The 576716-nt window shown below is 41.6% G+C and overlaps 3 protein-coding genes across 7 annotated transcripts; 2 read left to right on the top strand and 1 right to left on the bottom strand.

The window, feature by feature from the left end:
• The first annotated feature begins 121207 nt into the window (after window positions 1-121207).
• Window positions 121208-294586, top strand: LOC126092047 (transferrin). The gene is made up of 15 exons (XM_049907456.1): window positions 121208-121331; window positions 245708-245816; window positions 245900-246033; window positions 253485-253618; window positions 263598-263742; window positions 263832-263989; window positions 267304-267440; window positions 272542-272699; window positions 274665-274911; window positions 275002-275153; window positions 282089-282238; window positions 282414-282521; window positions 292308-292435; window positions 293172-293327; window positions 293710-294586. Exons 1-15 carry the CDS (start codon window positions 121265-121267, stop codon window positions 293878-293880), a joined length of 2154 nt encoding a protein of 717 aa, XP_049763413.1. The 5' UTR covers window positions 121208-121264; the 3' UTR covers window positions 293881-294586.
• Window positions 294587-306130: 11544 nt separating this feature from the next.
• LOC126092037 (acylpyruvase FAHD1, mitochondrial) lies at window positions 306131-331892 on the bottom strand. The gene is made up of 4 exons (XM_049907444.1): window positions 331705-331892; window positions 330059-330155; window positions 309662-309805; window positions 306131-306558 (listed from the first exon to the last, which is right to left on the bottom strand). The coding sequence occupies exons 1-4, from the start codon at window positions 331779-331781 to the stop codon at window positions 306214-306216; spliced, it is 663 nt and encodes a 220-aa protein (XP_049763401.1). The 5' UTR covers window positions 331782-331892; the 3' UTR covers window positions 306131-306213.
• Window positions 331893-332540: 648 nt separating this feature from the next.
• Window positions 332541-449037, top strand: LOC126092013 (beta-TrCP). 5 transcript variants are annotated; one of them, XM_049907406.1, is made up of 12 exons: window positions 332541-332876; window positions 394294-394516; window positions 394731-394917; window positions 395010-395103; window positions 395192-395362; window positions 399911-400102; window positions 415992-416254; window positions 422349-422459; window positions 423684-423762; window positions 427210-427397; window positions 439247-439295; window positions 446976-449037. In XM_049907406.1, the coding sequence occupies exons 1-11, from the start codon at window positions 332823-332825 to the stop codon at window positions 439251-439253; spliced, it is 1569 nt and encodes a 522-aa protein (XP_049763363.1). In that variant the 5' UTR covers window positions 332541-332822; the 3' UTR covers window positions 439254-439295; window positions 446976-449037. The 5 variants fall into 5 exon arrangements, with proteins under 5 accessions (XP_049763363.1, XP_049763354.1, XP_049763388.1 ...); XM_049907431.1 differs by having other exon boundaries at window positions 332542-332876; window positions 427210-427347; XM_049907415.1 differs by having other exon boundaries at window positions 332542-332876; window positions 427210-427375.
• Window positions 449038-576716: the final 127679 nt, after the last annotated feature.

The following is a 576716-nucleotide window of genomic DNA, read 5'->3' as shown; positions in this document are numbered from 1 at the left end:
TGCACCCTGTATATTTTGCAAATTCTTGTCATTTTTCGTTTAAGTAAGAAATTTCACCTTGACATTTCACTTTTAACCCATTGGTTAGCGATGACAACATCATTCTGTCAAAACTGGGCGGAGCCTCCTGTATATAAGCAAGACGTGCACTGCTCTATCTAGAAGTGATTTACCACTAGAAGGAGGCTCCTGCTCATACAGCATTTTGGTAATTCATCGTTTTATAACTTTGTAGTTTTATATAATTTTCTTTAATGTATGTAGCCCTCTGATTAGACGTATTTGTAGGTCTGAAGATGACCGCAGGCGTGGTCGAAACCGGTTACCAGAATAAATGAATTTGTGATCGAGACTGGTTTTAATAGTAACTATTAGTCAAAAAAATGGTTCAAATGGCTCTGAGCACTATGGGACTTAACATCTGTGGTCATCAGTCCCCTAGAACTTAGAGCTACTTAAACCTAACTAACCTAAGGACATCACACACATCCATGCCCGAGACAGGATTCGAACCTGCGACCATAGCGGTCACGCGGTTCGAGACTAAAGCACCTAGAACCGCACGGCCACACAGGCCGGCAACTGTTAGTCTATAAAGCAGTTTTCATTTCTCTTGAACATACCGCTGAGGCTTCAGCGTTCATTGGTGACAAAGCAGGCGGGAAACAAGTTGCATACCTAGGTTTCTGTCCGCTTTTAAAGTTTACTTCTTCATTCAGTCTTCATACGATGGTGGGTTGAATGCATGCTGTATGCGAACACTGGAGGAGTTGGCTGCAGTCGCGAACAGTTAAATGCGGTTTTGGCTACGGTCATCCGCCTTAGTGGCGGAGGTTCTGGCGCCCCAGGTGTCGCTTGTTTCTCCCACGGGCTTTGTTGCCGAGGCACCACCTAGTGTAACCGACGCATTGGATCCGCTCTCACAGCAGAATTTGTGGCGGCTCGTAACGTGTTCGCGTCACTCGAGGCGGAGCATCAATGTGGAAGCTGGTCAACTGTCTTCGCCTCTTCGCCCTGTGAGTGAACAGGTGACCATTCTTTCAACAGGATCACAGCAGGCACGCGTGGGCAGGGGTTTACTCCAACATTAGGTGCATTATGGATCTCCTTAGCATGAAAGCATTCAGGGTTGGAAAGAAAGCCAGGCAGATATGCCGAGTGCAACCTGGCTTTCTTTCCAACCCTGAATGCTATCATGCTAAGGAGTTCCATAGTGCACCTAATGTTGGAGCAAACCCCTGCCCATGCGTGCCTGCTCGGATCCTGTTGAAAGAACCTCATCATAAGAGGTCATTCTCATTTCTTACGGGCGGCTACCAGGTGTGGAGGCTGCTGGCCTCGCACGCAGGGTGCAAACAGAATGCGCAATTTACAGCACTGTTACTCAGCGAGGTGGCGCAGAGGGTAGCATACTGGCCCCATACTGAGGAGGATGACGGTTCAAACCCGCGTCCCACAGTCCAGATTTAGGTTTTCCGTGATTTCCCTGTGCTGGGATGGTTCCGTTGAAAGGCACGGACGATTTCCTTCCCCGTCCTAGACACCACCCGAGCTTGCGCTCTAATGGCCTCAATGTCGACAGGACATTAAACCCAGTCTTCTTTCCTTCATTATTCTCAGAGCTGATCAGGGTCTTAGGTTTGGAGCCGAGTTCAGCGACTCATCCAAGGGCTTCGTCGACTCTGTGCAAGTTTTAGCTCGTGGGTGCACCGCGCGAAGGAAGCAGCTACGCAAGTGGCAGAGTACTTGTGGAGCACATGGGGTTTTATTGGGCTAGTCGGTAGTTTGAGGTACTCTGATGAACACTCGCTAGTTGATACGCCCAAATGGAAGTCAGACTGCGTACAAAGACACTTCGACTGTCAAAATTTCATCAATAAACTGTCGAAGTATTTGTAAGAAAGTTAACGAATGTACTGCCCTCCAAATTACACTCCTGGAAATTGAAATAAGAACACCGTGAATTCATTGTCCCAGGAAGGGGAAACTTTATTGACACATTCCTGGGGTCAGATACATCACATGATCACACTGACAGAACCACAGGCACATAGACACAGGCAACAGAGCATGCACAATGTCGGCACTAGTACAGTGTATATCCACCTTTCGCAGCAATGCGGGCTGCTATTCTCCCATGGAGACGATCGTAGAGATGCTGGATGTAGTCCTGTGGAACGGCTTGCCATGCCATTTCCACCTGGCGCCTCAGTTGGACCAGCGTTCGTGCTGGACGTGCAGACCGCGTGAGACGACGCTTCATCCAGTCCCAAACATGCTCAATGGGGGACAGATCCGGAGATCTTGCTGGCCAGGGTAGTTGACTTACACCTTCTAGAGCACGTTGGGTGGCACGGGATACATGCGGACGTGCATTGTCCTGTTGGAACAGCAAGTTCCCTTGCCGGTCTAGGAATGGTAGAAAGATGGGTTCGATGACGGTTTGGATGTACCGTGGACTATTCAGTGTCCCATCGACGATCACCAGTGGTGTACGGCCAGTGTAGGAGATCGCTCCCCACACCATGATGCCGGGTGTTGGCCCTGTGTGCCTCGGTCGTATGCAGTCCTGATTGTGGCGCTCACCTGCACGGCGTCAAACACGCATACGACCATCATTGGCACCAAGGCAGAAGCGACTCTCATCGCTGAAGACGACACGTCTCCATTCGTCCCTCCATTAACGCCTGTCGCGACACCACTGGAGGCGGGCTGCACGATGTTGGGGCGTGAGCGGAAGACGGCCTAACGGTGTGCGGGACCGTAGCCCAGCTTCATGGAGACGGTTGCGAATGGTCGCCGCCGATACCCCAGGAGCAACAGTGTCCCTAATTTGCTGGGAAGTGGCGGTGCGGTCCCCTACGGCACTGCGTAGGATCCTACGGTCTTGGCGTGCATCCGTGCGTCGCTGCGGTCCGGTCCCAGGTCGACGGGCACGTGCACCTTCCGCCGACCACTGGCGACAACATCGATGTACTGTGGAGACCTCACGCCCCACGTGTTGAGCAATTCGGCGGTACGTCCACCCGGCCTCCCGCATGCCCACTATACGCCCTCGCTCAAAGTCCGTCAACTGCACATACGGTTCACGTCCACGCTGTCGCGGCATGCTGCCAGTGTTAAAGACTGCGATGGAGCTCCGTATGCCACGGCAAACTGGCTGACACTGACGGCGGCGGTGCACAAATGCTGCGCAGCTAGCGCCATTCGACGGCCAACACCGCGGTTCCTGGTGTGTCCGCTGTGCCGTGCGTGTGATCATTGCTTGTACAGCCCTCTCGCAGTGTCCGGAGCAAGTATGGTGGGTCTGACACACCGGTGTCAATGTGTTCTTTTTTCCATTTCCAGGAGTGTATTATTGGGACCGAGAGCCGGCAGGAAGCCGAAGTAGAAAGCTCTGAGGTATTTAGCGAGTCATGGAACGCATATCGGAAAGACAGGTTGCACGCCATAGGAGGGGGACTGTTACCTGGAGTTGATAAAAATATTATCCTTATTGAGGTCGAAGTTGTTTGTAACAGTGAAGTTATCTAGTTTTTGTATGTCCATCCTTGTGACTGGAGGTCTGGGGGACTACGGCCGTTCACGAGTGTAAGAAAATGAAACACCTACAGCCGTCCTTACGATGTCATTTATTGTACGGCTACCAGTTTCGGCGCTTCAGTGCACCATCTTCAAGCCTTAGCTGATGCTGAACGGGTGAACACAATCCGTATACACGATGTATCAGTGGCCAACATAACTGGTTCACGTAGACTACCTGTAGCTGCATTGTTGTCTCTCCAACCATCAATGGTTGGAGAGACAACATCACAATTACAAAAATGGTTCAAATGGCTCTCAGCACTACGGGACTTAACATCTGAGGTCACAGTCCCCTAGACTTAGAACTACTTAAACCTAACTAACCTAAGGACCTCACACACATCCATTCCCGAGGCAGGATTCGAACCTGCGACCGTAGCAGCAGCGCGGTTCCGGACTGGAGCGCCTAGAACCGCTCGGCCGCAGCGGCCGGCATCACAGTTACAGGTAGCCTACGTAAACCAATTATTTTGGCCACTGATGCATCATGTATGCGGATGGTGTTAACCTGTTCAGCATCACGGCGCACTGAAGCACCCAATCTGGTAGCTGTCCAATAAATGACATCGTAAGGACGGATGTAGATGTATCATTTTCTTACAATAGTGAAGTTATCTGGTTGTGTATAACAGGTATAGGTGAAACCAAGTTAATTGCTGGAAGCCTTTAGCGGCCACCTGATTCCGTTGTGACAGCTCTAGAGTCATTTATAGGAAGACTGCGGTCAGTAGTGCATAAATATCCACATCATGCAGTAGTAGTTGGAGGCTACTTTAACCTACTGCTTATAGCCTGGGACGTTTGTAGATTCATTGCAGGGCGAACAGATAACCAGTCTGGCAAAGTATTCTTGAGTTTCCAGAAAACTATCTTGAGCAATTACTTTGGCAGCCCGCACGCAATGGAAATATCTTAGACCTTGTAGCTACAAACATGCCAGTCTTTATCGACAGCTTCACTGCAGATACAGGGATTAGTGATCATGTCGTCATTACAGCATCTGTGGTTCAAAATGGTTCAAATGGCTCTGAGCACTATGGGACTCAACTGCTGTGGTCATAAGTCCCCTAGAACTTAGAACTACTTAAACCTAACTAACCTAAGGACAGCACACAACACCCAGCCATCACGAGGCAGAGAAAATCCCTGACCCCGCCGGGAATCGAACCCGGGAACCCAGCCGTGGGAAGCGAGAACGCTACCGCACGACCACGAGATGCGGGCAGCAGAACAGCATCTGTGATTACGAAAGTTAATAAATCAAACAAGAAGGCTAGAAGAGTGTTGAAGAGTAGATAAGCAGTTGTTAGCATCTTAATTAGAAAGTGTATTGAAGTTACTTAGTTCAAGTAAGATGGACGTAGAGGAATTATGGACAAAGTTTAAGCAGACTGTAAGTTGTGGTCTGGAGAACTACGTGCTTAGTAAGTGGAAAAGATCCACCATGGTTTAACTACGAAATTCGGAAAAAAGCTGAGGAGGCAAAGGCTGTTGCACTCTTGGTTCGAAAGAGAACGTGCAAGTGTCAACGGGCAAAGGTTAGTAGAGACTCGTACGTGTGTGTGAAAAGATATATGAGCACTACCACCGTCATACCTTAGCAGAAGGTCTGGCCGAGAACCCGAGAAATTTCTGGTCCTATGTAAAATCACTGTGCGGGTCTAAAGCTTCTATCCAGACACTTGGTGACCAGTTTGGTATGGCAATTGAAGTTAACAGAAAGAAAGTCGAAGTTTTAAATTTTGCGTTTAATAAATCGTTTACCCACTAGAATCGTCGTTTGACCATGCAATCGAACTGTCTCCCGCATGGACGGGAAAGCATCCTTAACGTAGAGAAACCACTGAAATAGTTGAACACTAATACGTCGCCATGTCCGCATGGAATCTCAGTTCAGTTTTACAAATAGCACTCTACGGCATTGGCCACATACTTAACTTGCATTTATCGGAAATCTCTCGTCCAGCGCCAAGTCACAAGAGACTGGATAAAAGCACAAATGGGTCCTGTAAATGAGAAGGACAAAAGAACGGGCACACTATATTGCAGACCTATATCCCTAAGATCGGTTTGTTGCAGAATTCTTAAACGTATTCTGAGTTCGATTATAATTTGTTTCCCTGGGACTCAGATGTTTATGTCCACTGATCAGCTTAGGTTTAGGAAGCATCGCTCGTGCGAAATTCACCGTGCCCTTTTGTCACATGCGAACTGTGAATGAAGGGTAACAGGCAGATTCCATATTTCTAGATTTCTGAAAGGCATTTGACAGGGTACCTCATTGCAGACGAAGTACGAGTATATGGAATACGTTCCCAGATATGTGAGTGGCTTCAATGCTTCTTAAGTAATAGAACCCAGTACGTTGTTCACGACGACGAGTGCTCATCAGAGACTAGAGTGTTGTCAGGACTGCCCCTGGGAATTGTGGTAGGACCGTTGTCGTTTTCTATGGTACATGAATGACCTGGCGGAGAGGATGGGCAGCAATCTACGGTTGTTTACTAATGATGTTGTGGTGTACAGGAAGTAGTCGAAGTTGAATTACTGTAGGAGGGTACAAGATAGACAAAGTTTCTAATTGGTGTGGTGAATAGCAACTAGCTCTAAATGCAGAAAAATATACAGTAAGTTAACGTGGATGAATGTCCGCATATATCGTTAGTAGTGTCTTGCCTCACACATTTCGTCGTACCGTTATAAAGCGATATAGAATGGAACGAGCACGTGTGGATTGAGGAAGGGAAGGCGAAGACTTCGGTTTATTGGGAGAATTTTGGGAAAGTGGCGTTCATCCGTAAAGGAGACCGCGTGTAGCACGCTGGTTCGATCTGTTCTTGAGTATTGCTCGAGTGTTTGGGATCCGCACCGGGTCGGATTAAAGGAAGACACGAAGCAATTCATAGGCGGACTGCTACATTTGTTACCAGTGGGTTCGAGCAACATGCAACCAATGCGCAGATGCTTCGGGATCTCAAATGGGAATCCCTGGAGCGAATGCACCGTTCTTTACGTTGCGTACTACTACCAAAGTTTACAGAACCGAAATTTGAGGCTAATTGCAGAATAATTCTACTGCCACCAACACATATATCGCTTGAGGACCATGAAGATAAGATGCTAGAAATTAGCGTTCATTCGGAGGCATACAGATAGTAGTTTTTCCCTCGCTCTGTTTGTGGGTGCAACGGGAAAGTATATGATTAGTAGTGGTAAAAGGTACCCTCCGCCACGCACCATACGGTGGCTTGCAGAGTATGTATGGAGATGCAGATGTATATACCAATGTCATCAGCGAGTCTTATCACTGATATCCTTTCACCCTGAATTTCAGTACCGCTCCTGAACCTTTTATTTCCGCCGTTGCTACTTCATTGTACAGATTAAACAGTAGGGGATAAAGGCTGCATCCTTGCCTTACACTCTCTGTAATACCAGTACTTCGTTTTTGTCCGTTCGGCCTTATTGTTCCCTCTTGTTTCTCATAGTGTATATTACCTGTTATCCCTGTTATCCCTACAGTCTACTCCTTTTCCTCAGAATTTCGAACATCTTGCACCATTTTACAAAGTCGAGCGCTTTTTCTAGGTCGACAAATCCAATGAACGCGTCTTGATTTGTCGTAAGTGATACTTTCATTACCCGCAACGTCAGAACTGTCTCTCTGGAGCCCTTACCTTTTAGAAAGCTCAACTCTTTGTTATCTAACAGATCTTCAATTTTCTTTTCCATTATTCTGTATATTATTCTTGTCAGCAACACTGAAGTTAATCGGTCTGCTAATCAGGAAAAATCGCCGATAGCACTGAGGCAAACATTTCACCCCTGTACCAGGTTGAAGATAACCGTTTGGTAAAACGCCGTGTCTTGCTGCGTAAAGGAGTCCGTAACTGACTGCTGCACATCGTCATCCGACAGGAATCATTGACCTTTTTTTAAGGGACCGAAGGAGCCATAATCGCATGGGAGAAATCAGTTCTACAGGCGAGTGCTGTACAGTATCCCACTTGAGTTGGCGTGACTTCTGCGTCACGAAATTTGAGATCTACATCTACATGATTATTCTGCAATTCACACTTAAGTGCCTGGCAGAGGGTTCATCGACTACGTTCAAGCTATTTATCTGCGATTCACTCTCCAACGGTGCAACGGTGCACGGGAAAAACGAACACTTAAATGTTTCCGTGCGAGCTCTGATTTCTCCTATTTTATTATGATGTTCATCTCCCCCTCTGTAGGTGGGCACCAAAAAATTGTATTCACGCTCGGAGGAGGAAGTTGATCGAAATTTCACGAGAAGATCCTGCCGCAGCGAAAATCGCCTTTATTTTGATGGTTTCGACCCCAATTCACGTGTCAACTTTGTAATCATACAAAACGAGCCGCCCTTCTTCGAACTTTTAACGATGTCCTGCGTCAGTCCCACCTGATGCGAATGTCACACCGCACAGGAATATTCTAGAAGAGGGTGGACAAGAGTGGCGTAAGCAGTCTCTTTAGCATACCTGTTACACTTTCTAAGTGTTTTGCCAATAAATTGTAGTCTTTTGTTTGCTTTTCCCACAACATTATCTACGTCATCGTTCAAATTTCAGTTATTCCTGACTGCAATCCCTAAGTATTTAGTTGAATTTACAGCCTTTAGATTTGTGTTATTTATCTCGTAACGGAAATTTAGCGGATTTCTTTTAGCACTTATGTGGACGACTTCACATCTTTCATTATTTCGAGTCAACTGCCAGTCTTCGCACAATACAGGTATCTTTTCTAAACCACTTTGCAATTTGTTTTGTTCATCTGGAGACTTTACATGACGGTAAATGACAGCATCATCTCCAAACAGTCTAAGAGGGCTGCTCAAATTGTCTCCTATGTCGTTTAACAGCAAGAACGACAGGAGACTTGTAACACTTCCTTGAAGAACGCCATATATTACTTCTGTTTTACTCGATGACTTTCCGATACTTTCTGATAGAAATTCACGAATCCAGTCACACAACTGAGACGATACTCAATTTGATTAGAAGTCGCTTGTGAGGAACGATGTTAAAAGCCTTCTGGATATCGAAAAATATGGAATCAATTTGATACCCCTGCTGATATCACTCATTACTTCGTGAGAATAAAGGACAGTTATGTTTCACAAGCGCGATATTTTCTGAATGCATGCTGACTATTTGTCAATAAATCGTTTTCTTCGAGATAATTCATAATGTCTGAGGAGAGTATATGCCCCCCCCCCCCCCCCCCCCCCCCCCCGCTGAACCATGGACCTTGCCGTTGGTGGGGAGGCTTGCATGCCTCAACGATTGGTGGGGAGGCTTGCATGCCTCAACGATACAGATAGCCGTACAGTACGTGCAACCACAACGGAGGGGTATCTTTTGAGAGGCCAGACAAACATGTGGTTCCTGACGAGGGGAGCATCCTTTTCAGTAGTTGCAGGGCAACAGTCTGGATGATTGACTGATCTGGCCTTGTAACATTAACCAAAACGGCCTTGCTGTGCTGATACTGCGAACAGCTGAAAGCAAGGGGAAACTACAGTCGTAATTTATGCCAAGGGCATACAGCTTTACTGTATGGTTAAATTATGATGCCGTTCTCTTGGGTAAAATATGCCGGAGGTAAAATAGTCCTCCATTCGGATCTCCGGGCGGGGACTACGCAGAAGGACATCGTTATCAGGAGAAACAAAACTGGCGTTCTGTGGATCGGAGCGTGGAATGTCAGATCCCTTAATCGGGCAGGTAGGCTAGAAAATTTAAAAAGGGAAATGAGTAGATTAAAGTTAGATATAGTGGGAATTAGTGAAGTTCGGTGGCAGGAGGAACAAGACTTCTGGTTAGGTGAATTCAGGGTTATAAATACAAAATCAAGTAGGCGTTATCCTTGAGTAGCTTTAATAATGAATAAAAAAATATAGGAACACGGGTAAGTTACTACGAACAGCACAGTGGACGCATTATTGTAGCCAAAATAGACACGAAGCCCACGCCTACAGCAGTAGTAAAAGTTTAAATGCTAACTAGCTCCGCAGATGATGAAGAGATTGAAGAAATGTATGATATGGTAAAAGAAATTATTCCAATAGTGAAGGGAGACGAAAATTTAATAGTTATGTGGGACTAGAATTCGATAGTAGGAATAGGGAGAGAAGGAAACATAGTAGGTGAATATGGAATGGGGGTAAGGAATGAAAGATGAAACCGCCTGGTAGAATTTTGCACAGAGCATAACCTAATCATAGCTGACACTTACTTTAAGAATCATGAAAGAAGGCTGTATACGTGGAAGAAGTCTGGAGACACTGGGAAGTTTAATATAAATTATGTAATGGTAAGACAGAGATTTAGGAACCCGATTTTTAATTGCAAGACATTTCCAGGGGCAGATGTGCACTCTGACCACAATCTACTTGTTATGAACTTTAGATTAAAACTGAAGAATCTACAAAAAGGAGGGAATTTAAGCAGATGGGACCTGGATAAACTGAAAGAACCAGAGGTTGTACAGAGTTTCAGAGAGAGCATTAGGGGACGATTGACAAGAACGGGGGAAAGAAATACAGTAGAAGAAAAATGGTAGCTTTGAGAGGTAAAATAGTGAAGGCAGCAGAGGATCAAGTAGGTAAAAGACGAGGGCTAGTAGAAATCCTTGGGTAACAGAAGAGATACTGAATTTAATTGATGAAAGGAGAAAATATAAAAATGCAGTCAATGAAGCAGACGAAAAGGAAAACAAACGTCTCAAAATTGAGATCGACAGGAATGCAAAATAGCTAAGCAGGAATGGGGAGAGGACAAATGTAAAGATGTAGAGGCATATATCACGGGGAGAAAGATAGATACTTTCTGCAAGGCAATTAAAGAGAACTATGGAGAAAAGAGAACCATCTGTATGAATACCAAGAGCCCAGATGGAAAACCAGTTCTAAGGAAAGAAGGGAAAGCAGAATAGTGAAGGAGTACATAGAGGATCTATACAAGGGCCCGCATCTGGTGGTCGTGCGGTAGCGTTCTCGCTTCCCACGCCCGGGTTCCCGGGTTCGATTCCCGGCGGGGTCAGGGATTTTCTCTGCCTCGTGATGGCTGGGTGTTGTGTGCTGTCCTTAGGTTAGTTAGGTTTAAGTAGTTCTAAGTTCTAGGGGACTGATGACCATAGATGTTAAGTCCCATAGTGCTCAGAGCCATCTATACAAGGGCGAAGTACTTAAGTGCAGTATTATGGAAATGGAAGAGGACGTAGATGAAGATGAAATGGGAGGTATGATACTGCGTGAAGAATTTGGTAGAGCACAGAAAGACCAAAGGCGAAACAAGGCCCCAGTAGTAGACAACATTCCATTAGAACTACTGATAGCTTTGGGTGAGTCAGCCATGACAAAACTCTACCATCTGCTGAGAAAGATGTATGAGACAGGCGAAATACCCTCAGATTTCAAGATGAATGTAATAATTCCAATCCCAAAGAAAGCAGGTGTTGACAGGTGTGAAAATTACCTGTCAGCGAAATAAGTCACGGATGTAAATTACTGACACGAATTCCTTACAGACGAATGGAAAAACTGGTAGAAACAGACCGTGGGGATTCCGTAGAAATGTTGGAACACGTGAGGCAAAACTGACCCTACGAGTTATCTTAGAAGATAGATTAAGGAAAGGCAAACCTACGTTTCTAACCTTTGTAGACCTAGAGAAAGATTTTGACAATGTTAACTGGAATAGTCTCTTTCAAATTCTGAAGGTGGCAGGGATCAAATACAGGGAGGGAAAGGCTATTTATTATTTGTATAGATACCACACGGCACTTGTAAGAGTCAAGGGGGAGAAAAGGCAAGCAGTGGTTGAGAAGGGAGCGAGACAGGGTTGTACACGATCCCCGACGTTATTCAGTCTGTACAGGGTTATTACAAATGATTGAAGCGATTTCACAGCTCTACAATTACTTTATTATTTGAGATATTTTCACAATGCTTTGCACACTCATACAAAAACTCAAAAAGTTTTTTTAGGCATTCATAAATGTTCGATATGTGCTCCTTTAGTGATTCGGCAGACATCAAGCCAATAATCAAGTTCCTCCCACACTCGGCGCAGCATGTCCCCATCAATGAGTTCGAAAGCATCGTTGATGCTTTAAACTGCGCATATCATCGCCGAATGGAGTTAGCAGTTGGTGGATCTTTGTTGAACTTCGTCCTGAAGTGTCGTTGCACTGTTATGACTGACTGATGTGAGTGCATTTCAAGCACGACATACGCTTTCTCGGCTCCTGTCGCCATTTTGTCTCACTACGCTCTCGAGCGCTCTGGCGGCAGAAACCTGAAGTGCGGCTTCAGCCGGACAAAACTTTATGTGTTTTTCTACGTATCTGTAGTGTGTCGTGACCATATGTCAATGAATGGAGCTACAGTGAATTTATGAAATCGCTTCAATCATTTGTAATAGCCCTGTATATTGAGCAAGCAGTAAAGAAAACAAACGAAAAGTTTTGAGTAGGAATTAAACTCCAGGGAGATGAAATAAAATCTGAGGTTTGCCAATGACATTGTAATTCTGTCAGAGACAGCAAAGGACCTGGAAGAGCAGCTGAACGGAATGGACAATGTCTTGAAAGGAGGATAGAATATGAACATCAACAGAAGCAAAACGAGGATAATGGAATGTAGTCGAATTAAATCAGGTGATACTGAGGGAATCAGATTAGAAAATGAGACGCCTAAAGTAGTGGACGAGCTATTTGGGTAGCAAAATAACTAAGTGGAATTAGAGACGATATAAAATGTATACTGGCGATTGCAAGGAAAGCATTTCTGAAGAAGAGAAATTTGTTAACGTCGAGTATAGATTTCAGTGTCATGACGTCCTTTCTGAAAGTATTTGCATCGAGTGTAGCCATGTACGGAAGTGAAACATGGACGATAAACAGTTTAAACAAGAAGAGAATAGAAGCATTTGAGATGTGGTGCTACAGAAGAATGCTGAAGATCAGATGGGTAGGTCACGTAACTAATGAAGAGGTACTGAACAGAACTGGGGAGAAGTGAAACTTGTGGTACAACATGACTAGAAGAAGGGATCGGTTAGTAGGACACATTCTGAGGCATCAAGGGATCACCAGTTTCGTGCTGGAGGGAAGCGTGGAGTGTAAAAATCGTAGAGGGAGATCAAGAGATGAATACAGTAACCAGATTCAGAAGGATGTAGGTTGCAGTAGTTTCTCGGAGATGAAGAAGCTTGCACATGGTAGAGTAGCATGGAGAACTGCATCAAACCAGACTGTGGACTGAAGATCATATCAGAAACAGTATACGTTCCAAACTCCAACTTCAAATCGATGTTAGTGACATGGGTCTATAATTCAGCGGTTTACATCTATTTCCTGTCTTGGCTATTAGCGTGATTTGTGCAACATTCCAGTGTTTAGGTACGGACATTTCGACGAGCGAGCGGTTGTATATGATTGCGAAGCACGGAGCTATTGCGATATAGAGACGTGCGTCAGTATGAAGGAGCAGTATCCCTTGTCTCGCACCATTCCACTACGGTTATTTCGACAGACGTTCTGCCTCAAACACATTCTTCATTCTCCGATGGATGTCTACCGGTGTTTATCCTGCGACAGTGCTCCTGTTAAGACGCATTTGGAAATAACGTCGCCGTAGTTCACGTTTCCTCATTTACCGCACGCACGTCCGAAAGACACGAATGTCACACTAATCCCTTGTCTACATGTCTGTGCTTATATACTTCATCGGAATCGCGGTATGTTGCATATACACTGCAGCAACGCCCTCAAACACGAACTTTGTGACCGACCCTTATACACCACGCTGATGAGGCAAACCATTATGACCACCTACTCAATGGTGTACATGAAATGTATTCGCAGTTGCGAATATGTACAACCATTAGCTACATTATGCAATAACAACAATGATAATTTATGCTTGACCGAGAGTCGAACCCGGGTTTGCAGCTTATCGCGAAGGTAGCCTTACCATTTGGCTATCCGAGCAGGTTTCACTCAAACTTCCATATGTCATCACCATGTGTCAACGGCCTGCTATGGATGTAGGCAGTTCTATGTCGGCCAGACTGTTTGCACTATTGAACAGCGCCGCATAGAACATGAAAGGTGTTACCATCTGTGCTGTCCCGAAAAGTCAGCTGTAGCAGAACATGCTCTGGAAAACGGACGCCGAATTGCATTCGACGAGACGTTTATTATTAAACGGGCTAATGGCTTCTGGGATAGCGTGATAAACTAGGCCATAGAGAGTAGAATTTCTGACAACACCTTCTATAGAGACGGTGGATTGCAGCTGAGTATAGCGTGGGATCCGGTGTTGAGGGAGTTGAAGCGCGCCCGACAGTCACTCGGCCAAATCATTACCATATATGGAGCGGGACCGACCACCAGTGACGTCACGAGCGACGGCGCGGCTATACAGGGTGTTACAAAAAGGTACGGCCAAACTTTCAGGAAACATTCCTCACACACAAATAAAAAAAAGATGTTATGTGGACATTGTAACAACAGCGACGCTGTACTATTGTACATATAAGTAATTTTTTTCTTCTGAATTTTCGGTAAACTTGTGTAATTGATGTTCTGATTTCATTTCTTTTTTGTTTCATGTCACTGTGTTAAGAAAACTATAAACAAGTTTCAATGTGAATATTAATGTGTATGTCAAATGTCAAGTAATATTGTAATAGAATTGAAATGTAACAAATGTTGAAACTGTTGTAAGATGTTTAAAATTGTAACTGTGCGTCTGGTCCATACGTAGGCAATGTGTTAGGACATGTAGAATGCAAAACCTCGGGTGAATACCCTGTCTGTGAGGGAGCGGTAAAAGGTGGATGGCAGGCGAGCGCGGGAAAATGCACGCGTGCACTGCACGGCACAACGGGCTCAGCAGTGGTAGTTGGAGTTTGGCACTGGTTTGAGCAACACCTTCTGGAGCGAGGAGGCTCTCCTGGAAGACGTAGCTTCACTGAGTCTCGGGTATGCCGTTCCAACGCCCACACAGCATGGCAAAATTCCATAGGCACTAAATGGAAAAGTATTGCGACGCTAAGAAGAATTAAAGTGCCGATACGTCAAGAGCCATAGCTGTGGTTGTATGTGTGCTCTGTGCCTCGACATCTTGCCGCCCGCCAACCGCCGCATCGATACAAGCAGGTTGAAACTTTTAGTACTGTATTCGTATGGACCATAGAGTGAACTGTTCAATAATAACCTAAAACCGAGCGAGGTGGCGCAGTGGTTAGCACACTGGACTCGTATTCGGGAGGACGACGGTTCAATCCCGCGTCCGGCCATCCTGATTTAGGTTTTCCGTGATTTCCCTAAATCGCTCCAGAAAAATTCCGGGATGGTTCCTTTGGAAGGGCACGGCCGACTTCCTTCCCGTCCTTCCCTAATCCGATGAGACCGATGACCTCGCTGTTTGGTCTCTTCCCCCAAACAATCCACAATAACCTAAATTTTACCAGAACTTTCCCATCGTTTAATTATACTCACAACTAACCTAGACAGGTTCCTTTCCAAATGTTGTGCAATCCGAGTGTCCCGAAATGAAAAATTAAATTTTGTGTTAATAATAATTACTTGCAGACCTAGCTATGTTAGAATGGTGTTTAAAGAACTCTTTTGTTAATGAACCAGTAAATGAATAACGAAGGTCTAACGAAGTTGAAAGATAACTTTAATATTGATATAGTAATGAAGTTTAATTATTTCGAGACATATAAAGATATTTAAATGAGCAGTAAATAAGATAAAAAGAGTTGTAACTCATATACTGGAAATCTTGAACGCATAATAATTTCAGTAATCAATTTTATTTATACAGTTTCAGGGTCCCCCCCCCCCGCCCCATTTTTATTCATTTGAATTCTGAAGTGTTCTAAATTGATTTGATCAGCAAAAGTTAAAGTCAATATAAAAGCCAAAATTTATCAGTGTTTTATCTTTATCAAAATTGACATTTTGTGTGTGGCTCGAAAATGCTATTTCTAGGGTAACCTATGCCCGATTTTAATCAGATCAATAGACAGCACGAAGTTTTGTAGTATACATTGTAGTGTAGTGTTATGTATTCATGGTTTTTCCATATCAGTACAGAACGTGAAACAATCAGTTCAATAGAATTTCTGGTTCTAAAATTCTACTATATTATGCGATGTTACTACTTGTTGTTTTGCATGAATATCTACCAACTTGTACAGGGAAGAAACTCAGTTAATGCCTAATTAGGCTGGCGACCGTATTATTATTAAATTGGTAGCATCTTCAGTGTTGCTTTTGGTCCATCCTGACGTGTAATTGCATTTCGAACTTACTTGACGGATCATTGTTATTACAGAGTGGGTGTAAGTCTTATTTGCCACCATTCAGGTACACGACGTAGATAGCTATACGAAAATCCTTTCTCATAAGGTGAGCCCCGCTCACTTACCATAGTACAGGCTTTAATGAGTATTGTGAGCCCCACGCGCACGTTACAACATGTGTCCGGAAACGCTTACTTTCCATGTTACGTCGGTATGTACTGTACTTCCTCGATTCACCGCCAATTGGCCCAATTGAAGGAAGGTAATGTTGACTTCGGTGCTTGTGTTAACATGCGACTCATTGCCCTACAGTACTAGCATCAAGCACATCAGTACGTAGCATCAACAGGTTAGTGTTAATCACGAACGTGGTTTTGCAGTCAGTGCAATGTTTACAAATGCGGAGTTGGCAGATGCCCATTTGATGTATGGATTAGCACGGGGCAATAGCCGTGGCGCGGTACGTTTGTATCGAGACATATTTCCAGAACGAAAGTGTCCCGACAGGAAGACGTTCGAAGCAATTGATCGGCGTCTTAGGCAGCACGGAACATTGCAGCCTATGACTCGCGACTGGGGAAGACCTAGAACGAAGAGGACATCTGCAAAGGACGAGGCAATTCTTCGAGCAGTTGATCAGCGTCAGAGAAGTTGCTGCTGTACAAGGTAACGTTGACCACGTTACTGTATGGAGAGTGATACGGCAGCACCAGTTGTTTCCGCACCGTGTACAGCGTGTGCAGGCACTATCAGCAGCTGATTCGCCACCACTGGTACACTTCTGCGAATGGTTCATCCAACAATGTGTCAATCCTCATTTCAGTGCAAATGTTCTCTTTACGGATGAGGCTTCATTCCAACGTGATCGAACTGTAAACTTTCACAATCAACATGTGTGGGCTGACGAGAATCCGCACGCAATTGTACAATCACGTCATCAACACAGATTTTCTGTGAACGTTTGGGCACGCATTGTTGGTGATGTCTTGATTGGGCCCCATGTTCTTCCACCTACGCTCAATGGAGCACGTTATCATGATTTCATACTGGATACTCTACCTGTGCTGCTAGAACATATGTCTTTACAAGTATGACACAACATGTGGTTTATGCACGATGGAGCTCCTGCACATTTCAGTCGAAGTGTTCGTACGCTTCTCAACAACAGATTCGGTGACCGATGGATTGGTAGAGGCGGACCAATTCCATGGCCTCCACGCTCTTCTGACCTCAACCCTCTTGACTTTCATTTATGGGGGCATTTGAAAGCTCTTGTCTACGCCACGCCGGTACCAAATGTAGAGACTCTTTGTGCTCGTATTGTGGACGGCTGTGATACAATACGCCTACTCTCCAGGGCTGCATCAGCGCATCAGGTATTCCATGCGACGGAGGGTGGATGCATGTATCCTCGGCAACGGAGGACATTTTGAACATTTCCTGTAACAAAGTGTTTGAAGTCACGCTGGTACGTTCTGTTGCTGTGTGTTTCCATTCCATGAATAATGTGATTTGAAGAGAAGTAATAAAATGAGCTCTAACATGGAAAGTAAGCGTTTCCGGACACATGTTCACATAACATATTTTCTTTGTTTGTGTGTGAGGGATGTTTCCTGAAAGTTTGGCAGTACCTTTTTGTAACACCCTGTATAAGCACGCCAATGACAACCACACGACAGTCATCCACTTGACAATGGCAGAGGAGATCTCTCCCGAAAGCTCGTGGGCAGTAAACCACCTGACGCGACTTGAAACCCGAGAGTGTTTTATTAACATCATGTAAATGTATTCGCAGCTGCGAATATGGACAAGTATCAGCTGTATAATGAAATGACGACACTGAAAATTTATGCCGGCCTGGACTCGAACCCGGATTTCCTAGCGAGCGTTCGACGTTTGACGGCCAGATCAAAATTTTGATATGTCGTCAATCGAGCGTCTGCAACGTGCACTCGTACATCCATTCTGTATGTTCCCGCAGATGTGAAACATTTTAATTGAAAGTCGCTCGCCCGGTGTTGGCGGATAAATACGAAATTGCAGTGCCTGTGTTGATCAAAAGTACGATGCAAAGAAACACTGCATCGTAATTCTGAACAACGCAGGCAGTGCAATATTGTACTTAATAGCGTTCGTGTTGGTCCATCTTTGGAACGCAATACAGCAGCAATCCTGCTTGCATGGGTTCTACAAGTCTTTGGCAGGTTACAGAGGTTTATGGCACCAGGTGTCTACGAGCCGGTAGTTCCCATAAATTGCTGCCCGGTGGTTTGGGTGCAGCAGGCGTTCAGTAGTGTTCTAGATGTGTTAGGATCAGGCGGTTTTGGTGGCCAGGGCATCAGCTTTTCACCATCATGCTTCTCCAACCACTGTAGCGCCATTCTGGCCTTGTGACACAGGCAGTTATCCCGCTGTAAAATGCCATATCCGTCGGAGAAGAGATCAAGCATGAACAGGGTGGCCTGCCGGAGTGGCCGAGCGGTTAAAGGCGCTACAGTCTGGAACCACACGACCGCTACGGTCGCAGGTTCGAATCCTGCCTCGGGCATGGATGTGTGTGATGTCCTTAGGTTAGTTAGGTTTAAGTAGTTCTAAGTTCTAGCCAACTTATGACCACAGCAGTTGAGTCCCATAGTGCTCAGAGCCATTTGAACCATGAACGGGGTGAAAGTGGTCCGCGATAACGTTTACGTAGTTCGCAACTGCCACGGTGCTTAGATTACTGCTACAGGACCGTTGGAAGCCCAGGTGAATATAGCATAACACTGTCCCTACCGATTTACGTCCAGGGCGTCGCCTGGATAATGGCGTATCCGGAAATGACTATCGACTTCGTGTAAACGTGATTCACCCGATCAGGCTACACATTTCCACTGACTAGATGTCCAATCTAGCTGATGATGTTTGGTTTGTGGATAGCTCAACTGCGCTGTCAGCAGCGCCCGTACAAAGTTCCAATTTTTACACAATCCAATTTTTACACAGCCCTATCTAGTCACTGTAACGAATGATGATGATGATGAAATGATGAGAACAACACAAACATCCAGTCCCCGGGCAGAGAAAACCCCAACCCAGCCGGGAATCGAACCCGGGACCCCGTGATCCAGAGGCAGCAACGCTATTCACTAGACCACGAGCTGCGGACGGATGATTCCTTGCCCTTTGAAATAATAACGGGTGATGTAGCTGGGCTAATATTAGAACATGTAGAGGTTGTCTTCTGTGGAGCGCCATGTTCAAGTGTGTATAATGGAAGATGTGCTGTAAAATACTAGTGCCGACACCAGCATTGCAGTTTGTCGTGGATCTGTCACAGATCACCGTGATGAGGCGTAGGTGTCCAACAAATTCTCGTCTACTCACCGTCCAGCAACCATTCGCCACTTTCGAGAACATCGTCTCCAATCGCGGGGCCATAACAATCTACCTTTTGTCAGTGTCGCTTACGTCAGAGGTTTTCGCCATTTGCGACCCATAATCACTAGAATGATTCCCTTGTCATCTCCGCTCCGCTTTTTTATGAGGGTGGTGCATAAGTTCGTAGGCTTTTCTTTTGCATGCTGATGTGCTTGTTGATATGGGGTTATTTATAGATTGTCATTTTTTTTATTTGTAGTTCGCTGTTGCTATCTAAGTTTTCATATTGTCATTTGGAGATAGTGGGTAGAGCTGTGGACTCTTGAAAATGTAGTGCCAAGTTGGGAAATAGAAACGTTTCCGACATATTCTTCTTTTGAGTTCACTAGAGGGGTGACTGCCGTGGAGGCAACCAGAAACGTTTGCACCGTGTATGGGTATAATGGTTCAAATTTCTCTGAGCACTATGGGACTTAACAGGCCGCCATGCGCTGTCGCCATTTTTCAGAGTGCTCTCAGCCTCGTGATGCCAATTGAGGAGCTACTCGACCGAATAGTAGCGGCTTCGGTCAAGAATACCATCATAACGACCGGGAGAGCGGTGTGCTGACCCCACGCCCCTCCTATCCGCATCCTCCACTGAGGATGACACGGCGGTCGGATGGTCCCGGTAGGCCACTCGTGGCCTGATGACGGAGTGTACTATGGGACTTAACATGTGAGGTCATCAGTCCCCTAGAACTTAGAATTACTTAAACCTAACTAACCTGAGGACATCACACACATCCACGTCCGAGGCAGGATTCGAACCTGCGACCGTAGCAGTCGCGCGGTTCCGGAGTGAAGCGCCTAGTACCGCTCGGCCACCTCGGCCGGCTGGGTATAATGCCATTGGACAGATCACGGCAAGAAAATGGTTTTCTAGTGTACTCGAGAACTGGCAAAGGCGACGAAATGTGATCATTACACCGCTGTGCGATAATTTCATGTAGTGGGGAAAGTTCAAAACCCGTGGGTTTCGCATGCTCCAGGCCAATAGCACCGGGTGGCCATAGGTGCATCTCTGCTTGCTCTCATCAATTGGCTCGTGAACAACAACGGTCATTCCTATCCTGTATCGTTACTGGTAACAAAAATGGTGAATTCTAACATAAGAACAAGAAAGAAATGGTTTAGCCCAAACAAATCAGCTACTCTCTGTACAAAAACCTGCGGGCATCCACATAGGATAATGCTATGCATCTGGTGGGACAACGACGGTGTGGTGTACAGTGGATTGCTTCCCTGAGGTGTCACCGTCACTGCTAATATTATTGAGCCGTGCTCCGGTTCGCCTTCGTGCCATTGACAGGTTGGCGTCGTGTATTCGGATGGTCACCTCTCATTTTCTTAGTCTGTTCACTGGCGCCACTACATTTGCTCACTTTCTCTGCCCGCGAGTGGCAGCAGCGGCGTTTATCGACAGCGAGTATTGTGGTACTATCTTTGGAGCGACCTCTAGCTTTCTGAGTCGTGGTGTGTCAGGGCAGTTCGGTTGGAAGGCAGCAGCAGAGAGGTCCAGCAGCTCGAGGACATGCCGGGACCGCTGGCGGGCACGCAGGCATTGCCGGATCGAGGGGCTGTAGTTGTGAGGACCACAACCTCGTTGTCCATTGGATCCAGGACGTTTAATTGAGTGAACATTAATCCAGAAGTGAAACCCTCATTATTTTGTGACTACGCGTGTTGCTGCACGCAGGGTCGCCGTGAGACAAACAGCAACAAGTCGAGCGTGTCGAGTTGGCGGAATCTATTAGCCGTCTTCTACTGCCTGTTATTATTTTTGAATTTTGTGTTATTATTGGTGGAGTGCAACCAGCGGTATTTTACTGCCTAGTGGCCGCTAACGCCCCAGTTACCTTCCCTGGAGATTAGCGTATTTTTGCGGCCGTGTACTTTTCCTCTTCTTGTCGATGCTGTCCAGCATGACGTGTAGTTCGAAAGCCTCCTTGATTGCAGTGTGGATTGTGGTTTCTTTTGTCTACCTTGGCTGTAGTGGTTCCTTCTGCCTTTCGATGTTTTAAGCACCGGATACTGAAGAAAACGTTAGGTGGATTTGGTAAGAGGATTGATCGGCGTTTAAATGTCCATAGTTTGAGTTGAAAGGAGAAAATATAAAAATGCAGTAAATGAAGCAGGCGAAAAGGAATACAAACGTCTCAAAAATGAGATCGACAGGAAGTGCAAAATGGCTAAGCAGGGATGGCTGGGGGACAAATGTAAGGATGTAGAGGCTTATCTCACTAGGGGTAAGATAGATACTGCCTACAGGAAAATTAAAGAGACGTTTGGAGATAAGAGAACCACTTGTATGAACATCAAGAGCTCAGATGGAAACCCAGTTCTAAGCAAAGAAGGGAAAGCAGAAAGGTGGAAGGAGTATATAGAGGGTCTATACAAGGGTGATGTACTTGAGGACAATATTATGGAAATGGAAGAGGATGTAGATGAAGATGAAATGGGAGATACGATACTGCGTGAAGAGTTTGACAGAGCACTGAAAGACCTGAGTCGAAACAAGGCCCCGGGAGTAGACAACATTCCATTGGAACTACTGACGGCCTTGGGAGAGCCAGTCCTGACAAAACTCTACCATCTGGTGAGCAAGATGTATGAAACAGGCGAAATACCCTCAGACTTCAAGAAGAATATAATAATTCCAATCCCAAAGAAAGCAGGTGTTGACAGATGTGAAAATTACCGAACAATCAATTTAATAAGCCACAATTGCAAAATACTAACACGAATTCTTTACAGACGAATGGAAAAACTAGTAGAAGCCAACCTCGGGGAAGATCAGTTTGGATTCCGTAGAAATACTGGAACGCGTGAGGCAATACTGACCTTACGACTTATCATAGAAGCTAGATTAAGGAAAGGCAAACCTACGTTTCTAGCATTTGTAGACTTAGAGAAAGCTTTTGACAATGTTGACTGGAATACTCTCTTTCAAATTCTAAAGGTGGCAGGGGTAAAATACAGGGAGCGAAAAGCTATTTACAATTTGTACAGAAACCAGATGGCAGTTATAAGAGTCGAGGGACATGAAAGGGAAGCAGTGGTTGGGAAGGGAGTAAGAGAGGGTTGTAGCCTCTCCCCGATGTTATTCAATCTGTATATTGAGCAAGCAGTAAAGGAAACAAAAGAAAAATTCGGAGTAGGTATTAAAATCCAGGGAGAAGAAATAAAAATTTTGAGGTTCGCCGATGACATTGTAATTCTGTCAGAGACAGCAAAGGACTTGGAAGAACAGTTGAATGGAATGGACAGTGTCTTGAAAGGAGGATATAAGATGAACATCAACAAAAGCAAAACGAGGATAATGGAATGCAGTCGAATTAAGTCGGGTGATGCTGAAGGAATTAGATTAGGAAATGAGACACTTAAAGTAGTAAAGGAGTTTTGCTATTTGGGGAGCAAAATAACTGATGATGGTCGAAGTAGAGAGGATATAAAATGTAGACTGGCAATGGCAAGGAAAGCGTTTCTCAAGAAGAGAAATTTGTTAACATCGAGTATAGATTTAAGTGTCAGGAAGTCATTTCTGAAAGTATTTGTATGGAGTGTAGCCATGTATGGAAGTGAAACATGGACGATAAATAGTTTGGACAAGAAGAGAATAGAAGCTTTCGAAATGTGGTGCTACAGAACAATGCTGAAGATTAGATGGGTAGATCACATAACTAATGAGGAAGTATTGAATAGGATTGGGGAGAAGAGAAGTTTGTGGCACAACTTGACCAGAAGAATGTATCGGTTGGTAGGACATGTTCTGAGGCATCAAGGGACCACCAATTTAGTATTGGAGGGCAGCGTGGAGGGTAAAAATCGTAGGGGGAGACCAAGAGATGAATACACTAAGCAGATTCAGAAGGATGTAGGTTGCAGTAGGTACTGGGAGATGAAGAAGCTTGCACAGGATAGAGTAGCATGGAGAGCTGCATCAAACCAGTCTCAGGACTGAAGACACAACAACAACAACAACAGTTTGAGTTGGCATCCTGTTAAGTGAGCGTAGCTCCTGGCTGCCTGTCTCACCGCTTACGCAGCTGTAGGGACTTTTCTCAGGTCGATCCTTGGAGCACTATCTGTGGATCACTCCCTTCTTTATTGGATCTGATTGCGTCAATTGTTTAAAAAAATATTTTGTTTAAATTATTCCTATTGCTTGTGGCCTTCAGCATACAAATAATTTGAATTCTTTCTTAATAAGGCCTTAAGCCGTCAGTGTAGTTTGTGTTACGGACAAATTTTTTAATGATTGTTTTAAAAATTAATTTGGGATTTTCAACGTGTAGTTGTCTTCCTCACTTGTAATTCAGGCCTTCAGCCGCTAATTGCTCTGAAGTATTGCTTGTGGCCTTCAGCTGACAAATAATTTTAAACTCCTTCTTAATAAGGCCTTCAGCCGTCAGTGTAGCCTGCGTTACAGTCAATTTTTTTTAAATTGATTGTTTTTTAAAAATTATTTCCTTAAATAGAGTGTATGTGTTTACTGTGCAACCATCGGTAACTGATTAGGCCCCGTTCACATCTTTTCCTGCTTTCCCTAAGTATCAATTATTGTCAACAACTCAGACATCTTGCACAAGCAATACGATAACGTCTACCAGGAAGACTGCTTGAAGTGATGCTATTCCACGATAATGCCGACATTCTACAAGACTGACAAAAAGCTCTATACAGGAGTTGGGTTTGGAAGTCATTCTATACCCACCTTATTCACCTGATGTTGCGCACACAGGTTTCCACCTTTTTCCGCTTTCTATCGAAGAACCCCCAAAAAACCTCCTGTCCGGATGCAAATGCTCTCCAACACGGCTCGTCAAGTTCTTAGCTTCAAAACCACGTGATTTCTACAGTCGCAGAAAAGAAAAATTACCCCAGCGTTGGCAGGATGTTGTAAACAGTGAAGGAGAATGTATTATGTATTTATGACTAAGGCCTCTGTAATGTTAATCTGTTGTATTTATTATTAAACTTACGGAAAAACGCTTATAACGTGTGCAACGACCCAATACTGTCGTTACCACATCACTTGCCTGTGTCCCTGTCCGGTGCCGTTCATTCTAGCTGTGGGCAGGGGTCATAGTGATTTATCTGATTGTAAGGGAGGGAAAAAACCTTTCCTCTTTGAGGTCTGAACATATCCCTCGGATTTTCTCAGCCACTAATGCCTAATGACTCTTTACTTCTGTTGCTCGAAGAACACTTTTTATAGCACAGGGGAAAGTAGGCAGCCCTACACCCGGAATGATTAAATTAAAAGTCCAATCTACTAAAACACGCGTTGACTGTTTTCCTTCCTGCCTGCTTTCGATGTTTATACATTTGGGTAATGCCTCACTTAGCTGCGACACGAACCATTGCGTGGAAGTGTCGACTATATTGCGCACATCGTCCGCACGCGATAGGTGCGTGCGGCAGCTGTCATTTGTCTTTTACTTAGATGCGTGCTGTAGCTGTCATTTGTCTTTGTCTTTGCCGTTTTTAGCGAGCATGTAACGTGTGAGCGACCCAGGCGCCTCACTCTTCCCTTGAAACATCAACAACTCATGAAAAGTGCTGCCTTACAGCACTAACAATACTTTCACTAACCCGGTAAATTTTGTTTGGGTGGTAACATTTAATTGGAATAACGATACAATAATAGCGTGACAAACATTTCATTATTAAATAGGTGCAGAGTTCGAACAGAACTATTTCTGAAGAAAGAAACTACGCTATACGAAATCAGAACAAGAGTAACTAAACCTATGCGAAATAATTTAAATGAATTAGAAAAGAAAAATGTACCTGCCCTGATATTAAGAAAACCAAAGAAGTTTTGATCCTGCGTAAAATCGATCAATGGAACAAAGTCTTTTGTTCACATGCCCTTTGTTCAAAATGAGTCCCAGTCACAAGATGGTAAAATGAAATGGGCCACTACGCAATTCCACCTGTAGACTGTCGAAGGCAGAAATGGTCACAATGATAAACGGGAAATACGGGTCTAGTCCCGGCCCGGCACAAATTTACATTTGCCATTAATAAAATACGCGGCTGAGGTCAGTACGTATTCGCCATTTCCGAATCCATTTCCTAATAATCACAACAGCTGTAATCGTGAAAACAGTGACTGTAATGTAATATACAGACACTGTTTAAACACAGACATTGTGCAAATCACTGGGACTAGAGAAATAATTGAGAGCGGAATTGAGAATCAACTAAGTGTGTAAAAGAACTGATCGCACTTTTAACAACAGTTAATTGTAGGTCACGGATACGACTAATTGCGCCCTGTGACTGGCGAAAGGAACAAGCTGTTCCAGAATGCAAGAAGATTCGGAGGAGGAGAGGCGTGCTGAATTATAGACGAGTCGGTAACAATTTTGGAACATATTTATGGTTGCGTGCATTGACTTTACTGGAGATCGGAAAACTCATTTGTAAGAATCGATCACCCAAAACCAAACTTTCTCGGTTGATTCAATAGATCCAAAAGGCAGCAGATAGGTTACGTTGATGCATTGGTGCTAGATTCCCTTCTAGATTCCCATCAGGTTTTCCACGCAGCTTCGTCCCGGTGCCACGCGAACAAAATACGCGCGCACGAAATACCGAAACGCAAGTGAGACATAACTGAAAACTGTCTAGCGAACGAATCTAAATACGTCTTTCTTAACAGGAACGCATCGTCAATAACGAAAGCAATACCCTATGTGTATCAAGATACTAGGCTACTTCTGCTAATCGTGTTTTGGCACAAAATGGCTCTGAGCACTATGGGACTCAACATCTGAGGTCATCAGTCCCTTAGAACTTAGAACTACTTAAACGCAACTAACGTAAGTGTTGTGGTTGGCAAGAGAGCCAACACCGTTTTACTAAAGGAGGCCGAAATGCACGCGTTTTAGCTCACGCAGGCTGGCGTGAGGTCTGGAACATGACAAGGAAATTAGAATTTAGAAAAACGGACGTAGCTGTTGGAATACTTAACTTTAATCCATTAATGATGAACGCCGGTTTTGACGGTACATGATTCACAATATCAATAGTAACTGATAATGGCGCCTTGCTAGGTCGTAGCAAATGACGTAGCTGAAGGCTATGCTAAATTATCGTCTCGGCAAATGAGAACGTAAGTAGGCAGTGAACCATCGCTAGCAAAGTCGGCTGTACAACTGGGGCGAGTGCTAGGAAGTCTCTCTAGACCTGCCGTGTAGCGGCGCTCGGTCTGCAATCACTGATAGTGGCGACACGCGGGTCCGACGTATACTACCGGACCGCGGCCGATTTAAAGGCTACCACCTATCAAGTGTGGTGTCCAGCGGTGACACCACATTCCTCCCCTGCATATCGGCGTACGGTTGTGGCATAAGGCTTCCGCCCGCCGTGGGGAGGACCCCATGTTGACGTATGCGACGAGGTGGGGAGCCTAACAACAGGCGAGGCTGTGCCACCCGCACCCTGCTATTCGGACCGCGGGGAGCTAGGAAACGCCTGAAAACCTGCTCCACGGTGCACGCCAACATGCGGTGTATGCGCCCGCAGAGAGACAGGAGGGGCCGAAGGGTCGACCTCTATCGGGCTGGGGCACCCGACGGGAGAAGACGACACATGGTCCGGAGCGGGCAAGAGTTCCATGTCGGAGGACAACTGGTCCCGGGAAGCAATCGGTGGCGCGTGACCCAGGGAGGAGCCCGGCCGCTGCAGCGAAGCGTCCACTGCGGGCGTCGCCGGCGGGAGAACAGGCGGCGGCGGCGGCGCGTCGAGATGGAGCAAAATGGAAGGCAACGTCGGTAACACCTGGGGCTGAGGCGAGCCAGTAGATGGGTCCCCAGGGTGCTGACCGGACGGCACCGTCGCTGAAAGCAGACGGGGAGCGGCAGATCCCGTGCGACGACAGAGGCGCAGCTGGTTGAGATGCCGACACACCTCACCAGAGGCCCCCAAGCAAAGACATCAAGGTTCGATGAGGGCGACCGTGGAGCAACTCAGCCAGCGAGCGACCATTTCGGGGCTGAGAGCGATACGAGGACAAAAAGAACAATAACGCGTCCTCCCGAGAATGCGACTCTTTTAACTTCAACATCTGTGACTTGAAAGTCCTGACCAATCGTTCAGCGGCACCATTTGACTGTGCGGACGTCAGATGTTGAATACCATTGGCCTTGCAGAATGACTGAAATTCTGCGGACATGAATTGTGGGCCATTGTCGGAAACAATAGTCTGTGGAAGACCTTCAATGTAAAAGATAGCAGATAACGCTTGGATGGTGGCAGATGACGTCGTGGAAGACATCCGGACAACAAAAGGAAAATTACTGAATGAATCTACCACAACCAACCATCGAGCATTCCAGAATGGACCAGCAAAATCTATGTGTAAGCGTTGCCAAGGGGAAGTGGCTTTCGGCCATGCAAAGAATTTCCGCGGTGGCGCGGATTGTTGTTCGGCACACGCCATGCAAGAGGAGCACATATGCGTAATCGCAGCATCGATTCCGAACCAAGTACAGTGCTGACGAGCAAGTTGTTTCGTTCTCACTATACCCCAATGTCCTTGGTGGAGAAGCTGTAAGACAGAGGACTGTAAGGAACATGGGACCACGACCCTGGACTGATAATTATCAGCAAAACACCACGTCGAACAAAAAGTCTCTCCTTGTGAGCAAAAAATCGGCGAACCAACGGGTCCCCGATCCGTGACATTGACAAGGGCCATTGCGTAGCAACAAAACGCAGAACGGTAGCAAGGACAGGGTCGGCAGCTGTGGCTGTAGCTACACGACGAAAATCAATCGGAAACGATTCGACCACGTCATCGGTTTCCGCATCAATGAATATGCAAGCAAGTTTGGAGGAATCGAATGTCCTATCCTCAGCAACAGGCAAGCGGGACAACGCATCGGCGTTTCCGTGCTTAGCAGTGGACCGATACAAGATATCGTAGCGGTACTGCGAGAGGAAAATAGACCAGCGAATGAATTTCTGCGCTGTACGTGGAGGTACAGGCTTGTTCGGATGAAAAAGCGATGTCAAAGGTTTTTGGTCTGTGATTATGGTAAAGTGACGACCATACAAGAAATCATGAAACTTTGTAACACCAAATACGAGAGCCAATGCTTATTTCTCGATCTGTGAATAATTTCTTTGCGCGGACGAGAGCAATTTGGACGCAAAGGCAATAGGGTGATCGTGCGATCCATCTTTGTGCGCAAGCACAGCACCGATTCCGAAATCCGATGCATCCACCATCAACAAAAGGGGCTTCTGGGGATCGAATGGCGTAAGGCAAGTATTGGAAAGCAACGCCGATTTCAACTGGCGAAAGGCGCGTTCGCATTCCGTCGTCCAGACGAACGAAACGCCTTTACGGCGTAAGCGATGAAGCGGAGCTGAAATGGAGGAGGCATGTGGCACATATCTGTTATAGTAATTTATTTTTCCCAGCACACTCTGTAGCTGCTTCAAATTCTGCGGCGAAGGCAAGTCTTGTATGGCACGAAGGTGCGTGGGACTGGGATGTATGCCTTGGGCATTGAGTACATGTCCCAGGTATGGCAAATCACGAGCAAAAAAACACACATTTGTCCTTCCGCAAGCGAAGACCATTTTGTCGCAAGACCTGAAATAATGTTCTGAGATTGGCCAAATGTTCTTCTTCCGTCTTTCCGGAGATCACAATATCGTCCAGATAATTTGCTACGGTAGGGACCGACGCACAAACAGTTTTTAGATATTGCTGAAACAATGCAGGGGCGGATGCACACCCGAATGGCAGTCGTTTGAATTGATACACCCCAAGAAGCATGTTAACCACCAAAACACGCTGGGATTCTTCGTATTTGCGAGTACGCATCTGTTAGGTCCAACTTCGAAAAATATTTACCCGGGCACAGTTGGTCAAAAAGATCTTCCAGCCGGGGTAAAGAAAAAGTTGCAATCACTAGTTGTGGATTCACTGTTGCCTTGAAGTCCACACAAACTGTCAATTTTCCCGAAGGTTTTGGCAAAATTACTAAGGATGATGCCCAGAGAGAAGCCTGCACACGTTCAATTACACCTTGTGATTCCAAATCGTGTAACGTTTTTGCGACCTCATAACGCAATACGTGAGGAACATTGCGCGCTCTGAAAAATTTCGGTTGTGCGTTTACTTTCAGTTCCAAATGTGCTTTATAGTTCTTAGCACAACCGAGGCCCGGTGCAAAAATGTCTCCAAATTCTTCACATAGACGAGAAACACTGTCGGAAGGCACAGTCTGGTTCACTGATAGGACCTGATTTACTATAGACAATTTAAACAACTGATATAAATCGAAACCAAACAAGTTCACTGCAGAAGAAGAACGAAGGACATAAAATGACACAAGTTTTGTTTGTCCTTTGTATGTTGCAAGAAGGCTGCACTGTCCTAACGCAGGGATATCTTGACCTGAATAACTAGTTAACTTAACATTTGCGGCACGCAATGGAGGTGTGCCCAGCTGTTTGTACGTGTCTTGATTGATCAGTGAAACTGCAGCTCCGGTATCGAGCTGGAATGGTATCACTTTGCCGTTAATGTCCAAGTCCACAAAAAGTTTATTGTCCTGCTGATGACAAGAGCGACTGTCTCGTGCAACATGAACTGACACTGGCACATAATCACTTGCGACTTGACGGGATTTCCGGCGATGTCGACGCACACTATTTGTAGGACGAACACAGTCACTGTTAGAGAGAGTGGCATTGTGCGGAGTGGAATGAACTACATGAATTTCCAAGGGCGAAATTTCGCGAGCCTGAGTATCCTTGGTTCGATTCCAATTCTGGCGCGAAGCAAAGGGCCTGGAATGGTTTTCCGATCTGAGCTTTTTTGTGGCAAACACTCTGAACATGTCCTTTTTTATTACAGAAAAAGCAAACAGCTTGGCGTTACGGGCAATTCTCACGCGAATGTCTAGTAGCGCACCGCGGGTATGATTTTAGCACTGCATTTGCTTGCCGGCGGGCCGGTTAACCTGACACACGGTTGGTGAAGTTTCAAATGATTCCTGAGCAAAGTCAAGTATGTCCTGCCGATCCAATATGTCCATCACTTGTTGAAGGGAGGGACTGACTAGTTTCAAAATCTGTTCCCTTATACGAACATCAGAAACGTTCTGTGCAATTGCATCACGTACCATAGTATCTGAATAAGGGAGTCCACATTGACACTCAAAAGCACAATCCCTAGTAAGGCCTTGCAAGGTTGCAACCCACTCCCGATTAGTCTGACCTGCCGTACGTTTTGCACGAAGGAGGTATACCGTTTCGCAACTACATTGACTGATTCTTTGAAAGATGTATCTAATGCAGACAAAATTTCTTCGTAGGACAGAGTTGCTACATTGCGTCGGGGAAATAATTTGACTATCACACGGTACGTGTTCATCCCGACTGATGATAACAAAAAAGGCTGCCGCTTGTTACCTTGAATTCTGTAGGCGGCGAGATGGAATCCAAATTGGCGTGACCACTCCGTCCAGGTTTCCAGTGCAGCATCAAAAGCTCGAAAAGTTGGTGCACCAGCGTGGTGTGGCTGCGTTAGCGGTGGAGCAGTGGCTGCCGCATCGTTTTGCATTGCATGTTGACCCTGGACGAGCTGTCCAAGGGCATCCAGTAATGCCTGCGTCTGCTGATTCTGTAAGCGATAAAATTCGGACAGTACATCTGGAGATTGTGGCGATGCCATTACACAAGTAAATCAGGGCAGTTTAGAGAAGAACGCGGTTTTGCCTCGTCGCCAATGTTGTGGTTGGCAAGAGAGCCAACACCGTTTTACTAAAAGAGGCAGAAATGCACGCGTTTTAGCTCACGCAGGCTGGCGTCAGATCTGGAACATGACAAGGAAATTAGAATTTAGAAAAACGGACGTAGCTGTTGGAATACTTAACTTTAATCCATTAATGATGAACGTCGGTTTTGACGGTCCGTGATTCACAATATCAATAGTAACTGATAATGGCGCCTTGCTAGGTCGTAGCAAATGACGTAGCTGAAGGCTATGCTAAACTATCGTCTCGGCAAATGAGAACGTAAGTAGGCAGTGAACCATCGCTAGCAAAGTCGGCTGTACAACTGGGGCGAGTGCTAGGAAGTCTCTATAGACCTGCCGTGTGGCGGTGCTCGGTCTGCAATCACTGATAGTGGCGACACGCGGGTCTGGCGTATACTACCGGACCGCGGCCGATTTAAAGGCTACCACCTAGCAAGTGTGGTGTCTGGCGGTGACACCACACTAAGGACATCACACACATCCATGTCCGAGGCAGGATTCGTACCTGCGACTGTAGCGGTGGCGCGGTTTCAGACTGAAGCGCCTTGAACCGCTCGGCCACACCGGCCGGCGTGTTTTGGTTGTAGTAGCTATTTTTACTTCATGTGCTTGCTTAGAAAAACTAGAAAGGGTTTAGATTTTTCCTACACAGCATTTGTTTGGTTTCGTTTCACCCAAAAACGAAAAACTTTATATTTCATTCACCAGATATTGCTGATAAATCATTCTGTATTTACAACGGTTCGATCTTCATATGACTGTTAGGTGTCTTAAGAGCGGACGTTCATGAAAAACATACGCTATTAAAGATGCACCAAATCCACAATGTTGCAGATACGGAAGTGAAATATTGTACCATGATTTACATGAAACTAATCCATTTACTGTTAATTTCTTTGAATTATATATATTTAGCTTCTTTATGGAATTTAAAAATTTTATTTTCAGAAAACTAATATGTTTCTTTTTCTCAGAAACTATTCACGAGATTTCTACTAAATTTTTTCTATGTAATCTCTTTGCACAGAGTAAGCTTCTCTCATGACGTTTTCTGAATGTATCGCATAAGATAATTTAAGATTTTTTAATTGTTTTTCTGTAATTATAATGTAAAATTCATGCAAAATTGCAAGCACTTTGCCTAAATCTCACCTTACGCTCAGAATTTCCGACTTAATGCTTGAGACAAGATTTATTGCGTTAACAGAAATAAGTGCACAAAATTTCATAATGCTACCTTTCATAATTCCGAGAAACCTAATTTTTCTTATGTCACTTCTTCAGAAAGCCCCAGACTTGTACTCAGTACTCTCTTTCCCTTCAAGACTTCTCGCTTGGTTCTTTCTTTTCTGTCTTATTTCCTTTACCAGGTCTTCAGTTGACTTTTAAGCTGCAGAGAGGCTCCGTAAAACTATTTGTCTGTAGATATCTTGAATAAAATTTCCTATCTTAAAGCCCATTTTCTCTAGTACCTTTATCCTTTCTCCGTTCCTATGATTAAATACAAGAACTGCATCATAAATTGCAATTCTGTTAACTGTGGCTGATGGAAATGTATTTTCAGGGCATCGTTTCCATATGAGTGAATTTAGTTTTCTGAGTTACGGAACAGAGTCACATATGAGCTATAAAACTAAAGTGTAAATATCACTGCTTTCTAGATGTATCCGGTGCAAGTTTACTTGAAAGTAATGGTTGTTCGCCGAGCTAGTATTGAAGTGTTGCTTAGAAATGTGGGCGTGGCAGGAAGGTAGTGTCACCCATTTAATTGCTTTTCAGGCAATTCGGATGCAATTTCATCACTGAAACTTTAGAGACTTACTGTCCGTGAATTCTACTCATAAATAAAAAAGAAATTGAAAATTGGCATTTTTGGTGAATTTCATTATCATAAAGCTGCTTGCAACAGTGTACAGCGATATTAACACTGTGACGTCAAGTAACATCAATACGGTTCTGCATCAACTGTTACTTTTAGTTTACTGCTACAACAGTGTTCCACCATTTCATGTGGAGGAGCTCGAAATACAACTCCAATCGCCAGTATGAAGAATGCCTCCGCACGAAAGGGCGCGGCCCCTCCCGCCGGAGGTTCGAGTCCTCCCTCGGGCATGGATGTGTGTGCTGTTTTTAGCATAAGTTAGCATAAGTTAGTTTAAGCTATTTTAAGTAGTGTGTAAGTATAGGGACCTATCCCCTTAGCAGTTTGGTCCCTTAGGAATTCATACATACTGCACGAAAGGGTGGAATCCTTCTACAGCAGTAGGGGTCTAAAGACTTCTTCATATATGACGATTTTCAGCTTTTCGCCTCCAAGTATTTCCTGGTTCTTTCCTTATGTCATCAAAACCTTCGTCGTGTAACTCTTTTCTTTTCACGATGAATGAGACACAGAATTTCCTTAGTCAACTCCCATCACTTCCTCTCGCTGTGTAGCCTACTCCATATCCACTCCAGTCTCTTAACACTCACTATCATGTCCTCAGTCCCTGTCTTTTCTCTTATCCATTTACTTGTTTTTGTGCCCCTTCTCGTATGTGCAATATGTTTCTATCCATTGCTGGTTATGCAGACCACAGCTAAATTGGATGTTATTTGAAGGTTCCGACTGTATTGTAAGATTTTTATGAAATAATACGTACTGCAACGATCACTTGTTACTGGCGACAGAATTCCTATTTAAGATCTACAGGTATTTTACTTCTGAACTACAAACAACCCTGCTTCATAAGGACAGCACTAAGCATCTGCGGCCTTACGACTTGTCTGACGCAGCGATAATAAATTATATACACAGTCTGCCTGTTAATGAAAACCATATCAAAATTGCTGCAGTAGTTCCTGAGACTAGCTGTCACGCGCAGACAGAAAAGAGCGGTGGGACACACTGAAGCGCCAGAGAAACTGGTATAGGCACGTATATTCAAATACCGATATATGTAAAAATGCAGAAAACGCCTATATAAGATAACAAGTGTTTGGCGCAGTTGTTAGATCGGTTACTGCTGCTACAATGGCAGGTTATAAAGATTTAAGCGAGTTTGAACGTGGTGTTATAGTTAGCACACGAACGATGGGACACAGAATCTCCGAGGTAGCGATGAAGTGGGGATTTTCACGTGCGACCATTTCACGAGTGCACTGTTAATATCAGGAATTTGGTAAAACATCAAATCTCCGACATCGCTAAGGCCGGAAAAAGATCCTGCAAGAATGAGACCAGCGACGACTGATGAGAATCGTTGAACGTGACAAAAGTGCAACCCTTCCGAAAATTGCTGCAGGCTTCAATGCTGGGCCATGAACAAGTGTCAGAGTGCGAACCATTCAACGAAACATCCTCGATTTGCGCTTTCGGAGCCGAAGGCCCACTCGAGTACCCTTGATGTCTGCACGAAACAAAGCTTTGCGCCTCGCCTGGGCCCGTCAATACCGACACTGGACTGTTGATGACTGGAAACATGTTGCCTGATCCCACGAGCCTCGTTTCAAATTGTATCAAGCAGATGGACGTGTTCAGGTATGCAGACAATCTCATGAAGCCATTGACCCTGCATGTCAGCAAGGAACTGTTTATGCTGGTGGAGGCTCTGAATGGTGTGGGGCGTGTGCGGTTGGAGTAATATGGGACCCCTGATACGTCTAGATACGACTCTGACAGGTGACACTTACGTAATCATCCTGCCTGATCACCTGCGTCTATTCATGTCCATTGTGCATTCCGAAAGACTTGGGCAATTCCTGCAGGACAATGCGACACCCCAAACGTCCAGAATTGCTACAGAGTGGCTCGAGGAACTCTCTTCTGAGTTTAGACACTTCCACTGAGCACCAAACTCCCATGATATGAACATTATTGAGCATATTTGGGATGCCTTGCAACGTGCTGTTCAGAAGAGATCTCCACTCCCTCGTACTCTTACGGATTTATGGACAGCTCTGTAGGATTAATAGTGTCAATTCTCTCCAGCACTACTTCAGACATTAGTCGAATCCATGCCACGTTGTGTTGCGGCACTTCTGCGTGCTCGCGGGGGCCCTATACGTTATTAGGCAGGTGTACCAGTTTCTTTGGCTCTTCACTGTATATAGAAGAAGATATGTACAGATGCATAAATTCAGATAATAATAGTTTAGTGTAGATCAGTGGCCTGGTACAAGTCTTTCAAATGGCGCCATTTCGGCGAATTGCGCGTCTCTAAAATATCCACCTGGGGAAAAGGGACCGACAGCTTAACTTGTAATCTGAACCAAGTGCCGTTTCTGGCGGATCTCCAGATCATTGGGATGTTAGTTGTAGGTCCAAAGACAAACTGAAAAATCCTTGGTCCGACTGGAATTCGACGCCGCGACATATGAGAGTTGAGACATGGCCTTTACCTCTAGGTGACCAGGCCCAATAGAGATTCCAGTCAAGCTTCGCTATTCTCAGGATTTGAGGCAGCCGATACTGCTTTTCCTGCCAGACACCGCCTCCTCTGTTGCTGATCAGTTCTTAGCTCCTATCATTGTCACCTTTTTTTTTTCTTTTGCACTTTTCGTTCCCATTGTCACGAGATGTCACTCTAAACGCCAATTAAATATGGAACTCATAACAATACATGCATTACACACTCATCATTCTTAGCGGTAATAAATTATCTGTAGAAATCTTCCTTGCGAATCACTTTGTCTGCTAGTGAAAACCGCATCAAAATCTCTACAGTCGTTCCAGAGATGAACCTGAACATACAGTCAGTAACTGCGATCACAGTCTTTAATATATATAACATTCAGTTCCCAACTCCAAGCCATTTTTACCTTCATCTTTATCTCTTTAAGGGACCATCCGCTTATTATTTTCATTTGCCCTGAAGATACAATGTCGTCAACTGCTTCCATAGTTTCATCATTAATCTTTATTATTTTCAACAAGGACACTGATTGCATAGCTGAAAATTGTCGTACGTTCCAAAAGAAGACCAATGGTCATCGATCATCGGTTTACTGTAAAAGGCACCCACTGGTCATTAACTGAAACTAAACTCTGTCCGAACAGGCCTCGATAGGCCCAGCGGTACTGACCGACCAGAGCGTCATCCAGTTATAGGCGTCACTGGATGTGGATATGGAGGGCTATGTGGTCAGCACGCCGCTCTCCCGGCCGTTGACACCTTACGGGACCGGAACCGCTACTTCTCAGTCAAGGAGCTCCTCAATTTGTCTCACAAGGGCTAATGATGATGATGATGATGACGTTTGGTTTGTGGGGCGCTCAACTGCGCGGTCATCAGTGCCCGTACAATTCTCGTTCTGTACACAGTCCAACCTAGCTACTTTCACAAATGATGGGATGATGAGGACGACACAAGTACCCAGTCCCCAGCCAGAGACAATCACAAACCCGGTCGGGAATCGAACCCGGGACCTCGTGATCCGGAGGTAGCAACGCTAGCCACCTGACCGCGAGCTGCGGACACAACGGCTGAGTGCACTTGCCAAAAGAGCTCGGTAGATTGGACGGTCACCCATCCAAGCGGTAGCCAAGCCCGACATCGCTTAACTTCCGTGATCTGACGGGAACAGTGTTACCACTGCGACAATGCCGTTGGCACTCTACATTAACTACCGTATCGAAAATGTCTAAATATCGCAGACTGGTTGTTCTTTTGCTATATAGCGTAGACTTTCGTTGTCGTGAACGTCCTGTCAAACAAAACAGTGCTTATCTTATTCTAACTTCCTCTCAATGCCATGTCATTTGAAGCCACATAGACATTAACTGAATTTAGCTATGTAATCTATCATCAAGAAATCGATATTTAACTAACGGACATCTTATCTACCGACCAGAGATTGAATTTTAATAAATGCTTCCTAGGATACATAAATACATAAGAGGAACAACCACAGGAGGGGGAACTGCGTGTTGGTATGCAGTTCGGTGAAACATCTAATGAACTAAGTTGATTCAAAATTGAGTTTTATTCACAAACAGAAGCGCACTCCACGACTTTAAAGACACTTAACGTGTATAAATTCATGTCGCTATGGCTCCGTAAAGGGAAACTGTTGGTCATCTCCAGTATTCAGAGAGGATTGGATAGACTAAGGAAAGCAGCATGGACGCTGAGTTGCTCACACACAAATACTCAAACACTCGCGGCATAACCGAAAGCAAAATTCACCATTTTTATATTTGTTTATATATTTATATTTGGCTTTGGGCGGCGAAATCTACAAAGTCAACAGTAGGTAAAAAAGTACAATATTAAGATAAATGCAATTTCTACAGCAGAGTAGTAGAAAGAGATCGATATATAAACATAAGTACTTAATGTAAAGTTGTTGTTGTTGTTGTTATTGTGGTCTTCAGTCCTGAGACTGGTTTGAGCAGCTTTCCATGCTACTCTATCCTGTGCAAGCTTCTTCATCTCCCAGTACTTACTGCAACCTACATCTTTCTGAATCTGCTTAGTGTATTCATCTCTTGGTCTCCCTCTACGATTTTTACCCTCCACGCTGCCCTCCAATGCTACATTTGTGATCCCTGATGCCTCAGAACATGTCCTACCAACCGGTCCCTTCTTCTTGTCAAGTTGTGCCACAAACTCCTCTTCTCCCCAATTCTATTCAGTACCTCCTCATTAGTTATGTGATCTACCCATCTAATCTTCATCATTCTTCTGTAGCACCACATTTCGAAAACTTCTATTCCCTTCTTGTCCAAACTATTTATCGTCCATGTTTCACTTCCATACATGGCTACACTCCATACAAATACTTTCAGAAACGACTTCCTGACACTTAAATCTATACTCGATGTTAACAAATTTCTCTTCTTCAGAAACGCTTTCCTTGCCATTGCCAGTCTACATTTTATATCCTCTCTAATTCGACCATCATCAGCTATTTTGCTCCCCAAATAGCAAAACTCCTTTACTACTTTATGTGTCTCATTTCCTAATCTAATTCCCTCAGCATCACCCGACTTAATTGGACTACATTCCATTATCCTAGTTTTGCTTTTATCGATGTTCATCTTATATCCTGCTTTCAAGACACTGTCCATTCCGTTCAACTGCTCTTCCAAGTCCTTTGCTGTCTCTGACAGAATTACAATGTCATCGCCGAACCTCAAAGTTTTTATTTCTTCTCCATGGATTTTAATACCTACTCCGAATTTTTCTTTTGTTTCCTTTACTGCTTGATCAGTATACAGATTGAATAACATCGGGGAGAGGCTACAACCCTGTCTCACTCCCTTCCCAACCACTGCTTCCATTTCGTCCCCTCGTCTCTTATAACTGCCATCTGGTTTCAGTACAAATTGTAAATAGCCTTTATCTCCCTGGAATATATTCCTGAAACCTTAAGAATTTGAAAGAGAGTATTTCAGTCAACATTGTCAAAAGCTTTCTCTAAGGTTACAAATGCTAGAAACGTAGGTTTGCCTTTCCTTAATCTATTTTCTAAGATAAGTCGTAGGGTCAGTATTGCTTCACGTGTTCCAACATTTCTACGGAATCCAAACTGATCTTCCCCGAGGTCGGTTTCTACCAGGAATCATAACTCGAAAAACTGAACTATCTCCCATCCAAAATCACAGTCCAACTGCGCACAGGAGCTGCACGTCTTATTCACCTGACTGCAGGATAGCGACTTACTGCTACTGACTAGCTCAGTGCCAAATCCGGGCTACCTCGTTTCCGAGCACAGAGTCCGTAAAACTTGGAGGAGCCGAACTAACCAATCGAAAAGATGATTTTTTTCTGTGGTTTCAGGCATCTCCTTCAGTCAGAAGACACGAGAGACGACACCTGTTTTCCTCGCTCAAAATCTTCCTTCGATTCAGCGTCTAAAACTCGAACGAACGCGTGACTTGCGCTTGGGTGTGAGGAAACCAATCGCAAAGCCGCAAGTTAAGAAAGGCCAAGCAGATGAGGTTCCTCCCCCCATTCAACTAGACTGATCTCCTTGCATCTTGAAGACGGTACTAGCAAGTGGAAGAATGCCCTCCAATCCATTCGTAAACGGTTTTTGGGTCTTTGGAGGCACACAGTTAAAACTGTAGTGATGCTAATGCCAGAGCAGTTTAGCGTTTGCTCATATCTGCTGTACTCAGTGTCCGTGTACTGGCTGAGTGAGCTGCGTTTTGCATTGTGGTAAAAAAAAAGATATATTATCAACAGAGAGCTGATTGACTAATTTTCTTCTTTTACTCTTTTAGGCCAACAATCACAAAAATGTATAAAATGGAGTTTCTGGTCTCGATCAGCCAGTGATCATGATAAGACTGTCTGCGTGCACAAGCTACATTCGGTGACGTAAGGTTTCGGTAGCGTTTTCGACACCACTTGCAGTACATCTGATGGAGACCACTGGTTGGTTGAAACCGTGTTCTCCACCTTTCATTATTATTTGTGTTCAATGTCGTCTGTTTGAAACGGAAACGAGGAGCCAAGCAGTGTTGTATCCACGGTCAGTGAATGGATCCACACTGCCAGCCAAGATACAGTTTAAGGGTGGACTGTGATATATCTCTAATGACCTTATCGTCGACGTCCTCAACGGGACGTTAAATCCTACCGTCTTTCTTTGGTAGCTGTCGGACTGATGCCTTCCACGTCTGTTACGTTTAGTGGCATCAGGACGCCCTCATCTCGATACTATCGGTAGGCTCACCTGCTGCTGGGGATTGTTGCGACATGGTAGTGGCGTCTTTGTAAGGCTGTGCAGGCGTGGGAGTAGGCCAGGCAGACGAAAGTCGAAGTGTTGTTGACTGGCGGCGTCTGGCGGTGGACTGAGATGGTATCTGTGGCGAGGCTGAGTGGTCATCCGCTACTGGTGTTAGAGTTGGTATTAAGTGTGACCACCAAGGCCAGAGCTGGTCTTGGTGATGACGGGTGGCCCTTGCCAGAGAATGCCTTGGCAAGTTGTCACTCGTGTGGCGGCTGTACAGTTACTGGTATCGAGACTGATGTATCCGGACGGAATCGAGGTGTGCAACGTTGGTGCGGCGTAGTGCCTGCATCATAGTAATGTCGGTAGCATCTTTAGCTGACACCCGTGTCGCAACTCCAGGACACATGTTTCGTTCTTTGGCGCTCGTAACGATGGTTAAATATTTTTTACTCCCTGATAAAATATTAATTTAAAATCTAAAAGAGAAGATAATGAGTCTTAAAGTGTCGCTGAGTGATGGGAGAAGGGCGACAGATGAGAAAAAATCATTTTATTATCAGTATTGTCACAGATCTGTTGCGTGTTTACCGCAAAGAACGTTCGAGCCGCCACTTAGCTTCGCATTCCTGGGAATGAGGTACTTTGGATAGTGATGTAAATGGGGTGCAGGCGCATAGCAATGATCGAAGAACAAGAGGCACTTCTTCTCTTGCAGATGTTTTTGAAACGCAATGACTTTCTTTTCTAAAATTTCATTTAACGTGTTTAAAAAAAGACAGACTCATTTCGTAACTAATTATATACTGTAAAACTCCTACAATGCTGGGAAAAAAGTTAGTACACGCTTTCAGAGGTTTCCAATTCACTCAACATTTATTATTGCAACAGTGTATATGGGGTATATGACATGATTACCTTCACAGTTTTGAGATACCAGGTATCGAACCATGCTGAGACACCCATATTAGTACTTTGTGTTGCCTCTACTGGCGGCAATGGGCGCGACGACTCTGGGATCCAGTCTATAGTATACAGTTGGCGAATACTGCCCTGGGATACGCCTGCTCGACCTGTTCACGTAGTTCTATGAGAATTGTTGGATGACGAGTCACACGGTGACTTCTCGTCCCATCATACCCCACAAGTGCTCTATTGAAGACAAATCCGGAGATTGTGCTGGCCAGGGCATGTTGAGTTTCACAGGCACTGTGTGGGTGAGCATTATCCTGTTGGAACAACACATCACCTTCCTGTTGTAAGCAAGGCAAAATAACGGGTCTAACAATTTTCTACACATAAGGCCCGGGATGAGGCCTGTGTCTTGGACGAATGTCCACTACGAGACAGCGCAGACCCTCGTTTACAAATGTGAGATTGTTCACGAGACCACTGATATCAGGACTGTTGCACAACTGAAGCAGCACATCCAGATTGTGTGGCAATTCTCCGAAAGAACCATCCCGCCACTCGGAAGGCCACAGTTTGACCCCTTTTCGCTCATTTGGCTGTAGGAAGCACGAGTGCGTCAACATGACTTAGTTACCTGCTTGCTTCACACGTTTGCACCACACTGAGCCTTCTGGCTGTGAGCATTCCCCATTAAAGGATAGACATAGATGGCTCTCTGGTAGCTAAGCCGCTACGCTATGTGTTGGCGTACGATGCTGAAATCATTAACAGTATATGCACTATTCCCCAAGTGGCATATGCCTTCATGGGACCAAAATGAACGTCATCTTCCCATGTACTTCATTTATGCTGGTAGTGTATACGATAGGCTCCACCTACGTGACATTCACGGTTTTTGACGTATAGAGAGCTCTCTAGCGGCTGTGATGGTCAAGCTAAAGTTTCGGAAGAAATGCGGGAGGTTGCAGCATTTGTCTGGAAGAGGCGTAACAGATCCCACATGGTGTCTGCCTTAACTACAAGTTTCTACACGTTTATAAAACTCAGTATGAGTTGTTCGTGTATCAACATCAGTGATACAGTCTTTTCTGACTTTACTATGTTCAGTGTCCTGAGAAATCTGGTAAATTTGTATGTTCATCTCAATAATATCACCTACAAAATACATTTAGCGATTTGAATTGCTTGTTCATTCATGTTTTGTGATCCTTTATATAAAAAATTGTTCATACGAACCACGTAATCATTGCAACTGAACCAGATACTACAAATAATGACGAGCCTGAACGACAGAACGGTACAAAAAATGAAATGTCCACTGCCATCACCACCTCGCCGATGAACTGGCTCCCGTTTCTAGCGCCCTTAATCACCACCCACGACCTGATGCTGCGCAAGAGAATTACTCCTATGCAGCTATGAAATACTGTGGGAAATTATACCCTGGGCTCAGACTTTCCGCTCCTAAGAGAAGCAGCAAACTCATCCATGACCAAAGTAGAAAAATTCGGAACGTGGCCCAATCTTCCTGATGTTGTGTGTTATAAGGCATACCAACTTGTTTGCCGGATGGATCCACCACGAGAGATCACACAAGGTGTCTTTATCGCCGACCTGAAGCAGTGAATTTTCTTGTTCAGTTCCTCTTCTCTTACGTGTGTGTGTGTTTTTCTATTTTTACATGAATGCTTTGTTTTGTTTTTAAGATCTCTATTCAAATTTTAGTTTTTGAAGTGTTGTGAGTTAAGACTGACAATATGTAGCAAGTACAATGTGTAGATTTCAACAGAGGTACTACAGCAATGTGACACATCTACTGTGCAAGAGTTTTCTATGCTAAATAAGGACTGACATACAGTTGGGCAACTTGTGCTCTCAACAATGTGCACACAAAAGAAAATCTCATTTTTCTATAAGAGATAGATTTTTTTGAAAAGACGAATTTTGGAAGGAGAGATATGTAGCTATGTTCAGTAAAATCCTCAGCCTTCCACCTGAAATATTAAGAGGGTTACCTTTAAAAAACCTCAAAAAGTGTCAGAGTTGGTGAGTTCTACGGTACTTTTCAACAAGTTCCGGTTTCAGTCTTCAAGACGGGAATCTGTAGGGCGTTGTCCGTTGAGCAATTTCGTAGTTAACGCAATTTAGAATTCACATTACAGTTCTTTTCAGGAAGAATGCATATTTACCATAATAATCTATAATTTGTTGTAGTTTGTGGTGTTTCGTAGTCATGTACAATCAGAAACCTTCTTCAGTCCTGTCCCTTTTTAAGAATATACGACATATCGTATACCCTTTCAACCAGAAGACGGCGTTTTTCTTCATTCTCGTACGGTTCTTCTTCTGGATGTAGAGGGGTCGTCGGTGTTATCCCGCTGGGCGATGTCCTTTGGATACTTGCTAAAACTGAACTGTAATATAGTGAGTCTTTGAATTGTATCCATTCTGGACTGAACTGCTTATAACTGCGCCAGACTAATTTATCATTGACTGTTATTCATGTTATTCCCTGGCATGGTTAAGGTGGAGCCAAGGGATCTATGAAAATTTAAACGTTAAACATTTTTTTAGACAAAATACTTCAATAGTCTAGTTTTAGATGAGCCATTTTCAGATCTGAAATGGTACAGAAAATTGCAGATAAAGGGGAAAGTAATGTGAAGTGTAACAAGAGGTAAATGAAAGAAATATTAGTGCACAGTATGTATTCTTTAGGAATAAATAAGGAGATTCAGCGAAAGGCAGAAGTGCTGGGTCGTTGACAGATAAACAAACAAAAGTACATAGCTTTGCCAGCTTTCGGAATGAACTGCATTTTTCAAGCTTGTAGGAAAGGCATGCACACAAACACACATACATTCACTCCCATGCACACGGCTGTTCCCTACATTGTGCTTAGTTGACTGCACAGACAAATGCATGTGTGTGTGTGTGTTTTTTCCTATGAGCTTGACAAAGGAATTTCATTCCGAAAGCTAGCAAAGCTCTGTACTTTTTGTTTCCGCACCTATCGATGACGCAGCGTTTCTGCCTTTCGGTGAGTCGTCTCCTTTATTCCTAAACAATGTGTAATTCTCAACCAGAACTTTCGGTACATTATTGTACATTATGTATGACGTTCCGACAGGCTTGAATAAGAAAGTTTTGTTTTCACATACTTATAATGGTGTGAAGTTACATTATGTGACATTTGTTGTTATTACTTGGTTTATTTACATTTCTTTAGATATTTCTTGCATAATGTTTCATCGATTTACGACATGAAAACTTTTTCTGTGGTCGCTTTCGTGTACAAGCATGTGTTATATTGATGACAACGTATCTTCATCCAATATTGTGATTAGACACTGCACTCATTTTATTAATCGATATGTGTTTGCCTTAAATTACCTCCTGTTAAACCTACCGGTGTACTTTACATTACTTTCCCATTTATCTGCAATTTTCTGTAGCATTTCAGATTTGAATATGGCTAACTGTTCATCTGAAACTAGTAATCGATGATTGTTGAAATACTGCGATCTGGCGTATTAAGCGATTTCATATAAAAATCTTTAACAAATTACTCAAACTACGAGCATAGTTACGGCTAAGAGACGCAGCGCCTTTACGTTACTGAAAGAATATGTGGTATATTATATATGTGGTGTTTGTTCTTTCGGACGTGTTCGAAAGAACAGAAAAAATTTTGATCCTGCAACCACTACGAAAGAAGACACTAAGGAAATGAAGACGTTAGCTCACGGTGAGCATTGATTTAAATCAAAGGGGAAAGTTGAAAATTTGTTCTGGGCTAGGACTGGAACCCATGTATCCCGCTTACTAGGCACATGTGCTGACCACTGCATCGCCCTGAGACAGTGATCATTGCAACTGCACAGACTAACCGAACACGCCTCCCGTCAGACCCAAATTCTCAACTCATCCGTACACTACTGATGTGGTGTCCATTGCCCATTATCCTCATTACTCACGGCATTTCTCCAATTTCCTTAAGAGTTCGAGGTTGGTGTGCATCAGCACTGAAGGGATCACTGGCTGCCCTCAACTGACTTATATGTATATTATCAACTTATCCACACACTACTGATGTAGCGCCCCTTGTCCATTATCAACATTACTCGCGGCACATTAGATGTGCTAGTGTATCCCGTGCAGTCGCGATGACCACTGTGACGGGATGGCGCAGTGGTCAGAGCATCTGCCTAATCAGCAGGAGACCCATGTTCCAATTCCGCTCTGGCTTGTGTCTTGAGAATATATTGTGTTTCAAATCAGTGATCGACGGTTTACTTTACAAATTGAATTTGTATGAAAGTGTGCCCACTCATTCTCAGTAGCTCTGCGTAGTGTACAGTTGTTAAGTCGCTGCGTGAAGCTAACTCGAATATTTGCTAGTCAGAAATCTTACTTTTAATTCACTTACCTGTGGCGCACGTAGCGGCGGAGCACTTTATTGCACAGATCCACAATGCCAAACCTAGGGCCGCAGTTATGACTTGTTCAACTAAATTAATTTTTCCAGGGGAGTTTTATTTTGACCATATACTGCGGTGGTTCACCCGAGCATGGCCGTATGAAATAACTTAAATTTTTATTGAACCTTTGGACTCGTGTTTAGAAGCAAGCTTAAATAATATTAAATTAAATCAGTTCCTTATTTTGAGAAAGAGAGCCACCCAGACAGGATCGCTGATCTAGCACAAGTGTTATTTCGTTAGACGAGGTTCAGGACTTGGAGATGGGACTACGAGTACGAACTACATAAGAGACGATGGATCGCTTCTCCCACCTCACTGCACCTGCTGTAACGCTTGGCGGATTTGAAGACCTACACGAGGCCAGCTGTCCAGACCTAGGCATCACAATTACGAACAGCTTAAATTGGGACGATCATGTAGATAATGTAGTGGGGAAGGCGAATCAAAGGCTTGCGTTTTATTGGCAGAATACCCAGAAGATGCAACAGGTCTACTGAAGAGACAGCCTACATTACGTTCGTCCTCTGCTAGCATACTGTTGTGCGGTATGGGATCCTTACGAGATAGAATTCACGGAGAGCATCGAAAAACTGCAAAGAAGGGCAGCTCGTTCTGTATTAGCGCGAAATAGGGGAAAGAGTGTCATGGATATGTTGCGGAAGTTAGTGTTACATTAAAACAAACACTTTCTTCTTTGCTGCGAAATCTTTTCACCAACTTTTTCCTCTCAATGCAAAAATATTTCATTGCTGCTAACCTACATAAGGACAATTGATCATGGTAATAAACTAAAACAGAGCTTGTACGAAAAGATTTAATTGTTCACTTTCCTCCCGAACTATTACGGTGTGAACTGGTAGAGAAATTGTCTGAAGGTGGTTGGAAGAATCACTAAAGTGTGATCTGCAGAGTAGGCTTGTAGATATAGATATTGACGGACGTCTGGTGATCGACTATACTTACTTCGAGAGGGCATGGGTGGCACAACCATTACCTTTACGTATTCGGTGTTGGCTGAGAGCGTATTGGCTTGCTCACACTGACGAGGCGACACTACAGTTCGCTGTTGCCAAGAGGGCTTGGCCCAATCTGTTGGTCCTGCAACCGACCAGGAAGAGGCTTTATATTGCCTCTTTCCTGTAGTATTCTCTTGAACAAGTTACTCACAACCACAATTTGCCCCAGTAACTGTGTGGTCTGACTGCCATCCAGTGGGCCCAGGTTCGATTCCCGGCCAAGTCGCAGATTTACTTCTCTCGGGGACAGCGTCATTTGATCATCATCGACACGCAAGCTGCCCACTGTGGCGTCAACGGAAAACACTTGCGCCTCGGCCAAGCTTCCCCAGATGGGGGGGGGGGGGGGAGAGGGGGGACTCCCGGCCATTAATGCCATACGATTATTTCATTTCACTACCACATTGTTTATCAGGTGTGAAACGAAACCACCGCCGCGAAAATTAGTTACGTCAAGTGAACGTGGATTCAACTTTTCTGAGGGAAACATTTGTTCTACCGGTCTGCCGCCGTTCATAACTTAGGACTGCAACATGTGTGTTCAGTAATCCTCTTTACTCGCCCCATGTTGTCCACGGCTACGCCTTCCGTCAGCCGGTTAGGCAGCCCGCGTATCAGTTGAGCTCAGCGAGGTCGCAGACACAGGGAAAACCGGCCTCTGGGATTCCCCTCAGCTCTACCTAAGGCTACTTTACACGTCGCTGGCTCCAGGAACGATGATTCGGATGTTACGGTTATAATGTAGCAGTATCACGCGCACGGCGCTGCCCAGCGGTCCCTCTGGCTACAGCGCCTGCTATTTACTACTTCTAACATGTTAACCAGCCCTTCGGTGGTCAAAATAATCCACACACACACACACACACGTATATGTGTATGTGTGTGTGTGTGTGTGTGTGTGTGTGTGTGTGTGTGGTGAGACGTTTGAAAAGTCCGCGCAAAAATAAAAACTATTTGCGTGTTTGGGGTAAACCTTTTTTATTTTTCGACATTGTCTCCTTTTAGACTTAAACACTTTCGTCCAACGCTGTTCTAATTTGTTGATCCCTTCCGAATAATGGGAATTGTCCAAGTCTGCACAATAGCTATTAGTTGCTGAAATCACCTCGTTTGAATAAAATCTTTGTCCCACCAGCCATTTCTTCAAATTGGGGAACAAATAGTAGTCCGAGGGAACCAAGTCTGGAGAATAGGGGGGATGTGAAACGAGTTGGAATCATATTTCCATTAATTTTGTGAGCACAACCGCTGAGGTGTGTGCTGGTGCATTGTCGTGATGGAAAAGGAATTTTTTGGGTCCAATCGCCGGTGTTTTTCTTGCAGCTCGGTTTTCAAACGGTCCGGTAATGATGAATAATATGCACCTGTGATAGTTTTACCCTTTTCCAGATAGTCTATGAGGGTTATCCCTTGCGAATTCTGGTATGATTTTTTTTTTTTAGTAATTTAATTGAAAGCTTTGTTGCTTTGGTAAAAATAAAATTGGTTCTTTTTGTCGTGACAGAATAAATTACTATTAATCACACCAGATTTGTCGGAGAACAGCAGCAACATGTGTAATTGATCCAGCTTTAAGAAATTCTATTACCTTTTAGCGGAAAATTCGTGCGGTACTCTCCGACGTTAGAAAAGTCGTGGTGTTCCGTTCGGAGCAGGAGGCGGCTGTCTTTTCTCATTCGCGATATCGAAAATTACTAAAAAATGAACAGAATTTTTTTTTCGGAGGAAGATCGTGCGGAGAAAACAGACAGAAGTTACATGAAAGAAACCTAAGGGACCAACTAATTGGATTTGTACGAACATATAAACGGAACTGAAAGAACTTGGAATAAATACTATAACGATGTCGTCACGACAGCCTCCTGTTCCGACAGAACACACGCTGGATCATAAGCTGCATAAATCTTTTAAACAGAAAAGATTATCACAAGTATAATTAATGAAAATAAGGTTGAGAGATTTTCTTTGAAATTAAATAAACTTCAAGGCTTCAAGTATTATATTATGAAACGGAAACTTACATTAACATGGCCACCCATTGTGGCGGTGGAGCGAATTTCCATGATACACATTCTCGCTTGTTTGTGGCTACATATATTTTTAATCACTTAAACTCTTAAATTTACCATAAAATGATTATATCAGTATGGAGCACAATACTTTTGCGTCCGACTCGCAACACATTCACAGAAGAACAACTAGAGAGGGGCGTGGCTCCCTGCAGAAGTAAAAATTGGCAATTGTTATTTTGAAACAAAGGTGCATCATTTTTTTACTGATCGATAGCAGCGTATAACAGTTTATAGCTATCGTGATATTCTGCGCTTTTCAGGAGCGCGGCAAAGATATCTGGTTACAACATTCATTGGTATATGTTAAAAGTTCGCACATACTGACGCGAATACAAAAAAAAAACTTTTACATGTTAAAAATCGCAGTGATAAAGGCTGTAATGTCACAGAATCCCAAAGACAGTCGCCATAACCTTTCCGGCCGAAGGACAGGTCTTCGCCTTTTTTGGTGCAGATTCTCCCATGGTAACCCATTGTTTAGATTGTTGTTTGGTCTCATGAGTATAGTAATGTAACCATGTTTCATCCACAGTGACGAAACGACGCTTAAAGTCCTGCAGATTCTTCCTGAACAGCTGCAAACCATCCTTGCAACACTTCACACGATTCCGCTTTTGGTCAAGAGTGAGCAATCGCGGAACCCATCTTGCGGATAGCTTTCTCATATCGAAATGTTTATGCAAAATATTATGTACCCGTTCATTCGAGATGCCCACAGCACTAGCAATCTCACGCACCTTAACTCTTCTGTCATCCATCACCATATCATGGATTTTATCAGTGATTTCTGGAGTCGTAACCTCCACAGGGCGTCCAGAACGTTCAGCATCACTTGTGCCCATATGGCCAGTCAGAAAATTTTGAAACCACTTATAAACTGTTCTAATCGAAGGTGCAGAGTCACTGTAATGTTTATCAAGCTTCTCTTTAGTCTCCTGAGGCGTTTTGCCTTTCATAAAGTAATGTTTAATCACCACATGAAATTCTCATTCGTCAATTATTTGACAATCACTTGACTTCCTTGGTTCACACGAATGCCAAACACAAAGAAATAGACCAATATGGCTGAAACTTGGTGTGTATTCTTTATAAAGATGCTACTAACTAAACACGTCCTTGATACGTGTCAGTGGTGCCATCTCTCGGACATTGCACGGACTTTTCATGCGCCCCTCGTATATGTATGTGTGTGTGTGTATGTGTGTGTTAACAACTGTGTCCTAGCTACATGGTTGAAGACGTTTAAAATAACATTGCCCCGACAGTCTCGTAATTTTCCGAGTCTCCTTGGTCAATGACTAATGAATGGCCTATTTCGACAACAATTCGTGGAGCGGCTTCAAGGGAAAAAAACGCGGCTGTAGTTAATAAAGCAAAAAGGAGTGTGACGACAATGCGCAGATGGACTATGCTAAACAAACCTATAACGTTCTTGCATTTCATGTAAACATTTGGTTCTAATGCTTCAGTTGAGTTGTCAGTTGTATTGAAGCGATTGTAATGTACTGTGTCCACGACGTGATAGCAAAAGTGAGTAACACAGAAAATGGCATGCATGCTAAATTTGATAAATTTGTGTTCTCAAGTCTACAATTCAAACGAACAGATAACAATAATTGTTTTGCTCATGATGAGTACAATGAATGCATGAAACTAGTAAAACAATCTAAGGAAACGCTGAAAACCTTTGAGTCGACAGAACAATATAAATTATAGAAGTGTTCTGAAATATAGTGTCATAACAATCAATGGAAGATAGAAACTTACAAAACAAATAGAAGTAAATGCAGGTAAGGTACCTCATTATGTAATAAATGACGAATTATTTGACATTCTTCACGCAACACATTCGTCAATAGATCATCGCGGGAGAAATAGAATGGCATCCGAACTAAAGAAAGAATATTGTAACATCGCCAAGGAAATCTCATGATATTTGTGTGCAGTGCTAAAAAAAATCAAGTAATTTGGGAAAAAAGGGGACAGTATGCAAACCTACTCTGCATCCATCTTTTAATTCCAGTGCGCAGATCAATCTGACTAATATGCAATTGCAAAGCTACAATGACTTCCCATTTATAATGGTTTATCAAGATTATCTGACAAAATTCATTAGTTCGAAACCATTTAAAAGTAGGTGCGCAGAAGAAGTAGCCATTAACTCGCTTGATATTTATACAACTTTCAGAACTCCTGCATTCCGATAAAGGACGAAAGTCTCTAAACTCTATTTTCACGGAAATACTCATTATGTGGTATGAGATTAAAATCGTCCGTGGTAAACCAAGACATAGCCAGAGCCAGGGTTCGATGGAGAGACCGAACTGGGGCACTGAAGAAATGTTAGATGCATGGATGGAACAAAATCAGACTCCAAAATGGCCTATGAAATTGCAGTTCATTCAGTTTCAGAAAAAATCGTTGTCTCCGTTCAAGTAAGGATTTTTCATAACATAGGCCTATATTTCATAAATATCCCAAACAAATGTTGTTTGTAATCTTTATAGTGTTTTTGTGCAAGGTAAAACCTTCACTGTTGATTTGTGGGAATTGGTTGATCGCCATATGAAGCTATATTTGGATGTTCTGCTAGAGTAGTGTTGTTATGGGATGGAGTTCCTCACGACGAAATTAGCGGTGTACTTAGAGAACAGAATATTGAATCTTTATTTGATAATCATGGAGAGGAGAACTAGCAAGCAGAAAACGAGGATTAAGCAGACGTAAATGATACACCGACTTTGAGTACAAATGCTGTAGACGATCAATTTTTTATTCGTCTTTTATTTTATTTACGTTACAATATATGCTGAAAAATGTTGCACTGACATTTAAACTTCGCGGTGCTAATTTTTTAATGTTGACTGTTTCAGAATCTTCGAATGCTGCAAGTTGCTCTGTTGAGTTTGACAGATCTCTCATTTAAGAGAGCACAGAGAAAGTTACTGTGAAACGCAAAAATTCCAGAGAATGTTTGCAGAAACAAGCAGCTAAAATTTTGAGGCTGTCATCAAGCAAATTTCCACCGATTAGCAAACGAACAGCTGGACGTGGTCCTTCACTAGATGTGGACCATGCTCGACGGTCTCCTCGAAATCTACCGACTGGTGTCACGGAAGTTGAGAAAAACTTGTGTAAGCCCTGTAAGTGTAAGTTTCATTATAATTTAAAACGCATAATGTATTTAAGGAATATAACATAATAGCACTGCCTTAATGTACTATGAAGTAAGTTTGAAAATAGCATACCACTTTCGATTTACAATCAGTATATTCTACGATATGCTTGTACGAATATAGATAAGCTGTACTCCGTGTAATTATTCAGATGTGATGTTTTTGTTTGTGGGGCGCTCAACTGCGTGGTTATCAGCGCCCGTACAATTATCCAATCTTTGCTCAGTCCAATTTCGCCACTTTCCTGGATGATGATGAAATGATGAGGACAACACAAACACCCAGTCATCTCGAGGCAGGTGAAAATCCCTGACCCCGCCGGGAATCGAACCCGGGACCCCGTGCTCGGGAAGCGAGAACGCTACCGCGAGACCACGAGCGGCGGACATGTGTAATTATTCAGGACTTCTATAAAACTCTACCGTAATTAATGTTATTTTATTCTTATAGGTACTCCTTCAGGTATATTAAGATATAAACATACCACATCAGAAATTAACCCCTGCATTTGAAAAAAGTTTTTGGAGCTGGACGAAACTCAAATAGTATATCAGGATTACAGAATTATGGGAGATGTCACTGTAAAAATAAGTGTACGAACAGGAAGTGTAAATATCGTGCACTGAAAATTTTATGTGATTCAGAGTCATGGATGTTTGTGTTGTGAAAACAAATGAGAGGAAGTGTCATGGAAGTTTGCATTAAAAAAATTCTATATACTCAAAAAAAAGGGTCGTGGTTGAAACTTGTTGAAATAAGTTCTGTATTTTGACCTAACATTCTGCTTGCTCTTTATCAACACAGTCCAATAGCAATTGGCAATTAACGTCATTGTCCAGCCAAAGTGTAACGAAATTTGAGTTTTACGTGAAGTATACAAAAATTCTCTAATTGACGTTACTGCACAGACGAATAGGGGAGTATGACGTTACTGCGTGGGACATAGTGTTGTCCGTAACATATGTAAATGTCCTTGTGGATAATGCCTGAAGATCCATGAGGCAGGCCTGGGATGATGATATCGTAGCGCCGTATAAAAGAAGCAGAACGAAGGAAGACATGCACGCAATCGACAACTGGTGCAGAGACTGGGAATTAGCTCTTAACTTCTACGTCTAAATATATAATGCCCAGGCCACGTTACGATGTACAGCGTAGATTGCTTCTGGAAGCAACTTCCCCTCTGATTTTCTCGTCTTTTCGCAAGTCATATTGTAATTTTTTTATAGCTACTTGCCTGTTAGAGAGTCACACCGCTTAAGTGAGGAGAAGGGAGTTCCAAGATGCTACTCCAGGCGGGTGTAAAGTGTATGTGCGCAACGGAAAATAATAAACGCTAAAATGAATATTTGGCCCTGTCTGACTACTCCCTGAACCAGATCTTAGGATCTCTTAATTCTATAAGTTACAGTCTAAACATAAATGAATGATGAAGGCAACTAATCATACTAAATGATAAACGTTGTTCCTGCATATATTTTTTGTAGGTTAAAAAAACCCTTTATCTTACAAAGTTTATATTTCCTAAGTAAAATTACTGATGATCAGTTGCCCAACTCTGCCTCTTATTATGAGTGCTCGGTCTAATATCAGTAACGCGAAATGACTGACATCTACGTACCGAACACTAGAACAGACTACTTCGAAAGATGATCTACGGTGGTGTGGAGCCTCAGTGGAAATAAACTAGCGTGATCACAGCTGTTTAGGTTTTATAGCCCTAATAAGCCGAAGCAATTTGCGATATCACCGTATGTTCTGCGTCCGGTGCGTCGAAGTGATGGTTCTCGTACTCGTCTGCGACGATGGAAGGACTCCAGCCACAAATAAACTCTTTCATACACTAGGACGGCAAAAGGCGGTCCTCTGACTAATATACTCTAATACGGTCTTCTCCTCTCTCTGTTCTACAGACGAGAAACGCGAACTCCCAGCCACAAGGACGGAGTTCAGATAACGTCTCAACGTAAGTATAGGCAAAGTAAGTGCTCTCAGTTACTGAACGCTGCGTACTCAACGACGACTTCCAACCCGGAGGTGAAGTCCAGAATCGCATAGATTCGCAACAGTACAGTTCCTAAGTGTTCTAACTATAAACTCTAGTGAGAGTAAAGACAGCAAGTCCGTCTGTTCAAACAAAAGCTGATAGCGAGCGACCGTCACACACAGGCGCTCACAACGGAAGACCTCTTCTCTCCACTGCTGGCCTCCCAGCAAGGCTCGGCTCCCCACGATCGTAATTACGAAAACGATTCACATTCCCGAAACCACGGAATATTCTCCCTCTCTACAGATTCTTCCGAACGCCGTCCAACCATATTTTAGTCTTTTGTCGTCCAGCGTGAAAAGTTTGCGAGGAAAAACCTATACTCGTACAATGATACGCTTCTGAGTAAAAATCCTTGTAAATTACCCAGCCTGCGTAGTTTCCGAGGTGCCGCTTATCCGTTCCTCCCACCTGCGTCCAAGATTTTCGTAGTTTCCGAAGTATAATCCTTCTGGTTCGGCTACAATAGCGGCCGGCCGCGACTCTATTGTGCTCCAGCGCTTAGGTGCTACGACGTCCGACTTGCTGCTTCCTGTGTTCAGGACCAACACACCTGTGTGGGCCTTGCACCCAGGGCTTGAGTTCCGCCAGCCGTTTCAGTTCCACTGGCGTTCCAACCTCTACTAGTATAATCAATAATTCATCACGCCGTCTTTATAATACAGACACTGAAACGTCCCCTTAGAATAATTGTACATGACTGTGCTTAAACTGACACACAATATTTTTAGCGCAACGCAATCTGACTTTCAGAAATCCCTACAAAAGAATGGCCCTGACTAACATTAACCTATGCGTTTCACAAATCGCTTACCTCACAAAAATCTTGGTTACTCGAACTACTGCAATACAGCGAGCGCCACTACTGCCAGCTAAATAAAAGATTCAAACTACGGAAGGCACTAACTACTGATAGGCATAGTTAGCAAATGAAAGATTTTGATAGAGAACAAACAATGTATTTACCTTAATAGTGTTGAAAAATCATAATATACATAGCAGTTCATAATATCCAGTATTACAAATTTCAAAACTCCGCCATCTCTCTCCCCACATCCACCACTGCTGGCGGCTCACCTCCAACTGCGCAACGCTACGCGCTGTTTACATCCAGCTGCCCAACACTACAATGGCAGACAACAATGCAAACTAGCCACAGACTGCACACAGCACAGCCAGTGATTTTCATACAGAGCACTACGTGGCGTTACCAATAAGAAAACCTAAACAGCCTACTTACATAGCCCCCATGCGCCCCACAAAAAATTTTACAAATTGTTTTGGGCAGTGGCCAATAATGATTTGATAAAATTTTTCATAATTACAATAACAAAGATATCAAATGCACACACTTATTGATAGAATGTTGGTCAAAAGCTAAAATTTTCTCACAGTCCATAAAGACAGTCATGATCATTCAACACAGTAAAACTGCCGTTTCTTTTCTCAAAGTCTGAGCAGTAAACGACAATGCACACGGAAGTAGTGGATTTCCATGCAGTCTTGAAGAAGTAGTGTTGTCCTTCCAATGGAAAGACAGTGCTGACTCTTGACATGCAGACAGGTAATGGGCCACAACAGAGCAAACCCACAGCAGAGTCAGTCGAAGTTTTGAAGAATATGGGTAGGTAGGTCATCACAGAGTAGACCCACTGTAGTCCTGGTATATATTACGGTATTGGTGGGCCACCAAAGATGCAGACCCACTGTAGTCCTTGTAGAGATGGCCAGCAGCCATCTGTTGTGACTGTGCAGGTGCACAATCACCATTGAAGTGTCTTGCGGATAATATAGCAAGTCCATAACCACTACTTGTGCACTCACAAACTTTTTGGAATTGTCCTTAGAACCAGCAATGCTGTTATCCAGTCCCTTGCTGAATTATTAACACACGTGCAAACACTATCAGTCCCTACTTCTCACATATTGTCCATATAGTATGACCAACAGAAACGTGTGCAGTGAAATGGAACTTACAAGTTACTTAATTTGATTAACTGCTGTCAATTACAATTTTATAACATAAGAATACAATAACAAAGGTACAAAATACATCATTAAAACATAATAATACAGATAACATTTGTGGTAATATGGGCATTACAAAAGAATTGAACTTAGATATACATCAGTGTTACAGGAATTATGACATAAGTAAATACATAAAAGATCAGAATAACTTTTGAAACATCAACTTTACACATGAGCATTAAAACAAAACAGAATAAATAATGTCTAAGCATATTTACAAAGTAAATAACATAGTATTAGAAAAATTCTACAACATAACAACATCAGCTAAACACATAAAGACAGGAAAAACACAAATACACAATGATACACAAACACATAGAGGGATAAGACAAAAGGAAAGGACAGGGTTTGTTTTACTGCAGTATTTTGCATGGAGATCTCCCTTCGTTCATCATTATTCACAAATAGTCCTATCTAAGCCTGCTTTCTGTATTCTGTTCACATCCTCTTTCAAAAATAGTTTTTCTCCACTGTACACTGCTTTTTTGGCCAAACCATTTTCTCATATATTCTCAATGCATTTCTTCCAATTCATCATAGTTAGTTTCTTATATAGTCTACCCCCTCTTAAGCTAACTTAAATCTACTGAGCTCAGATATATATACTAAGGGATGAGGCAATGCAGCAGCACAAAACAATTAACGCAAACAGCAATGAAAAAAATGCAGATTTGCGAAGCAAGCAGCATTATAGAAATTAGCAAAGCAATTGCAATATTACAACTAATATAAGGCAATGTACAGCAAACAACAAAAATAAATCAGCAGTAAACTGGCTTAGAAGAGTAACACAAATTAAAATTCAGTAGCACTATGCCTGGCAAACAGCAGCAGCAAATGCAATAACTTATATCTAAACATGACAAAGCTCAAGCAGAAAAAATATTACAGTAAAAATGGCCATGTTTAATACCTATGTCACATCTTAACACTAGAGTGATGCATCACAATTTATTCTACAAAAGAAATTACCAAGTACTTGAAAAGAAAATTCTGTATGCAATTCCTGTGAAGGGAAATGTGTTTTTGTGCTCCTTCGTTTTTTTTTTTGAAGTACATCAAAGTTATGCTTTACTGGGTCTGTAGGCATAAAATATTTATATTAGTACATCTATAAAATTTTATTTTAACCAATGCTGCAGGGCAGCTAGAAACTAGATATTAAACAAAATGAGTAAATAAATACATAAAGCAAGCCATATGGCATTTCTCTCAACTAGAAAGACAGTAGTCATAATCAGGTGTATAGACATAAAAATATTTCTTGTCATTTCATTAGGCATTGCAGTAAATATCATAAATTAAGAGCTCCACAGTGTTACCATGTTTTCAAGTTTGAGGGTGTCGTATTTACAATGCTTTCTACAAAGGAATGTCAATAGCGAGGATAATGGTCTCCCTTTTTTTTTCTACCTCTGCCTCTGAAAGGCACACACTAATGGCTTTTTTCCAGGCGACGCACAGCTGGCCGCTCAAGACGCATTACGTCAAGGTCACTTGGCTTTCTTACCGAAATATTTACGACACCAGTTAGCAATACAGTGACAGTCTCATATAAAAATATTTCACAGGTCAAGAATTTGCGTTACAAAGCTATAGAAACAAAATCCTATGAATATAACATTGTCCAAAAAAATTTCGTCGGTATTGTAATACTTTCACACATTTACATAAATTTCATATCTCTTAAAGTACGATTCTTGGTTTCCAACATCTTTTTCATAAATCAGAGTCCCTAACCACTACTCCTTATTCCTTACCTTACTACACATATACATATTCGTCAACACTTCTTCAATATTTCATCATAATAAATATGTAGCAGAATCAAATTCCTCATATAACATCGGCTTATTGATAATAAACATACCTCAACAGCATAATACACATTGTCGTCGTAAAAATAACATCATAACACCTCAGTCAAATCTCAAAAACGTCGTAGCTTTCTGCAATAATTTCAAAACCTAAAGAAAATTCTCTGCTCATTTCAGTAGTGTCATCTACCTCAAACGTACTTTAAAAATCATGATCTCATACCATATACATCATTCAAAGCTCTCATAGTATCACAATGGTTCCGAAAAAATATGAACAGTTCACAAAGTACAGACGAAATACAGTTTCATAAGTGTGAAGTTATACAATGGTGTAAATACGTAAACATGTCACTGATGTAGTAAAAAGAAATGTTTGTCTCTCTCAGTTAAATGATCAGATAGCTGTGTAATTATGTGTTAGAGAAATATGGTACCGATGTGTAAAGTTGTATAAGCAAATACCATATTAGCTAGGGCTCCTTGTGCTTGCCAAACACATGGTACACAAAGTAGGCGTGTACCCCCCTGAAGATTAATGTAATTATACCCTCAGGTGTTACAGATTACAACATGGAATGAAATGTATTATGGAAAACCTTTGTATCATTGTACTTCAAATATCTTTAAAAATAAATGATTTAAGTACAAAATTAATCACTCAAATACGTGTCCTGTAGCGCTAAATGTGCGTCTTGTTGTAAGATAATCTCTGTGGAAGTGTCGTAGTTATCGTCCTCCGAAAGCTAAGTTCTGCAGAAGCCAATGTACTTACCTCATAATACACAAAAGTGAAATGCTTTGCGTATAGATATCTTAGTTATTACGCTTATTGCCGTGATGAGGAAAGTACTGTGCTGTAACGTATTGTTGTGCTACAAAAGAGGCTGTCTCATTGTAGCTATACCACAAAAGTTACTACTAAAACATGTTTTGCTTTCCAGAATAATTCAGAAAAACTGTGCAGATATAAAACAGATATACCGCAAAAGCAACATTGTAAATTGTCACTCATTAGCAGCGTCGTGATAAAATCGTGTAGCTGTCACATAAACCAACCACTGTGTCATCTGGCATTTCACAGAAAGCACCTCAAATCCAGAATCCACTCTCAAACAAACCAAAATGTTGCATGAAAATCTCATTAGCAGTGCTGGTATATGTTCCAAGTATGTGAGCCTCATAGTCGTTACGCGATCGTGCAACTAACAAGCAAGAATGTACAAACAACAACACTGCATTGTCCGTTCACTATAACAATGCATTCGTAATTTCTGTTTAAATAAGTTCTCTTGGTTCTTGACTGGATATTTAACTTCAAACACTGTTGCATGTTAACAGATACTAAGTCTGACAAAGCATACTGGTAATGTAAAGTGAAAAGTTATATGGCAAAGACAAAGTTAAAAAGCAAATTATCTTTCAGTAACGGTTTTACATGTGAAATGTGGTGTAAACTTTTACTCTTCATAGTACTCAGAGTTTCAACTTCGACGCAATTATACGTCAGTAAAGAATAGTGGAATTTTTCTCAAGGTTAGCGTCTATGTTATTTTTCCCTGAGCCAGCAGGCGCACGTGGCTGCCTGCGGTGCGAGTCTTTGTCTGTTTCTTTGCTGGCGCGCGTCGTTACTGGGATTAGGAGACCTAACTTCTACAAATTCACCTTGCCGAGAGGGCCCTGCCCTGTTTAAATCCCGCCAGTTCTGATGAAATTCAGGTCTGTCGTTATGATTATATTGTCTGTCGTCATGTCGGTAGTTCCTGTAGTTTCTTTCTTGTCGGTTAAGTGGTGGAGAATTTCTCCCTGAATCATAAATGCGCACTGGACCGTTGCGTCTAAAGTTATTCTGTCTCCCGTAATAATAATTGTTTTGGTTCCCATATTGTCTGTTTCTCTGATTGTCTCTGTGATAGTCATTACCACGGAGAGGTGACCCTTCCCTGTAATTATTACTACTCTGCCAACGGTTGTCATACAGGTGGTGTCTGTTTTGGTCACGATTTGTGTTGTGAGAATAAATTTGTCACGTCCAGTTATTATTTCTGTCATCACGGAATTGTGATGGATGTGACCTGTAATTGTTGTGCTCCTGTTTTCGCGTTCCGCGATTGTCAGTGTCAATTTCCAGTTCTTGTAAGAACTCCTGAAAATCTTCAATGTCGTCTTTGCAACGTCCTGCCAAAATAATATGCCATAAATGTTCAGGTAATTTGATTAAGCAAATGCGGATGAGTTCTGAGGGGCTGTATGGGTTTGACAGGTACTGATTCTTGTGCAACATGTCTTCAAAATATTTCACCTGGTTCATTCTCTAAGTAGCCACACATAAATTCTAATGTGTGTTCTAATGACCTGTTGGGAGGAAAACGATGAGAGAATTGATGGAGCCACGCTTGTGGATGAATGTCGTTGGCAGAATTCTTAAACGTTTTGAATTTACGTGTAGTAATGAACAGCTTATAGTCAAAATCATCATGTCGGCGAGTCGCATGTCGGTCATTGTTACGTCGTTTCGGCGGTTCCATCTCAAAATTCGGTGTACCTTGCCAATTTCTTTCATAATTTCCGAAGTGCCCTGTGTTATTATTTTGTGGTTATTCCGTATTTCTAAGTCCCTCTTCCCGTGTTGGAGCGCGAGTGTCCTCTGAAATATGTAATTTTTGTATTACTTGTGCCAACTGATCTTGTTTTTCCCGGATTTCTCTTTTGTGTTGCGTATTAATTTGATTCTGATTTTGTTTGAATTTCTTAATTTGTTCATACTCTTCTGTGTCAGTGATGGCTACAGGTCTTGTGTCATTCAGATCATCATCTACCTTTGTAGATAAGTTAGTGAATTGATCTGAAAGTTCGGCTACTTTCTCCGTTAGTGAAATTATTTCGTCTGTATGTTTTTCTGAACCAAGTTTCAGAGTGTCCATTTGTGTTGAAATCGTATCTACTATGTCCTTTAAGTTTTCCTGAGTTTTTGCAAGTTGCATAACCGAATCGGTAGATGCAACTGAGTCAATTTTAGCTTGCAAAGTGTCGTGATTTTCATGAACATATTTTGCAGATCTTTTAAGGCTGCTTCATGATTGTGTAATGCATTTTCATGACGCGAAAAAATAGGTTGGAAATGCACACAAATTTGTGTTTTTACGTCATTACAGATTTTTTGACATTTCGATTCAATGTTATGTAACTCAGTAGTTAAATCTTCACGTGTTTGTTCGAGAGTTTGTTCCAATGAGTCTAACTTTTGAAGCTTTTGCTGTGTTTGTCTCTGATTTTGTTCCATTGTGTCTAACTTTTGAAGCTTTTGTCCCATTTGTTGCATTAATTGTAATAACAATGCACTGGTGTCTGAAACATGTTCCTCAGTGTTATTCGGCAATGCATTTGAACCGGCAATATTCGCAGTTTGAAAAGCAGAAAATGTGTCTTGGCTTATTTGAGAAAAGGGTGAGGACGCAAAACCTGAATCTACAGTTTTTGCAAGATTGTGTCCTGTCATTTCGGATTCCTGAGGCAAGCTGTTGGCGACCGATCGATCGATAATGCTTCCCTGTTCACTAATTGTTTCACTGTCTACACCATTGTTTGCAGCCCGCTCCATTTCCCTATGTACAATTACCAAATTACTACTTTGAACATTAGTTAATTCCTTACTCGGTGGCGCTAACACACTGCTTTCGTCTTCACTGTCATTTCTCAGATTACTTTAGAGCCTAGTATTACGTTTTTCACACGCCATTATTGTCACAATATTTCACACGATAACACAGAAAAACACAATTTGAAGAGCAACAATAAGAGAACACATTAACTTAGCACTGAAAATAATATCTCGTTAATTGCAAGCGCAGCTGCAAAAGACTTGGTGCAAATCTACATGCATGCCACAACTGTTTTACTGTACAACAATGAAAGACTGCAACTACAAAGGAGATTCTCTCTACAATTACGCGCTAGCAATAAACAAAATCTACACTAATTGCACAAACTACAATCAAAAAATCTGAAGATTCCAGTGAGGTATCCTCGGCTATATGAAACGTCCCCTTAGAACAATTGAACATGACTGTGATTAAACTGACACACAATATTTTTAGCGCAACGCAATCTGACTTTCAGAAATCCCTACAAAAGAATGGCCCTGACTAACATTAACCTATGCGTTTCATAAATCGCTTACCTCACAAAAATCTTGGTCACTCGAACTACTGCAATACAGCGAGCGCCACTACTGCCAGCTAAATAAAAGATTCAAACTACGGAAGGCACTAACTACTGATAGGCATAGTTAGCAAATGAAAGATTTTGATAGAGAACAAACAATGTATTTACCTTAATAGTGTTGAAAAATCATAATATACAATGCAGTTCATAATATCCAGTATTACAAATTTCAAAACTCCGCCATCTCTCTCCTCACATACACCACTGCTGGCGGCTCACCTCCAACTGCGCAACGCTATGCGCTGTTCACATCCAGCTGCCCAACACTACAATGGCAGACAACAATGCAAACTAGCCACAGACTGCACACAGCACAGCCAGTGATTTTCATACAGAGCACTACGTGGCGTTACCAATAAGAAAACCTAAACAGCCTACTTACAACACTCCGTCACCTTTCATGCAATAAGCGTTAACAATTATTTACAAGTTGGACGTGACAGCCGGCCGGGGTGGCCGAGCGGTTCTAGGCGCTACAGTCTGCAACCGCGCGACCGCTACAGTCACAGGTTCGAATCCTGCCTTGGGCATGGATGTGTGTGATTTCCTTAGGTTAGTTAGGTTTAAGTAGTTCTAAGTTCTAGGGGACTGATGACCTCAGAAGTTAAGTCCCATAGTGCTCAGAGCCGTTTGAATTTGTGTATGTGACAATGTCAGTTTCCTTTAAACATTTATATATACGATGTACAACCTATCAAATGATATCTAATTGTGGTTGTAGTTCACGGCAAAGTATGTAGATGAGTGCTTGTTAAGATGTGAAATTATAGTCACCTTACAGAGTGTCTTCATCATGTGCATTGCCTGTACTAAAATTAATTATAATTTCCGGTCTCGCTCTTGACAGCCTAAGGTAATCGAATTAGTCCCTACTTGCAAGGGGTCCTGAATTGGGCACTTAGAGGCTGAGGACGTGGACAGAGGTAACAACATACAAAGAAAACGTTTTTCATTAAAATGTTAATAGAATGCTTGACGATAAAAACTGAAGCACCCGGAAGACATGTTCGGATGTCGATGTAACTTCGTACACGTATCGTGGACGAGTATGTAAAGGATCCGAGTTGTAGTTCTCTGTAACGGACAGAATGATCGCAGAGTGCATTAGTGTTCGTGTCTAGTGTTGTTACCAGGCTTCGTACGGTATATCAGGGCCGTAAACAACGTCAGTTGAGTCATCATCGTGAAGGACACGGAGGTGCTGTGTAATCGTAAGAGACAGCGTTGCAAGCGCCTGAAAGAGTTTCTAAGTGGCCTCATGAGTGTCTCCGTTTAGCCGGCTGGCTGAAACGTGCAAAATCTATATTTGTGGGGCATTCGGATGCAACAGTGACCCGATATCGAAATGCATGGGAACATAAGGCCAGGAATGCTCGTCCTCAGTGTCTGGTCGACCGTGTCTCACCAACACAAGGGCGGATCATAGCACTGTGCACCAAACACATAATAACCTCCAGAATGAGATTTTCACTCTGCAGCAGAGTATGCACTGATATGAAACTTTCTGGCAGATTAAAACTGTGTGCCGGGCCGAGACTCGAACTCGGACCCTTTGCCTTTCGCGGGCAAGTGCTCTACCAACTGAGCTACCATAGCAGGACTCACGCCCCGTCCCCACAGCTTTACTGCTGCCAGTACCTCGTCTCCTACCTTCCAAACTTTACAGAAGCTCTCCTGCTTACTTCTGCCAGTACCTCGTATCCTACCATCCAAACTTTACAGAAGCTCTCCCGCGCAGGAGAGCTTCTGTAAAGTTTGGAAGGTAGGAGACGAGGTACTGGCAGAAGTAAAGCTGTGGGGACGGGGCGTGAGTCGTGCTAGGGTAGCTCAGTTGCTAGGGCACTTGCCCGCGAAAGGCAAAGGTCTCGAGTTCGAGTCTCGGTCTGGCACACAGTTTTAATCTGCCAGGAAGTTTCACATAATAACCTCTTCACATCTGCGCCTGCCATCCGACAACAAGTTATGAGCTGTCTGCAACATTCTGTATCATCCCGCACAATTGGTCGGAGACTAGCTGCAGCCGGACCATAGAATTACCGTCACAAGCGTATGCTGCAGTTAACACGCCTGCTTTAGGAATGGTGCCGTCACTGGGAAGCTTGGACTGCTGACAGATTGCTATGCATTGCGTTCAGTGATGAATCGCTGTTCTGCACTGCTTCAGATGACCACTGGAGGCGAGTGTGGCTGCGACCTCCAACGTCGGAGCGGCACAACGGTGCTACTCCTGATGCCGTGATGTGGGGGTCAGTTAGGTATGACTTCAGGCCAGGCTGGTAGTGACTGAGGGAACTCTGACGGCTCAACGTCGCGTCACGGACATCCTGCGTCCTGGTGTGTTACCTCTCAAGCAGCAGTACCGTAATGCCATTTTTCAACAGGACAATGCTCGTCCATGCCCGACTGTCTCTATGAAACTATCTGTGTGAAGCTGAGGTACTCCCGAGAGCAGCAAACCCTCAGGCCTGTCTGTCGTAGAATAACCAGGATATCAAGGTCCTGTTACAACAGTTGTGGGCCAGGTTACCAGAGGATTCAAATGCTTTATGACATCTTTCCCAACTAAATCATTGCATTTTGAAGAGAAACAAGCATTGCTAATAAAAAAACTGAAGACGCAGTGTCTACAGAGAGGCAGACAACGTGCCGTTACCTAGAAGCAAAGTTTACTCTCTACTTAGAAGAGTCTATCGGTGAAATTGTAAGTAGGCTGTTTATGTTTTCTTTATGTAAGTAGGCTGTTTATGTTTTCTTTATGTAAGTAGGCTGTTTATGTTTTCTTATTGGCAACGTTACGTAGCGCTCTGTATGAAAATCACTGGCTGTGCTGTGTGCAGCCTGTGGCTAGTTTGCATTGTTGTCTGCCATTGTAGTGTTGGGCAGCGGCAGCTGGATGTGAACAGCGCGTAGCGTTGCGCAGTTGGAGGTGAGCCGCCAGCAGTGGTGGATGTGGGGAGAGAGATGGCGGAGTTTTGTAATTTGTCATGAACTGCTATATATATTATGACTATTAAGGTAAATACATTGTTTGTTCTCTATTAATATCTTTCATTTGCTAACTATCCCTATCAGTAGTTAGTGCCTTCCGTAGTTTGAATCTTTTATTTAGCTGGCAGTAGTGGCGCTCGCTGTATTGCAGTAGTTCGAGTAATGAAGATTTTTGTGAGGTAAGTGATTTCTGAAAGGTATAGTTTAATGTTACTCAGGGCCATTCTTTTGCAGGGATCTTTGATAGTCAGATTGCGTTGCGCTAAAAATATTGTGTGTCACTTTAGTGAATGTTTGAGTACGTTCAGTTTTGCTCAGCTGTTTGAAAAGCAAATAGTGTAAGAGGTTTATCAGCACAGTCGTGTATAATTGTTCTAAGGGGACGTTTCAAAATGTTTCTAGATAAACCAGAGGGATCCCAGCGATCATTGCACTCGTGAGAGTTCGGACAAGATAACAAACGGATGAGGAGGGATGGTGGGGGGGGGGGGGGGGGGATCGATGCAGCAAGCTGTTACAACATGCTGTTCGAAACAGTTCATCACGCTGCTTTAAAAATGTGGCTCTTTATCGTGGACGCCACTAAGCAATTCTTTCCACGGTAATGAGCGGAAAAACTGCAACGATACTAGGCGGCAAGTGGTTTAGTCATTGACGCTATCACAACCTTATTATCTATGTTAACTGGTTCGAAAAGTTCAAGTGTGTTACTAGGTGGTCATAAACGTTGCCTTCTCGCGCAGGTTCTCTGTCTGCACGAAGTAATTTTCAGACAAACGATTCAGAAAAATCTAACGTGAATCCCTGTCTTCCGCAAACAAATGAAACGTATTGCTCATAAATAAGCGTAACCATTTATTATTGTTCAATCACGCAGTTGGCGATCATCCACTGGAATCCACAACCTTTAAATTTCTAGAAGTATGCACCAGAGCCACAGCAAATGGAGCGACCACATAAAACTACACCGACGGGAGAAAAATCCCAACACTAAGGAGTTGTGCGACATAAAGGAAAGTGGGAAGGCATGTTTGTATATTTGGAAGATGACTGTAACCCTCCGTTCTTATTTCTCTATTCATTTGTCTGTCTTTATTCTTTGATTATCATGGCAGGCCGAGAGGGTGGTTACTTCTACTCTGTTTAAATTATATTTACTTCGGCCTGCTTTCGTAAAGAATCGTAGGCACGCGTCTCTGTTAGTGACGGAACCTTCTTCGACTATTTATTATGCCCATAAGCGGAAAGAAATTTGGTCCACCTGTATATTACTTCAGTCTACACTCGACTGAAGGTGTTCCTTAGTCCCTTTACGTACCCGCGGGTACTATTAAAACACGCAACGGATAACGCAAAAATACGAAACTGAAGGCGCTCAGAGAAAGTTACGTGTTTTTCTTTAGCTAGAATTTTGCCATGGTTTTGAATTAGGAATTCGTGAATCTACGATCTCACCTCTTTCATATTCACTATATTATTCAAATGTTTACAGAAAAGGGAATCTCTTTCAGGCAATGGCCTTTAAATGATGTCGGCAAGAGGGACTTGCTATTGTTTTAACAAGGAAGTTTATTCCATCAGTAAACACAGTTAAACAATTGACAAAGAAGTTGAATCTCATAGTCTTTGGAGACTCATAATATTTCTACACATTTTTCACACAAAACGAACTGAATAATATGCTGACCTGTTGGATTTACATAGCACGGACCTGAGCGGAAAAGGGGGGTATCTTATGGAAAGCATTTGGTCACCATTCGGATTCCGCAGCAAAGTATCACACGCAATGTCGAGAGATGAGCAGAAAGGCAAACTCTGCGAAAACTACGTAATACAATACCTTTCGCGGTTCAGGCAGTGAGCAGGGTTCTGTGCCGGCAACTTACATGCGTGAAGCGTCTCTAAAAAAGTTAGTGGGTTGAGCGGCCTGTAAACGAAAATGGTTTCAGACGACCACTAAAAAACAGTACCTATCATTTTCAACAAATCGAAAACCAGCGGACCCCAGAAAAAGTTCTCACGCACATCGCTTTTAAGCTGGCTAAATTTCATAACGTCTGCCGTGTGGGGAGAGAAATTTATGGGTTGGACCTACTTTAAAAGGGTACTCAGGCCCAATTTCGAAGTATCTACAGTTATGTGAGCCACAAATACACGCGCTACAACGCTCTCAAACGACGTCATTCTGTTGAAAGAAATGCATTCAAAAAATCGCTAAAATGTACTTTAATATCATCACACCATAAATACAATAAGAATCCAATACCATAAGAACTGAAGAAGCTATTGAATCTAAGAAGGGCGCTAGTTACACTACTGACCATTAAAATTGCTACACCAAGAAGAAATGCAGATGATAAACGGGTATTCATTGGATAAATATATTATACTAGAACTGACATGTGATTACATTTTCACGCTATTTGAGTAAATAGATCCTGAGAAATCAGTACCCAGAACAACCACCTCTGGGCATTGAGTCAAACGGAGCTTGGATGGCGTGTACAGGTACAGCTGTCGAACATTTTCTGTACGCAGAACGGCCCTTAGAGGACTTGCAACATACGGTCGTGCATTATCCTGCTGAAATGTAGGGTTTCGCAGGGATCGAATGAAGGTTAGAGCCACGGGTCGTAACACATCGGAAATGTAACATCCGCTGTTCAAAGTGCCGTCAGTGCGAGCAAGAGGTGACCAAGACGTGTAACCAACGGCACCCCATACCATCACTCCGGGTGATACGCCGGTATGGGGAAGACGAATACCCGCTTCCAATGTGCGTTCAACGCGATGTCGCCAAACACGGATGCGACCATCATGATGCTGTAAACAGAACCTGGATTCATCCGAAAAAATGACGTTTTGCAGTTAGTGCACCCAGGTTCGTCGTTGACTACACCATCGCAGGCGCTCCTGTCTGTGATGCAGCGTCAAGGGTAACCGCAGCCATGGTCTCCGAGCTGATAGTCAATGCTTCTGCAAACGTCGTCGAACTGATCGTGCAGATGGTTGTTGTCCTGCAAACGTCCCCATCTGTTGACTCAGTGATCGAGACGTGGCTGCACGATCCGTTAAAGCCATGCGGATAAGATGCCTGTCATTTCGACTGCTAGTGATACGAGGCCGTTGGGATCCAGCAGGGCGTTCCGTATTACCCTCCCGAACCCACCGATTCCATATTCTGCTAACAGTCATTGGATCTCGACCAACGCGAGCAGCAGTGTCGGGATACGACAAACCGCAATCGCGATAGGTTACAATCCGACCTTTATCAAAGTCGGAAACGTGATGGTACGCATTTCTCCTCCTTACACGAGGCATCACAGCAACGTTTCACCAGGCAACGCCGGTCAACTGCTGTTTGGAAACTTTCCTCATGTCAGCACGTTGTAGGAGTCGCCACCGGCGCCAACCTTGTGTGAATGCTCTGAAAAGCTTATCATTTGCATATGACAGCATCTTCTACATCTACATCTACATATACATGATTACTCTGCAATTCACATTTAACTGCTTGGCAGAGGGTTCATCGAACCACAATCATACTATCTCCCTACCATTCCACTTTCGAACAGCGCGCGGGAAAAAAGAACACCTAAACCTTTCTGTTCGAGCTCTGATATCTCTTATTTTATTTTGATGATTATTCCTACCTATGTAGTTTGGGCTCAACAAAATATTTTCACATTCCGAAGAGAAAGTTGGTGACTGAAATTTCGTAAATAGATCTCGCCGCGACGATAAATGTCTGAAACGTCCCCTTTGAACAATTATACATGACTGTGCTTAAACTGTCACACAATATTTTTAGCGCAACGCAATCTGACTTTCAAAAATCCCTACAAAAGAATGGCCCTGACTAACATTAACCTATACGTTTCACAAATCACTTACCTCACAAAAATCTTGGTTACTCGAACTACTGCAATACAGCGAGTGCCACTACTGCCAGCTAAATAAAAGATTCAAACTACGGAAGGCACTAACTACTGATAGGCATAGTTAGCAAATGAAAGATTTTAATAGAGAACAAACAATGTATTTACCTTAATAGCCATCAAAAGTCATAATATATATAGCAGTTCATGACATCCAGTCTTACAAATTTCAAAACTCCGCCATCTCTCTCCCCACATCCACCACTGCTGGCGGCTCACCTCCAACTGCGACAACAATGCAAACGAGCCACAGACTGCTCGCAGCACAGCCAGTGATTTTCATACAGAGCGCTACGTGGCGTTACCAATATAAAAACCTAAACAGCCTACTTACATAGCCCCCATGCTCCCCACAAAAAATTTTACAAATTGTTTTGGGCACTGGCCAATACATATTTGTTAAAAATTTTTTCACAATTACAATAACAAAGAAATCAAATGCACACACTTATTGATACAATTTTGATCAAAAGCTAAAATTTTCTCACAGTCCATAAAGACAGTCCTGCACACGGAAGTAGTGGATTTCCATGCAGTCTTGAAGAAGTAGTGTTGTCCTTCCAACGGAAAGACAATGCTGAGCCTTGACATGCAGACAGGTAATGGTCTACAACAGAGCAAACCCACCGCAGAGTCAGTCGAAGTTTTGAAGAATATTGGTAGGTAAGTCATCACAGAGTAGACCTACTGTAGTCCTGGTATATATTACGGTATTGGTGGGCCACCAGAGGTGCAGACCCACTGTAGTCCTGGTAGAGATTGTGGTATTGGTGGGCCACCAGAGGTGCAGACCCACTGCAGTTCTTGTAGAAATAATGGTACTGGTGAGTCAGCAAAGGTGTAGACGCACTGTAGTCCTTGTAGAAATAATGGTATTGGTGGGTCATCAAAGATGCAGACCCACTGTAGTCCTTGTAGAGATGGCCAGCAGCCATATGTTGTGACTGTGCAGGTGCACAATCACCATTGAAGAGTCTTGTGGATAATATAGCAAGCCCATAACCACCACGTGTGCACTCACAAAGTTTTTGGAATTGTCCTTAGAACCAGCAATGCTGTTATCCAGTCCCTTGCTGAAATTTTAACACATGTGAAAACACTAACAGTCCCTACTTTTCACATATTGTCCATATACTATGACCAACAAAAACATGTGCAGTGAAATGGAACTTACAAGTTAATAATATGATGAACTGGTGTCAATTACAATTTTATAACATATGAATACAATTACAAAGGTACAAAATACATCATTTAAAGAACATAACAATACAGATAACATTTGTAGTACAAGCTTTACAAAAGAATCGAAATAACATATACATCAGTATTACAGGAATTATAACATGAGTACATACATAAAAGATAAGAATAACTTTCGAAACATCAACTTCACACATGAGCATTAAAACAGAACAGAATAAATAATGTCTAAACATCTTTACAAAGAAAGTAACATATTATCAGAAAAATTCTACAACATAACTCTTATTAGCTAAACACATTAAGACAGGAAAAACACAAATTCACATAGTGTAATAACACAAAAATACAGGACAGGGTTTGTTTTCAGTGTGACATTTGGTACTGCAGTCCACCCCAAAACTTCATTCCATATATCTTTCCTCTTATTTCAACATTTGTATCCACCAAAAAAATTCTATCCAAGCATGCTTTCTGTATTTATATGTTCACACATTTCTTACCTCATTATTTATTTACCAATATCTTACCTCATCATTTATTTCCAAGAAAATCCTACCTAAACCTGTTGTCCCTAAACCCTACTTTTTTGGTTCATATCCTCTTTCAAAATTCTTTTATGGCCAAACCATTTTCTTATAGCTTCTCAATGCATTTCTTCCAAGTCATCACAACTCATTCTCTTATATGGCCTACCCCATCTTAAGCTAACTTAAATCTACAGAGTTCAGATGCTAAACTAAGGGACAAGGCAATGCAGCAGCGCAAAACAATTAATACAAACAGCAATAAAAAAATGCAAATTGGCAAAGCTAGCAGCAGTAAATGTAATAACTTATATATAAACGTGACGTAGCTCAAGAAGAAAAAATATTACAGTAAAAATGGCCATGTTTAATACCTATGTCACATCTTAACACTAGAGTGATGCATCACAAAAACTTACTCTGCAAGAAAGTTACCAAGTCATTAAAAAAATTATTTATGCAATTCCTGTGAAGGGAAATGTCTGTTTGTGCTCTCTTTTCTAAGAAAGTACATCATAAACGTATTCTTTACTGGGTCTGTAGACAGAAAATAGTGATATTAGTGCATCTATTAAATTTTATAATAACCAATGCTGCAGTGCAGCTAGAAACTAGATATTAAAGAAAATGAGCAAATATGTACAAAGGAAGGCATGAAACATCATTCATTAGCCATATGGCATTTCATATGGTAGTAAAAAAATCTCTCAACTAGAAAGGCAGTAGTCATAATCAGGTGTATAGACATAAAAATATTTCTTGTCATTTCATTAGGTATTTCAGTAAATATCATAAATTAAGAGCTCCACAGTGTTATCATATGTTTTCAAGGTTGAGCGTGTCATATTTGCGATGCTTTCTACAAAGGAATGTCAATAGCGAGGATAATGGCCCCTTTTTTCTCCACCTGTGCTTCTGAAAGGCACACACTAATTGCTTTTTTCCAGGCGACTGTCGCGCAGCTGGGTGCTCACGACTCATTACGTGAAGGTGGTCACTTAACTTTCTTACTGAAATATTTACGACACCAGTTTGCATTACAGTGACAGTCCCACATAAAAAATTTAACTGGTCGAGAATTTGCGTTGCAAATGTGTAGAAACAAAATCCTATGAATATAACTGTGCTCAAAAAGTTTTCGTCGACATTGTGATACATTTGCGCATTTACACACATTTCACAACTCTTAAAGTACGATTCTTGGTTTCCAACATCCTTTTCTACAAATCAGGGTACACAAAGTAAGCGTGTACCTCCCTGAGGATTAATGAATAATGCCCTCACGTGTTACAGATTACAGCAATGGAATGAAATGTATCACGGAAAACCTTTGTATCATTCTACTTCAAATATCTTTAAAAATAAACGTTTTAAGTACAAAATGAATCACTCAAATACGTGTACTGTAGCGCTAAACTGTGCATCTTGTTGTAAGATAATCTCTGTGGACGTGTCGTAGTTATCGTCCTCTGAAAACTAAGTTCCGCAAAAGTCAATGTACTTACCTCATCATAAACAAAATTGAAATGCTTTGCGTATAGATATCTTAGTATTATGGTTATTGCCGTGATGAAGAAAGTACTGTGCTGTAACGTATTGTTGTGCTACGGAAAAGGCTGTCTCATTGTAGCTATACCACAAAAGTTACTACTAAAACATGTTTTACTTTCCAGAATAATTCAGAAAAACTGTGCAGATATGAAACAGAAACACCGCAAAAGCAACATTGTAAATTGTCACTCATTAGTAGCGTTGTGATAAAATCGTGTAGCTGTCACATAAACTAACCACTGTGTCATCCGGTATCTCACAGAAAGCACTTTAAATCCAGAATGTATTTTCAAGTAAACCAAAATGTTGCATTAAAATCTCATTAGCAGTACTGGTAAATGTTCTAAGTATGTGAGCCTTATAGTCGTTACGTAATCGTGCAACTAACAAGCAAGAATGTACAAATAACAACACTGTGTTGTCTGTTCACTATAACAATGCACTCGTAAATACTGTCTAAATATGTTCCCTAGGTTCTAGAGTGGATAGTGAACTTCAAAACATTGTTGCACGTTAACAGTTTCTAAGTCTGACAAAGCATACTAGTAACGTGAAGTGAAAAGTTACATGGCAAAGACAAAGTTAAAAAGCAGATTATCCTTCAATAAACGGTTTTACATGTCAAATGTGGTGCAATCCTTTACTCTTCCTAGTACGTAGAGGTTCAACTTGAACGGAATTATCATGCGGTATACGTCGGTGAGGAATGCTAAAATTTTTCTCAAGGTTAGCGTCTATGTTATTTTTCTCATTGTCTGTTTCTCTGCTGGTGCGCCTCGTTATTGGGATTTGGAGGTCTAACTTCTACAAATTCACCATGTCGAGAGGGCCCTGCTCTGTTTAAATCCCGCCACTTCTGATGAAATTCAGGTCTGCCGTTATGATTATATCGTCTGTCGTCATGTCGGTAGTTCCTGTAGTTTCCTTCTTGTCGGTTAAGTGGTGGAGAATTTCTCCCTGAATTATCACTGCACGGTGGACCGTTCCATCTGACGTTATTCTGTCTCCTGTGATAATAATAGTTCTGGTTGCCATATTGTCTGTTTCTATGGTTATCTCTGTCATATTCATTACTATGGAAATGCGATCTTTCTCTGTAACTATTATTACTCTGCCAAAGGTTGTCATACGGGTGGTGTCTGTTTTGGCCACGATTTGTGTTGTGAGAATAGCCTTGTCGTGTCCAGTTATTATTTCTTTCATCGCGGAATTGTGACTGATGTGACCTGTAATTGTTGTGCTCGTGTTTTCGCATCCCACGATTGTCAGTGTCAATTTCTAATTCTTGTAAGAGTCCCTGAAAAGCTTCAATGTCGTCTTTGCAACGTCCTGCCAAAATAATATTTCTTAAATGTTCAGGTAGTTTGATGAAGCAAATGGGGATGAGTTCTGAGGGGCTGTATGGGTTTGACAGGTACTGATTCTTGTGCAACATGTCTACAAAATATTTCACAAGACTGGAAAATTCAGATTGTTCGAAATGTTTCATCATTATGATGCTATGTTTTACTTGGACTTATGTAGCTTGAGACCAATATGCTGAGAGGAAGGCATGATAAAATTCTCCTTCACTGTGACAATCGTGAATGACCGATCGCATTCTTTCAGCTGGTTCATTCACTAAGTAGCCACACATAAATTCTAATCTGTGGTCTAATGACCAGTTGGGAGGAAAACAATGAGAGAATTGATGGAGCCACGCTTGTGGATGAATGTCGTTGCCAGAATTCTTAAATGTTTTGAATTTACGTGTAGTAATGAACAGCTTATAGTCAAAATCATCGTGTCGGCATATCGGTCATTGTTACGTCGTGTCGGCGGTTCCATCTCAAAATTCGGTGCACCTTGCCAATTTCTTTCATAATTTCCGAAATGCCCTGTGTTATTATTTTGTGGCTTTTCCGTATTTCTAAGTTCCTCTTCCCGTGTTGGAGCGCGAGTGTCCTCTGAAATATGTAATTGTTGTATTACTTGTGCCAACTGATCTTGTACTTCCCGGATTTCTCTTTTGTATTGCGTATTAACTTGATTCAGATTTTGTTTGAATTTCTTAATTTGTTCATACTCTTCTGTGTCAGTGATGGCTACAGGTCTTGTGTCATTCAGATCATCATCTACCTTTGCAGGTAAGTTAGTGAACTGATCCGAAAGTTCGGCTACTTTCTCTGATAGTGTACTTATTTCCTCAGTGTGTTTTTCTGAACCAAGTTTCAGAGTGTCATTTTGTGTTGAAATCGTTATCTACTGTGTTCTTTAAGTTTTCCTGAGTTTTTGCAAGTAGCGTAACCAAATCGGCAGATGCAACTGAGTCATTTTTAGCCCACAAGGTCTCATTATTTTCATGAACAATGGTTTGCAGTTCTTTTATGGCTGCTTCGTGATTCTGTAATGTATTTTCATGCCGCGAAAAAATAGGTTGAAAATGCTCACAAATTTGTGTTTTTACATCATTACAGACTTTTTGACATTTCGATTCAATGTTATGTAGCTCAGTAGTTAAATCTTCACGTGTTTGTTCAAGAGTGGTGTCTAACTTTTGAAGCTTTTGCTGTGTTTGTCTCCGATTTTGTTCCATTGTGTCTAACTGTTGCTGTGTTCTCTGGTGTTGTTCCATTGTGTCTAACTTTTGAAGATATTGTTCCATTGTGTCTAAATTTTGAAGATTTTGTTCCATTTGTTGCATTACTTGTAATAACACTGCACTGGTGTCTGAAACATGTTCCTCAGTACTATTCGGCAATGCATTTGAACCGCCAATATTCGCATTTTGAAAAGCAGAAGATGTGTCTTGACTTATTTGAGAAAACGGCGAGGACGCAAAACCTAATCTACAGTATTTGCAAGATTGTTTCCTGTCATTTCGGATTCCTGAGGCAAGACCGAACGATCGATAATGCTTCCCTGTTCACTAATTGTTTCACTCCCTACACCATTATTTGCAGCCCGCTCCATTTCCCTATGTACAATTACCAAATTACTACTTTGAACATTAGTTAATTCATTACACGGTGGCGCTAACACAATGCTTTCGTCTTCACTGTCATTTCTCAGTTTACTTTGGAGCCTAGTATTACGTTTTTCACACGCCAATATTGTCACAATATTTCACACGACAACACAGAAAAGCACAATTTGAAGAGCAAAATAAGAAAACACATTAACATAGCACTCAAAATAATATCTCGTTAATTGCAAGCGCAGCTGCGAAATACTTGGTGCAAATCTACATGCATGCCACAATTGTTTTACTGTACAACAATGAAAAACTACAACTACAAAGGAAATTCTCTCTATGATTACACGCTAGCAATATACAATAGCTACACTAATTACACAAACTACAACAACAAAATCAGAAGATTCCAGTGAGGTATCCTCGGCTAAGGGTCGACATATGAAACGTGCCCTTTGAACAATTATACATGACTGTGCTTTAACTGACACACAATATTTTTAGCGCAACGCAATCTGACTTTCAAAAATCCCTACGAAAGAATGGCCCTGACTAACATTAACCTATACGTTTCACAAATCACTTACCTCACAAAAATCTTGGTTACTCGAACTACTGCAATACAGCGAACGCCACTACTGCCAGCTAAATAAAAGATTCAAACTACGGAAGGCACTAACTACTGATAGGCATAGTTAGCAAATGAAAGATTTTAACAGAGAACAAACAATGTATTTACCTTAATAGTCATCAAAAGTCATAATATATATAGCAGTTCAAGACATCCAGTCTTACAAGTTTCAAAACTCCGCCATCTCTCTCCCCACATCCACCACTGCTGGCGGCTCACCTCCAACTGCGCAACGCTATGCGCTGTTCACATCCAGCTGCCCAACACTACAATGGCCAACAACAATGCAAACCAGCCACAGACTGCTCGCAGCACAGCCAGTGATTTTCATACAGAGCGCTACGTGGCGTTACCAATATAAAAACCTAAACAGCCTACTTACACGTCTTTGCTTTAATGACTTCCATCTCAACTCGCGTATCATATCTGCCACACTCTCTCCCCTATTACGTGATAATACAAAACGAGCTGCCCTTTTTTGCACCCTTTCGATGTCCTCCGTCAAGCCCACCTGGTAAGGATCCCACACCGCGCAGCAATATTCTAACAGAGGACGAACGAGTGTAGTGTAAGCTGTCTCTTTCTGGACTTGTTGCATCTTCTAAGTGTCCTGCCAATGAAACGCAACCTTTGGCTCGCCTTCCCCACAATATTATCTATGTGGTATTTCCAACTGAAGTTGTTCGTAATTTTTACACCCAGGTACTTAGTTGAATTGACAGCCTTGAGAATTGTACTATTTATCGAGTAATCGAATTCCAACGGATTTCTTTTGGAACTCATGTGGATCACCTCACACTTTTCGTTATTTAGCGTCAACTGCCACCTGCCACACCATACAGCAATCTTTTCTAAATCGCTTTGCAACTGATACTGGTCTTCGGATGACCTTACTAGACGGCAAATTACAGCATCATCTGCGAACAACCTAAGAGAACTGCTCAGATTGTCACCCAGGTTATTTACACTCCTGGAAATTGAAATAAGAACACCGTGAATTCATTGTCCCAGGAAGGGGAAACCTTATTGACACATTCCTGGGGTCAGATACATCACATGATCACACTGACAGGACCACAGGCACATAGACACAGGCAACAGAGCATGCACAATGTCGGCACTAGTACAGTGTATATCCACCTTTCGCAGCAATGCAGGCTGCTATTCTCCCATGGAGACGATCGTAGAGATGCTGGATGTAGTCCTGTGGAACGGCTTGCCATGCCATTTCCACCTGGCGCCTCAGTTGGACCAGCGTTCGTGCTGGACGTGCAGACCGCGTGAGACGACGCTTCATCCAGTCCCAAACATGCTCAATGGGGGACAGATCCGGAGATCTTGCTGGCCAGGGTAGTTGACTTACACCTTCTAGAGCACGTCGGGTGGCACGGGATACATGCGGACGTGCATTGTCCTGTTGGAACAGCAAGTTCCCTTGCCGGTCTAGGAATGGTAGAACGATGGGTTCGATGACGGTTTGGATGTACCGTGCACTATTCAGTGTCCCCTCGACGATCACCAGTGGTGTACGGCCAGTGTAGAAGATCGCTCCCCACACCATGATGCCGGGTGTTGGCCCTGTGTGCCTCGGTCGTATGCAGTCCTGATTGTGGCGCTCACCTGCACGGCGCCAAACACGCATACGACCATCATTGGCACCAAGGCAGAAGCGACTCTCATCGCTGAAGACGACACGTCTCCATTCGTCCCTCCATTCACGCCTGTCGCGACACCACTGGAGGCGGGCTGCACGATGTTGGGGCGTGAGCGGAAGACGGCCTAACGGTGTGCGGGACCGTAGCCCAGCTTCATGGAGACGGTTGCGAATGGTCCTCGCCGATACCCCAGGAGCAACAGTGTCCCTAATTTGCTGGGAAGTGGCGGTGCGGTCCGCTACGGCACTGCGTAGGATCCTACGGTCTTGGCGTGCATCCGTGCGTCGCTGCGGTCCGGTCCCAGGTCGACGGGCACGTGCACCTTCCGCCGACCACTGGCGACAACATCGATGTACTGTGGAGACCTCACGCCCCACGTGTTGAGCAATTCGGCGGTACGTCCACCCGGCCTCCCGCATGCCCACTATACGCCCTCGCTCAAAGTCCGTCAACTGCACATACGGCTCACGTTCACGCTGTCGCGGCATGCTACCAGTGTTAAAGACTGCGATGGAGCTCCGTATGCCACGGCAAACTGGCTGACACTGCCGGCGGCGGTGCACAAATGCTGCGCAGCTAGCGCCATTCGACGGCCAACACCGCGGTTCCTGGTGTGTCCGCTATGCCGTGCGTGTGATCATTGCTTGTACAGCCCTCTCGCAGTGTCCGGAGCAAGTATGGTGGGTCTGACACACCGGTGTCAATGTGTTCTTTTTTCCATTTCCAGGAGTGTATATACATCAGGAACAGCAGAGGTCCCAGGACGCTTTCCTGGGGAACACCTGATATCACTTCAGTTTTACCCGATGATTTGCCGTCTATTACTACGAACTGCGACCTTCCTGACAGGAAATCACGAATCCAGTCGCACAACTGAGACGATACCCCATATGCCCGCAGCTTGATTAGAAGTCGCTTGTGAGGAACGGTGTCAAAAGCTTTCCGGAAATCTAGAAATACGGGATCAACTTGAGATCCCCTGTCGATAGTGGCCGTTACTTCGTGCGAATAAGAACGATTTTTTCTGAAACCATGCTGATTACGTATCAATAGATCGTTGCCTTCGAGGTGATTCATAATGACTGAATACAATATATGCTCCAAAACCCTACTGCAAATCGACGTCAATGATATAGGTCTGTAGTTCGATGGATTACTCCTACTACCCATCTTTAACACTGGTGCGACCTGCGCAATTTTCCAATCTGCAAGTACAGATCTATCGGTGAGCGAGCGGTTGTATATGATTGCTAAATAGGGAGCTATTGTATCAGCGTAATCTGAAAGGAACCTAATCGGTATACAATCTGGACCTGAAGACTTGCCTGTATCAAGCGATTTGAGTTGCTTCGCAACCCCTAAGGTATCTACTTCTAAGAAACTCATGCTAGCAGCTGTTTGTGTTTCAAATTTTGGAATATTCCATTCGTCTTCCCTGGTGAAGGAATTTCGGAAAACTGCGTTCAATAACTCCGCTTTAGCGGCACAGTCGTCGGTAACAGTACCATTTTCACTGCGCAGCGAAGGTATTGATTGCGTCTAGCCGCTTGTGTACTTTACATACGACCAGAATTTCTTCGGATTTTCTACCAAATTTCGAGACAATGTTTCGTTGTGGAACCTATTAAAGGCATCTCTCATTGAAGTCCATGCCAAATATCGCGCGTCTGTAAATTTTAGCCATTCTTCGGGATTTCGCGTTCTTCTGAACTTCGCATGCTTTTTCCGTTGCCCCTGCAACAGCGTTCGGACCTGTTTTGTGTACCATGGGGGATCAGTTCCATCTCTTACCAGTTTATGAGGTATGAATCTCTCAATTGCTGTTGCTACTATGTCTTTGAATTTGAGCCACATCTCGTCTACATTTGCATAGTCAGTTCGGAAGAAATCGAGATTGTCTCTTAGGAAGGCTTCTAGTGACACTTTATCCGCTTTTTTAAATAAAATTATTTTGCATTTGTTTCTGGTGGATTTTGAAGAAACGGTATTGATCCTAGCTATAACGACCTTGTGATCACTAATCCCTGTATCAGTCATGATGCTCTCTATTAGCTCTGGATTGTTTGTGGCTAAGAGGTCAAGTGTGTTTTCGCAGCCATTTACAATTCGTGTGGATTCGTGGACTAACTGCTCGAAATAATTATCGGAGAAAGCATTTAGGACAATCTCGGAAGATGTTTTCTGCCTACCACCGGTTTTGAACAAGTATTTTTGCCAACATATCGAGGGAAGGTTGAAGTCCCCACCAACTATAACCGTATGAGTGGGGTATTTATTTATTACGAGACTCAAATTTTCTCTGAACTGTTTAGCAACTATATCATCGGAGTCTGGGGGTCGGTAGAAGGAACCAATTATTAACTTAGTTCGGCTGTTAAGTATAACCTCCACCCATACCAATTCGCACGGAGTATCTACTTCGACTTCACTACAAGATAAACCACTACTGACAGACACAAACACTCCACTACCAATTCTGCCTAATCTATCTTTCCTGAACACCGTCTGAGACTTTGTAAAAATTTCCGCAGAACTTATTTCAGGCTTTAGCCAGCTTTCTGTACCTATAACGATTTCAGCTTCTGTGCTTTCTATTAGCGCTTGAAGCTCAGGGACTTTTCCAGCACAACTACAACAATTTACAACTACAATTCCGACTGTTCCTTGATCCAAGCATGTCCTATATTTGCCATGCACCCTTTGAGATTGCAGCCCATCCCGTACTTTCCAGAGGCCTTCTAACCTAAAAAACCGCCCAGTCCACGCCACACAGCCTCCACTACCCGTGTAGCCGCCAGCTGAGTGTAGTGAACTCCTGACCTATTCAGCGGAACCCGAAACCCCACCATCCTATGGCGCAAGTCAAGGAATCTGCAGCCAACACGGTCGCAAAACCGTCTGAGCCTCTGATTCAGACCCTCCACCCGGCTCTGCACCAAAGGTCCGCAGTCGGTTCTGTCAGCGATGCTGCAGATGGTGAACTCTGCCTTCATCTCGTAAGCAAGACCGGCAGCCTTCACCAAATCAGATAGCCTCTGGAATCCAGAGAGAATTTCCTCAGATCCAGAGCGACACACGTCATTAGTGCCGACATGTGCCACCACCTGCTGCTGGCTGCACCGTGTGCTCTTCATGGCATCCGGAAGGACCCTTTCCACATCAGGAATGACTCCACCCGGAATGCACACGGAGTGCACACTGGATTTCTTCCCCTCCTTAACCGCCATATCCCTAAGGGGCCCCATTACGCGCCTAACATTGGAGCTCCCAACTACCAATAAGCCCACCCTCTGCGATTGTCCGGACCTTGAAGGCTGAGAATCATCCTCTGAAACAGGGCAGGCTGCTGCATCTGGCTCAGCCAGAGACAGCACCTGAAACCTGTTTGTCAGACGCACCGGGGAGGCTTTCTGATCAGCCTCAGGAGACGTCTTTCGCTGCCTGCCACATCTTGCAACGACCTCCCAATCAACCACAGGCGAGGGCTCAGCCCCACTGCGGGCAGCAACCGGGGCAACCACAGCGGCAGACCGATCTGGGGACAGACGGGACGTGGTTGACATCCCCGTGATACCCAAGTCCGGCTTCCCAGAGTGGTGCCCATGGGCAACAGCCTCAAGCTGCATGGCCGAAGTCAGCGCCGCCTGCAGCTGTGAGCGAAGAGAATCTTCTTCCTGACGGTTAAATTTCGCGTCTGTAGCACGTCATCTTCATGGTGTAGCAATTTTAATGGCCAGCATCATACAACTTGGAAGCCATGTGGCCTTGCCTAGCTGCCACATATCTAATTCCCTATTCTAATCAGAAAAATCATGACCTCTGTTCTGATAACTCTAACAATAATGTGTAACAAACAAATAAGTAAATTTAGTTACCAAATAAAACATTAAAGTGCCTCTGTCCAACATCTGACACACCCGTTATGGTTGCTTACCCTTCGTCTTGCAAACTCAACGACTTACGGTCGCGCGGGGCCCTCTCCGAGCAGCTAAAATGGTGGGAGAAGCCCATGAGCAACCTCTGGTCGCATAACTGCTAGCTTTTGAACATCTTTGACCTAGCTTCCCTCTTCCTGCTTTTTGCCTACCCTCGACAGAATTTAAATTGGTGGAACATTCAGTAACCCACTACATCTCTTTTGTTCATCTGCTACTTCTTCATAACGTTCATAATTGACCAAATACGTTAAGAAAGGGTAGAAATGGGAAAAGTACACAGGACACGCACAATATAAAAATAAAAATATACACATTTGACCCATAATTGTTCCCCATGCATGTGGCAGTGGCATAGAAACCATAGCACGGTTCATTGAGCACACAAAACAATGAATTTATAATAGTATTCAGGTACCAGTAAAACATACATAGCGTGAACAAGTATGGAAGCGCTGTTCTTTTAATTATGGAATGGCATTGATTGTGACGTTCCATGGCGTCTATTCAAATTTCACTCCAGTCGCATAGGATTTTTCATCGTTGATCGCAATCATATTACTATTTACTTGGTAGTCTTGCTAAACAGAGAGAACTTGTGGTCTGGTGTTAGATAGTCACACATCTCTGTTTTGTTAAAAATCTTACCAAAATCTTACGTTAACTCATGCAGCTGATCCATTAACATAGTCATTTTAATGCTGGCTTATTCCACTTTATATAGTACAGCCATGGGATTTTTGTATTCCTTTGAAATGGTTTCCCATGCCTCCTTGACAGTTTTTTCCAATATGGTTCTTGCTGTCACATTGTCATTCCCATTTAGGAGAAATGTTGTTTTTGCTTTGGTGCTATATCTCACAGAGATGAAATTGGAGAATTTACCACGTAAATAATTGTTAAGATTGTCACAAATTTCCTTCTTTAACATTACAGGCCTGCCTTTCTCTAACTGTTCTTGACAGCCCGCTTGATCATATATTTTTGTCCCAAAACGATTTTGGAATGGGTATAGGAACATTTGTATTTTCTTCTCAAAGAAACATGCCATTATCGGTGGAATTTATGTTACCTACTGTCCACGTTCTTTATTGCTAACCATAAATCTAGGTGTTCGTCATTTGCTCTAATTTTCTTCTCTAATGGCTGAGGGGTGTTCAGCAGATTGGAGACGAGACTTTTTGACACTTTATACTACTTCAGAATACTTATCAGGTGAGGTTGTCAAGGACTGTTATATACTCTACATGTTCTAAGACGTTGGCAATTCTGATCAAATGATCATGATGTCATATCTGGTCATATCTCTTAAATTCAGTTGTACACTGCTAAAATAATCGTTAGATAGTGTATGTACAGCAAAATGTATGGAAAAGGAATCATTTACTGAAACATTTCATTATTTCTTAATGTGTACTTTAACAAATTTACAGCCCTATTTTTCCTCCTAAAGTAAATGTTTTAGGGTAGATAGTAACAGTAAACATACAAAACACAATCAAGTTGCTTATCATGATATGCAAGTACGATCACAAATTTCTGGTCACAAACGAAAAATTCAGTCTTTCGCCCAGGATAAAATAGTCTGTATGATTTATCAGAGTGCATAATATTCCGAGTAGAAAACACACTTGGCATTACTGTCGTAGATTAACTGCTTTACAACATTAAAAAATATACATGACCAACACACAGGCACTATTGACAATCAAAATACATAAAGATTTTTTCTGTAACATCACAAAACACACTTGGCGCTAAAAGTGAGCTAACTTACAGTTTAAAGTGCTCTTTTCAACGAGAATAGTTTGAATTTGTCGTCTTCTGCTGATATTTCTAAGTCTAAATTGCCTGTTTTACTTGTCAAAAACTTTTCTTAGTTCAGCTAAAACTGATACCAAAGATCTCCACACACTATAGCGATCCTCTATGCTACGGACTAAAATTTATCTTTCAGTGCAAAACGTATGTCTTCTTCTGCTGAGGTACATCTAAATTGTCCATATTATTTGTCAGAAAAACACGTTTTAGTTCGGCTAAAAAACGATATCAAAGACATTCATTTATTATTCTAGTTGTATGTAACCGCTCCATGTCGCATCAAAAAATTGTAACAAATTGCTCCATACATCACTATATTACAGAATAATTGTAACAAAATATTCAGAAATTCACATCCAATTGCTTGGTATAGGATTCACAAATTATTTCACGACCATTCGATTTTCCAGTAGGAGCTGGGAATAAATTAACACTTAAAACTTCCCGTGTTAACTCTTGTCTTATACCGTTATGAGGGCCATTTCTCCCTTTGCAGGAGGGACCAGAACATTTTCACAATGCACTTAAAGTCTAATTGTAAGCTGTAAACACCTATGTATGCTGACGCCAAAGAGCACATAATAATAACAGTATTTTGCCGTTCTTTATTCCATTAACCCAATGAAAACTAGGCAAATCACAGCAACAAAGCGCATAGTGCTGATGAGGAATTTTATGGCTGATATTGATCCCACCAGTATCTAAGAGGGCGGGGGAGCGGATAGAAGTTCAGGGCACTCTCTTGTCCTAGGGGTGGGAAATTGCCCCTAAAGGCGGAAGAATCAGCAATGATCAACGACATGAGGATGCAGAAGGCAATGGAAACCACTGCATTAAAGACACGTAACGTGTATCCACGGGACATGTGGCCTGTAATTGAAGAAGTGTCATGATGATCTCTCCATTGGCAAAAGATTCCGGAATAGTCCCCCATTCGGATCTCCGGGAGGGGACTGCCAAGGGGGAGGTTACCATGAGAAAAAGATTGAATAATCAACGAAAGGATAACGTTCTACGAGTCGGGGCGTGGAATGTCAGATGCTTGAACGTGGTAGGGAAACTAGAAAATCTGAAAAGGGAAATGCAAAGGCTCAATCTAGATATAGTAGGGGACAGTGAAGTGAAGTGGAAGGAAGACAAGGATTTCTGGTCACATGAGTATCGGGTAATATCAACAGCAGCAGAAAATGGTATAACAGGTGTAGGATTCGTTATGAATAGGAAGGTAGGGCAGAGGGTGTGTTACTGTGAACAGTTCAGTGACCGGGTTGTTCTATCAGAATCGACAGCAGACCAACACCGACAACGGTAGTTCAGATATACATGCCGACGTCGCAAGCTGAAGATGAACAGATAGAGAAAGTGTATGAGGATACTGAAAGGGTAATGCAGTATGTAAAGGGGGACGAAAATCTAATAGTCATGGGCGACTGGAATGCAGTTGTAGGGGAAGGAGTAGAAGAAAAGTTTACAGGGGAATATGGGCTTGGGACAAGGAATGAAAGAGGAGAAAGACTAATTGAGTTCTGTAACAAGTTTCAGCTAGTAATAGCGAATACCCTGTTCAAGAATCACAAGAGGAGGAGGTATACTTGGAAAAGGCTGGGAGATACGGGAAGATTTCAATTAGATTACATCATGGTCAGACAGAGATTCCGAAATCAGATACTGGATTGTAAGGCGTACCCAGGAGCAGATATAGACTCAGATCACAATATAGTAGTGATGAAGAGTAGGCTGAAGTTCAAGACATTAGTCAGGAAGAATCAATACGCAAAGAAGTGGGATACGGAAATACTAAGAAATGACGAGATACGTTTGAAGTTCTCTAACGCTATAGATACAGCAATAAGGAATAGCGCAGTAGGCAGTACAGTTGAAGAGGAATGGACATCTCTAAAAAGGGCCATCACAGAAGTTGGGAAGGAAAACATAGGTACAAAGAAGGTAGCTGCGAAGAAACCATGGGTAACAGAAGAGATACTTCAGTTGATTGATGAAAGGAGGAAGTACAAACATGTTCCGGGAAAACCAGGAATACAGAAATACAAGTCGCTGAGGAATGAAATAAATAGGAAGCTAAGACGAAATGGCTGCAGGAAAAATGTGAAGACATCGAAAAAGATACGATTGTCGGAAGGACAGACTCAGCATACAGGAAAGTCAAAACAACCTTTGGTGACATTAAAAGCAACGGTGGTAACATTAAGAGTGCAACGGGAATTCCACTGTTAAATGCAGAGGAGAGAGCAGATAGGTGGAAAGAATACATTGAAAGCCTCTATGAGGGTGAAGATTTGTCTGATGTGATAGAAGAAGAAACAGGAGTCGATTTAGAAGAGATAGGGGCTCCAGTATTAGAATCGGAATTTATAAGAGCTTTGGAGGACTTACGGTCAAATAAGGCAGAAGGGATAGATAACATTCCATCAGAATTTCTAAAATCATTGGGGGAAGTGGCAACAAAACGACTATTCACGTTGGTGTGTAGAATATATGAGTCTGGCGATATACCATCTGACTTTCGGAAAAGCATCATCCACACAATTCCGAAGACGGAAAGAGCTGACAAGTGCGAGAATTATCGCACAATCAGCTTAACAGCTCATGCATCGAAGCTGCTTACAAGAATAATATACAGAAGAATGGAAAAGAAAATTGAGAATGCGCTAGGTGACGATCAGTTTGGCTTTAGGAAAAGTAAAGGGACGAGAGAGGCAATTCTGACGTTACGGCTAATAATGGAAGCAAGGCTAAAGAAAAATCAAGACACTTTCATAGGATTTGTCGACCTGGAAAAAGCGTTCGACAATATAAAATGGTGCATGCTGTTCGAGATTCTGAAAAAGGTAGGGGTAAGCTATAGGGAGAGGCGGGTCATATACAATATGTACAACAACCAAGAGGGAATAATAAGAGTGGACAATCAAGAACGAAGTGCTCGTATTAAGAAGGGTGTAAGACAAGGCTGTAGCCTTTCGCCCCTACTCTTCAATCTGTACATCGAGGAAGCAATGATGGAAATAAAAGAAAGGTTTAGGAGTGGAATTAAAATACAAGGTGAAAGGATATCAATGATACGATTCGCTGATGACATTGCTATCCTGAGTGAAAGTGAAGAAGAATTAAATGATCTGCTGAACGGAATGAACAGTCTAATGAGTACACAGTATGGTTTGAGAGTAAATCGGAGAAAGACGAAGGTAATGAGAAGTAGTAGAAATGAGAGCAGCGAGAAACTTAACATCAGGATTGATGGTCACGAAGTCAATGAAGTTAAGGAATTCTGATACCTAGGCAGTAAAATAACCAATGACGGACGGAGCAAGGAGGACATCAAAAGCAGACTCGCTATGGCAAAAAAGGCATTTCTGGCCAAGAGAAGTCTACTAATATCAAATACCGGCCTTAATTTGAGGAAGAAATTTCTGAGGATGTACGTCTGGAGTACAGCATTGTATGGTAGTGAAACATGGACTGTGGGAAAACCGGAACAGAAGAGAATCGAAGCATTTGAGATGTGGTGCTATAGACGAATGTTGAAAATTAGGTGGACTGATAAGGTAAGGAATGAGGAGGTTCTACGCAGAATCAGAGAGGAAAGGAATATGTGGAAAACACTGATAAGGAGAAGGGACAGGATGATAGGACATCTGCTAAGACATGAGGGAATGACTTCCATGGTACTAGAGGGAGCTGTAGAGGGCAAAAACTGTAGAGGAAGACAGAGATTGGAATACGTCAAGCAAATAATTGAGGACGTAGGTTGCAAGTGCTACTCTGAGATGAAGAGGTTAGCACAGGAAAGGAATTCGTGGCGGGCCGCATCAAACCAGTCAGTAGACTGATGACCAAAAAAAAAAATCTAACAGTGATGGATCTCTTCGTCTATTTTTATTGCAATTGTTACATTTATTTCCGGTTAGGGTCAGGCACACATCCCTGTCTGTCTGCCAGAATTTCCCTAGGTTTCTAATGTAGACAGTAACAACCCTATAGCCTCCTTTGACCCGAACATCTGTCGCTTTGTGCCCTTATGTTTTATAACGATTTGTAGGAAACACAAGCGTGGATTATATCTGTGTACTTACTCTAATAAGTATGAGAAAACGCGTCTCAGTTCAGCTAAGACCAATATCAGAGCATCTATATGTACACACATAAAAAAAAATTCATACCCCAGTTCCCAGAACTCCTGAAGATAGACTGTGGATGTTGTATCACACACACAGTCCCTTTGACTGTCACTAAACCCACCCAAAGATATAAACAACCATGCATGAGCAGCGCCTACTAGACAGAAGGGTCCGACAGCCGAGCAGTTCCAGTCATTCCACTAGGAAGGAGGCATACGGCTCTTGTTGTCTGTAGTTCAACAATGCCTAGACGGTCAATACCGCGATTCGATCGCTTTTGCATTGTTACTTTGTGCCAGGAAGGGCTCTCAACAAGGGAAGTGTCCAGGCGTCTCGGAGTGAACCAAAGCGATGATGTTCGGACATGGAGGAGATACAGAGAGACAGGAACTGTCGATGACATGCCTCGCTCAGGCCACTCAAGAGCTACTACTGCAGTGGATGACAGCTACCTACGGATTATGGCTCGGATGAAACCTGACAGCAACGCCCTATGTTGAATAATGCTTTTCGTGTAGCCACAGGACGTCGTGTTACCACTCAAACTGTGCGCAATTGGCTGCATGATGCACAATTTCATTCCTGACGTCCATGGCGAGGTCCATCTTTGCAACCACGACACCATCCAGCCCGGTATAGATGGGCCCAACAGCATGCCGAATGGACCACTCAGGATTGGCATCATGTTCTCTTCACTGATGAGTGTCGCATATGCCTTCAACCAGAGAATCATGGGAGACGTGTTTGGAGGCAACCCGATCAGGCTGAACGCCTTAGACACACTGTCCAGCGAGTGCAGCAAAATGGAGGTTCCCTGCTATTTTGGGATGGCATAATGTGGGGTCGAATTACGCCGCTGGTGGTCATGGAAGGAGCCGTAACGGCTGTCTGAAACGTGAATGCCATCCTCCGACCGATGATGCAACCATATCGGCAGTTATTGGCAAGGCATTCGTCTTCATGGACGAAAATTCGCGCCCCCATCGTGCACATCTTGTAAATGACTTCCTTCAGGGTAACGACTAGAGTGGCCAGCATGTTCTCCAGACATGAACCCTATCGACCATGCCTGGGATAGCTTGTAAAGGGCTGTTTGTGGATGACGTGACCCACTAACCATTCTGAGAGACCTACGCCGACAGTCTGGGACAATATGGACCAAGAGTGCTTTGATGAACTTGTGGATAGTATGCCACGCCGAATACAGGCATGCATCAATGCAAGAGGAAATGTTACTGGGTATTAGAGGTACCAGTGCGTACAGCAATGTGGACCACTACCTCTGAAGGTCTTGCTGTATGCTGGGACAACGTGCAATGTGTGGTTTTCATGACCAATAAAAAGGGCGGAAATAATGTTTATGTTAATGTCTATTCCAATTTTCTGTACAGGTTCCGGAACTCTCGGAACCGAGGTGATGCAAAACTTTTTTTGATGTGTGTATTATAGTCACTCCATGATAGAATATAAAATGTATCTTTCTGTAATGAACGTCTGTCGTCTTGTGTTAATGCTACGTCAGTATTATTTGTGAAAATCTCCTCTTATTGTCATTTAGACAAAAACCCGAGCGTTTTATGTGATACATAGGTACTGCACATTAAGTATGTCGAAATTCGCAAAATTCTAAGAAAATTATACATGACAGTGGTCGAAGCCGTTTCATCAAGTAATCCTATTATATTTCTGTTTTCATTAGCTTAGATACGTGCATGTACAGAATAACAAGACAATCGTGATTAATAGTAGAGGCCCTATTTACAGCTGTGGACAATAGAAGGCGACCAACAGAAAGTGGACTACATGATGAATTTTGGTATGTAGTAAATCAAAGTAAAAATACTTGTATTAAATACCTAAATTATTTTATGTGAGCTCTGTTTCTCTTAAAGTATCTTTGCGATATGCTGTCACCTCGCCGGAAAATGTTGTAGTAAATACTTCCTGTCTGCGGATGTGATACTAAGCAATGCACAGTTATTATTAATTAAACGACGGAAATTACTATACAGCCAACAACTGACAAGAGGATGTACTCTTAATGTGATGGATGAAATCTGTGATACGCTTCTAACCACATTTGGTATTTATCTTCTAGGTAAACTATGGGTTATCATAATTTCACATTTTAGTCAACTGCCGTTCAATGTGCTGCACTAAGTGTGGAATTGTTTTAAGTGGCAACTCTGCAGCTCATGACTGGTTACAGAGATGGTGCTCCGTAAATCGAATCGTTTAATATGTATTGAATGTTCGGTGTATTGAGAAAAGATGAATTTTAAGAGAAATAACATGACAGCGACTGAAGCCGAAACCTCCCTGGTTGAGTGCTGTGCCTGGCAGCAGTGCCATCGGCAAGGCTTATCTGCAGGACTCACGAGCATGGTTAGCACATATGCAGGCCCCCAGATCAGCAGAGTGGTGAGTGGCGGAGGCCTGCTCACCGGCATGACATCCTGACGCTGCAGCTGGAGTTAAAGCGGGCACTGGCAGACCGTATATGGCCGTACCATCTAGCATAGCAGCAGGCAGAGGCAGTCCTGGTGTTCAATGTGACAGGCAGCAAGCTTATTGCAGCGCCATAATTATTTGCAAACAACAACCCAATACTCTCTACATGTAACAGCTTCATTTATACTTGCTTACAAGTTCAATCGCAACCATCAAAATTGTGATAAATAATGATGATAAGGAAACTATGACAAAGTGCTCCTGTCCACAAGCCTAGAGTGGAATGGGTTCACTGCCTGCCTAAATATTATTATTATTATTATTATTATTATTATTATTATTATTATTATTATTATTAGTAGTATAGGTTCTGTAGCTGCATTCCCACAGGGCACTCAGATCTGTTGATCGATAGGGCCAGTCCACCCTCCCCCCCCTTTTTCCTTTATCACTTGCAACAAGCCAGGGTGGGCGCATATCTAATGTGGGCAGGATGTTGGCCAGTGGGGTGCAGTCAGCATTTCCTCATTCCCAGATACGTGTGCTCTATGTGTAGCCAGCATGCACATATAGTCTGCAAGGTGCCAATGTTTTATAATAAAAACGTTTTAATAACGCTCTTCTTACTACTACTGGCAGTACAGAACTCTACTGGGTCACTTCTGGAAGTCAAATTATGCGTGTTATTTCGTTGTGAGACACAGCATTTCTAATGTCGTCTAATTTTTGTAAATAAATGGATGTGATCATTCTTGTCCATTGTGAAGAAATGTAAGCATTAACCTTTATGTATACAGAGCTCACCATTTCGACTGACAACGCACAAATGCCACCATCTTGGCAGCACGTGCTGTCATTACACCCCAGAGGATGGCAGGTCGACTAGTTCTATCATATTGGACCCTGTCTTAATTAGGGGCATCTACCTCTGGGCACAATTATCTCCTTTGCATGCACACTCTCCTAAGGTACAGTTATGATTAATTGGGAGTGAGGGAGTACCCCAGGACTCAGTTATTAGCCTTACTGTATCGCTTCTGGTTCGCAGTGGGAGAGGGCTCACAAATTTTTCTTTTGTGTTCGTATTCGCTAACCAATAGGACACCTGCCCAAGTGGCCTAGAAGTGTGGGGGGAGTGAGGGTTACAAATCATTCTTTTGTCCTCTTATTACTCAACCAATAGGACAGGTTCCCAAGTGGCCTAAAAGAGGGGGCAGAGAAGGGGCTAATAATTCTTTTGTATTTGTATTCCCAACCAACAGTATAATTGGCGTAGAGTTATGTGGGGAGGCGTCCATGAATCATTCAATTCTTCTGGGTGGCAGGTGGGAGAAGGAGGGGGGAGATCTGGCAACAATGCAGACTGTCCTCGGACTCTCATATCTTCCATACTGATGCATATTGTATAACAAACGAGTAAGCAAGCAATCTTGCAGCAACAGAGAGGTCTGAAACTGCAGCCACGTGACGGTGGAATATATGCACTAGAACTGTTGTTGCTAAGACTATACACTGAAGAGCCTAACAAGCTGATACACCTGCCTAATATTGTGTAGGACCCTCGCGAGCACTCAGAAGTGCCGCAACACAACGTGGCATGGACTCGATTAATCTCTGAAGTAGTGCTGGAGGGAACCGACGCCATGAATCCTGCAGGGCTGTCCATGAATGAGTAAGAGTAGGAGGGGGTGTTGATCTCTTCTGAACAGCACGTTGCAGCACATCCCAGATATACTCAATAATATTCATGTCTGGGGAGTTTGGTGGGCAATGGAAGCTTATAAGAGTGTTCCTGGATCCACTCTGTAGCAATTCTAGTTGTGTGTGGTGTCGCATTGTCCTGATGGAATTGCCCAGGTCCGTCGGAATGCACAATGCACATGAATGGATCCAGGCGACCTGACAGGATGCTCACGTCTGTGTCACCTTTCAGTCGTATATAGACGTGTCAGGACCCCATATCACTCCAACTGCACACACCCTTGACCATTCCAGAGCCTCCACCAGCTTGAGCAGTCCCCTGCTGACATGCACAGTCCATAGATCCATGAGCGTGTCTTCATACCCGTATACATCCATCCGCTCGGTACAATTTGAAACTAGACTCTTCGGAACAGGCAACATGTTTCCAGTCATCACCAATCCAATGTTGGTGTTGACGGGCCCAGGCGAGGCGTAAAGCTTTGTGTCGTGCTGTCTGCTCCGGAAGCCGATATCGATGATGTTTTGTTAAATAGTTCGCACGCTGACACTTGTTGATTGCCCAGCATTGAAATCTGCAGCAATTTGCGGAAGGGTTGCACTTCTGTCACGGTCAACGATTCTCTTCAGTCGTCGTTGGTCCCGCTCTTACATGATCTTTTTCTGGTCGCAGCTATGTCGGGGATTTGATGTTTTACTAGATTCCTGGTATTCACGGTACGCTCGTGAAACGGACATTAGGGAAAATCCCCACTTGATCGCTACCTCGGAGATGCTGTGTCCCATTGCTCGTGTGGCGACTGTGACACCACGTTCAGGCTAACTTAAATCTTGATAACCTGTCATTGTAAAAGCAATAACCTATCTAATAACTGCACCAGACACTTGTTGTCTTTGATATGTGGTACTTACTGGAATTAAGAAAAACGTGGAAGGGAGGAACCACCAATATAACTTTCTTTTTACTCAACCTGTTTATGTAACAGTATATGAAATGTGTTTTACAGATAATCGAAGCATTTCACCATAAAATTTTCTTTAACAAATGAACAAATTTGAATATTCTTTTGACCTTAAACCTCAAGTTCTTTGCAAAATAAATCTGAAGTGCTGTATTGCAAAACAGCAAACAATATGACAATGATTACAAGACGGCCGGACCCGCAGCCCACCCGTTATCGGGTGAAACAGCGGTGTTTACTACCGCGCTGGACACAGTCTGTCTTATTAAATGCCCCTCTGCAACACATGAAAACTATACAGGGTGGGCCATTGATAGTGACCGGGCCAAATATCTCACGAAATAAGCCTCAAACGATAAAAATACAAAGAGCGAAACTCGTCGATCTTGAAGGGAGAAACCAGATGGCGCTATGGTTGGCCAGCTAGATGGTGCTGCCATAGGTCAAACGGAGGTCAACTGTGTTTTTTTGAGTAGGAACCCCCGTTTTTTATTACATATTCGTGTAGTACGTAAAGAAATATGAATGTTTTAGTTGAACCACTTTTTCGCTTTGTGACAGATGGCGCTGTAATAGTCACAAGCGTATAAGTACGTGGTATCACGTAACATTCCGCCAGTACGGACGGTATTTGCTTCGTGATACATTACCCGTGTTAAAATGGACCGTTTACCAATTGCGGAAAAAGGTCGATAGGGTGTTGATGTATCGCTATTGTGATCAATGTGCTATGTATGCTGCTCGGTATCCCGCACGACATCATCCAAGTGTCCGGACGGTTCGCCAGATAGATACGTTATTTAAGGAAACAGGAAGTGTTCAGCCACATATGAAACGTAAAAAACGACCTGCAACAAATGATGATGCCCTAGTAGGTGTCTTAGCTGCTGTTGCGGCTAATCCGCACATCAGTAGCAGACAAACTGCGCGAAAATCGGGAATCTCAAAAACGTCGGTGTTGAGAATGCTACATCAACATCGATTGCACCCGTACCATATTTCTATGCAGCAGGAATTGCATGGTGACGAATTTGAACGTCGTGTGCAGTTCTGCCACTGGGCACAAGAGAAATTATGGGACGATGACTGATTTTTTGCACGGATTCTATTTAGCGACGAAGCGTCATTCAGCAACAGCGGTAACGTAAACCGGCATAATACGCACTATTGGGCAACGGCAAATCCACGATGGCTGCGACAAGTGGAACATCAGCGACCTTGGCGGGTATGTGTGTGGTGCGGCATTATGGGAGGAAGGATAATTGGTCCCCATTTTATCGATGGCAATCTAAATGGTGCAATGTATGCTGACTTCCTATGTAATGTTCTACCGATGTTACTACAAGATGTTTCACTGCATGACAGAATGGCGGTGTACTTCCAATATGATGGATGTCCGGCACATAGCTCGCGTGCGGTTGAAGCGGTATTGAATAGCATGTTTAATGACAGGTGGATTGGTCGTCGAAGCACCATACATACTATGGCCCACACTTCGCCGGATCTGACGTCCCCGGATTTCTATCTGTGGGGAAAGTTGAAGGATATTTGCTATCGTGATCCACCAACAACGCCTGTCATCATGGGTCAGCGCATTGTCAATGCATGTGCGAACATTACGGAAAGCAAACTACTCGGTTTTGAGAGGAATGTCGTTACACGTATTGCCGAATGCATTGATGTTGACGGACATCATTTTGAGCATTTATTGCATTAATGTGGTATTTACAGGTAATCACGCTGTAACAGCATGCGTTCTCAGAAATGATAAGTTCACAAAGGTACTTGTATCACATTGGAACAACCGAAATAAAATGTTCAAACGCACCTACGTCCTGTATTTTAATTTAAAAAACCTGCCTGTTACCAACTGTTCGTCTAAAATTGTGAGCCATATGTTTGTGACTATTACAGCGCCATCTATCACAAAGCGAAAAAAGGGGTCCAACTAAAACATTCATATTTCTTTACGTACCACACGAATATGTAATAAAAATGTGGTTTCCTATTTAAGAAAACGCAGCTGACATCCGTTTGACCTATGGCAGCGCCATCTAGCTGGCCAACCATAGCGCCATCTGGTTTCCCCCTTCAAGCTAGACAAGTTTCGTTATTTGTAGTGTTTTCGTTTGACGCTTATTTAGTGAGATATTTGATCCTGTATATAGAGATTACAGACGTTGATTTACATATTTATGAATACATATAGAGAGATTAGAGCATTTAATGATTTATTTGGGGAGCAAAATAACTGATGATGGTCGAAGTAGAGAGGATGTAAGATGTAGACTGGCAATGGCAAGGAAAGCGTTTCTGCAGAAAGAAAAACTTGTTAACACCGGGTATAGATTTAAGTGTCAGGAAGTCGTTTCTGAAAGTATTTGTATGGGGTGCAGCCATGTATGGAAGTGAAACATGGACGATAAATAGTTTGGACAAGAAGAGAATAGATGCTTTCGAAATGTGGTGTTACAGAAGAATGCTGAAGATTAGATGGGTAGATCACATAACTACTGAGGAGGTATTGAATAGAATTGGAGAGAAGAGAAGTTTGTGGCACAACTTGACTAGAAGAAGGGATCGGTTGGTAGGGCATATTCTGAGGCATCAAGGGATCACCAGTTTAGTATTGGAGGGCAGCGTGGAGGGTAAAAATCGTAGAGGGAGACCAAGAGATGAATACACTAAACAGATTCGGAAGGATGTAGGTTGCAGTAGGTACTGGGAGATGAAGAATCTTGCACGGGTTAGAGTAGCATGGAGAGCTTCATCAAACCAGTTTCTGGATTGAAGACCACAACAACAATGATTTATCTAAGCATGCATAGTTACTTGCTTTTTGTGCCGGAAACAGAACAAGTTATGAATATTTGTGGTGGTGGTGGCCATTTTTAATTCTAGCTTTACATTTATGAATGCTACTATTTCGAATTTCTATCTGGCTGTCAATAAGGAACTTCACAACGGAGTGATCATAGTGTTAGTTTATCCGTTTGCTCCAGCAGTTCTCTGCAGAATCTACGGTGAAACATGTCGCGTATAATCACACTACCTGTCTTTGGCAAATGAATTTTATTCCATTAGAGTATATTCCCTCAGCAAGGAACGAAAGAATGCAAAGTAAACTAAACCGGGTAACTCGTAGGTGGTGAATACCAAGTGGATTATATTCTGCAACAAGCGGCAACGGAAGAGCGACGCAAGAGGAGGACGTGAGACTGTTGACCTTCCAGATACATGTGGCAGCTGATGAGTTTACCATTCTGTAGGCCGAGCCTGATTGCCTGGTAATGGTGTTTTTCCCGCTCCCATAACTAATGCAACGGAGCGGTAGTCCCTTAGCAACAGTTGCCAACCACTAGAAAGGTATTATTTTTGTAAACGTCAGTGTCTGCTGCATCTCTATCAACTGTGTTTGTAAATGTAGGGACATATATAAATTTAGATTGTCGAGAAGAGAAATTTATCCACCACACAAGTATAAAGACGGTAAATCCGCTTCCTAAGCATTGAAACCATGTGGTCCTCCGATGATGATCACAAGAAAACAAATATAATTTGATTAGCATTATCTGTTTACTAGGTGCTGTTTCACAGCAGTTTGTTCAACAAAGGAATGGCACGTGTAGTAACAAGGTATTGTGTTTGCAAGGAATCATCACTTTCAGTTTGCTTGTGCACCAGCCTGATTGTAGTAGTTCATCTGTCTACATCTATACCCGACAAGTCACCTTGAGCTGGGTGGCGGAGGGTACTTTTGCTAACTTTATTTCCGTCCATCCTTTCCCTGCGTATTTCGCGAATGATATGCGAGAAGAGTCCGTCCTCGTGGTCTCGCGGTAGCGTTCTCGCTTCCCGAGCACAGGGTCCCGGGTTCGATTCCCGGCGGGGTCAGGGATTTTTCCTGCCTCGAGATGACTGGGTGTTGTTGTGTCGTCTTCATCATCATCATTCATCCCCATTACGGTCGGAGGAAGGCAACGGCAAACCACCTCCATTAGGGCCTTGCCTAGTAAGGCGGTGCGGGTCTCCCGCATCGTTCCCCTACGCTCTGTAAAGAAGCAGGGGACTTCATTCCATTTTTTCATGCGAGAAGAACAGCCCTGGGTAAGCCATCGTATTAGCTTTAATTTCCCTTCATCGTGTAGGTTATTTAGTAAGGTGTACGTAGGAGGAAGCAATGTGTTGCACAACTCTTCCGCGTACGAGTATGCTCAAAATTTTAGCAGGGCACCTCTCCGTGACGCAGAACGCTTCTCTGGACGCATCTCCCTAAGGAGCTTTATGGATAAGTATTGCGGCGACGTTAAGTCGAATGACACACTGGACGCGCACTCCGGAGCACGCTGCTTCACAATACCGTCCGACCAAACAGATTTAGGTTTTCTACAGATTACGAAGGCAACTGCATTTGAAAAGGACGCGGCCGATATACTCCTACATCACTCTTCCCCCTCCGTTATTTTTTTTTTAAGTCACCAGTTGTAATATCCACGACACTATGTTCTAGCCACAAGATGTTAAAATGAACTAGCTGTTCAAGTTTCAACAAATATTATCGATACTACGTATAAAAAAGGCTGTATCGTGTAAAAATGACGATAATTATATCATTATTTCTGTAATAATTTAATTTCTGTGTGAATTAAAACTATTATCAGAGAACTACACTCATAGACAACGACAATTATAATTTTTTTTGTTATCTGTGATAATTGTGGTTCAGTTGTTCTTCCTGTGCTAAGCGATGAACTGTTCGGACGTGAGACGTGTGAGGTCTGTAAAGAGAAAGCCTGTAACTATATTGTTAATTATTATTTGAAAAATAGAGTCGCTATTGTCTGGACGTGGATTTGTATTTATTTCAATTGCAATCTAATCTAATTAACGTTTTTCAGTGTTAATTTTCAGCTCCGCAATTAGAAGCGCAGCCATTAGCGCTAGTAACTTACAGCGGAGTTTACTAGTAGCTGGTATAAAAAATATGAAACATTTTTCATTGAGAATAATTTTAAATGCTAAAGAATAGAGAACAAAAGGCTTAAAGACTTTTATCTGAATATATTAACTTGATATAAAAGGAATCGAGAATAACAATAGACAAATTGACTATCGTCTGTCTGCCGCCATCTTAGTAAAAATATCTCCACGGCAGTTTTGAATCGAGAATTTTAACAAACATAAATGTTGTTTTGGGAGGGGGGGAGGGGGCGGCGGCGGGGGTGTCTGGTATCGCTGTCTTTGTTTGACCCCACTAAAACAAAATCCCTACCTGTTTATTCAGTAGTTATTTGGCCTGCATATTAACCTATGGCCGGTACTCAAGGAAATTTTGAAATTGTATTTTCAGAAAAAGAATATTACTTTAATAAAAAAGGAACATAAAAGAAAAGAGAGAAAGGTTGAAGACAGAATATATTTCACTTGCACTGATACGATAGCTTCAAATAAGGTTTCAATTAAAATGGCATTAAAACGCAGGCAGATTTTTAAAATAAACGTTATTTGATTTGAATAGAAGAATACGTTGACAAAAGGAAAATAGTGAGTCACGTAAAATTAAATCATATTTTCATGGCTTCCCTGGGCAGAGAGTTGGCAGATCTTTGTTATCTTAATTCGTGCGGTAACATACGAAAAGATAAATCTCGTGAAGTTCAAATTTTGAAAGGGAAATTAAGGTTTATTGTCACATTAAGAGACGGTATAGTATATGATATGGAAATGAAGCCTATAAAGGGCATATGTAAGCAAATTGAAGACAGGTCAATTTTAATTCACATCGCTATAGACACATTCCAGCATAGCAATACGAAACTGTGACCGAGTGTGACGGACTAGTTGTCACTACGTATAGAGAGCTAATGTCCCATATACGTGGGAAAATCTTACTAAATTTATAACGAATCAAATTTTATTGTGGAAGTAGGTAGCGTGCTAAAAATATGTGTATCTATGGTCTAAATATGTTAGAGTCGAAGGAATCATTACTCCCTCAGAGTGCTTGTTACTATCCACTTCTTCTTCCGTCACTATAAACGTAAGATCGCAATTTTTGTATCTCTGAGTTAATTATGGATAATAATGTTAATATCGGGTTACAATAAGTAAATCTTATTAAACACGTGTCTTCACCGTCACTAATTATCCATAGAGATTTATTTTATGTTTCAGCAGCTTCATTCCGCTGAAAAGCGAAAGTTTGGTGATGCGACTATTACACGCCATCAGTGTGCCGTCATGTGCATATTTGCATCCTTTCTATTAGAACCGGCAGACTAAATTATTTTATATATGAAGTCCGGTTATTCTCCCTGTAAAGTGCGACATATGCATATTAACACGGCCCGCCTTCGCCCAACTTATCGCCATCTCACAGCGACTCCTGCGCCTTGTTTCATCATAAAAGAAATTGAACACGTAAGAAAGGGCAGATTCAGATTCAGTGTGGAGTTTTGTTCGAATCCCATCCTAATTGCAAACTGAACACGATCATATTCCTCCCGCTGTAGCCTTTGCGATGCTTCCCACCTCCGAACAATTAGCATTCTGAGGTAAAATGCAGTTTAGCAATCCATCTTTATTCTGATCTTTTTGCGGAATAAATCACAAATCTTACGAGGACTTACCAGGGACCAGTAGACGTGTAAGGTCGAGTATTGATTGTCTGATAATGTTTGTATTTTGAGTTAGTTTTCGTTTCCTTCGCGAGATAATCACACTTCACAGTTCACTTTTACCCTTCGTCTATACATTGGTGCCAACGATGGCACCAACACTGGCCAGTATTTATGGGCAGTGCCCACACACTGGAGCCAACATTCAGCCAAGTTCGTATAGAGCCAACGTGAACATGTCCGACGTACAAATCGCTGTCGTTGCATTCGCGGTTTTGAGCGTGATTAACATTGCTCCACTGTTGCTGAGACATTTCGAAAAACACAACTTGGAAAAAAACGACGACAACGAACGAAAAAACTACCTTGTTTTCGAAACTGCAAAAACAGAAGACGAACAACGTTGGCGACAATGTGGGGTCGGCGTATCGATATTGGCTCAATATCCTTTGATGTCTGGTCGAAAGCCGACAAGTAGCTATTTCATCGACCCACGCATTGGGCGAACACTGATAGCACGAGCGTTAGCCCTAATGTGTGTACCTGGTCTTATACTTTTCGAAATAAAAATAAATAAATGACAAAATTTCTCGAGTGCTCAAAAGAAACGAATCGTTCTGGAATCAAGGGGTATATGGACAGAATTTAAAAAAAATGCTTGTCATGGAGAGCTGTTGAACGTGTACCAGGCCTGCTATTCCGATGGAAATTTGGAAGACGTAAAGAAGAAATCAGTACTTTGCGAACCGCTTTAAGACAAACTATAAGAAAATCGAGGATAAGCACTCTGGAGCCGTACTCTTGGACATATTTGTGCCTAACTGCTGGAAATTACGGGCACTAAGCTTCCTAACTACAAGAAGTTACATGGCTCCATCAGTTGCGTCGAAACAGGTAAGCATCATTAAAACAATATTGTACTGTGAAAAAATATTTTTTTTATTTTATTGCAAATAATTGTATTACAATATTTCCTGTAAGTATGAGTACTAGTTATTTATTACAAAATTACATTATCTTTCAAGGGAACTTCCCTCACTAGCAAAATACCTCTTTCTCTTATATCCTTTGTTGCACTGCTCAAGTACAGAAATAGTCTTATTTGCAAATGCAAAGGTTCTGCACTCACTCGATCCGCATGTCTTGTGAGACTGCCTGCTACATTATCTTCAGTGTCTATCACTCCGTTCAGATAACTCCTTGGGTTTTCCTGCGTAATGTAGTTTAGAGATGACAGCACGTTATGGTAGTAAGATTCAATTTTTCTGGCTCCTGCGTAATGTCTTTTTGAAATATCCTAAATCTAGGTAGGATATCAACAGCATTTTCTATAATTCTGTGTGCTCTTGTAAGTCTGTAATAGGAAGCATGTTTCGTGTTGTGCAGTACCTTCATGCTATCGGGCTTCTGAAAGCTCTTTCTTAACGCGAATGCATCGTCTGTCACAAATACAAATGGAAACTTTTCTTCATTTATTGGGAGGAATATGCTAGTTTACATAGTCAAACGCTTACCAAAATTTTAAGCGACGAATGACACCACCATCAAAAGTTCTACAATTGACTTTAATTAAATAGCCCTTGTAACTGCGATAAATAGATGCCGAATTCCTAGGTTTTAAAAATTCCACCTGATGCCAAAATCACGAGCTACATTTTCATTTCCTCTTCTGATTTGATACATGAAATTAAATTATTGCTTGCTATTGCAATATTTATTAAGAAATTCGTTTATTGTTTCTTTGTATATGTATCTGAATTTAATGAAGATAACAGTTTGATGGAAATTGTCACCGCTACCGATCATCCGTCACCAACCACCCATGAGGAGCAGCATTACCATGACCGTTAGCATCACGAACAGCTGCATCGTTATTACCACAAGAGTAACACCATCACTACCACAGCATCAAGAGTAGCATCAACCTCACCCTTAAGAACAAATCACGAGCATCCAAGTCAATATTGGCAGTTCAATAAAGAGGCAGTAAAACAGATGATTAGGTACTCCACAAGGCCTACGAGTTCATGGCAAAACAAGAAACGGAAAGGGACCAATAAGTAAAGTGTGAAATTTAAAACTATAAGCCACGAGTCCCGATCAGAGCCTGTATACGCACGCAAAAGCATTTAACGTACGTATTACTGGCAAGGAAAAATGACACTTTGTTGAGGATTTGTGTTTCCCCAGCCCCGGGCCACCGCAAGACATCACATATATTGCAGCCTTGTACTGCACCGAGAGGGGTGGCGCAGTGGTTACCACACTGGACTCGGGAGGACGACGGTTCAAACCCGTCTCCAGCCATCTTGATTTAGGTTTTCCGTGATTTTCCTAAATCGTTTCAGGCCAATGCTGGGATGGTTCCTTTGAAAGGGCACGGCCGTTTCCTTCCCAATCCTTCCCTAATCCGAGCTTGTGCTCCGTCTCTAATGACCTCGTTGTCGACGGGACGTTAAACACTAGTTTCTTCCTCCTCCTTGTACTGCAAAAACTTTGCAGCTTGACAATGCGGCACACTGAAAAAGATTTGTGTGCCCTCAAAGTTGTGTCCATAGCACAACTAGCCGACAGCACTACCAATACTGCAGTTTGTGTTTCATGATAGAAATAAGTTCGATACAAGTCACAGTAACCTGTGTTTCCTTTATCTTAGTATGACCTAGAAGTGTCTTTTTCTTATTTACCAACTTATTTTCTGTATTTCATGTCCTTAACTGTTTGGCTGTGTGCAGTTTGTTGGACGTTACATAATCTGATTTACTTGTTAACAATGGGAAATGTCCTAAAACTGCACTACTTGCACTACTGAATTATCCCGAAATTTACGTACTAGCTGTGGAATTTTTTTGTATGACAATTTGTAAATTTTCAAACAGTACTCGATGCTTCATAGTTCATAAATAGCCAGAAATTCTATCTTAGAATACATGCCTGCCACAGTTGTATATGCATTCTGGCACGTACCTGCAGGAATACATTTCTTTATTTAAGAGAAAACAAAAACTGCCTAAGTTAGGAATATTTTTACAGACATAAGCTAAATAATCACAAAGTGTTTTGCACACAATACATTCAGATTATGAAGTGGGCTTTCACATCCAAGTTTCATATATTTACTTGCGTCCTTCACTGTTGAAGAATAAGATAAATTTTTCAAAAAATAAATTTCGCTTTGTGCCACACTAGTATGTGGGTGTGCTTTCATTCCAGAAAAAAACTTCTGCACGGTATATACAGTCTCCCATCTAGCAAAAACTGTTCGGTGTGTGTACGGTTCTCTACGTTGCGTGCATATTTATGTATCAAAAAGTGCTTTATACATATTTTACTATTTCGTGAACACAGTCAATAGCGCAACATGACGATGTGGGAATTTCGTCGTAAGTGATACAAAACTACACCATCTCTACCTTAGAGAATTTATTACATTTTTTTAATTTGTTAATAGGTTTATTTACATTCAAATAAGTTGTTTCTCTCTTAGTCTGTGGCTGCATGCACCACAAAACTTTCGTCGCAAGGAGGAGAACAGCAGACAAATAATGTAAACAACAACAAACATAATCTAAACGTGGACAGCTGTCTGCAGACGAAATTGGTTCGAAACAGATAACGGCACTGCTTGTATAAATAAACGTTATTGTTAACAGTGGCTGAAGGCTGTTTTCTTCAGTGCGAGAATCACCTTGTGTTTAGAACGCTTTGCTTTTAGACCAACTTCAGATTTATTTAGCAGTGTGGGATGTGCTAACTCTGGTACCCAATCAGTAGGTTTGATTGTGAAGTGGATACTGTGTATTACTGATAGGATGAATCTGGAAAATGTAAAATGTAATTGTCACTAGTATTACGCAGTTCAGCAAATGTACTTCATACCTCAGATTCAATTTTTCAAGTAGTCTTTTATTACAAAACAATTTTGAGACGTATAAGCAGTATTAATCATTATATTTAACACTGCAGGGTGTCAATGGATGATTCAGTATGGCATTGCTTTATTCATTAAATTAAAAACGTAGTATTGGCTTGTTGAATAACACAGAAGTGTGGAAAAATGATTCTACTTCGAAATGAACGTCATACATACGCAATGACTTGTAAGAAGTCTGTGGATACATGTCAGTCTCACCAAGTGTTTTACATTTATTATGTGATTGTATCTTTGCAGTGCAAATATATTGCTTCACAATTTTGTTAAACGTGTTTGCCAATACTACAGCACTAAACTTAAAGCATTGGAATTACCTGTCTGTCGCTAGAAATCTGAATGTTATTCCTAATGTCTCGTCGAATGCATTTACGTGTCTCATTAACGTATTTTGGTTCTCTATTTTAAGTGTGGCATCATTTATAATTTGTTGTACAATGCAGGTATCACCCTAAAACAGTTTCTGAAATCTTTCGGGCTCTGAGCACTATGGGACTTAACATCTTAGGTCATCAGTCCCCTAGAACCTAGAACTACTTAAACCTAACTAACCTAAGGACAGCACACAACATCCAACCATCACGAGGCAGAGAAAATCCCTGACCCCGCCGGGAATCGAACCCGGGAACCCGGGCGTGGGAAGCGAGAACGCTACCGCACGACCACGGGATGCGGGCAAATCTTTCGGGTGTGTATTTCTGGTTTCAGTCAGTAAATTAACATGAGACGAGTCGTTCCTCTTTCCTAGTCATTCTCGGACCAATTTCCCTTTTTCTTTTTTTTGTCTTTGCTTTCGGTTTCTTCTTGCCAACTGGAGCTACAGTAATGTAATTGCGGCACACGCTTTCTTTTCGGCATTCGACATCATAACGCAGTGAAACTGGCTTGCCATCTTACAATTTTGATAACATTATTGATGATGTATCTGTTTACGCAGCGGAGTTCGCTAGCGCACTCTTGTGCGGAGGCTCTGGTCTCGGAGGTAAGCCAGTTCGCAATCAGGTAGACCAGTCCGCAGGTTAGCGCTATTATTAGCTAACGCTTCTGACGTCACGAGGAATACTGTTCTGCCATGTAAGTTCCCAACAGCATTGTGAATTATGTGTTGCTAAGTGCGCGCGCACATTATTAGGCATACTTAAATGTAAATGAAGTGGATAAGAAACAAGCACTTGCATGTTATGATAGTAACCACCTTCACTCAGGCAGAAATAAACCACTCTGTAATGTATTTCGAGAAACTTTGAGGTTATTGTAGAAATGAACTATTGCATGATACCGTCACAGCTACATCTCACCCACGAAAACTGACAATATCAGTTGAAACTCTTTTATTTTATTGAACCAGTCAGATAAAGGAGATGTGAGTCCACCTTTGGGGATTACGGATATACAGTCATTTCGGTAGTACCATCTGAATCCTGAAGAAGTTTCTCTGAGACAGAATCCAAGTTGCTGTTAATATGCTCGCATTTAAATGCTATGTAATCCGCAAGATATTTCAGTGCACATTCGGATTCGCTGTTCCCTCTCTAGGAAACCGTATCAGATCTTTTCTTTGTCGTTGAAATTAGTGCAGTCCAAATCAGCTGTCATATTTCCAGTTGCATTAATACAGAACTCGCTTGTGTTGGACATATGAAGTGTTGCTCACTATCTTCTGCTGGAGAACCACGTGGCGGCACCTCGCGAATAATCTCCATGATGGATGTTTTTGACGACAAGAGGATGTCTTCTATGTTTCGAGTCAGGATCAGAAGCCGCATTCTATTTTTCACTTCGTAAGGTGTTCTGTTGTTTAAAAGGCGCCCAGACCACAATTCTCGCAAAAATGTTCTTCAAACTGCCTTGGTTTATATGATGTTGCAGTGCTTGTGTTGTTAAAAAATACGACCCAATGTTCCTTCGGACTTGCACAAGCACTGTGGCGACTACAGCCGGCGTGAAATACATAAATGTATTCGCAATTGCGAATACGGACAAATGTTGTTGTTGTTGTTGTTGTGGTCTTCAGTCCTGAGACTGGTTTGATGCACTCTCCATGCTACTCTATCCTGTGCAAGCTTCTTCATCTCCCAGTACTTACTGCAACCTACATCCTTCTGAATCTGCTTTGTGTATTCATCTCTTTGTCTCCCTCTACGAGTTTCACCGTCCACGCTGCCCTCCAATACTAAATTGGTGATCCCTTGATGCCTCAGAACATGTCCTACCAACCGATCCCTTCTTCTAGTCAAGTTGTGCCACAAACTCCTCTTCTCTCCAATCCTATTCAATACCTCCTCATTACTTATGTGATCTACCCATCTAATCTTCAGCATTCTTCTGTAGCACCACATTTCGAAAGCTTCTATTCTCTTCTTGTTCAAACTATTTATCGTCCACGTTACACTTCCATACATGGCTGCACCCCATACAAATACTTTCAGAAACGACTTCCTGACATTTAAATCTATAGACGATATTAACAAATTTCTCTTATTCAGAAACGCTTTCCATGCCATTGCCAGTCTACATTTTATATCCTCTCTACTTCGACCATCATCAGTTATTTTGCTCCCCAAATAGAAAAACTTCTTTACTACTTTAAGTGTCTCATTTCCTAATCTAATTACCCAAGCATCACCCGACTTAATTTGCCTACATTCCATTATCCTCGTTTTGCTTTTGTTGATGTTCATCTTATATCCTTCTTTCAAGACACTGTCCATTCCGTTCAACTACTCTTCCAAGTCCTTTGCTGTCTCTGACAGAATTACAATGTCATCGGCGAACCTCAGAGTTTTTATTTCTTCTCCATGGATTTTAATTCCTACTCCGAATTTTTCTTTTGTTTCCTTCACTGCTTGCTCAATATAAAGATTGAATAACATCGGGGAGAGGCTACAACCCTGTCTCAATCCGTTCCAAACCACTGCTTCCCTTTCGTGCCCCTCGACTCTTATAACTGCCATCTGGTTTCTGTACAAATTGTAAATAGCCTTTCGCTCCCTGTATTTTATCCCTGCCACCTTTAGAATTTGAAAGAGAGTATTCCACTCAACATTGTCAAAAGCTTTCTCTAAGTCTACAAATGCTAGAAACGTAGGTTTGCCTTTCCTTAATCTATCTTCTAAGATAAGTCGTAGGTTCAGTATCGCCTGACGTGTTCCAGTATTTCTGCGGAATCCAAACTGATCTTCCCCGAGGTCGGCTTCTACCAATTTTTCCATTCGTCTGTAAAGAATTCGTGTTAGTATTTTGCAGCCGTGACTTAGTAAACTGATAGTTCGGTAATTTTCACATCTGTCAACACCTGCTTTCTTTGGGATTGGAATTATTATATTCTTCTTGAAGTCTGAAGGTATTTCGCCTGCCTCATACATCTTGCTCACCAGATGAGAGAGTTTTGTCAGGACTGACTCTCCAAGGCTGTATAATGGAATGAAGACAATGAAATTTTATAACAACACAGGCACTGCAATCTCGTATTCGCCGGTATCTGTCAGTGACTTCCAATGAAAATGTCCTCCCACTGTACGGGAATTACACAATGTGTACGAGTGGGAGACGTGACGCATAAACAACGATATATATGAAGTTAGGGTCAGGCCGTGAGTCGTGCGCGGATAGCCGAACGGTTAACGCGACCGCTTGCACAAACCGGGAAAGTCGAGATCGAGATCCGGGGCAGCACAAATTTTCATTATCGTCATTCCGTAATATAGCTGATGGTTGTCCGTATTTATAACTGCGAATATATTTCATACATAGCCTTGGTTTAGCCTGGAAGTCAAGATGTACGAAACTGCCTTATTCTTTATGTCACTTAAAGTTCAAACAAAGAGTTAACTGAAATTATGAATCCCTTCTGGAATGACAGCAGGCACTGCTTTTTTCTACTATACATATCAGAACAAGCCTCGAGGAGGCGTTTTAGTATGTTCCCCCGTCTCTGAAAATTATGGCGACATCCACTTCTCGTGCCTTCCCGTGCTTAGGAAAACCCTCGCCCTTAAAACAGCAAAGGTGTCATTGATCAGTTCAGTTAAACTATCCTTCTAGTCCTTTATCAGGTATTTAACAACTCAGGCACAACGATGCGAAAACAACTGTGCTGCCATTCACACATTCTTACTTCTGTGTTAGTCTCCGTAATGTGATGTAGAGCATGATGCTTAAATATCTGCGCTATGTTCCTAATAATTTCCCAGAAAGCTTCTTGTTCAAGGCTGTTATGCTGGGCAGGGCTACTCCATCATCTACAACATGTTTTCGAAGCAGGTGGGGCATCACAGAGAGTCCACACATTCCATAGGGTTTGGAAAATATATTTTTGTTGTTTAAACTCCAAGCCCCTTCCAGATCTTAGAGTTTTGCGTCCCATATCACAAATTAATACTAGTTTGGGATCAAGCTCCTTCCAACTGCGTTCTTGTGTTTTGAAGTAACTGACTAGTCACAGTACTATTGCAGTCAGAATATAGGCTGTTTCCATGATGACAAAAATCACGAACCATAAACACCTTAACGTTTTTGTCTGATCCGAAAATTACATCATCTGATTATCCGTAGCACTCGCGAGCATCTACATTCGCCTCGTCAAAACATACGACTTCTATTTTCTCTAGAGGTTTCTGTAGAGTTTTCATAAGAACCAGAACGTCTTTTAGCATTCCAGATCTGCGCTTGAATTGCTTGGGCCAATTGTTGCCTGGCAAGAAATAAAGCAGTTCTTTCTCAGCAATTAAATGTAAGCTCTTGGGTGGGAGAGCTCTTGAGACTTCACTCTCTTTTTAAATGGTTCAAATGGCTCTGACAAGGGAACCTCTCCATCGCACCCCCCTCAGATTTAGTTATAAGTTGGCACAGTGGATAGGCCTTGAAAAACTGAACACAGATAAATCGAGAAAACAAGAAGTTGTGCGGAACTATGGAAAAAATAAGCAAAATATACAAACTGAGCAGTCTATGCGCAGCATAAGCAACATCTAGGGTAGTATGAGCCAAGGAACGCCGTGGTCCCGTGGTTAGCGTGAGGAGCTGCGGAACGAGAGGTCGTGGGTTCAAGTTTTCCCTCGAGTGAAAAGTTAACTTTCTTTTTTTTCCGCAAAGTTATGATCTGTCCTTTCGGTCATTGACGTCTCTGTTCACTGTAATAAGTTTAGTGTCTGTGTTTTGCGGCCGCACCGCAAAACCGTGCGATTAGTAGACGAAAGGACGTACTTCTCCAGTGAGAACCGAAAACATTTGATCGCAAGGTCATAGGTCAACTGATTCCTCCACAGGAAAACACGTCTGTTATTATTCTATACAACACTGGTGACGGTATGTGCGTCACATGACAGGAATATGTTATCGATCCACCTAACTTGTACACTTGGCGAATGGGTAAAAAGATTCTTCTACCTTGCCCGATTTAGGTTTTCTTGTGGATGTGATAATCACTCCCAAAAAAGTGATGAAAACATAAGAGTTTGTCACATAAACTGAAAAAAAAATTAAACTCTTCACTCAAGGGAAGATTTGAACCAAGCACCTCTCATTGCGCAGCTGCTCACTCTAACCACGAGACCACGGCGCACCTTAGCTTACGTTCCCCTAGATCAAGGGCTTAACAACTGGCCGGTTTTGAGCGTGAGTACTCGCGTCTGTTCAGGCACGTGCTCGCGAGCAGGTGCAAGGTCGAGGATTTGGGAGGGTGGGGAGGGAGGGGAAATGCGCGCGCACGTTTGAATAGGGGCGCAGCGTGCCTATTGAATTCGCGCCGACTGTGTAACGTTTAAAGTACTACGATCAGCTCTAACAGTCACTTCGTTGGTTAAGAATCATGTCAAGTCGCCGTTGTGTAACCCCAACCATGCTTTCGCAGTTCAACCCACACTGGGAGGAATTGTATCTGTTTACAGAAAATGATGGTGTTGCAAAATGTTTAGTATGTCACAAAACGCTGAATTCTTTTAGGAAATTTAATTTGCAGCGACATTATATGTCGTACCACGCGAAAGACTACGGAAGTGGAAAATGTGATGGACCAGATCGTGCACAGGAAGTTATTTAACTTAAAAGGAAGCTATCCGAAGAAGATCTGGACGACGAAGAAAAATCAACTGAGGCAGCTCTCCGAGTGAGTTACAAAATTGCTTTGCCTTTAGCAAAATCCCTGCGCCCCTTCACTGATGGCGATTTAATAAAAGAATGTTTGGTAGTTGCAGCGGAACATTTGTTCAAAATGGTTCAAATGGATCTGAGCAATATGGGACTTAACTTCTGAGGTCATCAGTCCCCTAGAACTTAGAACTACTTAAACCTAACTAACTTAAGGACATCACACACATCCATGCCCGAGGCAGGATTCGAACCTGCGACCGTAGCGGTCACGATGTTCCGGACTGTAGCGCCTAGAACCACACGGGAACATTTGTGTCCATCTATAGTTGAACAGTTTCGGATTGTGCCATTATCTAACATGACCATTATGCGTCGCATACAGGACATGGCAGACGACGTCCAGAGCCAGCTTGCAAATATCTGTAAAGATTTTATGGCGTATTCTCTAGCTCTGGACGAAAGTGTTGATGTCACTGGAATAGCGCAGCTTGCCATATTTATTAGAGGTGTTAATAGAGATCTTAAGGTGAGGGAGGAGCTGCTCGGTGTAGTAGTCATGAAGAACACTACAACCGGAGGTGATATTTTAAGTAGTGTTGAAGAAAGTGTTGAAAATATAGGATTGTCGTGGAATTCTTTAGTTTCAGTGTCTACAGACAGTGCACCAGTGATGACAGCGAAAAAATCCGGTTTCGTTGCGGTGTTGAAGGAGAAAATGCAAAAACTGGCCGTGCCGAATGAAATAAAGGCGTTCACTATGTGATCCACCAGGAAAACTTATGTGCAAAGAGTATCACTCTAAAAAATGTGATGAGTGTTGTTGTTCGCACAACCAATTCTATACGGAAGCATGGGCTACAACACAGGCAATTTAAAAGATTTCTTGAGGATGTAGGAAGCCAGTATGGTAGCCTGCCTTATTACAGCGAGGTCCGCTGGCTTAGTCGAGGCGAATTATTAAATCGATTTTTTTGCCTATTAGATGAGATAAATATGTTCATGGAAATAAATAACATGTGTGTTCCTGAATTGAAAGAGCCTTCATGGAAATGTGATCTCGCGTTCTTAGCAGATTTAACTAGCCATCTGAATGCTATGAACATTTCACTACACGATAAAGATCAGCTAATTACTCATTTCATAGATCGAATACGAGCTATTAAAATGAAATTAACACTTTGGGTGAGTCAGCTGGAAACAGGAAATCTAGCTCATTTTCCTAAATTATCATCCATGCAAGATGTTCACAAAGACTGTGAACGTTATTCACATAGTTTAGTTGCCCTTAAGGAAGAATTTGATCAACGCTTTCAAGATCTGACAGCACTAGACAGTGATTTTGATTTGTTCTCCTCTCCATATTTAGCGAATATTGAAGAGATTCGTCCTGAGCTGCAACTAGAAATAATTAACCTGCAGTGTGACAGAGAATACAGAGACAAATTTCAGAACAAGAAAAACATTTTGGAATTCTACAGACTCTTCCCTCAGGATGGATTCCCTCGTTTGCACAAACTGGCGGCTACAATGATATCAACGTTCGGTTCCACGTATGTTTGTGAACAACTGTTCTCTGCAATGAAATGTAACAAGACGCGCCTGAGAAACGCATTGTCTGGTCGAAATTTAAACTGCACGCTGCGCCTACATTGCACAAGAACAATTCCTCCGAACATAGACGCAATTGTAAAGGGCAAAACGTACAAGATAACCGAGAATCCCACACTTCAGTGATACCTTTTATTGTGTAACAGTTCACAAATTAATACGAATGTAGAGACATACACTAAGCTAATAAAATTATGTGGCACGTGTACATTCCACTTTATTTGTTTCATTTGTCGCAGTAATAATTCGTGAGTGATATCCCTGCAGGTGGCCGCGGATTTACATTGACTGGCGGCAGCTGTTGTGTGTGCAATTTTTCCTCCTCTCTATATAATTATGTAGTTCTCAGTTCGTTCGAGCAATCAATCATTCATAATATGAAACACAGTCATGGCTCAGTCACTCAAAATGATTCAGAAATTTTACTTGTTAGAATGAAATCAGGCGATGATTCTTCTTCTCTGGAGGCTCGTGCTTTGCGGCAGTCTGCTAATCTGTACAAATAAAATGCCACGTAATTTTGGGAGTGTTGTGTAATCAGTCGGGAAACCTCAGATCAAGCGGATATTTGGCTTTGATGAAGTTTAACCTTCCGAAGAAGTGATGGAGCTCTTGGATTATTAAATGCAGGTTCGTATCCAGTCCTTCGGAAGTTCCCTTCTGATTAACAACTACGCAATATATCGATGTATATCATTAATTCTCAAATGTCAAATACACACCTTTTGTATGAAGGAGCAATATATATGCATATTTCCCTTTTAATCGTACAATTTCGTCTCAGTTATCTTTTGTCATAAATCTCAATATTCAGATTACAATTCTTCAAACCAAGCTCAGGCTAATCGGCACGAAGACAATCCCGGAAGCTTTTTTCTTCTAACAACCACCAGAGAGAGTACTACAAAGAATAATTATGCGCTCATGGCATAGCTATTGTATGAAACTATTTTGCGCATGGATTCTGCGAGTATGAAGATAGAAAATTTGTAAACGTCATTCAAGGGTAGAACTGTATCAGAATAATTCATCGAATATAAAGAGATATTACATGTGCCCCACGTGACTCTCCCCACTCCCCGCTCTGGTCCAGTAGTGGGGGTAGCGTGCTCGCGCTGGTCCGTGCTCGCGCCTTGCTGCTCACAGCTTCCTCCGCGAGTGCGTATGTTGTGAAGCCCTGCCCTAGATGTTGCATATCTTACGCATGGACTACTCAGTTTGTATATTTTGTTTATTTTTTTTCATAGTTCCACACAACTTCTTCCTGTTTCTTCGATTGATCTGTGCTCAGTTTTTCAAGGCCTATCCACTGTGCCAACTTATAACTAAATCTGAGGGGGATGTGATGGGGAGGTTCCCTTGTGAGCACTATGGGACTTTAACGTCTATGGTCATCAGTCCCCTAGAACTTAGAACTACTTAAACCTAACTAACCTAAGGTCATCACACAACACCCAGTCATCAAGAGGCAGAGAAAATCCCTGACCCCGCCGGGAATCGAACCCGGGAACCCGGGCGTGGGAAGCGAGAACGCTACCGCACGACTACGAGCTGCGGATACTCCCTTTTTATTATTAAGTAACGATCGAGTCTGCCCTGGCGTCAGACACTAAGACAAAATGCTATTTACATTATCTCTAATTTGTTGTTTTATTGCAGAAGCAGCACATCTGTTTACCTCCACAACATGCTGCAAACACTGAGAAATGACAAGTTACTCTCTCACTTATTTTTCGCTTAACGAAAATTATTATCGATTTCATTACAACCTGACGCACCTTGAGTGAGACTCTAGGAAGTAAACAGCCCGAGCAGATGTTGATGGAGCCTGGTAGGGCGCTAAAAGCATGAGGTATTTTTATGGTTCTTAGCTCATAGAAACGGCTTGTTGTGAGTTGAAAGCAATTGGAGGCGAGCTCAACACTTAGTAAATCTTGTGGGACAGGCCCACAGCCATACAGGGCAGACCCTCATCGAGACAGGACTTAAAGCAGAACAATGCTGCGCTACCTGCTACAGTGCCAGCTGAAGCCTTGGGCTGGGGCCACATATGAAGGAACGCATCTACACAGTGGAATTATAAACCGGGCATTGTGTGCAGATCCATGCACAATAAACATTCACATGTTTTCGTATTCGCCGATAATTCAAATAGGCCAGTGAGCCACTTCCCCCAGCCACTTCAGTTGTATAAGAAAAACCCGATGTGTGAGAAACGTTTGGAGACAGAATCTTTATTACACCTCATAGCTAGGACTAACAAGTTCCAAGGCACAGGCGATTCAGATAAAGATCTTTGAGATTGTATCTGTTCGCTTGTTGCCGTGGGAAGAGACATGACTTTGGAAAGAAATGATCTTCCCCCTCTGCGAAAACTTAAAAAAAGCCAGTAATAGGCGGTCTCTTTTTTTCCAGAGACACAGGTTTTTTAACTCTTGCCCTGGTTCGACATGAGTTTGTGCTGTCATGTGGGAGTGGAGATTTAGCGCCTCTAGAGCCCTGTGATTGGCTCAAGGTGGGGTGAAGGCGGTGTCGTTTGTGCACTTTGCGGGAAAACGAATACCAGTCTTGACGTTTGGTATCCTTGTGCGCTCTGTCGTATAAGTGAGCCAAATTGGTCCTTGGTACAACCAGCGAACGGGTGTGTCACACACTGAAATCTACCATGATTTCAGGACTCTGGTAGAAAGTGAATTGCGATCCATCTGCCTGATCGTTAGACCGTGAGATTTTTCCATTTCTTTCGTGGCCGCGATCCATCCGCAGGTACCGCCTCCACGTGTCGCCCCCGCCGCACAGATCTCGCCAGCTGCAAGTTACATCGCCGCACGAAGCAAGCAGGGCAACGTACTGCCGCTCCGGGATTGTCAGGGCGTACAGATCTCAATCGCCACTTGCTCTCAGCTGCACCTATGTGGAGAAACTGCAGTAGATTTGATCAATCAAAGTCTGCTCAGCGTCAGATCAGTTCAGATTGCGTTATACACATTTTTAGGGCCAGAGTTAAAACTTCTTTGCCAACCCAGGATCCCTGTCCAGTGTAGTCTTAAATCACCTGTTAGTTGTTTACGGTATTCAATCAACGACTTGTTTAGCATAATTTATGACTGTTTTGGGAAAATAATTGTTGTTATTACACTAACTTTTGCGTTCATTCTCAATCATTTAAATAGTCCCACCAGGGTTCCTTTCAACACTTGACTTTCAAGACATTGTTGCTTCTCTCCATACCGTAGTTTTCTTTCATTAGCAGTTGCGTTTCAGTTTCTAATCTGTCTACATCTGTGCTGGTCGAGTGACTAATTTTCTACAGACATAAGACTTATAAAGCAGACAACGCTATATTTCGTACCCTTCTCTTTTCACATCGATGATCGCTTGCTGATGTTACCAATTAATAAAACAAATCTATTTTGCAATAGCACTATTATTATTATTATTATTGTTATTGTTGTTGTTTTAGAAATGAATCGTTTCTAACAGTTATAAAAAAACAATGCGCAAATAATTTCAAAACCGATAATATGTAGGCTCGTGTTTCTAAAGAGAATGAATATTTGGCAGTTACCCGTACGTTGTCCTTGCTAGTGCATCTCTATGCCAATTTGGAATTTTTTTTGACAGCACGTCAGCCTTTAATTTTCGTTTCAAAGGCAGCCCCATAAGCTAACTTTTTAAGTCCCGTTCGTAATCTCCAGGGAAGAAATGATCCGAACAAATCCTTTCTAATGACGTCACGCTGGTTTGCCAGTTGTCTCCGTGGGAAGCCAATACGGCATGCTCTGGCCGGCTTGTACCCTATGACGAAAAATTTTTGCTGCCAGTATTTGGCCGGCTAAGGGAGGAAAGGTGGTGGTTCAAAGTTTCTGTTCACCAGGCTTTGCGTCAGTGTGATGTATTAAATTCCAAACTTCTCCGGAGTCTCATGGAGTGAAGGTACGTTATGTTGTTGATGGTGATCCGTCGGTCAATGGGGACGTTAAGCTCGCCTGCCCCCTTGGTGCTTGTCGAGAAAGGTTACGCTATGTGGCGGCATCAGGTTTCAACGTCTCTCATCTCTTCATCCATAAAACACAAACCCAACACCACGCTGTACAAGTACTCATCACAATAATCCACAGGCCACAGATGCACACCTAACGCTTCATATCAGATGATGGAAGGCAATGGAAAACCACTAGCAGTGGGACGTTGCCAAGAGCGGCGAAGCACGATTCCTGCATCCACTCCCCTGCGCCCGTTTCTTGAGTGGGGGTCAACTTTGACTTTTTTTATTAATGGTGTGAGCATCACTTCAATAAATTGGAAGTTCGATAAACTGATATTGTCAAAAAAAAAAAAAATACGCACGTACCAGTTTATCGCCCGACGAACCAAACAATCAATTTCGTAGAAGCTACACGCGTCCCGAGCAACTGCATTCAGCGATTGCAGCGCCGCCCTGATGCCAATTGTTTTTAGTAAGTCCATTGAGGCTATATTCGACGATATGAATCTTTTGTCGAGACCCAAAAACTGAGATTTGCCTTGGCTGTTTTATAGGTAACAAGACCAACAACAGCCGAGAGAAAGAGATGGCTTCTGCATAGAAAGAAATTCACTTACGCTCTATTACTTAAGAATCTGGGAGCCGATTATTTTCGTAATTGTCTAGGAAAGATGAACCATGGTTTTCGGAGCTATTGAACGCTAAGAAACCATTCTTAACGAATTGGAATACAGTCGGGAGAGAGACAGTAAGCAAACAAACAGCTTTACCTACAAATACAGACGATGGTCGGATAGCGCTACTAAAGAGTATAAATATATATGGAGTGAGCATTCGGATGCACAGAACGTGAATTCCGTCCACAACACATCTTGCAGTTGAAGTCATGTGATTTTAGGACAGCGCATTTCAGCCCTATAGCACTTTACCATAATTTCAGTGTTATTATTTCGCATGTATATATAGATCGCCATTAGAAGCATCGTGAAACTTTGCGTATGCGTTTTATACACATCTTAACAATTTAACACTTGGAACTGAAGTTAGCTTACAGATGTGAGGAGCAAGATCATTGTGTTTTTTTGCCACAGTGTCATAGCTCAGATTCAACTTCATTTATTGGCTCGGCTCTGAGCACTATGGGACTTAACAGCTGTGGTCATCAGTCCCCTAGAACTTAGAACTACTTAAACCTAACTAACCTAAGGACATCACACACATCCATGCCCGAGGCAGGATTCGAACCTGCGACCGTAGCAGTCGCAACTTCATTTATTCCAACACTATTTTTTACGTTTTTCGTCGCACTTATACTAAAGAATTTCTGTTCTAATTAATTACGTTACAGTGAGATTGTACAGTGCGCCGAAGTATCGCGAAAAAACAACGCATTTGGAACTATGAAATCATTGCAGTAAACAAACGAATTACATCACTATTTACACCATTGTTATCAGTTTTTCTGTATTCACTCGTCTACTTTTTATGTAGAAGTAAAATATCCAAAAAAATTCGCCATCTTACCAGAAAAGTAAAAATCATACATTATGTACGAAAAAATAAAATATCAATGATCGAATTTTGGAGCAGTAAAAGAAGTGACAGCGAACAATTTTTTTACGTAATGAAACTTCCTGGCAGATTAAAACTGTGTGCCGGGCCGAGACTCGAACTCGTGACCTTTGCCTTTCGCGGGCAAGTGCTCTACCAAATTTTTTTTCACAAAAACAGTAACAAAAATGGCTACAATGAAATGACATAAATAAGGTGATAGATAATTGCAGTCATAAATTACAGCATTCAAAGAATGAGTCTTTAGCAGTAGCACAATTTAGCACCTTCACTGTCACCTAAACCGAGCGAGGTGGCGCAGTGGTTAGCACACTGGACTCGCATTCGGGAGGACGACGGTTCAATCCCGCGTCCGGCCATCCTGATTTAGGTTTTCCGTAATTTCCCTAAAATCGCTTCAGGCAAATGCCGGGATGGTTCCTTTGAAAGGGCACGGCCGACTTCCTTCCCCATCCTTCCCTAATCCGATGAGACCGATGACCTCGCTGTCTGGTCTCCTTCCCCAAAACAACCCAACCCCAACCCCACTGTCACCTTCAACTGGTGGCAGTTCAGCATGTACATTTTCTTCTTCTGCAGCCGGTTCCTCATCATCATTTCCCAGACCCAAATTAATCATTCAGTAAATCCTTGATGTGTGTTCCTTCCAGAGTAAATTACGTGGACAGAAGAGCAGTCCCGAACAGCGACATAGCAAAATACTTCACTGCCTTGTTATTTTTGTCAGTTCCAGTTCCTAACCTACACCCATTCTGTTGAAGACAATTCGGAGCATGTTACCATATTTCTTATTGTGATTCTGATATTTAAGTATTTTTTCGAATTCATTTTCCATATACATCTTGTATTCAATATGTTCATCGCTCCCAATATTGTTAAAAACATAACTTGTATATTTGCCTATTAACCAAATCACTGCGTTATTTTTTGCCTGAGGGCAGTAACTTTCCTCTGGTCTGAAGAAAATGTTAGTCGGTACATTGTTTGCTGAAGTTCTTGTTATTTGAGCAGTTTTCTCCCTGGTCCACCTCCAGTTAATAATCCGATCTCCACATGTGTAACGATAAGGCACACTATCAACGAGGTTGCGTTTGCTGCAGAGGTTAGTGTCACTTAAACCGATGGCAAAGAGACGTTCCTTAGTGCTGATGATGTTATTGACTACTTTGTACCACGCTGTTCTCACGTCAGACGAAAGAACATCACTATTGATATTTTTCCAGACCACATCCCATGCTATTCCAGCATATTTAGTTTCTATGTTATTTTCCCTTTCATGTTTCCGTCTTTCAGCTAAAATCGCCTTTGCTGTAACGTTTTTGGAGTTTAAAAGCTTTTTGCTGAGATAACTTAGTTCAAGATAATACTCCCTAATGTGTTTCAGCTTAAAACTTATTTTTTGTATATTTATCGGCGGCTCTACACTTTCTGGCCTGACAATATCGTATAGTTTTGCTGTAATGCACCCTGAATCATTACACATTATGCTCCATGTTCATTTGACAGACAATGCCAGATTTAGACTTGATGTCGGTTAGACCCATTCCTCCATTGCTTGGATCCAAAACTGCTGTCTTCACCGGCACTCGAAACAATTCCCCTTTCCACAAGAACTTTGCTAAGGTGGACATGATCGTCTTCGCCACCATTGATGGAATGGGGAGAACCTGCGCTATGTAGTAGGCCTTGAGCTACGCAAGCACGACTCACGCCCCGTCCTCACAGCTTCACTTTACGTAATGTTTACACATACTGGTAGCTGATAAATTTCTTTACACTGGGGATTTTCTTTATGTCACGTTCAGTAATAGGTGCTGAGCAAAAAATCGTTGCCACAGCATCAGACTTCAACCACACGTTTCCAAACCTTGCCCTATCAAAAAATTCTTGTGCGAGTTGTTTAGATGACACTTTTGAATATTTTGTAGAGATGAATTTCTTCCCTTTTATTTTGTGGATGTATATTTTGACTCTCTGTTCATCTTTCGGGAAACTAGAATACAAAAATAACATAGTGTAGATAACTGTCTCATACAGAAGTACATAAATGCACACTAAGGTTTGAGAAGCTGCATAAATTGGAGGAGATTAATCGGACTGTCACATATAAATTTTATATGCACATGAACAGAGCACGCATATGTATACATTGAGTGGCAGATTACTCAAGCACACTTGCAAATTTATTTAGCACTTGTCTCGTAAGCGCACAAAGAAAACATCGCTGAAGTTAGCTCTGTAGTACAAGACTTTATAATGCAATGCCTCGATATTTTTCCAACGTGTAAAGTGCTTCACATCAATATGATATTTATAATTATACATATGTTGTACATACTTATGAAAAGTAACTGGTACTTTCAAATACTTCTCTTCACATCCGTGGCGACAGCAATACTGTACCATAACTGTTACTCATACTCAAACGTGCAGAAACGTATATAAAACAAAATTAAACTTCTGCTATTATCGCAAAATGTGGACAAGCAGTGTGTCACGTCCTAGCCCGGTTTGATGAGAATATGCGCAGTAGGTTATGCTCACTCCATAGATATATATTACACTTTATGAGCGCTACGCGGCACAATTTATTGGGTAAGATGGCGAGGAAGAGGGGGTAGGGGTGGCTGTAGGATGGTCGGACCCAACCGACCACCCGACAATACAATTTGCCCCTCTTCACATATAATTTATCGGACGGTCGATAAATCAGTCCTAATACATTGGTACGGGTAGGGCCTTTAGTAACTACAGACAGTAACAGTTTTGGTTCTGGTCGCTAGTACCGCCAACGCGAGCCGATCCACAACGAGAAATGGGGGGTCTTGTTCCCGGTTATGATGTATTTTTCGGACCAAACAACAACGTTATGGCGTTCATGGTTCGGGATTTTTGTCATCATGGAAGCAGCCTATATTCTGACTGCAATAGCACCGTGACTAGTCAATTACTTCAAAACATAAGAACGCAGTTGGAAACAGCTTGAACCCAAACTAGTATTAATTTGTGATATGGGACGCAAAAACTCTAAGGTCTGAAAGGGGCTTGGAGTTTAAATAACAAAAACCTATTTTCCAAACCCTATGGATGCAGCTAGGAGAATGTGGATCTTCTGCGATGCCCCATCTGCTTCGAAAACATGTTGTAGATGATGGAGTAGCCCTGCCCAGCATAACAACCTTGAACAAGAAGCTTCCTGGAAAATTAAAGCTTTCTGGAAAAATATTAGGAACATAGCGCAGATTTTTAAGCATCATGCTGTACACCGCATTACGGAGACTAACGCAGAAGTAAGAATGTGTGAATGGCAGCACAGTTGTTTTCGTATCGTTGTGCCTGAGTTGTTAAATACCTGATAAAGGACTAGAAGGATAATTTAATTGAACTGATCAGTGACACCTTTGCTGTTTTAAACACGAGGATTTTCCTAAGCACGAGAAGGCACGAGAAGTGGATGTCGCCATAATTGTCAGAGACAGGGGAACATACTAAAACGCCTCCTCGAGGCTTGTTCTGATATGTATAGTAGAAAAAAGCAGTGCCTGCTGCCATTCCAGAAGGGATTCATAATTTCAGTTAACTCTTTGTTTGAACTCTAAGTGACATAAAGAATATGGCAGCTTCGTGCATCTTGACTTCCAGGCTAAATCACGGCTATACATGAAATATATTCGCAGTTATAAATACGGACAACCATCAGCTATATTACGGAATGACGATAATGAAAGTTAGTGCTGCCCAGGATCTCGATCCCGGCTTTCCCGGTTTGTGCGAGCGGTCGCGTTAACCGTTCGGCTATCCGCGCACGACTCACGGCCTGACCCTAACTTCATATATCGTTGTTTATGCGTCACGTCTCCCACTCGTACACATTGTGTAATTCCCGTACAGTGGGAGGACATTTCCACTGGAAGTCACTGTCAGATACCGGCGAATACGAGATTGCAGTGCCTGTGTTGCTATAAAATTTCATTGTCTTCATTCCATTATACAGCCTTGGAGAGCCAGTCCTGACAAAACTCTACCATCTGGTGAGCAAGATGTATGAGGCAGGCGAAATACCTTCAGACTTCAAGAAGAATATAATAATTCCAATCCCAAAGAAAGCAGGTGTTGACAGATGTGAAAATTACCGAACTATCAGTTTACTAAGTCACGGCTGCAAAATACTAACACGAATTCTTTACAGACGAATGGAAAAATTGGTAGAAGCCGACCTCGGGGAAGATCAGTTTGGATTCCGCAGAAATACTGGAACACGTCAGGCGATACTGACCCTACGACTTATCTTAGAAGATAGATTAAGGAAAGGCAAACCTACGTTTCTAGCATTTGTAGATTTAGAGAAAGCTTTTGACAATGTTGAATGGAATACTCTCTTTCAAATTCTAAAGGTGGCAGGGATAAAATACAGGGAGCGAAAGGCTATTTACAATTTGTACAGAAACCAGATGGCAGTTATAAGAGTCGAGGGGCACGAAAGGGAAGCAGTGGTTTGGAACGGAGTGAGACAGGGTTGTAGCCTCTCCCCGATGTTATTCAATCTGTATATTGAGCAACCAGTGAAGGAAACAAAAGAAAAATTCGGAGTAGGAATTAAAATCCATGGAGAAGAAATAAAAACTTTGGGGTTCGCCGATGAAATTGTAATTCTGTCAGAGACAGCAAAGGACTTGGAAGAGTAGTTGAACGGAATGGACAGTGTCTTGAAAGAAGGATATAAGATGAACATCAACAAAAGCAACACGAGGATAATGGAATGTAGGCAAATTAAGTCGGGTGATGCTTGGGGAATTAGATTAGGAAATGAGACACTTGAAGTAGTAAAGAGGTTTTGCTATTTGGGGAGGAAAATAACTGATGATGGTCGAAGTAGAGAGGATATAAAATGTAGACTGGCAATGGCAAGGAAAGCGTTTCTGAAGAAGAGAAATTTGTTAACATCGAGTATAGATTTAAGTGTCAGGAAGTCGTTTCTGAAAGTATTTGTATGGAGTGTAGCCATGTATGGAAGTGAAACATGGACGATAACCAGTTTGGACAAGAAGAGAATAGAGGCTTTCGAGATGTGGCGCTACAGAAGAATGCTGAAGATTAGATGGGTAGGTCACATAAGTAATGAGGAGGTATTGAATAGGATTGGGGAGAAGAGGAGTTTGTGGCACAACTTGACTAGAAGAAGGGATCGGTACTCGTGGACATGACAACTGATCTGTAGAACAATTTGGAATCCAGAACTTATGGGATTTCTCGGAAGCTGCACCCAGAGTGCAAGTGGGTAAACTGCTCTGGCGGTGCCAGGCGGTGGCTGACCTCGGTTGCTGGCCACGCAGATTTGGGACCACTCTGCGTGGAGTTTTTGCGCAGCCACGAGAGCGCGCTGCCGTCTGCGAGGCAGCGCTAGCGGACAGCGTTCAGTCGCGCTGCGGCCGTCGGTGGAGATGGAGGTCCTGCTGAAGTTGTTGCTGCCGCCGCTGCTGGTCGCCGCGCTGGTCCACGCCGATGTCTGTAAGTTTTGTCGTCTGCGCCGACACAAGGTCTCCTTTCGTGCTCTGTTACTGCAGCGACTAGTGCAAAAGTGATACGTTTCTTGACGAGAGGCGGTGCTGCTGTGCCGAAAACTGCAAGCAAGTCAGCGGAAGACATTGTAGATCAAGTCGGTTTACCTTCCAGTCTCGTCGATCCACATTGCAGTTGGCTAACTCCGTATCAGTATCTTCGTCCACCACAACATCCCCATGAATACTGATGAAGAACAAGGCTTACATACTGTAGAGGAAAAACTCTGACGTTTTAACTTTGATGTTTCCCATGCGCAAGAAATCAGTTATCGATCGAAGTGTCTGTAGCCACTCCTCCCGTCCAAGGGAAAATATCAAACAAAATCTTTACAGTACATGCACAATGAAGTGATGAGATTTTACGATTTTGGCCGCTGAACGGAATGCCGGTTCTACCAGAGATCTGGAGATTAATTCTCGACGACTTGTCTTCTCTCCTTTTTTCTTCAGACGCTTAATGCAGCTTTTCTCTCTGTTTAGGTGCATTCGTCAGCACGCTAGTGTGTGCTCTGTTGAAACTAGGAGGAAGCAATTAAATGGTACATCATATTGTTAAATACAACTTTTTATTTGGCTTGGGTTTATTCAATCATCTGCCAGCAGCTTCGCACAAATACATCATGTATGCGGAAAATTCACAATATAAATAGTTTGAACAACGATTTTACATTATTTTGCAATTTCTATGTTTATTCAACACTCATAGCTAAGGAATCTTAACATCAATTGAGGAGCGCCGGAACAAAACCCGATATATCCACTTTGGCTGTATTCGCGTGTTTGAGCTGTAGGGGGGAGATACGGGAGTAATACATGCTGCCAAAAAATAATTTTCAGCACAACGCGACATCAAGTTTTTTATGGTGTTTTTCTTCTTTTTATAGCTTGTGGAGCCATTTAGAGATCACTATTTGTTACTGTATTAACAGCAAATGCGGATTTATCGGTTTTTGTTCCGGCGCTCCTCAAGTCTATACAACATGGAATATAAAAAAGAAACTTAACAGAGAGTGGGAAGCATACACCTGAAAATTAGAGTATTTATGCGACCACCCATGATTGCCACCTATCCCGGTTTCATAGGAACGCCCCTACTTTCCTTTAATTGCCCCGTGCCCATGCGTGAGTATGACGGGAAACTTCGAGGGCTCTACTTTTTTCGTTTGCTTCTGCAGTTTTACTTTTTTATATCATATTATGTAATATTTAATTACATATTATTAATTTTATCATCTTATTCCCATCACCCAAAGCCAATATATGTAAAATACATGAGAGAGAAGCAAAGCTATGGGTATAAAGTAAATTGTTTCGCCGCCTCGTTTTCATAATCATCTTGAAGTATGAGTTGTATTTATGGAGTGGCTAAGTGAAGGAGTACTGACATGTTTCTTACTTAAAACGCTGGGTAGATTAAGTGGAAACAAAAACATCAGTAGCAGTGAATTTTGGTGACAGTTATGACAGAACGAAAACCGAAAAAAGTGAAGAGAAAGTGCTCATTTCGCAATGAAAGGTTAAAGGATAAACATTTCAAAAGTTGATAAGCTAAAGTTGATCATGAAGGGATGGAAGGTGTACAGCGTGTCCTATCTTTTCGATAAAAACTTAGGATTGGGGTCGTGAGATAGCATTTGCCAAGAGAGGAACTTAAATTTTCGCGTGCATCAACTTCCAAAAGTAAATCGAGTGCAAATTTTTTTAGTGTAAGACATTCTTTTATGGATAGTGAAGTTTCAGCAGCCGAACATTTAAATATTTTAAGTTTCAAGTATGGTATTCGAAGTTTAGTTTTGGGGTGAGGATAAAAACGCGAACGTTAGTAAGAACTGCGCATTTAACATGATAAGTGATACCTTTTGTTTAAAGTGTCCCGACATTTTATTTTCCAAAGGTGACAACCCTAAGAACACTAAATTCCATACACACGCGTTTCAGTGTCGCATAAAACAAAAAAGGATTCGTATATTTTAGGAAATTCATGACATAATAAAACAGAAAATTTCAGAAGATTTTGCAGTAATCCGTTTCGCTGTGGTTCGAAGAAACTAAAGGGAAACAGCAAGTGATGGCATCGCCTACTTTCTTCCGAAAGTCGCAGAAAGGATTCTCCTTGATGCCTACGCAATATAAGTGGAAAAGATTTCAACTGTGGTTGGTACTCATTCGTATCAAGATTGTTGTCAGCTCCCTGCTCGCCTGAAATTTTCGAAACCGGGAGGGGTGCTTCTAATTACTGGTCGGATCGCAGCTTAGTACTGACATTTAGAACAGACTGAAAGCCCCCAAGCCTCTGCCCATTCTTCCACCGCCAGTTTCCGCCTCCAGAAGTTAAAGAAGCTTCATATTTGAAAACGGAAGAAATCGTGCAATGTTGTCAGCCAAAAATATGCTATTTCCTCTACGAGCATACTCAGATTCCGCTGCAATATCATATATAATTTATGATATAGCCCGCACATATATTACTGACGATATATAGGCTAAATAAAGAGCTTAAACTGTAAACAAACCTAGTTAGGCCATCTGACAGTCAGCAACACCAAGGGCGACAGTGATGAACTTGAAGACTGTGTGTCATTCACAAGGTCGCTGTTAAAACAACATTTGTAGTTCGATGCAACAGCAGCTACCCTTTATAAGGGATTTGAATTTGCGAAGGTATATGGAATTCATTCGCAATGGGGTTTATTATCTTTATTTGAAACGTATCAATGTTTCTTACAATTCCAGTGAAAGATGTGAGCCTGTAAGTACAGCAATATTTTGGTCACCTTGTGGTCACTGACTTCAATTCTAGCCCATTCTGGAATATCTTGCTGAACACATTAATGTTATAAAAAGCTAAATTGTTAAACATCTCACTTTTTGAGGAAAGGTGCTTTGATACAGTTGACTGTCGGATCCTCTACTCTCTGGATACAGATCCTGTACAGAGCCTTTCAATGACTGAAACATCGCATTTAACCGATTAATTAGTGGCAGCACGTAGTTCAAAAAATGGAGCTAAGCCTTTCCCGTAGGGATTTTGAAGTTCAGAAAAGAACGTTCAATTGCTGCAGTAAACGAGTAACACTGTTCGAAAGTGGCAACCGTCTTGTTTTACTGGTACTTAATATTTTTAAGAGTGTATGAATTTCTGAAATCCCACTAACACACTCTTGGCGTCTGGAAGAGAGAGAGAAATAGCTACAAACATTCTGTATCACAGCTTCCACATAGCTAGAGATATCTTGTTAAATAGCTACGGCAACTAAATGCGCTGAATGGCAAAAACAACTGGTCAAATGGAACAGGTCTCGAATGATTCACTTTTATCTAATATAACATTGGCATTATCAGCGCAAAACCCAACAATATTGTCATCAGGTAACTCAAACGTCACTGTTCAATTTTTGGAAATTTTGTACCGACCCCTAGCGTTACCTTCGAGTGCACATATGGGAATTAGACCAAGTAGTTGTGTTTCGACTTCATAATTGTCTATATATCTTGTCAATAAAACATTTACCTCATACTGATGATATCTGAAATGTCACCTATAAGGATGGAAAATGCGTTGTTTCTCAGATCTTAACTCATCCTTATTATTTTCGTAGGGTACAGTCTTAACGAAGCTTGTGCACTTTGTGCGACTGTTATTGTTTTTGCAATTGTTGAATCCTTAAAATTGAGTTTGGCTATCGCTACAACACGTCGCAATGAATTGCAACTGACATTATGAGCCGCAGCCAACGATCTTATTCTTGTATTAGCACTGTAGTGTCTTTTTGTACTTTCTCTAACTTAAATGTCTGAAAGCAAAAGAGACAGAATACAGCGAGCCCCTACTATATCGACGTAAATGATATTAATGTGTTCTGTATTCTTTTGTAAATTCTCATACTGCAGTTTGTCACTCTAGCTGTAAAGCTCAGATTCATAAAATACAACTATAGTAGCAGTAATATTCACTGCCATTCTGTAACTGGTACGAATTTAAAAGAAAAAAAGTTCTCCTTCGTGAGAAATACTTCTTATACGGAGGAGAAGATAAAGTGTCTAACGGCCCGTCCACTAGGAAGTCATTAGAGACGGAGGATAGAGAAGGAAAACGATCGTGCCGTTTAGAAGGAACCATCCCGACGTTTGGCTTAACCGATTTAGAGAAATCACGGAAAACCTAAATCAGGATGGCCAGACGTGGGTTTCACGTTCGTCTTTTGTCTCTGGTTTCCGATGTGGTTTTTTGTCACTTCGCGTAGCTCCTAGCACTCGTAATACACACTTTACATTTCCTTTTCATGTTCCATCACTAACTGGCCCTTACCACTTTTAGAAATGCCTTCAATTAACCACTTTGCAGAGAATAATTGTTTTTTTCGATTTTTGCTCTTCTCGTAAAAGTTCACGCCAATATTCCCTTTCCTTCTTTAGTGTTGAACAGCCAACTTTAGCACTCATTGTTAGTAGTCTCATAGTTACTGTATCGAAATTACACACATCCGATTCACACGACTTGTAATGAACTGAATAATAATATATCGTTATCGCTTCGTGGGTGAATTGGCGCTTTAACTTACAGTTCCGATTATTATTGTAGGCGGCATCCTACGGTGTATGTGTTATCTTAAATATTATCGTCTCAGATGTCATGAAATCATTCATATCCGAAACAATATGAAAGTGTGCAGATTAAACTGTATGTTTACAGTACACATTAAATTTGTATTAGTCTGTAGTTTACAAATTTTTTAAAATTAACGTAATAATGAATTAAATATTTTTTGAAGTTTGGAATGGAAATTTGCGGTGGGTTTTACATTCACCGAAAGGAAGTTAAATTACGCTGTATTTTTATCATTTTAGAATTCTGCTGCTGCCCCAGGGAGGTCAAAAAATACCGCTACACGTCGTGGGAATAGCGCTACGGTTGGCAGTATTAAGCAAGAAACAATAGCCATAGATATCAAGCGCGGCATTGGAATGTTTGACCCTGAGCTCCATATCGATTCGCAATGGACTCAACCTGAACGGGTGGGAGCGTCACCCTCAAATAGAGAGGGTATATACACCACACGCTACTCGAACACAACACCACTATGTCCGGCCTACTACTGATAGAGGATCATGGTTATTGGTGATATATGACCCCTTATGCCCCTTCCGGTCTGTATCTAAAATTGTATTTTGCTATATCCCACCTTTGTTCCGAGTTAATCCATACTAAACTTGGCCTTCATTGAACCTTGCCATATCCCTGAGTAATGCATCATTTTATATGTAAAGTTTGCTGCTCTTTTCAAATCTTAAATCAAGTATTAGGATTCCTGTTTTTAAAAAATCTCTTTCGTCTCCAAATCACCTTGAAAACCACGTTCAAAGTCACGGCCTTTACCAGCAATGAGCCACTCTCCTTGCCACTTACAACTTGTAGATAAAACATTTTGCTGCTATCTCGTCTCTATCTCGAGTAATTCCCCATCACGGATCAAAATGGTCCACCCTACATATTCGTTCTGGATATAGTTTGGGTGACCTTTCTTAGCTGCCTCACGCGGCACAAGGATCTTAATGACCCATCGGTAGATACCTCTCCGTGGCTAAATCGGAATCCAGAGTCGACTCTCAATGTCTGAAATTGTTTTGGTGCACTTTCCGAAAGAATTTGAGGTCTACCGCGCTATATGAATCACACCTGAGCAGTAGCAAGCCAGCCGGATAGCCGAGTTGCTCGTCCCAGCCATATGAGTTCCCCGTGTGTCGCAAATGCCAAAAGGTGACTGTTTGTGTCCTTGGCGTGATAAACACCCGTCCGGCAGACGGAAAGGCGCTGACTTTACTGCTTTGAGGGTCAGAGTGCTAGCGTGTTGATGCCAGCGGGAACCCCACGACCAGATGCTGCAGAGCACTCGCTTTCACCACTGCTCCGTGTGGTGTTTGCGCTCTTTCTCGGACACTTTCTATCTCCGCAACAGTTACATACACCACACGATCGCAGACGTCAAAACTGTTATCCGGCTGAACATTCCACTCTGAAAATATTTTCGCTCGTCCGCTGGTTGAATATGTAGGTGCGAGGTGATGACTCCTTTCTTTTGACATAGCGCTGTAGAAAGCTGAAACAGCGACATAAGTTTCGATAATCTGTGCAGTAAACCAGTCTCAGGACTGAAGACCACAACAACAACAACAACAACAACAACAACAACATAACAGACTGACAAGTAGCAAATGAGGCTTTAAATCCAATCTAAAAGCATTTATCCTAGTCAATTCTTGCCATTCCACAGGTTAATTTTTTTTTTAGGCATTGGTAGCCTGAGAAAAAGAAATAAAAATACTAGTTTTATTAACTGCAGTTACATGCGCAGGACTGAAAAAATATGTTCATTAATGTTAACATTAATCACATACATATAACCCGTAAACTGATTCGTTCCGTATCATTTCGATAAAAGAATGGTTCAAGTGATCTATGGGACATGTAACTGACAGGTGAGATCATACTAGGAGTATCTCTTGTGTCCTGTTTGTTTAAATTAAATTTGAGATAAGTGTCTGGCTCTTAATATCCCACTGTCGGCAGTTATTTTAACCCAATACAGGATTTCATTCAGTTTCTCCTTGCTAGATATGCTATGCTTCCTTAGATGCAAACTTGGGAAGCGTACACGAGTTCCTACAATAAGTACGAGGTAGCTACAGACCTTGTGCTTCGCTACTTTTTACTGCCGGAAGTAGGAAGTTTCTGCACTTTCCAAAGAGTTCAACATTTCTTGAAAGTAGTTTTGAAGTCCCTTTTTGTAGCAAAATAATACACGCTGTCATCTGTGAAATCTAGTTTTCACTAAAATAAAGGTTCCCATGCACCTCCATTAATGGCTCTGAGCACTATGGGACTTAACATCTGAGGTCATCAGTCCCCTAGAACTTAGAACTACTTAAACCTAACTTAACCTAAGGACATCACACACATCCATGCCCGAGGCATGATTCTAACCTGCGACCGTAGCAGCAGCGCGGTTCCGGACTAAAGCGCCTAGAATCACTCGGCCACAGCGGCCGACCATTACTTAACGTGCCGATCCTCTATGGGCTGTTGGTTGTTCACTTGATAATTTTGCATATGTGCATCACCTGTACAAGGAGGCCATCGGATGAGAGTTCCCTAAACTTATGAGCCAAAAGATTCCACAGATTGTACTGGAACGACAGCAGTATGTATTTAACTGCAACCAAAGTGTGCGCCATCCGATTGAAACACACACAATATAAAAAAAAAGTGAAAGGAGTAGACAATGCTCGAAATACGTCATTGTTTAAGGAAGTATTTCAACCATTCCATTATCAATACGATCGCACAGTTCCTTGGTCTACAAAGGACATGAGATTCTTTTCATTCTACATAGAACTATGCCGGCTCATTTACCTTCAACTACTTAACAGCCTGTAGGAGCCTATATCTCTCACTAAACACACATTGCTGAGACGTTCCTGTTTCCTTTTTGTGCTATTGACAATTTAACCCTTTTCCAATCTTCCTCAGTATTTCACAGGGAATTTTAAATGTTTATCTGTATGCTCACTTCTCAGAGGCGTTCACACTTCGTGGCCTCGAGGCACGAAAATTGGGTCAAGTTTAGAACTTTCTATTTCATACAAGGATTCTTTTTAATAAAATGAGGATTTTACCAATTTATTACACTTACGTTCGTGTATGAAAAGAGTTTATCGTACAACAAACTAGAAACGGTGACTTCAACCCTTGTCAGAGGACGTTCCTCATGGCGCGTCCTGGTTTGTGCGAAGCGTTGTACAGAGTCCTGGCTATTTCTGAAACCGTTAAAAATAGAAAAGTCTTAAATTAGAATGAATGTGGGGTGCCGTCATGATAAAAATACCTCGAACAAAAATAATGGCCGCTATTTGAAAAACATGTCAAATTCTTAGCATGTTTTCCTAAGTTCAAATGTGTAAAAGAATATGTAAAATTAGGACAACAAAAAGTCCTCCATCGAGGCCCCCTAAATTTAATTATCTTTCATTTTGAAAAACATCAAAGGAAATGGTTAATCCATCAAAGCTCTAGAGCACTTCGCGCGCTGAAAAATGTTTCGACGGAAACGTGTTTGAAGTTTGGAATAACAAAATAAACATTACGTCAAAATATACGATTAATCTGTAATCCCAGGACCATAGAAAAAGACTTCCTCAGTCATGGTCTGCTTCTGAATTTGGTTCTATATTTTTCAGTCCGAGTACTTTCACTAAACTGAGATATTCCTTACTGCATGGCGGAGACGCGCTTCCTGTCAGATAACTCCGTGAAGTTAATACTGCTCGTCTCTACGACGATTCCTAACACGTACGTGGTCTCCAGAATAGATTAATAGCCTTCGATGAATATACCTGTAGCTATATCTGCTGCTATTTGAATAGTCTTTGCCCCAAATGGAGATGTCTCTGTACTATTTACCAAGCGCACGCTTTAAAGCTCTTATTATAATTTTTCGTATTGGCAACGGAGCATCTTGTAAACAAATCTTCATTAGACAGAAATTTGTATACTGGTTGAATATTTTCTCGAACTAATTTATCGAGCGCGTACAACAATCTATATTTCGGTCGGCGCACGGTTCCATTCAACACGGTGTAACATCTAAAATACCTTCACAATTAAAAAATTCTTTTACGGGTATAATCATCGATGTAAATTATGTAATAAAAAATCCACTTTTCAATGGTCTCCACAGGAACCTTCCCTTAATTTTAGTTAAATTGTACTAGTACAAGTTAAGGCTGGCCTTTGGGTACGTAACTTGGTCAACATTCTCAACAACATCGTTCAGAGATAGTTTGGCCTTAAATTTTTGCCTTCCGTTTACAACGGCAAATTTGGTTGTATCTGTATTGATCTGTAAAACATAAGATTTACTAATTATTACAGTTAATAAGTTAGTTAGTTACATGTTCCACGAATCATTTTCCACGATAGATCGTAATGATTGGGAACGAGTCGTTTTAATTCACATTGCAAATTTATTTGTACAAACGGTTACATTCTGAACATTCCTAAGGTTTTTCACAAAAAGAAAAAGATACATACACACGTGAGTTAGTATTCCTAGCCTCCAGCTGTTACACATTACAATAATAGAAATTATTCTACGGAATGGAAGGAGTTGTCAAGGAGAAGCTTTCTCAGCTTGTTATCAAATTTTACTTTGCTCTTTCTAAGACTTTTATATCACTGGGTAAGTGAACAAAAATTTTTGTTGCAGCCCTGTGCACCCTTTTTTGTGCTAAAAACAATTTTAATGAGGAGTAATGAATGTTATTTATCCTCCTGGTATTGTAATTATGTACCTCATTGTACCTTTCGAACTGTTGTGGATTATTTACAACAAACTTCATGGGAATAAAAATACTGTGAAGTAGTAGTCAGAATACCCAACTTCTTAAACAGATGCCCACAAGACGATCTTGGGTGAGCACCACCTATTATGCTTACATCACATTTTTGCGCAATGAAGACTTTCCTTCTAAAAGACAAGTTATCCAAGAACATTAATCCATATGGCACTATTGAATGAAAATATGCAAAATACGTCAACTTACTGATTTGTTCGTGGAGGTATGTACCGTCTATGCAACTAAATGAAGTTAGTATGTTTATTGCCATACGCGTTTCGCTTCTTTTATTTGGGAAGCATCATCAGTGGCCTGAAATAATTTTTTTTTATACATACAATAAACGTATTATGTTATAGATATAATATGCTACTGTATTACATTTTGTCGTGTTTTTCTCATGCTCTTTAGGTTAGAAGCAACTTTTGTGGCACAAGTTCCGTATTGTGAACGTATCGTTCGGCGTTAAGCTTTCCAGTGCTGTTAACCAGCACATGTGTGTGATCCTGGCCAGAACTCGGCCAGCTGGAGTATGAAGATTAACATGTGTTAACAGCGCTGTAAATCGTAACCAACACCGAACGATACTTTCACAATACGTAACTTGTGCTACAACAGTTGCTTCTAACCTAAAAAGCAAGAGAAAAACACGACAAAATGGAATATAGCAACATATTATATCTATCACACAATACGTTTATTGTATGTATAAGGAAGAAACATGAATTTCATGCCACTGATGATGCTTCCCAAATGGAAGAAGCGAAACGCGTGTGGCAATAAACATACTGCCTTCATTTAGTTGCATAGACGGTACATACCTTCAGGAATTTAGAGCAACTAAGGGAAAGGCGGAAAACAGATGATAAAAAAATTACTGATGTCTCTCCCCGAGATTTGCAACGCTTCTAAGTGCAAACATATCTGTGTTTTAGGAGTTTCAAAATGTGTTGTTTTTCATATTTAAATTCTCATCAATATGAACCCCTAAGAATTTTGAATTTTCCACTCTATTTATTATTTCATCACTATATGTTACACTTATCATTGATGTAGTACCTCTACATGTGCAGGACTGAATATGCTGTCTTTTTAAAATTGAGGGTGAGACCATTCGCAGAAAACCAGTTAGTTATACTCTTAAGAACTTTGTTTGCCATTTCTTCTGTTTCTGTACGCATGCTTTGACTGATTACAATACTAGTGTCACCTGCAAAAAGAACTAATTCTGCTTGTTGTATATCAGACGGAAGATGGTTTACATATATGAGGTACAGAGGTCAATTTAGCTAGGAGAATACTGTGATTCACACAGTAAAATTCCGTAGAGGGGTCGCAGAAAATACCAACCGGCGCTATTTTATTATTTAATGCTTGTAAAATCTGGTGAGTAAACGTTAAAGATATTCTCAGTAGAGCAACCCGTTTGAAACCCAAACTAAGATTTTCTAAGGTGAGATATTATTCTAGACTACATTGTCTTCTCAAAAAATTTGGAGAATGATGTCAGCAGTGAAACAGCTTGGTATTTAATGGCGTCTCTCTTACCACCTTTCTCAAAGACGGCTTTAACAATAGCATATGCTTTGAGTTAGTGAGGCATTACGTATTTCAGATACGGCTGGGCTTATAACATGGGAACAAAATTTTAGTACTCTGTTAGAAACACCATCAAAACCAGACAGAATGTATAAGTTTCTTAAATTTCAGAAGACGAAGTTGAATTTTATGAAAGTTACATTTTCAACATACTTCTGTGATTTTGCTCATGAACTGTTTGTCCCTGTGCTTTACACTACTTTCATGGCACCATGAATCCTGCAGGGCTGTCTATAAATCCGTAAGAGTACGAGGTGGTGGAGATTTCTTCTAAACACCACGTTTCAAGGCATCCCACATATGCTCAATAATATTCATGTCTGGGAGTATGGTGGCCAGTGGAAGTGTTTAAACACAGAACAGCGTTCCTGGAGCCACTCTGTAGCAATTCTGGACGTGTGGGGTGTCGCATTGTCCTGCTGGAATTGTCCAAGTCCGTCTGAATGCGCGATGGACATAAGTGGATGCAGGTGAACAGACACGATGCTTACGTACGTGTGTTACCTGTCGCAGTCGTATCTAGACGTATCAGGGGTTCCATATTACTCCAACTGCACACGCCCCACACCATTACAGAGCTTCCACCAGCTTGAAGAGTCCTCTGCTGACGTGCAAGGATCCATGGATTCCTGAGGTTGTCTCCACACCCGCACACGTCCATCCACTCGATACAATTTGAAACGAGACTCGTCCGACCAGGCAACACGTTTCCAGTCACCAACAGTCCAACGTCGGTATCGACGGGCCCAGAGGAGGCGTAAAGATTAGTGTCGTGCACACGAGTGGGCCTTCGGCTCCGAAAGCTCATATCGATTATGTTTCTTTGAATGGTTCGCACGCTGACACTTGTTGATGGCTCAGCATTGAAATCTGCAGCAATTTGCGGAAGGGTTGCGCTTCTGTCACGTTGAACGATTCTCATCAGTCGTCGTTGGTTCCGTTGTCGCAGGATATTTTTTCCGGCCGTAGCGATGTGGGAGATTTGATGTTTTACCGGACTCCTGATATTCACAGTACACTCGTGAAACAGTCGTACGGGGAAATCCCCACTTCATCGCTACCTCGGAGATGCTGCGTCCCATCGCTCGTTCGCCGACTATAAAACCACGTTCAATCTCTCCTAAATCTTGATAACTGCCATTGTAGCAGCAGTTACCGATCTACCAACTGCGCCAGACACTTGTTGTCTTAAATAGGCGTTGCCGACTGCACCGCCGTATTGCGCCTGTTTTCATCTCTCTATATTTGAATACGCATGCCTATACCAGTTTCTTTGGCGTTTCAGTGTATATTCACATAAGGCAACTTGTTGAGGATAATTTACACATTTACCTGTTTGCACCTGGCGTAACACTAACAACGAAAACAAAAATAGCTGTGCGCAGATATGTGGCAGCAACCCAGACACATTTTGTTTATTTATACATGACGCCGTATAAAATACAGCGTATTTCAAAATGAATATTGGGGTTTTAAGGCTTTGTAGCGTTTATTGTGTTCTACTTAATATACATTAAATGAAAGAGCAACTAAAACAGTTTTGTTTGTATACCTATGCGCCTGCACGTACACTATTTCCTGTTTCTTCCATTAAAAATAGGGTTACCATCTGTCCCGATATATCGGCAGCGTTGGCGTTATGGACCTTCTTGTCCCGATATACCGAAAAGACCCAATTTCGTCCCGATTTTGCAAAACACCGTTACGAGCTTGGCTCAAGTACTGAAATAACGCCATCTGTTAGCGCAACATACAAATGCATTCTCGGTTAGTTTTATATATGGCAAATAAGTTTATGTTGACAAGGTCGTCTCATAGATGACGTTGCATGTTGCGTATCCTGTTCGACAATGTAAGAACCTTCTAGATCTAACGCTATCATTCGAGAAAATACCAGACTTTTTCATATTCTTCACAATACTATATCAAGAGCTGCTGGAGCCTTAATTGCCGACGTTGAAATAATCATCAAGAAAATATTTAATTATTTTTCAATATACACAGTAAGAACAGAGAAGCTGAAAGAGTTCTTTTTATGCGTTGATGTCATCATCAGACTCTTCTGTCTCTCTCAAAAACAAGATGGCATTGTCGTTAATGCTCGCAGTTGAGAGAATTCTTAAGCTCTGTATTCCATTAAAACATATTTTTGACGCCGAAGACAGGTCACCTAAAATATTTTCAAATTTTTTCAGTATTCCAATCAGTGAAATTTACTTCATGTTTCTGCAGTCAAACGTGTCTCTGTTTGAAAAAATACAAGGGTAAGTCAATTATTATCCTCAAAGTAGTTATAAAATTTTATTGTAATCAGTAATCAAGAACATAATTTTTCGATATAGTCTCCATGTGTTTCAACGCACTTGGTCCATCGTTGTACAAGCTTCCTGATGCCCACATAAAATAAGGTTCTCGGTTGAGCTGCGAGCCAGGAATGCACCGATTCTTTCACTACTTCGTCCGAGGCAAATCGACGGCCCTTTAAAGACTGTTTGAGTGGACCAAACAAGTGATAGTCAGAAGGGGAAAGATCGGGTCTATATGGAGGATGACCCAGTACTTCAAATTTGAGTTTCTGGAGCCTTTCAGCGGTGTGGGCAGCAGTATGCGGACGGGCATTGTCGTGCAACAACGCAACACCTTTTGACAGCAATCCTCGGCGTTTGCTTCGAATTGCAGGCTTCAGCCTGGCAGTAAGCATCTCACTGTACTGTACACTGTTTATTGTTGTGCCCCTTTCCCCATAACTTTCCAGTACTGAACCTTGTGCGTCCCAAGAACCCGTAAACATCAGTTTTCCTGCGGACGGTTGGGTCTTGAACCTTGAACTTTTTCTTGCCCGGCGAATTTGGATGTTTCCTTTCCATAGTCTGCCGTTTACTCTCCGGCTCGTAATGATGGATCCATGTTTCGTCACCAGTAATGATCCTGTTGTCCCCTTCGTTACCATAGCGCTCCTAACGTATTTTGCTGATGTCCAAGCGCTTTTGATTATGCAACTGTGTGAGTCGTTTTGGGATCCATCTTGGATAAACTTCATGAAACCCAAGTCTGTTGTGAATGATTTCGTAGGCAGAACCGTGACTAATTGGCAGACGATGTGCCACTTCGTCAATACTTAATCGTCTGTCGAAGAGAATCATTTCACGTGAACGCTCAATGGTTTCTTCATTTGTGGCGGTACACGGTCGTCCGGCTCCTTCATCGTGTGTAACACTTGTGCGACCATTTCGGAATTTTACAATCCATTCGTAGATACACTGTTGTGGCAAAATACTGTTCCCGTACTCTACCGAAAGTCTTCAATGAATTTTGGCCCCTGATACGCCTTCCAATCACAGAAAACGGATCACTGAAGGCTGCCCCTCTTTGGTGCAAACAGACAGCGGAGCAGCCATGATTTACAGCACGGCAGCGATAACGAAACTGACCTAGCAGCTTGAAAATTGCAAAGATATAACAACAAATAAACAAAGCATGCGTCATCAACGTAAAACGATTGTACTACCAAAATAAACAAAAATATAGCTAAATTGCGGATAATAAGTGACTTACCCTCGTATATAAAAAGCGTGGAGAAGAATAACGTACGGATAACTGAAATAAGCAGTAAATAAGAAATATATTAATCGACATTCAAAGGTGTCTGGATGAAAGGACCAAGATGAATTTGAACAAATTAAAGACTGAGAACCCTAAACAAGAAATAATTAATTTGATTTCGAAATTTGAGGAAGAGACAAAGGCTTTCTATACCATAGCAGTTTATTACTTACAGAAATGGGCTATTTCTTTTAATAAATGTCAAATAGGCTATTTGATTGGATGACGATGTCTGAAACCCAAGATTTGGTAATGATTGAAAACGCTGTTATATACCTGACGAAAAATGGAATGAAGATTTCAGACAACTGTTTTCGGGAATATAAGTATCTGAAGAACTTTTTAGAAACTAAGTGTGACTCGGAAGAACAGAAGTTTAAACACTCCTTGGAAGAAAGGTGGAGTTACTTTCTTAAGGAAACCGACAATCCTGAAGGGACATGCCAATTGCTAAAATTATCGGAGTATTTGTTTTCTATTCCCGCACACGAAGCTACTGCGGAAAGAGTATTTTCGCTGATGTTGGCTCAGTGGACTGATGAAACAAATCGACTGCTGCCAGATACTGTGGAATCAATCTTAAAGTGCCAGGTTAACTACAAGCTGATTTGCAGATTTGCAAGGAGTTTTATAAATATGTGAAAGGGACAGAGACTTGCTGAAAAGGGGTTAAATCTTCCGAAAAATATGCTGTACCAACTACTTTTGCAGCAACAAGTTCCATGTAAATGTGTTGTAAATAAAAAGTAATTAAATACATTTTTTACTTCGTTTCTACACCCCCATCTCAGAGCGTACCGACAAGGTCCCAACTGATATGGCAACCGTAATTAGCAAGCAGCAGTAGCAAAGATGGCGACTAGTCAAAGAAAACTTTAAGTGTTTTACAGTTTGCAAGGACTGAATCTGTTGTTTCAGTGCAACGTGCATTCCGTATTAAGTTCCACAGTAATCCCCAGGTGATGATAACATCTGTAGATGGTATCACCAGATTGAAAACACCAGCTGTCTTTGCAAAGGGAAGAACACTGTACGACCAAGAGTGACTGATGAACGTGTTGAAGTATGATAGTCTTTCACGCGTAGCCCCAATAACTCAGTTCAGAAGGCTACTCGTGAATTAGCAGTTCCAGTGACGTCTGCGTAGAAACATTTAAGGAGATGCTTACAAGTACGCCCTTATCGTTTGCAACTGTCAAGAGCTCTAAATCCTACAGACTACAGTTTACGTGCCAACTTTGCAAATGAAATTTTGCTGCATGACGATGAATTTTTTTTTGTGGATAGTGTTGTCTTCAGTGACGAATAGCCATTTCATGTAAGTGGAAATGTGAACTCACATAATGTGCACATCTGGGGACCAGCAAATCCCTACAAGATGGTAATGTTGCAACGAGACTTCCCTAAATTACATGTTTTTTGTGGCATATCCCACCAGAAAATTTATGGGTCTTTCTTTATCGGCGAAGCAACTTTAACTGATTTTCTTACCTTGATGCTATGTAACCACGGATCTTTCCTCAATCGGAAGAAGCTGAACCAGGTAACATTACTTGGCGCAAGATGCAGCGCCGCCTCACTGGCATTAACTCTGTACGCGACTGGTTAAGGGGCTCCGGAACGCCCTATACTTGCAATGTTCAAATAACGCTTATAAATTACATCTTTCCTCACAAAGTATTTGAGGTAGGAAGTTGAACTTTTTACAGATTATTTATTGGAATATGGGCTACAACTTAACACAGGGATTTTACAAAATTTTAGTTCAGTTATTAAAAATGATTTTTTCAATTGTAATGAAAATTCACAACATTTTTTTGCAATTTTTTATTTATATATTCAAAAATATACAGTTTTTTGGAAAAAGGCTGTGTTAAATTATGCAGAAGGTACTGTGTAACATTTACTGAAAGTTTGAAACAAATATGTTTGGAAGATCCTTAGAAAACATGTAATTAGTACGAGAAAATAAAAGTTTTGGGAATCGAGCGACAAAGATTGGATTAACTTTTTAGTGCATTCCAGGTCCATAGGATGGATTATCTTCATCCTCTGCAAACTCCTCCTCCAGTTTCCTCTTGTTCCTCCTCCTGTTTACTCTTGCTTGTATTTCTAGACTCTTTACAGCCCTGTCTGCAGCCCGAAGGCGTTCCTTGTCTAAAGCAAGCATCGCTCGTACCATGTTAGAACCTATCTTCATTCCCATATTTCTCAATACCTTGCACCTTACAATGTTGCCATCATTGAAAGTCTCAACAGCAACTTTACTTTTACTCATTATTATACTTCAACAAAACAGAGACTCAAGAAACAGAATTATTTACGAATATTTTCGAGATAACGACAGAGTAAGTAAACATGAAACAATCGACAATCACACCAGCGATATATATTGAACCATCACAGGTTAGCCACAACACATACTTTACCTCACATCACTAAAATGTACCTGATGAACACGGACGTTAATAATAACACCATTTGACAGCAGTTTAACAGCGCCACAGTGGGTCACGCCCATGTAGAACACATTTCAAAAAAAAAAAAATTAAAAATAGTTGTAGTCTTCGGAATTGAATAAATTATATATCTATTAAAAGGTAATAGTCTGCAGATTCAGAAAACGCAAAAAAGTAAAAATTGAACTTTTCATGATTTTGAGCCTTTCCGGAGCCCCTTAAACGACGTTGCACCCGACCGCTGGGGACCGGATGATAGCTTCTTTTGCACGGTCCGCACATTCACCCTATCTGACGACTTGCGATTTTGAGCTTTGGGCGTTCATAAAGGATCATATGTATGTGCCTTCGCTACCAGTTGATCTGCAGGGTGACAATTATTGAACTAGATAAAATAAAATCGTCATAACTTCTGAATGGTTTGCATTAGGACGTTCAAACTGCACGACTGGCCGCGGGACATGATGGGAATTAATTTGCGCATGCGTGGTTTAGTTTAGCGACAAAGCTCACTTTCATTTGGATGGGTTCGTCAGTAAGCAAAACTGGCGCATTTGGGAGACTGAATCCGCATTTCGCGATCAACAAGTCTCTTCACCTTCGTCGCGTGACTGTGTGGTGTGCAATGTCCAGTCACGGAATAATCGGTGTGATATTCCTTGATTGCACGGTGACTACCGAACGGTACGTAAAGGTTTTGGAAGATGATTTCATCCCCATTATCCAATGTGGCCCTGATTTCAACAAGCTGTGGTTCATGCAAGACGGAGCTCGACCCCATCGAAGCAGGAGAGCGTTTGATGTCATGGAGCAGCACTCTGCGGAGCGATTTCTGGCTCTGGGGTATCCAGACGCCACTGGCAAAAGCCTCGATTGGCCTCTATATTATCAGGATCTGAACACATGCGACTCCTTGTGGGACTATATTAAAGACAAGGTGTACAGCAATAACCGCAAAACCATTGCTGAGCTCAAAACAGCCATTCAGAAGATTATCGACAGCATCGAGCGCGGAATTAACCGAGCGGTCTAGGGCGCTGCAGTCATGGACTGTGCGGGTGGTCCACATCTACATCTACATCCATATTCCGCAAGCCACCTGACGGTGTGTGGCAGAGGGTACCTTGAGTACCTCTATCGGTTCTCCCTTCTATTCCAGTCTCGTATTGTTCGTGGAAAGAAGGCGGACGTTCGAGTCCTCCCTCGGGCATGGGTTTATGTGTTTGTCCTTAGGATAATTTAGGTTAAGTAGTGTGTAAGCTTAGGGACAGATGACCTTAGCAGTTAAGTCTCATAAGAGTTAACGCACATTTGAACGTTTTGACAGCATTGATTTTCCGACACTTCAGAGTGTCATGCAGAATTTCGCTATTCGTCCACGCCACATCATCGCTAATGATGGCAGCCATATCGAACACCTCGTAACCTAAACCCGAATATCTATAGTAACGTTTACATGTTGAATAAAGTGTGTGCACGCCGCAGTTTGTAACTAATTTGCGTTTTTTTTTCATGTAGTTCAATATGTCACCCTGTAACCGACTTAAGAAACAGGATCGAAGCAGTTGCTGCAACGATTACTCAAGACACACTGATCAAGTTTTGGGAAGAACTCGCCTATCGACTCGATGTGTGCCGTGTGACAAATGGTGCTCACACTGAACACTTGTGAGCAAAACTGTGTGATGTGTTGTTTATAATTGTAGGTTGAATGTAATACATGCTACAAAGCCTTAAAACCCCGGTATTCATTTTGAAACACATTAGGAAACTCAATTATGGATGGTTGATTTAAGTTTGTATTTTAGACTAGACCCCATTATCATTTGTTATGCGTAACTGCACTACAGACAAACACACTATGCAGCCTGTTGGTATGATCATGCGATCTTTCTCAAAGTCCGAAAAGAGTCGGTAAGCTGCGCATGCACGTTGTCTTGTGATCTTCACTTGAAAAGTTTCAGTTGCGTTAGAATAGTATAGTACTCAATAGTAATCAGGTAATCGCAGCATTCGTCATCTGTACGAATGACTTCTTTCTTTGCCGAAAATAGACTTTCATAAGAAAGAAATTTTAAGGCATGGAAATAGGTACTGTAGTATGTGATAGCGTTCGGTAAATATTTTCGTAGTTATCAGTTTATATTTCACTCCGTGCGTTATCGTATGGGACGACAGTTGTCGTCGGTTGGGATGGCAAAATGTAGTGGGCTGAAAGTACCGTGTCTGTAGTCATTTCCATCAGACCTTCGTTGCCTCCAGCCTCGGCTGTTTCCTACACGGCCCTTCCATCTGCGCCGTAAATTCAGTGTGCAACCTTGTTAGCTAGTGCGGAGAATAGCAAGCGTTTCCGCTCTGTTGCGTGCACGCTAGCAAGCAGGGAGCAGCAGCTGCCGCTTCGCGCGCGCCCTTCCTACGCGACGCTTGGATTCGCGCTACGCAGCCCAGCCGGCAGATGTGTGTGTGTGATACGATGCGGGCCGGCGCGGCGCGACCGGTCGGCCTTGGCGCAGGCCAAGAGTGGGTCCGTTCCCAGGAAACGGAGCCACCGACCTGCTGAGACAGCGTGACGTCACCAGCCCAAACGCTCGCCTTTGCCGTTTCTGTGCTGCGTAATCGCCACCGCCAAGTAAAGCGTGCTTTCTCAACCCTTAACTGCTCTAGTGGGGTCACGGAGAATCCCAGACGATAGAATACAATACATAGTACGTGAACGGAACAACAGATGGCACCTGTGTTCTCGGTAATCCTCAGTGAAGTGCTGTCTTTAACGCGGAGTGTTGAATGCGGTGTTTCCAGTATTATTGTGTGAGATAAAGGAAAAGAGGTCTCAGAATACCCCACCAGAGCATTAACGTAAGTTGTTTTTGACTATCTCAATTACTGTTTTACGCGACTGAAATCTTAGAGTACTTCGAAAACAGCACACTTTCCATGATCAACGTTCATTGTTAAGGTTATGTGAGTATGAATGCATTATTTTTCAGAATGGCATCATCGAAGTCATTAACAGATGACGAGTTGGAAAGAATAGTGAATGATCCTGCGTTTTTGCAATCTGCTGAGGAAACCACAGCAGACTAGAGTATTAGTGTATGAGCATTTCACTAGAGTAGTTAAGGGTTAAAGCTCCCATCCTTCGTGCCATACAGTGGACGTCGCAGTAGGACATGATACAGATGGTCTGCTTGACCATATCAGTGTCTGGTACGCCCAGTTGAGATGGTTGCGAGCCAGACAAGTTACGCCACTACCACACTCTTTTGTCCAGTTCATCGGCTTCTCAGAAAGACTGCCCCACACATTACAGATGAATTCTATAGTCTCATCATACATGTATACAGGGATTGGGTCCAAAAGAAACCAGTAAGGTTTTTAAATTTAAGGAAGTATTAGACACACAGTTTAAAAACAAAGCATACTACTCAGTTGAAGAATATCTTGGAAGTATTTTGGAAGGAATGTAAAAACAATGAAATAATGTAACTATCATTGGCTATGGTTCAAATGGCTCTGAGCACTATGGGACTCAACTGCTGTGGTCATAAGTCCCCTAGAACTTAGAACTACTTAAACCTAACTAACCCAAGGACATCACACACACATCCATGTCCGAGGCAGGATTTGAACCTGCGACCGTAGCGGTCGTGCGGTTCCAGACTGTAGCGCCTTTAACCGCTCGGCCACTCCGGCCGGCTGTAACTATCATTAACTAAATGTGTAAAACTGTATAATTAATTCCTCAGTGTGAAAAATATAATGATTATTGCTGAAATCTTCTAATTAGTAAGAAGTTTATGTATTTGCGTGTATATGTAAAATGATGATCTGCGTAAAATGTAAAAATTACTAACTATTAAAAAGATGTATGTGCAGGATGATTATAATTGAAGTTAAACTTTCAAACCGCTGTAGAAATAACTCAACTGGTCAGAATGATATCAAATTGCAACGAAATATTATCGGAGAAGGGGGGAAAACGTATGGCAGAAAAAAAATAAATAGTTACATAATGGAGCAATAGATGGCGCTGTAGGTATAATTTAATAGTGGTCGAATACAAATGACTAATGAATCATACAACAATCCTAAGGTGTACGTTTCATATTAAATAAACTGTACTACCCAGTGTGCATGGGTGTAGAGGGGTGATATTGTTAGTTCCGTAAGCACGTCCACTACGGCAAGGCCATATCACATCGGATGGGAAAACCTGTTTTTAATTGTCCTGAGGCCAAAAACCGCAAAAAAAGCATCATTCAAAATCAAATCAGATTATTAATTTCCATGTGATTGGTGCAAGACATGCTCAACACGCTGTCCACCGTTTTCTGCAACAAGTTGAAATGTGTGTGTGAAATCTTATGGGACTTAACAGCTAAGGTCGTCATCAGTCCCTAAGCTTACGCACTACTTAACCTAAATTAGCCTAAGGACAAAACACACACCCATGCCCAAGGGAGGACTCGAACCTCCACCGGGACCAGCCGCACAGACCAAGACTGCAGCGCCTCAGACCGCTCGGCTAATCGCGCGCGGCGCAACAAGTTGAAATCGAGAATCAGCATGTTCCACAAATGATCGAAGTGTTTCCGGGGTCACGTTCAGACCGTGTTGCGCAATGCGTGTCTTCAATGCAGCTACGGTTGCAATCGGAACAGTGAACGCAACATCTTTCAGATAGCCCCACAGCCAGAAGTAACACAGATTACGATCAGGTGATCGGGAAGGCCAGGCTGTAGGGAAATTTTTACATAATTCTATCATTTCCGAAATGGCGCTTCAGCAGCTGCTCAATTGAATTTGCAAAGTGTGGAGGTGCGCCATCTTGCATAAAAATTAATCCCATGCACACGTCCACGCTGTTGGGGAGCTGGAATCAAGTGGTTGCGCAAAAGACTTACCAGTGACGGTACAGGTAACAGGACCGGAACCACCTGTCTCTTCGAAAACATATGGGCCCCATGATAAATGATACCGTAAACCCGCACAACACAGTGACCTTTTCGGGATGGAGTGATACTGGTTGATTTGCGTGTGGATTTTCCGGTGCCTATATTCGACAATTCTGTGTATTGACATATCCTGTCAGATGGAAGTGGGCATCGTCTGTCCACAAAATCTTCCACGGCCAATCATCGTCCACTTCCATGCGAGCAAGAAGTTCTAAGGTGTCTCTCTTGCTGGCAGGTCAACAGGAAGCAACTCGTGCACATGGTTAATTTTGAACGGATAACAAAGAAGGATGTTTCGTAGAATTTCACGTACCGTGCTCATCGGTATGTCGAATGTTCGGGCAATTTTCCGTGCACAACGCGTTTGCACACCACCACTCGTCTCCTCCTGCATTGCTGTGGCCACTGCTTCCACTGACGTCGAATCTATTTGTTTCCTCCCTCTACTAGGTTGCACACCAAAAGAACCCGTCTAATCGATTTTCCGAATCATTTTGCCGGCCGGGGTGGCCGAGCGGTTCTAGGCGCTACAGTCTGGAACCGCGCGACCGCTACGGTCACAGGTTCGAATCGTGCCTCGGGCATGGATGTGTGTGATGTCGGTAGGTTAGTTACGTTTAAGTAGTTCTAAGTTCTAGCGGACTGACGACCTCAGAAGTTAAGTCTCATAGTGCGCAGAGCCATTTGAACCGAATCATTTTCTCCAGACCCTCGGTAGTCATCAGACCAACGTCTTTTCTCAAACCCTTCAGTACACGTTACTTCTGCAGAGCGACGTGTGCACAGTCGTCATTCTTGTAATATAGCTTTACAAGCAGAGCGCGATTCTGCGTTGAGACAGTCATGGCGGACGTCGCATACGCGAAACGAGGAAAAGCCTGCATGGGGGCTTAATTAAAAAGAATAACGGAATAAATGCAATAACTTTAGTAGCTGTGTGTCCGGTTACGAAGTCTCGTAACCGGTTGGCCCTGAGTAATATTAGCACGCAATCTGACTGCATAAAATAAAAATAAAGAATGACAAGAAATTTCCATTAACACAATTGATTAATTAAGTCCCCTGCAACTATAAAAGCTACGAAACAACAAAGCACAAGTGTAACTGTTCTGTGTGTGGTAGTGTGACTCAACGTACATGTATCTGGCACAGTTCTTCCTCAATACGACAAGATACTTTAAACACCATTTACAAAGAACTAACTGAAAAACGAGAAAGACTATAATTGCTCATAGAAGCCAGAATTGAAAATCTAATACATGAACATGAGCCAGATGCTTTGTTGACTGAACCTGTGAGCAAGAGGCATTGTCATTAAAGAAATGTGAATTTTTTTTTACCTGAATATATATTGACGAAAAATACACTGTGATCATTGCAACATCTTCCATCTATACATTACACCAAGTGAACAGCATCTACTCTCTCGCTCAACAGAAAAACAACTGCACTCGACATCCTCTGAACTAGTACTGCCCTCGACATCCTCTCAACAAGTACTGCTCTCGACATCCTCTCAACAACTACTGCCCACGGCAACCTCTGAACTACTACTGTACCAGTGGAGGCGGCGGAGTAATAATCTTTGGCGCAATCCCTGGCGCTGTGACTCAGTGTAGCCACCTTTCAAGCCGTGTACCCGGCTTGTTTACTTCAATGGATCGTGCGCATGTCGGCACGGTAGCTCAGCGTGTTTGGTCAGAGGGCTCGCTCTCTGAAAAAAAAAAAAAAAAAAAAAAAAAAAAAAAAAAAAAAAAACTGACCGAAGGAATCAACGATCAACTTGAACAGATGGCTTGTGACGTCCGCCCAGACCAAACGCAACGAACTGACTGTATCGACAAAAAAAAAAGAAGAAGAATGGATAGAGCGTCTGCCATGTAAGCAGGGGATCCCGGGTTTGAGTCCCGGTCGAGGCACACATTTTCACCTGTCCCCGTTGATATATATCAACGCCCGTCAGCAGCTGAAGGTATTAATATAAGTCAAATTTTGCAGATCAATTTGCCACACAATAATTCTATGCACAATGGTCAGCCGATGTATCGGTACTTACAAAGAAATACAAGAACGAACCTCACAGCAATTGGCACGTAAGGTATTGCAAACAGTCCATACATGTATGAAGCCTACTGCCAAACCGAACGTACATAGAGAATAGCAGTGGTGGGAAAACTACTGTCCTCACTAAGTGGCGTTTGCAACTAATACAGCGCATAACAAATCCCGAAAAATGTACCAACAGATCATACAATGAACATGTAGTATACAATTTGAAAACCACGAAGGAACTATCCAGACGTAGTAAAAATGGCTCTGAGCACTATGCGACTTAACTTCTGAGGTCATCAGTCACCTAGAACTTAGAACTAATTAAACCTAACTAACCTAAGGACATCACACACATCCATGCCCGAGGCAGGATTCGAACCTGCGACCGCAGACATAGTATTTTAAAAATGTTATGCGCTGCACGAAATAACAATAAATAATATAACAATATGCAGTGTTTTCATGTGGAATTACTAAACGTGGAGCAAGTTATCAATAAGGTAATATGTATGAAGCTGTGTCACATTACACACTCACACTGTATCATTTATGAACACACATTATTTTCATATTTTGTATCTTGCGTGTTGCTATAATTTACCTCTGCTGTATGACAAGAATCTCCTCCCTAGACACCTGGACCACCTACATTTTATGGGCTCCCTAACGTTTATAAAAAGCAAATACCCCTGCGGCCCATTGTGAACACCACTAGATCGCCGACTTACCGGCTATGAAAACATGTGGTCAGTCTCCTTAATCACTGCTTGCACCATATCAAGAATAAGACAGACTTCATCCGCCCTATCAAGCCTCAGAACTTTGGAGAAGCAGTTATGTGGTCAGCTTTGATGTGGTGTCATTATTCACGCCTATTCCCATCAAAAGACTCTGTAGCAATCTTCTCCCAGTTCCCTGACGACACCGTTGTGAATTTATTTTAACATACTCTCATGTCATCGTATTCTTTGTACACTGGAGAGTATTGCAACCTGACGAGACTTTTATCGTTACGTCGACGACACACTCATTATCTGGCGTCATGGACGTTAAAAGCTGGGAGAGTTGCTGAACCACATCAATAACAGGTATGACCACGTCAATTGGAGGTACAGACAGCCAGTACCTTGTCTTACCTTGACGTTATTGTCCGCTGATAAGCTAATGAATGCTTACCCACGGCTTTTACCGCCGATAGGACCGGTACCTTGCACATAATCAGCTGCTCAGCTGCCAACACCCTGCACAAAAACGATTTATTGTTATAATGGCCACAACAAGCGAAAACGTTTCCAAGCCCATTTCGCCGAAGAGTCTTAAGCAGAATGCCCCCGAGGAGAACACGAAGAACCTTGCGATTTTGCCATTCTGTGGCTCAGTAACACTAAACATCGGCCGGCCCGGAGTGGCCGAGCGGTTCTAGGTGCTTCAGTCTGGAACCGCGCGACCGCTACGATCACAGATTCGAATCCTGCGACCGAGCGAGGTGGCGCTGTGGTTAGCACACTGGACTCGCATTCGGGAGGACGACGGTTCAATCCCGTCTCCAGCCATCCTGATTTAGGTTTTCCGTAATTTCCCTAAATCGTTTCAGGCAAATGCCGGGATGGTTCCTTTGAAAGGGCACGGCCGATTTCCTTCCCCATCCTTCCCTAACCCGAGCTTGTGCTCCGTCTCTAATGACCTCGTTGTCGACGGGACGTTAAACAACACTAACCTAACCTCGAATCCTGCCTCGGGCATGGATGTGTGTGATGTCCTTAGGTTAGGTTTAAGCAATTCTAAGTTCTAGAGGACTGATGACCTCAGATGTTAAGTCCCATAGTGCTCAGAGCCATTTGAACCATTTTTGAACAGTAAACATCAGTCGGCTCCTAAAGAGGCGTAAAACCGATTCAGTCTTCAGGCCTTCAGCAAAAATTCGACAACGCATTATACCTATGGAAGATTATGTGTGATTCAGAACGCCAGGGATACACAAAATACTGTGTGGCTGTGGATAGTTTTATGTCAGATAGATTGTGTGTACAGCTGAAGAGCGCCGTATAGAAAAAGACGGTGTTTCCGTCTATGGTATCATTAGAGCGGCAGCAGAAAATTCTCTGGAAAACGGATACCGAATTGCATTCGACGAGATATCTACGAGGGAGGATTGGAAAGTAATGCACAATAATTTTTTCTACCCTGGTATTGCAGCTGGAATGTTGAAATTTCATCACGATATAGTTTGGAGTTTGCGCTACAGAGGGTATTTTGTTTTCATGTGCAGCTCTGACGAGAGACGCCTGAACTATGAAACAAACATGGGGTGCATGTTACTGTCGTAAACTTGCGAAGAATAGCGAAGTTGGGCCAAAGGGCATAACCAAGTGAAATTCACAGGGACATGCTAGTGTTTATGGGGACGACTGTATCGACCGGAGCAACGTCTCCAGGTGGTGTGCAGTCTTCAAGATGGCTGTGTGAACCTTAGTGATTGGTCACGCTCCGGGCGACCGGTTAACAGCTGCAACCCCGCCTAATATCGGAGTCATTGAGGCAGCAATTTTGAACGACAGGCGTATGAAATTGCGAAACTTATCGCAGCAGTTCAAGATATCCTATGGTGCGGTGTACAATATTGCTCGCGACACGTTGCAATTTTGTGAAGTTAGTGCACGCTGGGTACCTAAGAACCTGACAGACAGCTACAAGAGTCACTGAATGGTGACAAGCTTGTATCACTTAATGCGTTACACCGCAGATAGGCATAACTTTTTGAAAGGAATCGTCACTGGTGATGAGTCGTGGGCCGGAAACCAAGCAGGCCTCTATGGAGAAGAAACATGCTGGTTCTCCAATACGAAAAAAATTCAAAATGACTCAATCTGCTAGGAAAGTGCTTGTGACAGTGTTCTGGGATATGCGTGGTGTGTTATTGGTGTACTTCGCTGTGAATGCTGCAGCCTACATTAAAATTTGAAGCTGCGTCGTGTCCTTCCTGACAAACGCCGCAACATTAATGCTGACGGTGTCAAACTTCTTCATGACAATGGTCGCCCCCATGTTGGCCTGCTCCTATTCGCGAGAAAATCTCCAAATTTGTGTGGGAAGTGCTCCAGCACCCACCATACAGTCCGGACTTTGCACTGTCAGACTTTCATCTGTTTGATCCCACGAAGAACTCCGTGGCCGGCCAACGCTTTGCGACGAAAGCAGGAGTGAAATGAGCAGTCCGCAGACGGCTGTACTCCAACCAAACGGACTTCTGCAAACAGGGCATAGTGAAACTGGTACAACGGTGAGAGAAACGTGTTGAGAATATTGCTGACTATGTAAAAAAGTAGGTAAAAGGTGTATGTTCATTTGTCATTTATTTGCTTTGTTACCTATTAAAATTTTTGGTATGAAGATTATTGTGCGTTATTTTCCAATCTTCCCTCCTATCATTAAACGGACAAATTGTTTCTGGAATGGCTTTTTAAATGAAGCGATCGCGATAAAAATTTCAATATAGACAGTGTTCTGATGCTAAGCACGGCTTGGGAACCGAGCATCGGGAAGGTGATACGTGCGCGATAGTCTTACAACGAGAACGTTAACTCATAATTATGGCTCTGGACTGGCCAACAATCACGTCACAGACGATAGCATGGCTATTGACAACAGCAACAAGCACACGACAGTCACCACCTGCCAATGGCCAAGAAGCACTCGGTCGAAGCCTCGTGGGTTTTGAAACATTTGATGCGTCTGTAACTCCGAACAAATTTCATTAGTTTACAGGTTTATTCCATCATGTAGTCACAAATTTTCAAGGATGATCGAGAAGGACAAATGTATCAATTTGGCGAAAGGGGCCCTGGTCCGGATGCGACCGAGTCGTAAGTTACAAGCGAAAATCATTCTGATACCTCTGTCAGTGAAATACATTTAGCGGTACTCTTTATGCTAATATTGTGGGATAGACGACTTTCGGAGGTGATAGTATGGACCATACAAGAAAATAAGTATAGCAAACATGGGCTGTAAAATGCATACCTAAAGAGGTATGACCACTTGCTCAGTAGAAGAGATGTGTTTCATAGTAGCGAAGATGAACAAGTGCTCATAGCTCTTAAGGTATGCATGTTAGAGCCTATGTTTACTATGCATTTTTTTCTTGTTTTGTTCCATACTGCCACCTCTGAAAGTTTACCTACCCTACAATCTTGGTAACAACAGTACCAATACATGTATCCCTGACACAGACATCAGAATGACTTTCGCTTTAACTTTCGACTCGATCGTTTCCGGATCAGGGTGCCATATTTCAAATTGATATATTTATCCTTCTCCATTATGGCTGAAAGTTGGAAACGTTATCACAGAATCATTGATCATATCGCAGTGATACCAGACATTCATACATAATGGATTATATCAGCACACATTCACAGAAGATTGGTCATGAAATGGTCTTCGATAGGTATATCGAGGATGTGGGTCCCGGGTTCGATTCCCGGCCGGCTTGGGGATTTTCTCTGTCCAGGGACTGGGTGTTTGTGTTGTCCCCATCATTCCATCAACATTCATGAAAGTGTCTAGACTGGACTGTGAACAGATTGGGAATTTGTACTGGCGCTTATAACGGCGCAGTTGAGCGCCCCACAAACCAAACACCATCATCATCATCATCATCGAGGAGGTGGTAATAATAATAATAATAATAATAATAATAATAATAATAATAATAATAATAATAATAATAATAACAAAAGAATAGGCCTCCGGTATGTTCTGCCAGTCGTAAAAGGCGACGGAAAGAACAAACCACTAATAGGGCTAACCAACCCTTTTAGTGTGATTACTTGGTTCAGGACAGAACTAAAGAAGCCTCGGACAAGCGCCGTCATGATCGGGGACGACGCTTGAACCCTATGCCCGCCCACAATGGTAACGACACTGCTAGCCAACTGGAAAATGATTTAAATCCAAATAGAGGTGTTTTGCAGGATATGCTTCCTGCAACCACCCTAGAAGGAAAACAAAGACAGAGGATGAGATGGTCAGATGAAGTTAATCGACACCTCATGTTCTATTGTTACCAAGCAACAAACCTAGGAACCAACACAACTGGATACAGATCACAAGTATACACAACATTTATTACCAGATACCCGGAATTAAAATTTTTAACAGAACAACCACTAGCTGATCAGATCCGTGTAATAATAAAAAATAACAGGATACCCCAGTCAGAATTAGAAAACATCAAACAACAAGTACAACAAATACTGGAACAAAATAATGTGCAATCAGAAGAAGAAGAAAATACAGTAATGGACTCAAACATCCCACAGCAAACAAAGACCAACACGCATCAATTAAACAATCAGAGGAAAACGAAATCTTAAGACAGCCACCAGAACAAGCACAAATAGAACACAAAGAGACACACATGTTAGATATAGAAGAGAAATTTCAGCTGACATATATAGAATACAAAGACACAAATACAGACATTAGACCATTCTTGCATAGACCGCCAAATAACCCACAAGTCAAAACAACAATAAAAACTATCAACACAAAAACAAAATAAATGAAAACACAACTATGGAAGAGTTACAACTACTGGTTTATATAGGAGCACTCACTACACTAAATATACACACAAGGCAGAGATCAGAACAAACCAACACACAGAAGAAACCCACAAAACCAGCATGGCAACACAGGCTACAGATCAGAATAGAAAAACTGAGAAAAGACATCGGACAGCTAACACAATTTATAACAAATGAAATATCAGACAAAAAACGAAAAAGGTTAGGTAAAATCTCACAACAAGAAGCAATAGAGCAATTAGATGCAAAAAAGCAGAAATTACAAGCATTGGCCAAACGACTTAGAAGATACAAAAAAAGTGAAAATAGAAGGAAACAAAACCAAACATTCAACACAAACCAAAAGAGATTTTACCAAACAATGGATAACACACACATTAAAATAGACAATCCACCAAACATAACAGACATGGAACACTTCTGGAGCAACATATGGTCAAACCCAGTACAACACAACAGGCATGCACGGTGGATACAAGCAGAAACACACACATACAAGATGATACCACAAATGCCTGAAGTGATAATTTTGCAACATGAAGTCACCCGAGCAATTAATTCTACACACAATTGGAAAGCCCCTGGAAATGATAAAATAGCAAATTACTGGCTAAAGAAGTTCACCTCAACACATTCACATCTAACTAAATTATTTAACAGTCACATTGCAGACCCATACACATTCCCTGATACACTTGCACATGGAATAACCTATCTGAAACCTAAGGATCAAGCAGACACAGCAAACCCAGCTAAATATCGCCCCATAACATGCCTACCAACAATATACAAAATATTAACTTCAGTCATCACACAGAAATTAATGACACATACAACACAGAACAAAATTATAAATGAAGAACAAAAAGGCTGCTGCAAAGGAGCACGAGGATGTAAAGAGCAACTGATAATAGATACAGAGGTGACATATCAAGCTAAAACTAAACAAAGGTCCCTACACTATGCATACATTGATTACCAAAAAGCCTTTGATAGTGTACCCCACTCATGGTTACTACGGATATTGGAAATATACAAAGTAGATCCTAAATTGATACAGTTTTTAAACATAGTAATGAAAAACTGGAAAACCACACTTAATATCCAAACAAATTCAGATAACATCACATCACAGCCAATACAGATAAGTGTGGAATATACCAAGGAGACTCATTAAGTCCTTTCTGGTTCTGTCTTGCTCTGAACCCACTATCCAATATGGTAAATAATACAAATTATGGATACAATATTACTGGAACATACCCACACAAAATCACACATTTGCTATACATGGATGATCTAAAACTACTGGCAGCAACAAATCAACAACTCAACCAATTACTAAAGATAACAGAAGTATTCAGCAATGATATAAATATGGCTTTTGGAACAGACAAATATAAGAAAAATAGCATAGTCAAGGGAAAACACGCTAAACAAGAAGATTACATATTGGATAACTACAGCGACTGCATAGAAGCGATGGAAAAAACAGATGCCTATAAATATCTAGGATACAGACAAAAAATAGGAATAGATAATACAAATATTAAAGAAGAACTAAAAGAAAAATATAGACAAAGACTAACAAAAATACTGAAAACAGAATTGACAGCAAGAAACAAGACAAAAGCTATAAATACATATGCTATACCAGTATTGACCTACTCATCTGGAGTAGTGAAATGGAGTGACACAGACCTAGAAGCACTCAATACACTTACACGATCACAATGCCACAAATATAGAATACATCACATACATTCAGCAACAGAAAGAGTCACATTAAGCAGAAAGGAAGGTGGAAGGGGATTTATAGATATAAAAAACCTACATTATGGACAGGTAGACAATTTAAGAAAATTCTTTCTAGAACGAGCAGAAACTGGCAAAATACACAAAGCAATCACTCATATAAATACATCAGCTACACCATTGCAATTTCATAACCACTTCTACAACCCTTTAGATCACATAACATCAACAGATACAAAGAAAGTAAATTGGAAAAAGAAAACACTACCTGGCAAGCACCCGTATCATCTAACACACGCACACATCGATCAAGACGCATCCAACACATGGCTAAGAAAAGGCAATATATACAGTGAGACGGAAGGATTCATGATTGCAATACAGGATCAAACAATAAACACCAGATATTACAGCAAGCATATTATTAAAGATCCCAATACCACAACAGATAAATGCAGACTTTGCAAACAACAAATAGAAACAGTAGATCACATCACAAGCGGATGTACAATACTAGCAAATACAGAATACCCCAGAAGACTTGACAATGTAGCAAAAATAATACATCATCAACTTGCCATAAAACATAAACTAATAAAACAACACGTTCCCACATACAAGTATGCACCACAAAATGTACTGGAGAATGATGAATACAAATTATACTGGAACAGAACCATTATAACAGATAAAACAACAACACATAACAAACCTGACATCATACTCACCAATAAAAAGAAGAAATTAACACAACTAATCGAAATATCCATACCCAATACAACAAATATACAGAAGATAACAGGAGAAAAAATTGAAAAATACATCCAACTGGCTGAGGAAGTCAAGGACATGTGGCATCAGGATAAAGTTGACATTATACCAATTATACTATCATCTACAGGAGTCATACCACACTATATCCACCAGTACATCAATGCGATACAGCTACATCCAAACTTATATATACAACTACAGAAATCCGTAATTATTGATATATGTTCAATTACCCGAAAGTTCCTATAACATATACCGTACAGTTAAAAGGAAGTCACACTTGACCAAGGTCCGCGTCACTTTCCATTTTTGACCAGACATAACGTCTGAGAAAAGAAAGAAATAATAATAATAATAATAATAATAATAATAATAATAATAATACGAGGAGGTAATAATAGTAGTAGTAGTAGTAGTAGTAGTAGTAGTAGTAGTAGTCGTTGTCATCGTCATTAACGTTTGAAGTCTGGTCATTGTCATGTTATAGCAAATTTCGGACTGCGTCCGAGTAAGCATGGGCAACAGTTATAGCAAACTTCTGAAAAATCGAAAAGGAGAGAAGACGAACTAAAAAATAATTACTCGGGGAAACGAAAAAAATAGTTTCTCCTGAGATCCTGGACTCCAGTTCTCTCCCTCCTCACGTAGAACGCGGGGAAACTACTTGAAGGCCATGACAATGAATGCCTACTGTGTAAGCGACGTTTAAGTGACCTTGAAATTCGCCCTACACGTCCTTTCTGAAACAAATTACGTCTCACATGTTGCGATTGCTCTACAGATAGCATTTAATTGTCTCGCGTAGAAAACAAGTAGCGTTTTTTATAATAATTGTGTTCTGCTTCGCTTCAGATCCTCGACAGGAAAGACAATTACACATCTCACATGGTAGTCACGTTTATAGATGTAATCTTGGACGTCTCGCCAGAAAATATGACATCGGAAATTTTTCCAAGACTTTCATGGAAAAATACATGAATCCAGTCTCCTATTGTCTCGTTCCAGACTGACGCTGGCTGGTAAACAACTAAAGTACCTTGCCGTCCATTTTAACAAGTAAAGTAATTTTAAAAATTATGTGCTTGCAGTGTAAAAGGAGGAACACATGATTGAATTTGTAGGTTATTTGGGATTTTACAGGGTGCGAAATTAATTACACAGTTGACACCTCAGGCCCCAATCCTGCTATTCATCAGGTCGAATAGCGCTTGGCCGGCGTCCTAGGGTGAGCGAACGGTTGCGAACGCGGCGACCGCTCGAAGGTGGCAAACAGACGCCAGCGGTCGAGTTGCCCTACGTGAGCGCTCGCGCACGGGAGGCATCGCGCGACGCAAGGTGCGGCGAAGCGGTCGCGATCGGTTGGTTTGATAATTCTTTTACGCTAAGTGGACGCGATTTTCGGTTTACGGTTGAACTTACATTGTTTGAAATTGTGATCGGAGCTGTTCAAGAATGTTGCATATTGTGGAATAACAGAAATAAAATTGACAAACTGCCTATTGGCTTCGTTCGGCTCACGTTCGTCTGATGATTTTACTGCCGTTTCGCTAGCACGACTGTCTGGCATTGTCAAAGCTTCACCCTCCATTGCTGGTGGTGAATCGGAGCCGGGCTCGCCGGCCGCTGCGACCGAGCGGTTCTAGAGGCTTCAGTCCTGAACCGCACTGCTGCTACGGTCGCAGGTTCGAATCCTGCCCGAGTCTGTGGTACTGATGACCTCAGATGTCATTGGTGGATACCGTCTGACGTTCACGTTGCGAATAGAATTAGTAGTGAAATGTAATAAACTTAATGAACGTCACACATGACGCGGCACTTTTTCACGTCTCATAGTTTTTATGAGGTCATATCTTCTGAACTATGTATGGTACCATGATATAATTTTGTAGATGCATTTAGCGGCATATGTGGATGCTGTCTGCCAAATACATTGCGAATAGAGTTTGTAGCACAGAAGTAATAAATTTAAACTTCATGCACGATGCGGCAGTTGAGTCGCATCTCCTTGTTTATAATTTCATATTTTCTGAACTAAGGTAGGCAGATGGTTCTTGCCCCCTCAGCGAAGAATGGCTCTGAGCACTGTGGGACTAAACATCTGAGGTCATTTGTCCCCTATACCTTAGAACTACTTAAAGCTAACTAGCCTAAGGACATCACACACATCCATGCCTGAGGCAGGATTCGAACCTGCGACCGTAGCGGTCGCGAGGTTCCAGACTGAAGCGCCTTTAACCGCTCGGCCACACCGGCGCCCTCAGCGATTGTTGTCTGACAGTAAGGGATGTGTGTACCACGTTTGGCTGATGTTGGTAGAGTGGTTTAGTAGAAGATGTAGAACGAACGAACGAACGAACGGACAAACACGCACACACACACACACACACACACACACACACACACACACACACACACACACCTCTCTAAAAAATGGTTCAAATGGCTCTGAGCACTATGGGACTTAACATCTATGGTCATCAGTCCCCTACAACTTAGAACTACTTAAACCTAACTAACCTAAGGACAGCACACAACACCCAGCCATGACGAGGCAGAGAAAATCCCTAACCCCGCCGGGAATCGAACCCGGGAACCCGGGCGTGGGAAGCGAGAACGCTACCGCACGACCACGAGATACGGGCACACCTCTCTCTCACACATATATACACTCCTGGAAATGGAAAAAAGAACACATTGACACCGGTGTGTCAGACCCACCATACTTGCTCCGGACACTGCGAGAGGGCTGTACAAGCAATGATCACACGCACGGCACAGCGGACACACCAGGAACCGCGGTGTTGGCCGTCGAATGGCGCTAGCTGTGCAGCATTTGTGCACCGCCGCCGTCAGTGTCAGCCAGTTTGCCGTGGCATAAGGAGCTCCATCGCAGTCTTTAACACTGGTAGCATGCCGCGACAGCGTGGACGTGAACCGTATGTGCAGTTGACGGACTTTGAGCAAGGGCGTATAGTGGGCATGCGGAAGGCCGGGTGGACGTACCGCCGAATTGCTCAACACGTGAGGCGTGAGGTCTCCACAGTACATCGATGTTGTCGCCAGTGGTCGGCGGAAGGTGCACGTGTCCGTCGACCTGGGACCGGACCGCAGCGACGCACGGATGCACGTCAAGACCGTAGGATCCTACGCAGTGCCGTAGGGGACCGCACCGCCACTTCCCAGCAAATTAGGGACACTGTTGCTCCTGGGGTATCGGCGAGGACCATTCGCAACCGTCTCCATGAACCTGGGCTACGGTCCCGCACACCGTTGGGCCGTCTTCCGCTCACGCCCCAACATCGTGCAGCCCGCCTCCAGTGGTGTCGCGACAGGCGTGAATGGAGGGAAGAATGGAGACGTGTCGTCTTCAGCGATGAGAGTCGCTTCTGCCTTGGTGCCAATGATGGTCGTATGCGTGTTTGGCGCCGTGCAGGTGAGCGCCACAATCAGTACTGCATACGACCGAGGCACACAGGGCCAACACCCGGCATCATGGTGTGGGGAGCGATCTACTACACTGGCCGTACAGCACTGGTGATCGTCGAGGGGACACTGAATAGTGCACGGTACATCCAAACCGTCATCGAACCCATCGTTCTACCATTCCTAGACCGGCAAGGGAACTTGCTGTTCCAACAGGACAATGCACGTCCGCATGTATCCCGTGCCACCCAACGTGCTCTAGAAGGTGTAAGTCAACTACCCTGGCCAGCAAGATCTCCGGATCTGTCCCCCATTGAGTATGTTTGGGACTGGATGAAGCGTCGTCTCACGCGGTCTGCACGTCCAGCACGAACGCTGGTCCAACTGAGGCGCCAGGTGGAAATGGCATGGCAAGCCGTTCCACAGGACTACATCCAGCATCTCTACGAGCGTGTCCATGGGAGAATAGCAGCCTGCATTGCTGCGAAAGGTGGATATACACTGTACTAGTGCCGACATTGTGCATGCTCTGTTGCCTGTGTCTATGTGCCTGTGGTTCTGTCAGTGTGATCATGTGATGTATCTGACCCCAGGAATGTGTCAATAAAGTTTCCCCTTCCTGGGACAATGAATTCACGGTGTTCTTATTTAAATTTCCAGGAGTGTATATCACTGGCCGAGACCTACACTGGTGGTCGTTAACATTGTAACAGCATGGCCTCATCACCGTATTGCAACTTTAATAGCCAGCAGTATAGTGGCATGATATTTAGTACATGCGTGGACATGCAAATGAATAGCATTTCAGTACAACTACACGAGGAAGGAATACTGCCACGAATATTCCTCATATTACGCAGAGTATTTCCCGTTGAGATATCGCATTCAAATGTTGTTCGTGCGATCATCTTATGCGTAGTACAGGGGAAACTTCTACGAGCACGCATCAGGTGATGATGATGTTTGGTTTGTGGAGTGCTCAACTGCGCTGTCATCAGCGCCCGTACACCTTCCTAGTCTGTGCACAGTCCAGTCTTGACACTTTCATGAATGATGATGGAAAGATGAGGACAACGCAAACACACGATCCACGGGCAGAGATCCCCAACCCGGCCGGGAATCGAACCCGGGACCCCGTGATCCTGGAGCACGCGTCAGTATTTGACAGTGGCATGATCGCGGTGTATGAGACACTGATCGTCTGGGGAGGCTCTGATCGTCTGGGGAAGCCGAGCTAATTTATTAAGTTCTCTAGCCTCCCAACGGCTCTGCCGTGATAAACGGTTCCACGAGTTGCCACCATGTGTCACTTCTGGTGTCAGAAGAATATTTAGTCGTTTCAGCTTCGCCATGCATTGGGAGAGAATGCATTACAACAGAAAGCAGAGCCATTTTTTTGAGCCGGGCTCGCGGCCGCAGACTACACGTAACTGATGCGCCAACGTCCGAGGGCTTCTCCGCGGTCATCTCCTGTACGGTTCTCCTCTTGCTACCTGCGACGGTCGTTCACTGCAGCACAGGAAGCCAGGATACGTTTACCTTAAGGTTATCTTCTTTCTTGTGTTTTTGTATTTCTATAGCTTCTCTGAACAAGCGGGTGTGATAGTGCTTCGCCGGCCGATGTAGCCGAGCGGTTCTAGGCGCTTCAGTCTGGAACCGTGCGACCGCTACGGTCGGAGGTTCGAATCCTGCCTCGGGCATGGGTATGTGTGATGTCCTTAGGTTAGTTAGGTTTAAGTAGTTCTAAGTTCCAGGGGACTGATGACCTCAGATCTTAAGTCCCATAGTGCTCAGAGCCATTTGAACTATTTTTTGTTACAGTGCTTCTCTACAACCAGAACTTTCGTGTCGGCGAGGTTAGGTTAGGTTAGGTTAAGTTAGGTTAGTTTTACTACGTGGTCGATCTCACACAGTGCGTGTTCTGCGACGGCCGACTTCTCCATCTGCTCCTGCAATGTCGCTTATGTTCTTTGATCCTAGTGTTGATTGATCGTCCAGTCATTCCAGCATGAACGTTTCCGCATGTGCATGGTATGCGGTATATTCCCGACTTTGAAAGTGGATCCCTTTTTTCTTTGCCGATCTAACGATTTAAAACACTCTTTGATCTTCTTCGTCGGTTTGAAAATCGTCTTTACGCCGTGTCTGCACGATATGCGGCCGATTCTGTCCGTCACTCTGGGAATGTATGGCAGAAAGGCCGTACCCGACATTTCTTTTTCTGATTTGTCACTTCCCCGAGTGTTTGACTCTGTTACACTTCTAATATAACTTGTGGAGTACCCATTGCGCCTCAGAACACTTTCCAGGTGTTGCATTTCGCGTCTGAGGTGCTGCGGCTCGCATATTTGTCCTTCTCGCGTTACGAGCATATTAATCATGCCTCTCTTCTGGCTCGGTGGTGGTTTGATAGTTTGGGCAAGTATCGGTATGTGGGAGTCGGTTTTCGATACACGTTGTGTCCCAGGTTTTCACCATCCCTTGTGGCCAGCACATCTAGAAATGGTAGTTTTTTGTCCTTTTCTACTTCCATGGTGAATTTTATGTTGGCATGGAGGCTGTTCAAGTGTCTTAGGAAATCACCGAGCTGTTCTTCGTGGCTCCACACAACGAAAGTATCATTGATGTTTCTGTACCACACCTTAAGTTTACAAGTCGCCAAGTCCAGTGCCTGTGCTTCGAAATGTTCCATGAAGAAATTGGCCACCACTGGACTAAGAAGACTACCCATGGCGACGCCTTCCAAATATTCGTAGAAATTGCACGTGGAATAACTCGTGGTGAGACATGCATGAAAGAGCTTTGTGATGTTTTGGGGGAAAATGGAACCGATGTGCTCCAGAGAGTCACTGAGTGGCACTTTCGTAAACAAAGAAACAGGATAAAATCGGTACTTATGAATTGTGGAAAATATTATTAACAATTTAATATATTGATGCGATTCAGTACATCATCATCACAACATAGCTGTGTTAAAAAGAAAAATAAGAATGGCATCAAACTTCCTGGCAGATTAAAACTGTGTGCAGGACCGAGACTCGAACTCGGGACCTTTGCCTTTCGCGGGCAAGTGCAAAGGTCCCGAGTTCGAGTCTCGGTCCGGCACACAGTTTTAATCTGCCAGGAAGTTTCACATAAGCGCACACTCCGCTGTAGAGTGAAAATTTCATTCAAGAATGACATCGCTTGATCAGCTCCGACGTCTTCGGCATTATTCTGGATACCGGATTCCGTGACAATTTTCGGTAAGCCGCCTCCTGCAGCATTAGCTGGATCTTCGTGTCATGGACGACTTGTACTGTTATGACAACTGCATTGTTCTTGTCATCTGACAGGACTATGATGAGACAATCGTTGCGGAGCGCGCGAAGGCCATTACGTTCAGCTCTTTTCATATTCGTCGCTGGTGGGTTGGATGTTGATAGAATGAGACTCGTTTCTCGACGAATTTTTTTCTGCTGTTTCACTAAGAATACTCTTACTGCTTCTTCCACACCTCTTAAGTCAGCGAAAGGGATACTCCGTGGCGGTGGCGCAAGGTCAGATCCTTTCTTAAGCGCTGACATGGCACCAGCATCGATGTTTCTCGCCGCCACGCTGATAACGGTACATTCCGTTGTTTCGCGTTCTGCCTCATTCTGAAAGCCGGCTTTGTCTTCCTGTCTGCCCTTCTGTTGTTTTCCGCTTTGATGACATCCGTTCCTGCTGTACCTCCGCCAATCCAGTCCCAATGCAAAGCTTAAAGCGACTCTATCAACCGCCGGTGGACGACCATAAACTCGCAACTGTTTGTATCCCTTTGCTTTCTGGTGTAACGCATTCTCTCCCAATGCAGGGCGAAGCTGAAACGACTAAATATTCTTCTGGCCCCAGAAGTGACACACGATGTCAACTCGTGGAATCGTTTTATCACGGCAGAGTCGTTGGTAGGCTAGAGAACTTAATAAATTAGCGCAGCATCCCCAGTGTCTCATACACCGCGATCATGCCACTGTCAAATTCTCACGCGCGCTCCTGGATCACGGAGTCAAAAAAATGACTCTGAGCACTATGGGACATAACTTCTGTGGTCATCAGTCCCCTAGAACTTAGAACTAATTAAACCTAACTAAACTAAGGACATCACACACACCCATGCCCGAGGCAGGATTCGAACCTGCGACCGTAGCTGTCGTGCGGTTCCAGACTGTAGCGCCTATAACCGCTCGGCCACTAAGGCCGGCACGGAGTCGCGGGTTCGATTCCCGGCCGGGTTGGAGATCTCTGCCCGTGGGCTGGGTGTTTGTGCTGGCCTCATCATTCCATCATCATTCATGAAAGTGTCAAGACTGGACTGTGTACAGACTGGGAAGGTGTACGGACGCTGATGACCGTGCAGTTGGGCGCCCCACAAACCAAACATTATCATCATCTGATGCGTGCTCGTAGAAGTTTCCCCCTGTACTATACGTAAAGTGATCGCACGAACAACATTTGAATGCGATTTCTGAACGGGAAATACTTTGCTTAGTATGAGGAATATTGGTGGCGGTGCTCCTTCCTCGTGTAGTTGTACTGAAATGCTATTCATTTGCATGTCCTCTCCCTATGGAGAGAGAGGGAGAGTTTGTTTTGGCGAATCAAAATTTACGAAGTAAGTCAGTATTTTTTATTGATCCGTAACCATTTTCCACGCAAAAATGAGAACATGTATTTTCTTGAATTACAGCTCTAACTATCAAGAATGAAAACAAATGTTTAAGACAAAATGTACGTAGTTTTTTTTTTACGTAGAATCTTATTCTGCAATAAAAAATGGGGGTTCCCACTTAAAATTTTAAAGTTGTCTCCCGACCCACCCTCACAGGTTAATTTTAGCACCAGCAGATGTCCCCCTCGAAAATAATCAACTTTGGATTTTACACATTTTTTCGTGTGAAGCTTATTTATCAAGCTATTCTGGTTTCAAAAAATGGGTCTGAGCACTATGGGACTTAACATCTGAGGTCATCAGTCCCCTAGAACTTAGAACTACTTAAACCTAACTAATCTAAGGACATCACATAAATCCATGCCCGAGGCAGGATTCGAACCTGTGACCGTAGCAGTCGCGCGGTTCCCGACTGAAGCGCCTAGAACCGCTCGGCCATATTCTGGTTTGTCCACTTAAAATTTACACCCTGTATAGTATTACAGCATCCTTTCTTAAACTGTGTTCTGTGGAACCGTAGAAATCAATAAATGGCTCCGCGGTACTTACGCACGTTACAAGGCGGCCGTCACTGTATTTTTTGTCTTAAAATACACTCTTCAAAAGAATTATGGTAACACGTGCATCAGCGTCCGGTACGTTACATTTATTTTGATACAGGCGTTTGGTCTTATTGTATAGCTTGAGAGTTCACTTTCAGTACAGGCAACAATTAAAATCATTTGCCATCTATTGGGTGTGTTACGCATTACAATGTCAGGTGACCCCTCAGTAGTGAGTACCGGTGTCCCAGTGTTTGCAAGTGAGGCTGTTGTCATTTGTGAACGTTGTATTCAACCACACGCGTGTAAAGCGAGGTCTTAATGCAGTGCAATTTGCAAGGGCGGTCTGTTTGATCAGAAAATGATGGACTTTTAGTCGTGTTGCTGCAGATGCCGATTTCTCTGCATGAGTCATCCATAGCTTGTGTTCACGCTACAGCGAGACAGATCAGTACAGAAGGCTAGTTGGACAGGTCGCCGACGCATTAAAACACCGCGTGAAGACCGATATCTGGCCATATCTGCGTCGTGGCGTCGCACGCATACCACCAGAGCACTGCAAGACGATCTCAGAAAGATCACTAGAGCCGCTGTGTCCGATCCGATTGTAATGGACAGGTTACGAGGTAGGATCTTTCGACCCATACGTGCTGCTCGAGTACCCCCCTTGACACATCATTTTGCAGCTCGCCTCCAGTTCTGACCTCCCCATGTTGACTGGCAGTTTCGTCACTGGCTTGTTACTCACAGACGATTCCAGATATTCTCTGACGCAATGTGATGGCCGTGTTCTTAGGCGGAGACCCTTGGTGGGCGGTAGCTCCCAGATGTTGTCCAGGCACTAAGCACTATGAGACTTAACATCTGTGGTCATCGGTCCCCTAGACTTAGAACTACTTAAATCTAACACACACATCCATGCCCGAGGCACGATACGAACCTGCGATGTTGTCCAGGAAATCGACAACTTTTCAAGGTACTAAGATATTGTGGGGAGGCTTCAGTATTGTTGTCGTTGCCCTTGTTCGCCTTACCGTCAGGCTGTACATCGAACAAATCCTGTTGAACCACGTGGTGGCTGCTGCATACAGTGAATTCCTTTTAATGCCAAGGCCTATGTCGCGGGCGTCAGCGAATCCTGGACGTTGAAATAAACGAATGGCCGGCGTGAGTCACGACCTAAAGCCCATAGTGCATATGTGGGACATGCTTGACAGACGTGTTTGTGGTCGTCCTGTTGCACCACAGTCTCGCTAAGAACTCTCATGGGCTTTCATAGAAGAACGGGGTCAAATACCAGAGGAACTTACACGGAGCATGCCATGTAGGAGTCACGCAGCCATGAACGCTCATGGAGGGCACACACCTTACTGAAGTTCTCAAATCCCAATGAAAAGTACCCGGGATAATTGGATGAATGGTTGCTTCCACTTTGTTTTGAACACCTGTCGGACATTTCAGTTCTTTCTACGTAAACGATCGGGGATGTAATGATGTTTTGTTGTTTACTTAATTTGTGAAAGGTAAAGGTATAATTCAGTAACATACCCAGATCTCAACGGAATATGGTAGCCACCTAAAGTCATGTTCCCCTAATTCTTTTCGGCAATATAGTTTCGGAGATTTTGCTACGGGAAGAAGATGTAACTTCAAAAAAGGCACTTTAAATTGTTTTCCTGCAGAGCCTGATTCTTCCGCTTTGGACGCAAGAACTAACTCATTTGCTAAAAATAATTATGATAGTAACGAGAGTTACGCCAATGAAACCGTCGCCAAAGGATGCTTCAGCAAGTAATTGACCCAGAGCAGTTACAAAAACCACAGGAAGTATGATGAAAGTTACGTCTTTAGAATTTATGGTTAAAACCACAAAAAGTTGAACGAAAAAGCAGCTGAGGCTTTTTACTTAGTCACCTACCAGACGGCACATCGTGGTGAAACCTACTCAACTGTGGAAAATCTTATTAAAGTTTCCGCTAGGGGAATGATAAAATGTTAGGTGAAAAATCAGAAAAAATAGTGATGCTCTCACTTTAGAAACTGAGGAGTAACTCAGCGCATCAGAGACTTAGGAACCAATATAAAGAAAGAACTTACTTTTCGTTTCAAATCATGATAATTTAATTACAAATGGATATATCTAAAGATGTAACTGGACTCACAGTATCAATTATAAAGGTTTGATATCAGCACGAAGATCTTTTATGCAAATGTCTAACGACACGTAATACTGGAAAGAAGTTTTTAGTCTCCTAAATTGTTTTCTTGGACAACTACATTGACACCCGTGTAAACGGAGCAAATAGGGCAGTACAGCTTATTAAAACTATCGCAAAAAACTAATCTACTAGCCACAGCGTGAATCGTAGACATTCACTTGCTGAAAAAATGTATCCTCCACTTATATGGTCGTCAAAATCATTTAATACATAAAATCTGTCATTAAATAATCGTTTATTCTATGGGAGGATACAGAAGTGTACATACATCTCTTCTTCTGCTTACAGAACTCATATCGTTACCTCGAAGAACGATCCTGACCCGAATTTTTGAGTTTAGGGACGAGGTGTGTGTTTTCTTGTCAGAATACAGAAAGCTGGATTACGTGATATAAATTAGCTGCTTCAAATTGTCTACTGAAGCGACATTTTAAAAAGATCGTAGAAATTAATACAACCCTTCAAGATACATATATTTGTTGCTCACGAAAATACCCTTGCTTTTAAGAAAAAATAGAATTTTGTTACAATTTGTATGCGAGTTTGATTGCTTTGCTACAATAAAATGCTTTTTAGAAAAGGAAGGGGTTGAAATAAGAGAGACATTTATTGAAGGAGTTATTCAGTATTTGAAATATTTGAATGAAGTTGTATTTTCCATAAGGCGCCTGATTAAATATCAAAATGAATTGTGGATTAAAGCCTACTCATTGTCAGTGCACACGACCTTCGAACATGTCTCCAGAAGAAATTGAAACTTTTATTGAAACAAAAGCTGACTCAACTGTCGAAGAAATATTTTAAAATTTAAATTCGCGTCGTTAGCGAAATTCTTGTGCACATTAAAACACGGCCGCGCGGGTAGCCGTGCGGTCTTAGGCGCCTTGCCACGGTTCGCGCGGCTCCACCCGTCGGAGGTTCGGGTCGTGTCTTGGGCATGTGTGTGTGTGTGTTGTCCTTGGCATAAGTTAGTTTAAGTTAGATTAAGTAGTGTGTAAGCCTAGGGACCGATGACCTCAGGAGTTTAGTCCTATAGAACTTACCACAAATTTCCAAATTTTCCATTAAAACACGAATATTTGCGGCTTTCGTGGCAGTATCAAGCGACCATAGGCCACGAAATCTACCTATTCACTTCGCCAACAACATACGAGAAAGCACCACAATATCAAGACCATGGGAAGTTGTAGCTTGTGTAGCAGAATAGCTACCAAAATTAATGTCCAATAGTATCATTTAAGTTAAAAAATAAAAAAGAACCCAGTGAAGATAACACAAAATGTACTGAAACATGTCAGGGTGAAACAAAACAGAAAAAAGGTGTCTTGCAGAAGGCGGAATTCCTCTTTCCATTAATATATTCCTTTGCTCGACGATCCTGCGGGTAACCACCTCTTTGCGTACATAATCAGTCCACCTAATTTTCAACATCCTTCTGTTGCGCAACACTTCAAATGGTTCGACTCTCTTCCTCTTTTTTCACAGCCCACGTTTCACTATTATACAACGCTGCGCTCAAAACGCACATTCTCAGAAATTTTTTCCTCAAATTATGGCATATGTTTGATGCTAGCAGCCTTCTCTTGGCCAGGAATGCCCATTTTGCCTGCGCTAGTCTGCTTTTTACACCCTCCTTGCTCCGTCCATCACAGGTTATTTTGCTTCCTATGTAGCAGAATTCCTTAACTTCATCTACTTCGTGGTCACCGGTTTTGATGTATGATGTATCTTATTTCTGCTACTTGCAATTAGTTTCGCCTTACTTCGATTTACTGTCAATCCATGTTCTATACTCAGACTGTTCATTCCATTCAACAGATTCCGCAATTTTTCTTCATTTTCACTGTGGATAACAATGTCATCAGCAAATAATATCATCGATATCCTTCATCTTGAATTTTAATTCCACTCTTGAACCTTCCTTTCATTTCCATAATTGCTTCTTCGATATATAGATCGAACACTAGGGACGAAAGACTACATCTGTGTCTTACACATTTTTAATCCGAGCACTTAGTACTTGGTCTTCCACTCTTATTGTTTCCTCTTGGTTTTCGAACATAATGTATATCACCCGCCTTTTCCTACAGATTCACTCTACTTTTCTCAGTATTTCGAACATCTTGCACCATTTTAAATTGTCCAACGCTTTTTCAAATTCGGCAAATCCTATGAATGTTGTCTTCTTTGATTTTTGGCCTCTTTTTTCCGCTGTTGCACATATACAAGTTGTACAGGTTAATTTCCGTCTTTAGCAACTGTAATAAAAGTCTTACTAAGACCAGGCGTGTTTCGCTTTATTTTTCAGTATCTTCAGTGGTCAGTGTAACAATATGGTTTTTTCTCTTACAGTTTTGTTTGTTTCGATCATGAACAGTTCGCATGCTTTCCTTTTACTATGAAGAGTTTTTATTCTTTTCGTTACTCACAGTCTTTTTTGTTTTTATTCCATTCTTCTTCGTCTTCTACGTGTATGTGTTGAGTATTTACATTTTCACACAGCACTTTCACTACTTTACACATATACACTTGTGCACAGTCCTCCCGTCATTCTGCTTATTTTGTTTTGCTATTGCGCGATGCGTTCGTGTTTTGTTTGTTTTGATAGTGGTGGAGGCGTTTACTATTTCTCTGTTAGTGTTTATATTTTCTGACTAGGAAGAGAGAGAGAGAGACGGGGGAGAGGAGAGAGGGGGTAGGCAAGAGAGGGAGAGATATATATGTTTTTCCTGCGAAGTACTTTTTCCCCTTCTGTAGAAGTACGTTTTATTATTTTTTTAAATTTCATTTTTTATTTCTTATGAATGTGTCATGATTTTTCTTTAGTCTTGCTCCCATTATTAAACGCAACGTCAAAACTACCCCTCTGGTGCTTTTCTCTTTTCTACACGCAAACTGATCGACTGATCGTCATCTAACAGATTCGCAATTTTCTTTTGCATTCTTCTGTATATCGTCATCTAACAGATTCGCAATTTTCTTTTGCATTCTTTTGTATATTATTCTTGTCAGCATTTTGGATGAATGAGCCGCTAAGGTGATTGTGCGATATTTCTCGCACTTGTCGACTGTTGCAATCTTCGAAACTGTGTCGTTGTTTTTCCGTTAGCCTAATGATACATCGCCAGTCTCTCAGATTCTGCAACCCAACATGAATAGTCGTTTCGTTGGCACTTGGCCCAATGATTTTGAAATACCATTGGAATGTTATTTCCAACACACACTCTTGATATATCTTGGTGAAGCATTTTACCGTTCACGATAATGGAAGTTTACTTGTTGTCCGTTATTTACACGGCAGCAATAAACGAATATCTAAATTTTAAAATCATTAATTGGTAACATTCTTACTTCGAATCTCTTTGCAAAACTTATCGCATTGGGAAGCCTTCTACTGATATAGATAGTATGGGCTCGACAGTATGCATCCGCAAACAATTTTGCATTTATTTCTGCTACACTATTTTTGTAACGAGCACTTCAAAATGGATCAAACGTGTCGAGCGGGGAGTGGGAAGAGAATGGATGCTGACGAGATCTGTAAACAACTACTGCTCGTACTTAAGTTACGTTAATTACATGCTAAACTATGACCTTGCACTGGAAGGAACGATGAATATAAAGTGAAGGTAGTCTGCTGCGTATATTTACACGGCGAGCAAGATTCGATGAAGAAAAGGGGAGGGGGGGGGGAGGAGATGACCTAGGTTGCACGAATAGCAGTGAGAAACGACGTGTGTGCGCGCACCGTGTGTTTTCTGTTGCAAGACGGACAGGGAAATCCCAGACTGACGCAGTTCCAATGGAAGCTCTTGAATCATAATAGCTCTTCACGGCAGTAAATGTAAACAACGTTTGCTGAACTAGTTACTCTATCGCTTCATGTGGTTTCCTACGGATTATAAATTAGCATCCAGACTCCATTACTTAGCCTGTCTGTTCAAGAGGGTCCCTACTGATTGTGAACTTGAGATGTTTTTTTTAAGAGAATGTATTATATCTCCTTATTTTTGCTGTCGACAGCGACATGTTGCTTTCCTGTTTCAGTTTTTCTACCGCTGAGGTTGAATGAAGTATTTACTTCAATTTTTTGTCACTTTGTTAAACAGCGAGAAAAAACATTAGAAAAAATTACTGTGTACCAGGCGATCTGCGTCATATTACACTTTTTAAGGGACAAATGGAATTCTGTGGTCATTTTCCCATAAACGCGTTATACGTTATTACAGAGTCATTAGGACTGATGAATAATAAGAGTTTCGTTAATGTATTTACAGTACTTACTGCAGTAAATCACCATGTTATCACTTATCAGATTTAAGTGGTAATATCTTACGAACTACCCATAGTAAGTGAATTCGGGCAATGTATCCAAAAACCAGATCTACGAGGGGCGTTTGAAAAGTCCGTGCAAAAATAAAAACTACTTGGGGTAAACCTTTTTCGGCATAGTCTCCTTTTAGACTTACACACTTCGTCCAACGCTGTTCTAATTTGTTGATCCCTTTCGAATAATAGGGATTGTCCAAGTCTGCAAAATAACTATTAGTTGCTGCAATCACCTCCTCGTTAGAATAAAATCTTTGTCCTGCCAGCCATTTCTTCAAATTGGGGAAAAAATAGTAGTCCGAGGGAGCCAAGTCTGGAGAATAGGGGGGATGTGAAACGAGTTGGAATCCTGTTTCCATTAATTTTGCGGCCACAACTGCTGAGGTGTGTGCTGGTGCATTGTCGTGATGGAAAAAGACTTTTTTGCGGTTCAATCGCCGGCGTTTTTCTTGCAGCTCGGTTTTCAATCGGTCCAATAACGATGAATAATATGCACGTGTAATAGTTTTACCCTTTTCCAGATAGTCGATGAGGATTATCCCTTGCGGATCCCAAAAGACAGTCGCCATAACCTTTCCGGCCGAAGGAATAGTCTTCGCCTTTTTTGGTGCAGATTCTCCCTTGGTAACCCATTCTTTAGTTTGTTGTTTGAGTACAGTAATGTATCCATGTTTCATCCACAGTGACTAAAAGACGCTTAAAGTCCTGCGGACTCTTCCTGAACAGCTGCAAACCATCCTTGCAACACTTCACACCATTCTGTTTTTGGTCAAGCGTGAGCAATCGCGGAACCCATCGTGCGGATAGCTTTCTCATGTCCAAATGTTTATGCAAAATATTATGTACCCGGTCATTCGAGATGCCCACAGCTCACTGCCCATATTGCCACTCCGAAAATTTTGAAACCACTTATAAACTGTTCTGATCGAATGTGCAGAGTCACCGTAATGTTTATCAAGCTTCTCTGTAGTCTCCTGAGGCGTTTTGCCTTTCATAAAGTAATGTTTAATCACCACACACGAAATTCTTTTTCGTCCATTTTTTGACAATCACTCGACTTCCTTGATTCACACGAATGCCAAACACAAAGAAATAGACCAATATGGCTGAGACTTGGTGTGCGTTATTTCCAAAGATGCTACAAACTAAACATTACCTCGATACGCGACGGTGGTGCCACCGCTCGGACTTTGCACGGACTTTTCAAACGCTCCTCGTATGTGTCACCGAAATCTTGGTGAAGCAACCAGCGTTTACAGTAGCGTACACTCCCTGGTTGTACCTCATTTACCCGGCTATAAGAACTGAAAAGCTAAATTTTAAATTCATTCTTTGGTAACACTTCTATTTCGAATTCGTTATCTCTCGGCAAAAGCCTTGGGAGACTGCTGATGGAGACAGTATGGGCTGTACATGGTCTACCCGCGAACGATTTTGCATTTACTTCTGCTATTCTGCTGTGCTATTTTTGTAACGTTTTCCATTTGTTATCATCACGTTAAAAATTTCTTCGTTTATAACATTCATTCTATATCGAAATTAATAACGGTTCAATGACACAATCTACTGTGGCAGATTCCGTTATTTCTTCACGTAATTTTTCTGAATAATCAAGAACACGAAAAACTGTTTGATTACTTCAATAAGCCGTGAACTTGGGATGCCAAGAAACCAGCGGCATCTAGTCACACGACCTCCTAGAGCTCTTCATTACTTCCTAACCTCCCGACAGTAATTACTGTTATTATTCAGTGACTTCGCAACCTCGCGACATCCGCATTTAGCAATGAATTACAGTGTGCTACCTAAATTTAATGAAACCGCTGTTCTTCTTTGATACCTGAACGTCTTTCGCAAAATGAAAACGAAAATCGATCTAACAGATTCACGACTCGCACGCGCGGCATTTAATATTTAACATGCAGTCCTAGCAAGTTCACACATCGCTAGTAAGATTCACATTTCCGTCTAAGAATTACTGATGTTGGGTGTGATGACAATATCTCTTGACAACATTACGAGGGCTGATCAACAAAGACTGAGACTGATTTTTTCCACAATGTTCACTACCCCATTTCAATGTTTACAAGATGTTTTTCAAGGTACTCCCCTCCTACGCAGTTTTTATAGCATCTCCACCAAACATTATATCTGTCTTTACGTCCATCCAGTTTCCCACAAGTCCACAATGCGACCTTTTCAATTGGATGAAGTTGTTCAACAGGAGCACCTATTCGTCTGGTTGTATCCTAGAATGCATGTTGCAAACGCTGTTCCCCTCTAAACGTAGCACCGTTACTGCGTGCAGAGTCAGAATGGAGGGTACACAGACCTGCCTCCAGAGCGCCATCTGATCATACATTACCGTGACAAATGAAACACTAACACGACCGCCCCTCAATATGCACATATTATAACTTGGTGCTACTGAACACAGTTCTTGGGAGTGTTGCCTTTTTTATCCGGCATTATACTTTCACTATCGCATAAAGCACTCTCATATAATGTCACTGTGGGCAATGGTGATAATGTTGTGACTCATCAGTGTAACGTTGTTCTTCATCTGTAGTGCAGCTATAGATGGATTTCCAAGGGTGTCTGCTGAGAAATTTAGCCGAGCGGTTTGAGGCGCCATGCACAGATTACGCGGCCCCTCCAGCCGGAGGTTCGAGTCCTCCCTCGGGCCTGGGTGTGTGTGTTGTTCTGAGCATAAGTTAGTTTAAGTAGTGTGTAAGTCTAGGGACCGATGACCGCAGCAGTTTGGTCACTTAGGAATTCACACACACTTCAACATTTTTTTGCTGAGAAATAAAACCAAAATATTAAATCGAAAAATCATTGATAATTGAAGAACTGACGTAGTGTGCTGCTGGGAACGGTGTTGCGCTACTCTATGGGATTGCTTTCGCGAGGCAACAACAACGTTCACATCTGTCGCTGAGACAAATTATGCTCTTAATATGAAGGCGGTCTATGGTTCCACTTCCTCATACAGTGTTATCAGAAACGGGATGGAGACGTGGGTTTAGTACTGAGCACCTACTGAGCTACTAATTTATGTGCAGGGCAAATGTATATTCTGTTTCGAGTTGTCAAATTTGTAACTCCGAGGAAGCAGTAGGCATATCATGGATGTGCTTCATCACTCTTCTCGCTGTAAATGACGGAAATAGAACACAATTAGCCAAATGAAGTCTTCATTTGGATATTTAGTTCTCTACGCAAGAGGACAGTACGTCCTGTTGTAGAATTGAATGCTTTCAGCCAATTCATAACGAGACTGCAGTGGGGCAAATGGTTCGCAACTTGAAATATATGGGAGAGCATTTTCAGTTCTAACATTTTCCAGATAAGTAAGAAAAATCACCCAAAAACGTTGGTCGGGGCTCGTAATACTGAACTATTTTTATTTTCTTTCTGGCACATTATGTAACAATGGCGCTGTTGTTGCAATATTTGTTTGTGGATCGGGCTCGCATCAGTTATGTCTGATGGAACTAGGAAGCCAAGGCAAAAGAAATTACTGCGAGGGTAATAGGTACTTTATCAGACACTGTGTGTGTGTGTGGTCGGAACCTTAGACGTAATTGGCGCTCTCTTAACAAGACTGTCCTGTCTGCATGCATGATTAAACAGCTAGTCCCTAGCTCCTGTAATGCTTTCTTTGTCATTAGTTCTGATGCTGGCGTTCAATTCTTTACGATATATGTTAAGCACATTCTGATGCACTTGCTACACCACAGGTCCTCACTCGTAATGTTGCATGTTCTTCTTCTCTTCACACTCAAGCTTCATTCCTCTGATACTATTGCCAATTTCGGATTAACAAGTCCTCCATGTTTTGTCTCATGTCATGCCAAGCTGTCTCCCATTCTCGTGATCAACACTGATTTTTCTGTATCCATTCAATTAATTTTACAGTATACACCATGTTTTCTTCTGGGAGATCAGCAATACAAGATGATGTAATAGTTAGGACACTTGACTTCATATTCAGAACCACGAGCGTTAAAATCCTTGCTCATCCATTCAGATTTGGGATTAACATGGATATACTAAACAACTTGTGGTAAAATTTTATTTCTGTTGTGCATTTGTAGGACATTATGAACTGAACACCCCAGAGAAAAATTATGGCATCCCCAGGAATCACGCTAATACCGTTTAATATCCCCTCAAGTGTTGACGATGATCTCAGTTCTGCGTAGAAGAGGATCCACTAGTTTCTACGTATATTTCATTATCCAGCTGAAGTCTGTCATTGATGGCTAGATCCCGCACAGCTACCGCACTGTCGAATGTTCATGCGGCGTTTCAAAGGGCGTATACCGATTGCAGTCTAAAGGGTTTACTGTTTGTCCAACTGCACGCAAGCAGTTTCAACATTACTTCAGCAATCAGATCAACAACGAGCGAAGCGTTGTGTCGTAAACAGTCGACTGCGCAAGAGTGTTTTATTTAATATTTGGAAATATTCGCTCTAAACTGCTGGTAGCACTGTTATCATTAGTCGCTTTCTCCGAGTGCTGTGCTGTGTTGTGTTCTGCGTGCCATTTCTACTTCTCGCAGGTCTGGTAGAAGAAAATTCAGGCGTTAGGGCTATCTTCCGACTGTAAACAAAATAACATTGTGAAACTTCCCTTAGAAAAATAAGTGAATTACTGTACTGACAAACTTCTTAGGTTATTTCATTTTCAAACAGCTTAGCACAACTGAACGTACTCAGTTCCAATAATCCCTACAAAAGAATGGCCCTGACTAACACTCACCTATACCTTTCATGAATCACTTACCTCACAAAAATCTTCGTTACTCGAATAACTGCAATATAGCGAGCGCCAATACTACCAGCTAAATAAAAGATTGTAACTACTGAAGGCACTAACTACTGATAGGCATAGTTAGCAAATGAAAAATTTTGATAGAGAACAAACAATGTATTTACCTTAATAATATTAAAAGTAATCATATATATATCAGTTCATGATATACAGTATTACAAATTTACCCTTTCGGATGGACACACGTCCAGATCGTCCGCTCTCAAAATTCTGCCATCTGTCCCCCCACATCCACCACTGCTGGCGGCTCACCTCCAACTGCACAACGCTACGCGCTGTTCACATCCAACTGCTCAACACTACAACAGCGAGTACTCCAACAATGCAAACCAGCCACAGACTGCACACAGCACAGTCAGTGATTTTCATACAGAGCACTACGTGGCGTTACCTACATAAAAACCTAAACAGCCTACTTACAATTGATACAGGTAAATTGTTACACTGGATCTTTGGTTCGGCTTTTCCCCCTTGTTGTGTTATTGTTGAATATTTAATGAGCATTAAACCCGATAGTGAAAAGTCTCTATACGTCCATCTTTTCACAGATGGCTGCCGGATCTCAGGTGCTCACTATAGAAATTCCAAACAGTGAGTGCTAACCCCGATTTTGACTGGACCAGAGATGGGAATCTTCCTGCACGTCGGTCAGGCGGCCTGAAGATGGCGTAATATGTCGCCGAAACTGGTATCCCAATAAAATAACGATTTGGAATTCTAGACGGCTGAAGGGTGTTTGATTTGACATTCCGATAGTGAAAATGTTACATGTTATGCAGATTATTTGACAACGAACTTCATAGAATGTGGGTTTCCTCCCGAAATTTGGGCTTCCAATTCTGTAAGTTCTGAAGGAACAACCAATGCTTGTGAGGCATTTAAAAGAGTATTCGGCCTTCATTTTCAGAGAGCACAGCCACAGTGATATCATTAAGGAATGAAAACAGTTTCCGTGCCTCTTTAAATTTCTTCACGAGTGCCCAATTATGGGCGTCAGTACTTTACTAAGCATTTTTAACTATACCTATTACTGGTTCTCCTTGGCTTTGATAGAGTGTCCTAAGTCTCTGAAAATGGGAAGGGAAATGCTGTAGTGATAACTTAATTTCTGTTTTCCTCTGCGCGCTGTTGGCTTGACTAAAAAATTGACCTATTTCGTAAAACGACCGCGCGCGCAGCTGACCACTCCAAGAGCCTTTGGGTCTGCATGCAGTCGGGATCGCGCGGTTTCCGATAGCTCCAGACATCAGCTATGGGACCGGATGATTTAACGGACCAGTCGAATTGCGACGGAGTGCCTGAATGTTTGGCAAAGCCGGCATGCATATGTGGAACACTTCAACATGTCTGTCCCTGTCCTGACAGACGAGTCTGTCCACATCGTACTCACCAGATAGAAGGAGAAACACCCCCAAAACATCACGGAACCCCCAGCGGCGTGAACCACACCATTCACACCTCGCTGGTTAAATACCTCACTTGACATTCGTTGCATTCGACACCACTCATCATTTCGAAAAAGGCAAAATCGCGGTTCGTCGCAACACAGCATATGCCCCAGTCACCTACTACTCCATTTCGGTCCCGCAATTTCTGTACCCGACTTCGACTCGCGGTAACAATTCTACGATCAACTCACAGCGCACCAAAGCGACCAGTGTGTTTTCTGGGCAGAGACAAATACACTACTGGCTATTACAATTGCTACACCACGAAGATGACGTGCTACAGACGCGAAATTTAACTGACAGGAAGAAGATGCAGTGATACGCAAATGATTAGCTTTTCATAACATTCACACAAGGTTGACACCGGTGGCGACACCTACAACGTGCTGACATGAGGAAAGTTTCCAACCGATTTCTCATACACAAACAGCAGTTGACCGGCGTTGCCTGGTGAAACAGTGTTGTGATGCCTCGTGTAAGGAGGAGAAATGCGTAACATCACGTTTCCGAGTTTTATAAAGGTCGGATTGTAGCCTATCGCGATTGCGGTTTATCGTATCGCGACATTGCTGCTCGCGTTGGTCGAGATCCAATGACTGTAAGCAGAATGTGGAATCGGTGGTTTCAGGCAGGTAATACGGAACGCCGTGATGGATCCCAACGGCTTCGTATCACTAGCAGTCGAGATGACAGGCATCTTATCCGCATGGCTCTAACGGATCGTGCAGCCACGTGTCGATCCCTGAGTCAACAGATCGACGACGTTTGCAGCAGTATGGACTATCAGCTCGGAGACGACGGCTGCGGTTACCCTTGACGCTGCATCAGAGATAGGAGCGCCTGCGTTGATGTACTCAACGACGAACCTGGGTGCACGAATGGCAAAACGTCATTTTTTTCGGATGAATACAGGTTCTGTTTACAGCATCATGATGGTCGCATCCGTGTTTCGCGACATCACGGTGAACGAACATTGGAAGCGTGTATTCGTCATCGCCATACTGACGTATCACCCTGCGTGATGGTATGGGGTGCCATTGGTTACACGTCTCGGTCACCTCTTGTTCGCATTGACGGCACTTTGAACAGTGGACGTTACATTTCAGATGTGTTACGACCCGTGGCTCTACCCTTCATTCGATCCCTGCGAAACCCTACATCTCAGCAGGATAATGCACGACCGCATGTTGCACGTCCTGTACGGGCGTTTCTGGATACAGAAAATGTACGACTGCTGCCCTGGCCAGCACATTCTCCAGATCTTTCACCAATTGAAAACGTCTGGCTCGTCACAATACGCCAGTCACTACTCTTGATGAACTGTGGTATCGTGTTGAAGCATGGGCAGCTGTACCTGTACACTCCATCCGAGCTGTGTTTGACTAAATGCCCTGCCGTATCAAGGCCGTTATTACGGCCAGAGGTGGTTGTTCTGGATACTGATTTCTCAGGATCTATGCGCCCAAATTGCGTGAAAATGTAATCACATGTCAGTTCTAGTATAATATATTTGTCCAATGAATACCCGTTTATCATCTGCATTTCTTCTTGGTGTAGCAATTTTAATGGCCAGTAGTGTATTTTGTCTGGCAAGCTTATTATGATATAATCTTTCATATCTCTACTTCAATCCCTGCTGGCCTCAGAATTGGAAATGTTTTATTCACATTTATTTTCCTATTTCCTTAAATGCGGTGAATGCATCACAGGGTTTATTAAGCCCTCTTTCTGAGCTGAAATTAGACGTAGCAAGCTACTCATGCGGTCTTCGGCGGACTGTGAAAGATCTGACACTGCTGACTGAAAACCAGTACATCATGATGATTACAGTCTCCTTCAGACATGGATGCATGCAGAAATACATTCTGTTATGAGGATGCAGACACTGTATAAACATAGACATTTTAACCATCAATGATGTATCCGTGCCTTGACGGGCTAACAGTGATGATATAATACACTGCAACACAACAAAAACGACGTTCCACGAAGAAGTTATCCGCCTCGGGCATGGATGTGTGTGATGTCCTTAGGTTAGTTAGGTTTAATTAGTTCTAAGTTCTAGGGGACTGATGACCTCAGATGTTAAGTCCCATAGTGCTCAGAACCAGCCAAGGAGTTATCCGAATGGGACGAAAATCGATGTAATGTATACGTACAGACAAAGAAATGATTACAATTTCAGAAAAATAGGATTATTCAAGAGAACGAGCTTCGCAAACTGAGTAAGTCAGTAACGCGTTGTCCCACCTATGGCGATTAAGCAAACATTATTACTTGGCATTGAGTGACAGAGTTGTTGGATGTTAGCATATGGCGGACGACAGTCAAGTTGGTATTCCATCACTGCCTGGGGCATCTCCAGACACGTCTTCGGCCTCGAATCTCATTGACTAGTGCAGAATTGTTTTCAGTCATGAGTCCGACTTGAACCCGATAAGACCAGCGAAGATGTGTATAGAGACGGCCCAGACAGTGGTGGGAAACCACCCTGACTGTCGGCCGCCATATGGCCAGACAACGAGCATTGCTGGTCCGGGGTGCCATTTCTTTTCATAGCAGGACCCCTTTGGATGTCATCAGCGGCGCTCTTACATAACAGCAGTACGTCGACAATATTCTACGCCCCGTTTTGCTGCCACCGTGACCTTACGTTTCAGCAAGATGATGCCAGCCCGTACACTGCGAGAGTTTCTAATGCATGTCTTCGTTCTTGCCAAAACCTACCGTTGCCAGCAAGGTCGCCAGATCTCTTCTCAGTTGGAACGTTTGGTGCATTATGGGCAGTGCTCTTCAAGCGACAATTGGACAGAATTTGGTTCGATATCACTCAAGACGACATCGAGCAACTCCGTCAATCAGTGCGAAGCCAAATAACTGTTTACGTAAGGGACAGAGGTGTACCAACGCTCAATTTGTGAAGCTCTTTTTCTTAAATAAATCACCGAATTTGTTCTGAAATTAATAATCATTTGTTTGTCTGTGTACGTAAATCGCACCTCCCGATTTCCGTCGCATTCGGATCGGATAATTCTTTCATGGTGCGCCAGTTTTGTTTTCTTTTAAGTGTATTTGTCACCTTGTGGAGGAATCATTTGTTGTGACTGCGTGACTTATGGAAGTTTGGACCGGTCATGAAGGCGTGCTCGATTGGCCGAAGTGGTTAAGGCGACCACTCGCTATAAGCGGGAAATCCGAGTTCGAGTCCCGCTAAGGCACAAATAGCTGACGTCACTGAATAGTCGCAGAATGCAAAACTATTTCGTCATGAACAGTAGTACTCGAATCCGTAGTCCAGCGATTCTCAATCGCCGTGTCGCGAAACACTGGTGTGTCGCAAAAACATGTCAGGTGTATCGTGAGATTTTTAATATCTTCCAATCCTCCGCAGATAAAATACCTTGAACATAACAAATTTATAGCCAAATCGTTTATTTGAGTAGCCGAATTTGCAAGAAATCGCCCATCATTATACGTGATTATGCACTTTTAAACATATATCATAATAATTATACATTTTTTGCATTCAACTCTGAAACGATCGATCACTCTTTCTATGAATCAGAGTCACCGAAGACGCCCCATTTTTTTTTAGGCGTGCGGCATCCTTTCATCCTTTGTCGCTGTGCATTGTCGGTTGAGTTAGTAGAAAATGTTGATGGATACTCAAAGTCTTACACAATAAATTTGGTTCAAATGGCTCTGAGCACATTGGGACTTAACATCTGAGGTCATAAGCCCCATAGACTTAGAACTACTTAAACCTGACTAACCTAAGGGCATCACACACATCCATGCCCGATGTAGCGGTTGCGCGGTTCCAGACTGTAGCGCCTAGAACCGCTCGGCCCCTCCGGTCGGCTCCGCGTACTTGCACTGATAACTTGTAATATCATGTTTTGCGGCAACTCTGTACTTTCAAAGAGAAATAGCCCTAGCCCAGAAAAGGGCAGTCAGATCCATCTGCCGTGTCAATCCGCCAACTTTGTGCAGGCCGTTGTTGAAGTGCCTAACATTCTAATCCTCACATCCCTACACACATACACATGGGATACATGGTTAATAATGCGGGATTAACTTCCGTGGCTGTGCGTGGCTAGTAGAGGGAAAAAACTATTAAGACAGATAGTGCAACATCTCCAGCAAATAAGAGAGGACGTTGGGTCTAAGTGCTGCTCTGGGATGAGATGTTGGCGAACGAGAGGAAGTCATGGCGGGCCGCATCAGACCAAACAGAAAGCAATGGACTCAATCAGAAGAAACTTCGTTTAGTCTGTGAATACTAGACGGAAAAAAACGTTTTACACTTGGACTACACTTCTTTTTAACCAATGATCAGAAATATATGTACAATTCTACTGGCTTATTTTCAAAAGAACTGAAAAATTTGAGTGATAAACCTCAGATTTTCAAGTCTGATTTGAAACGCTTCCTTGTGACAAATTATTCTTAGTTTTTACAGGAGTTCTTCCCAACAGTTTAGAATCTTTCATTGTAACATACTTACAGCATTGTGTTGTTGTGGTCTTCAGTCCGAAGATTGGTTTCATGCAGTTCTCTTTACTGGTCTATCCAGTGCCAGTCTCTTCATCTCTGAATAACTACTGTATCCTACATGATGGGCGAGAAGTCCCCGTACCGCAGGAACCCCTGTCTAGTGTCAAATGTTGTTAGGCACGTTGGTAGCTATGTCACTTTTTGTCAACTGTTGGACTCAATTGTTGGAATTCATGTACATATGTTTCCGCAGTCGCAGTCGAGTTTTAATTTGTAGCCATGATAGATGTGAGTGGTCATAGTTACATTGCCAAGGAGCGCTTAGTGACAACTGTGTGGGTGCACTAACGACAACACACAGGGCAGACAATGAGACACATTAAGGGGGCATTCCAGGAAAGATTTCATGAGGCTCTACTGCGAAAGGCAACACTTCAGGATTGGGTAAGACATTCTTTTGCTTTTGGCACTGTTAAAGAAAGGCCGTGGAGTGGATGGAAGATGTCACGAGAAGAAACATGTCCCGGGGTCTCTGATTTGATTGGTCAATCTTTTATGAAGTTGACACGCACATGTGCATCGGAACTCGGTATACGTAGGACAACAATGCGAGATCACATGGAAAAAAAAAAGACTTTCAGGTCAAACCTGTTCTGCCGACGCAAGTTATCGGATACAGACAGAAGTGAGCGTGTTTTAACATCGCGTGCTTTTTTGTGTCCAAATGTAGTAAACCGTGCCAAGGTTATGTTTTCAGATGACTGTGACATTTAACGCAGTTCAATGTATCGTACTTTTTTAAATAGACCATTAATGGCACAGCTCTATTTACATATGTTACAAATATGGTTAATATCTCAGCTAGAGGAAGAACGCTTATGTTTGGAGCAAGAAGCAGAGCGTCGTTACTACGCTCTTGCAGTGCGCGAGTTCCTAAACGAACACTTTCGAGGTCGGTGGATAGGTTGTGCTTTATCAGCAACACCAGATTCCTTGAAACGGCCGCCAAGAAATCCTGACCTCACCACACGTGGCAACTCAGTATGGGGAGTCATTAAGGCGCATGTACCTACGCGTCATTAGCACTACAAACGAAGAACTGCGCAGTGCTTCTGAGGAAGCACTTTGCACTAGAACACTGGACTTGCTCAAAAATATGTCAAGAACAACACGGAATTTGCAGCGTGATGGGTAACATATTATTGGACACTTAATACGTAAGTACTTGTTCTATAACAAATCAAATCAATTAGAATTCCATACTAGGAGGTACGGGGACTTCTCGCACACTGACTACATCCATTTCAGCCAGCTTACAGTGTCCATGTGTAGGCATACTTCTACAATTTTCCCTCACTCTTCCCTCCATTACCAGTCTGATTATTCCTTGATACCTCAAGATCTGTTATATCCGCCGATCTCTTCGCTTAGTCAAGTTGTGCCATAAATTTCTTTTTCCTCCAGTTCGATTTAGTACATCCTCATTCGTTATTCATTGTAACCATCCAATCTCCAAAATACTTCTTCTTCTTCATACCACATTTCAGAAGCTTCTATTCACTAGTTCTCTGAACTGCTTGTCGTCCACGTTTCACTTGCGGACAAGGCTACATTCGAACCAATACTTTCGAACAAGACTTAAATTTGTATTAAATGTTAATAAATTCCTCTTACAGAAATGCTTGTTGCTATTGCATTTTATATCATCTCTACTGCGGCACTCAGCAGTTACTAGTCAACCTGAAAATGCTTCGCAATTGTTAAATATGTATGGGAATTTGATGTATGTCCAGATCTCCTCCTCCCTCCTCTCTGTCCCTCACCTCCTCCCTTCTCTCCCTCCATCACCTCCTCCCCCTCTGTCCATCTATCTCCTCCTCCCCCTTTCTCTCTCTCCACCTTCCATTCCCACCCCTTTCTTACTATTTCCTCCTCCCCCTCTCTGCCCATCACCTCCACCCCCTCTCTCCATCACCTCGTCCCCTCTCTACGTCTACCACCCCTCTTCTCTCTCTCTGCCTTATTTTCCCACCCCTCTCTGTCGATCTCCTCCTCCCCCTCTCTATGTATACCACGTCCCCTCACTCCCCCTCCGCCCATCTCCCCCCCTCCATCTCTGACCTTGACCTTTGTTATTGACAACGAAACCTTGACTGACAATTGAAGTCGCTTAAAATGAGTGGGTAGGTAGGTTCGGATCGTTGGTATGCGTGGTACGAGATCTCTCTACTGCTGCTGGATCTGTTAGGTTAGTAGCTTCAACGAAAATGTTTCGCTTAGTCTTAATCTGCGAATGGGTAGGATCAGAAGCCATAAATACGGGGGCAGTTCAATAAAGAATTATCATAATTTTTTTTTGACAACATACCTTTACTTATCTTCATAATTTTGATGGCTCTTCTCAAAGTAGTCTCCCATGAATGCGATGCACTTGTCCCATCGTTTCTACCAGTCTTCAGATACATGCTGGAAACCATTTTTTGAGAGTTCCTTCAAAATCGCCTTCGCAGCCTTCATCACTGCTTCTGATGATTGATAATGCCTCCCACGAAGGCATTTCTTCACGTTAGGCAATAGAAAAAAGTCACATGGGGATAAATCTGGACTATAGGGAGGGTGGGGGACGCATTTCACCTTGATTTTTGCAAGATATTCAGCAACAACATTGGCAATATGCGGCCGCACATTATCGTGGTGCAGCATCCAGCCTGCTTCTAGGAAATGTGGTCTTTTGTGCCTAATATGGACTTGACATTTTTTGGCGACATCCCTGTAGTATTGTCCAGTTACTGATGTGTGTGCAGGTACAACATGTTGATAAACCATACCATGAATATCAAAGAATGAGATGACCATAACTTTCCCAGCAGAAGCAACCACTTTTGCTTTTCTAGGGGTTGTTGATGAAGGAGATTTCCACACTGAGCTTTGCTTTTTGCTCTCAGGATCAAAATGATGTAGCCAAGTTTCATGAGCAGGGATTACATTTGAAAGAAACTCCGGATCATCCTCTAACATCAACTTTAGCTGCATGCAAACCTGCACGCGAATGTCCTTTTGTTGGGAATCAACAGTCTTGGAACCCATCGCGCACAATTACGTGTCATGTGTAATTTTTCTGTCACCAACGTGTGGGTCGCACCCAATGAAATGTTCAGTATTTCAGAAAGTGATCCTAAGGTAGTTATGACAGCAGCAGTGTTGATGGTTTTTTTTCGTAAGAGCACTAACTGGAGCGCCGGGTCCACCTTCCTTTGAAATTGACTGTCTCCCCTCTTTAAACATTTTAAACCACCTTCGAGCTGTGCTGTAGGGAAGAACAGACTCTCCATAGACCTCCTGTAAGATTGTATAGGCCTCAGATGAAGATTTGTTGAGACGAAAGCAGAATTTCAAAGCCGCATATTGTTCCTCACGTGTTACGTCCGTTGCAGCGGTAGGCAATACTGAACATGTCTGATCTAGCCTGCCACTCACAGGCGGGAACCAGGAGTCCCAACAATGAAACCACTACGGCGTGTTTGTTGCACATTAAGCTAACAGAATATCATAAGATTAAATTTTAGCGCGAAAAATTATGACAAAAAAATAGAATCCTTTTTTATTGAACAGCCCTCCTACAATGTTTCTTTTTTCTGTTAAAACTGACTCCGCGGAATAAAACTAAACCGCACGTAGTTGTGAATACAGCTTCTGTTTAAAATTATATGTAGTCTAAGGAGAAAGAGTAGTAGAGTCTCGATTATCCGACCTAAACCGGCCCCGGCAAGGTCGGATAAGCGGGAAGGTCGGATAACACGGAAAATTATACAAAAAAACACAAAAATTAAACTAAAGTAGGCCAAATGAGTTAAACATTTAATACAATACTAATCAAATTAGACTGAATAGATATTTACTGTGTTAAGAAGTTAGTAATTGTCTTTTGTTTGCCTGCTGTCTGCCGTTTTTTTTTGCCGCTAAGTCACGTAGTCTCTTAAGAAGTAAAACCTCGATAGATGATGTTTCATCCAGTTGCTCTACATATTTTAAAGCAGTTTCTGAGGCCTTGTGTTCTTCGTTGTGAGAAATCTTGGGCGCACTTTCCTCCACTTCTTCCGCTTCTTCTTTTTCGTTTACCATGTTGACTATTTCTTCATCTGTCACTTCAAATTCCTCATCTTGGACAATCCATTCATTTGTGTAATCTTCTGTGGCGCCAATACATCCCGGAACTTTTCGTAACAATGAAAGCAGAGTAGTATTTTCTGTTTCGGTCTGCTGCTGTAGACTTTCATCATCTGGAGAATTTTCTTGATTTTCCTGTAGCAAAATTTTCCAGGATTTTGCAATTCTATTTGCTCCAATACTCTCCCAAGATTAGGCCACATCATAAGCTACGTCTTTCAAATTAATACGGCGCAACTGCTCTAGCATGTCTTCTCCCTTGTCCATAGCATTAATTAGAGAGGAAAGCAAGGTTCTGCGGTAGTTTCTCTTCAGTGTTTCTGAGGTCCTTTGGTACATAGGCTGACATAAGGATGTGACATTTGGAGGCAAAAACATGGCCTTTACATCTTGATCTTGGAGTTCATCTTCATTAGGATGACAAGTGGCATTGTCTAGAAGCAACAGTGCTTTGCGGGGTAAGTTGTTGGCTTTCAAAAACTTTTCAGTTTGTGCCACGAACTCGTTAAAAAACCATTCTTTAAAAATGTCTGAGCTCATCAAAAAAGCATTTCTTTCGTTGTAATATTTCACCGGTAAAGCATTTTAGATACATTTTTAAATGCTCTAGGTTTTCTTGGCTTACCTATCATAGAGAGTTTCATTTTCAAATTTGCTGTGGCGTTACTGCATGCAAGAATTGTCACTCTTTCTTTGCTACGTTTGTAGCATGGCGGTGCCTTTTCGGCCTTTAACGCTAATATTTTTTCCGGTAACATTTTGTGATTGAGACCAGTCTCGCCGCAGTTAAAAATTTGATCGCTTGTTAAGTTTTCCTTGTCCAATACCTTGTGAAGTTTATTCCTAAACAATTGAACAGCTTCAAAATTTGCTGAAAGCGTTTCACCACATATATTAAGTTGTCGAATTCTGTATCTTTTCTTCCATCTGTCGAGCCAGCCTACACTAGCTGTGAAATCAGGTTCACCTTCGTTTAGTTCGTTATGAAACTTTAAGGCTTTTTCCTGCAAAGTACACCTTTATCTCTATGTTAAGTAAACCATAGGAGCCGGCCGGTGTTGCCGAGCGGTTCTAGGCGCTACAGCCTGGAGCCGCGCGACCACTAAGGTCGCAGGTTCGAATCCTGCCTCGGGCATGGGTGTGTGTGATGTCCTTAGGTTAGTTAGGTTTAAGTAGTTCTAAGTTCTAGGGGACTGATGACCGCAGAAGTTAAGTCCTATAGTGCTCAGAGCCATTTGAACCATTTGAAACCATAGGAACAAAGCGCCACTTACTTTTTCATAATCACATTTTTTCATGGTTTTCCGATCTTCCAAAACAGCCGAGATTGCTCGCTGAGAACACCCCTTTCAATTTCATTGCGGTTCGTTTCCAGTCTCCAACTGTTGTTTTCGCGACGTTATAATCTTGCGCCACATTTAATAAACTTTCACCATTGTCTATTCTTTTCAAAGCTGTAAGTTTTTCTTCCATTGAAACGACCACCTTTTTCCGTTTTGAAGCCATCACCAAATATTTTTACAATAAACAAAGTGCAACACGTCCACTCCACTACAGATCTAAGTTAGCACTGAGGAGTGAGGAGTAGCAGACGACGACAATGACTGACTATCAACAAACAACACGTTAGTCACTGACCTGTCGTCGGCTGGCGCACGGCCGGCGCGGTGAAAGGGTCGCATAACACAGAAGATCGGATAACCGAAGATCGGATAATCGAGACTCTACTGTATATGGCAGAAATAGTTGGTCTAATGGTTTAAAGGCCCTGAGATCGTAGCTAAAACTGAGTTTCGTTTTGAAACCGCACATTTTCACAACACAGCGTAGCAAAGCATTTTCTTTCTTGCAGTCGGTTTTAACAGATAACCTATACACTGTTGTTTAAAAAATATATAGCTTTGTCTGTCTCAATGTTTGTTGGAGTAGGCCTATCGTGTAAAAATTTGAAGTAAGTTACGAATTTTTACGGATTTTTACTAACAACTTTGCCATTTATGTAATACATGTATATTTATAAACCATGTATATTAAAAAAAATATGCATCCCATGTCCGTCTGAACGTTTATTAGAGTATCGTGTAAAATTTGAAGTAAATCGGTCAAGAATTTTTCTAGTGCTTTGTAGCAGCTTTAAACGACTTTTTTTGTATAGTAGTACAGATTTTGCTGCTCAAGTAGCGAAATTCATCTACTACTTTTAGTGCCTTACTTAGCAACCTAATTGCTTCAGTATCACCTGCTTCAATTCGATTTCGTTCCGTTACCCTTCTTTTGCTTTTTGTTGTTATTCATCTTATAATCTTGTTTCGTGGCACTATCCGCTCCCGTCAACGGCTTCCAAATCCAGTGGTGTCTCTGACAGAATTGCAATGAATTTGGTATCCAACTTGGACAAAATTCTTATTCGCTGTCACCAACTTAACATTCCTGTCGTTCCTGGAATGGGACGCTATATAATGCAAGCCCTTTTTTAATATTATTTTTATCTGTAGGCCTTTTTTTAAATTTTTCTTATCAATTTTCTGTGCATGAGTCGTAATTTGTTCCATGACCAAGTAACTTTGGTTTGGATGGTCACAAGGGAGCTGATAAAGTAAAATAAAGTAAGATCAAGCAAAATAAAGTTAATGGAACACAGGTCGCGTGTTATTCGATTGACTTTGACCAGTTCCGCACGTCAGGCACGAGCAACCTCGGTTTTCAGTGCTCTGGTAGCAACACGTTAGAAGTTTAAAACACCACTCGGTACCATTCTCAAAACGAAGTGGTCAGAATATACCAAACAGTACGCGACCTGTAGCTTTTTACCTGTACATTAATTACAAATGTCACTCTGTACCCGCCAGGCGATGTTTGCGTTTGCTAAAAAGAAATTTTAAAAATGTTGTCCTTGACGTCAAAATATTTAATATTCAACTTGGACAACATACTTATTCGCTCTCACCAACTTCAAATTCCTGTCCCAACTTCAAATTCCTATCGGTCCTAGAACGGGACGCTATATAATGCAAGGTTGAAAATATGACGCACCCAGAAGACCTCATCGGATATTAATGGAGCTTCATAAACGTACTCACCATCAGCGGATATGTAAAAGATTAGAGCTGCAATTCACTGTGAGGGGTAGGGATATGTTGCCTTCTAGTATATATAAAGAAGGTGAACAGCGTCAGAGATTGAGTGATGCCTGTAAAGGGCACGGAGGTGCCCTATACTCGCATGGGTCTGCGTTATTAGAAGTTAGCAGAGTTAGAAGGGGCCTTATTGTGCATCCTCATTTGTGGGGCATTCGGATGTGACAGAGACCTGATGTAAGAGTGCATTGGAACGCAAGAGCAGGCATACTACACTCAGGCTCATAAATTAAGGATAATGCTGATACATGGTGAAACAACCCTCTGGTGGGCGGTTTGCGGGCTCAAATCACCTCGGGCTATGACCATGCGGTGCATCTGACCTGCGGTCGCACGGTGGCGCTGGCAGCAGTCCACATACCCAGAGGTGCGTTGGTGCATATCAGAGTATGGTGCAGCGAGTAAACGTGAAAACGTTTTCAGACGTGTTAATCGTGACTGTGTGTTGAAAATAGCTCAAAGAACATATATTGATGAAGACTAGGGCGATTGGAGGCTGGTCAAACACAGCAGGTCGTATAACGGGCCCACCGTGTGCCACAAAGTGTGATCTCAAGATTATGGCAACGATTCCAGCAGACAGGAAATGTGTCCAGGCGCTACAGTACGGGACGTCTATAGTGTACAACACCACAAGAAGACCGATATCTCACCATCAATGCCCGCAGACGGCCACGGAGTACTGCAGGTAGCCTCGGGACCTTACTGCAGCCACTGGGACAGTTGTCTCCAGACACAAAGGCTACAGACGACTGAAAAGACATGGTTTATTCGCCCGGAGACCTGAAAGGTGCATTTCACTGACCCCTTGTCACAGGAGAACCCGTAAAGCCTGGTGTCAAGAACACAGTAAATGGTCATTGGAACAGTGGTCTCAGCTAATGTTCACGGACGAGTCCAGGTATAGTCTGAACAGTGATTCTCGCCGGGTTTCTATCTGGCGTGAACCAGGAACCAGATACCACCACCTTAATGTATTTGAAAGGGACCTGTTTGGAGGTCGTGGTTTGATGGTGTGGTGCACGTACACCCCTGCATGTCTTTGATAGAGGAACTGTAACAGGTGAGGTGTATCGGGACGTCATTTTGCACCAGTATGTCCGCCTTTTCAGGGGTGCAGTGGGTCGCACCTTCCTCCTGATGGACGATAACGCACGGCCCCACCGAGCTGCCATCTTGGAATAGTACCTCGAAACGGAAGATATCAGACGAATGGAGTGGCCTGCCTGTTCTCCAGACCTAAACCCCAGCGAGCACGTCGGGGATGCTCTCGGTCGTCGTATCGCTGCCCGCTTCAAATCCTTAGCACACTTCAGAAGCTCCGACAGGCACTGGTGCAAGAATGGGAGGCTATACCCCAGCAGCTACTCTACCACCTGATCAGCGTATGCCAACTCGTTGTGCGGCCTGTGTATGTATGCATGGTGACCATATCCTATATTGATGTCGGGGTACATGTGCAGGAGAGAGTGGCGTTTTCTAGCACATGTGTTTCGGGACGGTTTTCTCAACTTATCACCAACACTGTGGACTTACGGATCTACGTCGTGTGTGTTTGCTATGTACCTAAGCTATTAGCGCCAGTTTTTTGTAGAGCCACGTTGTGTGACACCACATTCTGCAGTTATCCTTAATTTATGAGCACGAGTGTAGTTGTCAAAGTTCCGGAAGACCACGTCTGACCACCTGAAGAGAGGATCGCCGTGTTATTTAGCAAGCACACCTGCGCCTACCATGAGAGAACAAGTAATGGACTCCATGGAACATTCTACCTCATCCCACGCCATTAGTAGAAGACTAGCAGCAGGGACCGTGGTGCGTTACCAGGAAGCTTGCTGATGAATGGTGCCGTATTGTCTTCAACAATGAATGACGGTTTTGCACTACCCGGGATGGGATGACCATCGTCGGTGGATATGGCGGCGATATGGTAGAGGTCCAGTCCTTGTAATGTTTTTGAGAGAGGCACAGCGTGAGCGTATGGGGAGCTGTCGGGTATGAGTTCAGGTCACGGCTGATAGTGAGCAAAGGAACTCTAACAGCACAATGGTACGTCACTGATATCTTGCACCCTCGTGTGTCATATCTCATGCGACAGCAACCATGTGCGACTTTTCAACAGGACAACGTTCGTCCACACACGGTATGTGTCTCTCTGAACAGTCTGCGTGATGTTGAGGTACACATGTGGCCTTAAGATCTCCAGATCTGTCCCCGATAGAACCTATGTGGGGACCAGCTCTAAGCTCGTACGTCAACTCCGTGCCAGTGTCCAGGATATCAAGGACAAGTTATAACAGTCTGGCACCAGCGTGCCTCAGGAGAGGATACTTCGGCTTTATGACACCCTTCACAACTGAAGCAGTGCACGCATGCAAGCCAGAAGATGGGCACCGCCGGAGTGGTAAATGGGCTCATATGCCAAACTTTTTGTAAATTTGACTAGATTTTGTAATCACTGAAATATCACGTACCCCTTCAACCCGAAGAGTCTCATTTCGTTTCCTCCTCCTCTTTCGGGTGCTTCATTTTTTTCAGTCAGTGTGTGTCACAGTAAAAGCAGAAACAATTTTTGAGCTTCTTTACGTTCGTTTATGAATTTGCCCTCACTAATAATAAGGGAGAGTGGGCGATTCAAATCAGGTGATGCTGAGGGAATTAGATCAGGAAACGAGATGAGTTCTGCTAGTTGGGCAGCAAAATGACTGATGATGGTGAAAGTGGAGAGGATATAAAATGTATACTGGCAATGGCAAGAAAAGCGTTTCTGAATAAGAGAAATTTGTGAACACTGAACATAGATTTATGTGTTAGGGAGTCTCTTCGAAAAGTACTTGTGAGGAGTACAGCCAGGTATGGAAGTGAAACATGGATGGCAGGCCGTTGTAGCAGAGCGGTTCCCAGGCGCTTCAGTCTGGAACCGCGCGACCGCTACGGCCGCAGGTTCGTATCCTGGCTTGGGCATGGATGTGTGTGTTGTCCTTAGGTTAGTTAGGTTTAAGTAGTTCTAAGTGACTGATGATTCAGATGTTGAGTTCCATAGTGCTCAGAGCCATTTGAACCATTTGAAACATGGATGATAAACAGTAAAAAAAAGAAGAGAATTGAAGTTTTTGAAATGTGGTGCTACAGAAGAGTGTTGAAGACTGGATGGGTAGATCACATAACTAATGAGGATATGCTGAACAGAATTGGGAGAAAAGAAAACTGTAGCACAACTTGACTAGAAGAAGGGATCGGTTGATAGGACAAATTCTGAGACATCGAGGAATCACCAATTTAGTAACGGAGGAACATGTTGGGGGGGGGGGGGGGTAAAATCGTAGGCGGAGACCAAGGGATGAATGCAGTACGCAGATTCAGAAGGATGTAGGTTGCAATAGTTATGCAGAGATGGAGAGGCTTGCACACGATACAGTAGCATGGAAAGCTGCATCAAACAAGTCTTCGGATTGAGGACCACAACAACAACAACAGCAGTAAGTAGCGGAAGTTGCCGCCAGAGAGAGGTTATGAGCAGCATATCGCAAGATCGGTGGGAGAAGCTCGGGAGTGCCCTGGTGGACTTGCGCAGGCGGCCGTGTGGAGAGTGTCCTTGGACCTGTTTTGTCCAGCGACCTCCGCAATCCGAAGCCTAACCGCCGCACGCCGCTGTCCGCCAGCCACAAAGCCCGCACCAGCTACTCCGCAACTTCTTGCCGTGGCTTTCCTGGTACACTGAGACCTTGTTATCCACTCTGTAAATTGCGTAGTTCTTTCTGGCGCTCTCCATTGTTATACCTAAAACATATTGCTGAAGGCCAACCTGTTTTTCAAGTCGAAATAATTTTGCATCGCGCCAGACAACCAATAAATGGCCGTCCGATATCATAAAATACCCTCCTCCCCCCCCCCCCCCCCCCCCACACCTGTTGCATGTGGTCTGCTTCAGGGTGATGATGTCTGCTGACAACGCCGGTACTGTTCGATATATTTATTTCTGTCTCTTTTATCCCTGTTACCATTCAACTCAGCCAATGCGCAGAAATCTTCAGTAATGGTCACCCAATTCCCCTGATTTACGTCCACCAGACGTCTAAAGGTGCAGACACGTGAAGCCAATTGTGAAGGCGGTGAAGATTACAAACCTCCCACACTTCAGGGAGCGCACTGTCGATGCTTGTGCGTCCATTTCGGTACAAGTACTAACTGAAGTCCATGAGGGATGAGTGAAGCGGATAACAACTACATTGGAACGTGCTGGACAACACACCGAACACATCTTGCAACCTTTGTTTTGTCATCAGTTCTTGCCTCGCTCTGTGGGAAATGTGACAACTCGAGAATTTATAACGCTATTATCAAATGAAAAATGTATCGCGCTATTATCAAATGAAAGACACCGTTCTCTTTCTCTTGTGATTGTATGTCTGGTAGATATTTTGCAAGACCCTTTTTCGGTTTGTAAATTATGGGTTGCTTCCAAGATGACGGCTTCCAAAATGGCCTCTATGTTGGTCACGTAGCCTCAAAAGTCTTCCTCCTGTCCCATCTCACATTTCTTGGCATTAAATTTCTGTTTATCCACCGTTTTTTTTTTTTTTTTAAGAGTGAATCCACTTTTAGGGAGCACCCTGTACAGTGGGTCTACACACACAATATGACCACGTTCGAATGCACGATCTGTCTACACGACAAGAGAAAAATCGCACACACAAGAACCCATGTCTACTGTACAGTAGTAGTTATGACTGGACACAACCAGGAATTTGCACGTTCATACTTCAGAGTATTCATTGATACTCAGCAGTAGAGTACGCTGATTGCAACACTGTTGACGGCCCTGGACCGTCACTATAGAATCTTGTAACAGGTAACTGGTGTTGCAGAATGGTTGCAGAATGGACTTTCAGTTCAAAATCGTGCTCCGTCTCTAATGACCTTGTCCTCGACGGGATGTTAAATTTTAATCTACCTTTCTTTTTCCCCATTTGTACCACCACTTCATAACGAACCTTGTAATGTTTAGATGCTTCTATAAAAAGCTCTACAATCAAAGTTCTTCGTGGTGCATGTGAACTGGTGGAAAAAGTCGGTAGTGGGCAGGGAATGCTCAAAAGAGGTGCTGGTTTCAATAAAAGGTCCCGTGTGTCGGGGAAATTGACAGTGTGCGTGGTGCGACAACAAATCGTCTCGGAACACAGTACAACCTGCATCGCATTCATGTCACAACAGATGTTCAAAGTGGCTTCCATGGGAGTGTGAGTGATAGGTATAGTAGAGTTTGTCATGCAGGATACAGAGAATCGTACCTTGCCTAACACCATATTGGCGAGCGTCTTGTACTTGGATTCTTCTCAACATGTAGAAGCCTCCCTGAAACGACCCATGATCTACATCTACATCTACATCCATACTCCGCAAGCCACCTGACGGTGTGTGGCGGGGGGTACCCTAAGTACAAACATTCAAAAAGGGTTCGAAATATTGTGTGACATTGTTGGTGTCTGTTAGGGTATTTGTTTTGTTATAGCCGTGATGTCTCTCGACCATTTCCATCTGCTTGGCCGCACACAAACACCATCTCCGCTTGTTCCCGACATGGATACCCGAGCATTATGCTGCTTACAGACCGCGGCGTCGATCACACAGCCTGCAACACACAAGCTACACAGGGAACGTGGGCAGAGGAATTTCCACTCGTCAGTCCCATCTACAGTGGCAACGATGCATTTCTGGACACATGTTTACAGGACCTTTTTTCCTCCATTTCCAGTCAGGAATCCGTCCTTGCAGTTTGTCGATGTTATTAATGTTCACCCTGTATAAGAAGCGTATGTAAGGTAACGGGGAGCTCTTCCAAGTACTTAGTAATTTAAATTTAAAGCACAGCAGCAGAAATAATATGTTGGGCTGGTGTACTTCAATCAAAATGTTTCGTAGTAGAATTAAGTTATGAAGATGTTTAGAGCAACTGCAAAGTAAGTCACTATTTTACTATGAAGACAGCATTCAGTTTCGATCATTGTAGTGCCAGACAAGTATTTGCAAGTCTCATATTTCGTGCAAAGACGTCATTAAATGAAGGGAGAGGGTGAAACAGTGCCAAAACATGGCGTCTTTCCTAATTATGTAAATCTGATAGCATGTCATAAATTAGTTCTGATTTTAATTTTCCGTGCTTAAGAATAAAACTATGTATTAAATGCAGATTGAAACTAGTGTAATGCAAAATGGACATGAAAATACTTGTTTTGTGTTTTGATGAGCGTCGTAGTTCCTTTGCATAGTGTTTTGTTTTTTTAATTGCAATGAATTATAAAATTGTGTGGTGATAAATGTGTGTAAAATTATATAATGTATTTAGGTTTAAGTATTTAAATCTTATAAAAAATTGTAAACGAAGTATGGCCATGTTTAGGAATTATTTTGATTAACGTAGTGTCACGTGACCCGACTCAGGACTGGGGATATGAGCGGGAAAATGAGGTCTTTGGTCGTTGTCCGTTTGATGTCGTAAGTTCGGCTCAGCAAAGTATCCCGGCGGGGTCAGGTATTTTCTCTGCCTCGTGATGACTGGGTGTTGTGTGTTCATCATCATTTCATCTTCATTGACTCGCAAGTCGCCGAAGTGGCGTCAACTAAAAAGGACTTGCAATACGGTGGCCGAACTTCCCCGCATTGGGCCTCCCGGCCAACAATGCCATACGATCATTTCATTTCATTTTTACTACCAACCCCCTTTGCAGATGAGCCACGTGAAAAATAGGTAGTGAACGAGCCCGTGTACAGTTGCAGGTAAAAGGACGGACGCGCAAAATTACAGACCAATATCCTTAACATCGGTTTGCTGCAGAATTATTGAACACATTCTGAGTTCTAATATAGTAAATTTACTTGAGACGGAAACACTTATGTCCTCGAATCAGCGCGGTTTTCGACAGCATCGCTCGTACGAAACTCAGCTTTCCCTTTTATCACACGATATTCTGCTAAACGTAGATGACTGCCAACAGGCAGTGTCCGTATTTCTAGACTTCCAGAAAGCATTTGACACTGTGCCCCACTGCAGACTGTTAACGAAGGTTCGACCACACGCATTAATTTTAAGATATGTGAGTGGCTAATAGAAACCGGTACGTTGTCCTCGAAAACGAGTATTCATCAGAGACAAGAGTATCGTTAGGAGTGCCCCAGGAAAGTGCGATAGGGCCACTTTTATTCTCTTATATGCCATTAATTATCTGATGGACAGTGTGAGTAGCAATTTACAGCTGTTTGCTGGTGACGCTGTGGTATACGGGAAGGCGCCGTCGTTGAGTGGACTGTACGACGATACAAGATGACATAGACAAAATTTCTAGTTGATGGGATGAATGGCATCGTGCTATAAACTTCGAAAAATTTAAGTTAATGCGGACGAGTAGAAAAAAATAATCAGGAAATATTTGAACACAGCATTGGTAGTGTGCTAGTGCAGCATCATATTTAAAGTACCAGGGAAGCAGGTTGCTAGCCTTACTTGCCCCGAGTCCCATTGGGTTTTACCCCTAACGGCTGAGGGACTAACCGGTGGATTTGATAGTCTTTGCCGTATGAGCACAAAGGTGACCACGACTCAGAATATGTCCGAGATGCCCAGCCTTATTCCAAAGTAACTGGTATCCCGACTGTCGGGACCACTTACTTGGCCACTCATACGTTGCCCGTGGTTCATGAACTAGGACATGACTACAGGAACCCACACCATGAACCACCCTGACACCGTCATGTCGATTAAATATCTAGACCCAACGTTGTAAAGCGATTTGAAAGGGCGGTAATAGGGGAGGCGATGGTGGTCTCGGTTTATTGGGACTTTTTTTATTTTTAATTGTTTTAAAGAAAGTATAGCTCATCTACAAAGAAGGCTGTGTATAGAATTCTAGTATGACCCACTCTCGAGCACTGCTCGAGTGTCTGCGATTCCCAGCAGGTCATATTGAAGGAAGACTTCGAAGAAATTCGGAGGTGAACCGCTAGATTTGTTATCGATAGATACGATTAACAAACGACTATTCCAGAGATGCTTTGTGAACTGAAATGGAAATCCCCAGAGCGGAGGCGACGTTTCTTTTACAAATTACAGGATGTTTATAAATGAATGTCGGTGTTTTAACGCTTTATAATATTTATTACATTAAACTTACAGTTATAAATGATACGTCAAGTGAAAGAGCAACTCAAAACAGTTGTGTTTGGCACCAGTGCGCAAGCGCAGCGCGCAATTTTCCCGCCGCAATCCGCTAGACAGCTGTAGTAGCTAGAGATGGGTCGAACTCGTTCATTCCCGTGAACTACTTCATTCATTTCACTCTTTTCCGTGAAGCGTTCAAATGAAGTAGTTCATTCATGAAGTGCGGAAGCCTGGCGAAGTTGCTCAGTTCGCCGCTCAGCCGCGGCTACGCGGATTTTAAGAAAACGCGCACAACTGCGTCCTTACCGTTTACAGTTATTACCGGCTCTAAAGCCGGCAGACCATGGATTACGTGCCAACTTCGCAAACGAAATGTTGTTTCATGACGATGAAGATTTTTTGGATCATGTTGTGATGAATCGACCTTTCACCTTAGTGGACATGTTAACACTCACGATGTGCGCCTCTGGGGCTCAGAAAATCCTCACGAGGTGGTACAAATGCAACGACATTCCCCTAAAGTGACTATTTTTTATACTGTATCCCAGTGGAAGGTTTATGGGTCTTTCTTTTTTTGGTGAACCTACTGTAACTGGCACTTCTTTCCTCGATACATTAGAGCAATGGCTCTTCCCTCAGTTGGAAGATGAGCCAGAGAACTTCATTTTCCAGCAAGATGGTGCGCTACATCACTGGCATAGCGCAGTACGTGATTGGTTGAACTTCACTGTAACCAAGCGCTGGATAGGCCGCAAGGGGCCCAATGACAGGTTTTGCTTTGCATGGCCTCCACGTTCACCCGAGCTAACGCCATGTGATTTTTTTCCTTTGGGGCTTCATTAAGGATCGTGTGTACGTGCTTCCGCTAACAGCAGGCCTCCCTGAATTAAGAAACCCGATTGAAGCAGCTGTTGCTAGAATCACTGAAGATACACTTACCAACGTTTGGGAAGATCTCGGCTATAGACTTGATGTATGCTGTGCAACAAATGGTGCTCACATTCAATATTTATAAGGTTTTTGGTAAAACGGTTGAGTTGCTCTTTCATTTGACATATCATTTATAACTATTAAGTTTAATATAATAAATATTATAAAGCATTAAAACTCCGAAATTCATTTATAAACACCCTGTACAACTGAGAACATTTAGAAAATCGGCATTTGAAGCAGACTGTAGAACGATTCTGCTACCGCCAAAGTACATTTCGCGCAAGGATCGCGAAGAGAAGATAAGAGCAATTACGGCTCATACGAAGGGATGTATGCAGTTCTTTTTACCTCACTCCATTTTCGAATGGAAAAGGAAAGGAAATGACTACTATTGGTAAACGGTACCCTCCGCCAGCACCGTACAGTGGCTTATTGACTAGAGGTAAACGAAGAAGAAAGCAACTTGCCAAGAAGAAGATGGCGAGATGAAGTGAGAAGTTCTGGAGGACCGTCGTGGCTAAAGACGGCGTGAAACAGTTTTCAGTGGAAGCAGCAGTTGGGAGAGACCTTTACTCGGCAGTGAGGTGCTAATGGCTAACGACGCTAAGAGAGCGACAAACAGTAGCTCTGTATATGGAGACTCTACAGAAGTTACGTGTGGAAAAAGTAATCGCACCTGGAATGCGTTCCCTTGGAACTTCTCTCTACTATCAGGAGTGCTTATACTAGTTCGAAAAAAAAAACTTTTCTCTCAATTTCTGTCTGAATAATTTCGATGCAAATACTTAGCCTGATATGTTTCGGTGGATTAGCGCTGAACTACACAGGCATCTCGCTGAGACTTGAAAAACAACGGCTAGTAGCGTGTAAATATGTTAAACTGAAGCTACTTTCAGATGTTTTCGAACACGTCACGGAAATCTGTGCAGTTCGTTGCAGAACTAACAGTGAAAAGCGAGCACGTTCCGTTACAGTGTTTGCTCCCACGTGTTTGCGATAGCGAAAGGTCTCGAATGCCTCTCCTTCAGTTCTCAACCATGATCGTCTGGTTGTGCCATACATTGATCTCCGCTGTATATCTAATTAAATAGTAAAATATATTAGAATTTATTTTGAAGTTGTAGTTCATTTCAGTGGTGGACAAAAGCTGATGATGAAGCTTTCTCGGATAACCAGCCGAGTCAAAGCGCCGTTCTGCGGCAACGTTTCGACAGGTTTACTACTCATCATCTTCGGATGAAGTCTCCATCTGACTTCACCTGAAAATAAAGAGTAGGAAACTTATCGAAACGTTGCCGCAGTATGACGCCTTGCCTCGTCTGATAACCCGAGAAAACCTCACCATCGAGACTCGCCAAGAAATCCTGCATTCCCATACATATTTGCAGCTTTATTTTAAAGCCAGAATTAGGGCGTCATCTGCTTCTGTATTGAAAGTACCGCTGATTGTCTTTTTGCTGCCGGTAGTTGCGAGATGCTGGAAAACTACGGGCTTCCTTGAAGGGTCAGTCATTCTCAAAAAGTTAGTGACTATGCAGAACGTTTCAATGAACTCAGTTAATGGATAGTTCTACAACGTTTCGTACTGGAATCCAGGTGTTACACAACGCAGTTAATGCTGGAATGTGACGACGTTCCATGAAAATAAATATCTTTTTAACCGATATGGCTTTTGTTACAATGTATCGCACCTACTCTAAAAGGAGGATGCTGCGGGCAAAATACTTCCTCCAGTGCATCTCTTACATACAGAATAGCAAATACGCTGCCTCTGCTTCGGAGCTCACAATTGTTTCGCTGTTTTGCTTCTGTTATATATTTCCGCAGCATCATTTCATTGCGGACAACTAGTCAACGTATACAATAAGGACACACAAACTGAAATGCACTTGATAGCTGTTTGGCACGTCATTGAGCGCACGTCACTCGTTGTGCCGTCCACACAGTGTTTTTCTCAGTAAGCATGACAACTGCCTCCTAAATACCTATTGCACAAACTTGTATTTCCCAATCGCCTGTAACCGATGTTGGACAGACAGGGAAACGATGTGATTGCCCTAATCGCCTGCCTAATGGCTCTCCACATCTGTAACCCCGCAAGCGCTGGACGAAACATTCCGTGTCGTGGCAGCGTTAGGTTTCGCGGTCCACGAGGCAAACAAGCTGATAATACGAACAGAACGCCGCACGCTACGCTCGAATCGTTAGCGCTGACCCAGATGCGCGACGTTAACCTAAGTCACGAATAATGCCGATTTGTCCTCAATGCTCGTTTCTGTTTATGTGAAAACATAATGCTTGCAATAAACATATATTTCTTTCAGAAAGTGAATTAATTTTTTATTCGGTCCTTGTCTAATTATACAAGGTGTCACAGGAGAGAGGTATTCAGAGATATGACGGGGACGATCGTTCGAAGCAAAAACGTCTAGTAAACATGGGCTCTAGAATGCATACCTTACAGCTGTGAGCACTTGTGGATCTTCGCTGCTGTGAAACAAACATCATCTAATGATCAAGTGGTCACAGCTCTTAAGATATACATTTTAAAGCCCATATTTACTAGACTTTCTGCTCCGAATGCTCGTTCCTGTCGTATCCTGAATATTGATCATTTCTCATGGAATACCCTGAATAACTCATGGAATATGAATACCATTTGATGTTTATCGTTACAATAAGTAAATAAATAGACGAATCTGAAGCGTTTGTTAGCATACTGCCATAATCCACAACCTTTTTCTTGGCTTACACGTAATAGCATTTGTTTGTTACTAGTGTGTCGCTTGGATACTTGATTTATTTCGATAACATATCACAGGCGCATGTAAAAAAAAAAAAATGCTGATGGGACATGCGGTTCATTTCCTTACTCTTCCTTTCCAGGTAACGGTTTCATTAAGTCATGAATGAACTGTACAACTGAAACTTCCTGGCAGATTAAAACTGTGTCCCGGACCGAGACTCGAACTCGGGACCTTTGCCTTTCGCGGGAAAGTGCAAGTGGTAGAGCACTTGCGCGCGAAAGGCAAAGGTCCCGAGTTCGAGTCTCGGTCCGGCACACAGTTTTAATCTGCCAGGAAGTTTCATATCAGCGCACACTCCGCTGCAGAGTGAAAATCTCATTCTGGGAACTGTACAACTACTTTCACAGATTTTACTCAGACGTTGCTTATTCTAACTTAGGTTGAGGACATAACGTACCGTGTAGTTTTGGATCATGTAGTTCTACATCTACATCTACATCCATACTCCGCAAGCCACCTGACGGTGTGTGGCGGAGGGTACCCTGAGTACCTCTATCGGTTCTCCCTTCTATTCCAGTCTCGTATTGTTCGTGGAAAGAAGGATTGTCGGTATGCTTCTGTGTGGGCTCTAATCTCTCTGATTTTATCCTCATGGTCTCTTCGCGAGATATACGTAGGAGGGAGCAATATACTGCTTGACTCTTCGGTGAAGGTATGTTCTCGAAACTTTAACAAAAGCCCGTACCGAGCTACTGAGCGTCTCTCCTGCAGAGTCTTCCACTGGAGTTTATCTATCATCTCCGTAACGCTTTCGCGATTACTAAATGATCCTGTAACGAAGCGCGCTGCTCTCCGTTGGATCTTCTCTATCTCTTCTATCAACCCTATCTGGTACGGATCCCACACCGGTGAGCAATATTCAAGCAGTGGGCGAACAAGTGTACTGTAACCAACTTCCTTTGTTTTCGGATTGCTCTTCCTTAGGATTCCTCCAATGAATCTCAGTCTGGCATTTGCTTTACCGACGATCAACTTTATATGATCATTCCATTTTAAATCACTCCTAATGCGTACTCCCAGATAATTTATGGAATTAACTGCTTCCAGTTACTGACCTGCTATTTTGTAGCTAAATAATAAGGGAACTATCTTTCTATATATTCGCAGCACATTACACTTGTCTACATTGAGATTCAATTGCCATTCCCTGCACCATGCGTCAATTCGCTGCAGATCCTCCTGCATTTCAGTACAATTTTCCATTGTTACAACCTCTCGATACGCCACAGCATCATCTGCAAAAAGTCTCAGTGAACTTCCGATGTCATCCACAAGGTCATTTATGTATATTGTGAATAGCAACGGTCCTATGACACTCCCCTGCGGCACACCTGAAATCACTCTTACTTCGGAAGACTTCTCTCCATTGAGAATGACATACTGCGTTCTGTTATCTAGGAACTCTTCAATCCAATCACACAATTGGTCTGATAGTCCGTGTGCTCTTACTTTGTTCATTAAACGACTGTGGGGAACTGTATCGAACGCCTTGCGGAAGTCAAGAAACACGGCATCTACCTGTGAACTCGTGTCTATGGCCCTCTGAGTCTCGTGGACAAATAGCGCGACCGTCTTTTTCGAAACCCATGCTGATTCCTAAAGAGTAGATTTCTAGTCTCCAGAAAAGTCATTATACTCGAACATAATACGTGTTCCAAAATTCTACAACTGATCGACGTTGGAGATATAGGTCTATAGTTCTGCACATGTGTTCGACGTCCCTTCTTGAAAACGGGGATGACCTGTGCCCTTTTCCAATCCTTTGGAACGCTACTCTCTTCTAGAGACCTACGGTACACCGCTGCAAGAAGGGGGGCAAGTTCCTTCGCATACTCTGTGTAAAATCTGTGCAAGTTCTCTAGTACATTTGACATAATACTGTGGAAGTATGCAGAATATGAAATTCAAAAATGTTGAAATGTGTGTGAAATCTTATGGGACTTAACTGCTAAGGTCATCAGTCCCTAAGCTTACACACTACTTAACCTAAATTATCCTAAGGACAAACACACACACCCATGCCCGAGGGAGGAGTCGATCCTCCGCCGGGACCAGCCGCACACAGAATATGAAATTTAGCACATAGAGCTGCCTCTTTCGGCAACAACAACGGCTCTAACACATGGCTGGGCATTGAGTCGAATTTGGGTTGGATGACAGATACAGGTACGTCATTTCACGCCGCTTCAACTCTTTGCCACAGTTCATCAATCGTGGCGCGGTTGCCAATCGCTTGGCAACCCATAACCAGATGTTTTCAGTGGGTGAGACATCAAGAGAACGCGATGGCTTAGCAACAAGCGGTCTTGCATTATCTTCTTTAAAGTTAACCGCATGGAGACATCGAAGATAGGGCACATCCACTGATCTTAAAATCTCAGAAATGCTCTGCCTGCCGTTTAAATTACTGGCTTTATGAACCAGAGGTGGTCGTGTTGTGCACCCACTGAGTCCCCACACCATCATGGAAGATTCTCGAATGGAGTGCTTACGACGAAGGCAGTCCACCAAGGTTCATTTACCTTGGAGCCTGCAGACACAAACATTCATCGTGATACTGTACGCCGATCCCAGACTCGTCTGAACAGTTGCCGTGCTCCAGACTAGAGATGGGCAAAACTGTTCTTTTCAGAGATTGGATCAGACCTGTTCACTCCCTGAAATGAATTAGCTCTTTTTCATGACTCACCACTCATTTACAATAGAAAATAAATGGAAGGCACATTGCCCTTTAAACTTGGTTTATTCCAGTACTATACCTGTATTTTGATGTTATTTGATCCTATTTTGAAGTAACACAGATAATGAGTAAGAATTTTGTATTGTTTATTGAAATTTCCACGATATGACAAAGTTTTTGATTATTGATTTATTTTGCACTATCGTGGTTTTTTGGGTGATCGGAAAATGTTGTAACTTGAGATTTACATTAACAATATATTTGGCTATAATGTATTAAAATTTCATTAACCTCATACAAATACATCGCAAGCCATATATTTTTAAAGTGAACGTTTCCTTCCGAAGACGCCTAAAATCGCAAAATCCGTACCAGAATAAGAAAAAAATATATAAATTTGACTGTAAAACGAAAGTGCTGCATATAGCCTTACGCAGAATAAAACAAGGAAAATATTGGTGTATCACATTTTGCGATACGTTTATCGGTTCGCTCGTAATTAAAGCGTAAATTCGAGTGTCCATAATAAAAATCCTACAGTAAGAGGAGTCATCAGGAACCTAATCTAATCAGTTTAAACAAATAAAAATAAAATAAAAACAATTGATGTATACATAACATAATAATGTAATATACATAGCAGTATTACTACGAAGAACAATATCCAGTAGGGACGAACTCCGATGCACAGGCGCTGAGTCGAGCAGGTCGAGCCGCGAGCTGTATTACTGCATGAGCTGAGACCGCAGAGACCAGAGTGACACCTGAGTCACTTTGCTAACGCTCTGGCTAGAGTCGAGACGGTGGGGTGAGCGTTGAGCGGGCGAGTTCCGAGGGTGGGGGGAGCGGTGAACTCACCCGCTCCGAGACAAATCGTCCGTTCCCTTGCGAGCAGGTTGTTGCAAGTAGTTCCTATGTTATCCGCTTGGTGGCTCTCTGTCCTGTTGCTCGCATCAACTGCCCAGAGGGCAGGACGTGCGACTGAAACGATCGCCGCCAGACACTGCACGTGGCAGACGACGCACAGAGACGGCACGGCATATGTGAAACACAAAATCCAATGGGGCACTGCACAATGCAGGCAGCCAAGGTAGAAGCAGGGCAGAGGCCGGCGCTGGCTGTGTTGTGTGGCGTGCACTGTGCTCTGACCAGCAGAGGCGCTGCTGATATGCTCCGTCTCTCTCTCTCTCTCTCTCTCTCTCTCTCTCTCTCTCTCTGCCGTGGGAAATGTTTGGAGCTACTGTTCTTTTTTTCTGAATCACTGATTGTTCACTCCTTTGAAAGATTCAACTCTATGAATTAGTTCAAGAGCGGATCCCCCATCTCTACTCCAGACGTCTTCGCACGGTTTGCTGCTGCAGACAAGTGCATTTCTTGACTACAGCTCGTGGAGCCCTACGCATCCGAGCGAACTATATCCTTCCTCTCGGACGCTAGCCGCTTAGGGCCGCTGAGATCCTTTACGCCATTGAGTATAGCCCTCCTGAGCTCGCCGATTCCACATTTGCTTGGCAGTCGTAGGATCTCAGCCAACGGTACAATGAACCACTGTTTCTATACGCCACGATACTACTGCTGTCCAATACCAACACGTTCCGGTGGATGTTCCTTCTTCTTCCAGGAGACATAACGCACGATCTTCTCACAAAAAACCAACGTTCAGATGCGGTTTCTGAATGCCAAACCCACTGTATTATCTTTCCTCAATGTACATGCAGTTTGTAGATGTCATTCCTGTCTACTAAATGTCATTCCGCTGGAATGCTCGTCACATTAATCTGACCACTTGTCAAAGGCCTGAGCAACCACCTTTAACAACGCGAACCTTTAGGAGACGTGCAGCAAGAGAGTCATTGAGGTTCTGGAAGGTGCCGACAGAGACGTGGAGCCATGCCGACTCCATTGCTGTGGCCAGCTGTCTTATGTTTCTCGGTTGAGGATCCTGGGCGCGAACAGCACTATTGAAGTGGTCCCACAGATTCTCGTTTGTGTTTAAATCCGAAGAGTTTGGCGGCCGAGGGAGAACGGTAAACTGATCCTGGTGCTCTTCGAACCATGCACGAACACTGCAAGCTCTATATGACATGTTGCATTGTCCTGCTGGTAGATGCCATCGTGCTGAGGAGAAATAAACTGCATGCACGTGTGGACATGGCTCCCAAGGATAGATGCATACTAGGGTTGATCCATTGTGCCTTACAAAATGACGTGGATCACCCAGGGAATGCCACGAAAACATTCCCTAGACCATGATGGTCCCTCCTCCGGCTTGGACCCTTCCAACGATTGTCGCAAAGTGTTTGCTTTCAGTTCTCTTCCACCATACACGACAACAGCCATCTGTCCTATGGGAAGGCCAACTTTTGACACTCTGTGGATGGCCAATGCGGTACTGGCATGCAAATTCCATTCTTTGTCGCCGATGAACTGCGGTCAGCACGTCAGGACGTTGTCGGTAACCCTTTGGTTCATCTGGACGGTCAGTTGTTCGGCAGTTGCACGTCTATTCGTCCTATACATCTACGCAGCCGCTGCTCACCCCTATCATTTGTGGCTTGTTGTGTACCACAGTTGCCTCGATTCCAGTTTTGGTTCAAATGGTTCAAATGGCTCTAAGCACTATGGGACTTAACATCTGAGGTCATCAGTCCCCTAGACTTATAACTACTGAAACCTAACTAACCTGAGGACATCACACACATCCATGCCCGAGGCTGGATTCGAACCTGCGACCTTAGCAGCAGCGCGGTTCCGGACTGAAGCGCCAATTTTGAAAAGCGACATTTTGCCACGCACGGTATACTTTAACCACGGCAGCAGGCGAAAAGTTTACAGACTTAGTCTTCTCGGGAATGCTTCCACTTTTGTCCCAAAATCCAATGTCCTTTTGGGCGTCAGAGAAATAGCTCAGTTTCCGCAGTACGACAACAACTAGCATTGTTTTCCGTGTCCCCCCTCCGCGTCACGCTTTATATACCCTCCACTGCTAGTAGTGCCATTTGACGTCTGTGACTAGTTATTGCACGTTCACGTCGAACATAGGCCGTGGTCACATTAATGTGACTGTACCGAGTGATTAGCACATCCAAGCCTGTAGTAAATGGCACTACAAATTAAGGATTCACCTCCACATCTATATCTACATGGTTACTCTGCAATTCACACTTAAGTGCCTGACAGAGGGTTCATCGAACCATTTTCGTACCACTTCTCCACCATTACACTCTCGAATGGCGCGTGGGAAAAAGGCGCACCTAAATCTTTCCGTTCGAGCTCTGATTTCTCGTATAATGGTCATCATTTCTCCCTACGTAGGTGGGTGTCAACAAAATATTTTCGCATTCGGAAGACAAAGTTGGTGATTGAAATTTCGTAAAAAGATCTCGCCGCAAAGAAAACCGCCTTTGCTTCAGCGACTGCCACCACAACTTGCGTATCAAAAAAATGGGTCAATTGGCTCTGAGCACTATGGGACTTAACATCTTAGGTCATCAGTCCCCTAGAACTTAGAACTACTTAAACCTAACTAACCTATGGACATCACACACATCCATGCCCGATGCAGGATTCGAACCTGCGACCGTAGCAGTCCCGCGGTTCCGGACTGCAGCGCCTAGAACCGAACGGCCACCGCAACTCGCGTATCATATCAGTAACACTCTCACCCCTATTGCGCGATAGCACGAAACGAGCTGGCCTTCTTTGCACTTTTTCGATGTCCTCCGTCAACCCTACCTGGTAAGGATCCCACACCTCGCAGCTATATTCCAGCACAGGACGGACAAGTGTAAAGTAGGCTGTCTCTTTAGAGGGTTTGTCGCATCTTCTAACTGTTCTGCCAACAAAGCGCAGTCTTTGTTTCGCCTTCCCCACAATATTATCTATGTGGTCTTTCCAATTTAAGTTGCTCTAATTGTAATTTCTAGGTATTTAGTCGAACTGACAGCCCTTAGATTTGTGCGATTTATCGTATACCCAAAATTTATCGGATTTCTTTTAGTACCCATGTGGATGACGTCGCACTTTTCATTGTTTAGCGCCATTTGCCACTTTTCGCACCATACAGAAATTCTCTCTAGATGATTTTGTTATTGGAATTGATCGTCTGATGATTTTACTAGACGGTAAATTACAGCGTCATCTGCAAACAATCTGAGGGGGCTGCTCAGATTATCACCTAGATCATTTATGTAAATCAGGAACAGTAGAGGGCCTATGACACTACCTTGCGGAACGCAAGATATAACTTCTGTTCTACTCGATGATTTACCGTCTATCACTACGAACTGTGACCTCTCTAAGAGGAAATCACGTATCCAGTCACACAACTGAGACGATACTCCATATGCACGCAATTTGATTAATAGTCGCTTGTGAGGTACGGTATCAAAAGGCTTCTGGAAATCTAGGAATATGGAATCGACCTGAGATGCCTTGTCGACAGCACTCATTACTTCATGGGAATAAAGAGCTAGATGTGTTGCACAAGAACGATATTTTCTGAATCCGTGTTGGTTAAGTATTGTAAGTAGGCTGTTTAGGTTTTCCTTATTGGTAACGCCACGTAGCGCTCTGTATGAAAAATGACTGGCTGTGCTGTGTGCAGTCTGTGGCTAGTTTGCATTGTTGTCTGCCATTGTAGTGTTAGGCAGCTGGATGTTAACAGCGCGTAGAGTTGCGCAGTTGGAGGTGAGCCGCCAGCAGTGGTGGATGTGGGGAGAGAGATGGCGGAGTTTTGAAATTTGTAAGACTGGATGTCATATATTATGACTATTAAGGTAAATACATTGTTTGTTCTCTATTAAAATCTTTCATTTGCTAACTATGCCTATCAGTAGTTAGTGCCTTCCGTAGTTTGAATCTTTTATTTAGCTGGCAGTAGTGGCGTTCGCTGTATTGCAGTAGTTCGAGTAACGAAGATTTTTGTGAGGTAAGAGATTTGTGAAAGGTATAGGTTAATGTTAGTCAGGGCCATTCTTTTGTAGGGATTATTGAAAGTCAGATTGCGTTGCGCTAAAAAAATATTGTGTGGCAGTTTAAGCACAGTCATGTATAATTGTTCTAAGGGGACGTTTCAGTATCAATAAGTCATTTTCTTCAAAGTGATTCATACTGTTCGAATACAGTGTATGCTTCTAAATCCTGCTGCTAATTGAAGTCAGTGATATGGGTTTGCAATTCAGTGGGTCATTCCTATTTCCTTTCTTGAATATTGATGTGACATGTGCTACTTTCCTGTCTTTAGGAACAGACCTTTCGCCAAGTGAGCGGTTGTATATGATTGCTAAGAAAGGCGCTATTGTGTCTGCATACTCTTGAAAGGAACCTGATTGGTATACCATCTGGACTAGAAGAAGACTTGCCTTTCCTAAGTGGTTTGAGTTGTTTCGCAACACCTAAGATATCTGCTTTTATGTCACTCATGCTAACATGTTGTGGTTTCGAATTCTGGAATATTTACTTCGTCTTCTTTCGTGAAGGAATTACGGAAAACTGTATTTAGTAACTCCGCTTTAGTGGCACCATCATCGGTAACATTTCCATCGCTATCCAGCAGTGACGGTATTGACTGTTTTCTGCCACTGGTGTACTTTACGTACGACCAGAATCTCTTCGGGTTTTCTACCATATTTTGAGACAATGTTTCATTGTGGAAACTATTAAAAGCATCTCGCATTGACATCCGCACTAAATTTCGAGTTTCCGTGAAATTTAGCCAGTCTTGGGGATTTTGCGTTTTTCTGAATTTGGCATGCTTTTTTCGTTGCTTCTGCAACAGTGTTCTGACGTGTTTTGTGTGCCATGGGGGATCAGTCCAGTCTCTCATTAACTTATGCGGTATGAATCTATCTACTGCTGTCTTCATAGACCCGCAATTTTAATGATCAGCAGAGAACTAAGGAATCTTCTTAAAATTAAATGACAAAGTGTGAAAAAAAATTCATCAGAAAAATACACAAATTCACATAAGCACTTACTGAGCTCAATGATAATCATGCCCCGTTGCACGCCGTAATATCTGAAGGAGGACTTTGCGGGCAGCTTATTGAATCTGAGGCGTGGAACTTCCAGGTGACTGACTATTGGCGCAAACTGAAACCGGTACAAATGTTTACGCATTGGTCTTAAACAGACACTGTGAAATGCCCAGTTCTGATGAACGTTCGTTCAAACATCTCTGACAATCTTTGGCCCTATGCCGGAAGGGGTGGCCGAGCGGTTCTAGGCGCTACAGTCTGGAACCGCGCGACCGCTACGGTAGCATGTTCGAATCCTGCCTGGGGCATGGATGTGTGTGATGTCCTTAGGTTAGTTAGGTTTAAGTAGTTCTAGGGGTCTGATGACCTCAGAAGTTACGTCCCATAGCGCTCAGAGCCATTTGAACCATTTTGAACTTAGGTACTTTGTTTTTCAAAGATAGAACGCAGCCTAGGAAGCGGAAAATCTCCGGCCGTGACAGAAATCATTTCCGTCGATAAACTGAACACCAGCTTCTCCACTTTATCACGTGTAATGAACGTACTTAAAAAGAGTGATATGATTTCTCCCATAAACGCAAATGAAAACACTGCTGAGAGTTACTACATTCTTAGTTGTGTCACTGCGTATACAGTTACAATGGAGTTAATTTGGATCAAATCTGTTCCGCTAGGGCCAGATGACTTTGCCATCCGCTAGGTTACAGCTGCGAGGATGTGCTGCAAAGCAATGCCTCCGATCTTTTTATAAACAGTATCTTAAGGATTTTTAAATAAAACATTCACATTCTACATCTCTATTATTCATGTTTACTCATTTATTCTTCAACATAATCGCCTTTACGAGTGCTGCTCGGTTTTCAGTTTACAGACTATACTCTCGTGCGTTTGTTGTTTGTCCCGCGGCTTCAATATTATGAAGAGTGAAGGATTCCCACAGTGCAAAAGACGCTTCTGCACAAAGAAACGATTCACTTCAGGACTTAAGTTTCAAAACTTAATCTTCCATAATCATTAAAAAAAGAAAACAGCAGGCAAACATGTCAACCAGCATTACCTCCTACGGAAAGGCTGGCCCCCTGGGACAAGAATGCGGTCGAGATGCACAATGCACACTTCATGACTTTGTTGGTGGAGCCCCAAACTCATCTCTGCTTTCACCGCTTTGCCATAGAGTAGTTCTCGAAGGTGTTCTGTAGGTTTGGAAACATAAAGATCGGATGGGGCCAAGTCGGGAATGTATGGAGGATGATCGATGAATGTTGCTTATGCAGCAGGTTCTAGCCTTGCCATGCTGAAGGAGGCGTGCTCCATGTGCGGACGAATTCGACACTCGGTTACAGTACGCTGTTTCCCACGCACTGACTACCGTATTTTACGCACTATAAGACGCACTTTTTTTCGAAAAATTGCGTCCAAAATTCAGGTGCGTCTTATACTCGAAATTACTATAAAAATGTCCAGTCTCAAAATGGCCATATTTTCGATGCCGCGGGAAACCTATCTCTACCTGGTAACACTGGATTCAACTGGCAGCAGAAGTGCACGGAAGCGACGAACCTGAGTTGCGGGTATTCACAAGCTTGCTAACACTGTCTCCTTCCCGCCCCGCCATCACAAACCCAGAACACTACCTAGCCTAAAGCCGTCGGCACACGGACCGTGCTGTCGAACGTTAACGTTGAACGTGCCAAGTTCACCGCGCTGTTGAACGCTCAGGAACGGCGACTTATGCATACGGTACGTGGGCCCCAACGTGGTATACGCGATCGCAGCGCACTCCAGCGGCAGTTGAGGGATGTTTCTAGTTCATAAATCACACTGTTTACTCAATGGGCGCGCGTAAAATTCCAACGTTAGCTCCACCGTCCACGAAAAGGAAAGTACCATGTCCAATCAATAACGACACAGGCTTATAAAAGTTCCATTACAAACAGTGCAGTACAAATTTGGAATACTTCTCCGCATAAGATAAACATTATTTCATCATTCCCACATTTTAGTAAAACCCCAAGGTCAGTCTTACTTGATCACTGTTCCTACACAGTAGTAGAATCTTTGCAACATGTGATACACGAAACGTAAAAGAAAAAGGAGCAAAATATCTTTATACAAGTAGCGCAAGCTGACCTGTAGATTAAGCCAATCGAACAAAGTCACCCCTCAAAAAAAGGTGAACTTATATTCACATTACATCAAATATTATAGCGTATACTTATATTAAACTAATAATTAAAGTGTTAAGACACGAACCACCACCTCAACAAAAAGTTTTTTTTTTTTCGTTGATCTCATTTTGTTCTAGATTGTTCGTGGCGGACGTCCGATGACACCTGTTCAGGTTGATCGTTGACCCGTTCACTCAATTTTTTTGTTACGGAGGGTAGCTAAACCCTCTGACCGAACACGCTGAGCTAGCGTGCGGGCTGAGATAGAGACGTTACTTATTACGCTAAACCAACAACGTGCTCCTTGAACTTAATCATATTGTGTTACCCCGTTGCTAAAAACGTTAATCGTAGATAATTATGTTACTAATTGAAATTTAATTATAACAAATTGTATCAAGAACAATGCGTTTTGGGTGGATCTTCAGTGTGTCGCTGCCTTCAAATAGCCTTCTCTCGTAATACGCAAGTTACAATAATTCTTTTGCCACGAATATGATGTTTCTCATTACTTCATTGGAACGAATCACACAACTAACAACGGGTTTTCCAGTGATTCTCAATTTGCTGGTGCTCAGAAACGGCATATATACATATAGGCTTGAAATGAATGCCAGTACGGCGCCTCATAACTCTGTACTGAAGAGAGACGGCGTGCGTGTGACGTGGGTGGCGTTGCGCCATCTCATTGGTCAACGCTCAGACGCACGCTCAGAATATCTGACGTGCCAAATACTGATCTGCACGTTCTGAAAGACTCCCGAACGTGCTGTTCCACGCTATGACGTCAGAAACTCGGCTCGCTCAACGCTCAACGTTCGGATGCACGGTCCGTGTGCCGTCGGCTTAAGGTGCGTCATTGCGGTCTACGATGCCAGTGAACTTGAATTGAAAGCGATCTACTTTACACAAACCCAGAACCCTGTCTAACCTATGGAGCGTCATTGCACTATACGGTGCCAGTGAACATGAACTGAAATTGATTTGTTTTACCGGTAACAGTACAATATTTTTGTTAGTAGCTTGTTTCGTAATGGGACAAAATAAAAGGTACTCATATGGTGCTGGCTGTAAATTGAAAGTAACAGCATATGCAGAACAACATGGAAACAGAGCAGCTGAGCGGCATTTCGGCCCTCCACTAACAGAAAGAAAACCATTCGCGATTAGCGTGATAGTAAAGAAGAACCGGAAAAAAAGAGGAAGAATTAATGTGCAGATAGAGGACTGAATGCAAAATGGCCAAAATTAGAAGATGACGTATTAAAATGGATTCAAGAACACCGTCAAATGGCATGGGAATTAATGAAAAAATGGTTCAAATACACGCTCGTAAGCTAGCGTTACAGTGGGACTTAGGAGACTTCAAGGGTGGAGTTGGGTGGTGCTACAGGTTCATGAAGCGTCAGGCATGCGCACCAAAACCAGAATATCTCAGAAATTGCTACAACAGTATGAACAGAAAATACAGGGTGTTTATAAATGAATATTGGGGTTTTAACGCTTTATAATATTTATTATATTAAACTTACAGTTATAAATGATATGTCAAATGAAAGAGCAACTCAAACAATGTTACCAAGAACTTTATAAATGTTCAATGTGAGCACCATTTGCCACACGGCACACATCAAGTCTATAACAGAGTTCTTCCCAAACGTTGATAAGTGTGTCTTCAGTGATTGTAGCAGCAGCTGCTTCAATCCGGTTTCGTAATTCAGGGAGGTCTGCTGGTAGCAGAGGCACGTACGCACGATCCTTGATGAAGTCCCAAAGGAAAAAATCGCATTGGGTCCCTTGCGATCTATTCGGCGCTTGGGTACAATGAAGTTCAACCAATCGCGTACTTCGCTATGTCAGTGAGGTGGCGCACTGGTGCCAAACACAACTGTTTGAGTTGCTCTTTCATTTGACATATCATTCATGGCTGTAAGTTTAATGCAATAAATGTTATAAAGCGATAAAACCCCAATATTCATTTATAAATACCCTGTATTGTCTTTCCATCTCTTCATAATTTTTTTTCAGTCTGACTTCGCAATCTAATCATAAAATATGGGAAAAATGTTATATTTTTTAAAAAATACGTAAAAATAAGGTTCATCTTACAATGCGTAGCGTCTTATTGTTCGTAAAATACAGTTACGCTACATACCGCCATGTTGCACACACACACACACTTCGGAGGTCACTAGCGGTAGAGGGCTGCCACTATGGAGACATCTACATGATTACTCTGCAATTCACATTTAAGTGCTTGGCAGAGGGTTCATCGAACCACAATCATACTATCCCCCTACCATTTCACTCCCGAACAACGCGCGGGAAAAACGAACACCTAAACCTTTCTGTTCGAGCCCTGATTTCTCTTATTTTATTTTGATGATCATTCCTACCTATGTAGGCTGGGCTCAACAAAATATTTTCGCATTCGGAAGAGAAAGTTGGTGACTGAAATTTCGTAAATAGATCTCGCCGCGACGAAAAACGTCTTTGCTTTAATGACTTCCATCCCAACTCGCGTATCATATCTGCCACACTCTCTCCCCTATTACGTGATAATACAAAACGAGCTGCCCTTTTTTGCACCCTTTCGATGTCCTCCGTCAATCCCACCTGGTAAGGATCCCATACCGCGCAGCAATATTCTAACAGAGAACGAACGAGTGTAGTGTAAGCTGTCTCTTTAGTGGACTTGTTGCATCTTCTAAGTGTCCTGCCAATGAAACGCAACCTTTGACTCGCCTTCCCCACAATATTATCTATGTGGTCTTTCCAACTGAAGTTGTTCGTAATTTTTACATCCAGGTACTTAGTTGAATTGACAACCTTGAGAATTGTACTATTTATCGAGTAATCGAATTCCAACGGATTTCTTTTGGAACTCATTTGGATCACCTCACACTTTTCGTTTTTTAGCGTAAACTGCCACCTGCCACACCATACAGCAATCTTTTCTAAATCGCTTTGCAACTGATACTGGTCTTCGGATGACCTTACTAGACGGTAAATTACAGCATCATCTGCGAACAACCTAAGAGAACTGCTCAGACATGAAGAATAAATGTGCAGACTGTTAATGAAGTTTGTTTTCTTTAAAAAGGTTTGAGTTTTCACATAACAAATTCAGAGGCATTACCTTTTAACTCGCTCTCTTATCATCGCAGAAGTACTGCCACTATATATAAAGGATCTTTTCAGTCATTCCTTTGCGACAGGTGCATTCCCATCTCCTTTAAATCCAATAAGACCCAACCACAGAAATATAGACCAACAGTCTCTCTGATTAGATTAGTACCTATTCTTCCAACGTTGTCGAAGGCACTAGAATCCATAATGCATGGTTAGTTAACGGAATACTTGGGCTCGAATGAATTATTTTACATTCATCCGTCAGGCTTTCAGAAATATCACAGCACACGACGACAAGATACTGCCTTTTTATAGACAACAAGCAGCTATATTAATCATTCTTGACTTCAACACTGTCAATTCCAAGAACTAACTGCAAAAATGAAAGAGGTCATATCTTACAAAGCACCATTGAAGGGAACGCAATCGACACAATAGAGAGAAATAACGTTAGCGGTCCCCTATGTATCAGCGTTACGCTTAATGTTATTTTCCCTATTATAGTAAAGGCAAGCCTTCCATATTCTCGTATTGTAACGCCTGTATTCGAGTGCTTTTCATTTTGCATCTGAATACGAGAATTACAGCTATAAACTCCAACAACAAAATCGCCAAGCCGTTTGATAAGGGTAGCAAAATAGGACCCAAGTTGAACACTACTAAAACGCAAGCGATCCTCCTGACGTGCCAATCTCTCGTCAGTTCACATATGCGCGAATCCTTCCGCAGGTCGTTTTAAAAAAAATACAGAAATCCCTTCAGTACCTCAGAAAAAGGTTTTGTTGTACTTCTGGAAGAGACCTTCAGCTGGAGTGCACCGAAAGATATACGTGTCACTTCATGTTTTATAAAAACAGAAAATATTGTTCCACAGACAGAATCATGAAAATGGTTCAGAGTTTAGGTTTGTCAATCTTTGATTTTTATGACATCCTACGATGTAATTACTGATAGCTTCCGGTTCTCAATTTCTGTGTGGGATACACCATTATATTATCACATTACCTTTTCCTATAGAGAACTATACTGGTTAAGTACAATCAGATGGAGCAATTACACTTAATTACATAAGCACAGTCCCAAATATCTATCCTCAAATATAACATTCCTACACCAACAACATTCACAAGAATCTAGCGACTGGAATTGTAAATTACTCTATCCCCCCCAAACACCATTAGGTTTGCGTTGCGAACGCTCGACCATAGCCTGCCCCGTAACGTCAGAGAAGCTACAAATTTCCCTTGAAATGATGGAATTACTTCTCATTTAGTTAACTAAACAATAATCTACAGTCTCAAAACTATTACCCGACATCTTAAACACTTTTTGCACTCCTTGGCATCATTTTCTCTCTCTCCACACATTTTGTATCTCCTCCTTCTTTCGACTCTTTGTAGGATTTAGTTCCATTATAGTTATTATGATGTATGTTAGTTATAATATAATTAATTTACAAGTTCTCTTTATTGTCTCTAATTGAAACTTAAAAGTGAACATGCAATCAACACTAAAGCAGTCAACTTTCTAGATTGATGTAAGAGAGGGTCTATGGGTCCTAACATTGGCTATGTCATCAAGCTAAGAAATAAATAAAATATCCCAAAGACGAAATGTTAAGAATTTGAGTACGCACTGATTTGAATTTATAAAATCTTCTTTGACTGGAATACTCTCTTTCAAATTCTATAGGTGGTAGGAGTCAAATACAGGGAGCGAAAAGCTATTTACAATTTGTACAGAAACCAGACGGCAGTAATAAGAACCGAGGGGCATGAAAGGAAAGCGGTGGTTGAGAAGGGAAGAGACAGGGTCGTAGCCTATCCCTGATGTTATTCAATCTGTATACTGAGCAAGCAGTAAAGGAAATAAAAGAAAAATTTGGAGTAGGAATTAAAATCCATGGAGAAGAAATAAAAACTTTGAGGTTTGCCGACGACATTGTAGTTCTGTCAGACAGCAAAGGACCTGGAAGAGCAGTTGAGCGGAATGGACAGTGTCTTGAAAGGAGGATATAAGATGAATATCAGCAAAACAAAACGAGGAAAATGGAATGTAGTAGAAGTAAATCAGGTGATGCTGAGGAAATTAGATTACGAAATGAGACACTTAAACTAGTAGATGAGTTTAGCTATTTGGGGAGCAAAGTAACTGATGATGGTCGAAGTAGAGAGGATGTAAAAAGTAGACTGGCAATGGCAAGGAAAGCGTTTCGGAAGAAGAGAAATTTGTTATCATCGAGTATAGATAGAAGTGTCAGGAAGTCGTTTCTGAAAGTATTTGTATGGAGTGTAGCCATGTATGGAAATGAAACATGGACGATAAATAGTTTAGACAAGAAGAGAATAGAAGCTTTCGGAATGTGGTGCTACAGAATAATGCTGAAGATTATTTGGGTAGATCACGTAACTAATGAGGAGGTACCGAATAAAATTGGGGAGAAGAGGAATTTGTGGCACAACTCGACTAGAACGGATCGGTTGGTAGGACACGTTCTGAGGCATCAAGGGATAATCAATTTAATACTGGAGCCAAGTTCGGAGGGTAAAAATCATAGAGGGAGACCAAGAGATGAATACGCTAAACAGATTCAGAAGGATGTAGGTTGTAGTAGCTACTTGGATATGAAGCAGCTTGCACCGGATAGAGTAGCATGCTGCATCAAACCAGTATCTGGACTGAAGACCACTACAACAACAACAATAACTGAAAATTCTGCCCTGGTTAGTCTGGGGATAATCTGGACCCCTGGTATAACATTACATTACGGGGAATTTGTACACGGGTCCAAATACACATTCGTGAATACGAATCTCACAGTACTCAACTATTACGACTTAACTATCATAAACAGTGTCTTTCATACTATCTGATGCTGATTTCAGTTAGCTTATTTTTTGTTTTAATACCAGTTCGAACACATTCTAACTTGGATTTTGGAAGAATACAACTGTTTATTTCCCAATCCTGTTAAATCCGAGATCGCCTTGTTATGGTACTTAGCAGCTCATGTGGGCGTACCTTAAGGGTTGGTATTGAGTTTATTTTTATTTATTCTTTGTATTAATATCTGGCCACATGAAGTTATAGGTCCATCTGTATGCAGTTCTTTATTTGATAATGATCTATTTATCTATAAACACCGGAGGCAATATAGATGTTAAAATATGAAGCACGAGTAGATTGGACCACTGATAGTATTGAAGCTAAGTGTAATGCAAACTCCCTATGTAGCAATCATGGAAACATAATACCCAACTATAACAGGAATTAAAGTTTGTCAGTTCTTGTGATAACATCTGATTACAAACTCCCTTGAGATACTCACATAAAAAGCAATAAGTAACATTAGTGAAGGTGTGTCAGCCCTTTGTATCAGCATTACAGTACTGAAGCTTGACTATTATACCTCAATACAAAGTCATATGGCATATGGTAGCATTCTGTGGGGCCAACAGAACAGTGAAAACGATATATTTTTGAATTACAAAAGAAGCCTTTGGAGGAAGGCATTCAGGTCTCATTGTAGACTTAGCTACAGAAAAGTAAGGATTATGACTCTGCCATCACCATATGTCTTGCAGTGTTTAATACATATCAGTGAGAATTATTATGGATACTAGTAATATCGCATGTGTCATAATTACAGTACCAGGAATAAACATGACCTAGTATCATTCTACCATAACTATGAAATAAAACTGAAAGTTCTTTGTTAACAAATCAACTACAACTCTTCAATGTCATACTCGCTGTCTCAGAGAGTTACCAGGTCAACATTAAAAAGACAAAATCAAATATTTTCTGTTAGGACTTAGTTGTTATAATATTGACGAATTTTTAATTGAGCCCAGATAATGGTGTGACTGTAACATGTTTATTATCATACTTGTAGTATTAGGATTTAACACATCAGTGAATAGTAACATAGTCCATAATTTAACATTGTAGCCGGCCGCTGTGACCGAGCGGTTCTAGGTGCTTCAGTTCGGAACCGCGCTGCTGCTACGGTCGCAGGTTCGAATCCTGCCTCGGGCATGGATGCGTATGATGTCCGTAGGTTTAACTAGTTCTAAGTCTAGGGGACTGATGACCTCAGATGTTAAGTCCCATAGAGCTCAGAGCCATTTAAACCATTTTTTTAACATTGTAAATATTGATTGCAGTAATGTATTAACATATGTGATGACACAACAATTAATAATTTGTTATATCTGAAACAGTACTGACGCTTGTAATGCCTGAGAAAACCTTTGAGACCTCTTTATCTGTATGTTTTTAATTTTTGTACTCGTACTTTTCATTCTCCACCCCAAGAAGTAGAGCGGGCTGGTTTAGATTCGATTCATTGTAAAATTTCTGCTCCTTTCAGCCAACAATAGACGAGCTGATAGTGGGACATAGGAAGTTCTCAATTGGGAATAAAAGCGGGAGAGGTATACCAGTTCCGCTATTTACCTGGAAACCAAGAGAAACATCCCGAAAACCTGGACTGGAACTGGGGAGGACTGAGACTGTTTTATTTCTCGGACATTATCTTTTATTGCCCCAGGCAGTAATCAGTGGTTGTCAAAATGTTTTTTATGTGTATGTTGTGTAGGCGCCTATGTCTACGGAGTGATGTGTCGATGCGTGATGCTACAATAACGAAATGCAGTTCAATTCAGACACAGTATAAACGAAGCGCGAGCACCGACCTCGAGAGAAGAGCATTCACGAAAGATCAGCAGAATAAGTATAGCGTATGCGAACGTTCTGCGTGGCCGCTTTGGTCGAACAGGAATGCTGCATCGCTGAAGTGTTTGTCATCCGAGAAGCCTTTGTGTAGTGACAGCTTTTCCTCGTGGCTGTCATATATCGTGCAGCTGATACCACAGTATTGTTAGTGACTGGCGCAACAACTCGCGTGATATCGAGGTCACGAATGTGCAGATGCAGTAAATACACATCCGGCGATCAGCGAAATGCGCTCTTTGCTTAGCACCGTCGTGCTCTTCTTTCAAAATACAGGGTGGCGCAGGGAAACGGGAAATTTCGAAATAACGTCATTTCCATGAATAAATTCATAAAACTAGTAATTTATTAACGAAAGTGAATGTATTCAGTATGAAGATGAAATGGGAGATACGATACTGCGTGAAGAGTTTGACAGAGCACTGAAAGACGTGAGTCGAAACAAGGCCCCCGGAGTAGACAACATTCCATTGGAACTACTGACGGCCTTGGGAGAGCCAGTCCTGACAAAACTCTACCATCTGGTGAGCAAGATGTATGAAACAGGCGAAATACCCTCAGACTTCAAGAAGAATATAATAATTCCAATCCCAAAGAAAGCAGGTGTTGACAGATGTGAAAATTACCGAAAAATCAGTTTAATAAGCCACAGCTGCAAAATACTAACACGAATTCTTTACAGACGAATGGAAAAACTAGTAGAAGCCGACCTCGGGGAAGATCAGTTTGGATTCCGTAGAAATACTGGAACACGTGAGGCAATACTGACCTTACGGCTTATCTTAGAAGAAAGATTAAGGAAAGGCAAACCTACGTTTCTAGCATTTGTAGACTTAGAGAAAGCTTTTGACAATGTTGACTGGAATACTCTCTTTCAAATTCTAAAGGTGGCAGGGGTAAAATACAGGGAGCGAAAGGCTATTTACAATTTGTACAGAAACCAGATGGCAGTTACAAGAGTCGAGGGACATGAAAGGGAAGCAGTGGTTGGGAAGGGAGTAAGACAGGGTTGTAGCCTATCCCCGATGTTATTCAATCTGTATATTGAGCAAGAAGTAAAGGAAACAAAAGAAAAATTCGGAGTAGGTATTAAAATCCATGGAGAAGAAATAAAAACGTTGAGGTTCGCCGATGACATTGTAATTCTGTCAGAGACAGCAAAGGATTTGGAAGAGCAGTTGAACGGAATGGATGGTGTCTTGAAGGGAGGATATAAGATGAACATCAACAAAAGCAAAACGAGGATAATGGAATGTAGTCGAATTAAGTCGGGTGATGCTGAGGGAATTAGATTACGAAATGAGACACTTAAAGTAGTAAAGGAGTTTTGCTATTTGGGGAGCAAAATAACTGATGATGGTCGAAGTAGAGAGGATATAAAATGTAGACTGGCAATGGCAAGGAAAGCGTTTCTGAAGAAGAGAAATTTGTTAACATCGAGTATAGATTTAAGTGTCAGGAAGTCGTTTCTGAAAGTATTTGTATGGAGTGTAGCCATGTATGGAAGTGAAACATGGACGGTAAATAGTTTGGACAAGAAGAGAATAGAAGCTTTCGAAATGTGGTGCTACAGAAGAATGCTGAAGATTAGATGGGTAGATCACATAACTAATGAGGAAGTATTGAATAGGATTGGGGAGAAGAGAAGTTTGTGGCACAACTTGACCAGAAGAAGGGATCGGTTGGTAGGACACGTTCTGAGGCATCAAGGGATCATCAATTTAGTATTGGAGGGCAGCGTGGAGGGTAAAAATCGTAGGGGGAGACCAAGAGATGAATACACTAAGCAGATTCAGAAGGACGTAGACTGCAGTAGGTAATGGGAGATGATGAAGCTTGCACAGGATAGAGTAGCATGGAGAGCTGCATCAAACCAGTCTCAGGACTGAAGACCACAACAACAACAACATGCCATTATTCAGTGTGAAATAACGCGTCTTCCAAACAATTGACGAACTGCTGCCACCGATTGTCGAGCAGTGTGCGACGTGGCTCCGTCCTGCTGAAACCACATGTTTTCGACGTTAAGATTAAGCTCGTACAGTCTCGGTGTAAGGAATGTTTGAAGCATTTCAACATATCGAGCGGATGTTACTGTCACTGCACTACCATCCTCACGTTCAAAAAAATAAGGGCCGGTAACACCATGACATGGTACAGCACACCATATTGTGACCTTAGCGCTATGTAGTGGACGCTGGTGAAACTCACAAGGATTGTCCTGTGCCCAATAACGAAAATTCTGTTTGTTCACGAATCCGTTCAGGTGGAAATGGGCTTCGTCTGATATCCATAAGTTACCAAGGAAATTCGCCTCCTCGTTGATTTTAGCCAATATCTGGCTACTAAACTCCATACGTAACGCTGGGTCTCGTTCATGTAAGTGTTGCACAATCTGGAAGTGGAAGTCTAATTCGTGCAGTATGCTTTGTAAGCTTAGTCGCTTAATCCCTAGCGAAGATGCATGCTGTCGAACGGAGCGGCGAGGACTTCTCTCGATTGCAGCTCTAGCAGCTGCAATGTTCTCTGGGGTACGTACCGTTGGAATGCCACCTGGAGGTTTCTTTTTCAAGGCAGACCCTGTTTCTTCAAAATTACGCACCCACGTTGTAATCGCATGCGCAGATGGGACACGTCCATGACGTCCAAGCTGGTAATGCTGTCGAAATGTTCTCTGCGCGGCAGTCGCACTATCACCATTTTTGTAAAACGCTCTCACAGCTACTGCATGTTCCGCACCAGTCCAATTCTCCATGATTACTAAATGGCAATGCGTTCACATCAATTGTGCAAAGTTTCGAACATCTGCCGCCGCTACAGTGCTGCCAACTGTAACGTTCAAAATTTCCCGTTCCCCTGCGACACCCTGTACTACGGATTCTTTTTTGTAGTCAAAATATTTGAGAGATGACCACACAGCGTTTCAGCGTAACTAAATTCTAGACTACTTTTAGTGATTCTACATCTAAACTTAATTTCCTGCCGCCGTTATCCTGTCGTACAGTGACGGAAATGAAAAGTGTTACTCCATGAAGTACCAGTCTGACATTTATCAAACTTACAAGGCGACTGCACCTACTCACATCCCTGATTTCGTCCAAATTTAAGAAATATGCAGGGTTCGGTAAGAAACGGCAATAACAGAAGTAAAAATGGAAATGCCGTATGGCTAGGTCCTCCCGTCGGATAGACCGTTCGCCTGGTGCAAGTCTTTCGAATTGACGCCACTTCGGCGACTTGCGTGTCGATGGGGGTGAAATGATGATAAGGACATCACAACACCCAGTCCCTGAGCGGAGAAAATCTCCGACCCAGCCGGGAATCGAACTCGGGCCCTTAGGCATGACGTTCCGTCGCGCTGACCACTCACCTTCAAGGGGCGGACAGTGATAGAAGTAGGAGCTCCGGATGGAGAAGTGTTTAGGGGGAAAAAATACTTTTTTGGCATGAGACATGCAAGGCATGAGCTATCTATGGTTGCTTAGTTTTCAGGAAATGGTTGGCGCAGAGGCCAAAGCGATAATCCGAAGGTCATATTATTGATTCCCTATTCGGGAGCTTATTTTTTATTTGAAATGTTTGCTTTACTTACACTGCAAATAATGCGAAATATGAACAAATTGACCCACTCATATACAACGCAATAAGCTATAACCCTGTCTGGAAAATTTTTCCTACACTCTACGTATGCCTACAGTGTGTGCTGGATCTTTTGGACCGAAGATTCAAAAGACGGTGCATGAGTACGCGGTAAAGTATATTAACGTCGTCATTACTTCATCATAATTTAGGGAACTTAAAAGAGCCTTATACAAAATTTTTTTGAATGACGTGATGAAGCCCTACGTACAGGAGAACAAATTTATTCTGTTAATTGAGTCTTTGGGAAGACAAACAAATCCACGATTAAACGACAAGATTTTACAAGGTGAAGAGGGAGTGTCATCGTGCAGTATTAAAGTGATTCCCCAAAATGCACTCAGTGCAACTCTGCGATGTCTCTTTTTATTGTGAGATAAACAATTTGATCAAGAAATTACAAAACGGCTCTTATCTCATTGAGAGAAAAAAAAGAAATCACGCCCCGAGAAGACTGCATCAAAATACATTCGGTTGCATGTCACCAGATATCCTCGATCATATTTGGCAAAATGATACATTACACTGCACTGTGCGATGAGAGCGAATATTTTATGAATGGTAATCAAATTTGTTTTGCATAGAATCTTTAAAACAACCACGTAATTGTAAAAATGCGGCGTTTAAAACAGGCCGAGAAATTTTTATTGTTTTGTTTACGATGAATACCATCCCAGTACGTATAAACCATCAACTGTAAAATAACAGAAGTATCTGATTTTATATACGAAGTTCTCGTGTACGCTTTATAATCCCTACCTGGAAGTTTATATCCAGTCTCAAATTTTCCTTTAACCTCTAGAACCTTTTGTGCAAATATTAATAAATACAGTATACTGAACATTATTTCGGCTTGTTTGCAGTGTAATTAACGTAAAAACTGAAGATTAAAAATAAGTTCCCGCATATGGACTTCACTCCACGACCCTCGGATTAACGTTCTGGACTCTTTCCAATGCACCACCCGCTGTGTGGAAACGACGCTAACATAAATGGCTGAAGCCTCACCCAACCCGCACCAAAAGTGCTATTTTCTCTAAATGTCATTTCGAGGAATTTCTTGCCATGTCTGTAACACATGCTATATCGGTTCGTGTATAATGCTGACCAGATACTGGATTGTCGTATCCGAGACATGCTCTATGACTGAAAGATAAGGTTACCGGGCGGTCAGTCAAGAATCTGTACATTCCTCAAGGTGTTTTGATGTTAAATGCAGCTAGTCAAAAATGGTTCAAATGGCTCTAAGCATTATGGGACTTAACATCTGTGGTCATCAGTCCCCTAGAACTTAGAACTTCTTAAACCTAACTAACCTAAGGACATCACACACATCCATGCCCGAGGCAGGATTCGAACCTGCGACCGTAGCAGTCCCGCGGTTCCGGACTGAGCGCCTAGAAACAGCTAGTCCACGGACACGTTAGCATCGTCGATCTGACCACCACAAACAGAAGCGATACTCATCACAGAACGCAACATTCAACGTCTCAGTTGACTCTGACTCTACAGCTTGCAACTGTCTGTTGTCTGTGGTATTTTGCTAGCGGAAAACGTAGCATGGCATCGGAATCCAGCTTCCAATAACATTTCCCCGTCAGTTCCTGGTGATACTCTGCCTATAAACTCTGCCTCGATTTCAGTTGTCATTCGTCTATTCGGCAGAGCCACGATATCCTAGGAATGGTAAAAACCAACCGGTTAAAACCGATATCGGTATTTTAGTTCTGAATAACTGCTATTTTTGGTACTTCTTTGGTCTCGGTTATAACAGGTGTTTTTCTTTTATTTTTTACTAATAGCCGGCCGCGGTGGTCTCGCGGTTCTAGGCGCGCTGTCCGGAGCCGCGCGACTGCTACGGTCGCAGGTTCGAATCCTGCCTCGGGCATGGATGTGTGTGATGTCCTTAGGTTAGTTAGGTTTAAGTAGTTCTAAGTTCTAGGGGACTTATGACCACAGCAGTTGAGTCCCATAGTGCTCAGAGCCATTTGAACCATTTTTTACTAATAACCGAGTAAAAAATCGAAATATTAGCTATCAATCGCAGCAGTGCTAAAATTTTTCGTTTTTAAATAAACCTTATCGTTAAAAAGGAGTAATTTTTATTAGCAAAATATATATTGGTTCTAAATATAGTAGAAAATGGGAAAAGCGGTCAGTGGTATTTAGAGCCGACAGAAACGAGCAACGAATACATGGCATAATAATTGAATGCTGAGACATATTGTCCCTGTTGCTGTGTGTCGTGGCTTAACGTATGACGTGCAGTGTACATCATTTGCCCACATCTGCTGTATACGGTAGTTTCTCGCTGTAATCGCCGGCCCTACAGAGCTCGAGAGTGGTACAACCCCAGCTCGAAATATTTTTACTAAGTGACGTAGCAGTGAAGTAAATTGTTCATTTGCTTTAAAAGGTTCAAGATTTTTTCTGCTATTTCTACGAAATAATAAAAGAGGAAGGGAATTATGTTAACAGTAATACAATAAAAACTTAAGAGCAGTTCATTCATAGTTTACAATAAAAATAGAAAATAACTGACCTGCTGCCTGTGTCTACATAATACGCCTTTATCTGCGCGTAGCCCTTGAAAACGCACAATTTAACACGAAAAATAAGAATTCTTCAAACTCAGTTTCCGCCCTTTAGCACTAACTATTCGTTATGCCCAAACAGTGGTACGATCCCCGATTACAACATGACTTTTGACCAGAACTTCAAAAAATTAGCATCAGTAAGAGAATTCTGGTGATTTTTTGTAGAATTCAACCACCTCTCCCTTTTGGAGAAAAGCAGCGAATGGTGAACGGACTAAGTTTTCTTTTATTTGCCTATTTAATATTTGATTCTGTGTGTCTTGAAACTGAGAGAGTCAAAATTTTTAAACCGTTGTCCAATTTCTACGTTTATTGCAGGAGACAATAGGAATAAAAAACCGAAAATCGCTTATTTCAGAAATCGGTTAGTTTGAACGGTTTTAACTGTCAGGTTAAACAGGCGTGAAAAAAGCGCTATAACCAAAGACCGGTTGTTATAGCGATAACCGGCATCCCGGATGTCTTCGTGGTGTAGTGCTTCTGGAAAGACCTGTGCTTACTCTTGTTGCCACACTGTTGGACTGAGTCCATCTCGTTACCACTTGCTTTACAGTAATGGCACTACAGCTAGCTGTCTTCAGGGCCGCACCGAGGCCATGGGGAGATGGGCATTCGCTAGTGGCGTAGGCACAGGGGGCGCAAACAGGACTCGCGCACCGAGAGTTCCGTGCCAACTTAATTATGGTGAATCACCTAAACCTTGCATAGCAAATAATGAGCTACTGGAAAGTGCTTTTGATGTATGGCTTTCACGGAATGGATTGGTAGTGAGGGGCTCGTATTGTTAGCCCATCATCGGATTGTAACAATACTGAAAAAGTGTATTTTTTTGCAAACATACACTTTTTAAATGGGACTATGCTTATTGGCATTAACAAAATAAAAGTAGCTTAAATTAGAAACTCAGTGGTGTTTGTTGCAGGATCTTAGTGCGAGTCGTTTACGAGATGCCGTATTCTGAAAAGTTCCCACACAGACAGGTGTACAACGTCTGTGGTAGCACACACTAACGAACAACACAAGTGCAAAGACTAGCTACGCGAAGTTCTCACCAGTAACGAGGCAATTCGCCACCACAGCTTGTGTTCAAAATGACCACCGGCGCCCTAATACACGCTTCCAGCCTGGTATGGATCGTCTGCTGCATGTTAGCATTTCACCGGAGATGTCCGAGCAACTTGCAGTGGTACGTCGTTGATTATCATCGGCCGTAGTTGATTTGTCTTTGTAAGCATTTTCTTTCAGCTTTCCCTACAGAAAAAAAGTCTACAGGCGTCAAATCCGGAGAACGCGCCGAATAAGGCACAGGTCCTCTGCGTCCAACCCAACCATTTGAAAACAATTCGCGAAGACATGTTGTAGTACTTCGTGCACTATGGGCTGAACGGCCATCGTGTTGGTGCCACAGGTTCCTCCTAGTCTGCAGAGGAACTTCCGAGCATCCGTGGAGGCTGCTGCGATACTCGTGCGCTTTCAGTGTTCCGTCTATCAGAAACGGACCTATAAGCTGATGGTTGACTATTCTGCACCACACGTTTAAACTCCATGGACGCTGACGTTCCACCTGACTAAGGCAACAGGGATTGTTAACTGACCAATAGTGCATGTTTCAGCATTTTACCTGGTCACGATTGGTAAATGTGACTTCATCATTAAACAAGATACGTGATACATCTAGAGTATCCTATGTAATATCCATGTACAGAAGTTAACACGATTCTCATAATCATTTCCATGCAACACGTGATGGAGAGAGGTTACTTAGGGACGGATCCTTTGTCAATGGAGAATGAGTAAGACACTTGCCTGACTCATGTAATTTCCTCGGGCGAATCAACTGCAACAGCAGCAAGAACATTAATTTTCCTCTCTTCTGTCATCACTTGTTTCCTTCTGTTACGTTATCTACGTGTTGCACTACCACTTTCACGTAACTTGTTGAAGAAGCAGATAACTAATTGCCGAAATGGTTGATGTCTTTTGGGGTAACTTGCCGCATACACCGTACAACAACGAACTGCATTCTTGCTACTCTCTCCATGCACCATAAGCATATCGGATTTTTTTGCACTGGTAGATCCCATCGTCCACTCAAAACTTACTGCTTGACTGTCACACACTAACTGACTAGCAAGTCGCAAAGCACTCAAGGAACACCCAAGCACACTGTAAGCAAATATAACAACACCGTACCTCGCAATACCATATCTGTTGCCCTCACGAGAGCGAAGGGATTCCATTCCACAACTTCCACAGTGGAACCGGGAATCGAATCTCATAACACGAGACGCAAATTAACTTGCGGATCTAGAACAAGAACTGAATTTCGGACGAATATAATGTTGTTGACACGTAAACTGAAACAATTTGCTATTGTTGAATTCTTGGTTGATTTATAATAACATTAAATGTAGAATCAGACATACTTGACAAACTAGTCTGCGAGATTTCAGCTCGAACTCCTTTATCCTACATCAGGTTTTTGTTTTCCTGCTTCCTCCAACGATTATATACGACAACAGAGGGGAGTCAGCGTAAGCTATTGCCTCTGCCTTGTCGCTCGCTGCTACTGCAAAAATAATTACGTTGACCACGTGACCAGATTTTATTTTATTACAATGCAAAAGAACTCTTCAGCCCTTGACGGGAGCCGTGCGATATTGCAAACAGGTTCCTTTGTATAGCAGTCACTTGTGGTGACCTCTCTATCAAATAAGTATCCCAGAACACAATGAAAAATCGCTTCCGAGCTCATCGCGAATTACAAACCATTGTCGCACGTGCTGGTTGTAGTGGAAAGGTTCAAGGGGCTCTTGACTTGTTACTTCACCTGTTTCGAAAGGTTGGAAGTTTATTTTCGTTTCACTGACAAAATAGCTTCCTATGAATATGGAAAAACGTAGTAATATTGAATCAGAATTAAATTTCTTTGTTCTTTAATTGGCTTTCTGAAATCACTATCACGTAACGGGCAGACCAATATATTAAAAGAACTTATTCACCGTTTTATCGTAGTTTTCTCCACAAGCGGCAAATAATAAAAGTTCTCCAAACTAAAGTATGCAGGATGACTGAATAAAAGGCTTTGAAGTTTTGTAACAGTCAACAGGTAACTCATTTGACTCAGATTTCTTGTTACTAGCGCTGTAGATTCTTGATCTGAATAGCCAGCAATTGTGGGTCACGAATTTGTCAGAAATTATATATAGATGTTTGTTATTGGGGAAAGAAGGAAATCGATACATGCTCCGACATTTAGCTTGTACTTAGTAGTATCTAAGAAAATCGATCTAGAAGTTTCCCAAGTAGCCAGAGTGCAAGCGACTGTAGCTACGCGGCGAGCCGGCCTCATGAACGATTGGTAAATGCATCATACTCGTAGTTTAGATTTGCGGACTGCTGTTCAGATCCTACTCTCGTTTTAGAGAAGACGTTTTCCTTGTGTAAAATATTTTTCACAAATTATTAGCACTTGCGGATAGCCTTTTCCCGTTGATTTGTTATTTTACAAGTGGCGAAAAAAAAAGTTTCCGTTTCATGGCGTTTCTGCAGCGTATATGCAACTTAGCGCAGGTACATAAGCAGCGACATGTAGGCAAGGGATTAATGTGGAATTCGTGCCTTTCCGACGTACGTGCGGTAAATTCGGAAACGTTAACTTTGTCAATGTTATTACCAAATGCGTCCTTACAGGAATAATGCTCTATTACTCTTTTCTTGGCTACCGAAGGCCATACACCGGTAGACATCAGTCGGAGAATGATGAATGTGTATGGGGCAGCATGTCTGTCGAAAATCGTGCTCGGGAAAACTGCGCCAAATGGTGCTTTCTGCTTCATGATAACGCACCTCCCCATATCGCAGGTTTATATCACTAACGTCGATTTTCAGTAGGGTATTGGAACATATACTGTATTCGAGCATTATGAAGTACCTCGAAGAAAACGATTTATTGACACATAGTCAGCACGGTTTCAGAAAATATCGTTCTTGTGAAACACAACTAGCTCTTTAAACTCACGAAGTAATAAATGCTATCGACAGGGGATGTCAAATTGATTCCATATTTTTAGATTTCCAGAAGGCTTTCGACACTTTTCCTCACAAGCGTCTTCTACCCATACTGCGTGCCTACGGAGTATCGCCCCAGTTGTGCGGCTGGATTCGTGATTTCCTGTCAGAAAGGTCACAGTTCGTAGTAATAGACGGAAGGTCATCGAGTAAAACGAAGTAATATCCGGCGTTCCCCAAGGAAGTGTTATAGGCCCTCTATTGTTCCTGATCTATGTTAACAACATAGGAGACAATCTGAGTAGCCGTCTTAGATTGTTTGCAGTGATGCTGTCATTTACCGTCTTGTAAAGTCATCAGATGATCAAGACGACTTGTAAAATGATTTAGATAAGATATCTGTATGGTGCGAAAAGTGGCAATTGACCCTAAATAAAGAAAAGTGCGAAGTTATTCACATGAGTACTAAAAGAAATCAGCTAAATTTCGATTACACGATAAGTCACACAAATCTGAGGGCTGTAAATTCAACTAAATACTTACGGATTACAATTAAAAATAACCTAGATTGGAACAATCACATAGATAATATTGTAGGTAGAGCAAACCAAAGACTGCGATTCATTGGCAGAACACATACAAGGTGCAACAGGTCTACTAAAGAGACTATTTACACCACGCATGTCCACCCTATTCTGGAGTGTTGCTGTGCGGTGTGGGATCCGCATCAGAGGGGACTGACGGATGACATCGAAAAAGTACAAAGAAGGGCAGCTCGTTTTGTATTATCGCGAAATAGGGGAGATAGTGTTACAGACATGATACGTGAATTGAAGTGGCAGTCATTAAAACAAAGGCGTTTTTCGTTGCGCGGGATCTTCTCTTGAAATTTCAATCACCAGTTTTCTCCTCCGATTGCGAAAACATTCTGTTGGCACCCACCTACATAGGCAGAAATGATCATCACGATAAAATAAGAGAAATCAGGGCTCGTTTTTCCCGCGTGCCGTTCGAGAGTGGAACGGTAGAGAGACAGCATGAAGGTGGTTCATTGTACCCTCTGCCAGGCACTTTATTGTGAATAGCAGAGTAATCACGTAGATGTAGATCACTGGTGTAACGTAGAAGTTACGTCAAGTCAAATAGTAGACACACGAGCACTCGACCTATAGTGCTGATCTCTCCCCACGCGATTATCACGCTTTCGGTCTCTTATAAAGGTCATCCATGGCCAATTATAGCTGTCGGACGAGGATGTGCAGCAGACAGTTATGGACTTTCACGCAGCAGGACACGGTGTTCTACCAAACTGGTATCTTCAATCTGGTGCGTTGGTGGGATGATTGCGTCAATTCTCCCGACAATTTTTCCTGATTGCCATATCGATTCCGGGCTGTACGGCCTTCGAACGGAAACTTTTTGATCACCCGTTGTAGAAGAATCTTCTTTGACTTGGACTGGCGCCAGGTGGTTGCTGGTTCACGTGGCATCCTGTGCGCCTGCTGCGTAGCTCGGTCAACGTTTTTTCGACGACACTGGTATGCTTTTCGCAATGCGGTACGGAATACCTTAGGCGGGTCCGCTTGCGTAACGTGGCACAGTTTCTTGCCCCGTGTTCGTCCGTTACACCAGACACTTCTTTTACGTCCGTATCTATATTCCGCAGGATTGCCCCAGCGAAGTGTGACAGGACCACTATTGTTTTGTAAAAATATGGCATTTCAGTCTTCGATCGCTATTTTTTATTTTCAATGACCGGTTTCAGGTTAGCTGTCCATCTTCAGATCTATTAGATAAAGTTAAAAATATGATTAACAAAAGAGATATAGTTACTGACAGAACTATCTTAGTTTACAAAAAGAAATTTATGGATGTATTAAATGTCAACATACCATATACTGCAGTTACAGAGTAACCTGTCGGTACAGAACTATTGGTTCGCTGTCATAACCAAAGTAATTTTTAATCTGTTAAAACCTTATATCACAGTTTGGAGAAACCTGAATGGTGAAAGTAAAAAGTGCCCTCTATCTGTAAGAATTGTGCGTATGTACTAAGATGTTATTTTACACCGTACATATTATACTTTTTGATAATTAGACCATTTTTTAAGAAATAACATATGAATAATCTTTTTTGAGTGGAACATGAACTGAAATAATTTACAAAAATTTAAAAATTTATAAAGAAACAAAAATATAATTAAAACATATACATATTCTTTCGAAAATGTGCGTTTCCCCTTCCTTGTATTGACTAGTGGTGGAGAGGATTTCCCTACGTCAGAACGCCGCGCCAAATTCACCTCGCCGCCAGTACGCTGAGGGCCGTTCCGGTGCAGCTGGTTCTTTCTGGAGCGTGCTGTTGCATTCAAGAGTAAGCCTAAAAGATGTCTTTAAAAATCTCGTAATAACTCCTGTGCATAAAATCACTTTGCTCATTAAGTAGTAGGGCCGGGTTTTTCATTAGATGTGCGTATATTTCAAGTTCTTCGAGCACGTTGAGATAGAGACTTTCTGGAACTTTATGTAGAACCTCCATTTGTTCATTTATATTGCTCACTTCATGTTTACTATCCCTTACATGCGCTCCAAATGCTGTCCGATTGATATGACAGCAATATTCCCTGTATCGCGGCGGAAGAGTACTTAGCGTGGCGCTGTATACGTTCTGACGTAAGGAAATCCTCTCCACCACCAATCAATACAAAGAAGAGGAATCGCACATTTTCGAAAAAATATTTATATGTTTTAATTATATTTTTAAGTTTTTTATAAATTTTTAAATTTGTGTAAATTATTTCAGTTCATGATCAACTCAAAAAAAAAAATTCATATGTTATTTCTTTAAAAATTGTCTTATTATTAAAAAGTATATTCGCAAATTAACATCTAAGTATATATGCACAATTGTTACAGATAAAGGGCACTTTTTACTTTTACCAATCAGGTTTCTCCAAACTTTGATGTACGGTTTTAACAGATTAAAAATTTCTTTAGTTATGACAGCGAACCAATAGTTTTGTACTGACAGTTTACTCTGTAACTGCAATATATGGTAAGTTGGCATTTAATACATTCCAAAAATTCTTTTTGTAAACTAAGATAGTTCTGTCAGTAACTATATCTCTCTTGTTAATTATATTTTTAACTTTATGTAACAGATCTGAAGATGGGCAGCTAGCCTGAAACCGGTCATTAAAAATAAAAAATAGCAGTCAAAGACTGAAATGCCATATTTTTATTAAAAGAACGATCGTGGCAATCCCAATAACACAATCATGTCTAGTTTTGATAAGCTATTGTTTTGTACGTACATAAATGATCTGGCGGACAGAGTGGGCAGCATTCTGTGGTTGTTTGATGATGCTGTGGCGTACTGGAAGGTGTCGAAGGTCAGTGATTGATGACAGAAGATGACTTAGACAAAATTTCTCGTTAGTGTGATGAGTGGCAGCTAGTTCGACATGTAGAAAAATGCAAGGCAATAGAGATGAGTAGAAAGAACAAACCTGTGATTTTAGGATACGGTGCTACTAGTGCCTTGCGTTACAGTCAAGTTGTTTAAACATCTGGGCGGAACTTTCCAAAGCGATATGAAATGGAAGGAGCATCTGAGAACTGTGGCAGGGAAGGTGAATGGTCGACTTCTCTTCATTCGTAGAATTTTAGAAAACAGTGGTTCACCGCATGTAGGACGCTGGTGCGACCTATTCTCGAATACTGCTCGAGTATTTGGGATCTGCACCAGATCGGATTGCAGGAAGGCATCGGAGCAATTCAGAAGCGGACAGCTGGATTTGTGATCAGTAGGTTCGAGCAACACAAGTTATGGAGATGACTCGGGAACTCAAATGGGAATCCCTGGAGGGAAGGCGACGTTCTTTTCGAGAAACACTGCTGAGAAAATTGTAGAGAACAGGCATTTGCAGCCGACTGCAGAACAATCCTATTGCTACCAACATACATTTCGCGTAAAGACCACGAAGATAAGCTACGAGAAATTAGAGCTCATACAGAGGCATATAGACAGTCGTTTTGTAAGTAGGCTGTTTAGGTTTTCTTATTGGTAACGCCACGTAGCGCTCTGTATGAAAATCACTGGCTGTGCTGTGTGCAGTCTGTGGCTGGGTGGCATTGTTGTAATATTCGCTATTGTAGTGTTGGGCTGTTGGCTGTTAACAGCACGTAGCGTTGCGCAGTTGGAGGTGAGCCGCCACCAGTGGTGGATGTGGGGAAGTGAGATGGCGGATTTTTGAGAGCGGATGATCTGGACGTGTGTCCATCAGAAACAGTAAATTTGTAAGAATGGATGTCATGAACTGCTATATATATTATGACTTTTGAACACTATTAAGGTAAGTACATTGTTTGTTCTCTATCAAAATCTTTCATTTGCTAACTATGCCCATCAGTAGTTAGTACCTTCAGTAGTTTGAATCTTTTATTTAGCTGGCAGTAGTGGCGCTCGCTGTATTGCAGTAGTTAGAGTAACGAAGATTTTTGTGAGGTAAGTGATTTGTAAAAGGTATAGGTTAATGTTAGTCAGGACCATTCTTTTCTAGGGATTATTGAAAGTCATATGGCGTTGCGCTAAAAAATAGTGTGTGTCAGTTTAGTGTTGATCAGAATAGGTAAAGAGCGAAATGTCTGAGTACGTTCAGTTTTGCTCAGCTGTTTGAAAATCAAATAGTGTAAGAGATTTATCAGCACAGTAATTCAATAATTTTTCTAAGGGGACGTTTCAGATTTACCCTCACTCTATGTGCGAGTGGAACAGGAAGGAAAACAACTAATAGCGGTACGAGGTACCCTGCACCACTCACCGTACGGTGGCTTGCAGAGTACATATTTAGACGTAGATGTAGAAACCACTGTGAACAGCATGACAGAGAGTAACTTCCATTGTACTACTTAGTAGGACTTTTTCCAATTTCGTTTACATGTGGAGCATGGGATGATTGCTTAAACGCATTGATGTGCACTTCAGTTAAGTTCGTGACTATCTTCAAGCATCTGCCAGGTTTTAGCGCTTCCATGATGCTTTCTGATGGGCCAAACAAACGTGTCACATTTCGTGCCGCCCTTCTTTGTATAAGTTCAGTATCGCCTCTGTCAGGCCACACGAACTTCAGCAATATTCTAGCATAGATCACAGGACAGTTTTGTAAGCAACGTCCTTTGTAGACTGAATGCATTGAGCTAATATTCTACCAAAGAACTATAGGGGTCCAGCCCCATATTCCTACAGTCATCAGGACACAGTGTTGAGGTCCTAATTATGCTCGAGAGCACCAAGAAAACATTATTGTCAATAACACATTCATTAGGCAGAAATAAAGTTTGTATTCCAAAGCGCTGTGCTACAAACAGGCTAGTAAATTAGCGCCTCGTCAGCAGTAGAAACACCTCGTCGGCAGTAGAAAGCAGGCGTGAGTTCATCTCGATGTATCGCCAGCACAGTGAAGCTTCAGGTGCCGGCTGCAACGTCACGGCGGGGCCGTTGCCCCGCCGATTCCAGTGGCCTCCAGTTCTCTGCATCAATCTGCAAAGTGCTGTCGTGGACGTTTAAGATTTGCACTCGGTAGTCTCACCCCAGGTCCATCTGAAGTACTCGCTGACTCGCAGGGCTCAACTCTCGGCCCCCAATTGAGGAAACAGGAGCCAGCATCATCTGTGTCTGCTGTAGCAACAGCATGAGTAGTAACAGCGCCCGCCCACTCGAACACGGATGATGGACGGCGTCCAGATCTTGCAGTTCAGCCTCCAGCAGACCTGCTGGGTGATGGTGGCCTCTACAACCCATAAGTGTAGCCTCGGAAGTTGGCGGTGCAGCTCCAGCATCTTTCCAGCCAGACTCGTGGTTCTGTAGACGAACGGAGACAGCTAGCTGTGCCAAGAGTCGACCTCTATAGCCTCCCCCCTCACTGGGTAGCTGCAATTGGCACAGGGGCTGGGACTATGCGTTGGGCAGTCAGCAATCGGCACTCATCACTCACCAATCACCCATTTGTTAACAAGAGTGGGGTATTTACATTGGCGCTTCCAGTGCTGTTTGCGGCGGTGGGGATGGCTGTGATATCGTGTGTCCTGGTTTTTCAAATCAAATGGTTGAAATGGCTCTGAGCACTATGGGACTTAACATCTGAGGTCATCAGTCCCCTAAACTTAGAACTACTTAAACCTAACTAACCTAAGGACATCACATACACCCATGCCTGAGGCAGGATTCGAACCTGCGACCGTAGCAGCAGCGCGGTTCCAGATTGAAGTGCCAAGAACCGCTCGGCCACAGCAGCCGGCCCTGGTTTTTCCTTCGCTATCAGCTCTCCTAGTGACTTCGTACTTTTACAACTTCACCTTTCAAAGGCTCTTTTCTGCTGGCACGAAACCTGAATACTTAAAGTTGCACTGTACGTAGTCTTGTCTTTCTTACGAAACTCTGCTTTGTCACTAGTATAACGATATGACCGGCTTCCATGATGTCATTGTGCTTCGCTCGCAGACCTGGGCATTCGGCCATTCCCCTCCCCCTACTGCGACAGCTTCCGTGTTTGCTGCAACTCGCTCAGCAATTTCCCCTAGCTGGCAGTCTACTGGTCATTGGCTCAGGCAGTTCACCTTCCGGGAGCTGCCAAGGTAGAACTTGGACGAATTTTTGGCGTCTGCCGGGGATACTATCCTGGGTCATAAGAGAACCGTATCCTGCTACCTGCTTTGCATACAACTGTGCCTATGTAATCCCTGCAAATTGCTACACCCAGGTTAGCTGACACATTTCATTTGTGACTCATTGATATTGTAGTCATAGAATACTACTTTTTTCGCTTTTTGAAGAGCAAATTTTTTTCTTTTTTGAGCATTGGAAGCAAGTTTTTGACTTGACTGAATGTTTATTCACATAACAGCATTGTCTGCGAAAGCCGGCCGCGGTGGTCTAGTGGTTCTAGGCGCGCAGTCCGGAACCGCGGGACTGCTACGGTCGCAGGTTCGAATCCTGCCTCGGGCATGGATGTGTGTGATGTCCTTAGGTTAGTTAGGTTTAAGTAGTTCTAAGTGCTAGGGGACTGATGCAGAAGTTAAGTCCCATAGTGCTCAGAGCCATTTGAACCATTTTGTCTGCGAAAAATCTGAAGTTACCATTAACATTGTCCCTCAGGTCATTAATACACAACACGAACAGCGAGGATCCCTAAACACTTTCCTGGAAAATCTGAAGTTACCATTAACATTGTCCCTCAGGTCATTAATACACAACACGAACAGCGAGGATCCCTAAACACTTTCCTGGACCACACCTGAAGTCACTTTACATCTGTTGATGTCTCTCCATTCAAGGGGTTTCAGGGTGTTGCTTCAGAAAAGCGCGAGGTAGGTTTCCCACGGCCGATGTTTTCCGGAATCAGTTCTGGTTGGCGTGGAGTAGGTCATTCTATTTGAGATACCTCATTACGTTTGAGCTCAGAATCTACATCACTGCAAGTCTAAGGCTGCGGTCACAGTGGCATCGGTGGATTCTGCCGACGACCGACATCACCGATCTTTACAAATCAGTACGCCAGTACGCGTGCGGTCACATTCCAGCCGATCTTATCGCCCGATCCTACACCCTTCGAACGACGATCGGTGAAATTCAGATCCGTTTGTTCTCTTAGATCGAATTGCCCGACATTCTCGCATACCAAAGATGGACTGTGAGAAACTAATAAGCATAGCGCAGGAAAGGAAGAGTTCGTGACATCGAGAACGGGCAATATCACATCGGGATAAAATTAGAAGGATGACGTATCTTAGCTTAAAGCTACTGTAGATATTTTTTGGGTTGTCGTAGTTAGGCATGAGATGTCTATTTTTATGCCAGTAGGTTGAGGATTCCGTTATGTGGTGGTTTGCAGATGTGGTGAAGGCCTAGGTGTTTCCACTTTTCAGTGCTTAAGGTTATCAGAGTATCTTATTCTAAAATTCATGTCTGTCTCTCACACGTGTGCTGAATGACAGACATTTCAGGTTAAGTGACATATGTGTATTTTGTTGGACTGTATTTTAAGTTGCGCTCTTCAATATCACCACAAATCATCTCGAGTAGGTAACAGAAAGTTTCTCTCTTGTTGTAATACAGGGTGATTCGAAAAGAATACCACAACTTTAGGAATTTAAAACTCTGCAACGACAAAAGGCAGAGCTAAGCACTATCTGTCGGCGAATTAAGGGAGCTATAAAGTTTCATTTAGTTGTACATTTGTTCGCTTGAGGCGCTGTTGACTAGGAGTCAGCGTCAGTTGATGCTAAGATGGCGACCGCTCAAGAGAAAGCTTTTTGTGTTATTGAGTATGGCAGAAGTGAATCGACGACAGTTGTTCAGCGTGCATTTCGAACGAAGTATGGTGTTAAACCTCCTGATAGGTGGTGTATTAAATGTTGGTATAAACAGTTTACAGAGAATGGGTGTTTGTGCAAAGGGAAAAGTTCTGGACGGCCGAGAACGAGTGATGAAAATGTAGCACGCATCCAGCAAGCATTTGTTCGCTGCCCAGGAAAATCGACTCGCAGAGCTAGCAGAGAGCTGCAAATTCCACAATCAACTGTATGGAGAGTCCTACGAAAAAGGTTAGTTATGAAACCTTATCGTCTGAAATTGGTTCAAGCACTGGTTTTGGTCCCTTTTTCTTCGAAGGTGCTACTGTAACTGGACTACAGTATCTGGAGATGTTAGAGAATTGGCTGTTCCCTCAGCTCGAACAAGTAGCACAACGATTCATATTTCAGCAGGATGGAGCGCCACCACATTGGCACTTATCTGTCCGTAACTACCTGAACGTCAACTACCTGAAGCGATGGATCGGCCGCCAGGCAGCCCGTGACAGAGCACTTCATCACTGGCCTCCAAGAAGCCCTGATCTTACCCCCTGCGATTTTTTCTTATGGGGGTATGTTGAGGATATGGTGTTTCGGCCAACTCTCCCAGCCACCATTGATGATTTGAAACGAGAAATAACAGCAGCTATCCAAACTGTTACGCCTGATATGCTACAGAGAGTGTGGAACGAGTTGGAGTATCGGGTTGATATTGCTCGAGTGTCTGGAGGGGGCCATATTGAACATCTCTGAACTTGTTTTTGAGTGAAAAAAAACCTTTTTAAATACTCTTTGTAATGATGTATAACAGAAGGTTATATTATGTTTCTTTCATTAAATACACATTTTTAAAGTTGTGGTATTCTTTTTGAATCACCCTGTATATTCGTGAAACTTCTCTGGTTCTTCCAATAACTGAGCTACCCAACCTCCTCCATCCCGCCATAAACTGACGAAAGAGATCGGACGCACTGTGACCAAGCTCTCGGCAGATAACGGTCCAGTCGTATTAATCTGACCACCGCTTATGTTCAATGTCAACGTGCAATATCCACTCGCACACGGCAGGTGGCAGCACTAGCAGTGGAGGGTACATAAAGGGGGGGGGGGACGCGGAAAACAGAGCTACTCGTTATTATGCGGAGAGAAGCGATTTCTCTGACACCCAAACGGGCATGATCATTGGTTTTTGGGCCAAGGGTGGAAGTACTTTCGAAACGGATAAGTTTGTAAAGAAACGGATAAGTTTGTAAAAAGGTGTGAAATCTTATGGGACTTAACTGCTAAGGTCATCAGTCTCTAAGCTTACACACTACTTAGCCTAAATTATCCAAAGGACAAACACACACACCCATGCCCGAGGGAGGACTCGAACCTCCGCCGGGATCAGCCGCACAGTCCATGACTGCAGCGCCTTAAACCGCTCGGCTAATCCCGCGCGGCTAAGTTTGTAAATTGTTCATGTGCCGCCACGGTTAAAGTATACTGCATATGGCAAAATGGGGCTATCCAAGCTATGTGCCGGCCGGAGCAGCCGTGCGGTTCTAGGCCGTGCGGTTCTGGAGCCGAGCGACCGCTACGGTCGCAGGTTCGAATCCTGTCTCGGGCATGGATGTGTGTGATGTCCTTAGGTTAGTTAGGTTTAAGTAGTTCTAAGTTCTAGGCGACTGTGGTGCTCCACGTGTAACCTCCCTCTTACTAATCAGCCATCCTGCTTGCAATATAAAATATGACCGTGGATCGCGTGTATGCCTAATGGATTTTTTCTAATTGGGTAAGGCTATCTTCCCCGAAGAAATGATACCGATAAGTAGGAGGAAAGTGTACAACCGACCCTTCTGATGGAAAGTCTATTAAAAATAAAAATTAATTAAAGTGAACAGGGCTATAATTTGGAAAATGAAAGTTATTTTGTGCATTCACTCACGAACAACACTGGACAGAAAAGGGGTACCACTGATCAATAATCCAAAAGTTACATAATGAACGAAAAGGACACTAATTTTAAGTGAGTATGTAATGATAAAGAAAACTGAGAAGTCATTCTTACGTTATGTTCGGCATTAAATTTTGAAAAACGCAATCCAGTAATGATTTGAAAATATGTAATAAAATTGTATGTTAGTACTGAACTACGTTACGTGAACAATGACTTTCAGTGGCCTCAACATAACCTCATCAAAGAAATTTAGAAAAAAAGCAAGCACTTTTTACTTTGCCGTTACTTATTTTGCAAATTGGATTTCATATTATTGTCTGAACAACTGAGCCTTTTTTACTGACTTGAACAGAATTAAACACTAGAATACGTACCAAACCAAACAGCCATGTGCTCCAAGCTATATGTAAAATAAATAAAATTTCTGCACTCTCAATTTGTGCATTTCTTTAGATTTGGATTTTTTCCAGTGATTGTTTCTCAAACTTGAAAAATGAAATTGCTTTACTTTAGTCACATACTGAAACCTCTGTTGTACAACAGTTAATCGAAAGTAGACTGAGGCTGAAATTCTTAAAAGTGAAATTATTCATTAATAAACTGGCTGTAACTATTCAGTTTGTTTCTTATGACACTCAGGTAGCATATAAGGAAAAAAAGGAACAAGGATCCTGCTTGGTAACAATGTCTGGGGTCAATGAGGACACAATCGCCCTGAGTTTAACTGATTATTATTTACATAAATTTTATCAATCAAATCACATTCAGTTGTGCAGCTGGGTTAGCTGTTAATAATTTCTACCAATGAACAGTCTTACTTCAGTGCTGTGCATACGACGAAACTCGGAGCCAACGAGGAAACTGTGTTGCTGGAACTGCTGCTGTTGTTGAAGACGGTAGCATCTTGTGGAGCCACGACTAATTACAGGAACGGGCAATCGTAATTAATACAGCTTCTTCCGCCCGTCCACTGTCCGTACGCCTGCTACTAGACATCTGGCCGGCGCGTACATGATGCCGCCGAAAATGGTACTCTCTACCGCGAGAGTGTTAACACCACACTTCCGCACACTACAAGCGCTGGAACCCGTCCCCCTCTTTCTACGCGCGCTCCGTGCAACAGCTCCCTCCCCAAAGACTGTACAACGCAAAAGCACTGCTATTATCGTTGCTAGTCGATGCAAATAACAGTTCCTTCGGCTTTTTCCCAGAGCTTATAAGTTTCACAGTAAGACACAGATAAATACAATGAAACGTCAACAGGCTTCTACCTAAATTTACACATACAGTGAAGCAATGCCCTTACTTATTAAAAGAAAGCATTTAAATTACAAATATTTACATACAATTCAGAAAAAAAAGTTATATATCGGTAGCAGGTCCATGCATCCTACATTTTCGATGTTACACACGGGCCGTTAGATAACGCTGGTGAACGGCGGCTGTAGAGATATGTACGAGCCGAATAGACACGCAACTGTTGAGCGGCTGACCGCCCATATGAACCAAGAGGCTTCCAACAGTACCGAGCGAGGTGACGCAGTGGTTAGCACACTGGACTAGCATTTGGGAGGACGACGGTTCAAATCCCCGTCCGCCCATCCTGGATTTAGGTCTTCCGTGATTTCCCTAAACTGCTTCAGACAAATGCTGCGATGGTCTCATTGAAAGGGCACGGCCGATTTCCTTCCCCGTCCTTCCCTAACCCGAGCTTGTGCTCCATCTCTAATGACCTCGTTGTCGACGGGATGTTAAACATTAAACCTCCTGCTTCAAACAGCATCTCCTCAACGACTATCCATCCGTCGGCCTGAAGCTGAAGGAACAGAACAACAGGTCGATGCAAAAGAGCATAGTGCCGCTAAAAATGTTTGAAATCTTACAATAAACCTGACTGGTTTCCGCAGTGAAATACGGCGATCTCTACAGTTAATAAAAGCCGTCGCCACTTAAATCTACGGACAACGTTGGGAACCGTACTTTGTTCTCGAACTATTTGGTTGATGCATAAGTTCTTAGAGTTCTTTCAAAAGTTCAACAAACACAACAAAGACTTTGGTCATCAATACTATATTTTCCTTCACTATTTACAACAGTCTGCCATCGTTGGGATAGATTTTGTATTCCGCGACTCTAGAAATCACGTGATTTTGAAGCAAAGAACCCGTCTAGCGTTATGTTCGAAGCCCATTTATATCCGGAAAGAAAGTTCCTTGAAGGTTTTTCGATAAAGAGCGGAGAAGATGAAAATCTGAGGGCGTAAGGTAGGGTGAATAAGGTGGGTGCGGAAAGACTTGCCAACTGACATGCTGTTTAGTGTTTTTTGTCAGTGTTGCAGAATGAGGGCGGGCGTTATCGTGGAGTAGCATCTTGTTGACCGTTGTTCTTGGATTGTGTCCGCAAGACGTCTTAGTTGCTGACACTGAATGTCGTAGCGCGCAACAACGGCGCTGCTCCACTAGATGCATAACATTAGCTTTTGTGGGTGCGGGGATTTTCTGCTTTGTTTGGACTCAATCATTCTTTTCTTTTACTTATGTTAGCATAAAGACGTCATTTCTCGTCGCCAGTGACGGCCAGGACTGGAATGGTCAGTGTTGTTCACGAGCCAACTGATGACGCGCAAGCGGAGATGCACGTATAGAGCATACGGTACCCATACGCCCGATTTTCTAACCTTCCCCATTGCATGTCAATGTTGCACGATGGTGAAATGACCACAGTTCATCACATTTGCCAGTTCTCGATTACACTGACGTCAACCACGGTGCATTAATGTTTTTAAACGATCATCATTGAACCCCGAAGGTCTTCCTGAACGTGGAGAGCCGCTACTGTCGAAACAATTCTCCTTAAAACGAGAAAACCATTTTCTTGGCGTGCTCTGTCCAGTGGCTTTATCCCCATACACGGCGCAAATGATTTTGGCTACCTCCGCTGCTGTCATTCCTCCGTTGAACTCAAACAGAAGAATATGTCGGAAATGTCCCGATTTCTCCACTTGGCATTTCATTTACTAGCGTCCACAGCTCCATTCATTATCTCCAAATGACAAAAAGACAACACGTAAACTCAGATAGCAACAGTGAACTATAAATAAAAATGACATCAGTGAATAAACCCATAGCAGCCGAAATACCAACATGCAAAACAAAAACGCCATGAATTTATGCACCAACCTAATGCATAGGCCTATAGTGCCGTATACGAACTTTACGAGAAGATAACCAGACCCAGATACGGCGATCTGCATGTTACAAACTAAGTAACTGAATGCGTTTTCGCCGTCGGTATATGCTACTGGGTCCACCTGTCCTAGAGGGCTTCTACTGTCATGTATCAAAAAGTGAACCCAGATTATCCGATTAGCAAATTCGTTGAATATCAACGAAATAGCAGTCCTCCCCGCATTCCGCGCTGAAAGTTCGGTAGTCTACATCAGTAACTAAGTAAATATGTTTCGTCGTCACACGCCTCTACCGCCCCCTCTCTCCCCTACCCCCTCTCTATTAGTTTGTTGAAACTCATCAACGTGATGTAGCAGAACCATTCAAAATATGGAATTCGAATCAGCATCACATGATAGAGTGCAACAATACCAGATTCTTGTCTAAATCATTCTGCTGCGCCAATTACGTCTGTACAGAATAAAGTCAGTTCAGCAAGGTAGATTTGGGTGAGCAATGCATCCTTATTTATCCAGTTATTGGCGTGGACTTGTATAAAAGTTTTTCTCGATGATAGACGAAAAACTTTCATTTCAGTTTTGCAGATGGGTGCATCAATAACACCACACTGAAAGCAGTCTACTGAGGAGACTGGTTCACACCTCGTTCCAGTTATCCTATAGCTACATGGTTATTCTTACCTCAGAGAGGATATCATGATAGTTCTTTCAGTATGGCTACTTTTTTACTATTTCCTAGTCAAAACTGAACAGCTTTCTAAATGGTTCAAATGGCTCTGAACACTATGGGACTTAACATCAGAGGTCATCAGTCCCCTAGAACTTAGAACTACTTAAACCTAACTAACCTAAAGACATCATACACATCCATGCCCAAGGCAGGATTCGAACCTGCGACCGTAGCGGTCGCGCGGTTCCAGACTGAAGCGCCTAGAACCGCTCGGCCACTGCGGCAACTTTCTAATTCATTCATCCATCGTGTTCGACATATCCCATAAAGCCAAATGTTAAAGGATGTGGAACAAGTCAAGGAATACATCAACATTAAACAAATGAGATGTACACTGCATTAACACCATGCAACATAGTAAATATGAAGGAAAGCCACTGTTTTGCAGAAAATTTCTGTTAAATAACTGGTGCTAATTTGTTATTAGTAGCTTAATATTTACTTGATAACATAGTTCTCTTTACTTCAACAAAAAATAATTATCTACGTCTGTAGAAATGGCGTCATATTTATGACACACTAACAACTACCATCCAACTTTACATTGAATACATCTCTTTGCCATATAGCTAACAGGATTTTCAGCCCTTGAATCTAGATAATCAGGTATTTTATAACATGAGTGACTAATTAGGTATTTTCACTGCTGAAGCCATACCGTATATTAGACGGCGGCACATTCTCCATTTACTTTGACAGTTCATTGAATTAACTGTTGAAGTTTCTGGTGTAACACCAACTCTGGAGGGTTTTATGTTTTGGCACATTCGCACTGCTAATTGATCTTTGTATCGCCTCATAAGTGATTCCACAAAATTACGACCAGGGAGATTATTCGTAAACCTTCTCGCTTCCTTCCCCCTTCTGTGCAGATAATCCTTTACTAGAAGTCTTAAGGTTCTAAAGTCAAAGGATAGCCCTACTCGCTGCATATTTTCAATCTGTCTACAAACAGCTTCTCTTCTTCAAAAGAAAAGGCAATTTTTCCACCCCGACGTTTAACGTTGGCACCTCTTTTTAGGTGTCTGTATAGTACGCTACAATGAATCCCATGTTTTTCAGCTGCTTCCCGCAAGCAAACTCCCGATTTGATGTCAGAGAGGGCATTGTTTATACGATTAGGTCTGTGTTTTTTGTATCCACCTCCTATGATAGGGTTGTATTTAAGTGGCATGTTTGAACAGCAACTCTGAAACAAGGAAAATATGTTAGTTGTGCATGTAACATAACTAGAGAACTATATGGTACTAGGTGACCCGGCGAACTTCGTACCGCCTAACAGTCAATGAATGTCGTGTTACCTTTTAGCTGAACTAATTTAGGCTTTGATGAACGTAATACAATGATACAAAATAATATTAATATAGATAGAAGTATAAAAGTATTTTATTTTGATGAATGATGATGAATACATACAGAATGAGAATAAAAATTTAAAAAATAATAATAATTAAGTATTTCAAACACGTCAGAAAAAAATCATTGAAAACTATGTTGTGCAGGTTGGGATACACTCTGATTAATTCATTAATCGGATTTTCATTCAAGCACCTTGTGGTAAACGACATTCTTTGTTTTTTGGTCAGGCGCAAGAACAAATAATGCGGATGGTTTGCCGACACGTGAGCATGCCACGTACAATTGACCATGAGAAAAACACGCATTTTCTAGATTGAGGCCACAAATAGTCAAGGATTGGCCCAGTGATTTGTTGATCGTCATGGCGAAGGCAAGACGAATCGGGAATTGAATTCGTTTAAACTCAAAGGGCATATCTGTTGGGATCATCGGAATCCTTGGAATAAGAACTTCCTCATCTTTAAATTTTCCTTTAAGTATCGACGCGTGAATCACATTGCTCATCAGTTTTCTTATCACCAAACGCGTTCCATTGCACAGTTTTGGTTGGTTTAAATTTCTAAGCATGATGACTACCGAGCCAACCTTCAGTTGTAAATTGTGCGGTGGTAAACCAGGCACATCCAAGGAGTTCAAAAATTCAGTTGGATAATTAGTGGCTTCTTCTTCGTTTGTTACACAGTCGATAGATTTGAATGAATACAGAGTACCTATGATTTGATTTTGAATTATAAAATTGAGGTCATCTACATCTTTATTTTTAGCCGCCAAATTTGCTCGCTCACTTAACCATTTAGTATTTTTGTGGTTAGCAATGATATCCGGAAATACTTTGTTGATAAGCTCGTCTTTTGATGAGACGAAATTGCAAAAATTTGGAGGAAATGAAATCAAACCGCTCGATTCGTCAACAGGAACACGGCCATTACCGATAGTCAGCAATTGCTTCGAGAAATCATCAGCAGATAGATCGTTCAACAATGCAACTCTCATATTTACGGACAGTTGAAGTTTGTTTACATATCGCCACAGATTTGATGCTTTGAGGCAAGCGTTTATTTCGTCGGCAGCAGTAGATCTTGGAATTACTGGTAGTGTTTGTCGGAAATCGCCAGATAATAAAATCATTGAACCACCAAAACACCTCGATTCATTGCGCAGATCTTTTAATGTTCGGTCTAGTGCTTCCTATGCGCGTTTGCGCGCCATTGTGCATTCGTCCCATATGATGATTTTTGATGCTACTAAAACTTTGGCCATTGCGGAGTGTTTCGAAATGTTACATGTCGGTTGTTCAGTAGTTTGAAGGTTTAATGGCAATTTTAAAGCTGAGTGAGCCGTACGGCATCCGTCTAACAATGTGGCCGCTATTCCAGAAGAAGCAATTGCTACCGCAATTTCGGATCTCGCACGTACAGTGGCCAAAATCAATTACAAGAGGAATGTCTTCCCAGTTCCACCGGGGGCATCCAAAAAAAAATAAGCCACCATTTCCATCATCAATTGCATTAATTCTGCTATTCGGGGCGGAGATAAATCCAACAAATCAAAAACCATGAAAATTTTTATTCGTCAATTTTTCATTATTTTTAAGATTTATTCTGCTATTCGGGGCGGAGACAAATCCAACAAATCAAAAACTATGAAAATTGGTCCAGCAGGTCTCGAGTTATAAGTGTTGTAACAAACCCGACTTTGTTTTATATATATAGATTAATATGGCATACTAAATAGATTTTTTTTAGATTTTGGTATTGTGGGGTGGATGGTATTGTGGGGTGGATATAAACACGCCGCAAAGTTTATAAACATAACCCAAAAAAATTTGAAAATTCACAGTTCTGATTTCATTGAAAGTGAAACAAAATCCAGCCCTTACTGTTTTATATAGATGTTGTACCTAGTACTTACAATGCCAGTAACTGTCATACGTAGAATACATGTTTACTTATAGAGAAGTTCAAAGTAGGTAGGAAAACAACTGAAAAACTATCGATACAGACACAAGGATAAACATCAACCTCCAATGCTGCCAACGCAACAATACATAATTTCCTCGCAAGTCTAGTACTACCTTGTAGTATTTAAAGTAATTGTGTACATGAAGTTTTGTTTGTGTTCGCCCTACTGTTTCTATTCAATAGTTAAAATTAATGTCCAGTACTACCTTATAGTATTCAAAGTAATTTTGTACATGAAGTTTTGTTTCTATTCACCCTGCTGTTTCTATTCACACCGTTTTACGGTAGTGAAAAAGAAAAAGTCTGCATTAGTTCACGTCACTTATCCATTATCAGGCAATGTACTATTGCTACTCGGGTCTAATTCTCGTCTTCTGTCCGTTTCTCTAGCCTAAGGCACTCATATCTGAGACTGAAAGAGTAGCAGCCTAAAATGTGTTGTTATAGTGGTAGCAGTGGGTTAAAGTGTCACCTTCATTGTGTTTCAGATCGAATGTGTGTGGTGGAAGGACCTGGCGGCGATACAAGAGCAAAGAAATACTGTCAGCTTCTTGAAGACGGCCAGAGCAAAGCAAAGTGTGTGCTTGGTAACAGCAGGTACACACAAATTTAATAAATGTATCAAATTTGAAAAGTATTGTTAGCTGCAACGTAGACTGTATGAGATCGTCTTTTTTCAGAATGGATTGTTTAAGATTAGTGTCAGAAAACAGAGCTGACTTCACTGTCCTGGATGCTGAGACCATTCAAGCAGCAATTAACTCAAAAATTAGAGATATAGGTGTCACAAATGAGCTGCGATACTTTCGAAAACGTAAGTACTGACGTCTATGGTTGGCAAGTAAAGCCTTTCCAATCATACCAAAATTTACAAACAGTTCTTTGTGTCAATGTTTAACATTGCCCATTCCATACAAAGAGTAATGAAATCAATAGGAACGCTTCAAAAAAAAGATGGATTACTCACAACTGACACTATCTGATTGTTCATTTTCTGATCTTTGCATTTCGTTATTTGCCGGTGTTGTGTGGCTTGACTGACTTCGGTTGACCTCATTAATCACATATTTTTACATTTCTTGGAAAACACAGCTTCGTATGCATCTAACATTATCAAACCTAGTGCAGTCATTACGTCATTGTTCTGGACTAGGATAGCTGTGGAATTTAAAATGCTCATATAGTGTTGTCTTAACTTGGAAAGTAAGCACAGAGTACCATGAAATTCTCCCATGCCACCATAGAATTTTCTCGGAATTAAATGTTTGAAACCTGAGGACTGTTCAAACTGTATTAATCTTTCTCAATGATCATTGTTAAAATGTGTACAACTTTGCTTCCACCGTTTGCCGATAGGTGGCAACAACGGTAAGCAGCAGTCGAAAGAAACAGATCGCAAACGTCAGGCAGTTAGCTTGGACGTCGGTCAATATAACCTCATTCAAACGTTAGTCGATTTGTGTCTGCATCCTAAAGTTGACCTTGATTGAAAATGTCACGTTACGAGCCTAATTCTCGTAATTTGCGGAAGGCATTACTGTTTTGCTTCAATATGAGAAAAATAGCAGCTGAGACTAATCGAATGCTATCAGATACGTTTGGTGAGGACGCTGTTAGTGAAACAACGTGTCGTGAGTGATTTCAACGCTTCAAGAACGGTGATTTTAACGTCGTAGACCGGCATAGTGGTGAAAGAGAATGTTTTCGAAGATGCAGAATTGGAGACATTGCTGAGTGAAGACTCGCTTCAAACTCAAGAAGAATTGACACGATTAGTGGGAGTGACACAGCAAGCCATTTCAAAACGTCCCAAGGCTATGGGCAACATTCAGAAAGAAGGATCTTGGGTTCCGTGTGAGCTGAAACGAAGAGACGTTGAACGGCGTTTGTGTGTTTCTGAACAGTTGCTTCAGAGGCAAAAACAGAAGGGATTTCTGCATCGCATTATGACCGGGGACAAAAAATGGGTTCATTATGATAACCCAAAACGCAAAAAAATCATGGGGATATCCCGGCCCTGCTGGACATCGGCGGCCAAACCGAATATTCACGGCTCCAAGATCATGCTCTGCATTTGGTGCGACCAGCTTTCGGCATCGTATACTATGAGGTGTTAAAACCAAGTGAAACAATCACAGGTGCTCGTTATCGAAGGCAATTAATGCATTTGAGCAGAGCATTAAAAGACAAACGGCCGCAATACAGCGAGAGGCTCAATAAAGTGATTTTGCAGCACGATAACGCTCGACCCCCCGTTGCAAAAGAGGTTAAAACGTACTTGGAAACGTTAAACTGGGGGAGCTCTACCCCACCCGCCGTATTCTCCAGACATTGCTCCCTCTGATTATCACCTGTTTAGATCAATGGTGCATGGCCTGGCTGACCAACACTTCCGATCTCATGAAGAAGTCACAAATTGGATCGATTCGTCGATCGCTTCAAAAGATGAACAATTTTTTCGACGCGGGATTCGTACACTGACCGAAAGATGGGAGAAAGTAGTGGCCAGCGATGGAAAATACTTTGAATGGTACACGTGTAACCAATTTGTTTCATTAAAGCCTAAAATGTTGGGGAAAAAACGGCGGAAGCAAGGCTGACCACCTTTTACATTCAGCAGGATTTCAGCAGTACAGTAATACCCCGACATAGGCTACCCCGTTTTGGAGTCCGCACAGGATACGCTGGCCGATGGGCAGTGACCAGTTTTCGTTCGAAGCGCTGGGGGAAGTTCATTCGTCTGTTCGGAATGGGAGGCCGACAGTTTTTACCACCTTTCGGTCGGTCGGCGATGACAGAGTCGAGGCGCACGCCCTGCAATCTTTCTCAAATGATTTTACGGAAAGTATTTGGTAAAAAAATTTCATTTTTGTAGTATGTACAGCTTTGTCAGTCAGCTTCATGATAATGTGTCCATCGTTTCGTTAATGGCCATACATTACTGGCCATTAAAATTGCTACACGAAGAAGAATTGCAGATGATAAACGGGTATTCATTGGACAAATATATTATACTAGAACTGACATGTGATTACATTTTCACGCAATTTGGGTGCATAGATACTGAGAAATCAGTACCCAGAACAACCACCTCTGGCCGTAATAACGGCCTTGATACGCCTGGGCATTGAGTCAAACACAGCTTGGATGGCGTGTACAGGTACAGCTGCCCGTGCACGATACCACAGTTCATCAAGAGTAGTGACTGGCGTATTGTGACGAGCCAATTGCTCGGCCACCATTGACCAGACGTTATCAGTTGGTGAGAGATCTGGAGAATGTGCTGGCCAGGGCAGCAGTCGAACATTTTCTGTATCCAGAAAGGCCCTCACAGGACCTGAAACATCCGGTCGTGCATTATCCTGCTGAAATGTAGGGTTTCGCAGGGATCGAATGAAGGGTAGAGCCACGGGTCGTAACACATCTGAAATGTAACGTCCACTGTTCAGAGTGCCGTCAATGCGAACAAGAGGTGACCGAGACGTGTAACCAATGGCACCCCATACCATCACGCCGGGTGATACGCCAGTATGGCGATGACGAATACATGCTTCCAATGTGCGTTCACCGCGATGTCGCCAAACACGGATGCGACCATTGTGATGCTGTAAATAGAACCTGGATTCATCCGAAAAAATGACGTTTTGCCATTCGTGCACCCAGGTTCGCCGTTGAGTACACCATCGCAGGCGCTCCTGTCTGTGATGCAGCGTCAAGGGTAACCGCAGCCATGGTCTCCAAGCTGATAGTCCATGCTGCTGCAAACGTCGTCGAACTGTTCGTGCAGATGGTTGTTGTCTTGCAAACGTCCCCATCTGTTGACTCAGGGATCGAGACGTGGCTTCACGATCCGTTACAGCCATGCGGATAAGATGCCTGTCATCTCGACTGCAAGTGATACGAGACCGTTGGGATACAGCACGGCGTTCCGTATTACCCTCCTGAACTCACCGATTCCATATTCTGCTAACTGTCATTGGATCTCGACAACGCGAGCAGCAATGTCGCGATACGATAAATCGCAGTCGCGATAGGCTACAATCCGACCTTTATCAAAGTCGGAAACGTGATGGTACGCATTTCCCCTCCTTACACGAGGCATCACAACAAGGTTTCACCAGGCAATGCCGGTCAACTGCTGTTTGTGTATGAGAAATCGGTTGGAAACTTTCCTCAAGTCAGCACGTTGTAGGTGTCCCCACCGGCGCCAACCTTGTGTGAATGCTCTGAAAAGCTAATTATTTGCAAATCACAGCATCTTCTTCCTCTCGGTTAAATTTCGCATCTGCAGCACGTCATCTTCGTGGTGTAGCAATTTTAATAGCCAGTAGTGTACCTAACATGTTGCTGCGTATGAAATTTAGCTAACATTTTGAATTTTTCTTTAGACTTAGGTGGAGGTCTCTGTCTGTTACCAATCTCGAGAAAAGTGGTATGATGTAGCATACCCAATAGCGATCGCGATCACCAGTGATAAATCCAGAGTGAAATATCCACATTTCTCATATTTCATAAAGTTTGAGATATCGATATGAGATCTTGGCAAATAATAGCCCGCAAGCACGAGAGTAGTTTGCCCTATTGTTATTATGCAAAACTTCATCATATACTGTGTTATCCCACTAACTACAATCTTTTTCGATGAAAGAATGTAATTTTTAAGGGTCATAGATAGCTGGTGAAATTAGAAATGCTGTGGATTTTGGAACAACATAAGACATTTAAAGTAGTAAAGGGGAGCAAAATAACTGATGATGGTCGAAGTAGAGAGGATATAAAATGTAGACTGGCAATGGCAAGGAAAGCGTTTCTGAAGAAGAGAAATTTGTTAACATCGAGTATAAATTTAAGTGTCAGGCAGTCGTTTCTGAAAGTATTTGTATGGAGTGTAGCCATGTATGGAAGTGAAACATGAACGATAAATAGTTTGGACAAGAAGAGAATAGAAGCTTTCGAAATGTGGTGCTACAGGAGAATGCTGAAGATTAGATGGGTAGATCACATAAGTAATGAGGAGGTACTGAATAGGATTGGGGAGAAGAGGAGTTTGTGGCACAACTTGACTAGAAGAAGGGATCGGTTGGTAGGACATGTTCTGAGGCATCAAGGGATCACCAATTTAGTATTGGAGGGCAGCGTGGAGGGTAAAAATCGTAGAGGGAGACCAAGAGATGAATACACTAAGCAGATTCAGAAGGATGTAGGTTGCAGTAGTTACTGGGAGATGAAGAAGCTTGCACAGGATAGAGTAGCATGGAGAGCTGCATCAAACCAGTCTCAGGACTGAAGACCACAACAACAACAACAACAAGACGATACATGTTTATTTTTGTACTGAGGATGTGCTTCTTCATGACTTTACTTTTCCTCAGATCCTCACTTAATAAACCACTGTTTCAGGACTCTCTCACAATGGCGTTTGCACATTTTAGTGAAGTGACATTGTAAACTCCTGTTTTTTGCCAAAATAAGCAAATTTTAACATAGCAGCAAGAGAAATGTGTAGATTTTACTCAGAATTCGCCATTCATGACGCTTCTTCAAAGTTACAAGTGGTTAACAAACCAGGTAAAAATAAATCGCTGCTATTTTTGCATTTTCGGCGGAGTTCTTTTTAGATACTGGCTGAAGGAGATGTTACAGAACTTGAGTGGTCACCACGCAAGTGTCGGCACGGAGGGGTTCCACGTAATATTAAAAAAAATGAGTTTGGGCTTCAGTTTATAACGGCATTTCCCCTATAGCGCCTGCTCGTAACCCCCAGCAATACCGCTCTCCCCACACGTGCCCTGCTGATAGCGCATATACCGGCCACATTGTTTCGCACGGACTCGATGCAAATCCGGATTCCGCGATTCGTCTGTTACAGCGCCTAGTACTTCTGTTCCTCCACTCCCCCCACACAGTGTTCAGGTCACGACGTCTTCGGACGTGTTTCGCGCGGCATTGTTTTGATAAATGAGACTGGCTTGATTGATACATTCGAACTGTGTCATCCAAACGAAGAAGAACTGATTCGTCTGCATCAAACAAGAAAAATTTCCATGCAAAAATTAAAATCTGTGAACATTCAGAGAAGTTTGATCTACGGGAACCAACAGTCAGAACAATTATAAATGGTGAAGAGAAAATTCTCGAAGCTGTGAAAAGTGCTCAGTCGTTGAAATCAAGTGTTATCACTCAGATGGTAACAATGTTAAATCATCGCGGAAAGCAGAGGCGGAACGCGCCAATAGACTGCCTCACTCTCTCCAACGAAACTGAAGTCCATGATTGAAGACGGTGGCTATACCATGTTCAACCTACATGAATGAAACTGGTCTGTTCTGTAGGAAGATACCCATAAGAACTTTTATCGTGTGTAAAGGGATAACCTTTCGGGTTTTAAAGACGCCAAAGATGGACTGACGGTGATGGTTGGTGCGAATGCAGCTGCTAATTGTAAATTAAAACTTCTCTTACTTTTTTGCTCAGAAAATCCAAATTCCCTGCTGCGCACAGCCCACTGCAACTGTCAGGTACCAACTTACGCCGCCTCAATTATACGCGAGACCAGCGTTTGAGCATTACATGAAACTGTGAGACTAAACAACGAGCTCTCTGTTAAAGACTTTTGGAAGCAATTCAGTGTTTTAGATGCCTTGAGAATTAGTGAACAATCTTGAATGAAATTTCACAAAAAACTTTAATTGGTGCCTCGAAAAAACCGCTACCTTTTTTCCGCAATGGAAACCCATGGGGAATCAGCACCAAATTCTGATCAAATTGATAATGTGATTGAGAAGAAGTCGATCTTGCCAGAGAATTAAATTTTGACGTCGATGGTAATGACGTTCTAGAACTGCTGGATTCACACAATCAGGAGCTGACAACTGACGAACCCACAGAGATGCATGAGCACTAGAAAATGTTGAACCTGTTTCTTTAGACCCAGAAAATCAAATGACGGTTGCAAGCTTGACGGGAGGCCTAAGATGAATTGAAGAAGAGTTACATATTTTTTTAAAAAAATAGGCCGCAGTAGCCGAGCGGCTCTAGGCGCTTCACTCCAGAACCGCGCGACTGCTACGGTCACAGGTTCGAATCCTGCCTCGGGCTTGGATGTATGTGATGTCCTTAGGTTAGTTAGGTTTAAGTAGTTCTAAGTTCTAGGGGACTGACGATCATAGATGTTAAGTCCCATAGTGCTCAGAGCCATTTGAACCATTTTTTTGCTATAGAACGGGAAGAAAAAATTTATTTGCCTGCCACAAGTAAATTTCGCATGCAAAGAAAAAAATTTTACTCGTCAGACGACATTGTTACATTTTATGAAGCCTTGTACGTCACAATAACTTTGCTTTATGTTGTTGCAATGCACAATACTGCATTGTAATATAATTTACTGTATCGTCGTACACTTTTCTTGTCAATTGCATTGTTTTCTTTAGTCTCTCGTTCCAACTGAACATATCTTGTATGTATTTATATGCAAAATTGCCCCTGTATTACGTGAATTCGACTTTCTTGGTTGCCGTTCGGTCCCATCTACCACGTAAATCCGGGGTACTACTGTATTTTAAACACAATTTCGATTTTTGTTGTGATACCTGCTTAGGAAAAATCCACTTGCCCAGATGTATATTGTACGTAAAGCTGATGTTGGATTTTGATGACAGAACCAGGTTGATCGTATATCACCATCATAGTATCGCGGCAGTTCTTTGTACCTTCAATTTTTAGTTTTTCTAACTTATAGGTATTGGATTATGCCCACCTTTAACCCTCTCTATTGAACGTCCACTACGATAACGGCCTCCCTTTATGTAGCTAACATTCAGGTAGTCACCTATACACTAGTTGCAAGAACGTGTTTTTCAATAAGCTGGCACTGACCTCATTCAAAGTCAGATGTAAATTTTATTTTGCGTTATCTATGTACACCTCACACCTACTATGTGAACAAGTATGTAATACATCACCTTATAGTGTATGAATGGACTTTTTTCGCTTCAGTTCTGGAATCCAATCACAGCACATTAATAATAAGGGTTACTGCATGACAGATTTTCTTTCCTGGACAATTGAGAGTTCTATTATTTTGGTAACCATCTGCATGTGAATGGTATACAAAGAAACTAAAAATGTTTACAAGCACCTAGGGTGCATGTTCTGTTCTTATTATGTTCTGCAGAAGGTAGAGATAACAATAATATGTACTCATCAAAATCAGAACCTTTGTAATACATGTAATTAATTTTTATAAGTATTCCTCCTTTATTTCAGATGATTATGAATATGAAATAGTTGCTGTGGTCAGGAATAGTGCAAATATCACAAATTTTTCACAGCTTCGGGGTTCAAAGTTATGTCATCCGGGTTATGGTTTGAAAACCGACTGGAATGATGTGATATCAAAAGTAAGTATTTGGTCAGAGTGAAATAAGATAGATTTCCTTTAATGGCAAATTTGGCACTGTGATTTAAACCACACTAGGGTCTCCAATGATTTTCAACCTTAATATGTTACGCACAGATTGACTAATTGGGGGCTGTACTGGAGAAATATCTTCTTTTATCTCCCTTGTGTCTTTGTCCCACATCAATGCAGGTTCAACGTGATTACTTACAGATTTGGCATGGTTAGTTTAAGAGGTGGCCAGATGCTCCTCCATTACCTGCTGAGCAGAATATGTTTACCCCAGTTGTCTACTGTCTCGTCCAGTGTTACTCTTGAGAAAGTAAAGGAAAGTTTTCCAGATGATTGTAAACAGTGTAACTGAGGCAGGAATTGGGTTCCAGTGTGGTATTCACCTATCTGCATGTGGGAAACTGCCTAGAAACCACATCCAGGCTGGCCAGCACATCGATCATTGTTAATATGCCGTGCAGATTCAGTCCGGGGCGAGTGCACCTCCTGGTCATGGAAGAAGCAGTTGAATGTGCATGGCTATCTGAACAGGTCATACTGGAGAACTATATCATGCTGAATGCTATTAACTCTAAAATGAAAAGTAATAATCATAATTAGAAGTGATTTCATTAAATGATTTGACTGTGTATTTACCCAGCTACTCATTGGTGTCTATAATTTATATTCAATACTTCTTAAAGTAAAGTGCACAAATGTAAAAGGTGTGGGACAACTAGAATTTTTATGCTTAGAACAAGATACAAAAAATGAAAACAAATTAGATTCAAGGTCACATTTTTCTCAAGAATTAAATTTTATGGGAAGAGGATGAGGTCATATAGTCAATGCATGTTTGTATTCAACCAGTGGAAAATCCAGGATGGAATAATGACAGTGTTATGCACAGAACAGATTGCTACTCACCATGTAGAGAAGATGTTGAGTTGCAAGCAGGCACAACAAAAACATTGCTATACATTTAAGCTTTCAACAAAGAGACCTTCTCCTTTAAGTAGAAGCCTCAGTGGCCATAGACAGTGGTCTTGTCTGAATAAAATCTTCTCAGTTTTCAAGCCGTGTCAATTCCCATAAAATTCTCGAGCTTTTGATGGCTAGCTCTGGCATCATCGTCAGGAGTAAAACTACTGACTGTTGAGGCTGGCACTATTTCCCACTTACGGCCACTGGCACCAATGAGAGAGGACTGAAAAGACATATATGTCGAAGGTGAGTTGGGCAGCTCATAGCAGCTCTGACCCTGCGGGACTGAGTGATGTCAGGTGGCGCAAGGGGTTGGCGCCATGTTTGAAAATGTCACTCCCATCCCCCTACAAGCGTTAAGCATCTGCCATTGCTTCCTTTCAACATCGATCATTGAAAGCTCTAGAATTGTATTGGAACTGACGTGACTTGAAAACTGAGAAGATTTTATTCAGTCATGCCACTGCAAAAGGCTCTATGGACACAGTGGTCTTGTCTGTGTGAGTTGTGCTTGTGTGAATCTATGTGTGTGTTTTCTACTTAAGAAGGAGGCCTTTTGGCCAAAAACTTAAGTGTATTGCAACCTCTGTGTTGTGCCTGGCTGTGGCTCAACATCTCCTCTGTATTGTGAGTAGCAATCTGTTGTTGTTGTTGTGGTCTTCAGTCCTGAGACTGGTTTGATGCAGCTCTCCATGCTACTCTATCCTGTGCAAGCTTCTTCATCTCCCAGTACCTACTGCAACCTACATCCTTCTGAATCTGCTTAGTGTATTCATCTCTTGGTCTCCCCCTACGATTTTTACCCTCCACGCTGCCCTCCAATACCAAATTGGTGATCCCTTGATGCCTCAGAACATGTCCTACCAACCAATCCCTTCTTCTGGTCAAGTTGTGCCACAAACTTCTCTTCTCACCAATCCTATTCAATACTTCCTCATTAGTTATGTGATCTACCCATCTAATCTTCAGCATTCTTCTGTAGCACCACATTTTGAAAGCTTCTATTCTCTTCTTGTCCAAACTATTTACCGTCCATGTTTCACTTTCATACAAGGCTACACTCCATACAAATACTTTCAGAAATGACTTCCTGACACTTAAATCAATACTCGATGTTAACAAATTTCTCTTCTTCAGAAACGCTTTCCTTGCCATTGCCAGTCTACATTTTATATCCTCTCTACTTCGACCATCATCAGTTATTTTGCTCCCCAAATGGCAAAACTCCTTTACTACTTTAAGTGGCTCATTTCCTAATCTAATTCCCTCAGCATCACCCGACTTAATTCTACTACATTCCATTATCCTTGTTTTGCTTTTGTTGATGTTCATCTTATATCCTCCATTCAAGACACTGTCTATTCCATTCAACTGTTCTTCCAAGTCCTTTGCTGTCTCTGACAGAATTACAATGTCATCGGCGAACCTCAAAGTTTTTATTTCTTCTCCATGGATTTTAATACCTACTCCGAATTTTTCTTTTGTTTCCTTTACTGCTTGCTCAATATACAGATTGAATAGCTTCAGGGAGAGGCTACAACCCTGTCTTACTCCCTTCCCAACCACTGCTTCCCTTTCATGCCCCTCGACTCTTATAACTGCCATCTGGTTTCTGTACAAATTGTAAATAGCTTTTTGCTCCCTGTATTTTACCCCTGCCACCTGTAGAATTTGAAAGAGAGTATTCCAGTCAACATTGTCAAAAGCTTTCTCTAAGTCTACAAATGCTAGAAACGTAGGTTTGCCTTTCCTTAATCTTTCTTCTAAGATAAGTCGTAAGGTCAGTATTGCCTCACGTGTTCCAGTATTTCTACGGAATCCAAACTGATCTTCCCCGAGGTTGGTTTCTACTAGTTTTTCCATTCGTCTGTAAAGAATTCGTGTTAGTATTTTGCAACTGTGGCTTATTAAACTGATTGTTCGGTAATTTTCACATCTGTCAACACCTGCTTTCTTTGGGATTGGAATTATTATATTCTTCTTGAAGTCTGAGGGTATTTCGCCTGTTTCATACATCTTGCTCACCAGATGGTAGAGTTTTGTCAGGACTGGCTCTCCCAAGGCCGTCAGTAGTTCTAATGCAATGTTGTCTACTCCGGGGGCCTTGTTTCGACTCAGGTCTTTCAGTGCTCTGTCAAACTCTTCACGCAGTATCGTATCTCCCATTTCATCTTCATCTACATCCTCTTCCATTTCCATAATATTGTCCTCAAGTACATCACCCTTGTATAGAACCTCTATATACTCCTTCCACCTTTCTGCTTTCCCTTCTTTGCTTAGAACTGGGTTTCCATCTGAGCTCTTGATGTTCATGCAAACTGAATTTTTCCAATGACTGTTAACAGACACACTTCTTCTTACCCATTTAATTAAATTCCATGAAATATATTATTTCTGTTGCTCTAACTTGCTGTATGTTATAATTTTCATTCTATTTTTCTGTCTTTCGCACATCCATATATTTTGCACCAGATTAGTATTTGTACATTAGGACTAGAATATTTGGTACTCTTCTATTCTTTCATTTTATTTTGATTGCATTGATAAGGTGTGAAACACTGAAATATCTTCTGTATACATGGTGTAAATGATAATTATTTACAGTGTACCACAGTGGTGTTGAGAGAGTCGAGAAGAATAATTTTTGCAGGGCACTTGTTGACTAGCAAGTCAGGAAATTCCTCAAACCACATAAGCTACAGTGCATGTGCATTGCACAAGATTTTCATATTCTCTCACACACTACGTGCAAACTATTAGCCCTAGAGAAAAATGAATTTGATCTTTCTTGTAGAAATTTTAATACTGGGATATGTTTTCACTAGAGGCCATAGTTTTTGAATCATTCAAGAAAAACATACAAAAGTGACCTTCAAATGCAGCCCCATCCCTATACACATGCCACACTGGTCAGGAGTTATAGTATGTTGCTCACAGCTCTCTCTCCTAACACTGTACAAAATTTGCAACGATACGAATTATTTTCCATATTCTGCCTGTTTTTTGGTCTTCTTTGACTGGGCTTATTATGCCACATACTTAGTTGTGCACTTACAGAAATTGTAAAATTGGTGTTTGTGTAAATTCTACCTCATTTTATGAATTTTAACAGCATACAGTTAAAAATTAAATCGTTTTGTTTGTCTGGTCTTCTGACTACAAAACTACTGTGCTTGCAACAGTTAACTTTGGATTGAGTTTTCAATTTAATAAGTTTTTGTATAATGTGTAGAAAAATGACTTTTCTTTCATGGCCCTCATGGGCACATTTAAACAGCTAACGGTAACAAAATAGTCTTCTAAACCAAAAAAAGGCTACATATGGAAAGTAATTCGTTTAGTTACAAACTTGTGTTCAGTTGTACGAGGAAGTACCATCAACAACATATTAAAAAATCCTGGCCATTGGAAGGGGGCGGGGGGGGGGGGGGGGTTGAGAATGTGGATAGGGGCACTCTTGAAGGTCACTTTTGTATGTTTTTCTTGAATAACTAAAAAATTGTGGCCTCCAATAAAAAAGGAATCTAAGCACAAAATTAAACTACATTAAATTTCCTGCTCAGAGGGTTCTATTCATTTTTTTCTCTAGGAATATTTTTAGGGAGCTACCAGCATTAGCAGCAATTGGGCATTGAAATAATTCAATCACGAAAGTTGAAAATTTTGTGCTGGCCCAGAACTTGAAATCAGATTTCCCACTTTACGTGAATGGTTGCCTTCACTGCTTCTGCTATCCAAGGACACTTTCTGTCTGACAGAAATTCTCTGCTTATTGCACACTACTAAGTAGCATCCCTTTCCATTTACCTCATTCATTTGCAGCGTTCCTGTATTCCTGCAAGTCGTTCAGACCTTATTGTGCATCCACAATAAGGATATCATAGCAGTTGAGCTTACAGATATAGTATATAGTTTTCTCTAGAACTAATAGTTTACATATAGAAAATGAGAGAACATGAAAATCTCATGCTATGCGCATGTGCTTTTACTTAGGTTTTTTGTAGGCCAGTTTGATGTATCTTCCCAACTTGAAGGACCACACTTGACTTGTACAAAATTGTTCGTCTTGATGCCTCTTCACCACTGTGGAACATTGTAAACAACTGTCATTTACAACCTGTATAAATAGTAAAATAATATGTTGCTATACATTTAAAATGATATCAGCTTTTATTGATACATTGTACAAGATTCTCTTCATTGTATTGACCTGACACTCATTACATCATTGGTGTATTTTTCTCACAATAAAATTAAACATGTATTAAAACTACTTTTCCAATATCTGAATTAACAAGGTACAGTGCATCTGTTGATCATTCCCCATCCAGCCATCCAAATTCGGTTGTACGGGCTTTCACTAAATTGCTTAAGACAAATGCCAGAATGGTGTCTTTGGAAATGGCATGGCTGATTTTCTTCCCTTTCCTCCCTCAAATTTACCTTGGGTTCAATCTGCAGTGACCACCTCACCAATAGGATGATACTCCCTTAATCTGTATATGATTTTATAATGTCTAACTGACAGAAATGGATCAATACATTATAATTGAGTTAACTATCAAATACTAGCAAAGCACAGTCCTATCTCTTATGCATCCATGCAAAATCAATGGAGTTCTAAAGCTTCTTGTCTGAATTCAGGACATAAGCCTTGTAGGGATCACAACACAAGGTGATTTTCTATGTAGCCTCAATACTACCCCACATTTGTTGGCACCTGTGACAGCCTCAAATGTGGTATCTCGCTACATTTACAGAATTTCTAACTGTGTGATTTATAATTGTTTGTTCACATTTAAGGTCATAATAATAAAAAACACTGGACTTAGCTTTAAGATGATTCTTTGTTCAAACATTGCATCTATTCTGATACACACATATCAGAATCTAGGGAACATTATTTTCTCTTTCAGGTAATGGACATACTTTCAACTGAGAGAGTTTGTGCCTTCCTTATTATATCTGCTTGGTTATTTTAAAAATATGTTTGACAGTGGGGTTATGCTGGATGGAAAGAGAAAACAGTGGAATGAATAATGACTCATTGTGTGTGGAAGCATTGATTGCCATATAGGCACATAAATAAGAGTTCCGAAGTAGTAGTTCAGCTTGTGTTTTTCTTCAAAACATGTAGACATGCACATACATACACACTTATATTTTCCTTTTGCTATGGCCAAAATTGGGTGGGTAACAGTCTTGAGTAAAGCTCATGAGTGAACATGAAAGAGGTGCAGGAAATGGAAAAGGCATTGGCTAGAAGATGGATGGGCAGTAGAGGGCAGTTACAGGGATAGGCTAGGTGATAGTAGAGATTGTGACCAGGGGAACTGTGCAGTCAATTCAAACAAGGCAGTGTTGTTGAATGTGGAAGATCTAGATAAGACAGATTTTGAGGTGAATGTGAAGCAATAATTGCTCTAACTTTGGGTGAAGAAAATGGACTTTGATTATAAACTGGGAGAGGGTATTCATAAGGCTAAAGATGTGCCTGCTTTCAGGGGCTGTATCACAGGCCTCCACTATATGTTGACTGACTGTCTTCACTCATTTTAATGTAACTTGATATTTATGAAGAAGTAACAGAAATGTTGCAAATATGTTTCAGCATGAAACAAGGCATTTTGGTGTCTGTATTGTTATGTGTGTGACATGTGTACTTACACTAGAGAAAGAGATATTGGTTAAAAGCTAGCATGCATGCTGTTTTCTGTTAAATGCATCTGTGCTCCACACATTGCCCCACTATAGTTGATTGGTTGGCTTTCCCCTGATTTACATATTGTCTCAAAGTAGTCCTTTATTCATGTAATAGAGAGTTGTTATTCTTTCCAATAAAATGATATACCCTTATTCAATGACAACATCATATTTTGAAGCTGTATTTGTTCTGCAGAAGCTAATGTGATGCAGATTGATCAAGAGAGAATATTGGACAACGATGCAAAATGACCAACATCTACCAGTCGAGAATGGCAGCTACATGACTTACCTTAAATACCTCCACAGGATAAACACCACTCCATTCACTCTTGTCACACAGAAAGTGAATTTATAAAATAGTACATTATAAGTTTATTTTAAAGTGATCAAATGGATATGCTATGACCCTTACAGTTATCTGGCTATTTGAAGTAGTTATATTTACATGGTCTTATGACCAGCAGCATAGGCAAGTTTCTGCTATGTTTTGTGTTGACACTGAAAATAATGCCATTTAGATTACATGAAATATGTTCTAACTAATTTTAATTGATGACTTATTTTACCTTTAGTTCAAAGAAAGACATAAATCATCCCACACAGGTTGTTGGGCTGATATAAATGCTCTTTTCAGCATTATTAGCCTGTTTCAACCTTAGAAATGATGACAACTACATGGTAGAAAACTACTGACCAATATAATTTGTTCCAGAATTTTCCAAAATTTTAGAAAAAATTGATTGAAGCACTAACTCAACAAATATCTAAATGACCATAAGTCACTAAATAGTAATCAACATGGCTCTCAAGCCCATAAAAAACGGAAACAGCAATAATGCAATACACAAACAAATAATTAGAAATCTAGAAACAAAACAATACTGAGTAGAAATTAATTTAGATATCTCATAAGAATTTGGTACTGTTGATCATGCCAACCTTTGAGAAAAATTGGAAGCACTTGGTTTTCAAGGAGCAGGCAAATTGTGGTCTGAATTGTACCTACAAAACTAAACACAGGTTGTAAGACTGATGTCAACTTACTCCAATCATAAAATTAGTTTAATATCAGTTGTGGGGAAAAAAAGTGGAAATAGGAGTACCACAAGGCAGTATTCTAGGTCCCACAGCATCTTTTATTTATATAAATGATAAATGCACCTCAGTTAGTGCAGCCAAAGTCACGCTGTTCACAGATGATGTTAGTGTGATTGCTGCTACTGATCAACTCCTCAAGTATGTCCACTTTTAACTCAAACAGGTTGACATTAAATGTAAATAAAACAAATTATTTTCAAGTCGGGAAAATACCCACCCTGGTTGTCACATGGGCTAGCATGTCACTTCTCGGATTGGGCAGAAATGCTGATCGCAGATCGAATCTGCCTGGTGGATTAACGATGAGGCTTGGTGGGCTGACAAGCCTGGATGTTGTTTCTAGGCTGTTTCTCACATTCGATTAGGTAAATACCAGGCTGCTACCCACATTACACCTGAGTTACACAATTCACAAACATTTAAAAAACATTCACACACGTCTGCATGGATAACATTACACACAGACAATTGGGGTGCACAAATTTGTTTCTTGGAGAGGGCGACAGGAAGGACATCTGGCTTCCCTCTAACAAACACTAACAATGCCAACTCCAATATTAACCATGCTGACCCCACTTAGGTTCAGGATAAAGGCAAAAGAAAAAGAAGAATAAAGACATCGATTGGAAAAATAAGTCAGAATGTAAGATGTGGTATTGGGTAACACCTACAGAATTTCTGGGGATTCATACTGATTAAAACTTGAATTTTAATGATGGTGGAATAAAACCTGCCCAGAAACTCAATTTAGCCTGATTTCCTTCAAGATTTACGTCAAACATTTGTAACTCAGAAGGTGCCAGGATGGCATACATCAGCTAATTCCAGTTTCTAGCAACATATGGAATAATATTTTGAGGTACTGCCAGTTGTTACCCCAAACATCCCACATATACGCTGCAAAACCCATATTAAGAAAGCTTAAAACAGTAACAATACATTAACTGTATGTACACAAATGTGTTTTATATGTCAGAGTGAACCTGTAAGATTTTCAGACAAATGCTTTCACAATTGCAACACCCAGAACAACACAGAAATCCCTACACAGTAAACAAAAAGAAGTGACATACAAAGACCCTTGAGCCAGAGTGATACTATAATGTACAACAGACCGGGAGTTTAAAGTGCAAAATTAGAAGACAAAAATAAATTTAAGGCAGAATCTTAAAAAAATTCTACTTCAACAATGTTTTTACTCAGTAGGTGACTATGTTGGCCAATGAAACTCTTCTGATATATTTATATTAAGTTACAGCTGAAAATACTTTCATTTTGTTTACGTATCTAATGCACAGCAGTTGCCTGACGTAAAACTTTTACTGAATAATTATTTTGTGTTGCAATGTTTGCTGCTTAAAGAGGACCAAAGAACAGACAATGAATTTCTAATAGAAAAAACATGTATGTATGGCATATAAATTTGTGTTGTTATGTATGAACCACTATGTATAGTCTTATCCCAGTTTCCTTTAAGGATTCCATATAAAACTTACTAATGCCTTTGGACAACATCATTACGATTATTATTGTCTAGAATGGATAAAGAGATGAATCAGAAATAAAATAGATAAATATAATAACATATAAATGAAAATAATAATTTTTTGAAAAAATAATATAATTGGATGGATAAAAAATCTACTCACCAGGTGGCAGCAGAAGGTACACACATAAAGATTAAGGAAATGTGTAAACTTTTGGAGCCGAAGAACTGAAGTGGAAAGAAGAGGGACAAACGAAAAGGCCTGGCAAGGTTTTGGAAATGGGGAGCACACTACGAAAAGAGTCTCTCCTGACCTGGGGTTCTGGGTGACTTTTCTGTAACTCTCACCACTTCCTAAACCTTGCCAGTCCTTCTGCCAGAGGAAGGAGCCACTGGTTCCAAAATATTGCAGATTTCTTTAACCTTTATATGTGTTTTCTCCTACTAATGCATGGTGAGTAGATCTTTTTAATCTATCTAAATATAATAGCAGCAACTAAAACAGAAAATATATAAATTATTAGATTTTGCTTGGAATTTATCAAGGTTTTATTTGTACACTATCTAATACAAAAATGGAATCTAAATGTTATGACAAGATAGCAGACCAAACGAGAGTAAAATGTTCCATTTACAGAAATCTGTTTTCCTCTTTCTTACATCCTAATTTGTGGAATTCACATAATAAATATTATTTTTTTTTGTCTTCTGCTAGTTTTTTGAGTCTCGTGTTGTGCCACAGTCATGTGAATCAAATCTGACGCTAAATGAAAATTACATAAAATCATCTTCACAATTCTTTGGAGCTGCATGCAAAGCTGGTCCTTGGGCACCAGACTTCAGACTGGATTCTGAATTAAGTAAGTGTTTTAACAATTACTGTTGCAACTAATTGTCAATTATTTTGTGTGAGTGCTCACTAATGGTACATAATTGTCTCTAATTACAGAATCAAAATATCCCAATCTTTGTCTCTTATGTGACAACCCCAAGGACTGTTCAACTTTGGATAAATATTGGGGTCGCACAGGACCGCTATACTGTTTAACTGATGGTTATGGTGATGTAGCTTGGGCACGATTAGATGATTTGGAAACACACTTTGGTGTAAGTTGTTTTACATATCATGCAAATTTCATTACAACTATCAACAGCATCTTAAGTGGTTTTACTTGTTTCAGTTATTATATTTGATGTGTAGTGTTTGTGCAAGGTGCTACCAAATGAAAAGTATAATGCAACAAAAACTTTGTGTGTAACAATGAAATTGTGTCAGTCATTCTGTTGTAGATACGTATTTATCAGCTTATGAGCAGTTTTATTCATGAAAAAAAAAGTTAATCACATAATACAGACAGAAAAATGTTCTCACTAAACATGAAAATATATAGAAGTTATAAATTGGTAGCTTTTGGAACCTGGGGTCCTTCTGTCATAGGGAAGGAAAAGGAGGAAAAGTAACTGATGGGGTTTAAGGATACAGGAATAGCGCCAGGAAAGGCAAGCTAGGCCTCCAGCTTGAACAGACTTACTGGATACAACAAGAAGGGGAAAAAGGCTGCAGTTACTTACAGTTATACAGGATGCTATTTATAGACTCTGTCACATACAGTGTTTACTTACATAGAGAAGTTTAGTTATTCTCCTACACTTCCTTCGAACATAGCCAATGATATTGTCATTTTTATTGACTATCTAACATTCTGTGGAACATACTGGGCCTTATTAGTCAAAAATTCCTAGAAACATTTGCACATTTGTGAAGATACTCCTTAATTATCAGTCAGCACAGTTTCAGAACTAGGAAGATGGAATTTCATTTCAATTTGAATGGACCTTGTTTCATCCTGGGCAATACCTAGATACTAAAGAGCCCATAGTTAAAAAAGTCTTTTAACACAGGGCATGAGACATCTGTTGAGGGTTTACTTACCACTTGCTCCATGTGGTGCCTTGAAAACAAATACAAAAAATCACCCTGAGCAAGGGTCAAACATTCTGAGGAAGAGAGCCCCCTTCAGCCAAAAGCTAGCAGTAAAATCCATCGAGCATGGCCGACAGGGGATGACATTGCGCTCGTGACACCATCACATCTGTGCTGTAAGTAACAACCAGAGGTCTGAATTGACAAGATCTACTCACTGCCATTAAAAGGTTACACCAGATTCTTACTCATTTTCTGTGGAAAACATAGTACTTACACGGTACTAGCGTACTCATATTGGTGAGATTTCTATCCCCATCTTTGAAAAGCTGCCGCTTGGGTGCTCAAGTGTTACCTCTAATGATAGTTTCTGCTGATAAGGTATTGGGTAATCCACATACAACTTTAGGGGCAGATGTTGTGATGTCTGCCAAGAGGTTTCATCATGGTCCCTGAAGAACTCAGATTATTGGGAGGTACCACTATCTTGAATGACTGCCCCAGCATTTACCCACAGCCCCAATGCACTCATTTTGGCAAGATTTATCTCATCTTAACACCAAGGAAGTGTAAATGTTACACTTAGTACAAATCTCTTCATTCAGCATACACCTGTAACCAACATCCTTGGGGTTGCGTGGCCAACAGTTAGTTTTAGGGGCAAATATCATGCAGTCTCCACAGAAAAATTGCTCTCAGGTACTCTCAGTGGGTGTGGCCCTCTACTTCTAAAGTTGCTCCAGCATGAAATCCAAACAGAGAATCAATACATTGAGGTGACAAAAGTCATGGGATACCTCATAATATTGTGCTGGACCTCCTTTGGCCTGGCATAGTGTAGCAACTCACATGACATGGGGTCAACAAGTTACTGGAAGTCCCCTGCAGAAATACTGAGTGATGCTGCCTCTATAGCCGTCCATAACTGCAAAAGTGTAGGATTTTGTGCACGAACTGATCCCTTGATTGTGCCACATAAATGTTTGATGGGATTCATGTCACGCGATCTGAGCGTTCAGGACATTCGCTTGACGTGTCTAGAATGTTCTTCAAAGCAATCGCGAACAATGTGTCCCATTCACATGGAGCCTTGTTGTTTGGGAATATGAAGTCCATGAATGGCTGCAGATAGTCTCCAAATAGCCGAACATAACCATTTCCAGTCACTGGTCGGTTGAGCTGGACAAGAGGACTCAGTACATTCAATGTAAACACAGCCCACACGATTATAGAACTACAACTAGCTTTCACAGTGTCTTATCGACAACTTGGGTCCATGGATTCATAGGGTCTGTGCCACACTCGAACCCTACCAACTGAAACTGGGACTCATCTGACAAGGCTATGGTTTTCCAGTCATCTAGGGTCCAACCGAAATGGTAACGAGCCCAGGAAAGGTGCTGCAGGCAATGTCATGCTGTTAGCAAAGGCACTTGCGTCAGTCGTCTGCAGCCATAACCAGATTTCACCGCACTGTTGTAATGGATACATTCATCATACATCCCTCATTGATTTATGCAGTTAGTGCACACTGTGTTGCTTGTCTGTTAGCACTGACAAGTCTGTGAAAATGCTGCTGCTCTCAGTCATTAAGTGAAGGCTGTTAGTTACTGTGTTGTCCATGGTGAGAGGTAATGCCTGAAATCTGGTATTCTGGGCACACTCTTGACTCTGTGGATCTTGGAATATTGAATTCCTTAACAATTACCAAAATGGAATGTCCCACAAAATTCCCATTATGTGGTCATAATCATATCGGAAATCTTTTCATATGAGTCACCTGTGCGTAAATGATAGCTCCTCCGCTAGACCGCCCTTTTATACCTGGTGTACACAATACTACCACCACCTGTATATGTGCATATTGCTATCCCATGACTTCTGTCGCATCAGTGTATGTGTCCTTCATCTACTTTTTGGAAGATATTGTTTCAGTAAAAAAGAGCTTTGTTTCATATAAATGGTTTTTTATGATTACATGCTGATTGACTGAGGGAAGCTTCTTTGCCTCCATAAACATTATTTTTTTGGAGCTTAAAATGTGTTCTAGTAATCTGTAGAAGATGGAAATTAGGGTTATTGGTCTGTAATTCAGCACATCTCTTATCTTGCTCATTTTACAAAAGAAGAAAAGGTGTCCTGCACTTTTTTGCATTTATATGGAACTGTTAACTGTATGAGTGATTCTTAACAGTATGGGCCAGGAAAATAGCTAATTCTGCAAAATAATCAGTGAAACATCTTATAGGAATTTGCCAGGGCCTGGTGCCTTGTTCACTTTGGGTAACCTAAATTGTTTTTCAGCACTGGAAGTGTGTATTTCAGCAGTACTCATTTGGAAGTATTTCTGGCAGTCACACTTGTGTGACTCTCCTGCAGGACTGCGACTTTATCTGTAGAATTTAATTTTTTTTATTTTTTGGCTGTTATTGTAAGTTGTAACATTAAACTGAGCCATGAGTGACTGGATATTTGATTCAAAATTGTTATTTTATAGATAGCACCAGAGTCTGAGGCTGTTGCCCCTCCTGAGGATTACAGCCTTTTGTGTATTGACGAGTCCCTTGTACCTGTCACCAAGCCGAAGCCATGTTCATGGATTGCAAAGCCATGGCCAGCTATAGTTGCAAGAAGGTAAGCTATAGTTAATTGCATTCGGGCACTGTTTAAGTTTCACATTAAGAGTTTCCTTCAACAGTAACTATTTCTTACTAATTATGAATCAAATTCCATACAAATCATTGCATAAATCATGAAGAGTGCACCTTGAGATTAAATTATTGAAGATAACCCATCCCAACAATACAGTGGTTTAGCTAATTAAATGGGTGTTTATTTGCCACATATAAATCTTTATTGTTGCATCATTCAAGCCATTTCGAATAAAAGCTGTGGGCTGATGACTTGCCTGGAGACAGTTAAAAGCATCAGCTGCATTATAGATTATCCAACCAGAAGTAATTAATGTAGTGCAGCTTCGGGTTTGTTATGTGTAGGAGAGTTTCAGATGCTGTACCTGTGTCTACCACCTTGGTTCAAGACAATATGACTGAATATAAAATGCTAATATAACAATGAAAATAATCAATTATTGACAATATACTGTAAATGGATAGATAAAAAATCTACACACCAAGCGGCGACAGGAGAACACACGCACAAAAGGGTTTAACTTTTACAAGCTTTCAGAGCCAGTGGCTCCTTCTTCTGGCAGAAGAGTTGAAGGGGAAGGAAGAGGGGAGAAGGAAAAGGACTGGAGAGGTTTAGGAAAAGGGTACATTTCAGAGATGTCACTCAGAACCCCGCGGGTCAGGGGAGACTTCCCCGACGAGATGGGTGGAAGACAAGGTAATGTGCAAGACACAGATTAACACTAAAACAATGAAAAGCTAAGTGCATTGTTAGACAGGTCAGAAAATGAAAGATGTAGAAAACTAAAATGGAGTGAAAAAAGTAGTAGTTAATGTGAAGAAATGCTGAGAAAAAAGGAATTAACCTAAATTAAGGCAGGTAGGTGGCAAGAACCAAGGACATGTAGTGCTAGTTCCCACCTGCGAAGTTCTGAGAAACTGGTGTCTAGGGGAAGAATCCACACGGCACATATGATGAATCACGCACCGAGGTCATGATTGTCATGTTGTATAGCATGCTCTGTAACAGGATATTTTGTATAGCTTGTATACACCTTCTGACTATGCCCATTCATCCTGACTAGTAATTGGGTGGTAGTCATGCCAACATAAGAATTCAAAAAGTGTTTACATAACAGCTAGTATATGACGTGTCATTTCACAGATGGCTCTCCCTTTGATAGTATATGTTTTGCCAGTTACAGGACTGGAATAGGTGGTGGTAGGAGGGTGGATAGGGCAAGTCTTGCAGTGGGGATGGTCACAGGGGTAGGAGCCATAGAGTAGGGAGATGGGTGCGGAAGGAGCATAGGGCCTGACAACGATATTGTGGAGATTGGGAAGGCGACGAAAAGTTATTCTAAGTGTGGTGGACAAAATCTCATACAAAATGCATCTCATTTCAGGGCATGACTTTAGAAAGTCATGGCCTTGTTGAAGTAGCTGTTTAATACATCCAAGATCAGGATAACAGTGGGTGACAAGTTTTGTGCTCCAAAGTTGTTTTTTGGAGGAATCAGCAGTACCAGATTTGGATGTGATGACCCGGGAAATCTACTTTTGAGCTACCCTGTTGGAATAATTAAATCCATTGAAGGCTACAGTGAGAGTGGTGGCACATTGCTGTAAAGAATCTGCATCTGAACAGATAAGTTTACCTCGAATGTCAAGGCTGTATGGGAGGGGAAATCTGACATGGAAAAGATGACAACTGTCAAAATGTAAATACTGTTGTTTGGTGGTTGGTTTGATGTGGACGGAAATGTGCAGCTGGCCTTTGGGGAGGATGAGATCAACATCAAGGAAATTGGCGTGGGATTCGGAATAGGACCACGTGAAATTTAATTGGGAGAAGGTATTTAAAGATTCCAGAAATTTTAACAGGTCAGCTTCACAATGAGCCCATCAGGCAAAGATGTCATTAATGTATACCAAACCAGGGGCTGAAGACTTATGGATCCCAGGAAAGCCCTCTACAAGTGACACAAAAAGGTTGGTATAGGAAGGAGCCATACTGGTTCCCATGACCATACCCCTGATCTGTTTGTATGTCTGCCCCTCAAAAGTGAAGTAATTGTCGGTAAGTATAAAGTTGATTAAGGTGAGCAAGAATGCTTTCATAGGTTTGGAATCAGGTGGGCATTGACTGAGGAAATGTTCAGCAGCAGACTGACCATGTACATAGGGGATGTTGGTATAGAAGGAGATGGCGTCAATGGTGACAAACAAGGTGTGTGGTGGAAGTGGGATGGGCACAGATTTCAGATGATCAAGCATATAGTTGATATCTTTAATGCAAGAGGGAAGTTTTTGTACTGTGGATTGCAGGTGTTGCTCAACTGCCAGATATATGTTCGGTACGTGCTTTGAGGCCAGCAACTATAGGACAGCCAGGATGATTGGGTTTGTGGATCTTAGGAAGAAGGTAAAAGGTGGGGGTGCATGGTTTGGGTGAAGTAAGAAGTTCTATGGATTGATGTGCAAGTCCTTGTGAGGGGCCTGATGTTACAATGAACTGCAGGTCAGTGTGAATCATAGGGATGGGATCTTGATGGCAGATGCTGTACGCAGATGTGTTAGACGGCTGGCGTAGACCTTCGCTATCGTACTCCTGTCAGTTAAGTACCACAGTGGTAGATCATTTGTCTGCTGGGAGGATAATGATGGTGTCATCAGCTTGTAGGGAATTTAGAGCCTGGAGTTCTACAGAGGACGGATTAGGGTTGTGTTGTAGGGACCTGAGGAATACTTTATGTCACAATATTATGAAAAGGAAAGTTGCTAGTCACCATATAGCTGAGATGCTGAGTGGCAGACTGGCACAACAAAAAGAGTGTCACAAATAAAGCTTTCAGCCATTAAGGCATTCGTCAATAATAGATCACACATTCACACACACACACACACACACACACACACACACACACACACACACACACACACACACAAACGCAATTCACACACACGACAGCAGTCTCAGGCAACTGTGGTTTTTTTTTTTTTTTTGTTTGTGTGTGTGTGTGTTTTATCTATTGTTGACAAAGGCCTTAATGGCCAAAAACTTTATTTGTGACAGTCTTTTTGTTGTGCCAATCTGCGACTCAGCATCTCCGCTATATGGTGAGTAGCAACTTTCCTTTTCATAATATTGTTATATTCCATCCTGGATGTGAGGAATTCTTGGAAGGCTTGTAAGGGATGATTCTGAGGTAGTGGTAGTGGATCAAGTTGGAATCATGGTTGGAACAGTTCAAGGCAGGGTTCAATGTCAGGTTTGCCTTTGGAAAGGTTTTGGTTCTGTGTTGCAAAGTGATAATTCCAGTTGACATTACATATAAAGGAAAGTAGGCCCTTCACCAAAGCAGCATGGTAAATGCAGGTTTAGGGCTGAGAGTTAGACCCTTGGATAATACAGATAAGTCGGGAATTCAGGGGGGGGGGGGGGTGAGTGCTTTGGATGAGAAGTTGAGAACACTGTACTGTTGTGACTGGTTCTTGTGATTATGAATTATTACTGGTCTGGAAGGTGGTGGTGAAGGCTTGCAGGGGACATGGTGTGCCATTCCGCTGCTGGCTATCAACTCCTTTTCAGCCGTTTAAGAGCTATGCAAGTGTTGGAGGAGTGGCTGTTAGTGAGGCACAATAAGCTGTGGTTGGTGAAGCTAACTGTCTGACTGTGGTGGAGTTCTTACTAGTCACTTGTATGGGATGAAGCAACCTCAGAATATGACATTGTCCTGTAATATACTCTGGTGAGAAAACCCCCTGCCCCTCCCCAGGATGTGATGCTTGTGATGTGCAAATCACTGTATGCCACATTTTAACTGAGTGTATTTTACATCTCGATGAAACAGCAGAAGCAGATATAAATTAGGACCTGCCATCCATTTTAACTGACAGTGAGTGAAGTCTTTAATGTATTGTCAGATACCTGGACTGCAACCTAAGCTCACAGGTTGGAGGTTTTAAATGTTTTGCTAAAGGCTGGCTCATTATGTTTTAGTCCAGTGATCATCCAGTCACGTGTGTTTGGCTAAGGCCTCAATGTAGTGTGCCCAAACAATCCCATCACTACCACCACCACCACCATCACCACCACCACTGACACTACCACCACCACTACCATCGCAACCACCATGATTATGATCAGAGTTATTCTCACTTATTAGTGGTGATAATAAATCTGTAGTTCGTAGAAGAGAAATCTAGTGGCACATTTGCTGCCATGAAAAATTCAGTAACATCAAATGAGATGTATATAGAGTCAGAAAATGAGATAATTCAACACAGGCCAAATTCTCAAGCAATGTAAACGCAAATGCATCCTTGTTTGGCACAGTTATTGAATTCAAAATAATGGTTGAATCTAATGGATTCTTTAAAACCTCATGTAAAATCAATCATTGGACCAAAATCATCTGTACAAGGTTTCATAAATGTACATATAATTGAAAAACAGTTGAAGAGGCTTAACAGAGTAAAGGCTACTGAACCATATGAGATACTCATTACACGTTATTCCAGATATGGATCAAAACAGGCCCCTTTTCTAGCAGAAATCTGTCATAGGCACCTGATAAAAATGAAGTTTTTCTTCTTCATTTTTTCCTTATTTTTTATTGTGCTTTTCAGCAGCTTTTGTTTGCAACAGTCCTTGTAATGCATGTAATGAAGTTTCTTCATGTTACACTTTATAATTTTTATCTTGGCTCATTACACATCCTAGCATCACAAATATACAAAGGAATGAATAGAATATGTACATGTATTAAGTAAAATAAAATGGGATTTCCCTTATGATTTTAATATGAATAGTGTCCTTAGTTTCAAATAATTACAAAAAAAAAAAAAATTAATAAATCCCTACACTAATAGCATCAGAAATAGTTTGTGGGGTTTCAAAGACTACATTTTAATTTAAGTTTTATTTGTCTGAATATATTTCCACAAGTGATTATCACACATTTTATATGTGTGTGCAAGTGACTGAAAATTATTATGGTGGGTTCTGTACAATCTTTGATAAAAACAAAAAAAACTATTGCACCATACATTAAAAAGTTTTTTAAATAATATGCTGATATCTGAAAATATGTCTTTGACAGCCAGGTGGCAGCTCGTGTTCAGCGGATGATAACTGAAGTAGCACAAGCAGACCCTACTGTACATTGGATATGGGCCATACATCATTTGCTGAATGTTGTACAGCAGACTCCTGTGCAGCTTCCAGCTGTCATGTCACCAGAAGGATATCTCAGACAAGGTACTGGAGAGGCTAAAATATTAACCTGTGAAAGCAGCTATGTGTTCAAGCAATTTAACTTCAACCACTCTGCAGCATCACAATTAATAAGCTGTCTGTCTGCATGAATGGCCACCACTGAACTGTGGCCAAGAGACACTGAGTTGCTAAGCATGCCACCCAATGCATGTGCTTGACTTCAAATGCTTCACAGCCTCTGCCATCTGTATAGTTCCCACCAACACCAGCTTGTCTGAAGTAGGGGAAGGTGGGAACTCTCACTGCAACGTACGCTTCCCAAAGCCTCCAGTGCCTGAAACTTCACGAGTCCCTCTTGTCTTCCACATGCCTATCCCCTTCTCTGCCCTCATTGCAGGCATACTCATGCTTTCTATCTCACCAGTGCACCTGTGCATAGATCTTTCCCCTTCTTTGCATCTTTTCTCTCCCTTTGTCCCCCCACCCACTCCTCCCTGCCCCCCCCCCCCCCCCCCAACAGCACAGCTTCCCTATGCTGTACCTCACAGCTGCTGTCCTGTCTCCACCACAATCTGCACTCTGCCACAGGCGGCACTAGCACTTTCCCCTGGCCCTATCCCATTATACTTCCCTGCTTTTGTACCTCCATTACTCACCCCAGAAAAGATCACTACTTGCCTCTGACTCAGTCTCAGTTGGCCAGAGACAACAGTGGCCATTTGTGTGGGAGTTGTGCTTGTGTGATGTGTGTGTTTTTGTTTCATCTTTGTCTGACGAAGAACTTAGTCTGACAGCTACAAAATATCTAGCAGTCTTTTTCATTGTCCCTGTCTGACACGCAGTACCTCATCTAGGTGGTGAGAAGCAATATATCTTTTTCACATTGTAGCTATTCCATGTCGGATTTTCCATAGTTTGTTTTATATTTCCCATTTCATTATTCCTATTAGTTTCGGGTTTGAGACAAATTCAAAGGTGTACAATAACTTTAAAAATAAAAATAACAGATTTTTGAGTAGCCAGATTTTTAGTTTAGAAGGAAACTTGTGATGATGAGATTGTTGTTCTTGCACTACATGAATGACACCAGAAATAAAAACTTTCATGCAGAGAAAATATTTATGCTTTTTTTACACTGTAAAGTGAACTACAATATAGGAAGAACCTGGAATGTTGTTTGTACTCAACACAAATTAAATTCATGTTTCATCACAGATAATTTTGTAGTGAATTATCAGTTCATTTTTTGCAAAGCAGTCCTAAAAATACATCTGCACATGCCAATGGGAAGTTTTTGTTTGTATAGTTTATTATAATCTGGTGTTTCAAAATTCAACAGTATTCTGACATTTAAACTATTTGAAGACCCATTACTTTCCAACATATCCCACATTTCTTATTTTTGTATTTATTAATGATATCCATAAGGTCGCTGGGATAGTATTTTCCTACAATTTGTTCAGAAGTATGAACAGCTGAATAGCCTTCCATAAACTCAAAACCATTCAGTGTTGCTAAAAAATCTTTGTAGTGAATTGGCTCATATTTTCCACATTGCCCATGTTAAACCTCTTAATGAGATGTTCATATTAAGGTACTGATCAATAAAAAGTGTGAGAGAGATGGCTGCTTTTTCTTTCTTTTGCATCAATCCCTCCTTCACCTACCATTTCTTTCCATGCAAATTGTTATTACTTCTTTGCAACGTAAATCTTCAGTCTCTGTTATCACTTGTTTGTAACAGAACTGGTTTTTTTTCCAGCAGAGCAACATATTGTCCCAGAACCTTATGGCTTGTGCCTGTTACCTTCTTTCGATTTTCTATTACCTCTGCTTTGCTTGTGTTTGTTTAAGCAATTGTATTACCTTTTCCACACAGGGTTCAACTTCATTTTTGACTCTCATATTTAGTGTTAGATAACTTTTGATGTAATAAGGTAAAATTGACAAATTTTAAAATTAAATTTACTGGAAAATTATAACTTGTATGTTTATTTTTTCTTACAGCTCCTGGATTTGAAAGTGCTAATACTATGACACATTGTGATCCACTCCGGGTTATACGAATCTGCACAAAATCAGACAAAGAATATTCAAAATGTAGCTGGCTAAAACAAGCTGCTAAAGCATATGGAATTGAACCTGACATTGATTGTACAGAAAAAAGTTCAACTGAGGATTGCATGAAAGCTGTTCATCAGAAAACTTCTGAAGTGGTTGTTATTGGACCAGAACTACTTACTACAGCTGCGAAGTAAAACTAATAATTTGTTATATTATGACAAGAAGTACGATTTTTCACTCTGCATGTTCTAAATAATTTGCATTTTTTTTACCTTTTTAGGAAGTATGGATTAAAACCACTAATTTTTGAGTACACAGACAGTCTTGTGGACTTGTACAGGATGGCTGCAGTAGTACGAAGAGATTCCAAAATCAAAAACATGACCATGTTAAAAGGAAAGAAAGCATGTTTCACAAAATTTGATGGTGTTGGTAAGTGTCATGGTATTGTAATAAAAGAAAATAGTAGTTATGTTTGCTACTGTATGAACAAATGAATTGAGGAAATAGAACTTGTCCTAGGAATCAAAGAATTGTGGGATGAAACTTTCATTGTGCTTTAGACTGTAGGACACAATGAAACTTTCTACCAGAGTTTAATTGTGAGTGAATCCAGACCACTAAATTTTGCAAACTGTGCTCTTATGACTGCACTGTTTTGCTTGCAGTGTGCTTGGATATTCTATCTGTTAACATTTTCTACAAGAAGAAAAGGTCCAAGTCAGGTCATGGTCTACCATACAGTTGCACCCTGAACAAATTCAGATTCTGCAGTATGATCATACAGGCATTGGGTTTTATAGCACCTATCCACTGGACATATGTAATTGTATCCACCTCCTGCAATTTTGTTAATAGCCAAATTTCACTTCTTCACTTCTCAGTTTCCTATTGTCAATTCTCAGTTTCTTATTGCTGGGTCATTCAGTAAGCTTTAAACATAGTAATGGCAATAGTTATTCATTTATTCCTCATGTTTTGTGGCCTTTACAATGAAAGAAATCTTTCAAGAATGTGGAATGAGTCAGGCATACATTAATAAAGAGCATCAACTGTCAAAAACAGCATTAATAATTAACTATCGTTCGATGCATTTGTGCTTCCCGGTACTTTTTTTAAAGAGAGAGTATCAAAGACACTACTATGGAAAACTATTGTTAAATCCTCAGTTATACCAAGTAGGAGCAATTATCCATTAATAATATCTTAATATCTTCATGATCATATTTATATTTATCACAACATAGGAACAGAGACTTGCTTGCAATCAACATTGCTACTAGTCACTTAACTGTGGAAATCCTCCATTCTTAACAATAAAAGGGTTCAGTAATGACCCACTGCCTACATTTTTTTCTTTTTCTTCTAAACCATTCATATTTTCAGTTATATTACCTCACTCTTTCCATTTATGTCTCTGTGTCAATTTACAAAATTTGGTGTTTTCATAAAAATTTTGTATAAACTTGGAAAGGATCAGTTTGACCTCCCCTTAATTCCTATTCTGTATGCAACTGCAAATAATAATTTTTGTAGTGAACATTTCAACTGTGTGCTGGCAGTTGCATTGAATAATCCAATAGTGAGACAGTTTTGTATCATAGCCTGATACAAAAAATTGCCTTACATGACACGCGATCAACACAGTTCCAAAAAAAAAGTCTAAGTCCAGAGAAACCAGGTAACAGCAGTATTTGAGAGTTAGTGTAACAAAGGCTTCAATGATAAGATGCAAATTACTGATTTATTTGAAATTTATCTCTATCACTGGTAAACCAGTTGGTAATAGTTCAGAAACAAATTTTTTAGGAATAAGAGTGTAACACAATATACACTCCTGGAAATTGAAATATGAACACCATGAATTCATTGTCCCAGGAAGGGGAAACTTTATTGACACATTCCTGGGGTCAGATACATCACATGATCACACTGACAGAACCACAGGCACATAGACACAGGCAACAGAGCATGCACAATGTCGGCACTAGTACAGTGTATATCCACCTTTCGCAGCAATGCAGGCTGCTATTCTCCCATGGAGACGATCATAGAGATGCTGGATGTAGTCCTGTGGAACGGCTTGCCATGCCATTTCCACCTGGCGCCTCAGTTGGACCAGCGTTCGTGCTGGACGTGCAGACCGCGTGAGACGACGCTTCATCCAGTCCCAAACATGCTCAATGGGGGACAGATCCGGAGATCTTGCTGGCCAGGGTAGTTGACTTACACCTTCTAGAGCACGTTGGGTGGCACGGGATACATGCGGACGTGCATTGTCCTGTTGGAACAGCAAGTTCCCTTGCCGGTCTAGGAATGGTAGAACGATGGGTTCGATGACGGTTTGGATGTACCGTGCACTATTCAGTGTCCCCTCGACGATCACCAGTGGTGTATGGCCAGTGTAGGAGATCGCTCCCCACACCATGGTGCCGGGTGTTGGCCCTGTGTGCCTCGGTCGTATGCAGTCCTGATTGTGGCGCTCACCTGCACGGTGCCAAACACGCATACAACCATCATTGGCACCAAGGCAGAAGCGACTCTCATCGCTGAAGACGACACGTCTCCATTCGTCCCTCCATTCACGCCTGTCGCGACACCACTGGAGGCGGGCTGCACGATGTTGGGGCGTGAGTGGAAGACGGCCTAACGGTGTGCAGGACCGTAGCCCAGCTTCATGGAGACGGTTGCGAATGGTCCTCGCCGATACCCCAGGAGCAACAGTGTCCCTAATTTGCTGGGAAGTGGCGGTGCGGTCCCCTACGGCACTGCGTAGGATCCTACGGTCTTGGCGTGCATCCGTGCGTCGCTGGGGTCCGGTCCCAGGTCGACGGGCACTTTTTTTTTTTTTTTTTTTTTTTTTGGGGGTTTTAGGGCGCAAAACTGCTAAGGTCATTAGCGCCCAAGATCGACGGGCACGTGCACCTTCCGCCGACCACTGGCGACAACATCGATGTACTGTGGAGACCTCACGCCCCACGTGTTGAGCAATTCGGCGGTACGTCCACCCGGCCTCTCGCATGCCCACTATGCGCCCTCGCTCAAAGTCCGTCAACTGCACATACGGTTCACGTCCACGCTGTCGCGGCATGCTACCAGTGTTAAAGACTGCGATGGAGCTCCGTATGCCACGCCAAACTGGCTGACACTGACGGCGGCGGTGCACAAATGCTGCGCAGCTAGCGCCATTCGACGACCAACACCGCGGTTCCTGGTGTGTCCGCTGTGCCGTGTGTGTGATCATTGCTTGTACAGCCCTCTCGCAGTGTCTGGAGCAAGTATGGTGGGTCTGACACACCGGTGTCAATGTGTTCTTTTTTCCATTTCCAGGAGTGTACATACTGAATATCTGAAAGCAAAACCTGCTAGCATCTTTGCTCACTAAAATCCTGCTGAAGAGCAAAAACAGTAAAAAATGCACAATATGGCCACTTTCATTCTCACCTTAAATATGAGGTCATTAGGTTCTGGGAAAACACAAAAGCAGTTGCAGCACATTCCAAAAAGCAAAAATGATAATTAGAAAAATTGAATGATTTGTGCAAGAGAAAAAGCTTCACAAATTGAACATGCCAGTAATGCACTGATCTACTTCTGGCCCTTATGGAAGCAGTTATTCAGCTTCACTTTAATTGAAAGGGTTGTTCGATCTCCTCCTGAAGGATATCATGCAAAATTACACAGTGTGATCAAAAGTATCCAGACACCCCCAAAAACATCCGTTTTTCTTATTGGGTGCATTGTGCTGCCACCTAATGCCTGGTACTCCATATAAGCAACCTCAGTAGTCATTAGACATTGTGTGTGAGCAGAATGGGGCGCTCCACGGGACTCATGGACTTTGAACATGGTAAGGTGATTGGGTGTCATTTGTGTCATACATCTGTACATGAGATTTCCACACTCGTAAACATCCCTACATCCACTGTTTCTGGTGTGATAGTGAAGTGGAAACATGAAGGGACATGTACAGCACGAAAGTGTACAAGCCGATGTCGTCTGTTGACCGACAGAGACCGCCGACAGTTGAAGAGGGTCGTAATGTGTAATAGCCAGACATCTATCCAGACCATCACACAGGAATTCCAAACTGCATCAGGATCCACTGCAAGTACTATGAGAGAAAACTTGGATTTCATGGTCGAGCGGCTGCTCATAAGCCACACATCACTCTGGTAAATACCAAACAACACATTGTTTGGTGTAAGGAGTGTAAACATTGGACAATTGAACAATGGAAAAATGTTGTTTGGAGTGGCAAATCATGGTACACAATGTGGCGATCTAATGGCAGGGTGTGGGTATGGCGAATGCCTGGTGAACGTCATCTGCCAGCGTGTGTAGTGCCAACAGTAAAATTTGGAGGTGGCGGTGTTACGATGCAGTCATGTTTTTCATGGAGGGGGCTTGCACCTCTTGTTGTTTTGCATGGCACTATCACAGCACAGGCCTACATAGACCTTCTAAGCACCTTCTTGCTTCCCACTGTTGAAGAGCAATTCAAGGATGGCAGTTGGATCTTTCAACACAATCGAGCACCATTCATAATGTACAGCCTGTGGTGGAGTGGGTACACGACAATAACATCCCTGTAATGTACTGGCCTGGACTGGGACTTATCTTGAATCCTATAGAACACCTTTGGGATGTTTTGGAATGCTGACTTCGTGCCAGACCTCACTGACTGACATCGATACCTCTCCTTAGTGCAGCACTCCATGAATAATGGGCTGCCATTCCCCAAGAACCCTTCCAGCACCTGATGGAATGTATGCCTGCGAGAGTGGAAGCTGTCATCAAGGCTATGGGTGGGCCAAAACCGTATTGAATTCCAGCATTACTGATGGAGGGCATCACGAACTTGTAAGTCTTTTCATCCAGGTGTCTGGATACTTTTGATGACATAGTGTATATCTAATGGGGGTGTTAGATCATCAAAATCTCAAGCTGGCTGGACGGCCCTGCCCACAATGCTCCAAATGTTCTCAATTGGGGAAAATCAGGTGACCTTGCTGGCCAAGGTAGGTTTTGGCAATCATGAAGATAAGCAGCAAAAACTGTCACCATGTGCGTGCGGGCATTATCTTGCTGAAATGTAAGCCAAGGGTGATTTGCCATGAAGGGCAACAAAACAGTGCATAGAATATTGTCTGCCTACTGTTGTGCTGTAAGGGTGCTGTGGATGACAACCAAAGGGATCCTGCTATGAAATGGCATTCCAGACCATGACCATCACTACTGGCAGTCAGGCAGTGGTGGGTGACAGTCAGGTTAGTATCCCCTCTCTGTCTGGGGCACCTCCAGGCATGGGTTGATATCCCAAATCTGCCTGGGGTGTCTCCAGATGCATCTTCACTGCTCATTTGGGCTTATTTCAAAGCAGGATTCATCGCTGAGATTCCAGGCTGAATGCAGCAGATACCACTGCAAATGGGCATGTTCATATACAGGAGTAAACGGTAATCGGTGCAAGGGGCACCGTGAGCTCAGCCCCCTTTCTGTTAGCTGTCTATTAATGGTTCTTGTGATCAATAAAGCACCAGGTGCACATCATATTGATGATAATGATGCCTCTCTGACAATTACTTGGGCCTCACATTCTGTCATTTCTCTAGGTCAACCACATCCTTCTTGATGCTGTGCTGGTCATGGTTAACCCATTCCTGCCAATATCACTCAATAGTGGCATTGCTCCTATTAAAATGGAAATGAGCATATGGCATTGTGGGCCGGGAGTCCCCCATGCAAGGAAGTTCGTCCGCCCAGGGCAAGTACTTATTGCATTCAATGCCACGTTGGGCGACTTATGTGTCGGAGATGAGGATGAAATTATGATGAGGACAACACAACACCCAGTCCCTGAGCAGAGAAAATCTCCTGCCCCAGCCAGGAATCAAACCTGGGTCCCTTGGCATGGCATTCCACTGTGCTTACCACTCAGCTAATGGGGGTGGATGCTCCTATTAAAATGTTGAGTAATTCATTGATTACTCCAACAGGTTTCTTTCAGCCCAGCTGCACATTCTCTCTCAAACGCTGACATCTGCGTATATTATTCATGTACGCGTCTGCGAGGCATAGTTACTGTCCAACTGAATACACGGAATTAAATTGGCAAAGACTTTTTATGTCCTGGTTTCAACATGTCCCCTTTTTTACTGCATTACTCATTCATCTATCAGCCACTAAAGTTTACAGTTTGTATTTTCCATAGATACCTGTTCAAATATCACTTTGTGACCAATTTGCATAACTCCTTCATGGTGCATAACTTTTTGAGAGTGTAGTTCCCAAAAACATAAAAACCTTTAAAGATTAACAGTACCATTACTTTTACTCCACTGAAGAATATTTAAATGTATGAGGTATATTGTATAAATAGGCATGATTTGCAATTTAAAATGTACACATAGAAATTTAAGTTCTCAGCCTTTACCTGTATGTATGTATGTATATAAACAACTGATCTATGCAATGTCTTATGCATAATGTGCTTTTGTGGATAAGAGGACTAATAAAAATACAAGACAATAAACATTTTGAATGAAGTTGAAATATCAGAGGATGGTTCAGCTGCTGATCCAATCCATAGCACATCTCTGTCACCACAGCAGACTAAAACTGTTAATAATTAGAGATGCAACAGTGCGGAAGTTTCTATCTCACCTCGAAGAAATGATAGACATGTATTCAATAACCTATCAGAAATATTAAATGTAAATGCTTTGGAGTTTGAGACAATTAAAGAACTTTCTGTGTGACAATTCCTGTTCCTTTGAAGAGTATCTTCAAAGGGGCTTTTAAAATTAATACATTCAATTATAAATATAATTAATAGGAATATAAAACTATAATATTTCCAAAAGTTAAGTTAGATTTAAATAAAATGTACATTTGTGACATCTCTTTCCATCCCAGAGACTTCTCTCATGGATTCCCAAAACATGATTCACACAAAGTGAATATCAGAACAGTATTTGTTACTTGATTGTAGTTATGTAGTACATTTTATTAATACGATAGAACTTATTGAAACTCACTATCTTTTAATAGCCTCATAATTACTACTAATTAGTAGTAAGTGCTTAAATATTCTGGAATGTTGTTATGTAGTGTTTGGTACTTAGAGATTGTAAAAAGTATAAGACAGCTGGAAATGTTGTTCTCTATTAATGTTCATAATTAGATGAGTATTAAATCAACAGTGCAACATACAGATTAATGAGGTGGTGGTTTTTTTTTGTGTGTGTGTGTGTGTGTGTGTGTGTTGGGGGGGGGGGGGATGACAGGGGATGGTTGTAGGTAGTGATTCTAGTTTTGAAAACGTTGTACATATGTCATCAGCATTTAAAAATGTCACGTTTCAGGATGGAATTCGGCATTAATAACCCTGTTAAGGAAAGGCAACCTCCCTGCTGCTTGTCCTTTCTCTAGAGCAGTTGGAATGTTCTTTTCTGACATATGTGTCAGTGGAGTAAATACTTCTGAAGTGGCTTTCAAATCATTGTGCCCCTCAGGTATGACTTCATATTATTTTATTATCAATTACTTGCTTACCTATAAAAACATGTAGCACGCATAATGGTGTTAACCGTGACCTTATGTGGATATTCTCAGTTGCTGTAGACAATTAATTTGAAATGTGAATAAACAAACAGAAAACACTATTTAGTAATATATTTTCTTGTTTAGAGAGAGAGAAGAAAATGTTTGATGGAGAGACTGGTGCTTTCCATTGTTTGGCTTCTCAGAAAGGTGATGTTGCTTTCGTAACAATTGACACAGTCATGAGAAATACAGGTGAGTTGTCTGAAAAAAATATTAATCATTATGTTAGACAAATAACACAAAAAATCAGTTGACACTTTAGGTGACATATCTTTAAGGCTACTTTTCATTTTGGCAGTATTTTTTCCCAGGAAAGATGAGACCTTATGGTCACAAGTCACGAGGGAACTCCCATAAGGAATCAATCCTAAAATGAGCAAACGTCAGGTACACTTTCTGAAGTAGCTAATGGAGATAAAGACCTGAAACTTTTACAGTGTACAGCTGAAACATCATTCTCAAATCACATAAAAAATGGTTAATGTATTTTATATGTTTCATGAGTAATCGTTTTTTTTTTTTTTTTGTTCTATAAGACAAAAAATTAAAACTTTTCTAAACACCTTGGAGCTTGTAAATCTATTCTTTTTATCACTACTGGTCTATATTTTTATCTAATTAATCATCGTTGTATTAAAAAGAGATACAGTAAGTCTGATGTCTGTAGCAGTCATAGTTTTTGAGAAAAGTGTACCAGAAGGTCAAAAAATGTAGTTTTGAGAAAAATGGTATTGAAGTTTTACATGCACGAAAGTAATGTACAATGTCATACAGACACACTTTTAAAACATTCCAGGGCTATATTGTGGCTGAGCTTCTTGATCTTTATCTTCTTTTCTTTGATCTTCTGGCTATCCTGGCCTCCTTGGTAGCATTTCCTGCAGAAATATCAGCATAACGGATACAGTCCATGTCAATCTTTTTCAGTCCCCTTTCAGTATTGATACCATCCTTTGTTCCCAAGAGTCTTAATACATCAGTCTTTTTTGACACACCAGCATTGAAGCACATCACTGCATCATGAACACAAAATTTTAGTGTTTCTTTTCTAATGAAAACAGTTTTTGGTAGCCTTGTCCAAATGACAGAATTCAAACTTTCATTTGGGTTTTGAGTTTTTCCATGGAGACACTTTTTCAAGAGCTCTTGTTGGCTAAGATCTCTGAAAATCGGTTTCACAGCTAGCAGGATTTTTTCTGGAATTGAATGTTTGTGCTTATAGCTGGAAGATGTAGCTGGGTTGTTGAATTTGCACCAGCTGTCAGGTCCCCGTGGGCAAAGGTTATGTTGTGGTTCCTCATCTGTTGAAATTTTATGAAAGAATATAGCCCAGATGGTTCTCCTCGTTGCTTCTACATTGTTGCAGTTATTTCTAATGGCCATACCATAATAAGTCTGAATCCTGTCTATTTCAGCCTTTTGTCAGGCCCCCTTTACCACCTAACTTTTTTTCCTTACATATCTTTAGAAGTCGTGATCCCATTCTTTTCTGTACATGTCCTATACATTCCAGTTTGTTAATTTTGAGTCTAGGCCCATAAGGTTTATCTTCTACCACTTTCTGATTAGCCTTACTGTCCCTGTCCCCAACATAGTCTGTATAGAGGATACCTCTTGACTGCACAGACCTTTTGAAAATGTTAGCAACACCAGCCACTTCCATGCCACCACTAGAACCATCATAGTCCTTTTTGAACACATGTTGTATAGTGGGATTTTTGCTACAGATGTCACAGAACTTAGTAATAATTTCAATATCCAGAACCTTCCCTGTATCAAAAGAAGTTGCTGACACAATGCCATTTAGGGATGTATGCCCACGTTTCTGCCAACTGCCATCAAAACCAGCAGAAATTTGCCTTGGGTCAGATTTCGTATCATTCAACTGAACTGCTTCTTTGGCTGCTTTCAACATTGTAGATTCACTTACCTCAGCTACAACTGCACCAATAGTCTTGTTGTAAACATCAAACTTTCTTGGAGGTGGAATAATGTTCATCACTGCACAAAGAACAGCACCTGCACTTCACCCTTTTCCAATAGATCTAAGTGCATACACTAATCTTATATTGTTTTCATACAATCTGCTTCTTGTTACGTGGGATGACATTGTATTGGCAGTACAGCTACATTTCAAACATGTCAAAACTAAATTACAAACAATTCCCTTGGTTTTCACCACATCTTCGTGCAAAGTAACGTTTCCACCACAGTTTTTACAATTTGTGTGTTTTTCGATAAGTTCACGTAATAACCTCATGGAGATCAGAATGTTTGCGTCAGTAACAACAGAAACACTGTTCACACCACATATTGAACTATCACGCATTTGAGAGGCACTTGGAAAACCGGCAGCACCTAGAAGCTTCTTGCTTGAAGCACTGACACTCGCACTGACTTCACTTTCAATATTATTTTCTGACCTCTGTTCAAAACTAGCAGTTTTGTGTTTTATTTTTACATATTTATTTCCACGAAACTTAGGCTTATATCCAAACTTCCTTATTCTACCCATTGTGTTACAACGTTTCACAAAATCATTACATTTGTATCATCAAAACGTAAACAACTAGGATGAAGAAACTGACGAACCATAGTCGACAATGCAGTCAGACTGGCAAACATCAGAATAACAATTCTCTTTTGCAACCCAAATAAAGAGTATTTATATCCGTGGAACATAAATGATTGTTGTACAATAGTCAATGCTGACTACTGCGCAAGACACAGCAAAAATGGATGTGGCGCTAGTTACCATGCTTCACAAACAAATTAATAACTCTGAATCTAATAATCAGATTTGTATGAAACAAATGGCAAAAAATTCAATTTTTTTGAGCCTGTTCGCGACTGTGTCCCCTTAAGGCTAGCCCCAGTGAGTCAGTTTTCCTTTCAACTTGGCACAGATATTGTTATTGTCCGGGTACTATGGGATCTAGTGAATGGCCCCCTCCCCATTGTTGTGTACCAAGCTGCAACTTTGCTGAATTTTCTGAGCCTCACAAAGGCACAGAAATGTTACAAACATCTCTCGTCATCTACATCTGCAACACATGACATGTCACCAGTAAGTAATTGAGCCACTTGATTTATGTACTGTAACACAATAAGTGTTTCTGTGGATGGCTGGAGCATGCTCTGCAACACCGATCTTGATTGTATAGAAATACATTGCAAAGGAGCTTCCAAATTACAATTAAGTTGTAGAAAAAGCTCAGAGGTGGCCACCCAGAACTATTCCTCCTCATTCACATTGTTCCTTCCTTTACTGAACTTCACAACCATTTCAATAACAGTAACATAGTCATTGTGTGTTTACAATAAGCTTCACAAATGTGATGGGGAATAGACTTTGTGTTCATAAACTGCGTGAATTCATTAACTCAATGTGGTACATACATCCCATCAAGAAGGAGAACCTTCAGAGATATTCAGTGAGACAAAGTATAAATTAATAAAAGGCAGCTTAATCTTCATACTGTATTAACAATAAACTATCAATATTCATGTTTACACCAGTTAAATTTGGAAGAAAAGCTACTCCTTTGAAAAACGTGCTGCCTTCTCACATATGTTACATAGCTACTCCTTGTATATTATTGGTAGCTTAATATTTACTTGATTCCAGTGGTACTTTTCAAAGGAAACAATTATTATATCTACAAATACTAAGTGCTGCTTATATTGCATTACTATTTTTGCAGCTTTACAAAGAATACTGCTACTTGGCTGTTTATAGTATAGGGCGGTTAAAATTAAACTTCACTGTTTGAGAGGGTGCCCACGAAAAATGAGTGATCATAGGACAATGAAACTTTGTGGAAACATTTTAAGTACATGCAGAAGAGAAATAATGAATAAACCAGTGAAAGAAACACATTTTAATTTGTACAAGAGAGAGTTACATTTGTTAACTGCATACCGTGTTTACATTCCAGGTTACAAACATTGCTCAATGTGACAGCTATCTGCCCCCGCGACAGCCTGGAACTGCACTAGAGATACCATTTCACAGTTATTAACAGCAGTTTTCGAACAATGGACAGTGGAATGTTTAACTGTCATGACACAACTAGTGCACTGCTTGAAGGTCATACATTGTATCCAGCATTCTCAGCCATGGCAACAGTAACTTCTTCAACAATTTGTCGTGCAGTTGGCCATTAGTCTCTCCCATGAGCAATTCCCAAATCAACAGTTTATTTGAACTTCTGAATTGTGTTCTTCAACCCCAGTGCAGAAAGAGAACCTCTCAATATTCCTTTAATGCATCTATACTCACAAAGAGCAGCAGTACTAGTGTCATTGTTTTGATAAAACTGCTTTATTAGTAAAGCTCTGCTTGCCTTGTCCAGACCTGTGTTGACTGATAAAACCATCCTGCACACTACTAGTCCTTCAGCTTTAGAATGAAGGCTGCTACTTGACATGTAGTTAACGTAACTTTGCTATCCTTGACTCTAGATATTCAGATAATTTGTAGAAAGAGTGGCTAATGATGATTTTTTTTTTTTTAAATTTTCATTTTCTTTCAGATTGATTGAGATTCCAGTACCTTGCTTTATGTTAGATGGGAGCTTGCTGGGTATCTTTGCAGCAGAGTGCATAACTACTCTATGTATCCTAGACAAGAAGGAAGAGTCTACACGAAAATTATTTATTTTTAAATTTTTTACCTGGTATTGTGATTGTTATCATAACTCAGCAGAAACTGATTTTAATTGTAACTAAGACACAATATTAAAGTGTGAATGTATTGAGAAGCGAATATAAGAATACCTAGATCCTAAAATAAGACTCTGCAACAAGTGCAGTTACCTACTTAACACATATAATGGGATCAGAAGTGCAAATACCATTAATGCCAGAATGGTCGTTTCAGAGTGATGTGTGCATGTCAGTATTACCAACTCCCCGGTGGTCTTGGGATTAAAGAGCTCAGTTAGCAATACAGTTCTTTATTCAGTAAGACGGCCATACAGAGGCTGATGGCACTGACTCAGTAGTGTGTGAAGACACCCAGGCAACAGCCACTAGCTCAGCATAGCACATGATGGCATGCTTGGCCTAGCGACATGAGAACGCTGGGCAGGAGCACTTTCTTAATGAAGTGATAATGGCTGGTATGGCCTTGCATACCTGAGACTGACATCAGGCACGCAGCACGAATATGTGCTGGGCAGGTGGCCACTCAGGTGAATGGTCGGACACATAGACTGCTGGTGTGCAAGCTCTGAACCCAGGACCCCCACAAACACCCAGAGACTGGACAAAGTTGTCCTGGAAATGGGCACTTCCCAGTGGTACAGGCTCATGCTCTGATATTGTCATGTCTGCCAGCAGGCCATAGACCAACAGCTAGCAGATGTTGCAGCTAGATGTAGATGAAGCTGACTGGCTCACACAGGACTGGCAGTTGCAAGCAGCCTGTCTTGGGTGTCAGCAGTAGTTGAAGACAAGGTACTGCTAGAGCCTCAGTAGTGAGCATTTATAGTGGCTCTGCCCAGCTTCGTTGTGAGAAAGCCTCACCTTCGGTCATGTAAGTGACCAATGCAGTTCAGTGTTGGGCCACAGCCTGAGGAAATTCATCTTGCCACCTCTAACAACCAGGTTTCATAGGCAGCTAGCTTTCTTGTCTTGCCACGGGTTGTGAAGTCTGCACAGAGGGACGTTGCCACAACACACAATATTCTTACTGCTCACTTCTGCTGAATGAACGCTTTATTTGCTTTATGTGCACTGCTCCAGAAAATAATTCCATAAGAACATCGTATGCTATGGAGGTACCAATTTTGTTGAATGCTATCACAACCAATTATCAAATGTCAATGTCATTTCCTTTGTAGCACTTTTGTCTCTTAACTGCTGATGAATCCCATAGCTGGTGTAGATGCTACACACACTTGCAATTGTTACCCACTTGGGATAGAAACTGAAAATGGAACTTAACTTCTCAATAGTCTTTGTATTGTCAGATGAGAATCTTCGTTCTGGATGGATGAACACAGTGTTTAACCATGGAAAAAAGTAACAATTTTAGATAAATTGAGACAGAATTTCTGGTTGGTACTGAACTCTCAAGAAACAAAAGTTTAGTACTGCCAATAAAAAAATATTTAAGTAAAAACAGAAACACTATCCTAGCTTTCAGAACTATTAGTTCCTTCTTCAGGGAGGAGAAAGGGTTAGGTTGAGAAAGGTTAAAAAGGAAGGCAGGTCACTCACCTATCGTGAGAACAAATGGAAGCAAAGGTCTTCGTTTGCCCTCATCCTCACAGCAGCTGGGTCCCACTCATCCTGGGCTCTGAGTCATCTGCCCTTCCCTTTTACTTGCTTCAAACTACCCATACCCCTCTCTCCTTCCTGAAGAGGGAACTACCAGCTCTAAATCTGGAATAGTGCTTTTACTTTTACTTTCATGTGTGCATATTTGACGATACTAAACATTTCACTGGCAAGCAATTTTGTTTCATAATTGGTTAGATTTTTAGTTTCCTCAGTTGAATTTTCTTAGACAATTATAACAAAATTTGCATGGTGAATATCTGTTTTTCTTTCCATGAAACACTGGAGCCACAGACCTATTTTTGTTACATAGCAACATCATTTCACTAATGTTTATAGCTCAAGTTTTCAATTTTTAACTTCCAGATTCCAGTTTTAGCAAAATTATGTGTTAAACAATGCCAGTGGTGTGGTACATACTATAAAATGTGACTAATTATGCACATGAAATACGGCACAAAATTTACGTAAAACGTACACCACCATGTAAGTATACTGAAAGCAGAGGGAAACATGTAATGGGGCTCAGTTATGAAAGGTCAAGTAGATTCTTTACAGTTAGTTGACACAAATATGCCCCCCTCCCTTTTTTTAAGGGACACTGGAAGACAACGAGAATGCGAAACAAACCTACATATTTGCTGGCAAAATACCTGATGGAAATGCTAACCCCTTATGTGAGTAAATGTCCTCATCACATCAGCAATTTTGTGGATTTTGTAAAATGCCTCAACACTTCAGGCTTAAAGACTCACATTTTCTGGTGAGTTTTGGCGTTGTTTTGTTATTCATCAGGGTGCCTCTACGAGAATTACTAGAGCTTACTGGTCAGAAATTTGAAGTGAAGACCATTGACCTTTGAGGTATGTCCAATTGGATACTCACATGAATTGTCCATTATGTGGATGACACATTTGTCATCTGGCCACAAGTAAGGGACAAACTCTTTGACTTCCTTACACATTTGAACTCCATATACCCCAACACTGAATTCACTATGGAGACCAAAGCAGAAAGAAGACTAACATTCCTGGACATCATGGTGAAGAGAAGAGCTGATGGCACACTAGGCCAAGGAGTGTGTGGAAGAAAACACACAGTGTCCTGTATTTGCATGCAGAGTGCTGCCACCACCCTTTGCAAAGGAATGGAGTATTAAAAACACTAGTAAATATGGCGTGCACAATCTCAGACACAGAGTCTGCCCCAGGAGCTGGAACACCGTGTAATTGTATTCCGAAAAAACGTGTACCCAGAACGGTAGAGTAGGTGTGCTCTCTGCCTCATCACTACAGTATGTGGAGATAGAGAAGTCATAGAGAAAGAGGCAGCCACTGCCTTTATACCATACTCTGGTGCACTATTACTGAAAGTCAGATGCATACTGAAGGGGAACCGAGTAAAAGCTGTCTTTTTTCCTGCGCAGTAAAACACAAGCATTAAAGTAAAGTGTCAAAGATGATCTCAGTTTGCGGAAGTCAACATATACCGATTGCACATCAGTGTGGAAAGACATATATTAGACAGACAGTGTGCACCGTCAGTGATTGTTGCCGAGAACACCAGAGACACATTCGACTGACATATCACAATAAGTCAGCAGTTGCAGAGCACTTTTTGTACGAGAATCATGCGGTAGAGTATGAACATACCAATATCTTAGTGCAGACTTCCAAATACTGGGACAGCGTCATCTAAGTGGCCATGGAAATTTGCACCAGAGACAATCTCATCAACCAAGATTGTGGCTCTAATCTTAGCAAGGCATGGGAGCCAGCATTAAGTTTAATTATGAAGACTCTCAGCAAACAAAATGATCTGGGTGAACAGAGAAAGGGAACCTACATCAATGCTACCACAGACACCGCCACTATCATCTCTGCAACCACCGATGCGCAGTTGTGGACTGCATGTGGAAGGCTTGTTGGGGGGGGGATACAAGTTGGCTGTACATTCTCAGCAGCTCAGTTCATCAGTGCACCAGATGATGGTGGCATTTATGATCACCAAAATATTGTGCCCGTTGGAGACTATGAACCACCAATATGCTTGTGGACTATTCGATAAACAAATATTCCAGGAGAAACAGAAGAATCACAAGTTTAAAACCATCTCTGGAGGTCTTTTTGTGTGCTTTGCAGTAACATGTATTGTGATCACCCACTATCCCTTCTTTTTCACATACATGACTCGTCCTTCTCCCACAAAGAAACACAACTAGCGGTGGTGACTTTCTGTTTATGGACATTCTCTTGTAATATGTGAATTTGAAGAGAGCTGCCATACTTTATACCCAGTGAAAACTTCTGCATTTCCTTATTTTCTTCCAACAGCAGTACTTTCTGCCAGCAGCAGCATTTTCAGTGAATAATCTCTACTACTGCTGACCCTATCTGAAAACTGTTTATGCATATTGAGAACATTAGTGGTCCTACCACACCTACCTACCTACCTACCACATTGAGCATTCATCCTCAAGTATAACATACTCAGTTCTATTTGTCAAAAACTTTTGAGCTAGCCGTGTAGCTGTGAAAATACTCCTTATGATCATATCTTGCTTACCAGTCAACAACGTGGTATAACATCAAATGCCTTTTGAAGATCGAGGAAGATGGAATTTGTGTGTTCCTCTGCATCTGCTGTTTGCAAGACAATGCATATGATGGGAGCACACTATTTTGTTTTCGACAAACAGGAAGTTGTGTTTCACATGAATGTGTTCTGAGAGAAGCTCCCTTAACTCCTGGAATGTTCTAATTTTCCAAGTTCAAAATCTGCAGTAGGTTCCTGCAAAAGGTGGAAGTTAATGATATTGGTCTAAAATTCCACCAATCCATTCAATCTTTTGATCCTTTAGTAAACTGGAGTGTCCTTTTCAAGTCATGTAGCACTACTTATGTTAAATACATTCCCAATAATTGTGAATTAGAAAAGGGGCTGGTTACATGGCATATTTCATCTTTATAAACAAATGCATTTTTAAATGTGGAATTTAATTTTTGGCTTCTGTCTCTTACTTCAGTTTCATTCGTGTTACATTCAATCGAATATTTAGATTTGTGCATTGAATTTACATATCACTAGAACTTACTACGATTTTTTGATAGATCCTCCACCAGTATGTGACTGTGGAAATTAAACTAGGGTCCAAACCTAGCCCTCCTTAGTTCCCATTAAGTTTTCTCTGTCAATTTCAATCCATTCCTTTTTTGTGACGACATTGTAACAATCTCTGTTTTCACAATATTCTCTGAATACTACCATTGAATCATGGTGGGTCTTTGCAGTCTTCTGTTATTTCAATTGATACATGTTGATCTAGATCACAATTTATGATGTATCTGATAGTTAACCACAATTCTTCAGTATTTTATATATGAACTAAATGTTCTTAGTTTTTGTCAAACTGTGCTGTTCAAAAAGCCATTGGGTAACTGAACTGCTGTTTATAAAAATCTGCTGTAATGACTCCACTCTTATGAACTCCAGGCAATGGCTTCCTTATGAATAAAACTTAGTTACTAATGTAGAGATCTTTTCTTCTCTTCTTCATACTAATACCATAATGGCAGCATATAAAACTAATCAGTAAAATATGTCGTTGTATGCCACCCTTACAAAGTCTTTGAAGAGAGGCATTTTCAGGTGTAGTGATTAAGATAATCACTATCTATTTTTCTGTTTGCACAGATGGTGCCAACACAGAACCATGGGCAGTAAATCTGAAATCAAAGGATTTCCAAACATTGTGTGTTCAAAATGAAACTAATAACTCTGACAATGACAACTGCTACATCAGTTGGTCATCACGTGGACAAGTAAGTACTACCAATATTCTGTACAAGAAACCTCTTACAGCTGGGACTTGAATATGTGCTTGGTACTGTAACAGAAATAAAGACATTGACCTTAATGAAAACACTCCTAAACAGCAATGGTGATATACACATTGTGTGAACAATATATTGATACTTGTACAGTGCAAATGGATTTGATACTGGTACTCAGCAAAGAAACATTGTTTGACATTCTATTAGCACTGTATGTGACAGGGTTATGTCAGTTTTTCACCAATTGTGTAATTTGACTTGCATGCGTAACTTGAATTAATATATATGTAGTACATGTTCTTTTGGACATGTGTGAAAGAACAGACACCGTTTTGATCTTGCAGCCATAAGTCTTTCCGCTCCCGGGATTGGAATGACTCCTTACCCTCTCCCTTAAAACCCAAATCCTTCCGTCTTTCCCTCTCCTTCCCTCTTTCCTGACGAGGCAACCATTGGTTGCGAAAGCTAGAATTTTGTGTGTATGTTTGTGTTTGTTTGTGTGTCTATCGACCTGCCAGCGCTTTTGTTTGGTAAGTCTCATCATCTTTCTTTTTAGATATATTTTTCCCACGTGGAATGTTTCCCTCTATTATATTCATATATATATGTGGTGTCTGTTACATGGGAATTTTACATAAAGAGCACCTTTTTTTAAAGAATTGCTCAGTCTGGTAACTGCTCAAAGTACTTCATTTCTATAGTAAACCAACATCTTTACTTCCAGGTGATGGTAGATAGCAGTATTTCAGACATGAGAGCAGTAGAGATATATTCAGCATTTTTAAAGATGAGCAATTTATTTGGAAAACACTATAAAACACCAGTATCAATATTTCAGTTATTTGGAAAATATGATGGCCAACAGGATTTATTATTCCATGTAAGTATACACTTTTGGTGTTGTGTTTGTTCAGTTTAATGCTTGATTTGGTTACTACCAAGAATTTGAAAGTTGCTAATAAAAAGCAAATATGGTACATTCTGTCACACTACATGTCCTGGTGTCTCATATCAGAAGTGAAAATCATCTATTGGCTCAACATATGATTAGTCTCATATCAGACGAAAAAGATTTTAAGACTCTGAGAAACTATATTTGAGCCAAGGAAGATTTTAACATGTTTCTACTCTGTGTGTCTTTTCTTCTGCACTAAAATTCTGTTGTTCAAGTTAGTGGTTGTAGGACTGTAACCATCTTCCTTATTATTTATGGCAGTATTACAGTTGCAGTAATAATCATAGCTTTCTTCTACCACATACAGGATTCCACAGAAAGATTTGAAGACTACACCACATTACAAGAAGAAAGCAATTTCAAATTAAATTATGAAAACCTACTGACAGAAATGAAACAGTGTCAAAGTATAGCTGTATGGAAGCAAGGATGTGTTTGGTTTGTGCTAATTGCACTTACCATGACCTTCTTGTATTAGCATTTGAGACCAGTTTGTCTGAAGTGTCAAACATTAATTTAGCCATATATTGGTGGGTGAGCTACATGGCTGCAGATTAAATTACTTGATGAAATACAGCAACCAGCAACTTTTTATGTAGCTTTATTTAACCAAAGATACATTTTGGGCTTTTGCCCCTCTTAAATTTGAAATGCAATCAACAAAAAAGCTGTTTTGATGAAGAGATGAATGTATTATACCAACCAAAGGAGGGTATAGCCTGAAATGTCTTGGCACAAATACAGCCATATAAAATGATGCCAGATACTGTATATATTCAAGTAGCTGATGTATGAAGTACATAATGGACCCTCCACTTTAGATTTTGTGCATGAGACAAACATCTTGTACATGGAATAACTGTACTGACTGATAGTACATATGGTGTAATAAATATGAAATCTAGCATATCACACTATTTATGGAGAATTACTACACAGAAGTGTGCAAGGTTTTATTTCATATGTCTGAAGGAACTGGTAATCAGGCTTGTGAATCTGTGCCATATTGGCATACTTGTTGTGACACAAATGGCCTTCTTAGTAGTGTGAACAATTTGTTGTGCCTTATGAGAGTGTATGTTTGGTGATACATTGAAACTAAAAAATGGAATTAGGCTTCATTTTGCCTATGCCATTTAATGATGTTCTAAGTGTGTGTGTGTGTGTGTGTGTGTGTGTGTGTGGTGTGTGTGTGTGTGTGTGTGTGTGTGTGTAAAATTAGAGTAACATGCGAACACACAGAGAGATAGAGGAATGACTGAAAGTAAAACAAAGCAAACATGAGTTGCTAGAGCCACCAAAGAGAAATAACATGTAAAATTAAAAACACTATTTTCTTTATAACTAAGTGTAAAAGTTGTAATTACATATGAAGCACAAGAATAAAAAACAGATACTTCTGGCTAGCAACTGTTGAAATTGTTGTCACTTATTTATTACCTTCTCCATTTTCTCCCATCTTCATCAATGAACTTGGTACAGTGGTAATATGTTATATACAAGCATCTGATACACACTTCCCTCAGGAGCTGTTTTTATCATCAACTAGTGAACATATATGACAAAATTTAAATATTTAAGTCAGCAATGCAAACTACATATTCCCTATAAACACTTTTGGGTGTCAATAGCATCAGGGCTGAAATTTTAGTAAATGTCTACTGCCGGCTGCTGCTTCAAAGCTAAGAACTTCGATGATAATATTTATGGCTAAAATTTTATTGAATAATAATTGATTAATGAAACACACAAAAAACTACAAACCTATAATTTATGGCACTGAACCTTTGAACTAGCATCAAGTAACAATAAACCTGATTTTAAAAAACAATAGCCCATGTGTATACTACAAGACAAAAGTAATCCATTATTCGTTTGCCTCTTAGATAATTGTAAAGTGGGCAACAAATCATGTCTTCAAAGTCAATTTTTTTTATTTGCTTTCTTAACTTGTGATTACCAGTGTACAGTGTCATTTACATTTGGCATTTCATTGTTACTTCTAGATTTTGAATACTCAGCATGTGACATAAGTTACTCATGCTCAGACTCCCTCAGTATTTTAATTAATCCATAAATTTTTACAGCTACAGTCTATCTCGTCTCCATAACTCATTTCCTTCTTTTGTTCATTTTCAGATACCTGAAGCCCATGTCATATAGTTGTCTTGACACTGTACATTAACTTCCACAAATATTCTCAGTTTGTTTTATATGTGAAACCGATTTTTTGCTGTCAGCTAGTCACTTTTAGCATACATATTGTAGATCACCTACTATGTACTTATACTTGCGCCCTTTACTGATGATACTGTAGAAATACATCCACTAGCTGAGACTGGGTAACTAGTGGAACTTGAATCCTAACCAACTGAACAAAACAATAAGCAAAGGTCCATATGACTGCAAAACATGACTGATTCCAACTTTGAACACAGCAAGAAGATACACCATGATGATGCACTGTACGTAATCTGATGGAATCAATGCATTGGTCTCCCTATTAGAGAAAGGCCTGAACTTTGCGCTTATACACAGGACTGCTCCCATACGAGATGTTATCAGCAGAATAGAACAGCCAATATCTAAGCTCTTCAGTGATGCTGCTGTAGAAATTAAGAAATTATGTGGGATGCATGACTCAGTCTTCATCCACGAACTTCCGTCACTCTGCACTCTGAGACTTAAGGGAAGATGAGGATATCATCATTGAACATTACTGTTGTTCTCTCACAAACCGAATATAACAACAAGATACTGAAACAGCAAAATGATCCTGCACACTGCTGATTAAATTAAGATCTGACTAGGAAGATTTAGAAGAAAATCCAGGACTTCACTATAAAATGTTCACTTCTGTCCAACATCATTTAAGAGTTTATAATGCACAATGTGATGGCGTATTCCACATTATGGTTCACACACCACACATTGGTCTCATCCTTATACAGGGTTGTCCAATGATTGTGACCGGGCCAAATATCTCACGAAATAAGTGTCAAACGAAAAAACTACAAAGAACGAAGCTTGTCTAGCTTGAAGGGGGAAACCAGATGGCGATATGGTTGGCCCGCTAGATGACACTGCCATAGGTCAAACGGATATCAACTGCATTTTTTAAAATAGGAACCCCCATTTTTTATTACATATGCATTTAGTATGCAAAGAAATATGAATGTTTTAGTTGGACCACTTTTTTCGCTTTGTGACAGATGGCACTGTAATAGTCACAAACATATGGCTCACAATTTTAGGCAAACAGTTGGTAACAGGTAGGTTTTTTAAATTAAAATACAGAATGTAGGTACGTTTGAACATTTTATTTCGGTTGTTCCAATGTGATACATGTACCTTTATGAACGTATCATTTCTGAGAACGCATGCTGTTACAGCGTGATTACCTGTAAATACCACATTAATGCAATAAATGCTCAAAACGATGTCCGTCAACCTCAATGCATTTGGCAATAAGTGTAACGACATTCCTCTCAACAGCGAGTAGTTCGTCTTCCGTAATGTTCGCACATGCATTGAAAATGCGCTGACGCATGTTGTGAGGCTTTGTCGGTGGATCACGATAGCAAATATCCTTCAACTTTCCCCACAGAAAGATATCCGGGGACGTCAGATTCGATGAATGTGCAGGCCATCGTATGGTGCTTTGACAACCAATCCACCTGTCACGAAATATGCTATTCAATACCGCTTCAACCGCAGGTGAGCTATGAGCCGGACATCCATCATGTTGGAAGTACATCACCATTCTGTCATGCAGTGAAACATCTTGTAGTAACATCAGTAGAACATTACATAGGAAATCAGCATACATTGCACCATTTAGATTGCCATCAATAAAATGGGGGCCAATTATCCTTCCTCCCATAATGCCGCACCATACATTAACCCACCAACGTCGCTGATGTTCCACTTGTCGCATCCATCATGGATTTTCCATTGCCCAGAAGTGCATATTATGCCGGTTTATGTTACCGCTGTTGGTGAATGATGCTTCATTGCTAAACAGAACGCGTGGAAAAAATCTGTCAACATCCCGTAATTTCTCTTGTGCCCCAGTGGCAGAACTGTACACGATGTTCAAAGTCATCGCCATGCAATTCCTGGTGCATAGAAATATAGTATGGGTGAAATCGATGTTGATGTAGCATTCTCAACACCGACGATTTTGAGATTCCCGATTGTCATGCAGTTTGTCTGCTACTGATGTGCGGATTAGCCTTGACAGCAGCTAAAACACTTACTTGGGCACCACAATTTGTTGCAGGTCGTGGTTGATGTTTCACATGTGGCTGAACACTTCCTGTTTTCTTAAATAATGTAACTATCTGGCAAACGGTCCGGACACTTGGATGATGTCACCCAGGATACCAAGCAGCATACATAGCACACACCCGTTGGGCATTTTGATCACAATAGCCATACATCAACATGATATCGACCTTTTCCGCAATTGGTAAACGGTCCAAATTAACATGGGTAATGTATCACGAAGCAAATACTGTCTGCACTGGCAGAATGTTACGTGATACCACGTACTTATACAGTTGTAACTATTAAAGCGCCATCTATCACAAAGCGAAAAAATGGTCCAACTAAAACATTCATATTTCTTTATGTACTACACGAATATGTAATAAAAAATGGGGGTTCCTATTTTAAAAAAACGCAGTTGATATCAGTTTGACCTATGGCAGCGCCACCTAGCGGGCCAACCATAACGCCATCTGGTTTCCCCCTTCCAGCTAGACGAGTTTCGTTCTTTGTAGTTTTTTTGTTTGATGCTTATTTTGTGAGATATTTGGCCCGGTCACTATCAATGGACCACCCTATATACTGCAAGATGAGTTGCATAATCTTAGAACAGTTTTTTGATAGAATGTATATTGTGAAAGACAAATTCATTGTACATTGCTACAAAAACAAGTGCAGCTGAGGGCATAAACTGAAGAAATCACTATCACAGTTTTCTTGCAGTACTTTGGTGGTATTTTCTCAAATATGGAACAGGTCCTAAACACGGACACCATGAAATGTGTCTTTTGGTCCCAGTGAAACTGAAGAATTTATGTCATATCGAATATGATATTGGCTTCAAGAAAGAAGGTGTGTATGAGATTCCTTGTTGGTGGGGAATGATATGCATTGGCTGAACACACTGTACAGTGTAAGACTGTTATTATGAATACCATTGTCATACACATCTGCACCAACCAGATAAATATGTACACTTGGGCGCATGCCGGCCACTTACGCTATATCCATTATGTGGTATTTGCACCAAGAAATTAACTCTATTAGAATCCCATGAACTGCCCTAGCCTCCAATGGTTCAACACTTTGGCAACAGTTTCTCTTTTGCCTCTTCAGTGGACAACATATTAACTAATTGTTCTCACATAATGGTTTGCCTAGTATGGACATTGAAGGTTCTATTATGTGAATTTATTGTGGTCTAGAACAATGCTTAAAAATTCACTCTACCCCTATGAATATTTTTACACGTTCAACCACAATCAATCATTATCAGGAAAACATATCGTTTTCACTTGCATTATAAATTGGTTATGGATTCCTATGCAAAGGCTTGTATGTTGTGAGTTTTTCTCATGAGTTTGCTTAATTTTCCAATTGTCTTATGACAATACCATTAATTACAAGGTGTACAACTTTGCTTCCACCATTTGCCGATAGATGGTGGCAACAGTAAGAAACGGTAAAAAGAAACAGATCACAGCCATCAGGCAGTTAGCTTGGACTTCGGTCAACATAACCTCATTCAAACATTAGTCGATTTGTCTCTGCATCGTAAAGTTGTTCTTGATTGAAAATGTCAGTTTTCTCATGATTTGTGGGAGGTGTTACTGTTTTGCTTCAGTATGAAGAAAACAGTGGCCGAGTCTCATTGAATGCTCTCAAGTATGTATGGTACGGACGCTATTAGTGAAAGAATGTGTCGTGAGTGGTTTCAACGCTTCAAGAACGGTGATTATAATGTCATAGACTGGCATAATGGTGGAAGAGAGAATGTTTTAGAAGATACAGAATTGGAGACACTACTGAGTGAAGACTCGCATCAAATTCAAGAAGAATTGGCGCAATTAGTGGGAGTGACACAGCAAGCCATTTCAAAACGTCTCAAGGCTATGGGCATGATTCAGAAAGAACGAACTTGGGTCCCATGTGAGCTGAAACCAAGAGATGTCGAACGTCATTTTTATGTTTGTGAACAGTTGCTTCAGAGGCAAAAACGGAAGGGATTTCTGCATCGCATTGTGACCGGGAACGAAAAATGGGTTCATTATGATAACCCTAAATGCATAAAATCGTGGGGATATCCCGGCCCTGCTTCCACGTCGATGGTCAAATCAAATATTCACAGTTCCAAGATCATGCTCTGCATTTGGTGCGACCAGCTTGGCGTCGTGTACTATGAGTTGTTAAAACCAAGTGAAACAATCACAGATGCTCTTTATCAAATGCAATTAATGTGTTTGAACAGAGCATTAAAAGACAAATGGCCGCAACACAGCAAGAGGTATGATAAAATGATTTTGCAGCACGACAACATGTGTGACCCCAAGTTGCAAAAGCGGTCAAAATTTACATGGAAACATTAAAATGGAAAGTCCTACCCAACCCGCCGTATTCTCCAGACATTGCTCCCTCTGACTGGCACCTGTTTAGATCAATGGCGCATGGCCTGGCTGACCAACATTTCCGAAGTCACAAATTGGATTGATTCATGGATCGCTTCAAAAGATGAACAATTTTTTTGACATGGGATTTGTACACTGCCCGAAAGATGGGAGAAAGTAGTGGCCAGTGATGGAAAATACTTTGAATGATACATGTGTAACCAATTTGTTTCATTAAATCCTCAAATGTTGGGGGAAAAACGGCGGAAGCAAAGTTGTACACCTTGTATAAAAACAATTTTCTGCAAAAATTTTGCACTATTTTGGTGTTCTACAATATAATAGTCTTCCCACTAAACAGCATTCAGGTGAAATGGAACACCTCATCCACTATTTCACTCAGCTATGTATCGGCTTGATCTCACCTTAAATTTGTCAAAGATCCCTGTGGCCCATACAGTGTTCACTGGTTGGTTTAAAAGAAGGGGGGGAAGCGACCAAACTGCAATGTCATTGGTCCTTTGTTCCCAGCAAAATAATTACACATGGGAAAAAAGAAAAGAAAGGAGACATACAAAAAATACAGAAGAATGACAGGAGGACAACCAAAACTGCTATAACATCCACCCTAAAAAGCATTAGAGTGGAGAACACAAAGCGACAAAGAACACACGTTGAAACTTATATAGAATGATAAAACCCACTGACATGTATAAAACGTAAAAGTAAATTAGCCAATGAGGCACTGTCAGCTAAAATTAATGGCAACGAGTCCGATAACTGAAGGATCCGTAGCAGGGCAGCCGAAGGAGGACAGCTCACCAACATATGGGCCACTGTCAGCCAGGCGTCGCACCGATACCGATGCGGGTCATCACGGCCCAGGAGGTAGCCGTGTGGCACCCAAGCGTGGCCAATGCGGAGGCCCTGAACGTTACAATTAACTATCAGTTTTGCGTCCGATTCGAAAATCTAGACTCATAGGAGAACGACCAACCACAGAGTCCCTTTGAGAGGCCCGCATGGAGGACTCCCACACATTTGTTGTCTCCTTAATGACACACAGTTTGTTGTGCATGATGAGGTTATGCCATTTCGTAGCAGCCAATCTCCATAAGCTGTTTCCACATAGCCTGTTTGGCCAGCCTGTTGGCAAGTTTGTTGCCTGGGATTCTGACGTGACGTGGGGTCCACACAAAAACTACTGAGCGACTGGACTGTTGTGGGGCATAGACGGACTCCTGGATGGTCGCTACCAAAGGATGACGAGGGTAGCACTGGTCGATAGCACGTAGGCTGCTGAAGGAGTCAGTACACAGAAGAGACAACTCCCCAGGTCACAAACAGATGTGCTCAACACTACAAGATATAGCCACCAGCTTGGAAGTGAAAACACTGCAGCCAGCAGGCAAGGAATGCTGTTCAATATGTCCTCCATGGACATATGCGAAGCCGATGTGAGCATCAGCCAGCGAGCCGTTGCTGTAAACCACTTTGTGGCCTCGGTACATGTCAAGAATCGAGAGGAAGTGGCAGCAAACAACCTCAGGATTAACTAATTCCTTAGGGCCATGCGAAAGGTCCAGGCAAAGCCGCAGCCTAGGTGTACATGAATGGTCCTCAAGGATAGGTGGTAAAGGCAAGGACTCCAGTTCCGATAGAAGGGATCGGACACGAAATGCAATTAGAAACTCAGACCTGGGCCACCAATGCGGGAGATGAACCACCGTGGGTGGGAAAAGGAGACGGTGATTCTGATGTTTAGGAAAAGTACGAACATATGCAATGTAACTAGCCAACAGTTGTGCATGCCTAACATGCAATAGAGGGACTCCAGCCTCCTCAAGGACACTGGTAACCGGACTGATCCTAAAAGTTCCTGTCACTAGGCAAACACCACAGTGGTGCACTGGGTTGAGTATACACAATGCTGAGGCTGCTGCCGAACCATAAACCAGACTCCCACAGTCAACATGGGATTGAACAAGGGCTCTGTGGAGCTGTAGCAGCGTAGAGCGATCTGCATCCCAGTTGGTGTTGCTCAGGCAACAGAGGGCATTGAGGTACTGCCAGCAATTCTGCTTCAGCTGTCAAAGATAAGAAAGCCATGCCAATCGGGCGCTGAAAACCAGTCCTAAGAATCGATATGTCTCCAATACCGTGAGTGGATTGTCATTAAGGTAAAGTTCTGGTTCTGGATGAACGGTACGACGCAACAGAAGTGCACAACACATGACTTTGCGGCCGAAAACTAGAAACTGTGGGCTAGAGCCCATGACTCTGCCTTGTGGATGGCTCCCTGTAAGCGCCACTCAGCAGAACCAGTACTGGTGGAGCAGTACGAAATGCAGAAGTCGTCTGCATACAGAGAAGGTGAGACGGACGGCCCTACAGCTGCTGCTAGACCGTTAATAGCCACTAAAAATAGAGATACACTCAATACAGAGCCCTGTGAGACCCCATTCTCCTGGATATGTGGGGAACTATGGGAGGCAACAACTTGGACATGGAAAGTACGAGGAGACAGGAAATTCTGGATAAAAATCAGGAGCGGGCCTCAGAGACCCCACTCATATAATGTGGCAAGGATATGATGTCGCCAGGTTGAATCATACACTTTTCGTAAATCAAAAAGGACGGCAACCAGGTGTTGGCCTCTGGAAAAAGCTGTTCAGATGGCAGACTCGAGGGACACATGATTAACAATGGTGGTGACCCTGGTGGAAGCCACCCTGACTTGGAGCCAGTAGACCACGTGACTCCAAGACCCAACCCAACCACTGACACACCATACATTCCAGCAGCTTACAAAGAATGTTGGTGAGGCTGATGGGCCGATAGCTATCAACATCAAGTGGGTTTTCATCGGGTCTGAGCACTGGAACGATGGTGCTCTCCCGCTATTGTGATGGAAAGACGCCAGCACAGTGCCACCCCGCAAGGGGTTATGGGCGTTAAAATCTCCCATAATTAGGAAAGGTTTAGGGAGTTGATCAATCAGTGCAGTTAATACATTCAGGGATATTGCACCACCTGGAGGAAAATATACATTGCAGTTATTTCCTTCGTCGTCCTTATTCTGACAGCCACACCTTCAAGAGGGGTTTGAAGGGGTACAGGTTCACTACAGACTGAGTTTAGGACATAAACATAAACTCCACCCGACACTCGATTATAGTTGCTATGGTTCCTGTAATATCCCTTATATTGCGGAGGGAGGGGCCCGTATTGCCGGGACCCAGCTTTCCTGGAGGGCAATGCAGAAAGCATGTGTAAAGCTTAACAATTTCCGTAGCTCAGCCAGGTGGTGGAAAAACCGCCGCAATTCCACTCGAGGATGACCTCATCGTGAGACTGGGAAGGCATGGAACATTCAATGGGCTGGAACATTCAATGCAGCAGTTTACGCCTCAGGGTCACCTGCTGCCACCGACTTTTTGCCTGAGCAGTCTATACCCATTGTGTCCGAGGGTCCAAAGAGATCTACATTGTCAGCGAACGCCAGAAGCTTCACCTCATCCGCAGATGCAGAGTTTGTAGGTAGTGGTGGTGGTGTGGGTACCACTGGATTTCTCTCCCTGCCTGTGAGGACTTCACTGATTCAGCCTCTGGGACTGAGCATGAGCGTGAAGACCTACACCAGGCTAAGGATGGCAGTGATGCTCGTTCGCCCTGGTACGTCGTATGTATGAGAGTTGATGGAGATCTTTCATGTCCATGAAGCCTAAGTTTTTTTGTGGAGTATTTGGAGGACAAGTTTGAGGAGGTGGAGGGCTTGTCCAAAACGTGATCTGGGTCAGTCTTGATAAAAGCAGCATCTTCTGCCCAGTCATGGACATTACTTGCTTGTGACAAGTTGGGGGATGTTTCTGTTACCATCATGCCCCATAAGAGATAAAATATGGTCCAGAGTGTTATATTCCACAGGGACCTTCTTTTGCAGTGTGACGATGAGCTGCCCCTAACCGGGGCAATACTAGAGAGTGGCACCCCTCCTCCCTCGAGCATTTGAGGTAGGGCGCCAAAAATTTTAAAAATCGAGTTTTCAAAAATATGTCCATTTTGTAGCGCACATCTTTCTGAAGGGTCTGATACATAAAACATATGTGTTTCAGGAAATGTAATACATATCATTTGGTCTTAAATGTGCCAAAGTGTAGTACCACGCCTCTTCACACAGCATTCTTTTATCGCAGGTCACTGTATTTCGTTCTGTGGAACTCAACCGTGTAACATTTTGTAATGGTTTTGTGAGACATAAAATTAAATATAGGATACATAAAACCAGTGAAGACAACAGACAAGCAAGACAGTACACATTTCTTGAATCCTTAAGTCCTTGCATTGCTTTTCTCACTAACCTTAGTACAGCTTTACATGGTGTGCTTTCCTTTTGGGCAAGATACTATTAGCTCATCATCAAAGCTCGTCAAACATTTTGCTACATGAAAAAACCAAATATGGTTGTCTAATACTGAAAAAGGTATTAATATGAATAATACCCAAGACTGGTGTGCTTTTTTGATCTGATTACATGTATTTTGTCACTGTCTGCTAGATAACAGGCCTGACTAATATTGCAGGAATTTTAACACACACCAAATAAACAACACTGTTTTGGCACAAATGGTCATTTTTATAACACGCCAGAATATAATAATGAAGTACCAATATCAAATGCCCATTACGCCTACTGCAAGCAAAAAGTTTCATGTTAGGAAATAGTTTCACATTTCATTCATACGCTCTAGCTTCTGAAGCATGAGATCGAAAAGTAGTAGTACGAAATGTTTATATAAATTTGGAACTGTCGTATTCTTCCATAATTTGTGTAATGCCTCCCTTTCTTCTCCTTCCTGGTTCTAACAAACAATCTTGTCAACATTAATTCTGTAACTATTCCTGCCGGGGTTAAAACTTATTCTCCGGCTAACTTGACTAAACCTGCCACAATAATCATTTTAGTTATCTCGCGTTCATTCTCCGGTTACGCATTATTACGTGTTGATACAACACGTTTTCCGCACTACTCCCAGAATAGAACTTCAGCGGCTGTGCTAGCTGGGGACTGTACAACTGGCCCTTACCAGTGTACCGATGTGGCAAAAAAAAAAATCTGCCAAAATTTCATTTTCTTGAATACACCGAGAGGATAATATGTAATCTTTCTTATCTGTTATCCAACAAGAATGCGTTTCAAACTCATACGAATAATCGATAGACCAACGTGCGCGAGATGCTAGGCGCTTTTTGGAACAAGGTTCCCCCACCCCAGAAATTGGCGGACGGGCCAGATACACCGGTTTGCTCCCAGCCCCCTATATCCATCCAGGCCTGTTGCGCATGCCTGAATCTGACAGCTTAGGTGCGCCAGTAAAATTTTTTCCGCTTGGACTCTGGCTGCTTGTTGCCACACTTCTGTAGCCAGAAGCGGGAGAAGGTACTACTCTCACGTAACTCAACTGCGCATGTGCTCGCTCTCAACTGCTCAAACGAATCTACTATAAGCAGTTGTAATGTCACACTCATTGGAGGCAACTTGCTGTTATGAAGCATTACATAGTCATTCTAATGCCATTGACACATTTTGCTGTTGGCAGACGCTTGTGTCAGCACTAATATCCTTTGTTAGAGTATTGGTTCTTACCAGTCAATGTCACGAAAATTTAACTGAAAACTTGAGCAATGAAAAATTCCTGGATTTCTAAAAAAGAGATTTTCTCCTGGAAAAAAAAAAATCCCGGGTTTTTCCCGGATCTCCCGCGTCGTATACACCCTGTGTTTGTGGCAGAGGTGATGGTAGTGGTGAAAGGGAAGGACAAGTGTAAAGCACAATGTGGAAACATAGCCTACCCAAGATCACTAATCCACAAAACATATCACATCCTCCTCTATTCCCATTGCCAGCCAAATTCTGATGACAACAACTTATACTGTCATTAGATGTGAAAAGGCTGCCTCAGAGGCATGCAAATGTGTAAATGATCCCTGATATGTAGGAGGTTTTTTTTTTATTTGGGGTGGGGGAGGGAATTATCAGGTGATTTAATAGCTAGGTACATATGACAATGAACACACACTTCAGACACCTACTTTATTTCACAAAATTTCAAGTTAACAATTCCATTGCAATTTAAAGCAGCATACATAATAAACATTTATGTTCTAGCTTTAACAGGGAACTTCATGGCCAGAATATTTCCAATGCCTGCTTCTATAACATCTCCAGGCTGAACACGATCGAAGCCAGGTGGAGATCCTGTAAGGATCATATCACCTTCTTCCAGTGTGATAAATTTGGAGACGTAACTTATTAACTCTGGGATTGAAAAAAGCATATCTGAAGTATTGGAATCCTGGAAAGTCTTCCCGTTAACTTTTAACCATAATTGTAGATTTCCTGGGTCCTGTATCTCATCACAGCTTATGAATCTGCTCACAGGACAAGCAGTGTCAAAACCTTTGCCCAAAGCCCAAGGTAAGCCCTTTGATTGGCATTCATTCTGGAAAAATAGCAAAATAATATTAATTAGAATCATTAATGTTGGCTGAAATAAAAGAAAAAAAGCTATAGAAAGTTTCACCACATCTACCTCTTGGGACTAACTTCTTTGTCCTCTGAAAATTCTATTTTGGCAAAAGCTAATACTTTAATTTTTCATCATTTCCACCCAATCTTTGTGTCATCTTTCCCCATCGCCCTTTCTTTTACTGGGTGCAGTACACCAATGTCATAATTATGTCCAAGTGGCATTTCAGGTTATCCCTACATGCTTCCATAAATAGTACTCTCTGCCAAGGACTACACAGTGGTTTGCCAGACTATAGATGGTAATGAGACTCACTTGTAAAATGAGAGCCATTCAGAAATTAGGCTCACTCAGCTAGCACAGGAGATACTCATACTGGGAAAAACAGAGAGAGAGAGAAATACATAGACCAGGTAACAAAATGGAGTGGAAGACATAATTATGACATCCACGAAAATGAAATGAATATACATTGGGCATGAAGTCAAATTAATGTGTCGTACAGTAAAACCCCTTTTACATTCCTGCATTTTATGTTTTCCCACTTTTATGTTCATTTTTGTTGGTCCCAACAGAAGTCCTGTTCTCTCAATACAATCCTTTCACATCATTAACAATGCTGTGTTACAACATTTCCTGCATTTTAAGTTTTCTTTGATGTTATCATGACCTTTAACACTGATTTTAATACAGATTTCTGCAAAAAGTGCATTGTATTCCTGCTCAAAGACAGTCCTGGAACAAAGCAGAAAATGCAGATTATACACGAAGTTAATGATCATGTAATGCAGCAATAGCACAGAAAACAGTTTTATTATCAGTGTGTTGGGTTGTTGTTGTTGTTGTTGTGGTCTTCAGTCCTGAGACTGGTTTGATGCAGCTCTTCATGCTACTCTATCCTGTGCAAGCTTCTTCATCTCCCAGTACTTAGTGCAACCTACGTCCTTCTGAATCTGCTTAGTGTATTCATCTCTTGGTCTCCCTCTATGATTTTTACCCTCCACACTGTCCTCCAATGCTAAATTTGTGATCCCTGGATGCCTCAGAACATGTCCTACCAACCGGTCCCTTCTTCTTGTCAAGTTGTGCCACAAACTCCTCTTCTCCCCAATTCTATTCAATACCTCCTCATTAGTTATGTGATCTACCCATCTAATCTTCAGCATCCTTCTGTAGCACCACATTTCGAAAGCTTCTATTCTCTTCTTGTCCAAACTATTTATCATCCATGTTTCAATTCCATACATGGCTACACTCCATACAAATGCTATCAGAAACGACTTCCTGACACTTAAATCTATACTCGATGTTAACAAATTTCTCTTCTTCAGAAACACTTTTCTTGCTATTGCCAGTCTACATTTTATATCCTCTCTACTTCGACCATCATCAGTTATTTTGCTCCCCAAATAGAAAAACTCCTTTACTACTTTAAGTGTCTCATTTCGTAATCTAATTCCCTCAGCATCACCCGACTTAATTCGACTACATTCCATTATCCTCGTTTTGCTTTTGTTGATGTTCATCTTATATCCTCCTTTCAAGACACTGTCCATTCCGTTCAACTGCTCTTCCACGTCCTTTGCTGTCTCTGACAGAATTACAATGTCATAGGCGAACCTCAAAGTTTTTATTTCTTCTCCATGGATTTTAATGCCTACCCCAAATTTTTCTTTTGTTTCCTTTACTGCTTGCTCAATATACAGATTGAATAACATCGGGGAGAGGCTACAACCCTGTCTCACTCCCTTCCCAACCGCTGCTTCCCTTTCATGTCCCTCGACTCTTATAACTGCCATCTGGTTTCTGTACAAATTGTAAATAGCCTTTCGCTCCCTGTATTTTAACCCTGCCACCTTTAGAATTTGAAAGAGAGTATTCCAGTCAACATTGTCAAAAGCTTTCTCTAAGTCTAAAGCTGCCTATATTATAGGTTCCTAGGTATGGAAAGGTGGGAAAGTATGCTTTAATGATAATCTCAATCTGACGACGGTGACTCTAGTAGCAACCTTCCTTCTGCTCATTGCATTGTATAACAACAGCTTAAATTTAATTTCACTGTCATTTACACAAATAAACTCTGCTTTTGAAGACTGCCATCTGTATATGGCCTTTCACGAATCACTGTTACTTCCACGTGAAATATGCTAATCCACACTAGGCATGCAGTCTTAAGTTGGTATGACCTGTCGTAAGATGTAAGCATTGCTCCTCAAGCTGCTCCATAATATGACAATTTCCACCCTCTTTCTCACCCTGGATGTCCTTGAATTGAGTGATCTTTTCAGCAACAAAATGTACATTTCATGCCTATTGCTCTCTGTTTATGAAGACTGCCAACTTTATTGTTTTAACCAATACTGTGTTACAAGTTCTATTTACCATAATTTTATAATGATTATCAGTAATAAGCATCAAATAGAACACAAATATCTTTTTAATGTGGTTTCACAACAGAATTATGCTTATTTGCACTATTTGACACGATCAGAATGGAGAGGGACACCAGTGCACACATTTGAGCGAGCCAGCACTCTGCCACTGCCTTCGTGATTGATGCTTAGTATACTGCAGAGAGACAAGCAGAACTAAACAAAAACAACTGATTATGTCACATCTTTTAAATGGGCAAAATTTAAATTGTTTTAATTTCATGTTTTGAACAATAAAAAGGGAATGACAGTAAGAATAATTTATTCATTTTTGCTCGTTGTTTGCTATGATTTCCTGCATTTTACACTTTCCTGCACTTTACACTATTTTTGGGTCAGTTCACTGAAATATGTAAAAAAGAGGTTTCATTGTATATGAACCAATAAAGATTTTTCCTGAAACCCAAGAGGTAAGAATAAATCAAGACAATGATCAAACTACAGTTGAGAAGATGAGATTATAAAAATTGAAGGGACAGGAAGGACACACATGCATGGAGAAGTCCAGCAGCCTTTATTCAGAAGTGGATGAGAAGTGGTGGTGGTTGTTGTTGGTGTTGTTGTTGTTGATGATGATGATGAACAGAAATTAAACTTGCTTGGAAAGGCTAATTAATATTCAACTATTACAAGAAATTACTTACAATAATACTTATTTCAGTCATGTCCAGTCCCAAACAGTAGCCACCAACATGAGACATAGCATCAGCTACTGAAATATTTCTTCCTTTTCGTCCAATTATGACTCCAAGTTCCACTTCCTCATTTACATGGGAATCAGGATAAATCTAAGGAAATAATAAAAAGAATACCATACAAAATCTATGCTACAGTGTTACAGAGAATTTAATAACATAATACCATACAAAGAGTCAATATGCACCTATTGTAAACATCATTTCTACCATCTTCCTCAGCTCTTCTAGAAGATATGAACTGCAGCAAGTTCCTCCACATGTATGAGGGCAAAGGAAATATGAATGAAAAGGGGGAGTGGTAGTGAGACTGGGGATCAGGGTGGTACGAGAAGCAGAGGGAAGGGGAGGGGAAGAGAGGGGGGTGCAGGATTGCGCACGGGCAATGGCAGAGCAGCATGAGGAGGTAGTGGTATTAGGAGGAGAAGGTAGCAATGAGGGGGCAGTAGCTCTGTGGCAGTTCTGGCGCAGTTAATAATGGGCTCATACTGTATGGTTTACAAGTAATTGTCATTGCATGTTTAGTAGTGAGACACGATCCTCTGTCAGAATACTGCTCATGTAAGTGATGGGAAACACTCCAGGCCCTAGCCTAGCCTCATACCACTGTAGAGAACAGGGTACAGCATAGTTAACAGAGATCCAAATCCTGTGTATAGCAGGCAATCAAATCGACTGAGATAGATAGGAGGGAGGGATAATAATTAAACTATTTGTTACTTCAAAAGTAATCATCATAACTTTCAATATATTTATCTCACTTTGAGACAAGATAGTCAGTGACTTTATCAAAAAATGTTTGCAGCTGCCTATGGAACCATGATTATACCCAGGCATGCACCTCTTTGTCCAAAGCAAATCGATGGCCACGAATGTAGTCCTGCAGGGCTCCAAAGGTAAAGGAATCACATGGGGAGAGATTGGGACTGTAGGGAGGATCTGTAAGGGCTTCCCTGGTAAACTCCTCCAACGTACTCGAAACAACCTTAGCAACATATGGGCCAGTCTACATTTTGAGTTTCATTGGGAAGCCCTTACACATCCCCCATACAGTTACAATTTCTCCCCATGAGATTTCCATATTTTTAGAGCGCTGAAGAAAGACATTCGTGGTCGTCAATATGCTTTGGACTCAAAGATGTGCAAATTTAAATCATGGTACCACAGGCAACTGCAAACATTTTTCCATGAAGGTGTTGACTGTGTTGTCTCTGCATGGGATAAATGTATTAACAGGTACAGTCATTACTTTCTTCCATCTATCTCGTTTTCATTTAACTGGCCTTTACATTTGTAGTCTAGGTGGAACAGTATTAATGATGTAAAAGTATGGAGAATTATGTTATCAGATCCTAGTATGGTACCAGTAAAGAAGGGAGAAATTATTGCTTTTGTGGCATGCATGATCATTCTGACGACATCTCAATGATGATGCTGATGCTGGTGTGTTTAACGGACTAAAGTGCTGGGTCATCAGTCTCACATGTGAAAAGGTAAAAGTGAAAAGTGAAAAGTGAAAAAAGTGGGCAGTTGGCTGCTCCAACTATATAAGCAAGTCAAAGAGTTTGAAAATGGCCTTGATAGTGGTTATAACACAATAGGTAAAAGAAGATAGAGAGAACCCAGGCAGCATCTTGAGGAGAGAGTCTAAAGGTACAATGGGTTGAGGGCGGAATAAGGTAATCTGCGTTCACATAAGGAGGTACGCGCCGCAGGGAGAGGCTCTCTCACCCACAACCACTACTAATATTGAAAGTGGAGGCGTATTACAGTTTCATTCAAAATCCACTCTCACTTCGGAAATGCAACACTCTTGAAGTGGCTGTCTCATCATCTGCAAGCATCTGAGGTAGTGAGATAGGTAAGCTGAGAGCGTGCCACCGATCACCCCACAGGGCACACTCAACAAGAACACGTGCTATCATCAGGAGACTACCTTAGCTGCAGTGAAGAGGATCCTCCAGACGCACAAGGAATTCGTGGATGAGTATCAAGTGGCCGACGTGTAGACGACATAATACAATGGCATCTTTACGAAAGGCCAGGAAAGATATATCCACATCTTAGTGGGTACTTTAATCACTCTCAACTTGTTTTGTGTCGTAGTAGCCCACCATTCCAATTCCTAGAGTCTCAACATATTGTTTCTAAGTTGTAATCTTAAATTGGTGCCCAGTATTCCAGTGCCCAGTCTCCTACAGTTGTATCTTCAGCTAGACAGTCGGCTAGTTCATTCCTGGAATGCCTATGTGGCTTGGTGCCCAAATGAAGGTCACTGTCTTTCCTGAGCTGTGGAGGTCAACCAGTAGGTCCTCAATGTTGGTGACCAGAAGATTTTTGGTAGATCACTGGGATATGCCTTTTAAGCAACTCATGGAATCACTACAGATCAGAAAGTTCGTCACGGCCAGGGATTTAGTGTAACGCATAGCCTGATATATGGCAACCTACTCTGCAGTGTATACACTACAGAAACTCAGCAAATACTGCTTCTTGTGTCCCCTTGATTGTGCAAAAGCATAACCAATACTGCCACTGACTTTCGATTTGTCCGAGTAGATGCATACCAGATTAGAATAACCATGGATGATTGAATAAAATAGGTGTCAGAGAAGGGTAGGATCACATCCTTCTTGGTCTCACAAGAGGTCTAGCCTATTCACAGGACAGGGTACAGGCCACAGGAGGGGGGGGGGGGGGGTGCTCAAGACTGAGTTCAAGGAACACAAACTAAAGGAGTTTTGAGTCAGATCCAAGTTGGTCTATCCAGTTTTGGACAATGTGTGGGGCGTGAGTCGTGCTTGGATAGTTCAGTTGGTAGAGCACTTGCCCGCGAAAGGTAAAGGTCCCGAGTTCGAGTCTCGGTCCGGCACACAGTTTTAATCTGCCAGGAAGTTTCATATCAGCACACACTCCGCTGCAGAGTGGAAATCTCATTCTGGAAACATCCCCCAGGCTGTGGCTAAGCCATGTCTCTGCAATATCCTTTCTTTCAGGAGTGCTAGTTCTGCAAGGTTCGCAAGAGAGCTTCTGTAAAGTTTGGAAGGTAGGAGGCGAGATACTGGCAGAAGTAAAGCTGTGAGGACGGGGCGTGAGTCGTGCTTTGGTAGCTCAGTTGGTAGAGCACTTGCCCGCGAAAGGCAAAGGTCCCGAGTTCGAGTCTCGGTCCGGCACACAGTTTTAATCTGCCAGGAAGTTTCATATCAAGGCACACTCTGCTGCAGAGTGGAAATCTCATTTTGGGAATGTGCAAACAGTCTGAACTGTTGGTTGTAGAACGCAGCTGAGCGAAATGGGTGAATAGGCACTTGACAGATTGTGGTTGCATAATTTGTCAGAAGCTGCTGCCGTCTAACTCATAGAGGTGAGATACCGGTTTCTGCCTGGAGGCTATCAACAGGGCTCGTATTGAAGGCCCCCACTGCCAACTGCACGTCAGTGTGGGGAACAGGATCCAACAAGCTCGGCACGGATGGTCGTGCTGATCTGTAGGCAACACATCCATAGTCCAAGCAGAATAAGATCAGCACTTTGTAAAATCTCAGAAGAATTATGTGGTTCATGCCCCACAAGGAGTTACTAAGAAAATGAACAAAATTTAGCTTCTCCATGCTAGCTGCCTTGAGCTGGTAGACATGTGGCACCCACGTTAGTTTGTACTCCAGTAAAATACCTAAAATTGAAAAGTATCAATGATTTCAAGTAACTGGTCACCAAGATAAATTTCTGGGTACAGGTGCACAGTCCAGAGTCAGCAAAAACGCACAACTTGAGATTCTGCAGGAGACAACTGATAGCCATGATTCAGGGTCCAGTCATGTACTCTCTATACAGCCCCTTGACGTTGCCACTCAGTGGTGCACAGTGGTGCAGGGGCATAATACAGACAAAGATCATCTAAATACAGTGACAGAGTGACTGTGGGGCCCACTGCATTTATGACAATAGCGAACAGCTTTACACCCAGAACCACCCCTGAGAGACTAGTTTCCTGTACATATTGATCGTTGAGAGTTGAATCTACTCAGACCTGAAACAGTTGGAGAGATAGGAAATTCTGGATAAAACTGGGTAAACTGCTCTAAAAAACCCACTCATGCTATGTAGATAGGATATGATGCCACCAGCTGGTATCATATGCCTTCTTTAGGTCAAAGAACACAGCAATCAGATGTTGGCAATGCGCAAAAGCATTGTGCACTGCAGATTGCAGATGAACCAGATCTATGGTTGGCTGGAAAGCCAGAAAGCCACTTTGGAATCATGATATATGCCCTACGGCTTCAAGTTAGTTAAAATATGTGGGTTCCTTCACAGTTTCAGGACAGAAATACACTCCTGGAAATTGAAATAAGAACACCGTGAATTCATTGTCCCAGGAAGGGGAAACTTTATTGACACATTCCTGGGGTCAGATACATCACATGATCACACTGACAGAACCACAGGCACATAGACACAGGCAACAGAGCATGCACAATGTCGGCACTAGTACAGTGTATATCCACCTTTCGCAGCAATGCAGGCTGCTATTCTCCCATGGAGACGATCGTAGAGATGCTGGATGTAGTCCTGTGGAACGGCTTGCCATGCCATTTCCACCTGGCGCCTCAGTTGGACCAGCGTTCGTGCTGGACGTGCAGACCGCGTGAGACGACGCTTCATCCAGTCCCAAACATGCTCAATGGGGGACAGATCCGGAGATCTTGCTGGCCAGGGTAGTTGACTTACACCTTCTAGAGCACGTTGGGTGGTACGGGATACATGCGGACGTGCATTGTCCTGTTGGAACAGCAAGTTCCCTTGCCGGTCTAGGAATGGTAGAACGATGGGTTCGATGACGGTCTGGATGTACCGTGCACTATTCAGTGTCCCCTCGACGATCACCAGTGGTGTACGGCCAGTGTAGGAGATCGCTCCCCACACCATGATGCCGGGTGTTGGCCCTGTGTGCCTCAGTCGTATGCAGTCCTGATTGTGGCGCTCACCTGCACGGCGCCAAACACGCATACGACCATCATTGGCACCAAGGCAGAAGCGACTCTCATCGCTGAAGACGACACGTCTCCATTCGTCCCTCCATTCACGCTTGTCGCGACACCACTGGAGGAGGGCTGCACGATGTTGGGGCGTGAGCGGAAGACGGCCTAACGGTGTGCGGGACCGTAGCCCAGCTTCATGGAGACGGTTGCGAATGGTCCTCGCCGATACCCCAGGAGCAACAGTGTCCCTAATTTGCTGGGAAGTGGCGGTACGGTCCCCTACGGCACTGCGTAGGATCCTACGGTCTTGGCGTGCATCCGTGCGTCGCTGCGGTCCGGTCCCAGGTCGACGGGCACGTGCACCTTCCGCCGACCACTGGCGACAACATCGATGTACTGTGGAGACCTCACGCCCCACGTGTTGAGCAATTCGGCGGTACGTCCACCCGGCCTCCCGCATGCCCACTATACGCCCTCGCTCAAAGTCCGTCAACTGCACATACGGTTCACATCCACGCTGTCGCGGCATGCTACCAGTGTTAAAGACTGCGATGGAGCTCCGTATGCCACGCCAAACTGGCTGACACTGACGGCGGCGGTGCACAAATGCTGCGCAGCTAGCGCCATTCGACGGCCAACACTGCGGTTCCTGGTGTGTCCGCTGTGCCGTGCGTGTGATCATTGCTTGTACAGCCCTCTCGCAGTGTCCGGAGCAAGTATGGTGGGTCTGACACACCGGTGTCAATGTGTTCTTTTTTCCATTTCCAGGAGTGTAATATCTTCCTGCCATTGAGAGGGAAATTCTCCGTACCACCAAATACAATTAAAAAGCCAGAGGATATGTTTAATGCTGTCAGCACAAAGATGTTCTAGCATTTGGTTGTGGATTTCGTCAGGTTCACTTCAGCGAAGTGTGCTGCAACACAATCAGCGAGTACCATAGGATCAGTGCAGATTTTACCACTGACAAGGATGCCAGGAACCATCATGGGTGGTGGATGGCTGCAAATGCGGTGGAGTTTAGTCCATACTTGGGACGACAGGGTGTGGGATCACACAGATGATACATATTGCTCCCAACTTTCCTGCTCAACAGGGTGTGGGATCGCATAGATGATATGAGGGCTGTGCCGAAAGTTTTTAGCAGAATGTGCAAAAAAAATTTATTTGCAAAAAAAGTTTAGAACTTTTCAAAATACTCTCCATTAGCATGTATACATTTTTCCATTCTCTGAAACCACTTAGAAAATGTGTCAGTCCAAGCTTCTTTTGGGATGTCACTTAGTGCACTCTCGTACGCTGCAATGGCCTCTTCATCTGATGAATACCGCTGCCCTTGAATTTTTTCCTTAGTCTTAGGGAACAGAAAGAAGTCACAGGGGGCCAGGTCAGGAGAATAGGGGGGGGGGGGGGATGGGGTAACACTCGCACTTTTTCCTTCTCCAGGAAGTCCATCGTTCTGGCAGCCCTGTGCGTAGATGCATTGTTGTGATGCAGCAGAAGGTGCCCACTCTTGGACTTTGGATGCTGAGACTTCCATGTGGCGATGACTTTTGGAAGACAATCATTCACGTATCATTCAGCACTGACTGTACGACGTGTGTCCAAGCTCACAGAGGTGAGATGCCCGATATTTGTGAAAAAATTTGCCACCATCTTTTTTCCAGAGCTCCGACTTCGTTGAACTTTTGTGGGTGGTTCCTCCTCTGGAAAGCACCACACAGATGACTGTCTCTTTGTTTCAGAGTCATAATGGTAGACCCACGTTTCATCACCTGTGACGATATTGCAGGTGTCTTGGGACTTCCCTCCATTGAATTTTTCGAGCATGAAACGACACACGTCCACTCTCTCCTCCTTTTGGCTTTCTGTCAGGGAATGTGGCACCCAACAGGCACATCTCTTAGTAAGGCCTAAGTGACTATGGTCTGTGCTGCTGTTGATCCAATATTTAGGGTCCCTTCGATGTCACAAATTGTAAGATGTGGATCTTCTTTTTTCCTCACAGCATCAATGTTTTCAGGAGGCACAGCTGTTGCTGGCCGACCGGGACAAGGTTCATCTTCAATTGACTGCCGACCCCTCGAAAACTCGCGAAACCAATTTCCAACTGTGGCCCTAGAAGGGGAAGCTTCACCAAAAACACGCAGCAAAAAAGAATGGCATTCTTCGGCACTTAAACCCTTTTTATAATCGTAAAAAATCATGGCGCGAAAGTCGCAGCGCGACAGCTCCATCCTGCACTGTCTCTGACTCAGCACTGCCTGTTCTTTCTTACCTCACTGTGGGGGGATCGCCGCTAGCCAGGGGCTGCGTGCACACGTCCCAAGGTCAAAAAACATCGCTCTTTCGAATGAAAACAACCCCATTGTCCTCTACCTTATGGTTTACGGGCTGCTAAAAACTTTTGGCATAGCCCTCGCACATATTGCTCCCAACATTCCTAAATGACAGGGTGTGGGATCGTACAGATGATACATATTGCTCCCAACATTCCTGCTTCCTTTTCTTGAATTGTCTTGCAGCTCCAGTGTTGAGTAGGCAGACATCCAATTCGGAAAGGTGTTCTAATATTCAGCCTCTGGGATACACTCTCACTGCCCCACAGAGGATTATGGGCATTAAAGTCCCTCAACAAGAGGAAGGGGAAGGTAGCTCTTCCACTAACTCAAACAGCTAGTAATAGTGGAAAGGTCCATAAGGGAGTATAACTGCATATTGTCATTCGAATTGAGTGGCAGACATGAATGCCCATGGTTTCCCCTGTAGTGGTAAGGGTCACCTGCTCACTGGAAGTGTCTGTGTGTGAGGGTAGCACAGACCCCATCGGACACTCTCTCAAAATTAATGTGACCAGTACAGTAGGGTTTGTAGTTTACTGGAGCAGGGAGGTGTGTTGCCATAAACCCTGTTTCCTGAAGAACCATGCCAATAATGGAGCAAGTAGCCATTAAATGATGGAGTTCGGTCAGATGGAGATGGTAGTCATTATTGCAGTGAATGAGGAGGGTGCGGTTCCGGACAGTTGATACACTGGTGAGACAGATGGCCCTACATCTAATGCTAGACCGTTAATGGCCACTAAAAACAGAGATACTCTCAATACAGAGCCCTGCAGGACCCCATTCTACTGGATATGGGGGCACTATGAGAGGCACCAACTTTGACACAGAAAGTATGGAGGGACAGAAAATTTTGGATGAAAATCAGGAGTGAGCACCAGAGACTCCACTCATATAACATGGCAAGGATGTGACGTCGACAGGTTGTGTCATAAGCTTTTTGTAACTTTTTTTTTAAAAAGAAATAAAACCTCGGCAACCAATTGATGGTGTGTGAAAAAGGCTGTTCAGATGGCAGACTCGAGGAACACAAGATTATCAGTGGTAGAGCAACCCTGGTGGAAACCTCCCTGGCATGGAGACAGTACGCCACGTGAGACCAGGACTGAACATAACTGCCGGCTCACCATACATTCTAGCAGCTCACAAAGAACATTGGTGAGGCTGATGAGCTGCGGCTATTCACATCAAGCGGGTATTTACTAGGTTTGAGTACGGGAATGATGGTGCTCTCCCGCCATTGAGATGGAAAGATGCTGTTGCAGATGTTTAATTATCTGACTGTGCATTCGATCTTGTCCAGGAGCTGTGTCGGGGCAAAATGCAAGGGTGCTGAGAAGCTCCCACTCTGTAAATGGGGCTTTATAAAGTTCACTTACATCGGCCATTTGATGGTGCAAAAGGCCGGGGGGGTAATTCGCCGACGCAGAGGCTCGAGCATAGTGCTCCGCAAGTGCGTTTGTGTCTGTAGATAGCACGCCATCGATGTTAATGCCAGGGACACCTGCTGGGGTCTGGTACTCAAAAACATGTGTGAACTTCATCCACACTTGGGGGGGGGGGGGGGGGGGGGGGGCGTATGGCACCCAAAGGTCAAGACATACCTCTCCCGACACTCCTGATTTCGTGTTTTAATAAGTTGGCGCAAGCAGGCATTGAGCCGTTTAGAATCTATTAGGTGCTCCAAGAAAGGGTGCCACATATGTCGCTGTAGGGCCAGCCTATGCTCTTTAATGGCCTCAGCAATTTCCGACAACCACCAAGGTACTGATTTTCGCCGGGGGCACCCTAAAGAATGAGGGATCATGTTTTCCGCCACAGAAACGATCTTTATAGTGACCTGCTCAACCACCACATCGTTGGTACCATGTGGGGGAGACCGATCAGTGACAGCAGAGGTAAGTGTCCGTGGGCATGACGCTGGGGCAGCGACAGGAAAATCGGGAAGTGGTCACTACCACACAAGTCATCATGGACTCTCCAGTGGACAGATGGAAGAAGTCCTGGGCTGCAAAGTGATAAATCAATAACCAAAAAACTACCATGAGCCAAACTAAAATGTGTTGGGGGCCCAGTATTTAAAAGGCACAGGTCGAGCAGAAACAGTAAAGTTTTGGGATCTCTACCTTGGCCAATAAGCACGGTGCCATCTCACACTGGGGTAATGGGTGTTAAAATCTCCCAAAATAGGAAAGGTTTAGGGAGTTGATAAATCAGTGCAGCCAAGATGTTCAGGGGTACCACACCATCTGGAGGAAGATATACGTTGCAAACAGTATTTCCTGCTTCTTCCTTATCCTGACGGCCACAGCTTCAAGAGGAGTTTGAAGGGGGCACAGGTTCACTACATACTGAGTTTAGGACATAGATGCGAACTCCACCTAACACTCTATTATATTTGCTACAGTTCTTGTAATATCCCCTATAGCCATGGAGGGCAGGGGTCCACATTGCTAGGAACCAGTTTTCCTGGAGGGCAATGCAGAAAGCAGGTGTAAACCTTAGGAGTTGCCGTAGCTCAGACCGGTGGCAACCGATTATCCGTCAGAGCCCAGTGGACGCGCCGGACGAAATGAACTCCTCTCCGCTCTAAATTGGTGTGCAGCTCATCTTTTGCAACAGATGGTCCCTGTGAAATGTGATACCGTGGACCATATTTAAGCTCTTGTGGGACGTGATGGTAACAGAAACATCCCTCAGCATGTCACAGGTGAGTAGTGCCCGTGACTGGGCAGAGAATGTTGTTTTGATCAAGACTGACCCAGATCGCATTTTGGACAATCCCTCCACCTCTCCAAAGTTGTCCTCCAAATGCTCAACAAAAGCCGACCACGGTGGCCAAGCGGTTCTAGGCGCTTCAGTCCAGAACCGCGCCACTACTATGGTCGTAGGTTCAAATCTTGCCTTGGGCATGGATGTGTGTGATGTCCTTGGGTTAGTAAGGTTTAAGTATTTCTAAGTTCTAGGGGACAGATGACCTCAGATGTTAAGTCCCATAGTGCTCAGAGCCATTTGAATCATTTGCTCAACAAAAAACTGTGGCTTCATCGAAACGAAGGATATCCCATCAGCTCTCGAACATACAAGGTACTGGGGCGAATAAAATTCGCTGCCATCCTTAGCCTGCCATTCCTCCCATGGTGTTGCCAGGGAGGGAAATGATTTGGGGTTATACTCCTGTGCATTAAATTGAACACTGAGAGACAGCTGGCGGTTCACCACCAGCAAGAGACAATGTACTAAGCTTCATGGCGTGTCATCTGCCCTCGTGCCACTCACTCTGACCACAGGCCTTCCCAACAGGCACCACCCCACCTCCGCAAGGGCCACCTGGCGGGATGGCTATTGTCGGGAGTCTCGATGCCCCTGGGAGACGGGCATCTATTCCTTGGCCTACGTGGGGAGTTAACAATGCAGGCATCAGCAGAGCAATCCCTGTGTAGTCAGGGGACTACAACCAACAGGGTGCATGGCGGCCCTACCACAACGGACTGACTACTGAGCTGGGTATGAGGTGCAAAGAAGTCTATGGTCATTGTTAGCACAGAAAATGTCACCATATATGGAGGGAGGAAAATGCACACAGGAAGACGTCCTCGCCCAATAGATGGAGAATGAGCAGAACTGCAAAACCACAATGAGAAAAAATAGATGCACCACGTAAGGTGCCCTTCCCTAGTTGGCTCGCTCTTCTGGAAAATTTTGAAAAATGGATGTCAAACCCTACAGGTGACCATCACATAAGGGCCGTAATGTGTGAGACTCTTTTTAGTTGCCTCTTATGACAGGCAGGAATACCTCGTGCCTATTCTAACACCCGGACCCGAGAGGGTGGGGGAGGGGCACAATAGTCTGAACCTTTGGTACCTAAAACATCTCATCAGAGAGGAGGAAAATAAAGCCTGATATGACACCTATAAACCATGAACTTAACCTTCTCAGGTAAAATGTTGCCTTCAAAGGCTATGATAAAAATTCCAGTGTCTACTGTATTATCCCTGGATCCCCTCTGAATGTGGCGAACACAATGGACTCCATGTTGTGCCATATTAGTACGCATCTCTTCATCAGTTTGTAGCATTAGGTTCCAATGGAAGATAACATCATAAATTCTATTGAGCTCGTTATCAGGAGAAACAGTGACTGGCATATCTTCTATCTTGACAAAGGCTTCAAGTGCCTGCGATTGGTCAGCATGCAGTATTTTGATCAGCAAAGATCTATTTCTCATCCTTTCTATTGCAGCAACCTCCCCAAACCAATCTTCAATATTTTCAACAAAAAAAAAAAAAAAAAAAAAAAAAAAACAGTGGCTTCATTGTAGCCCACATCCATTTCTCCTTACATGGTTCCCGTCGTGAGGCATGATCAAAGACGGAAGTGGTATAGGATTGTAAACCTCTGCATTAACATCTCTGTTCCTGACTGTTGAGATGGCCATGTTGACAAAACCACCATTAAGTTTGACCCATTTCATTGCAGATCATCCACTCCAATGCCACACACTCCAATCAGAGGCTCTCCCCTTGGGCACTTCCCCCTCTAGTTGTCAGCGGGCTACCACCAAGAGGGTACATGAAAACCCCACCACAGTGGACTGGCTGCCATACTGGTGTTTGGATGTAAACACAGATCCACTTGATTGGTAGGTGCAAAAGGTAACAGTGCTAGTGGAGAGTTAATGCACCACAGTAAGGCATCCTTCCCCAAATGACCAGCACTTCTCTAAAATTTGGAAAGTTGAGGTCAAACTCAAAATGAAGGCCACATTTTAAAAAGCAAAAAAAAAGGGTGAGGGGAAAAGTACACTCCTGGAAATGGAAAAAAGAACACATTGACACCGGTGTGTCAGACCCACCATACTTGCTCCGGACACTGCGAGAGGGCTGTACAAGCAATGATCACACGCACGGCACAGCGGACACACCAGGAACCGCGGTGTTGGCCGTCGAATGGCGCTAGCTGCGCAGCATTTGTGCACCGCCGCCGTCAGTGTTAGCCAGCTTGACGTGGCATACGGAGCTCCATCGCAGTCTTTAACACTGGTAGCATGCCGCGACAGCGTGGACGTGAACCGTATGTGCAGTTGACGGACTTTGAGCGAGGGCGTATAGTGGGCATGCAGGAGGCCGGGTGGACGTACCGTCGAATTGCTCAACACGTGGGGCGTGAGGTCTCCACAGTACATCGATGTTGTCGCCAGTGGTCGGCGGAAGGTGCACGTGCCCGTCGACCTGGGACCGGACCGCAGCGACGCACGGATGCACGCCAAGACCGTAGGATCCTACGCAGTGCCGTAGGGGACCGCACCGCCACTTCCCAGCAAATTAGGGACACTGTTGCTCCTGGGGTATCGGCGAGGACCATTCGCAACCGTCTCCATGAAGCTGGGCTACGGTCCCGCACACCGTTAGGCCGTCTTCCGCTCACGCCCCAACATCGTGCAGCCCGCCTCCAGTGGTGTCGCGACAGGCGTGAATGGAGGGACGAATGGAGACGTGTCGTCTTCAGCGATGAGAGTCGCTTCTGCCTTGGTGCCAATGATGGTCGTATGCATGTTTGGCGCCGTGCAGGTGAGCGCCACAATCAGGACTGCATACGACCGAGGCACACAGGGCCAACACCCGGCATCATGGTGTGGGGAGCGATCTCCTACACTGGCCGTACACCACTGGTGATCGTCGAGGGGACACTGAATAGTGCACGGTACATCCAAACCGTCATCGAACCCATCGTTCTACCATTCCTAGACCGGCAAGGGAACTTGCTGTTCCAACAGGACAATGCACGTCCGCATGTATCCCGTGCCACCCAACGTGCTCTAGAAGGTGTAAGTCAACTACCCTGGCCAGCAAGATCTCTGGATCTGTCCCCCATTGAGCATGTTTGGGACTGGACGAAGCGTCGTCTCATGCGGTCTGCACGTCCAGCACGAACGCTGGTCCAACTGAGGCGCCAGGTGGAAATGGCATGGCAAGCCGTTCCACAGGACTACATCCAGCATCTCTACGATCGTCTCCATGGGAGAATAGCAGCCTGCATTGCTGCGAAAGGTGGATATACACCGTACTAGTGCCGACATTGTGCATGCTCTGTTGCCTGTGTCTATGTGCCTGTGGTTGTGTCAGTGTGATCATGTGATGTATCTGACCCCAGGAATGTGTCAATAAAGCTTCCCCTTCCTGGGACAATGAATTCACGGTGTTCTTATTTCAATTTCCAGGAGTGTATTAAGAAGAAGTGAAAAGAGTGACAACCTTCAGAAGTCCAAAGAATAGTCAAAATACCAAGGTGAAAACATGACCAAATAAAAAGACTCCTGTTAGTCACCTCTTATGACAAGGAATGGCTGCAGGTCTATTCTGGCTCTCGACACCAAAGGCGACTAATGACATCTCATGTTGGATCTTCAGCTTCAGTATAGTTATGAATGTAAAAAACCTGAAAACTGGACAATGTGGGCTACAAAAAAGCTCTGGTAATGGGCATTCTGTAATTGGATGATAGAAACAGAGAGGATAGATGGGAAATAGTATCTGACATGGAATTCCTTGCAGTTTCTCCATTACAGGGGTGAGTATGGGACTGCAAACTGGTCAGCCAACACTGGAGAAAGTGATTTGTTTCTCGGTATTGAGAAGGCAGAGTTTATGGTACTGGATCATTCAGATTGATTAATATACCTCTGATCGACCCACTTATGTGCGTAACCCCACAGTGCAATGTGGGCAATAAAGACTGCCAATAACAGAAATGCTGAAGACTGTTTCTCTGCTAGCCATTTTCAATCATTACCTTCCTTTTGGGTAGGAGGATAATCTTGCATTCTGGTACCTTGGTATTTACAGTTATGTATTTAGAAGTACCTTGTCACTAAGCATGTAAGTGCAAAAGCGTACAGATCCTGGTGTAGTTTCTGCTTCCGAGGGGGCTTCAACAACTGTCCCTGGGACAGACAAAGCCAGTATTAGTTTGCATCCTGTCACTGTGGTGCTTTCAGCCACTGTCTGATATCTGGTTGAGAATCACACTTGAAAAGTTCCTCGAGGAAGGTGTCACATTGCACTTCACCTATTAATGAGTTGTACGAGTTGTATTTTGCATTATTAGATATGTTGATCTTATCCTTTAATTTTGTGGCTGTCTTTACATAGGTATTTGTCTTCTCGAAATTTTTGGTGCAGTTGTTTGTTTAGGTAATTATTTTGTTTCTGTGTGTTTACCTGTTCTTGATTTCTTTAATTGCTGATCCTTGTAGTTAAGCTGGATTCTTCGCTTAGGTTTGCTTTCCATTCGCCTGGTGCACACCCGAGGGCAGTTCTATTGTTACTATTTACATGTAAACATTTGCTTCAGGACAAGTTGTTAAACATCTGTCACAAATGACTTTGTAATTATTGAAAACTGTGTCACCTTATACCAACTTCTTTGCCTAAATGTATGTTATATACTAGCTGAACTTTATTTCTTGGGTTTTATTTTCTTCCAGATGATGACGATAATTTACGGTGGAGGGCACTAAACAGCAAGGTCATCGGCACCTTTGCATTAGTGATTCACTGCCAAACATAGTGGAAAACCTATGGAGAAAGGTAAAAAAAAATGGACTATCAAGTTTAATCTCACCACAAGAGTCTTAAGGCAACCCCAATAAGGTGAGCTTCAGAAAAGCCCATAATAAAATCCCAATGAGACACAGCAGAGTAACTAGATAAAATCATGGATAAAACACCTGTAAGGACATGGTTAAAAATGATCAGATAACCACTGCTGGATGACTACTTAGAAATAATACATGATCCAGCCACTTTGTGACACATTAAGATCTCACACCCAATATTTTGGGAAGAATTCTGGACACCACACAAAATCTTAACACACGAACAACACTCGCCTATTTATCAGTTAGAATAGAGGACAGATCCTCAGGGAAACCTATTTCAACCCTCAGATCACCATATAAAACACACTCAGTTAAAATATGTCATATTGACAGCTGTGTTCTGCCACATCTTCAGACAGTCATGAGCGGAAGGAGGTAAACCATGGACACACTGAATTTTTTATGGAATGTAATTTATTATTCCTTGTTTCCAGCCACTGAGCCACCAACAAATGGTCTTCCTGGTCACAAATGAACTGTCAGCCTGCAGGGTCCTGAAAAGCAAACAGGAGGAGGAAGGGAGCAAGCCACTTTGTCAGCCGAATCAGAGAGTTCTTTTCCCTGAATTCCTATGTGCCCTGGGACACAGTAGAAAATGATTTCCTTGTCTTGCCTTTGCAAGGGAAGGAGAGCATCCTGCACTTGCTGCACCATCCGATCTGCTGGGTACATCTGTCCAACAGCAAGAATACCACTTTGAGAATCTGAGCAGATGAGGAATTTCTTGTCATTATACTTTCTCACCTGCTCCGTTGCCCTCAGGATAGCAAAAAATTTCGTGTAATAAACAGGAAACTACTCTGGTAGCCATGTCCTGAGGACACTGTCAGGGAATATAACAGAAAATACGAGAAAATCTCCCTGCTTCGAACCATCCATGTAGACAGAAGTAAACTCTGGGTGGCAATGTAAAATCCAATTAAATTTAATTTTAAAAATGCTTCCTGTACGCAGTAAGTTCTAAAAGCACTCTGGGTCTGGATAGTAGCCAGGAGAATACCCTACTCCACCCCTGGCTAGCTTTGGACCTCCCCCCCCCCCCCCCCACCCCACCTTAATAGCTCAAGGCTCTCCCTTTGCACAGATCCCAAATGGCCTGGTTGCTTGTAGCCAATAGTCGAAAAGCTGTACCAGTGGCAGTTGTAAACCTTAGCTGGTGCTGGTACATAGGAACAAAGGAAGTCCTACATGCTTGGCATACCACCAGACAATGATGCTGAATGGCTTCTGCATACAAGCTAGCAACAGGGATTGTGCAATAGACCCCTGTTGATAGCCAGATACCCTCGTGGTGAATTGCATCCAGCATTCTGAGGTATGAAGGCCTTGCTGACCCATAAATCTGGCCTCTGTATTCAAGCCAGTTCGCACAAAGGCCTTATAAAGTTGGTGCAGACATGCACTGTTGGGTTCCCAAGACACGTTTAAGGCCTTGAGCCGTCTCAGTTTCAGTTCTTTAAGGTGTGGTAGGCATGTTCATTTATCATCAAAAGTAAAGCCCAGATACTGCACCTTTCCCCCAGTTTTAAAACAGATAAATTCAAAAGACAGCAGGAATGATTAAAATCAACACAAACTTTTTTCTCCAATGAGTATTTAAAACCTGTTGTGCAAGACCACCAACCACCTGATCATCAGTTGCAATTACTGAGTAGCTGTCACGAGGCTGGAGGATGCACATAAGATGAAGTAGTAGTAGACAAACACAGAACACAGTATGGGACGTAGCACTGTGGAGGTGATACTGTATATTGCAATAGGGAATGCCACGACACTACCTCGTGGGACACCATTCTCCTGCTTAAAATGGTCAGATAGGACATTTCCAAAGCTGTATCTAAAATATCTGTCCGAGACAAAGGACCATATGACGATGGGTAGACATCCATGGAGTCACCACTGATAGAGCTGCAACAAAATATTATGCCTCCAATAGTCTCGGCTCCAGACTGGGTGGCTCCCAGAGCAATTAATGCAGACTGCTTGAGATGGACAGCTGCACCCAGCTTAATGGGCTGCCTTTCCACATTTCTCACAGGCTGCTTCACCTCTGCAACTCAGCTTTGTAGGGCCAAAATGCTGGCATTTGAAGCAGCGAATAGGATAAGGTACATAGGGCCTAACCCTGAGTTGGAGGAAATGTGCCATGATGTGTTCAGGTAGCATCGCAGAACTGAATGTCACAGTGAAGGTGGCATTCTTCTCAATTTCTCCATTATTCTTGTGTGTCCTTTGCTCCACATCTCTTATCCCCTATGATGCTCATTCTTGTTTGAGTTCGGCAACGTCAATGTGCATAATATCATGACAGGTGACCACACAAAAAGGTGTTATGCAACTCAACAATGACGTCATACTCACCCAATTTTTGTTACCTCCTGGACTTCAGAGTGCCAGCAAGCCCTCCTGGGCCTTTATGGCTATAGAAGGGGACACTGAAAAATGTCCCATCCTTCCTCTTCATCACTACAAAGACATTCTGAGTCATGACTCCTTCAGCCACGTTACTAACAAGTTTATTTTCATGAGGACTAGCCTTCCTCATTCTTCTCCTCCTGCTGGGAGGAGATGATGATGTTGAGGGTTCCATCTCAGTCCGGAAATAAGGGTCCATTCAGACAGAGCCCCACATGTGTGAGTAAGCCTTATACAACTGAGATGCGGCATTTTTTTTTTATTTTTTTTTTAAATAGGTGTTTATTCCATTCTCGCGATCTGGGGGTCAAGCCAAGATTCCCATTCCCTGTGACACACAACTTGGCTAAGTCACAAAAACTATCATTGGAGCAAGAACAAGCAATTGTGCAGCACTGCAATTCCCTTGATTATTATTATAATTATTATCAGATCATTATGACATTTAATTTTGAAATTCTCTGAAAAATTATGAGTTCCTAATACGTTTATACATATATTTATTTGTAATTCTTTTTATTCTCTTCATTTGGGGATATTTCTCCCCCACCCCCCCCGATTGGGATCAGAGTATGCAAAATTATTTTTTCGGAAAACTGTTATTACTCCCCTAATAATAGTTGCATGACAAGACTTTTACACAATGTTACCAAGATGTCAAATTAGGTGTTGCATGAATAACTGACATAATATTGCTGCAAGTATTTAAAAAATATTTAGTAAAACAAAAAATGTGCACTTTTATCCCCATCTACACTATGGCTTGTTTTCTTGACAAATAAATCCATCACACATTTTAATTTTACCCTTCACTCGTTTTGTTATATACCTTACTCTGACGCCCAATTGCCTTCCAAACTACTAGGGCCATTCTTTGGTGGCAGTTTATAAATTGGCCGGCCGCGGTGGTCTAGCGGTTCTGGCGCTGCAGTCCGGAACCGCGGAGCTGCTACGGTCGCAGGTTCGAATCCTGCCTCGGGCATGGGTGTGTGTGATGTCCTTAGGTTAGTTAGGTTTAAGTAGTTCTAAGTTCTAGGGGTTATGACCTAAGATGTTGAGTCTCATAGTGCTCAGAGCCATTTGAACCATTTTTTTTAGTTTATAAATTATTACCCAATGGCTGCAGTTTAGCAAAATGCTCAGCTCCATTACATCAACTGTCTAAACTACCTTAGATCTAAGAGGATTATTAGCTGCTGAGCTCTTTTTGACTAGGAGTGCTCCATTCCAGTCTCTTTACCGATTTCAGTGAACCTTCCGTAGTACTGTGGGCACTGATACATGACATTATCAAAAATGCCTTTCCTCCTGTCAGATCAAGAGATTATTTTGAACAAAATGTGGTCTTTCACTATTAATGACGAAGTTGTGTTTTAAATCAAACAGTATGTCATCAAACTGCATAAAAACGGCTTTACCTAATTCATAAACAAACTCCATTTTCCCAGTACAATAGGAGTAAATCAAAATTTACTTTACATTTCACACAAGACTGAATTAATGTGATAATTCACTACATGCTGTTAACTCAGTATTATTTCGAAATTTGTTACAAATTCAGAAGACCATATATTCACAATAGCACAACTTACACTTAACCAAGTCTACTAACAGTATAAATGAAGAAATATTACCTGATAATTATTTCACAAATGTCACTGAATGCTGACAGGTTTTCAGCAAAGTAAAAACATTACAAATTATCTGATGGGAGTATGCATTACTAATTCAGCAAAAGTATCTGGTCCCCTGCTATGGCAAAATACCTTCTGGCCTTACTAGTACTTCAGATGCCCCTTGCTGTCCAGAGCCATTTCACAATGTTCGCCCACAGTTGAATAACATACTCAAAAATAGTTTGTTCAAATGATTCCCACTAGTTACCATAAAGTTAAATTTCCATGGCTGGAACAATGGCAATGTGCTGAATCCAGACATTGCAATGAGCTCACGTGGTAAAAACAAGAAACACACAATGAAGCGCAAAATATATAGGAATATGACAATTACACAGGATGATGACACATGATTTGGGAGTGCCACAATTGATCCAAGAGCACTGTCTCTCACTGCAGCAGAGTTTAATTATGGCACTAAAAACAGTACGGGGTATGTTCACCTTTTCTATGGTGACTATAACCCCAGCTTTTTTTCCCCTAGGATAACATTCATCCTTGTAGAATTGTCTGAATTGCTACAACATTGCAAATAATGACACTGAGTGAACTGAGTGGTATCCATATTTGCCAGACGTTAATAACATAGCGAATTTGGAGGATACTTTCAGGAGGATGTCACTACCTCACACCCTTCAGGATTTATAAAACGCATTCAGGAAGGAATGGCGTCTCATACCGACAACACTTTTGAACACCCCAATTGTAAGTGTTACAGACAGATATATGTTGTGAATTGTCATCTGTAATGAATATACCATTTCTTGAATTATTGAGATGTAGGGAGTAATGGTATTCATTGTGACTACTGATCAGAGTCTAGGTTTCTGATGTATGCATTAATGTGACTGTCCATTGTGTGGAATCCTTCTTCTGTTGCACGAATAATGCTGATATTTTTCTCTAAATGTTCATGAAGTGTTTTGAGGCACCACTTCTGTATTAGTAGGAACTACAATACGGTATGGGATTGTTCCTTTAAAGTTGCCAAGAGCTGACAATTAGTTGTTAATCTTTTTCTATTGTTTGATATGAGGTTAAAATCAGCACCATGTTAGCTTTGAGAATAAGAAACATGTCATTATACATAGATAACATAACTAAAATGACCAGTATACTCTACCTACCTAACTCCCCACCTCTCCCTCTCTCTGATGGATCACTGTTACAAACAAGCCAAAGTCTAAAAGCTAAACAAAGGTAACTTGCAAAATACAGACTCCATAAACACAGTGATTAAAAAATGTGTGCACAAAGTGCTCTCTTACCTCGATACTGGAACCTTCAGTAATGTACGCTGATGTTGGTTTTAAAAAAATTATAGGAGTCGTTGGTGCTGGTTGTTTGCTTAGTTTCACCAGTTCTCTGCAATAAATATCACAAAAAGTAATAAAGGTATTTAAGTGTAACTTAGACAAAAATTCTCTATTAAAGCCACAATTGATACAGCCCTGAATGAGCAATCTGGAACAAACAGACTTTATACAGTTAGTGTTTTAGATTTTCAAATTTTGACATAAACTGGTTTTGTAAGATGTCAGTCTGGAAATAATGCATAAAGCAAATGATCAAACCATACGAAGAGAAAAACAAAAAAAGAGCAGTTACTGAATAACAAAATACTCGCATCCCTGCTGCAGTTTATTTTCTTTCTTTCTTGAAAGGCATCACTAACTGTGCTATAAACTTTTTTTGATATCATTGTTGGTGCTGCTGTCTGGTAATAAAATATTAATTATAGGGATGTCTCAATTTATTCTATGTTCATATACAACATACATTTTGTGGTGGAAGGTATTCCACACCATTATTACTTTGTTTTCCTGCCTCAAGTCTGAATGGATAAAGGGAAAAATGATTATAAGTATGCTTATTTCCCTGATCTTTCCCTTATGTCCTAGCACCGAACACACAATAAAGGCAGCACACCTTTGGTACTGATACTTCCCATTTTAATTTCTCTTAAGTATGTTTGTCAAATACTGTCTCCAGTTTTTTAAGGTCAGATAGGAGCTGTTTTAGTAAAGTAATATGGTGTCTTTTGGTATGAATGCTGGAAAATGAGCACATGTATTAATAACATATACAATGTTACAAATTCCTCAGTGGGAACTGTCACAATACCTTGAGAAATAAAGTTATGATGAGAAGGTACTCATTAATGACAAGAACAAAGGGATGGAGGGGAAAAGACAAAATTCTCTTCACCAAGTGTGGTCCTCTCTGTTACATACTTTGGGGATTAGAATAAAGAGGGGAATGAAGTTGTACTAAACCTCTTTAGTGCACCCAGTGATACATATTACAGATTAACTTTCATTCGTTTTGTAAGTATACACAAATGTAAAACATACGGTACCCACACTTCAACTCAGCCCCTCGTTTGTCGGATGCTGGGAGCAGAAGAGTGAATAGAATTGATTTCTTACATTAACTCTTCCTTTACAGACTCCTCGCAAATACACTCATCTCATAGTGCACTAATTTTGAAATTTGGCAAAATACTCTTATACACAAAACCGCATACAAACTAGGGCAATAAGAAAAGGTACACCATTCTCTTCAGTGAGAAGTTTTGTATCATTTTCACAAATTCATACAAGTGTCAATCGCTGGTTGTAGTTTTCTTATTAATATTGGTAGGGTCCATACGTCTGTATAATAAAGAAATGCGATTCCTCAAATATTCTTGTACTTCCAGAGAACAAAATCTAACAGCTGTGATGTGTTGAGTTGAAAATCTGCGATCCATATTTAAAGTTTCGACAATGATGACAAATACATGGATTACCCTTCACTACAGAAAAACTTTAAATTACGATGGAATCGATAAAAGGTATATTCAGACACATTCAAAGTACCCCTTGAATATACTTATCAAGAATGTGAATGTTAACATATGTTACAGACATACTTGTAGTTTAACCCAGCGCCAATTATTTTCTTTCCAATTTTAGTGAAATTTTTCAGCTGTTCAGTAGTGTAAGACATGTTTCCTGCTCACTTGACGATCTGCCTATAACGTCACTATATTTCGCACGGCACTTGAAGTAACCCGGCCGATAAGATAAGAGAAAGTTGGCAGCGCGAAAGAGAATTTGCGATAAGCTTCACTAATCGGTCCATAATTTATTTATGCGTAGTTCTAATTTCTTATGCATGGACACTTGTGAAGCGCCTTGTCGACTACCGGCAATATAAAAACAATACTGGTTGTTACTCGCGCCGTTAAGTTATTACGTTAATCACGAAAGGCTACAAAACATACCTTGAAATGTTGATTCATAACGTACGCACGCAGCATCATTGGGATAAAATTGTTTATACTCATTCTATGAGCACCACTACAATCTTTTATATTACGAATCCATCTCATATTTACTTTTACTTCACTTTTTCTGTATCGAAGCAAGTAGTAAGTGTGCAGGTACACAGAATTACGTCGGATGACATGACTGAGTGTGTACCAAAGTGCAAGGAAACCACTTGAGCTTTAATTATGCGTGAGGAAACATCACGATGGATGCTAACTACGCGGTCTTCCCACTTCGGAAAGCGCTTCGTATCTGTTCAGTGTTTACTGTCAACAAACGGGACACAGGTACACCCGCTTCTTGGTGAAACCAAAACAATCTTCCCTTCCCAATTTCGTTCGTCCATTGTTTCCGTTCCGTACTTGGTACCAACATCAACACGCGAAGTGTAGGAGAAAAGGCGAATGTTGTTAAGGTTTACGAAGTTGTAAGCACTGCTGCAGCGTAGGTGTATGCAATCGGTACGGTGTACATCGTTTGTCACGTGTCGCTTTCTTCACCTTTTAGCCAAATAACCGACGAATGTAATCATGTACTGCACTTAATATGAATGCAAACGGGAGACGGCCCTGTATTGTATGTCACTCGCGTCGTTACCACTGCCATCTATAGAGGTCAATGACGTCACTTCATGAAATAAGGGCATCGACTTCCGGTTTGTTCAAGGAGCAGTGATTGTCTTGTATTTAGACTGATTTTGATAGTACTGGTGTAAACAATGCTCAATATGGAAACGGACAAGATCATGGAAGACAGCAATTCCAGTACACAGGTAACTGCTCGATCAGATGTCATTCAGTTTGTGCTAATAGTTCACTGCTACTCACAGTAATGTTTTATCGCCATCTTGCGACCTACAACCTTATACCTGATGGCACCGACTCCACTTCCTTAAACTATGGTGATGGTAGAAATGTCATTATCCTGCGTCTAGACGTTTGTAGTTTAAATTAAGTTAGTTTGTAAGTTAATTACACATACCTTTGTGTGTCAGCTATTTGTAGAGTGCCCTCAGCATCGTCAGTAAATTTTCCCTCGTAATAGAACTGTTTGAAATTTACTAGTAGAATGTTACAGAGTTTGGAACAGTAGAATTACAAGTAGGATTGAGTTGCGTGCTGACATTGTGGACATGCATTTGCAGTGACCTACTAGTTTCAGGTGCCAGAAATCGCTTATCATGTTGGTAGAAGGATTTCGGCAATATAGAATATCCCTTCTCAATGCGATCTTTGTTAGGAATTTTATAATTTGTTTGTTGCGGAATTTGCATTGATATCTTATATGATTTGTGTGAAATGGGTACGTAATAATAAAACATCCGAAAAGCATATGAAGCTGTTAAACCAGTAGGAAAGAATAAACAATTCATCTTAAACCATTTGAAATATGTCTGTAACGGAGTAGGCTAAGATTGAACTGTAACCCCAAAATAAATAAATAAATTCTATTGACGAAACAGTTAGGAACATCGTTATGGATTCTGTCTAATGTAAACAACAATTCGAATTTGGAGGAACTCTGAGTAACTCCCCTGAATATTAATTATACACGCAAATGCAGTGTGTTCAGTTCATGCAGTGTTCGTCGTTTTTGCAGTTTATTACATTTAATGGTAATGAAGTTAATTTGTCCAAAATTAATACTCAAAGTGCGTTTGCAAACCTGACGTTGGCACTTCATGCTGAATCATAAATCGGCAATGTACACATTTTTTAGACTGGAATTTGCTGCTTCAGTATCAAGCAAAGGGGAAAATCAGTAGATACTGTTTTGCAGTAGTTCCATTTCTGTGCCTGGTGCTGGAAAGAATGTAATTATATTCCTGGGGGGTGTTAGTGGTACTATTTGATTTGGTTGTGTTTTTTTTCCCCAGTCACCAAACACTTCAGGTTTATGATGTACAATCATCAATCTCTAATTGCAAATACGAATACTCAATCTCGAGATCTCGAGGGATCAGTTGTTTGTGGGAGACGCAATCGTTTAACTTCATCTCATCAGCTTCATAGTTTTGTGCTCTTATGGATACGTGGTATTCTCCATTTATGCACAAAATGTATAATGAAGATATATTTACAGTTTAAACATTTCATTTGTGTAGCTGTAAGAAAGTAACTTGTTTTGCTGGATAAATCTCTTGTTAAATCTGAAACTGAAAAATTCTAAATGCATGGCACTCACAGTTATGGGATATAACTTAATAGTTGATTAAACATGGTGCTAGTTCAACATGAAACTTACATTGACTTTGTCATGTAGTTGAGAACAAATCAGTCTCTTTGCAACGGATTTTTTTATAAACGTGTTTTACTGGCTTTCATTTATTAGTTTCATGTATCCATTGGTGCTTCTTCAGGCACTAGAGGCATAAAGTACAGGTTTCCAGTTGGTAGTGTCACACCTCTACAAATAATCTTTCTTGTTGCACATTCCACATGACCTTGCTATGTGAAAGAGGAAGTTTGTGTGTAATCAAATGTATAAGTGTGACAGTTAACAATAAAGATAATTGTGTTCACCTAGTGCCTTCAGAACAACCAGTGGGCACATGAAAAGAACGTGGAAATTAATACCACTGATGATGACGTATGTTTGATTAAAATAAACATTCAGTTGGAAAAGGCGACCTGGTCTTACTTGCATGATAAAAATGATTGAAGTAGCAACTGAGGATTAATGACAAGTACCTAAACAATATTGAGATCGTTACACATTGTAGCGTCACCCCTATTAGAGAACAGTTTGATCGCTAGCCATAGCTGTAGTTCGTAATATATTGTAAATGATTCCTGTTGGCGCTATGCATTTCCGCGTGTCATGTCACGTTGTAACGGCACGGGATTTATACTTTACGGCGTAAATTTACTATTAAGCCATATGTTTAGCAAGCCGAACTAGTCTTTCACAGATTATCATGTAGTTATACACCGATAGTTTTGCACAGTATGTGCAAACTACGTAAAATGCTGACAGTCCCGTATCTCCATTAGCATTATGATCCGGATTTCGCGTACCGACCATGTAGACAGCACTCACCAGCAGAAGCATGATGTAAAATTCCACGCATCCGGAGGTAGACATCCACGTATCCTTGTTTCACTGCTTGAGCCGCGAAGAACATAACCAAGTCGGAAAAACGGTCTAGTTAAATTTAGTAGCAAAAGTCTAAGGAAAGTGCTTTCCCAACCGACTGCTCGTCCTTTTGCAAACATTTATGATCAGCATTTTTATCTGTTAATCTATTTAGGACGGCCGATATTGCGGCGTAATTTCACTTACATTTTTTGGCCACACAGGAGACGGTACTCCTACAAACGGGTCAACATTTCTGATGTCGATGTTCTTCGGCTTATTTGAAGGACATGACTAAAAAAAGCTGCACTCCACCCTACAACTGAACAAGTGCCTTACTATTGGAGGAAATACGCACTTAGCTTCCTTCAAATTACTTACCCAACCATTTAAAATGAAATACAGTTTCACATGGACCGTGAATCAAGGCGCACCTTGGCATTATTATTGTATGTAAACCACTGACAGACTTGAAAGAAGCGGTGTCAGAAAAAATTACAGAGCCGATCGGGGGAGGGGGGGATCACAGCAGTCTATATGTAGTCTAATATTGGTATACTGAGCAAAGGAGGCGATCTACTTTCCATTTATCGCATTTGTTCCATCTGTTCTACTACTGCTGGTTCGTCCTGACTTACTTGAAACGTAGTGGTTACAGAGTAATAGTCATATTTCTTAAGTTTCTTGTTGAATGTACAGTTTTTTAGAAATTTGCAAACGAATACCTAGTATTGATACTATTTATTTTTGAATCGTCCATGACATGAACTGTTTCAGCCATACAGCCGCAATTTCGAACAGTAAATGGAAGAAAACAGCACATATGAACAGCGAATCTATTTTCTGTAAATATTTGTTAGCCAGATGCTTCTGTGTGACAGAAACGTACAACTCCGTACAGCTCCATTTTTATGCATATTAATCTGCTTATGCTTTGACACGTTTGTGCTTAAGCTTTGCTGTCTAAAGTTCCCGTAGATTACAAAGGTTCAAACTAGGGGAAAATAATGAATTACTTTTAGAGGTGTTTAGTCATCTGTTTATATAATACTGACAAACATGTAGCTGATTGTTTTCTGAACATGACCTCAATATAAATATCGGTATGACTGGATTATAGTCATCATTTATTCACAGGATAGGCCCACGCTGGATATAACAGAAATATGTTTTATTTATTACTACTGATAAGTAACTAGCATTATATGAACAGAAATTAAAGGCCAGATTACATGCACATTTTACTCAGCATAGCCACGGTATGCTTGTTGTGTAAGGGGATATAATTTACCAGTGTCATTAAGAGTCCCTTCTCTGTTGTGTTACGTAACTGATGCAGCCATTTCCGTCGTCCGGTGATATAATTTCAACGACAAATGCATTTCTGTATAGGTATCAAAATGAATTAAGAACCTTAGGTGTAGTTTTGGGGGAAAGTTTCTGTTGCAGTTGATTCGGATTGAGTTTGAGAGAGCCAACAGTCGCGTGGTCTCCTATTGATGTTTTATATTGGCCTGACAGGCCGGCGCCGCCTCTGCGGCCGAACCGGACCGCTCACATCGATCTCGCGTCTGGCGTCGCGCTGTGGCGTCGCCTGGCCTCGCACCGCTTAGCTTCTCTTCCCTCCGCGACAACTTTGTGCTCCCCCGATGCTGAAGAGCTGGAGTGCATACGGCTGCCATCCCATTTCGTATGTCTCGGCTACGGGAAAGAGAGCGGTTCTTCGTGCTTGCACGGACTCTCACGTGTCATGTTATTCAGTAATACTCCCAAAGGGATTAATTGTTTACGGTCGTTGACATGGGCGCAGGTGCGTTCAGTGTAAGTGGTCGGCCGTGAATTCCATTGGGACGTCTTCGACTGGAGCTTTAAAAACTGCATTATGGTACAAATAATCATTTACATCCATAAACGCTGTGGAACTAGTTTTCGTGTATTGCATAATTGTATTTACGCAGTTCTTTCGAAAGATGAGGATTATTCGATCCTCTTTAATTACCAAGAAGTCTTTTGTTTTGCTGTGGACAACCAACGTGAATTTTCCATCGGAAGCCCATGAACGCCTAAATGAGCGCTTTTAGGCACTACATTCAGAAAGTCTTCAGAGCGAGCGTCTTTTTTTTTCCAGTTTGAACTTTGCTGTGAGGAGCGAAGATCATTGCTGATCCTTCTGGCCTTCAGGGGCAGTTTCTCACCGTAAGGGCATGAGGATGGACTGTGGGCCTCTATTTGATCCTCTGCCTTCTGACAGATTGAGGGTGACCCATTGCACCGAAAGTCTTCGGCTGCCGTTCGTGGTGATTCTATATTCATAATCTAATCAGTGCCCGGAATTGAATCCTGGATGAAGGGTATTTTGTGTAGACTCGTTTACTCATTTCGGTACTATCTGAACAAACTGTACATGAAATATTACTTAAGGTATTAAACAGATATTTATCTACTGTCAGTGCTAACATCGCGTACTGTAAAATATACAAAGTAAGGAGAAACTATCTTCCATCAAATATAGTTCATACAATTTGCCCAGGAGCGGGCGACTATAATTCTCTCTTCAGTGACATAAATCCGTAAGATTTCAGTCTGTTTCGTCTTCGTTGTAACGTCATTTCTAGGTGTGTGCTTTTATTTGCTCACACACTAAGCGATTCGCCTCCGTCGACGTTATTTATTCAGAGGACGGAGATTTCAGCTAGTGCCTATCAGCTGCTATGATACAAATTTTAACACGGATTCGTGAATGCGCGTTATAATGACGACCATGTTAAAGTGCGGTACATATACTAAGTACATGTGATCAAAAGTATCCGGAAACCTAGCTGAAAATGACTTAAGTTCATGGTGCCCTCCATTGGTAATGCTGGAATTCACTGTGGACTTCGCCCACCTTTAGCCTTGATGACAGCTTCCACTCCCCTAGGCATACGTTGAGTGAGTGTGGTGCTGGAAGGTTTTTTGGGGAATGGCAGCCCATTCTTCACGGAGTGCTGCACTGACGAGAGGTATCGACGTCGGTGGGTGAGACCTGGCACGTAGTACGCGTTCCAAAATATCCCAGAGGTGTGCTATAAGATTCAGGTCAGGACACTGGAGGCCAGTCCGTTACAGGGATGTTATTGTCGTGTAACCACTCCGCCACAGGCCGTGCATTATGAACAGGTGCTCGATCGTGTAGAAAGATGCAATCGCCATCCCGGAATTGTTCAACAGTGGGAAGCAAGAAGGTGCTTGAAACATCAATGTAGGCCTGTGCTGCGATAACGCCACGCAAAACAAAAACGGGTGCAAGTCCCCTCCATGAGAAACACGACCACACCATGACACCATCGCCTCCGAATTTTACTGTTGACACTACTCTCGCTGGGCAGATGGCGTTCACCGGGCATTCGTCATACCGACACCCTGGCATCGGATCGCCACATTGTGTACCGTGATTCGTCACTCTGCACAACGTTTTTTCGTCTGTTCAATCGTCCAATGTTTACGCTCCTTACACCAAGCGAGGCGTCGTTTGGCATTTACGGGAGTGATGTGTGACTTACGAGCAGCCGCTCGACCATGATATCCTAGTCATAGTAATTGCAGTGGATCCGGATGCAGTTTGGAATTCCTGTGTGATGGTCTGGATAGATGTCTGCCTATTACACATTACGACCGTCTTCAACTGTAGGCAGTCTGTTAGTCAACAGACGAGGTCGGCCTGTACGCTTTTGTACTGCACGTGTCCCTTCACGTTTCCACTTCAGTATCACATTGGAAACAGTGTACCTAGGGATGTTTAGGAGTGTGGAAAGCTCGCTTACAGACGTGTGACACAAGTGACACCCAATCACCTGACCACGTTTGAAGTCCGTGAGTCCTGCAGAGCGCCCCATTGTGCCGTCTCACGATGTCTAATGACTACTGAGCTCGCTGATAAGGAGTACCTGGCAGTAGGTGGCAGAACAATGCAACTAATATGAAAACCGTATATTTGTGGGTTTTCCGTATACTTTTGATCACATAGTGTATTTGTACCAATGAATTTGAAATTAAGGCTGTTGTAACACAACGCAATGAGTAGAAAAAGACATTCGTAACATTTAGTAAACATTTGTGATTACAGCTCGTATCACATAATATATTTAAATGTATGTACGTTAATTGATTAGCAACAGTAATCAACCGGTCACACAGATAACACAACGGCACCTAGTCTGGCAGTTACGGTATCTCAACTTTGGGTCGTTGCAATCTGAAACTGAGAACTGTTGACACGAAGTGTTCCGAATGACGACGACTTTTAACGATCAACAATAGTTGGCTCGTGGCCGACGGCCAACTTATCACACTCTTAACATAGTCTACTGGGTAATTTATGTAGTTACCAGCTAATAATAACGGTACATATGCGTTCTGAGATACCGTCCAGTGTCAGTGTTGGTTCTTGATCGAAAGTGTTTGACAACCACTGCACTGGAGATTATAATATTGGAAACAGTCTTGCCTAGCTAGTTAAAGTCAATTTCTTCTTCGTCATTCCTGGTAGCTAGTGATGTACATCTCAAATGGTTTCTCTTTTAAGCGGACGCTACTAATTAAGATAAACTGGAAATCTAGATAAAGTGGGTGTACCAGCAGAAGTCTTTTTGGATTTATTCGGACAATTATGGGAATAGATCAAAAAGCGTGTTAACCTTTAGCATGTACACTGTTTTCGAAGGGTATAAGGAAAGATGTGCAAGTCGAGGCTCCGGGTGGGGAAAAATGTCTGATTGTAAAGCTCGTATAGATGTATTCACACAGACAGTGGCCTCGAGAGCCACCTACCATTTTAGGTTAAGCTGTTAGTCTGTTGAAGTGAACGTCGGTACAGTATAGAAAAGAGTGATTCAGTTCTGCAGTACCAGTTTTTTCTGCTGCTAATAGTGGATTAGTGCCGCGAGGAAATGAACGAAAAAAATAGTAATCTTGTAGCTATGGAACTATTGCTGCCAGGAAGCTAACAAGGGAACCTCCCCATTGCACCCCCCTCAGATTTAGTTGCAAGTTGGCACAGTGGACAGGCCTTGAAAAACTGAACACAGATCAATCGACAAAACAGGAAGTAGTTGTGTGGAACTATGAAAAAAATAAGCAAAATTTACAAACTGAGTAGTCCATGTGCAAGATAGGCAACATCAAGGATTCTGTAGACTCAGGAGCGCCGTGGTCCCGTGGTTAGCGTGAGCAGCTGCGGAACGCAAGGTCTTTGGTTCAAGCCTCCCTCGAGTGAAAAGTTTATTATTTTCAGACAATTATCAAAGTTCAGGCACTCAAACATAATCAATTTCGCTCTCCAAAATTCCAGGACATGTTCAGATTTGCTTGGACACATGCAGGATTTGACGGTCTACACACGGAAAAATTTGAAAACGTTAAAAACATATGTTTTGACAGAGCACAGGGAAAACTGTGCGACTGTGAAACTGTTGCATTCATTTGTTGCAGTTTGTGACAAACCCTTATGTTTGTATCACTTTTTTGGGCGTGATTATCACATCCACAAGAAAACCTAAATCGGACATGGTAGAAGAATCTTTTTACCCATTCGCCAAGTGTACAAGTTAGATGGGTCGACAACATATTCCTGTCAGGTGACGCACATGCCATCACCAGTGTTGTATAGAATATATCAGACGTGTTGTCCTGTGGAGGAATCGGTTGACCTATGACCTTGCGAGCAAATTTTTTCGGTGCCCATTGGAGAAGCACGTCCTTTCGTCTACTAATCGCACGGTTTTGCGGTGCGGTCGCAAAACACAGACACTAAACTTGTTACAGTGAACAGAGACGTCAATGAACGAACGGACGGATCATAACTTTGCGAAAATAAAGTAAGTAAAATTTTCACTCTAGGGAAGACTTGAACCAAGCTGCTCACGCTAACCACGGGACCACGGCGCTCCGGAGCTCACAATGTCCTTAATGTTGCCTATTTTGCGCATGGACTAGTCAGTTCGTATATTTTGCTTACTTTTTTCATAGTTTCATACAACTTCTTCCTGTTTTCTCGATTGATCTGTGTCCAGTTTTTCAAGGCCTGTCCACTGTGGCAACTTATAACAAAATCTGAGGGGGGTGCGATGGGGAGGTTCCCTTGTAACAACCCACAAAAAATATTCCTCTTTACATAAGACAGGAAAAAATGGCAGTTAATGGCCATGACAGTGAAAGAAGGGATTGAGGGTGACTATTCCACTCTTTATTAATAGCGATTTCGTTATCTTTAGACATTGTGGCATAAACTCTTAGACTGCCGCACTTTAAAACTATTGGCTGGTGCCTAAAGGTGATATTCTCGACAAGTAGCTGTCTTGAGTTCTTCGATGTATGCACAATTACTTTATATTAAAGTTGCACATGTGAGGAGGGATCAGTACTTTCATGGACCTGATACTGTAATGTCACCCCGAAAAAACACAATCCCATTGCTTTATGACTTAACCAGTTGGCTTTGCAATTTTTTTATTGTCTGTACATGACAGTTCAGCAAACGGAATGGTATAGTGTACCTGCTTTCATAAAACCATGACCAGTGCTAAGCAAAGCCCGGCTACCAGTACTCTCAAGAAAGAGTCGTTGCGTACGTAAAACCGTTGGGCCACCATCCAGTTGTATTTCCGATTTTCTTAGATACATACTTAGATACATACTCCTACTGCCTTGTTGGAAACTCAAAGGGAAACGTGCCACCCTTCTGCGAAGTTCAAGCGAAGATACTGAGAAGCTCTACGGCTTAGCCCCCCGTCCCGTTTGCAAAGTATCTTTTTGTACGAACTCCTTGTAGTCATATGTAAATTAGACAATTAAAATGAAGATAGCATTGTGAGGAACCTCGTAGTGACGCATGAGAAGACAAGGGGCTATGTTGCTTTTCAAAAAGTGCAACCATATTTTCTGTTGGGGTGTCGAAAGGTAACGCTGTGCTGTCTTCTCATCAAAGATTGTTTCGAACATCTCAGTGTGTAACTAGGCACGACTCTCTTAGCGGTGGTATGCCCATGCCTTGTTCGAACCTTCGAACTGACATACCTAGCTAGGTATAGAGGGGCTGACAGAAACGTGGACTTAATCGTCACGCAGCTTGGCGTTTTCGTCGCGTAATCAAATAATCACCTGAAGAAACAAAGATCAGAGAAATAGGATGTTATTCTCATTACGATGCAAAGTTCGTTTGAACGTGTATGCATTTGGAAGTTTGGGTCTGGTCGTGAGTCATGCACGAATAGCCAAATGGTAAGGTGACCGCTCGTGATAAGGGGGAAATCCGGGTCAGAGTCCCGGTCCGGCACAGATTTTCATTGTCATTCCGTTCTACAGCTGATGCTAGCCCTTATTCACAATTGCGAATTCATTTAATGAATATCAGGGAAGTCTTTATACTGATTTGAGAATTGGATTGCTGACTTCATGATTCGTAGTCTTCAAACCCACATAGCCTCGAACCCACACTGGTGTTATCTTACACATTCTAAAGCTTCCTCCAATCTAATACCAGATCCCCCTCGCAAACTTTTTCACTGACGAGGCTCCGGCAGTGAAGTATACACTTCCTGCTCTAGTGATCGAATGAGTTGCAGATTAAGCAGTCACCTTCCCATAGTTTGTCACTGTCACATTCCACCATTGTTAAGATGGTTCGCTACTGAACTGAAATCTAAGAAAGAGGAAATCTAGAGCCAACACACTATTGAGACCGCCAGTTTTTCATCAGTTGCTGCATGTAATCAATCTTTTCGTAGTGGCAGAGTAGAAATATACGCTGACTATTTAGTGCGCAAGTAAACACCCGTGCTTACGCAGTTTCATATGTGTGATAACTTTACAAATGAGTAAATGTGTTAAATATGCACATAAGTTTGTTAGCAAGAAAAAGTTTCGAAAGGGTTTGAAAACATGTTTAGTAAGTATGTTGGAAGTCGCTAAGTGCTCTCATTCTCAAAAGCTGGATGAATAAATCCCGTGTATTTGTGCACCGTGTCACACTGCCTCAAGACGCACGGTTACTATTGGCCTTATTGTGTTAAACTTGACATAAGGTCATACCTCTTAAAGAATAGATAATGACAGCATTATAAATTCGGCCAATATTTTTGGATCAGCCAGAACATTATGACCACGGACCTGCTATCGATATAAACCTGTCCAGGCGATAGCAGCGTCATTGGGTGAGGAGTGACAGCTAGCCAGACATACGCACGGTGCATGTAGTATCAGTGAGCGAGCTGCCCGTATGTAGAATGGGGAAGGCGCGCGATCTATCAGTTTGACTGAGGGCAGATTGTGATGGCCGGAAGCTCGGCACGAGCATTTCGAAAACTGCATATCTTGTCGGGTGTTTTGAGTGCTGTGGTGTCAACACATCAAAACGTCGTGGGATTGGGTGGCCACCGCGCATTACAGGTACCAGACGTCGTAGGCTGGGCAGACTGGTAAAACTAGACAGGCGGTGGACTGTGGCAGAACTGACATCAGACTTTAACGCTGGAGAAAGTAAAATGTCAGAACACATACTGCACAGAACACTCGTAACGATGGGCCTTCGCACCAGATGTTAACACCAAATCGGCAACTACGACTGAAATAGGACCAGGATCATCGGCACTGGACATAGGCGCAGTGACAGAGCGTTGCATGGTCTGATGAATCCAGATACCTTCATCACGCCGAAGGGAGGGCGCGAACCCGCCGTTTTCCAGGGAAACATCTCCTTTACACCTGTACTGCAGGACGGATAAAAGCTGGCGGCGGCTTCATTACGCTCTGGGGAATATTTCACGTGGGTATCAAAGGGCTCACAGGAGCTCATGCAATGCACCATGACGGCCAAGGAGTGTCGTACACTGGTTGCAGACCACGTACAACCCTTCATAACAATCGTGTTTCCCAACGGAAGTGGCATTTCTCAACAAGATAATGCGTCACAAGGCGAGGAGTGTAATGGAGTGGTTCGAGGAACACGGTGGCGAGTTCCAGTTGATGTGCTGGCCCTCCAACTCGCCAGATCTGAACCCGATCGAAACCATCTTGGATGTGATTGAATGTGGCGTCAGAACTCATCACACCATTGTTTGAGGAAGTTGAAGTTCGTGTGGTGTCAGGAGGCTCCATGTTCACGTATCCCCGATACGTCGACATTTTCCTCCTAGACGTGCGTGGCCACTAGTGCTCTTCCCTTTGCATGTGCAACCAACCACCAAGAATTTTTATGACAGTCATAAATCTGCTTGCGCAGAGGCGGCGGCGGCATGTTGAATCGGCGGCGGAAAACACATTGCATTTGAGCAATGGATTGACTTCGACTAAATTTCAACACACAATTATTTCTATTATTGTGTAATCGCCGTGTTGCAACAAACAGCGCAGCTGTGTCAAAATTTCGAACCTTCCTCTATATAGTGGCATGCACATGCGTTTCTATTATAGTTCGTCTTAATAAACAACTGAAATCTGTTCTTTTTGAATCACCCTAACTCTACAAACCGCTATGCACTGCAGCCTTTAGAGCACTTCCTATAAGTGGCGACTTCATCCATCACCCCGTAAAGTTGTATCCTGGTTGTGAGTCGACACTGGTGCTATGTAAACGCCTTTCGGAAATCTAATATGATGAACTCGACCTGTTCTCCTACTTCTACAATTTCCGATGTTTCCTGTCTGGGAAAATAAGTTTTTCGTAAATAAGTGCTAATTTTTACTACCGAGAAGTTGTCTAGATTGCAATTAAGCCAGGGACAGCATCCATTTCTTTTTACCTACTGTCCACTTGTGTGTGTCTGTTAATAATAAAATCTTCTAACCGTCCATCGGTTACGTATTAATGATGGCTTATAAAGTAGGAAAGAACGTTATAAAATTTATAAAGCAGAGTTACAGCACGTTAAAGCATATAATAATTATTTACCAGATTCTTTGTCAATTTTAAGAAATCCTAATGAACAGGTTTTTTATAAATACCTGCCGCCCACGTTGAAAGCTGGAAAGCCCACTAGTGTGGGATACGGACCAGGTTGACTACCACTAAGATTTATTGCGATCTAGACCGAACGTATGAGGCAAAAGTGCGAAAATTATCGCTTTCTCCTACACACTTTCATCTATATAATAATGCTGTTGATTCTTTACTATAAGCGTGTAGTCCAGGAAAACAATTATACAATAAAAATTAAATGTAAAATTCCTGATATACTGTGTTCGGATCATGTAGTTAAGTTCAGTCGTTCTCGGCGTGACAAATGAGACGCGCGTGCGTGTAAAACTGTTTTATTTTCATATTCGGCCAGAATATACTTGTACTTTCTTTAGCTCTTAAGCCAGCTGTTGAGAGATGTTGCGCCTGATTTTCACCTTGAAATACTTCGGTTTGATGGCACCCAACTATGGGCATTCACAATTGAAACGTATGCTAGAAGTCATTTTATAGAACTTAATTTTCGTGTTGTCATATATATATATATCTCCATTCACTTCTTAGTCTCTCAGGACGTGTTAAGCTTAAACATATCGATAAATTTAAGATAAAACTGCGGTGGTGGTGGTGGTTGTTAGGATGTTTAAGGGGGACGTGACCGAGTAAGTAGGAGAAGGCTGCTAAGAAGTGAAGCAGTGAGGTGTGTCGTGAGTCGTGCCTGTATAGCTCAGACTTCAGAGTACTGCACGCGAAATACAAGGTTCTGGTTGGTCCTGGTCCAGCACACAGTTTGAATCTGCCATAAATTTTCGAATACATTTTTTTTTTCAGATCTTGCTGTCGCTTTGTTTTTGAATTGCGTATTGAAATTATGATAGTAGCCGTGGGTACCCTGTCCATGAGAATCCTCAACCTGTTAAGGATTTTTTTTTCTGCCCAGTCTTTTACATTGAAACTCATACATATGGAAGTGAAGAAATTGAAGAAAAACCTTGTTGGCGCTGAAAATGAAAATCATGCAAGTTGGTTCCATCGTTTTATGTGCAAGTAGACCCAGACAAAGACGACAATTCAAGGCAGTACAGTGAAGACACACACATTCTGAAGAAGAAAGAAAAGAGTCAGTCCCTGGAGATAAGTTTTAGTGGGCGACTTAATCGAACACACAATGACCGGCTGCGCTACGTCAGAAAATGCTTATCTAAGGAGGAGTAAACTGTTAGCATACTCAGAGCATCAGTAACGTGATACTGAACGATATTGATTCAACTACACGTCATAGCTGTAAATGACGATGCTTCACTCAGTGCCGTTTTTGTCAGCAAATCTGCTGTACTAAGTACAACAGATGTAAACAAACTCTACCGTTAATCAAAAATAACCGTACGTCGCGATGATCCACACGGGCAGTAAAAATGAACAACTTGAAGGAAATACAGGTTGGGAAAAAGAAACGTTAGAAACTTTCAGTTGACGTTTGGACTAGCACAACAGGTTCTGTATAGGCTTTCTATGTGCGAGGTGCACCGACCGAGGTGGATTCGCATGCGGGAGGGTTGGGGTTAATTCACCGTCTAGCTATTCAGAATTAAATTTTCCGTGGCCCTCCGAAATGAAGGCGAATACGGGACGTTTCATTTGACACACATTCGAAATCCTTCTCCGTCTGTCACCAATCAGTTCGTGCTCCGTATCTAGTGACCTTGCCGTCGGCAAGAATTAAACTTTACACTTCCTCCGGTGTAAGATGCGCGAGTCTCTATTAATATTCCGGTGTACTGTTAACACCCTCATAAAGTACAGCGAGTGTGATATCTTTCGATTGACCCTGTGAAGCTTCAACGCAAGCGATAAGCACAGTGGTTGTGTTGACTTCAGGGTCGTAGACAGCAGTTACTATCACAAGTAGGGTCGTGCGGTATAGTCCAAACTGAGATATCAGCCATTCTGTTGTGGTTACCGTCCCCACGTCCGCAGCAGACCTCCATCGTGAGTTCCTGGGAAGTGATAAAAGTCCGTATGATCGTTGCACAAGGGTATCTGCCCTTTCTGCGTGCAAATTATGCCTGTCACTTATTTGAAATTCTGCTAAACCGAGCCATACTGACAGTACCACATATTAGCTTCGTTGATGGCAGAATGGTTACTGCTTAATAAACCGCAAAGAAGGCTGGGTATGGAAGCCGTAATGAGTGACACCAGTTCTGCCCAAGGAAGTGACATGTCTCTAAAAATATTATCAACATCTATACAGTATTTTGTTCGCCGACGTACGGGGTTTCCCAGAGACTGCCAAATTTCCAGTATGTTTTAGTAAGTGCTATATCTTAGTATTCCATTAATTTCCAGAGGACTCTTAATTAGTTGGTGCTATTAACAAGTTGCCTTAAATTCCTACACAGGTCCCTTGGAAGCCCAACTGTCTCCACGGGCCCGTGTTCGTAGTGCGGTGCACGTTTCGAGCAGCTGTTCGTCACGTTGGCGTATCCGGACACAACCATCGAAACATTCATCCGACCAGGCGACACGTTTCCATTGATCCACGGTTCAAGCTCTCGATCTTATGCTCACTGCGATTGTAATTGGCAACCTCGTTGGGAACTATCTAAGGGGAACTTGTAGGGGCCGTTTGCTAATGAACCCTATGTTCCATGTGCACTGAACTGTGTGTTCCGAACTACTTTTCCTGCGCCAGCTCTGTTATGTCGTCAGATCTGCCACCTTTCATGCTCTGCAGAGACTCCCCTGCGATGAGGCGTGGATGTCCAATTCCTTGTCTCCTACTCGCGGTTTCAATGTCCTTCAACTACTTTCGAAAGAAGCTCGAAACATGAAGTAGTGCGCCAACTTTTGGGATTTTTGACTGTGTAAGACGGGTGATGGTGCGTAGTTGTACACACTATTTAATCATTATGGTCGACGTTTTGAACAGTGCATGTGAGAGAACAGGTCGGCATTTGCTAGGTACTGTGCTGGATGCTGACAGAATACATTGAACATAGTCTGATGAAAAGTGTTCGTGTTTCTTCTGAAGAATGTTGCACTACTATCTTTTGTGTTATACGTCTTGTTGATTGCATACTGCAGGTCTGTCTTTGCTGTCGTGAAGGTACTGTAACAACCGAAGGTAATTATGGTAACAAACCAAATAAATCATAAATAAATTTTCTCTCTGTAATAAGACGCAGGAGACCACGGATCCCATGTATCAGAATACCGAGAAAATGTTCCTGAACACCCTGCGGGTTCAGTCTGTTAACATATTCGAGCATTTGCTCCATGTCATAGGCATGTCGAGGAAGAAGTATTACAGTGTAGCTTTTCTGGTCTTTGTTGATGACAGTTGATGATCAAAATGGTGTCATATTATATGATGATTGGAAGAAGATAAAAAAAGTAATAAGAAAACTGTACAATGAACAAAATCACATTGAAAAACTAACAAAATCCTGTATTAAGAATCAGTGCCCCAAAATGTGAAAATTGTCGCTCAACCTAGTTAATCATGCATGTATTTCTACAGCGTCCTGTCACGTTAATGTGACCACGGACTATGTTCGACGTCAGCGTGCAATAACCACTCAAGCGGCAGGTGGCAGCAGTAGCAGTGCAGGGTATACGAGGTTTGCCCGGAAAATACGTATAAAAGTTGAATAATAACTTTATTTTACAATTATTCATGTATTACAATATGGTCTCCTTCAAAGTACTCGCCCCGAGACGCGATACACTTCTGCCAACACCGTTTCCACTGTTGATAACATTGCTGAAAGTCTTCAGTTGTGATGTGCAATTGTCGTGTCGTTTCCGCCTTGGTGGCCTCCACATCTCCCAAGTGCTGCCCCCGAAGCACCATTTTGCATTTCTGGAACATGAAGAACTCACATGGGGCTAAATCGGGTGAATAAGGCGGGTGGTCTGTCACGGTGATTGAGCTTCGGGCCAAAAACTCGCGCACAACGAGCGACGTGTGAGTGGGCGCATTGTCGTGATGAAGGATCCACCAGCCCCCTTTCGCCAACTCCGGTCGAACTCGGGCCACACGAGCTGAGAGACGTGTCAGAACTTCAACGTAAAAATTTCCGTTCACTCTCTGGCCGGGAGGGACAAATTCCTTGTGAACAATGCCCCTAGAATCAAAGAAAACAATCAACATTGTCTTCACATTGGACCTTGATTTTCGCGACTTTTTTGTTCTTGGTGCTCCTGCTAGTGTCCATTCCTTGCTTTGAGATTTGAGGTCCACATCGAATTCGTAAAACCAGGACTCGTCTCCAGTGATGACTCGGTTGAGAAAGTCCCCTCGTTCCTCTGCTTCCAACCAATCCTCACAGCACTAAACGCTCTTTGCTTTCTGTTCTGGCGTCAAGAGCTTCGGTACGATTTTTGCACACAATTTCTTCATTTCAAGTTTTTGTGTCAGGATTTCGTGAACGATTGTTTTGGAGATTGACAGCTCATCAGCAATCATTCTGACTGTCAATATACGATCTTTAAGAACACAAGCCCGAATTCGTTCAACATTTGCATCGGAACTCGATATCGACGAGCGTCCTGGGCGAGGGTCATCGTTCACTTCTCGGCCATCCCGGAACCTTTTTAACCACTTGTTGACGGTTGGTTCCTTCAGAGATATGTCTCCGTAAACCTCTTTCAAACACTCAAATCTCACGGCCATTCTTGCCTAGCTTTGCAAGAAACTTGTTGACGCGCTGTTCCTCAATCAGAGAGAGCTCCATGCCGACTGCAGGTGAAAATGGGTAACTGTCAACAAGGTGACTGCAACCTGTAGCATAAAGACATTATTCAACTTTTATACGTATTTTCCGGACAAACCCCGTATAAAGCGTATCGTGGGACGCAGAAAACAGTGCTATCGTTTCGTAACACACAAATGGAGCGACTTAAGACGTTCAAAAGATTATAATAATTGGCCTTCGGGCCAAGGGTGGAAGAATTTCCGAAACGGCTATGCTTATAAACTGTTGCGTGGTGCCGTGGTTAGAGTACACCGTGCATGGCAAAAAGGCGCTATCCACAACTGGCATCAAACTAATTTTTACGCATCACGGGCCATGGATGACAAGGGCTGAACGACGGCTGCGGAGATCCGTACGGGGGAATAGACGTGTAACTGTTGAGCTGCTGACTGCACAGATGAACCTAGTGGTCTACCGTTCAGCGAACGTTGCTGCGTATGGGCCTCTGCAGCAAGCGCCTGGTTCATGCACGCAAGCTAACTGCTGCTCATCGGCAACGAAAGCTGGAATTTGTACGCACTTGGACGTCCGCTGAGAGGTGGCAAGTGACCTTTTCAGATTAATCAAATTTTATGCTCCATCAGACAGATGGCCGTTGGCGTGTACGGCGTGAAACGTCTGAAAGCAAAAACCCTTCAACAATCGTCGGAAGGGTAAGGCCGGATGAGGGAGCATTATGGTCTGGGGAAGTTTTTGTGGCATCTCGTGATTCTGGAAGGCACACTGGATCAACACAAGCATGTATTTATCTTGAGGGCCATGTCCAACCCAACATGCAGTTTGTTTTTCTTAGGCATAATGGTATCTGCCAGCAGAATGTTTCAACGTGTCACACGGCTCACGCTGTACGTGTGTGATTCGAAGAGCATCAAGATGAATTAGCCGTACACCCCTGGTCACCAAACTCGTCGGATTTAACCCCTATCGAGAATATGTGGGACCACCTTGGTGGGACTGTTCGCACCGCGGATACTCAACCAAGAAACCTAGTGCACATGGCCGCGCTGGAGTCGGCATCGCTTCACATCTCTAAAGACACCTTCCAGAGAGCGAGGTGGCGCAATGGTTGGCACAGTGGACGCGCGTTCAGGACGACGACGGTTGAAACCCGCGTCCAAGCATCCTGATTTAGGTTTTTTATGATTTCCCTAAATCGCATCAGGAATTACCGGGATGTTTGCTTTGTAAGGGCACGGCCGACTTACTTCCCCATTCTTCTCTAATCCGATGGGACCGATGACCTCACTGTTCGGACCCCTCCCCCGAATCAACCAACCAGCCTTCTAGAACCTCACTGACATTCTTCCTGAACTTCTCGCAGGGGTTCATCTAAAAAGTTCATGTTTTTGACAGGTGGTCGCATTAATGTGACTGGACAATGTGGAACCGCCATTGGCCGCAGTCGGATGGAGCGAAGTTCCGCGGAGTGGGGTTAGCACCTTGGAGTAGCATTCGGGATGAGCAGGATTCAAATCCCCCCCCCATTCCGCTGTAAAGTTTCAGATTTTCGCTGTATCTCTTGAGGCAAATATCGGAGCCTTACTGACATTCATCCTGCATGTCTGGCAGAGGTTTAGCTGCAAAAGGAGGTTGTAAACGACATCTCTTCACAGAATGACTTCCCACTGTGCAGTGGTGTGACTGCCGATTTGAACCTTCCTCGTAAATGAAAGCTGTTTGCCGGGCTGGGACTGAACTGGTCTTCCTTCCAGCAGTACTAGTCCCTCCAGGTATGTAGGAGAAGTTACGTGAAGTTTGGAAGGCAGGAGATTAGGTTCTAGTGGACGGGTTGTGAGTCGTGCTTGAATAGCTCAGTCCTCGCTAGCGGAGGCATAGGTTCCAGGTTAGAATTCGTGTCTAGCGCACAGTTTTCATTCCCGTGAATTTTGGACACCCTTCTCCCATATCCGTTGCGAGTTTTCAACACGTCTGTAATGAGGTCTTCAACAGAAAGTTAATGCACGAATGTTCGTTTCAATCGAATTTATTTCGGAAATCTTCTGAATAATCACAGGAACCTTAGAACAATTTAAATTTAGCTGTCTCGAAAGGAATAAAAATAATTTAGCAGCGTAATTGTCGTGGCTATAGAGTAAGCTTTTGATAAAGCAAATTAATGGCAGTCCCATAAAGCAATAGCTCTCAGTAACAGTATCTGTTTCAAAAATGTCGCCACTTTTCAGTTTTCTGGTGACACGAGGGAAATCAGACAGTGCTCCATCGACCGGCCAGTTATACACTGAGAAATTCTCCCAGTGAAATGCAGATTAACACACAAGCGTACGCATGTTGATTTATTATGAAAATACCAAACATAGCATATAGTGTCACACTGATACCACGTAGAAGCCGCGGAGCTTGCTTAGACTGCGTAATCAGCGCCAAGTACAGCTGCCGCCGATATTCGGGGGGAAGTGTTCAGTAAACGTGAGAGCGTGCTGAAATTACTTTGGTAGAGGTTGCGAAGTTTGTGGACCCAGACTGAAGCTGGTGAGTGGATGCGTGTAAGGAGATCAAATATTTTAATTGCATATGCACTTGATTTTTGGTCTTCCAAATTGCTTGTCTTACGCTGACTAGTTCCTAATCTGTTGCAAGCATCGTAGCTACTAGACTGTAGTAAGTTGCGCGCGCGCACACGCACGGAAAGGTCAGCATCGGTGGTAATGTCATCTGCTGTTTTTTTATTGCAGATTTGGATTTCAGCGAACGATGCAGCTATTTTAAGTCGTTATAAGTTGTGTAGCTCGGCGTAATCATAACGACACATACTCCAATCCAACTTCGGCATATACAAGCATTAGTTGGACTTAAGTTTGTACATGCCTACGTTAGATGGGAATATCTGCCCTTATTATTACGTTGAGTCTTCAGGGCTATTTACTACACACTATTGATGGCTGCATTTCTAGCTGAAATAACAGATCTGCAATAAAAGAGACAGATGACATAACGACAGATGCTGATCTCCTTTCCCTTGTGGATTGCATCACAATCGAGGGGCACAGTCATTCCTATGGAATCGAACATGAAGTTGCACAGAGTTGCAAAGTCGTTTTAGCTGGTCGTCTGACAGTCACAGGTTTCGGTAGGTAAATCTGGTAATGGGGCCAGTTTGTGTGAAAAGAAAACTCGAAAACTAATTTATGAAATTTTCGGGATGTGCAATTGATAAATTTGCTGTTCGAAGGATGTCATAGCACAGAGGTAGGGCTGTGGGATGAAGGTGGTCGAAAACTGTAGATAAAAGCTGACATCCAATCCTTAACCTCGACAAGATCCAAAATATTCGCGGATTAATCTAAATCTAGTCGACGTTCTCTCAACGTAATAAGCACGTCGATGCTATAATGGTTTTATGATATTCACACATCCTGCAAGTACGACTTGACTCCGTCGACGTTAACTTTTTAACGTAAGCGGAAATTTTATCAGAAGTACTCGCTGAAGAGAAAAAAAGGTAGAAAACGATAATAGAATGTGTATACAATATGAAAGGGAGATCGGATTTTTCATATGAGTGAGATTTTGATTCGTGGTGCAAGGGATTCAGATTTGTTACTCAGTTTATCCGATGTTATTGTTTGGCTGAGTGATTCTCTTTATAGAGTAGGGAAAGGCAAGTACATACTACATGAAATAGGACCTCACCAAAAAAACACTGTTTTTAAAAATTACATCAGCTGTTACGGACTAAATGTCGGCAAAAAGGAAAACTCGTAATTCATGAAGCCGAAATATGGTCTCAAGCAGAACAAAAACACTGTTGCAGAAATGAGTGATAAAATAAGAATTCTATGGACACAGTATGAAGTTGTGGACCGAAGAGTTGAAGCGCTTTAACGCATTATCAGAACAGCATTAATTACGTTATTTGACAACTCGCGTCTAAATAATTCCAGGGATAAACAAAATGGGATAAAAGGGCAATTTAGATGGGACAAAGGGCTAGACAACGAGAGTACAGCGTGTTTAAAACGAGATATACAGAAAATGAAGACTCGGAAAATGGACCTGAGCAACGTGACATTGTTTAAAGCTGAGATTCCCCGTTCTGGTCGTGTAGTGAGGATTTCCAACGAAATGTTACTGCCGTCCCTTCAAAAATACTGCGGCTGCTTATCTGCGCCGCCCTTACCCGGCTAAAGCTGTGGTCAAACTTTATTGACTTAGATATCGATGGAGGATTAAAATATTACCTACCGCTCAGTTTGTGCTAAAAACTCATGCCAGAATACAGAAGATGGGAGGAGAGATGTACTGAAGCTCAAGACCTAATGGACTCTACGATCGACGAGTAAATGAGTATCTAGAAATCAACGAGTAACGAATGGATAAGAGAGTTCGGTTCTTGTACTGTCGGGGACGCGATCGCGACGAAACTGTACACCACCCACGCAGGTGCTAAGTACTGTCTTTGTAGGTCGAGACGTCAAGTGGATTGGCCTGGCTGTGTAACAGGTCAAGTGTGCTGCTAATGGACGCGAAGACGACAGTAGCACTCCGTGACAAGCAGATCTTGAAGAACCCGGAAACACGGCGCGTCGTCGCCGCCGCCGTACTGTAGGACGGCTAACAGTAAACTCGGCAGCCGGCTGCAGACATGTACCTGCACGACCGCATGCTGCTCTGCTTGCTCTCTCTCTCTCTCTCTCTCTCTCTCTCTCTCTCTCTCTCTCGCTGTTTTTCGGCCGTTGCTGCTAAATGAACCGCACAGACAAAGCGTCGACTAACGGTACTTGTCCACTGCCTCGTTGCCCCCGATTCGCCGCATGGCCAGCTTGTCGCTTGCCTAGTGTTCCTGAAGCTCAGCTTTGTTGCTGTTCCTGTGCAAAGTGCTTCTTCGGCATCACGAACGAATGAACACGTTGCCTGTCTGTCTTTTAAAAACAGAGGCATACATACCAGATAATTAACCATACCAGGTAATTAACAGGGTGACAATTATCGAACTATATGAAAAAAAGAAACTGAAAGAACCAGAGGTTGTAGAGAGTTTCAGGGAGAGCATAAGGGAACAATTGACAGGAATGGGGGAAAGAAATACAGTAGAAGAAGAATTGGTAGCTTTGAGGGATGAAGTAGTGAAGGCAGCAGAGGATCAAGTAGGTAAAAAGATGAGGGCTAGTAGAAATCCTTGGGTAACAGAAGAAATATTGAATTTAATTGATGAAAGGAGAAAATATAAAAATGCAGTAATTGAAGCAGGCAAAAAGGAATACAAACGTCTCAAAAATGAGATCGACAGGAAGTGCAAAATGGCTAAGCAGGGATGGCTAGAGGACAAATGTAAGGATGTAGAGGCTTGTCTCACTAGGGGTAAGATAGATACTGCCTACAGGAAAATTAAAGAGATCTTTGGAGATAAGAGAACCACTTGTATGAACATCAAGAGCTCAGATGGAAACCCAGTTCTAAGCAAAGAAGGGAAAGCAGAAAGGTGGAAGGAGTATATAGAGGGTCTATACAAGGGCAATGCACTTGAGGACAATATTATGGAAATGGAAGAGGATGTAGATGAAGATGAAATGGGAGATACGATACTGCGTGAAGAGTTTGACAGAGCACTGAAAGACCTGAGTCGAAACAAGGCCTCCAGAGTAGACAACATTCCATTGGAACTACTGACATTCCATTGGAACTACTGATGGCCTTGGGAGAGCCAGTCCTGACAAAACTCTACCATCTGGTGAGCAAGATGTATGAAACGGGCGAAATACCTCAGACTTCAAGAAGAATATAATAATTCCAATCCCAAAGAAAGCAGGTGTTGACAGATGTGAGAATTACCGAACAATCAGTTTAATAAGCCACAGCTGCAAAATACTAACACGAATTCTTTACAGACGAATGGAAAAACTAGTAGAAGCCGACCTCGGGGAAGATCAGTTTGGATTCCGTAGAAATACTGGAACACGTGAGGCAATACTGACCTTACGACTTATCTTAGAAGAAAGATTAAGGAAAGGCAAACCTACGTTTCTAGCATTTGTAGACTTAGAGAAAGCTTTTGACAATGTTGAATGGAATACTCTCTTTCAAATTCTAGAGGTGGCAGGGGTAAAATACAGGGAGCGAAAGGCTATCTACAATTTGTACAGAAACCTGATGGCAGTTATAAGAGTCGAGGGACATGAAAGGGAAGCAGTGGTTGGGAAGGGAGTAAGACAGGGTTGTAGCCTCTCCCCGATGTTACTCAATCTGTATATTGAGCAAGCAGTAAAGGAAACAAAAGAAAAGTTCGGAGTAGGTATTAAAATCCATGGAGAAGAAATAAAAACTTTGAGGTTCGCCGATGACGTTGTAATTCTGTCAGAGACAGCAAAGGACTTGGAAGAGCAGTTGAATGGAATGGATGGTGTCTTGAAAGGAGGATATAAGATGAACATCAACAAAAGCAAAACTAGGATAATGGAATGTAGTCGAATTAAGTCGGGTGATGTTGAGGGTATTAGATTAGGAAATGAGACACTTAAAGTAGTAAAGGAGTTTTGCTATTTGGGGAGCAGAATAACTGATGATGGTCGAAGTAGAGAGGATATAAAATGTAGACTGGCAATGGCAAGGAAAGCGTTTCTGAAGAAGATTTTTTTTTAACATCGAATATAGATTTAAGTGTCAGGAAGTCATTTCTGAAAGTATTTGTATGGAGTGTAGCCGTGTATGGAAGTGAAACATGGACGGTAAATAGTTTGGACAAGAAGAGAATAGAAGCTTTCGAAATGTGGTGCTACAGAAGAATGCTGAAGATTAGATGGGTAGATCACATAACTAATGAGGAAGTATTGAATAGGATTGAGGAGAAGAGGAGTTTGTGGCATAACTTGACCAGAAGAAGGGATCGGTTGGTAGGACATGTTCTGAGGCATCAAGGGATCACCAATTTAGTATTGGAGGGCAGCGTGGAGGGTAAAAATCGTAGGGGGAGACCAAGAGATGAATACACTAAACAGATTCAGAAGGATGTAGGTTGCAGTAGGTACTGGGAGATGAAGAAGCTTGCACAGGATAGAGTAGCATGGAGAGCTGCATCAAACCAGTCTCAGGACTGAAGACGACAACAACAACAACAAATGAAAAAAACTTACATTAGTTACAAACTACGGCGTGCACTCATTTTATTCAATATTGAAACGTCACTACAGATATTCGGATTTAGGTTGACATTTTCGTTGTGCCTGCCATCATTGACGATGATGTGGCGCAAACGAATAGCGACATTGTGCATGACCCGCTGAAATGTCGGCACAACGGTATTGTCGATGACCTCCTGAATGGCTGGTTTCAGTTACGCAACGGTTTTGGGGTTATTGCTGTACATCCTGTCGTTAACACAGCCCCACAAAAAGGAGTCGCATGTGTTCAGATCCGGAGAATTGGGCGGTCAACAGAGCCTGAAGTTCTCCTCCAGGACATCAAACACTCTCCTGCTTCGATGCTGTCGAGTTCCGTCTTGCGTGAACCAAATCTTGTCGAAATCAGTCACTTCGGGTAATGGGGATGAAATCATCTTCCAGAAGCTTCACGTACCCTTTGGTAGTCACCATGCCATCAAGGAATATCGCACCGATTATTACTTGACGGGACACTGCACACCCCTAGAGGTTGAAGATTCCTCAATCGTGAAATGCTGATTCTCGTTCCTCCAAATGTGGCCGTTGCGCTTATTGACGAATCTATCCAAATGAAAGAGGGCTTGGTCACTAAACCAAACCATGTATGTATGTATTTATTTATTTACACTTCTGATTCCTTAGGACCAAATCGAGGAGCAATTCTCCAAGATAATGGAATGTGTCAGTACATGAAATAACATAAAAATAAGCTAAAAATAAAATGTTTATCAACCAAAAAGTCAGTTTCAGTAAACACAGTCTACAAATAACTTAAGAATCAGCTTAATTTTTCCAGGAACGCCTCAATAGAATAGGAGAAGTGACCCATGAGGAAACTCTTCAGTTTAGGTTTGAAAGCGTGTTGATTACTGCTAAGATTTTTGAATTCTTGTGGTATTAGCTTATTGGTAATATGTGCAGCAATATGCTGCACACCTTTCTGTACAAGAGTTAAGGAAGTCCGATCCAAATGCAGGTCGGATTTCTGCCGAGTGTTAACTGAGGGAAAGCTGCTTATTCTTGGGAATAAGCTGATTTTATACCCAAACTAGTGAACAGGGGTCGCCATGAGGTTCGCGAACTTGCGCCACTTATTGCCCGAACTGCCCGTTTCTGAGCCAACAATATCCTTTTAGAATAGGAAGAGTTACCCTGAAATATAATACCATACGACATAAGCGAATGAAAATCAGCAAAGTGGGCTAATTTTCATGTCGAACGATCGCTTACTTAGATGCCATTCGAATAGTAACAATGGCAGCATTAATTCTTTGAACAACATACTGAACATGGGCTTTCCACGACGGTTTACTATCTGAACACCAAGAAATTTGAAATGTTCAGTTTCACTAATCATATGCCCAATCTATGAAATTAAAACGTCTGGTTTTGTTGAATTGTGTGTTAGAAACTGTAAAAACTGAGTCTTACTGCGATTTGGCGTTAGTTTACTTTCTACAAGCCATGAACTTATGTCATGAACTGCACCATGTGAAATTGAGGCAATGTTGCACACATCCTTTCCTACCAAGCTAGTATCATCAACAAACAGAAATATTTTAGACTTAATACTAGAGGTCACATCATTTATATAAATAAGGTACAGGAGTGGCCCCAACACTGATCCCTGGGGCATCACTTGACAGTACCCTACTCAAACCCCACATCACAGCCATTCTCAACACTGTGAATAACGACCTTTTGCTGTCTGTTGTTAAAGTAAGAGGTGTACCAATTGTGAAGTACTCTCCGTATTCTGTAATTGACCAACTTCTGGAGCAATATTTTGTGAGCAACACAATCAAACGCCTTAGTTAAATAAAAATCATGCCTAGCACTCTGTTGTTAAATGACTTCTAAAGCCAAACTGTACATTTGATAGCAAATTATGTAATATAAAATTATCAATTATCCTTGCATACACGGCCTTTTCAATGACTTTAGCAAACAATGATGGTATAGAAATAGGTATAAAATTGTCTACATTATCTCTCCCCCCCCCCCCTTTTTAATATAGCAGCTTTAGTACTGAGTTCTTTAATTGTTCAGAAAACTGGCCATTCTGAAAGGAAAAATTACAAATATGGCTAATTAAAGGGCTAACATGTGCAGCATAGTACTTTAATATTCTACTAGGCACTCAATCATATTTATGAGACTCCTTAGTCTTCAGTGATTTAATTATTGACTCAGTCTCCCCCTTGTCAATATCGCAGAGGAGTATTTCAGAAATCAGTCTCAGAAAGGCATTTTCCAAGAGAGTTATTGATTCCCTGTAGAAACTAAGTTTTTATTTAGCAATGCTCATAAATTGATTGTTAAATACTGTGCATTATGACTTATCAGTAACGGAACTATTTTTACTACAAACTGACTATATCGTCGACCTTGTGCTGCTGACCAGACACTTCCTTCACAATTGACTATATGGTTTTAATTTTATCCTATGAATTAGCTATTTTATTTGCGTACCACATACTCATTGCCTTCCTAATATTTTTAAGCACCTTAAATGGTTTGTAATGGGCTACTGTAGCTGGATTGTGTTTACTATTAACATTTTTATATAATTCCCCACTTTGTTCTACATCCACTAGTCACCCACCCAGGCTGCCTTTTACTGTTAGTACCCCTTTTTAGAATGTTCTAATGGAAAGCAACTCTCAAAGAGCATGAGAAATGTGTTAAGGAAAGCATTGTATTTATCTATGTTGTCGGCACTATAAACATCTTGCTACTCTTGTTCGTTACTGAAGTTTAAAAAACTCTCTATTCGGAATGTTTTCCTACATAGTTTGTAATTATGTGACAATTTGTTCAGTACAAAAGCTTTTTAGTGTTAAAATTGGTGCATCATGGTATGAAAGGCTATTCACTATTTTATTAACAGAATGCCCATCTAGTAATGAAGAATGAATAAAAATATCGCCTATGGCTGTGCTACTGTTCCCCTGCACCCTATTCGGAAAGAATAGTGTCTGCATCAGGTCATATGAGTGTATGAGATCTGCCAACATCTTTTTTCTTACACATTCACATACAAAATTAATAGTGAAGTCACCATGTATAATTAATTTCTGGTACTTCCTATAAAGTGGAAACAAGCTTGAGCAGAAATACTCTTAAGGCAGTCAGGGGACCTATAGACAACAAGAATTAGTTTAGTTTCACTAAATTCAACTGCCCATGCACAACATTCAAATATCTGTTCAGTGCAGTGCCATTACAAGTCTGTGGACTCAAACGGAATACTGTTTATGTACATGGCCACTCCCCCACGTCACAAGGAGCTCCTTGAAAAACAGCCAGCTTATCTGTATCCTGGTAAAGGAAGCCTCTGAATTGCCAAATTATCTAAGTGGTGCGTGCTAATTCCCATCATGCCCCACAGCCAACCATGAAGTTTAAACGTCTAACGCAAACTGTTCAGAAGGTATGACGATTTTATTTCATGTAGTTCAGTAACTGTTACCCTGTATATACGCGGACTTAAGTTATGTTTTCGCATTTTCAGAAATTCTTTGTGCGCTAGGACAGAATTCGTTGGCGCGGAAGTCCGTAGCGGTTTTTCCCTAAGTTTAATAAACCCAAGAGATAAACATAAGAGACTTCAGACACCAATAAGAGATTCTTCTTGACTAGTTGTCTGCCAACGCTTGGATATTTTTTCGATCCCGCGACTGTAGAAATCATATGGTTTTGAGGCGAAGAACTCGTTGATCCATGTTCGAAGTATGTTTTTATGAGGAAAGTAAGTTCCTTGAAAGGTGTTCGATAAGGAGCGGAAAAGATGAAAATCTTAGGGCGCAATATGACTTCCCAACCAAACTCCTGCATAGTGTTCTTCGTCAGTCTGGCAGAATGTTGGCGGACGTTATCGTGGAGTAGCATCACTTCACGCAGTCGTGTATTGCCTCAGCAGTACGTCTCAGTTGTTTAAAATAAATGTCGTCAGTCATGGTTACACCTCGGCGAAACAATTCGTAATATACTACACTGTCGCTGTTCCACTAGATGCATAGCATTATCTTCTGTGGACGCGCGGAGATGTCTGTACGGGGAGTTGCTGCTTTGTTTAGGTTCAATCATTCCTTTCTTTTCCTTATGTTAGCATACAGACACCATTTCTCGTCACCAGTAAGGATACAGGATAGGAATGGTCAATGTCGTTCACGAGCCAATTGATGATGAGCAAGCAGCGATTCACATATGGCCGTCCACTGATTTTTGTGATTTTTGGCTTAGAGCATGCAGTACCAATCCAGTCCATTTTTGGATCTTCTCCCATTGCATGCAGACATAGCACATCTCCCCCTGCGGGTCCAGGTGTTAGAATAGACCCGAGGTATTCCTGCCTGTTGTTAAGAGGCGACTAAAAGGAGTCTCAAACGTTTCGCCCTTTATGTGATGGTCCCCTGTAGGGTTTGACCTCCATTTTCCAAAATTTTCCAGAAGAGCGAGCCAATTGCTGAAGGGTGCCTTACATGGTGCATCATGCCCATCATGCAGTGAGACTTATCGCGTCCTTCTTCGACGTGGATCTGCACTTGTGCTCATTATCCAACTATTGGGCAAGGTCTCCTTCCTGGGTGGGTATTTTTCCATCAACTGTGCAGTAACGTTTTCTACACTGACGATGATGATCGACTTGTTTGCTTGGTTGCACCTGATACCCAGCATGGTAGCCAGTCCGTTGAGGTGGGGCCGCCATGTACCCTGTTCGTTGCAACCCCTGACCAGACAGGGATTGCTCTGCTGATGCCTGCAGTGTTAACTCCCCATGTATGCCGAGGAGTAGATGCCAGTCACCCTGAAGCAACAGGACTCCCGGTAATGGCCATCCTGCCAGGTTGCCTTTGCTTCGGCTGGGTGGCGCCCGTGGGGAGGGCCCCTGGTGGGAGTGGGTGACATCAGGGTGGATGACAAGCGATGAAGCGTAGTACATCATCTGTTGCTGGTGGTCAAACACCAGCAGTCTCTAAACGTTTATGGGCTCAATTCAACCACAGAACTAAGACCCCAACTTGTTCCACTCCCCGACCCTTACCAAGGGAGGAACGTCTGGCGAAGGATGGCAGTGGCTCTTATTTGCCCAGGTACCTTGTATGAGATTTTTGTCATCTGTGTCAGTCTTCATCAAAACAGCATCCTCTGCCCAATCTCGGGCGTTACTCGCTTGTGACAAGCTGGGGGATGTTTCTGTAACCATCACGCCCCATAAGAGCTTAAATATGGTCTAGGGTATCATATTTCACAAGGACTTTCTTCTGCAGTCTGACGATGAGTTGCGCACCAGTTTCGAGCGGCGAGGTGTGCATTTCATTTGGCGTGTTCACTGGTGCCCGAAGGATAATGAGGTTGCCACTGGTGCCTTCATCTTGGTCTTAAAGGGTGATACATTACCCGATAAGGTCAAGGTGATGGCCCACCGCTGTGATGTAAAGCCCTATGTCCCTCCCCCAATGTGGTGCTTTAAATGCTGGAAGTTTGGCCATGTCTTCCTGCTGTACTTCCACCGTCACGTGTAGAGATGGAGGACGCCCATCAAATTGCAATACTCCATGTGCCCTGCCTCCCATCTGTTTCAACTGCGGAGAGCACCATTCGCCTTTCTCCCTTGATTGCAGGATTCTCCAGAAAGAAAGGAAAGTCATGGAGTAAAAGACCCTGGACAGACTGACCTGCACTGAGGCTAAGAGGAAATTTGAACGCCTACATCGTGTATGTATGACATCTTCTTACGCCGCCGCTACAACAGTTTTAGCCCCATCAGCTCTGCCATCTCCAGTCACCTCTCAGAGCCGGAAGACCACACCTGCCCCCTTGATGGTGGGTGGCTCTTCCCTCCCTGCTGCTCCTGCACCACCTACTTCATTAGCAACACCCCCCACCCCATCCAACCATCGGGGATATTAGTTCCCACTTCTGTGCCGGAGGAGTGTAAGTCTACTTTGGCTCCTCTCGCTAGGAAGGGGTCATTTGGGTCACTCCCTTCCTAGATTTCTGTTAGTGGGAAAGATGACACCCACCAGCGGCTGAATAGCCCAAAAGCAGCTGGTCATAGGGCTTCACGCTCATTCTCTGTCCCAGAGACTGAATCAGTGAAGTCCTCCCAGCCAGGGAAACACAAGGAGCAGCGAGAGAAATCCAGAAAGATCCCCAAGACTAAGGGAATTGCTGTGGCACCCACACCACCGCTACCTACAAGCTCTGGGTCTGCGGACGAGGTTGAGATTCTGGCGTCCTCTGAGGACCTAGATCTCGCCGGACCCTCGGACACAATGGATAGACTACTCAGGCAATAAGTCGGTGGCAGCAGGTGACCCTAGAGGCGTAAACTGCCTCATTGAATGTTCCATGCCTTCCCAGTCTCACGATGTCGTCCTCCAGTGGAATTACGGCGGTTTTTTCCAGCGCCTGGCTGAGCTTCGGCAACTGTTAAGCTTTGCACCTGCTTTCTGCATTGCCCTCTAGGAGACCTGGTTCCCAGCATTGCGGACCCCTGCCCTTCAAGGTTATAAGGGATATTACAGGAACTGTAGCGACTATAATAGTGTCGGGTGGAGTTGGCAAAACGTTCGAAACTCAGTCCATTGTGAAACTGTGACCCTTCAAACCCCTCTTGAAGCTGTGGCTGTCAGAATAAGGACGACGCAGTAAATAACTGTCTGCTATGTATGTATTCCTCCAAATGGTGCAGTACCCCTGAATGTATTAGCTGCACTGATTGATCAAGTCCCTAAATCTTTCCTACTTCTGGGAGATTTTAACACCCATAACCCCTAATGGGGTGGCACTATGCTTACTGGCCGAGGTAGAGATTTCTAAACTTTACTGTCTCTGCTCGACCTGTGCCTTTTAAATACTGTGCCCTAACACATTTCAGTGCGGCTCATGATAGTTAATCAGCCATTGATGTATCAGTTTGCAGCCCAGGACTTCTCCCACCCATCCACTGGAGAGCACATGACCACCTGTGTGGTAGTGACCACCCCATCTTCCTCTCACTGCCCCGACGTCGGGTCCACGGACCCCTACCCAGATGGGCTTTAAACAAGCTGGACTGGGAAACCTTCACCTCTGCTGTCACCGTTGAATCTCCCGCACATGGTAACATCCAAAGTGATGGTTGAGAAGGTGAGTATAACAATACTTTTTGCGGCAGAAAACGCGATCCCTCGCTCTTTAGGGTGCCCCCGGTGAAAGGCAATCTCTTGGCGGTCGCCGGAAGTCGCTGAAGCAATTAAGGAGCGTCGGCGAGCTCTACAGCGGCATAAGCGGCACCCTTCCCTGGAGCACCTCATAGTCTTTAAACGGCTCTGTGCCCGCGTTCGCCATCTTTTCAAACGACAGCAGCAGAAATGATGGGAGAGATACGTCTCGACCATTGGGTGCCATACGGCACCTTCCAAAGTCAGGGCAAGGATCAATTTTTTTCTTGGGTACCAGACCCCAACAGGTGTTCCCAGTGTTAACATAAATCGTGTGTTACGTACCGATGCAAACGCGATTGCCGATCACTTTGCTGAGCACTATGCTCGAGCGTCTGCGTCGGAGAATTACCGCCCCCCCCCCCCCCTTTTCCAGCCTTTCGCACACTCAAACGGCGGCTAGAAGGGAAGTCCTCTCGTTCACTACACGCCACAGTGAATCTTATAACGCCCCACTTACAGAGTGGGAGGTCCTCAGTGCCCTTGCACATTGCCCCGATACTACCCCTGGGCCAGATCGAATCCACAATCAGGTGATTAAACGTCTCTCATCTAACTACAAGCGACGTCTCTTCGTGATCTTCAACCGGATCTGGTGCGATGGCGTCTTTCCATCGTAATAGCGGGAGAGCACCATCATTCCGGTGCTAAAACCCAGTAAGAAACAGCTTGATGTGGATAGCTATCGGCCCATCAGCCTCACCAACGTTCTTTGTAAGCTGCTGGAACGTATGGTGTGTTGGCGGTTAGGTTGGGTCCTTGAGTCACGTGGCCTACTGGCTCAATGTCAGGGCGGCTTCCGCCAGGGTCGCTCTACCACTGATAACCTTGTGTCCCTCGAGTCTGCCATCCGCACAGCCTTTTCCAGACGCCAATACCTGGTTGCCGTCTTTTTTGATTTAAGAAAAGTGTAGGACACGACTTGGCGACATCATATCCTTGCCACATTATACTAGTGGAGTCTGAGGCCCGCCCTTGATTTTTATCCAAAATTTCCTGTCGCTTCGTACTTTCTGTATCCAAGTTGATGCCTCCCATAGTTTCTCCCCATATTCCGGAGAATGGGATCCCGCAGGGCTCTGTATTGAGTGTATGTCTATTTTTAGTGGCCAGTAGCTATAGAGCCGACCGTCTCACCTTCTCTGTATGTAGACGATTTCTGCATTTCGTACTGCTTCACCAGTACTGGTATTGCTGTATACTGTATTTTTCTAATTGGACATACTGTATTTTCCCTCAAACTCCTCCATTTTCCTGTATTTATTTATATTTATTTCTGTTTATCTTATTGATACTGCTGAAGTTCTTTGTGTATTCTGTAGTTACATTGATAATTCTTTCTTCTCTTAATTGGTTTGTGTATCACTCTCCATGTTTTATATCTCCTGAAGTAGCCTTGTCGAAAGACTAATTTTATTTTATTATTTTTGTTCATTAATAGAAACTGTTATGTAGACATGCTGTTCCTATTTTGTTAGTTTTTTCCTGTCTACTCCATTTTTATTTACTGTTCAATTTTTACTTTTTCAATGCAGTACCATCACTCTGTCAAAGACGTTACTTACTGTATGTCTCTGCTTCAGTCTAGATGTGTAACTTATCTTCCAATGTACTTTACAAACATTGTAACTTCTTTGGTGACAATACTCGGTAATCGTCTGAAGATGGCCTTGTAAGCCGAAAACCGGTTAACACAATAACAGTAATACTGTAGAACAAAAGCAAACTCGTGCTTTCCATTTATTATAATGTTCTACAAAGAATTGACGGCAGGTTCAGATAATATCGCATCTCCAACATCGCTGCGGCCAAGAAAAGGTCCTGCAAGGGGACCAATGACGACTGGAGAGAATCGTTCAACGTGACAGACGTGCAACCCTTCCGAAAATTGCTGCAGATTTCAACGCTGGGCTATAAACAAGTATCAGCGTGCGATCCATTCAATGATAGATCGATGTGGGCATTCGGAGCCGAAGGCCCACTCGTGTACTGACTGACACAAAGCTTTACGCCTCTTCTGGACCCGTCAACACCGACATTGAACTGTTATCCGACAAGGCAACATTTTTCCAGTCATTCAGTCTCGTTTCAAATTGTATCGAGCAGTTGGACATTTACGGATATGGGGATCGCCCAGGAGACTGCTCAAGCTGGTGGAGGCTCTGTCGTGATGTGGGGCGTGTGCAGTTGGAGTGATATAGGACCCTTGGTACGTTTATATACGACTTTGACAGGTGACACATATGTAAGCATCCTGTCTGCATCCATTCACATCCATTGGGCAATTCCAGCAGGATAATGCGACACCCCACACGTTCAGAATTGCCACAGAGTGGCTCCACGAACGCACTTCTGAGTTTAAAAGCTTCCGCTGGCCACCAAACTCCCCAGACATGAACATTATTGACCATATGTGGGATGTCTTGCGACGTGCTGTTCAGAAGAGATCTCCAGCCCTTCGTACTCCTACGGATTTATGGACAGCCTTGCAAAATTCATAGTGTCATTTCCCTCCAGCACTAGTTCAGACATGAGTCGAGTTCATGCCACGTCGTGTTTCGGCACGTCTGCGCGCTCTCGGGGACCCTACACGATATTAGGCTGGTGTACCAGTTTCATTGGCTCTTTAGTGTAGCATGGCAATTATCAGTTAGTAAAAGCTTTTGTTTTGTATAGCATAGAAGCCTTCAACATGTACATCCTCAGTAATTTCGTAAAATTTGTTTTCAGCAAGGGGTAAGTTGTATGTAGCAATGAAAATAAGATGGCATATTTATTTTCGACACTAAAAGTTTTCGTTAACCGCTGTCATAGGAGTGTCAGATTATTACCAGCTCAACACGGTACATTAAATACACGTGGGCGAGAGTAACAAAGTTATTGACAGCCAATGAATTCAGTTTTCTCGTTCAGATTGGCGTGGTAGCAACAGCTGAGTGACTCCGTAGTACAGGAATTCTCAAGTTCACGCTAACACGCAGCATTAAATTCGTTTTGTAAATCTACTAGTTATATCACTTTTATCTAAAATTTCGCTGTTGGCTTCAGACGTTCTGTAGCATAAAATGAATATGCTGCACAAAGAAACAAAACAGACAACGAAAATTAGTCACAACGGTGACGTTACCGGCTGAGACTCTTCATTTGCAACTAACCGTTATAACCAACACATAAGGTTTTAAAACAATATGGCAGAACGGAAGCAGCGATTCAGCCCGCCCGCATTGGTTGTCATTGTGATAAATACCTTTTTTCTGGTCTGGATATACGTCGCCACTCGTCAGTGGAACTTTTTTTTTTTACAAATAAACTACCGCAGAAGCAGCCACGCTGTGAGTGACAGTGCGGGCAACTGAGTACTGCGTTATTAATGTGAAGGACAATGGATACCCCTGGAGTAACCACCGCAATTCTTCGTTGCTAAAGATACGCGTCAAAAAATTTATTTTGCTGTAGTAAAGCAGTTGGAGAAGGGGAATGCAAATTTTATGTTGCCACGCGAGTGTATGATGGACCGGTCTGTTGTCTTTTGTATGCCGCGGAAGCAGCTAATTCAGCATTGGGCTGTTCAAGACTTTCCCGACGTAGTAACTGCTTCATTGATTCACGGGCGTCGCGTCGGATAATGTTGCGGAAGCTGCACAGTATTTCTACGAGACAATTGCCCGTCATCCTCAGGTGCTTACTGACGTATAGCTGACGCATTCAGCATTGGTAATCATGAGATTATTATTATAAATAACAATTCGTCACAATTATTAATATTCCACTCAGCGTAGTCGACGTTCACTTTTGGTCGCACGGTGTTAAAAATTATTTGTAAGGACTGGAACCCTGTATTTTCCTTTAACGGTTTTAATAAATTCCCCATTGACTATTTGTTGCATGCTTTAAGCGCAGTTCTTTTCTAATAAGAGGAAAATCAACATGTTTTATATGGATCACATATTTGAGAATACCAGGTTGTCTAGTCACCGCTTATCAGCTGAACGTGTGTGCAAAAGCTTGGAGCACGTCGTGGGAGATTAGACAGACAGATAAACTGATATGTCTTTGTAGTAGCTTTCAGGCTTGCAACAGTAATAGACCTGTTGCACGTATTGTTCGTGAGAGTAATACTTTGCTTTCGAAATTTCAGTATACGCAGTAGCCGGGAGATTAATTTGGAAGCCTAGTTCATTTTTTCTGCTTTACTGCTTCATGACGCTTTGTCGCCAAATGTCGTTAGCAGTGAACGTTTACGCGTTTGTCGGATGCTGTAACTGTTTTCTGAAATACTGTCACGACTGCTTCGCTGGTTTTTTTTCCGTGTGGATAACAAAGGAAACTTTATCCGAGTATAATGGAGCAAAAGAGTATCATATCGAAAAGGCGATTCCACGGTCTATGTCTTCATTCCAGATGGTACGATCGTCTGTTTTTCAGCAGTCAGGGATTACTTTAACATCATAACAAGATTTTATTTTTATAAAGATACTCTTTTCAGTATGCCAGTCGTATAAAATAGTCAGATTTTAATTATCTCATGTGCCTCTTTTCCAAAACCCTATTCTCTATTGACAGCCATGTGAATGATTTGCCGTCTATTAAATGCGATCCTTTCGTTTGATAGTAGGTTCCCTTCAAATATAGTTGATTTTGAAGCAAGTCAAGGTAACTACGGCAAAAAGTAGTAGTATTACATGAAACCAATGGCGAACTAAGCGCTCTGGTACGAGACCAGAGAAAAATAATGTACTAGCTCCATAAGTTGCAGTGGAAAAGTTTTTTTTAAGCAGAAAGTTACTTAATTTCTAGCTCGACCAGATGGCTAGAATTTATACATTTCCCGTTGACAAGTTGTTTGCGAGTCTGTTTTGTAACATTTTAGTGTTCGTCAGTGAGGCCATCAGACGTGGTGTTTCCACAAGGACTGTGGAAGGATACAGCTATGACCATGGTGGACGAGCCATCCTGTCCATCTGAAATCTGAGTAATTAAGGGAAATCACTTGACGGTTAAATAGGGGAATAGTGTATTGGCACTGAGGCAAATGAGAATTTATTTTATATTACTAACTGAAATGATTACCTATATAGCTCAATGTTTCTTATCCTGTTCCTGATCAGAATGAGAATACCACATTCGTCAGTAATATGCCATGTGTTGCAAAGTTGACAGTTGTGTCGGGGTGCTTTGCACAGAGTACAGAATGTACTGCATGCTGTAACATATTAAAAAGTGATATACTTAAGAAACGAACATTGTTCGTTAAAAGTGCTCCTTTCCAGACTGCAACTCGCTGTGTACAGTTTTGGACAGTTTCGCTCAATAGCACGCAACTTGGCGCGAAGTGAATTTGAAATGACAGTAAGACTCGTCAATCATTACATTATTATAGCGTTTCCGCGAACTCGGCGTGAAGCTCGCACCTAAAATATTCCTGTGAAGTCTGTTCGCTGAGACGTGATGCGTTGCTTGAATTCGCTGTACCAAATAAGAACATTACATCCTCTATTCAAGGGACGCATAGAACGTGGATAAAAATAAACTTTTTGAGATGTGGTTCTCTGATAACTTACTTACTTTTCCTTTTCCTTTTCGTTTCTCATCTACAAAATGGCAGGCTGTGGCGATGATCTTGTCAGAGATGCATAACGAAAGTAGTGTAACTCATAATGTAAGTTTTACCCTAAGTAGATTTTGGACGAACATGTTTCTGGTCGAAATTGTCTACTTCTGGTGGGTGCGCTTCAGCACCTAGCGAGTGGTACAGTAAAGTTAATCACTAGGTTTACGTGCGGCACACCTTCCGAAAGAAGCAAACCTAATTTCGGAAACCGGTTTTCGCTGTCGTGTTTGCATGTTAAGGGCTGAAGCGGATTTGCGAGCTCAGTTAAATATGGCGTCTGGAAAACGGTGACTCCAGTTTCTGATTTAGTCAGCACTATCCGTATTTCCCTTCACTTAAGTTTCAGAGGTTGACAGTTTCGTGCCCGATCTAACATTTCTGCTTGGCTTTCGCTGCATTTCACCACGTCCACATTAGTCGAATATTTTGAAAGCAAAACGTAAGCTGATAGTCAAATTGCGTTACAAAAACGGTTGTACCTTTACATGGGAGCGACAATCGATTGTGGACGTGGAAAACCGGCAGCTAGAAACGGATTACCAAAATAGATTTAGGCGTATTTATATGACCAATCACAAACGGTTTTGGGAGCTTTGCGTAAACATAGTGTACATATAAGAATCCTCAGTTCGTCCCCCGTTTCTGCTCATGCAGTCTGCAAAGTAGCATCGTCTTCTGACTGTGGAAGTTAACCTATTCTTACTGAGTTCACTCCTATTACAGTAATGGATTTTGTGTGTGCTTTTGTGTCTTCCTAAGACTTCGACACACATTCCAAAGTTTGGAGGACTTCTTTCTTTTCTACTAGTATTCTAACACCAGGGAGCAGTATTTAGGTTCTACAACACCTGGACAAAAAAGCGCACACACAGCATAAATCTATAAATAGGCAAACGTTTTTAATGAAAATTGTTTTGATGTTATTTGACACTTAGAAAAAAGAAGTTGCAAAGGATTAAGTAAAAACTCACCATTTATTGCCTTATAAATAGTTCAGTGTGCTGGAGAGTATAAATTTTTTCGAGCAAATAAAAATACGTTTTGAAATGTTTGGACGACGCTCTCCCTATTCTTTTCTCAGCAGCGTAGAGAATTTACCATACGACCTTCGTCGAGAACGTCCACTATGAATATTGCTTTGTTCGATAATAAACTGTTACTATTGCGGGAGACAGTCCACACAAAACAAGCAGTATCGGTGCTGACGTGTACTCGAAAATTCAAGACAGGCGATATTCAGCACATGAATAAACAGCGAAGGCCGCTGCGGTAGATTCCCTTGCCAAGAGTACTCGATTGAGATAGTAGCTTCGTTCGTGTAAAAGGGCTTAACACTTTGCAATGCTAACTTTGAAGTCACAGTATATAATACCGTCTGGAAGTGTAGATTAAAGCTAAAGCAAAAGTCGTATATAAAGTGTGATATATCTCAGCGGGAGAGGGAGAGACGGAGACGTTGACTCTCGCTACTCCTGAACAGTACGTGTCGGGCGACAGGTGCATAGCCTCCCACTCGGGCGGGCGGTGAGCTGTGCCGGTCACTGCTGGTGGGTGAGTCATGAGGCGGGCTGCCTCATCTTGGCCGTCTCCTCGCTGTAGGAGGGGAGGCTAGGGATGGCGTGGTGGGGGGTTGAGGGTCTGCACGCTGCCTCTCCGTCACGCCGCTAACGCCAGTGTCGCAACTCGCAAGCGGCGCGCTGGCGAGACCCGCTCGGTGCTCCCGCGTCACGGAGAAAATCAGACACGAAACCGCGCTCGCGCCAGCTTTCGTCATTTCCCCACTCCCGCCTAGTCCAGATCAGCCCAGGCGTGTCGTGGCCTGCGGCTAGCTTCTGCGAACGCCGACAGCCCTCGGGAGTCCCGCCGTTTCGTTCGGCAACGAATATAGCTCACGCGTGCGTTGGCAGCGCAATACAGGTAAACCACGCGAGTGTCGTGACTGCGAGAGTGCTTATATACAGTGTTGTGCAACTTCAGTTATTTTCCCATTTCATTTTTGTGCCGGATACTTACGAACGTGAAAGTACGATCTGCTCGATTCCTTTGTTTTGTTGTAGATATCGTAGGGCGAATCAAGTTAGATCTCGTTATATTATCATGATGGTGTAAGCATATTGAGATGAAGACTGAAGATGTTTCTAGGCACTAAAAGTTGTGCAAAATGTAATTTTTCTGTGGGTATTTTGATGGAGTATGGAAGTCTTCTAAATTTGGCGTGATAAAAAAATAAATCTTGTCATCTTTTGTCGAAAGCAAATTACCGTACTCGAGAGAACAGTAAAATGAGAAGACACAATATGCGCAATTGGCATTCAGAAGACAGTAGAAAATAACGGCGAGACTTGGGTTACTAAGCACAAACTGATTTCGATACAGTCATAACACGCTTCCTGGGCCAAAACGGTGATAACATACTCTTGATTGCTGGCCTTTTGAGTTTTATGTATGTGAGTATCTTGCGTGGAGATTTGTGTAACATGAACGTTTACTGTGAAGCGGCTTCAATACAACACGTTTTACGTCCATTGTGAGACTAGTTATACATATATCTATGGAATTAATTTCAATTAAGTGTTCAACTTCGCCTACTTTTGACATTGTAAGGAATGAGAGTTGATTAAAATCCTACTTGTATAATCGGCAATTGTCATGTCCAGCATCTCAGCTGAATCAGTACCTTGAATGCTTTCTTGCTCAAGCTTGGAAACTCTCTTCCTTATTGAATACCAAACTGTTGGCAGTGTCGCTGATGAAAATTTCACTTGTAGCGAAGAATGTGATGAAAGTTCCATCATATATTTCTCATCTGCAGTATTGAACTATGAAGGAGAATCATTACTGAAGGGATTTTGGACCCTCTGAAGCCTATCACAGTTTTCAGGAAAGGATTTTTCAAAATGAACATGAAGTTCAGAAAAGTCCTTCAGTTATAGAAAAAGTATCTGCAGTAAGGCCTATCTCATTGTCGTTTGTAAAATGCTTGGTAACATGGAAAGGAGTCCGTTCCTCCTCCGTCATTCATTTTCCTCTCCAAAAGAAGCAGATTCTTTTTTGAAGGCCGAAACTTTGTCAATAAGCTGAATGAAATGAGTTTCACTTCCCTGCAGTGCCTTATTCGGTGAGTTTTAATTCTCAAATATCACATAAGTATGCGACCTTCAATAAAAATTATGTCCAGAAAGCACCAAGCACTGATAAGATTTTCTTCATCCAGGTGTGAACAGGCTTCTCACTTGAGTTCAAAGACGCGCGATAATATACTTCCCCTGGAATGCCAACGAGTGCTGCTATAAAATGAGATGTTTGTTCAGCACCCATGTCGTGAAACATTTGTCTAAAAATCGAGCCTCCTGGGGACGAATTATATTAAAGTTCGCCACATTTGACAATTTGCTGTACTTCATTTAGATAAACAACCAAATGTTGCGAAGCGATCGCTTCTTTGTAGATAACGCATTAGGTCCACATAATGTCAGGAGTTTCGCCCCGGATAAGTGCTTTTAGACCACAGTAACGCTCCAACATGGAGTTTTATCAGTACACACCACCACAATGGGCCCATTTAATTTGATTATGAAGTTGTCCACTATTTCGAACAAATCTTTGCCTGACGTACCTGCATTTGTTTCCTTTCAAAATTGGTCTTCCATCATTTTTCATCAGCAAATCGCACACAGCAAATAAAATGAGCATCTCTATTGCTATCAATGATCGCATCAAGCTGCAAACCAAAATCCCGTTCTCTAATTTTTTCTGTAGTTTGTTCATGAAGATCCTCTCCAGACTCTTCAATTCGACGACTAATTTTGTCAGACAGGGGAAATGGCAAAATCTGTTTCGCCATGGACTCGCCTAACATCATCGACACCACGTCAATAGCACACGGTAGAATTAGTTGTTCTCCAATCTTGGGGGCTTCCTTACGTTTCGCTTCTCGGTAGGCTATAACATACGACGCTAGAAGTGATTTATTATATATTTTATCCTACTTAGAAAGCTTTTTTCTTTGGTTTGATCCAGTTTTCTAGAAAGTATTTCATTTCGTTGACCATGTCATTATTATGATCACTTTCTAAATGACGCTTTAATTTCCTAGGTAGTATACATCCAACAGAAAATACTTTCAAACACAGAACACTTTGTGGACGCTCTCATTGTTCTACAACAGTGCAAACCAAAATCTAAGTAGCTATCATATTTTCTTACACTAGAGTTTCCTATCTTCATTACCACTTTCCTTGTTACCCTCAGAAAGTTCTCCTGTTCTACTTCCTGTTTACAAATGTGAAAACTTTTCCACAGTTTATCGCCTTTATCATCTTCATAACTATATAATAAAAACTGGTCTAGAAAAAATTGGAAATGAAATTCGTTGTCAAAAGATGGAGACAGCTTTTAGACTTACAAAAGACATCTACAACAAAAAATGTCTCTCGAGGTACTCTAAATTGAGACATTACAACACGGTCATAAAACCAGAGTGCCTTTATGGGGCTGAAACGCTAATTTTAAACAGAAAAAAGGACATTCAAGAAATCCAAAAAAGAGAAAGAAAAGTAATCAGAAAAATTCTAGGTCCAAAATATACTGAAGAAGGAACATACAGGCTAAGAGCAAATAGTGAAATTCAACAATACACCAGCATATATTCGGATATGAAAAAACGCAGATTAAAATTTTATGGGCATATTAAAAGAATGGATGCTACCAGACTAACTAAACAAGTAGTGGAATTCTACGAAAATCGAAGTAAAGCTAAATTTGAGACAATAAAATGGATTGCTGCTATAAAAGAGGACATGAAAGAGGCAGATATAAAACAAGATGAAATTCAAGACAGAAAATTATTTAGGCAAAAAATTCATGACTGGGTAGTTGGTCAAGCTGAAAAACCAAAGAAAACTGGAACTACATGGTCTGATGAAAGGAAAAGAGCTCATTCCGAGAGAATGAAAACAATTTGGGCAGAGAGAAAGTCTAAAAGAAAATAACTGAATGCCCCGTGATTGTACTTCGCGTGGTCCAGTAGGGCCCAAACGTGAATAATAATAATAATAATAATAATAATAATAATAATAATAATAATAATAATAATAATAATAATAATAATAAAAACTGGTTGAAAACACTTCTGGCGCTAAGTGTAATGCGCGATAGTTCAGCTAAGAGGTTATGATAGTTTAGCTACGAAATTAAGACTTCTTACACAGGCTGGATAACATTTAAAGTGGAATTTCTCCGACGCCGCACAAATTGACGCCAGAAATGAAATTTCCCACAACTGTCTTCTATGCCGCTAACTGAGAAATGAATCCATGGCGTCCCAGGCAGTCGTTCATGGTGCACCAAGGCGCCGTGGCACACAGGTTGAATACATCAGAATTCGAGGAAGAGGTCTCTTTAAAGCCACGTAAGAGACGGTGCGCCCCGTTAAGAATTCAGGTTTCGTAACATCAGAGCACTTTCTTCTAGAGCTTTTAAAGATACCTCAAGCTGATTTTCTATTTTTATATCAGTCTTCTGTTTGACAAGAAAAAAAATTAGATGTGCTTGTAGTGGAAAAATCCATTTAACTTTCTACACCTCCAACCCATAGCCGGCTGGAGTGGCCGTGCGGTTCTAGGCGCTGCAGTCTGGAGCAGAGCGACCGCTACGGTCGCAGGTTCGAATCCTGACTCGGGCATGGATGTGTGTGATGTCCTTGGGTTAGTTAGGTTTCATTAGTTCTATGTTCTAGGCGACTGATGACCTCCGAAGTTAAGTCGCATAGTGCTCAGAGCCATTTGAACCATTTGAGCCAACCCATATTTAGGGCTTGTGTTTGTGTGTGAACGTAACAATTTTGAAAACTATTGGTTCGACAAAAGTAGGGGTCGGTTCGTTTTTATTATTCTTCGCGTCACTTTCCCACCTCTGTGGTTCAGTGTGTGTAAATAAGTTCTCCCAGTTAATGAACTGGAGAACAATTGTGTGTTGAAGCCGTTGGTGTCTAAGCATGCTTAAAAGAACGCAGTACTGCTTAACCCAATTTTTGTGGTCTCAAAGCTGCTAACACGTATTTTGACCATTTATTCGCATCATGTGGCAGATTACGTAGTCGAAATGTTGGGGAGTAGAATAGAGTCGTTAACGTAGATTAACGGACGGATATCTGACAACTCACCTGAGTCAGGTGCATTAATATGTCAGATTACCTACCTGTCTTCCGTTTGCACTTCATTCGACACTTAGTGTGCAGTCACGTCGCAGTTAAATGATTTTAACATTCATGTGAAATGCATATCAAAGTACACAGTCACTTAAAAATTATGAAGACTACGAACATTTTTTAAACATGGGGCTCTGTGCTTTACAATTGTAATGTCAAAGCAGTCTCCAAGAAAATGACGCACGCAGACTTTAGTCCAAAGTTAGGAACAAAATTTATACTCTCTGATTTGTAAATTACTTTTCCAAATTTAGATCGTCATTTATAGAAGACTGACGCAGAGGCTTAATGGTAAAGTTCCATAGTATGAATCTCAAAGGTGTAGAGTTCCATCCCCGATCAATCTTGGATTTTTATCTATCACTTACCACTTCTTTCACCTCTGGCAATGTTTATTAATGCGAAATGCAGAGTTGCTCCGTGGTAAGGCCCCATATAACGGGGTGGATAAGTCAATTCAAAGATCGAAGTAAGGCAATGGCAACAGAACGATAGTAAAGCACTGTGGTGTTCAAACCAAACTACGGGTTGGACAACTTTTTTGAAAATTAGATGTCTATAGATATCCTCACTGTGAAGGACGGTTTAGAGTTTTCCCTTAGGTTTCTGCACATAGTTACTCTCTTTCCTGCATGTTCGACTGAATGATTAACATCCTCTGACTCCTTGTTGCCGCAATTACAAGTGTCGGTAAGGTTGTGCGCGACGGACAGCTTCGTCGTGAAACCTCTGAGAAACCTCTTCCGCTTTAAAAGCTAGGCTTTAATTGCTACTCATTGCGTAAGACTTGGGAGGAAACGTCGCCTGTGTTAAACATCCTAAACCTGTTATTTCACAACTTCGTCTGGGTATGGGACTGCGTAGAACCTTGTAGTTTGCACACGTAAATAATGTTCATTGTTAATGATGTTAAGTTTCCGTAAATTCTTGTTTTCAGCACTTAATGATGATGCATTAGTGTGAATGATTCTAATGGTATTTCGAACTTCATTAGCGAGCTTTCTCTCTAGGTAGTACACCCGAAATGTGCTCATAGTTGCACTTTGTTCAACTTGATCGGTGAAAACTACTTCTGGTACAAGTTTGTCGGAAAAATCTCCTTATCTTTTCACTGTTCATCAGTTGATGAGCGGAACGGAATGTCCTAGCGCCAGTAATACGGCCAGTCAGCTGGGTTCAATACGAATTTTTCTCTCTGTAGCGGAGTACTGTTACGAAATTTCGTGACAGTACATGCTCACTGAGATTCGAACCCAAGATTACTAATGCATATGATTTAACATGCCCGAAAGATTTAGCTAACGATATCCGAAGTTTCTATCATTTAAAGAAAATGATAGAAGATTGTAAGATGAAGTTCCATGAGAGGTCTGCTTTTACTTTCATGGGCATAATCTACAATATCATGAATTCAGTAAGAAATTCTGCTCGCCGTTCTTTTGCCACATAAATTTCCATCCGATTGTGCAGGTGGCCAGCTTTAATAGCCCCGTGACGTAGTAAGGCTTGCAAACCGCTAAAAACAGCGTAAAGGCTCAGGAGAAAAGAAAATATTTAAGATTTTCTATGAGGAAAGGTTTCAAGGACTTTAGAAGATGGTCATTGTGCATCAATCAGGAAGAGTTAAAAAGAAGTGCCGTAAACTAGTAAGTTCGTTTGTGCATCGTGGTGCTAGACACGGCCTGTACTGGGCGTGGTAGTTGTGGTGCACTTTTGCCTTTCTTAGCTCTTAAAACTCTAACATTCGGTAAGGGAATTTGATACGTAATCAGAGAATCCGGACAACGGTGCATCTTGATATTTGTCACGTACAAACCACTGTCGAAAATAAGACATAGTTAGAACAACTTCGTAATAGCAAATAGTGATTCAACTACGGAATGTGGATTTGTGGTCTACTACGTACCGCTAAATGGTTTTTAGACGTAGCCTTCTACAGCGTCAATAAAATTTGGTAGTGTGAGACCTTAATGTAAGTTCGCAGCAGGTGTATATTGCCAGTTGCGTGTGAATTTGTTCGCAGATTAGTAAAGACGGTGTTGACATTCAGACAAATATAGTCTCTGCTAAATTACCTGAAGTTGCTCGGGGCAAGAATTCAAATTTTATTCACTTACCAGCAGCTTAACAAGTTTACGTGCTCTAGGGGAAGCAAACTATCAATTTAATAGGCACAACTGTTGATCTCCCTACGAAGTTTGAAGTGGTTAGAAACTTAAGCCCTATCACCATACACACGGTACAGCAAAATGTAGTGGGCATAGTCAGAGAGTGCGATCAGCATTTTGATTGCAAATAGTTGCGTTTTCTTCACATTTGTTGCACTTCTAACCATTGCATATTTTAGATAATTCTACATCGGCAGTGTAGCATTGTCAAACTAAGCACTCAGCCAACGGCTAGTGCTTTCTACTTTAGAATCTTCTATTTCTAAAAACTAAGAAACAAGGAAGATTTAGGATTTATCATCCCGTCGATGGCGAGGTCGTTAGAGACGGAGCATAAGCTCGGATTGAGGGAGACATGGGAAGCACATCGACCGTGCCTTTTTCAAAGGAACCACCCTAGTATTTGCCTTAAGTGGTTTAGGGAATCCGCGTAAAATCTGGTTGGGGTGACGGAGCTTTGAGTTCGTGCTCCCGAGTATTGGTGTAGTCTACTAATAATCATACCAACTCAGTCTGTCCTAAAACCTAAACAGCGATGCGCGCTATAAACTGCTTGTACTCACACACATCGAAAATCTGCACTAGCAAACACAGCCATTTCACTTGTCTGGTCACTATTATCACCATGTCTTTGTGTCTCTCAAAGACCAACCCCACGTCCAAGTTCGTGAGAGATGGGCAACGCCTTGAAACAGGCGGCCGACGGGGCTCTGGTGAAGCTGCGACAGACGTTTCTTAACATATTATCGAAGACGTCACTCCTGGTGGCAATACAGAACTAAAAAACAGTAGTTTTAAATTATCCAATGTCTGTGTCTTGTTTTAAAAATTTGTAGTTTCTTCTCAGACGTCATTTGTTTACCAGTAAGATGTTGACTTTGGTTATAGCCTTAGGTCACATCATTGGGCAAGCGGGATGAGATTTTACAGATTTATATAAACAGGAGATGCTAATTCGCAACTCTTGTTATAATGCAGGAATATACCTTTAGATACAGAATAGTATACTGAAATACTGTATGTTGTTCCATGATACGGGCATGCTGTCGGATGGCGTCGACATTTTGCAACAGTATTTAAGCTGACAACTATTCAGACATATTCATGTGAGCTGCAATCTCAAAACTTCATAGAACATCCATTACGTGAGACAACTTAGTCAAATGTATTTTTGTTGGTAGTTAGTAATTCTTGTTTACATAGCTGGGAATTTTGTATCGATCAAATTGTTGAGGAGGAGTAGCCTAATTTCTGTTAACAAATAAAATGTGTGACCAGCAGACTGCTTTGAAACATTTTTTAAATATAATTTTTGTGTTCATCCATATTCAATAAATTTGGACCATAGGTGTGCTTTCAGATAACGAGTCTTTGGTATTTTTATAATCTTTAAGAAGAAAATGAAAACTTCGATCCAGCTAGATCTCCATTGGGGAATCTTTGTTGCAAACATTTAAAGCTTTGTTGTTCGCAGTATATGGGGTACTACTTTAGGTTCATTGGAGTTTTGGGGCTTGTCTGGACATAATCATATAGGGAAAAAAATCCGACGATTTGTCTGTGCTAAGGAATTTTTTCTGGGCGAATCTGCAAAATTTTCAGTGATAGTTTAGAGATCAAACAATTATAGGGACACAACGAATGGAAACACTGTAAGTATCCAAAGTTGTATATTTACATTACGAAACAGACAGCTTTTAGTAACGGCAGCAAATACCGATGTACCATAGAATATAGGTAAGGGCAGTAGTCATTTGTTGCGAATTACTGTAAACACTATACTTGCGAATGTAATTGAACAACTGAATTCTGGTTTTTAATGTAAATACCAATGCTTATGCAGGTATTATTTCTGTATTAATTAACTCTAAACCCTTAAAAAGTGAGAAAAAAACACAATCGAATCGAAAGTACGCGTGTTCCAAGTAGCCCCACCTGTATTTGAAAAACTGACACTTCCACAAACAAAAATAATTTAAAAAGGCATACCACACTAAGATGAATTTTTAACACGCAAAATTCATTAAAAAGAACCAGACCATTATTTACGTAAATTTGAAAATCATACGTATTACAGTTCTTCCTAGATCCATGACTGCAAATAAAAAATGCTACTTTTGGCGGCCGAAGAAAAAGCCTGTAACCATAGTATGTGTACTTTCATAGATAATAGAAATAATTCTCTATTGTAATAAAGCAAGAAACTAAGATTCCAAAAGATGAATAAATGCTTTACTACATTTTTTGGTCATGCTATATTTTTTGGTTTGGCCATTTTGCCACCATTCAACACCGAGCGAGGTGGCGCAGTGGTTAGCACGCTGGACTCTCATTCGGGAGGACGACGGTTCAATCCCGCGTCCAGCCATCCGGATTTAGGTTTTCCGTGATTTCCCTAAATCGCTCCAGGCAAATGCTGGGATGGTTCCTTTGAAAGGGCACCCACCATTCAACAATAAATAGTGAGATCATTTTTCACATTTTGTTAGAGGTAGCTCCACTGTACAAAGTAGAACCGTCTGCGTATTGCTGAAGAATCCCTGGAACAATGAGAGGCTGGCCTGTATGTTCACAGCTAATGTCAAAATCTTTTCTTTTAGTAACACCGCCTGAGCTCGTAGCAACGATGTTGCGCTATGTCCCAAATAATAAACATTTTACACAGTTTCTAAACAAACCTGTTGGCTGTCAGACTCTACTAAATACGCTCGTGAGGAAAGACAGAGCTTCAGTCAGTAATGCACGCGTCGACGGTGTTTGATTGCCCGATTCGAATACTATGATACCAAATGAGACGTACACAACTCGTCTGCCTGTGTCGAGGCTACCTCAGCTAACAAGATTGCGGGCACTTTGGGCTAATATTCCACGTCTCGTCGTAGCTGAGCTACAATTTGCCGTCTATTTTCATGAGCCGTGAGTCAGAGGTCCCGATCAAGATCGCCTGTTGGCTGTATTTACTCGTGGACGACATTGCACTTATCTTCTTTGGAGAGTTGTCTGAAACTGAGTATACGGATGTGGAATTGCACTGTAGGAAATTTCAGTGGTTTCTGCTGTATCACGCTGTCATTGGCCAGCTTCTATCATACCATTGCGTCGCCGTCAGCAGGTCATTGCATGATCTTTGTCCTTGTCGATGTGAGCGCTAGAACCAGGCGCAGTCGGTTCGCAAAGCTTTGTTATTGAGCAACGTTCCCCTTCACAACCACCTGCTTTAGTAAACGTGTCCATCCGAGCGCAACGTCGTTTTTCCTCGTACTTAATTTTACTCTTCTGTAGTAATATTAGGATTTGTTCTTATGCCCTAATTGTTTTTCGAATACTGCATTTCGCGACAAAATTAAAAAAAAAAAAAACGGATGTCTCGGGAGGAACAGTCATAGTTCAGGGATATGACAGGAACGATAATTAGAAGCAAAAATGTCTAGCAAACATGGGCTGCAAAAAGCGTTTCTCAAGAGCTATGAGCAGTTGTTCATCTTCGGTACTGTGAAACACATCTCTTTCTACTGAACAAGTGCTCCTAGCTCTTGAGATATGCATTTTTGCAGCCCATGTTTGTAGACCTTTTTGCTTCGAATTATAGTTCCCGTCATATCCCTGAATACTTCATGGGACACCTTGTATAATGTAACTCTTCCTAAACGCGACGAGATCCGATAGTATTATTTGAAGGAATGGTTGTGACCAGGAAAGTGGTCGTGTCATACATAATGGATCGTGCTGGGCACGTTGTTAATTTATAGTAAATGCGCTGAACAGAAGCGTCGTCCGCGGTGAATGTGTTCACTAGATGGATTCATACAGTCACTGTGCACAGATCTCAGTTTTTTGTCAAAGCCGAGCATTCATGAGCACAGTCTACACATTTCTATCTACAGCACAAGGTGTAGTTACTTGCAAGCCGTGTTTCTGCTGTGTCCAAAGATAATGTGGATTTCCTCAGATAGTAGTATGCTACTCCGGAGAAAATTCTTGTAATTAAGAATGTAAGAAAAATTCAGTACAAATTTTTGAGCAATATTGGTGCACCGTAAACTTAAAAACGGATACAGGATAGCAGGCAGCGTACAAAACTTTGTATGTACGAGGGGGCTTTCTTACACAGAGGTATTGTAGAACATCAGTAATTTTCTGGATGCACAGTTGCCCCTTTCATATTGGTCACTATAGATTTAGAAAAAAGTCACCACGGATGCAAGAAGAGAGCATGAACCTGTATCTTTAAAAGAAAACATTGTAGGATCTCTGACGTCTCCGCGTTGGCAGATAAGGTCGTCTTGGTGACAAACGGCTCCACCTGTAGAGATTGCCGGACCCTTTGATGTCGTGGGACAGTTGTTTGCAGACTCTGATTAACGGAGAACACTAGTAATATGTACGGGATTTAAGATCGGGTGCTATTAGGATGAGTTGCTCGAAAGAATGAAGTCGCAGCAATTGTACACTCTTCACTGTCAGACGTTCTTTGTGTTACTCTTCGTGCGGCAGCTCAGTAGTAAAAGTGAAGATCCTGTATTTAATGTTGTATATAAAAAGCGTTACTGCAGATACCTTTACACGAACTGAGTTGCTGAGTCAAAATGAATGTTCACGTTGCAGGTATTGAACGTGCAGATTTGAGAGGGGTGATGTCTCTTGCCGTGCCTTGTCTGCCGTACTCAACAATATTTTTTGTAATCGATGACGTACATAGACTTTTTTACACTGAAGCAGCGAAGAAACTGGTATAAGTATATATGCATATTCAAATACAGAGATATGTAAACAGGTAGAATACAGCACTGCGATCGGCAACGCCTATATAACACGAAAGTGTCTGGCGCAGTTGTTAGATCGGTTACTACTGGTACAATGGCAGGTTATTAAGAGTTAGGTGAATTTAACGTGGTGTTACAGTTGGCGCACGAGCGATGGGACACAGCATCTCAGAGGTAAAGATAAAGTGGGAATTTTCCCGTACGACATTTTCACGGGTGTACCGTGAATATCAGGAATCCGGTAAAACATCAAATCTCCGATATCGCTGCGGCCGGAAAAAGATACTGCAAGAACAGGGCTAACGACTGAAGAGAATCGTTAGACGTGACAGAAGAGCAACCCTTGGTGCAGATTTCAATGCTGGGCCATCAGTAAGTCTCAGCGTCCGAACTATTCAACGAAACATCATCGATATGGGCTTTTGGAGCCGAAGGCCCACTCGTGTACCCTTGATGACGGCCCGACACAAAGCTTTACGCCTCACATTGGCCCGTCAACGCCGACATTGGACTGTTGATGATGAGTGGAAACTTGTTGCCTGGTCGGACGAGTCTCATTTCAGACTGTATCGAGCGGATGGACGTTTACGGATATGGAGACAACCTCATGAATCCAAGGACCTTGCATGTCATCAGGCGACTGTTCAAGCTGGTGGAGACTCTGTAGCGGTGTGGGGTGCATGCAGTTTGAGTGACATGGGACCACTGATAAGTCTGGATACGACTCTGACAGGTGATCACCTGCATCCATTGATTTCCATTGTGCATTCAGACTGATTTGGGCAATTCCAGCAAGACAATGCGACGCCCCAAACGTCCAGAATTGCTACAGAGTGGCTCCAGGAATACTCTTCTGAATTTAAACACTTCCGCTGGCCATCACTCTCCAGATACGAACATTATTGAGCATATCTGGGATGCGTTGCAACGTGCTGCTCAGAAGAGATCTCCAGCGCCTCGTACTTTCACGGATTTATGGACAGCCCTGAAGGATTGATGGTGTCAGTTCTCTCCAGCGCTACTTCAGACATTAGTCTAGTCCATGCCTTGTCGTGTTGCGACACTTCTGCGCGCTCGCGGGGGCCGTACCACGATATTAGGCTGGTGTACCAGTTTCTTTGGCTCTTCAGTTTATGTACTTTTGGCTTGTTCGATGCACACACAGTGAAAATTGCGTCAGATGTAGTTAGGCACTCGAAGAAGCAGCACAATTTTTATCCGCCTTTTACTATAACATAAAATTGGCGAGATGTAGAAATGGACCCTACAGGAATCTCTGGTACTGCGACTGTTGAAGATCAGAAATCGTACATCAAGATCGAAACTTCAAGCGACAAAAACTTGACAGAAATCCACAGTGCGTTAAGTGAAATTCGTGGTGAGTTTACAGTGGACTGTAGTACAGTTTCACATTGAGATACGAAGTGTGAAATTTGTGGCAGGTGCTCTAAAGGTCACAGTGCGACTTGTGAGGAACTTCTGGAGCCACAGGAATTTACCACATCATCAGTATTCCGTATACTGACAAATGATTTGAAGAATATAAAAATTTCTGCTAGATAAGGCCCAGACTGTTTGACTGTCGAATAAAAGCAGAAACTCGTGGCTTCTGCAGTCTTGCTCAAACGACGATTCTGGTTTAAAGTTCAAGGATTCGTATGTGGAATTGTCGCTATTGGCGAAACGTGGCTTAGAGACTTTGAACTGGAGTCGAAATCACAGTCTAGTAAGTGGAGAGCTTCAGATGCTTCCAAAAAAATTTCGACGCGCTCAATCAAAGCTCAAGCAAATGACGATTTTGCTTACGATCACCAATGAATCGTAAACAGTCCCATGTAGAAAAAGTGTAATATCAATGCAGTCGCTGGAGGCTGGGGCGCCCATTCTCCACGACAATGCTCGCCCGCATATCGGCAATGTTGTAGCCCAAAAACTGCGCAAATGCGGATGGGACGTTCTGCTGCATCGTCTGTACAGTAGCCCGGATGTGAATCCACCAAACTTCTACTTCCCGAAGTTGAAAAAACCTACGCATTGGTGTCATGTGGAAGAGCTTTCTGCCAGTTACTGGAGCCATTCGACATATGAACAGAAGTTATGTCCTGCGTGGAATAATAGAGCTTCCGAGACGTTGGGATTCAGCTATAGAGCTAAAGGGAGATTATGAAGAATGATTCACCAGCAGTGAAGAGAATGAAAGAAATATACTCAGATGAGCCAAAACATAATGATCACTTGTTTACTTATGTGTTGTACACTTTTCAAACACAATCAGCAGCGATTCTGGTTGGACGGCTTCAAGTCCTTCATAGATTTTCAGAAGTATGACACCAGATGCCTAATCACAGGTCACTGAATTCCCGCAAATTACGGGGCGGTGGTTCGTGGGGACGCAGCTGGCGCCCGATGTGCGTTCCAATGGGTACAGATCAGGGGCATATGCTGGCTATGATATCACTTTGTCACGCTCCTCAAACCACTGCAGCACGATTCGGCCTTATCGCGGAGAATTATCTTGATGGAAGATGTTATTGCAATCAGAGAAGACTTCATCCATGAATGGATGCATGTGGTCCGCAATAATTTTCACATACTTCATTGCCGTCGTGGTGTTAGAGCACCACAGTAAGTCCCATATAGCCCAACTAGATACACCCCATAGCATAATTCTGCTTGCAACGGGTCTCTCTCTGGCACTGTGCACGTTTCGAGCAGCCATTCGCCTGGATGACGGCATGTAAGGACACAACCAACGTCGTGGTGTAACAAAAAAAATGCGATTATTCATTGATGTCCCCACTGCAATCTTAATTGACTGTGTCTAGTCAGCCCGGGAATACAAAGGGGTCGTGTGCTTTCTAGTTCCATGTTCAACAGTGGCCTTTGAACCCTGCGCTCCGAAACACTTCTGCCTATACTGCATTGTACTCCATTGTCAGATCTGCCACAGATGGCTGCCTATACTGAGTTACACAGCCGACGATCTTCCGAGCGCTACTTTCTGTGATGATGCTGGACGCCCAATAGTTTCACCATCCTTCAACCACTTTCCATAGGTGCTCACGACAATAGCAGGCGTAAATTTATTTATTTACACGTAAAGTTCCGTAGGACCAAATTGAGGAGCAATCTCTAAGGTCATGGAACGTGTCAGTACGTAAAATAACATAAAAGTAATAACAGATAAAAATAAAATGTTTATGTACCCAAAAAACAGTCAAGCCATAAGTTTCAGTAAACGCAATCAACAATATAAAATAAGAATCAGCTTAATTTTTCAAGAACCTCCCCAACAGAATAGGAGTGACCCATGAGCGATATGCTGCACACCTTTCTGCACAAGAGTTAAGGAAGTCCGATCCAAATTCAGGTCGGATTTCTGCCGAGTATTAACTTAGGGAAAGCTGCTCATTTTTGGAAATAAGCTGATTTTGTTGACAAGACAGTAGAGAATATATATATATATATATTGAGAGGCTAATGTCAAAATACCCAGGCTAGTGAACAGGGGCCGACAACAGGTTCGCGAACGTACACCACTTATTGCCCAAACCGCTTCTGAGCCAAGAATAGCCTTTTAGAATGGGAAGAGTTACTCCAAAATATAATACCATACGACATAAGCGTATGAAAATGAGCAAAGTAGGCTAATTTTCGTGTCGAACGATCTCTCACTTCAGATACCGGTCGAATAGTAAAAATGGGAGCATTAAGTCTTTGAACAAGATACTGAACGTGGACTTTCCGCGACAGTTTACTATCTATCTGAACACCTAGAAATTTGAACTGTTCAGTTTCACTGATCATATGCCTATTCTGTGAAATTAAAACGTCGGGTTAAATAAAAAAAAAAGTTAGCGCTCAGTTGTTAAACGACTTCTGACGCCGAACTGTACATTTGATGGCAAATTATGTGATATAAAATGATCAATTATCAGTGCTTGCACAGCCTTTTAAATAACTTTAGCAAACACTAAATAGGTCTAAAAATGTGTTCGCCTTTCGAGATTCTCGTTTCCAGTCGCAGCGTCACAACAATGTGCCCTTTGTCAAAACCGCTTATATCAGTGGATTTCCGAATTTGAGGTCTGTATATTCGCTATAATGACTACACACTCGCCTCTGTTCCGCTTATATTCTTTCCTCCTGCATCACGTCCCCGCAGCACCACGATAAGGCATTCAGCCTCGCGGTGGGCAGTGGTCGTAATGTTTTGGCTCGTTAGTGTATGGTGTTTCCGACTGCATGCAACAAACTTACCAGCTGTGAACTCCATTGTTGTGTAGGGCTAAGGAAAAAGAGACCTGATTCGAGAACAAAATCGCGATAGGCAGGCCCAAAAGATGTACTTAGACATTACCCGATATTCGGTGCGTCGTAGAGTATATGAAGATGTGTAGATGAAGGCAGGAAATTTAATTTCCCACTGTTTCTGCACTTTGTTCCCCGAAGTTACTTTGAACGCAGAGGCAGACAGCGGCCAGGCCTGGGCTGAAGGCCGGGGCCTCGCTGGCTGCAGGGGGCGTGGTCCGCCACTCGCTGCAGCGCTTGCGTTCGACCCTGTACCGGACGGCCGCTTTGAGGGCTGCTACTCGAGTGAAAATGAGCGCGCGGAGGCTGTGCGCTCGGCAAGGGCGCGGGGGATCTGAACACCCAGTGGAAGCAACCAAGTGCGAACTTTTCCACGCCTCCTATCCCGTGCTGTGCTCGTTCAAGTCGGTTAAAACACACGAACTGGTATTATATTCGATTACAGCAAGATCCCAGTTATCCGGCATTGTTAAGCGATTTTTTGAAAAAAAAAGGAAAACTGAATTATTGTTATTATTAGAACGAATATTTTCGTTTGGAATTCAAATTTGGTCGTGAAGAAGTAGATGTCGAAAAATCCGTGGGTGGTTAACTAGTGACACCTGTGAAAAGAGATTTGAGCAGCAAAGTGGCGTGGATATACAGGGTGGCGCAGTTAAAAATAACCCGCCTCAGCTTCGAATACGAATGCAATATTTCGACTTACAAATGAAACAGCTACAACAGTTTTATACAATAACAGATTATTAGCATTCTTCTGTCAGCTTTTCAGTTTATTTCATGTCACATTCGAAATTTCTCATTGCGGTCTTCAAAATGAGTTTTTCGATAGAAGAAAGAATTGAAATTGGGGAAGCATGCGAGAACGGGTTCGATTTAGGAAACTCCCGAAGTTTTCCAGGTTAGGTACGTGGATAAAGGACTACCAGCAACGATAGCAATACAGTGTCTGTATAAAAGTTGGAGCTCCTGCAGATCTATGCAAAATATAAAAAGACAAAGAATTACTTCAGTTCCCCCCACTAGAAGCTATTGCAGATATTCGCCGAAAAATTATTCAGAACCCAAAAGAGTCTACACGTAAATTGGGCCAATAGGCGCATGTAAGTAGGAGTTGCCAGCCGATATTGAAGAGTCTTAATATGAAGCCACATTGAGACCCTTTCCTTTACACCATGAATGATGAAGCATGGTTTTATCTTTCTGGCCATGTAAATTCGCGGAACACGAGGTATTGGGCAACGGAGAACAGTAATATTGTCAGCAACCACTTCATGATGAGAAAATAGACGCTTGGTGCGATGTAACAGGAATGCGCACCATAGGACATATAATTTCGACACCACTCTCAACACGGTTGCATACATGGACATTTTTGATACATTTTGTGCTCAGCTCACTGAATATGAAAGTAAATACTGCTTCTTCCAGCAAGAAAGGGCAACATGCCACCCGTCTAAGGTATCCCTGGACCAAGTCCATATGTCTTCACTGAGGAATGACCTGTCAGAAAATATTTATGGCCACCACTTTCGCTGGATCTAACATAATGTGATTTTTGCTGTGGGGACACTTGAAGAGCAAGGTCTATGAAACAAATTGACAGAATACATAACTTTACGACGGTTGTATCTGAATATACTTAGACGTGCACAGCTGTGTATTGATGTCGCAGGGGACCTCTTTCAACGTCATCTATAAATGTAATTTCACTGTAAACAAATGGTAAGTAAATTTCGGCTCCTCGTTTCTGTAATGTCACTGCATTTCCTTTATACTTAACACGGGCTAAGCTCCAGCTGAGGATCTATTACCGCTTTATAAGAGGGTTCTGAATGAATGGGACAAAGAATGGCAAGATTCTCAGGTAACGAAAGGAAAATAATACGTCCAAGTAACACCAGTACTATCAACCGCACCGTGGTACCATGGACTCACGTGTACACTGAAATTTGCAGTTGCAGCAGCGTGGTTGAAATTCAACCACTGCTGCTGTGCTCAGCACATATACTGCGCAAGCATAGCGCTATCTCCACGTTGTGACTGCGACGAAGTGGAAGACATAAACTTCACATATTTTTGGATACATCAACCGGTGGGGCCTCAAATTAAAATTTATAAGGGATGTTGAATATTATTACCAACCACCGACTTTGCGCTTTATGAAGAACTTGACTCCTTTCTAACAGAAGCGAAACGAGAAATACGAAAAGAAATAACTCTCTGTAATCTCAGTACGTTATTTCATGCGGTTTCTGCTGTTTCATTTCGTCATTAGCGATTGCTTACCCGTTTGGTTTTTTGTTATATTACTTGTGTGATTTTCGTTTGTTTATACCTATGTCGTGACGCTTTGGAAAATGAGAACAGTCATTAGGAAAAGTAGGGAATGATAAACACAAGCAAAAAAACTCGGACAATTGTTCCGCTAAACAAAGTGCTGCGAAATAGCGTATTTTAAGTGTAATTGCCGCGCTCAGTGGCCGAGCGTTTTGAGGCGCCATGTCACGGACTGCACGGCCCCTCCCGCCGGAGGTTAGAGTCCTCCCTCGGGCATGGGTGTATGTATTGTTCTTAGCATAAGTTAAAGTAGTTTGTAAGACGAGGGACCGATGACCTCAGTTTTGTCCCTTAGAAATTCACACACATTTGAACACACAAGTGTAATTTTGTAAATAAGTTGCCAGTTTCCGGCGAGTAAGTAGTAATACAGCGAACTTTCAAACGTCGTATATAGCATGTTTTGCAAGTGGCATAAATAAGTTTTTCGGTGCATTTGTAGTTTGGATCCATATCGTCTCGGGTCCGCATTAAACTGGGTAATAGTGAGCGTGCTGTAGCTGTTTCTGAAATTCTGCAGTCTTTCATATTGCACACAAGTACTTAATCCTTGTACCATAATTATGTCCACTAAAATTTCCGACAGCAATGAATATGGGATGGGAAAAGTGCAATTCTTCTTTCCCGTGGAGTGACAGATTTTACAGAAAAAATTGTGCCTTCGTTATTTACCTGAGAAACGATATATAGAGGTATTCGTAAGCATGAAAGCATTACGAACTCTCCACGTATCTTTTTCCTAGGAACTAACGTGCTCCTTAAACCAGAATGGAATGTAGGTTTGTAATAAACTGCTATGCTCATTTAAGAACTGTGAACTAAAATTTATTTACGCAGGAGTGTAGCTGCCGTTGAAGTTAATATGCGAATAGGTTGAGGCAAATTTCAACCACTATTACTGCTTTCGCTCGTCACATGCTAGTATTTAACGACGAAATCATATAAAGGACTCACGAGAAGTGTACTTAACAACACGTGAAGGATTGAAAACATCGCTTGTAGCACAGATCTGGTGACGAGCGAAGTCAGTAATAATCAGTTACATTGTGCACTAACTGTTTTTTTATTTGAATATTAACCAGAATGTATTGATGAAGCATTTTTCTCTAGCAAAAGACTAGTCCCTTTAAGGAACCGACGGGATACAGACGAAACGCGACATCGTACTGGGTGGTTATAATTAAAGTGCAGCTATTCACGGAGGTCCTGTGTGGTCTGTAATTACCGTATGGTAGCGAATCGTGTCAAATACGCAAATGCTTTAATGCAGAACAGATTTACGCTGGAAAAAATTAGTTCCAATTTCTGCCATCAGGTGGAAATCTGGCGCTGTACAGCATGTAGTCTCCACTGCTCACACTGAACAAATTGTCAGCTGCAGTTAATAATAAAATCAACATTATACCTTTCTAATTTGTTTGACCTTCCGTCGACGTCCCGTTCCTAATCCATTACGTACGGAAAGATTTCTATACGTGTTTTTTCGTTTGCTTTTTTTGCATTCACAGCGCCAGGTTTCCACTTGGTGGCCAAAAGCGAACAAATTTTTCCCAGCTTAAATCTGTTCCGCAGTAACACATTACAATATCTACAAATTTTCGCTGCCATACGATAATTAGTCACATTGGACTTCGGTGAGCAGCTGCATTTTTATTATAACCATCCGGTAGATACTGTTCTTAGTTTTTCCGAGACCTCACTGTCAAAGGTTTACCACGGTACACGGAAAAGCTGTTATGTTGTCGAAATCCGTTGTTGGAACTTCCAGCCAGCTGCACTTCGACAACGGAAACTAGCCAGAGAGAATGGCCGACGTGGAACAGCGACGCCGAAAAGTGAAAGCGGAGCTTCCTCGTAGTTTAATCGCGTGACTCTTAAAGAGGAAAGGAGACTGGACTTTCTCAAGCAGCGAAGACTCGCACAACGCTGTGAGAACGCGTTATATAGGACTACTGCAGAAATGTTCCCTCGACTCCGTGTCATGTAACAATCTCGAGTCGGAACTGGGCAGACATCATTATGCAATACACACACATTGCGATTATGGAACGCTGTTGCGAAAAACGCCTTCTTTACAGATATCTGATTTTGGTGTGGTTTTAAAATTGCTTCACCACGCAATAGTGTAACGACAATGTTTTTACTTAAGATTAACATCTAGAAAAGTTAGGATATCAATGTATTTCATGGAAGGCATGGATTGAAAAAAAAAACTTGAAGTAGTTTGAAATTATTTCAGTGCTATGCATGCGGCACATACTTCAGATACAACATTCTAGAACTCTTTAATTTCTGCTGTTGAATTCGTAAACTTGCTATGCTATTTTAAATGTGCAAGATTTTAGCTCAAAACTTAAGAACAATAATTCACACCTGAAAAGAATAGGGAAGTAGCCAGTATGTTCTTTAATCATCAACATAAAAAAATGAACGGACACCACCAATTGACATAATTGGCAGGAACTGCACTATACATGACACATTTTTAACTTTATCGTTTTTTTAGTAAAAAATTTGCAACATTTTACTAACCCATTCTCTATCTGTAACAGTGATGTTATTGTTGGAAGGTACTACAGACAAGATTATGATATAAATTCTAGTTATACAATAGTCCGTATTTATTAGTGGTAACACAAGCCGTGCTGCAATTATAATGTTAACCTTTACAAGCATCTGACTTACAGCTGAACACAAATTTAATGTGTTTTTGCTTATTTTCGGCCAGTCATGCTGTAGCACCTCAATGCAATAATTAAAGCATTGCAGTTTTCCGATGCTTTATCGAAGGGCTTTTTTAAAAGTGAGCAAATGTATCTTGCATAGGAATGCAGTGACAATCCCTTTTTTACCAAAAATGGAGGAATAGAAAAGTGTTAATGTTCTCGCTCATATTGTGTGGAACGGTGTACAGGACTACAGTTTTTCTTCAGCGTGAAATCTGCGAATTTACTCTTGCTATGCTTTTTTAGAATAAAAGTCAATATAGTACAGGAGACTGCTACGTAAATAATTTTCTTACATCACTGTTGCATTAGTGGTACATTATAAATATGTCTGACAGTGACCTCCTTTATGCAAAAAAAAAAATTAAAATTTATGCTGCTGCTTCGTCTTTCAGGTCAATGCATTTCGTCCAACATTTTTTTTATCTTGTAGATTTCATTTGTACTGCACTTCTGAAAGATGTGCAGAATACCTGTCTAGGGCTTCCAGAACAAAGTACTCAGCAAAAGGGTGCATACAGAATTTAGGTAAAAGTATAACTGAGGAGACCAGAAGAGGCATTCACACTATAAACAAATCTTTGTATGGTTGGTAGAACTGAAGACTGTACTTAACTACACAGTGGTACAAAGAATGCATCTCTTAACTTGCAAAAACATTTTTTTTTATATCCACAATTTTTACTTGTTTTTGCTTTATGACTATATCTTATAAAAAAAATTCATGTTGTGAAATTCATGTTGTATTTGCAATTTAATCATTGCAGTCTTTTCACTATTCCACAGTTTACTGTGGCCATGAATTCTGCCAATCAGAGTGCACAAATTTTCACATTGTTTGTGCTGAGTGCAGAGAAGTTGTTCTGAGCTGTTGTTTAGTTTCTTCATACTTCACTTCCCCCATCCATCTTTTTTTTACACACATTTGATTGCGACTTTCTGAGAAATTGAAACTGGAAACCATACAATTTGTGTGATTAGAGGCTGGAATGATCCAGTTAGGATTTAAACTTTTTAATTTACTACAGCATCATTTGAGAAATACTGCACCTACGTAAAAGGGAATGAATGAATGAATGAATGAATGAACATGGGAGAACAATAACTCTGGATAAGAAACTATATTATTATTATTATTATTATTATTATTATTATTATTATTATCATCATCATCATCATCATATCCAGGACAGTAAAATAAAATTATTTACAAAATCAAACATACCTACTATGTATACACAGGATACTTAGTCATAACATGTACTGTACTTTGGAAGATGTAGTGGGTTTGTGCAATGTTAAATTTACAAGAAGTAGTAAAATATCATACAGCTTCATACATATTATAACATAAACACGAGAAAACATGTCTACAATTGAGTCAATTTACGAGCTGTGTGAATTGATGCTTGTGTGATATGCCACCAAGCAGCTATGTGGATTACAACCTCTGATTTTATTTAAATAGTGGGGTATGTAATGTCTGTGAAATATGGCCTCCTTCCAAACATTTCATTGTTGGCAGCTCAGTTTACTGATATCCAACAATGGATATCAGGTGTTCTCCTCAGTCTAAAATGTGAAGTCAGTCTTGTGTAAACTTAATCCTACATATTGATGAATTGTGTGAATTTCAAATGAACAGGAACAAAGAAACAATAATGGTCACATCTATTATTGATATATTGTTAGGTTCACAACCTGTACCTTCATATTTGTATTGTCATTTATATTTGTCTTGTACCATTTTGTTCAGTTTAGCGGTATTTTCATTACCAACTTCAAGAAATACAAGTATTTCTATAAAATAAAAGTATTTCTACAAATGCCAAATAAAAGTAGCAGATATCATAGATGCTTTTGAAATAATAAATTACTAGATTGTTGTTGTTATTGTATTGTATGATGGTTGCAACAGCTGCTTTGCTTATTGTGGAAAAAAGTAATTATTTCTTGCACTTTTCTTTCAGTACCCAATGACGATACTCTATGATCCTGCACGGAAGAAAGAACCATCACCACAGTATGTGACTGAAAGAGAAGTGTGCTTAAAGATGTTTGAAAAATGGAGCGAACAAGATCAAGTAGAATTTGTGGAGCACTTGCTCTCACGCATGTGCCACTATCAGCATGGCCATATAAATACATATTTGAAACCCATGTTGCAGAGGGACTTCATTTCACTTTTACCAAGTATGTTACTGTTTTATTTGCTGCACATATTTGTTATAATTTCTGAAGTTTTGGTTTCTGTTTTCTGAGTCTGTGTGTTGTAGCATAAAGTATCTCTGTTGCTGTTGTAAGTATTGATCCTAATATGGTATGAAGTCATTTTTGTAATTCTAATTTCAAACTGGTTCTGTTGTAATTTACACTGGGCTTATTGCTTTTCCTTTTTCTGTGTTAGAAAAAGGTCTGGACCATGTTGCAGAAAATATACTGTCTTACCTGGATGCAGAGTCACTGAGCTCTGCTGAATTAGTTTGTAGAGAATGGTACAGAGTTATTTCAGAAGGGATGTTGTGGAAAAAATTAATTGAAAGGAAGGCAAGAACAGATTCCCTGTGGAGGGGGTTGGCCGAAAGGAGAGGCTGGTAGGTTTGAGGGGACTTTTTTCCTCTCTTCAGCATATTGAATAAGAGTTCAGTTTGATATAATTCATTTATTTCTGATTTTGTATTTACAGGATACAAGACTTGTTCAAGCCCAAGCCTGGTGAAAGCCATCCTAATCACTCATTTTACCGATCACTGTATCCCAAAATTATTCAGGATATTGAGGTGAGTAGATGTAAGATCTTGTCATTGCCCATGAGATTATGTGCTGAAATTACCCATTGACATTTACCTGTGGCTTTGTTTTGTGCAGAGTATAGAAAACAATTGGAGAATGGGAAGACATAACCTGCAGAGAATTAACTGCAGGTCGGAGAACTCTAAAGGTGTATACTGTCTGCAGTATGATGACCACAAGATAGTATCTGGTCTAAGAGACAACACAATTAAAATATGGGACAGAAGTACACTGCAGTGCACATCGGTATAACGCATTTTTATTTGATTTCCTTTATCTGATATCAATATCTCTCGTAATTGATGAAATTGTCTAGAGTTTAAAATTCAACAAGCAATTTTTTTTACCTCTGCTGCTTGCCTAATGCATTTATATGTAAATTTACTAATAGTCAGTATGATCGGTTCAGTTGTCTTCCTCTTAAGGCTGCAGTCAGATGGCCTCAGGTAATCAACAAATACATTGAGCACACTGCATTGAGCCTGTGGCATGATAGTCATAAAGATGAAACATTATCACTGTTGTGAAAAGAGACTAGTGCCACATTCAAAGTTAAAAGAAATAAAACCTATTTGCAATAAGAGGAATAGTTTCCAAAACAGAGAGAATTGGTTGGAGTTAATGTAGAAAATTTGAAGTATAAGTAACTTTCTAGTGAAAAGAAGTCCCAGTAATTGCAGTTACCATATTTGTTGACTAATAAGACATAATTTTTTCTTTTTGAAAATAGAACAAAAACTGTGTGCGTCTTATTTGCCAGTAGCAAGTTAAGGTAGATGTCGATATGCTCCATTTATTCAAAATGTGCTTGAAGCGATTCATTGTCAGTTTCTTTGTGAATTTGGGGTATTTGGGTTGTAGTGTGTTCACTGGATGTTCAGGCATCAAATATTGTTGTTCTTAGTCTGGAGCTCTACTGGTCATAACCGTATTGTGGTTTTATTTGCAAACTGTGGCTGAAAAATGCCATTGCTGTACAATAGCATTTAAGCTGCAAGTGATTGCATTTGCTGGAGAGTGTGGGAACAGGACTACAGAGAGGTGTTTCAGCCCAACTCCAGGTGAAGAAAATAAGGTCTTTGCAGAATTGGGAAGATCTTTTGAAGAAAGCACCTAGCAATAAGCATAATCCGAGAAGTGGCACTGCTAAATGGCCAAAACTTGAAGTAGAAGGCAATACTTGGATTTTAGAGAACAGGCGAATGAGAATTTAAATTTCTACAAAAATTATCATTCAAAAAGTGAAAGCAATATCCACTAACAAGGCATCACCAATTTTCCTGGATAAACATTGTGTGTTAAAACTGTATGAAGATTCATCAGCTTTGTATGTGGACAGAGACACAAATATCACAGAAGATGCCAACCAAGTATGAAGAAGAAATTTTTGAATTTCATAGATTTGTCATAAACGTGAGAGAAACACAAAAGTTTGACCTTTCACTGAGAGGAAACAGTGACAAGGCTTCACTAATGTTTGATGTGCCTTCTAACAGAACTGTGTATTCCAATAGCACAAAAAGAATTATTGTTAAAACTTCAGCTCATGAAAAGACTACGGTCATTTTATACTGCTATGCTGATGGGACAAAATTGCCACCACCTTTCTTTCTTCGAAAGAAAGCCACTTTTTATAGAGCAGTTGACAAAAGGGTATTAGCCCATGTACACAATAATGGATGGATGGATGGATGGATGGATGGATGGAGTAGGAAGGAGCTTGTGGATGGATAAAATTTGGTCTATGTGACCTGGAGCCTCATTGAAGAAGTCTACCATGTTAGCATTTGATCAGTTTCATTCTCACAGAACAGAGGAAGTTAAAAATAGACTGAATGAATTGAAAACTAGGGTAGCTGAAGTTCCAGAAGGGCTAACTAGTCCACTTCAAGCAATAGATGTAAGCTTGAACAGACCATTTAGGGGAGTTACAAAGGAGGAGTGGAGCAGATGGATGCAATCTACAAATATTGAAAGTACACTGTCAGGAAGGAGGAAGAGACCTTGCATTTTTCAAGTTGGTGAGTGGATCAAAGCTTCATGGGACTCGTCAAAAACTGAAACGATGATTAAATCATTTAAGAAGTGTGGAATCAGTAATGCACTGGATGGTACAGAGGATAGATAATTTATTGTATGAGGATTCAGATTTTGACATGGTGGCTTCAAGTATATCTTCCTTCAGCTCTGAGGATGAATTTTTGGGGAATTGAGGATGCAAATTAAAAGGTGAGCACTTTTTCCTACGTACATGAGTAGATATTTGATATACATGCATGTATGTTATAATTGTTTTGCAGTAGATGTATTAAATGAGAGTTTTTCCCTAAAAGTCTTTAAGTGATGTGTGCCTTACATGTTGGAATCTTAAAGGCTCTTAAATTATAGCAAAGAGAGCTGAGATGACTTGGTGTGAAAACAGAGTAATAATTACGTGGGTTTATGCGTTTAATGGGGAAAATGACACATACACTTACAGAGAAATGGGCTTATTGGCAGAAAACTTGCATTATTAATACATTATTGAAAAAGAAGAAAAATATCTTAAATACTTCTAAAAATGGGTAAAGATATATTCACATAATACTGTCTTTGGGAAGTGTTTTTCCTTTCTCAGACCAAGTGTGACAATATGACACACAGAAATAAAACATTTCTTGATGTTATGTAGATTAACAGTTCGCAGATCATAGAACCTACATCCATAACAGTGTGCTAATTTACTTGTTACTGTGAAGTCCTGGATGGAACAGACAAAAATTAGTCATCAAAGTGTGGGCATTGAAGCACTGACACAGACATAAACAAAATGGAAATTGTTGTTGCTAAGCTATTGGATATTGTGCTTCCTCAGCTCAGAGCTAAAACCTCCTTCCCTCTCTGCCCTTGCAAGCATGCATATTACAGTGCCAAGACTATGACAACTACTATATAGTTGTTACCTTTACTACTTCACTCACTCACTCACTCACTCACTCACTCACAGGTGCCTGACCATGCGTGCCAGTGTGAATTATGTATGGCAAGAGAGACTCAATAAATATCCATATAAGCTATAATTTTTATGATTTTCTGATCAAGGTCATTTTGAGAGACAGAAGTTGGGAATGTATGTTCGTAGAATTTCAATATTGCACCTCTAAACCTCTCCATGATGATACACAATGCGTCCCTTGTAGCAACTGCCACTGGAATTCTACCACCAGTCCCTGCACCAATTGTCAATCCTGTACAGGTCTTTCAGCATTTCACTAAAGTCTTCCTGCAGGTAACAGCATAATCTGTGAATTGCCTAATGTAGCTTCCAAGTAGATTGTTTACAGTAATGGCCCTATATTGCTTCAGAAATTATCTCTACATCTTTTCATTTTGTCCCAATAATTATTTTGTTCAGTTATATCTGCCAGAAAGTCTTACATTAATTCATAAATGTGGCCCAGTAATTGATAAGCTCTTCTTTTGTTCATTGAACATCTCTGTGGAACTGTATCAAATGGCTTCTGGAAGTCAAGGAACACGACACCAATCTGGATGTCCTTGTGTACAGTGCACTACATTTCAGGAAGAAACAGAGCAAGCTGAGTTTTGTGAAATTTGTTTTGTGGAACCCAGGTTGGTTTTTATAATGGAGATTTTTTCAAAACAGTTAAAATGCATGAGCACATCATATTTTCCGTAACTCAAAAGGCAGACATCAGCAATAGGAAAGCCTCAGTTAAGTGCGCCACTACAGTGACCCTTGTTTGTCGGCTACACTTAAATCTAAGTCATGTTTCATTATAGTGTATCATTTCGAGAATACTTTCTGATCGAGTTGTGAGCTTGAAGTGTCTAGAGAAGCAGAAGGAATACTCAGTTTGCTCAGCAGACTAAATGTAGCACTTGCAGACACTAGCAGCTGCCTTCCTGCTGCAGCCAGGCATAGACATGTCTTGGACCTAGAAGCTCCCTGTAAAGGGAGGGGGGGGGGGGGAGGAGGAGAGGGGGGAGGTTTAAGCCAGTGTATGTCTGACCTGCAGTGAGTTAACTTGCACCCTTTGAAAATAAAATTGCTACAACTACACTTCACATTCCTAACCTCGTCCCTCTTTGAAGTGTGCGTGAGGAAGAGTCCTGGGAATGAAAGGTTGAAAAAGAAATTTCTTTCTTAAGATGTAGAAGGCACAGAAAGCTAAGAGTCCTCAATCATCTGACATGGTCATTTCTCTCTCATGTCTGGAGAATTTCATTGCAATATGAATAGCATTTAATTTTCTGAAATGTATTTCTGTTCTATGCCAAAACTGGAGCTGCTATGTTGTGTGACATAATTTTAAATAGGTGAGCTTTGTGTCTTCACGGAATATTGTCATATAGAAATTCATTTTGCTTTATGCAGTAAAGTCACTGACTTTCATTTATTGTACTCTGTACTTTCACAATTTTCATCCAGTGACCATACTTCCCTTAGTTGGTGTCTTATTAAATTGTCACGTGATAAAAACATTCCTGGTTGAGGAGACTCAGAATAGAAATTTTTGTATGATTTGTAACAAATTCTTTTGTCGGTGGCTATAATTGCCTGGAAGCAGTCTGAAATCTCTGCAACATTTAAATTAAGTCTACCTTTGAGTACTGTTCATTATGCAAGTTTTTGGAAGAATATAAGATAAAGTAATAGTAGCAGCTATTTTTCACCCAATAACAACTGTTGTATTCTGTGTAAGCTGATCATGATAATCGTATAAGTAAAAATTTTATGCGAGTTTCCTGTTTTGTGATTTATTAATGTTAGATATGTTTTGTTTTTTTCAGGTCCTGACAGGTCACACAGGTTCTGTATTGTGCTTGCAGTACGATGATAAAGTCATCATCAGCGGCTCAAGTGATTCAACAGTTAGAGTATGGGAAGTAGAAACAGGTGAAATGGTGAACACATTAATACATCATTGTGAAGCTGTGCTTCACTTAAGGTTCAACAATGGAATGATGGTTACTTGCTCCAAGGTAAATCTGGTACATTATAGAAGCTTTACTTTAGTATTTGAAAACCAAAGAGAGATTCGTAGAATAAAGATAGGCTCCCATTTTTGTAATAAATAGAGCTTCGATCTGAAATCTGAAAGAAACCATTGTTTGGAATATTACTTCATTTTTTTTATCTATAAGGTGCTGGTACTTCGTGTAAAAAGGCTTGAGAAAGACACATTGAATCACTGCTGAGGAATTGAGTTTTATTTTATGTAAAAGGCTTAATTATTGTGGGTAGTGAAGGAGCATCTAGCTTCTTGAAAGGCAATGTAGTGAAAAAAATTAATTCATGAATGTACAGCAAAATCAGTGTGCCTAACAGGCACGATAATTACCATTACAAGGTGCACAGATGAAGTGGTCCTGTATGAGACAAACTAATTATCTTCCTAACTGTTGCGTCTATTAGACACAGAGGTTTGGCTGTATGCTTGTGAACTAACTTCTTAGAGCCTATGCTGGGAGAAAATAAAAAGTCAAAAACAGTGTACTTACTTCAGGGTTACTGTAGGGGGATTATGCATCTGATTTCTTCTGTAGTTGGATGCAAAAAGGAAGGCTCATTCATTATTTGCATTGTACATAGCCAGGATGCCTGTCTGGTGCTGTACATGTTTCTCCATAAGCTGGTGAATCTATTTGATTGACTGAAAGTATTAAGTTTCGTTTACTAGCAAAAGCCATTGAGAACTTTGGTTGGTGTTTGAGGTAAATATATTTTGGTGCCATATGAACCTTGACAGATGGGTCTAGTGTTAACAGTTCTCATGCATTAGAAGGGGAAAGAGAGACAAAATTATGATGAACAGTGAAAATTTTTTAACGTTTTAAAAAGAGCAATGTAGTGACTCCCCAAATGAGTGACGAAAGTTCAGACACATATTTAGCAACAAAAGGCTTATGGTAACAATCTTTATAGACTAAAATGAAATTTTGTTTGTCACAACATGCTGACTGAGATGACAATTGGTGAAGTTGCATATTACATAATTCTCCTAACACTGATCCATTAAAAATAAACAGTGTGTTGTCATTGTGGTGTTTGATGCTGCGTAACAATGTTCATTGGAATCCTGGTGTATCAATTTGACAACTTTGATTGAAAGAGGGGGTGGGGGGGAAGAAGGATCACAGTCTTGATCTGGCTCAAATTGACTTCAGACTATTGGGAGGTGTTTCATCTCGGATAAGGAATTGACTGGGATGATACGTTCTTGCAGGAGGAATAGAAAATACAAATGTCTCAACTGCTATTACAGTTATGTCAAAACATTATCTGTAATTGTATTTCATCATACTTTTACACGAATCTTACTTATATTCACACTTGTTATAATCTCAGGTTGTGTTGAAGGTTTCAAGGAAGCACTCTTATTACTTGGAACTGAATTTGCTTTTTTAGTTTAATATGTAGTTAGTTTCACTCAGTTGTGATTACTATCCCTTCAAGCAGATAGTCTCACAGTGAAAGGCCTATAAGGCACACCAGTGTTTGATGTTAATCTTTCATAAACAGTTTGCCTGAAGTGTAATGACTTGCAAAATCAGTTCTGCTAACTGCTAATGAAATAATCCTTATCAACTTTAGGGCATTGTATATCATTTTTGGTGATACAATTATAATGTGCAGCTATACACTGAAGTAAAACTTCGTTTGTCAATAATTTTGAATAATTTTCATTTAAGAAAAAAGTATTGTGAAGGCACTGGCATTGAAAGATCGTTTGCAGGTAAGTTCTATCACAAGAAAATTCTTACAAAATATAGTTCAGTCTAACAGTTTCCTTTCTACAATAACATGGAACCTGAAAAATTTGCATTAGTGATAAATGTGAATATAGATATGAATCCTGCCTCAAAATACAAAGGGGGGAGGGGGGGGGGGTGTATGTAATAAATGTGATTTCATAGTGAATTGTACCCTGATGAGCTATTTTGTGGGAGAGGGTTTGAAATAGCTTTATTTTCTACATATAAATATTGAAGAAGTAACCAGTTTTTGGTTACTGGTATTAGGCATCATCTGGTGAAGCCCAGTTCAGAAAGAGAATGTGTGTAAGAACGTCTTTGCTAAGTAAAGAATTCACCTATGCCCGTACAACATGCCATTGTGCTTGTAAGATGTATCCCATCTGTGGCAGTGTAGGAGTCAGCAGTGAGATTTAACATCTTAGAACAAAGAAACACAAATGTTTGTGTTACTGTAATGAAAAACTGAGGGCTCTATAGCTTAGTGGTGCATTATGAAGTACAGTTGCATAAGATATCAGTGGAAATTGTGATGTTGCCACCCTCATCAAGCAGTTGTACAGTAGTAGTCTTTATCAAATGTTTCATGCGCTGCACTTTGCTTTACATTGTGCATAGCTCATTATGTTTGTTTTTCATTTTGAAATGAGTGAAGAGACTATTGCTGGTACATTATGGAGTGAGAGTATGAATGTCTCAACACCAGAATTATACTTTCACAGAAAATCAGAATGTGGGTGCTTGCTGGCTGATCTGCAGAGGAGGTGGGGCTTGGGGCTCATTTCCTCTTGCACAGCTGCTAGAAGTTACCAATTATTTACTCTTGCGGCTGCCTGCTATATTGCAGTGTCCATACTGTAGAAACTATACCGAGAGTCTTGCTGTGAAGCGAGAATAGTTGCTTTAGATTTTACTTCCGTTATAAGTACCTTGTCAATCCTGTCTGTAATGTTGTCAAGTATACATTGCATGGCCCCCAAAAGGCCTCTGCAATATGCTCTTCAGGCTTATATGCTACAGTTTGGAAGTAAATATTCTGTAGAGTTTTTAAAATTATTGAACCAGTGGTAGTAAGATGATACCAAGAAGCACATTAAATCAGAGGCACTCTTAAATCAAGTTGTCAAAAAAAAAATAGTGTAGTCACAAATCGTACAGTGGTAAGAGCCCTGAACAACATACTAAAAATCCTGACAGGTGAGGTGTGAGCATTGGGATGGGGGGGGGGGGGGGGTTAGGGGCAGTAACTTTTTTGTTTTTCTTGAATAACTCGGAAACAGTGACTTCTAGTGAAAATGATATGATTCCCAGTATGAAAGTGACGTACATTAGATATTCTACAAGAATGGTCCCCCCCCCAGGACAAATAGTTTGCAAATTATTAAAAATACTGTTTCAATGATTTAAAACTGATGTTTAATTTTAAATGAAGTGGGTTAAGAACAAGTATGAAAAGTGAGGAAGTACCACTTTAATGTGGCAGTAGATGTATTAAGTTAGATGAAAATTATGTTCTTTAGTTGTAATAGGATTGGAGGAGGGGGCTGGCAATGGAGGGTGGTCGTGTAAAGGAAGGGAGGTCACCAGTTGTGGTCATGAACTTCTCTCCTTCATATCTCTGCAAAGTTAAGAGTGAATAGGTGATTCCCCATTCTCTTTTTACCCCTCTTGCATAACAAGAAGCAACTAAAAGATGTTTCAGAAAGTAACACCGACCTTTCCACAGTGTACCTTATGAAACACTGGTGGTGTGATGCACAGACATGCCTGAGAGGCTGTTTATTTTCCAAAAAGAAGTTGAGTGTGACAATGAAGTTATCTGGTAGTGTGTAACAGTGGAGGTGAAACAAAGTTAGTTGTTGGATGTTTTTACCGGCCATCTAATTCTGCTGTGGGTGGGGGGGGGGGGGGGGGGGGGTTACAGTCAGTCATGTGAAATACTGATGCACACGTTTCCTGAAAATTGTCTTGACAGTATCGAAATGGGGATTAGCACCATTAACGCAACAGTAGTTACGAAAGTTAATAAATCAGTCAAGAAAACAAAGTGTGAGTTTCTGCTAGGTAGAGCAGTTGCTAGCATCTCTCTTAGACATGAATTGACATCATTTAGTTTCAGTAAGGTGGATGTAGAGGAATTACGGGCAAAGTTTAAGCAGACTGTAAATCATGGACTTGGGTCATGTGCCTAGCAAGTGGGTAAAGGATGGGAAAGATCCACCCTGGTTTAATAACTAAAATTCAGAAGATGCTGAGAATGTGGAGGCTGTTACATTCTCGGTTCAAAATAGAATGCACAAATGATTACAAGGGAAGATTAGTAGAGATGCGTGCGTGTGAAAACATCTATGTGCGGAGCAAACAACTACCACCACCGTCACAACTAGGCAAAAGATCTGATAGAGAACCAGAGAAAATTTTGGTCGTATGTAAAATTGCTAAGCGGGTCTGAGGCTTCCATTTAGTCCCTTGTTGACCAGTCTGGTGTGGCAGTTGAAGATAGCAAAACGAAAGCAGACGTTTTAAATTTTATGTTCAAGGAATTGTTCACACAGGAGAATCATGCAAACAAATAAATAACCAGGTCTGAATGGATTCCCAGTTTGGTTTTTACAAAGAGTACTTTATGGCATGGCATGGCATGGCATTGGCACCTTACCTAGCCTGCATTAATTGGAATCCCTTGCCCAGCATCAAAAGTCCTAAGTGACTAAAATAAGCACAGGTGGCTCCAGTATATAAGAACGATAAAAGAAAGGACCTACAAAATTACAGACAAGTATCCTTAACTCCAGTTCGCTGTAGAATCCCTGAACATACTCTGTTCAAATACAATAAACTTTCTTGGGACAGAGAAGCTTATGTCCACGAATAAGCTGGATTTTAGAAAGCATCGCTCGTGCAAAACTCAGCTTCTGTCGATACCGCATTCCTCCCTCCCTAAATTGTGCGCCGTCGTCGCATAGTGAAGTGCAGGTGACAATTAGGGGGAAGTCTGTGCCGTAGTGCTACTGATTGCAGAATGGCACCAACTAAACTGCACCTTGACATTCGTCTTGTGAACCACCAGGAAAACCTGCTGAGAAATTGGAGATAGGACGTCCTTGCAGCGGCACTGTAAATGCCAATGGGTGCAGCAGCTGGTGGCAGTGGCTGTGGAGCTGTCAGTGACTGCATAGGCAGGCAGGCAGGCAAGTAGGGGTCATACCATGGATGGTATAATGAGTGCAGCCAGACGTCTGATTGAAAGTGCCAGATTTCCAGTTGTGTGGCTTTTTATAGATACAGAAGAAAACATGTTGAAGCATTGTGAGCAGGCATAGTGTGATAGGTGCTCATAAACAACAAAAACAAAGCATTTTTCCTCTAGTGCAGAGCATGAACTTTGGACATCTTAGTCTTCAAAGTGCAGGCTAAACATTCAGCTTCACTGTTTGATTGAGATGAGAACAGTGCCATTCAGATATTTTGAATTCCATTCTGTTGGCAAATTTGTTGAAATTATGATAAAGAAAATTGCAGACTATTGTCCTAAACAATTGTTTGTGACAAACCTTGTAAGCAAAACAGGAGTGAGTGCTGTGATAGTGGTCAGCTGTAGTATTAGAGAGCATTGGAAAGACGAAAGGGTATTTGCTGTATGCATTGATAATAATGATCGATGTTATATTCCAGAAGGGACCATCAAAACTGTACGACTATGATGCCAAGGAGTATCAGGTCTAGGCAAATTGGACAAAATTTTTGTTGTGGTGTTGCTGGATTTGCGCATGTGCACGCGCCAGTGGGAAGTCATATCCTCTTTTTATCCAGCGTGAGCCACATACAATGCTAGAGTGCTACCTGTTCAGTTCTAAAGATTCTAGAGTCCTCTATGTTGTAGTTCCAGCACACACTGTTGCAGAGATGCCGGAATCAGGACTCGCGCTGTTCTTCAGGACAGTGCAGTAAAATTACACCATTCTGAAGAGAGAGACTGTGCATGATATTTGGAAACTACTGCATCTGAAATTTATTCTCGATTGAAGCCAACCCATCCAAATGTACTACTTCAGCGTTCATAGTGACCAAATTCAGTAACCTGGGCGATATGCTGAGAAACAATGGGAAAAGTTTGGAGTGCTTGTGAATCAGAACAATCAGTTCAAAGACAAGAAACTTGTGATGCATAGAAATCCAGATCATTTCTGTTATGTAAGCAAGACAATGTGTTTGCTTTAGCACGCTGTGCCGTAGGGTGATAAAGAATTTCATGTTGATAATGGGAAAGAAATACACTTGTGCTCATAAATTAAGGATAATTGCAGAATGTGGTGCCATACAATGTGGCACTACACAAAACTGGTGCTAATAACATAGGCACACAGGGAACACACACAACATAGATCTATAAGTCCACAGTATTGGTGATAAGTTGAGAAAATTGTCCCGAAACCCATGTGCTACAAAACGCAACTGTTTCTGCGCATGTACCCCAGCATCAATATGGTATATGATCACCATGCATACATACACAGGCCGCACAATGGGTTGGCATACTCTGGATCAGGCGGTCAAGCAGCTGCTGGGGTATAGCCTCCCATTCTTGCACCAGTGCCTGTTGGAGTTCCTGAAGTGTCCTAGGTGTTTGAAGAGGTGCAGAAATACTTCGACTGAGAGCATCCCAGACGTGCTCAATGTGGTTTAGGTCTGGAGAACAGGCAGACCACTCCATTCGCCTGATACCATCTGTTTCAAAGTACTCCTCCACAGTGGCAGCTCAGTGGGGCTGTGCGTTATCATCCACCAGGAGGAAGGTTGAAAAGGCGGACATACTGGTGCAAAATTACGTCCAGATACACCTGACTTGTTACAGTTCCTCTGTCAAAGACATGCAGGGGTGTACGTCCACCAATCATAATCCCACCCCACCCCACACCATCAAACCATGACCTCCAAACAGGTCCCTTTCAAGGACATTAAGGGGTTGGTATCTGGTTCCTGGTTCACGCCAGATCAAAACCCGGTGAGAATTACTGTTCAGACTGTACCTGGACTCGTCTGTGAACATAACCTGGGACCACTGTTCCAATGACGATGTACTGTGTTCTTGACACCAGGCTTTACGGGTTCTACTGTGACCAGGGGTCAGTGGAATGCACCTTGCAGGTCTCCGGGCAAATAAACCATGTCTGTTCAGTTGTCTGTAGACTGTGTGTCTGGAGGCAACTGTTCCAGTGCCTGTGGTAAGGTCCTGAGCAAGGCTACCTACAGTACTCCATGGCAGTCTGTGGGCACTGATGGTGAGATATCAGTCTTCTTTGGGTGTTGTACGCTGTGGACATCCCATACTGTAGCGCCTGGACACGTTTCGTGTCTGCTGGAATCGTTGCCATAATCTTGAGATCACACTTTGTGGCACACGGAGGGCCGGTGCTACGACCTGCTGTGTTTGACCAGTGTCCAGTCACCTTAGTATTCTACCCCTCATAACGTCATCAATATGTGTTCTTTGAGCCATTTTCAACACACAGTCACCATTAGAATGTCTGAAAACGTTTGCACACTTACTCGCTGCACCGTACTCTGACATGTACCAATGCACCTCTGCGTATGTGGACTGCTGCCAGTGCTACCATGCAATGACCGCAGGTCAAATGCACTGCATGGTCATACCCCGAGGTGATTTAAACCCGCAAACTGTCCTCCATTGTGTTGTTTCACCATGTATCAGCATTATCCGTAGTTTATGAGCATGTGTAGCAACCAGTGTTGCAGTTTCTGTTCTGTACGATCAGATAAATCTTCTGCTGTATAAGAAAGATCAGTCAGTGGCTTATGATGAATCAGAAGGAAAAAATTTCCATCATCTTGCAGGTATTGATGAAATATTTTGAGATGGTAAAGTATGGGTAAAACTTCCTTCTCCAGCCAACTGTAATTGAGTTGTGCCTTCCTTGTTCAGTGTCTTGGACACACATGCTTAGAGGGCATTCAGTTTTGCCTTAAAGGGCATTCAGTTTTGCCAACCGTGTGGACAAACTGCCCCTATTCCATGTGGTGACGTGTCAGCTGCAAGCACTACTGGTTGTTGCGGGTCGAAATGAATAAGACAAGGGCAGTTGAGCAATGCATATTTCAGTTTTGGAAAAGATTGTTGGCATTCTCCAGTCTATTTAAAAGGAACGTTTTTGTGTCTGAGACAATGGAAAGGAGCAGATATTTTCACTGCATTTAGAATGAATTTGATGTAGTCTGGAAAGGAAGGACAGCTTGGAGTTCTACATTCGTGGGAGAATATAGTCTCTTTATAGCCTCTAAATGCTTAATTGAGGGGTGAGTGCCATGGGCATCAATGACATGTACCTTGAAAAGCAAAAATTTCTGTAAATTACTAGAGGACTATTGTCAATTAAAACTGGAAAAAGAGACTCCATATTTTTGAGATGGTGGTCTGGTGTTTCTCCGGATACACCATTGTCATCTAATTAATTTCAACAGGGACGGAACTTAAGATGTCACTTGTTCAAGAAAGTGTTGAAATAATGCAGGAGTGGACACACTTTCGAAGGGAAGGCACTGTGTGGCATTGGGGGGTTATGGTTGTGGTGTAGTGGTTTGATCACTCTCTCTCTTCATACTGTGCAATACACAAGTTTCACCTACCTCAGTACGGCATCTGATCACCAGCCCGTTTCTCAGCATAAGTAGATACTGTTCAGATGGCGTTAAAAGCAGCGTTGAAGAAAAACACCGTCAAAACTTATGTTTGAAAAGTCCGCGTAAACTCTGGTAGCAAACTATCCTGTAATATCTTATAACAGTTTTCGGGTGGATGGCGATTGCCTCAGCTCTTTAGAAAAATGTCAGAATTCTGCAACAGGTTCTTTTATTTCTTTAGGTTCAAATTAAAACTTGCCATCAGCCCATATTTAATTAACGAATAATATCACTGTCCTCAGTTCACAGTTCAGACAACCCAGTACACACACATGAGGCTGCCAGGAACGTACATAAGTCCAACTCGAATTATTATGCGATTCACAGTCATTACTCTGCTACAATATAAGAGTTTCACATTCGGTCCTTTTACAGTGGATATCTAATAAAGTAAGTACTCACAAAATATTCCGTGGATGAATATGAGACATGCCACGCGGAATTTTACAAAGGCCGAAAGTTCACATGTGGTTCTTTCCAACAAAACAATGCAAAAACTTCCAAACTTCACAAAATTGTCTGTAAATGCAACTGCTATTACGGCCACACAATCCGAATGCGAGAAGCCAATTATTTCTTCATTTTACACATAATAAAGTCGGAAGCGTTCAACATGCCTATAATTACTTCCAATGCACGGGAAATGCTTAAATCTGATTGGTTGTTAGAAATGACCAGGCAATCAAAACAATCTTTCGAGATCATTTTTGCACTAAAACTGTCCTATGCAAATCATTATTCACAGATGCATTTGTCACTTCATCATGCAAATATTAATAAAATGTTTAACAAAACCAAACAAACACTAATCTTGAAATAACTTTAGAAAAAGATCACTCTACAAACGGCTATTCTGGCTGCCTTCTTACAAAAGCAAGTACCCTTGGGCATAAATCATCAGCAAGGTGGGGAAAACACAGCTTTCCCATGACACACTTATGCAATGCTGTACATGACATGATATTGAATCTTTATGTATGTCCCACATACACACTCTCACTCATTATCATTTACTCACACAACAACAAAAGAAAAGACATGCTCCCTCTACAGGAAAAATGTTTCATACAGGAGGACATTATTAAAAATCAAAATATTCTCAATAACCAGAAAAGCAACAACAGAAGACAGTCAAACTGATTCACAGTCTACCATAAACAATAAAAAAATTTAAAGAAAGAAATACAAAATTATACACTCACACTCATTACTGAAGATGACTAATAGAAATATGTGGAAAATGTCTGGCACATAAGAATAAATTTCAGTTGCGAAAGACTGAAGTCGTCTTATATTTATGATAGATAAAGTGCACATATTGTAAATAAACCGCTTCCCACGGCTAGGCTAGCAACAGGTGAGAATGAGTCACGCTAAGATACAAGCGACTTTTTCTATCACCGCCACCGGCTCCAAAGCTTGGAGCCGCTCTGCAAAGTAGTGCAATACAACTACATCTACATTTACACTCTGCAAGCCATCCAACAGTGTGTGGCGGAGGGCACTTTACGTGCCACTGTCATTACCTCCCTTTGCTGTTCCACTCACGTATGGTTCGCGGGAAGCACAACTGCCGGAAAGCCTCCATGCGCGCTCGAATTTCTCTAATTTTACATTCGTGATCTCCTCGGGAGGTATAAGTAGGGGGAAGCAATATATTCGATACCTCATCCAGAAACACACCCTCTTGAAACCTGGACAGCAAGCTACACCGCGATGCAGAGTGCCTCTCTTGCAGAGTCTGCCACTTGAGATTGCTAAACATCTCCGTAACGCTATCAGGATTACCAAATAACTCTGTGACGAAACGCGCTCCTGTAAATGCTATTGCGTATTGTCCCGCGATGTTAAAACTGGTATGTTAAAAGCCAATGTGCATGTTAACCATTTTTTTTTTCTTTTTCCTCCTTATCCAGGGAAAGCTGAAGAAAAGCATTGCGAAAATAATTTTTTGAAAAGAATCTTACACGTGCTAGGCTATCCTTAAGCTTATCAATATGAGGAAGCAGGAAGGAATCCATTACTGTTAGAGCATTAATGGTAGCATTAGAATATGCCTAAAGTCTTATCTTCCTGTTTGCTTTTCTTAAGAGGAGATGCCCATTGACTTGCAGAATTTGGTTTCATAACTCTGATTTGTTCTAATTTGCTGAGTTCAGAAGCAGCTTCATCACAGATAGTGTGGGGTATGGGACGACTCCCATGAAATTAGGTTTTGCTTTGTCCGGCAGTGGGAATGTGAAAATTCTTCACGTATCCTTGTGTGTTCTTGAACAAATGTCCATATTTTTCACGTGGCTGAAGATTACTGCCTTGGGAGAGCTGCATATCAGTAGTATGCACATCGTTTTGAATATGTAAACCAAATAAATCTGAAGCATCCATGCCCAAAATAATGGGACTAGAACAGGATCAACTACTGTGAGTAGCACTGATTTACTAGTATTTCTATATTTTGCTTGCAAAAGGCACGTTCTAAGAACAGAAGTGCTTTCGCCATTGTAAGCCATCAGGTACAGGCATGGTTTCTGTAAGTGAGGATGTCCCAGTTGCTGAGAAATATTGTTATTAATCAGTATGCATGAAGCACCAGTATCTAATTGAAATAGCAGGGAGGGGGGATAAACAGTTTCAGGTTGACTTTTGAATAGGGCTATTCATGTTCCGGAAGACTGCCTTTGTCTGGATTGTTATTGACAAAGTGTTTAGCTGTACTTGTAACAGAGATGAGCTGTTTAGAATGAGGCAAATTTTTCACAGAATGTGGGTTGTTGCGCTCTGTGTGTGTGTGTGTGTGTGTGTGTGTGTGTGTGTGTGTGTGTTTAAAGTGCAAGCACACTTGCTGTGTGTGCCTTGATTTATGGTAGTGTCAAAATTCTGCGAGGTGGTGAAAACAGTTTTTGCGATCATGCATTAAATAACATTTCAGGCAAGTCTTTGGAAGATTTGAACGAGACAAAGAAGTAGCTAAATGCCTCACATTGTGTTTATGCTGTTGATTGTGATTGTGGTTATTGTATGGCCCGCAAAGTTGGGGCCACTTCCAGCTATCCGCAGTCAGCGTTTCAACAACAGGCATGTTAAAATAAAGTTAAGCAAAGTCTTGCACTTCCTGGGCTTCAATTACTTTAAACTATTCATTCAGACCAGGTATGCAATACTTTAGAATCTCAGCCCATATTCTTATATCACCAAGGTTTTGAATAATGAGATCACAAAGCATTTTGTGTTAAAATGAGGCCCCACAAGAAGAGTTGAATTTACAGTTCCTAATCGTGACCTTATGTTTAGCAATCCATTTCTTGTGAGATTGATTGTTATGACGTGTGTGAAAAAAATTTGAAACAACCAGCAGCTGTGTGAATCTGAGCTTTGAAGGAGTTGGAGTTGTCTAATGCTCGAATAATGTCGTTGTAGGGGAGGGTTTGGTGCTGTGAAGGAACTGCACACAATCAGAAAATACACACTCCTACCCATGAAGAAAAGAAAGCTCATCGTGGTACACCCGATACGTTGTATGCAGTGAAATGTTCCTGTAGCTGCATGCTGTGCTTCAGTCATTGATATTTGCTGAGTTTGTCGTGCATCCAGCAATCTGCCAATAGTAGTGAGGAAAGAGAGAACTTGTTGGCTCTGAAACTGAATAACTGCAATGAGTGGTTGCTCTCCAGAAGTTGTCTTTGTATACACAAATTATATATTTGAAATAGATAAGCGTTTCACACAAAAATTATGAAAAGTGCTACATTTGCCAATTACTGCCACAGTGAAACACTAATCGCCAGGTCATGTCTGATGTTTGTAGTAGCGGTGGTTGGTAAAGGTGATAGGAAATCTACAAGAAGGTAACACATTAATAAGTTTATTTACAATATTTGCACTTATATCTATCATCATAAATATAAGACGACTTCAGTCTTTTGCAACTGAAATTTAGTCTTATGTGCCAGACATTTTCCACATATTCCTATTAGTCATCTTCAGTAATGAGTATGAGTGTATAATTTTGTATTTCTTTCTTTAATTTTTTTTATTATTTATGGTAGACTGTGAATTAGTTTGACTCTTTGTCTTTTGTTGTTGCTTTTCTGGTTATTGAGAATATTTTGATTTTTAATTATGTCCTTCCGTATGAAACATTTTTCCTGTAGAGAGAGTATGTCTTTTCTTTTGTTGTTGTGGCATAAGACCGCCATTTCTGTTTTTATCCCAGTGTGATAATGATTTTCTTTTATTAAATGTACTGCATATGTGAAATGGGTACATTCACTCTTAAGTGTCCTTACATGATCTTTACACCAGACGTTGAAATTTCAAATAATTTATTACTTCAATAATTTTATATTTATTATAGACCAACGAAGGTGCCTAACATGAACAGGTGGCACATGTTTGGTACACAAGAATAAATTTGAGTTGCAAAAGATGGGAGTTTTCTTATCTTTATGATGAAACAAAACCGAAATTACAATTGAAGAAAACTGCTGCAAATGTTAAAAATATAAAGACAAGTTTGTACTACTGTAGGTTCTTCGTGGTGCTGAGCACATGCAACAAGAGTAATGGTCTTGAGAGTAACAAATAGTCTTGATAGCTGATTCAGTTACGTAAGTCTCTGAATATGAGTAATGCTTAGTAGTGTTGTGCTACGTCAATGTAGTTTTCCTCACTCGCAGTAGGTGCTGTAGATAATGCACAGTCCTTACCCATTGGTTGTAGGGCTGTATTGTAACTCACGCAACTGCAAATAAGTACTCAATTTTAATAAACTGAAAATTACTCCACCATATACATGCAGAGCTCAATAAAGCTCTGCCTACACGCATAAGAGAACTGGAGAGTAATTGCTAGGGAGGTAGAGTTTCACTGAACTGAAAAGCAGGCAGTGCTCATGGTGGGAAGCTGCTCTTCCTGGAAGAATACTAAAACTATAATAAAGAATGACTAAGAATCAGTTTCCTCTCTAGCAATGATTATGTAGAACCTCCCCATATGTGTTAATATTATTGGTAACTCATTCCTGCATTCCAGTGGTTTACTTTGTGGAAAAACAAATGCTCCCTGCTCCTCTGGTCATGTCAGTGCACTGCATCACCAGCGATTCATAAGATGATTTGCAGAAGGATCATTATAACTTTGTGTAACACACTGTAGTTGCTTTTTGTGATATATTAGTGTAGTAAGTGGTGGGGACTTGCTGCTTGCTCTACAGTTTGCAAACCTACTGAGGAGGAAAGTACACAACCACAATCTGGCAACCTGCCTTCCCTCTTGCAATCATCCTTCACCATCCATCAACCCTAGTCCTACCATGCCACCAGAATACAATTTATACTTTAATATGACAGTACCACACTTACATATGGTACACACATTTAATATTTGTTCCTAACCCACTTGGTTTCAAATTAAACATCAATTTTATACCTTTAAATCACTGTGTTTAATAATTTGTGATGGGGAAAATGATAGTGTGTTTTTCTTCTAGGAAATTTAAGGTAGTTCAATTTTGTACTGGGAAACATTGCCAGTAGAAACTGTGGTTTTAGTGTTGTTCAAGAAAATGTAAAGAAGTGACTGTTAACCCCACCCATTCCATTGCTCAGACCACCTCTAGTCAAGACTTTGAGTATGTTGTTCATGGCACTTCTTCCTACCACTGTGCAAACAGTTTGGGACTGCATGAATTTTTTCCCCTACTTAACATTTTTTGGTTTTTGTTGACTGGGCTGTCTGTTTACCAGTAAGGAAATACTGCTGCTACTTAACAGAAGCAATAATTTCCTGAAAACTTACAGCCAAGAGAAGAAAACAAGCACATACTATTTTGGAAAAAGCTATTGAAGGTTGTGCAAGAGAGCTCTTTTTATAGAGAACAAAAAGTTTCTCTCTCTCTCTCTCTCTCTCTCTCTCTCTCTGTCTTATCTCTATCTCTCTTTTATCATTACTTTATTTACCATTTTACTATAACTCGTTTTAGCTTTCTTTTTATTTTGATTTGTGATCAATTTCGTCTTAAAGTACATAGTGTTACAAAGTTGTAGAATTTGTACATCTTATCATTTACAACAACAAAAAAATATTTACTTTGTCAAAAATAGGTGGTCCCGGTCGCCTACGGTGGACTGAATGGCAGAGTGGTGACCTCTCCAGTTCTCAGGATGTTAGGAAATGGCTGTAGAAGCGTCAGAAACGCCAAAGAAACATTATTAACTCATAACTTCTTTATTCCTGCCGAGTACAATGTGGCTTGGTGATATCAACGACCTTCCCCGAGTCCTCACTGACTCGTAGCGATGACACCAGATCCGGGCCGCGTAGTCTTGCTAGCGCAGCGCAGCGCCGCGTGCTGTGACGTAGCTGAGGAATGCCCTTACATCGGCCGCGTGTGGATGGCGGCGTCCGGCTTGCCAGTGGACAGCAGGTGGCTCCGGGTTGGAGTCCCCGGCGCTGTAGACACGAGAAGCGTTCTCGTAGTGCGGAGTGTAGTCTATCCCACCCCGTCTTCTTCCCTGCTCCTCCTGGTGGCTCATCTGCGGTGGACGGGTGGAATGGGCTGCAGTTCCCCAGCGTCGTCGGCTCACCCGGTTGTGACGGCGGATGCACAGGTCCTAGGCCCCACACGATCTCAACGACGGCTCACTGATGTGGTCAGCAATGTTCGGTGAGCGAGTCTGCCGCTATGTCTGCTAATCCTGGGTTGATGATTGACAGCGGCAGCAGAGAGGACCAGAGCTGGTACTGTCGCCTCACGTCTGCTGCTGGATGGGCCGCCTTTACTGCAAAATCTCCTTAATAAAGATTACCATGTCGATCACCGAGCTGAGCGCTACGCAGCGACCCAGTAGACATCTAACTGAAAGTCTAAATGCGAGTGTGAGTGCCTTGTTGCTATCAAAGCTGGCGTATTTAAAGGAAGCACGAGCGACTTCCTGACGTCATGCTCATTTGTAATGACCACATTCGTTCCACTTAGACTGCTGATTCATCTGTCGTACTCGCCCCTTAGGTGTTCTTGCGACAGTGTTACGTGTTGTTGTGGCAGACTTACGCGAAGTTGTGAAGTGCAGTACAGCTGATGCTATACCTCTGTCTTTCACTCTACGAAAGTCTCCGTCTAACACAAACCGGCGTGTTAAGAAATTCTCTCTCGCCTGTTGTGCGTAACCAGGCCATTGCCCCTGCATGACAACACATTCCATACATGCACAATCCTCTTAACTGTTGCCTAACCTATTGCCTCTGGCTCTCGGCATAGACAACAAAACTTTGACAATATTCCACGTTTCTAACTCTTTACTATTCCGTGACACTACAATGCTAATAAAAAACTCATAAATTAAATTTCTGAGGTTGCTGCATCATTCATCACTGCTTTGGTGGACTGCTATATTCATGAAAACTTCTCTCTTTCTAGGATCGCTCCATCGCTGTTTGGGACATGACATCTGCAACGGAGATCATGCTGAGGCGTGTGTTAGTAGGTCATAGGGCAGCTGTGAATGTTGTAGACTTTGATGAAAAATACATAGTGTCGGCTTCTGGTGACAGAACTATTAAAGTGTGGAATACATCAACGTGTGAATTTGTGCGGACTCTTAACGGTCATAAACGAGGAATTGCGTGTCTACAGTATCGAGATCATCTTGTTGTCAGTGGGAGTTCTGATAACACCATCAGGTGATGTTACTTAGGTTTTGGATTTAGTTTCCTTTCTGTAGTATGTATTTCTGTCTGATTATATTTTAGTGATATTTTGTGAGTATTTTCTAGTAATTGGTAAAGAGGTCTTAAGGTAAGAATGAAGGCAAAAAAAACTTTAAGTAAACATTTTTGAATTTTTTGCTTGATGCCCTTCCTCATTATAAATTTTGAATTGCTGTGGGAGAAATTACTATTATTTCAACAGCGCTATGGAAAGTGAGATTCCATGATTATTTTTCATTTTCCTGATTTGTGATAGGTTATTCAATTTTGTGCTAAAATACATAGTTCTAAGCAGCCTGACCTTCAGTGGCATTTATGTTACCTGCATTTTCCTGCAGCTCTGAGGAATGAAGATTTTGATTTTGTGGTTTAATACCTTCTAATCTAGTGCTTCTGTGTCAGTTCTGTTTTACTCATTTATGATAGTGACTAAAGTGTGGGCCATTTACTATTAATAATCCATCTGTTGCCAAACTTCTGTGCACAATTCTCAAATTCTCAGTGCATTCTTGGTTATTATTCTTGTGCTTCGTCCCCCCCTCCGCCCCTGCTGCCTCTCCCTTGCTCCCTTAATTCTCACTGCAGTTAGTTTCCACATAGCCGGGTCATCAGTGTAACACATTCTGTGGAAATGGTTTCAGTGTTTCACTGCTGTTACTTGTGGAACAGAAGATAGTGAAGTGGAAATATATTGTTCCATATTTGGCTCCAGTGTAGAGATATAACTAGGTTGTCAAAATGCAATCAGCATTTCTCTGTGCAACACTGAGGAAAAAGAAAAAACTCAGTGAGTCTTGAAATTCCAGGGAGGAATTATTTTTGCCCAGTTTACTGCACGAGTTAGGAAACGTGTCTTCTTATGTTTACTTTGTAATTTTATTATTGTTGCAGTCTTCAGGGAAATTAGTCAGAAATTACGAGTCTGTTAAACTACTCTATAATCGCAAGCTGCAACATTGTCACGAATAAAACAGCAACCCACTTATACAAAAAGTTTCCTTCAATTTACGTTTATGGTCACAAACTTTTTGTTAACAGATTACCATCATCATATCTGTTTTATAAAAACAGAGTCCTAATGTACTGCAGCCATAGTGGCATCGTGGAATGTTAAATGCAGAATCAGCACCAGCATCGCTTTTTTTGAACAGTACTGCTACTGACGACAATTTGTGCATGTTTTTATATATATTTGATGATGCTAGTGCTGATTTTGTATTTAACATTTGACGTTGCCACTATGGCTGCAGTTACATTAGGACTCTTGTTTTTTATAAAACAGATATGATGATGGTAATTATAGACCGAAACTGGTAATCTGTTAAAAACAAGTTTGCGACCATAGATGTAAATTAAAGGAAACTTACTTTACGATCTTTTCAATGTGAAGGGGGTGACTCAATAAACGTTGATGGAAGTTGCCGAAGATGAGCAATGCTGGCCTACCTATTAATACAAGTGAGTGAGCACTTTTGAATGGCTAGGGAATGTCACGCCTGTCCACAGTGATACCCCACTCTCACACTCACTTGCATACAGGCTGTGAATTTGCAGTCCGTGCGTGCGTGCGTGCGTGTGCGCGTACGTAGTGTGCTTCCTTACTGCAATGTGTGGGGCAGCATGAGGCGGCTTGAACCAACACGGAAAATATCCCCTTCTTATTGACTGAGGCAGCGCACACTGGCAGCCAGGTGGTGGTGCCAGTGGGCATAGTCTCATAGCTGCTGGCGAGATGGAAGAGAGATTCTTTGCCTGCTTGTGGCGTACTGGTTAGCAACGTTCTACACCGACAGAATTGAGACACATGTTCTGCAATCTTTCTTAAGCAAATTTACAGAAGTTATTTGGTAAAAGAATTGAGTTTTATGTTGCTTGTAGCGGTAGTATAGGTCAGCTTCATGGTGAAATGCTCATCGTCTCCCTGATGCTCCTACTTATTGTGGTATTCACATTTAAGTAAGACACTGCGTGAAACTCAAAAAGCTTGCAATGAAAAATGTGGGTTGCTATGGTTTTGTGTTTGGTACATATTACACCATATGGTGTTGCATATGAAATTTAGCTATCATACTGAATTTGTCACAAGACCACTTTGAGAGGTGGTCTCTCTCTCTCTCTCTCTCTCTCTCTCTCTCTCTCTCTCTCTCTCTCTGTCTCTCGGATATTCCATTTTTAAAACATAATATTTTACTTCTATGTTCCTGCATGCCATTGAGGTTTTCTGTAAGCTATTAACCTCTTTGTTGCCAGTAGCTTGTTTAATACAACACTGTTTAACAATTATGTTGCAATAACTACTGCAAGTCCAGTTTGTTCAAATTACACTGTGTTTTGGCAAAAGAAGCAAAATTAAATGTGTCATGAGAAAAACATAGCCGTTACTCATAATTGATAATGCTTCTTCGAATGAGGAAAGGTTAACAATTCAGACAAAAATAACATGCCAGTTGTGTTGCACTTTGGCAGAATAATTTAACTTGTCTTATTTTTAATTATGAGCAGCTGAAGTGGAAATTTAGCAGTGGGTTTTCTCCCTGTTCTTCATCTGAGAAGTCTGAAAATAAATTGCAGAAAATGTTGTACCGTCTTTCTGTTTCTATCCCCATTCAGAGTGTAGTGGTGATCTTCTTCATCTTAATTGTCATTTGATGTGTTGAAGATAGAATAGAGAAAGGCTGCATTTTTGCTGCAGAGTAAAACTGACTTGGTAAAACTCTTTTGTAACTCTGAAGCTGTGAACACAATGACAACTTGCAGAACCTTGCCAGCTATTAGACTGTCAGAATCACTGGCGAATTAAAAGATATTTGTAGTAAGATGATTCATTGGCTCACTCTGTACATGGATAGGAATCGGAAGATGGTATGCTACTTGTTCCACTTTTTGACTTCTTAAAGATAGAGTGTAGAAATAAAATACTTTGAAAAGTTTCTTCCAGCTTTTCATTGCTAAAGGTAAGCTGGATTTTAGAATACCCCAGAAATTGCAATATAATGGGCAGATTTATTTTTATCCGACATGTTACACTTTTTCGCTACAGAAGTGTAAACAGTGATGAGTTTTGAGCATGCATATGGTTCATTTATCTAGATGTCACATTAAATTTTGCCTCTTTTCCCAAACTTCTCTTGCAGTAGCTATTGCCACAGAATGTTGAAAGAGTGTCATATTAAACAAGAAATAGATGATAGGAGAGGTCAATACCTTACAGAAGTTCTCATTGTGTTGGATAGCAGTAACAAAAGAAAAGAAATTTCACTTTTATTTTTATACTACCAAATTGTTTTTTCACTAGCTATTGATGACTTTCTAAAAAAATTACGGTAGTGGATTGAAAAGAATCTTAAAAAAGGTATACGGCTTCAGCTCTGTCGATGTAGATAAGAAAGTTCCAAATGTTAACCACATGGCAAAATACTCACTTCCCATTTTGATACCTGGAATGGTATGAGATATAAGGTATGTAATGAATATTTCATTCTCTTGTGCATGCATTTGGAAGTAAGCGTGCTACATAAAACCCATTTTCTCAAGACTGGAGGTAGAACAATTCACTTTGTTAGCTAAATTTCATATGCAGTAACATAAGGTGTGTGTGTGTGTGTGTGTGTGTGTGTGTGTGTGTGTGTGTGTGTGTGTGTGCGCCCCATATTTTTCATTGCAAACTTTAACTTCGCACAGTGTCTTACTTAAGTGTGAATATTGCAATAAGTATGACCTTTAGAAGATAAAGAGCATTTCACCATGAAGTTGGTACAGAGAGCTCTAAGTACCATAATTTTTATTTTTATTTTCTCGTGCAGATTTACAGTTTCGCAGTTTCATCAGCGACCAGCAGTAACATCCAGTATTAAAATATATCTTCAATTTTTGTTGTACGTAATCACATGCTGTGGTAATATTTGATGAATCTCAGATATGCAGCATATACTTTTTCCATAGAAAACATGGAAACTGGACCACTACAAAGAAATTCTAATTCCAAAAAGCACTCCAATGCTTGTTGGGCCCATTAGTGCTTCTGTGTTGTGACGAAGCTGTATAGAGTGGTGGCACCTATTTCCTGAAATAGTTTTGATAATTTTGAGCATTTATTGCTAGTTTTCTTTTATAAGTCCGCCCATCTCGTAAATCCACAATGATAGTTTTCTTGAAATAAAAGTTGATATGTGTGGAATGGAGACACCGAAAAACACAAATTACATTCTTAACAATCTGGATATTATATCCTGGACTTTCCATTGTTTAAATTATAATCTTAAGATTTTTGCATGTCAAAAATGTAATATTGACTTTGTAACCTCCCCCTCACTTACCGACCTTAATGACAGTGAAAAATTAAACCGCGTGTACCTAATGGAAATTTGGGAAAAGCAATCGTCACCGAGGTTAATTTGTCGGTAAAGAGGGAGGAAAGGGTTACATCTAAATGAAAGGAAAAATGCTAATGAAACTGGTGGAAATTAATTTTGAAATAGGGGTAAAGTTAATAAAGAAAGTAAATGTGCGGCCGTTACGTTAACAATCAACTAGCGGTAATTAGATATTTGAGATTTGGGGGAAATTACGGTCGCCAGTTCTAAGGACAATTACTATAGTAACTGAAAAAGAAAGGTTATTACACATATAATTAGCACTAGAAGCGTGGCAACTGAAGGTTGACACGTGTAGTGTGAAAACTGAAAGTTTGTCAGAAGTAGTAAATTTCGCTACACTCTGACTTAATTTAGCAAAAGAATTAATAAAACCGAAAAATCGAAAGTTAATTTAGTGACTGAAGTTAATAGTGAGCTTTCTTTCTGAAGCACATCGAAATTCAGTGAAATACGGTTAGTCTTGGACTACCTCAACAATCATTTCAAAAGCTACTTGAATCTACGCAATTTAGAAATAAGAGATTTAACTTTGAACTTGAATTAAATGATTCTGAACAATTAACAATAGTAAAATTTAGTACGTACCAAGCTGAGCTGCAGTCACAGGTAAGCTAAAATACGGTAACAAAACTCGCACTCTTAATTTGTGCTTGTGTAATCTAAATATTGTAGCCAGCTATGAATACCTTAACTGAACTTTGAAATTAAAGCGGTGAAATAGAATGATGCTGGCGTTTGAATTTCAACGACACTCGGGTTCGTTCCGGAAAAGGAAGGGACCCTGCTTGGTAATGCAATTGGGACAAAGAGCAACAAACGTTCATGCTAAGTTGCTGTAATTTTGTTATGCAACAATTTTAAAAGTTTGAAAAGCTGAGGTCTGCCATACAGTTCTAAAACTTTACGTGCTTCCAGTCTTCCTTGTTGGTTGATTGAAGGTTTGAAGCCGTCGATCAAGGAGGTGGCGACAGTCACTCATTGTCGGCCGTCGCTGTTGCAGAAGCTGGATGTTGGTGCGCCTTCTTCTCGACACGGTTGCCAGACGAAACGGGCTCTTGATGTGCGCCAGCTAATGCTTCCCGTCCGCGACACCATGTCAGAAACTATCATCGCAAGTTGAGCGCAATTACATGCTGCCAAACCCCGAAAGCGCGGCAACTCGTGGGAGCTTCACACAACACACCTGCTCCACTCGCTACTCCAGCCAGACTCCTCTGCCCGCGCTCCACGCGGCCGAGTTAACACTACCAAAGATCCTACACACTTTGATTCTTCACACGACCTATCGATGTAATCGTTCAATAGCAGTTTTCCCTAGGCAAGACCCAGCGTAAAATTACAAATAATATTTACGAAACAAACCAATTATACATCGACATAAATGCATAAATATATATATATATATATATATATATATATACAAATAGTAAAACAATTACAATATGTAAAGACACAGAAATGTCATGTGTTCAGGTAACAAAAATAAGGAAAACAAATTTATAGTACAATAGATGGAAATAGGAGGATATGCATTTCCGGCGTTACAACTTCACCACTGTAACATGTAATGTGTCTTTGAGAATTGTGCTGGTGTGGATTACTGAAGTTTGACAAAAGTTTGAGATTATGAATGTATTACCTACTGTTTTTTAATTAGACCAACATTTTTTATTAAAGTATGACTGTTACAGACTCTGGGACATCGAATGTGGAGCCTGTTTACGTGTTCTTGAAGGCCACGAAGAATTGGTTAGGTGTATTAGGTTTGACAGCAAAAGGATTGTCAGCGGTGCATATGATGGGTAAGTAATAAATGCTCTGTTATTATATACTAGGTGCATGTCAGTGTGTGTCAAAATGATTTGAATAGTGTGTGCATTGGGTCAGTGTTGGAGAAATGGTTTCTTTACTCCAATTTTTTAAGATAATTTGATTGAGGGTTGCGATAAAAATTGTGTAATTTACTTTTATGTTGATTGGTGTGCTTTGTAATGGGAAGTTTCACCATACAGGGCTATTACAAATGATTGAAGCGATTTCACAAATTCACTGTAGTTCCATTCATTGACATATGGTCACGACACACTACAGAAAAACTCATAAAGTTTTGTTCGGCTGAATCCGCACTTCAGGTTTCTGCTGCCAGAGCGCTCGAGAGCCCAGTGAGACAAAATGGCGACAGGAGCCGAGAAACCGTATGTCGTGCTTGAAATGCACTCACATCAGTCAGTCATAACAGTGCAACGACACTTCAGGACGAAGTTCAACAAAGATTCACCAACTGCTAACTCCATTCGGCAATGGTATGCGCAGTTTAAAGCTTCTGGATGCCTCTGTAAGGGGAAATCAACGGGTCGGCCTACAGTGAGCGAAGAAACGGTTGAACGCGTGCGGGCAAGTTTCACGCGTAGCCCGCGGAAGTCGACGAATAAATTGGTTCATGCCACAACTGGAGACCGACAGCGCCAACTTCATCTTTCAACAGGATGGTGCTCCACCGCACTTCCATCATGATGTTCGGCATTTCTTAAACAGGAGACTGGAAAACCGATGGATCGGTCGTGGTGGAGATCATGATCAACAATTCATGTCATGGCCTCCACGCTCTCCCGACTTAACCCCATGCGATTTCTTTCTGTGGGGTTATGTGATAGATTCAGTGTTTAAACCTCCTCTACCAAGAAACGTGCCAGAACTGCGAGCTCGCATCGACGATGCTTTCGAACTCATTGATGGGGACATGCTGCGCCGAGTGTGGGAGGAACTTGATTGTCGGCTTGATGTCTGCCGAATCACTAAAGGGGCACATATCGAACATTTGTGAATGCCTAAAAAAACTTTTTTAGTTTTTGTATGTGTGTGCAAAGCATTGTGAAAATATCTCAAATAATAAAGTTATTGTAGAGCTGTGAAATCGCTTCAATCATTTGTAATAACCCTGTATTTATGTAACTCATGATTATTATTTTTTTTTTCACTGCATTATTACTGGAGTAAATCTAAAGTGTCAACTATTTTTTTTCCAGGAAAATTAAGGTCTGGGACTTGGTAGCTGCCTTAGATCCTCGTGCTCCTGCAAGTACGTTGTGCCTACGAACTCTTGTGGTAAGTTAAGCCAAGATGGCCTGCACACTGTTGAATTGTAAACATTATCTCTCCCCCCCCCCACACACCCCTTCCTCTCCCTCCTTCTCTCTCTCCCTCTCTCTCTCTCTCTCTCTCTCTCTCTCTCTCTCTATATATATATATATATATATATATATATATATATATATATATAAAAGAAAGATGATGAGACTTACCAAACAAAAGCGCTGGCAGGTCGATAGACACACAAACATACACACAAAATTCAAGCTTTCGCAACAAACTGTTGCCTCATCAGGAAAGAGGGAAGGAGAGGGAAAGACGAAAGGATGTGGGTTTTAAGGGAGGGGGTAAGGAGTCATTCCAGTCCCGGGAGCGGAAAGACTTACCTCAGGGGGAAAAAAGGACGGGTATACACTCTCGCTCGCGCGCGCACACACACACACACACACACACACACACACACACACACACACACACACACATATATACAGACACAAGCAGACATATTTAAATATAATAATAGAAGGAAACATTCCACGTAGGAAAAATATACCTAAAAACAAAGATGATGTGACTTACCAAGAATTTTGTGCCACGAAGAAAAATGATCCTAATCCTACCACTAATGATCCAACTCCCCAAGACACTATCCAAATTGAACCCTGCCTGGAACAGTTCCGTCCTCCGTCACAGCGGGACCCACCTCCTCTTCCTTAAAATCACCCTCTCCAAACCTTCCAGGAATTTCTGACTTCCAGCCTTGCCTCTCAATCCTTCTTAAAAAACCTTAATCCGACTCCCAACATCACCACTGCTGAAGCCCAGGCTATCCGTGATCTGAAGGCTGACCGGTCCATCGTCATTCTTCCGGCGGACAAGGGTTCCACGACCGTGGTACTTGATCGTCGGGAGTATGTGGCTGAGGGACTGCGTCAGCTTTCAGACAACACCACATACAAAGTTTGCCAAGGTAATCCCATTCCTGATGTCCAGGCAGAGCTTCAAGGAATCCTCAGAACCTTAGGCCCCCTACAAAACCTTTCACCTGACTCCATCAACCTCCTGACCCCACCGACACCCCGCACCCCTACCTTCTACCTTCTTCCTAAAATTCACAAACTCAACCATCCCGGCCGCCCCATTGTAGCTGGTTACCAAGCCCCCACAGAACGTATCTCTGCCTACGTAGATCAACACCTTCAACCCATTACATGCAGTCTCCCATCCTTCATCAAAGACACCAACCACTTTCTCGAACGCCTGGAATCCTTACCCAATCCGTTACCCCCCAGAAACCATCCTTGTAACCATTGATGCCACTTCCTTATACACAAATATCCCGCACGTCCAGGGCCTCGCTGCGATGGAGCACTTCCTTTCACACCGATCACCTGCCACCCTACCTAAAACCTCTTTCCTCATTAACTTAGCCAGCTTCATCCTGACCCACAACTTCTTCACTTTTGAAGACCAGACATACCAACAATTAAAGGGAACAGCCATGGGTACCAGGATGGCCCCCTCGTACGCCAACCTATTCATGGGTTGCTTAGAGGAAGCCTTCTTGGTTACCCAGGCCTGCCAACCCAAAGTTTGGTATAGATTTATTGATGACCTCTTCATAATCTGGACTCACAGTGAAGAAGAACTCCAGAATTTCCTCTCCAACCTCAACTCCTTTGGTTCCATCAGATTCACCTGGTCCTACTCCAAATCCCATGCCACTTTCCTTGATGTTGACCTTCACCTGTCCAATGGCCAGCTTCACACGTCCGTCCACATCAAACCCACCAACAAGCAACAGTACTTCCATTACGACAGCTGCCACCCATTCCACATCAAACGGTCCCTTCCCTACAGCCTAGGTCTTCGTGGCAAACGAATCTGCTCCAGTCCGGAATCCCTGAAGCATTACACCAACAACCTGACAACAGCTTTCGCATCCCGCAACTACCCTCCCGACCTGGTACAGAAGCAAATAACCAGAGCCACTTCCTCATCCTCTCAAACCCAGAACCTCCCACAGAAGAACCACAAAAGTGCCCCACTTGTGACAGGATACTTTCCGGGATTGGATCAGATTCTGAATGTGGCTCACCAGCAGGGATACGACTTCCTCAAATCCTGCCCTGAAATGAGATCCATCCTTCATGAAATCCTCCCCACTCCACCAAGAGTGTCTTTCCGCCGTCCACTTAACCTTCGTAACCTCTTAGTTCATCCCTATGAAATCCCCAAACCACCTTCCCTACCCTCTGGCTCCTACCCTTGTAACCGCCCCCGGTGTAAAACCTGCCCCATGCACCCTCCCACCACCACCTACTCCAGTCCTGTAACCCGGAAGGTGTACACAATCAAAGGCAGAGCCACGTGTGAAAGCACCCACGTGATCTACCAACTGACCTGCCTACACTGTGATGCATTCTATGTGGGAATGACCAGCAACAAACTGTCCATTCGCCTGAATGGACACAGGCAGACAGTGTTTGTTGGTAATGAGGATCACCCTGTGGCTAAACATGCCTTGGTGCACGGCCAGCACATCTTGGCGCAGTGTTACACTGTCCGGGTTATCTGGATACTTCCCACTAACACCAGCCTATCCGAACTCCGGAGATGGGAACTTGCTCTTCAATATATCCTCTCTTCCCGTTATCCACCAGGCCTCAATCTCCGCTAATTTCAAGTTGCCGCCACTCATACCTCACCTGTCATTCAACAACATCTTTGCCTCTGCACTTCTGCCTCGGCTGACATCTCTGCCCAAACTCTTTGTCTTTAAATATGTCTGCTTGTGTCTGTATATGTGTGGATGGATATGTGTGTGTGTGCGAGTGTATACCCGTCCTTTTTTCCCACTAAGGTAAGTTTTTTTAATATATATATATATAAAATCTCACACACACTCCCCTACCTTTGGTTTTGTTTATAGGCTTTGATGGCAATAATAAATTTTGGTTTCAAAAGACTGTTTTTAGGCTAAAATAGGGTTTATGGTATCTGATGTGTTACACTCTTATTTACATGGACAGAAGCACAAACATTACAGAATTTTTAAGTTGTGCCTAACTTTTGAAGAAATTAATTTGGTGAATATTGCAGCCAACTAAACTAAAAATTTAACCATTACTGTTCCTCCAACAAATTCAGTGTGCCAGAACTTGTGATTCTACATTCCATGCTGTAGGCAGTCACGTGTATAATAGTTTTTGTAAGGTCCTTGGTGGAATATAACTAATAGAGGGCATAAAAATGGTTACATTTTCAGTCTTGTGTGTTTCTGAACCTTCTCATGATCTTTTCCTAGTCTTTCATTTGTAGTTTAAAGAAAATCATCTTTTGTATGTGCTCTCAATTTTAACAGAAGCTAAAGTTTACTTAGAGAATCTGTTTCTATGTAGATAAATGGCTGGTAATATATTTTAAAGAACAGTTTCATTGATCTTGAGTTTTGCTTTCTAGGAACATACGGGAAGAGTCTTCCGCCTCCAGTTTGATGAGTTCCAAATTGTTAGCAGCTCTCATGACGACACCATTCTAGTGTGGGATTTCCTGAACTGCAACCCGCCAGAAGGAACGCCCCAGCAGCAAACGTCTATGGTGCACGTTGACATCCGCTCTCCAACACGCACGTACACTTACATCTCAAAGTAATTATGTACAGTGATGGCTCTTCCAGACCAGGACACAATCAGGGCTGTAGTATGTTAAAATATTTTTTTTTATTTCAGACTGTCATAATTACATGACCAAGATGTACAAAGAAAAAACTGAAATATTATATAGACATGTGTATGGTCCCTGTTGGTCTGTTTTGAAACTTAGTGATGGCGCATTGGTGCAACGTACCTGATTGGGTATATATGAATTTTTAACAGTATTATATGTTCAGTCAGAGGTATCACTTCCCAAGCAGACTGATTCCTTCACAGTGGCTACAAATAAAGTGAACAATCTCTTTTATTCAGAGACAGTATGTACTAATGGCATAAATGGGTATTGAACATAAACGTGGTCCCTCTCTCTGGTTCTGTGCGCGCACTTCTCCTTGTTTTCACATATATATTTGTCAGTTGCTGTGTGGTCAGTTAATTTCTAGGTTGCTACTGTTATTTTGACCAAAACTCCTTAAGGTTATTTTCTTTATTGATCTCAGTAAGGTACAAAAACTTTCAGTGTGAGTGGCAGATGTAGGAAAATTCAACCCAAAGAAGGATCAGTTTGTGGTTGATTAGGTGCAGTGCATAACACACACATGAGGCCAGTGTACAGTCATGTGAAAAATGTTCATTTTAATAGTTTGCAGAAGTAAAGATCTCCCAACTTTGAAGATGCTACAAAATCATAAGACAGAATTACTGTCCAGTACTCGTCTTTGAAAAGTGAAGTATTAATACTGCTTATAGGACCACATAAAAGTACACATTATTGTAGTGTTCAGAACTATTAGTTATTCATCTTGGGGTTAAGAGACAGATAGGTTGGGGAGGATTAAATAGGAATGGCAGGTCACTTCAGGTAGAGGGAACCCATTTTTCACACACTAGATTCTGCTACATTCTGAAATAACACAAACCTCAGATAATCAGTTACCAAATATGTTCTTGACTTGTCTAAACTGTGTCAGCTTTTAAGAATGCAAGAGTCAAATGCCATAAGCTCTGTGTTGGGGACTCGGAAGAGTATTTCTTTTTAAGCTAGTTCAGAGCACCTTGTATTGTCACTAGGGAAAAGTCTCTGAGCATAATGTTTGTATTTGTGTGGTAGTCTTGTAATGAAAAGGCATAAAATTCTGCCATTGTAGACTACATTGTGCCCGTAGTAAAGCACTGTCAGGGTTTGTAAGATACTGTTTGCCTTAATCCAGCAAAATGAAAAAATTTGATGTGGAGTAAAAGAAAATGTTGGGTGCCACTAGGTGCAAAAACCCCAACTACAGAATCTCTGAAGCTAAGTACAGTATATGTGGAAATCCCCCAAACAATAAACATACATCTATGTTAAATTAAGCTAAAGTGAAGGATGCAAAATTTGCTGAATTACTGAGATCGTAAGTTACTGAATAATGTTTACATTAAAAAACTGCAAATATGGGAACCCTAAGGGCAAATTGTATTTGGAATCTTATTATTTTTGAAAATTTATTTATGTAGTTAATATTGATGTGGGAGCAGAGTACCTGCCCTTCACTATCTTGACGTTCTGAGGGTATGCCATATTCACTTGTTGTTTTTGTAAGTGGGCACTTGTACTGGTTTGCTTACTCAATCTGAGTTTCCTTCACATGTATGTTGGAGATTTACAATAAACATTTTGGAATATGACAATTGGTGCTGATAAATTTCACTTCTCTGAGGGGCAGGTAATTGGCTAAGTGAGGAAGTTGCTATCTATGGATATTTCTTGTTTGCGTACATGTGTGTCAGGAGCCTGAGAGGTAAACATGATTCAAAGAATTTGTCTGTGTGTGTCCTTTGCTTCTCCCTCCACAAAAATCTTTACAATTAGTTCCCTTGTTAATGCTTTGTAGAAAGTAAAGATATTGAAAGAGGTTTTTGCCACTAATATAAGAATGACTCAGTCTGCTTCATGGAATAAATATAAACAATAGTAAACTGAATAACCTGCTGCATCAATGACAAGTATTAAATATAACATACAAAAGTAAAATTTCATAGTACTGTTTATTAAAGATTGAAATGTTACACAGCCCTGATTGTGAATGAAGAGATGTGTGTGGAATGAAGAAAACATCTTTACTAGTCTTTTGGTGATATCAGATTGCTTCATCTTGAGTATGTTCAAATGTTTCACTTTGCTTCTCTTAGCTTGTATGCCCTAATTCTTCATGGGTGGTTACCATTGCTGTTGTTTTCATGTTGGAAACAGTCTTGTTATACTTAATCGTCTACCTTCTTTGCTGCTGATTGATTGTTGCACAGAAGTGGTGTGTGTATCCATGCAGCAACAGTTATGTAATTTGTGTGAACAACACATCAAAATATTTTTTAATATTCTTGTTCATTCTATACTTCCACATCTTGTATTAATCCTTTCTTTACCTGAAGAAGAGTGCAGAAGATAGAGTAGAGCAAGTATTAGAGGACTAATAAGCTGCAGTTGTATAAATTTCAGATAATATTGTTGGGCAATGATGTTGGTGTAGGAGAAGTGGATGTGAGAATTGATGAATGTAGAGAACACGAAGATTTCAGTGTTAAACTCAGTAGTGGTTTCGAGGAGTAAAATAAAGTGGAAATCAACAGAGTTTAGTGTGGGAAAACTACAGTAGAAACCAAAAGGAAAGGTTCTGGAGACAGTAATAATCCTGAGCACTTAACCAGCACACAATGCATGAAAATGAAAATGTAGATGTAAATCATTTAGTACAGGAGAAAAGATTAGAGATCATCCAGTTCTTAATATTCAGGCTACCAAGAGCAGTTTTTTTTTTCTTTTTTTTGTCTATACATACTGGGTGTACATAAAGTGCAGGAACACTTTAAATTATTTATTGCACAAGAACTTAACATTATACAGTTGTCATACATATTGCATTTTGAAGAGAGACTCAATTTTTTTTTATTTATTTATTTTTTTTTTTTTTACAATCAATCAATATGTGAACCATGAGTGACGCGGCAGACGTCAATATGGTAATCAAATTCTTGCCATACCCGTCCCTGCATGGCATCGTTGACTGTGGCAGTCACTTCCTGTATTCTCTCCCAGAGCTCTGCTACATAACAGGGTAGAGGCGGTACTTACACCAGATCTTTAATGTGTCCCCACAGAAAAAAGTCACACAGTGAGAGATCTGGTGATAGGGGAAGCCATTTTATGAAACAGCTGTGCCCTTCTGTAGTACAGCCGATCCATCGATGCGTCGCCGAGCTTCTGCATTACCTCCAATTTGAATGGTTTCATAGATAGTTTCTGTCGCAGGACTTTCCACACAATCACTGGAGCCATTTAGAGTTCAAGGGATGTATGACTCACAGATTTCTTTGGATTTCTTATGACTGTCTCTTGTACACGGTCCACATTCACTTCACTTACACTGGGATGCTTCTCTTTGCCGGGCACAAGCAACCTGTCATAACGAAATTGTTGTGCCAATAGTAAATGGCTTTCCTTGTTGGTGGCTTTTTACCATACTCCGTTCCAAACTTCGGTTGAACAATTGTAGCACACTTGTTTTTGTCGAACTCCAACACACCGAAAGCTCGCACCGCACCTGAACTCGCCATGTTTGTGTGGCTAGCACTGACTATCAGCAAACTGCCAAACTATGCTTTGGCGGTATACATGCAAGAAAAAACTTTCAGGGTGTCTCTTCAAAATGACTTATGTATGATATCTGTAAAATGTTTCGTTCTTGTGCAATAAGTAATTGAAAGTGTTCCTGGACTTATGTACACCATGTATAAGATGATGAAAACAATGTGCCATGCAAAAGAAAGATTAAATTAGTAATGTGGACTGAATAGAGGAAGGAAGCAGTAGATGAAGATAGGGGTTCAGTTCATTGTGACACTGGTGGAGATGTTCAGCTTGTCTAATGGGTTAATTGGAAGCACTTTCCTGAGTCGTGTTAGTATTATGGATTTTCATCACCTTAGTGCAACTAAAACTGCTGAGGAGATGCAAAGAAAAGCTATGTGATTTGTACCCTGGTTTTCTAAACTAACTGCTCATTAATGCAAACATAGCCAGAAGGTGACAGAAGAATACAAAGCACGTAGATTAAAATTTTAGTGTGTTTGTGAATTGAAACACTGTGTCCTGCTTCCTCAAGTTCCTTGTTGGTCTGTTTGAATTGGAGCAACATTAAAAGAGATTGTCCATTGGTTGTTATTTGCAAGGAGTGATCCTCATATTACTATCTGGTCGTGATGAGTTAAGTTTTCTGCAGTTTACCTAAATCACTGGAAGTCAATGCTAGTGGTTTTCTTAACCAAAAATGGTGGGCTATTTTCTTCCTTTCTTGTCCAATCCCAGAGCTTTTGCCCTCTCAAATTATGTATACAATAAATTAATTCTGACCTTCCTTCCGTCCCTGCAACTGCAACTATAAAGATTGTTAGACTTTCTTTCCCCTTCATTATGGAAGAGTCCATCAAGATACTGAGTAATGTAATGGAAGACACTTTGAAGATCATTTGCTTAGTTGTTACCTTCCATTTTAGTCTTTAAAAAGCAGTACTACTGACATGGAAAGTTGCAGACATTTGATTGGGAGAAGATGGATGCATTTGTGTTCAGTGGAATAAGTTCATCATCTTCTGCAACACTGCACTAAACTTGATAAATTGGAAGTTCTGTTTGAAGATACACAATTTTTGTGTGTATTGTTGTAGTGTTTACAAAAGTTGTAGTTCTCTGAAGTCTGTCCAACCAAGAGCCGAAAGGTCCTTGCTGCGAATATTGCATGCATAGAAAGTTACTCATGGTTTCTGATTCATAAGGTTACATCTTGTGGTTTTTTTTAAAATGAAGTTTTCATAGCCATTTTTGTGTATTTTAGGTTGTGACAGAGATGTTACGGATTTGTAGTCTCTTCTTTTTTTATTCATTCTTCTTACACATTAAGGAAGTCCATCACTGGAAATTTTACTAGCATTATTACATCAAACATATGGTGCTGGGTATACATAATTTTAATTGTAGGATCTACTCAGTGCTGTTACCAATGTCAAAATACTCAAAACATAAAATTTAATTAGCATATTGCATGATCTCATTGTGAATATTGATGGGAAGATTTCCTTAACATTTGTCGAATTTGTGTTCCAACTATCTTTATGTGAAAACCAACTTTCTGCTTAGCAGATGATTAAATTCAGTACAATCAGAAAAAATTCAGTGCTAGCAAGTGTAGACACACATAAACTTAAATTCCATGAAGTGAAGTGTTTTGTGGAAATGTAGAAACAATAATAAAATATCAGTCACTAAAGAGCAGTTTCCAAGTACAATGATTCTAGTGGTGTGGTTAACATTTAGGTATCATTTTTTTATGCATTGCCTCATTTTAAGCAAGTTTGCAGATTCTTCCTTCAAAAAGGTCAAAGTTAATTTCTTCTACCTTCCTCCCCAAATCGGATGACTCCTTTCTCTCATGAGCAAGTTGTTCATGAGACTTCAATGATTCTAATTATAAACAAGATTAATTGCCATTGTTATTAATATATTCCTCATAAACTAATAAGGCTAAGCACCCCCCCCCCCCTCCCCGGTCTCCACATTAATACTATGTATCTGATAAAATCCAGACTCAGACTCAGTCACAGTGATGCTTCTCCAAACATTGTCACTCCATAACTCGCAATATGAAGCTATATTGCTTTCTTCGCCATTGTTAAAGGTTGTTGATTTTGATCCATATTTATTTAAACACAAGATATCTGCATATCTTTAAAAGTTCCGTAACTATTATGACAATAATATGCGTAGGAAGAGGGAATACTGAGAACTGTAAGAGAAGTCTGTAGTACAGAAAAGGCAGTAACAGTATTGTGAGGTAGAGTAAAAAATCTTAAAATTTATAATATTTGTATGAGATTAGTGATTTTTAGATAATACAGGTGTACAGGATAAATTGTACACCATTTTGGGAGATGGCTGGTTGGTGACTGGTTATCCTGCACGGCTTTGGCCCTTTATGGCTTACTTAAGCTTTCTTTTCCTAGGTGCAGAAATTTATCATAGTTGCTGTGGAGTACGTTTGCGTATTAAGCTGTCTGTTGCTGGCTGCAGGACACTGTATGAAATGAAATGATTCCCTAGGCAGGGGGCAGTGCACATTAGAACGTAAAAAAATAAAAAAATAAAGTGGTATTTCTGATTTGGCAACTGTACATTATAGAATTATATGAGAACTACCTTCTGATGCATTTTTATAATTCAGAAAAAGCTTTTAAGAAAAGTTGGTTGCTTTTTCACAATACTCAGTGTTTTTCATGCCATATCTCCTAAATATTGTGTTATTAAAAAGCATAATTTTATAGTTGGCCTCAGTGGTACATGTCGATGACATGTACAAACCTCCTGGCCAAAAAGTCAGTAACTGTGAAGCAATAAATTAAATTGTCGCAGACGATTTGGAATTTTTAGCCAACCAGCATCTGAAATGTAGTAAGTGACGAACTTTCTCCCTTTACACTTTCCATGGGGCGGGGGCGAAGGGTCAAAGTGAGGAAAAGTTTTGGAAAGGTTTGAATTCATTTTTACAGTTAGTTGGAAGTTGACAGGTGCTACAGTTTACCCTAGCCAAGAGCAGTATTTGTGGTTCGTTGGTGTGATGAGAGTTCGTTCCATTAAGAGGTACATTTTGCTATTATAGGAGCAGTGCAATGAGACAGTAGTGGTAGAGACAGCAAAGGTAAAACATGTAGTGTTGTGTTACATGTAAAAACCTGTTAATTTTGGTACTCTGAAAGTACATGGAAGTTACGGAACAGGAAGATGACTGTATATTATTGGGTAGAGTACCCAGGAAGTAGTCTGAAAAATGTTCTTACATCGTGAAGAACAAAAAGTGTATAACGTTTTAGTAACAACAATTTTTCAATTAGGCAGAAGACTGCCAGTTCCCAATGCCTTATAATGCAAGTGTATTGGAAATTAATGGACTGTCAGAGGACAACATGACCACCTTCTTCGGTGTCAGTGCTTTCGCCAAAACTGAGGGATTCACTATATCTGTGATTACGGGCTCAGTACAATACATTTAAAAATGTATTACATTGGACATAATCAAAGACATTTCATCTTGCATGTTTCATTCATTTTTCTTCTGATATCTGCCCAATTAACTCCTTTTGAATTTAGTTTTTCAACATGTCAGCCATGTTCCAGAAAATATGCTGTTCACGTCCCTACTCTACAAGATGCTCATCCTTAGAGGCAGAGAAGCAGCCATTCGACGTACACTACTGGCCATTAAAATTGCTACACCACAAAGATGATGTGCTACAGACGCGAAATTTAAGACACGAAGAAGATGCTGTGATATGCAAATGATTAGCTTTTCAGAGCATTCACACAAGATTGGCACCGGTGGCGACACCTACAACATGCTGACATGAGGAAAGTTTCCAACCGATTTCTCATACACAAACAGCAGTGGACCGGCGTTGCCTGGTGAAACGCTGTTGTGATGCCTCGTGTAAGGAGGAGAAATGCGTACCATCACATTTTCAACTTTGATAAAGGTCGGATTGTAGCCTATCACATTTGTGGTTTATCGTATCATGACATTGCTGCTCACGTCGGTAGAGATCCAATGACTGTTAGCAGAATATGGAATTGGTGGGTTCAGGAGGGTAATACGTAACACCGTGCTGGATCCCAACGGCCTTGTATCACTAGCAGTCGAGATGACAGGCATCTTATCCGCATGGCTGTAGTGGATCGTGCAGCCACGTCTCGATCCCTGAGCCAACAGATGGGGACGTTTGCAAGACGACAACAATCTGCACGAACAGTTACATGACGTTTGCAGCAGCATGGACCATCAGCTCGGAGACCATGGCTGCGGTTACCCTTGAGCTGCATTACAGACAGGAGCGCCTTCGATGGTGTACTCAGCAACGAACCTGGGTGCACAAATGGCAAAACGTCATCTTTTCGGATGAATCCAGGTTCTGTTCACAGCATCATGATGGTCACATCCGTGTTTGGCAACATCACGGTGAACGCACATTGGAAGCGTGTATTCATCATCGCCATACTGGCGTGTCACCTGGCGTGATGGTATGGGGTGCCGTTGGTTACATGTCTCGGTCACCTCTTGTTTGCACTGACGGCACTTCGAACAGTGGACGTTACGATCCAGATGTGTTATGACCCGTGGCTGTATCCTTCATTCAATCCATGCTGAAACCTTACATTTCAGCAGGATAATGCACAACTGCATGTTGCAGGTCTTGTACGGGCCTTTCTGGATGCAGAAAATGTTAGACTGCTACCCTGGCCAGCACATTCTGCAGATCTCCCACCAATTGAAAACATCTGGTTAATGGTGGCCGAGCAACTGGCTCATCACAATACGCCAGTCACTACTCTTGAACTGTGGTATCATGTTGAAGCTGCATGGGCAGCTGTACCTGTACACGCCATCCAAGCTCTGTTTGACTCAACGCCCAGGCGTATCAAGGCCGTTATTATGGCCAGAGGTGGTTGTTCGGGGTACTGATTTCTCAGGATCTATGCACCCAAATTGCGTGAAAATGTAATCACATGTCAGTACATGTCAGTTCTAATATAATATATTTTTCCAATGAATACCTGTTTATCATCTGCATTTCTTCTTGGTGTAGCAATTTTAATGGCCAGTAGTGTAACTGGTGAATGTTTCAGTAAGTAGGTCAGAAGAATTAGCTCCTCTCTTACTGCCTGTAAGCATGAAACAGATAGTGCACCTGTTGCCTAGTAGTTTGCTGCTGCTGCTAGACTTTCCCCAGTCCTCCAACCAAGCAAATTGCTGCGACGTGCAGGGCAGATACCTCCCAAAGCAAGCAAGCTTGCAATCATTTCCCGCAGGTAGAGCCCACAAAGCACTGTGTTGTCTGCATCCTAGGAAAATGGTCTATGTTTGCACTGTGCAAGTGGGGAACGAAGTCTCACCCATTTTTTATGCTGAATTACAGGCTCGTATCACTAATGTCAATTTGCAGTAGGGTTTTGGAACATACGCTGTATTCGAACATTATGAAGTCCCACAAAGAAAAAGATTTATTGACACAGTCATCACGCATTCAGGAAATATTGTTCTTGCAAAACACAACTAGCTCTTTATACTCGTGAAGTAATGAGTGCTATTGACAGAGGATGTAAATTGATTCCATATTTTTAGATTTCCAGAAGGCTTTCAGCACTGTTCCTCACAAGCAGTTTCCTAACCAAACTGCATGCCTATGGAATATCGCCTCAGTTGTGCGACTGGATTCGCGATTTCCTGTCAGAAAGATTACAGTTTGTAGTAATAGTCGGAAACTTGTGGAGTAAAACAGAAGTAATATCCGGCGTTCTGCAAGGAAGTGTTGGAGGCCCTCCATTGTTCCTGATCTATATTAACAACATAGGAGACAATCTAAGTAGCCGACTTAGATTGGTTGCAGATGATGCTGCCATTTATCATCTTGTAAAGTTTTCAGACAACCAAAACAAATTGCATAATGATTTAGATAAGATACCTGTATGGTGTGAAAAGTGGCAATTGACCCTGAATAAAGAGAAGTGTAAAGCTATTCATATGAGTACTAGAAATTGGCTTAATTTCGATTACGGGATAAGTCGCACAAATTTTAAGGTTGTAAATTCAACTAAATACTAAGGGATTACAATTACAAATAACCTAAATTGGAACGATAACATAGATAATGTTGTGGGTAGAGCAAACCAAAGATTCATTGGCAGCAGAACACTTAGAGGGTGCAACAGATCTACTAGAGTGACTGCATATCACTCTTGTCCACCCTATTCTGGAGTATTGCTGTGCAGTGTGGGATCTGCATCAGGTGGGAGTGATAGATGACATCAACAAAGTACAAAGAAGGGTAGCTCGTTTTATATTACTGCGAAATAGGGGATATAGTGCCACAGACTTGATACGTCAATTGGAGTGGGAATCATTAAAACAAAGGCGTTTTTCATTGCAACGGGATCTTCTCATGAAATTTCAATCACCAGTTTTCTCCTCCGCTTGCGAAAACATTCTGTTGGCACCCACCTACAAAGGGAGAAATGATCATCACGATAAAATAAGAGAAATCAGGGATCGCACAGAAAATTGAAGTGCTTGTTTTTCCTGCACAACGTTAGAGAGTGGAACGGTAGAGAGACAGCTTGAAGGTGGTTCATTGAACCCTCTGCCAGGCACTTTATTGTGAATAGCAGAGTAATCACGTAGATGTAGATGTAGCACGTTGCAGGGTTGGCGTGGTCCAGCACATCATTGACTTGAAATACAGCATTATGCAAGGCTAGTTGGTGGTATCTATGAAACAACTGGATAATAGCCACGTTCATAGTTTGTATTTATACAGTCCAAGAAGACTTTTGGTGAGGTGGCTGATGTATATTGTTGAATCAGTAAATCAAAATGCATTGACTTGAACACTTTGTGGTAACTATCACCTTCAGCTAGCATCACATATTAATAAATATGAGGGTGAATTAGTGCAAACCTTGAAAGTGCAATAAAAATCTAGTTTTCCTATTGATTTGTCAGTTGACAGCCTGTTGTTGCATCAGAACAGAAAAGGAAGCTGTTTCAGTTCAAAGATGACAATCCCATTGTTGAATTGCACCACATTGGAACAGCAATTGGTGATAAGTTTTCTTTGAATTGTGAAGCTGTTAAACTTGTGGAAATTCATAGCAAGATGAGCACAGTATGATGATTCATAAATTTCCCTGCAGCAAGCATTACAGTAGTGCAGATAGCTTCAGGCATAACTTCTGTGTAAGAGGCTCTGCACCTGGGTCTAGTGCACCACAAAGTGACGTATGAAAAGATTGCTGCAGTGCAAGAGTTAGTTAAGGAAAATGGTGTATTACTATCGGTGAAATAGCCACTATTTTGGATATAAGTGTTAGTCAGCAAATAATATTATCCATGATGCGTTACATTTCAGTAACGTGTCCACAAGATAGGTGCCACATCACTTGACCGTTGAACTGAGAGATCATTGTGTCCATGCATTTCTAGGTCAGAGGTAATGGATTTGTGGACAGAATTGTTACTGAGATGAAATCTAGGATCTCTATCACCATTCTGAAACTAAAAGATCGAACAAGGAATAGAGCCAAAGCTCTTAACCCCTGCGGTCCACTAAAATAAATCCATGCTCAACTGTTGGTAGAGGAAATCACATTCTCTCTTTTTCAGATCCAAAAGTGATAATTTTGGAACATTACATTGAAATGGGAGTAAGAATGACCAGTAATTAAACTCAAATCCACTACAAAGTCACCTCTGTCTTGCATCTTGGAGTAAACAGTGAGGATTTATGAGTATTATGTAGGCTTACGTACACTTAATACAATACAGTTTTCACCTCTCTTAGAAATACTCAAGAGAACTTCAAATGAAGTGACGTTGAAAGGTGGTGTGCAGCAGTGATTGGAAGAGGAAAAAAAAAAATCAGTTTGAAAAAACAACTGTACTGGGTTGCAGCAAACAGATATACAATTGAGAAGTAGGATTATCCTAACATTTTGAGGAACTTATGATTTTTTTGTATTTGTAATTAGTTAGTTTGTTTGAACAACCAGATCAGTTATCTAGGCCCTTCACAATCCCCAGCACATGCTCCCTCCTTCCCTCCTCTCCCCTCTCTCTGTCTGTCTCTACTCTCTACCTGTTCGTAATATGGAGGAGAGAGAAAATTACAACATTTCCACAAAGCACAACTTTTGTAATATTGACCAGAGCGTGTATTTTTGAGTAAGGAAGATATGTTTGTGTAACGTGTTTCTTTTTCTCTTACAGCTTTTGAGTGACGTTCCTTCAGTGTAACTGATTTCCTCTGTGATAAACGGTAAGAATACGACTTGCTGCAGATTTGAGAATGTAATTTAAAATTTTGAATTGATGTTATGTCATAAGTATCAGTTGTTATTTAGCATAATGTGTTTCAAGACGCTTAGTAATGTGGGTTAGTATTTTGTCACATTTAGCAGATATTAGTAGGAAATAACTTCTTGCATGAGAAAATTAGTCGTGAAAGTACAGTTTACCCCTTTGAAAAAACCTACTCACAGTAACATTGTTCTGACATGGAAATAACACTGAAATTTTTAATGTTGGAATTATAAGTACATAATTTAAGAGTAAAGGAGACCACTCACAGAACAATAGAAGCACTGAGTTGCTGACAGGCATACACACAAGAGGTAGGAAACTTGCTAGCTTTTGGAATAGAGCCTTTGTTGAGCTAGAACACTAAAAAATGTGTGGGTTGTATATCCGTGAAAGACCCAGGTGCAGGACCTGTCTAATCCACCCACCCAGCACTTCCTATTCCAGTCCTATCTCAGGCTTGTCCTTGGCCATCAGAGGCAGGGCCACCTTTGAAAGCAGCCATGTCATATACCAACTTCGCCACAATCACTGCACAGGATTTTATGATAGTATGGCAGCCAACCAGCTGCCCTCCAAAATGAATGGCCATTGCCAAACTGTGGCCAAGAATAAAATTGACAACCCAGTGGCACAACATGCTAGATTTCAATGGCTGCTTCACATCAAGGCTAAATGGGTTCTTCACTCCACAACCGGCTTTTATGAACTTTGCAGATGGGAGTTATGCTTGAAACGCATCGTTCATCCCCTTGACTTTCCAGGCCTCAAAATCTTTGTTAACTCACTGTTTTGATACCCTCCACCCAACACTTTTCCCCTTTCTCAGTCCTCTCACGTCTTCCAAAACAGTGCCCCACGTCACCTTCATTGTGTTCTACACCCCACCACCTTCGGTACCCGTGCACCACATGTCTAGCCTGTGAATGTGCCACCCTTCCCTCCCCACATTCCTAGCATGCAAGCCTGCTGCCTTCCTCGGAGCCGCTAACTACCCAACCATCCCCAAACTCTCTTTCTGCCTCCCGCCACTCTTTCCCCTCTACCCACCAAACCAGAACAAACTCCAGTCATATCCTAGTCCACCTGCCAAAATGCAATCCTGGCATAAGTGTATTCAGCCAGCATGATGAAGGATCATAAGTGTGGGTGGGTAGATGGATCTGCACGCTCTATTTCCAACAAAGGATTTGTTCTCAATGACTCTACACTTCTTGTTTTTGGTGAGAAGTATTCTTTACTCCTAAATTATTTAAATTCTACTGGAATTATGCAATCGCACTGAGTTAAGTCCATAGCTTCTGCAGCTGAATGTAAACAGAACATAGGAAGAGTAGTCATACAAAATTGGTTGATGGGAATGGAGGCCAGACATATGAATATAACAGAAAATTAAAAACTTCTTTAATTAAAGACTTTGAGTTAGTGAACGTCTGTCTGTTTCTATCAGTTTTCCTGTTAAGATTTATGTCTTTTCCGCGTGAGGTTTCAAGAAATCAACTATGTGTACAGACACGTACATGTGTACAGACACGTACACTGTTAACATCTCTGGACTTACACACTTCAGAATTCACATGGATTTTTGTAATTTTCATTGTTCATAGTGTTAGTGTCACTAAAGTAATAATGTCTTTGGTAGGATTCCCAGACACGTCATGTGCTTTTAATTATTTCAGATTTTGATGGCTTATTTTCTTATTGTGTGTAAACAGACAGTAACTTGGGGGAGATAACTAGTGATTTCTTTCCTGGTCTCTTAAACAGTAGCATATCCTCACTCCGTATCAGTGCCTGGTAAACTGTCAAGTCGGAGAATAATTGACCACAAAACTACTTCTGTATAACTCTTTTAGTGTTTGTAATATTAACTATGCTATTAGCAAACATTTCATGGCATTTGGTATGCATATATTTGTTACTGTTGCCCAGAAACAATCCTATTATGCCAGCAAGGCAGTAGTATTGCACTACAGAAGCAAATCCATACATACTGGTCATAGATATTTCATCTGTCATGTGTTCACTGATTAGCTTAATGTTTTCTGCTACTTGATAAAAATAAATATTCAATATAGTGACTTGTTCACTAGTTTTTAGTAAAAATTGTCAGAATCTTCATGATGACCTGTTCTTCTTGGCATAATTAAAGTAGTATTCCTGTTTTGAGATACATAAGAATTTTTGCAGCCAAGATTGCATGTTGAAATATTTTTATATCCTCAGTGACTGTTTTCAACAGTCTGTAGTCTTCAAATCAACAGTGTACCACAAGAAAAACATTACTATGACGATCTGCATAAAAGGACAACTAGTATAAAAGTAGAAAAACATAGTAACCAAATCACAATATTTTATTACACACCTACTGGAAATATTATTGTGTGTGAATCTTGCAACCATAATGAAAGCATGCTCTATTTACAAAACACAGGCCTACATTGGCTTGTCAAATACATAAGAGAGTAGAAAAGTCCATAGCACCATCAAGGTGCTGTGCTGTGGTGTGGAGTGGAGACAATTTAATCATTTGAGCCATCACAGCTACGGCCCTTCAGGAAAGACTAAGCAAGCCTGCAGCAGAAGCATTTATAGGCAGTTACATGCTTGGACAACTGGTGGTGAGCAATTACATAGATTATTTAATATTCTTAGAAATACAACAATGTACTCACTAGAAACATTGACATAGGAATGGTGGGTATACACTGAAGAGCCAGAGAAACTGGTACACCTGTCAAATATCGTGTAGTGCCGCAACCTGACATGACATTGACTTGACTAATGTCTGAACTAGTGCAGGAGAGAATTGACATCATGAATCCTGCAGGGCTGTCCATAAATCAGTAAGAGTATGAGGGGGTGGCGTTCTCTTCCGAACAGCACATTGTAGTGCATGCCAGATATGCTCAATAAAGTTCATGTCTGGGGAGTTTGGTGGCCAATGGAAGTGTTTAAACTCAGAAGAGTGTTCCTGGAGCCACTCTGTAGGAATTCTGGACGTGTGGGGTGTTGCATTGTCCTGCTCTAGAATTGCCCAAGTCTGTCGGGATATGCACAATGGATATGAACAGATGCTGGTGACCAGTCAGGATGCTTACGTCCGTGTCACCTGTCAGTCGTATCCAGATGTTTCAGGGGTCCCATATTACTCCAACTGCACACACCCCACACCATTACAGAGCCTCCACCAGCTTGAACAGTCCCCTGCTGACATCCAGAGTACATGAATTCATGAGGTTGTCTCCATATCCGTACACATCCATCAGCTCGATACAGTTTGAAATGAGACTCATCCGAACCGGAACAAGTTTCCACTCATCAACAGTCCAGTATCTGCGTTGATGGGCCAAGGCGAGGCGTAAAGCTTTGTGTCGGGCAGTCAAGGGTACGCAAGTGGGCCTTCGGCTCCGAAAGCCCATATCGATGATGTTTCATTCAATGGTTTGCATGCACACACTTCTTGATGGCCCAGCATCGAAATCTGCAGCAATTTGCAGAAGAGTTGCAGTTCTTTCGCATTGAATGATTATCTTCAGTCATCGTTGGTCTCATTTTTGCAGGCTTTTTTCTGGATGCAGCTGTGTCAGAGATTTTATGTTTTACTGGATTCCTGATATTCACGGTACAGTCGTGAAATGGTCATATGGGAAAATCCCCACTTCATCACTACCTCGGAGATGCTGTGACCCAATCACTCGTGCGCCTTATATAACATCACATTCGAACTTGATTGAATCTTGATGCCGGCCGCGGTGGCCAAGCGGGTCTAGGTGCTTCAGTCCGGAACCACGCAGCTGCTATGATCGCAGGTTCGAATCCTGCATGTGTGTGATGTCCTTAGGTTAGTTACATTTAAGTAGTTCTAAGTTTAGGGGGCTGATGATCTCGGATGTTAAGTCCCATAGTACTTAAAGCCATTTGAACCATTGAAATCTTGATAACCTGCCATGGTAGCAGCAGTGACCGACCTAACAACTACACCAGACACTTGCCATCTTATATGAGAGTTGGCGACCACAGCACTGTATTCTGCCTGTTTACATATATCTGTATTTGAATATGCATGCCTGTACCAGTTTCTTTGGCACTTCAGTGTATAATAGAAAAATTATCTATTGGTCTAAGCGTAAACAGCCATAAGCATTACATAATATCCCAACATAGGATGAAGAATGTCGGTTCACCTGAATCAACAGTACAATTATGTTCTTCCTTGTTCATAGATGAACATGAATTGTCTTGTTGAAGGTAACAGTGCATAGACACAGTTCCTACATTTATAGGATGATCCAAAAAATCATACTGAGGATACTGTCGTGCTGCATTTTAAGTGTAATGTCTGCAACAATTGACTAAGGAGATTCTCGTAGGCTGGACTGCCTTAGGGTTACAGGTCCAACATTTGAATGTTTGTGGAAAAATAAAATTAACAGTAAAATTAAAAAAAAATGCTCACCGTGAGGTATTAGTATGAAGAACCTATGGGTAGTGTAGTACAGATATGAGAGGGCTCTCATTGTAACATATATAGCCTATCAACAGCTCCACAGATGAACTCTCCTCCACTCCATGGCACTCTGTTGGTGCTATGCACTTTTTATCTACTGTTTCTTGATTTTTGAGACTTTCTTTATAGATCATGAATTTTCTGTATATGACATAATTAGGCAAATGTGGTGTGTTTGTTTTATAAATAGTGTGCTCTTGTTGTGGTTGTGAGATTCATGCACATAAATATTATTTCCAGAAGGTATGTAAAAAAATATTGTGACGTGGTTATTATGTTACTCCACTTGTATACTGGTTGTACAGTTATGTAGATTTTCAGAGTAATGTTTTTCTCCTGGTATATTGTGGATCCGAAGATGACAGTAGACTCTGTTGAAATTGAGGAAATAAAAATATTTCAACATGTGATCTTGGGTGCAAAAATTTTTATTTATCGTCAAATATCACATCATGCCCAGAAAAATGTGCAATTTCCATAATCCTAGTTTGTTGTCTCCCATCCCCACCTTGCTATTCCTCTTTCCCTGTCACATTTTCTGTATTATACTACAAATGATTCTTTCGTTTTTAAAACTCTGTATGTTTCCAAAGTTTTACATGTACAAATATGACTTGGTGCATGATTAGAAACTTAAACTCACGAAGTTTGTGTTAACACACTGCATGTGTCCTAAGAGTGCCCCTTTGATCACACGTCCAAGCTATAGTCTAGTTCCTTATGTGCCAACATCCTTTCAGTGGTCATCGCAGCAACGCTGATAAGTTTTGTAGTTATCTTGGTGGCGGGTGTGGAAGTACAGTCCTTAATGTACACTCAAAGGAAAAAGTCACAAGAGAACAGAACGACATCAGCTTCATTTCAACATCCAACCCAGCGACACAGAAGTTCATTGTTCAGATAATGGCAAATAGTGATGCTCCAGTGAGCAGCGGTCCTGTCCCATTCGAAGGTCAGACTCTTAGAATCATCAGCAGTCAGTTGTGGACACAACAACAAAACAGCAGCAGCAGCAGCTGCAGCATATCTAGGTAAGAGGTACCTGCCAGCCTTCTCACAGAAGAAACACAGCCCATACATCTTGGTCTGTGACATGGCACAGAAAACATTAACCTTTGGCAAATCTTGTTCATCCACAAAGATTTTGTGAGGATTTTCAATGCCCCACACTCACATTGCAGTGAGTAACATTTTAATTGCTACAGATGTGATCTCTGCATTCTGTGTGAGTGCAGCTTTGTTGTTGCTGTAGAGCTCACCAAATGATGTTAGTTGTTCTGAGACGGCGTTTTGGCCACTACGAAATAGTTATCATCCAATTTTAAAAAAACTATTTATTGAAGAAAATTGATTTTTGCACGTCTTAGTCTATCTCCAGTCAATAAAGGTCTTTAAGTTATTCATTATACAGTGTATCAAATTGAGTAGAACAGTGCATGACATTTTAGAGTTTGTATTCGTAAAAATGTATTGTGTAAAGCTTGTGTTTGGTTGATTTAGCTCATACATTGCTGTGTATGTTGATAAGGTATCACAATTCTATTTAAAATTGGGAGGAGAATATCTTCTTTTGTTCTTGAGTTATTGGATTTTATATCCATTGAATGGTCGGATTCGATTCCCGGCGGGGTCAGGGATTTTCACCTGCCTTGAGATGACTAGGTGTTTGTGTTGTCCTCATCATTTCATCATCATTCCTGCAAGTGGAAGATTGGACTGAGAAACGGTTGGAAATTTGCATGGGCGCTGATAACCGCGTAGTTGATCGCCCCGCTGTCCAATAATAATCATCATAGTCATCATCGTCAACAACAACAACAACAACAACAACAACCATTGAATGGTCCCACATGACGCACCTATTTCCGTCCCTGCGCGTTGGGGATCGTGTGCGTGTAACAATTGTCACATTTCATAAAAAATTTAATAATTTGAAATAGAAGTTTTTTTAAAAATTACAGCACACAAAGCCTTATGTTATTTGATAAATACTCAAAACTTTTTTGTTTGCTGTGATATGGAAGTAATTTGTCTGCAGAAGTGAGGGGTCGGCAGAATGGGATAACGCTTAAGGGAAAACCCAGGGGCTGCATTTAGACATATCTCAGTGCCTGTCCTGTGTCAGAGCATGGCGAGTTGACTCGTCCACAGCAATCAAAGGATTAACCTTTCCAGATAAATGGAAAGTTGCTTCATTGATAAACGGAAGGTTGCTTCATTGCTGAATATCAGCTTGGAGGCAAAATGTTCATCCTCAAATGCTTTCAGCATTGTGATGCAAAATTGATTTCAGTGGCCATAATCTTCCAGTTTTAATTTCTGCAGTAGCTACAGATAGTATGATTTGAATATAACAGCCATCACAGGGTCTTCTGCTCAGTTTGCTATGGTAGTCAATGTTCATGGCAGTCCACAGAATTTTTGAACTGTTTACATAACTTGCCCTCACCTTGTCCAAAGTTCCATATGGCATCCTTGGTCAACAAGTACTTCGCTGTTTACAAAGGCCCAAGTGTCCCTAAATTGTTGATACCAAAGTAAAGTGCTCTGTTTACATGGCAGCTTTTTTCCATAATTCCTTCTGAATGCATGCTGCACTGTTACCACAAACATATTGCATAACCAACACAAAACATTTGTTTCTTGCTTTATCATCCTTCTGTCAAAGCACTGCAATCTTTTAACACCAATGGTGGGCACAATGCAAACCCTATGACTGTATGGTTCTATTCATGCATCAATAATGTTTGTACGTGTAATACTTTGGTAATTACAAGCCTTCGAGATTGAGTGAATCATTTATAGGAACCCTGTATTTTAGCTTTAGTCACTATTATCACCTCCTGTTACTGTCAAAATAGCGTGTCAAAAAGCTTTCGTTGTTGTGCAGTCTAGTAAGAGTGCTACAATCTTGAATCATCTTTGTTTATATGAAATGGTACTTACTGACAATCACTTTCAAAAGGCAGGTTATTTATGTTGGAGGGGAGTATTGGAGATAATAGAGGGGTGAGACATTTACTTTGTGTGTTTATTTTTTCACTGTTTCATCAGACACCTTACATTCTGTGTAATTTTCTTCTTTAACAGTAAGCATCTTTACACGTTGGTATCATTATTTGCCTGCAGGAAATTCTGCTGTAACATGGTGGACAGCAGAAATTGTTTGCACCGTCGGTGTTACCACGAGCATCAGAAGGAATACCTTAGTGGCTGTGTGTTGCTGAGGTGGTGTGCTGTAATGGTCTGCTGCATGTGTACTCTTTGTGAGGAATAACTTCAGGTTGCAAGATGTACTCATGCATACACTAAAGGCTTTATTAAATTTTGTAAAATATGGATTACGGACTTGCTGGCAAACTGTTGCGCAGTGAACTAAAAAATGGACAAGCCACCAGTTCATCAAGTGAATATGTATTGTGCAGCATGCCTTCTGTGGATTGGTGGTACTGAAACTATTCTTAGCTGCATCACGCTAGTGAAAACTTTCCATAAATTGTAATTCATTGTGATATGGGAAAAAGTTTTATTTATTACAAACAGACCTAACATGTGCACTATTTGACTAAGGAAACTGTTCAGCTAGTGAGCTGTGGTGACCTCAATGCTCGATATTTTTTTCCTAAGAAAAATATGCAATTCATACGAACATCTTTGAGTGGAAATTGTGCAGAAAGTATTATTTATAGGTAGGTGCACATTTATTGCAAGTGACAATGTAGTGCTTTCGTTAAATTGTATATTGTACTTTATTCATGCCTTTAGACCGCAAGAGCAGGACAGTGTCTGTTAACAGGCTTTGAAGGCTCTGTTGTTTTATAGGCCTAAAACACTGCTATGCAGTGTTAGAAGACTAGCTGTGTTGTATATCTGTAAACTAGTGCTTGATATTGTATTATATTAAATTGCATTCCACATGCAAATTGTTGTTGTTTTTGTGTGAGTCATCTGCAGTTTTTGACATAGGAAAATAAAAAGTTTTTACAAATGTTTTGATGTGGAATAGTTAAATAGAAAATGTTTCCTTCACCTTCGATTTGTGACATCAGTGTAGTTCAACATGAATTATCCTCTGCTGTTTCATGCCACTTTTTTACATAAAAAAATGACTTTGCATAGAACTCTAGATAGATTTTGCAGAAATTTTTTGCAAATTTTCAATTTTTGAGGATGGTACATTTGCAGAAAGGTTAGAACAAATTGCCATTAGGAGTAGGTCCTCAGTAAGAGACTGCACCTGATGTAATGTTATTATCAGCTTGTATTGTCTTGTTTTATTTTTTTTATAAGATCTGTCTTGCCAAGGGTGCATATTATATGCTTTGGAGCTGCTGTCACAGGCTGAAGCATTACAGGTGTGAAAAATGGTAACTTTTTAAAGAGGTGTAATTACCCATCTTTGTAATATAGCTGTATATTTCACTTCATTCTACCTTGTTCCTGTATTTTAAAATTAGACTGAAACTTAATTTTTGTGTGATAATTTTTTTTTACTTTGCTCTTTATCTACATATTTGTTGAGGTTCTCCCTTTTTATTGAGCTCTGTTATATAGTATATTTATGGTATCATGTTAGAATTTGACAATTTAATACAGAAAGGCTGCTATGTCACATTCTGCAGAGACATGAAATTTAACTGCTGGATGCCTGTGATAAAGTGGATGAATTTTGTTATTAATAATCTGTAACAGCTTCTCTGCATTGTTTGACGCAGTCTTTTTAAGGCACAAGAATTTCATTGTTCTTATGTTATTGTGTTGATAATGGCATGATCTCACGAGATGCTATCTAGATTGATGTAAAGCTGAATTTTTGGTTTGGATATTTGATTCAAACATCTTGAGTGAGAGACTGTATCTATTAGATATGGCTAAATGCACTTCAGTTTGTATGTATAGCTTAATTATATTTGCTTTTCCTGTAATAGGATTGCATTGTAGTGACTGAGCTGCCTTCATTCTAAGGAGGTCAAGGATCTTGTAAAGATAAGAACCTAGGCTTGCGTGGTGTTAAATAGCAATATTTCAGAGCACACAATTTAATGTTGTTTTACATTTTGTACTATTTTATTGCTTCTGTTGAGTTTTGACTGTGAAAATTGAATGAAATTGAGAATTCAGCCTGAAAACAGTCGAGATATGTACATGTGTGTCATGGTGTGCATTAAATTTTTTAATGACAACATATAAATAGTGCAAATAATTATTGAGAGAATTTCAGCCAAATAGTTCCTCATGCATGTGTCAGAGTAAAGTGAAGATCTTACAATAGACTTCACATACATTGGGTCTCTCTCTCTCTCTCTCTCTCTCTCTCTCTCTCTCTCTCTCTCTCTCTCTCTGTAAGCATCTGGATTGTTACAAATATCAAATATAAACTTGCCATTATTTGTGGAATAAGTTTGACATTAGCAGTGTGATTAAAGTATTTGAAGGAAGTTGGGTTTAGTAACATGTTGACGTCCAATATTATATCTGAAAGCTTAGCTTTTCTTGTAGCTATACTCCATGTGTATTAATTTATACCATTAACTTTTCCTATTTGTCTGGTTGCACTACTTAACAAAGACTTCATCAACCAATAGCAACATCATGTGTCCTATACTATGAATACTGCTGCATTTGGATGGTGAGATCATGTGAAATGAGCTATCACTGGCTGATAAAAGCACATCTCTATCTCGATTTCAGTGCTTCAGAAGCTAGTGTGCTGTATTCGGTAAAATTCGTTTTTATACTTTCGTAATAAGAAAATCGGCGGTATAAATGTTGCCATGTATCACAGATCATGCCAAGGTATGTTTCTTTTTGCTGGGTTTCATTTCCTGAAATGCCAGGAAGTCCTAAGCCAGTGCCTAAAATCTTCGCCATTCAACGGATTGCCAAGTTTTACAGCTGTGAGGGAAAGTAGATCGTCAGTTAACATGGAAAAATGTATTTCCACCCCCAGAAAAAGTGTATGATTAATCCAGGGAAAATCCAGGAAATGTTTTTTTCTTATCTGCTATACACTGTACTGAAACCTACATGCATTTGCCCATTTGAACTTGCCTGCTGTATTCAGTCCTAGGTCTCCTCTACAATCTCTCCCCCCCCCCCCCCCCCCATTTTCAAAAACTTTCTTCCATAATCAAACTGATTATTCTTGGATGCCTCAGGATGTGTTCTGCCAATCAGTGCCTTCATTTAGTCAGGTCATGTCATAAATTTCCTTTCTCCTCAATTTGATACAGTACTACCTCATTAGTTATTCACTCTACCCATCTGATCTTCAGCATTCTGTAGCACCAAATTTCGAAAGATTATATTCTCTTCTTGTCTGAACTGCTTATAATGCACATTTCACTTCCGTACAAGTACACTCAAGACAAATACATTAAGAAAAGACTTACTAATACTTCTTCTCTGAAGGTATTTGTCTTCAGTGTTCTTCTATGGAAGTGAAATGTGTGTCGTAAGCAGTTCAGACAAGAAGAAAATATAAGCTTTTGAAAAAACTTCCTAATACTTCTTTTACCAAGTGAGGTGGTGCAGTGCTTAGCACACTGGACTCGCATTTGGGAGGATGACGGTTCAAACGCACATCCGCCCATCCTGATTTAGGTTTTCCACGATTTCCCTAAATCGCTTGTGGCAAATGCTGGGATGGTTCCTTTGCAAGGGTACTACCGACGTCCTTCCATAACCCGTTGGGACTGATGATCTCGCTGTTTGGTCCCCCTGCCCAAATCAACCAACAAACGAATACTTCTTTCAGATTCGAGCGCGCACGGAGGTTTTTCGGCAGTCGTTCTTCCCTCGAACGATACGCGACTGGAACAGGAAAGGGAGGTAATGACAGTGGCACGTAAAGTGCCCTCAGCCACACACCATTGGGTAGCTTGCGGAGCATAAACGTAGATGTAGATGTAGATGAAATGTTTCTGTTACTATTGCCAGTCTGCATTTTATATCCTCTACTTCAGCTGTCACTGTGCTACCCAAAAATCTACCTAATACTACCCAAATTAAGACTTTGTCTTATTTCTCAATCTAAATTCCTTGGCATCTCCTGATTTAATGTGACTGCATTCCATTATCCTTGTGTTACTTTTGATGATGCTCATCTACTTTCCAAAATACTATCTATTCCGTTCGACTGTTCTTCAAAGTCCTTTCTCATCTCTGACAGAATTAAAATGTCACCAACAGTTCAAAGTTTTTATTTCTTCTCATTGAACTTAAATTCAGTTTCCGCGTTTCTCCTTGGTTTACTTTACAGCACGCACATTGTACATATTGAATAAAATTAGGGCTAAGTTAAAACATCGTCTCAAGTGTTCTCAATTACTGTTTCCTATTTATGTCCTTTGACTCGTACAGCTCCAGTGTGGTTTCTGTACAGTTGTGAATGACCTGACACACCCTCTATATCATCTTGCTAGCTTCAAAATTCCAGAGAATGTTGGCCAAATATGGGGCTGAAACAAACTACTGAGAAAATAAACTCCCCCTTGAACAACAGACCTTAGAGGTTCTAAAAATTATTTCAACTCTACACTTGGTCAACAGTTTCATAGTGGGGCTCCGTAATTTCCTTAATAAAAGGGAGGAAAACATTCCCAGTTTTCCCTCATTAATCTTGGCTTTCCCTCATCTTGGATGGATTGCTTGACCCGCCACATCACAGGAGGAACCATTCTTCTTGAAAGCTGACCATACATGATTTAGTTTAGCTTATGAATAAAGTGACGTACAAAATTAATTAGCTCTGACACCCTCCCCCCCTTCCCTCCTCCCCTGTGTACGGCACAGTCCTGTCCACTCATTTGATTACTGATAAAATACAGACAAATTATGTTTCTCACTGCTTGTTTCCTCCCTCAAAAAATTGAATTTCTGTTGATACGATTGGGGTGTGCCGAAAAGACATGCAACTCTGTTACTCCATCTGTCCATACTGCAATGGGCACTTCAGGTAGCCAATAAGCAGCCAGCTAAGTTGTACGATCATATAGATGATACCTTCAGACATAGCAGAATGTGCTTTCCAAGATGGAAACGATGAAATGCAATTCACTGAGGTTAGCACTTTCCCAAAGACATCACCCTGTTGTGTGCTCGAGTAGGAAGGCCCTAGAGGTTTTCAAACACTGTGATTATTTTAAGAGGAAAGGAGGTGGAGTTAAGTTCATTACAATGTGGCAGCTGACTAAGCACCAACAGAGTGCCAGTAGATCACTTTTAATTGGAAAAGATGGGCCCAGCCAGAGAAAAATCACACATTTAGAATCACATTACAAGTGAGGCTGCCCTGTGTACAGCTTCGTAATTCTTTGGGACTCTAAAGCCTTCGATGCAGTTGCCATTTTGTTCCGAAGATAGGTTTCACAGTTGGAGGTGAAACATTGGGGAATAGTTTTTGAGTACAATCAAAAACTAGTGGGAATTTTATTTCGAATGCTTTATATATCAGACTTAAAAAATATATTGGTACATATGTTCCTGATGCATGTTTGCATTTTCAGCTGTTGTGACTATTTATTGTTGACAGTCAAAAAAGTTCTGCATGCTTTCAAGTGCTTGTCGTATTTTTACTTCAGATACAGATGTATAAAATAATTTGCATTAAATTTTGCTTGAAAGCTAAATAAAGTGCAGCACCACATTATAAATTTTGACTGGCTTTTGGTGAATCTACTATGAGTAAGAGAAGAATTTACAAGCGGTATAAATGCTTCAAAGAGGGCTGAGAAGATTTTGAAGATGACTAACCACATAGCACATCAATTACTGATGACAATGTGGACGTAGTAAAGAAAATTGCCACATCACCATCAGGGGGGCTGCTGCTGATCTCAGCATATCCTTTGGGTCATGCCAAGCAATATCCCCCACCCCCCTCCCCCCTGCGAATGTTTCGGTCATGAAACGTGTAGCAGCAAAGTTTGTTCCTAAATTGTTGAATTTCGGCCAAAAAGACATCGCATGGACATTGCTCAGGAATTGCAGGATGAAGTCAAAATAAACCGAACTTCTAAAGGCGGTTATAATAGGTGATGAAACATGGATATACAGGTATGATGTCAAAACTGAAGCCCAACAGTCCCAACCGAAACTGCCTGAAGAGCCAAGACTTAAACAAAAAGTCTTTTCGTGAAGTTTCTTCTCGCTATTTTCTTAGATTACAATGGGATAGTGCAAAACAACTCATGGATATTGCAGCATGATAATGCTCCTGCTTACATCTCAGTGCTTGTCCTAGATTTTTAGCAAAAAAAAAAAAAAAAAAAAAAAAAAAACCGTTACGTTGCCTCAGCCACTGTATGCATAGGATGTCCCCCCCTGCGACTTTTCTGTTCCTGAGGCTGAAGAGAACTGTGAAATGATGTCGTTTTGCCACCATTGATGAGAGAAAAATTGAATTGCTGAACGCCATAATGAAAAGTGAGTTTCAGAAGTGCTTCCGAGATTGGAAAAAGTTCTGGCACATGTGTGTTATATCTGAGGGGGATTAGTTTGAAGGGGACAAAGTTGATGTTGATGAATAGAGATGCTGTAAGAAAAATCTGAATTCTTGTTACTTTTTGATCACACCTCGTGTATCAACTAACACTGCTCGTGTGGAAGTTTTAACTGAAGCAATGCTTCAGAGATTTCAGTTTTTATACATTTTGATGATTTTAAGTGTATATTTTGTTCTGTCAGTGTTGCCTCTCCTTTAAAAATTCCAGGACAAAATTTTATTTTATATATATATATAAGTAAATAAGAGGGAAACATTCCATGTGGGAAAAATATATCTAAAAAGAAAGATGATGAGACTTACCAAAAAAAAAGTGCTGGCAGGTCGATAGACACACAAACATACACACAAAATTCTAGCTTTCACAACCAACGGTTGCCTCGTCAGGAAAGAGGCAAATCCTTTCGTCTTTCCCTCTCCTTCCCTCTTTCTTGATGAGGCAACCGTTGGTTGCGAAAGCTAGAATTTTGTGTGTATGTTTGTATGTCTATCGACCTGCCAGTGCTTTTGTTTGGTAAGTCTCATCATCTTTCTTTTTATATATACACTCCTGGAAATGGAAAAAAGAACACATTGACACTGCGAGAGGGCTGTACAAGCAATGATCACACGCACGGCACAGCGAACACACCAGGAACCGCGGTGTTGGCCGTCGAATGGCGCTAGCTGCGCAGCATTCGTGCACCGCCGCTGTCAGTGTCAGCCAGTTTGCCGTGGCATACGGAGCTCCATCGCAGTCTTTAACACTGGTAGCATGCCGCGACAGCGTGGACGTGAACCGTATGTGCAGTTGACGGACTTTGAGCGAGGGCGTATAGTGGGCATGTGGGAGGCCGGGTGGACGTACCGCCGAATTGCTCAACACGTGGGGCGTGAGGTCTCCACAGTACATCGATGTTGTTGCCAGTGGTCGGCGGAAGGTGCACGTGCCCGTCGACCTGGGACCGGACCATAGCGACGCACGGATGCACGTCAAGACCGTAGGATCCTACGCAGTGCCGTAGGGGACCGCACCGCCACTTCCCAGCAAATTAGGGACACTGTTGCTCCTGGGGTATCGGCGAGGACCATTCGCAACCGTCTCCATGAAGCTGGGCTACGGTCCCGCACACCGTTAGGCCGTCTTCCGCTCACGCCCCAACATCGTGCAGCCCGCCTCCAGTGGTGTCGCGACAGGCGTGAATGGAGGGACGAATGGAGACGTGTCGTCTTCAGCGATGAGTCGCTTCTGCCTTGGTGCCAATGATGGTCGTATGCGTGTTTGGCGCCGTGCAGGTGAGCGCCACAATCAGGACTGCATACGACCGAGGCACACAGGGCCAACACCCGGCATCATGGTGTGGGGAGCGATCTCCTACACTGGCCGTACACCACTGGTGATCGTCGAGGGGACACTGAATAGTGCACGGTACATCCAAACCGTCATCGAACCCATCGTTCTACCATTCCTAGACCGGCAAGGGAACTTGCTGTTCCAACAGGACAATGCACGTCCGCATGTATCCCGTGCCACCCAACATGCTCTAGAAGGTGTAAGTCAACTACCCTGGCCAGCAAGATCTCCGGATCTGTCCCCCATTGAGCATGTTTGGGACTGGATGAAGCGTCGTCTCACGCGGTCTGCACGTCCAGCACGAACGCTGGTCCAACTGAGGCGCCAGGTGGAAATGGCATGGCAAGCCGTTCCACAGGACTACATCCAGCATCTCTACGATCGTCTCCATGGGAGAATAGCAGCCTGCATTGCTGCGAAAGGTGGATATACACTGTACTAGTGCCGACATTGTGCATGCTCTGTTGCCTGTGTCTATGTGCCTGTGGTTCTGTCAGTGTGATCATGTGATGTATCTGACCCCAGGAATGTGTCAATAAAGTTTCCCCTTCCTGGGACAATGAATTCACGGTGTTCTTATTTCAATTTCCAGGAGTGTATATATGTTTGAACTTCTACTGCTATGAGTGTGAAACCTGAATCCTTCCTGGTCATGCTGACAAAGTTTTATAAATTTATTTGTAAAAGCATAGACAGTGAAAATTAATAAGCCCAGTGGTGGCTCTCCCGCTCCAAGTCGGCCTGTTTGACATCTCCGCCCCCCCCCCCCCCCTCTTAAATATTGAGAAATGCAAAATTGTACATTTCACAAGGCAAATAACACTTAGAACTCTACAATTACAATAACAGAGAGTTAAAATTGGAATCTGTCAACTCTCACAAATACCTTGGGGTAAGAATTTATGATATGGGATGTAAAATTCATGTAGTATCAGTTGTAGGTAAGGTGGACAGCAGGCTTAAATTTGTTGGCAGGATACTGGGAAAATGCAGTTGATCTACAACAGGAACTGCTCGCAAACCACTTGTGGGTCCTATCTTAGAATGTTGCTCAAGTTTTTGTATGGAATTCACGCCAAATATGATAATGGAAGGAGAAAGGTGACACAAATGGTCACAAGTTTCGTTGACTTGTGGGAGAGTGTCATGTATATGTTGAACAACCAGAATTGGCAGATTCTTGAGGACAGATACCAGTTCTCTCTCCTTTCCACTCCCCTTTTTCCCCTCCCCTACCCACCTACTCTCACAGCCTCCTGACACTGCACCAGGTAGTTTTGTCTGCCCTCTAGTTCTTGCATACTCCACCAGGCAACAGTCTTCCCCCCCCCCCCCCCCCCACCACCACCACAACCACTGGTACCCTGCTATTCCTTTCGCTCCACTATGGACTGTTGCTCTCATTCGATGTTTCAGTTTCAGTGTGGTCTGAGCAGTAAGAGACAGCAGTTATGTGTGTGAGAGATTTGCTTGCTTTTGTGAATGCAAGTGTGCTTTTTTATGATGAAGGCTTTGGCCAAAAGCTTTATGTGTAACAGTGTTTTCTTTGTGCCTGTCTGCAAATCAACATGTCATCTTTATGGTGAGTAGCAATCTATCCTTTCCTTGTTTTTAAGTCACTGTTCTGACTGATTTATGAGGCCTACTACGAATTACACTCATACACCAACCTTTTCATCTCAGAGTAGCACTTGCTCCAGACTTCCTCAATTATTTTCTGGATGTATGAGATCTGTTCAAAAAATTCTAGGATATTCTTATTTTCACGCCAATTGTGTGTTGGAGCGAAAAACAGTTGGCATTCCTGCGGACACCTGTGTTTAATGTGTAACTGCTGGAAGTTTCATTGTTGTATGTCTGTTAGTTATTGTTCAGTCATGTACTGAGTAGAACATTGTGTTGCACAGTTTGGCGAATTTCGAGATGGCAAAATCAGAGGAGCAATGCATCTGCATTAAATTTTACGTGAAACACAAGAAAAGCTCCACAAAGACACCAAATGATACAGGAAGCCTTCAGTGATGAGTGCTTACGCTGTACTTGGCGTTATGAATGGTCCACATGGATTAAAACTGGCTGCACGGAAGTAAAACATGACCCTCGTTCAAGACGCCCTTCGACATCCACCAACGACTCTCATGCCATGAATGTCAACGGAATTGTATGTGCCAGCCCAAGAGATTGCAGAAGAAATTAACATTTCAGTTGGATCATGTCATGAAATCCTAACACAGAATCTTGGAATGCATAATGTTGCCGCCAAGTTCGTCCTATGGCTCAAGAGCCAATACCAGGAAGACCTTCGCCTCACAATCTGTGAAGGGCTTTTGGATGCCGCAAATGAGAATGAGTTGTTCCTTAAGACAATCATAACTGGTAACGAGACGTGGGTCTTCGGTTGTGATGTTGAGACCAAGGATCAGTCTTCACAGTGGTTTGGGAAAGGTTCTCCAAGACCAAAACAAGCTTGTCAGATCAGGTAAAATGTAAAAGCCGTGCTGATAGTTTACTTTCACATTAAAGAACTAGTTCATCGTGAATTCGCGCCACACGGGCAAACTGTTAATGATACTGTCGGGACTTGTTGCAACGCCTGTGAGAAAATGTGAGAAGGGAATAGTCTGAAACGTGGCACCGACAATTCATGGCTCTTGCATCACAATAAAGCAACTGCGCATTCATAGCTGTTGGTGCGTGACTGTAGCACAAATAATGAAATCACTGTGCCATCTCATCCTCCGTTCTCTTCACACCTTGTCCCTGCGGACTTTGGTTTTATTTCCAAATTTAAAAACCCCATTGAAAGGACGAAGTTGTGCAATGATAGATGAGATAAAAGAAAATTTGTAGACAACACTTCGCGCGATCCAGCAAGATGTATATCAAGACTGCTTCCAGACGTGGAAACTGCGCCAGGAGCGGCGTATTAATTGTGAAGGAGAGTATTTGAGGGCCTATGCACAACAAGAAAAAAGTAAGCGTACAAAAAAAATTGTGGACAAAGTTCCGAAATTTTCTGAGCAGACCTCGTATTCCAATCTCTGTGTTGTTTGCAGTTAACCTTCAGTTTCTTTTAGTACCAGGGAGGTTAATCCCTGATGCCTTAATACATGTCCTATCAACCTGTTCCTCCTTCTTTGACAGTGTTTTCTGTATATACCTTTATCTGGAAATACTGCAGAGAACATCCACATTCCTTATCTTGTCAGCTTATCTGATGTTCAACATTCATCTGTAGCACCACATCTCAAACACTTTGATTCCCTTCTGATCTGGTTTTTCCACTGTCCATGAGTCACTATCATACAATGCTGTGCTCCAAATGTACATGTTCAGAAATTTCTTTCTCAAATTAAGGCCTATGTTTGACATCAGTAGATGTCTTGTGGCCATGAAAGCGCTCCTTGCCTATGCTAGCTTCCTTTGTATGTCCTCCTTGCTTCATCTATCACATGTTATTTTACTTGCAATGTAGCAAACTTCATCTACTTAGTGATGTTAACTTTTTCGCAGTTTTCATTTCTTCTACTTCTCATTACATTCGTCTTTTTCCAGTTTATTCTCAATACATATTCTATACTCATTAGACTGTTCGTTACATTCAACACATACTGTAATTCATCTTCCCTTTCATTGAGGGTAGCAACGTCATCAGCGAATCTTATCACTGATATCCTTTTACCCTGAATTTTAATACCAGTCTTGAAGCTTTCTTTTATTTCTAGCATTGCTGTCTTACATGCTTTTTAATCCGATCATTTTGTTTTTGGTCTTCCAATCTTATTATTACCTCTTGGTTCTCATAGAAAATGTATGTTACATGCCTTTCCCTTCAGCTTCCTCCTAGTTTTCTCAGAATTTTGAACGTCTTGCACCATTTGACCCTGCTCTTTTATCTTTCCTAAACCAAACTAATCGTCATCAAACAGATCCCCAATTTTCTTTTCTGTTATTCTGTATATTATTCTTGTCAGAAGCTTGGCTGCATGACATATTAAGCTGAGTGCACTATAGTGTTTGCACCTATTTACTCTTACTAACTTCTGAACTGTGTAGATGCTACAGGGCTATTACAAATGATTGAAGCGATTTCATAAATTCACTGTAGCTCCATTCATTGACATATGGTCACGACACACTACAGGTACGTAGAAAAACTCATAAAGTTTTGTTCGGCTGAAGCCGCACTTCAGGTTTCTGCTGTCAGAACGCTCGAGAGCGCAGTGAGACAAAATGGCGCCAGGAGCCGAGAAAGCGTATGTCGTGCTTGAAATGCACTCACATCAGTCAGTCATAACAGTGCAACGACACTTCAGGACGAAGTTCAACAAAGATCCACCAACTGCTAACTCCATTCGGCGATGGTATGCGCAGTTTAAAGCTTCTGGATGCCTCTGTAAGGGGAAATCAACGGGTCGGACTGCAGTGAGCGAAGAAACGGTTGAACGCGTGCGTGCAAGTTTCACGCGTAGCCCGCGGAAAATTGGCTCATGCCAGAACTGGAGACCGACAGCGCCGACTTCATCTTTCAACAGGATTGTGCTCCACCGCACTTCCATCATGATGTTCGGCATTTCTTAAACAGGAGATTGGAAAACCGATGGATCGGTCGTGGTGGAGATCATGATCAGCAATTCATGTCATGGCCTCCACGCTCTCCCGACTTAACCCCATGCGATTTCTTTCTGTGGGGTTATGTGAAAGATTCAGTGTCTAAACCTCCTCTACCAAGAAACGTGCCAGAACTGCGAGCTCGCATCAACGATGCTTTCGAACTCATTGATGGGGACATGCTGCGCCGAGTGTGGGAAGAACTTGATTATCGGCTTGATGTCTGCCGAATCACTAAAGGGGCACATATCGAACATTTGTGAATGCCTAAAAAAAAACTTTTTGATTTTTTGTATGTGTGTGGAAAGCATTGTGAAAATATCTCAAATAATAAAGTTATTGTAGAGCTGTGAAATCGCTTCAATCATTTGTAATAACCCTGTATTTCCCCATAAGTCTGATTGTGTATCACCAGTCTCATAGTTTCTGCAAACTAACTTGAGTAGTCATTTGGTTGCCACTTTCCCCAGTGATTTTAGGAATTCCAATGGAATTTTATCTATCACTTCTGCTCTATTTGGTCTCAAGTCTTCCATGGCTCTTCTAAATTCTGACTCTCATAATGGATCCCCTGTGTCTTCCTTACTGACTCCAGTTTCTTCTTCTACCTCATCACTGGACAAGTCCTCCCCCTCATAGAGGCCTTCAGTCTATTCTTTCCACTTATCCGCTCTTTCCTCTGCGTTTAACAGTGGAATTCCCATTGCACTCTTAATGTTATCACCCTCGCTTTTAATTACACCTAAGGTTGTTTTGATGTTTATGTATTCTGAGTTAGTCCTTCTGATGATCATTTCTTTTTCAGTGTCTTCTCATTTTTCCTGCAGCTATTTCGCCTTGGCAGCCCAGCACTTCCTATTTAGAGAATCATGATGCTCAAGTTGGAAGCTTTTCGACATTTTTTCATGTTTGCGATTAAAAATTTGATTTCCTTTTTTTTTTTAAAAAAGAAAGTCTGCCTTATGCAAAACACTTTATTTCTTTTTATTGACCCAGACATGTTTCATCACCTATGTGTCATCTTCTTAAAGTAAAATTTATTTCTGAGAATTACATTGCCAGTGAACATACATTTCTACAGATCGGTTTTTGTGCCCTTTTTTGTCATTTTGACAACTTGCTATATTTTCTCTCCCATTTTGTATCTGGTGGATATCTCTTTCTACCATTATTGAGTGCACTGTTTTCAACCCATTTTTACATAATTTCACTCTCACCTTTACTTCACACACATTTTCCACAAAACGTAATTTGAGTAGACACTTGTATCTGAGGTGTACCTGTAAATGAGTATGGGAGTGGAAGTATCTGCTCAAATTACATTTTGTAACATGTGAAGTAAAAGTGAGAGTGAAATTATTATATAGACACACAAAGTGTGAAAACTATGTAGGCTACTGCTGTCAAAATGACAAATTGCACAAAAACTGATCATAAAATACATTTTCACTAGCACTGTGATTGTCAAAAATAAACATGACTCACAGAAAATGACATGAAGGTGTTGAAACATGTTTGAGTGAATAAAAAGAAATAAATAGCGTTTTGCGGATTACAGCTTCAATAAACCGAACTTCCTGTTTAGTTCATTCCTAAGAGATTTATTTTGAAGTATTTCTTGTGTTACTCAGGATTTCTTTGGAGCTGGCTTCCTTGTAGCTATGTCTGACTGTCCAACATCTATGATTGCTCTCTTTATAGATGTTCACTCCTCTTTAACTGAACTCCTTGCTTTGATATTCTTTATTGCAGTATCCAAATCCTTAGTGAACATAAGGCATGTCTCATCATTCCTCAGTACTGAACGGCAGAATTGTACGGCCATAGCGGACAGCGCCAGAGTCGCCGCGCTGTGCGCATATCACGCGGAATGCTGACGGGAAATGCAATCTGAGTCGCGCGCCGTGGCGTGTACACAGCCACCGGCTACGAAGATCAGAGACCGGCCAGTTGCGAACATGTATCGCTCTCGACACAGTGATGACGGGTTACCAGACGCGCGTAATGCATTGTCGCACCGTCTTTATTAACAAATGGTAAAACTAAGTTTTCCGTGTTCCACATCTGCCGCCCACGCATCCCATCCTAACAGCAAATGGACGCAATAACATTTCACTCGGCCGTCCAAAAGACCCCGTTAGAAAAGTGGTGCCAGGTGTGGGATTATTTTCGGAAAACCTACAGTCCTGAAAAGTGTAGCAATGTGTAAACTTAACATCGGAGCATCTTCACGACAACGCAGCAAGCAGCAGCAGCCAAGGACATCGTCCGACAACAGGGGGACATCCAGCGCTGGAATTCAGGTTAGTCTACTCAGACTGGCTTAAAATGAAAGGCAGTGATGGATTTTAAATTTTTCTGTGTTGAGTGACCGGTATCGACTGCATTCAAAATGGTAGACGCAAACGCGAGTAACATGGTCGATCTCCAAACCGTTATAGAAGATTCAACAAAGCAGATAAAAGCGAGCGTAGCCTCCCGGTTGATTTGTCACATGACGGCACTTCTGCTCCAATAAAGAATTTTTCAGTGTTGCCATCTGTACTAGTGTTCAGTGGAAAACCTGAGGAAGATGTGAAAGTATTTTTTCGGAAATTCGAAGGCGCAGCTCTGTTGGATTCGTGGACTGATTCAGATAAGCTAGCAGTTGCTAAATTGAGAATCCAAGGAGCCGCACAAGATTTCATTAGCGCGGAGCCGATTTGCGTGAGAACAGAAGTTTACAATGGTTTTAAACGCTAGTGGCTCAGAGGTTCAAACGCAAAAATTCAATCAGATTCTACCGTGAGCAACTTCGTAGTTTGCGCATGCGGCGTGACGAATCTATCGAGCAATTCGCTGATAGAATCCGAAACATAAATGCTCACACTTATGAGCTTATAGAGGACGAAAATGAGGACCGGATCCAGCTTTTCGAAGCCGATCAGAGAGCACTTGACACATTCATCCATGGGTTGTATGGGGAAGAAGTAAACAAAGCAGTCAGACTCGCACGCTGTAAAACATTTCAAGAAGCAGTAGAGGCAGCTGTTGGTTTTGTTGAAGCACTGAGGCGCCCAAATGACATGCGAAAAGAAGAACATCGCGTGTTCAACTCAAATGTGGAATGTTACCGATGCAATAGGCCCGGTCACAAGCGCAAGGACTGTAAGGAGAACAGGACCTGCTACAACTGTGGGATACAGTCACTTAGCGAGTAACTGTCGCAACAAAAGAAACCAAATGTGAGCAGCAGACAACTCGGCAGATCTATAAACGAGTGCGGGGACATACGTGCCACCACAGAGTCGGCCCCTTGCCAGAGGCAGTGAAAAAATGAAATGTCGTGTGGCTAGGGCCTCCCGTCGGGTAGACCGTTCGCCTGGTGCAGGTCTTTCGATTTGACGCCACTTCGGCGACCTGCGCCTCGATGGGGATGAAATGATGATTAGGACAACACAGCACCCAGTCCCTGAGCGGAGAAAATCTCCGACCTAGCCGGGAATCGAACCCGGGCTCTTAGGATTGACAGTCTGTCACGCTGGCCACTTTTTTTTATTTTTTATTTTTTAAATCTCTGTTTTGTTCGCTTTCGTTCGTTGCATCTGCTTGGGGCGGACGTCATAAGACATCCGTTGAAGTTCGGTGTTGATCGATTAACTCAGTTTTTTTTTATTACCACTCAGCTACCGGGGGCGGACGCCAGAGGCAGTGATTCCTGTTGGTGCAGCTGAAAATCAATTCGATAATGATTTCGTGATAGGTACTGTTTATCGCGGAAAAAATATTAAATTATTGATCGACACGAGAGCACAGACCTCATTGATGTGGTGTTCTATAGACGAAAGGGACAAGCTGAGACCGCCAATGTTTAATGTGCGGGGGCAGAACGGTGGGAAACTACGTAACTATGGAGAAGTTGACGTACAATTGTGCCTAGGCAAGGACAAATACACAGCAACGGTGCAAGAGGTTTCTAATAATGAAACGCGCTACGATGGTGTACTTGGATTTGATTTCTTATCCGCTAACGGGGCAGAGATATTTGTCGCAGAAGGAAGGATCAGACTAGGTCGTAACAATTACAACCTGGGAAATCATTCTTCATCTTGCACTCAAAGGAGCCGAAATTCTGACGTCGAGGGACCGATCACACCGACCGCATCAGTTTGAACCCTCCGAGTCGAAGTACAAATTACTCATCCACAGCAAATTCATCAGGGAACACGAAAGACAATCCATGTTGGAGTAAAGTCGCCACTGATCAGAAAAGGAGCTATGTTGTTGACCGAACGGTCGGAAAGTTGTGAATTATTGGACACAATGCGTTGTTATGTTGCCTGAAGTATAGGCGTAGCTACAATGGTGAGGCTGAACGAGGCGAGAGTCCCAATAACAATAACGAATATGAGCAATACAGATGTCGTTTTGCCACGAGGAACGAAGGTTGCTGAAGTGTTGAGCATAAGTAAAGATGATGTAATACCGATTCCAAATGAAGCAGCAGATGTAGCAGTCACAGAAACAGATTTTTGTAGTGATATTGAAACATTGAAACAAGGAGCTAAAAATGAAATCGAGTTAAAGAACAAAATTTGGAAGAAGATTGAACATTTGTCAGCTGAGGATCAGAAGACTTTAGCACCTGTTTTGTTAGTCTTCAGATCTTTTCAGAGAACATTTAAATTTACCTGTTACTCACTTAGTTCAGCATCGCATACACACTGGAAATGCAGCACCAATCACGCAGAAGCCTTACCAAATTCCATTCAGTCAAAGAGAATTGGTCGAAGATATGGTCCAGGAACAACTAGAGGCCGGAATTATTAAACCAAGAGATCCTGCTGATCCACCATGGTCATCACCAGTGGTCCTAGTAAAGAAGAAATCTGTTTCGGGCGAAACCACAGTTCCGATTTTACGTTGATTACCGAGCTTTAAATGCCGTCACCACACCAGACATTTACCCGTTACCAAACGCGGTAGAAACCCTGGACTATTTGGGCAGACGTCGCATATTCTCAGTCTGTGATCTAACAAGCGGATATCACCAATTAACAGTGCATCCAGATGATCAAGCAAAAACTTCATTTGTAACTGCAACAGGAGTGTACAAATACCTCCATACTCCCTTTGGACTACGTAATGCCCGAGCTACCTTCCAACGCCTAATGGATACTGTTTTACGTGGGCTCACCCCAACATAAGCTCTTGTATACCTTGACGATGTTTGAATTTTTGGTGAAAAATGAGGCAACACACTGAGAGACTTCAAGCAGTATTTGTTCGTATCGGAAGTGCGAACTTGTCTTTATCAATTGATAAATGTCACTTCGCACAAAGTGAAGTGAAGTACCTTGGACATGTTATAACCAGTGAAGGTGCCCGCCCTGATCCAAAATTAGTCGAAGCTGTCAAAACTTTTCCTGAACCACAAACAGTCAAAGAACTACAATCATTTTTGGGTTTATGGAATTTCTATCGTCGCTTCATAACCCATTATGCAGATATTGCAAGGCCAATGATACAGTTACTTAAAAAAGGAGCCACATTCAATTAGTAAACAGAATGCAAAAATGCAATGGAAAAACTGAAAACTGCTCTAACCAGAGCTCCAGTTTTGGCCTATCCGGATATCAGTAAGCCCTTCATCCTCCCCACAGAAGCTTCAAATTTTACAGTTAGTGCTATTTTGTCCCAAAAATTTGATGGTCAAGAACGTCCAGCATCATTTGCTTCCTGGCAATGTAACTGGTATGTAACTACACTACCACTGAAAAGGAACTTTGTGCTCTGGGCTTTGGTATCAAACAAAACAGATGTTTCTTAACAAGAAGAGAATTCACTGTAATCACAGACCATGCCGCACTTAAATGGCTGTTGAGCTTAGAGGATCCCAGTTCGAGACTAACAAGATGGGCATTAGAACTGAGCGCTTACCATTTCACAGATATCCATCGTCCTGAGAAACAACGTGTGGATGCTGATGCAATGAGTCGTAAGGTTCGTCTTTGTGTCACCATAAGTCGTGAGGAGGAATTGAAAGCAGCCCAAGAAGAAGATCCACAATGCGAAATATGGGAAAATGATCAACGGTTCGTTGAAATAGTTGGATTGCTGTACGAAGTTACTAACAAAGGGAATCGCCTAGTTATTCCAGGAAGCATGAGAGAGCAAATCCTAACTGAACAACATTATTCCTTACTATGACACTGCAGTAAAAAGGCAACGAATATGAAAGTAGCTGAGAAGTATTGGTGGCCAACTCGTAAGGCTGACGTATTTGAGTTTGTCTCACAATGTGATTCCTGCAACAGACGGAATAATTCGGGAAGAACCAAGACACCATTACAAGAACTGCCAGAGACTAGTGAACCTTTTGAAAGAATTGGGTTAGACGTTGTCGATCCCCTGCCGAAGACTAAGGATGGAAACAAGTACATATTGACGATATTAGATCATTTCTCGAGATATCTTATGATGGTACCAGTACCTGATCAAAGTGCTGAAACCATAGCTAAAGCTTTTGTGAAGGAATGGATTCTAAAGTTTGGTTCTCCATTAAGCATTATCAGTGACCAAGGGACGAATTTGATGAGTAATTTACTTAAACAAACATGTAAGCTGATGCAAATAACGCAGTTGAGAACCACACCAGCACACCCTGAAGGCAATGATCGCGTCGAGAGAGTACACAGAACCATCATTAAAATGCTTAGCCACTATGTAAGCCGCAAACACGATAATTGGGACGTCTGTCTTCCATATGTTGTAAATGCCTACAACGCTAAAATGCACTCATCAATGGGTCTCAGTCCGTATGAAATTGTATATGGAATGAAGATGCGTTCACCCTTGGACTTTGCACGATCGACAACTGGAATCAGCAATGAACACGTAAGGGAATTAGCTCGCAAACTGAAGGACGCATGGGGGGGAGTGAAATGGCGGAATCGTCAGTCCTTCCTTCAGCAAGCCAAGCAACATGATTGCCAAGCAGTCGCGCCGCAGTACCGAGTGGGAGACTTTGTCTACCTGAGCAACGTAGTGCTAAAGATGTCGCAGGTCAAAAAGTTTAAGAAGTTTTGGAAGGGATCATACCCGACATTGGAGGTGGTGTCAGTAGTCACTCTAAAGCTTCAACTGCCTTTTCGTACGGTTGTCGTCCATGTCAACAGTGTAAAGCCCTAAAGCCCTACCTGCGTAGATTCCCTGTAGCAACGCAGGACGACTACGAGGACCGACCGAGGGGCAGACCAGCTGCTCCAAAATCCAGGAGCCGAGCACCGCGAGTTCACAGTCCAGACTCGAGCCCAAGGCGTCGCCGCCGCCAACCCAGCGATCCAGCCCAAGGCACACTTACAACCTCCGTAAGCGTTTGTAGTGTGAGTGAATGCAAGGTGTGTTGCGTTTAGCAGACTGCATATGTGAATGTGCTGTGCAACATAAAATCGCAGCTATTGAGGAAGGTGCTCAAGTGTAAATAATATGTTCCACAGGTCGCCGAAGACGCATATTTCTTCATATTCATTGTTTAACTCTAGTGTGTAGAAGTTATTAACCATGTTTACTGTAATTCCATTCTTTGTTATGTTAGTGTGTTAATGCTGTGGATGTAGTATCACAGAATGCAGGTCTGTTGTTTGAACCACAATCAGACATGGTAGTCTCAACGCACAGTGCTACAATTGTGCTTAAACATAATTTGTCTGAGATTGACCAACAATTTGATTCTGTTAAAAAACAAATTGATTTGATCCGTTCAATTAAGAATAATGATACAGTCTTGGAAACTGCAACCTCTCGGCACAAAAACTGAATTACTGCAAAAATGCAAGTAGAATCCACTTTCGCTAGCTATGTGCAAGAGATTAACTGTTTCTTAAAACTCTTGCCACATAAGAGCTTGATTAGGCGCAAACGTGCCTGGTTTGATTTTGGAGGTAGAGTTCTTCGTACTGTATCTGGTACCTTAACTCTATTGGACATAGAGGATAAAATACTAGCTCTAGAGCAGCAGTCTAACACAAATTCAATTAACCTTTCTAATGAAATAATTGTGTTAAGAAATATGCAAAAGACCGTTACTAACCACACATTGTTTATTAAAGCCGGCCGGGGTGGCCGAGCGGTTCTAGGAGCTACAGTCTGGACCCGCGCGTCCGCTACGGTCGCAGGTTCGAATCCTGCCTCGGGCATGCATGTGTGTGATGTCCTTAGGTTAGTTAGGTTTAAGTAGTTCTAAGTTCTAGGGGACTGATGACCTTAGAAGTTAAGTCCCATAGTGATCAGAGCCATTTGAACCATTTTTGTTTATTAAACATATTATGAAAGAGTTCATTACACATTTTAACACAATTCGTGGTGAAATGAATGCAACCATCCCTGAATTATATGCAATTCTTCAAGCTGTGAGTGCACATTTAGACTTAAACACCCTACTGTTAAGAATTACTGACAGTTTATCAAACGCTAAATTTGATGCTCTCAATTTAAGAACAGCCTTAGAAAGTAGTTCAAATGATTGCTTGAATAGTGTTTAATTGCGTCCACACCAATTTTTACAAATGTTGCTGTTGATTGAACGTAAGCTAGATGCATCATCTACCATGATTTACCCTGTCAATTCCTACAGTTTATATGCTTATTACAGATTAACTACCACATATTCTTTAATGAATGAAGATCAATTAACTGTAATTGTTTCTATACCGATTGCCAGATCCAAGCATGATTCTGAAATGTGTAAAAGTCATACTTACCCTGTGAAATGGAACCAAGTAGGTATTCACCCAATGTATCTGCTAAAGGATTATTTATTAATCAGTAAAGACACAAGATATTTTGTATCCCTGAATGAACATGATGTTCGTAAGTGTAAATGTAGTCATAAGCTAATTTGCCCAGAGACGGCAGTATTCTTAGATACTAGAGTGTGCAGTTGTGAGACAGATTTGTTTATGAACAATCCGCCTCGCCGTGATTGCCCTAGGATTTTAATGCATCTTCATCAACCATTCCTTAAAAGATATTTTGAAGGAATAATATATTCGTTTAACTCAAATCTCGAAACCACATTTACCTGTAAAACGTTTGACTCACCCGAACTACCTTTCACATTCGAATTAACTGGTAGTGGATTAATTCTGAATGTTACGCACTGTGCTTTATCATGTGATCTGTTTGAAATGCCTTCTGTATTATCAACCACCTTTCATGCAGATGCAAAATTCCCTTTAACAAAGATGTTACCCGTTTATTAGAATGAATCATACTTACTGACCTATGCAAATCATTCTCTGTCCAGCTTACCCGAGGATGACAATTTAATTGCGGGTATCTATGAAAGTGTAATAAATAATAATAATGAGTTAAATTTCTTAGAAGTAGCAACTAAAAATAAGTGTATTGAATCTTCCAATAATGCTAATCCATATTTGATTGTCAGTGTTGCGTTCTTTGTGCACTTATTGATGTCTCTTGTATGTACAGCCCATGTAATGTATGAAATTTTTGTCCTGAAAACCCGCTCGTCAGTGCCCATCGTCACTGTGTCTGCAAACAGAATAAATGTTGAAGTGCCCCCCAACGCCGCCATTGGCGAGACAAACGCATGACGCCCAGGAGGTCGTCTCGAGCAACCTTTGGTAGCTCGTTTTCATGAGGAGGGTGATTGTAACGGCAGAATTGTACGGCCATAGCGGACAGCGCCAGAGTCGCCGCGCTGTGCGCTATTCACGCGGAATACTGACGGGAAATGCAATCTGAACCGCGCGCCGTGGCGCGTACACAGCCACCGGCTACGAAGAGAAGGCTGAGACCAGCCAGTTGCGAACATGTATCGATCTCGACACAGTGATGACGGGTTACCAGACGCGCGTATTGCATTGTCGCACCGTCCTTATTAATAAATGGTACAACTAAGTTTTCCGTGTTCCACATTCTGCACTACCCGGAACTACCGCCCACGCATCCCATCCTAACAGCAAGTGGATGCAACAACATTTTACTCGGCCGTCCAAAAGACACCGTTAGAGTACATTAGTATTCCACGTTCATCCGGACTGATTCTTCCTTACTGTCCTCTTAAACTTTGGGTTAATCTTCCTCATTACTAATCTACCGTATGATTTGAGTCTATATCTACTCCTGGGTACTCCTTAAAATCCAATACCTGATTTCGGAATCTCTGCCTGACCATGATGTAATGCAGCTGTAATCTTCCCCTGTCCCCATGCATTTTCCAAGTATACCACCTCCTCTTGAAATTCTTGAACAGAGTATCCGTCGTTACCATCTGAAATTTATCGCAGAACTCTTTCCCCTTGCTCACTGCTCTGCCAAGCCCATATTCTCCCCTCATCATTTCTTCTGTTCCTCCCCCTACAACTGCGTCAGTCCCCCATGACTATTAGATTTTCATCTCTATTTACATACTGAATTATCCATTCAATATCCTCATACACTTTCTTTATCTCTGCATCTTCTGCTTGCAATGTTGGCACATATACCTCAACTATCACTGTCAGTGTCAGAAAACACTATCAATGGACTGTTCACAGTAGCTCACTGTCTTTTTGTTTGCTGTCGAATCTGATGAGAAAACACTGTCAATGGACTGTTCACAGTAGCTCACTGTCTTTTTGTTTGCTGTCGAATCTGATGAGAAAACACTATCAATGGACTGTTCACAGTAGCTCACACTCTGTCTATTTGTAATGAATCCTACTTCCATTATATCGGTTACTGCTGTTGTTGATTTTACCTCTATTCAAATGGTTCAAATGGCTCTGAGCACTATGGGACTTAACATCTGTGGTCATCAGTCCACTAGAACTTAGAACTGCTTAAACCTAACTAACCTAAGGACATCACACACATCCATGCCCGAGGGAGGATTCGAACCTGCAACCGTAGCAGTCGCGCGGTTCCGGACTGAGCGCCTAGAACCGCTAGACCACCGCGGCCGGCTACCTCTGTTCATTTGACCAGAAATCCTTATGTATCTTCTTTCCATTTCACTTCACTGATCCCCACTATATCTAGATGAGCCTTTGCATTTCGCTTTTCAGATTTTTTTAGCTTTCGTAGCATGTTCAGACTTCTGAAAGTCCAGTGTCCACTTCATAGAATGTTATCCTCTCATTGGTTTTTCCATCTGTTTCTCATGATCGCCTCTCCCTTAGCAGTTCCTTCCTGGCGATACAAATGGTGGACTAATCCAGAATGTTTTGCCAGTGGAGATATATCATGATGATACTTTCAGTTACAGGCCACATGCCCTGTGGCTAAACTTTGCATGTCTTTAATTCAGTGTTTTCCATTGTCTTCTGCGTCCTCATACCATTGATCATTGCTGATTCTTCTACGTTTTTGGGGCAGTTTCCCAACCAAATGGCAAGAGAGAGTGCCCTGAACCTCTGTCTGCTCCTCCACCCTCTTTGACAATGCTGTTGGCAGAGCAAGGTTTCTTCTTAAGGTAGAAGTCTTCAGCCTCCATTGCTGATATTTTTATTCAAAATCTAAGCAGTGACTTTGTTTGTACCCAGGACCCAGAATTTTTTTAATACTAGTCAAAAGCACAACCCCTAGACCATTGGTCATATAGGGATTTGGTAGTTCTATGAAATATAAAGATCAATGAGTGGCTTCATCTGGATATGGCATATCTGAGGAAACCTACCAAAACCCTTCCTTGCCAAAATGAGGCCATTATTAAGGTTACATAGATGATGTTGGTGGTGATGACGCTGATGATGATGGGTTTGAAGGGACTAACATCTATGGTCATCAGGCTCTTATTCACTCCCCAGGATAGAATCTGCATCCTCCATCTGTACGTGTCTAGAGTAAATCTCATAAGCAAGTGTGAGAACATTTTCTGAATGTTTTTGTATAACATATCTGAGGTGGTATTTGGGTACCTTCCTGGTAGTCACCTAGTGGGCAGTGGGGAAGCCCCCTAACAAACACATCCAGGCTGCCCAGTCACAGCCCTCATTGGTAATCCATGGGATGGATTCGAACCAAGTCAGGCTTGCCTCCCACTGCCATGGCAGTGTTATGTTTATGTTTTTGGTTACCTAGGTCGGTGTTGTTACATAGTATTAGTGTAATGTCTCGTGCAGTTGACTAATGTTTTGTCCAGTATCCTTACATACCTCCAAGCCGGCCGGTGTGGCCAAGCGGTTAAAGGTGCTACAGTCTGGAACCGCATGACCGCTACGGTCGCAGGTTCGAATCCTGCCTCGGGCATGGATGTATGTGATGTCCTTAGGTTAGTTAGGTTTAAGTAGTTCTCAGTTCTAGGGGACTGATGACCTTAGAAGTTAAGTCCCATAGTGCTCAGAACCATTTTGAACATACCTCCAAACACAATTGGAAAAAAAAACATTGCAGCACAGCAACAGAGTTATTTTTCCCCAATGAGTTGTCAATTTATTCTTCTGACTGTCCAGGTTCTCTTCAGCGTTATGTAGCATGTGACTCTTACTCTAGTGACTACTTAATCATTTTCAGTCAGTCTTATACAGAGAACTGACCTATTAAAAGTGATGTTCACATGGTGGAATGTATCCCTTTGCTGTAGTTGTCAGGTGGTTGGCACTGTGAAGATTCAAGAACAGCTGTACCTTTACAGTAATTGGTTAGCAAGTGCTTACGCTTGACAAACCATCAAAGACACCAAGAACAGTTTATGATGCTAATATCTGAAATCCTTATTTTTCTTTCTATATCTATATTTATAGTATGGGAATCAATGGGGAGGATCTCTGAAAAAAGTGTTACTTGTCCGTTAGCTGTCATATGAGACAATGGATTGTTCAATTGTACTAAAGCAAGTATACCAGATTATGATTTTGTACTTTTGAACAGGTCACATTCTGTAGCAGCAGTCCATGGGGTGCTGAGGAGCAGAAAAGGGGGGAGAGTATTAATTTCCATTCCAACAATGAATAACTTGATGGAATAATAACTTCAACTTCTCAATATGTGGAACTTTTAGTGAGGCGGATTCAGGACTGTATTCTGCAACAACTGAAAATCCAGAGAAGTCCTCCTCACATTTTTTCTTCATAAAATACACTCGTGGAGGTAATCAGTAATAGCCATGTTTCTTAAATAAGGGAGGATCGCACACATCCATAATCGACTCTCAAATTGTGTGTACTCGTCAGAAACCATGTAAATTACTTTCAGCTAGGGTTTAGATAGTATTATTGCAGTTGTGATAATCCAGCCACACTGGAGGCAGCCATAAAAGAGGCAGTCCTTTGTAAGCAGCATGTTGCATGTACGTTTGATATAAAAAGGAAATGATACTATCAGGAAACACAATATTGTGTCAGCTACACACTTTGAAGCGATAATGTTAAACCTCCATATGGCTATCTAAAGTTAGATTTTCTGGTTCTTCTGAAAAGGACACAGCCAATTTCCTTACCTATTCTTGCTGTTTTCCATCTCCAATGCACTCTTTGTTGAAAGGATGGTAAACCTTATCTTTCTTCCTTTTTACACATACAAAAGAATATTCTGTGGTCTTAGTGTTATTTCAGGAGATAACGATCAGACGAATTTAAGCAACTTAAAACATTGATCTTTAGGAGAGTGTTTTAAGTGTTACATTATTCTCAACAGAAAATTGTCCACAGTAAGGATTTAACTGTGCCAAATCTTGCTTGTACATAACATCTCCAGTTTCTGTTGTAATTCTAGCCTCCCATCATCGCCAAACAGATGCCGAGGTGGCAAGGGAGTGGGCATCTGATAACGGTAGGTTCAAATAAGAGCGGGAAGATTAAATGTGTAAAAATGATCCCATATTTCAGAGTATGGGATGCAAAGGGCATGCCTGAGGAAGTCGAACATGCTAGCAGCCGTTTGAAGAAGGCACCACAACTGAATTGCGGTGGACCGAAGCCCAGAGAAAGTAGGAGAGCGTGTTTTATCAGGTCCAGGTCTAAGAAGTGAAAGCGTGTTCTGTCTGGATCCCTGCAATGGCCACATCTCCTAGAATGCAACAAGATCATCTTCCCCTTACTTTCCATTTGCTGCTGCAGATAATGCTTGCAAAACTCGTCTCACAAGCAGCCCCTAACCAGTACAGCCTTCTACTAGCCTGTAACATAGGATGGTTCCAGTCAGGGGGCACCTGCAAGATTTTGCCACGAGGTGCAAAAACATTTCACCCATACATGTGATTTAGAAATTTTTACTGTCACCAGCTCACCATTTTCTGCTACTGGTTTCTACTGTCCACTTTTAATACTTGGTCATATTATAAACAAGCTAGTAGTATAATTAAAATAAAACCTTTCATTACATTCCAAGTTTGTATATTTTCCAGCCACTTACGTTATTTTTTGTTGGTACCATCGCAAGACCTGTTCTGTCAGTTAATTGTTTTACTGCCATTAAAAGTTTCGTCTGGATAACATTTCCCATATATTTTCACTTTTGAATCACTACCACAAGCTTCAACATCCGTTTTAAAATCGACTTATGTTGAAATTACACTGTGTACCCACTCACGCACAACCTGTAGGACAAGGGCAGTCTTAAGCAATACACTATGCAGGGGCCGCTGGCCACGGTTGGTAGGGGGTCTGTGGGGATTTGACCAGCGAGGCTCCCCAATACATCATCTTGGGCTATCGAGTGGCACTGAGCAGATACTCTCTTCCAATTTAGTCAGGACTCAAGCTGTCTTATTGTAGGACATTCTGTCCGCAACAGTGTGTATGTATAATGTAAATAAAGTAATGTGCTCTAATGTACAATTCATGTCAAATCATATCACACCCATCCTTACCCTACAGGGCACTTTAAAAATAAATGAATGAAAACATCATAATGTTGCACATTTGTTTAGTGGTTTCATTGCTTAGTACCATACAAATCAAATACAAGTGATAGGTTCTGCAAACTGGACTACATTCAAATTAATGGTTTCTTCTGAGGTTTCCTCAGTGCAAAATCTTCTGTTATGTCCTAAAGTCCAACTGTTGAAGGATATCACTTCCTATGAACATGACTGAAAAATTAGTAAGTCTTCCTGTAACATAGTCGTTCATAATCTAGTTTTCATTCTCTTTAGTTGTGAAAATGAACGTTCTCCACCGCAATTCGTTACAATTAGACAAAGAAATATCCTGGTAGCAACTTCAGCATTTGGGAAAGTTTCTTGTCTTTTATATGACTTCATTAGATAATGTAACGCTGAAATACCGAATTCTGGAGATTCATTTGTAATATTTTTCAAGTACTATTGAAAACATTCTGTTTTGAGCTCATTGGTGTTGATGCCTTTGTGTCAGGATTCTGTAAATTCCTTGCAGCAATTGCACAACTGGTCAGATTTGATTCATTTTAACTGTGAAAGGAGATAATACTTTTGTTAACTTCCTCCTATGTTCCCAAACGTTGCTTTAAATGAGAATCTAATATGGCGATCACAGGCAGAACAGTTTCTACACAATTTTTTTCTTTGCTATTGAACTCCACAGTCTCTGACGATTCTTCAAGAAAAGTGATACGCACACTGTGAAGTCTTTTCATGGAGGTAAGAAAATATGACATCATTTTGACGTCACATGCAATATCGACAACCACAAGCTCTGCTATCGGCTTTGTAACAAGGAAAAATATGAACCTTATTGCTCCTCGATTTACTCACAGCAATTAATGCTGTCCACTTAGGTTCCTACCTAATCATGCACTCAGAAATCGCTACATATTAGGGAATAAAGAGTCAATATTTGTTAAAGGCAGATTATGAATTTCATTGCAGCTCGTTTCAGATACAGAACATAAGCTGTTTTCTTAGGTTCCCGCCTAACCCCACACACGAAATCGTCACATGTTGGGAAATAAGGAGCCTAATATTTCTGAAAGGTCAGAATATGAATTTTATTGCAGCCCATTTCAGTCACAACACTTAAAATTGTCCTCTTAGGTTCCTGCCTAACCACACATTCGGAAATCGCTAAATATTTATTTCATCTTTTTTTTTCAAATCAGACGGAATGTAAATAACATTGAATATTGCAAAACATACTTGAATTACATTTGTAAGGAACTGCTAGAGTGTGTTAACTCGCTAACATGGAAAAAAGAATTGTTTGTCTCCAGTCTTGGTTATCATATTCTCTCTTGAGCGATTATATCGTTGATTCGTTACATAGTGACATTTAAAGATTTTAAACATGGCTGAAGCAGCAACTGTTGAAAATCTTCATGGTAAATAACAGCCAAAACTTTTTGAATAGTTTCAAACTCCTCCTTGCTCTAATGTAATATAGTTTGGCTGACTAGAAGCTAGTTTTCTTGACTTTTGATGCATGTGAGATGCTCCTTTCCTGTCTTGTTGGGGTTTTACGTATTTTTGATGATTATTGTTCACGGTTCTCGATGTGTATGTCTGGTTTAAATGATTCTGTTATGTTTTTTATTCATGACAGATGGTTTTGATTTACTACAACATTTTGTTCGTTTTCGCTAGTATGTATCGTAGTCTTTAATTTGCGCGAGATTATTATTATTATTATTATCATCATCATAACTTCCCAGTTTCAGAGATAATTTAATCCTGCATATATGTCCTATGACATGTGTGTGATGTCCTTAGGTTAGTTAGGTTGGTGTAGGAGCAGGTGCAGCTTTGGGAGGTGATGGTACAGGTGGGGGGTACATTTTATCACATACACAACCAAATGTACAGTGATTTATGACCAACATAAGGAAAAGATAGACTGATACTCATCATTATTAATGTCATTTCATTTATTTTATTCCTAACTCAAAAAGCGTTTAGTACAGGGGGAGAGGAGGAGAAGAGGGTGTGAAAAAGGAGTAGCAGGGAAAGGGAAAACACTGGCGAGTGTGATGGCAGAGGGTAGCACACAAAGAGGGTGAGGGGACAAGAGTAGGGGGAGGTGATAGGAAGAGGGGTCAGAAATGGTTGGGTGTAGGATGTGAGGATGGTAGGTTACTATAGGTTGCGGCTGAGATAATGTTGGGAGCGGAGAATAAGTTGTAAAGATAATTTCCATCTGCATGGTTCGGAAAAGCTAGTGGGAGAAGGAGGATCCAGACGGCCTGGGTTAAGAAGCACACATTGATATCAAGCATTTTATGTTCAGCTGCATGTTGTGCCGCAGGATGGTCTACGTTGTCCTTGGACAGAGTTTGTTGGTGGCCATTCATCTCAGTGGACGACCCCTGATGAAGGATGTGGTTCAGTTGTTTCAGTTCAGGGTGGTACTGGGCGATGAGTGGCAGCTGGTTCTTGGGGTTGATGGGAGGACTGTGAGTATGTTATGGGACATCTGTTTGCAGAATATCTCTGTGGTACAGTGCTAGGCAGCGAAGACACTGGTGAGACCTTCGGTGTACTGGGCAAGGAAGTTTTTGTCACTGGAGATACGCAATACTTGGGTGGCCAGGCTGTATGGAAGGGAGGTTTTGATGTAGAAGGGGTGACAGCTGTCAAAATGCTGGTACAGTTGGTGGTTGGTGGATTTAATGTAGACAGAGATGTGGATGGAGCCATCAGAGTGGAAGAGGTCAACATCTAGGAAGGTGGCACACTGGGTTGAGGGGGATCAGGTGAAATGGATGGGAGAGAAGGTGTTGAGGTTTTGAAGGAATGAGGATAGGATATCTTGGCCTACTGTCTAGATAATGGAGATATCAGCGGTGAACCTGAACCAGACAAGGGGTTTGGTGTTTAGGGAGGCTAGGAAGGTCTCCTTTGAATAGCCCATAAACAGGTTGACATAGGTGGGCACCATACAGGTATCCATGGCTGTGTCAAGGATTTCTTTGTATACCATACCTTCAAAAGAGCAATAGCTTGGAGTCTGGAGGACGTTGGGAAAGATAGTGTTCAATATTGGTAAGACTGTGGGCAAGAGGGATGTTGGTATATAGGAAAGTGACATCAAGTGACGACTAGGGATCCAGGAGATAAAGGGGTGCAGATGCTCGAGAGTCAGTGAAAGAAGTGGTTGGTATCTTTGACATAGGAGGTTAAATCACAGGAGATTAGTTGGAGGCGTTGGTCAGTGAGGGTGGAAATTCTTTAACTAGGGGCATAAGTCCAGATACAGTGGGAAGTCCAGAATTGTTGGGTTTATGGATTTTGGGGAGCATATAAAAGTTGGGTGCAAGGGGCATCATAGGGTGAGGTGGAAAGTGAATTCAATAGAGAGGTCGTGGGAAGAGCTTAAGACTTTCAGCAGGGACTGGTGGTAATGTTGGACTTCTGCGATGGGATCACTTCGGCAGAGTTTCCTAGTGGATTGGTGGAGAAGGCAGATAATTGGAAGAGGCTTTCCACAGTGCAGTCACTGCTATTCCTAACAACAGTGGTGAAACCTTTGTCTGCAGGTAGGGTGATTAAGTCAGGATTTGTTTTGTGGTTGTGTGTAGCAGCCCCTTCTGCTACTGAAGGTTGATGTTCTGAGGAAGGGACCTGGGAGAGAATGGCAAGGCCAAGCTGGAGATAAGGAATTCCTGGAACATGACTGGAGGGGGGGAGGGTTAGGTTGGAGGGGGATAGGAGCACAGTTGGATGTTGGTATAAATTGGGTTCAGTGTTGGGATTAGGTTGGCTTTGGTTTGAGGGATTGGTAGCAACAAAGTGTTTTCATTGTGGAGATAGGGAGAAGCAGAGTAGGTCTTTCAAGTCCAACACGGTTAAACTTGGGTGTAGGGCTAAAGGTGAGGACTTTGGAGACGACTGAAACTTCTGTGGGGTGAGAGTTTTGGTGGAAAGGTTAACAATAGTGTTATGAGAATGTTTTGGCTCTGGATTTGATGGAGTGTTGGTGGGGAGTTTTGGGAGAGGTGGCAAGTTGGAAAGGTTAGCCAGCCAGGGTCTGGGTGGTATGACAGTTTGAAGGCCGGCCACAGTGGTCGTGCGGTTCTAGGCGCTCCAGTCCAGAGCCGCGCTGCTGCTACGGTCGCAGGTTCGAATCCTGCCTTGGGCATGGATGTGTGTGATGTCCTTAGGTTAGTTAGGTTTAATTAGTTCTAAGTTCTAGGGGACTGATGACCACAGCAGTTGAGTCCCATAGTGCTCAGAGCCATTTGAACCATTCTTGAACAGTTTGAAGATAAGGAACACTGTAGGTAAGTTAGTGATTGGATAATGGTGCCCCAAAGCGGCAGTAAGGTATCAGCAGGTTGGATAACTTTTGTAGTTGGTGTCTGGAATGCTTCTCCAGGTGCTGGAGGGTAAGGGATTCAGTTTTACATTGTGATATATATAGCAGGGACTGCACAATAGCATCATGTTGTGAAGGAAGTAGTGGTGGTTCTGGGATGCCTGTGCCATGGAGGTGTGTTTTTGCAGTACCTAGTTTTTGAGAGCCAAGGACTGGTGGAATATGAAAAGGTGAAAGTCATTGTGAAAAGGAGTTGTGGGATCCAGAGAAAGGAATTTTCATGGTTAGGCTATTGAGAGGGGGGAGGGGATTCCAACCACTTGCGTCCCCTACTCTTCGCCATTCCACTGCTTTACCTCATATATCCATAGTTGTCACTGTTGACACCACTTCCCTATGCACCAACATCTCTCATGCCCATGGTATTACCACTACTGCACAATACCTATCAGAACGTCCTTCAGAGTCCAAGCCTACTACCTCATTCCTCATACACCTTGCTAACATTATAAAACCCCTCAACTATTTCTCCTTTGAAGGTATGGTATACAAACAAACGTCCTTCAGAGTCCAAACCCACTACCTCATTCCTCATACACCTTACTAACATTAAAATAACTCACAACTACTTTTCCTTTGAAGATATGGTATACAAACAAACATGCAGCACAGCTATTGGCACCCACATGGCGCCCTCCTCTGTCAACCTGTTTATGTGCCATCTGGAGGAGACTTTCCTAGCCTCCCAAAACGCAAACCCCCAGTCTGGTTCAGGTTCATAGATATCTTCATGATCTGAGGTCAAGGCCAAGACACCTATCCCCATTCCTTCACAACCTCAACACCTTTTCTCCCATCCACCACACTTGATCCTCCTCAACCATCATGCCACCTTCCTGGACGCTACCCTCCTCCCCACTGATGGCTCCAGCTAGACCTCTGTTCACATTAAACCTGCCAACCACAATCATTCCTGCATTTTCCCAACTGTCATCCCTCCCACACCAAAAACACACCCCCATATAGCTTGGCCATTTGGGGATGGCGTATTTGCAGAGACAAAAGCTCCATTGGCCAGTATGCTGAGTGCCTCACCAAGGCATTGACAGACAGGCACTATCCCCCAGACCTAGTGTGCAAATAGTTCTTTCATGTTATTTCCCCACACATCGTCAATCACCCCAGCAATCCCAAGAAACAGCTACAAAGAAGTGTCCCCTTCATCATCCAGTCATCCTTCATCAGGGTGTTAATTACCTACCATCAGCTGGTGAAGTGAGGGACATCTTTCTTCCCACCCCACCCAAAGTGGTGTTCTGTTGTCTACCCAACCTCCACAGCATCCTAGTCCAACCTGATGCCACTTCCATTCCCTACAGCTTGTCACAGTGATCATATCCCTGTGAAAAACCCAGGTTCAAAACCTGCCCAATCCATTCCCCCCCCCCCCCCCCCCAAATCCAGTACTTCCTATTTCAGTTCTGTTACAGGCTTATCCTATCCAGTAACAGGCCAGGCCACCTGTGAAAGCAGCCACAGCATGACCAGCTCTACAGCAATCACTACACAGTTCTAGCTGTCCACCAGGATGAACAGCTATTGTCAAACTGTGGCCTAGAGCAAAGTAGACTGCAATGTGGTACAACATGCAGCTGAACATTACAGGCTTTGTGCAAATTTTTGTATGTGTATACATATAAATAGCAATAAGAAGAAAGGGTACATAAATAAAGAGATTAATAGAAATAAATTATTTTCAATCAATGCCCAAATTTTGGATTTTTTTATATTTAGTCTGATTTGAGTCCATTTTAACGTGAACTTACTTTCACGTCGTCAAGATCTACACACTCCTGCTAGGTGCATCTTCTTCCAACGCCGCAAAACTTATGATTGACCATGTAAATAATGTAATTTTCATTTATCGGAATTGTTCACCATTTACAGTCAGCAGGTGTAACATGACCTTTTCGTGGTGCGCAGAAGAAAATAAAAAAAGGCAACATATTTTTGCACTGAGAAAAATTATTATTCAGATACCATGAAAGCTACTACACGCATCTCATTTCTAAACACGTCCTCTCTCCACGAGAACTCAAGACATAAGGTGACAAAAAATTGAATGAGGTCTTTATCCTTTCTTCTCGCCTTCCCGGCGTAGCAAAATACATCTTTTGCGGGCTCTTACAGCGGTTATCCTTGTCATTTCCTACATCCCAATACAATTGCCCCCACACGGTGCGGTGACATGCAATGGAAGTGCACAGTGTTTTGCATGAAACTGTATAGCTTAAATTTAAGTTTCTGCTGAAATGGGTGCAATGACCTTTATTTGTCGGCGTATTTTTCTTTGTAATTTGGGTTGGAGATGTCAGCTTGGCTTACTTACTCATTGTCTTACAGGAAATACATAATTTACATATGGAATGGTAATTTAACAAGTATTTACATGAGGGCGTTCCAAGAGCGGTTACTCGTCTCTTTGCTAACATTGCTAGTCTCTGTGTGCATGTGCACTAAATATGTTTGTTGATTGCGCAACAACCGTTAAATGTTCCACATATTATTGAGCACGGTCGTCCGCGATTCCACTCGCACTTTTAGTGTCATTTTCACTCTGAGTGCCGTGCTCTCCGTCGAATAGGGCATTGTGGCGTGGTTTTCCAACGTGAGTGCGATGCATGTGCGTTTACTCTTCAAGAACCGACGCTGGGGCAGATAATTCACCTTTCATACGGACCGTGAAGGACCTTCTCTGTCATATCCACATTTTCAGTGGGGTGAATGCTGCACATCGTCACCCGACGTCAAGGTAAGTGATGCTTCCACAGTTGTAGGGTAGTTTGCTGATTAATATATCAGACATTACGTAGCATAACATCACAAAAAATTTATTTGTAGCACTATTGCACACGCGTTTGGGTACTACTATATGTTTCGTCTTCACTTTGGTGTGAGAATCGCTTTTAGTGCTTGAGGTTTTTTCCTTTTAGGTAGTTCTTCAAGTTCATCATTTACATATGATTCGATATACACAAAAATTCACGTAAATATTTTTGACAAAACACTGCATATTACGATGGCTTACATCTATAACTGACACTCCACCCATTATTTGCATCAAACATAGAATATTCTTAAATACTAAAACATTACAAAATTCCTTCTCCAATTACAGTTACTGGTTAGTACAGTTTGTTTGTTAACATAAAAAAAATTCCTTTATAAAACAATGGTTCAAATGGCTCTGAGTGCTATGGGACTTAACATCTGAGGTCATCAGTCCCCTAGAACTTTGAACTACTTAAACCTAACTAACATAAGGACGTCACACACATCCATGCCCGAGGCAGGAATCGAACCTGCGACCGTGGCAGTCGCGCGGCTCCGGACTGAAGCGCCTAGAACAACATTTTTTTTTTTTTTTAAATCTCATTTTGTTCGCTTTTGTTCGTTGCATCTGATCGGGGCGGACGTCGTAAGACACCCGTTTTAAGTTCGTTGTTGATTGATTAACTCAGGTTTATTTTTATTTTTATTTTTTTTTTATTACAGAGGGCAGCTAATCCTCTGACCGAACACGCTGAGCTACCGTACCGGCTACCGCTCGGCCACACTGGCCGGCGTTCCTTTATACATAAATACAAGTAACTTATTTACATTCCTTTACATCGTGTTGCTAAATGTGCATTTCACGCAGCTGCATTTTATTTTCCAGTCATGCATACATCAGTTATGAGACTTTAATATTTTCCTAGGGAGAAAAAGATTTACATCAGGATTTTACTTTACGCGTTGGGGGGGGGGGGGGGGGAATAAGGATACTATTCTACTGGTTTATGGATTACTAAGGAAATGCTATTCGTCCTTTCTGAAGTCACTTATCAGGGAACTCCCTTTTCATGGAACCGAAACGTATTAACGACTCCTGTACTATATACCTTTGTGTTGCTTATAATTGTTTACGTGTAGCTTCGTGATCGTAATGCTTACCTCTTTATGATTATGTTTAAATGTCATAGTTTTTATTCGAATGTGACGTGATATGATTAGTTTTATTTGAGATCATATGCCTCCATGTTTATGTGCACTTTGTAGTACGGGTAAATGTTTTGTAGTTGCACTGCGACGATGTATATTTTTATTATTCATTTGCTTGATGATCAAAATATACACATAGACATACTAATAACTAAATCATTTCTTTGAGGTGCGGCCCGTTTTTTTCATTTTGGTACCTGAAACACCCGTCGTAAATCTCTTCTTCTGCGCCGTGTCGATGCACTGGTCGCTGCAGTCTAAAAAACTATAACTTACTTAAAAACTAATTGTGTTTCGTAGCTCATAGGCCACGCGTATACTCGGTCATCACATTCGTTTGCAGACTTTTCCATATTTCATTCTTATTTGTTTATATATTTATCTACTTGCATTTGTATTCCTTTTATTCATTTACCCTGCAAAGACAGGTACTTTGACATCTCCTACGTTATCTTATCCTCTTGTTGGCTAACACGTCCTGTATGTTTCGTTGTAATGATTTCTTTTAATTCTATTTACAATGAATATATTTTAGTACTGACGCAACTTCGTATGTTGATATAAATGTAATATTATATCCCTGATAGTAAATATAGTTGTTACGTGTTATTTTGAAATTGAGCTTAATACTTGCGCAGCTTTGCGTTTTTATTTGGTTGCGCCGCGAGTTAGCCTGTTGCGCTTGCGAAAGGTCAATTTCTCTTCCCTAGTACCGACGTAAAGATGCATTGTTGAGCACGCACAGCTGAGTCGTACGCTGCTCCAGTTTGCATTTCGCTTCGGGTGAAGCTGTGTTTTTTCACTTCCTCCCAAACAAATATTTGGCTTTGCTTGCAATACAAGAAAATTATTTGAGTTTATACACATTTCATTTAAAAATACACATAATAAAATTTCTTACTTATAAAACTATGACATTACTTATAAATATAATTTATGACAAGGAAACTGCTGTGACATTGTGTCACTACTGGTGAAAAGCTTTTAAGTCTTTGTGAGGGTGGAGACCCTTGTCTCTCCCTGTTCTCTCATATACCAACCTATAAGTTGCAGGATCAGGTATTTTTGCAATAATAAAGGGTCCTGAGTATAGTAATTGCCATTTTTTGTTCAACTTACCGATCTTTGTCGATTTGGGATGTGTTCTCAAGAGGACTCGTTGCTCTTCGACAAATGTGTAACTCGTTTTAGCTTTTTGTTGTATATTCTCTTTCTGTATTCTGCTCTAGTCTCTAATGTCATTACTGCTTGTTTGATTTTATCCTGTAAAGTTAACTTTTTCGTATGTAATTTTGGTACGGGTGATTCCCATTCGTCAGTTTGCTTGGTGTTAAACATAAGTTCGGTAGGAGTGAAACCTGTGGAAGAGTGGGGGAGATTGTTTACTATTTGCATAAATGGAGTCACGTATTCAATCTATCGTGAATGTTTATTATGACCGTAAGTCCTTATAAATCTATTGAATTCTTTAAACACCCTCTCCATGGGACTTGCTTCTGGCTGGAAAAAACTTAACAAGATATGTTTAATGCGCTGTGTGCTCATGAATTGTTTCCATTTTCTTCCTACGAAATAGGCTGCATTGTCTGTTAACATGACGTTGGGTTTCCCTACTCCTCATGAATAACCCTCTTCAATTCCCCTTATGATACTACTGGCTGTAGTGGTTTTGATAGCATGAAGTTTGATGTATTTTGTGAAAATATCATAAAGGGCTATTATGTATTTGACACCACCTTTTTCTCTAGGATATGGCCCTGCGATATCCAGAGAAACCATTTCCAGTGGAGCTTTGGTTAGTATGGGGCGTAGTTCTGTAAACTTTGACATATTGGATGGTTTTGTTCTTTGGCAAATAGCACACTTTTCAATATTTGTGAAACACCTCGTCGTAAATTAGGAAAGTAACAAAGTTTGTCTGTACATTTTGTTACTCCGTAGTGTCCCCATACTTCGTGTGTGTGTGTTTCATAAATTCATTGATATATTCCTCTGGAAGGCATACGCACCAATGGTTAGAATTTCTTGCTTCCGGTGGAACAAAGCGCCTTTGTACGAGGTGCATTCAAGTTCTAAGGCCTCCGATTTTTTTTCTCCGGACTGGAAAGAGATAGAAACATGCGCATTGTTTTAAAATGAGGCCATGTTCATTGTCAATACGCCCCAGAGATGGCAGCACCGTACGACAGATGGAATTTTACCGCCAGCGGCGAGAATGAGAATTGTTTTAAATACTTAAAATGGCGTCGTTTTCCTTACTTGAACAGCGTGCAATCATTCGTTTTCTGAATTTGCGTGGTGTGAAACCAATTGAAATTCATCGACAGTTGAAGGAGACATGTGGTGATTGAGTTATGGATGTGTCCAAAGCGCGTTTGTGGGTGCAACAGTTTAATGAAGGCAGAACATCGTGTGACAACAAACCGAAGCAACCTCGGGCTCGCACAAGCCGGTCTGACGACATGATCGAGAAAGTGGAGAGAATTGTTTTGGGGGATCGCCGAATGACTGTTGAACAGATCGCCTCCAGAGTTGGCATTTCTGTGGGTTCTGTGCACACAGTCCTGCATGACGACCTGCAAATGTGAAAAGTGTCATCCAGGTGGGTGCCACGAATGCTGACGGACGACCACATGGCTGCCCGTGTGGCATGTTGCCAAGCAATGTTGATGCGCAACGACAGCATGAATGGGACTTTCTTTTCATCGGTTGTGACAATGGATGAGACGTGGATGCCATTTTTCAATCCAGAAACAAAGCACCAGTCAGCTCAATGGAAGCACACAGATTCACCGCCACCAAAAAAATTTCGGGTAACCGAAAAGGGCACTACGGTAACAGGTGCATCCTACAAAAATGTTTTGAAGAACAAATTCCTTCCTGCACTGCAACAAAAACGTCCGGGAAGGGCTGCGCGTGTGCTGTTTCACCAAGACAACGCACCTGCACATCGAGCTAACGTTACGCAACAGTTTCTTCATGATAACAACTTTGAAGTGATTCCTCATGCTCCCTACTCACCTCACCTGACCTGGCTCCTAGTGACTTTTGGCTTTTTCCAACAATGAAAGACACTCTCCGTGGCCGCACATTCACCAGCCATGCTGCTATTGCCTCAGCGATTTTCCAGTGGTCAAAACAGACTCCTAAAGAAGCCTTCGCTGCTGCCATGGAATCATGGCGTCAGCGTTGTGAAAAATGCAGGGTGATTACGTCGAGAAGTAACGCCAGTTTCATCGATTTCAGGTGAGTAGTTAATTAGAAAAAAAATCGGAGGCCTTAGAACTGGAATGCACCTCGTATAACTGATACCATTTACTTACCTTGTGGTCTGCATTGATTTTGTATTACCTTTTTCCACCTGTTGTCTTGCTGTTGTATTATTCCCATTTGTTTACAAAATTTTTTGTAGTCTGATTTTTGTGTACTATTTTGCGTCAATAATGTATGGATTTCTGAATTGTGTTCAGACACTTCACCGAACTCATCTGTTCTCTGCGGTAATCTGGATAATAATCCACAATAACATTCTGACTGCCCTTTATTTATATTATTTCAAAATTGAATTCCTGCAGGTACAAATACCACCTCGCTAGTCTTCGGTGTAACAGTTTACATGTTCAGAGAAAAGATAATGATTGGTGATCACAATAGACTTGTGTTTTTACCCCAAAGAAAATACTCAAATTTCTTAAACGCCCAAATTATTGCTAAGCTTTTCAGTTCTGATATGGAATATGATCTTTCCGCCTCTGAAAAAGTTCTGCTGGCAAAGCTGATGACTTTGGGTATGGTTTTTCCTCTTTCTTCTTGTATCTGGAACAAACATGCCTCCAGCCCTTGAGACGAGGCATCCGTGTTAGTTGTAGAATTTTGGAACACGTATTGTGTCCGAGTATAATGACTTTTCTGGAGACTAGAAATCTACTCTGTAGGAATCAGCATGGGTTTCGAAAAAGATGGTCATGTGAAACCCAGCTCGCGCTATTCGTCCACGAGACTCAGAGGGCCATAGACACGGGTTCCCAGGTAGATGCCGTGTTCCTTGACTTCCGCAAGGCGTTCGATACAGTTCCCCACAGTCGTTTAATGAACAAAGTAAGAGCATATGGACTATCAGACCAATTGTGTGATTGGATTGAGGAGTTCCTAGATAACAGGCCGCAGCATGCCATTCTCAATGGAGAGAAGTCTTCTGAAGTAAGAGTGATTTCAGGTGTGCCGCAGGGGAGTGTCATAGGACCGTTGCTATTCACAATATACATAAATGACCTGGTGGATGACATTGGAAGTTCACTGAGGCTTTTTGCGGATGATGCTGTGGTGTATCGAGAGGTAGTAACAATGGAAAATTGTACTGAAATGCAGGAGGATCTGCAGCGAATTGATGCATGGTGCAGGGAATGGCAATTGAATCTCAATGTAGACAAGTGTAATGTGCTGCGAATACACAGAAAGATAGATCCTTTATCATTTAGCTACAAAATAGCAGGTCAGCAACTGGAAGCAGTTAATACCATAAATTATCTGGGAGTACGCATTAGGAGTGATTTAAAATGGAATGATCATATAATGTTGATCGTCGGTAAAGCAGATGCCAGACTGAGATTCATTGGAAGAATCCTAAGGAAATGCAATCCGAAAACAAAGGAAGTAGGTTACAGTACGCTTGTTCGCCCACTGCTTGAATACTGCTCAGCAGTGTGGGATCCGTACCAGATAGGATTGATAGAAGATATAGAGAAGATCCAACGGAGAGCAGCGCGCTTCGCTACAGGATCATTTAGTAATCGCGAAAGCGTTACGGAGATGATAGATAAACTCTAGTGGAAGACTCTACAGGAGAGACGCTCAGTAGCTCGGTATGGGCTTTTGTCAAAGTTTCGAGAACATACCTTCACCGAAGAGTCAAGCAGTATATTGCTCCCTCCTACGTATATCTCGCGAAGAGACCATGAGGATAAAATCAGAGAGATTAGAGCCCACACAGAGGCATACCGACAATCCTTCTTTCCACGAACAATACGAGACTGGAATAGAAGGGAGAACCGATAGAGGTACTCAAGGTACCCTCCGCCACACACCATCAGGTGGCTTGCGGAGTATGGATGTAGATGCAGATGTAGATTTGTGTAAACAAAACTCATTGGACATGTCAGGATGACTCAAAATGTTTGCTGATATTACTGCATCTTTAATTTTGGTTAAGTCCTCCTGGCATCTCTCATCCCATAACCAAGGTTTATTCTTTCTCAACAGGTTAAGTAGGGCATCGCTGTTCGTAAGTTGCTGTGGTATAAATTTTCGGAAAAAGGAAGTTAGTCCTAGATATGCTTTCAATTGTTTTCTGTTGCCCCAGGGGTGGGCAATTACGTATGGCATCTGATTTCTTTGGGTCTGGTAATATACCCTGTTCTGATACAATATGTCCTAAAAATTTCACTTGTTCTTTGCCAAAGTCTGATTTCTTTAGATTTGCTGTTACTCTGTACTTTGTAACTCCCTGAAATACCTTTTCTATTATACTGATGTGTTCTGCCCAAGTTGACGTGGCTATTAACATATCATCAACATAAATGGTAACTTTGCTGAGCAATTCAGGTCCTAAGACCTTGTCCAAGGTTGATATAAATACGCCTGCGCTAATGTTTAAGCCAAAGGGTAGAACTTGAAATTCATAACTCCTGCCATTTTCTACTCTCCTCATGTAACTTTATTTGCCAGTAAGATTTTTTTGGGTCAAGGGTGCTGAAATATTTGGTGTTATGAAATTTTAGCAATTGTTCATCTAAATTATCTGGTTTTGTTCTTGCTGGTACTAGAATTTTGTTTATTCCTCTAGCATCTAAAACTAGTCATACTGATCCATCAGGTTTGCTGACTGGTAGTATTGGGCTGCAATATGGAGAAAATTATGGCTGTATGATTCCCCATTTGCACATTCTATCGCTTTCCTGCTTAACTGCTTCACGCTTTGCCCACGGTATAGGGTAAGGAAGTTTGCTCAGGCATAGATAATTCCAAGTCTTTATAACAAAGATAAGTATTCTGTATCCAATTGTGTTTATACAAGCATTAAAAGGTATGTTACCACAGTCTTGGACTGAGCAGCAAGTAATCGATTTCATCGCAGGGTATATACAAGATAATGGAGCTTAACTCTGTCAGGCTTAAGAGCAGTTTGAAAGAGCATTTCTAAATAAAGTTCAAAACGTCATCAAGAGAGATTGTGGAAATCAATTTTCAACCCAGAGCCTTTCCATGCTGCACAGGGCAGTCGCCTCAGGTTGCTTGAGAAATATTTAAACAAAACTCTTTGCAGGAATGAGCCTATTTCTTACAAAAATGTATTAAGAATTCTGAATGCAAAGTTGCCTTTAGATATACATGAGAAAGGTATACATGTGCCAGGACATTTTAATCTATTCTAGATACTGTTGATCTTATTCATGAAAACATGAAGGTCCATAATCATAACAATAATGGCCACAATAATATGCCATATTCAAGTCAGCTGTGCCCATAGGATCATAATGCTGTGTAAAGTGACAGCCTCCTCTAGAATTACTTTTCCTCAACAGAAGTAGTCAATACCAGAAATATTTTTTTTTTTAATTTTGGACGGGTCAATGTTGTCTCGGGTGTTTTCCTAACAAAAATTTTGTATTATTTGGTACACAGTATGTAGTATTTAAAGCTAAAATTTATGAGAAGGAATTACTTTGTTTTTGTTGTTACCATCAATATGTACTAACTCTGAATGTACAGTTAAAATTGATTTTTTAAAAAATATTTGAAATAACAAAATATGTAGCACTCTTAAAATTTCTATTATTAATAATGCAATCAAGTACTGTTTATTATGTTTATTTCCAGATTCATTTATAAAATAATAATCTAAACTAATAGAAATGCATTTGTAAAAAAAAAAAAAATATGAACCATTTGGAATGTTGTTATTACCACAAAGTGCAGCAGTAGTGAGCATACCTCTGATGTGATCAGACATATTTTTGTAGTATGGATGAACAATGTAATTTCAGCTTTGCTAATGTGAAAATTCAAAAGACAGTGTGATATATTAAAATGTGACACAAATAAATATTGAAAAAACAAAACTTCTCCAGAGAAATATTTCAAATTTATTTAGATCAATTGAACCATGAGAACAGTAAATTTTAGCTTTAAGAATCAGACTCGTAGACGTAAAGAACTGGGACCAACTACATGAGAAATGATAAGTAAGAAGTTTATTGTACATCTTACTCCTCTCAAATCTTATGAAAAGACTCCACCATCATAGACGGTAGCAACAACAGAGGAGGAAGGGGTAAATGACAGCAGGACATACTAATGGGCACTGTGCCACTCCTGTGATGTCACCCCCTACATCATCCATCATGTGTGTTGCATGGATAATAGTAAGATGAAGGTTTAATAATAGCCAGTACCAAGCTGGGTATCAGGAAATGGCGACAGACAGAATTTCAGAAATCACAATAATGGTTACTGGAATCCAAGAAATCACACCAAGAACTAAGGAAATATAGACAATACTTATTCACAAATAGTTACATACAATATTGTGCACTTCCTAGTAATTGAAAAAAATCAAGACCATGCAGTAAACAGTGTTGAAGCCACCAATAAACCATTGCCAGCCACCAACACAGCAGCTTTGTAAAATTAATTTCAACATCATTAAGTCCACAGTCTGGATGATTGACTAATCTGACCTTGTAACATCAACCAAAATGGCCTTGCTGTGCTGGTACTGTGAATGGCTGAAAGCAAGCCATAATTTTTCTCAAGGACATGGAGCTTTACAATATGGTTAAATTATGATGCATCCTCTTGGGTAAAGTATTCCAAAGGTAAAATAGTCCCCCATTTGGATCTCTGGGTGGGGACTACTCAAGAGGACATTGTTATCAGCAGAAACAAAAGTGGCATTCTATGGATTGGAGCATGGAATGTCAGATCCCTTAATTGGGCAGGTAGGTTAGAAAATTTGAAAAGGGAAATGGATAGCTTAAAGTTATGTATAATGGGAATCAGTTAAGTTCAGTGGGAGGAAGGACAAGAATTTTGGTCAGGTGAATACAGAGTTATAAATACAAAATCAAATAAGGGTAATGCAGGAGTAGATGTAATAATGAATAAAAAAACAGTAATGTGGACAAGCTAGTACGAACAGCATAGTCAATGCATTATTGTAGCCAAGACAGACATGAAGTCCATGCCTGCCACAGTAGTAAAAGTTTATATGCCAACTAGCTCCGGAGATGATGAAGAGACTGAAGAAATGTGATGAAAGAAATTTTTCAGATAGTTAAGGGAGGTGAAAATTTAATAGTCATGGGGGACTGGAATTTGATAGTAGGAAAAGGAAGAGAAGGAAAAGTAGTAAGTGAATATGGATGGGGGGTAAGGAATGAAAGAGGAAGCCACCTGGTAGAATTTTGCACAGAGCATAACTTAATCACAGCTAACACTTGGTTTAAGAATCATGAAAGAAGGTTGTATACATGGATGAGGCCTGGAGACACTGGAAGGTTTCAGATAGGTTGTATAATGGTAAGACATTTCCAGGGGCAAATGTGAACTCTGACCACAATTTATTGTTTGTGAATTGTAGTTTAAAACTAAAGAAACAGCAAAAAGGTAGGAATTTAAGGATATGGGACCTGGATGATTTGAAAGAACCAGAGGCTGTAGAGAGTTTCAGAGAGAGCATTAGGGAATGATTGACAAGAACAGGAGAAAGAGATACAGTAGAAGAAGAATGGGTCACTTTCAGAGATGAAATAGTGAAGGCAGCAGAGGATCAAGCAGGTAAATAGATGAGGGCTAGTAAAAATCCATGGGTAATGGAAGAGATATTGAACTTAATTAATGAAAGGAGAAAATATAAAAATGCAGTAAATGAATCAGACGAAAAGGAATACAAACGTCTCAAAAATGAGAGCAACAGGAAGTGCAAAATGGCTAAGCAGGGATGGCTAGAGAACAAGTGTAAGGATGTAGAAGCATGTATCAGTAGCACAGGCGCCAACAACTCCCCCCCCCCCCCCCCTCCAGTAATTTAAGAAAATTATTAGTTATATTATGCTTTGTAAAATCACAAAATTATGTGGAATTTTTTATTTTTCTTGTTTGATGATAGTTACCTTTTAAAATACATTCAGTAATGCGTTAAAACAAATAATTATTATGGTAGTAAGCAGGTTAACTGAGAATGAGTGCTGTGAATATGATAGTGTTGTGGTGGTGCGGACACACTTAGAATTTGTCTCGATGCACGAATCTTCAGGTAAAGTATGGCGCCGGTGGGCCATCACTGTGGCTGTGGTGACATCAAAAGGACTGGAGCAGAAGTGCTTGGAACTCTCCACCTCATGTCACCTTGACGCTACGAAACATTACAACGCCGCGGCTATATAAAGCCCACCCTGCTGTCGCAGTCATTCAGTGTGGATAGTTTCGTTCAGCACATGCTGCAGACGTGTTTAATGTTCTGACTTCAGTGTCTGGTGAACTACTTTATATGACTATATTTTATTCATTTACTTTAGTCTCTTAGTGTATTGTGAATTAAGTTTGCAATGGATAAATTTGTTATTTAAAAGGTGCGCTTGGAAGTTGATGATACTGCAAGTCAACCTCCAGCAATTATTGTGTTGTCAGTTGCTTCAGTGTCTTCAGGCGAGAACTGTTCACAACTGAAACCTAGACAATCCGGTAAGGGAAGATCATTTCAGATGTCTTGGTTGATCAAAATATACATGGCTAGAATATGAAGCATCTACCGAAAAAGTTTTTTGCAAAACCTGCAAAGAGGCAGACGCTAAAAATCTATTACAATTTTCTTCAAAAAAAGAAGATGCATTTACTTCCATAGAGTTTTTTAACTGGTAAAAGGCTTTGGAAAAATTCCATCCTCATGAAAATACGTTGATGCATAAAGGAGGTGTCTTGAAACTAAATTCTATCACTAACCAAAGTGTGGCCTCCCAATTGAATGAACAGTTAGTGATATGAAGAAAGGCCGTTTAGCTCTTGAGACAAGTTTTACTACCGTGCAATTTCTATGCTGACAAGGACTAGCAATTAGAGGGCACGAAAATGTAAACTTTTTTTTTGTTGGACTCCGAAAGAATGACATACCTGAGTTTACAGATTGGTTAGGACATTCGGAGTATAAGTGGACGTCCCACAATGATCAAAACAAGATCATTGCTCTGCTAGGAAAGTCTGTATTGAGAAAGCTATTGGCTTCAATCAAGAAGACTGAACATTTTTCTACTATGGTTGTTGAAAAAAGTGATTCTTCGATTCATAAACAAGTGACATTTTGTATTCATACTGTTGATGATTCCTTAATCATCAATGAAGACTTTATTGGCTTATACAAGACCCCCAACACTGAACCACAAACTCTGTTTGATATTTTAAAAGACGTTTATGCTCATCTTGATTTGTCAATGGATAACTTAAGAGGACAATGCTATGATGGTGCCTCGAATATAAGAGGTACGTTCAAAGGACCAAAAAAATTTAGTTTTGGATATACAACCAAAAGCATGTGCCACTTTACGTCTATGAGGGATATTATGGCTTTAGCCAAGGACTTAATAAACACCGTAAGGGAATCCAATGATAAACATCGTAAGGGAATCCAATGAAAGGATGGGACTTTTCAGAAGCATACGCTGTGAGAGCACCAACGTCCAAGTTGGTCTACGACCCTTTTGCCCAACTTGAGAATAATGAAAAACTTTGAAGAACTTATAGAGTTTTTTGAAACATTTTCTGCAGAGGACAAAACAGAGGCAGGTTACAAATGTGCGGGCTACCTTGAGTCAATGTTACAATTCAAGACTTATTTCTTTTTACATTTTTATTGCCATGCAATGAACCCAGTAGAGGATGTCAATGAAAAAATTCAGTGCCCTCATCTAAGCGTCGCTGATCTGAAAAAAAATATATGAGGACTTGATTTGTATATTGAATGGAAGGTGTGATAGTTTTGAACACTTTTGGGAATTGTGTTTAAAAGGAAAACCTTCACAAGTTGATGATCCTTCACTTTCTTGGAATCAAAGTATACTAAAGAAGTATGAAAACAATGAAGACAGCTCACCACACACTTTCAAAACCCCAAAGGAATACTACAAAGCTATTTAGATTGAATTTTGCCTAGCGATGCAATATTGCATTACTGAGTGGTTTACTTCAACTGGATGCACAAAGGTCATTTCAGTTGAACAAGAGTGCTTTATTTTAGTAAACAGAGGTGAAACAAATTTGGAAAAATCAAGTGAAGTTTTCAAAAATGACCTAGACATTGAGAGACTGCACTTACACTTGAATATGTTTGCTGATATCTCTAATAAAAAGCAACTGGTCTTAAAAAGCATGCGTGATGTAAAAAAGTATGTTAGACAAGAGCCTGCAGTTGGAGAAATGTTATTTGAAGTAGAGAAGTGCATTAAGCTTCTCCAAGTAGTTAAATCATGACAGCAACAGCAGAACAGTCATTTAGCACCTTAGATGCCTGAAGTCATATCTCCGCTCAACAATGGGACAGAAGCGATTGAACAACTTGGCTGTTTCCAGAATGAGATTTTCACTCTGCAGCGGGGCGTGCGCTGATATGAAACTTCCTGGCAGATTAAAACTGTGTGCCGGACCGAGACTGGAACTCCCGACCTTTGCCTTTCGCGGGCAAGTGCTCTACCAACTGAGCTACCCAAGCACAACTCACGCCCCGTCCTCACAGCTTTACTTCTACCAGTACCTTGCCTCCTACCTTTCAAACTTTACAGAAGCTCTTCTGCGAACCTTGCAGAACTAGCACTCCTGAAAGAAAGGATATTGCGGAGACATGGCTTAGCCACAGCCTGGGGGATGTTTCCAGAATGAGATTTTCACTCTGCAGCGGAGTGTGCGCTGATATGAAACTTCCTGGCAGATTAAAACTGTGTGTCTGACCAAGACTTGAGCTCAGGACCTTTGCCTTTTGCGGGCAAGTGCTCTAACAACTGATGTTTTGGTTGAACTGATATCTGACAAGTCATCAACCACTTCATATTCAGTAATCCAGTCAGATGGTTGACATTTGCACCTATCTAAAGACACTATAGCCCCAATAATGGCGTTTGGAGCAATATTAAAAATCTGTATAAAATAGAGAATTAAATACATAAATAATGTTAAATTTTCAGTTTCAAAATATTTGTACTAGTTTAGTACTGTATTACTATAGTACTGTATTAGTTATTTTCATATACTTAAACATTTTTAGGTTTTAAGACCCAATTAAAACACCCTATTTATGTGATTTTTGACTGAAAGTATTAGGCATACTGTATTAACTTCATTAACTGTATTGAAGCATTAACTTTGAGATATTGTTTTAATTTAATGAACCCTGTGCCTTAATCAAAGTAAGCTTAAATTAGCTATTTCACTTATTAATCAAAATTCTATTACTGTGCGACAGCAATATTTTATGTTTTATTCTTTTAATGATAGGTTAGGACTTATTTAAATATAATTTCAGTCTTTTCAGAGCTATATATTCACTACTCTGTAATAGTCTATAAGGATGTGTATTACTGTAAATTAAAGTAGCCTTTTATAAAAATACCATGTGTGTTTTTGTTTTGTTTCTTTGTTCAAAGACAAAAATCTGTCAGGCTTGTTGAGTTTCCTGGAAAGTTGAGTTATCAAGAGTCAAGTTTTCGGGGTTCTAATGTTGATCATATGACTCTAAAATGCTTAAACGAACTTTAAACTCACTATTTTTCATCTATAATTTAGAAAATTTCCCAGGGCAAGACCCCCAGTATGGGCCCCCCAATATTTTTTGTAAGCCAGTGCCCTTGATCACTAGGGGTAAGATAGATACTGCCTACAGGAAAATTAAAGAGATCTTTGGAGAAAAGAGAACCACCTGCATGAATATCAAGAGCTCAAATGGAAAAGCAGTCCTAAACAAAGAAAGGAAAGCAGAAAGTTGGAAGGAGTATATAGAGGGTCTATACAAGGGCGATGTACTTGAGGGCAGTATTATGAAAATGGAAGAGGACATAGTTGAAGATGAAGTGGGAGATATGTTCCTGCATGAAGTATTTGACAGAGCACTGAAAGACCTAAGTTGAAACAAGGCCCTGGGAGTAGGCAACATTCCGTTAGAGCTACTGATAGCCTTGGGAGAGCCAGCCCTGACAAAACTCTTCCATCTGATGAGCAAGATGTATGAGACAGGTGAAATACCCTCAGACTTCAAGAAGAATATAATAATTCCCATCCCAAAGAAAGCAGGTGCTGACAGGTGTGAAAAGTACCAAAATATCAGTTTAATAAGTCACAGTTGCAAAATACTAATATGAATTCTTTACAGATGAATGGAATTCTTTACAGATGAATTGACCTCAGGGAAGATCAGTTTGGATTGCTTAGAAATGTTGTAACACATGAGGCAATACTGACCCTATGACTTGTTTTAGAAGATAGATTAAGGAAAGGCATACATACATTTCCAGCATTTGTAGATGTAGAGAAAGCTTTTGACAATGTTGACTGGAATACTCTATTTCAAATTCTGAAGGTGACAGGGGTAAAATACAGGGAGTGAAAGGATATTTACAGTTTGTACAGAAACCTAATGGCAGTTATAAGAGTGGAGGGGCACAAAAGGGAAGCAGTGATTGAGAAGGGAGTGAGACAAGGTTGTAGCCTATCTCTGATGTTATTCAATCTGTATATTGAGCAAGCAGTAAAGGAAACAAAAGAAAAATTTGGAGTAGGAGTTAAAACCCATGGAGAAGAAACAAAAACTTTGAGGTTTGCAAATGACATTGCAATTCTGTCAGAGACAGCAAAGGACCTGGAAGAGCAGTTGAACAGAATGGACAGTGTCTTGAAAAGGGGATATAAGATGAACATCAACAAAAGCAAAATGATGATAATGGAATGTAATTGAATTAAATCAGGTGATCCAGAGGGAATTAGATTAGGAAATGAGACACTTAAAGTAGTAGATGAGTTTTGTAACTTGGGAAGCAAATTAGCTGATGACTGTTGAAGTAGAGAGGATATAAAATGTAGACTGGATATGGCAAGGAAAGCTATTTCTGGAGAAGAGAAATTTGTTAACATCGAGTATAGATTTAAGGTCACAAAGTTTTTTCTGAAAGTATTTGTATGGAGTGTAACCACGTACGGAAGTGAAACATGGACAATTACTAGTTTAGACAAGAAGAGAATAGAAGTTTTCGGAATGTGTTGCCACAGAAGGATGCTGAATTAGATGCATAGATCACATAACTAATGACGAGGTACAGAACAGAAGAGGGTAGAAGAGGAATTTGTGGCACAACTTGACTAGAAGAAGGGATCAATTGGTAGGACACATTATGATGCATCAAGAGATCACCAATTTAGTATTGGGGGAGGGGAAGTGTGGAGGGTAAAAATCATAGAGGGAGACCAAGAGATAAATACACTAACCAGATTCGGAAGGATGTAGGTTGCAGTAGTTATTCGAAAATGAAGAGGCTTGCACAGGATAGAGCAGCATGGAGAGCTGCATCAGACCAGCCTCTGGACTGAACAACAACAACAACGACATAAGCCCACCAACGATGGTTGCATGATGGGGTGGGGACAATCAGGGCAGACACATCAATCTCTTGAAGTATAGTGGGAATATTGATATCAAAGAAGAGTTGACTATGGGCCAGCCTATGCATACTAAATAAATACAGGTTTTACTGCAAGCCTCAATACAAGCCATAGTGGGAAAAACATTCATACCAAGATAGTTCTAGACACAAGTGCATCTATTAATGTCTTACTGCAAAATTTATTTAAAAGGATTGAGAAGTTGACAAAGTGTTGATGTACCTAGTACAAAAAACCTGTGATTAGGCAGACACAAGCAAATATTGTTATTGGAAATGGAGTTCCTGATCATAAAAAATTGTATCAGCCACTGCTTGCTGAGTATGGAGTTTTTCTTACTTACACACCAAGGGCAAGGATATTCAAGTAGATTTAATACAAACCCCAATGGAACATGGTGAGTACTACCAACAAAATAAAGTAAAACTTTTAAAGGCAAAGAGGGTACCTGAATTTTTTTTTCAACTCACTATGGTGAAAATGAGGGCAACAAAGCATATATACAGGATAAGGCAATGGAATCTTCTTATCTGGATACAGGACACCAATTATATTTGAGAAACATACTTTTGAAATACTTACATGTTTTTGAGGAGAAACCTGACATAAATATGTGAATGTACCACATGGATGTGATGCCACATGACAAATTCTGCCATAAATCTTACTCCATACAGTGGCAAAAATGAGAGGCTGTTGATCAAGAATTAAGATGAATGCTTCAGTGGAAAGTAAGTGAACCTTTGCGTTCACTGTACTGTAGTCCGTTACTATCAGTAAATAAACCTAAAGACCAAGTATGCCTCTTTCTGGATGTACATGCTATTAATAAAATAATTGTACCAGTCTGTAAGCCCCATGCTATGAATAAAATAATTGTACCAGTCTGTAAGCAACCAGAAAATCTAGAAGAGAAATAACAATCATTTCAATAGGATGCTCTGTTACTAGCATCTCTGCTGCCCTATTGGCAGATCTTACTGTTAAATGAATCTATGAGATACACAGCTTTAGTCCATGATGGCAGAAGTTATCAGCTTTGTGTTTTTCCATTTGGACTTAATATTAAGTTTTGGTGTATTTATAATGGCACTAGACGCAGTTCTCAGGGTGTTACTGTCAAATGAGTCTAGGAAATACACAGATTTTGTCCATGATGGCAGAAGTTATCAGTCTTGTGTTTTACCACTTGGAATTGTGTACTTATTGTGGCACTAGACACAGTTCCCAGACCGGATCTCCTAGACAAAATAACTTTATATGTTGATGACACCTTGATTTCAACTTCTATGTGGGAAGAACACCTTGAATTAATGGACTGAACATTATGTAAATTTTCACTGGTTGGAGTTGCAGTTACCTTGCAGAAATCAAAGTGCTACTACTGCTCCTCAGCTCTATAGCCCTTGGAGGGCCTTGGCCTGCATCACAATATCCTGCCATTCTATCCGGTCCACAGCTCTCCTCTCCATCCTCTGACACCCAGCTTTTTCATGTCTTCTTCAATTCCGTCCATCCATCTCTTTCTGGGATGTCCCTTCCATCATCTGCCTCCAGCCTTGCCATCAAAAATCTTCTGACATGCTCTGTCTTCCTCCATTCTGACCATGTGCCCTGCCCATCGCAGTCTTCTTATTTTAATGCTAGGTCAATGTCAGGTTCTTCAAAAAGTTGTTCTAACTCTGCATTCGTACAGATGCGCCAGCCTTTTGATCATATATTGGGCCATATATTTTACACAGAACCTTTCTCTCCCAAATGCTAAGGATTCTTTCCTCATTTGCAGTCATGGTCCATGTCTCGGCACCATACATAACAACTGGTCTTATAGTTGTTTTATAAATGAGGATTTTAGATTTTCGTGATAGAAGTGAGCTCCTAGGCATGGTTAGTGTGGAAAAGTAGCACCTGTTGCCTGCTGCTATTCTAGCTTTCACCTCACTGCTGATGTCATCTGTCTCTGTGATAGTCGATCTGAGGTACTCACCCTTTGAAACTCCTTGTCAGCTATCCTGAGATTTTGTAGGCTTTGCTAGTTGGTCATTGCCATATATTTGGTCTTTTTGACATTGACTACCAGGCCAAGTTCCCTTGCACCTCTCTCCAGTTGTTGATACGCATCAGCTAGCACAGTGGTGTTTCATGCGAGTACTACCACATCATCCGTGTAGGCCAGGTACTGCAGCAACCGATTAAAAATGGTTCCTCCTCTATTTATCTCTATCTGACTTATGGCTTTTTCTAGGCAGAAATTGACTAGCAGTGAGGAGATATTTTCACCCTGTCTCAGTACCTTCTGCACTTCCACTTCTCTGGAGATTTTTCCCTGTATTTTTCTTTACAGTTGGTTTCACTGAGGTCATCATAGTAAGTTTAATGAGCTTCTTAGGTATTCCTGCCTCTTCCATCACATTCTGCAATGTCACTCTTGAGATGCTATCATAGGCTTGTTTAAAATCGATATAAAGCTGAGGTATGTTTATTTGATGTTGATAACATTTCTGAAGTAGTATGCATAATGTGAATACTTGGTCAGTTGTTGACCTATTTCTTCTAAAGCCACTTTGATAATCTCCAATTCTCTCTTCCACATAGGGAGTAAGCCTCCTAGATAGGATATTGGAGAACATTTTATATGTAGTATTTAGCAGGGATATTTCTCGGTAATTCTGGCAGTTTCATGTATCTCCTTTTTTAAGTATGGGGCAGATAATTTGCATAAAATTAATGCGTGGTGTAATGACTGGCAGTTACCTCTCAATATTAGTAAGTGTAACCTACTGTGTATAACGAGGCGAAAATCCCCATTAATGTAAGAGTACAAAATAAATGCCCAGTCTTTGGAAGCGGTAACTTCTGTCAAGTATCTGGGTGTGACTATTCGGAATGATCTCAAATGGAATGACCAGATTACACAAGTAATGGGTAAGGCAAACTCTAGATTGCAGTTTATTGGTAGAATCCTGAAGCAATACAGTCCTTCAACAAAGGAAATAGCTTACAATACGTTAGTTCATCCAGTCTTGGTGTATCGTTTGTTCATGTGGGACCCTTATCAGTTTGGTCTGATTCAAGAGATTGAGAAGGTCCAAAGAAGAGTGGCAAGATTCGTGACTGGTACATTTAGCCATCATGAGAGCGTTACAAATCTCATAGAAAGTTTGAAGTGGGACACACTTGCAGATGGATGGCGCACTAAACAGAAGGGGCTGCTCACTAAATTCCAAAATCTAATCTTCACTGAGGATGTAGAGAATATATTATTATTACCATCAACTTTCAAATAGTGCAATGATCACCATTCAAAGATAAGGGAAATAAGAGCTCATACTGAGGTGTTCAGACAGTCGTTTTTCCCTTGTGTGATCTGCGAGTGGTACAGAGGGTGGGGGGGGGGGGGGGGAATATGACTATGGCACGAATTGTACCCTCCCCCACACACCGCTTGGTGGCTAGCGGAGTATATATGTAGATGCAGATATTCGAGCAGTTCCGCCTGGATCTGATCTTCTCCAGGTGCCCTATTATTTTTTAAGGTCTTAATGGCTTGTACCACTTCCCCCAGTGTGGGTTCTGGTGTTAAGACCTCTGGTCTATAATAAGTTATTTCCACCATTTCTTCTTGTTCTAATCCTTCTACTTCTGGGTTCAGTAACTCTTGGAAGTATTCCGCCCATCTGTCAAGTATTTTATTATTCTCCCCTATCAAATCCCCTTTTGGTATGGATTAAAACCCAGCCTTTCATTCTTTAATCTTTTGGTACATTTCACATACTTTCTTCTCTTCTCCTAGCTGTTCAATTTCTTCCATTTTTTTCTTTTCTAGTGCTCTTTTCTTCTTTCTGCAAGCCCTCTTAGCTACATGGCGCTTCTCATTATATTCATTCAGATTTGCTCTAGTTCTTCTCTGCAGTAATTTCATTGGTGCTATGTTCAGTTGTGAGGAAATAACGTTTTTGAGTCATGTCATATCTCCTGAAGGAATAACACTTGATCCTGATAAGAAAAGTGCAATGAAAAATTTTCCAGCTCTGCACACAAAATAGCAGTTGAAAGATTTTCTTGGCTTTTGTTCATTTTTTTGCTGAACATTTACTTAACAGTCCAGCACCATTGAGTGTATTAAAAATGAATGTTGCATGGCTCTGGTCAGAAAAATGTCATGCAGATTTTGACGGAATACAGAATGTCTTAGTAAATTCTGAAATCCTATGTCATCCTAACATGCATTTAGATTTTTGGATTGCCATGGATGCATCCTTTGCAGAAATTGGTGCTTGTGAATTTCAGGTGTTTGTAAAGGATGGTAAGATTGAAGTTAACATGATTAGTTTTGCTGGTAGAACCCTTTCAGAGTGTGAGCATGGATATTCTGCTACTGAGTTAGAAGCTCTGGCTGTAATATGGATGTGTGAGAAGTTCAGTTATTACATTTATGAAAACACATTATGGTATTTTGTTACCACCATGTTCTGAGCTTTTTATTAACCTGTAAGTTACTAAATCCTAGGATTACAAGGTGGACAGCTTTATTACAGGAATGTAAAACATGTCTACAATAAAAGATGCAGACCTGAGGTTGTATAAAATAAAGCCTCTCCTTACAAAAAACCCACTTGAGAAAATTCACAGCATTACAGAATTCAAAATAAAATTTCATTCTACAGGTGTAATGTTTCTGGTGACAACTGGTGTGTGTGCATTCCAGATACTTGTAGAAAAATTTGATTTAGGATACTCATTATGTTTGGGATCATGATGATGCCACCAAATGTTATGAGAACTGAATTCAATATTGCTAATTTCCAAATATGTGAAAGCACTCTGTTTGACCAACACAACCATTGCAAATTGTGTCTCCCAATGTCAGCAGACCAGTGCCCACTGGATGAGATGGTGTTAAGTATTTATTAGCTCAGTATGATCTTCTCTCACATTATGTCAAGCTACACTCCTGGAAATGGAAAAAAGAACACATTGACACCGGTGTGTCAGACCCACCATACTTGCTCCGGACACTGCGAGAGGGCTGTACAAGCAATGATCACACGCACGGCACAGCGGACACACCAGGAACCGCGGTGTTGGCCATCGAATGGCGCTAGCTGCGCAGCATTTGTGCACCGCCGCCGTCAGTGTCAGCCAGTTTGCCGTGGCATACGGAGCTCCATCGCAGTCTTTAACACTGGTAGCATGCCGCGACAGCGTGGACGTGAACCGTATGTGCAGTTGACGGACTTTGAGCGAGGACGTATAGTGGGCATGCGGGAGGCCGGGTGGATGTACCGCCGAATTGCTCAACACGTGGGGCGTGAGGTCTCCACAGTACATCGATGTTGTCGCCAGTGGTCGGCGGAAGGTGCACGTGCCCGTCGACCTGGGACCGGACCGCAGCGACGCACGGATGCACGCCAAGACCGTAGGATCCTACGCAGTGCCGTAGGGGACCGCACCGCCACTTACCAGCAAATTAGGGACACTGTTGCTCCTGGGGTATCGGCGAGGACCATTCGCAACCGTCTCCATGAAGCTGGGCTACGGTCCCGCACACCGTTAGGCCGTCTTCCGCTCACGCCCCAACATCGTGCAGCCCGCCTCCAGTGGTGTCGCGACAGGCGCGAATGGAGGGACGAATGGAGACGTGTCGTCTTCAGCGATGAGAGTCGCTTCTGCCTTGGTGCCAATGATGGTAGTATGCGTGTTTGGCGCCGTGCAGGTGAGCACCACAATCAGGACTGCATACGACCGAGGCACACAGGGCCAACACCCGGCATCATGGTGTGGGGAGCGATCTCCTACACTGGCCGTACACCACTGGTGATCATCGAGGGGACACTGAATAGTGCACGGTACATCCAAACCGTCATCGAACCCATCGTTCTACCATTCCTAGACCGGCAAGGGAACTTGCTGTTCCAACAGGACAATGCACGTCCGCATGTATCCCGTGCCACCCAACGTGCTCTAGAAGGTGTAAGTCAACTAACCTGGCCAGCAAGATCTCCGGATCTGTCCCCCATTGAGCATGTTTGGGACTGGATGAAGCGTCGTCTCACGCGGTCTGCACGTCCAGCACGAACGCTGGTCCAACTGAGGCGCCAGGTGGAAATGGCATGGCAAGCCGTTCCACAGGACTACATCCAGCATCTCTACGATCGTCTCCATGGGAGAATAGCAGCCTGCATTGCTGCGAAAGGTGGATATACACTGTACTAGTGCCGACATTGTGCATGCTCTGTTGCCTGTGTCTATGTGCCTGTGGTTCTGTCAGTGTGATCATGTGACGTATCTGACCCCAGGAATGTGTCAATAAAGTTTCCCCTTCCTGGGACAATGAATTCACGGTGTTCTTATTTCAATTTCCAGGAGTGTATATGCTACAAGACTGACAGCAACATCAACTATTATTTGGACGATCCTCAAACATTACATACCAACAGTTGGCAAGACTTCCATATTCCTCTAAGGCATGCATCAATTTTTACACACAAGAAATGTAAATATTTTTTACAAGACAGTAGTATTAAGCATATTTTGCTATCCTATTACCGCCCTCAAAGTAACCTGGTTGACCACATTTTCAGAGAACTCAATCGATTTATGAGCAGTTGAACTAGTACACAGCATACACACTGGATAGAACTTACTGAACCATTTGAAAGTATTGTAAATAACTTACTTATTAGGGACGGTATAGCCACCATTGTTGTGCCCCTCTCATCTCTTTCTTTCTCCTCTCCATCATAGCTTTGAATTCTATTTCTCTTCCTCTAACCTAGCTACCTCTTCTATATATTTTTCACCCCATTCTATCATCTTATGTGTCTGCTCGATGAGAATACCTTACAAGCTGCAAGAACATAATGAGAAAATTCCCAACTAGCAATAGGACTGACATTCATAAAAGAAAAATACGTTTACTTTCATATACATAGTGATTACTATTATTATTATTATTATTATTATTATTATTGTTATTATTATTATTATTATTCTTGATTGTTATAATTATTTTTTTGATTGTTATAATTATCATTGTACTACTGTTATGATCTCTATTTTTTCTTCTTTAACATTAATACTGTATAACACGTTATATGTCCTTAATGTTCTGTACAAACTGAAATTCGTTCAATTTGAGTATGCCTGGTTAGGTGTAAGAGAGGGCCTGAAGGCCCTAATCTTGCCAGGTAAAATAAATGCATAAATAAATAAGTAATCTAACAATTTATACAACTCCATAAACATCTGCAGAACTTCTTAATAGATATCCTTGTATATATTCTATACATGTAGGATTAGAAGGACTAAATAAATAAATAAACCATAAGGCAAACAATGAATGGATAAACCCATTGCCTTACCTGCCTAAAGAAGAACCTGCTCTGGAATAGAAGGTAAGGAATATATTCATTGCACTCACTGATCATACCAGAATTAGAAAAAAACGCATATGACAAAAATTTAGTTCAGAAATATTTAATTGGAGAAACAATATTACTCAAATCTCATTCAAAATTGTCTGCTTTACATAAAAGACGTAACAAATGGCAACCACTCTATACAGGACCCTATTGAACAGTCAATATACCACACCCAACTAGATACCTTTAGTGTTGTGGCCTTTCCTAAAACTAGCAAAATTAAGACTTTTGTCACCAGGATCTGAAAAGACATCTACATGTGTGATGGTAATGATCTTGTTCTGAGAAAGCATTAGAGATATGGAGGTTTCTTACAAATGACGTGTGTGAAAACTGAAGTACAGAAAGTAAAAAAGTTATGGTTTTACACTGTGAATTTTAGATTAATTAAATATGTGTAAGAAAAGTACAAAAGAATATATCACAGCTTATGATAATCCTGCTGCAATAAGTACAGATTTTGTTGACTGCAGCAAATACCACTTTTATTTAATGAAAAGATTACTATGGTACAAGAGCTCCTGCGAATCATTACATGAAATACTATATTTCTAAAGAAATTATTTTATGGTTGATCTTGCTGTAGGTACAATGTACTTGAATGTGGCATTGACAGAAAACTGAGATGAGAAGCATTGAAGCATCAAGCTAGAAGGTTTATTTATAAACAGACTCATATTTTCTGCAGGAGAGTCTAATCAGTAATCCCCACTATTTCAATTAATTGCCCTTTATTCATTAGTGGATTGTTGTTATAAATATGTGTATATACTAGTCCTTGAATTCTGTTGTGGAAAGAAATGGTAAGTTAACCATGACCTTGAATTGGCTGAAATTAATGTGAGCTCAAGAAGAGCACTAACAGTGAACTGTAAATATTTCTGTAGGAAAGAGGATCTTAAGGCATATGTGTACTATATTTTATTAATTTATATTTACAAAATGAAATCTTTGAATGTAGATGAGGTACTGATCCATTAGCTTCAAGTAGATAAGTACTTGTAAACAAAGAGTGATGGATGAATATTTCAATATGAAGTGTACATATGCTAAGATGCAATGCTCCTTAGTTTGAGCTGTTCTTTAGTTTAGTTTTTTTTGTTTATAATGTTATTTTCACATGTGTGTGAGGAACCTTTACCCACGTATATGAAATCGGTGTGTTTAAAATCAAGCAACGGAATCTCCAGATTGGAATATTAAAAATATAAGGTAAAGGTACTAATCATAAAGATGATACCCCGAGTTGCGGACAGGTACAATAAAAAGACAGTTACACATTTGGCTTTTGGCTGAAGTCATCTTCACAAAAGGCAATACAAATACATTCAATCACACAAGCAAGCACACATGATCTCCATCTCTGGGACCTTGATCAGAATGCACTGTCCCTTAGAATGGATGCAGCAACCTGGAGGGGGCAGAGAAGGGAAAGTGAAAGCAGAGCAAGGGTGGGGGAAGGAAAAAAGTGCTGTCTGGCTGAGCATGCAGGGACTAGACTGTTAAAGGTGCAACATTGGGAGGCTGTAGGCCAGGAAGGTGGTGGGGCAAAGAGAGGGGAAATGGGGTATGAAAAGAGAGAGGATTGGTGAAGGGGAGAGACAGATGGTAAATTGGAAGAGGAAGGCATACAAAAATAGTCAGGGGCCAAAAACAGAGAGCAGGGGATAAGGCAGAGGGGGTGGAAATTGTTAGGTGAAGCGTGTGGGGGCAGTAATTTACCATAGGTTGAGGCCAGGATAATTTCACACGCATAGAATGTGCTGTAAGGATAACTCCCATTTGAGCAGTTCACAAAGCTGTTGGTGGAGGGGAGGATCCACATGGTGCAGATTGTGAAGCAGTCATTCAAATCAAGCGTCTAATGTTCAGCTGCATGCTGTGCCACAGTGTGGTCTATTTTGCTCTAGGCCACAGTTTGACAGTGGGTGTTCATTCACCAATCAAAATGTTAAACATATGAGTCTTTGTGGTTCTGATCAGAGATTTACTCATGTCACCAACCAGGATGTGGTCCTTGCTCTCATAGACTTATATTATGCTGGATGACTACTCAAAAGCAGTAAAGTGAGTTTAGAAGAGTTGTGGTCTGACGATTTTGGGATTGCATCATTCCAAACAAGAATGAGCGTAAGTGCTTCATGTTCCTCACAGCTTGCTTACAATTTGATGATAAAAGTACAAAGACAGAAAAGTGAGAACTACATAAACTGGCTCCTTTTGTAAGTAACTGGAAAACATTATGCAGTCTGCATGCTTACTGTACAATAGATGAGCAGCTGTTTGGTTTCTGCATCCATTGCTCTTTCAAGGTCTATATGTCACAGAAACCAAGTAAATATTGCATCAAAACTAATGATAAATGATCCCAGGACTTATTACATGATAAATGGTGAAGTGTACACTGGTTCAACAGAAAGAAACAAATCTGTAGCAGAATACCATGTAAGAAAACTTTCTGAACCTATACATGGTACAAAGTGACATGTGATCATGGGCAGTTGGTTCATAGGTGTACCAATAGCAGATCATATGCTCATGCCTTACAAATAAATGATTTTGGAAATGCTTAGAAAAATAAATTCAAGATATGCCATCTTCATTTGTTTCTAGAAAACAAAGGGAACATGACCTTACTGTTTTGAACAGACCCTCCCATCTTAAACATCAAGCAAGAATAAGGCCATCCTCCTTTTGTCAACCATGCATACAGACATCACTACTAATGAAGAAACTGGAAAACCACAGATTGGAATTGATACCTTTGATCAGTTATGCTGCACATCTACTGTGATGAGACAAATGAAGTGTTGGCTGCTTCACCTGTGGTTCCTAATAATGGATCAGGTAGGTGTCAATGCAATGATTCTATACAGGATGGCCAACCCCAATTATAAGGATCCAAGACAGCAGCTTTTTTTTTTAAGGAATCTCTCTCACTACCTCTCTGCAAACCATTTAAGGAAAAAAGGAAAAGAAAATCTTGACTCTAGGTACACAGTAAACATGTACTGAACATGAATAAATTATTCAACTATCTACAAAAATACCACACCATAACACCACCTCCGAATTTTACTGTTGGCACTACACACGCTGGCAGATGACGTTCACCAGGCATTCGCCATACCCACACCCTGCCATCGGATCGCCACATTGTGTACCGTGATTCGTCACTCCACACAACGTTTTGCCAATGTTCAATTACCCAATGTTTACGCTCCTTACACCAAGCGAGGCATCGTATGACATTTACCGGCGTGATGTGTGGCTTATGAGTAGTCGCTCGACCATGAAATCCAAATTTTCTCACCTCCTGTCTAGCTGTCATAGTACTTGTAGTGAATCCTGATGCAATTTGTCGTACAAGTCACACTGCAGCTGTTGTATAGTTCACAACAAATGTTCGAATATCCCTGTGTCAAAGTCAGTGAATTTTTGCACTCTTTGGTGAATATGTTGCGTTGCTTGTGTGCCTCTGTAAATCCCCTAGTGAGGACAGGATGCGACCAAGCAATTTGTCTCGCGTATTCACTTATCTTTTGTATACTTCAGACTTCATTCATCCCGAGTAAAGAAGCTGAAAGCAACGAGGTAGGTTGGGCTGGAATAAAACACCAAAGAGATTGGGTGGGTAAGACTGATGGGCACGAGCTACTTGTCTAAAAAGAAGTGTACATTAAATGTATTCTATCTCAGAAAGTATTCGGAGTAGGGCATACGACCACATGAAGTTTTTTGCTTCAAATGAGCGTTGCTGTCATATCCCTGAATATTGACCATTCGTCCTAGGACACCTATATAAATTGGTAAAAGCACAGGGCCTATAACACTTCCTTGAAGAACTCCTGATATCATTTCTATTTCAGTTCAGACTTCCGTTCAGTTACTATGTACTGTGGTCTTTCCGTCAGGACATCAAGAATCCTGTCGCACAACTGAGGCGATACTCCACAGACACGCAAATCATTAGAGTCCGCTTGTGAAGAACGGTTTCAGAAGCCCTCTGGAAATCTAGAAATATCGAATCAACTTTAAATTTCCTTTCGTTAGCAAGCATTACTTCGTGTGAACAAAGAGCCAGTTGTGTTTCGCAAGGACGATGTGTAATCGATCAATCCCTCCTATCTAGCTGAGTTCTGGGTGCGTTCTTGATTCAAGCAGTTACGGGACTTCAGCGGAAGGTTCCTGAACTGGTGTCACATTGCTTGTTGCCGGTCTTTAGTGACAGTGATTTCGCGTTTCGTACTGTGATTTTCATTGTGCGACGAGCATTTAATCTCCCGCAGATGATCAATTGGCGTCTAGCATAAAGCATCCGCAACAGTTACACTGCGAGTAACCGCCTGGAATCTGTTCAGGCTCCCTACCGTAAAATAGTGTATTGGAACTTCCTGCAGTAGCTCATCTTTAACTTCCCCCACGACCTCCATTGTTTCACACAAGGCCGCATTCGCGCGAACAGGCGTGACAACTGACGAGCGTTCGGTGACGGAAGTCAGTCCTTTTCAGCAGAGAATTTCACGCCACTCTCCCGTGATGGATGGTCTGTCCTCATTTCTCTCTACGGGGAAATTTGCGGCTTTTCGCCGTGTCACTTGAAAAGACCTGGCAATGATTTGTGACATGGACTAACTTTGGAATCATGTGGAATAAATATGTCGGGAGCATCTTTTTTCTCGCCATTTGTCGCTCTACCATTCCTTGTGGTGCATTCCGCAAACACAGCAGGGAGCTCTGGCAAGGGCAAAATGTGCCGAAATTCCTGTGACCATTCAACTATCTGGATCCAAGGGCTGAAAACTCCGATAATAACATGATAAATTGCAGTGTTTTTGAAAATTAACTTTCTTCCTGGATAACAGTTATATATGACAGTTACAAGTATGCACGCGTGAATATTAAGAAACCAGTAGTATATAAAAAGCAGATACTTTAACGTAAGCGGAAAAACGACAGCTTTTCTTACAATGTAGCGGCTTTCCTATCAGTTTCCTACCTTTCAATATAGCTTTTCCGGTTGTTCTGAGAAGTTGAATCTCAAATCTAATTCTCCCTGGTAATTGATACATTTATTAATTCCATTTAGTAGAGGTCCGCCCCGGTAGCTGAGTGGTCAGCGCGACAGAATGTCAATCCTAAGAGCCCGAGTTCGATTCCCGGGTGCATCGGAGATTTTCTCCGCTCAGGGACAGGGTGTTGTGTTCTCCTGATCACCCTCATTTCATCCCCGTCGACGCGGAAGTCGCCGAAGTGGCGTCAAATCGAAAGACTTGCACCCGGCTAACGGTCTACCCGACGGGAGGCCCTAGTCACACGACATTTACATTTATGTACTAGAGGCTCACCTTCGTTATGTGATTTAGGAACATAATGCATGAATCAATGGGTACAGTAGTCACCACCTTATTTATTCACCTTTCATTCATTCATCGATCGTTTTTTTCTAACTCGTATCACGAAATATAGCTTCAGAGTGCGGGACGAGTCAAATTATACAATGACAGGCTGAAGCAATGGATGCTTTAAATTACGTATCATTAAATTGGTCGTTTCGTTCGCAATTTTAAGTAATCACTCGTAATTTAACCTCTCAGGTTACTATAAACGCCACGAGATTCAAAGCGAATATTACGATTGCTGCCCTGTACTCTTTTTTTATCTTGTTTCTAAATGTACAGAGAGTGTTAGTGAGTAGTAAGGCAGAGAGCAGTGTAGAAGTCGATCACTAATGGAAGATTGTCTACACATTTAATTCTGAACGAAGTTCAAGAGTATAAGCAAAAATACGAAGCGATGTTGGCAGTGAATACAGCCAATACTTTAGTTCCGATGATAGTGCTGACATGTTGATATTAAAGGAACACCTTTCACCATATTTATCACGACCAAAATGGTTGCCAGAGGGATGATGGGTGACAGTGTTGTTTGTGTAGTGTCACTCTCCTCATAGTGAAGTAATTAATAATACTGATCTCATTTCTCATCTCGCTGTGGCAAGGATACAATTTTTATTGTTTTAGTGCCGAATTAGCTCATACGCATTTAATTTTTCCTAACCTTTCATGTATGTGGAGAATGTGCCGTGCAGCGCGTCTTTTCTTTTCGCACTATATCGACTGGTGCACCAGGTTCGAAGCACCGACGGTTATGGCAGTGGAACGAGCAGTGGATACGCCAGCAGAGGGATGGTCCCATGTTGTGACATCGATTTAAGGGCTGCCGCGGTGGTCATCGGACAGGCGGTGAGCCACGAGTAAGAGCAATGGGTTGGGGGGGGGGGGGGGGGGGGGCGAGGCCTGGGGAGCAGTTACGAGTCAGAACGCGAGTCCATGCCCTTTTGACATGCCGATAGTTGCTGTTTGGGCAATGAATATCTCGGTTACTTGAGTTTCGAGTTTGGGTCTTGGGAGGAACCCAGTGTCAGCTGTGGTGGCAGGATTTGATACCTCTCAGTCAAGTTCCTATCATTGGTCGTAAGGGCTTACGGCAAGTTGAAAAAGAGAATGTGGGAGGGATAAGTAGTTGGGATATATACATTATGTGACCAAAAGTATCCGGACATCCCAAAAACATAGTTTTTCATATTAGGTGGATTGTGCTGCCACCTATTGCCAGGTACTCAATATCAGCGACCTCAGTAGTCATTAGACATATTGAGACAGCAGAATGGGGCGCTCCACGGAACTGACGGACTTCGAACGTGGTCAGGTGATTGGGTGTCACTTACGTCATACGTCTGTACGCGAGATTTCCACACTCCTAAACATCCCTAGGTCCACTGTTTCCGATGTGATAGCGAAGTGGAAACGTGAAGAGACACCTATAGCACAAAAGCTGTTGACTGACAGAGACCGCTGTCGTAATGTGTAATAGGCAGACATCTATCCAGACCACCACACAGGAATTCCAAATTGCATCAGGATTCACTACAAGTACTATGACAGCTAGACAGGAGGTGAGAAAATTTGGATTTCATGGTCGAGCGACTGCTCATAAGCCACACATCACGCCGGTAAATGCCATACGATGCTTCGCTTGGTGTAAGGAGCGTAGACATTGGGTAATTGAACATTGGCAAAACGTTGTGTGGAGTGACGAATCACGGTACACAATGTGGCGATCCGATGGCAGGGTGTGGGTATGGCGAATTCCTGGTGAACGTCATCTGCCAGCCTGTGTAGTGCCAACAGTAAAATTCGGAGGTGGTGGTGTTATGGTGTGATCGTGGTTTTCATGGAGGAGGCTGGCCGTTATTTTGCGTGTCACTATCACAGCACAGGCCTACATTGATGTTTCAAGCACCTTCTTGCTTCCCACTGTTGAAGAGCAATTCAGGGATGACGATTGCATCTATTGCATCTTTCAACACGATCGAGCACCTGTTCATAATGCACGGCCTGTGGCGGAGTGGTTGCACGACAGTAACATCCGTGTAATGGACTGGCCTGCACAGAGCCCTGACCTGAATCCAACAGAACATCTTTGCGATGTTTTGGAACGCCGACTTCGTGCCAGGCCTCACCGACCGACATCGATACCTCTTCTCAGTACAGCACTCCATGAAGAATGGGCTGCCATTCCCCAAGAAACCTTCCAGCACCTGATTGGACGTATGCCTGCAAGAGTGGAACCTGTCATCAAGGCTAAGGGTGGGCCAACACCATATTGAATTCCAGCGTTACCGATGGAGGGCGCCACGAACTTGTAAGTCATTTTCAGCCAGGTGTCCGGATACTTTTGATCACATAGTGTAAGTGCGTATCATAAGTCCTTTCTCTCGGAAATATTTCTCTCTTCATACCTTCTTTATGTTACCACAGATGATGTGGCACTGATCTCATTTGTTCTAAGATTGCGGTACACGCCAGGTGCCTATTTGCTTCCACCGCCATGACTGGAATGGATAAGTTCTATAAACGTTCACCAACTTGCAGTCTTCTATAGTTGTTGTGCCCTGTGCAGAAAACAGCACGTAGGTTGTGAATCCGTTATCTTGAGGCTGTGACAAACTCTTAGCGAGGAAATTTAATTATAGAAATAATTAAATTTTCAATCTGTTCGTTTATGCGGGATGCCACTCCATTTTTATTAGCAGAACACGAGAAACTGCACAATTACATTCCACTTTAGAGTCACAAATATTTTCTACTCTTCAACAAATTAAAGAACTGCGTATTTCTGCAATTACAATCACACTGTTCTCAACTACATTTCCATATAACCATACATTGCTAATAAAGTCTTAACCTGACACTGACTACGGCAGACATGTCTGTCCTCTGACACTGCCCAACCAGCTCTGCTCTTACAGCTGAACCACTTCGCATGCGATCCGAAGATCACTGAAGAGCTTCGTCTGCCTTTTCGTTTAGCAGTTGTTTATTATTCTGCTAGTTATTAATACTTGTGAAATAATGGAATGATGGCACGCTGTTGAGAGATGCTTTAATTTCAAATTAGAGTAAATACGCTGTTTATTTTTTCAATAATAATAATAGAAGAAAAGAAAAGAAACATCAAAAATAATCTAGAAAATCAAAAGGAACTTTGAAAATTGCAAGCATATTGAAATAGAAGAAAATTTCACAAAAAATAGTTTTAGAAATTTTTACCAAACCTTTAAAAACATACTTAAAGGATATCAGGCATGAAGTATTTGTTTCAAAGATGAAAATGGCAAATTAGGATTAAATAATAAAGTAATAAAGAAAATTGTGAAATTTTAGTAAATTTTTTTGAAAAGTTGTTAAACTGTCCAGTTCCAACAGATAAATTAGAATTTCCAGTGACACCTCAAAATCTAGAGGAAGATTTCCCGCCAACAGAGCTAGAAATGAAGCCACCAAAACACTCAAAAACAATAAAGCATGTGGTGAAGACTCCATTACAGCAGAATTATTGAAGTGGTTAGAACCAAAAATGATAAAGGATCTACAGCTGCTTTTTGAGAACATTTGTAAAACTGAAAATATTCCAGTTAAGTCAATAATTCGCCATAGAATGTTAACCAGCAAACCAATACTAGTGTCATTCATAGATTTCAAGAAAGCATTTGATTGTATAGACAGAGGAACGATAGATAAGGTCATTAGAGAATTTGGTGTTAAATCAAAACTAGCAAACATATTTCCTGAAACACTAACAGGTACGGTATCAAAAGTCAAATTTATGGGAGAAGTATCTCAGCCTTTTGAAATAAAAACTGGTGTTAGACAAGGTGATGGTTTATCACCTTTACTGTTTAACTGTGTTCTAGCAAAAATTGTAAGGATCTGGAATTCGGAGCCAAAAAATCACAAAATTGAACCAATAACTCTGGGAAGGAAAACAAATGGAATCAAGGTAAACTGCTTAGCTTTTGCGGATGATTCCGCAATACTTTCAGAAAACCTGACAGAAGCAGTTACTCAAATAAACATTCTGGAAAAATTAGCAAGCAGAACTGGTCTCAAAATTTCAGCTGAAAAAACAAAATTCATGACAAATATTAAAAATGCACCAAAATACATAGAAACACAAATAGGTAAAATAGAGTGAGTAAATAAATTTAAATATCTTGGAGAAACTATACAACAGAATGGACTAGAAAAATCTGCAATAGATGTAAGAATTAACAAAATGGAAAGAGCATATGGTTTGACCAAAAATATTTACAACAAGAAATGTATACCTAGAAAAACAAAACTAAAACACTACACCACAGTGGGACGACCAGAATGTTTATATGGATCTGAATGCCTAACGATGAACTATAAGGTGGACAAACTAGAGGTACTGGAAAGAAGGGTTATTAGAAAAATAATGGGTGCCATGAAAACTGCAGATGGTTGGAAAATAAGAAATAATGAGAAGATCTACAAAAATATAGAGAAAATATCTGAAGTAATGGCCAAACGAAGATTAACCTTTTTTGGACATCTCTACCGAATGGTTGGAAATAGACTAACAAAACAAATACTCCTATATTTCTGGAAAAAGAAATCGACAAGAAAAGATCTTGAAAGGAACAACATCAAAGAATCAGAAATAGCAGAATGAAACCGTTTTAAAAACAAAATACTGTATTAAATTTGGAAGGCTTCCAAAGCAGAAGAAATAAAAAATCGGGAACAGCATGGACAGAAGAAAAGAAGAGACTTCATGGGGAGAAAATGAGGGAATACCGGAATAGGAAACAACAACAAAGGAAGAAGAGAAACTGAAGTTGTTAACGTGATCCTAGTTGGTCAACACGATTGTAAAAAGAGAAGAAAAAAAGAAGAAGATTAGTATTTTGGCGCGCAGCTTTCGAACGCAACAGCCAATCGTGGAGAAGGTCCACAATTTAGGCGGTCTTTCTCACGATAGACATACCGAACAAACCATCTGTCATCCGTGCCTCACACTATATTACGTCATCTTGCCACTGATGCCTTCTCAACTGTTCTAAGAACAGCTTCTTGTAGCTGAATATGATGGCTGCAAAGCCAGAAATATTATAGGCCGCCTGTTGAGTCCTGAACGACGATAGCTGAATGGCGTGGCGGAGGTACCCGCTCACTAGCAGTCTGGGGGCTGCTGTTGCCTCAGACTGTTACGTCGTTTTGTGATCTGTCCACCTGTGTGTTCTCCGTCGTGGTTAGTCCAAAGCTTATCAGAAGCACAGTAGAGTCAGTGAACAAGTTACATCAGGTTGACTATTTAGTAATTTCCTAGCTATTGGTTGTTACTAACCTTGCGGTAGCCTATCAGTGGAAGTGTTAGGCCGATTTCGGTCGTGTTAAATGTGGGTCTTATTTAAAAAGGCAAAATCGTATGTAATTTGAGTCACCTCTGCGACGTGGTAGTTAAAGCTTTATTTCTCATTCTTTACTGTATCATTTGTGGACGATGGTCCCTTAATCTCAAGTCGGTTTGTTCTGTGTACGTATCATTCGTAAATTTATTTTGTTTATTCATCTGTGCATCGAGTGTTACAGGAAGAGGATCTTGTAATTGTGTCTGGCGATTTTGTGTGTTGATGGACCTTTGGATTCGGGGACAGCATATAATTTGTATGCTTCCGCCAAAACGGAGGGATAGCTTACCACTAAAAGCTTCGTTGTCCACGAGCAAGAAAGGGCCAGCCGTTTGATGTACCACTCCTAAGTGAAGGTTCTGTTCTGCTTGCGTTTCCGTTACAACCTGACTGTTCCAAGCTTACAGGCGGAGTCTGGTGTTGTCTGCTGGTGAAGGTGTTTACTACTATTTTGCTTTTCATTACGTAAAGGAAGGCGTTGTAGAGCCGATACTGGAAAATATAGGCGCTTCGATATTTTTGTGGACTGCCCGCTCTCAATAAGATTTAAGCTCCAATTTAATGGCCTATGTATATTTACACAACTTTTTTAATGGTTCTCTGGTTAGCAGTTGCGTTTCGATTAATTCAATGGATCTTTCTTTTATTAAATTTTGCCACCAGTTGCTCACTATTTTATTAAACTCTGCCCCCAATGGCTTTCTATAAGTGTATCTGTAATCCTAGAGACCAGTTGCTGCTTTTCTATCGGCATTTAATTAGTTGTTAAATTACGCTACCAGTTGCTTATCATTGTTTTAAATCCTGCCCCCACCGGCTTTCTATTAGTGTACCCGTAATCCTGGCGAGCAGTTGCTACTTTTTTATTTCATTAATTAGTTATTTAAATTCTGCCACTAGTTGCTTATTATTCTTTTAAATTCTGCCCCAGTGGCTTTCTGTAAGTGGAACAGTAACTCTGGTGATTAGTTGCTCATTTGTTTATTGCTTTTAAATTCTGCGAACAGTTGCTTTCTGTAACTTGTAACAGTAAAACCCACTGGGAAGTTGGTGCTTCGTTCATTGTAGTAATTAGTCTATAAATTCTACCCTCGTAGCTTGGCTTTTCTTTAAACTCTACTGCCACTCGCCTTCAGTAAAGTGAGAGAGCACTTGAGGCTTTGTTTTTTTGCACTGATTTAACTTGCAAAAACATGATTATTTAGATAAAAGGATTTGTTTGAATTTAAATGAAGTTATTTTACTTCAGTTATTTTACTCAACACCACCTCCCTAACACTTTCAGAGAAGAACTATTCCAACTTGGCTCATTTTGACAGGACTAACAAATGTATTTCCACGTGCAATAGATTGAATTAGGATGAGTATAATCTATACAAATATTATATTTTATTGCAAACTTCAACCGGTGAAATTTCTGTTCCATGTTTCTCAACTGGGTGTCGTAACCTTTTACTGTGTGCCATAGTTTTATGGAGTATGTCTCGAAATTTACGATGCATTTAACCTTATATGTGAGCTGTAATAATTTGTAATCAAATTCGAGGCTTTGGAAGTCAGCGACGGAAAAAAAAATGTTCAAATGCGTGTGAAATCTTGTGGGACTAAGGTTATCAGTCCCTAAGCTTACACACTACTTAACCTAAATTGTCCTAAGGACAAGCACACACACACACACACACACACACACACACACACACACACACACACACATGCCTGAGACCGCTCGGCTAATCCCGCGCGGCTCAGTGACTGCAACGGCGAGCGGGTGTCAGTTCTCTTGCCGGTAATGCTAGGGGTGGAATAAACCTGGAACATGCTATTCATAGTGAGCGAAAACGAAAATAAGAACATCCTGGTCACTCGGTTAATGACGACATAAATGCTTACAATTCCATGGCAGGCAGGGTTCTACAAATTTATGTTTTATGGTGGAGAGACTGATTACTTCTTTATAAGTACCCTAGTGCTAAAAGTAGTAAAATAAAATGTTATTAAAGGTTGCAGAGGGTGGACAAAGTATGGAAACGCTAAAAACACAATACAGGGTTATTACAAATGATTGAAGCGATTTCACAGCTCAACAATGACTTTATTATTTGAGATATTTTCACAATGCTTTCCACACGCATACAAAAACTCAAAAAGTTTTTTTAGGCATTCACAAATGTTCGATATGTCCCCCTTTAGCGATTCGGCAGACACCAAGCTGATAATCAAGTTCCTCCCACACTCGGCGCAGCATGTCCCCATCAATGAGTTCGAAAGCATCGTTGATGCGAGCTCGCAGTTCTGGCACGTTTCTTGGTAGAGGAGGTTTAAACACTGAATCTTTCACATAACCCCACAGAAAGAAATCGCATGGGGTTACGTCGGGAGAGCGTGGAGGCCATGACATGAATTGCTGATCATGATCTCCATCACGACCGATCCATCGGTTTTCCAATCTCCTGTTTAAGAAATGCCGAACATCGTGATGGAAGTGCGGTGGAGCACCATCCTGTTGAAAGATGAAGTCGGCGCTGTCGGTCTCCAGTTCTGGCATGAGCCAATTTTCCGCGGGCTACGCGTGAAACTTGCCGGCACGCGTTCAACCGTTTCTTCGCTCACTGCAGGCCGACCCGTTGATTTCCCCTTACAGAGGCATCCAGAAGCTTTAAACTGCGCATACCATCGCCGAATGGAGTTAGCAGTTGGTGGATCTTTGTTGAACTTCGTCCTGAAGTGTCGTTGCACTGTTATGACTGACTGATGTGAGTGTATTTCAAGCACGACATACGCTTTCTCGGCTCCTGTCGCCATTTTGTCTCACTGCTCTCTCGAGCGCTCTGACGGCAGAAACCTGAAGTGCGGCTTCAGCCGAACAAAACTTTATGAGTTTTTCTACGTATCTGTAGTGTGTCGTGACCATGTGTCAATGAATGGAGCTACAGTGAATTTATGAAATCGCTTCAATCATTTGTAATAGCCCTGTACATTACCTTATCTAATATGGTGTAGGAACTTCGATGGTCCGCAAAGCAGCTTCCAGTGGCCTCGGGATGGGTAAATACAGGTTCTGTATGGTTTTAAAGGGGAATCTTACACTTTTCTTCCTGCCAAAAAGGGTCAAGTGCAGTTAACAATGATGGAGGTGGATGGCGATCACACACCATACTCTCCAAAGTAGACCGCAAGAGCTTAATAATACTGAGATCTGGTGAATTTTGTGACCAGGAGAGATGTGACACTTCATGTTCGTGCTCACAAAAGCGATCGTGGATGATGCGATCTGTGCCATCTGTGCACACACAGTATCATCATTGGGGAACAACCATCGATTCATGGGATGAACTGATCAGCCAAAATGGTCAGGTAATTCAGGTAATCTTTGTCAGTAACATAGAGTAACCATGGGACCCATGGAATACCACGATATGGCTGCCCGAATCATCACCGAACCTCCGCCATGTTTCACGCTTGGGATGTAACTCGGTCACAAGTTGGAAACAATGTGAAACAAGACTGATCCGTGATATCCTTTCATTGCTGCATAGTCCAAGTTTTATGGCCTCGGCACCACGTTTTCCTGTTACGGGCATTTGCGTCACTGATCAGTGGTTTTGGAAGTCCAGCCCGCCCTGGAATTCCCTACATATGGAGGTCTCTTCGTGATGTGTGGTGCCGATAGGATTCGCGAGTGCAACATTCAGTTTTGTAGCTACTCTTGCAGCTGTCGTCTTCTTATTTTTTGTGACAAACCTCTTCGATGACCGTTCGTCACGATTAAAAAATGGTTCAAATGGCTCTAAGCGCTATGGGACTTAACATCTGGCGTCATAAGTCCCCTAGACCTACTACTTAAACCTAACTAACCTAAGGACATCACACACATCCATGCCCGAGGCAGGATTCGAACCTGCGGCCGTAGCAGCAGCGCGGTTCCTGACTGAAGCGCCTAGAACCGCTCGGCCACAGCGGCCGGCCGTCACTACCATTCAGCACACACTTCCGTCTGTGTTACGACTTAGCAGGTGACTGATGTTTTACCGCTTCTCCTTTATACGGTGCTTATAACTTTTCGATGCGGTGCCTCTTGATACACCAAACACATCGGCTACCTTGATTATGGATTCACCAACCAATTTAGCACCAACAATTTGCCCACTTTCGAATTAACTTAGCTCCGAGAAAATGAAATGAGCGTGTGGCGTTGTTGGCTGGGAGGCACCATCAGGGGAAGTTCGGCCGCCGAGTGCTAGTCTTATTTCAGTCGGCGCCACAGTGGGCGACGTGCGTGCCGGTGATGAGGATAAAATGGTGATGAGGACAACACAACACCCAGTCCACGAGCGGAAAAAAAATCTCCAACTTGACCGGGAATCGAACCCGAGACCTCAGCATGGGAGGCAAGCACGTTAGCACTTTTTTTTTGTTTTTTGTTGATCTCATTTTGTTCCATATTGTTCGTTGAAATTGTTCGTGGCGGACGTCCGATGACACCCATTTAGGTTCTTCATTGATCTGTTCACTCAGTTTTTTGTTACAGAGGGTAGCTAACCCTCTGACCGAACATGCTGAGCTACCGTGCCGGCTTACCACTCAGCTAAGCAGGCGGACTTACGTGCGTCATAATGCAATCAGTAAACAGAACACTGTTGTAACCAAACTGACACTTGAAACGTATAGAGGTCATTGCACAGGCGCCGCTAGTGGTCAAATGGAACAGCGCAACCTGCAGTCATGGCTACATCTGCATTTGTTTTCAAAGATGCAGTTCTCGCAGTGCTTCCATATTCTTGCCCCGTCCCTGTTCGTTGTTCACATATTATGTCGAAGTAAAATAGTATGTATTAAATAATGGCAGTTCATGTTGCTGAGTAAGAGCATCGCAGTTCATTAGAGTTACAGGACGACTGTACATGACCCCCCCCCCCCCCTCTCTCTCTCTCTCTCTCTCTCTCTCTCTCTAGATACACTGATGAGCCAAAACGTTATGACCACTTGCTTAAGATCGCGCTGGTTCACATTTGGGACCCAGAACAGCAGCTATCGCCCTAGTTTACATTTGGAACCCACTACAGCAGCCATTCTGCCATGCATTCCACAAATCCCTGATAGTTTTGCAGAGATATGTAGCACCAAGTGTCAACACAGAAATCAGGCAATTCCAGTAAATTATGGGACAGTGATAGAAATGGAACTAGGCTCGCGCCATCTCACTCTCCATTGTTGCCAGATGCACCCAAGTTGGAGGCGATGACACCATACAAGATGGTGGCCAGTAAACTTGGCAACAATGTATGAGGTCATCCAAGATGACGATGATGACATCATCCAAGTTGGTGGATTTTGGCGGGAAGTTTGATTTTGGCGGGAAGTTTGATTTTGGCGGGAAGTTTAATTTTGGCAGGAAGATAGGTTAACTGGGCAACTGGGCTACCTCCACTAACCTAATCCCCCTCCACTTCTCTCCCCGAGAAAATAATGGGAAGTTCAAATTCCATCAGGTCAATGCAACCTCTACTAACCTAAGCAAATGGCGGGAAGATAGGTCACTTGGGCTACCTCCACTAACCTAAGTCATCTGACCATCTTCCTAGGAACTGGGGGGGAAGTTTGAATTTTGTAGGGAAGATAGGTCGCCGGCCAGAGTGGCCGAGCGGTTCTAGGCCCTGCAGTCTGGAACCGCACGACCGCTATGATCGCAGGTTCGAATCCTGCCTCAGGCATGGATGTGTGTGATGTCCTTAGGTTAGTTAGGTTTAAGTAGTTCTAAGTTCTAGGGGACTGATGACCTCAGATGTTAAGTCCCATAGTGCTCAGAGCCATTTGAATCATTATTGAACATAGGTCAATTGGGCTATCTCCACTAACCTAAGAAAATAGGAGGAAAGAAAGGGCAGTTGGGCTACCTCCACTAACCTAAGTCATCCGACCGCCACCTTGTCCTAGGAAGTGGCGGGAAGAGGACTCGACCTGTGTTGGACATAAGTCTTTATTTTGCATGCACTATTTATATATACACTTAGAGGCAGTACCACCATCAAGTGTAGTCACCATGGGGTCCAGAGTCCAACTGACCTAGTTCACAGCACAGTCGCCAGAGGGCGCTCTCATCCAACTCATGATGTAATCCAAGATGGCGGTCTGGGGTGGGGGAAATGGCAGGAAACAGTGTGGTTGCCATGGGGTCTGGAGTCCAACTGACTTAGTACATAGTACTTCCACCAGATGGTGCTGTCGTCCATTCTGTGAAGTAATCCAAGATGGCGGTTGAAAATGGAGGGACATATTGTGGTTGCCATGGGTGTCTAGTACACGGTACCATCACCAGAAGGCGCTGTTGTCCATTCTGTGATGTAACCCAAGATGGCTGTCTGGAGGGGGAAAATAACTCAGCTTGTGCTGGGCTGCTGGAGAGAGGAAGGAGTATGCTTTATTTATTTTGGAACAACTTATTTACAGATGGATTTTAGATGGCATATTTATCACACTGATAAAAAACACACTCTCTGACATGCTTGGGGTCACGCCACACAGCCTACAGACCTGTAAACTATTCGTAAATTAAAGAAATTATGCTCTGCATGCATGCAAACAACTCCTAAATTACCGAATTAAGTTTAGTACACAGCACACAGACCTGCAAACTCCTCCTAAAATGAAGTACACTGATGTGCAGACATGAAATCAACTCGTAAACTGTCCAAAACGCATAGCACAGCCTATGGACCTGCTCGCAAAATAATGCAACAGACACGCAAACAACACAGGCATCCCCTGCTGCCCCCATGTCCACTGGACTGCACAGGAGGCTACCCCACATGCTCCCACTGTAAGTAGGCTGTTTAGATTTTTATATGGGTAATGCCACGTAGCGCTCTGTATGAAAATCACTGGCTGTGCTGTGTGCAGTCTGTGGCTAGTTTGCATTGTTGCCTGCCATTGTTGTCATGAACTGCTATAGCTGGATGTGAACAGCGCGTAGCGTTGCGCAGTTGGAGGTGAGCCGCCAGCAGTGGTGGATGTGGGGAGAGAGATGGCGGAGTTTTGAAAAATGTCATGAACTGCTGTATATATTATGAATATTGAGGTAAATACAGTGTTTGTTCTCTATTAATATCTTTCATTTGCTAACTATCCCTATCAGTAGTTAGTGCCTTCAGTAGTTTGAATCTTTTATTTAGCTGGCAGTAGTGGCGCTCGCTGTATTGCAGTAGTTCCAGTAACGAAGATTTTTGTGAGGTAAGTGATTTGTGAAAGGTATAGGTTAAAGTTAGTCAGGGCCATTGTTTTGTAGGGACTATTGAAAGTCAGATTGCGTTGCGCTAAAAACATTGTGTGTCAGGTTAAGCACAGTCGTGTATAAATAGTTCTAAGGGGACGTTTCATATGGCGACCCTGCCAGGATACCTCACTGGAATCTTCTGATTTTTTTTCTTGTAGTTTGTGTATTTAGTGTAGCTTTTGTTTATTGCTAGCACGTAATTGTAGAGAGAATCTCCTTTGTAGTTGCAGTCTTTCATTGTTGTACTGTAAAACAGTTGTGGCATGCATGTAGATTTGCAGCAAGTATTTCGCAGCTGCAATTAACTAGATATTATTTTCAGTGCTATATTAATGTGTTCTCTTATTTTTGCTCTTCAAATTGTGTTTTTCTGTGTTATCGTGTGAAATATTGTCACAATAATGGCGTGTGAAAAACGTAACACTCGGCTCCAAAGTAAACTGAGAAATGACAGTGAAGACGAAAGCAGTGTGTTGGCCCCACCATGTAATGAATTAACTAATATTCAAAGTAGTAATTTGGTAACTGTGCATAGGGAAATGGAGCGTGCGTCAAACAATGGCGTAGGCAGTGAAACAGGTAGTGAACAGGGAAGCATTATCGATCGATCGGTCGGCAACAGCCCGCCTCAGGAATCCGAAATGATAGGACACAATTTTGCAAATACTGTAGATTCAGGTTTTGCGTCCTCACCGTTTTCTCAAATAAGTCAAGACACATTTTCAGCTTGTCAAAATGTGAATGTTGCCGGTGCAAATGCACTGCCGAAAATAATAGAGGAACAGATTCCAGACACTAATGCATTGTTATTACAACTAATGCAACAAATGGAACAAAATCAGAGACAAACACAGCAACAGTTAGACACAATGGGACAAAATCTTCAAAAGTTAGACACAATGGAACAAAATCAGAGACAAACACAGCAAAAGCTGCAAAAGTTAGACGCAATGGAACAAAATCAGAGACAAACACAGCAAAAGCTTCAGAAGTTAGACACCACACTTGAACAAACACGTGAAGATTTAACTACTGAGTTACATAACATCGAATCGAAATGTCAAAAGGTCTGTAATGACGTAAAAACACAAATTTGTGAACATTTTCAACCTATTTTTTCGCGGCATGAAAATGCATTACAGAATCACGAAGCAGCCATAAAAGAACTGCAAACTATTGTTCATGAAAATCATGAGACCTTGCAAGCTAAAATGGACTCAGTTGCATCTACCGATTCGGTTACGCAACTTGCAAAAACTCAGGAAAACTTAAAGGACACAGTAGAAAGACACATGGAGGAAATTAGTTCATTATCAGAGAAAGTAGCCGAACTTTCGGATCAGGTCACTAACTTATCTACAAAGGTAGATGATGATCTGAATGACACAAGACCCGTAGCCTTCACTGACACAGAAGAGTATGAACAAATAAGAAAATTCAAACAAAATCAGAATCAAATTAATACGCAATACAAAAGAGAAATGCGGGAAGTACAAGATCAGCTGACACAGGTAATACAAGAATTACGTATTTCAGAGGACACTCGCGCCCCAATACGGGAAGAGGGACATAGAAATACGGAAAAGCCACAAAATAATAACAGGGCATTTCGGTAATTATGAAAGAAATTGGCAAGGTACACCGAATTTTGAGATGGAACCGCCGACACGATGTAACAATGACCGACATGCTACTCGCCGACACGATGATTTTGACTATAAGCTGTTCATTACTACACGTAAATTCAAAACGTTTAAGAATTCTGCCAACGACATTCATCCACAAGCGTGGCTCCATCAATTCTCTCATTGTTTCCCTCCCAACTGGTCATTGGAGCACAGGTTAGAATTTATGTGTGGCTACTTAGAGAATGAACCAGCTGTAAGAATGCGATCGGTCATTCACGATTGCCACAGTGAAGGAGAATTTTACCATGCCTTCCTCTCAGCATATTGGTCTCAAGCCACACAAGACCGTGTAAAACATAACATCATAATGATGAAACACTTCGAACAATCTGAATTTTCCAGTCTTGTGAAATATTTTGAAGACATGTTGCACAAGAATCAATACCTGTCAAACCCATACAGCCCCTCAGAACTCATCCGCATTTGCTTAATCAAACTGCCCGAACATTTGAGACATATTATTTTAGCAGGACGTTGCAAAGACGACATTGAAGCTTTTCAGGGACTGTTACAAGAATTAGAAATTGATACAGACAGTCGTGGGATGCGGAAACAGGAAAACAATCATTACAGGTCACATCCGTCGCAATTCCGCGATGAAAGAAATAATAACTGGACGCGACAAGGCTATTCTCACCACACAAATCGTGACCAAAATAGACACCACCCGTATGACAACCGTTGGCAGAGTAATAATACTTACAGGGAAAGATCGCCTTTCCGTGGTAATGACTATGACAGAGACAATCATAGAAACAGACAATTTAGCAACCAGAACTACTATTATCACAGGAGACAGAATAACTTCAGACGCAATGCTCCACCATGCAGTAATAATTCAGGGAGAAATTCTCCACCACATGACCGACAAACAAGAAACTATGTAAACTACTGACAAAACGACAGACGTGAATTTCACCAGAACTGGCGGGGTTCTAACAGAGCAGAGCCCTCTCGGCAAGGCGAATTTGTAGAAGTTAGGCCTCCTAATCCCAATAACGGCGCGCGCCAACAAAGAGGTAGCAGACAATGACTCGCACCGCAGGCACCCGCGTGCGCCGGCTGGCTCAGAGAAAAATAACATAGACGCTAACCTTGAGAAAAATTCCAGTATTCTTTACCTACGTATACAACATGATAATTGCTTTGAAGTTGAAACTCTGCGCACTATAAAGGGTAAAAGATTGCCGCACATTTCACATGTAAAACCATTTATTGACAGATAATCTGCTTTTTAATTTAGTCTTTGCTATAAAATTTTTCACTTCACGTTACTAGTACTGTTTTTCAATCTTAGAAACTGTTAACATGCAACTATGTTTTAAAGCTAACTAACCATCCAGTCAAGAACATAGGTAACTTAGACAAGTAATTGCGAATGCATTGTTATTGCGAACAGACGACACAGTGTGGTTATTTATACAGTCCTCCTTGTTAGTTGCACGATTACGTAATGAATATACGGCTTACATACTTAGAACATATACCAGCACTGCTAATGAAATTTTCATGCAACATTTTGGTTTGCTTGAGAGTGGATTCTGGATTTGAGGTGCTTTCTGTGAAATGCCAGATGAAACAGTGGTTAGTTTATGTGACAGCTACACGATTTTATCACGACGCTGCTAATGAGCGACAATTTACAATGTTGCTTTTGCGGTGTATCTGTTTGATATCTCCACAGTTTTTCTGAATTCTTCTGTAAAGTAAAACATGTTTTAGTAGTAACTTTTGTGCTATTGCTACAAGGAGACAGCCTTTTCCGTAGGACAACAATACGTTACAGCACAGTACTTTCCTCATCACGGCAATAAGCGTAATAACTAAGTTATCTATACGCAAAGCATTTCACTTTGTGTATCATGAGGTAAGTTCATTGACTTCTGCAGAACTTAGCTTTCGGAGGACAATAACTACGACACTTCCCAGAGATTATCTTACAGCAAGACGCATATTTAGCGCTACAGGACACGTATTTGAGTGATTAATTTTGTACTTAAAACATTTATTTTTAAAGATTTTTGAATTACAAAGAAAGTTTTTCATGATACATTTCATTCCATTGCTGTAATCTGTAACACCTGAGGGTATAATTACAATAATCCTCAGGGGGGTACACGCCTACTTTGTGTATCATGTGTTTGGCAAGCACAAGGAGCCCTAGCTAATATGGTATTTGCTTATACAACTTTACACATCGGTACCATATTTCTCTAACACATAAATTACACAGCTATCTGATCATTTAACTGAGAGAGACAAACCTTTTTACTACGTCAGTGACAGATGTTTACGCAATTACACAGTTGGGTAACTTCACACTTATGAAATTGTATTTTGTCTGTACTTTATGAACTGTTCATATTTTTCCAGAACCGTTGTGATACTATGAGAGCTTTGAATGATGTATTTGGTAAGGGAGAATGATTTTAAAGTACGTTTGAGGTAGATGACGCTATTTAAATGAGCAGAGAATTTTTTTTAGATTTTGAAATTATTGCAGAAAGGTACGACTTTTCTGAGATTTGACTGAGGTGTTATGATGTTATTTTTACGACGACGATGTGTATTATGCTGTTGAGGTATGTTTATGTCAATAAGATGATGCTACCATATATGAGGAATGTGATTACGTGTTTATATGTATATGAATAATGAATAGAAGTTAGGGACTCTTGACTTGTGAAAAAGGATGTTGGAAACCGAGAATCGTACTTTAAGAGTTATGAAATGTGTGTAAATGCGTGAATGTATCACAATGCCGGCAAAAATTTTTTGGACACTGTTATATTCATAGGATTTTGTTTCTACAGACTTGTGACGTAAATTTTCGACCTGTGAAATTTTCATATGAGACTGTCACTGTAGCGGAAACTGGTGTCGTAAATATTTCCGTAAGAAAGTGACCACCTGCATGTGCGTCGTCGGCACACAGCTGTGTCAGACACCTGGAGAACTAGCCATTAGGGTGTGCCTTTCCGGAAGCCTATACGCCCGCTAATGACATTCCTTTGTAGAGGGCATCGCTAATGCGACACGCTCGTTACTTGAAAACATATGATTTTTGTAATGCATTGTGGGCACACAGCTGTGTCAAGCACCTGGGGAACAAGCCATTAGGGTGTGCCTTTCATCGCTAATGCGACACCCTCGTTACTTAAAAACATATGATTACTCGCACTTTGTGCTAATTATTGAAATGCTTATGAATTGATGAGAAATATTCGTACATCTGTACACCTGATTATGACAAGTGTCTTTCTCCGAGAGTTGAGTGCTACTGACTTACGAAATGCCACATGACTATTGAATGATATTTTTATGCTTTGCTTTTCATAGTTGCTTATTTCATTTAATATCTGGTTTCCAGCTGTGTTGCAGCATTAGTTTTATAAAATAAACTTAGATGCATTTGCTAATGTGAACTCTTTCTGTCAACAGATCTATTAAATAATTATTTTATGATCCACATTCTTTAAAAAAGGAGCACTTGGAAAGGAAAGAACAATAAGAAGGAACTAGTAACAGTAACACATAATTTTTTTTTCAAGTACATGGTAATATTTTTTTTACAATAAGTTGTTATGGTGCACCACTTTAATTACATAGACATTAAGATGTGAATATGCATTTCCCTTGTCTGCATTGTTGTTTTTACTGTAATATTTTTTCTGCTTGAGCTATGTCATGTCTAGGTATAAGTTGCTGCTGTTTGCCAGGCATAGTGTTATTGAATTTGACTTTTGCTAATTTCTTAATGCTGCTTGCTTCGCAAATCTGCGTTTTTTTTCATTGCTGTTTATATTAACTGTGTTATGTGATGCTGCATTGCCTCGTCCCTTGGTATATAAATCTGAGCTCAGTAGATTTAAGTTAGCTTAAGAGGGGGTAGACTATATAAAAAAAACTGACTATGGAGAATAGGTAAAGAATGCATTGCGAAGTTATATGAAAAAGATTTGGGCCCCAATGAGTATTGTACAATCAGAAATAATTAGTTTGAAAGAAACATGAATAGAATACAGGAAGGAGGTATAAATAGGACTTTTGGGAATAATGATGAACGAAGGGAGATCTCCATGCAAAATACTGCAGTAAAACAAACCCTGTCCTTTCCTTTTGTGTCATCCCTCTATATGTTTGTGTACCCTTGTGTATTTGTGTTTTTCCTGTCTTTATGTGTTGATGTGTTTATGTGCTGATGAGAGCTATGTTGTAGAATTTTTCTAATACTCTGTTATTTTCTTTGTAAAGATGCTTAGACATTATTTATTCTGTGTTGTTTTAATGCTCATGTGTGAAGTTGACGTTTCAAAAGTGATTCTGATCTTTTATTTTGTACTCATGTCATCATTCCTGTAACACTGATGTATATGTTTATTTCTATTCTTTTGTAAAGCCTGTACTACAAATGTTATCTGTATTGTTATGTTTTTAATTATGTATTTTGTACCTTTGTCATTGTATTCTTATGTTATAAAATTGTAATTGACAGCAGTTCATCAAATTAAGTAACTTGTAAGTTCCATCTCACTGCACACATTTCTGTTGGTCATAGTATATGGACAATATGTGAGAAGTAGGGACTGATAGTGTTTGCACATGTGTTAATAATTCAGCAAGGGACTGGATAACAGCATTGCTGGTTCTAAGGACAATTCCAAAAACTTTGTGAGTGCACAAGTGGTGGTTATGGACTTGTTATGTTAACTGCAAGACTCTTCACTGGTGATTGTGCACCCGCACAGTCGCAACAGATGGCTGCTGGCCATCTCTACAAGGACTACAGTGGGTCTGCATCTCTGGTGGCCCACCAATACCACAATCTCTACCAGGACTACAGTGGGCCTGTCCACACTTTCTACAAGGACTGCAGTGGGTCTGCTCCTCTGGTGGCCCACCAATACCACAATCTCTACCAGGACTACAGTAGGTCTACTCTGTGATGACCTATCTACCAATCTTCTTCAAAACGTCGAATGACTCTGCTGTGGGTTTGCTCTGTTGTGGCCCATTACCTGTCTGCATGTCAAAAGTCAGCACTGTCTTTCCGTTGGAAGGACCACACTACTTCTTCAAGACTGCATGGAAATCCACTACTTCTGTGTGCAATTTTTTTTACTAATGAGACAATCTGAAAAAAAAACAAACTGTAATTACTATTGTGATGAACGATCAGGACTGTCTTTATGGACTGTGAGAAAATTTTAGCTTTTGACCAACATTGTATCAATAAGTGTGTGCATTGGATATCTTTGTTAGTGTAATTATAAAAAAATTTCTCAAATCATTATTGGCCACTGGCCAAAAAAATTTGTAAAATTTTTTGTGGGGAGCATGGGGGCTATGTAAGTAGGCTGTTTAGATTTTTATATGGGTAATGCCACGTAGCGCTCTGTATGAAAATCACTGGCTGTGCTGTGTGCAGTCTGTGGCTAGTTTGCATTGTTGCCTGCTATTGTTGTCATGAACTGCTATAGCTGGATGTGAACAGCGCGTAGCGTTGCGCAGTTGGAGGTGAGCCGCCAGCAGTGGTGGATGTGGGGAGAGAGATGGCGGAGTTTTGAAAAATGTCATGAACTGCTGTATATATTATGAATATTGAGGTAAATACAGTGTTTGTTCTCTATTAATATCTTTCATTTGCTAACTATCCCTATCAGTAGTTAGTGCCTTCAGTAGTTTGAATCTTTTATTTAGCTGGCAGTAGTGGCGCTCGCTGTATTGCAGTAGTTCCAGTAACGAAGATTTTTGTGAGGTAAGTGATTTGTGAAAGGTATAGGTTAAAGTTAGTCAGGGCCATTGTTTTGTAGGGATTGTTGAAAGTCAGATTGCATTGCGCTAAAAACATTGTGTGTCAGGTTAAGCACAGTCGTGTATAAATAGTTCTAAGGGGACGTTTCATACCACAACTGGGGAGTCCCTGTGAAGTGATGCGGCTGTCATCTGCCAAGCCATGTGCAGGGGCCTGTTCAGGTCTGTCACACATGAGGCGGCAGTATACCTTTCATACTTCACACCTGAGAAATTCCTCTCGAAATACATGATCGCCTAGGCACCATTGTTGACATGAGACCGAAGACCTATTTGCAGAGCACACTTGCTCCAAGGGTGCGCGCGTGTCAACGCCGCTGCGAGCCACTGCCAGACGCAACCCAGCACTCTTACGCTGCTGCTGCCTACAGTGAGCAGGTGAAAGTTGGATCTATTTTTGGGTATACAGTTAGAGTTCCTCAAGTGTTATACTGATGGCACAGAACTCCAACACCTGCTCACACCGTCCCATATGAGATACGCCTCTGTGCAGCACATACGTTTACCATTGCGATGATATATTGCTGGGTTGGAGATCTGTTTTTCCCTCTAATATTCAAGCTCCTGTCCTCAGTGGGAGAGCAGTGTAACCGAGTAAGAGTCTTTCTGTATTTGACGATCTATAGCCCACTTTGCATGGTTTAATTGTCGGTGCAATATGGTGATCTGTACAAAATACGATCATAATGCTCTATTCATTCACAAAACATCCTTAGTGTTGGGATGTAGGAGCTTCTACAAACAGATTCGAACAAGATGGAGGCAAGATATGTACAGAAAGTTCTGAGAAAGCAAGTGGTCAAAGACAAGTAGAAGCAGACCATTCATCTCTTGCAGGAATGCTGTAAATCATCCGCCACTGTGGCATTAGGACATTTTCAGACTTGTAGCTGTAGGATATCGAAAATTCTGGCCATTTTTTTCTCTTCCGTAAGACAGTGCATCGCATTCTGTTTGTGTAATTGTTGTAATTTCCCACTGTGTGTGCTTAGAGAGTGCTCTCTTTCCAAACAGCAAGTAAGCTTTTATGATTAATGGTGTTTTTTCGAGTGTGCACAGGTTTTTAGCGGTGAGAACATTTAACGGTTCTGCGATGTATATTGACAGAAAGACGAACATTTCGCGCAATGTATCAGCCTCACTGGGTGCGCATGCATGGCTAGATGCAGCTAGCATGTCCCAATAGGATCACTGGGAACAATGCATCCTGTGCTACTCTGTAACGTCAGTATCCACAGGTATCGCAACAGCAATCGTAAACTCACGTGCTGCCTAGAGGTGTCTCGCATATGGGACCAGCGTGAGGGTGCCTTGGAGTTCTGTGACATCAGTATAACACTCGAAGAACTCTAACTGCATACCCGAAAATAGACCCAACATACACCTGCTCTCTGTAGGCAGCAGTGGCGTGTGAGTGCTGGCTTGCGTCTGGCAGCGGCTCGCAGCAGCTTCGATGTGTGCGCGCCATTGGAATGTCTGTTCTCTGCAATTAGGTCTTTGCTCCCATCCTGTCGCATCAGTAACGGTGCCTAGGTGATCACGTATTGAGAGAGGAATTTCTCAGGTGTCAAGTATGAAAGGGATGCCGCTGCCTCGTGCTTGAGGGATCCAAACAGGCACCTGTGGATGGCTTGGCAGCTGACAATGACGTTACTTCGTGGGGGCTGCCAGTGCATCTTGACTTCTGGGAGCATGTGCGGTAGCCTCCTGTGTGGTACAGTGGGCATGGGGGTGGTGGGCATTGCCTGTGCACGTTGTTTGTGTGTCTTTTGCATTATTTTGCAAACTGGTCTGTAGGCTGTGCTATGCGTTATTTGGACCGTTTATGAGTGGGTTTCATTTCTCCACATCAGTACACTGCATTATTTACGGGGAGTTTGCATGTCTGTGTGCTGTGTACTGAAATTATTTCGGTAATTTAGGAGTTGTTTGCATGTCTGCAGAGTGTTATTTAGGTAATTTACGAGTAGTTTACAGGTCTGTAGACTATGTGGCCTGACCCCAAGCATGTCAGAGCGTGTATTTTGTATCAGTGTGATAAATATACTATCTAAAATCCACCCCTAAATAAATTGTTCCAAAATAAATAAAGTACACTCCTTCCTCTCTCCAGCAGCCCAGAGCAGGCTGAACCATTTTCCCCCTCCAGACAGCCATCTTGGGTTACATCACGGATGGATGGCAGCGCTCTGTGGTGGCAGTACTGTGTACTAGGTCAGTTGGACTCCGGACCCCATCGCAACTTCACTTAATGGTGGTACTGCCTCTAATTGTTTAAATAAATAGTGCATACAAAATAAAGCCTTATGTCCAGCGCAGTTAGAGTCCTCTTCCTGCCATTTCCTAGGACGAGGTGGCAGTTGGATGACTTAGGTTAGTGGAGGTAGCCCAACTGCCCTTTCTTTTGTGCCATTTTCCTAGGTTAGTAGAGATAGCCCAATTTACCTATCTTCCCTTTAAAATTCAATCTTCCCGCCAGTTCCTAGAATGAGGTGGCGGCTGAAGGACTTAGGTTAGAGGAGATAGCCCAAGTGAGCTATCTTCCCGCCATTTTCTTAGGCTAGTAGAGGTTGCATTGTCCTGATGGAATTTGAACTTCCTGCCATTTTCTGGGGGGAGGGGAGGGGGGTTAGTTTAGTGGAGATAGGCCAATTGACCTATTTTCAAGTATTCGAACTTCCTGCCAAAATCCGCCATCTTGGATGACGTCATCGCCACCATCTTGGATGACAAGTTGCCAAGTCTACAGACTGCCATCTTGGACGACGTCATCGCCTCCATCTTGGATACATCTGGCAACAATGGAGAGTGAGGTTGCACTGGCCTATTTCCACTACTGGTGATATGTGTTGGATTTGCAGAGCTGGAGACTGTAGGCGTCCTAGACGTAAATCAGGCGAATTGTTTAGCGATGATATCAACGTAAGTTCACTCTTCAAACTATTGTAGCACATGCCTTTCTTGTGACACTGACAGTAATCCTTCTGGAAGGCGCCATCGCCGTCGGCGGGAACATCAGTCACCATAATATTTACGTTGTCCACAGTAGTCACTGTGTTTTCGATTACTACCACAGATCACAGGGAAGCGCAGGTGAATGTCCCCCCATAGCATAACACCGTCCACTGGTCTTAATTTCGAGTAGCCACGGCCGTCGCGACCGTCAACCTGCTCTAACAATAAAATGCTATTCAACCGACCTTGCTACACATTACCATTGATCCATGGTCCAGTTTAGTTTCCATTGATCCACGTTGCAGTCTCGATGATTCTCTACCCGTTGTAAAAGGTGATGAAGACGTCGTTGGGTTAGCATGGGAAAACGAAGGGGTCACCTCATGTGGAGCCGCATGTTCAACAACGTCCTCTGAACGGCGTGCTGCGAAACACTTGCGTCTGTACAAGCAGCGTACTCCGTCGTCGTATCTGCCGCCTAGCCTGCTGTACAGGGCGATGAAGCCTCGAACTTTCAAGTCCTGCGATGAGTCGTGGACGTCGATCACTCTTTCGCCTACTCGTAGTTTCACTATCCAACAACCAGTTTTTAATAGACGTTCATGATAATAGCACTCAAACAGCTGACCAGCTTCGACGTTTCCGAGATGCTCGTTCTCGTGTGCTGGGTCATAACCTTCTGTCCTAAGTCAAAGTGGCTTCTGTCAGAGGTTTTCCATTTTTGCAGCCCGTATCGCTGCTAGACTGATTCCCCATTCATCTCTGGCCTGCTTACGTGCAGGGTAACCCAGAAGTCCGTTAACATTTGAAAATTAAATACTTCACAGTATAACATAGGTAGAGAGGTAAAAACTGACGCACATGCTTAAAATGATATGGCGTTTTATTGAAACAAAAAAATAATGAACAGATGTCGCTTCATATGATGTAAAAGTAATAATTAGCATTACAATTGATGTTACAGCAAATGCTGAAGATTTCAGACGTCATTCATCAACAATACCTGTAATCGAAGGGCAATATTGAGAACAGTACTGCATACCATATCACCAGGTGTGGTGAGAAATTGCCGTCAGATGTTTCTTTTAGCATCTCTAATGAGGTCGGATGGTCGCAATGGAGTTCCGACTTCAGGTAACCCCACAACCATTAATCTCATGGACTGAGTTCCGGGGACAAGGGAGGCCAAGAACGGAAGTGGCAGGCTGCAGCTCAGCACACGATCCTCACCAAATGATGTGCCCAGAGATCTTTCGCTCGTGTAACAGTTAACAATGTATCCTTTAAGCGTGCGACGCCTGCTGTAGGCTGATGTTTCAAATAACGGAATTCGTCCTAACGAATGCCAAGAGACCTCACACGAGAAAGAAATTCAAATAAGAATACTTTAACCTTTACTATTATAAAATAAAATTTACTCGGACTTGAGCATAAACGTTTCGTGTCAAAGAACAATTATTGTTAGACAATACATTAACACTGTAGACTGTTGCACAAAAAAGACGTCTTATTACGTGAAATATGATGAACTCTATATTGCATTATTTAAGTTTTTCCGCCAGCACTAGTGAATTTGCTACACCAAAAGTCATTCCTGAACAATAAACAAAATTACTGTATCAAGGAGATATCCATCAACTGTAATGCATCACAGCTGTACTTATAGCAAGAATACAGTTGAAAGAAAATTAAGTATGGTTCATCTCATTAACCAAAGCTCAAAAGTAGAGTTCATTACTTTAAAATCTAGGCGACAAGGTCAAGAAAGAAGAGGCGCAAACTGTGGCTATAAAAAATGTCAAAAAAAATTTTCGTCATGCGCGAAAGTAAAATCAATGCGCAAGAGCATGGTAAGAAAACGTAAGAAGCTTTACAAACCGTTAATGAAATACGCGGATTCCAAAATTGACTCAGGGATAAACTGTAATGATTTTTGAAATATTCGTCAAACTTTCCAAGGTCGGTCATACCGCTGTCTCATTACCAACACTAATGGAGCGCTATCGTGCTTAAAACCCGTAACTTCCATCAGCTGATTATCAGCCAGGTTAGAGACGATGTGGCTGTGTAACATGTCGCCGTATCTCGCACCCGCCACTCTCACAGTTTAAAAAGCAGCACCCTGCATTTCTTTCTCCCATTTTTGGAACACCGACACCGCAAACGCTCTCCCCGTCACAAAACTGGGGGCTAACCATGATGGCGCTAGATTTTGTACAGATAGCATTGGAGGGTACACCTTAGTGCTCTACAAAGAGTAGTGCCTGGAATGCCGGCACGACGTGCAACTTCACGAGGGCTGAGTTCAGCCGGTCGGGGTGGCCGAGCGGTTCTAGGCGCTAAACTCTGGAACCGCGCGACCGCTACGGTCGCAGGTTCGAATCCTGCCTCGGGCTGGATGTGTGTGTTGTCCTTAGGTTAGTTAGGTTTAAGTAGTTCTAAGTTCTAGGGGACTGATGACCCCAGACGTTAAGTCCTATAGTGCTCAGAGCCATTTGAACCATTTTTTTGGCTGACTTCACAATGCGGAAACGAACCCGCTAAAGTCTCCATTTCTTCCTCAACTGTCCAAACAGCGGTAGTACTTTTGTCTCGACGCCACTTTGGGGCCGATCGTCTAAACAACCCCAACGCTTCGAAGTTCGTAATCATTTTCTTCACAACGACACTTGTCACATGACCTTTGCCCATTTAAATACTCTTCTTACGGCGACAGGATCGTGAAGATGCGGTAGCGGATTCTCCATTTTGATAGTTTAGGTTCAATAACAGTGCCTTTTCGGTATAGTCAACATGCCATGATTGCTGGTGCATCTGATTGCCACTCTCACTGCAGCTCATTTTATACGTGATTCTCATGCGATCTCCTGACGTGTTGCTGTCCAACACCATCTGTTAGCCGGTTTGTGCACTCGTTTTTGCTTAAAAAAAAGGAAGAGGACCATTTCATTTCAGGCATGTCTCTCAAGTCTTACTCTCTTCCTCCCTGCCACTTTCGCGCAACGATGCTCTGAGCGTGTTTTTTAGGGAATTGACTAGTTTGAACCTGGGACCTGTCGCTGGTAAGGAGACGCCAGACCACACATGGCATGTAGAGTTCAGAAGAGTTCAGTGAGACTAGCGATGATATAACCAAATACTTAATGATTTCAGCGTCAGTTCCACTGCACTCCCTGTAAAAGAAACTTAATACTAAATTTAGTGGAAGGGGTTCAAGGCTTTCCTATTTTTAGTTAGCTGGTAAAATAACGTCGAAAAAGCAGTTAAGTTTACCATTGGAAATTTTATTCTACTCACAAAACATTGTTTATAAATTGCATTATTGATAAAAGGAAATGTTTTAATACAGGATGATAAAAACCAACTGCGTTCAACAAAAATGTGAACGAATATTCCCTGAATGGGTTTCCAAGTTCTACAATGGATCAAAGGATGACCTATGCCATATCACATCTATAATCTAGGTTTAAATTAAGTTTCACAAAAGAGAAAACTATCAAAATGGTCTACAGTGACCCTCAGTTATCTTTAATTACTTATCTAACTTGTCGTAAATTATAGTGGCTGATGTGGCTTCTCAATAATTATATAACAGAAAAATCATCGCGTTTCAGATTTTAACTTACGTAGAAAATGTGAATACCATGAGCTTTAATTGACGATCGACACTAGTATTACGCAAAACGGGGGTGTAACAGATGAGACTTCTGCAGTTCTGAGTGAAGCTTTATGCGCTGTTATGCGGCATCGCGTGCGTTCATTACCTTGTCGTTGGTTAGGCAGTGTCAGAGGGCGGCGGCCGGCGCAGCTCCGTCCAGCTCGCCGTCTCGGAAGCAACTGTTTCCTAACTTCTCCTTACTACAGTTTACCGAAGTTGGTTTAAAAAAAACTGTCTGGCTGTGTTTTCATCTGATCAATCAGGGTCTCAATGTTAACCTTAAGCTCCGCCTACAAAAATTCTGTCTGTCCAATGAGAAACGTTATACTTTTCGTGGTGGGGCAATGTTTCTAAAGTTTGCAACGTAACAGAGACGCGAAAAAGTCTCACGCTAAAACTTGCGGCTGGTGTGGCCCTTTTAGTGTTATCGTTCTTCTGGAGGGCTCTAGCTTTTAACATGGGCTGGGGGGTGGTCCTGTAGGTTAGCTGGCGACGTGGGTGTCCGTCCCTTATCGTGGGGGCTTCTAGCTTAACACGGTTCTGCTCTCGGCTTCTGTTCTCGTTTCTTCCCTCGGAACTGCGTCTGTTTCACGGTGGGAAGGTATGAGATGCATTTAGGCGTTCTTGTGTTAGTCTGTGGTATTCCATTTGCTCACTAATTGACCGTATTACTTTGGTTAATTTAATGTCAGGATTTATTCGGAGCTATGTGACATACTGCCGGATTTGCTTATCATGTCAGGGTTTTCATGGAAGGTGTTGGATTTGCCTGACACCTTACAATCTCACGGTAATTACTCGTAGATAAGGGGGTTGTCGGAACAAGACCCTTCTATACATAATGACAGTTGTATGTCTAAATGTGAATTTTCCAGGTTTTGGGTATTCCGTCATATTTCCACTTCATTTTGACAACTATTGACTTGGATTTTTTAAATGGGTATTCATAGGTACCAATGTTTCATTGAGTAAGTGTCTGATATTCCCGACAGGAAAATTGAAGTGGCTATAAGAAATGCCACAAAGCCACCAGTATAATAAGAAAACATTTATACCATTTCATCAAAACGAAAATGAGGAATTAGAACTTTAAAATGAGGACGGCAGACATAGAAGAAACCTCACTTGACTCCCCATAATTACCAGAGACAAAATTTACTGAGCCTAACACAAAAAGTTTTCATTGCTTTTACTTGGTTCGATTACATCTAAAACTGTTTGCATTCTTCATACAGATATCCGATTTCGTGATGTTTTGTTCGGTCACTGAATAGTTACCGCTGTTATTGTTCCTACCTAACATAGCTCAGGAACCAGACCCTTAGAGCTGACAGTAACATAAAAAGATAATCACTTCTCTGTCATACTGTGATTTCCATCCTTTAATGGCGACGCATAACAGAGAAACGGCCGTTGGTTAAGCTTTGATGATCAATGACGTGATCTCGTGCGCGCTCTTTTGCGCAGGATGAGCCGCTGTATGCCGTTGATAACACTGCTCCGTCGTTCCGATCATAGAGGTCATCGCCTTCCGTGAACTGTAATCGCCACATTCGTACTCGTAGTTAGTCGGCTCATTTGTGGTTTCTGAACTCGCTGCTTTTCTTTTCATCTTGTTACTGGGTCGGATTACCTTGTCGGCCGCTGTTTTTAGCAGAGAAGAGTTTCAAATATCACAGAGGAATACTTAAAACGCTCATGATGCGTTTCATTTCCCATTATGATCCTACATCCTTAAAGGGGCTAGCCCTCTTTGAACTCATGAAAATAGACGATTCTCGTGATTTTGTTTCAAGCAAAATAAAAAGTAGAGTTAAATGTGATGATATAGGTTTATTTCTCACACTTTGCCTTTAAGAAATCATTTTATCACATCGAACGCTCCCTGTAACCACCGTATCAGATAAAGGATCCCTTGCAGCCCGAACACTGGTTATCGGCGGGAATTCTCGAATCCCTCCTATTTGACTTGGAGAGAAATAATTTTGTATAAGGCATTTTCAATACTTTCCTATTAACATACATAGAATAAGTGAAAAATGTTGATTTTATAATAAAATGGAGCCGTGTTGAAACAAATGTTATTTTCTTCGCCCATACTGAGCGAGGTTGCACAGAGGTTAGCACACTGGACTCTCATTCGGGAGGACGACGGTTTAAACCCGAGCCCGGCCATCCAGATTTAGGTTTCCTGTGATTTCTTTAAATTGCTCCAGGCAAATGCCGCGATGGTCCCATTGAAAGGGCACGGCCGATTTCCTTCCTCATCCTTGACACAATCCGAGCTTGTGCTCCATCTCTAATGACCTCGATGTCGACGGGACGTTAAACCCAATCTTCCTTCCTTTCTGTCCTCCTTCGGTCATAAAGTTTAGACCAAAGCGTGCGCTTTTGAGGATATCGCAGAACGGCTACAAACATTGACAGAGAATTCAATTTAGAGTGCTGACATCGTATTCCGATCAACTTCGTGCGTACCGTTCTCAAGTTATGTTTTCCGTCAATTTGAAATATATGGTTTCGAGGAAAACGCATTTGAATGTGAAACTATCTGGTGCATTAAAACTGTGTGCCAGACAGAGACTCGAACTCGGGACCTTTACCTTTCGCTGGCATGTGCTCTACGGACTTCTTTGTTTGTCATTTTTTTCGACATTGTACGTGGAATTGGTTCTGGGCGGACGTCACATGACGCCCCTTCGGATTTATCATTGATTATTTCACTCAGTTTTCTTATTACAAAGGGCAGTCAGCCATCTGACCGAACACGCTGACCTAGCGTGCTGGCAGATTTAGATACTGACGCACGACTCACGACCCTCCTTACAGTTGTACTTATGCCAGTACCACGTCACCTACTTCTAAACTTTCATATCAGGGCACACCCTTCTGCAAATGAAAATTTCATTCGCATTTAAAGTTGTTGATACATGACATGTTGTTGCATGTCTGCCTTATATCCCTGAACCAGAATGGCGTTACCGCTACGAGCACGATATACGGTGAAGCATAGACACAACACATCCCTTGATTCCTTGAACAATTGTATATTCTGTAGATGAGATTAAACAGACAGTGTGAATTGATCCCTTAGTCGGGCAGGTAGGTTAGAAAATTTAAAAAGGGAAATGGATAGGTTAAAGTTAGATATAGTGGGAATTAGGGAAGTTCGGTGGGAGGATGGACAAGACTTCTGGTCAGGTGAATACAGGGTTATAAATACAAAATCAAATAGGGGTAATGCAGGAGTAGGTTTAATAATGAATAGGAAAGTAGGAATGCGGGTAAGCTACTACAAACAGCATAGTGAACGCATTATTATGGCCAAGATAGATACGAAACTCACGCATACCACAGTAGTACAAGTTTATATGTCAACTAGCTCCGCAAATGACGAAGAGATTGATGAAATGTATGATGAGATAAAAGAAATTATTCAGATAGTGAAGGGAGACGAAAATTTAATAGTCATCGGTGACTGGAATTCGACAGTAGGAAAAGGAAGAGAAGGAAACGTAGTAGGTGAATATGGAATGGGGCTAAGGAACGAAAGAGGGAGCCGACTAGTAGAATTTTGCACAGAGCGTAACTTAATCATAGCTAACACCTGGTTCAAGAATCATGAAAGAAGGTTGTATACATGGAAGAACCCTGGAGATACTAAAAGGTTTCAGATAGGTTATATAATGGTAAGACAGAGATTCAGGAACCAGGTTTTAAATTGTAAGACATTTCCAGGAGCAGATGTGGACTCTGACCACAATCTATTGGTTATGAACTGTAGATTAAAACTAAAGAAACTGCAAAAAGGTGAGAATTTGAGGAGAATTTGAGAAGATTGCACCTGGATAAACTGAAAGAACCAGAGGTTGTAGAGCTTGAGGGAGAGCATTAGGGAACGATTGACAAGAATGGGGGAAAGAAATACAGAAGAAGATGAATGGGTAGCATTGAGAGATGAAATAGTGAAGGTAGCAGAGGACCAAGTAGGTAAAAAGACGAGGGCTAATAGAAATCCTAGGGTAACAGAAGAGATATTGAATTTAATTGATGAAAGGAGAAAATATAAAAATGCAGTAAAAGAAGCAGGCAACAAGGAATACAAACGTCTCAAAAATTAGATCGACAGGAAGTGCAAAATGGGTAAGCAGGGATGGCCAGAGGACAAATGTAAGGATGTAGAGGCGCATATCACTAGGGGTAAGATTGATACTGCTTACAGGAAAATTAGAGAGACCTTTGGAGAAAAGAGAACCACTTGCATGAATATCAAGAGCTCAGATGGAAGCCCAGTTCTAAGCAAAGAAGGGAAAGCAGAAATGTGGAAGGAGTATACAGAGGGTCTATACAAGGGCTATGTTCTTGAGGACAATATTATAGAAATGGAAGAGAATGTAGACGGAGATGAAATAGGAGATATGATACTGCGTGAAGAGTTGGACAGAGCACTGAAAGACCTAAGTCGAAACAAGGCCCCGGGAGTAGACAACATTCCATTAGAACTACTGACAGCCTTGGGAGAGCCAGGCCTAACAAAACTCTACCATCTAGTGAGCAAGATGTATGAGACATGTGAAATACCCTCAGACTTCAAGAAGAATATAATAATCCCAATCCCAAAGAAAGCAGGTGTTGACAGATGTGAAAATTACCGAACTATCAGTTTAATAAGCCACGGCTGCAAAATACTAACACGAATTCTTTACAGACGAATGGAAAAGCTGTTAGAAGCTGACTTAGGGGATGATCAGTTTGGATTCCGTAGAAATGTTTGAACACGCGAGGCAGTACTGACCCTACGACTTATCTTAGAAGAAAGATTAAGAAAAGGCAAACCTATGTTTGTAGCATTTGTAGACTTAGAGAAAGCTTTTGACAACGTTGACTGGAATATTCTCTTTCAAATTCTGAAGATGGCAGGGGTAAAATACAGGGAGTGAAAGGCTATTTACAATTTGTACAGAAACCAGATGTCAGTTATAAGCGTCGAGGGACATGAAAGGGAAGCAGTGGTTGGGAAGGGAGTAAGACAGGGTTTTAGCCTCTCCCCGATGTTATTCAGTTTGTATATTGAGCAAGCAGTAAAGGAAACGAAAGAAAAATTTGGAGTAGGAATTAAAATCCATGGAGAAGAAATAAAAACTTTGAGGTTCGCCGTTGATATAGTAATTCTGTCAGAGACAGAAAAACCTCGAAGAACAGTTGAATGGAATTGACAGTGTCTTGAAAATAAGATATAAGATGAACATCAACAAAAGCAAAACCAGGATAATGGAATGTAGTCGAATTAAGTCGGGCGATGCTGAGGAAATTAGATTAGGAAATGAGACACTTAAAGTAGTGAAGGAGTTCAGCTATTTAGGGAGCAAAATAACTGATGACGGTGGAAGTAGCGAGGATATGTAGTCTGGCAATGGCAAGGAAAGCGTTTCTGAAGAAGAGAAATTTGTTAACATCGAGTATGGTTTTAAGTGTCAGGAAGTCGTTTCTGAAAGTATTTGTATGGAATGTAGCCATGTATGTAAGTGAAACGTGGTCGATAAATAGTTTGGATAAAAAGAGAATAGAAGCTTTCGAAATGTGGTGCTACAGAAGAATGCTGAAGATTAGATCACATAACTAACGAGGAGGTATTGAATAGAATTGGAGAGAAGAGAAATTTGTGGCACAACTTGACTACAAGAAGGGATAGGTTGGTAGGGCATGTTCTGAAGCATCAAGGGATCTCCAATTTAGTATTGGTGGGCTGCGTGGAGTGTAAAAATCGTAGAGGGAGACCAAGAGATGAATACACTAAACAGATTCAGAAGGATGTAGGTTGCAGTAGGTACTGGGGAGATGAAGAAGCTTGCACAGGATAGAGTAGCATGGAGAGCTGCATCAAACCAGTCTCAGGACTGAAGACCACAACAACAACAGTTGGTGTGAAAGCTATTTAGTCGGCGCAACTTAATTGATCTCTTGGATTCGGGGAATCAAACAAGATCCCTCACACGGTGTAAGGGATTTAATGCATTGGAATGACGGGTGGTTGAATATATACACTAAAATTAACGAACGAAACAAATACGCATGTAAGGGAATATAATTCAGAGCAACCAGACAGCCATTAAGATTAAAAGGTGCTGATAATTCCAGCCATTTCAGTAGCACAGAAGTTCAGGTTTAAATTAACAGCAAAGGATATCGTGGAGGTGGAGGTCGTTTCTGTACCCTACCATCCATCACCTCCACATACCAACATCTTCATATCACAACCCACCTGACCATTTTGACTACACCTATAGCTACGCTTCCACCTCATTCTCCTTACTCCAACCTTTCATGGTGTGGTGCTTTGACTTTTAGTGACGGTACAGTGCTTTTTCTAGCGATCTTCCAAATTTGCTCACCAGCTTTTTATTTTAATGTTTTCTCTTTAGTTTAAAATTTAAAAAATAAACAGTTATATTTTTAATACCCTGAATCTAAGTAATCTGTTTGAAATTTTATAAACGGAAGTAAGTGTTGATCTTTTTTCATTATTTTCCCTCCTAAACAATAAAAAGTGCGAGGTCTTCTACAGGAGTACTAAAATAATTCCATTAAATTTCTGTTAGACGATAAAGCTCATAAATTTAAAGGTAGTACATTGAAATAAATATCTAAGGATCATAACCATAAAAATTGGGACCATCACTTAGAGAATGTTATAGGAAAGGCGACCCCAAAGGCTGCATTTTGTTGACATAATACTTATTAAGATTCATAAAATGTACTAAAGAAACAGCCTACACTACACTAGTCCACCGTCTTCTGAAGTATTGGTGCGCAGCATGCGATCCTTATCAGATAGGATTAATGGAAATCATCGAAAATTTCAAAGAACGGTTGTGTATTTCGTATAGTTGTGAAATAGAGGAGAGAGTGCCATGGATATGATAAGTCAGAGCAGAATCGTTAAAACAAAGGTGTATTGTATTGTGGTGAGATCTTTTCGTGAAATTTAAATCACAAAGTATCTCCTATAAATGCAAAATATTTTGTTGACTGCAACCTACGCAGAGACAAATGACCATGGCAATAAAATAACAGCAATTATAGCTTGAATGGAAAGATTTAGGTGTTCATTTTTACCACATTTATTCAAGAGTGAAATGACTGATAGTAGTGTGGAACTAGTTCTATGAACGCTCTGCCAAACGCTAAGTGGGAATTGTGTAGTAATCATGTAGATGTAGATTTTATGAGTACAGGTAGGCGATAAAAGTGCAATATAGCTAGTATCACCGTAGCTCTACTACTTAACAGTCCTTCGAGATGAAACAGCTAATCACGGTGTAACTCCAGAGCAGCCATTTTGGCTGTTCTCAAAAATACCTGAATGATCTGAATTATTTGCCCCATGTTTAAAAGTATTTATTAAAATTTTTTTTGTAGAGTGTGGGACTTGCAGTATTTCCACATATACGAAGGCGTGCTGAAAAGTATTGTCTCCGAATCTGTTATGTGAAAATTCTCGAAGCTTTTTAAATGAAACAAACGTTATTAACATTCTACAACTTTATTCTCCATGTTAAAGCATTTATTTCTGAACATAGTCACCCAAGTGATGAACAACTATCTCCTAACGAAAGACCAATTTGCTGGTACCGTTATTGTTGACTGCTTGACGTTGTTGAGAGACAGCCATAACCTCAGCTCTGCTTGTACCACTTCATAACTACCAAAGTGAATTCCTCGAAGGTTTTCTTAAGTTTTGGAAATAGATGAAAATCAGACGGGGCCCCGAACAGGCCCATATGGAGGATAATCGATGACGGTGAACCCAAGGCGCTGAACTGTTGCAGATGTCGCAGCGCTTGTGTGTGGTCTGGCATTGTCGTTCTGAAGGAGACGGTGCTCCACTTGTAGACGAACTCTTTGAATTCAAAACTCGATTACAGCACACTGTTTCTCATGCGCTGACTTAGTGACATTACTCATCGCCATGTTGCTTGCTACAATTCGAAGCCCTCTAACAGCAGAGGGTTGCACATATGTAAACTTAAAGAATAAAGATGTAGAGTGTTAACCGCGTGTTTTATTTAAAAGTTCTTTAAGAGTTTTCACACAAAAAATTTGGAGGCATTACTTTTCAACACGCCTTCATAAAATATGGCAACAACAACAACAACAACAACAATAACAAGACACACACAGACACACACACACACACACACACACACACACACACACACACACACACACAAAGCAATGACCATGAACTTACAAGATAAGTGGGAGTAGTGAACGAGCAAAGTTTTATTTCTGTACCAATACTGCGTAAGGCGCTGATATATTGAAATGAAATGTAATATCACCGACCGCCATCATTTACGATTTTGTAGTATCTTAATCACGGTAGTTGATGAACATAAAATAAGGTTGGAACATAATATGAATGTATGCAGTCTTATTTGAGACTGAATGGTGAAAGAGGCATCGTGATCCAAACTATAGGTCATGAGATATTTCAGTTTTGATTAAGCACTGGAGTCAGAATGTTCTACAGCAAGCAACGGCTGAAGGTATGCATTGTATGGTGGGGCAGCTGAGCACGCAAGAACGGCATGTCATAATGGTGGGGGTTCAAAGTGCAGCGTCAGAAAGTTTTCTGGAGGGCTTGCATTATAATACGATGGGCAGAACTAAAAGTTATTCGTACTTTTTTGGGACAGACACCATTTGCTAAAAAGCAGGTGGTCCTGCCAGTAGTCAATAGTCAATCGTAAAATTCACTTTCTTAAGGTTTAACATGAAGGGAAAATTATCTCAAGTAGTCAGACATTGGAGGAACTGATGCAGGTCATCTGCATCCATGTTTACATTCATACTCAGCAAATCACTATGAAGTGCATGGCAGAGGGATTATATTATAGTTATAGGAGCAATGTGGGCAGTCCGCTGATAACTTGGGCGACAGACCAAATTCATAACAGGGGGAAATTAAAATTTTTCATCACAATGGAGTCAAAACTAAATATTTTCCACATCTGAATTGTTCTGTGATGGTTGTCAAATGTCACGATGATTTTCCAAATCAAAAACGTCTGGAAAAATACATCTGCAATTTAAAAAAAATGCAATGTTTATATCGAATGTCACAATGTTATATCCCTCAAATCAAATATTTATCACACTTCAATTACTCTATGATGCTCGTCAATTGTTACAATTTAAATTCAGTATTTAAAATGACTGCAAAAATATGTCAGCAATACAAAAATGATACATTTTACATCAAGTGTCACAATGTTATTTTACACACACACACACACACACACACACACACACACAAATTCTTGAAATTGGTGCCTAAAACATAACTGTGAAGTACAAATTAAGTTCTGCAGTGCTTTTTTCATGCCAAAATTTTTATGAAACACATAAGGAGAAAAATAACATGCTAAGCAGGTAAGCTTTAAGACCTACTTTTTGTGCAAGATATGATGGGCCTTTCAATCTGAAGATATGTTATTGGTGGTTAATAGAATTAAATGGCATCACATAGCGTTTTATAGGTTTTTAGTAATACATCAAGTTGGTATGCACCATTTTAAGGAGGGGGGACGAAGATAATGCATCTTGTTCTGTAGTAGGAAGTATAATCAATGATATTACCAGCTTAATATTTCTTTTTATTTGCATCTGAACTAAACAATGTAGAGTTTAAGTGTAAAACGATCTTTTGAGGAATGCTTCAATATTTTACCAATTGGAACTATAGTGCCAAGGTTCTCTAAAGCGTTTCGAGACTTATTTCCTATCTTAAGCTCCTAAATAACGCAAAAATCTAATCAAAATTCGTAATGTAAAACACACGCAACATATCCAAAACACAAACTGAGGAAATACCATTTTAAAAGGAATGAAGAAGGTGTTTTGACTAGATCTTTATTGCAATGTATCACATAAACTGATGTATTTGTAACACATGAAGAGTAATGTTTACATTCATCATACACAATCAAAGACAGTACTGGAATAGGACAGAGATGAAACATAGCAAAAGATGACAGTGTGACGAGACAGAGATGAAAAGGTGAAATCTCTAAAATACAATTTTACCACCAAAATAAAATTATTTGTCATGATAGACATCGATTTTGAGTACAAAAGACTGCAGCTTGCTTATTGTAATATGCAAATACAATTTCTCTGATCATGAATGAAAAATCAGCTTTGCAGGAAAATAAAAATGTTATTCCTAAAAATATATATGATTTCGAGAACAAAACACATGTGGCATTACTATTGTAATTTAATTGTTCTATAAGATTTGTTAAATAGCAAATATTAACCATCAAAATTAGATTCTTCTACCAGACTTCACGAGCACAATGGATGTTGAAATCGAGTATGTCACATCTAACTTGCCTTTGGTACTTACCAAAATAGATGCGGCTCACCTACTGAAGAGTTTTAAATAAATTATAGGTTAGTAGACGACCATAGTTCGATTTTTGTACCCCACATTAAATTCATCTAAATATGTAAAAATTTGTTCTATAACATTGGAAAACACATATGAGCTCTACTCCTGAATTAATTTACAGTTGCAAGTGCACTTGAGAAGTAGAGTGAGCAAAGCGAACAATGTTGTAACGATTTTTTCACTGACAACATCTTATACTCATAGAAAGCAGTATCAGCTAGTTCACCATTCAGTTGCACATCTTCCCATACTTGGAATGCATTTAGCGTAGCAATATGATCAGAATGTCTACCATTAGTAAATGCTTTTTGTTGATTTGTCGAACTCTGATTGTCCAGAAAAACGTGTGGGAAAGTGGTACTGTTGAAACATGTTGCCTCCAGTATCATCATCTTGCCCTGTCTTGTTTCAATTGGAAAATTAGCAAGGATCATAATGTTCTCATATGCAACATATCATTCTTCAATTGTCTTTCAGTTTGCTTCAATTTCAGTAGATATTATTTGATTATGATATGGGCTATTGCCTGCCATTTTCATAGCTAGTGAGCAGACTAATTGGTCTAATTCATTTAAGTTATTCCAGTATATTTAGTTGTTATCTGCTAGAGATTCATTGGAGACAATCTTCTAATAATGAATATGATCTTCCTCACAATAATCATCCTTTTTTTTCGTCATCATCATTATCTTCCTCATCATAATAATAATCTTTGTCCTCTTCTCCTCCAATATCTTCACCCCTTCTGCTTCCATAAACAGATTGTCTTTGGTTTTAACGTCTTAATCTTCTTCTTCCTGGCCTTCTTCCTCTTTCTCTTCTCTGTCTCTACACAGAATACGTATCCTTCATAAATCAGTCCCTGTAGGAGTTGAGAAATGGGGTTAAATACTTTTTCCAGGAGAGACTGATCTATGGATTTTTGTTTGTTTGCAGCTATGCCAGATTCCTTTTTATATTTCAACGAGATTTTTAGCAAAATCTTGCAAGAAATTTTGTACTGTACATTAGTCACAGCTGGGTTAGGATCTGAAATTGAGAATAATATTTCATTGTTAGCTGCACTTGTCATTTTCTATGGCCTATCTTCTTTCACAGCAATCGCATGTGAGTTATTGTCTTTAACAAAAACTTTTTTCTGTTACTTTAGCATAGCTAATCAATTTTTAACCATCTTTTTGATGTAAAATTCATTTTTCATTTAAACTGGAATTAAATCTCACAGACTCGAAAATAACTAATTATATTTCCTATTTTCGCAGTTTGCGAAACTTTACCATTTGCAATTTCTTCATTCTCAGGCTGTTTTGAAGTTACGTATTCTGAAAAATAATTGTCATTATTAACACCATGATCTATGCAGCCCGTTAGTCTGTACATTGTTACCTAACTCATCATTATTACTTGCTATTGTGGGTTGTATCTCTGTCAAAAATGTGTTCACGCCATTTCTGTCCTGTTGATATCCTCCTCGTTCTGGATGATGACTGACTGTTGAACCATACTGTTTACTTCGACCACATGACCAGTTGATGTTACCACTGCAAGATTGTTCGTTTTGCCTACGTTGCCAACTGCCACGATCAGCTCCTCAATCTCCACCATGTGCCCACGAATCTCTGCTTGGCCTACTTGAAACGTACTGGTTTCACAGATCCATACCACAACTGCTCCTGGTAGCCCATATTGGTTTTCTTCCCAGCGTGAAATACATTGTATTTTGCTCCTTCAGTTCCTTCCTTGTCTTTTACATCCATCAAATGAATTTTACTTTTAATGTATTCGACTATCTGATCTTCTTCATTCAAAACGTCGTTCAAGTCCCCAATATACAGTTAGCTCAAAGTTTCCAGCAAGCTTTTCAACATGTAGTTCAGTTTCTTTTCCGTCAGTTTCGCGCCAGCTAATTGTAATTTCGTTCACTTTTTTTTTTTCAAAACTGCTGAAGAATGATATCACATCACTACAGTCTTTTAATCTCGATTTGTCCAGTCTGTTTCTGCACAAAGTTTGCTGTGCTGTCGATTCCTTGGAGTATAATTCCTCGAACTTTTTCATTATCTCAAATGGTTTCCCAATGACTCACGAATTACAATTACTTTTTTGCAACTGGTCCATACAAGTAGTTCATTGCGGTTATATTTACTTCTTCCCATACATCGGCACCTCTGTGCTCTTGCAGTCACTTACAGCATTTCTTTAGCTTCAGATACATTTTCAGTTTTCGTTCCCAGTTTCCAATGTCTTCTCCCTCAAACAGTGATTTCGTAAAGTCAACTATGCCACATTTCGCATACAGTCATACTTTTAGTTCACAAACGATCGAACAACGATCTTCTTTTCACTGAACAACCGTGAATTGCTACCATGTTAAGAATATTTATTGCCGACAAGTGAAATGCAATGTACAGCTCTCTCTGCACAGTGAATGGTCTGTCTCTCTCTCTGTCTCTCTCTCTCTCTCTCTCTCTCTCTCTCACACGCACGCACACACACACACACACACACACACACACACACACACACACACACACACACAAAACATGGAACAAATTGCTGTAAATACATTATATTCATTGTTGACAGTCCTCTCGAGACTGTCATTACTACCCATTAGGGATGCTGGTAAAATATCAATATATCTATGCTTTTCCCACAAGAAATCGGTAGCCTCCGGTGATATTTTTTCCCGCGGTATATCGATATCTAAATTGCAATATGGAGTACCGACATTTTTATTTTATATTATATTTTTTCGCAATTTTCGGTAAATGTATGAAATTGTTCGTTTGAAATTGTAGTAGAACATAATTTGATTTTCACTGTGTGAAGGAGTCTTACTACTTTCTGAGCGCCCATCACGTCCAGTCTTTCTCTTTGACTTCGTGTAGCAATTATTGGTGGCACAAAGAAGAAGTCCGATTGTACTGGGGGTTGGCGGTTTGAATGGAGTAACAAAATTTCCTATGTGGAGCAATAGCGCACTAGTTGCGTTAAAATACACTAGTGTGCTACTTCTTCACATCGAGATTCTTCAAAAACAGTTGCTGAAAAAGATGACCATTATCTAAATGGCAAGACTGGTTCTTGTGCTGGGTTGAGACGTGTGAGGGGATATGCTGAAGTAATCGGCGCTCGACGCTTCCAACACAAACCGCAACGTTTAACTTCACCACTCATTATTGACACTAGAACCGCTAGGTAACTGGCGCTTGGAGAAACATAAGAACAGGAAGTCGGCATAAAGTGTTTCAGACAAACGTGACGAAACCGAACGACGGACTTACTGGACACCTTTTATTGTGCCACTTACGTGCAGTTACCATTGTTAGGAAACTGGTTATCACGAAGTGTGAATGTGCATCGTTATCCTTTCAATTCTTGCTGTAAGGGGAATAAGCTGGCAGGTAGCTTATTGAAGTACAGAATATCTAATAATAAATCAATTCTTAAATATACAAATCGGCAGTATATTTTCAATGTGCAGCCGATATTTCTTCAACAATATATCCATAATTTTTACGGCATATCGAGAACTTATAATAATTTTTTTTTTAAAATATCGGTATATAGGAATCCCTATATTTTTAAAAATACCAACAGTCCTACAATCCGTGTACATGTGCTACATTCCAACACAGTCACTATTTCAATTATAATCATATTTGTTGTGAAGCTCTCTTTGAGACAAATTTTCACCGAAAAAGACCTAGGTAACACAGTGGTAAATAATTGGGTTAGACTGTAACTGATTCACTCTTGATGGAGTGAGAGGGTGGTGGAAACTTAAAAAGAGGAATTGATTTGCCCGGACAACTACAACTTAAACTGACGAAGAACTGTAATATTTTTGTTTTAAGCAATTTCTAACAATGTGCATTGTGAGATACAATGTGCCTTGTGAGATAGATCGGGTTTGTTGTAGTGTACTGTAAGCGGAGGTGCAGGTCACAGCAGGTGGCGAAGGATTCATGTAGTTCCGATGCATACCGCTAGATGGCAGCTCTGTCTTTCACAGAATACGTTCGAGCGAGACTAAATTGCCACCGTCTAGATTTCTATTAATTGTTATTTACAGTTAAAACTGAATTACAGTGTGAGTATCGTATCTTTTTTCCACTTTAATTACGCTTTGTTCTTTTCTAGAATGTGGCACAAAAAGCTGAATAAGTATAGTGGTGATGCTGTTTTGATTCTCGACATGAACAATTAAACTACTAGCAAGGTAGGAGCATTTCTCTCGTTCTGGAGTCACGAGAGAACAGGGGAATTCTTGTGAATATTATAAAGCATCTCAAGGGGAAGAGAGCAGTACTACACTCTTTTGAGCGTACAAGAGAATTACATAGTTGTAGAAATACTCCAAAAGAATAATTACAATTGAGTTGGTTCAAACCACCCCATGGGAAAAACCTGCTCTACTACTACTACCACTACTACTACTACTAGTAGTAGTAGTAATAGTAATAGCTTTATTCATCTGTAGATCTCTTTTTACAAGGATATAGGACATGTCAAAGTACGTAAAAGTTTAGTCCAATTTAAGGGGCTCCGGAACGCCCTATACTTGCAATGTTAAAATAACGCTTATAAATTACATCTTTCCTCACAAAGTATTCGAGGTAGGAAGTTGAACTTTTTACAGATTATTTATTGGAATATGGGCTACAACTTAACATAGGGATTTTACAAAATTTTAGTTCAGTTATTAAAGATGATTTTTTTGAATTGTAATGAAAATTCACAACATTGTTTTGCAATTTTTTTATTTATATATTCAAAAATATACAGTTTTTTGGAAAAAGGCTGTGTTAAATTATGCAGAAGGTATTGTGTAACATTTACTGAAAGTTTGAAACAAATATGTTTGGAAGATCCTTAGAAAACATGTAATTAGTATGAGAAAATAAAAGTTTTGGGAATCGAGCGACAAAGATTGGATTAACTTTTTAGTGCATTCCAGGTCCATAGGATGGATTATCTTCATCCTCTGCAAACTCCTCCTCCAGCTTCCTCTTGTTCCTCCTCCTGGTTACTCTTGCTTGTATTTCTAGACTCTTTACAGCCCTGTCTGCAGCCCGAAGGCGTTCCTTGTCTAAAGCAAGCATCGCTCGTACCATGTTAGAACCTATCTTCATTCCCATATTTCTAAATACCTTGCACCTTACAATGTTGCCATCATTGAAAGTCGCAACAGCATCATACACACCAAAGTGAAGTGTTTCTATTCCAACAAATACAGTCTTGGGGATTCTCGACCATATAACACTATTTACACTTTCATTGGGGTTTTGAGTTTTTCCGTGAATACACTTTTTCAACAGCTCAGGTGCTGCTAAGTCTCTGAAAATAGGTTTTATCACCTCCATTATTGCATGAGGCAGACTATGCTTATGAGTGTACACTTCACCAGTTAGCAATCCTTTGTTATATTTACACCAACTGTCTTCTTCTTTGGGACACAAGCTATGTTGGAGATTTTCATCGGTTGAAGAAGTATGAAAAAAAAGAGCCCAAACAGCCTTCTTCATTTCGTCGACACTTTGTGTATTTTGCCTAATGGCCATTCCATAATAGTTCTGTATTTTGTCAATTACACTGTCAGTTAACCTTCCCTTCCCATCCAACCCTTTACCATCACTGAGTTTTTGTTTTTTGTACGAAGCTTTCAGTCGCCGAAGTCTTGTTCCCATTCGCTTCTGTACGTGTCCAATACACTCAAATTTCTGCTCTACAACATCATCTCCATAGGGCTTCAGTCCTTGAACATGTTTGAAACTTTTAGAATCACCGTCACCAAGGTAATTAACATATCGCACTTTAGCACACGCCTCAGAACGCTGAAATATACTGGCAACACCAGCCACTTCCATTCCTCCACTACTGCCACTATAGTTAGCTTTGCAATTATTTTCATGTGTACCTTTATATTTTTGTGGACATCTACAATACTTTGATATTACTGCTACATCTAAAACTTTCCCTGTATACATACTGGTGGCAGATACTACACCATGAAGAGATGTGTGTCCCCGTTTATGCCAGGTACCATCGAACGCTGCAGTCAAATCTCTGTTACCATTATTTTCCATTACTGCCTCTTCCACAGCGTTCTTCATAGATTCTATACAGACATCTTCTACTTTAGACCCTATTAATTTATTATAGGTCGTAAACTTGGTTGGGGGATTTGGAAGATTCATGATGCCACAGAAAATTGCACCTGCAGTAGCACCCTTACCAACTGAACGCAAGGAATAAACAAATCTAATGTTGTGTTTGTAGATTTTGCTAACATTTTCTTCAGTTGCAGTTACTGCAACACTGTTCCAAAAGGTGGTCATGTATGAACACTTATCACATTTCAGTTGTATTTCACTAGCAAGTCCTACGTGCTTTATTATGGAGAGTTCCAGACCAACTTCACTACAATGAATACATCTTACACAGTTTGAAAAAATTCCTTTGAGAACCGACATATCAAATATTTCATTCACATCCGATTCGCCCAAAAAAACATTCATAGTTTTCACTCATTGAACCAAGCTTCTTCTGTGAAGTATTTTCTTTCCCACTTTGACTGCTATGGGCAGGTGTACTTGAGAGGTTAGGTTCACTCACTTGTTTATCGTCTTTATTGTTTACACTAATAACACATACCTTTGGCTTTCCAACATTTCACCTTTTCTTAAAAGCCTTCAGAGGATTTCTAATAACTTTACTTTTACTCATTATTATACTTCAACTAAACAGAGACTCAAGAAACAGAATTAATTACGAATATTTTCGAGATAACGACAGAGTAAACAAACATGAAACAATCGACAATCACACCAGTGATATATATTGAACCATCACAGGTTAGCCACAACACATACTTTATCTCACATCACTAAAATGTACCTGAAGAACACTGATGTTAATAATAACACCATTTGACAGCAGTTTAACAGCGCCACAGTGGGTCACGCCCATGTAGAACACATTTAAAAAAAAATTTAAAAATAGTTGTAGTCTTCGGAATTGAATAAATTATATATCTATTAAAAGATAATAGTCTGCAGATTCAGAAAACGCAAAAAAGTAAAAATTGAACTTTTCATGATTTTGAGCCTTTCCGGAGCCCCTTAAAAGAAGCTAGTTTGAGTACAGATAAATTTGCAGACTTCTAGTTAGAGACAATTATAAGATTTACTCCTGGTATACAATACTTTTTTACAAATAACTTATTAAATAATGTAATGCCACACTGTTCACTCATATCTCACTTCCAGTCACTGCACACACTATTGTTTCATATCACTTCACTCACTACACACACAAACACACACACACACACACAGACACTGTTGATCTCTGGGCCATTTTCTGTACTACAACTTCCCATTTGCTATCCTGAAAAACTGAGTCAGCATCCCTCTATAATGAGTGAGATGTTGAGCAAAGAGGAAGAGGTGTTAGTATTGTGCTATGATTAGGTTGGGTTTAAGTTTTTCTAGAAAATGAAAAAAGAAGTGTGAAGGTGTAATATGGAATATTGGATATTTTATAATAATAATTATTATTTATTGGTATAACTTTTATAACCAAACTTCCGCTCTGTTTTGTGTAAGTAATCCTTCAATGTATAAAATATGTTGCATAACAGTTACTTTTTAGCTGCCTTTTTAAATAAGAGTATTTTTGCAATTTCTTTAATCTCTTTTGGTAATTTATTGTACAGTTTTATTTCTTGGTAGAAAATGCTGTTTTGAGTTTTATGTTTATTTTTTCTTGGTAAATGTAAGTTGACCCTAGCTCTTGTTCCATGGTCATGGAAAGAGCTGTTTGTGCAATAATTACCAATGCTATTTTTGATATGTTCAACTGACTGCTAAATTTATTCACATGGAACAGTTAAAATCCCCAGTGTTTTGTACAGATCTTTCCTGTGAGCGCGACTACTATTTTTGGTTATTATTCATATGGCTCTTTCCTGTAGTTTGAAAATGTGTTCATACTTTGTGCATTTGTTCCCGAAAGAAGAATGCCATAGCTAAGAACTGAGTGTACATATGGATAGTATGTAACTAAAAGACACTGCATGTTACATGCTCATGATAGAATTCTAAGGGCATAACATACTGATGACATTCTGTTTGCAAGTACCTTTGTGTGTTCACACCACTACAACTAAGAATTGATATTCATTCCTAGAAATTTTGCATTTGTTAGACAGTCTATAGACGTGCCATCTACATTTAATTTAACATTATCATTTTCCCTCTTCAAACTGAAATTAATGGCATTAGTTTTATTTATTTTCAATGTCACTTTATTGCTTATTGACCAGTTGTAAACTTCCTTGAGAGATTCATTTTCTTTCTCTGCAAGGAGTTCTCTTGTTTTCTCAGTGACTATAGTATTGCTGTCATCAGCGCAGAGAATTTTTTTCACCGTGAATAACACTACTGGGGAAGTCATTGACGTATATCAGGAATGGTATTGGTCCTAATATGCTACCTTGCAAGAAACATATATTACTGTATTTTGGTTCTTATAAGTGTTTTACTAAATGTTTAGATCTCTTTGAAGTATGTGTTATCTCTACTCTTTGTACCATATCTGCTAGATATGATGGAAACCAGTCATTAGTTACCCCACTACTTCCTAATGCTGCTAATTTATTTAATACAATCTTGTGGTCGACTGTATCAAACGCCTTAGAAAGAGCAAAAATATGCCTGTGACACTCTCATCTTTGTCAAGAGCATCAAGTACAACTTTTGTGAATTCTACTATGTCTGCCTCTGTATTTTTTCCGCTTCGAAAACCAAACTGTGATTCGCCTAAAAGATTCATTACTCTGTCTTTCATAATTGCTTCTATTATTTTTCAGAATGGTGACAGTAGGGGAATGGGCCAATAATTTTCTATGTCTTCTGCATTACCTTTCTTAAGCAAAGGTACAACTCTTGCCTGTTTTAACTGGTCTGGAAATGTCCCTGATGTGAAGGATTCATTTATTATTTTTGTTAAGGGGTCTTGTATAATCTCTATGTATTGTTTCAGTACACACATTGGTACTTCATCTAAGCCCACTGACTTTTTATTTTTTAGTTTTTGAAAAGTTTTATGGACTTCATTCTCTGTGGTTGGAAGTAATATCATTGTATTTAGTGTAACATTATTTACAGGTGCTATATTTGTTTTGGGGAATTTTTGCTGTAACTTCTCCAGAGTATTTGAAAAATGCTGGTTTACGTAGTTGTCTAAGTGTTGTGAATCAATTATTACATTATTCCCCTCCCTTAGCAGTATGTTGTTCTTCATTTGTTTGTCTCTCCCTGTTTCCTCTTTTATAACACCTCAGACTGCTTTGCTTTTATTCTCTGCATTATATATTATTTTGTCATTAAAAGACTTTTTTGCAGCAATCAGCACCTTCCTATAGATCTTTCTGTACCTATGATAGTAATTTACGAATTCTGGATCTTTCCGACTATTTTTCATGGAACTGAGTATTTAAGTGTTTGGGAGGACTTCTTATTACCTGCTGTTATCCATTGGGTTTCAATTAATGTGGAGAATGTAGAGAATTTCATATTCACATTGGTTTCCTTAAAGACTTCATCCCAGCTTTGTTCTGCTACTTCTTTTGAAAAATCTTTTATTTTGATTTCTGATAGATGTCATTTGTAGGCTTTTAGTTTAGGGAATGATTCATTGCCTGATTTTACTATTGTTGTTTGACAGAGATGGTCTGATAGTTCATCACATCTTTCCCTGTCCATATTTGTGGCCATGTGGTCAATTACTGATGCAATAATTGTAGTAATCCTTGTTGTACTATTGACCAACAGGGACATGTCAAAACTTTGAGGGAGATTTATGAGGGTGCTGCTGGATTCATTCATGATATTAGTGTTGACGTTAATGTCCCCACACAGAATTAAGTTGACCTTTGTACTTGAGACTTTATCGAAAACTTCAGTTAATTCATTGAAAAAAGTATCCACACTACCACTGGGAGATCTATACACACACAAAATGATTAATTTCTTGGTGATATCAAGCCCTGTTAATTCAATAGCTGATATTTCAAAGTATTAGTCTTCACTTACTGTACTCAGGTCATGTCCTGATTCGAACTGTGTTCTTTTTCTGATACAAATGCATGATCCTCCACCTCTTTAAGCACGTCTGCTGTAAGAGTTTACCCTTTCATACAACGAAAATATTACATGCTGAATTTCTGTCTCTCTACACAAGTGCTCAGTAACACAGATTACTGTGCAGTTTAAAGATTGGAACTCAACTTCCAATAGCTGTATTTTATTTTTTATTAATTGCATGTTTTGATGGAGGATTGTTAAGTTTATGAAATGCCCATTGGTACTCTTTCCAATGGTTTATTTTTCTTTGTGACATCTATTTGTTTGATATTTGGAGTATTGTGAGTGATTGTTTCAGTATTTTTTAAACTTCCGGAGATACTTTTTAGGCAGGGGAACCTGTTGTCTGGATTTACCCTAAGAAAGACTTAGTTTTGCTACCCATGACAACAGGTATATTTGACCATGTGTGGGCCAAGATCCACCCCCTGTACTTTCATGAATCAGCTGTACCAATCTTCCCTTCCCAGTCCTGTTTAGGTGTAGGTCATGCCTAGTGAAACCCCATCTGTTGATAGTCCTGATGGGCACCAGAGAAACATGAGAAAAGTCTGTTGTCCTCAGAGCCATCCCTAACCCCACATTGATTCGCCTCACAGCTCCATTAAGGTGTGGTTGATCATGACACCAGAACAGCTCAACACAGTGTTAGTGCCATGAGCCAGAGAAACTATCTTGTCCAGGTCACCACTGATGTCATATGCCCCATCCCTGTCCAAACTGTTTCCCACTCCACCCACCATCACTGCATGGTCCTCTTTTGTAAAGTCCTTAATAAAGACCCTAAGTCCTCTATCACATGACTTAGCCCTACATTTGGCTTGAAGTTACTGGTGGCCTGGTACACTGTCCCTAAGCTTTCCTGTAACTGAGGGCCTACACCTCTCCCAAGGCTACTAACTAGCAGGAGCACTTTCTTCTTCCTAACACTTTGTACATTCCTAGGCTTCTTGGCCTCGTTTGAAGTGTGTTGCACATTTCCTGCCCCTCGTTCTACCCGAGGCTCTTCTCCACCAAACTCTGGCAGTGGTAGATACTTGTTTTTGGTGTTGATGATAAACGTGTCAGAGTGTGTTCTCTTTCTTCCTATCCTCCTACCAGCCTCCAGTTCCCGACATCCCTCCTCTCCCCTATCTCCCTTGATCTTTACCAGTTCCTTCCTTGCTTCATCCAACTGTGCCTGAAGGGCACAGATTTTCCTTTCTTCTTTCCCAATCAAAATGTTCCTACTGCATACTCTGCAGTTCCAGGAGAGAGCCTCTTCTGTTCTCCCAACATTCTCCCCGCTGCATCGCCCCCCCCCCCCCAGTGAAAATTTTTTCTACAAGATTGGCAACAAATCTCTCTACTCACTAACCTATAACAGCTCCCACATTTCTCACTCATGGTCAGTTTCTAAAGAGTAATTAAGTTTAAAGAATGTTTTAAATTTGTCAAGGGCGTGAGATTGGCTGAATGTAAACAAAAAATGACCCATAGGTCCTACGTGCGGTTGTTGTTGTTTTTGTACTGATTTAGAGATAAAATGACAGAAGAATGAATTAGTAATTACTTTTCTTATAGAGAACTACGTTATTAAGCGTGTTTGGTCAGGTTTTAAACGTTTATAACTCGGAAAATTTAGGCCTAGATTGCATCTATCTATCTAGTAAACAATACGAAATGCGTTATTAAATACGCTCTAGAAACGTTTAATTACATTTTTATTACGACAATAGACACTGATGAAACTAGTAGCTGTCTTTTTTTGACGAATTTTGCGCTATCAATTAAACTTGAATAGAATTTTTTGTGTTTGTCACGCAAAATTTTGGGCTATGTCGGGACTTCAGATAACACAAAGTTTTTTCAAGAACAAGCTCTGCTGGGACGCTAATATTCAGTTGTATGACAAGAACGGACACTACAGCAAGTATACGAAACAAAGAAAATTTAAATTTGACACTATTTCCTCTTAAATAAGTTTTTTTACAGACGAAGAAAATACCTGTGATCTCACTCTTCTTCTTTAGAAAAAGGAATGATGTAGAACGAGTCGTTGTTTACATCGTCTTCAGAATCAAACTTTATTGAATGCAGTTTTGTGTTGTTCTTTCCTTCAGTTACTCTACGTTTTATCATCACTTCATCTCACCCTTGTGTTTAAAATTACAAATTGTTATTCTGTGAAAAGGCAAAGAGGAAACAGTTTTCACTACAAGAGTAGATCCTAACGAAAACAATTCTAATTTACTGTTTGAAGTTTTTATATAAATCAAGAAAATATTTGCGTTCACTAGGTACTGAAAGACCCATGATTTCCTCGGTACTGAAAGACCCATGATTTCCTCTCATTGGACATCAATATGAACTAAAATTAATGTATTCAATGAAGATAGGAAAATGTCGTGTGGCTCTGAGTGGAATAATCTTTTTGTTGTATCGCCTCTTCAGCAACTTTCTCGACAATTTCGAGGGTTATTTTCTGGGGCACCTTCTTAATTGGCTCCACGATTGGTAGACAGCACTGCAAACTTTCGCAGGACCAGAAAATGCCAGGCAGTCAGTGGGAATAAAAACTTAACTCACCGAGCGAGGTGGCGCAGTGGTTAGACACTGGACTCGCATTCGGGAGGACGACGGTTCAATCCCGCGTCCGGCCATCCTGATTTAGGTTTTCCGTGATTTCCCTAAATCGCTCCAGGCAAATGCCGGGATGGTTCCTTTCAAAGGGCACGGCCGACTTCCCCGTCCTTCCCTAATCCGATGAGACCGATGACCTCGCTGTCTGGTCTCCTTGCCCAAAAACAACCAACCAAAACTTAACCTGACACAGTGTGGTGGTTCTTTATGTATTGGTTTTTATATATTATGAGAAGTTGGAGTTAATGTTATTGTGCCTGCTTCACAACTGGAAAATTATATATACCTCAGAGACTCAGTTGCGGTACTTCTCGCAGATAGTTTGCCCGACACGGTGGTTTTATATTAAAAGACACCACTCAGTCACCTCGGACTACGAAAAAAAAAAAAAAATCACTCACATGTCACGTTCACGGTACGGGACTATAAGTCCCACCGCCACACCTTCACCTGCACATGTTAGGCAATAAATTCTGCCTGACTCATGTAGTACTATCACCGTCAGAGGGTGGTACGGGACCACGAGTCCCACCGCCACACCTCTAAAGTGAATTGCAGTGACGTAGTCACTGCACAGTGGAAATTTACTGGCTCACCAACACAGTTAGACCGCAATAGACCGGTGATGCTGTATTGTAACCTATCACCCCGGACTACAAGTCCATTTAAAAAAAAAAAATCACTCACATGTATCCCATTGTCGTTTAAAGTAGTATATGTTAATTATATTTATATATGTGAAACTGTAGGCATTGCCGTTTAAAGTAGTATATGTTATTTATATTTATATATGTGAAACTGCAGGAGTATGGAGGTTCTCTCAGTTTCGTTAAGCGGGGATGGAAAACAATTTACGTAACTCAGCTTAAAAATGATTGAATAGTAAAAATACTGATTATTGTTACTGTTCCAAAGGAAGAATCGCTAATGAAGAGAAATATCCTACATTTACATTTATTTTTATTTGTCAAAATTAGCGGATATTAAGATATTTATTACGACTCTGGGCCGTTATCATTTAGAACAGTGGCGCTGACCTCTGCAGCAATGTTCCACTATAAAATTTGCATAAATACATTAATTTTGCCGCTTCATGAATATAGAAGCTGGTACATATACACTTTTAAGTAATATATGATTATATTTAGGCTAAATATAACATGAAACTTACACGTTTTCTTGCCTCGTCACAAAATGGCTTCTTACACTATGAAGGAACAAAAGGGAAGAGCAAGCGATCTTTTTGCAAAAAAAACAGAGATTGCAATTACACTCGCAGATTAAACTAATTGATTAGAGTCTGTGTTATTTTTCTGAGATAGTATTTGTTTCGTTACGTTGTCAGTTTTGGTCTATTTGTGAAGTTATTCAATATAATTTTTTGTCACGTTATGTGACGTACCTCCACAACAGCAGCAAGAAATGACGTTAATCTCGGTCTCTCTCTTTTTATTTTTTAGTGGTTCTGTGATGTTAGTCTCATTTATACAATAGACTGAAACAGAACCTCTTCTTGATTAAAACTGAGGCATGACAAGTAAATATGCGTCGGAACCCTATGTCTGTAGAGGCAACTACCAATGTATTCACATCTTACCTACTACAGGCAGTGGAATAATCATACATAAACTAAAAGACACCATTTATTTTACATATAACTCTAATCCCCAACACCAAGAAGGAGCTGCGCGATACAAATGAAACTCGGTAAGTGTGCTTCACATCGAAGAGTCAAACAAACTAGTACATCTGCCTAATACGGTGTAAGGCGCCCACGAGCACGCAGAAATGCCACAACACGACGTGGCATGGACTCAACTAATGTCTGAAGTAGTGCTGGAGGGAACCGACACCATGAATCCTGGAGGCCTGTCCGAACAGCACTTTGCAAGGCATTCCATATATGCTCAATAATGTTCATTTCTGGGGAGTTTCGTGACCAGCGGGAGTGTTCAAATTCAGAAGAGTGTTCCTGGAGCCACTCTGTAGCAGTTGTGGACGTGTGGGGTTTCTGGAATCGCTCAAGTCCGTCGGAATGTACAGTGGACACGAACGGATGCGGGTGATCAGACAGAATGCTTACGTACGTGTCACTTGTCACAGTCGTATCTAGATGTATCAGGGCTCTGATATGACTCCAACTGCACACGCCGCACACCTTATAGAGCCTCCACCAGCTTGAACAGTCCCCTGCTGACATGAAGGTTCCATAGAGTCATGAGATTATTTCCATAGCAGTACAGATCCATCCGCTCAATACAATTTCTAACGATACTTGTCCGACCAGGCAACATGTTTCCCAACAGTCCACTGTCGGTGTTGACAGGCCCAAGGGAGGCGTAAGACTTTGTGTCGTGCAGTCATCAAGTGTATACGAGTGGAGCCTTCGGCTCCGAAAGCCCGTATCGATGATGTTTCGTTGAACGGTTCGCACACTGACAATTGCTGATAGCTCAGCATTGAAATCTGTAACAATTTTCGGAAGGGTTGCACTTCTGTCACGTTGAACGATTCTCTTCAGTCGTCATTGGTCCCGTTCTTGCAGGATCTTCTTCCGACCGCAGCGATGTCGGAGATTTGATATTTTACCAGATTCGTGGTATTCACGGTACACTTGTGAAATAGTCGTACAGGAAAATCATCACTTCATCGCTACCTTGAAGATGCTGCGTCACATCGCTCGTGCGCCGACTATAACACCACGTTCAAACTCACTAAATCCCTTGCAGCAGGCTGCTTGCTACATATACTGGACCTACGCTTGGAGCTATTGACTGGGGTGCAATGTCGTATGGCAGTAGGAGCACTCTCATGGTTATCCCACCCATCTTGACTGCAAATTTGTACGTCACTCTGGTGATCCGACCTTTTGTGTTGGTATTCATGAACGTCATTGCAGGGGTTGTTTTCCAACAAGATAACGCTTGCCTACATACCGTTGTTGTAACACAATTTGCTCCACAGAGGTTCGACTTGTTGCCTTGGCCTGCTCGATCATCAGATCTGTCTCCAATCGAGCAGATATGCGATATCATCCGAGGACAACTTCAGCGTCATCCACAACGAACATTAACCGCCCCTGTATTGACCGACCAATTGCAGCAGGAATGGAACTCCATCGTACAGACATCCGGCACCTTACAATGCAATGCATATTCATTTACATCCTTGCATTCAATGTTCTGGCGGTTACACCGGTTATTAATGTACCAGCACTTCAAATTTGCAAAGACTTTTCTCGTGCTTATATTACCCTTTGAACTTGCAACGTTAATCATTTAAATGTGTTATCTAGACAAATGTATTCACGAAATTTCATTACTCTACATTAATTATTTACTGGTGCTGGAATTTTTTTTCGTCAGCGTAATTCTGCGGTATCACTAAAATTTATTTTAGGCACTACGCGTTTCGATGTTAACCAACATCATCAGGTAGAAGGCGTCTCCTATATGGTTGTTGTTAGTGGAAAGTACTGTTGATTTTGTCAACAGCATGTGATGCGGACTAGAGGTTATGTGGTGATTTGCAAGTGCAAGTGAAGCAATATTTATTCCACATTCTTCGCTAAAAATATCAGTGGCTTTCCACTATACTAGTCCAGTCGCAAACTGTTGTATAGTGGCAGCGGAAGGGCCATGAAGAACATACTAAAGACGGTCACAAGTGAGGTGTGAGAGTGGGGCTGGGAGAGGGGTGGGACGATGGACAGGGGTTTAAGGGCCACTTTTTCATGTATTTCCTGAATAACTGGAAAACCGCGACTTTTTAGCGGAAATGTTTCCCAGAACCAAATTAAATAATTTAATTTCCTACAAAAATGCCCAACAATTTCTTTTGGTAGGATTAATAGTTTCCGTGTTCTAGGGGATGGAATAATTGTAGATTATCAAAAATACCTTTTTAATGGTATAGAATTGATGTTTACTGCCGAATGAAGTGGATTAAGAACAAATATTAAATGGATGTACCGCATCTAACGAGGGGAAGCCACGACGTTGGGTTCACAGATTAACTTCAAACTATGTGCACCTTCAGTGGGCCACTGAAACAACATAATGTGCAAGTCGTAAGTTGCACTACTCCGGCAATTCCGAGGAAATTGCAAGAGAAGTTTTGCGCGTCTATTATGTAAGGCATGTACTTGTGAGTAGATGCTAGCCCTTAGAGTTCATGACGATTAAGTGGTTAGCGTTCGAGCTGTGGGAGATGAACACGTATAAAGCGACATTTCGACTCCCGCTCGAAATTAATTTTTAATCTATATTTTTTCGTGATTAGCCATATTGTTTAATTTAAATGACATTTGAGTGGCAATATATTAAGGAAAGGCAAACCTACGTTTCTAGCATTTGTAGACTTAGAGAAAGCTTTTGACAATATTGACTGGAATACTCTCTTCCAAATTCTGAAGGTAGCAGGGGTAAAATACAGGGAGCGAACGGCTAATTACAATTTGTACAGAAACCAGAGGGCAGTTCTAAGAGTCGAGGGGCATGAAATAGAAGCAGTGGTTGGGAAGGGAGTGAGACAGGGTTGTATCCTCTCCTCGATGTTATTCAATCTGTATATTGAGCAAGCAGTAAAGCAAACAAAAGAAAAATTCGGAGTAGGAATTAAAATCCACGGAGAAGAAATAAAAACTTTGAGGTTCGCCGGGGACATTGTAATTCTGTCAGTGACGGCAAAGGACCTGGAAGAGCAGCTGAACGGAATGGACAGTGTCTTGAAAGGAGGATATAAGATGAACATCAACAAAAGCAAAACGAGGATAATGGAATGTAGTCGAATTAAATCGGGTGATGCTGAGGGTATTAGATTAGGAAATGAGACGCTTAAATCAGTAAATGAGTTTTGCTATTTGGAGAACAAAATAACTGATGATGGTTGAAGTAGAGAGGATATAAAATGTAGACTGGCAATGGCAAGGAAAGCGTTTCTGAAGAAGAGAAATTTGTTAACATCGAGTATAGATTTAAGTGACAGGAAGGCGTTTCTGAAAATATTTGTATGGAGTGTGGCCATGTATGGAAGTGAAACATGGACGATAAACAGTTTGGACAAGAAGAGAATAGAAGCTTTCGAAATGTGGTGCTACAGAAGAATGGTGAAGATTAGATGGGTAGATCACATAACTAATGAGGAGGTATTGAATAGAATTAGGAAGACGAGATACTTGTGGCACACCTAGACTAGAAGAAGGGATCTGTTGGTAGGACATGTTCTGAGGCATCAAGGGATCACCAATTTAGTATTGGAGGGCAGCGTGGGGGGTAAAAATCGTAGAGGGAGACCAAGAGATAAATACACTAAGCAGATTGAGAAGGATGTAGGCTGCAGTAGGTACTGGGAGGTGAAGAAGCTAGCACAAGATAGAGTAGCATGTAGAAGTGCATCAAACCAGTGTCTGGACTGAAGACCACAACAACAACAACAACAACATATTTTAAAAAAAACCGCGTGTATTTGCATGAAGCTTTAGTGAATTTCATGTTATTTGACTACTTACTATTTTAATTACATTTAATTATTAGAGCAAACGTATTCATAACTATCGACAAGTAAATGAACAAACGCAAAGTGTTTTCCTGAAAATGTATGCCTGACGTGATTTGATAAATCCCTTATACATGACATCTGGTAAGATATCCGAAACTACTTTGCTCCTCGACGCTTCGAGCTGCAGACCCAGAGGCAAACCTCATTTGGCAGTTAATCAGCGTAGCGATGAGATGTTGCTAATGTAGCAAGAACGAACAGTGTATGTGCAAATTTTTTGAATGTCACAGAACTTACACTTGCACTACAAAAATGACATGTGAGCAGGAGCTGAAGCGTCGCCTCATACACATTCGTCTTACGAAGGTCGAACGCTAACCATGTAACCACCATGAACTTTAACGCGAGGCACCTGCAAAAAAATGGTTCAAATGACTCTGAGCACTATGGGACTTAACAGCTATGGTCATCAGTCCCCTAGAACTTAGAACTACTTAAACCTAACTAACCTAAGGACATCACACAACACCGAGTCATTACGAGGCAGAGAAAATCCATGACCCCGCCGGGAATCGAACCCGGGAGTGGGAAGCGATAACGCTACCGCACGACCACGAGCTGCGGAGACCAGGCACCTGGGCACAGATACATGAGATACATAACAGATGCGTAAAACTTCTCTTGTGATTTTCCTGGAATTGCCAGAATAATGCGCCTTACTACCTGCCATTACATCGTTTTAATGGCCTACTAAAGGTACAAAGTTTGAGGTAAATCCATGATCTCAACGTCGTGGTCTCCCCTTCTAAGTACAGTCGAACAGTATTAAGGGATAAATCGTGTTCTGGGGGTGTGAAAGTATGGAGGTGAGTGGGTGATGTGGGGTAATTACACGGTGGTTATACAATTCCCTCCTTCGCAGGCCTACAAAATGAAGAGAAATCAGTCGAGTGAGCACTCTCTCTACCCTACTACGTCACATGAAGCAACTACATGGTGTTTCACAAAGTCATACCGACCCTACCACCGTTCCCCTTAAGAATCGCTGGCGGCGCAGTGCGCAGACGTACACGAGGAGTGTTTATCTTTCACAAACGCCTTAATATTACATGGATTGCAGATATGAAGGGGTCGCAGAGATATAGTCATAAGCGACTTGAAACTAATTTTGAGATAGAGGAAGTTTAAAGTTTCACGGAAATCTAAAAGTTTTTAATACAAAACAGAAACCTTCTTTGAAGAGATTCTCAAACTATAAATGCATAGTTTCACTGAAATTAAGGGGGTCTCCAGACGTAAATAACGTAGGTTTTGAGATCAATGTCTTCAGGGTTTCCAAACCTCTGAAGTCTTCTCTTTCCATTTTGTTCACAATGAAATTTTTTGGACTCGCAGATTTTATCACTTTTGGCCATTTATCTGGTGTGTACACGATCGCCCATCTGTTTCTTGCATACCCTCCAGTGCGACCAAAATCACGATCGCAATGTGGTCTGGTGTAACAAACCTCAGGGAAGTTACGCTGAACAAGTTGAAATCTTTTGGTAGCAACAATGCACCTTTTCAAAGCAATAGTAGTCCAATTCCTTGTCTGTCCTTTGCAGTTATCTGTGATTATGTGGAGATGTTTGAGGATTAGTTATTTCGAAGTAGTTAAACAAGCCGTTCCTAACCTCATCTGAACTCATCCCTCCATTTTTGCCGGCCGCGGTGGTCTAGCGGTTCTGGCGCTGCAGTCCGGAACCGCGGGACTGCTACGGTCGCAGGTTCGAATCCTGCCTCGGGCATGGCTGTGTGTGATGTCCTTAGGTTAGTTAGGTTTAAGTAGTTCTAAGTTCTAGGGGACTTATGACCTAAGATGTTGAGTCCCATAGTGCTCAGAGCCATTTGAACCATTTTGAACCTCCATTTTTCTCTCTCCACAGAAACATATAAACCTCATTTGATCCGCATCCGTGGGAACCAAGTTACACGTCCATATTTTCCTCTTGTAAAATGCTGGACCAACTGTTAGTTTAGGTATGGGGAACGATTGCTGCATGGCCATTGCTGTCACAGGGTGCTCTTTCGAGTTCTCTTTAACCAGAGCAGTTAAAGATGCAATCATAATCCGCCCACTATCAGCCTTTCTGAGAAGCAGTTCATACTGTTGTTTCTTTTCTGTAACTTCTTCTGCACATAATTCTGGGTTATTCTTTGCCATTGGAAATGCACCACATTTCGAATAGGTGTCACTTTTTGGCAGTTTGAAGCTTATTTTAAATTCAGATAAAATAATTTGTCTGAATTTACTTACAAATAATGTAGGAAACTGCTTTTCTTTGGAGTATTCCGAGTGTTTGACTCGAAATAAGGATGCAGTTATGAGACCACGTTACAAATATACTTTTTTGGCTTCTGTTACCTCCTGTAGTGACTGTTATATGTTGGTATTGCACTTGAAAATCTCTGACGCCACGTACAGCTTCATCTTGGAATTTATGTGGGCAGTTTCCACGTTTTCTGAAAGAAAAAAAAAACATTTAATTTCTCTTCCTAACACAAATGTTTCTACAATATTCCATTTGAATGAATGATTAACGCAATAGTGCAGTGTAACATATAAACCTCTTCCATCTTCTTTTGGAACTGCAATGCAAATGTTTCTACAATATTCTATTTGAGTGAATGAATAACACAATAGTGCAGTGCAACATACAAACCTCTTCCACCTTCTTTTGGAACGGCAAGATCCTGCTTCATTTGCTGTTGTACATTCCTCACTCTTGCGGCACGATTCTGTAAGCCATGAACCCTTACGGAAGCTTCCTTTCAGATCATCACTTCCATTCCACATATTTTCACGTTATATCAAAACGTAACAGCCCTGGATGATGTTTTCTTGCTAGTCTTTTTTTTGGATAACTGTGAAAGAAATTATGATAAAATAGAATAAAATAAAATAAATTTACAAGATATTAGGCTATTTGTATTTAAAAACTGAACAAAACTCCGCTTTTTTCGTACCATTTTTATGCAGCTCATCAGGTAAGTATTCTGGGCATTTAAGTTTCCCTTGTCCCAAAATGAATGGAAAATGTTTTCTTATTCGTGAAGTAGTTTTGTGTAACACATATTTGAACAAGTATAGGGACTTCCTATAGTGGCTGCATGAACAGTCTTCTTGTTTTTCGAAGACATATACTGCTGACCAGCATTTCGTGGACAGTTTGCCTTAATTTTTTTCCACTGATCAATATTTCATTTTCTTTTCTGTGAAGGCTTTGGTTTTTCAAGCGATTCTTCATTTACTCTACTTATTTGAAGCTGTAATATGAAGAGCAAAATAGTCTCAGAATTTGCGTGAGAAGTCATAAGCCACCCAAAAAATAAAATACCTCCAAAATGGCGTTCGTGAGACAAATATTTTTTCACGTCTGTTGTCATTAAAACTACATTCTTGCAGCGTTAAGCAGTCATAGAAACGTTCCCATAAAATTTCATCATTAACTCATAGGACAGCCATCAAAAGTGTTAGCAAGGTTACAGAAACATAGTTACAAGCCACAGCATATTAGTTACCAGAAATAAATCGTTTTACACGCTTACCGAAACATAATTTGAGCTGGATCTGTTCATCGATGGATGCTAAGATTCATCTCTGTCTGTATCAAAAGGATAAAACGCTTCACTTCCACTATTGTCTGTCAGAGATATTTGTTGATGATGTGAAGACGCTTCAGATGATCCTGAGCCATCTGCCATTTTTCCGTGGCTGTGAAAATGTCACCAGATGGCAGAGGACAGAACTGCACTCCGTCATAGCCTGGCGTCTGTTGCAGAAAGACGGAACTTTTTCGACAGAATGCGAAGAAGGCATTTTTAAGGATGTTGTAGCGTGAAAAACTCAATTTAGAAAAACTTGTGACTTATGATTATATTTCTCCGAGCCCTTCATATGAGCGTAATTCAATAAACTCATAGAGACAGATTTTATGTGAATCCGTGCACACAGGCCTACACTGCTAGAGGGGAAATTGCTTATTAGTGATCCTCTACGGTAGTTGTAGCGTTCTTCCGGGTGAGCTGACGTCTCATACCTTGAATGCTGCTCACTGTCCAATTTAGACAGACTGTACCTCCCCAGCATTTTCTCTCAATTTCTCTTATAGAAGCAGGTAAAGTAATGTCACCTGGCTCAGGTTTATATAATGGACTTACTTTCAGTTTATTCAGTGAGTACTTATTTACAGTTGTTAAGTGAACTTTTATGTAAACTACGTACCTGTAAATAAAATGAGAAGTGTTTAGGCCGATGCTACACTATCATATTTCTTTGTCAAAGCTGATGTGTCAAATATTAATGTCAAAGAAATTCGGTGGTGTAATAGGGAACTTTATTAAATCTCGCCTTTCGTCAAGGAAATATGACGAAATCTAGAGTCTCACCACAGATTTGAACACAAAAGTCATAAACTGCTTCACATGTTTCAGGGATTACTTTGGTGTATGTGCACTGTGGTATTAGAGTGCTGCATTGTAAGCTAGAGTAACTCTCCCCTGTAGCAAGAAATCGGAATGTTACTGTCAGCCTGTCTTCCGCAGACACAGCAGTTCTTAAGTGATTACTCTGCTTTGTAAAATGAGGAGCCACTTCACTGAGCACATGCTGAAATGTATCGTCGTCTATTTTTAAGTAATTTATGCAGCTCCCGTAACAAATTTTGCTGAACGCGTTTATCATCTCGACTTAAAATCCACAGCTTCACTCAAGTACGTTTGTTTTCTTCTTCTGCTTCTCTTCCAAATAAGCACACAGTGCAGTTGTGGTACAAACAACTACAGCTCACAATAACAAAGTGTTGTAAGTCATCTTGAACTTTGACGAAACCTATGATGAAAGTGTAATACCACTTTCTAGCGCCACTTCAGAGACTTACGAAAAAGAAATCTGAGGAATGTTTGATCATATTTCTTTGTCAAAGAAATGTGATAGTGTACTACCGGCCTAAATTTGGAAGTGTGATGTTGTGAGTGACGTAAGGCCCATGTAGCATAGGTGGGGAAGGAATTGAACTGGTAAATGGGCCACCTTCCCGCTGTCTATCATTGACAGCGTATTGTAAAGCTGCGTACCCGCGTTGTAGTCGCTTGATGGTGAACTAGTGAACGATCGGAAAGTTATTGCAATTCTCTCACCATTCACTGTGTTACTGGTAGTTTGCATAAACCTCTTCCATTCAAAAATTGCCGGCATTTGTAGAGTGGGCTGCACTGAATGGAGTAACTTATCACACCCACGATAGATGTTTCAAAGTGGGTGTGAATATGTCAGACGGAATAGGACTGATCATGCTGAAGTCTTGAACGGTAATCTGCCGTAAGACATTGCTTGACTTGTGTCGAAATATGTGAAGTTCCATGACATCTAGGTCACCTGCTACTGCTGCAGAGGGAGCCAAACTAAGCCTCTGGGTATCTTCAGACGTTGGGAAAGCTGGGACAGGGGTGATGCATTTGCAGTCATGCTGTGAAAAGTGCTCAGGTCATTGGTAATGGAGGCAATGAAATAGACATTGTCGAATACTTATTGAGAGTATTTTCCACTTGGGACAGGCTCTTTAGTGTGGTAGACTGTTGACAGCTCCAGCTGTTGAGCTTCGTTACATAATGCTCATTAACCAACTACAAGTGATTACTAACTTAATAAACTGGAAATAACTCCACTTTATGAACATGGGGTCAGTGATGTTAGCCGGTCGCTGTGGCCGAGCGGTTCTGCGCGCTTCAGTCCGGAACCTGCTTCGGTCGCAGGTTCGAATCCTGCCTCGGGCATGGCTGTGTGTGATGTCCTTAAGTTAGTTAGGTTTAAGTAGTTCTAAGTCTAGGGGACTGATGACCTCAGATGTTGAGTCACGTAGTGCTTAGAGCCATTTGAACCATTTGAACAGTTATGTTAACTTATTTACTCACACAAGAGACGTGGACAGGAAATGCTGGTGAGGTATAATCTCTCCAGAAATTGGATTCGTCAACGTCAATCAAAATTAAGCTTAAAATATTGCTGCGCAAGTGCGTGCGACGCCGTCAATACCGGGCATCAGTAGGCGAAGCCGCCGCCTACAGAGAGCACCGCCAAAACATAACGTACTTGCGTCCGTGCGCCCCGTGACAGGGTAACAGTTCCCACAGAATCCACCGCAGACAATTGTATAAGTCGGCGACAGGACAGCACGAAGCTGTCTCGGTTTGAGAGCCTTCCTTGGTCCAGGCGACCAGTGCTACTCACTCCCATCAAAAAGGCTTGCTATCCAAGTCCATCGTTAAGGACAACCCCAGCTGCCAGAAGTCATCGTCGGTTTTTCTCCCGGTCTCTCATGCCGGCTGATATTCAGAAACATTAGCTTCTTCAGCAGCACAGTGTGGTCATCATTAGTAATGTTAATCTGAATACGACGTTACGGCTTTTCCAGGCCAAGCTATAAGTGCCACCTTATTGGACCTAAACACGGACAGTTGTCTCGGACTCAGACTTACTGGCCACGAACGTATCCGGCCACCGAGCTAGGTGGCGCTGTGGATATCATACTGGACTCGCACTCGGGTGGATGACGGTTCAAATCCGCGTCTGGCCATGCTGATGAGGTTTTCCGTGCTTTCCCTAAATCGCTTCAGGCAAAAGGGTAAGGACGACTGCCTTCCTCGTGCTTCCCTAAACTGATGGGGCCGATCACTTCACTGTTTGGTACCCTCCCCAAAAATCATCCAACCAACCGATTATCCAGCCGGTGATCATTGCTGAATTTACCGTCCAGCAAGTGTTCACTCCCGACTTGGCGTCAGACAGTATTTCTCTCCGTGAACTTGGTCTCCGACCAGTGCCACTCTAGCCTTAGCTATTGTGTTATGCTTGTTCCTTTGTTCTTGGCTTCTAATTCCCTACCGTCGAGGCAGGCGTTTCTTGTTTTCAATGAACTTTTTGTATCTTGGACAGCGTTTTTCTTGTGTGGCGAAGCACAACGCTGCACATTGGTGGATCCAAAGTACGAGGGGCTTTCAATAAGTAATGCCACAAATATTTATCCTCGGATAATTTCGGCTGTAAAAATACGGAATTTGTTGTAGGACATCCTGGAATTACTCCCTCTTCAGCCTCTTTAGTTTCACGAAGTTCCAGCGCTATACGTAGTATTCAGAACGGCATCTGTAACGGAAATGAGTTCCAAGCAGAGACCTGTCATTTAGTTTCTTTTGCCGAAAAAGCAGAGCATCGTAGATACTCACAGGGGCATGAAGAATTTCTACGGAGACCTGACAGTGAACAAAAGCACACTGAGTCGTTGGGGGAGGCGTCTGTCATCATCGCGAAACTGTGCGATCTCCTACTTGTCGGCCGGCCGCAAACAGCTGAGACTCCTGCGGTGTTGAAACGTGCGGACAGTCTCATTCGAGGTGACAGGCAGACCACAATCAAACACCTCGCTGCACCACTGGTCATCTCTGTTGACTGTGCCGACACACTCGTCCTCAAGTTGGGCTGTGTCCGCTGTGCTCCTCGCCTCCAAACGGATGACCATGAAGAGCAACGGAGGACCATCTGTGAGGAATATCTTGTGCGGTGTGAGCGTGATCGAGACAATCTTTTGTCGAATATCGTCACAGGCGATCAAACATGGCTTCATCACTTCGAGCCGGAAGCATAATGGCAATCCACGGAGTGGCACAATTCTATCTCTGCTCCGAAGAAAAAGTTCAAAGCCTCACCCTCTGCCGGTAAAGTCACGGCGACGGTCTTCTGATAATCTGAAGAGGTTGTTCTGTTTAATGTCCTCCATCAGGGTGCATCGAATCGATCAACTCTGAAGTGCATTATGCTACAATCAAGGATCTGAAGAAACGACTTCAGCGGTTTCGTCTCCACAAAAATTCAAACGAACTTCTCCTTCTCCATGACAACGCAAAGTCTCGCACAAATCTGCACACACGAGAGGAACTCACAAAACTTCATTGGACTGCTCTTCATAATGCATCCTACACCACTGATTTCGCACCTTCCGACCTTCATCTGTTTGGCCCATTGAAGGATGCACTGTCTAGTAACACTATCACAGCTACAGCGCAGAAAAATATACACCACTGGCCATTAAAATTGCTACAACACGAAGATGACGTGCTACAGACGCGAAATGTAACCGACAGGAAGAAGATGCTGTGATATGCAAATGATTAGCTTTCAGAGCATTCACACAAGGTTGGCACCGGTGACGACACCTACAACGTGCTGACATAAGAAAAGTTTCCAGCCGACTTCTCATACACAAACAGCAGTTGACCGGCGTTGCCTGGTAAAACGTTGTTTTGATATCTCCTGTAAGGAGGAGAAATGCGTACCATCACGTTTCCGGCTTTGATAAAGGTCGGATTGTAGCCTATCGCGACTACGGTTTATCGTAACACGACATTGCTGCTCGCGTTGGTCGAGATCCAATGACTGTTAGCAGAATATGGAATCGGTGGGTTCAGGAGGGTAATACGGAACGCCGTGCTAGATCCCAACGACCTCGTATCACTAACAGTCGAGATGACAGGCATCTTATCCGCATGGTTGTAACGGGTCGTGCAGCCACGTCTCGATCCCTGAGTCAACAGATGGGGACGTTTACAAGACAACAACCATCTGCACGAACAGTTCGACGACGTTTGCAGCAGTATGGACTATCAGCTCGGAGACCATGACTGCGGTTATCCTTGACGCTGCATCACAAATGGTTCAAATGGCTCTCAGCACTAAGGGACTTAACTTCTGAGGTCATCAGTTCCCTAGAACTTAGAACTACTTAAACCTAACCAACCTAAGGACATAACACACATCCATACCCGAGGCAGGATTCGAACCTGCGACCGTAGCGGTCGCGCGGTTCCAGACCGTAGCGCCTAGAACCGCTCGGACACTCCAGCTGGCACTGCATCACAGACAGGAGCGCCTGCGATGGTGTACTCAACGACGAAACTGTGTGCACTAATGGCAAAAAGACATTTTTCGGATGAATCCAGGTTCTGTTTACAGCATCATGATGGTCGCAACCGTGTTTGGCGAGATCGCGGTGAACGCACATTGGAAGCGTGTATTCGTCATCGCCATACTGGCGTTTCACCCGGCGTGATGGTATGGAGTTCCATTGGTTACACGTCTCGGTCACCTCTTGTTCGCATTGACGGCACTTTGAACAGTGGACGTTACATTTCAGATGTGTTAACACCGTGGCTCTACCCTTCATTCGATCCTTGCGAAACCCTACATTTCAGCAGGATAATGTACGACCGCATGTTGCAGGTCCTGTACGGGCCTTTCTGGATACAGAAAATGTTCGACTGATGCCCTGGCCAGCACATTCTCCAGATCTCTCACCAACTGAAAACATCTGGTCAATGGTGGCCGAGCAACTTGCTCGTCACAATACGCCAGTCACTACTCTTGATGAACTTTGGTATCGTGTTGAAGCTGCATGGTCAGCTGTACCTGTACACGCCATCCAAGCTCTGTTTGACTCAATGCCCAGGCGTATCAAGGCCGTTATTACGTCCAGAGGTGGTTGTTCTGGGAACTGATTTCTCAGGATCTATGCTCCCAAATTGCGTGAAAATGTAATCACATGTCAGTTCTAGTATGATATATTTGTCCAATGAATATCCGTTTATCATCTACATTTCTTGTTGGTGTAGCAATTTTAATGACCAGTAGTGTACTAAAACGGCTAACAGAAAAAGATGGAGTCCAAAATTCGTTTTAAAAAACACCAAAGACGTCCCTCGTTACCGGAAGTCATGGATCGTAAATTACAAAGAGGTGACAGCTTTAAATATTCTGGGGAAGTCATAAAACTAATGAAAACTTTACGCAGAACACATGCTTTAAATAGGAGGAAAAACGATTTCAAGGAGAGATAACTAAAACACCATGTCACTGTCATTAAACTCGGGAGACTGTATGCTAGTGAATGTCAGAGAATAATTAATCGAGTCAGTTAGAAAAAAAAAAAGAATACAATTCTGCGGACATTTGTTTAGAACGGTCAAGAACTAGCAAACAAAACAAAGTTTTAACATTCTTGGAATGACACCTAATGTTTTCCTTGAAAGTTTCAAGTAGATGAGAAAGGATCTAGAACGGGCTGGAATAAACCAAGGAGACTCGTCAGGCCAGAGGAGTTGCAGGTCAGTGACAGACAGGCCTTCCTGATAAATACACTGCCGGAAAAAGAAATTAGGACACTTGGAAAGACGATGTCGATTTTGACCCAATGACAGCATATCCAAGCTGGGGGGATAGTAGATGTGCTGATAATGCTTTCAAAGTCGTCCACCATCATATAGAGTAGTGGCGTAGCTACCAGAGCGCCATCTGTGTCTACCCTTTAATAGGACAGCCAGAAGGCTCAGTGTCGTGCAGATGGGTGAAGCAAGAAGGTAACCATGCCACGGTGACACACTCGTGCTTCCTACAGACAACTGAGCGAGTTTGAAAGGAGTCAAATTGTGGCCATTCGAATAGCGGGATGGTCCTTTCGGAGCATTGCCACAGAATTTGGACGTTCTACTTCAGTTGTGTAACGATTCTGGTATCCGTGGTCACGGGGACATTCCCACACCCTTAGACGAGGTTCTGGACGTCCACGCTGACAAGACCCGGCCGGGATCATCATATTGCAATGGCAACAGTGGCAAATCGTATAGGCACCACAGCACAGATAAAAGCCCAGACGTGTCAACACGAAGTGCTGAGAACCGGTTATTAGCAGTGAGACTACGGGCACGGACACCTCTGGTCCGTCTTCCACTCACTCTACAGTATCGACTTGCACGGCTCTAATGGTGTCATCTGAGGATCACTTGGAATGGCGCGCCGTGGTCTTCAGAGATGAAAGCAGATTCTACCTGCACGCAAGTGACGGTCGTTTGCGCGTTCGACATAGACCTGGTGAGCACTGTCTCGTAGAGTGCATTTGTCCAAGACAGCCTGTTGCCACCCCAGGCCTTACGGTCTGGGGTGCGTTAAACTACAATTCTCGTTCACCGGTGGTGTTTATGGAGGAGACGCTAGCCAGCACTCGGTATATGCATAATGTTGTTATACCCGTTCTTTTGCCGTTCTTGCAACAGCAAGGCGATGCGTTTTACCAACAGGATAATGCTCGCCCACGCACTGTCCGTGTAACTCAACGTACTCTGCAGGACATGC

The sequence above is a fragment of the Schistocerca cancellata genome, chromosome 1, assembly GCF_023864275.1.
Source record: "Schistocerca cancellata isolate TAMUIC-IGC-003103 chromosome 1, iqSchCanc2.1, whole genome shotgun sequence".
In the NCBI taxonomy this organism is placed as follows: Eukaryota; Metazoa; Arthropoda; class Insecta; order Orthoptera; family Acrididae; genus Schistocerca; species Schistocerca cancellata.
The sequence above is the reverse complement of the archived record's forward strand: the minus strand, read 5'-3'. Positions and strand labels throughout refer to the sequence as shown.

Bases quoted from the DNA above. Each gene is read 5' to 3' on its own strand.
- LOC126092047 (XM_049907456.1), top strand. From the start codon at position 121,265: ATGGAGGTCCTGCTGAAGTTGTTGCTGCCGCCGCTGCTGGTCGCCGCG. The intron at 263,743-263,831 runs GTAAGTGTTTTA...CTCTAATTACAG, and splicing joins CAGACTGGATTCTGAATTAA to AATCAAAATATCCCAATCTT. The intron at 275,154-282,088 runs GTAAGTGTCATG...GTCACGTTTCAG, and splicing joins CACAAAATTTGATGGTGTTG to GATGGAATTCGGCATTAATA.
- LOC126092037 (XM_049907444.1), bottom strand. From the start codon at position 331,781: ATGTCTTACACTACTGAACAGCTGAAAAATTTCACTAAAATTGGAAAG. The intron at 330,156-331,704 runs GTATGTCTGTAA...TATTTATTGCAG, and splicing joins GGCGCTGGGTTAAACTACAA to AGAACTGGTGAAACTAAGCA. The intron at 309,806-330,058 runs GTAAGAGAGCAC...TTATTTCCTTAG, and splicing joins CTGAAGGTTCCAGTATCGAG to ATTTATCCTGATTCCCATGT.
- LOC126092013 (XM_049907397.1), top strand. From the start codon at position 332,823: ATGCTCAATATGGAAACGGACAAGATCATGGAAGACAGCAATTCCAGT. The intron at 394,517-394,730 runs GTATGTTACTGT...TTTCTGTGTTAG, and splicing joins CTTCATTTCACTTTTACCAA to AAAAAGGTCTGGACCATGTT. The intron at 422,460-423,683 runs GTAAGTAATAAA...TTTTTTTTCCAG, and splicing joins GTCAGCGGTGCATATGATGG to GAAAATTAAGGTCTGGGACT.